The sequence below is a fragment of the Ovis canadensis genome, chromosome 21 (genome assembly GCF_042477335.2).
Source record: "Ovis canadensis isolate MfBH-ARS-UI-01 breed Bighorn chromosome 21, ARS-UI_OviCan_v2, whole genome shotgun sequence".
Classification (NCBI taxonomy): Eukaryota; Metazoa; Chordata; class Mammalia; order Artiodactyla; family Bovidae; genus Ovis; species Ovis canadensis.
In genome coordinates, this window is record NC_091265.1 from 60,220,493 (window position 1) to 60,753,386 (window position 532,894).

A 532,894-nucleotide genomic window follows, 5' to 3' on the forward strand; every position below is an offset into this window, starting at 1 on the left:
GATGCTTTTTAATATCCAAAGTTAAAGAGATTTCTTTTCCTACAGATTTCCTGAAAATGTGATTGTGGCTCAGCTGGTAAAGAATCGCCTGCAATTTGGGAGACCTAGGTTCAATTCCTGGGTTGGGAAGATCCCCTGGAGAAGGGAAAGGCTACCCCCTCCAGTATTCTCTGGCCTGGAGAATTCCATGGACTGTGTAGTCCATGGGGTCGCAGAGAGCTGAACACGACTGAGCGACTTTCACATCGAGTGTGAGTACAGTTTGACAAAGAAACGAAAGTATGAGCAGATAAAAATGCTGACTTATAAGATGTAGCTAAAGCAGTATCCAGAGAGCAGTTTATACCTCCAAATGTATATTTTAGACAAAAAGAAAGGTTGAAAAGTCAGTGATCTAATTTCAATATCAAGAAGCTAGAGAGGACATATCTAGTGGTCTGGTGGTTAAGAATCTGCCTGCCAGTGCAGAGGACACCAGTTCGATTGCTGACATGGGAAGATCCCACGTGTCACAGGGCTATTAAGCCCTTGTGCCACAGTGTGCAAAACCTCTATGGAGAAACTACAGAACATTACTGAGAAAAATTAAAGAAGACCTGCATCATTAGAAAGATAGCCATGTTCATGGATTAGAAGATTCAGTATTGTAAAAATGTCTATCCTTCCAAAATTGACCTATAGATTCAATGTAATCTCAATCAAATCTCAGAAAGATTTTTGGCTAGAAATTAACAAGCTGATTCTAAAATTTATGTGGAAACACAAAGGACCTACAGTAGCCAAAATGATTTTTCAAAAGAACAAAGTTAATTCTACATTATTTCCATATTGCCTATCAATTATAGTAATCGAGAGAGTATGATATCAAAAATATAGATGTGTATCAGTGGAACAGAATAGGGAATACAGAACTGATCACTTTTGAAGTCAGTTGATTTTCTGCCAGAGTGTACACCAAAACAAATCATAGTGCAAATCAGTTCAGTTCAGTTGCTCAGTTGTGTCCGACTCTTTGCGACCCCATGGACTGCAGCACACCAGGCTTCCCTGTCCATCACCAACTTGAGTCAGCTCTTCGCATCAGGTGGCCAAAGTATTGGAGTTTCAGCTTCAACATCAGTCCTTCCAATGAACATTCAGGACTGATTTCCTTTAGGATGGACTAGTTGGATCTCCTTGTAGTCCAAGGGACTCTCAAGAGTCTTCTCCAACACAATTCAAAAGCATCAATTCTTCAGTGCTTATCTTTCTTTATAGTCCAACTGTCACATCCATACGTGACTCCTGGAAAAACCATAGCTTTATCTAGATGGACTTTTGTTGGCAAAGTAATGTCTCTGCTTTTTAATACGCTGTCTAGGTTGGTCATAACTTTCCTTCCAAGGACCAAGCGTCTTTTAATTTCATGGCTGCAGTCACCATCTTCAGTGATTTTGGAGCCCCCCCAAAATAAAGTCTGTCACTGCTTCCATTGTTCCCCCATCTATTTGTCATGAAATGATGGGACAAGATACCATGATCTTAGTTTTCTGAATGTTGAGTTTTAAGCCAACTTTTTCACTCTTCTCTTTCACTATCATCAAGAGGCTCTTTAGTTCTTCACTTTCTACCATAAGTGTGGTGTCATCTGCATATCTGAGGTTATAGATATTTCTCCTGGTAGTCTTGATTTCAGCTTGTGCTTCATCCAGTCCAGCATTTCTCATGGTGTACTCTGCATATAAGTTAAATAAGTTAAATAAGTTAACTTATTATAAGTTAAATAAGTTAAATATACAGCCTTGACATACTCCTTTCCCGATTTGGAACCAGTCTGTTATTCCATGTCCAGTTATAACTGTTGCTTCTTGACCTGCATACAGATTTCTCAGGAGGCAGGTCTGGTATTCCCATCTCTTTAAGAATTTTCCACAGTTTGTTGTGATCCACACAGACAAAGGCTTTGGCATAGTCAATGAAGCAGAAATAGATGTTTTTCTGGAACTCTGTTGCTTTTTTGGTGATCCAACGGATGCTGGCAATTTGATCTCTGGTTCCTCTGCCTTTTCTAAATCCAGTTTGAACGTCTGGAAGTTCTTGGTTCACTACTGTTGAAGCCTGGCTTGGAGAATTTTGAATATTACTTTGCTAGCATGTGAGATGAGTGCAGTTGTGCAGTAGTTTGAGCATTCTTTGGCATTGCCTTTCTTTGGGATTGGAATGAAAACTGACCTTTTCCTGTCCTGTGGCCACTGCTGAGTTTTCCAAATTTGCTGGCATATTGAGTGCAGCACTTTCACAGCATCATCTTTCAGGATTTGAAAGAACTCAACTGGATTCCATCACCTCCACTAGCTTTGTTCGTAGTGATGCTTCTATGGCCCACTTGACTTCACATTCCAGGATGTCTGGCTCTAGGTGAGTGATCACACCATCATGGTAATCTGGGTCATGAAGCTCTTTTTTGTACAGTTCTTCCGTTTACTCTTGCCACCTCTTCTTAATATCTTCTGTGTCTGTTAGGTGCATATTGTTTCTGTCCTTTATCGAGCCCGTCTTTGCATGAAATGTTCCCTTGCTATCTCTAATTTTCTTGAAGAGATCTCTAGTCTTTCCCATTCTATTGGTTTCCTCTATTTCTTTGCATTGATCACTGAGGAAGGCTTTCTTATATCTCCTTACTATTCTTTGGAACTCTGCATTCAAATGGGTATATCTTTCCTTTTCTCCTTTGCCTTTAGCGTCTCTTCTTTTCACAGCTATTTGTAAGGCCTCCTCAGACAGACATATTGCCTTTTTGCATTTCTTTTTCTTGGAGATGGTCTTGATCACTGCCTCCTGTACAATGTCACGAACCTCTGTCCATAGTTCTTCAGGCACTCTGTCTATCAGTTCTAATCCCTTGACTCTATTTGTCACTTCCACTGTATAGTTGTAAGGGATTCGATTTAGGTCATACCTGAATGGTCCAGTGGTTTTCCCTACTTTCTTCAATTTAAGTCTGAATTTGGCAATAAGGAGTTGATGATCTGAGCCACAGTCAGCTCCTGGTCTTGTTTTTGTTGACTGTATAGAGCTTCTCCATCTTTGGCTGCAAAGAATATAATCAATCTGATTTCGGTATTGACCATCTGGTGAAGTCCATGTGTAGAGTCTTCTCTTGTGTTGTTGGAAGAGGGTGTTTGCTATGACCAGTGCATTCTCTTGGCAAAACTATTAGCCTTTGCCCTGCTTCATTCTGTACTCTAAGGCCAAATTTGCCTGTTACTCCAGGTATTTCTTGACTTCCTACTTTTGCGTTCCAGTCTCCTATAATGAAAAGGACATCTTTTTGGGGTGTTAGTTCTAGAAGGTCTTGTAGGTCTTCACAGAACCATTGAACTTCAGCCTCTTCAGCATTACTGGTCGGGGCATAGTCTTGGATTACTGTGATATTGAATGGTTTGCCTTGGAAATGAACAGATATCATTCTGTCGTTTTTGAGATTGCATCCAAGTACTGCGTTTTGAACTCTTTTGTTGACTATGATGGCTATTCCATTTCTTCTAAGGGATTCCTGCCCGCGGTAGTAGATAATGGTCATCGGAGTTAAATTCACCCATTCCAGTCCATTTTAGTTCGCTGATTCCTAGAATGTCGACATTCACTCTTGCTATCGCCTGTTTGACCACTTCCAATTTGCCTTGATTCATGGGCCTAACATTCCAGGTTCCTATGCAATATTGCTCTTTACAGCTTCAGACCTTGCTTCTATCACCAGTCACACCCACAACTGGGTGTTGTTTTTGCTTTGGCTCTGTCTCTTCATTCTTTCTGGAGTTATTTCTCCACTGATCTCCAGTAGCATATTGGGCACCTCCTGACCTGGGGAGTTCATCATTCATTGTCCTATTTTTTGCCTTTTCATACTGTTCATGGGGTTCTCAAGGCAAGAATACTGAAATGGTTTGCCATTCCCTTCTCCAGTGGACCACATTTTGTCAGAACTCTCCACCATGATCCGTCCATCTTGGGTGGCACTATACAGCATGGCTCCTGGTTTCACTGAGTTAGATAAGGCTGTGGTCCATGTGATCAGATTGGTTAGTTTTCTGTGATTGTGGTTTTCATTCTGTCTTCCCTCTGATAGATAAGTGTTAATACAATGTTTTTAAACAAATAGTGCTAAAACCACTAGCTATTACATGGCAGAAGTGAATCACAACCCACACTTTACGCTATATACAAAATGAGTTAAATGGATCATAGGCCTACATATAAATGTATGAAAATGGATCATAGACCTAAAACTGTTTCTGGAAGAAAAAAAATAGACTATCTTGATGACTTCGGGGTGGGAGTATTTCTTCAAGAGTACAAAAACATCTTTAACCACAAAAGAAAAGATTGGTATGTTGAGCTTGTAGAATTGTAAGCCATTAAGAGAGTGAAAAGACGTCCCATAGAGCTGTGGATATTGACAACACATATAACTGACAAAGGCCCCTGGAACTTCCATACAGTGCTGGTGGGAGTGTAAATTAGAACAGTCAGCTTGGGAAACTGTTTGGCAGTATCTATGAAAGCGTTTTCAACACATGCCTCCTCGCTGACCAAGCAGTTCTCATACCCAACAGAAATGAGTACTTAGGTCCCTCAAAAGATTTATGCAAGAATGTTCGTGGTAGCTTTATAATAACCCCAAACTGGAAATAATGCAAATGAGCACCAACAGTCGTAAACTAGATAAACTGTGATGTGGTCATATAGTGGGACACCACACAGCAATGGAAAAGAACCACCACGCTCATCGACATACGTGGGCATCGTTAAGAACGTGGTCACAAAAGTGCGTACTGTGTAACTACATCGATATATGAGGCTCAGGGCCAGATAGAATTAATCTATGAGTGGCCCCTCAGTGTCCTGAGCATATGCCAGAGCCCATGAGAGGAGACAGGGAGGCCTCTGAGGGTGAGAAGTGAGCTGTGCTTGGAGCGAGAGTGACTTCTGACCTTCTCCCTAGTGCCCTGGCCCAGTGGTATGGACAGAGCAGGTGTGCAGTAAACGCTTACCGAGATAGCTCAGTGCAAGAATGAACTAGTAGCTTGGTGCCTCAGGGGTGTTTTTACTTGGAGAGATACAAGTGCTTGACCTATAAGTCTGTGCCTCTTGACACGAAACGTAGTGAATGGAATGGTCTCAGGACCCCCTCAGAAAGGAGTGGGACCATCTTTACACCTGCTGAGAGGTGCCTGAGGTAACCAACTGGGATGGGGTAGGCAGGTAGCTGAGGAAGCACATGGGATGTGGAATTGAAAAACTGTTCCAATCTGGCCCTTCCACGTGGCAGCTGTTTGGTTCAGGCCACATTATTTCACCTTTCTGGGGGTCACAGCCTCTGGGCCTATAAAATGGGGCAAATTCTGCCTACTTCAGAGGATGGCTGGGTGGGAAAGTATCATTGTGAAGCCCTGAGCAGTGACTTACCAGGATCTTTGGTGTGTGTGTGTGGATGCAGCCAGTGACCCCAGGGCATGGTGGAAATAATACTTTGAGGTGGCTCTGCAGGAGGACTAGAAGCCTGCGGCCAGGATGGGGTGGCAGTGGTCAGTCACGTCAGGGCCCTCCCCTCCCCCACAGGCCTCCTCCATGTCAGTGGGCCTGCAGGGAGACAGGTCCTTGCAGGTGGAGATCTCTGATGCCGTCAGTGACTGCAGCGGGACAAGGTGAAGTTCACTGTTCAGACCAAGGTGATATTGCACCGGGAGCAGGGGTGTGGTTCTGGTGGCTGCCAAAGGAGGCTTCAGGAGTCTGAGCAGCCTGGCTCACCTGGTGGGCAGATGCCAAAAGAGCCTTTGGGCCCAGCTCTCCAACCTGGCTCTAGCCCTCTGGCCCTCTGAGAAAGAGAGCATCTCATCTAGTCTCTGACTGCCTTTTCCTAAGGCCCCACGTGCTACCGTCCCATGTCCACCCTCCTGAGGGTGATCAGGAACATGAGAGCCCCAACTTGGGTGTCACTTGGCATGTGGGACGGGGGTGGCCCAAGAGTGGGTGTGCAGGAAGCTTGGTGGGTGTCGGGCTTGCTGGGGGCAGGGGAGGAGAGACCCCTCAGACAGGCTTCTTAGCTTCTGGAGCTGCCTGCCTCACTTCTCCCAGACCGAGTTCTTCGTCATGTGACAACATGAGGAGTTCATCTGGCTGCACGATGCCTATGAGGGAGGGGTACGCCAGTCTCCCTGTGAGGGGGAGCCAGCCTGGGAGAACAGGGGGTACACCAGTCTCACTGTGAAGGGGAGCCTGCCTGGGCCCTCAGGGTGGCGGGGAGGCAGGGCCAGGCTTCAGGGTGTGGGTGATGGCCATCCTGATAATGAGAGGTCTCCCAGCTCTGTCCTCCTTTGAGCAGATCCCCTCAGCCCCTCCACGGCCAGACTCAGGCTGCATGTGGATTGAGGCTCTGGGTGGCTGTGGGAGGGAAGCCACTGGGGGTTCTGGCCTAGGGGGAGATCGTGCCACCCTTGGGAGCCCTTAGCTGCTCTGCTTCTGGTGGCTCAGTATAAGTGGGTCCTGTCTGGATCCCATAGGAAGTGGATGACTTCTTTGAGCATGAGAGGACCTTCTTGCTGGAGTACCACGCCTGCAGCTGGGACGCCTGTCTGTGGGCAGACCAAGTCATGCACTCATGAGTGTACGCAGAACTCCATGGGCCCCTGCCTTCTCTCCCCAGTGGCATACTCCCCCAGGGAGAGGAAATTTCCTGTGTCTGCCTGTGGCCACAGACACCAGGGTGGGGGTTGACAGGTGGACCAAGGGGCTCTGATGGAGGGCTCTATCCCAGCAAGCCTGGCAGATGATTACATGCCTATCTCAGCTGCACTGAGCAGTCTGGGATCACAGGAAGTCAACCAGCTAAAGAGTGAGAATTCCCTCTGGCCCCTCTCCCCTCTAAGCCTGTAATGCTGTCTCTCCTCTAAGCCTGTAATACTGTGTCTGTCCATGAGGGGTCACTGTGTGGAAGTCTACTATCAGCTCTAGGGGGAGGTGCAGAAGCTCCTGTTTGGCTTTGGTAGAGAAAGAGCCGATTTTCCCAAGAGGGACCTAAGGGCAGGAAGACTTTAAGCACCTGCTAAGACCCCTGCCCTAACTCCTCCCCACTGCCTCCTAGGAGCTTCTTCAAATTGGCAGAGCTCTTTGAACAGTTAAGGGTGAGTACTGCCTTCTGTGTTGAAAGGTGATCATGATCCTTTGCAGGGAAGAGAGTGTCCTGGGAGGGGGAAAAACTCCAGGATCGTTTTGGAATCTTTCAGTGATAACTTGGGCCCAGTGAAGCCCTGGGCTCATTCTCCACACTAGTTTAGTAAGAGTGGAGTGAAGTCAGGGATCCAGCCTCAAGTGTGTGTGCGTGTGGTGATGGAGGAGGAGGTGGGAAGTAGGTTTGGCAAGGCTCTTACCAGGATGTGCCACATGCCTTTGGCACTGTGCTGTGCTGCCAACATTCTGCCCCAGACACACTTCCTGAACTCTTCGCCAAGACAGCCACTGGAGTGTGCCAATCTTTCTAAAATGTCTGTTGCTCCTCATCTCTTCCCTGCTTAGGGCCCTTCAGTGACCTTGTCCCTTCCAGGAACTGCCCAAGACACAAAGCCCAGAGTTCCTAGCTTGCATTTTAAGCCTGGTGTGCTCTGGCCACTGCCACCCAACTGGCCTACTGAAGTTAAAGTTCCCTAAAATCATACTTGGCTTGCACACCTGCAAAGCCTTTGCCTGTTATCTAACCCCTACTCAACCCCCAAGATGCAGATCCAAGGCCACCTGCTTTGTGAAGCCTTCACTGGCCTGCTCCCCTGAACGTGAGTGCTTGACATAGAGTGGTTATTATGTGACTGTTGGGTATTTAGAGGGACAGCAGCACCGCTTTCCTTAGCAGCCCCTCTGCCAGCTCTGTTCCCAGCCTCCATCTTCTTGCTTCAGGAGCTGGAGGGCCAAGTGGCCTCTAACAAGGACCTGAAGCTGTTAGACATGCTGAGGTACTACATGCGAGACTCCCAGGCAGCCAAGGTGAGAGGTGGCCCCAGAGCAAACCTCAGGGCTGGAGGCCAGGGGGCTGAGCCACCAGGGAGAGCAGAGAGGCACGGGCCGTGGGTCAGGGATCCTGTGCCCTTGCCAGCCCCAGGACTACTGTCCTGGCAGCTGTTGGCACTGGCAGACTACAAGAATGCCAACAAGGTGCTGGACAAGGCCCGCACCAGCAACCAGGTGTGGGCTATGGAGAGCCACTAACAGCTGTGCTGCTAGTGCTTCGAACGCCTCTTGGACTCAGCCAGGCAAAGTAAGTCCTGTGGTCCACGAGCCCCCACCACTGCGCTGGCCACCCTGCCAGGGTCCCAATTCCTCTCTTCTCCAGAGCTCATGGACTTCAAATCCCATGTCTTCCTTCCGTGAGAACCTCAAACACAAGGTGAGCCTTCCAGCCTGGCCGAGCCCTCTTGCTTTCTTGGCCTCCCACCCTGGGCCTCTAGTTTCTCGGCGCTTGGGAGCAGCAGTGGACCTGGTGGGGTGCTGGGAGGTCGCTGGCATGAGCACCCCAGCTGTGCAGGGCGAGGGCTCCCCATCTGGACCAGGACCCTTCCCTTCAATCGGTAGCAAGGCCTCAGTGAATGGTAGGACAGGGCTGAGGACAGAGGAGTCATTCGAGGTAGGGGAACAGCAGGGAAGAGACATCAAGACCCTCTCCACAGGCCAGCAGCCTGCTTCTCCGGAGCACCCCTGTCATCCTCAAGGGGGAGCCTTAGAGCTACCAAAAGCCCCCAGATCTCCCACTCAACAAGCTGCCTTCCAGCCCTAGGAGCCACTTGCCATGCCTCTTCTCAGGGCAGGCCCCACCCCTGCCCCAAGGTATGAGGCCCTGCCAGAGGGAGAGAGCAGCATGGACACCACACTTGGCCAGAGGTAAGCAGAGCCCCAACCTGGAAGCCCAGGGAACAGTGACCTCCCCTCCGCAGAGGCTGAGGGACAGCCTCCACCCATGCTGGTCCGAGTTCATTTGTCTCTAGCCTGTTCACAAATTAAAAAACCTGGTTTTATAAGGAGGCGTGCTTGTCCTGACATTCCAGTTCCAGGGCCCACCAGGTATATCCTCTACTGGGGGACCATGGTAGAGGCCAGATCTTGGGGGACACCCCTGCAATCTGTTCAGTCACTCTGCAGAGTGCTAGGAGGCTCTCTGTACAAAGGGACAAGATCCAGAACTTGGAACCCAGGAGCAGTCAAGGCGTGCCACCACCCCCTTATAAACCCTGGTACAGGCCACACATAAAACTAATCATAAATCCTCTGCACCCATTTCCTAATTAGAAAATGGAATACACCTTCCTGCCTCCCTCTCAGAAATACTGTCAAGTTCCAAGGAACAGTCTTTAATTCCAGGCAGCTTTTTAGCTGATGGGGAAGCTGGGTGGGGGAAGTATAAATCCTGCATTACCACCACCCCTAGGGCAAGACTTCCACCTTTACCTATGGGGCAGGTGAAAACCCAAGTACAGTCTGGAAAAAGCCCACAGCAAAGTTGGCAAGAGGCTTGAGGCTCCAGCCAACACCCTCCTGGTTAAACACCAGGAAGGTGGTGCCCAAGACACCTGGGTCTGATGTCCTGGGCTCCACCTGGCCTCTGACTCACAGCAGCCAGTAGACCCAGCCCTCATAAATGAGTCAGCCACCCAGGGGAGAAGGCAGAGCAAAGACCAACTACTGAAGGTGGAGAATAAGCTCAAGAGGCAGCCAATGACTTGCAGTCTCACGGCCCACATCTGGGAAGGCTGCATGGGGAATAAGAGGACAGGCCTCACCGTCCTGTTGCCCACCTGGATCAAGGCACAGAAGCAGCCAGTTCAGGCATGAAGCCCCTCTGTTCAAGGGACCCCTGCAGGCAGTAGCAGACATACCCTGGCTACCTCCTAGTCAGCCAGCCTGGTGCCAGCTATAAAATGAAGAATGGGAACTGTCAGAAAAGGAGGCTCAGCCAGTCACAGGGGTCAAATGAGGGTGTGTGGGGGCTGGAGAGGTGGGTACAGAGGAGATGCTGCTCGTTCTCCCACCCTGCCTCCCGCACAAGGTCCCCAAGAGCCCCAACCTTGAAACAGACATCCCATTAGTGAGCCTTTTTATTGTGTTTTTGTTTTTTTTTTTTTAAATTGAAGGTCCCTTACTGGTCCTGCTTCCATGAGTAGCTGTGACCAGAGGAAAGGGGGGAGGGGAAGCAGGCGGCGCAGGGAGGGTCATCTCAACAACATTCCATTTATACACAGAACTAAACAGACAAGCACAGAGTCACTATTGCGGTTAGAAGTTGGCAGCATGGGAAAGGGGGGGAACAGGTGGGGGACTGGGGTGTCGTTAAAAAAAATACAGGCCCCCCCAAACAGGGGTTCCTGGTAGGGGGGGAACTTGGTCTGTTTCAACCCAAGAGGAATCAAGATCAAAAGCAGTTTGGGAAGGCCAGAACCGTCAGGGGTGGAGGGAGGAGGAAGGTCCAGGGGGTGGGGGTGGGGGGGCTGTTTGGCAATTGGGGTGAAGGGACTGCCCTCCCCCTGCTGGGATCCCCCCAGCCCCTCCGGTCTGGCAGGAAGGGGGCAGCCTGCAACCCCCGTGGGCAGGTCTGGGGCTGCCAGATGCTCCAGGCAGGGGGCTGGAGGGGGCTCACAAAGGCTTGCCCTCCAGGGAGATGACAGCGCTGCCCCCCAGCTTCTCTGCAAGGGTGCAACGGTCCTTGACCTCCTCGTAGCAGTTTGCTTGTAATTCATGCTTGATCCCTGTGGGGAAGAAGGGGGAGCATCTGTGAGCAGGAAGGGTGGGGGTGGGGGGTATTGCAGCTGGGTAGGAGCCAGTCTGAACAGATGGAGGGGACCAGGCTGCCTTCCAGCAGGCAGGGATCTCCTGGGCCATGCCATTCACCCCACCCAGCGGCCAAGGCCCAAGCACCAGGGCATATGGCGCCACCAGTGCTGGCCCTTACCTGTCAGCTTCTTCTTGATGGCGTCCTTGGAGCTGGCATAGATCATTTTGCTCTTAAGGGGTGCACACTCAGGGGCCCTGGAAGAGAACAGAATCAAGAGAATTTGGCTCCAAACCCAGCAAGTACCCTCAAGCAATAAATAACTTCCAGAAACCCCTGAGCTGGGCCCAAGCATTCACGCTTTCATCAAGTTCCTCATTGACAAGCCTTTTATTACAACACCCTCCTCTTGACACGCAGGTGTCTGGATTAAGCCAGAGCCACAGACCTTCCTGTCCTGGAAAGGGGGGTGGGGCAGAGCTAGAGCAGGTGAAAGGACAAAGTGCCTACAAGGAGCAGCTCACCAGAAGATGAACACCAGGTCCTCCTTCTTGCTCTCCTTGGTCTCGTAGGTTGCGTCATAGAGGGCGTAGCGGCAGTCTTTGTCTGGCAGCATCTTGACAAAGGTGGCATAGGGGTCGTCTACCGTCTGGCCCACATCACCCACCAGGATCTCCTTGCCCTCCTCCAGGATGATGTTCTTCTTGTCCTCACTCAAGCAGAAGAGCACCGCCTTCTTGCGCTTCTTCACTTCCTCTGGTGTTGAGGACTTACGCACTTTCATGTCGTTGAACACTTTGATGACCCCATCAGAGACAGCCACACCGGAGGCCTATAGGATGAGCCACATGCACCTCGTAAGGAGACATGCCCTGAAGTCCCTCTTTTGCTTTGTTAGGAGATCTATCTAGAGGCCAACAAAGTATAGTCCTCAGCCCCAAGAGGTTACTACTAATCCCCTTCCCAGGACTAGTGGCACTATTTTCCCACCCAGGTCACCGTCAAAAGGTAAGATGTGACACAATCCCAGAATAGCAGCCAAAGAAAAAGAGACCTTTGATCGCATAATTCAACAGCATTCCTCCCCATCCCGACATCCTGCAGGCTAGAGATCCAAGATCTGTGAGAAGCAGAGCCTCAGCCAAGATGTGAGTCCAAAATTAAAAGAACCGACAGACTACTGACCCCGTTTTCTACCCAGTCTCAGCTTTTGCATTAAGTGCTGACTCAGAACTTCACGTAGAGCAGAAAGGGATCCAGATCCTAGTCATCTCTATAGAACCAGAACCCACCAACGGGGCTCAACAATTCTAGCAAGCCCATCAGGACGGTTCAAAGCAGTTATTATACAAGGTATTCCTTCTCTGCTGGGGTCTCCCCAAACCAAAGCAACAACAAACCCCTAATTAAGGCCCTACATGGGAAAAATGCAGGCCCCCAAGTCGCTGATAGGAGTCAGCGGTCCAAATTCAAGTGCCCACAGTCTCTGAGAGCTCTTTAAACTTCTAGGTCGTGTTGGGGGACACCCTAGCCAGGAGAGGGAGTGACGGTCCACGGTGAAATCTGCCCCCGCTCCCGGAACTGCAGAGGAAGCCGGCCACGTGATTGAGCCGCTTCCGGAGTAGGCGGTGAAAGCAGATCGGTTAGCGTCAGCCCCCTCCCCGAAAAAAACTCGTACCCAGCGGCAGCTGCATCTCGGAAGGCCTCAACCCAATGGAATCGCCTGCGCCGACGAGCTTATCGGCCCCCTGCGCTGCAGGCCTGGGCAAGTTACACAACCTTCGGCTCTCGCAGTCCTCGGGCCGAACACAGGGGACGGGGTGGTTTCCGGGCGGTGCCCGCCTGGGTCACTTCCCTAAACGCGGCTCCACCCTCAGGCCCCATCCGGGAGAGCCGAAGGCCCCGTTAGTCCACGGCTTCTGGCCCAGCGGCCAGGCCTGACCGTGTGCGCACGCGCCGGCCGGGAGCGCCGTCCCAGTCTCCGCCGGGTGTACTCCGCGAACCCGGCTCGCCTTCAGGGGCTCGCTAGCCCGGGAGGGCCGCCGAGGACTCCTTCGCGGTCCGCTCTGTGGCGCGCGGTGCAAGCCCCTAATCGCTGGCGCCTGCGCCAGGACACCCCCGCATCCCCCGCCAGCCGCGCCGCCCCCGCCCCTCGCGGGCATCCCTGCCACCTGCTCTCGAGACGGACCCCGCTCGAGAGGGAGGGTGACGCGGAGACAGGAACAGCCCTTGGGTGGGGCGCGCGCGCCAAGACCGCTCGCGCGCTTTTCCTCCGTCGCCCCCGGGCCAGGTTTGGATGCCGTGTGTTCCAGTCGAGACGCGCGTCCCCGAGAAGCGACTCGGCGGCCCCGCGAGGGGACGGGCGCGCGCGCGCCCTGGACCCCTCCCCCACGGCCCTGGGCCGCGCGGGCGCAGCAGCCGGGTGGGGGAGGGGAAGGGAGCCCAGGGGGCGCGCGAGCGACGTCCGAGCCAGCCCTCCCCGGCGCCCGCGGGCGCGCACGCGCGTCCCGGCGCCGCCCGCCCCTCAGCACGAGACCCTCGTCCAGCCCCGGGAGCTCGGGAAGGGAGTGCCGACGTCGCGCCCCCGTTCCCTCTCGCGCGCCCAAATGATCGACTCGCGGCTGCCTCCCCCGCGGCGCCGTGGCCTGCCGCTCACCATGTTTCCGGAAGCGAAAAGGCGATAGCTAGGAGAGCCAAAAGACGAGAGCCGCTGCAGCTGCTGCCGGGATCCGACTGAACGCGGCCTCTCCCGGCCCCTTCCGTTTAGTATGAGCCGCACAATGAGGGGCGGGGCGGGCTTCCGGGGCTCCCCTTGCGGGCCGACGGGAAATGAAGTCCGAGGGCCCTGCGCCGTCTTCGGGCTTGCTGGGTAAGAGAGTCTTCTTCGTCTGACGGCCTCTGAGCGCCACGTTGCATTCTGGGAAAAGTAGTCCGAAACGGCAGAGAGAGGCGGGGCTGTGGTGCGCAGAGCGCACCCGTTGGTCGAGTTTCCCAGGAAATGCTCCGAGCTCAGAGAAGGCCTCAGCGTTTGGTAATAAGGCCTGAGAATAAACCCTGGCTTCGCGGCTCTTTACCCAGTAGCGAAACGATTTTCCTAAGCGTCATCTTGGCACTTTCTGGATACCTTGGTATGAAGATTTTCAACGAGTTAGTGTTTAATTTTTCTGAACTGAAGCACCTATTTATTCTTTTTCCTGGGATCCAGTCCTAGAGCAAGGAGAATCGCAAGTATAAGGCCCCTCCAATAAAATAAGTATTCATGAAGTCTACTCCATGTTGTCTACTGAGAAAAGGTATATGCAACGTCAATAAAATGGGGAAAAACAAAGGAAAGGCTACAAGGAAATGTTTGGAAATAAGAGATTTGTACCAAAAGGTGTTTGGCAAATTAATAAGGCAATAAAGGTAGAAGGGGTTTTGTGCATTCGATTCAAAGAGTATGTGCTTTTCTACTAGACAGTGAAAAGAGGAAATAGATATTAAACCAGACTTGAATCTCATTCTCGAGTTGGTAACCAGGCATATGGTTAATACCCTCGGAAATTGAGGCAAAAGTTCTGTGAGAGCATAACCTTCAAAAAAAAACCAAACTGGGCTGGGGGACTCCGGAAACACTTCGTTGGTCTCGAAGACCTCTTAGTCTGCAGGAAGAGAAGACAAGGTCTCAAACAAGAGGCCCGGGGCATTGATCCTACACACAAAATAAAGGATAGAACAATAAACAGCTGGAAGCCTGGTCTTTAGGACCCGGCTAGCGACACCCGAGTGGGGTACGTCGCAGAGCATGCTGGGGATTGTAGTCGGGGACATCCCGTCGCACCGCTCACCAACCTAGCTCCGAAGGAGCCTCAATGGGGGGGGCCGCAGCTCAACCGCCGCCTCCCGCTGGAGACCCGGCCGGAGATAAGGCTGGCTCCACCTTTGCAGAGTTTCGGAGTTTCCTAGAGCAACGAGGAGGGGGAGGGAGACTTCACAGTTACCCTGGAGACGCGCTCCCGCCCGCCCCTAGCTGCGGGATGCCCTAGATGTCCTTATTAGGACAAGAGACTGAAGGGGGCGGGGCCAACCCGAAGGCCGGCGGCAGGCTCCTTATAAGGCAGCGTCGGGCGGGAGGCGGGAGTGTGGAGCGTGATAGCGGGTGAAAGATCGGGGGTGGGCGGGGCTTGAAAGGGCGAGCCTGGAGCCTTGGCGCTCGCCTCTCCGCTCCGTTCCGCTCCGGTTCGGCCCCCGATCTGCATCTCTCCACTTCCGGAACAACCCCTGACGGCTGCTCTAACTCACTGAGTAGACTCGGGCTCAACTGGGACCCCTGTGGATAGTTTCCATCTTAACCTCCGAGGGTCCCCCACCTCCAACGAGTCACAAAAACGGTGAAGTGTTTTCCTTTGTCCGAGCTTCTTACTCCCAGGCTGCCACCCCGAATCCAACAACGTGCACATTTCAGCGCCTCTCACATCCCCCGATGTCTGGTGGTGGTTTAGTCGCTCAGTCGTGTCCCGACTCTTGAGACCCTATGGACTGTAGCCCACCAGGCTCCTCTGTCCATAGTATTCTCCAGGCAAGAATACTGGAGTGGGTTGCCATTTCCTTCTCCAGGGGATCTTCCTGACACCAGGGATCGAACCCAGGTCTCCTGCACTGCAGGCCGATTCTTTACCGACTGAGCTCCCGATATCTTGCACCTCCTATTTGTTCCCTTTCTACTTGTTCTCTGTCCCTATTCCCTGTCTTCCAAGCTTTGAAGGCCTTCCCTGCGTGTCCCCGGCTTCACGGCCCTCCCCCATAGCCCAGGGTGGAGGAGCCTCAGCTCAGGATAACCGTTTCCTCGAAGGCTTCTTCAGCTCCTCGAGTTACCTTTGTGTCCTCAATCCCCTGTGCTGCTGCTGCTTGCTGCTGCTGCTAAGTCGCGTCAGTCGTGTCCGACTCCGTGCGACCCCAGAGACGGCAGCCCACCAGTCTCTCCCATCCCTGGGATTTTCCAGGCTGGAGTGGGTTGCCATAAAGTCCCTCCTACAAAACTACCTGCACGCATTTGTTCCCCCACCTGTAAGGCGAGCGCGGAGAAAAAGAAAACGAGCCAGGTTGTCTACACGGTCCTCCGCTATAGCGAGACTGAAATCACCTCGGTACGCGCCGCCCCAGCCAGACCTCCCAGCCACAGGGGGCGCTGTCCACATTGTCCCCCTCCTTCCCTGCACAAAGAGGACAACCCCTCACTCTGGAATCTGTGGTGAGAGGAAGAGGCCGGTCAAGGCCTGGTAAAGGAGGAGGGGCGCGTCCAAAAGGCTGGTCCTGTCTGGGAACGGCGGGAGGTTGAAAGGTGGTAGATACAGCAATCGGTACCAACCACTTAAGAGTAGTACAGGGGCGGGGAGGGCGGCAGAAGGCTGTCTTCTGGTTAATGCCCCGCGTTGGGACCACGTGATTAGAGCGGTCCCGCCCTCCTCCCCCGGAACCAGGTGTTCGAATCCCGTCTCCAGAACTAGCAGCATCTCAGTCCTACCGGCGTGAGGCGCCAGAGGAACCGCCCTGCGGCTCATGGCAGCGCCCGTCCGGCTGGGCCGGAAACGCCCGCTGCCTGTTTGCCCCAACCCTCTCTTCGTACGCTGGCTAACCGAGTGGCGGGACGAGGCAGCCAGCAGAGGGCGCCGCACGCAATTTGTGTTTCAGAAGGTGGGTTCTGGCCGGGCCGGATGGGGAACAGGTGCAGGCCGGGACGAACAGCCAGGCCCACCCTGACCCAATCCTATACCCACTACCCGCGCCAGGCGCTGCGCTCCCTCCGGCGGTATCCACTGCCCCTGCGCAGCGGCAAGGAAGCTAAGATCCTCCAGCACTTCGGAGACGGGCTTTGCCGTATGTTGGACCGGCGACTGCAGCAGCACAAAGCATCAGCTGGTGAGCGCTGGGAGGATTCGGTAATCCCCTGAGCCTCCCCCAGGTGCAGCCTTTGTACCCACCCAGGATACCTTGGCTTCATCTGTTCAAGTTCAAGTTGCTCTTTGACCTGGGGCTAGTGGCTCTTTCAGAGCCCGACTGCTCCCACCAACCACTTGAGCTGGCAGCATCCTGCCTGCTGGATTCCAGGGTCCGGGGTTGACGCTCTTTTCTTCCCACAGGTGACCATGCCCCGTATTCACCGTCCGGAACCAAGAGCCCAGCCCGGGAAAGGCCACCTGCTGAAGTCCAGGACTCTTCCATACCAGTGAGGAAGGAGCAGGGGGAGTAGAGGGGAAAGCAGGAGCACCAGGAGTAAGATTTTTCTGGCTTGGGGGACTTAGCTGTGCTGGGTCCTAATCCCACCTGGCTCTGGGCAATTTACTTTTCTCATCTGTAGGTGTGGATAGTGAAGTCGCTCAGTCGTATCAGACTCTTTGCGACCCCATGGACTGTAGCCTACCAGGCTCCTCTGTCCATGGGATTTTCCAGGCCATAGTTCTGGAGTGGATAGCCATTTCCTTCTCCAGGGGATCTTCCCAATCCAGGGATCAAACCCGGGTTTCCCGCATTGTAGACAGATGCTTTACCGTCTGAGCCACCAGGGAAATCTGACTTATAATACAGTCAGTTGAGAGAGTTCCATGATCAAGCCATTCAGGGGGCTAAGCCCAGTAAGTTGTAGAATTTGCTGTTGAGTCTTCTTGCCTTACTTCCTCTGTCCTGTGCGAGAACTGAGGCTGGGCCAGGTAGATTACGCCCCAACCCCATCCCCTGAGACTGTCCACCGTCTCATCCCAGGTTTGCAGGAGATCATCCTGTCACGTGGCCTGTGTGACAAACTAGACAGTTACAAACTAGTTGCAAAAACTAGAGAGACAGCTGAGTGACTTGTGTTGTGCTTAGCCTTTCAGTTGTGTCAGACTCTTTGTGACCCCGTGGACTGCAGCCTGCCAGGCTCTGTCCACAGGATTCTCCAGGCAAGAATACTAGAGTGGGTTGCTGTGCTGTCCTCCAGGGGGTCTTCCCAACCGAGGGATTGGAGCCAGGTCTCCCACATTGCAGGTGGATTCTTTTACCATCTGGGCCACCCAGGAAGCCTCGCTGAGTGACTTGCCCAGGGTTATTTGACCTGCTGAGATAGGACCTGAACCTCAGCTCTGCCAGCGAATCTGTCTACAACAGCTGGTTGGTTTTGGGTTCAACCCCGCCCCCCTGTACCTTTCAGGTCCCAACCCAGCTTAAAGCAGGAGGGCCTGGCAGCTATTGGCCAACTCGGCACTCGGGAGCACGTGCAGTCCTGCTGCAGCTGTACAGGGAGCACCTGGTGAGCACCTGCCAGGCTGGGAGTCGGGGGACTGAGGCAGTGGGCCTGCTGCCTGGGCACTATGTTGGTTACGTTTCTGTCTTGGTTACAGAATCCTAGCGGCCAGGGCTTCCTCACCAAGGAGGAGCTGTTGCAGAGGTGTGCCCCAAAGGTTCCCAGGGTAAGCACAGGGGAGAGAATGGAGGCAAGTGGCTCTGCATCTGCCCCTGAGCCCTCCAGAGGCTCCCCTTGGGAGAAAGCAGCAGCATGGGGCACGAGGAGTGGGCCTGTGGTAGACCTGGGAGCTCTCTAAGGGTTTCCTCCCCTATGAACAGGTGGCCTCTGGAAATGCTCGCCCCTGGCCAGCCCTCCGTTCCCTCCTCCACAGGAACCTGGTCCTCAGGACACACCAGCCAGCTAGGTGGGGCGAACTCCTAGGGTGCGGGAGACAGGGCGGGAGAGCAGGCATGCCATGCTGAGGGTGGCTGTGCAGTCAGAGATGTGCTTGTTGTCAACCTGAGGAACGGCCCTGGGCAGGTCCAGGGGAAGCTGATCTGGGGGGCGAGAACTTGGCCGGAAGGAAGGAGGTTGGGGAGACCCGGGGCTTGTTTGTAAAAGGTCGCCAAGGCGGGTGAGGCCAGTGTAGCTGGGGGGGCCAGCAGGAGAGCCTGCCAGGCATGAGTGAAAAAGGGAGATCTGTGTTCTTCTCCACCCGCCAGGTACTCACTGACCCCGCAGGGTCTGGAGCTGGCCCAGAAGCTGGCTGACTCAGAGGGCCTGAGCTTGCTGAATATGGGCAGCGGGCCGGAGGAGCCCCCTGGGGAGGAGCCTGAAGTGCCAGAAACGGCTTCCACTGAGCTGTGAGGAGGAGGGAGTGAGGGGGAGAAGAGGGGAGCAGGAGGGGTCCCCGAAATGAGGCCGAGACCCCACCCTCCCTCCAGCGGCTCCAGCTGAGCTGTGGCGGCCCCGCCTTCCGTGGGTTAGGGGAACAGCAGTCCCGGCCTGGCTGCAGCCAACACCCGCCTCTTCTCCCTGGTAGTGGTGCCAGTGAAGGGAGCGCCCAACAGCCCCTGCTGGAGCTGGGGCCTGGAGAGTACAGGGTGTTGTTGTGTGTGGACGTCGGCGAGACCAAGGGGTGAGCAAGGTGGGCCTGGTGAGGGAGAGAGTCGGGGGATGATGGCCGATGCTGACTTGGGCCTCCCACGTGCAACTCCAGGGCGGGCCACAGGCCAGACCTGCTCCGAGAGCTGCAGCGGCTGCACGTGACACACATGGTGCGCAAGCTGCACGTCGGGGACTTCGTGTGGGTGGCCCAAGAGACCAGTCCCAGAGACCCAGGTAAGGGGTGCGGACAGGCAGGTGGAGGCCAGAGGCAGGGCATGGTGGGTGAGGGGCTATGAGCTAACGGGATCCTTCTTGGCCTCTGGGCAGCACGACCTGCAGAGCTAGTCCTGGACCACATCGTGGAGCGAAAGCGGCTGGATGACCTGTGCAGCAGCATCATCGACGGCCGCTTCCGGGAGCAGAAGGTCCGTCACGGGGCTCACTCCCCCACCCGCTCGGGGGCACTTCCGGGTGGTCTCCAGGCAGAGCTCCTGCAACTCCAGCCACATCCCCTCTTGAGCTGGTCCAGGGTGGCCTGAACTCAAACTCCCTTGGGCCCCTCTGGGCACACAGTAGGTGTGCAGGGTCCCTGGGCGGAGCTGAGGAGCACATTAAGGACCCCTAGGGGGTCCAGCTCCTGCAGTCCAGAGTTGACAAGGCTCTCCTCTCCAGGGTGGGGCTGCAGGGGCTCTGTCTCCGGGCTGGCTGCTGGGCTGACCCCACGGTGAGGCCACATGTAGGCCAAGGGAGGCTTGAGGAGGGATGGGCATCACTCAGATGGTGGTGGGGCTTTCCATGGGAGAGCAGCAGCGTAAGCCAGGGTGTGGAGGCCCCTGTGAGGCAGGTGGAGAAGCTCGGGAGGATGAAGTGGCTGGCGAACTGGTGGGACCAGGGTCTCATGACGCTTTTGAGGGTGGCGTGGTGGACACTTAGCGTATGAGCATCCAGGCCTGACCTGCCCGACCCCTGTCTGCCTGCCCAGTTCCGGCTGAAGCGCTGTGGCCTGGGGCGCCGAGTGTACCTGGTGGAGGAGCATGGTTCGGCGCGCAGCCTCAGCCTCCCTGAGAGCACACTGCTGCAGGCTGTCACCAACACCCAGGTGAGCCGGGAGGGCGGGCCGGGCTGGCAGGGGGCCTGCGGTCGGTGGCTCCGCTTAGGAGCTGCCTGCTCCTGTGGCTCCCCTTCCCCAGGTCATCGACGGCTTCTTTGTGAAGCGCACAGCGGACATTAAGGAGTCGGCTGCCTACCTGGCCCTGTTGACGCGGGGCCTGCAGAGGCTCTACCAGGTGAGCAGACTCCACCAGGCACCGTCTGTTCACCACCGGCCCCTCACCTGGGTGCTGTGCTCCCGCGAGGAAGGCGAGGAGACTGAGCTCCCTGGTCTCAGGCTGGCCCCGAGGCCTGGGATGGGGCAAGGCCTGGCTGGTGGTGGCCCCTAGAGCTCTGGCCGGGCCTCAGTCCGCTCTTCCCTCAGGGTCACACCCTCCGCAGCCGCCCCTGGGGCACCTCTGGGGACCCTGAATCAAAGGCCGGGCCCTCCCCAAACCCGCTCTGCTCGCTCCTCACCTTCAGCGACTTCAACGCGGGAGCCATGAAGAACAAGGTACCGCCTCCGCCCAGCCCCTCCTCCGCCCAGGCTCCGGCCCCCCACCACTCCTGATGCAGCACTGCCCCCACTGCAGGCCCAGTCTGTTCGGGATGTGTTTGCCAGGCAGCTCATGCAGGTGCGTGGGGTGAGCGGGGAGAAGGCAGCAGCCCTGGTGGCCCGGTACAGCAGCCCTGCCAGGTAGGTGCTCACGGAACCCCTGTCCTCTGCTGTCGCCCGCATCCCCCCTCTCAGCATGGGCATCAGCTCAACCAGTGCCTTGTGGGTGGTTGGGTGCTATGAGGGCTGGACTGACCCCGCTGACACCTGAAGGGTTCATGGAGGTCAGGTGGTGAGGAAGACAGAGCTACCCAAGACCAGACAGAATCTCGGGCACTGGGGAGGGGGAGAGACCTGGCATGTAGCAGAGAAGGGTTCCTGAAGGAGTGGGTAGACCATGAAGACTGGGCCAAGAGCAGCCGTTCTGGGAAAACACTTGCAGGAGCACGAAAGGAGGGTGAGCAGGATGGAGCAGGGCCTTGAAGGCCGGGTTCGGAAGGGCGGCCGTGGTCCTGACTCCTCCCACCCAGGCTGACCCCTTCTAGCCTGTCTCCCGTGATTCTGGCCTGAGCTACTCAGGGTGGGCTAGCAGTCAGCTGTTGTCAAGACTTAGAAAATCCAACTCCCCATCCCGCTCTCAGCTTACTGGCCGCCTATGATGCCTGTGCCACCCCAAAGGAACAGGAAATGCTGCTGAGCACCATCAAGTGTGGGCCGCTGCAGAGGTGAGGGCAGGAGGCAGAGCCTGCAGGGGGTAGGTGGGCTGCCCTCGGCCAGGGCCTGACTCCTACCTGCCTCTCTCTCTGCACAGGAATCTGGGGCCCGTTCTGAGCAGGACCTTGTCACAGCTCTACTGCAGCTATGGCCCTCTGACCTGAGCTATGTATGCCGCAAGACAGACCCCCATCTTCCCAGACCACCCAGTCTTTTAAGCAGAATCTTTGGACTACAGTAAATCTTAAGTGTGTGCATTTCTACGTGTTAGAAGGGGATACCAGGCCCCAGGGGTTTTGAAAAATATCCAGGAACTGGGGAGACTGTCATGTCCAGTTTTTAAAACTGAGCTCCTCAGGACCCTTGGGGTTCCCTTTCAGAGCACTGCTAGGGAGACGGAGTCAGGGAGGCATTGCAACGTTGAATCGAGTTCATGTCATCAGAGTTCTCTGATCAAATAAAATTTCCTTTGATGAGAAGTTCTGTAGCTTGGAAAAGAAAAGTTTATAAAGCGCTAATAATCCAGTGGCCTCATTTTATGGATTGGAACACTGAGACTCAGAGAGCTGCTAGGATTTCTCCAAACTGATAGTTTGAGGCCAAGCTGGGATTGAAACCCAGGGCCTCCTGGCACTATCTAGAGCAGGATTCTTCAGCCCGCTGCAGACCAGCCAAGTCCAAGTTTCTGGGCTGGGGCCTGGAGTCTGCAGCCTCATTACCTCCTCGCTGCTTGGGTGATTCTGGTGCCCATGGTATGTAGGCCAGTCCCAGCCTTGGGGGTGCAGCTCCCAGCTCCTGTCAATGGGGCCCTTCAGCCTGGGCAGAAACACGCCCTGCCTTTAGGTGGACGTGGCCCGCCTCCCATGAGCCTGGCCTTTCCCCGCTCCGGGGTTCACTGCAGTGTGACCCCCCCACCTCAGCCACCAGAACTCCTTCTTTCTCCCTTTATTGCCTTTCTCTCTCTACTACCCTTCACAAGAGCATCTTTCCTTTTAGCAGAACACAGTCATTCCTGAGCCCCAGGCTCCTCAGCTACAGAGAACCTCCCCTTCCCTGAGGGCCCCCCACCCCCCCTCAGAAGGTGTAGGCCCCCACGAAGACGGTGAGTCTCAGTACAGAGCTGGCCCGGTAGCTCATGAGGGAGTTCATGGTGACCATCTCCAGGTCCAGCACGTACTCCCGGGGGCCCGTCACAGGCCGCGCGAGGACCAGCATGGCGCTGACATTGTTGATTTGCTGCAGGGTACAGTGGGGGGGGGGGGGGACATGTGGATTGCATCAATGTACGCACCAGAACCTACTCCCGCATGACCTCGCTGCCCCGTGTCTGGCACCCACAACCAGTTGGCTGCACAGTGGAGTGCCCTGGCCAGCCTGCAACCCCAGGCCCTCACCCAGCTCCCTGACCCCCTTGACATCTGCACCCTGCCCCAAAGAAATACCCTCCTGGTGCTCTGCCCGCCCTTTTCAGCTAGTTGTTCTTTTGTCAACCACGGTCAGCTGATGATTCAAGGCCCAGGGTGAGATTCTTGGGAACAGTAGGGCCTTTGGTGATCTGGGGCAGGTAGACTCACCTTCAAAACACTCAATTCCAGAATGAGAAAGCCAGCACTGGTACCAGACAAAGCATTAATGCCCTCACTGTGAGTCACATCTGGACTGCTCCCTCCTCAGCTCCACTAGCCCAGAGCTGGAGTCTCAGGCCCCAGGCCCTGTACTAGCCCCTGCTGCCTCTCTCCCTCCAAGACCCAGCTCCACTTGCCTGCCTTCTCACACTCTGCTGCGTCTGTTACCTTCAGCCTCTCAAGCCAGCCCCTTATCCTAAGGGTGAAGCAATCCAAGCCGGATACGCAGACCAGTGCAGGGACTCAAACCCCAGCGTCTGAGTGCCTTGCTAGGATTGCGTTTAACTATCTGTAGTTTGTACCAATTTATAACACTCCTACCTTTCTACAGAAACTGACCCCTGGGGTTAGGGGTTACTTTCAGAGGAGAGGCAGGGTATGATGGCATAGTTGAGTCTTCCACTTAAGATTTCCTGGAACTCAAGTTGGGGATTATGCAAGTCACTTGAGGAGTGGGGTTAGGGAGAGCCTTACCCTAATGTAGAAGTCTCCTTGTGAGTTTCCAGCACGGATCTGAAAGGCATTGTAGGCACCAGGGTAGACGGAGGTTGCTTGGATTTGGAACACGTCCGCCGGTACGCTCCGCTCCGAGGTGATGCTCATATAGCGGTGCACGATGGATGAGGGCTGCTCCCGGCACAGGGGGTTGGAGGCCGGACAGAGACAGCGACTGGAGACCCCAAGATGGGGACACGAATGAGGTTCTAGCCCATCCCCCAAATTTGGCCCACCCCCCCCAAAATCAAGGATCTTCCTACTCCTGCTAGAACGGTGTGTGTGGTTTAGTCACGAAGGACTACAACTCCCATCAGCTTTCAGGACTTGCCAGTCCAAATAGGTGCCAGGCAGCCGCAGAGCTCTCTGGGAGTTGTAGTTTCTCCCGTGGCCTGGCGTGGCATTGACTCACTTGTCGGACACCTGGACGTAAGGCTCCACACAGCGGTTGGTGTCCACACAGCGGTAGCCCCCGTGGAAGTTGACACAAGTCTGGGCCTCAGAGCACTGGTGCGCACCCGACTCACACTCGTCAATGTCTGTGCCAGGGGAGAGGGGCTGGAACCCAGATACCAGGCCACCAGCTCCTCACACCCCCCTGCCCACTCTACCCAGGCAACCTATACCTTGGCACAGGCGCGTGGCCAGCAGCTGATAGCCCTGTGGACAGTGGCAGGAGAAGCGGCCTGGCTCGTTGACACAGCGGTACTGGCAGAGGTAACTGGAGTAGCTGCACTCATCGATATCTGGGGGAGGGTGGGGCTGAGGACAGGGCCGGGGCGGCCTCCTAGCTCCGCCCCACACGGGCTTATCCAGAGAGCCTGGCCCCAGGTTAGGCTCAGTACAAGAAGAGGCAGAAGAGAAAAACCCTGCAGCTCAGCAGGGGACAGAGGGTTCAAGAAAGGACTGCCCAGGGGACTTCCCTTGTGGTCTGGTTGTTAAGAATCAGCCTGCCAATGCAGGGGACACAAGTTCGATCCCTGGTCCAGGAACTAAGACCCCACATGCCCTAGGGCAGCTGAGCCCACGTGCCACAACACAGCTGTGCCCTTGCACCTAGAATCTGTGCTCTGAAACAAGAGAATCCATCGCAACAAGAAGCCCACGCACCAGAACTAGAGAAAGCCCTGGCACAGCAACGAAGACCCAGCGCAACCAAACATGAATAATGTATTTTTAAAAATGCGTTTTTCAATGCAGGGGACGTGGGTTCGATTCCTGACTGGGGAACTAAGAACCCACATGCCACGGAGCAAGTAAGCCTGTAGGGCTCAACTACTGAGCCCACACACCACAGACTCAGTGCTGCCAAAAGAAAAAAAAAAAAAAAAAAAAGACTGCCCCACTCATAGACCTGTCTCTGCCCCGAAACTAAGATGATACTAAATGAGAGGACTGGGAATCTAGAGGTTTGGCTTTAAATCCTACTGACCGAGTTTGAGGAACCTCTGTTTCCTTTCAGTAAGTAAGTGGATTAGGCCGGATAAGCCCTTGACGCACCGCAGACTGCTCTGGGTTTCAACACTTTGCCCGATTCCTGCAACCTACGATCTGCCCAAGCAGTCACCTCCTGCCAACTGTGAGCAGAGCGGGCAGGAGCCAGGTTTTCTCCTCTGTGTCCTTTATGCTGCCCGGCACCGAGCCAGGCACCAGTGGGGTCTTAACTTGGCAGCAAAGCACAAAGCTTAACAGAAACAGGGTACTTGGCTAGTTGACAGAGAGAGAGAGCCCTGGCCGCACCTCACCCCAGCTATGTGACCCTGGGCAAGTCACTCAACCTCTCTTCATTGAAGTACTTTATCTTATTCTTTGTAATTATCTCCCCAAAAAACTTGAGGGAGGTATTAATGTCAATTTGCAGAGAAGGAAAAACTCATATTTATTTCATAGGATGTGAGATAAATACTTCGGCCACCTGATGTGAAGAACTGACTCATTGGAAAAGACCCTGATGCTGGGAAAGACTGAAGGCAGGAGAGAAGGGGGTGACAGAGGATGAGATGGTTGGATGGCATCACCGGCTCAACAGACATGAGTTTGAGCAAGTTCCGGGAGACAGTGAAGGATAGGGAAGCCTGGCATGGAATTGCAAAGAGTCAGACACGACTTAATGACTGAACAACAAGAACAGTCTCACAGGATTGATGGCAGACTGCACAGGGCAGGTTCTCAATAAATGCTAATTCACTTTGTAAAACGTTGCTCCTTGGGACGGTATAAGGTCTTGACTGTTGTCGTTTTCTCATTTAATTCTCAAGACAACCCATTCTACAGAAGAAGAAATGGACTCAGAGAGAAAAGTGACTTTCCCTCGTCCAGGATTTGCACACATATCAGCCAGGGAGGGGGTGCACCTCCATCTTTGCTCAATCTCTCTACCGAGCTTCAGTGGGGACCTAACTGCTCCCCTCCATGCCTTCCCCAGCAGGCTGCAAGTTCTGCTGGGCAGCTCTGCAAGTGCCTTGCCCCCTGCTGGGATAGAGTACACAGGAGGGACATGGGTGCTGGGTGGATGGGACATTAGAGGCATCAAACGGAGGGCTGTGTGGCAAGAGGCTAGGCATGACACAGGCCCTGGGGAACCAGCAGAGACCAGTGGAGACCAGGGGGGAACCAGTGTTGGGGGTGGAGCGCTCACCACTGCAGGAGAAGCCATCCCGGTGCAGCTCATAGCCCTGGTGGCAGCGACATAGGAAGGTCCCATAGGAGTTGAAGCAGCGCTGCTCACACGGAGCCCCCATGTCACATTCGTTCACATCTGGGGGTGCCAGGAATACAGGGGAGGGATGAAAACCAAGGAGCAGCCCAGAGCCCCCACTGCACCTGGGCTGATCAGGAAAGGAGTTCCCCCGCCTCGCAGCCCTCTGTCCAGGACCCCGAGCCTGGCCCAGCCCAGCCTCACCCACACAGGAGCGGTTGTTGGGCCCCAGCTGGAAGCCCGGCTCACACTGGCAGCGAAAGGAGCCAGGCAAGTTCACGCAGCGGTGCTGGCAGTAGCGGTACCGACACTCGTCTATATCTGGGATGCAGGCAGGGGAAGGACAGGGGAGGGCAGAAGTCAGGTGCCATCCAAGCCAGCTGGGATCCTGCCTCATCATCCACCGTCTTGCCTGAGTCTGGGGGCCTGGGCCAGGACAGATCAGGCAGGACTCACACACTACACGCATACAGCTCTGTCTGGTGGCTCAGGCAGAGGTGGCAGGGAGCGGGAGTGAAACCTGGGGGTGGGTTGGAATGGGGGTCAGCGCTGGGGTGAAAGCCAGGCCACAGGCCCAGACTCACCCACACACTCAGGCCCGATCTTGCGATAGCCATCGGGACAGGTACACTGGTAGGAGCCAGGCAGGTTATGGCACTCCTGGCTGGGGCGGCAGTCGTGCAGGGCCTGGGCACACTCGTCCACGTCTGCAAGACACACTGCTCAGCCCCTGCCTGGGAGCCCGTGCACCACCCAACATGACAAGACTCCTCCACGTGGGAGGACACAGGTTGGGTACCACTCAACTGAGTGTGTGGGTGACTGACACCCCCAAAACAGGAACATGTGGACCCATCGCCCAACAGCACAAATAAGAGTTTACTAGCCTGGAGCTAAAGAGAAAGGCACCCGTAAGCTGGGAGACCCCAAGTCAGGGATACATAGGACAAAGCCCTGCCCATACTCCCAGGGGCACTGACTCCAGGCCTTTCTCCAAGGTTCATGCCTCCCAGGAGTGGGGTCCAGACCGGGCAGGGCCAGAGCAGAGGCCAAGGGGCAGAGCTCTTGCACGCCATCTGCAGCAGTCGAGGTGCGGGGGGCTGGGCAGAGGGTCGGGCACAGGAACTGGGACCACCAGTGGCAGGTAAGGACCTGGGCAAGGGTCTGGATGTTATTCCAGTGCCCTGAGGAGGCTTTTGAGCAAGGGAGGAACATGAGGTATGAGTTTTTAAAAGGCAATTCTAGACACCTGTTAGAAAGATTGGCAGCCTACTCACCCACGCAGCGCTCTTGCTCATCGGGCTCATAGCCCGGGAGGCAGGGGTGGGGATGTTCAGCAGGGGGCACAGGTGGTGGGGGTCCCTCTCCGTGCAGATCATTGATGACAGCAGCCGAGCGGGGCAGGCACAGGTAGCCCCCGTAATGGTTGATACATTTCATTTCCCCCTTGCAGGCCTCAGGAATGGTCAGGCACTCATTTACATCTGCGGAGAGGGGCCTGCTGGGCACAGCCAGTCTCCAAGGGTGGACCGTGGAGGGCAGGGGAGGCAGGAGTCCAACTTAGCCTGCTCTAAGCTGTGTGATCTGGCAGGGCCTTCCCTCTCTACTCCACAAACTAAGGCTGCCTGCCCCAGACCCCTTCCTGGGGCCTGCCAGGGCTGATGGTGGGGCAGCTGTTCCCCCGGTCACCCCCATTCTCTTGCCCACAAGAGGGTCTCTATCCCTCCCTGAAGCCTCGGCCCTGACTCAACCTAAGAGTAATGTGCAGGCCTCCTGACCGCGCGCCCCCCTCGCACTGCTCGCCCAGGGCCGTGATGGTGCAGAGCAAGATAGCAGAGTGATTAAATGAGGTGTCCAGGAACCAGTCCTGTGGTCAGCGCCCTGTTGGTCTCTGGACTCTAGGGGCTGGGTTGGGTGAGGGTGCCCTGGGCTTCTCTGAGGGGGAGGGACCTGGATGGCTTCTCCACCTCCAGCCAAGCTGGCCTCCTGAGAACCAGAGCAGGCGACATACGGCCAGGCAGAGCGGAGTAAGGGACAGCCACAGGGCTCCTGCAGCAGCTCTAGGAGCTGGGCTTTGTGATCCCCTTTCCGGTTCTCCGGGGCAGGTCGGCCCCCAAGCATACTCACCCCTGCAGTGCTGGCTGTCAGGGTCCCACTCATAGCCATCTGTGCATTCCTACAAGGGGAACCAGAGGTGGCCAGTGGTCACCCCTGGTCCCCTCTAACTGACCAGGCCGAGACCAAGGCCCAAGCCGGGCCACCCTCCTGGCCTGCTCCAGACAATGGCCCCAGCTGCTCCACCAACCAAGGGAGGGCACAATCTTCCCCAGCAGCAGCCACCCCAGGATCCTGGCCTCGGTGTCCCTGCCCAACCCAGCCCAGGCCAGTGGCCCCACTGTCCCCACCGTGTAGCTGTCGGGCTCCTCGGAATCCTGGGGAGACGCTGCCCCCAAGAGCAACAGCAGCAGCGCCCAGAGCAGTAGAGACCCGGGGAGGCAGGAGGCGAAGGGGAGCATCCTGGGGCTGGGAGGTGGTGGGCAGGGGTCAGGGCGCCTCTGCCACAGCAACCCCCAAACCCTGTGCCAGGATTCTGAGCCCCAGCCCCTGCCGCCTCCCGTCTGGGACCGCGCTTGGGGCCCCGGAGCCTCCCTGGGCCGAGGGCCCACTCCTCGCGCGGGCCGGGGTTCAGGGCCCACTCGCCTGGGGCCGCCCCGCCCCCGCCCGGTCCCCCTGTGGCTCCGGCCGGGGAGCGCGGGCCTCTCGGCTCCTTGCTGACGCCGACTCGGCCTAGACTTCTGGCTCGCGCCCTCCCCCCATGGACGGCCACTCACTTGGGCCCGCGACGGCCCCGCGGCCCGCGGCTCCGGCGGCTCGGCTGGCTTCGGCAGTGCCTGCGGCAGACGGACAAGCGGACGGCGCAGCTCCCTGGACGCGCGGCCCCAGGAAGCGCCCCCCACCCGCCCGCCCGCCGCGGCGCGGCCCACCCCGGCGCCTCCGCCCGCCCCTCAGCGGATTCCTGAGCCCGCGCCAGGGGGAGGGACCCCGACCCCCCGCTTCTCCGCCCCTGGCCGGCCGCAGGCCCCCACCCGGTCCCCCGCGGCGCCGCCCGGAGCCGCCTCCCGGCGTCTGGCCAGGGTCCCCCAGCGCTCGATGCTGGGGACATTGGTGTGATGCCAGGCCCCCGGCTCACTTAGGAGTCCGCAGGCTTTCAGTGTGCGCACCCCAAAATATCATCCTGCGCACCTAGACCCTACCTAATCTGTGCCCCAGGAGTTCTTGGGCACCCACACCTCAATGCCGGGGGCCCCAGACTCTGCGCCTCCCAGAATGTGACCCTGGGCACCTGGACCCCACCAAATAATCCTGGGACTTCCGGATTCTCACTCTGCACCCTCCGGAATGTGATTCTGGACACCTGGACAATCTGGAAATACCAAATCTTTGTCCAGGGTTCCCAGACCCTCGCCTTAAGAACAGATGCTCCCGGGTCCAGAACTGTCCATCTCGGTCCCTTCTCCCCTCCATCCCCAGGGCTGTCGTCAGCCAGGCGGTCCCTTCACTCCAGAACGGCCTCCTCCGAGACCTCAGTCCGCGAGACTACATCAGTTTGGGGCGGGGGCGGCAATTCACTTTTGGCCCAGAATGAATGGAAGCCCCTGAGAAGGCGGGCAGGGCTGAACTCGGGCGTGCTGGACGCCAGGGTCCGGGTCCGGTGCCCTCGCCTGCCTGGCCATCCTCCCGCCAGCGTCCCCCGCTACCCACACATCCCGCCCCCACTCCCCGGGTTTCTGCCTACTCCCGAAGCAGCGGGAGAGCCCTAAGGGGCGGGGCTTGGGCGGAGATGGCTCCCAGGAAGGGGCGGGGTCTTGCCCTGCCCACGTCTCAGGGCGGGGCCAGACGGGAAAGGGCTGCGTGTCCAGGGATTTCCCTCCTGGAAGCAGGCGGCGTGCGGGAAATGCCGAGTCCTCGGTTCCCTTTCCCACCCCTGTTTATCCTCACAGTCATCCTCATTAGCAGCCCTGTCCGGTGAGTAGGAGAGGACGTGGCGATAGGTCCTAGGATGAGCCTTCAGGATTCAGTGTGAACTGCAAAGCACCCTCCCACCTCCAAATACTTCCCAGCACCACCACCCGCCAGCGGTGGGGGAGAGGAGGCTAAAAATAATAAGTCTTTAAAACCCAAAAGACAGTAACAAGTGCTGGAGAGGATATGGAGAAACTGGAACCCTCACACTGTGAGTGGGAATGTAAGATGGGGCGGCTGCTGTGGAAAACAGTCTGGCAGTTCCTCAAAAATGTTAGCACATGACCCAGCAATTTCACTTCTAGGTGTATATACACAGGGGGATTGAAAATATATGTCCAAACACACACACAAATCTGTACACAGTGTTCATAGTAACACTATTCATAAGTGTTGAAAATATAGAACCAAAGGAATGTTCATCTATTGATGAAAGGAGAAACAAAAAATGACCATAGAATATTATTCTGCCATAAAAAGGAATGAAGTACTGATATGTGCTACAACATGGATGAATCTCGAACATGACACCAGCTGAAAGAAGCCAGACACAAAAGGCCACGTATTCCATTTTTATGACACAACCAGAATAGGCAAATCTGAAAAACAAAGTAGGTTAGTGATTGCCAGGGGAGAGGAGAATTTGAGAATTACTTCTGATGGGTCTGGGATTTCTTTTGGGGTGATGAGAATGCTCTGAAATTAGACAGTGGTGATGGTTACACAGTTATGCAAGTTCATGAAAAATCATGGAATTATCTAAGCACTTTAAAATGGTAAATTTTATGGTATGTGAATTATACCTCCATAAAACTTATTTATTTAGACTGTGCTGGGTCTTCACTGCTGCCAGAGGGCTTTCTCTAGTTGCAGTGAATGGGCTTCCCACTGCGGTGGCTTCTCCTGTTGCGGAGCACAGGCTCTAGGGTACGCGGGCTTCATTCAGTAGGTGCAACTCCCAGGCTCTAGAGCATAGGCTCAATAGTTGTGGCTGACGGGCTCAGTTGCCCTGCGGCTTGTGGGGTCTTCCCAGGCCAGGAATTGAACCTGCATCTCAACCACTGGGCAAGCAGGAAGGAACCTAGCGCTGTTATTTTAAACCTCCAGCTCTGGGGCTGACGGGGGGCCCTTAGTCATAAGTCATACATGGCTAAAACCAGCTTGGGACACATGACTGGGAACTAGAATCATGGAGCCAGGTACCCTTCTGTAGATAATCTGCCTACTGCAGTTTTTCAATTTATTTATTTATTTATGGCTGTGCTGGGTCTTTGGTGCTGCGTGCGGGCTTTCTCTGGTTGCAGTGAGCCGGGCTTCTCTTCTTTGTGGTGTACGGGCTTTTCATGGAAGTGGCTTCTCTTGTTGCAAAGCACAGGATTTGGGGGCACAGGCTTCAGTAGTTGCAGCACATGGGCTCAGTAGTTTTGGCTCCCAGGCTCTAGAGCACAGGCTCAGTAGTTGAGGTTTGCAGCGTTAGTTGTCCCTCTGCATGTGGCATCTTCCTGGATTCCAGGGATTGAACCCATGTTCCCTGCATGGGCAGACAGATTCTTATCCACTGAACCACCAGGGAAGTCCTCTACTGCGTTTTAATAAAGTCAGCATCATTCTCTTCTTTTTTTTCCCCAGGGGAGACCCTTGGCTTACTACATGGTATGTGTTTTGGGAGGATCAAAAAAGGGGATCACAATCCAGGATACAGGATGCTTGGGGCTGGTGCACAGGGATGATCCAGAGAGATAATATGGGGTGGGAGGTGGGAGGGGGGTTCAGGATTGGGGACTCATGTACACCTGTGGCGGATCCATGTCAATGTATGGTAAAACCAATACAGTATTGTAAAGCAAAATAAAGAAAATAAATAAATAAATTTTTTAAAAAAGGGGATCACAAAAGGGTCCCTTTTGTGCAGCAAAAAGGGACCTCACAGCTTTGGGAAGATTCCCAATGAACGAAGAAATGAAGTAATCAGCACATGAATGAATGGATCCCTTCCCCTGGCTCCCATCCCCATGGAAACCCCAGAAAACCAGTTCTTTTTCTCGCCTGTCTCTGGTCTTGGATGCTGGTTCTCAGACTGAAGGTCCATGTGAGAGCCCCTGAACCCAAGGACCCACTTCAAGGCACAAGTGACAGGTGTTAAACACCCCTGCCCAGGCCTCAGCCTCCAGCCTGGCTCTGTCTGAGGTGCCAATCCTGCTATCTTCCTGCTTCCTGAAGCCCATTCACATACCTCTTCCCCGTCCCCAGACTGTGACAAGAATGAAGAACAGAGGAGCTCGGAGCTGCCACTTGCTGTCCCCTGGACCCTGAACTTTCCTAGTTAAAAAAAAAAAAAAGGACTAATCACTAAGCCAGCAAATCCCCCCTTAGCCAGCTCTGCATGCGGCCCCTTCCTGGGTGCTGAGGATACAAGCAAGGCAGACACATCTGGTGTGGCTGGGATGCGGACGCCCAGTAGACACAGGCACACTGGGGGCTCAAGGGGCTGCAGGTTATACCACAGGATAGGCGAGCTTCATGGAGGTGATGACGCCTGAGCCGACTGAGCTTTGTAGTAGGGTGAGCAAGAATGCTTCCTGGGGGGTGCTGACCACCATTCACACCCCCCATCATTAAGGCCTGTGGCTCCCATAGCCCTGTTTCCCCCTCCAGGTACCAATGGCCCTATATTGTCACTGTCCACTTAGCATGTCTCCTCCCGTCTCCTTAAGGCCAGATCCATCTCCACATCCTTAGGACTGCCCAGGACAGGGTTGGCAGAGAGTCTCTGTTGAATAAAGACAACAGGTGGAGTGGGGTACCGGCAGGCAGGGGCTGTGCCAGGACAGAAGCCTGAAGCCCTCTTGTGCATGTGTGTGGGGGTCCTCCTCCCCCTCCTGACCTGGTTTCCCTTTTGTGGTTTCTCCAGCTCCACCCTCTCAGCCCCTCCACCTTGGTCTGCAGTTTCCTGCCCCAGACACTCTAGTCTGCCGCATCATGGCACCAACCGTCCATCTCTCCTGCCTCCTGGCCCTGCTGGTGGCAGGCCTGGCTCAAGGCATCAAGGGCTCCCTCAGGGGCCAGGTAAGTGTCCCCAACTTTCTTCCCATGCCTGGGGCTCACCCCAGCAGAAACAGGGCTTTGTTCCTATTTCTCAGAGGGAGTGACTGAGACTGAGGGGATGACCCACGTGCTCAGGCCCACAAAGGGAGAGAAGCGGGTGAACCAGCTGCTCCCTTAGTCTAGTCCCAGCTCGGGTGGGAGCTGAGGTGTGGTCCCGGCCATGACTCCTCACTTCACCCCCTCCCCACTGCTCTTTTTACACCCCCCGCCCCCGGCCCTGCACCGCCACCCAGGACCCAGGTCCCCAGCCACTGGAGCTGAAAGAGGTCTTCAGATTGTTTCAAATGCAGTACAACCGGAGTTATCCAAATCCAGCAGGTATCCTGGGGCACGTGCGTCTCCAGTCCAAACCCCTGCTCTCATTTAACAGGCAAGGAAATTCAGGCTCAGGGTGGGGAATGCATTTGGCCAAAGCCACTCAGGACAGTGACGCAGGGCTGGGAGTGTACTCCCTGGTTTCCCAAATGCACAAGCGGGGACAAGATCCTCCTTGGCTATGAACCTGGAGGGAGGTGGTAGCTGTTGGGGGTTTGACTGGTCTGAGAGGATGGTCATGTCCAGAGCCACTTTCCTGTGACTGCAGCAGCAGGAGACTGCTAGTCATCCAGCAAGCACCAGGGTTACCCATTTTGTGGACTCCCTCTCCCCATGTGTTGCCAGCCCTGGTCCTGCCCTCTGGATCTCATCTCCATGGGGGAGGTCTGTGGGCACTTTCAGCCCGACTTCCTGTGCCAGGGACTTGCCCAACCCTCCCCTGCGATGTTCCAGCCACAGACTTGCGGCCAGAGGTGTGAAGTAGAGACAGAGATGACCTGGCAGGAAGTTGGTCTCTGACCACCCACCTTTCCTTTGTCACTAGCCTTCCGACCTTTCACTTGGCTTCTTCCCCAGGTGGGCAGATACTCTCTACCTGCCTTCAACAAAGCCCCAACCCAGGGGGGCTGGGGAGCCACTTCCTTGGTCCAGGTGTCTGTAGCAGGGTCTGCAAGGACCATAGGAAAGGAGCCAGTGCTTACCTGGGAGAGTGTGGGGGGGGGAGCCAAACTGGTGGCCGCTTCCTGTCCCTGGGGGCTTGCGAGCCAGCCTAGGACAACCTCCTTTCGGTCTAGAGCATGCCCACCGCCTGGACATCTTCGCCCAAAACCTGGCCAAGGCTCAGCGGCTGCAGGAGGAGGACCTGGGCACGGCCGAGTTTGGGGTGACTCAATTCAGTGACCTCACAGGTACTGGACTCCTGGCAATGGGTGGTAGGCAGGGAAGAGGATCTTCCCCAGCAGATACCAGGCTGACTTGGCTTCTGTTCCCCAGAGGGACTCCCGAGGGCTAGAGGCCTGGGGGTTTGCCCTGAATCTGAGATCAGGGCAGGAACTCTGTGGAGGCCTGGGTGGTAGCCCAGCTCACAGAGACACTGGGTGCAGGACTGTGCACCCCAGCAAGGAACGTGGCCTCCCTCCAGGCCTCAGGGTCCTTATCTTTCTGCCTCCCAGGGCATTACAGGGACTCAAATGGCTCAGGATGTGGATGGCTGGGGTGGGAGGCAGAATGGGGGAGAGGGGTCAAAACAGTGAACTTCATGGCCCCATGTGTCCCCAGAGGAGGAGTTTGTCCAGCTTTATGGAAGCCGGGTGGCTGGAGAGGCCCTTGGTGTGAGCAGAAAGGTAGGGTCTGAAGAGTGGGGGGAGTCACAGCCTCCGACCTGTGACTGGAGGAACAAACCTAACACCATCTCACCTGTCAGGGACCAGGTATCTGCCTCCACCCTAAGCCCAGCAGCCTGGCCCAATCCAGCCCCAGGGCGGGGGTGGTGTGGAGAGGCAGGGAGGAGAGGGCCTGCAGTCTTTACCCACCCCCACCGCTGCCATCCTTTCACCATTAGGGAAACTGCAACTGTTGCTGGGCCATGGCAGCAGCAGGCAACATCGAGGCCCTCTGGGCCATCAGCTCCCAACCCCCTGTGAAGGTCTCCGTGCAGCGTATGGCTGGGGGCAGGGGTGGGCGTGGGGGGGGGGGGCAAAGGAGGCGGGGGTGCCTGAGGCCTGGGCACACACATTGTCCCTTCTGGCACCAGAGCTGCTCGACTGTGACCGCTGCGGGAACGGCTGCCACGGTGGCTTCGTCTGGGATGCGTTCCTCACTGTCCTCAACAACAGTGAGTGCCTGGCTGCTCTGGGCAGTCATGGCGGGGGAAGGATGGGGTGGGTACTGTTCCCGAGCTGAACTGAGCCTCCTCCTGGGTCTCGCTTATCTCTAGGCGGCCTGGCCAGTGAGAAGGACTATCCATTCGTTGGGAGGGGCAAAACCCACAGGTGCCTGGCTGAGAAGCACAAGAAGGTGGCCTGGATCCAGGATTTCATAATGCTGCAGGCCTGCGAGCAGAGTGCGGGCAGGATGGGGACACAGGCGGGCACAGGGGGGAGATGGACAGGGACAGACGGGGCTATAGACAGAGACAGAGGGATCTCTGGGGGCGGGGGCTAGAGGGTGGGAAAGAGGAAGGGATAGATAGAGATGCCCATGAGCCGAGAGCAGGGGATGAAGGAGCAGCAGGGCTAGATGGCACCTTCTACCCCCAGGCATCGCCAGGCACTTGGCCACCCAAGGCCCCATCACTGTGACCATCAATGTGAAGCTACTGCAGGTGAGATAAGGTAGGGAGTGGGGCGGGGGGAGATGGGTGTATATAGGGGAGGTAGCCCCAGACTCGGCCTCTCTGCCCCTGCAGCAATACCAGAAGGGTGTGATCAAGGCCACACCTACCACCTGTGACCCCAGACACGTGGATCATTCTGTCCTGCTGGTGGGTTTTGGTAAAACCAAGTCGGTGGAGGGGAGGCAGGGGAAGGCGGCCTCGTTCAGATCCTACACTCGCCCTCGCCGCTCCATGGCATACTGGACCCTGCAAAACTCCTGGGGGCCTCACTGGGGTGAGGAGGTGAGTGTGGTCTACTGGGGGCAGACAGGGCAGGACAGACCTCTCCCCGCTGTCTGGTGCTGATGGGCCCTAACCTCTTAGGGCTATTTCCGGCTGCATCGAGGGAGTAACACCTGCGGCATCACCAAGTACCCAGTCACTGCCATAGTGGACATACCTAAGAAGAAGCAACAAGTCTCTTGCCCTCCCTGAGGCTGCCTGGCTGCCCCTTGGCTCTCTCCTGCTGTGCCAGTTACCTTCCCCTGCCACCTGCCCCAAGGTTTTTGCCTAGTCTCCCAGTATCTTGCTGGGGATTGAATAAAGCAAGACAAGACCCCTGTCTTTGGAGTGGACACGGCTGGGGTGGGGAAATGGATGGGGAGCGAGTAGATACTGTTCTCTGACATGTCCTTGTCCCTGTGGGGTCAACGGACACATACATCCTCATACACCGTGACACTCAAAGAGACGTACGTGTGCAACGGGCACACACGTCCATGCGCGGGCCCATGCGTGTACCCACTCACAGCCTCCTCCAAAGTCATGGCAACTTTATTGTCAGTGTGGCCAGGGCGGGGGGGAGGGGCCTCAGTCATGATAGAGGCGCAGGAGGCAGCCACGGAGGGTGCCCATGTAGCGGTCCCAGAGCGCCTGGTGCCTGCAATGGTAACAGTTAGGGTGTTGGCTGATGTTGACTGGATCCGCATGACCCTGCTCCACGTGCTCTCAACACCATCACTCGTTTAATCCTCATAGGATTCCTATAAGCCTTACTGCTGTCACCCCCAGCTTATGTCTGAAGGAATGGAGGCACACAGAGAGAAAGGAACTTGTCAAGATCAGGTCAGTTTCTCAGTGATGGAGCTGAGACTCTGGTCAACAGAGTGACTTCCAACCCCAGGGCCAAAGAACAGGGAACTCAGAGTCTGCAGGAGGGCTGGGCCGCAGCAGGAGGCCAGCACGATAAGGAAGCCTGAGATCTCTCACCGGAAGCCATCCAGGGAGTGGACCGAAGCCGAATACTGATTCAGGAAGAGACGCACATCATTCAACGGCCAGTGGTCGGAGCGGCAGGGTTCCACAAACTGTGGGTCCAAGGTAACATCCAGCACTGGTACAGCCCAGGGACAGGCCAGGATGGGGTCAGAGGGCAGCCAGCAGGACAACTCACCTTCTCCACGAGGTCTACAAACAGGTCTCTGACATCCTTATTGTGGGTCAGCTTGGCGGCCACATTCACCAGCCCCCGGGACAGGTTCTGTGGGGGAGGGAGCCTGGGAGTTCTGCCTGCTGTCTGAGAGGCTGGGGGCTGAGACCACATCTATCCACCTCCCTCAATCAAGTAATTCCCCAGCATTTAAGAGCTGGCTCCCCCCAGGGGCAGGCAGAGGGAACAGCAGCACCGCTTAAGGCCAACAGCAGAGCCACTGTGGGGCAGGGCTCTGGATGCTGAAGATGCCCCAGGGACAGAGGCTGGACTGGGCCACAGACCTTGAAGTTGGCTTCCATCTCCGAAAAGACACCAAGCTTCCCCCGGAGGGCAGTGCACACCAGGCTGAAGGAAGATAGGGTCAAGGCCCGCGCTGCCTGGGCGCCCACCTCAGGCCCCGCCCCACAGACCCCTAGGGTCACCTCTTGTGCAGGTCTAGAAGGTCCTTGTCAGCCACAAGCACCTTGAGCTCCTTCAAGTCCTGGAGAAACTCCTTGTCTAAGTCCATGTCCATGTCATCCACCTGGGAGTCTAAGTGAGGCCCATGAAGGGAATTGAGGTGCGAGATTAAAAAATGCCTCCTGTGATAACCTGAGCCTTCCCCCCTACCACTTCATGGCATCCCACAAGACAAAAGAGCACGCTGGGTGTGAGAGAGCTGGAGGGACTGGCCCCAAGCCAGAGAGACGCTGTGGGTCCCTTGTCTGCAGAGAAGCTGTGTGTGGCGGCGCTGGGCCATGAGCAGAAGCGGCTGGGCAGGGGCCCTGAAGAAGAAAGGCTGCTGGGAACGGGGGCCTGCACCTGGGTCAGTGGGGGCCTCACCGACGGCTCCGAGGGTCCAGTTCTGGATCATGAGCTCAGCACAGAAGGCAAAGTCCCCAAAGCTCAGATACTGCAGTTTTTTCTTCCCTGTCTCAAAGCGATTGTTGGCAAAGAAGACGATGGCTGCATAGTCCCTGCGGGGTGGGGAGCAGGGGGTGGGGTGTCCATCAAGGCTTGAAATTCCTTCTTACCAAGCAGCTCTCAGCTACAACATCAGCGGGACCTCCGTGTTCTGGCCTCTCTCTACCCTAACTCACTGTGTGACGGGTTTCAAGTCACATCTCTCTGGGCCTCCTCCTCTGGGCAAAGAGAAGGTTTCAGCCTGGGTCTCCTAAGGGACACGGTGGGAGACCACAGGGTAACAGCGACCATTTACTGAGTACTCACTAAGCCCCAAGGGCTGTGCCATCATGAGCTTTACCCATGGCACCTCACAACAGTCCAGCTGGTGAATGGCCAGGCTAGGATTTGAACCCAGGCCAGTCTGAACCAAAGTACAGCCCAAGAGAGGGATAACCATTGCTCCCCCTACAGCATGGAGGTCATGTGGGTTGGGGCAGAAAATAAAGGTCAGCTTCAGGGCACAAGGAAGGAGTGTGCAGGAGGGGGAAGCAGTTGGCCCCTCACCTGGCCAGCCGATCGGACAGGAGGAAGTGCTGTTGGATGTTATCCACCAGGGAGCCCCGCATTTCCTCCACCACCTTGAAGACGCGCTTAAAGTTGTCAAACTGCAGCGCAGTTAGAGGAGGAGGAAGGACTGGTCAGGTTGCTCACCCAATAAACTGTTTGATGAGCATCCCTCTGTCACTGACCCACCTATCCAATCACCAGACACTGATGGAGTATTTGTTATTGCTTCAACAAACTATTACCTCCTGCACTGGCAGGTGGATTCTTTACCAATATGCCACCTGGAAAGCCCCATTAATTATTAATATCTCTTATCAATTCCCCAAATGTTCACCAGCTTCTACCATCTTGCCTTGGATAAATGTTTACTCACTCTTATCAATAAATTCACCCCTATTTTAGCATCATGCTCTCTAGTTCTTCACTAGTTTGTGCTGAAAATGGCCTTCCTGGCTAAGCCCTAGGAACTCGAAAAAGAGCAAATACTAAGCCATCTTGGGGAGCTCAAAGGAGTCACAGAGGAAAATGCTAAAGGCCCACTAGAAGGGTTACTTCTTCCTGGAACCACTGGCAAGGCTTTTGGAGAAGGTGGTATATGACCACCCCCCTCAACCCCTGACCCTGCCTTAGATTTCAAGGGGTATATATGTCCTAAAATAATACCTTGGAAAAATAATACAGGTAGGGGCAGATGAGCAAAAGAAAGCCACGGGCTGGGGAGTCTAGAGAAGGAGGCAGGGACAGGATGATAGGAGGGTCTGAAGGTCGAGACCAAGGAATGTGGCTGCTATAGGAAAGAATGGGAGCCATTCAAAGTTCGTGAGCAGAAGAAAGCTAAGGTAAAAATGTAGGCTTCTGAGAGTAGGGGATGGCTTGGAAGGGGCAAAAAGAGAGGAGAGTGGAAATGAAGGCACTGCCACAGAAGTGTTGGAGTGGGGTGGAGGTGAGGCAGGAACCAAAGGGACGGCACAGAGGGGCGGGCTGCAGATGGGTGCAGTGCCCACCTGTCTCCGGCAGCTCTTGAGGGTGATGCCTGTTTTGGTGCTGATATCATCCAGGTCTTTCTTGGTGCCCTTGGACAGCTTTTTGCCCAGCACCTCCCGCACGAAGGCCTCGTCAAAGGCATAATACCTGTGGGGAGTTGGGGACGACCCTACTGACTTTCCATAAAAAGAGGGGAGAGGAGAGCTGGCAGGACCTGGGTTTGGCCCCTTCTGCTCTCAACTTTCTCCCGGCTTGGGTAAGTCCCGCCCGTCCCCGGGCCTCCTCGTCAGCCTGCAAAATGGATACATGGTCAGACTGGTCGGCATCCCCACCACCCGCCAGGTGAGCACCTCTCAATGAGCAGCGCCTGTCGAGAGGGCGGGATCTGGAAAATAAGCTGGTGAAGCAGCTTGGGCGGCGCGTGGAGCAGGCGCTCGAGCATGTGGAAAGTCCGGTAGTGGTCCATGGTGTCGCTCTGCAGCACCGCTGCTGTGGCGCCGGTCTGCTCCAGAATTCCCGAGCGCACCCTCAGAGCCACCGCGTCGCTCACTGGGAAGCGAGCGCTGGCATCAGGCCCCGCCCCGCCGGCCCTAGAGGGATTTCAGCCCCGAGCCCCAGGCATTTCATACTCCCAGGCCTCTGCCCACTGCCCTATAGGATGCCTAGTCCTGGTTCGGCCCCCTCTCCCATCCAAAACAACCGCTCCGCCAGACTGGCTACCCCAGTCAGCCCCCCACAGACCCGAATAACCGTCCAGCCAAAGGCGATACACGTCCTCGTCGATGAGGGTCGTGTTCCCCACGAAGATGTCCAGCTCGCTGGTCATGGCGACGCCCGGACCCGGGCGCTACCGCAGCGCCCCAGCAGGAGCGAGCACTGCCCGGGCCCGGCGCGCCGCCGCCGGGCCACTTCCGGGAGCACTGACATTCGTCTCCCGGCACCCGGAGCCAGAAGAGGACCACTTCCGGGACAGAGCTAGTCTGGGCAGGAGCCGCGAGGAAAGAGGCTGAGGCGGAGACGGTTGGGTAGCCCCTCCTCCCAGCGGGAGGGGGAGTCTCGGGTTCCTCGGTTCCAAGCCCAGCTCAGCCCAGCCCAGCCCACCCCACCCTCACGCCGGCCGGGTTTGCAGGAGGGCATCCAGAGCCAAGGCCTCTGGCTAGTTGCCCCTATGCCGGCAACCTTCACCCTCAAATCCTCCTGGTTGTTCTGTGCCCTTTTGCGGGGAGCCCCACTACTTTGACCTGTATCCTGAATGTAGGAGCTCCACAGGGCTCTATGGGGTTCCTTGGTGGCTCAGCGATAAAGAATCCACCCGCCAATACAGGAGATGCTAGTTCGACCCTTGGATCGGGAAGATCCCCTGGAGAAGGAAATAGCTACCCACTCCAGTATTCTTGCCTGGGCAGTCCTTGGGGTCGTGAAAGAGTAGGACACGACTGAGGGACTAAACAACAGGGCTCTATCCTGAATCTTTTTTATGCAAAAAAAGTTGTCTGGCCCGTCTTCAAGGGCCCTTACTGAGGGCCCCTGAGTCCATCCTGCAGATGAGCCCCTCTCCTGAACATGGGGTACCTACTCCCATGGTTTTAAGCCAACTGCCCCACCGCCACCCCTCCAACTAGTGATCTCCCTGATACAGCTTAGAGCTCTGTCTGGAAGTCCACATCCAGACGGCCACCAATCTGTAACTCTTTCCACTCTGTTCCCCACAGCCAGACCTGTTGGTTTCCTGATCTGTTCCCACCACCCCACACACACACCTCGCACCCCACCCCCAACCGGGTTCCTATCTCAGGAACAGCCCCTACATCCACCCTGTTCTCATACCAGAAACCTGGGCTTTCTCCCAGACTCTTCTCTCTCCACATTCAAGTCTCCTGATTTGCCTCCTGAATATTTCTAGTATCTGTTTTGTCCTCTCCACCCCCACTGCCGTGTCCAAGCCCAGTCCTGCATAGCTCTCCTTGCCCACTGACACATTGTTCTCAGTAATCTTTCTGCCTACATCCCCTCCCTGTGGTCCATCCCCTCCCTGTGGTCCATCCCACACAGAGCAGCCCAATCAACCTTTTTTAAAAATGTATTTTCAAAAATGTTACTCCCCTGCTGAAATCCTTACTGGTCTGTGTAAATGCTCCATCTTAGTATTTAAAGCCCTTAAGAATTTGGCTTCTGACTGCCATTGTTGCCTTCCTCTCTTACCACTTTCTCTAAGAACTGCCTTTCCAAAACAAACACGAAAAACCAGTTTACTCTCGCTGTTCCTAAAGCATGGAGGCTCTTTCAGTCCCCAGACTTTCATCGTGCTATTCTCTCTTCCTCAAATAGCTCTCTCATGACTCGCCAAAGTCCTATACATCTTTCGGGGTCTCCCTCAGGTAGCACCTCTTTGGGGAAAGCTTCCCAGGTGGCCTTAGAACCCACCTGCCAATGCAGGAGACATGAGATGTGGGTTCCATCCCTAGGTCGGGAGGCTCCCCTGAAGGAGGGCATGGCACCCACTCCAGTATTCTTGCCTCGAGAATCCCCATGGACAGAGGAGCCTGCCAGGCTACAGTCCGTAGAGTCGCAGAATCTGACACGTCTGAGGCGACTTAGCACGCACTTTGTGGGTGGGGGCAGCCCCTCAAAATGTGGTCTTCCTCCATTTGCTTCTTCATCGCAGCTTGTCGCCTCTGCCAGATCAAGACCTCTTTAAGGACAGTATAAGGATATGACTCAAGTTTATTTCTGCATAGCCCTTACACACAATAAAAGTTTACTGAACAAACAGATCCGTGTATGCCCCTCCCACCGGACAGGAAACGGTCTGTGCTCAGAGTAGGCTGATGATGTGAGCCAGGACGTTTGGACTTCAGTTTCCAAGGACTGAAAGCGATGCTCAGTGAGTCGAGACTCTACAGTTCGAGCAAAGCTAGGAAGGATGGAAAGGCGATCCGTCTGGATTTTGTCAGAGGGTGGGTGGAAGAGTCGCGGGTCGACACTGGAATCTTGGTTCTCAGTGGGAGCCGAGAGGCCTGGGCTAGAGCTTGATGCGGTTTAGAACTGGAAGGTACGAAGAGCCTAGTTTAGGGCTCACTGGCACCGAGGACGGGGACACGGATACCCAGAGTCAGCGAGCATCAGAAACACCGCGGTCCGAAGTGGGCAGGGAAGGGCTTCATTCTGGGAGCCTGGACCCCGCCCCTTTCCGAGGGCGCTAGCCCGGATTGGCTGTTTGTCCTTGACGTCATGGGGCCCCTCCCCGGCGCGCGCCCCGCCGCGTGCCCGCCCCCTCGCGGGCGCTGCATCCTACGCTAGCTCCGCCACAGCTTGTCCACTGAGCGGGTGCCTGAGCCCCAGCGACGGGGAGGTCGTCGTGGGGCTCCTGGGCCGCGGCGGCGGGCAGGCGATGCTCCAGAGGCTTAGGCAGCCATGGAGGCCGAGACGGGTGGCCTGGAGGAGCTGACGGATGAAGAGATGGCGGCTCTGGGCAAGGAGGAGCTGGTTCGGCGCCTGCGGCGGGAGGAGGCGGCGCGCCTGGCGGCTCTGGTGCAGCGCGGCCGCCTCATGCAGGAGGTGAATCGGCAGCTACAGGGTCACCTGGGCGAGATCCGCGAGCTCAAGCAGCTCAACCGGCGCCTACAGGCCGAGAACCGCGAGCTGCGCGACCTCTGCTGCTTCCTGGACTCGGAGCGCCAGCGCGGGCGGCGTGCCGCGCGCCAGTGGCAGCTCTTCGGGACCCAAGCATCCCGAGCCGTGCGCGAGGATCTAGGCGGTTGTTGGCAGAAGCTGGCCGAGCTGGAAGGCCGCCAGGAGGAGCTGCTGCGGGAGAACCTGGCGCTCAAGGAGCTCTGTCTGGCGCTGGGCGAAGAGTGGGGTCCCCGAGGCGGCTCCGGCGTCTCGGGGGGCTCTGGCGCTGGGCCGACACCCGAGCTGGCCTTGCCCCCCTGCGGTCCTCGTGACCTGGGCGATGGAAGCTCCAGTACCGGCAGCGTGGGCAGCCCCGATCAGTTGCCCCTGGCCTGCTCCCCAGATGATTGAGGGCACAGCTTCCCGCCGACGCCCACCCGGATTGCTCCTTAAGCGACGAGACTGCGGTGGACCTGGGGACCCGGACGCCGCCCCGGCTGCGCACGAAGGGCCGATGGAATGGACTGAGAAACCCTAACACTGAGGAAGGCCCCTGGCTCTCGCTGGCGGGGCAGTAGGGGGACTGGAGGCTGGAGTGGTGGGACTTACTGGGGGCTGGGGTGGAGGCTAATAAACTGAGGCGGAAGCAGAGCCCATGGCCCGGGCGCGTCTGTTTGGAAATCGCCGGAGTTGAGACAAGGGCAGGGACCATTGTGGGGTACCATTCCCATCTGCAGGGACTGTAGAACTAAGGTGGCTGACTCCCCCATTACCTCGGTCCTGGGGCAGGATGTGGGACAGTGGTGAGCCATTGGCTCCCCCCATCAGGCCCCAGGACAGGCCGTGATCCGGCCCCAAAAGTGGCTCCAGCTCCCTTCCCGGTTCCTTCCTGTCCAAGACAATGGGGCAGGAAGCAGGTGCCGGGGGCCTAAAACCCACTCAGCCGCCTCTCGAGAGGCTGGAAGGGGCCTAACAGCGCCCTCCGGTGGCACACGCCGGAGCACTGTGGGTCCCCCACCGGAAGGAGGATAATCCTCTTGGCTTGGCACCTCACAGCACTTCTCTTCCTCTTCTCAGTCCTGGAGATGAGGCAGAACAGATGTAGCCTCATTTGTCAGATAGGAAAATCGAGGAGGTCCAGAAATATCATTTTGTCCAAGGTCAGGTAGTGAGTTGGTGGAGCTGAAATGGGAGCCTGAGGCTTCTGGTTCCAAATGGTCTCCCTTTAGCCTCTGGTTCCAATGAGAGCAGGCTAGAGCTTCAAGCCTTTTATTCCATTTTGGCAGGTTTGTATAAAAATACTCTTTTTAGGAAAATAAATAGCAGCTGCCCATGCTGTGGAGGCTTGGAGCTAAAGTCTTCTCAGAGCTGGGGGCTGCAGGTCAGCTCTGGCACTCTCCTGAGCCGTTCCTTTTAGGAGGCGCTGGCAGAGTGTCCTGGTTCAATAACCTGGTGCTGCTGGCAGTGGGGCTAGGTGAGTTAGTGTTCTAGGCTGGTAGAGTATCATCTTCTGTCAGGGGTAGGGTTGGGTGGATCACAGGAAGAGATGATGAAGACCATAGGGGTGATCTGCAGAGGATTAGGGCTCCAGAGGACCTCAGAATCTACAAAGTCCCTTGGGAGCTGCCTGGAATTTTCTCCAACAAATGGGAACTATTTTGTCTCGGATTTAGTGCAAATTGTGCTAGAGGCCAGCTCTGGAGAACCAGTGGGCAGCTTTGGCTCTACTAGGAAGCAAAATATGCTCAGTCTTGTCTGGAGGGATGGAGAAGAATCTGCTGGGGTTGAACATGGGATATGATCCAGGCCAGCTGGACCAATGAGCAGGGAAATACTGGTTAGGGTGGCACCCACAGGGAGGGGGAGCTGGGGTACCTCATAAGGCCAAGAGGGTTGGGGAGCCCAGGGGATCAGAAGAGGGGTCCCCACTGCTGCTGCTACTCTTGCGATGGGCTGAGGCACAGGGCTCTGGCGTGCTGGGGTAGGTGAAGACCAGACTGGGGGTGAAAGGAGTCAGGGAGGGTGTGGTCATGAGCGTGGGAGTGTGCAATGCTTCGGGCTCAAGTACAGGCCCTGGAGAAAGAGAGATACATGGCACAGGGCGGGAGGGGCCTGGCGGGCTGCTGGTGCCGCTGGCACCACCTGTGCAGCTGGTTTCGCTCTCCTTGGCCCCTTCTGGGATTTTGCAGATGGGGCGGTGGGCTTCGAGCACCAGCTCCAGGCGCTCCTTCTGCTTCTGCAGCTCCTCAATTTCTCGCTGCAGTCCAGATTTCTCATCCTCCAGTTTGTCGGTCTCCTGTGGACGATAAGGAAAGGAGTCAAGAAGAGGGCTGAATGTTGCAGAGCCTCCCGCGGTGGTAGTGATTGGCAGGTTGGGGCGCGGGGGAGGGGAGGCTGGGGGGAGTAGAGTCTCCATCAAGTCTGGACTACAATTCCCATGAGCCCATGGGAGAAAATGGGCACGATTCCCATCAAGCTCGGGGGCACCTTCGAAGGGTATTGTCCGGCCTGCTTCAGCTCTGCTGTGTTCAGAGCGAGACACGCTGCAACTAATTTTTAACCACTTTTTCCTCGTCGCAGTGCCACTCCAACGGGGAGCTTGGGGGAGGGGATGTATCTAAAGGCGCCCCCTGCGGCCCTTGGGAACTGGGGACCCTCTGAGGTTGGGTGGGCCAGGACCAGGGCACCCTCTGCACTCGCTGGTGCTCACCGCCTGCAGGAAGTCGGTCAGTTCTTTCCTCCGGTTCCTACACTTGGCCGCGGCTAGCTTGTTCCTCTCCCGCCTCACTCGACGGCGTTCCTCCTCCTCGGGGCTGATCTGGGGGAAGGAGGGTTGCAGAGCAGTGAGGTGGACTTTGTGCTGCCGGCCCAGTGGTAGGACCCTGGCGGGTCCTCAGATTGCACTCTGGGGACCTCCCCAACCTGACCGGTTCGGTATTTAGTAAACTTGGATTAGTCAAATTTCCTCCTCGCTCCCCGCTTTTGCTTCCTATGATTCCTCTAGGAATGTCTTCCCTGCTGCTGCTGCTGCTGCTGCTGCTGCTGCTGCTGCTGCTGCTGCTGCTGCTGCTAAGTCGTGTCGGTTGTGTCCGACTCTGTGCAATCCCATAGACGGCAGCCCACCAGGCTCCTCCGTCCCTGGGATTCTCCAGGCAAGAACACTGGAGTGGGTTGCCATTTCCTTCTCCAATGCATGAAAGTGAAAAGTGAAAGTGAAGTCGCTCAGTCGTGTCTGACTCTTAGCGACCCCATGGACAATGTCCTCCCTGTCCCTCTATAAATCCTAAGCCGCCTCTCCCAGGACTCAGCTGAGATCCCTCAGGCCACCACGACCCTTTCTGGAAGTCTTCTTTCATTCCACAGCTAAAAGTGGCTGTTGCAGCCACTCTTTTTCAAAGGAACCTCATTCTTTTCAGTCACTCGATAACCAAACCTCCTCTTCCCCAGAGGCTGTAAGCACTAAGAGGGGCTAATGAGAGCTTCTATGTAGTTATTTATTGGGAACCTACTGTGTGCCAGCTAAGTGCTTTACATGAATCCTTAACCCAGCTTCTCTTGTAAGGAGCCAAAGGCCAGGGACGATGAGTAACTTGTTTGTGGTTACAGAGCAGAAATTAAAATCCATGCACTCTGGGGTCCAGAGTGGTCCCCAGTGGTTCCCTGGTGGTCCAGTGGTTAAGAATCTGCTTTGCAATGCCAGGGACACTGGTTTAATCCCTGGTCTAGGAAGATCCCACATGCTGCAGAGCAACTAAGCCTGTGTACCACAACTACTGAGCCAGTGCTCTAGAGCCTGTGCTCCACAACGAGAGGCCAACACAATGAGAAACCTGCACACCACAAGGAAAAGTAGCCCCTGCTTGCTGCAGCTAGAGAAAGCTTGGCAGCAACGAAGATCCACCAAAGCCAAAAAATAAAATACATAAATCTTCTAAAAAATCGATGCACTCTATTTAACACTGAGAAAGGGGCCAGCTGATGGACACCACCTCTCCCGAAAAGGAGCCCATTCATAGCCCATCTAGGAGTACCCAGGATCAAAGAGACGTGGCTGAAGGAAGTCCAGGAGCCTGCCTCTGGGGCTTACACCATGGTCTCCTTCCATCTGGTCACAAAAGCCAGCCATTCTTTTTCTGGAAAAGTTGCCCCTGACTAATCACACATCTTTCTCAGGATTCTAACTGTCCATTCCATCCTCTACCCTGCTGTCAGAGCAAACTCATTAAGAGGCAGCCCTCACCCACTACAGTCTCAGATACTGAAATGCCCCAGGGACAGGAAAGAGGAACCAGTCCCTTAAAGACCCTCTTAATCATTTATTTGGGCAAGGACTTTATTACTAGCAGTGAGCAGCCAAAAACCCTGGTTTGGAAGGCAAGCGTTCCTAGCTCTTTCAACGTCAAGCCTTCTCTTACCTCCTGGTGAGACACTGTGGCTTGGTGGGTATGATCTGACTTTAGAATTGGAAAGTCCTGTCTCATTACTCACTCCTTGTGTGACTTTGGGCAAGTGACTATCTCTCTGTGCCTTCATCTCCTTAGCTGTAAAATGGGGAAAAGCCAGAGTTCATTCCCAAGAGGATTTTTGTGAGGATTAAATGAGTTAGAGAAATTGAGAGAGTAGCTGAAGGAAACCCTTTCTGTTCTCTTCTCAGCAACACAGACAGCATAAGCCCACCCTCTCCGTACCTGTCATCAGGTGGAGCCCCTCTACTGCCCACACAGCTTTCCACATATACACCTTACACTTTCTCACCTCTACCTCCATTTCTGCTCCTGCCATCCCCTTTACCTGGAATGTGTTTTCTATCATCTTTCTCCCTATGCAAATCCTACCCATCCTTCTAGGCTAATATGCCTCCACCTCCAGGAAGCCTTCCCTGATCCAGAAGTGACTGCATTGTCCTCTGGATCTCCCCAGGGGCTCTCATCACTTTCTGTCTTGGCCAATAATAATCAGTGGACCTATTCTCTCCACGCCCCTTCTCAGCTTGTGTTCTGCTTCTGGACAAGAGTTCATTTTCTGCACCTCAGCACCCCTGTGGACTCAAGAACCTTCATGAGCTCCTCTGCTTCTTACCTGTTCACAGGGCCGGCGACGTACCCCTGGAGTTGGGCCCAGGGCCCGGATGACTCCTGGCCGGGGCTGCGGGGAACTGTACGGGGGATAGGCCAGAGGCCTGGGGTAGCTGCTGGGTCCCAGGAAGTGAGGCTGAACCATCCACTGAAGCTCCTGGTTGCCACTCACAGTGTTGATGCTTGGCACGAGGTGGAACTTCTGAGGGATAAGACATGGAGGGCCAGGCATAAGGTCTGTGTGAATTGAGGGGCTTCCAGTAATAAAGTGGGAATTCCAGGTGCTGTCCCAGCCACTTTAAAAATACTGACTCCTTATAATTTGCACAGCATCATCTTCATTTTAAGGGCTTCCCCGGTGGCTCAGCGATAAAGAATCTGCCTGCATTTCTGATGCCAATGCAGGAGATGCAGGTTTGACCCCTGAGTCAGGAAGATATCACTTGGTGGAGAAAAAGGCAACCCACTCCAGTATTCTTGCCTGGAGAATCCCATGGACAGGGGAGCCTGGTGGGCTGCAGTCCATGGGGTTGCAAAGAGTCGGACACTTAGTGACTAAACGACAACAAATCTTCATTTTCAGACAGGAAAACAGCTGTCCCTAGACAGACAGTCAATAAGTGGGAAGTGAGGTTTGGGCCCAGGCTGTCAGGGTCTTACCAACTCCTGCACCCTGCTTGAGTCCCCATCTGCACAAAGAAGATAATGACAGCCCCAGGAAGACTCCCTGGGGAAGGAAATGGCAACCTGCTCCAGCATTCTTGCCTGGGAAATCCCATGAACAGAGCAGCCTGGCAGGCTACAGTCCATGGGATCGCAAAAAGTCAGACACAACTGAGCAACTAAGCACAACTTCAAGGGTGACTATGAGAATCAGGTAAGAGAATGTGTGGGCGACAGAGCCTGGCAAGTGGCAGGTACCCAACATACAGGGGCCATGGTAGGCAAGAGCCACTGCTCTGGGTTCAAGCTAGCCCAGTTCCGATCTTAGCTCAGCCATTTACTGGCTGTCAGGGTAAATTATTTATCCTCAATATGCCTCAATTTCCTTGTTTTTAATATTGTCATAGGTGAGGATCATTTCCCTGATGCCAAGAGGTACCCTTCAGTAGCTCTGAGGTCACAGTTTAATTGACAAATTAAAAAAAAAAATAGTGGCACAAAATAACAGGTTTTAAAATCAATGGGGTCTTAGATTCTGTGAGACAAGGTAAAAAATGAGGTGGAAAGTGCCCAGCACAATGCAAGACTGCACAATATGCGCTGCTACGATTCTTTCAGCCAGAAATGTGAGGAATGGGTTGAGATAGGGACTCAGTGTTCCGGAGGAGAACTGAGTTCAAGCCCTGGGGCTGGGCCCTGGGTGTGGGCCCCCAGCCGTCCGGGAAGGTCCCTCAAGCCCAGGCAAGTCTAGACAGCAGTGTCCCCGGCTCAGCGCTGCGGGCCCAGTGGCCCAATGACCCTAGTTCCCGGCCTACGTACCGCCGGCGGCATCTCCCGCTCCCGACGTTGTCAGGGCCCGGGCCGCTCCGGGCCAGGAAGGGAGGGGCGCCCGGTGTGAGTCACCCACCGTGACTCGGCCGCCGTGACTCGGCGGAACGGACGCCGCTCCTTCCCTCCCCTAGCGACACGTGCTCAAGCCCCTCGACAGGAAATGGGCACCTGCAGCCTCCCGGGTCCCCCCAACCGGCAGCGGGCGCCGTTCGGTGTCGAGAGTCAGGGGCGCGGGAGTTGCTGGTTGCATGACCCCGCGCACGTCCTGGCACCTCGCGGCCTCCACGCGCCCCAACCCGTAAAGGAGTCAAGAGCCAGTCTCCCGGAGCCCACCAGCTCCACTGCGGCTGGACGGGGATGAGGACTTGGCGATGAGGTGGCGAGGGACAAACAGGCAGGCACACGGACGACCACAGACAGACTGCCCAGGATTCCCAGTCTGTCCGGGCAAGCCGGCTGGGGGAGCCAGTTCGTGGGGACCTCTCGGCCGCGGCTCAGACTCCGGACCTCGGAAATGTCGTCCGAGATGGATCGGACCCTCTCTGATCCGGTCGGGTCTGGGACTAATGCCGGGCCAAAGAGGTCCCCTTCCGAAGCAGATGGGACAAAGAAATTAACGGTGAACAGGAGGAAGGAGAGGAGGTAACAGAGACGGAGGGACAGAGAGACAACGGACAGAGGGGAAGGGGGACGCGCGCTTGGGCCGATGCTCGCAGAGATGTGTTCTTCCCGCCGAGCGTGCTCTGCTGAGCTGTGGGGCATAAAGTGCCTTTGGACAGCGGAGAGTGGGCAGGATTCGCTGCCGCCGCGAGACCTGGTCCCTCCCCCGGTTCCCGGTCCCAGTCCCCGAGTGTGCCGGAGAGGCCCGCGCTCTCCTCGGCGCTGTCCACCTGTGGACTCCAGGTGTCGGGTTCCTCTCACCTGCTGGCCTGTGGCCGGGGGCTGCGTCGGGCCGCCGTACGCACCGCCGGCGCCGGAGCTCGGTCCGGGTTCCCCGTAGTCTCGGAACATGCCCTGGGTTGGCGGCTCTGTGGGGTCCGCGTCGGCGGCTTCGGTTCTGACTCACTCGCTCCTCGCGGAGTCTTTTCTTTTTATGAATGAAAAGTCCTCGGGCTGAACCATTTCTACTGGGGGGGTTGGCGGGGGAGGGCGGACTTTTCGCCGCGGCTCTGGTCACCTCCAGGCTCCACCTCTCCAGACGCGCCGCCTTTTATCAATCCGCCCTGAACTTTTCTGTCGCCTCCCACAGTCCAGTAGCCGACTGACTCTCGGTGGGGAAAAGGGGCGGATCTGGCGGCTCCCAGGGACAGCCGCGGGCCCGCCCCCTCTGACGTAGCTGCCCAAACATGGTGCGATTTCCTCGCCGCGCCCAGGTGGAGCGAAGGATTCCCCCGCGGACCTACGCACCTGCGAGCTGCCGGGCGCCCCGCCCCGCCCCGCCCCGCCTAGCCCCGCCCAGCCCTCAAGAGCCGACTTAGCCTTCGCCGCCCCCACCTCCCCCACCGCGGTCCCCCCCGCAGCCCCACTGCTTGGTCTAGCCTAGTGTTTGCATGCGTAAAATGGGACAAAATAATCACAGAGCGACCTTGCCACGCGTGGGAAGTTGGAATGAAGAATGTGAAAGAAGTCTGGAAACTGTACGTCGGATTATAAATGTGATTGATGTTACTAGTATTACCATCATCATCGCCTGCTGGGTGCTTATTCATGCCCGGAACCATGCTACTGCCATCCAAGTCGTGACATGAGTCCCCTTCACTGGCGCTGTTTTAAGGTTCAGGTATACGAAAAAGTGAACAAATGATAAACCAGAGTTACAAAAATGATGTGTATTTTAAATAATTACAAGGACATGTTAATACTTTGAACTACCCACAAATACAATGCAATACAATCGCCTTACTCTCAGGATAATTTCAGGAGCTGTAGCAAGTTTTAATTCAGAGCCCCCACCAGTAGTGAGAGCCTGTCAACTGAACCACTGGACACAGTTCTGTGTTCTGATAAACGCCATCTTCCTTAAATAGTGTAGCTGCTCTTCCAGGACTGTGTTGTCATCAGCCTTGTTTGGAGATTATGTCAAAGGTCTGTGTGAATGTGAGGCCAGGACCAAGTGTCAACAACCAAAAACCAACAACTCTGGGAGGCAGGTGCCTTTATCAGCCCCATTTTGCAGATGGGGAAACTGAGGCCTGAACAGAGTAAGGAGCTGCTGGAGTCATGCAACTACAGAGAGAGAGAGAGCTGGGCTGTCCTGCTTTCCACTGGTGCTTCCTTTTGATTGGCTCCAATTTTGTCCTCACAGAAGGGAGATTTCAGGAACATGGGGTCCTGGACTGCCTTCCCCAGGGACAGAGGCCGCGGTTGGTGGACGTATCCAGGACTGAGAACCAAGAGGCCAGCTTGGCCCTGGGCTTCCAATCCCAGAGCTACCATTTTTTGTCTCTGTTACCCTGGGCAAGTCACCTTCCTTCTGAGTCCTGCTCCCAGTGGGAATAATTGAGCCTCCTGCTGACCTCATGGGGCGGCTGTGGGATCAAATGAGATCACCAAATGTGAAAGTGCTTTGTAAGCTGTAAAGTGAGGCGCACTCAGAAGGTGGTTACCAATCTGCTGCCTCTCCCTTTTCCTTATCCTACTCAGTGTCATTGTCTAAAAAGAAAAGAAACCACCAGCAGTTTACCAGAATGAGAAATACATGGGTGTGTGTGTGTGTGTGTGTGAGTGTGCATGCATGCGTATGTGCACGCATGTGTGCATAAGTGGGGGGGAGAGGCAGTGTGATTCATGGAAAAGAACGTGTGTGCTGGAATCATACACCTGGGTTCTGAGTTCGAATTCTGCTTAGGCTACTCGCCAGCTGTATGATCTTGGTGAGGCGCACAATCTCTCAGAGCCTCTTATCTGTGAACTGAGAACATCTGATAACTACAAAATGATAAACATCTCAGGGTTGTTGGAGAATAGATATCAAATAATGTCCCATGCTGCGTACAGTATATAGTAAGAATTTGACAAATAGAAACAAAAAATGCATGTTGAAAAAAAGCCCCATGGGTGGAAGCTTTGGGGTTCTGATCACATGCTAAGGTACTTGTGCACACGCACACACACTGATATCTGAAATCCTTGGCTGAGCCCAAGCAGGACAGGTCAGAGTGACAGAGGCAGACAGTGGTGGCACATGGGAAGCCTAACAAAGGTCAGCCTTGACTGCATTTGTCTGCTGGCTCCAGAAACACAGCCTGGGACAGTGACTGAGCAGGGGCTCAGGTCTCAAGTATGTGTGTGTGTGTGTGTGTGTGTGTGTGTGTGTGTATGATTACATGGCTCTGAAAGTCCCTTCCTGCTCTAACCGTCGGTGGAGCCACAAGGAGGTCTTTTCAGAGGCTGCACATTCCAAGCTTCTCAGTCACTAACTCCTGCCTCGTGGCTGCAGTAACGTTCCTGGCCCTTGACCTCACTAGCCCCCACCCAGTGAGGCCTGGTGAGAATCCCAAGGGGCCACAGCTATTTCAGGAGTCTGGGGCTGGGAGGTCTGAGAGACCCAGGCCTTGTCCTTTGGCAGCTGTGTGAGCCTGGCTCAATCAATTTCCCTCTCTGAGCCCCAGACAGTCCCCACCTCCTGGGGCTGCAGTAAGGCAAAAGGAGGTAGTGGATGAGACTGTTCCGCACCCAGTAGGTTCTGTCAGTGTCCCCAGGGCACTGAGGTGATGTTTATGTTTTCCAGTTTCCATTCACTTCTTACACTGAAGTTTACTTTTTTAAATTGAGGTGAAATTCAGATAACATACAATTATCCATTTTAAAGCATACACTTGAGTGGGATTTTGTGCCTGCACGAGATTGTGCAACCACCACTCCTCTCTAGTTTCAAAACTTTTAAAATCGTTCCAGATTTAAAACACTCCATGTCCATTAAGGGCTAGCGCTCAGTCATGTCTGACTCTTTGCAACCCCATGGACTGTAGTCCATCACCCTCCTCTGTTCATGGGATTCCCCAGGCAAGAATATTGGAGTGGGTTGCCACTTCCTCCTCCAAGGGATCTTCCTGACCCAGGGATCAAACCCACATCTGCGTCTACCTGCATGTCTGCCTGCGTTGGGAGGTGGATTCTTCCCTGCTAAACCACGTAAGAAGCCCATTGAGTAATGGCTCCCAATTCCCTGGTAACCATGCTCCCATCCTCTGGTAAACACTAATCTGCTGTCTATCGCTACAGATTTGCCTGTTCTGGACACTTCATATAAAAGAAATTATACAGTTTGTGACCTTTTGTGTCTGGTTTCTTTTACTTAGCATAATGTTTTCCAGGCTCATCAATATTATAGGCTATATCAGCACTTCGTTCCTTTTTATGGCTGAATAATAACCTATTACATGGCTATACCACCATTTATTAATTCATCAGTTGATGGTATTGGGTTGTTTTTGCTTTCTGGCTATTATGAATAATGCTTCTATGGACATTTGTGTACAAACTTTCGTGTGGACATATGTTTCCATTTATCTTGGGAATATACCTAACAGTGGAATTTCTGGGTCATATGGTAACTGTATGGATCACAACAAACTGTGGAAAATTCTTAAAGAGATGGAAATACCAGACCACCTTACTTGTCTCCTGAGAAATCTGTGTGTGGGTCAAGAAGCTACAGTTAGAACCTTACATGGAACAACTGACTGGTTCAAAATTGGGAAAGGAGTATGACCAGGCTGCATATTGTCATCCGTTTATTTAACTTACATGCAGAGTACATCATGGAAAATGCCAGACTGGATAAAGCACAGGCTGGAATCAAGATTGCCGGGAGAAATATCAATAACCTCAGATATGCAGATGATACCATTCTAATGGCAGAAAGTGAAGAGGAATTGAAGAGCTTCTTGATGAGGGTGAAAGAGGAGAGTGGAAAAGCTGGCTTAAAACTCAACATTTAAAACACTAAGACCATGGCATCTGGTTCCATTATTTCCTGGTGAACTAAAGGGGAAAAACTAGAAGCTTGACAGATTTTATTTTCTTGGGCTCCAAAATCACTGCAGATGGTGACTGTAGCCATGAAATTAAAAGATATTTGCTCCTTGGAAGGAAAGCTATGACAAACCTAGACAACGTATTAAAAAGCAGACATCGCTTTGCCGACAAAGGTGCATATGGTCAAAGCTACGGTTTTTCCAGTAGTCATTATGGATATGAGAGTTGGACATAAAGAAGTCCGAGCACTGAAGAACTGGTGCTTTCTAATTGTAGTGTTGGAGAAGACTCTTGAGAGTCCCTTGGGAAGCAAGGGGGTCAGACCAGTCAATCCTAAAAGCAATCAATCCTGAATATTCATTGGAAGGACTGATGCTGAAGCTGAAGCTCCAGTACTTTGGCCACCTGATATGAAGAGCTGATTCATTGGAAAAGACCCTGATGCTGGGAAAGATCGAAGGCAGGAAGAGAAGGGGACGATAGAGGATGAGATGGTTAGATAGCATCACCAACTTAATGGATATGAATTTGAGCAAACTCCAGGAGATAGTAAAGGACAGGGAAGTCTGGTGTGCTGCAGTCCATGGGGTTTCAAAGAGTCAGACACAACTTACTGACTGAATAACAACAATGGTAATTTTCTGGGTAATCTTGTGAGGAACAGTCTCAGTGTTTTACAAAATGCTTGTACCATTTTACATTCTTACCAGCAGTGCCTGAGGGTTCTAATTTTTCTGCATTCTTGCCAACATATTATTTTCTGTATTTAAAATACATCCTAGAGTGTGTGAAGTGGTAGTATCTTATTGTGTCTTGATTTTCATTTTCTTAACAGCCACTCGTGTTCCTTAATGACCAGTGAACATCTTTTCATATGCTTCTTGGCCATTTGTATATATTTTTTTGGACAAATGTCTACTTAGATCCTTTGCTATTTTTAATTTTCTTTTTTCTTTTTGTTGTTGAATTATATGAGTCCTTTGTTTATTCTGGCTATCAAACACTTATCAGATACATGATTTGCAAATATTTTCACCCATTCTGTAGGTTGTCTTTTCACGTTCCTCATGATGTACTTTGATACACAAAAGGTTTTATAATTTTAAGTCCAATTTATCTGTTTTTCCTTTCATTGCTCATGCTTCCAGTGTCCAATCTATGAATCTGAGGGATTCATTTACATTGTTGGGTCAAGCAGTAGCTTGGTCTTTTCCATTACTGTGTAGTATTCTATTGCATAACTATCCCATAGTCCTTCTCTCCATTCTCCTTCTGCTGATATTGAGGGCTTTCTGAGTTTGGGCTTTTATGAATAAGACTTCTGTGAGCATTCTTTTTTATTTTGAAGTCATGCCCAAACTCATGCGAGATCTTAGTTCCCTGATCAGGGATCGAACCCACGTCCCCTGCAGTGGTAGTGTGGAGTCCTCACCACTGGATCACCAGGAAGTCTGTACATTCTCAATACATCCTTCCATGGCCAATTGCACTAACTTATCCTGGCTGTGAGCCCAGGGGTGGAACTGCGGGTCACAGGGTACTCGATAGGCCTTGATTCTCTCCAACAGTTCCCATCCCACCAGCAATAGGTTCCAGTCTCCCTACACCTAGAGGTGACACTTCAGTTCACATCCACAAAGATTTCTTCCCCTTGGGCCTGGCCCCATCCTGTCTAACCTGGATACTACCCACAGCCTCCAGCTTGCTCCCATCCCTCCACTTCCCACCCAGCAGCCCGAGGGATTTTCTATTTTATTTTTATCTACTTATTGTTGGGCTTCTGGCTTGTGAGATCTTAGTGTCCCAACCAGGGATCGAACCTGGGTCCCTGGCAGTGAAAGTGGCAAGTCCTAAACACCCTGAGAAAGTCCCCTGAGGAATTGTTAAAACCCTGACAATATTCACAGAAGAATTTTTCATAGTTCTGACCACTTCGCCCTCAGACTTGGACCTTTCCAAGCCAACCTTTCAAATTGCTTCTTAGGAGGGTCTGGGGTCTGGAAAGATGTAGGGTCCAGATGTTTGACATATTCTGTGTTGTTTTAGTTTGTGTGTTGATTGAGGGGCTCGAAGGGTCAAGAGAGTCACACACTAGTGTCTCACACCCATGTATGTCGTTGTTTAGTCTCTCAGTTGTGTCCGACTCTTTGCAACCGCATGGACTGTAGCCCACCAGGCTCCTCTCTCCATGGGATTTTCCAGGCAAGAATACTGGAATGGGTTGCCATTTACTTCTCCCGGTATCTCTTATAAACCAGCCACTATTCAAAGTAATTCATTAATGCTCACAACCATCCTGTGGAGAAAGATGAAAATGTACACTCATTTTACAGATTAGGGAATGGAGGCATAGAGAAATTAAGCAGATTGCTAAAAACTGCACAGCAAGGAAATGGTGGAGCCAGGCTGTGAATGTAAGCAGTCAGTCTTCAGAGCCTGAGCTCCTCACTGCCCTGTTAGTCTGTCCCTTGATAGTTATGCAATATGGGATAGTTATGCAATAGAATACTACACAGTAATGGAAAAGACCAAGCTACTGCTTGACCCAACAGTGTAAATGAATCCCTCAGATTCATAGATTGGACACTGAAAGAAGCCAGAATCCTGAACATGGCGACAGGCTGTTCCCTCTGCCCAGGATGCCCGCCCTCACCCCCTTGCCTGGCCAGTTCTCATCCTGAAGGTGTCAGTTTCCCCTCCACTTCCTCAGGAGGATTTCCTCGAGTCCTTAACCCAGATTAATCCCTCATGCAACAGAGCACTATGCAGGCTATTCAGTTCAGTTCAGTCGCTCAGTTGTGTCTGACTCTTTGTGACCCCATGGACTGCAGTACGCCAGGCTTCCCTGTCTGTCACCAACTCCCAGAACTTACTCAAACTCATGTCCGTAGAGTCAGTGATGCCATCCAACCATCTCATCCCCTGTAGTCCTTCTCCTTCCGCCTTCAAACTTTCCCACATCAGGGTCTTTTCCAATGAGTCAGTTCTTTGCATCAGGTGGCCAGAGTATTGGAGTTTCACCTTCAGCATCAGTCCTTCCAATGAATATTTAGGACTGATTTCCTTTAGGATGGACTGGTTGGATCTCCTTGCTGTCCAAGGGACTCTCAAGAGTCTTCTCCAACACCACCACCATAATGCAGGCTATTATGTGTTTTTAATCTCAGAATAATTTTTAAGAATTTTATGTTTGTGTGTGCGAATTACATGTGTGTGCAAGAGAAAAAATATTTTAAAACTCGATTTTTTGTTTTTTACTTTACCTTATGTTTTGAAACTTTCATCGCATTTGTTTTTCAACTAGGAAATACATTTACACACTTAAAGATCCAGAAATCACCCAAGCGTTTACAGGGAAAAGCATCCCTCCATGTTGTAAGCAGTCTCTTGTGTATCTTTTTACCCAAAAGTTAAACTGCTCTACACCCTGTTGGCTGTTGTTTTATGTTTTGTTTATTTGGCTCCAGTTATGTGGGATCTTAGCTCCCCCATCAGGGATAGCACCCGAGCCCCCTGCAGTAGAAGCGTGGAGTCCTTAACTGCTGGGCCACCAGGGAAGTCCTCTTGCTGTTGTGTTTTGTGTCACGTGGACCGTTTCCTCTGAATGCCGGACACCGGGGGCTCTGCTGTTGGAGCCCACAAGGCTCTACCCGCTCAGCTTGGCCCCTTAGGTTTCTTAGAGTAGCTCCAGTCCCTTGTAGTCCCAGGCCTGGGGCGGTTAGGGCCTGTCACAGAGTTCTTGGACTCTCCTACCCTTCTAGGCTGAGGCGTCCCCCCACCCCCGGGCTCTGGGTGCCAGCCTCGGCTACGGGCCAGCCCAGGGATGAAACTCTTATCCTGGGATGAAAGGCTGGCAGGCCTGGGCTGGGCCTAGTAAACGCTAAACCCTCCCTGAGAGGACCTCAGGGCACCAGTGTAAACTGAGTCATGGGGGGCGAGGGGGTGAGTCATCCTGCCCGTGAGTGGGTCCAGATGAAGCAGAGGCTGTCTGCATGGAGCCCTCTCTGGGCCACGCTTCCCAGAGCCACGTTCTCAGCTCCCCTCCAGCCCCCAGGGGGACTCTGGCCCAGGGCAGAGGGAGCAGGGCCCACTGGGGCCAGGGCCTGGAGGCCAGACTCTCTGCATGCAGAGTGTGCCTGTGTGTACAAGTGTGCCTGTGTGTACGTGCGTGAGTGTGTGTGTGGGGTCAGGGAGGGGGGAGGCAGACAGGAAAGGAGGCTCTGACTCGGGAGGAAAGGATTGGGGTTTGGAATTGAGTCAAAGCCTCCAGAGGCAGATTTTGGCGGGAATTCCTCGCTGCTCTCTCCCGACCTCTGCAGGTTCCGATGAGTTTTCTCTGCAGGAGCCAGCTCTCTCTCCCTTTGGCCTGGGAGGAACCAGGGCTCCATGCATGACCTGCCTGTTCTCAAGGGTTTCCAGGGGCCTGAGCTGGGACCTGAGGGTAGAAGGTCTCCAGAAATCCTTCCAGACTTCACCCCAGGGAGGCCTCTGCTCAGGGATCGGGGGAGAGCGCCCCGCCTCAGGGGGTGTGTGCAGGGCTCTTGGGAGTTGTGGAGAGCCTCCGGACCGTTTTCAGCCTTGACCGTGGCCAAGTGACTTAACCTCTTTCTGCTCAGTTTACACCTCAGGAAAACGAGGGCTGAAACGAGTGAATGTGTACACATTGCTTAGAGCAGTGCCTGGAGCAGAGCAGAGCTGCGTGTGTGTTTGCTCTGGGAGCCTCAGTTTTCTCATCTGAAAAATGGGTGAGGGGGGACACCTGAGGAGCCCTTCGTCCGCTTGTTGCTCTGGTTGCAGTCTCCGTTATTATTTCCTAGGAAGCTGCCCCGGGGCCCTGTTGCCCTGCCCAACTGTGTCCCTGGGTGGTTTTCAAGTCCTGCTGGGAGGCCAATAATCAAGGAAAGATGGGTTTGGTGGGTTTCTGGGCTAGATGCCCTTGGGTTACCCCTCAGCATCTGGGGGAGGCCAGTCAGAGAAAATGGGGAGTTTCCCTCTTCAGATGAATCAGCTGTGTGACCCAAGCCGGGTCCCTGCCAGGGCCCCTCCCAGTGGGCGGGAGTGGGGCACAGTTGCCCTTCTGGGAAAATCCCCAGAACCTCGCCAAAGCTCTGGCTGAAGCTTTCTCCCGACTCAGCTGTTTCCTGTCCTTCCAGGTTCAGCCCTTAGGCCCAGCCGGAATCAGGGGTCGACAGGGCCCCCTCACTCACAGCCTAGTCCCTCTGGAACCCTCTCTCCAGGGCTGGGGGTTCGCCGTGGTGGGACTGGGAGTAGGTGGAGTGGGGATGTCATCCTTTTCCTGGCTCAGTTGTCCTGTGGTTTCATAAAAGGGAGCAGAGCACAGGGCCTGTCCAAGTTTACCCAGCCTAACCTGCCCCGGCTCTGGGCTGCTTCCTGAGTCCCGTAGAGGAAGGGCCCAGCCAAACAGGGCAGAAGCCCCTGCCAGCCTGAGCAGGGGGTCCCACTCAGGGGAGCTGCTGTTGCTGCTCCTGGCAGAGGAACAGTCCCCACTGTAGGCAGGTAGATCCTTCCTGCTCAGTAGGCTTGGTCACTATACTCCCTGGGCCTCAGTTTCTCCATCAGTAAAATGGGAATCTTAGTCTTGGCCCAGCCTCTCTCAGGTGGTTCAGAGGACCAAACCTATGTGCTTTACACATCAGATTCTAAGTCCTTGCTGGGTCTTGTTTATCTTTGCAGTGCGTCCCTTCTCCCCAACAGCACTTTCGTATAGTAGGGGCTCAGCAATGCATTGGGCACTCTGGCGTTGGATGTGTGCTCTGTTGCTTCCTACTCTGTGGCCCCAAGATTGTAGCCCACCAGGCTCTTCTGCCCATGGAATTTTCCAGGCAAGAATATAGAGTGGGGTGCCATTTCCTACTCCAGGGGATCTTCCTGACCCAGGGATAGAACCTGTGTCTCTTGCGTCTCCTTCATTGTCAGGTAGATTCTTTACCACTAGCACCACCTGGGAAGCCTGGAGTTGGATAACTTGGATTCACATACTGAACTTTGTAGCCTTGAACCAATTAGTGAACCTCTCTGGACCTGTTTTTACAGAGCTGAGCAAGGCTTGGATGAGAAACATAGGGACATACTTAGCACAGTGCCTGGCTCTTGTTATGAACAGAATGAGGAATTTGAGGCCCACACACAGAGAGTGACTTTCAGTCAGTCACTCATTTATTCAGTTTTTTTGGGCACTTAGCTAGGACACCTGGGGACAGGTGGGGACACCCTGGGGATAAAGTGCAGCCACTGTCCTTGAGGGGCTTCAGATGCCCAGAGGAGCGCCACAGGTGAGTGAGCATTATGGGAAACTGGGGAGCAGGTGGATGAGGGAGGGGAGCCTCTGAGAGGATGAGATCTGCCTCTGAGATCTGGGGTCAGCCAGGGAGGCAGGCAAGGGTCAGGCCTACCAGGCAGAAGCAACAGCCTGAGAAAAGGGCACCAAAGCGGGGAAAGCCAGCGTGTGAGCAAGAGAACCACAGGCGCCGGCAACTCCCGATTCTGGAACAAGGAGTCGTCAAGCACGGAGTGGAGGAGGTGAGGCTGGAGGTACCGGTAGGGGATGGGTTTGAGTCGTTCGTTCATTCAATAATATATGAAAAGGTTGCTCTGGCCACACACTGCGCAAGGCTCTCTGGGGACAGGGCTCAGATTTAGGCATTGTTCCTGCCTTCACGGAGCACAGAGTCTGGGGGGCTAGCGAAAGACAGACAGTGATTACATAAGGAACCATTCGATCCTTGGTGCAAAGCAGGTTGTTCAAGCAGAAGGAAGAGCCTGAGGTCCAGCGCTGTGTGCCAGGGGGTGAAGAGACAGCCAGTTGGCTCCAGCATGGCGAGCATGGGCAGAAAGGGGAGACTGAGGGAAGCTGGGGGCGGGCAGCTAGGTTATAACGGGGTCAAGAGTGGACTCAAGTCATAGGCTGTAGGGGGGTCACAGATGGGCTTTGGGGAGCGGACAGTGGACAGAGGCTGCTCTGCAGGACAGCTGGCAATAGGGTAGAGGGGAGAATGGGGCAAGTGGCAATGGTTTGGGGGAAAGAGTGCGGAAAGGGCTAAAGCGGAGCCATGAGGGAGCACAGGGACTGTGTGAAATGCTTAATTGTGGAAGAAGAACCAGGTGATATTGGTATCACTTGTGCATCTTTGTGGGACCCACGAAGGCCTAGTCAGGAGCCCCCCAAGCCTTGGCTCAGTTTGGGCAAGTGCAAGACACTAATTGTCTGAGGGAGGCAGGGCATGGGGCTCCGACCTGGAGACCACTCAGCGCTGGGGACTTCCCAGGGTTGGGCCGAGGGGGACTCAGCTCAGGGCGGAGGAAGCTGGGAAGGGGGCCGAGCCAGCATGACTCACCTACTTCCACCCAGTCAGCCTGGTGGCATCTCCGCTCCCCTGCTCCAAATTCCAATTCGATGAGGCTGCTGGAGGCTGAGTCAGTTCCAGCACGAGAGCCGTATCCCTAGGGGCTCCCTGCCAGACACCCTGGCCTCCGACCAAGGCCAAGGCCAGGACCAGGGCTGTGGCCAGGGGTGCGGAGCCAAGCTTCCAGAAGCTGTTGCAGCCTCAGCAGAGGGCATGGCCCAGGAAGATCAATGTGAGTGAACATGCCAGCTGCGTTGTAAAGAGCTCACTGCAGGTGAGGCTGGAGACCCCCATCAGCCTGGTGAGGACTAGGTTGACTTTTTAAAAAATATTTACTTATTGTTAGTTGTGTTGGCTGGATCTTAGATGTACCACGTGGGTTCTCTAGTTGCGGTGCCCCATGGCACACTGGATCTTAAGTTTCCCAACTAAGGATTGAACCCATGTCTCCTGTATTGAAGGTGGAGTCTTAACCACTGGACCACCAGAAAAGTTCCTGGGGCACAAGTCTTTTAACTCTCTCTGCCCATGACTCAGGTAACTCTCTTCCCCTCAGTCTCTATTTTCTTGACTATAAATTGAGCCAAAATCTTCTGATGGGTTGTGAGAATTAAATAGTCTACATGGAAGTGCCTTGCAAACTGGTGGCCTCTGATGGTCTGGGTGGTAGGAGGTGAGTATAAATGGGAAGACTTAGAAGGCTTTTTAAGATTGAGTACTGCACAAGGATATTTCAGTCAAGCGGGTAGAAACCCAATTCAACCCCTACTCACCGTACCGTGTGTCCTGGTGGAAAAGCAGGGCAGGACCAAGGAGGTACCTTTTTCTAATGGGAAAGGTTCACTGCACAAGGATATTTCAGCCAAGTGGGTCGAAACCCAACCCACCCTCTACTCACTGGACCATGTGCCCTGGTGGAGAAGCAGGGCAGAACCAAGGAGGTACCTTTCTCTTAATGGGCACGAACACACCCTGTGGGCTAGCAGCAGTCCCTCAGACTTTACTGGGCCAAGTCCTTGAATTTATGGGAAATCACTGAACAACTGATTGTGATTCCTGGGATGGAGGTGAGACAGGACTGACTTTGAAGAGGCTCTCAGAGACATTCCCAGCTTGGCCGTTGAAGGCAATCAGGACACAGGGGGCAGTCTCTCCTGGCCCTGCCTCTCTCCGCCAACCAATGCAGGTAACCACCAACACAGTATTGTAAAAAACACTCAAGACACAGACCCAGGCTGGGTTTATTGAAATGCCAGAAGTACGCGTGTGACAAGGGAGCCAAAGAAAGGAAGAAGGTGGTGTCGGCTGTGAGGTGGCAGGGACAGGCCCTGTGTCCTTGGCCCTGGCATCCCCCTTCTGTGCTGGGGGCAGAGTGGGAGCAATTACCCACTCTCCGCCAACAAAATGGCATGCTCAGGCCCGCAGGACCTCTGCCCCCTGCACTGTGAAGGCCCCGAGGAGAGGGATTGGAAGCACTAGTTTTCTCTCTTGTGAAAGAGGAAGAGAAAAGGAGGGTGCAGGAGGAGGGGGAGGTGCAGCCAGGGATGAGGGTGGCCAAGGAAGGTTCTCCTGCCGGCGTCTGCACCCCGCCTGTGGTTCTGGATGACCGAGGGGAGGCAGCAGCGAAGAGAGGCTGAGGGTCCAGCCCTCACGGAGCCATTGCCTCCAGCCAGCAGGGACTGGAGTCAGCCCAAACACAGGACAGCAGTTCAAAGGGATCGAAGATGCAGGCAGTTCCCGAGTGACCCAGTCCTCAGAGCTGGAGGGGCTCGACCTCCATGGGACAAGGAGGGGGAAGACAGGCGGAGGCTCCAGCCCCAGTAGTGGGGGCAATGGCCATCTCCCTCATTTGGCCCTATTAGGTCAGTTCCACATTGTTGGCACGGTCCAGCACACGGGAGCCACGGGCACTGCCCCCCAGCTGGAAACGGCTCTCATAGAGAGTGGGGCAGAGGTGCCAGCGGTTGGCCCGGTAGATGCCCAGGTAGGTGTAGACGTCAGGCTTGTAGGTAAGCAGACACTTCACGCCTGCTGCACGGATGGCTGCATCTGCCTCCAGAACACCCAAGCGGTCCGTGAAGTCGTCCGTATAAACGCAGATGACCTGCCGCCCCCCCTCCTTGGCCCGTGGGCTCACCTTGGCCACCTGCAGCCGGCCCTCAACCACAGCCCGAGCAATGCCAGCCCAGGCGTGGTCCAGCTTGAAGCCAGGTGCCAGGTGTATCAGCCATTTGCCAGAGAGCACTTGGTGGGTGATGGCCAGCTGGCGCAGGGTACCAGGCGTTATGGGCCGCCCGCTGGTCTGCAGAGCTTCCCAGGCGGCCTGTAGGCCCTGCACATCACCCGAGTTGGGGATGTAGCCCTGCCCGTACACTGCAATCCAGCCCACGGGCTCAGAGTTGGGCGAGCCAGGGTCCCCATAGCGGGTAACTTGGGACGGCGGGTACTTGGCCAACCAGGCATCCAGCTCTGTGGCAGGTGTCATGCGGGCATCAAACACCAGCCAGGGGTCCATGTCGGCTGCCATGGCCTCTGCAGCCAGGTGCTCAGCAGTGAAGCCATCTTCACGACCACCTGGAGAGTCCTCTTCCTCCAGCTCCTCACCTGGTTCCATCCTGCGGGAGGGAACCGAATCAGGGCAGGGCCGGGACAGACTCAACTTGCTGAGTCCTAGGGGGTGCCAGGGAGAAGGCGATGGCACCCCACTCCAGTACTCTTGCCTGGAGAATCCCATGGATGGAGGAGCCTGGTAGGCTACAGTCCACGGGTCACTAAGAGTCGGACACGACTGAGCGACTTCACTTTCACTTTTCACTTTCATGCATTGGAGAAGGAAATGGCAACCCACTCCAGTGTTCTTGCCTGGAGAATCCCAGGGACGGGGGAGCCTGTTGGGCTGACGTCTATGGGGTCGCACAGAGTCGGACACGACTGAAGCGACTTAGCAGCAGCAGCAGCAGCAGCAGCAGCAGCAGCAGCAGCAGCAGGGGGTGCCAGGCACTGAACTGAACGGTGTGGGCCTGGGCCTCGGCTGCCGCGTCTCCACAATGGATAACAACTTGTTACTGCCTCAAGCAGTTGTGCAGAATTAACCGCCTGAGGTGGAACAAAAGCTATATAAATGTAGTTAGTGTTATTACTGCTCTCCTTGACCTACAAACGAGGAAACCGAAGCTCAGAGAGAAGGGGCTCACTGCAGGTCACACCTTCAGTGAGTGGCAGGGCCGAAACGGCAATTCAAATGTGGGAACCGCCGGCCCAGCTACGCCTCCTGGCCCTGCCAGAGCCTGGCCGCTCTCCCGGGCGCTGGGATTTAATGGAGGGAGGCAAAGCACACGTCCTCGCCGCACCGAGGCAGGGCCCATGGGGCCAGGCCTCCGGGCGAGCGTTATCCAACCTACTTAAAGACGAGGGCACTGAGGCGACAAACGGGCAGTGTCCGATCCGAGACCAACGGGGCGGTGCCTGGACTCGAACCCCGGCTGGATAGAGGCTGCAGGAGAGCCTGCCTCCCGCCCCGCCGCGCCCGCCGCCATTAGTGCCCACGGCCCGAGCTGCGCCCCCGTCCTGCCCCCTCCCGCCAACCCCAGCGTCACCTCCGGCCTTCGCTGCGCTCGGCGCCGGGCCAGCCCCGGGCCCGGCTCCGTTCCTGCCGGGGATCTGCGCCGCTGCCACCGCCGCGCCCCGCCCCCGCCACGGCTGCCGCCGCCGCCGCCATCTTAGTACCCCGGCGCCTCAACAAGAACTTTATAGACAAACGCAGCACAGGGCGGGGCCGGGAAGGGGCGGGGCCATAGGGGCGGGGCCATCAGGGAAGGCGAGGAGGGGCGGGCCTTGGGGGGCGGAGCTAACGTTCGCTCTTCAGGTCTTGGGGGCGGGCGGGAGTGGCGGTTCCGCCCCGGACGGACGCGCAAAGCCCGGGAGGCTCTAAGGGGGAGGGCGCTCGGGCCCTGCCGGCGGCGTCCTGACCGGCGGCGCTAGGACCCTGTAGGAAGCGTTGGGGGCGGAGCCGGCGGCACCAGGACCCGGGGGAACCGCGGCGGACGGGCTAAGAGCAGGCCCGGGTGCCGGGAGGCTGCGGGCGGCTGCGCTGGGTCCGGCGCGGCGGGAGAGGCCCCGAGATGCCGAGCAAGAAGAAGAAGTACAACGCGCGGTTCCCCCCGGTGAGCACGTGAGCGGGCCCCAGAGGAACGGGCCGGGCTCTCGGGAGGCTCCGGCCCAGGCCGGACTAGGGAGGCGGGCGCATCGCCGTGTTCGGGGCCCCGTACGCCCCGCCCCCTTCCGTGCCCTTCCAGCGTGGGTGCCCCCCGCCCCCTTTCTCCCGGGATGCTCCCTCTCTCTGCCCGGCTTAAGCACCCTTTCTGGGACGGAGGCGACGGGGTCCGAGCTGTCTGCCCCCTCCCCAGGCACGAATCAAGAAGATCATGCAGACGGATGAAGAGATTGGGAAGGTGGCGGCGGCCGTGCCTGTCATCATCTGTATCCTGTCGGGAGCTGTCGGGATGGGGGAGTGGGGGAGCCCGGCAGCCCCGGGGTCGCTTTTTGTGGACTGGGCCACCACCCTGCGTTCTCCTTGACCCTCCTCAGCTCGGGCGCTCGAGCTTTTCTTGGAGTCTCTGTTGAAGAAAGCATGCCAAGTTACCCAGTCCCGAAACGCCAAGACCATGACTACATCCCACCTGTGAGTGGCTCCGATCCTAGAGGGCCCAGTTGGGGGTCTTCCTCCAGTTCACACGCCTGGGGGAGGCTGTGCCCTGATAAGGAATTGGTAGGCTGCTGTGAGATCTGTGGATTTGAGGAGGAGGATTAGGATGTTCTGGCCAAGGGGGAGGGTTGGGGTGGAAATTTTCCAGGTTCCATTCCCCTGACATCCACAGAGTCCGTACTGTCCCTTGTTGAGGGCCCAGATGTCTGGGCCTCATCCGAGTGCCAACCCCTTCCCACTTCTTCCAGGAAACAGTGCATTGAGCTGGAGCAGCAGTTTGACTTCTTGAAGGACCTGGTGGCATCTGTGCCTGACATGCAGGGGGATGGAGAAGACAACCACATGGATGGGGACAAGGGTCCCCGCAGGTAGGGTGCCAGGGACCAGTGTCCAGGTGGGGAAGGCCAAGGCCCCTGGACTTGGGGATGGCTGGGGAGTGGTGAAGGAGTGGGGAGACCTGTGGGCAGATGTACTGTACCTTCCCGAAGGGGCCGGAAGCCAGGCAGCAGTGGCCGGAAGAACGGTGGGATGGGAAGCAAAGGCAAGGACAAGAAGCTGTCAGGGACGGACTCAGAGCAGGAGGTGAGTGAGGCCCTAGGCTTCTGGCCCATAGGGTGGACAGGGCAGCCCTATACCAGGCCAGGATGAGCTGGCTGGGGGCCTGGTCCCTCACCTGTGACCTTTGTATTGGTTTCTTTGTAAATTGGGGTTAGTGAGGTCAGCCTCCTGTCCCTGCTTTCCAGTGATGGGGCCCTGCCCTTCTAGTCTCTAAGTCCTGCCTTGTTCTCAGGATGAGTCTGAGGATACAGACAGTGACGGAGAAGAGGAGACACCACAGGTCCCACCCCAGGCCAGCCACCCCCCTGCCCACTTTCAGAGGTAAGTGGCACCAAGGGGCCCACTGACCCCAAGACTGACTCTGGCCTCCCTCCTGGCCTCCCTAGCCACTTGGTTTTGTTGGTCATGGCAGACTGGGGGGATGGTAGGAGAAGAACTAAGAAGGACTTCAAGGCTGGGGACTGTACTCTCAGAAGGTCCCCTTCTGCTAGGTGGGGCTGTGTGACCTGCCCTGGGTCCTTCCCTTCTCTGGGCTTGCTCCCTGTTGGTACAGAGGGTAGTGGGCTCCGGGGATGCCCAGGTGGGGCTGAGTGGGTGGGGATGGGCACCAGAGAGTGGCCTGATCTTTCTTTACTGCTTTCTCCCCTGCAGCCCCCCGACACCCTTCATGCCCTTCACCTCGACCCTGCCTCTGCCCCCAGCACCCCCGGGCCCCTCAGCACCTGACGCAGAGGAAGAAGAGGATTATGACTCCTAGCGCCCTCTGCCCCCCAGGCCATACCCCCTTTAGTTTGTTTTAGTTGCTCTGGGGGGAAGAGAGACCATAGAGCTGTTCTTAAATTTATTAATAAAATAATAACAAAAGGGAACACTCACGTCTGTCCCGGTTTTTGTCCAGGGTTTGTGGCCTCCTTCTCTCCTTCCACCTCCTTCCTGATGCTGAGCTGGGACCCAGAGCCCCGGGGGGCTGGGCAGCAGCTGACTGAAGAGGGGGGGCTGGAGGCCACAGTTCTGCCAGCGCAGGGCCAGGGGTGCCAATGGAAGGAAGGCCGGTCAGAGCGGCAGAGGGTCTGAGCCAGCTGGTGCCGGTCATGCTGGGGGACAGCCTGTCTCATGGTGCTGTGTGTCCGTGGGTAGGTTCCTCTTCTCTGAATGACTTCTTCTTGGCTCTCTGATGTAGACCATTCTGTTCACTCTGGGTTGCTGCAAAGGGACAGGTAACAGAAATGAGTCTGGGAAACTAGAGCTTGGGCCACTTGCCTTAAAGGACATGAGGAGGGGCAGTGGGGGCAGAGGTAGGTGGTGTGGTGGGGGCCCCATGAAGGCTGGCTGGTGAGCAGGCAGTGACTCTGAGCAGACCCTGGAGCTATGCGCACGAGGCAGACATGTGTCTTCCAGGAGAAGCAGCTTGGTGAGGCGGGTGGGAGGTGTGGAGTGCTGCGGGCAGCCTGGAGGCCTGGGTTAGCAGTAGACTCGAGTGCTGATGACTAGGAGGGAGGGGATCTTCAAGGACTTTTGGGTTTCTTTGGGTGGAGACATGGGAACATAGAAGAGGGATCTCAAGTAAGATCAATAGGGATCTTAGTAAGACCTCAAGTTTGGCTGTGATGAGTTTGGGGTGCCTGTGAGGCCACTGAGGAGAGGCGTGGGGTGGGCACTTGGAGGTAGTGGGCTAAAGACGGGTGTGTGAACCTTGAGAGTCAGGGAGAGGAGAGGGCTAGGGTGGCCCACCAAAGGGGACTGAAGAGCAGCCAGCCCGAGGGCCCCCGGGAGCTTCTGTGGTGCCCACCCAGGGGCGTCTAGGAGGAGAGGCCAGCTGTCAAACGCCTTGGTGAATTGGTGGTTGACGAGACAGGAGAGCTGGAGGTGAGAAACTCAGAGGTGAATGGAAGCAGCACTCAGAACCATGCAGTGGAGATGGGAGAGGACAGAGGCTCAGAATAAGGACAGAGGAACAGCTTTTGTTTTTTAAAGTTTTATTAATTTATTTATTTTGGGCTGTGCTGGGTCCTCACTGCTGCTTGGGCTGCAGCGCCCAGGTTTCTCATTGTGGAGGCTTCTATTGTTGCAGATCGTGGGCTCGAGGACACGCGGGCTTCCGTAGTTGTGGCTCCCGGGCCCTCGAGCTCCCGCTCAGCAGTTGTGGCACACGGGCTTAGCTGTGCCATGGCATGTCGGATCTTCCCAGACCAGGGATGGAACCCACGTCTCCTGGATTGGCAGGCAAATTCTTTACCACTGGAAGCCTTGGTTTGGTTTTGTTTTGTTTTGTTTTTTAAGATGGCAGAAGTGCAGGCTGAAGTGGTTGAAGGGATGGGAGAAGACGACTAATGGAGTGAGGTGGGGTTGCCTGAGGCCAACCCCAGCCCAAGAGGGGGAAAGGTGAGTAGGTTTTGGTGGGATGTTGAGATATTCAGTTTTTGTCTGGTGGTGTGTGACTTCTTTATGAATTCAGAGGCAGGGGGACAGCCTGGATGGGCCCAGAGCAGCTGGAGCCTGGGAACACGTGGTCCTGTCTGCTGCTCATCTGTTCCCGCTCCAGGTGTAAGAAAAGAAAGCCGATTTCTTTACGGGGGGCTTCCCTTGTGGCTCAGCTGGTAAAGAATCTGCCTGCAATGCGAGAGACCTGGGTTTGATCCCTGCGTTGGGAGGATCCCCTGGAGAAGGGAAAGGCTACCCACTCCAGTATTCTGGTCTGGAGAATTCCATGGACTGTGTAGTCTATGGGGTCGCAAAGAGTTGGACACGACTGAGCGACTTTCACTTTCTTTAGGGGAAGCATTTCTACTCAGCCTGTGGTATGTGCAGCTGACCTCATTTTGAGGGGTGGGATTGAGGCATGGGAACCGCCAGCCTGGTCAACCAAATAGGCCCGTAGGCAGGGTCGAGACTTGGGTGGGCAAAACACCTGAGCCCTGGGACTTCGAGTGGGACTCATGGGAAAGGGTTCTGACAAGATCACTGGCTTCCCCACGGCGCTGGGTGGCAGCCAGAAGCCCTCTCAGAAGTCACGGTGAGGATGGCAGTGGCCACACTGGGGGAACAGGGCTGGCGGAGTGGAGGCTGGTGGCGGACGGAGGCCACTTGCCACCCCAGGGGGTGATCCCGACTGAGCACAAAGCCAGCATGGCGGCACCAGGAGGCTCAGAGGTGGAGACTCCAGACGACCTCAGAGCACCTTGACCCTGACGCCTGTGCACCCTGGACTTCTTAGTCATGTGAGCCATTAAAAACAATTTTCCTCCTTGAAGCCAGTTAGGTTGCTGTCACTTGTCACTGAGAGAGCTCTGGCTGGCAAGGACCCTGAATGGGAGGTGGTTCCCATCAGCCTCAGAGAGGGAGCAAATGGTTTTCTCCAGCTGCAGGTTGGACCCAGTCCCAGAGAGGGTGGGCAGCTGGGATCCATGGAGTTGAAGGCCTGCCAAGCTGTTCAAGGAGTGGAGGCAGGAGAGGAATAAACCCCAGAAGCCCGTTGCTGGGATCTGTTCACAAGATGAGATTCTGTACCGAGGGGATTGATGATGGTTGGGGGATGGCAAGGAGGCCAGGGTGCAGGGGGCAGCCTCCGTTCCCAAGGGAGGTGCAGGTGGGAATGAGGCCCCCAGGAGCCGCTGGCCTGGGCTTCTGTGTTTTCAGGCTCAGACTTGGCAGAACCCTGTAAGTCCCAGATTCAGATCCTAGCTGCTTAACTTATTAACCTTGAACAAGTTCTCAACTTCTCTGTCTCAGTTCTCTCATTTGTATAACAGGGCCTAGTTATTACCTATGTTAGTTTTATATGCTGAACTATATATTCTAGAAGAGGAACTAAGGAGCCTCTTGATGAGGGTAAAGGAAGAGAGTGAAAAGCCAGCTTAACACTCAATATTAACAAACTAAGATCATGGCATCCGGTCCCATCATGTCATGGCAAATAGGAGAAAAGGTGGAAACTGTGACAGATTTCATCTTGAGCTCTAAAATCACTGTGGATGGTGACTGTAGCCATGAAATTAGAAGACGATTGCTTCTTGGCAGGAAAGCTATGACAAACCTAGACAATGAGTTAAAAAGCTGAGACATCACTTTACTGACAAAGGTCCATATAGTCAAGGCTATGATCTGTCTAGTAGTCATGTATGAATGTGAGAGCTGGACAATAAAGAAGGCAGAGCACCAAAGAATTGATGCTTTTGAACTGTGGTGCTGGAGAAGATTTTTGAGAGTCCATTGGAAAGCATGGAGATCAAGCCAGTCAATCTTAAAGGAAATCAACCCTGAATAATCTTTGGAAGGACTCATGCTGAAGCTGAAGCTCCCAATGCTTTGGGCACCTGATGGGAAGAGTCAACTCATTGGAAAAGACCCTGAAGCAGGGAAAGATTGAAGGCAGAAGGAGAAGAGGGCAACAGGAGGAGATAGTTGAATTGGCATCACAGATTCAATGGATGTGAACTTGGGCAAACTCTAGGAGATGGTGATGGACAGGGAGTCCTGGTGTGCTGCAGTCCGTGGGGTCACGAAGAGTCGGACATGACTTGGCAAATGAACAACAACAAAAATATGTACTAGTTGTACCTGTTAATTAGGGTGAAGGATTCTCCAGGCAAGAATACTAGAGTAGGTTGTCATTTCCTTCTCCAGGGGATCTTCCTGACCCAGGAATTGAACCTGAGTCTCTTGCATTGCAAGCAGACTCTTTACTGATTGAGCTACAAGGGAAGCCCCAGGGTGAAGGACTAATGTAAGAAACTCAAAATGTATAGGTTCAAATAAAATGGAAGTTTATTTCTTGGGCACATAAGGTTCATAATGAGATCTATCTGATCAGTGGGCTGTGCTTCTTTAAGAGGGATTTCTGGGCTCAAACTTCTTCCATGTTGTGGCCCCACCATCCTCAGTTCATGGCTTTCAAAATCGCTGTAGAGGGACTTCCCTAGCTGTTCAGTGGTTGACTCTGTGCTTCCATTGCAGGGGGCGTAGGTTTGATCGCTGGTTGGAGAGCTAAGGTCTGGCGTGTCGTATGGCATGGCCGAATGAATAAATAAGTAAACAAAAATACAAGGTCACTGTGGAAAGAGAAATCTCAGAGGCCAGAGAAGTCTTCCTTGGCCAGGAGAGGCAGTGGCCCCATTGCCTCCGTTTGTCTCTCCACTGGACCTGTCACAGTGTCCCACCTGAGGGATGCTGGGAAAGGTGGTTGAGTCAACCTGGGTGATGAGCCAGTTTCAGCCACAGGACCTCACACACCTTTGAGAAGGGTCTGACCCAGCTTTCAACAAGTGTTAGGAGTACACCCTTCTCAGTCAGAGGGCAGGGGCCCAGGGAGACAGTGCTCCTGGCTGGGCCTGGCCTCTGGGTATCTCCTGGGAGTGGGGAAAAGATGGCTCTGCCCTGCTCTGTGTATCAGTGGGCATGGGGCGGGGGCACCTGTCAGCACCCCATCTGCAGAGCTCTTTTTGGGAACCAGATGATTTTCATTCTTTATCCACTGGAGAGCCTTGAGCCTGAATGCCTTAGCCCGGCGTTGACTGTGCCCCAGGTATAAGCGTGATCAGAATGTGAACAGAGGAGCAGCTTCTGGGGCCAGCATGGCAGCCAGGACTGTGATCCTCAGGTGAGGAGTGTGGGTCCACCTCTTCCTGCCACTCCCTCGCTCCACAGCCCATTTGGGGATCCATTCAGCAAACATTTATTGAGCACCCAGCATCATCACCCAGCAAGGAAATGAGGTTCCACAGTCATCCATCAGAAGCCTGAAACTAAAAAGTCTTATATCAGGAATTCCCTGGTGGTCCAGTGGTTAGGGTTCCATAATCACTGCCGAGGCACATGTGTGCGCAGTCCTGTCTGACTTTGCAGCCCCATGAACTATAGGCCATCAGGCTCCTCTGTCCATGGGATTTTCCAGGCAAGAATACTGGACTGGGTTGCCGTTTCCTACTCCAGGGAGTCTTCTTGAACCAGGGATCAAACCCATGTCTCCTGCACTGGCAGGTGGATTCTTTACCACTGAGCCACCTGCTTAGTCGCTCAGTCATGTCCAACTCTTTGCAACCCCATGGACTGTAGTCCGCCAGGCCCCTCTGTCCATGGGGATTCTCCAGGCAAGAATACTGGAGTGGGTTGCTATGCCCTCCTCCAGGGGATCTTCCCAACCCAGGGATTGAAGTCAGGTCTCCTGCTTTGCAGGCAGATTCTTTTACCATCCGAGCCACCAGGGAAGCCAATCCCTTCTCCAGGGAATCTTCCCGACCCAGGAATTGAATTGAGCTCCCTGGGAAGCTGGTAAAGCTTCCTCACTGTTGAGGGCCCGGGTTCAATCCCGAGTTGAGGAACTAAGATCCCACAAGCTGTGTCACGTGGCCAAAAATAATAATAGTAAATGAATAGCTCCTTTATTAAATTAAAGTCTGATATCACCAATGCTAGGGTTGGAAGTGGTGACACCAGAACTCACACTACTGAGGGGAAAGGCAGTTGGTGAAACCACCTTAGAAAACGGTTTGGCAGATCCTCGTGGAGTCCATGAACATGCACTTCTGTGTGACACGGCAACGCTACCCCTGGGCACACGTCCACTAACAGACACACACGAGAATGTCTGTATCCCAACTGGAAACAACTTGAACAAGAGCACGAGTAAAGAAATGATAGAATATTGTTTAACAGAGCAGCAACACAAAAGAGCAAACCACCATGACATACAACATCAATCTTGTAGATGTTATGTTGGCAAAAGAAACCAAACAAATTACAACAGTTTATTTAAATAAAGTTCAGGGAGAGGTGAAACTAACCGGTGGTGATGGAAGTCAGTGTAAGTACCTTGGTGTGGAGACTGATGAGGGGCACACAGGAACCTTCTGGAAATTTTCTATAGCTTGAACTGGTGGTGGTTATTTATAACAATGGATCAAGCTGCCCACTTGAAATACACACACCTTTATGATACCTGGTGAAAAATTTTATGTATGTATCTATTGGGGGTTTCCCTGGTGGCTCAGACAGTAAAGAATCTGCCTGCATTGTGGGAGATCCGGGTTCGATCCCTGGGTCAGGAAGATCCCCAGGAGAAGGGAATGGCAACCCACTCTAGTATTTTTGCCTGGAGAATCCCACGGACAGAGGAGCCTGGTGGGCACAGTCCACGGGATCGCAAAGAGTCAGACATGACTGAATGGCTAACACACACACACATGTCTATCGAGAACCTGTTGCATGCCAGCTGCTATTCTACGTAGTGGTGATTATATGAACAAAGTGTTTGTTGGAGTTTATTTATGATGGGAGGAGACAGACAATAAAGAAGATAAACAGTATGTCAAATGGTGATACATGTGCTGGGGAAGGAAAGTGTAATGAAGAAGCGGGGAGTGCCGGGCAGGATGCTGGCCCAGTCATTCTACGCAGTGTTCAGGGGAGACTGATAAGGTGAGATTTCAGTAAAAAAAACCCTACTAAGCGAGGAGTGTACAGGCCACAAGCTACCTGCGGGGAGAGGGCGGAGGGAACCGTGAGAGCAAAGGCAGGGATTGAGACTTGATTCTATCAGGTTCCCTGTGGTCTCGCAGCCGCTGGCTCTCATTTCCTCCTCCACTACCCAAGGACCCAATGCAGGAGCCACCAGCCCCAAACTCGGCTCACTTCAGCTGAGGGGGTGTCTGGGCGCTGGTCAGGGTCCCAGAAGCTTCATGGAGGGAGAGAAGGCAGCGGTGTGGGCTCCTCCTGGACACCTGCCCTTGTCACTTCCAGATGTGCAGGCCCAGGGGCTGAGGAGGAAGGGAGGGGCCGGAGAGATTCGGGGTGGGAGTGACCTCACCTACCGCCCCGGCCTGGAGGAAGGGCCCGCCGAGCTGCGTGACACGGGTGTCTTCACCACTTCACCTCTCCAGCCTTCCACGTCCATCATGTGGGGCGATTTTTTTTAAGTTCTTCCTTCCTCTCTTGCTTTCTTCATGGCCGCCCTGGGTCTTCGTGGCTGCGCGGGCTTTCTCTACTTGGAGCGGTGAGGGCTAGTCTCTAGTTGCGGTGTATGGGGTTCTCCTTGTGGCGGCTTCTCTTGTTGGAGCTCGGGCTCCAGAGTACAGGCTCAGTATTTGCGGCACATGGGCTTTGCTGCCCAGTGGCATGTGGAATCTTCCTGGACCAGGGACTGAACCCGTGTCCCCTGCATCAGCAGGCAGATTCTTAACCACTGGACCACCAGGGAAGTCCCCTCCCAGAGCTATTGATACCGCCCCTCATGGTTGTCAGGAGACCAAATGCGTGGCAGTAGCTCATCATCCTGCTCTTGTTTATCTGAGTCCACGCTCTCAGAAAGGTGGCCCCGTCACCACCCATTTCGCAGAGGAGAAGACTGAGGCTCAGCAAGTGAGATGAGTGGCCTGAGTTTGTTCATTGGCACAGAGATTGTACACAGGCTTGTGCAGGGGTCCAGAGTGTGGAGAGGTGGGGGGTTCATGAGGTTCCCCCCCACTCCATTCTTTCTCTGGTGTGGTAAGTTTGTCTCCAGGATGTGGACGGGACCAGGTTCCCACTCTTCTGGGCTATGGGCACTGCGGCGGGGGCACAGCAGCTGGGACCCAGGCGCTCCACCAGGGGCCTGGTCCCTCCTCTCCTTGGGCAGAGTGTTTGGTGAGAGTGGCAGATGGCTCTGGACTCTCTCAGGGGGCTCCGTGTTGCTGGGGAGAGGGGCAGGACATGGGTGACACTCAACTCCCATGATTATAGTTGAGCTATCTTTGTTCTGAAATCATGTCCTTTCTATTTTGTGTGCTCATGTGTGTTCAAATGCTATTTTTAGGAGTGGAACAAGGGCTAACACTTCTGCACCCACTCCAGTAATCAGAAAGCAACAAGGGAAGACAAGATCTCACACAAGACCCATCAGATTGGCAAGAACAGAAAGTCAAAAGGAAATTCCCCGGCAGTCCACACTCCCAACACTGGGGCCAATCCCTGGTTGGAGAATGATGATACTGCAAGCCCTACCCCCTCCAAAAAGGCAAGTCAGGTAAAACAGATGGCTGGTGGGAGGTGGGTACATGGAAGTCTGGTGCTTCTGGTGAGAGTGAGGGGCATGTTTGAAAAGGCAGCTTGGCAGCTAAGTGACCTCCAGCTGTTTCACTTCTGGGTAAAACCTCTCACAGGAAGAAAGACGTGTCATAGGCGTGGTTAGAGGTGGCAAAGAGTCAGAGGCTCCAAGTTATCTGCTGCTGCTAAGTCGCTTCAGTCGTGTCCGACTCTGTGCGACCCCATAGACGGCAGACCACCAGGCTCCGCCGTCCCTGGGATTTTCCAGGCAAGAGTACTGGAGTGGGATGCCATTGCCTTCTCTGATGGCTGGTAGCAGTGTGACCAAATCTTCACCGCATCATAAAAACAGGAAAATGTAGAACAGATCTATAACACAGCAGTGTTTATGGAAAGTCAAAACGCAGACAGCACAACAATGCTATATATTTCTGTCATTTACTCTGTGACCTTGAGCCAGTGACTTAAGCTCTCTGTGCTTCAGTTTGCTCATCTCTAAAGTGGGGACAATCATAGCACCTCCTATGACACATAGAGTGCTTAGCACAGTATCTAGCACGTAGTGATAGGGACAGAGTCAGGGGACAAAGTAGGTGTTTAAATAGTTAATCGCACTAGGGTATTATAAGTAGAAAAACTATGGGAGACCCCTGTAAGTTAATGATTACTCAAGAAAGCAGTGTTTAACCACAAAACCAAGCAGGCTTAGAAGCACAAGACGTGCCCCCAAACAATGAAACAATGGTCGCATGAGATCCACATCCTGCCCGGTGAGCTCAGTAAGTTAATGATCCCTGGGACATGCTCTGTGCACACATAAAAACAATAATTTTGTGGACTTAGCTTGACCATGTAGGGACAGGAAAACTTCCCTGCTCAACCTGGAGGAGGAAATGATAATGGAAGCATGATGTCTACTCAAGAAAGACAAAGAAATTCTTCTCCTCCTCCCCACTCTTCCTTTGGTTATAAAACCATAGTCCAGTAAGTTCTCAGGGCATGATACCCCCTCGCCTCTCCACTTGTAAGCTTCACAAGCATCTATTGTAATAAATCACTTTTTAAAAATTTATTTATTTTTTAGTAAAAGACAATTGCTTTACAGAATTTTGTTTTCTGTCAAACCTCAACATGAATCAGCCATAGGTATACATATATCCCCTCTCTTTTGAACTTCCCTCCCCTCTCCCACCCCATCCTACCCCTCTAGGTTGATACAGAGCCCCCATTTGAGTTTCCTTAGCCATACAGCAAATTCCTGTTGGCTATCCATTTTACGTATGGTAATAAATTACTTTTTATCTATCACTTGCTCTCAATGAATTCTTCTCTGCCCTGAGACATAAAAGACTATGGTACCAGAGCTCTTCAGAGCCCCAAAATGACAGCAACCTGTTTGTCAGCTTAAAAAATAGTCACAACCTAAAAGCTGAGAGATATGTTTTACTTGGTGGGAATTTTTAGGACTTCAAACTGAGGAGATATCATCTCAAGTGACCCAAGAGAACTGCTCAGAGGAAGTGGGGATGGGGTGAGGTCAGGTTACATAGACGTTTGCAGCCAACAAAGGGCAGGTAGTCTGAACATCAAAAGTATTTCTGTGAATTAAAGAAAACCAGATGTATCAAGTTAAGGAATTTAGGGCTTTTCTATGTATGGGAAGATGCAGGAGTTTGGGCCCACTGAGCTCATTCCCTTCATTGTGCATCTCAGCCATCTGGGGCCAGCATCCTGTGTTTTTCCTCAGTGCTCACCTTAGGGAGCGGCTACAGCCTGGTTCCTTTGCCTTTTCTAAAACCAGCCTTGAACATCTGGAAGTTCACGGTTCCAGAGATCAAATTGCCAACATCTGCTGGATCATGGAAAAAGCAAGAGAGTTCCAGAAAAACATCTGTTTCTGCTTTATTGACTATGCCAAAGCCTTTGACCGTGTGGATCACAATAAACTGTGGAAAATTCTGAAAGAGATGGGAATACCAGACCACCTGACCTGCCTCTTGAGAAACGTATATGCAGGTCAGGAAGCAACAATTAGAACTGGACGTGGAACAACAGACTGGTTCCAAATAGGAAAAGGAGTACGTCAAGGCTGTATATTATCACCCTGCTTATTTAACTTATATGCAGAGTACATCATGAGAAACGCTGGACTGGAAGAAACACAAGCTGGAATCAAGACTGCTGGGAGAAATATCAATAACCTCAGATATGCAGATGACACCACCCTTATGGCAGAAAGTGAAGAGGAACTAAAAAGCCTCTTGATGAAAGTGAAAGAGGAGAGTGAAAAAGTTGGCTTAAAGCTCAACATTCAGAAAAGATCATGGCATCTGGTCCCATCACTTCATGGGAACTAGATGGGGAAACAGTGGAAAGAGTGTCAGACTTTATTATTTTGGGCTCCAAAATCACTGCAGATGGTGACTGCAGCCATGAAATTAAAAGACGCTTACTCCTTGGAAGGAAACTTATATTGGGGGAGCCTGACCATTTGAGTGAGGGGCAGCGGGGGAGGGGCGAGTGCCGCCCTTGTTTCCAATCACCAGTTCTCTCCCACCCTGCCCTGTGCTGGGGCTAGTTTCACTTTCCTATTCCCCTAAATTATCTGAGTTTTGTTTCTGTGGGTTCCCCGCCTCCACCCACTACCTTTGTCTGGAGCCACAGCTGAAGTCAAGCAGGGAAGCTGATCAGTTTTGGGGTGGGGGCTCCATGCCTCCTCTAAAGGCCCCATTTCATTCCTGACCTGGTCCCATCTCCACTTGGGATCCACCTTCCCATCATTCTCAAGGGACTGGAGTCCTCCCAGGAAGAGTCTTGGCTCTGGACTGATACTCCTTGTATGTATTAAATATTTTGGTTATAGCACCACTGCTTACCAGCCTTGTGGCTTTGAGCAGATAGCCCAGCCTCTCTGTGCCTCAGTTTCCTTATTAAATGAGCGTCATATTAGGGTTGTTTACAGAGATATTTGGTCTTCCCCGGCGGCTCAGTGGTAAAGAATCCACCTGCGATGCAGTAGACGCAGGAAATGCGGGTTTGATTCCTGAGTTGGGAGGAGAGCAAGGCAACCCACTCCAGAATCCCATGGAAGAAGGAGCCTGGCGGGCTACGGCCCATAGGGTCGCCAAGAGTTGGACATGACTGAAGCCACTGAGCACACACACATGCACGGAGATATTTATAGATATCTGCCAACCACCTACTTTGTGCTAGGCTGTTCTAGACTCTGGCCTTAGGCTGTGAACAAACTCAGCTCCTGGCCCCTGTGTACCTGACCTTTGATGAGGACAGGGGTCTCACCTTTGACCACATATTGGAATCACTGGGGATCTTGGAAGGTGACTGATGCCCAGGGTCCATCTCCAGAGATTCTGATCTAACTAGATGAGGGCCCAAGGCTGGTATGTCTTAAAGACTCCCACGTTGTTGTTGTTTAGTCTCTCAGTTGTGTCCAACTCTTTTGCGACCCCATTGACTATAACCCAGCAAGGCTCCTTGGTCCATGGGATTTTCCAGGCAAGAATACTGGCCTGGGTTGCCTTTTCCTTTACTAGGGCTCTTCCTGACCCAAGGACTGAGCCCGTGTCTCCCATACTGTGGCAGATTCTCTACCACTGAGCCACCTGGGAAGCCCATTGTATTTTAAATACTACTCTTTTATCAGATATATGATTTGTAAATATTTTCTCCCATTTTTGTGGACTGTCTTTTCACTTTTTTGATGGTGTCCTTTGAAGCACAAGTTATTTAAAATTTTATTTCATTGAAGAATAGTTGATTTACGATGTGCTAATTTCTGCTATATAGGAAAGTGATTTGGTTGTGCATATATATATAGAGAGATAGATATTCTTTTTTATATTCTTTCCATTATAGTATAAACCAATAGAATGGGAAAGACTAGAGATCTTATAAAAAAAAAAGTTAGAGATATCAAGGGACTATTTCTTGCAAGGATGGGCATGATAAAGGACAGAAATAGTAAGGACCTAACAGAAGCAGAAGAGATTAAGAATAGGTGGCAAGGATACACAGAAGAACTATACAAAAAAGGCCTTAATAGCTTGGATAACCACGATGGTGTGATCACTCACCTAGAACCAGACATCCTGGAGTGTGAAGTCAAGTGGGTCTTAGAAAGAATTACTATGAGCAAAGTTAGTAGAGGTGATGGAATTCCAGGTAAGCTACTTCAAATCCTAAAAGATGATGCTGTGAAAGTACTGAACTTGATATGCCAGCAAATATGGAAAACTCAGCAGTGGCCGCAGGACTGGAAAAAGTTAATTTTCACTCCAATCTCAAAGAAAGGCAATGCCAGGGAATGTTCAAACTACCGTATAATTGCACTCATTTCATATGCTAGTAGACTATGCTCAAAATCCTTCAAGCTAGGCTTCAGCAGTATGTGAACCAAGAACTTCCATATGTACAAGCTAGATTTAGAAAAAGCCAAAGAACAGAGATCAAATTGCCAACATCTGTTGGATCCTAGAAAAAGCAAGGGAATTCCCCAAAAAACATCTACTTCTGCTTCATTGACAATGCTAAAGCCTTTGGCATTGTGGGTCACAACAAAACTGTGGAAAATTCTTTAAGAGATGGGAATACCAGACCACCTTACCTGATTCCTGAGAAATCTGAATGCAGGACAAGAAGCAACAGTTAGAAGCAGACATAGAACAATGGACTGGTTCAAAATTGGGAAAAGAGTACGTTAAGGCTGTGTATTGTCACCCTGTTTATTTAACTTATATGCAGAGTACATCATGCAAAATGTCAGGCTGGATGACTCACAAGCTGAAATCAAGATTGCTGGGTTATATAGATCGGTTTGCACTAAGTTTTCTTTTCTTTTTTTTTTAGGCTGTGCCATGCAGCATGTGGGATCTTAGTGAAATGGAAGTGTGGAATCTTAACCACTGGACCACCAGGGAAGTCCCTGCCCAAGTTTTCAAATCAGGAAATGTAAGTCTTCTAACTTTGTTCTTTTTCGAGATTGTTTGGCTATTCTGGGCCCTTTGACTTTGCATGTAAATTTTAGGATCAGCTTGTCAGTTCCTGTAAAAGGCAGCGGAGATTTAAATAGAGATTGAGTTAAGTTGGTGTGGAGAGTATTGCCATCTTCTGGGTTGTTTTAATTGACAGATATTTTCTCCTGGTTATTAATCAGAGTATTCTTCTTTGTATATCTGTTAATTTTTTATTGGATGCCAAACATTGCATTGCGAATTTTACATTATTGATCTGGATTTCACTGAATTTCTTTTTTTTTTTTCACTGAATTTCTTTAAAGAGTGTTGGACTCTTCCTGGCAATTTGGTTGTTACTCTTGGGTTAGCCTGATCATTTTGAGATTTGGTGCAAGCTCCTGAATAGTGAGTCTAGAGTAGCCTTCATTAGGGGCTGATTTAGGCTCCCTTCTAAGACGTGGCTCTTCTGGGTTCTCTACTGAATTTTCTGTGTATTCAGTGAAATCTCCCTACTTTAACTGGAGAGAATCTTATAAGGATTTCTAGACCTGTGTGAGCTCTGGGAATTATTCCTGCTTCCCTTTTCTCAGGGATCACAGTCCTGTGCTCCCAGTTTTCTAACATCTGAAAGCAGGGTTGTTTCTTATACTCATTGGAAAAGACCCTGATGGTGAGAAAGACTGAGGGCAGAGGAGAAGGGGGCGACAAAGGATGAGATGGTTGGATGGTATCACTGACTCAACGGACATGAATTTGAGCAAACTCTAGGAGATGGTAAGGACAGGGAAGCCTGGCATTCTACAGTGGACGGGGTCATGAAGAGTGTGACATGACTGAGCGATTGAACAACAACAATCCAGTTTCTTAGTTGTTTGCAGCCAAAGGATCCACCGGACTTGTTTGTGGCCAGAATCAGAAGTCCTCTCTCCTTTGAACTCTGTGCGTCTTTTGCTCATCCCTCTTCCAAAATTCTGCCCATGCGGTGGTTTGGTTACAACTGCGTGTGTGTGTTTCACCTTCCTTCACTGCTCTGTGGCCATCTCAAGGCAGGCAGGCTTATCTTATTCATATCTGCGTCTGTAGGATATCTGCTATAGAGACATGATAAGCACGTTTTTGTACTAAGGTCTGCCCTGACCCTCCGCCTTCAAGTTACCTCACCTCACATCCCCAACCTTTTAAAAATTAATGCAATTAAAATTTTCTCTTTTTAAAATTTTTCACTTACAATATTATACTAGTTTCAGGTGTACAAGATAGTGGTTTGGTATTTTTATAGATACTTACCATCTTAAGTTATTTATAATATTGTTGACTATATTCCCTGTGCTATAGATTACATCCTTGTGACATTTATTTTATAGATTTTCTTTTTTGTTAACTGGCCATGCCTCAGTATGTGGGATCTTAGTTCCTCACCCAGGGAACAAATCTGTGCCCCCTGCATTGGAAATGTGGAGTCTTAACCATTGGACAGCCAGGGAAGTCCCAAGGTTTTTATTAACTTTATATATGTGTGTGTGTGTGTGTACATATACATATACATATATAACTGGTTGTTTGTACCTCTTGCAAGCATCTGTGCTCAGTTGCTTCAGTTGTGTCCAACTTTTTGTGACCCTATGGACTGTAGCCCGCCAGGCTCCTCTACCTATGGGATTCTCCAGGAAGAATACTGGAGTGGGTTGCTGTGCCCTCCTCCAGGGGGTCTTCCCGACCCAGGGATTGAACCTGCATCTCCTGAGTATCCTGCATTGGCAGGGGGATTCTTTACCACTGCACCGCCTGGGAAGCCCAGTTGACACTTCTTAATCCCCTTCTATCTGCCTATCCCCTCTCTCCACTCTCCTCTGGCAGCCACTAGTTCGCTCTCTTTATCTGTGAGTCTATTTCTGTTTTGTTGTATTAGTTTTGTTTTGTAGATTTCATGAAGTAAAACATACAATATCTGTCTTTCTTTGTCTGACTTATTTCACTAGCATAATACCTTTCTGTTCCATCCATCTGGTCACAGATGGCGAGGTTTCATTCTTTTTTATGGCTGAGTAATATTCTAATATCTGGCTAAGGAAATGGCAACCCACTCCAGTATTCTTGCCCGGAGAATCCCATGGACAGAGGAGCCCAGTGGGCTACAGTCTATAGGGTTGCAAAGAGTTGGACACAACTGAAGCGACTTAGCAAATATTCTAATATCTATCAATATCTATTTACGTATCATATCTGCTTTATCCATTCATCTATCGATGGGCACTTAGGTTGCTTCCATATCTTGGCAATTATAGATAGTGCTGTGTTGAACACTGGGCTGCATGTATCTTTTAGAATTAGTGTTTTAGTTTTCGTTGGATAAATATCCAAGAGTGAAATTGCAGGATTGTATGGTAGTTCTATTTTTAATTTTTTGAGGAAACTCCATACTGTTTTCTATCCTTAGAACACTGTTCCTCCCACTCCACCCAGAAAGTGCCGCAGTACAGCGGGTCACAGTCCTTGTCCCACTAGGTCCCTGTGATTGGTCCAGGGGTGGCCATGAGACTCAAGGCAGGAAATGTCAGAATCCACTTGGGAAGAGTCCTCTCGCTACTCTGGTGGCAAAGGGCCAAGGACAGAAATCTGGTGCTGCCTGCAGCCGACACTCCCATTGGAGAAAATGAAGCCAACACAGAGAGAGAAATGACGATGAAATGAGGGAGAGAGAAAGACACACACGTGCACGCATGTGCACACACACAGACACATACACACACGCACGCACAGACGCACGCGCACACACACACACACACACGCACGCACAGACGCACGCGCACACACATGCAAAGGGGCTCAAATCTTTCAATCCAGGCAAAACTGAGGTCAGGCCCTTTTTATTCATTAGTAAAATAAGCCAATTACTTATTTTATCCTTTTGGCTTAATTTAGCTCTGTCAGTTGCAAACCAAAGAAACTTAACTAGTATAAGGCATCTCCATATATTTGCTAAATGGTATAATTAATTTGCATACCTGCCTCATTCCCAGTGTAAGTGACGTAACTTCTGATAAGAACAAAGAAGATTAAAATCTCAAGACAAAAATGGAGACTCAGGAATGTGAGAAGATAGTTGAAAAGAAAATGTGAAGATCTGGAGCAAGAACATAAAGATATAAATATGCAGGTCTATTATTAAGTAAAGCCCATAAGACACTCTGGGCTTCCCAGGTGGTGCTAGTGGTAAAGAACTCACATGCCAGCGCAGAAGATGAAAGAGACGCTAATTCGATCCCTGGGTCGGGAAGATCCCCTGAAGGAGGGCATCACCACCCACTCCAGAATTCTTGCCTGGAGAATCCCCATGGACGGAGGAGCCTGGGGGGCTACGGTCCATAGGGTCACGAAGAGTTGGACTCGACTGAAGTGACTTAGCATGCACACATGAAGCATTCTATTATCTGCAGATCAAATTTGGTTTTGAGCTTCCAGGGAGCCAAATGAAAAAGGGAGATGTAGTAACTCAGCTTCCCTCTTCCAGAGATAACAAAGGGCACAAGTTCCTCAGGGGAAAGAATATTCTTCTGAGGCCAATTTCAGCCACATTAAATACCCAACATCTGTAATACATCTTATATCTCTGGGTTTTGGAGTCGGGCCTAGGGAACAAGTAAGGTTGCCAAATTCAGTTCACTCAGTCAGCCTTGCCTTGACCTCTCCGTGCCTCTTGTCCGAGCTGATCACCCACTCCTTTTTGAAACACATACTTCACTTGGCTGGGAGCCCTCCCTCTCTGGGCTGACCTCCTCCCTACCAGCCTCTCTTGTCCAATGTCCATGGCTGAGTTTCCCTGTCTTCTCCTGATCTCTAAATGGTGGCGGGCCCAGGCTCAATCTCCAGACCTCTCCTCTTCTTTCCTCTCTCTGCCTGCATGGCCCAAGTCCTCCTGTCTCTCTCCTGACCACAGTCCCTCTTTCCACCCTGGGCCACCAGTCTAGTCTCTACACAGCAGCCAAAGGGAGATTTTAAAAACCTCAATCAGGGTGACTTTCCTGGTAGTCCAACACAGGGGGCCTGGGTTCGATCCCTGGTCAGGGAATTAGATCGTGCAGCTAAAAGTCTGTATACCTCAACTAAAGGTCCCGCGTGCCACAGCCAGTCAAAGACCTCGTGTACCGAGACTAAGACCTGGAACAGCCAAATAAACTAAATGCATTAAAATAAACAAAAATGTTAAAAGAAAAACCCTGAGCCAGCTCCTCTCACTGCCTCTGCCACCTGCGTGCTCAGTCATGTCTGACTCTTTGCGACCCCATGAACTGCAGCCCGCCAGCCTCCTCTGGCCATGGAATATTCCAGGCAAGAATACTGGAGTGGGTTGCCATTTCTTTTCTAGTCCAGGGGATCTTCCTGACCCAGGGATCGAACCTGTGTCTTTTGCATCTCCTGCATTGGGAGGTGGATTCTTTACCGCTAGCGGTATCAGAGAAGCCCATTGCCTCTTCTCCCTGACCAAACGAGATGCATTTTTGTCTCCCAATGTCCCTGGGAAATCCATAAGGAAATCTGTCTCTGCCCCAGATGAAGTCTTGACTTCCTGTGCCATGTTTCCTGAGTGCTGGCCATTCTGACCATGGCTCTGAAGTCTTTCTGGAAGTCTCCTGTACACTTGACCCACGGGCCTGCCAGGATCTCAGGGAGCCCGTCTCAGATTCCCCAGATTTAGGATTTGAAAGCAGCCCCCAGCCCCAGCCCCAGTCTCATTATAAAATTCCCTTTTTAGAATCCACCTTCCAACCCTTCATAATCTTGAAGCAGACTGGGAGTTTTGTGTTGGCAAAATGGGTTCTTCTATAACAATATCCTTTCACCCTCTCCATCATGTTTAGGGCAAATCCCAAGACCTTCCCACAGCCACTGGGCCCTACATGATCCGACCTCTGAGCCCCCACTGAAGTTTAAAATGTCAAAATATCAAAGAATATTACAAATGATTGTATGTCAGTGAAAATAAAAACTTAACATAAAGGCCTTTTCAGAAAAAATAGATCAATAGCCAGTAAAGAAAATTATAATCTAAGACTCCAGTGCAAAAGTGTCCCAGTGGAAGGGGAACAGATGGTCCTTATCTTATACTAGTTGTTCCAGAAAACAGAATGAGAAGAGGCTGCCCACTTCCTCACACAACTCCCAAACCAGATAAGGACAGTATCAGAAAAGGAAAAGTATAGAGCATTTCAATCTGAACCTGGAAGCTAAATTATGATCTACTAGAATAAAATGTAGGAGAAGAAGGCCCCACCTCGGAGTAGGGTAAGGACTTAAGACATTCAAAAGGCAGACCCTCATGCAAAACCTTTATGGATCTGACTACATCAAAATTCAGGATTTCTCCGAATCAGGGATGCAGAGAATAGACTGCTGGTTGCCAAGGGGGAGGAGGGTGGGAGAGGGTTGGATTGGGAGTTTAGGATTAGCAGATGCAAACTGGTATGTATAGAATGGATAAGCAACAAGCTCCTACTATGTAGCACAGGGAACTATATTCAGTGTCCTGTGGTAAACCATAATGGAAAAGAATACGAAAGATGATAGAGTTACACATGTATAACTGAGTCACTTAGCTGTACAGCAGTAATTAACACATTGTAATTCAACTATACTTCAATTTAAAAAAATGAAAAAAATTAAGGATTTCTGCTCCACAAAGGCCCTCAGAGATAATATTGACAGACAGGTGGTTGCAATCTAGTGAATACAGAACTCCTGCACAAGTTAATAAAGAAAAGCCCAGAAGCATAATACGCAGCTGTGAACAGAAACAAGCAGCTCACAGGAAGGGCCCAGAGGCAAAAAAGTAATGCAGAGCGGGTTGAAGAGGTAATCAGCACAACTCAGTTAAACTTACAATGAGGGGACGTCCCTGTCTGCCCAGTGGTTAGGGCTCCGTCCTCCCAGTGCGGGGGGTACAGATTCGATCCTTGAAGAAAGTGAACGTGTTAGTCACTCGGTTGTGTCTGACTCTTTGCGGCTCCATAGACTGTAGCCCTCCAGGCTCCTCTGTCCATGGGATTTCCCAGGCAAGAATGCTGGAGTGAGTAGCCATTCCCTTCTCCAGATCTTTCCGACTCAGGGATTGAACCCAGGTCTCCTGCACTGCAGGCGGATTCTTTACCATCTGAGCCACCAGGGAAGTCAATTCTTGGTGGAGGAATTATGATCCCACATGTGGCATGGCCAAAAGATTTTTTTATTTTTAATTATAATGAGATATCTTTTTTTTTTTTTTAAACCAGGAGGCAGATAGAGGGAGAGGGACGCAGCAGGTATTATCTGCTGTCTTCACAGGGTGTGAAGACCCTTTGGGATGGATGGTCCAGAGATTCCTTTGAGAGATGGAGAAACACAGGCTGAGCAAGAGTAGGAGGATTATACCGAGTCCATAGGAAGTCCGGACTTGGCCTGGATCTCTGGACTCCCGGGCCTGGACTCTTCCTCAGCGTCCTGCCGAACTCTCCCCTCTGGAAGGAAGCTGGCCTTACATAGAGCCTTCCTGGTCTGCTTTTGCCAGAGCCCTTGAGACAGGCTGAGGACTGGTTGCCATAGAGATGGTGGGCCGGGCAGTTCCAAGGTTGGCAGATGGGGGTGGGGGATGGGGCAAGACACCAATATGCTAAAAGCCCACCAACAGTTGGTCAGGACTTCTTCCGGGAGACCTGGGCAAGACACACGGCAGCAGGCTCCAGGGGCCACCCCAGGTCTGCTCAAGCTTCTCTCAAGCACCCACTATGCTGAGCAGGTGAGAGGGGGCCCCGCGGGGGGACCGCCAACCGCCCAGAGGCAGGCTGGCTCTCTGGGGTGGGAGGTCAAGGTTGAGGGAGGCCACAAGATTGGAGCTGAGGCCCAGAAGAGAGTCAGGGAGGTCCGAGACGGGCAGGGACGTGGGGTGAAGTGGAGGATGGTGCCCAGTTATGACTCCCAGGCTTCTGATGGGGCAGTTTTGGCAAATTGGGAGGATTTGGGTTTCAGGAAAAATGATGAGTTTTTCCCTCCTTGGCTTTGCAAGGCCAGGGCCCTGTGGGGCACTGAGAAGACCTGTCCAGGGCCCAGAGGCAGCCCAGGGCAAAGGGGGCAAATCTGGGCTCTAGGACAGTCCACACATTAGGTCCTGGCTCTGCTTCCTGGCTGTGTGACTTTAGTCAAGGGACTTCACCTCGCTGAGCCTCAGTGTTCTCATCTGCATGATGTGGGTGAGAGTAAGCAAGGACCTCATAGGATCCTTGTGTGTGTGTGTGTGTGTGTGTGTGTATGTGAGTGTGTGAGTTCAATAGCTCAGTCAAGTCCGACTCTCTGAGGCCCCATGGAGTGTAGCCTGCCAGGTTCCTCTGTCCATGGAATTTTCCAGGCAATCATACTGGAGCAGGTTGCCATTTCCTTCTCCAGGGCATCCTCCCGACCCAGGGATTGAACTCACACCTTTTGCGTTTCCTGCATTGGCAGGTAGATTCTTGATGACTAGAGCCCCCTGGGAAGCCCCATAGAGTCCTTGGGAAGGAAGGTTAAGTGAGTTAGTGCAAGAAAGTCCTGGGCATGCAGCAGATGCTCGGTGAATAGCACCATTGCTTTTTAAGATTTATTTACTTATTTTTGGCTGCTCTGGGTCTTTGTTGCTGCAGGTGGACTTTCTCTAGTTACAGTGAGCGGGGGCTGCTCTTCCTTGTGGCGCTCGGGCTTCTTATTGCAGTGGCTTCTCTTGCTGCGCAGCACAGGCTCCAGGTGTTCAAGCGTCGTAGTTGCGCCGTGCAGGTTCAGTAGTTGTGGTTCACGGCTCTAGAGCGCAGGCTCCTTAGTTGTGGTCCACAGGTACAGTGGCTCTGCAGCATGTGGGATGTTCCCAGATCAGGGATCAGACCCGGGTTCCCTGCACTGGCAAGCGGGTTCTTAACCACTAGACTGCCACTGTTGCTATTTTAATAATAATTCAGGTCGTGATCTGTCAGTTCCAGGGGTAACAAGGGCCCAGAGGGCCAGGCGGGGTGCACAGTACTGTCCGCTGGGTGAGTGGCTCAGAGCTAGGCCTCCTCTCCTACCTTCGCCCAGAGGAGTCTTGGAAGCGGTGATGGTGTTATCCATGCCCAGAAGCAGAGGTCTCAGAGCGCGGGGCAGACACCAAAGAAGAACCGGAGGCTCAGAGGCCGGAACAAGAAAGGGCAAAGCTCTGCGGAAGCTGAGGAGTAAGTAGCTGTGGAGGGACGGGAGGGATGCAGGGGGCCAGGCCCCGCTGGGGGCCGGCGTCCAGGCCCTGACCCCTGCCCCCTGCCCTCTCCCTCCTCAGTCTCGTCCCCTCTCCTCCTCGGAAACCCTCCTTCCCCTTCCAGTGGGCCTGGGAGAGCTTCACCGCAGATGGCCGGGCCTTGCATCAGCCGAGCTCCATCTCGGCCCCTGGCCCCCAGGCCCTGCCTTTGCCCCCAGCGGTCCATCACCACAGGTCCCGGCGCAGGTCCACGCCCACCCTCCTGGAGGCCCACGGCTTCTGCTGGAAGGCAGAGGGGCCGAACCTGGAGAGGAGACAGCAGCTCAGGGCCTGCAGCTGCACCGCCATCCCTCCGGGCAGGGGGACGAGCCAGGAGCTGGAGCTACCCGGGGAGGGAGGCCTGCAGTCACCCAGGAAGTCCTTGGGGTCTGGGTCGGAGCCCGAGGAGTCTGAGTTGGAAGGTCTGGGAGACGAGGAGGCCGAGAGGGGTCTGATTCCGGGAGAACTGCCCCAGCTCCCCAGGAAGGGGTTGATCTTGGAGGAGAAGCAATTTTCAGAGGCCACAGAGGAGGCCGAGGACAGGGAACACCAGGCCTCCCGGAGAAGGAGGACCAGTTCTCGAAGAAAGGGGCGGAATTCTGGTGAGGAGGCCTGGGACGAGAGTGAAGTGCGGTGCCTGGAGAGCGTTTCCAGCTCCACCAGCCTCCGAGGACCACAGAGGAGGAAGCCAAGGGCCAAGGAGCTGGAGGGGCCGTGGGACCTGGAGAAGCTGCAGAGACAGCTGCAGCAGGAGTTGGACTGTGGTGAGTCCTGGGGTTCAAAGCCCAGGTTCCCCACAAAGTCACACAGTGTGGAGAGGGGCCAGAGCCAGTGACCTGGGCCAGGCATTCAGACACGGTGGCGCTGGGCTTCAGATGCGGGGAGGGATTGCCCAAGGGGACAGGAGGATCAATAGCCCCTGACTTGTCCCTCTGCAAACAGGCCCCGGGAAACAGCCCTGGAAGTCTTTGCGGGCTGCTGTTCAGGCCTCCAACTGGAGCAGGAAGGCCCACTCCTTGGGAGATGATGAGACTTTTCTGTTTGCAAACTTCCCTAACCGCACCTTCCACAAACGACAGGAGGCCACCAGGTGAGGTGGAGAAGAAGGAGGGTGGGAGCGAAACACAGGGACTAGAGAAGGAGCTAGATCTCCAAGAGACACTCATCCATTCATCGTCTCATTCATCCCTTCATTTATCCATTCACTAGTCTTTCTGATCATCCAGTCATCCGTCCATCCATCCATCCATTCATCCATCCATCCCCTTGGCCAACTGTTTATTGACACAAGCCACTTTTCGCTCACTTCTACCCATTCATTAGTCTATTAGCTAAGTGATTAATGCAGCATACACTGGGTACCTGCTCATGGGTACTCAGGATATAAAGTTAAGAAGACTTGGTTTCATCCCTAAGAAGCTCAAAGTCAGCTGGAAAAGGAGACAGATGGGGAAAACAGGGACAATGGCAGAAGAGTTAGATCATTACTATCCCTGGGGCTTGAACAAGAGACAGCGGGAGCAGGAGGGAAGAATGGGGTGGGGGCTGCTGGCAATATCTAGGAAAAGGCTTGAGCCAGGTGGTCATGTGAGTGAAGAGAGAAGGATTTATCTGAAAGGATACTTGGAGGCCGGCTTAGTGGGTCTTGGTGACCAGTTAGAAGTGTGGGGTGAGATCCATTCAGCATTCTGATAGCACCCTTTGAGTCTCCCCCTGTCATCTCTGCTCGAGATCCTCCTATGCTCCCCAGTGCCCCAAGGACAAAGCCCAGATCCCTTGGGAAGGTGCTGGGCTTTCTGTCTATCCCTTTGCACAATGTGAAGGCTCCTCCAGGGAAGTTGCCGGATCTTTTTGATAACAGCCTCCATCTGGTGCCCTAAAAGGGTCCGCACAGAGTTGGTGTTCAATAAACCTGTGCTGAGTGTATGCTTGCATTTACCCCTCTGTTTATCTACCTGTCCATCTTTCTATCTGACCATGATTCATGTCCTTACTGGAAGGACTGATGTTGAATCTGAAACTCCAATATTCTGGCCACTTGATGCAAAGAACCAATTCATTGGAAAGGACCCTCACGCTCGGAAAGATTGAAGGCAAAAGGAGAAGTGGGCAGCAGAAGATGAGATGGTTAGATGGTAGTGTCACTTCTCAATGGACAGGACTTTGCGAAAAATCCGAAGACAGTGAAGGACAGAAGAGCCTGGTGTGCTGCAGTCCAAGGGGTCACAAACAGTCAGATACAACTCAGGGAGAGAATGACAACAATTATGCATGAACTCACCCATATTGAGTTTCCGTCTGTATTAGGAACTGTTCTATGTGCTGGGGATACACTGGCGGTGAAGAGGACAGACAAGGAATCCTGCTCTCATGAGGCTTACATTCTATTGGAAAGAAGGATAATCGATAAAGAAATAAATAAAATGTAGAGTTAGAGATGGAAAATCTCTGGGAGGTAGATAGGGTGCTGAAGTCTCACTTTCTCTGAACTTTGACCAAAGACCTGATTGGCAAGAGGAACTGATCATCAGACCTGGGGGAAGGATGTTTCAGGTGGACTAGGTTCTGTCTATTCAACCATCCACACCATTCATCCATTACACCCACGGATCCTGTCACCATTTCTTTCTCTTTCCCATTCATTCATCTGTCTGTCCCTCAAACCAACAGGCATTACTCTAGCTCCTACTAGATATGAGGGTGAGAGAAAGAAAGATCTGGGCCCTTCTGTCAAGGAAAGCTGCTTTGCAAGGGGAAGGTGAGGTCACGGGTGTGTGTGCCGAGCTCCACAAGGCTGAAGATGGTCAGAGTTGGGGCACACCACTGGCTGGAGTAGGCAGAAGGCTTCCAGGAAGAGCTGAGAAAGCCTGAGCTGGGCCCAAGGGCTGAGCTCCCAGACAGCCTCTATCCAATTCGACTTCCATGACAAATCCCATTCCCTAGGCCCTTGGCTCTCTGGACTGTGAAAATCTCTCCTTCTAGGTCCCCGTAGGCCCCTACCTACCCCTGGGACTCCATGAGGCTTCTGTTCCCTGCAAACTTCTCCCACTCCTCCGCTTTTCCCCTCCTCTCTACCCAAGAAATCTGCTGCGGGCCTGGGAGCGGCAGCAGCGGGAGGAGCAGCAGCAGGCCGAGGTGCGGCAGGCCCGGGAGCAGCGAGTACAGCATCAGGTGGCGCGCTGCCTGGCAGCCTATGTGCCCAGAGGGAGCCGGGGGCCGGGGGCTGCCCAGCGCAAGCTGGAGGAGCTGAGGTAGGAAGCCCAGGGCTGTGGGGTCCTGGAGGGGAGAGCACAGGGAGGTGGTGCTAAGTGTCAGACAGAACGACCAAGGAGACCTCACCCTCACCCCACCTACGTGGGCTGAGCCCCCAGGACCATCCTCCCTGCCAGGTAGGCAGGTTGGGCCACTTTACAGATGAAGACACTGAGGCCCAGGAGGAAAAGGGGCTGGGACAAGGTCACCCTGTTATTTAGTTATTTTTTGGCTTCACCTTGTGGTATGTGGGATCTTAGTTCCCTGGCCAGGGAGTGAATGCAGGTCCCTGCAGTGGAAGTGTGGAGCCCTAACCACTGGACAGCCAGGGAATTCCCAAGGTCACCTGGTTAATAATAGCCATCCCAACAGCTGTCAAAGGCTCAAGTTTGAATTATTCTACATGCATCATCACACTTTCAAATCTTGTTTTCTGATTTCAGATGCCAGGTGTGCATACTATAAAAATTCTTGTATTACAGAGATAGTTTGTGGAGAATGTGAACAGTGCCTATGGTCTGATTCCTGGAGACAGCCGTTGTTTGTGGTTAGGGGCAGAGTCATCCGTTTCATTTTCTTCCTATGTTTTGATCATAAAAAAGCAAATTAAGATTTAAAAGCAAATCTTTTTTAGATTCATAAGAATATGTATTATCACCACTCCCATAATTTTACAGATGAAGGAAGCTCCAAGAGCTTAAATAATTTGTCAAAAGTCACAGGTGAGCAGCAGTGCTGGGATTCCAACCCAGGCAGCCATTCGGCCGCCATGAAGGGCTCAAATGCCCAGTCTCCAGATACAGCATACCAGGATCTTCCCTGCAAAGCCCAAGCTGGTGAACCAGATAACTCAAAGAAATATGATCACTGATGCCACTGACACTGAGCACCTCTAGGGTGCAGCTGGCACCAAGGCAGCCCTTCCATCTGGGGAGAAGCACTAGGTCAAGGGGAGTGGGGTACTGCTGAGAGACCAGGGGGTTCCTGCCCTGAGATGGGGCCACTGAGGATCCAGTGGGGCTCTGATCACCTACTCTTTGAGGTTCAGCCATATCACCCCCAACTTTGCCAATGAGGGATCCTTGATCAGTGAACCAAGAGATGCCTTCTCCCTGCTGGACTTCAAGTTCACTTTTTTTTTTTTCTCACAAGGTAGGAAGCGGAAGGCTCCGACTCCAGTGGCAGGTGTCAGTGAGAGGAGTCTTCCAAACACAATCCCTTCATTTTCTACTTGGGAGCAGATATTTCCCCTGGGGGGTGTCTCGGTGTCTTGGCCTTAGCTCTAGGCTGCATGCAAGATTCTGCTCTTCCTAGGAGGGAGGGCACAAAAGGCACTGCCCTGTGGTGGGGAGGCTCCGAAACTTCCTTTTATTCTGAGATAATAGACAGGGCGAAAACCCACTGACACGACTTCCTTTCTCACTTAGAGCTCCCAGACATGGGCTTCCTCTCAATTCTAACAGAAATAGCCCCAAGAACCGCACAGGAAAAACGCACGTGACATCATGGGCAAGACAGAGATATAGCTCAGCCTTCCCCCACCCCTGCTCCTTGAAACTGCTGTAAAATCCCCCCTTAAATGATGAAGACTCTTCTTCACAGTGACTTCTGTTCCCGGTCATGGTTTTCAAGTCCATCTTTTTCTTGAATGGAGGAAGTTTCTTTACCTGGCGCATAGCCAAGGGTCCTGGCCCAGCAAGCCGGTATGCTTTCCCATGGGGCCCTACACATTTACTGAAGGTTCCCACCAGAGGCTCAGAGTCTTGTGTGCCTCTCCCCTCCTGTCCTGTCTCTGAGTACTGCCGCCACAACCCTCAGCCTCTCTCGTGTGCTTGGCAGAAGGATGCCTGGTCCCACGTGTGATGTGGTCAGAGGACCCTTCTCACGGCCAGGACTTGCAGCTCGTAGAGCGACAGATTTCTGACAAGTGCACCAAGTGGGTTTTTGTAAGTGGGATCGTGCTTCTCCAGTGGGATCTGGATCTTTCTGGGATGTGTTCTTTCCCTTGCAGTTTGTTGTTGTTTTCAGTCACTAAGTTGTGTCCGACTCTTTGCACCTCATGGACTGCAGCACGCCAGGCTCCTTTGTCCTTCACTATCTTCCAGAGTTTGCTCAAACTCATATCCATTGAGAGGGTGATGCCATCCAATCATCTCATCCTCTGTTGTTCCCTCCCCCTCCTGCCCTCAATCTTCCCCAACATCAGAGTCTTTTCCAGTTCGCATCAGGTGGCCAAAGTATTGGAGCTTCAGCTTCAGCATCAGTCCTTCCAGTGAATATTCAGGGTTCACTTCCTTTCAGATTGACTGGTTTGATCTCTTTGCTGTCCAAGGGACTCTCAAGAGTCTTCCCTAGCACCACAGTTCAAAAGCATCAATTCTTCATTTGCAATACATTCCTTTAGTTCCACTGTCCCATTTTCTAAACTATTGGCTTACGAGAAGCACAGAGAATGCTGGCAAGCTTGTCCCATACTGGCTATAGTACAGAGAAGAAAACTGAACCCAGGGTCCAGAGCGTGATCTTGCCCAAAGCCACAGCCAACAGTCACAGCTTCTCACAGGCAGAGAGGGTGCAGGGGTGGACACTGGGAAGGCAGGGCTGTGCACGCAGACGTCCAGTCGCTCAGAAGCCAGTGCTGGGCCCTCTTCCTCGGGGATGGCTGGGAGGATAGGCGAGCCTGGCGTTGTCTGCAGACCCAGGCTCCGTGCCCAGTCCCTCACTTCCCGACTGTGCAACCTCAAGTCCCTCGACCCTCCTGAGCCTCAGGCATGTCATGGACAAAATGGCGGCAGATGATTCTCACTCCATTCACGTCAGGGGGAATCCCAGCTGAAGACAGAAATGAATGACTTTGTAAAGCTAAGGGCTGGAGGACAAACAGGAAGTCCTTAGTGAGGGCTCATGAGTGGGGATGGTGTGAGTCGATGGTCAGCTGCCCAGAGGCCCGTCTCCCCTCAGGCGCCAGGAGCGACAGCGCTTTGTTGAGTACCAGGCAGAGCTGCAAGGCATCCAGCACCGGGTGCAGGCCCGGCCCTACCTGTTCCAGCAGGCCATGCAGGTGAGGCTGGCACGTGGGCAAGCGTGTGGGCTCCCTGGAGAGCAGAGCTTCTCACCGGCCGAGAGGGTAGGGAGATGAGGCGGGAGGGGCCCCCTCAGTTTGGACCCTTGAAAAGCCCTGGGACCCCCTGGAATCAGAGTCTCACGGTGTCCTCGAGGCAGCCCAGGTGAGAGAGGGGATCCCTCTGCTTTCTCCTCAGGCCAACGCCCGGCTCAACGTGACCCGGCGCTTCTCCCAGGTGCTGTCGGCGCTGGGACTGGATGAGGAGCAGCTGCTGGCCGAGGCGGGCAAAGGGGACACGGAGGGCGCCCCCAGGAAGCACAGGTGAGGCCCAGCTGTGGGGAGATAGGGCACGGCCACCAGTACCCTGCCCCGCGGGGTCTCAGCTGCCGCCTGCCCCGGGGAAAGGCTAAGGGGCCTCCCCCGCAGCCACATGGGTCCACCCTGAATTTAGACTTCCATCCTGCCCTGTCCACTCCCTGGCCGGGAGGACTCAGTCTAGCTTTCGCAGTCAGCAGGGCCGTCCCCGGGCCCTGTCCTCCATGTCACCTGAGGAAGGCAGGGCCAAGGTTATTTCCCCACAGAACGCTTACACTTCAGAACAACCTGGTGCAGAGCAGAGGTTATCAGGCTTGGGGGGCGGGGGTAGTCTCCCACTCAGGGTCTCAGAGTGTAAGAGCCACATTTGAAACCACTGACATTGGTGATGAAGGCCTTGCCCCTCCTACAGCCCAGGTCTCCTTGGTTATGGGGGTGGGGAGTTGCAGAGCCCAGTGGTCTCTACTTGTGTCTTCATCTTTAAGGGGCCACAGGTCAGTGGGGGCGAGAATGGAGCCCTCTTCTCAGAGCCCCCCAAAGATGGAACACACTGGCAGCCAGGCTGACCAGCACTTCGCCCCAAATCCAGACCAAGAGTTGAGTCCCTGAGAGAAAAATTAAATGCTTTGTGGAAAACACGGTGTGGGATTTCTGGCGGTGGTGGGAAGTGGCTGTGGGTTGGGAGCAGGCCGCGGCAGGTGGGTATGCAGCACGCTTGGCTTGTGCTCACATCCCCCAGGAACCCTGGCTGTTGCGACGGCCCCCGCCCAGCACACACGGCTCTGTCTCTGCCCAGAGGAGTGGGGCATCTCCCAAGAGCAACAGCTGCAACTCCTACCAATGCTGGGTCCTGGAAATTCAAGAGTGAACAGGACAGAATGCCTTCCGCCTTTGGGAACGCCCAGTCCTGTGGGGGAGGGGGCGGGCCTTTAAAAGGGCGCATAATCACACCCTAACAGATGGGCTGGCAGATCGAGCAACTGGCAAGTGGGGGTGTCAGGAGGAATTGTGTGAACTGAGCTTTTAACTACAAGTTAACAGTCTCCTCAAAGGAAAAGAAAAAGAAAAGCTCACACACACACGGATGTGCCAAATTTTGCATTCGATTTCAGGGGGTTTACAGATACACAGAAGCTCAACTCGACCTCCGGGGCAGTCGCAGAGCTCAGGTTAAAAACCCAATCCAAGGAGCGTGGCAAGGCAGCGTTGGCAGACAATACTAGATGTAGGGGTTGGAAGGAAGCTGGACTGTGGAGCTGGGGGCCTCGGGAGAACATGCTACGTCGTTTAACACCCGATAGAGCCACGACCCCAGGCAGTACACTAGGAGGACGCCACTGGAGAGGTGGACCCTGCCCAGAGACAGTCCGTGAGCCAGTGAACATCCGTAATTGAGGGTGTGAAAGCGGAGGGAAGCCGGGAAGGGGCTTCCAGCTCTGGCGATCCTGGCTTGGATGGTCCCTAGGTCCCATTCTGGGATACTGTCTTCCCCAGACCCAGTGGCGAACCTTGAGGCGCGCATGCGCAGTCGGCCCCCGGCTCAAAGACCGCTACCCCGGCTAGGCTGGCTGCGACTGCGCAGTCGAGTTCAGATCCCGGCCTTCCCATGAGCCTTTGGGGCAGGCTCCGAGGCAAACGACGGAAGCAGCCGCTCTTGGTTTCCGGCAACAGGACACCGGCTGTCGGGCGACCCGGAAGTGTTCCCATTTTGCGTCGTCGGGGCTCGGCGGCGGCCGGGCTCGGGGTTAGACAGACCACCATGGGGTCGTCAAAGAAGCACCGCGGGGAAAAGGAGGCGGCAGGAACTACAGCAGCGGCCAGCACCGGGGGCGCTACCGAACAGCCGCCTAGGCACCGGGAGCACAAAAAACACAAGCATCGGAGCAGCGGCGGCGGCAGTAGCGGCGGCGAACGACGGAAGCGAAGCCGAGAGCGTGGGAGCGAGCGCGGGAGCGGGCGGCGCGGGGCCGAAAATGAGGCTCGCAGCAGCACGCACGGGCGGGAGCGCAGCCAGACAGAGCCCTCCGAGCGGCGCGTGAAACGGGAGAAGCGGGATGATGGCTACGAGGCCGGTGAGGGGCCTGTGCAGGGGGCGGGGCGACCGGAGGTGCCTCGGGTATGTGGGCTCTGGGTATGGAGGCCGAGCGCACCAGGCCGAGGCATCCTCTGGCTTTTTCGTCAGCACTTTCTAAAGGGTCTTCCTATGGCTATTTGGGACTGAAGGTTGTCTTTCTTTGTTAAACTCTCTGAGGGTAGAGATTTTCTTTGTTTTCCTCACGACCCCTCCCTGAATGTGTTGAATGAATGAAGCGATGGCAGCATGTGCAGAGGCAAGAACAAACATGTTGTCAAAGTTGTGTAGAGTTCATAGGAGAGACAGCAGTCTGTAAGAGAGACACGGATCTGAACACTAAGGGCCATATAGGCCCTGTTAAGAAATTGAAACTTGTTTTGAGAGGAAGCCATGAATTTGAACTGACGAGTGAGTTGATCACATTCATATTTTGCAAAGATCTGGGAGAAGGGCAGTAGAGACTGGAGGTGAGATGAAGGCTGATGGTGGCCTGCACCGAGGCATTAGCCATGGGATGGAGAGACGTGGACAGATTGGAGAGGTGTTTTGGAGGAGGAGGTGATGGAGCTTAGCATTTGGATGAGGGCTGGAAAGAGAAGAAGGAATTGAGGGTGTGCCTTGAATTTTGACTTGAGCAACTAGTTGAGTGGTAGTGATCTCTGCTGATGTTATCCTGGTGGTTCAGTGGTAAAGAATCTGCCTGCAGTGCAGAAGACAAAAGAGACAAGGGTTCTATCCCTGGGTTGGGACGATCCCCTGGAGGAGGGCATGGCATCCCACTCCAGTATTCTTGCCTGGAGAATCCCATAGACAGAGGAGCCTGGAGAGCTATAGTCCACAGGGTGGCAAAGATTTGGACACAACTGAAGTGACCGAAGCACACATGCACAGTGCTGTCGACTAATTTCAGGAGTTTGGAAGAGAAACAGATTTTTGGAGGGAGACAACCGAATTCCGTTTTGGAGAGTGTTGAATTTTATGTGCATGGAGAAACTCAGGGCTTGGGCTGGATAGAGCAGTTTGGGAATCATGAGTGTTTAGGTGGCATATGAAGTCCACTGAGAGACTAGGAGTAGGAAGCCTACTGGTAGGAGAACCTGATAAATGCTAGTGTCTTAGTATTACGCTGAGCAGGAGGCTATGAAAAAAGGAGGTAGGCTGTCCCCCAAAGCAGGAAAACCATAGAATCTCGTGTCAGGGGATCTGTGGGAGTGATCATCTGTGTCACACACTGCTGGAGACCAGATGAAAACCAGAGCTGAAAAGAATCCTTGGGGTTTTGAAATAAGGAGGCTGGTGATCTTGGAGAGAGCCTGGAGTGGTTGAGATTCAGAGTTCAAGTGGGATAAGGTACAGAGGTAGGTTGTGAGGCGAACATGCTGGAACGATGAGCTGTGGTGGCGCCTGGTAGGGGCAGCTCCGTCTGAGTCCGAATCTGACTTCTGCGTGTGGTGTTCAGTGAAGTCACTTGCTGTTTGTGAGGTGAGTAGAGGATGTCCTAAATGCTCCTGTATCTCAGTGATCTCAGCAACATTACAGAAGAGGCTCCAATAAGTATATTTCTTCACTGCATGAATTACACAGAGGGCATAGTTATGCTGCCAAGATGGTCCCTACCCTGTGAGGAGAAGCAGGTCCAGAAATGACTGTGGCCGTGTTGTGCAGAGGAGAGCAGGTCATGCTGATCAGTAATGGAGCAGGACTCCAGGGAGGAAGTGGGGTCTGATAGGATTTTGTTAACAGCCTGAGGCCAGAGAAGGCAGTGTAGGTTGAAAGCACAGGATACGCAAAAGTGGAGAGGTGGCGAAGTGAAGGATGTAGAAAGCTGGACCCTTTGGATCAGGAAAGGAAGGTGTGGGGAGAAGCAGCGTTCTCAGAGCCTGGGACTCGGATGGAAGGAGCTCCTGGTTGGGGGGAAGCAGGCCGAGGTGCTGACCTCGTCTTCGGCCCTGCACCTGGAGCCAGGGCTGCGGCTCCTGGGCCCAGTGCTCTGCCCCTGAGCCTTGCTGCTTCTTGTTCCAGCTGCCAGCTCCAAAACTAGCTCAGGCGATGCCTCGTCACTCAGCATTGAGGAGACCAAGTAAGTCCTGTCTCCTTTTCATTTCTGTGTTTTCTTGTGGGACAAGCAGCTTCTGGGGTAGCTGTCTGGGGAGGCTTTCGCGTAGTACATGTTCTGATTGAAGTTGGAAGTGTCATGTAAATCATCCTAGCCAACCAGCTGAGTTCCCGAAGTGGACTCTGAGGCCCAGGAGAGCATGGCCTTGCCCTGGCTAGGGGGCAGGCCAGGCCTTCCGGCTGATTGGGAGGCCGGTGCTCTTCCCACTGCTGGGTCAGGCCCTAGGTTTGAGACCCTTCGGACCACTCAGTCCCTTCCTGTTTTCTCCCCCTCTTTGTCCAGAAATGCATTTGGTGCCCCCATTTCTTGGACAGCTCATAACACTTGTATCTCTTGTCCTCAGTAAACTCCGGGCAAAGTTGGGGCTGAAACCCTTGGAGGTCAATGCCGTCAAGAAAGGTGAGTGTGGGGCCGAGGGTGATGGGAGGGAGCGCATTTGGGATCAAGAAGTGAGGCCGTCTGGAGGGATTTTTGAAGAAAGTGGGGTTGGAGTGCAGGTCAGCACCCCTCAGTGGTCCTGTGTGGGTGCTGGCTGTGGCCTTGGGGCTTCCTTGTTGCTGTGATGGGGTTTGGGATTCGGCTGCTTGTTTAAGCTTGAGCAGTTGACGTGGCAGCCTCAGTATGGCTGCGAGGTAGCATTAAAGGGACCAAGAGATGTGCACAGTGCTGCACACTCATCTGCGCTGTGCACGTGTTGGGTTTTTTTTGTTTCAGTTTGGTTTTTTAAAGTATGACCAGAGGGGCTTTGGAAGGCATGGAGGGTCCCCTCTTCTTGGGGGGGATGTGGGAATGTGGGGTTGCCGGGGATCAGGAGGCAGAGGATTCTTCCCTTGCTTCCGGCTTCTCTGGCCCCCTGAGTGGGACGGGGCAGCGTGAGTGGCTCCCTCCTTTCCCCACCAGCCTTGGGCAGGCATAGCCTCACGCCTGGGCCTCCCTTCCAGAGGCGGGCACCAAGGAGGAGCCCGTGACAGCCGATGTCATCAACCCCATGGCCTTGCGACAGCGAGAGGAGCTGCGAGAGAAGCTGGCAGCTGCCAAAGAAAAGCGCATCCTGAACCAAAAACTGGGGTGAGGGTCCCCGCCAGGTGGGCTCAGGCAGAGTCTGAGGAGGCACCCCGGAGATCTGGAGTCGGGGTGAGGGGAGCAGGAGCTGGTTCTCCAGAGGATCTTTCTGCTCTGTCTTCAGGAAGATTAAGACCCTGGGGGAGGATGACCCCTGGCTGGACGACACCGCGGCCTGGATCGAGAGGAGCCGGCAGCTTCAGAAGGAGAAGGACTTGGCAGAGAAGAGGGTGAGGTGCTGGGAGTCACCCAGTGCCTCTGGTGGCCTGATGGCTGGGGGGCCACAGACGGGCCATGGGGACTTGAGGTGGGGGCTCAGAGCAGTGGGAGGCCTGTGCTCAGTGGCGCCTGCGTTGGCTTCTCAGCAGCTTGCTTGTTTAGGTCTGTGCTTTTTGCATCCCCACTTAGTAAGGCCCCACGTCTTCCGGTGATCCAGAACAGCTTGAGGTCATAGGTCACCGCCCCATCCCTGTCCCGTAGGCCAAGCTGCTGGAGGAGATGGACCAGGAGTTTGGTGTCAGCACCCTGGTGGAGGAAGAGTTCGAGCAGAGGCGGCAGGTGAGGCTGCGGCAGCTGCAGGGAGGGGCCGGGGAGGCTGCTGTCCCAGGTGCTGGGATCCCTGGGCGGCGTCCAGACTGGGCTGCGCTTTCTGCCCCGTCTCTAGGACCTGTACAGCGCCCGGGACCTGCAGGGCCTCACTGTGGAGCATGCCATCGACTCCTTCCGTGAGGGGGAGACGGTGATCCTCACCCTCAAGGACAAAGGTGGGTTGCGCTGGGCAGTCTGGCTGGGGGCCCAGGCCCTGTGGGTGGAGGAGTGTGACCGGCTGCCACCTTCTCCACTCCGTCTGCAGGAGTGCTGCAGGAGGAGGAGGATGTGCTGGTGAACGTGAACCTGCTGGACAAGGAGCGGGCGGAGAAAAACGTGGAGCTGCGCAAGAAGAAGCCCGACTACCTGCCATACGTGGAGGACGAGAGCGTGGACGACTTGGCCCAGGCAGGCCGGCAGCGTGGGCACCGGGCAGCGGGTGTTGGCAGCAGGCGGGTGGTTTGGGAGGAGATGGTAGCTCTGTGGCTATTCAGGAGCCAGACTGCATTCCAATCTGTCCTTCTTGCCTTGCAGCACAAACCTCGCTCTATCCTGTCCAAGTACGACGAGGAACTCGAAGGCGAGCGGCCGCAGTCCTTCCGACTGGAGCAGGGCGGCGTGGCTGACGGCCTCCGGGAGCGGGAGCTAGAGGAGATCCGTGCCAAGCTGCGGCTGCAGGCCCAGTCCCTGAGCACGGTTGGACCACGACTTGCCTCTGAGTACCTCACACCAGAGGAGATGGTGAGTCCTGAGGTCTTCGTCCAGACCTGCCCCTCCCTCTCCTCAGGGGCCACAGGCTGCCAGAAGGTACTAGAAGGGGGATCGGGTAATCGCATGGTACTTGGTCCCTGTGGATGAGCAGTAACCGGCAGCCCCGAAGAGGCAGCCGGTGTAGACAGAACAAGGACTGTGAGCCAGGTGCCCCTGAGCTGGTGGGCAGGCCCTGCCACATCTCCAGCCTGTGCCTGGGGTGTCATTTAACTGTGAGCCTGAGGCTCCTCCTCTGAAATGGGGGTGGCAGGAGCCCCCTCACGGGGACCGTTCCAAGGGCTGGTGGTGGTCTGGTAAGCGGTTGTTTTGTAGGGTGTCACCTTTGGGCTGCTGTGTGGACACGCAGGTAGACCTCTGGCTCAGTAGGTTGCTTGCCTCTGTGGTTGAGAGCAAGACTCTGGAACCAGTCTCGGGGGATTTCACTGTCCTGGCTCTCCTGCTTAGGAGCTGGTGACTTTGCACAAGATACTTAATCTCTTGCTGCCTTAGTTGTCCTCATCTCACAGATGGGATGATGGTTACTCACGTCTCACTCACGTGTGTGAACTGCTGCATAGCAGCAAGCAGTGTCCACTCCTGTGGGCTTGTGCCGCCTGCCTCCGCCTGCCCTCAAGTCTCTCCTCTCTCCTCCTTTCAGGTGACCTTTAAAAAGACCAAGCGGAGGGTGAAGAAGATCCGTAAGAAGGAGAAGGAGGTGATCATGCGGGCCGATGACCTGCTGCCGCTTGGGGATCAGACTCAGGATGGGGACTTCGGTTCCAGGTGGGCTGGGAGACAGCTGGGTGTGGGGGCTGGGCTGGCCCTGGGGCCAGCCTCACAGAGAAGCCTCTGCCCGCAGACTGCGGGGCCGGGGGCGGCGCCGGGTGCCTGAGGCGGACGAGGAGCCCCAGGAGGAGGGGGAGAAGGAGCCCGTGCCTCAGCCGCCACCGTCAGATGACACCCGCGTGGAGAACATGGACATCAGTGATGAGGGTGAGGGCCCGGCCTGTGGGGTGGGGGACCCGAAGAGCCAGGCGGTGGTCTGAGCGGGTGTCTCCTGTGTCTCCCCCAGAGGAGGGCGCTGTGCCGCAGTCTGGGTCCCCAGAGGTGCTGGAGGAGGACGAGGCGGAGCTGGAGCTGCAGAAGCAGCTGGAGAAGGGGCGCCGCCTGCGGCAGCTGCAGCAGCTGCGGGACAGCGGCGAGAAGGTGAGGGGGCTCCGGGGATTGGGCGCGGGCGGGCGCTGGGGCCCACGTGACAGGTGCGTCTGTGGCCACTTGTCCTCGGGGGCACGCGGTCCCACGCCGTCACAGGCGGTCCCCGTGTTCTGGTCTGCACCCTCTCTGTGTTCCACGTCGTGTTACTGGTGGGTTTCTAGGTTCCTGCCGTGCTTTCACTGTGGGATGCTTTAGCGCTTCGTTGTTTGCATTTTCTTTTCTTCTGGGCTGTGTGTTGCCTTGCTATGAGTGAGGCGTCATCCTAGGGCTGGGAAGTCCCTGGGGGAAAGGACAGCCAAGGGCTCCTCTGATTTTCATGGGGCAGAAATGGCAGTGACTTGTGAACACGAGCAAGCTGAGTGGTCTCTGCTGGTGGCGGCTGTGCAGACAACACAGGAGCAGCCGGAGGTTGGTCTCTTAGGTCCAGGATTTGGGGAAGACCTTTTGGGGGAGCCTTCTGAGCTGAGACTGAAATGACACAGTGGAGTCTGCCTTGCCCAGATTCAGAGTGGACAGGCATTCAGGCCACGGGGACAGCAGATGTCCTTTGGCAAGATAACCTTAGAATGTGTGAGGACCACGTGGGCTGAAGCAGAGGAAGGGAACGAGGGTGTGAGCTGAGGTGGAGAGTTGAGTGGGGGCTTGAGACTGTGGTCATTGCTGGCCCTTCCGGAGCACTGATATGTGCCAGGCACTGCTTAAGTGCTTTGTGTGTGGGTTCACTTAATCCTCACAGCAGCACTAGGAGGAAGGCTCTGTTATCTCCTTTTTATAGATGAGAAAACTGAGGTACAGAGGTGGTAGGCAAGTTGCCCAAGATCACATGACTGGGAAGTGGCCGAGCACAGCCTGGCTCCAGAGCCCACACTTTAACCCTGCACCTCCCACCGAGAGAGACCGTTGGGCCTGAGACAGGCTGCAGCAGCAAACCCGGGGTTTCCACCGCGGGGGTAGAGCAGCAGGGAGCCACCGGACTGAGGCCTCCCTGAGCCAGGGAGGGGTTTCGGGGAGAGGGAGGGAGCACTTCAAACAGTGTTGAGGAGCAGATCAGATTTGGCCCTGGTGGAGACAATGCCACTGTGGAGACAGTAGCGTTGAGAGGGTTGAGTCGAGCTGGGGCTGGAGGAGGAGGGGCCTTGGGACGATTCCTTAGCCCAGGAGGGGGCGCGCTTTGTTCACGGGGCCAGGAAGCAAATGTCTGAGGCTCAGGGTTCTGCCTCTCCAGCTGGGGTAGCTGGGGGCGGGGCCGAGCGCCAGTGCGACTTGGTGTACAAGGGTGGGGTGGGGGGGATACAGCTTGCCCACCCCTCCTCTAAAGAGAATGAGGAAATGGGTCAATAGCTGAAGAGGGCACGAGGTGAAGGAAGTTTTTCCTTTTTTGTAGTTAATGAGGTATAGCGTTAATATTTAAAAGTTATGCTCCAGAGTCATAGAGTTCATGGCTGAAAGGATCATGCCGGTTATGTGACCCAGTGGGATTCATCAAGGTTGGATTTTCTACTTGCCGGGCCGTTTTCTGAAATGGGGTAGACTAGGATAGGAGAAGGCAATGGCACCCCACTCCAGTACTCTTGCCTGGGAAATCCCATGGATGGAGGAGGCTGGTGGGCTACAGTTCATGGGGTTGCGAAGAGTCAGACACGACTGAGGGACTTCACTTTCACTTTCCACTTTCGTGCATGGAGAGGGAAATAGCAACCCACTCCAGTGTTCTTGCCTGGAGAATCCCAGGGACGGTGGAGCCTGGTGGGCTGCCGTCTGTGGGGTCACACAGAGTCGGACACGACTGAAGCGACTTAGCAGCAGCAGCAGCAGCAGCAGGGTAGGAACGAGTGTGGGCAAGAAAGTGAGTGTTTGCTTTCGGTTTGAGTTAGGTTTGAGATGACTCCTCACTGGAGGTGATTGATGCTGAATAGGCAGTTGGATGTATGACCTTGAACTTCATATATATACTCGAGAGACACTGAGATGGAAGCATGGAAGTCAGTGTGTAGATGGGGTTTATACCAGAGGACTGGGTGGGATCACCAGGCATGAATGTAGATAAGGAGGAGAAGGTAAGGCTCCAGGCGAGGAGGGAGAGGAGGGGTTGCATTCCTGGAAACCATGTGAAGACTGGTCTGGAGGGAAGGTGTAAGCAGTGGTGACGCAGACTCGGGAGGGTTCTGATATCCGGAGGATGGGAGCTGGCCGTGGGGTCAGCCAGCACGGAGGTCACTGATGCTCCCGTCTAAGGTTGGCTCGGTGGGGTGGTGGGAAACGGGGGCCAGATCACGCAGGTGTTAGCAAGGTTGCTGGACACGAGATTGGTAGGTGAGAGTTCACTCTGTTTCTGTACGCCAGCAAGAGATGGAGAATGTAATTTTAAAAAGACACCATTCATGAAAGCAGTATGGATAATGAAGTAACACAGGTCAACAATAGAAGGCATTATGGATAATGAATAATCAGCTTAGCAACAAAGTTAAAAGGAATGAAAGAGATGCAAGATCTCTAAGAGGAAAATCTCAGTCTGTTTTTGAAAGGTATTAAACAGGACATGTTGTTTTAGTTACCCAGGGCTGCCATGACAAAACACCACAGACCGGGTGGCTGAAACAGCAGCAGTGTATTCCAATACTTCTGGAAGCTTCAAGTCCAAGGTCAGGGTGTTGGCAGGTTTGCTGTCTTTCGAGGCCTCTGTCCTTGGCCTGTAGGTGGCCATCTTTCCACGGTGTCCTCACATGGCCTTCCTTTGTGTGTAATTCCCTGGTGCCTCTGTCCTTACAAGGACACCAGCTTATTAGATTTGGGCCTACTCTTCAGACCTCATTTGACCTTTATTATCTCTAAAAAAGGCGTTGTCTCCAGGTACAGCCGCACTGGAGACAAGGGCTTCAATGTATGAGTGTTTTGGGGGAGTCACAGTTCAGTCTGTAATAACCATATTAATGGATAAAAGTAATGTTGTAAAGATGTCTGTATCCTCACAGTTCCAGTAGAAATCCCAGGGTTTTTGTGGAACCTGGCAAAATGATTCTAAAATTTACACAGAAGATCAAAGGGCCCCAAATAGCCAAGACCCTCAGACTAATCAGGTGGTAGGATTTGCTGTAATAGATACCTAGTCTTTTTGTTGTTCAGTCGCTAAGTCGAGTCCGACTCTTTGGCAACCATGTGGACCATAGCCCACCAGGCTCCTCTGCCCGTGGAATTTCCCAGGCAAGAATACGGAAGTGGGGTGCCATTTCCTTCTCCAGGGGTTCTTCCCAATCTAGAGATCGAACCCACACTTCCTACTTGAGAGGCAGATTTTTTACCACTGAGCCATTGGGAAGCCACTTCCAAGTCTTTAGACAGTTGTAATTGAGGCCCTGTGATATTGGGGGCATTAAATGTGGCCCCCACACCCCAGAAACAGACTCCTGCCATACAACACGACGTGGCCCAGTGTGAAAGGAGCTCAGCTAGGTAAGCAGTGTCAGGACAATCAGTTACCTATTTGGAAAAATGTGAAATGCGGTTTGTACCTCATACCTTGTGCAGAAATTCACTTAAAAGGTTAAGAACTTGAAATTAAAAACTTAATATTTGAGAAAAGCATGAAGAATTTTAAGACTATGGTAGTGGTTCTTTTTAATTGTGTTAAAATACCCATAGGATTTATCATCTTACCCGTTTTTAGGTGTATGGTTCTGTGGTGTCAAATATATTCACCTTGTGTGTAGCATTTAACTAGTTAGAAATTAAAAACTTGATTTTCATTTAAAAACTTAGTTTTATTTTAAAGACACCATGAAGGGAACTTTCCTGGTGGTCCAGTGGTTAGGACACCCCACTTTCCTTGCACAGGGTGCTGGTTTGATCCCTGGCCAGGGAACTAAGATCCCACCTGCCTTGTGGCACAGCAAAAATAGAAAAAGATGTCATGAAGAATGTGAAAAGATAGGCCAAACGAAGAAGGTATTTGTCCACGTGCAGAAGGGGAGTTCACAGAGGTGCAAGGATGCATGACCCCTGAAACACAAGGTGAGGCCCAACCTGGGTAGCGGTGGAGGAAAGGTGAGCTGAAACGACAGATCAGGTCCCACCCGCCTCACTTGGCAAAAGTGTCAGGCTTGATAACGTCAAGTGTCCATGAGGATGTGGGGCAGCCAGAGTTCTTGTCCACACTTTGCAGGGGCATGTAAAGGAGTCTCATCAGTGGGGAGACACTGACGAGCCTTGTAGAGTGAGATCGCATGTCTCAGCGGACCACACTCTGTGTGAATGCTCACGTCGGGTTGTGTTAGCTGTGCCGTTCGTGGTCTGGGAGAGGCTGTCTTGGGTGCACTGGAGAACTCCACCGCGGTACAGTCACAGCATGGGACGGGATCCTGTAGTGAAAAGCTGTTCAACTGGAGCCGCTTACGTCAAGACTGACCTTAAAACATATGCGTATACTTGAAAACATAGAGTCAGACAGTGTGCTTCAGATTACGTAATGTTTGAAAAATGCATAACAGAACAACAGACTGTTCATGGGTGGGTCTGTATGTGCTAAACTGTGAAGGAAAGGCCGTGAATCGTGACCGCAGGTATGTGGGGAGGAGGCCTCTGGGGCCTGAAAGGGTGTTCATAATGCTGTTCAGCCAGCTCATGGGGACATGCTGTTTGTTTGGTGGTGGTGATTTTTAAAAGCATACGCACGTGTTACAAGTAGCCTTTTTATGTGTAGGATGACATTTATTTAAAAACGTGATGTCATTCATGTAAGGAAAGGAGTGCAGAGGTGGACACGGAGACTGGAAACTTCTGTGATGAATTTGCTGTCAGGGGCAGAGCAGGAGGGCTGTGGTGTTGCAAGAGGATTCTTCAAAGAGCAGAGAGGGTCTTCCCTGATTGTCCAGTGGCTAACACTCCGTGCTTTCCCTCAGGGGGTGCTGGTTCGCTCCCTGGTCTGGGAACTAAGATCCCATATGCTCAGCAGCCAAAAATAACAGAGGGAAAAGGGGGGAAGATCCTAGACAATCCCTGTGTGCTGGTGGGAGTGACACAGGTCGGGGCATGGTGTCGGGAGCAGAGTTCTGGCGGCCCTCGGAGCCCTGCCCGGTGGGGTGGCCTGTGGTAGGCGCGGGGTCAGGCGTTGGCCATGAGGAGTGGGGCGGCAGGGTGGGTGGGTGGTGGTTCAGCGCTGGAAGCAGGGGCCAGGTCCACGCAGCATCCAGCCTGTGCAGGGCCAGGGTTCCAGGGGGAGGGATGTTTGCTTGAGTCCTGAGCTGAGTCTGTTTGGGGAGGAGTGGGTGGTGGAGGAGGGGTGGGAGAAGGAAGGCGCGGGGTGCGAGAGTGAGCAGAGGAGGAGGCGCGACAGAGGCTCGGTCATGAGGGGCCGTGCCGGATTCTGGATATTAATTCAGAGGGCAGTGGGGAGCCATCGCCGACTTCAGAGTGATGGAGCGAGATCAGTGCAGAGCAGACCAGGGGTCAGGGAAGAGGAGAGTGTGGTCTGGTCCGCTGTGGGTGGTGGGAATGGCATGCTGTTCTGCTGCCAGAAAGGGTGGTGGGTTCCTGGGTCTCCATGGCACCCCCCTAGAAACTTCTGGGTTTGCCCACAGCTGCTCCCTCCCCCAGGTGGTGGAGATTGTCAAGAGGCTGGAGTCTCGGCAGCGGGGCTGGGAGGAGGAGGACCCGGAGCGGAAGGGGGCCATTGTGTTCAACGCCACGTCCGAGTTCTGCCGAACTCTCGGGGAGATCCCCACCTACGGGCTGGCCGGCAACCGGGAGGACCAGGAAGAGCTCATGGTGGGTCCTCGGACAGCCCACCCCCAACACATTCCCCGGGCCTGCTCTGCTCTTGGGTGCCGGGGGTGGCGGCCCTGCCAGTCCTCAGGAATAAGCCTCAGTGCTCAAGGGGGACGGGCTCGCCGGAGCCTGGACTGAGCTTGGTCATCTCTCCTCCAGGACTTTGAACGGGACGAGGAGCGCTCGGCCAATGGCGGCTCCGAGTCTGACGGGGAGGAGAACATGGGCTGGAGCACTGTCAACCTGGACGAGGAGAAGCAGCAGCAAGATGTGAGGAGGGCGAGGAGCTGGGCTGGGGGCTGGGGGCCGCTGCAGGCTGCAGGAGCCTGGTGGGGTGGGCGCTGGGCTGGGGGCTTAGCTCTGCCCTCCCCACCGTGGGGCCGCCGTGTCTCAGAGCCCTGGGCTCCTCCTGCGTAAATGGGGTATACAGACCTGGTGGGGTGTTGTGGGTTAAATGAGGTGTCTTGTCGCGCAGGGCCTGGTACACAGCAAGGACCACAGTCCTGGGAGGGGTGACTGTCGGGCAGGAGGGTAGCCCACTTAGCACCCCCATCATTGTGTGCTCCGCCTCCCCAGTTCTCTGCCTCCTCCACCACCATCCTGGACGAGGAGCCCATCGTGAATAGAGGGCTGGCGGCCGCCCTGCTCCTGTGTCAGAACAAAGGTAAGAGGCTCAGGCTGCTCTGCGATGGCCTGGGTGCCGCCACGGAAGGCGGGCCAGGCAGCTGCTGCCCTCCGGCCCCCTGCTCCCTTCCTCCCCGCCGCCCCCGGGCCCGGCAGTTGCGGTAGCCGCTGGCCTTTGTGCGCTGCTTCCCCCATGCTCAGTGCCTGTGCCCACACGTGCCCCAGCAGGCACCACTGCCCCTGGAGGCTCGGCCTCTCCTCTGCAGGGAGCGGGAGGAGTGGCCGCAATCCAGGCGGTGGCAGAGACCTTGGCGTTAGGATCGTCTCTGCTGTGTACTGAGCCGGTGGCCCTGGACATGTGCCTGACTTCTCTTGGGTCTCCGTTTCCTTTGTCTGCACGAGGGGACTGATGTCTCTCCCTTCCCACAGCACAGCTTGGAGGGTCCCTCAGGGGCCACCATGCTGTTGGGAGTGCTGGGCAGTCTGGGCTCTCACAGATTCCACCCCCCAGGGCTGCTGGAGACGACGGTGCAGAAGGTGGCCCGGGTGAAGGCGCCCAACAAGTCCCTGCCGTCAGCCGTGTACTGCATCGAGGATAAGATGTGAGTGCGGGCGCGGGGGCCGCGCCCTGGGAGCCCGGTGCCGGGCAGTGCTGAGGCCCCGTGCGTCTCCCACAGGGCCATCGACGATAAGTACAGCCGGCGGGAGGAGTACCGCGGCTTCACCCAGGACTTCAAGGAGAAGGATGGCTATAAACCCGATGTGAAGATCGAGTACGTGGACGAGACGGGCCGGAAGCTCACACCCAAGGAGGTGAGCGGGGCCGCGCCCTGGAGTCTGGGCCAGGGGACTGTGGTGTCCATCGCTCGGGGGCACAGCGGTCCCCCCTTGCAGGCCTGGCAGGAGGGCGTCCTTGCCTGCCTGCCCTCTCCCCAGCGGCCCCCTGAGCTCTCGGCTGGTGGCAGCTGTCCGCCTTTCTCTCCTCACTTTCTTGGAGTCTGCTGCCCCCTTGCTCCAGCACATCCTTCCCTCTCTTCGGGGGCTCCCAGAGGGTGCCAGGGCCGGGGCCATCTCCCAGCCCCTTCCCAGGCTCACCGCCCCCACCTCGGCTCAGCCGGGGCTGGGGAGCCAGCGCCCTCCCTTGCCCCAGGGGCTCCGGCGGCTCTAACAGGGTTCTGCCCGGTCACAGGCTTTCCGGCAGCTGTCCCACCGCTTCCACGGGAAGGGCTCCGGCAAAATGAAGACGGAGCGGCGGATGAAGAAGCTGGACGAGGAGGCGGTGGGTGCCCACGGGGAGGTGGCAGTGGCCTCTGGGGGTGTGGGGTTGGCAGGGACTGAGGCGCTGGGGTGCTCCTGCCTTGCTGACTGGCCCGACCCACAGCTCCTGAAGAAGATGAGCTCCAGTGACACGCCCCTGGGCACCGTGGCTCTGCTGCAGGAGAAGCAGAAGGCCCAGAAGACCCCATACATCGTGCTCAGCGGCAGTGGCAAGAGCATGAACGCGTGAGTGGGGCGGTGTGCTGCCTGCGTGCATTGGGGAGCGGGGGCGGGGTCACAGCCGCTCTGCAGCCTCACGCTCCTCTTCTTTCCGCAGGAACACCATCACCAAGTGAAGCTGGCCTCCCTTCTGATCCCTCCCCCGACTTTAATATTAAATAAAGCTCCCTCCTTATTTTTTCCCCCTGGTCCTGGTGCAGGTTCCAGGGTCAGACCTGGGAAAAGGGCAGGCGGTGCCAGACAGAGCATGGGGGACATTGCCCTCTGGCTCCGTCGTCACCTGTGTGACCTCAGGCAGTCACTGAACCTTTCTAAACGGCCTTAGTTCTGCCGTTTGTTTGACCAAAACACCTTGCTTCATAGGGTGTCTTGCGATGATTAAGTGAGCTCATTTCATTCACTCACCTGGAACGTGGAGGTGAGCAAGGCCCCTCAGAGGTGGCTTAGGGTCTGGCTTCTGCCAGGTGAGACCGGTTGTAGGTGACACAAACGACAGAGATGCAGGGAGGGAACTGGCCCGGCTCTGCTAAGGCAGTTCTCAGCCCACGCTGGGCCCCAGCCAGCCAAAGAGAAGCCAGCTGGTTCGCTTTCTCACCCTCGCCTCCCCCAGCCGCTCCTGGCATGGTCGTACCAGTCCTGGCTGTGCCTGTTAAATGTCGCACCTTACCCTCTCCAAGGCTGGCTTCTGGGTAAGAGTTGGGAGGTGTTTTAGAGGCTCAGTCACCGCGGTCTCTCCCAGTCTCAGTGCCACAAGAATCACTGCTCACAGCCAGGACGGCCGCGGCAGGGTCTGGGGGCATCGCAGGCTCCTGTTGTCTACGTGGAGAGAGGCTCGGTTTCTCAGAGCACCCGCCTCTTGGGAGCCTTGTCTGCTTAGCAGGGCAGGTGAGATTCCTCGGTGTGAACTCCGTGAGGGACAGTAAGAGCCTGAATCGAGGGAAAGGTGACAACTGGCCCCGGTGGGAGTCAGACAAAACCAGCATCCCACCGCCCCCACCTCCACCCGAGTGCGTGGCAGATGGTTCACAGATTTTTTTTTTTAATGAAAAAAAAAAGTGGATTAAAGTAACCTTAGAAAATGTAAGAAAAGAACAGAAAAATGTAAACAAGGAACAAAATACAGTTGCCTTAACCCATTGCTTTTGATGACGGTTACTTCGTGGCAGCCCCACCCAGCACTGTCATGCCCTGCTTCAGCTTGTCTCCTTATCTTGGGGTCTGATTCTGATTTAGTTTCCGCTTGGGCTTCTTCCTCGGGTTCCTCAGGGAGGGTCCCTGTGGGAAGCCTAGGCTGGGTCTAGGGTCTGGGGAATCTTGGTCTGTTTCTCCCAGAAGCTTGCGTGGCATGTCCGGTGTTGTGGATTGTCCCTGGCGGCGGAGCACCAGCTCTGGCCGAGCTCTTGTCGAAGCTCACACCTTACCCGCTGCAGCCTGTTAGGAAGCTGTTGCCATCATCAGAGCCACAAACGTCCAAGGTCGTGTCTAGAGCAGTGGTGGACCTGGGTGGAACTGACCAGCCGTGTCCCAGGGTGTCTCCTGACACTCTGACCTGTGACTGAGGGGACAGTAAATGGTGAGCCACGGCCTAGGAGGGGCTCCGAGGCCCCCTCCAGGAGCCCTGCCTGGCTGGCAGTCTGTGGTGTCTCCCCTCCTGTGGCCTCTGGTCCCAGCCCTGTGCTTGTGCTTCTGTGCCCTGAGTCATGCTACCCAGGCTGTGCTTGCCCACCTGATGGGGGCGGGGAGGCAGCAGGGAGTCAGTTCAGCTCCAGGGCTGGAGGAGCCAGCACCAAATCTTGTGAGGCCTGAGCTGCCAGGGCCGGCAGAGCCCAGGGAGAAGGTGGGGACTGAGAAACGATGTCAGCCATGCGTGAGCCCAGCCCTCCAGGGCACCCAGGAAGAAGGATACTGATGCCTGCTCTCAAACAACCATCAGACTGCAGCTGCTCCCTCCAGTGAGCACGGGAGCGCTTAGGATGTGAAAAGCTGCAGGATGCTGGCCCCAGAGAGCTGAGGTGCGTACAAAAGGAATGATTTCAGTGAGCCCAGATTCCTGCGTCTTCTCATACATACAGAGAAGAGCACTAAATTCCTTGAGGTACACAGTTTTAATTCACAAAAATTCTTTTGATGTTCAGACTACCTGCCCTTTGTTGCAAACTTCTATAAAACCTGATTCCTCCACCCCGCTTCCGTGGAGCAATTCTCAGGGTTACTTGAGATGCTGTCTCCCAGGCTTGAAGTCCTAAAAATTCCCACTGAATAAAACATCTCAATTTTCAGATTGTGACTATTATGTAAGTTGCCAGGACCCACCAGTACTACTAAGCCCCTTGGGAACTGGGGGCAGTGATGCCTCCACTCAGGTTGGTGTGGGGGTCAGTGTGGTCTTAGCCAAGGCCTGGGGAGAGCCAGCTGGGCCACTGTCTTCGGGCAAATTACCGCTGACTGCGTTCTATGTCAGACTTAGGGCTGGTGTAGAGTTGAAAACATTCACCTTCTCTCATTACTCCAGCAAATATTTACTGAGCGTCAGGGGTGCTGGGGCTGAGGAGGAGCAGGGCCAGACCGGCTGCCTGGGTCCTGAGGGTCTGATGGGTGAGCATCTGTGGAACAAGGACACCGGTGGGTGAGAAGGGGACGGGAGGGAGTCTGTGCTCTCAATGTGGCTCGTGCCTTCAAAAGGGCCTGGGGAGCCCAGCTTTAATTTCCAGAGGCCTGGACGGCTGCCTCTCCACTCCCAGCCATGTGGCATCCTTGCTAAGGCACCAAGGCCTGCCCAGGACCCCTTCCCTTGCTGTGGCTTTGTTCCCTCGCAGCCCCCAAGGAAGCCCGCCCTTCTAGGCCTGGTGATGGGAACCTCAGCCCAAAAGCCAGTGTCGGCTGTGGCCTGCAGGTAAAGCCGGGGCAGGACGGCCCTCCACCCCCAGGTGTCTTTCTCCCTCTGGGCTGTCCCCACCCCCCGCCCAGGTCCGCTGAAGCCCATCAAGCTGCGGTGGCCCGTCCTGCCCTGTGGCTCCTGCCAGCTCGTCCAGTTCTGTTTCCCCACAGGACGGGGAAGCTGTCCCCCACTCCCCTCAGGGTCCCTGCCTTCCCCCCCCACCCACCCACTTCCAGCTGCCTGGTGAAGAAGCTGCCCCAGCTCATCTGGGGCCCAGGCCAGGCCCCCTCCTGAGATGTGTCCTCTGACCCCTGAGAGTCAGTTCCTCAAGAGAAATAACCTTTAGGGTATACACATATATCTGAGGAGGTTTATTGCAGGAATTGGCTCCTGTGACCATGCTGCTAAGTCGCTTCAGTTGTGTCTGACTCTGTGCGACCCCATAGACGGCAGCCCACCAGGCTCCCCTGTCCCTGGGATTCTCCAGGCAAGAACACTGGAGTGGGTTGCCATTTCCTTCTCCAATGCGTGAAAGTGAAAGTGAAGTCGCTCAGTCGTGTCTGACTCTTCATGACCCCATGGACTCTAGTCTACCAGGCTCCTCTGCCCATGGGATTTTCCAGGCAAGAGTACTGGAGTGGGGTGCCATTGCCTTCTCCGCCCATGACCATGAGACGTTCCCGTACCTGCCATCTTCGAGCTGGACACCCAGGAAGTCTGGTGCTGTGAGTTCGGTTTGAGTTCGAAGGCCTGAGGATTGTGGACACCTGATGGCCCAGGGCGGGCGTCCCATCTGAGGCTGAGGGAGCCTGCCCTCCCCCACCTCTCTCCTCTTGGCGCTCTTGGTGGAGCAGGTGAGCCCACCTGCACTGGTGAGGGGGACCTTCTGTATTCAATCTGCTGCTCCAAATGCTTTCTTCCAAACACGCCCTCCCAAACACACCAGAAATAACGTTTTACCAACTATCTAGGAACCCCTGAGCCCAGTTGATTAACTGGCTTAACTGATTAAGCCCACACAAGATTAACCATCACAGTGAATCACCTAAATTGGTCTAGAAAATTCTTCAGCTTAAACAGAGTAGTTCCTCTTCTATACAAGTAACACTTCCTTTTTAAATTTTTTATTTTTGGCAGCGCTGGGTCTTTGTGGCTGCCCTTGAGGGTCCTCCTTGTGGCATGCAGACTTAGATGCCTGTGGCACGTGGGATCTCAGTCCCCTGACCAGGATCGATCGAGCCAGAGTCCCCTGCATTGGAAGTGTGGAGTCTTAGCCACTAGACTGCCAGGGAAGTCACCAGTCATATGTTTTTATTCTCCAGGACATTATCTTGACTTTTTTTAAGAACTAGCCCCTAATCAGACATCTTCATCAAGAATGAACTCTTTGTTCCTCCTTGCCTCTCAGATCTCTCCTCTGGAGTCATTTTCATTATGTTTGAAGTTCATCTTCTAGAAGTTCTGTCTAGATGAGCTCTCATATTCTGCTGGTCTGAATGTCTTTATCTTGGTATGGGCTGGAGACGGCTGTGCTCGCTCACAGGGCTGCGGTCACTCCCCCAGGGCCTATTCCGGAGTCGGAGTCAGCTTCACTGGGGGTCTCCACTACTATGATCCCGGTGTTTCCCTCAATACCTGTTTTCCCGTCTGACTCCTAACACACCAGATCCTGTCAATTCAGGCGACTCATCAAAGCCCCCTAGCCTGGTGCTCCGGGCCCCGTACCTGCCACCCCTAACACGACCCTGTCTAGTGCAGACACACCACGATACCTGCCCTTCTGCAGACCCCTGCCCCTTCCCTCGTCTACACCTGCTCGGGAGACAGTAAGCGGAGCAAACTTGCTGTGTCCTGTGTGCTCCCCAGGAAGGCGAGGGAGGAGACAGGAGGAGACAGAACGCGTCTGACCTGTCAGCCTTGGACAGAAAGGGAAAGCAAAGAAGGGGAGGACCTCCCCACAGAGGCCCCCTCCCCAAAGCTCTGTGGCCATGGACGGTAAACAGCCTGGTCAGACAGCTCACCCACTACTCTCCAAGTGCTCTCAAGCACACACTCCAGTCTGTGCGCTGGAGGGTTGATGTACTAAAGCCTTGTAAGTGAAGTCCCCTCTGGGTGGTGGAGCTTACCAGCGGCCGACCAGTCACAGACGCTCTCGGACCCCTTGCACCCAGTTGGCCGCGGTCGTGTCACTGGATCGCATCATCCGAGTGACCTTTCAGGCTGTTGCACCCAGGACCAGGGCTGACCTGCTGGCTGGACATGCTTATTGTGCCCCTTGTTGGCAGTTTCCATGAATGTTGACTGAATGTGGAGCCAGGAACTGATGACACCTCTCACTGTGGCCCAGCTCATGCAGTTTGAACCCCAAGGAAAAGAAAAGTACTCTTCTCCTACAACAGTTAATGAAAATGGTGTGGTAGCACTCTCTCCATGCTGAACCGCCTGGACTGGAGGGTTTCTGGTGCTCGTCGCTGTGAATAAGCAAAGGTCACATAATGAAGTGGATATTTTAGCATCATCAGAGGCTACCCTAACAATAACCGAAGAAATTGTGGCCACTCAGGAGACAGCCTTGATCATTGCTAACGGTTTATTCCTGTGTCACCAGGCGAGGTATGCCGTGTGCCTTGACACATTTCATAAGGGTTCTGGATTCCCAGAGTACGTCATCCATGAATCGCATGTGAGCACGAGCCACTGCCGGCGTCCCACCCTCCCTTGTGTCAATGCTCTTCTCAGTGGTTCGTGCTGAGAAGCTGCCTCACGTGCTCCTCAGACGTGGGAAGCAGAGACGGGCCTTGATTGAAGACAAAATCCAGGGTCCCTCAACCCCAGCAATTTCCTAGGGGGACATGTGGGCAATTACTAAGGACAAATTGCTGGCCTTTTCCTCCAACTACAAAGAGGCCCTGTACCAATGTGGCTTCTTTGCACACTGAAGGCTCTCCCACATTGAGAGCCTTTGTACTGGGTTATTGGACAAGGGACCACTGTGCCGGGTGGGGCACGGTGGGGGACACCCTGACAGCCCCATCTCCCTCAGACCCCAAGGAATTGTCTCAGCCTTGGAAACTGGATTCCTCCAGCACTCAGTGGCCCCAGGCTTTTCATTCACAGATTTCCTCCTGCTGCTCAGCACACTGTAAAATCCCACACGTATCCCCTCAGCACAGAACAGGCCCCTGCGTGCTGGCCAGAGCTCAGTGGCCCCAGTCTGCTTACATGGGCAGGCCAGAAGCTAACACCCCAGGAGCAGCACTGCGACAAGAGCCTGGGGGTTGGTGGGAAAGGCTGCCTTGCTCCCAGGAGGCTGTTGCTCAAGCGCATTAGACAACGGATCCAGAGTTCTCTATAAAGGAAAATTCCAGCACCGTCCACTGTGGTTTAACCTGCTAGAGAACTCAACCTGAGCTGAAATGAACACAACAGAACACGCAATGGAAGGGATACAGCTTAGGAATCAGTAAACTATAAGACCAGACTCAGAAAATCGTCAAAGAAGAAAGACTGAAGACACAAAAAATGTAAAAACCTAAGAGATGTGGGAGACAGTGAAGGGATGACATCGGAATAAGAGCAGTTCTAGAGAGACACAAACGTGGCGGGAGAAAATAATTGAAGAAATAATGGACACAAATCTCCTGGAATAACACAAACATGAAGCACACTGGACCAGAAGAGCTGAGCGCCAAAGAGAAAAGGAACAACGCACACTTGTGTATATAGATCACATACACATCCCACAGGACTTCACGGATACCAGAGACAGGCTCACAGAGAGAGCCAGCGGGTCGCACGCAAAGGAGAGTCAGACTGACATCGGGTTTCTCAACGGCGACGCTGGATGCAAAGAGACAATGAAGCAGCATTTTCTAAGTGTAAGAAAAAGAATTTAGAATTTTATATCCACACAAACTGTCATTCAAATTAGACAGATGGGTCCCTATATACCAATTATTACAGAGTTAATAAACATTATCAGTTAAAAGAAAAATAGTGACTCTTATTTTTAAGAATCCAGATACAAACAAACTAAAAATTTAAAAGCAAAAATAAAGAAAAAAGAAACAAGAAAAGAATCCAGATGCACTCAGAGACATCTAAAACATGAGGACGTGCAAAGAGTGAAAGTAGGGGACCTCCCTGGCGGTCCAGTGGCTAAGACGCTGTACTCCCAATGCCAGAGGCCCAGGTTCAATCCCTGGTCAGAGGACTAGATCCCACATGCTGCAACTAAGACCCAGTGCAGCCCAATAAATAAATACATATTTTAAAATAGTAAAAGTAAAAGGACTAAGATAGAGGGTGAGAAGAGGGGAAACGGGAGAAAGTTGAAAGGCACAAACTTCGAGTTAGAGTTAACAGCTGTGGGACAGGCACACAGGAAAAGTGTTGGCAGAGGAAATTCTGAGTTCTCATCACTAGGAAGAAAGGTTTTTTCCCTTTCTTTTTTTGGTCATATCTATATAGGAATACAGATGTTAGCAGAACCCACTGTGGCAATCATTTCATAATATATGTAAATCAAACCACCATGCTGCCTGTCTTAAACCGAGTGATGTATGCCAATTATTTCTCAATAAAACTGGAAAAAAAAAGGAAGACAACTCACCAGGCAAAAATACTAACTAGAGGAAATCTCAGATAGCTATACTAACATGAGATGAAATAAACTAAGATAAAAGGGAATTGTAGGAATGGAAAGAGTCACTTCATAAAAAAGGGTCCTGTTCACAGACATAGCAATTTTAAACATGTTGCACTTAATGTAAACTTAAAAAACAGCTTATGAATAAACCAATAGACTATAGGAAGAGGCCGTTACATCCACCTTAAGGATCCACAGTTGGTGAGTGTCAAACGGTGCAAGCACTTTGGGAAGCATTTGGCGGCACTGACTAGAGTTGGGACACAGAAATTTCACACTCAGGAAGCTGTCTCAAGAGAAACATACACAAAGCACAAAGACACAGGCACAAGAATGTTGACAACAGCGAAGATGTGGAAAAACCCAAAAGCCATCAGGAAAAGTCAATGGATACATTTGATACAGTCCCACTGGAAACAGTATAAACAGTCAAAACAAATGAACCATAGCATTATATAGCAATAAGGAGAAACAGTAATGTAATGGTAAATGAAAGAGCCCCAAATATAATATTCAGCATGTTATCCTTCCCTTAAAGTTAAAAATAGCTTTACAAGAAAATCACATAGAAGGAAAACAAGAGCAAAGGTAATTCAAGAAGACAGTTCCTGGGGGTGGGAGAGCAGAAAGAGAGGGTGGGCAGTAGGAAGGGAGAGTGGAGGCACACAGTAGCCTGGGTTATTGTCAAGTCCTGGCTTTTGTTTTGTGGTGGTGAGTTGGAAGGTGCTGTTGTTAAAAATTACCAATGATGGGACTTCCCTGGGGGTCCAGGGGTTAAGAATCCACCTTCCGATCACTGCAAGGGACGTGGGTTCAATCCCTGGTTAGGGAACTAAGATGATCCCACGTGCCACAGGGCAACTGAGCCTGAGTATCACAACTGCAGAGCCCATGTGCTTGGGAGCCCACATGCCACCACCGGAGAAACCCTCCTGCTGCAATGAGGAACCAGCAGAGCTGAAAAATAGAGATATCGTGATGGAAACCAAGGAACACTAAAGACTGAGCACCTCACACCTATCAGGACGGCTACTATCCAAAACAAAGGAAAATAACGTGTTGGCAAGGAAGTGAAGAAACCTGAATGCTCTGTGCACAGATGGTGGGGAATGAAAGCTGGTACAGCCACCACAGAAAACAGCATGGTGGTGGCTCCTTAAAAAATTACAAACAGCCACGTGATCCAGCAATTCCACATCTCTGTATATATTCAAAAGAAAGCAAGGTTTCCGAGAGCTCTGTACACCCATATTCACAGGAGCATTATCACAACCGGTAAAAGGTTGTAAAAGAAAGAACCCAAGAGTTCAATTTAGATAAAAAAATGTGACAGGACAAACAATGGAATAATAGTCATTCTTAAAGAGGAAGGAAGTTATGGCATATGCCCTAATTTCTCATGGATAAACCTTGAGAACATTATACAAAGTAAGAAAAATAATCTAGTTACAAAAAAGACAACTATTGTATGAGCCCACTTATCTGAGATATCTAGTCAAACTCATCAAAACAGGAAGTAGGGAATTCCCTGGTTGTTCAGTGGTGAGGACTCCGTGCTCTCACTGCCGAGGGCTCAGGTACAATCCATGTTCAGGCAACTAAGATGTGCAAGCCATGAAGCGTGGTGGGTGCCTCCTACCTCAGAAAGAAAGAAAGTAGAATGGTAGTTGTCAGCAACTGGAGGAAGGGCAAATGGGGAGTTGATAATGGGCATGAAAACACTCTGGAAGTTGGCTGTACGACAATGTCACTGTTAACACTACTGAACCGCACACTTAAAAATGGTTAAGATGGTAAATTTTATGAGTATCTCAATTCAAAAATTCAACTCAAAAAACACCTAGATACAAATACTTTAGAGAGCTGCATTAAGAGAAACTTTAGCCCTAAAATGTAAGACGTTTCACATATCACCTAATTACAAAAGGAAAACAGAATCTTTATAGGGAAATGACCTAGAAGCCATCCCTTTAACCCGGTGATCACAATGAGCATCACCGATAGTTGGGCATCCTGTATCACCTGCCCTGTGATCTGTGATGGATGAACATCAGTTCTGCACCTGGTCAGAGCACATCAGCTCTAGATTATTTTTGCTAAAATTGTTTAACCCAAATCTGAGCATACAAAAACAATCACACAAATCCAAGCCCAGGATATTTTTATAAGAAAACTTGCTTGAACTGTTAAAACATCCATTTTATGAAAAACAGACCAAAAAGAGGTTAAGAAGTCTATTCTAAAGAGAGGCTAAAGAGATGCAACAACTAAATGCAAACCTCTGTGCTCTGTATGTAGAGAGTAGACTGGCACAGAATGCTGGACACTAGTGGCCCCGCTGAAGGTACCCACTTCATAATTCTTTCACTTTTTCTTCAGGTGTGAAAATTCCCTAACTAGTCTAGGGGAAGGGAGGAGGTAAATCTGAAAATTAATGAGTCAAGGACAAAACCAAATGGGTTAGAAAAAAGAACCACAGAATAAACTCAAAGGCAGTATAAGGAGAAATACAGTAAAAGCAGAAGTTAATGAATAGAAAAGAAACTAACAACGAGCGACAACAAAAAGTCAGTGCTCAGCAGAGAGTAATAAATGAACTTCTGCCAAAATCGACAGGCCTGAAAAAGAAAAAAGCACAAACAAATAATATTAGATATTAAAAAGGGGGATACGACTTTGGATACAGTTAAGATTACAAGCCTAAAAGTCAATTAAACTTTGTGCCACAGATGAAATAAGAAATAAATTATCACCAACTCAAGAACAGAAACCTGGCCAATCCTATTCTCAATAAAAATCTAAAGTTAAAAATCAACCCACTGCAAAAATGCCAGCCACCGTTGGCTTTAGAGTTAAGTTTTACCAAAAGTTTTACAAGTGTAAAACCCCAACCTTACACAAACATTTATATAATGAGAGAGAACGTATATAGAGAGCACATCCTCCAGTTCACTTTATGAGGTTGGCATAACCTTGAAAAAACAAAACCACCCAGACAAGGGCAATGCAGGAAAGGCAAAGCTTAAATCACCTCACTTATGACCATGGATGCCAAAATCCTCCCAAACATCAGAAGACCAGATCCAGCAATATTCTGAAAAATGCATCATGGCTATTTTACTCTAGGAAAGCAGGGATGTCTTAATGTGAGAAATGGCCCAAGTATCTCATGTTTTCAGATGAAAGGAGAAAAGCTAGGTGGCCAGTTCAGAGTGCCATGGGTGCTCCTTGGCACGTATGTACGGGTGGCTGGATGACAAGGGAGGAAAGTGAGCTGGGCTGCATGGGGAGGCTCCGGTGGGAATGACCTGGCTGTAACGGTCGGTCCTGAAGTGCTAAGACATGTGGAGTCTGACGGGCCCCACGTCTCACGCCTAACTGCAGCAGGGTCAGGACTGTTTGGCAGTCAGTCACCTGGACTGGCCATGGCATCGGGGAAAAAGGGCTCTGGAACACTCAGCCGACTCTGGGAGCTCTATTCCTACGTGGTTGGACTCCACAAGGAAGCTGAAAGAACAGAGGCGGAACTCAGCTGTGGAGAATGACAAAGTGGAATGGTATGCAGACCCTACCTTTATCAGAATTCCTAGCTATGACCCACAGAAGCTAAATGGCTAATAAGGGAGGAAGCAGCAGATGTTAAAAGGTTTCAGGAAGAAAAAAACGAGGTTATGAAGTAGGTCAAAGAATCACTGAGGGATGGAGAAAAATACAAGGCCAAGATTATAGTTACAACACTCCCTTCAATCACACAAATACACTGGGTAAAGTGGGAAACTGGGAATCCCCTGGTGGTTCACTGGTTAGGACTCTGGGCTCTGTCAAGCCCCCAGGTACAATTCCTGGTCAGGAATTGTAAGATCACGCAAGCTGCATGGTGTGGCAGAAAAACAAAAACTCAAAACAAAAAACAAACGCTGTTTTATCTGCTCTCACCCCTAGCCCCTTTTGGGTAAAGAACCTCTCTGCTCTCTGGGAACACGTTATACGGATCAGGGTGGCTCATCTTGCCTCCTCTTATTCCCCTTACTCAGCCTTGGCCACAGTGGTTGCTCAAGAGAGCTAAGGGACCTGGGGAAGGCCAGTCAGTCTTCCCTGAAATTCACGGAGCCTGAAGAAGTAACGCTGTCAGGACTGAGTGCAAACTGAAGCTTCCTGAAAAACACACCTGTAGAGAGAGAGGAGTTCGGCAATCAAGAGGAGCAGAGACAGTCCAAGAAGACGAACGAGAACCCTGACAAAACCACACTGGCCGAGGTCAGCTCTACTCTGGAGACCACAGATCAATGTGCTCTTGTTTGTTTGAATTAGCCTTTGCCACTTTTAAGTAAGACAGTCCCAAATGATACAAATACTATGTTTGGCCTTTTGACTCCCCAAAACTGAAATATACATAAAATATATGATTCTAAAAATACATAAATTACCAAAGTTGACTCAAGGATAGAAAACTTGAGTTCCACAGGGGACTTCCCTGGCAGTCCAGTGGTTAAGACTTTGCCTTCCAATGCAGGGTGTGTGGGACCAGGCCCTGATTGGGGAGGTAAGATTCCACATGCCTCATGGCCCAAACACCAAAGCATAAAATGAAACAACGCTGTAATAGAGTCAATAAAGACTATTAAAAAAAATAAAAAACAACTAAGCAGGGAATTCCTGGTGATTCAACGGTTAGGACTCTGTTCTTTCTCTGCCAAGGGCTTGAGTTTCAATTCCTGGTTAAGGAATTAAGATCCCGCAAGCCGTAAGGCATGGGCAAAACAAAACCCAGCACAAACTAAGCAGAATTACATCAGAATTCAAGGATGGTTCAACACCAATGTAAATCAGTGCAATCATTAAAAACAAAATCTTTTGACTATTTCATGGATACCAAAAATTTGTCAATGTGGAATAAAGGGAAAAAACATTATATTGGGTACAGAAGGAAACGTTTTCAGCCTAATGAAGTTTACCTACCAGAACCCTAAAGCAAGAATGATATTTCATGGTGAAACCTGAGAACCATTCTAAGAGGAACAAGTGTGTTATTTGATATTATACTGGAGGTCCTGCCCTCTGTAATTCATAAAGAAAAGAAATGAGTGTAAAGAATAGGGTAAAACTGACCCTAGCAGGATATTATTTGACATTCTACCCACAAAGCTAACAGAATCAACTGAAGAACTATTAGAAGTAATGAGAATTCAATTTGATCAAATAGGCAGGCACACAGAAGCCAACAGCTTTCTGACATGCCACTGATTGTAGGAAATGTAATTTCAAAAGAGCCCATTCATAACAACAAATAGCTAACTTAGAAGTCTTAAGGCTACATTGAACTAGAAATATCAAAGACCCACATGAGAACTACATCTTAGAAAATAGTACACATAATTCTTTTCTGGATAGGAAGATAAAAAACTGGTATGACCCCTCTCCAAATCAAACTATGAGATTTAAAACCATGCCAATGGTAGTAGTACAGGGAACTATATCCAATATTCTGGGATAAACCATAATGGAAAAAGAATATTTTAAAAGAATGAATATATATGTAAAGCTGAGTCACTTTACAGTGACTTTACACTTTACAGTCTCTGTACAGCAGAGATTGGCACAACATTGTAAATCAATTATACTTCAAGAAAAACAAAACCCATGCCAATGGAAATCTTAATAGAACTTTTAAATGAAAATCACTAAGTTCATTCTAAAGTTCTTACATAAAAGAAAATATGAAAATTTCAAGCAACAGTGAAGGAGAATGAAATAACAACCATGCCATAACTTATGGCATGTGCACAAAGATCAACAAGCCAGATTTCAAAGAGATTCATAAAAACGTGGGAATTTCATTTATTTTTAAAAGGTACTTTAAATCAGTGAGCAAAGAATGAGCCACTAGATCAGTGGTACAGGGACAAGTGGCTATCCCTTAAGGGAAAAAAAATTAGCCATCTCCCATAAAAAATAAATTTCAGATGAGTTAAAAATAGACCCACACATATACATCTTTAACTCACCTGGTAAATTTTTGCATATAAATGTATGTACATGCGTATATACATACACAGGTATGTGTATACACGTAAGACTATACTTAAGCAAATACAAAAGAGTGAGTGAGGAGCAAGTAAATGAAATGGTAGCTGGAGAGGGTGTGGGATCACTGACAGGTTTTTCTGATTGTTTTTCAGAAGGGAGAGTCTATCATACTTTTGATGCTAACACATCTAGTAGAGAGGATGGTAAAACCAAAACTCACACAAGGTCCTGTAGCAGAGAGAGGCTCCAAAGCGCAGGAGGAAAGGCTTAAGTCCCGCTGGGTTAATGGGCAGTAAAAGGACAGGAGTACCAGTGAGCACCACTGTAGGGCAGGTAACAGAGAGGTGAGAGTTCCCTCCAATGGCTGTTTCTTTATGAAAGCTGCTGTATGTAACTAGCAGAAGGGCAGTTGGTTAAAAAGTTTTCAAATACAGCATCCTAGGGTAGATCTGCTAGGCAGGGTTGAGTGGCCATCTGAGGTTTGTAATTATAAATTTCAGGTAAAACTAGTGAGCCAGGTTGGCTGTTTTCCCTAATAGTTACTTGCGCACAGGCACAGGTGCATGATTGGGTTGACCACGGTCAGATTTTACTAGATGAACACGTTGGAGGCAGAAAGGACAGAGTGTAGACCGCAGAACTGATGCTACGTGAAGAGGGAAACGAAGATAGGAGCATAATGGTCAGAATGCGGCATGGCTGGAGGATGAAGATAAAGAATTTCTTCTGGGGGGGAAAAAAAGCATTTCTGTGGGAGGAGAGGGGTAGTTGAGTGAGTAAACCTGGATGTGGTGATTGTACAGGTATCTGAATTCCAACGGTGCTGCAATTCCTAGTGATGTTAGGGGCAGTGACTGCGGATACAGGCAACAGGCTTGGAACAGAAGACAAGGGCCTCAGTGATGGGGGCATCAAGGACTGAAGGGGCCACAGCATTGAACGTGCCCATCCATGGATGCAGACACCGACGGATGCAGAGCACAATGACAGAAGCAGGGGAGGAAGACGCTGAGCCAGGAGGTCAGCTCAACGTCTGGGCCCTGACTACAAGCTCAATGCCAGCAATGAAGAGGGAGAATGCAGTCAGAGGTGAAAAGCTTCAAAGGAGAAGTGAAATGGTGTGGGTGGCCGGAAGGCTGAGGGGTGACAGCTAAGCGGGGGACGCGCACGCAGGGTCGCAGCGGGTACTCCTGTGGCCACAGATGATGAAAGAGGCAGGGCCAGTGGCTCATGAAGCCCCGCGAGGTTCACCCTGAGCGTCTCATAGAGGCAGGTGGGCACCAAGTCCGACTGTGATCCTAAACGCCTCAGTGAGCATCAACTGCAGGCAGGCAACGAAGTGGGAATGCCCCCACGTATTAACTACATGCAAGGAGGCACACAGGGCCTGACTTAAGTGCTGGACCAGAGAGGGAGAAACTAGGAAACAGTCCAGCCACTCCCCACTTCCTGCCCACGAGGCCACCACCGAGGAGCCATGTGTCATGTCATCCGCACACCCCTCCTTCCTCCAAAGAGCCACTCCAACACCAGCATGAGGCAGCACCCACCAGGGGTTTAATTCTCCCATGTCAGAAGGTCAGTTCAGACAGGGGCCCTGCCTTATCCCCATCCAGGGGGAAAGATCCGCAGAGCCCCCTGGGAATGTCCACGCTCAGAGGAGCCCAGGACCAGTCTCTGAGCAAGAGGAGAAGTGGGTCCCGCGGTCTCAGGCCGCCTCCTCCTCTTCACTCTCCTCCTCGCTCTCATGATACTGTCTGCGGTTGGTGTTAACAAAAAGGTCAGAATCGTCTTCAGAGCTGGACTCTTCTCCTGACGACTGTGGCTCAGCTGGGAGTTCTGGCTGAGTCTGTCTGCACGGGGGAAAAGCAGAGTTAGCCCAGTGCCTTCTGAGAAGACCACAGAGAGGACCATACGGCCAAGCGGCCAGGGCTCGGTGAGCCAGACAGGGAGAGAACTGCAAGAAAGCTGAGCCAAGGAAAACTGGCAAAACACCACCTCCCTAACCCATCTCAGAAATTCATTACAACTGCTGTTTTAATAGTGACGATTCTACTATGACCGACGAACACTCAATGAGCTCACACTGCTTACCAGGTACTAAGCAACTTCACAAGCATCAGTCTCTTTAATCCCTACAGAGCTCCCATTTTATAGGTGATAAAATCCGAGCCCAAGAGCTTAACCTGCTTAAAGTCACCTGGTTGTAACTTGCAAAACCCAGACTTTAACCCAGGAAATCTGACCTTCAAGCTATACTCATCACCACTCATTCAGGCGCTCTCACCAGGGACCTGATACACAAAGACAGGAAAGTTCAATTTTCCCTCAAGGTACCAAGGCCTGAACCCCCGTTTTCTGTCTCCCCAATCCCAAGACTTGTGTCTCACCTGTTCCTATTGTTGTTGTGTTTCTCAGCCACTTGGGAGAAGGCCTCAGGCCTATGCCAAGAGAAGAGCCAAGGTCAGAAAGGACAGAGAAACCCCTCAGCTGTTGCCAGCTGCTCTGGCCTGAAATGCCACGACCTTCCCTCCCCTAAGCCCACAGGTGCGAACGAAATCCCCAGGGAAGTGGGGCAGCCAGTGACCAAGAGGACCACCCTACCAGTGCCCATCCTTCTGCAGAGAGCGCACGTGATCTTTGCAGAGCACAAAGGAGATCTCAGCCTTCACCTTCTCTCCTTCTTCAATAGGGTCAACGATGACAAAGTCCCCTGTAGGGGGAGGAGAGAAAAGCACAGTCGGTCCTACTTGTGGTGGGATGCCGAGGCCACAGGAAACGCTTCGGTCTCCCAAAAGGCTGCCTCTCTCACCTCTCTTGATCCAGATGTTCTTGCGGTACTTGGAGGGCATGCTCACCAGGAAGCGCTGCCCCTGGGCTGTCTCCACCTCATGCAGATTGTTCCCTGGGGTCCTGAGGACCTGGTCCAGGAGAGACCAAGAACCAATCAGCTTCATCAGCCAGTTCCAACACCTGCTGAGCTGTACAGCACCCTGTCTCAACCCCCGGGGGCCTAAGAGGATGGAGGGGTGGTAGGGGCAGAGCAACTGGTCCCTGATGCCACTCACCCTCACAATCTGCTGCTGGTCAGAGGGCACCATGTGCTCCCCCAGCACCTCCTTCACCACATGTTTCCTCTTGGTGGCCTGAGACATGGTGGGTCCTGTCCCACAGGGGCGAGGGATGCGGAGACTCTCAACTCTTCCTCCTGAGTTTTTCAGATGGTAGGCTGAGAACCCAGGACTCTTTTGAAGATGAGGACAGGCCTTTTACCGAGGAGTGATACAATGTCCTGGTGAAAAATATGGGCTCTGAAATCCAATTAACTGGACTCAAATCCTACCTTGGTTATTTCCTGGCTGTTCAATTTCTCTAGACTTCAGAGAACTAACCCAGAGCATTAGCATTAGAACAAAATAATCATAAGCAAAGCAGGAAACAGAGCATAAGACACATAAAAGTAACTTGTGTTTATCCCTTAAGTACTGGTATAACCATAAAAACTAAATACATGTTTTAGAAAAATAAGCCATTCTGGAAACCACTTGGAGAAGAGGCAAGATAAGCCACTTCTTCCTTAACCTGCTTGTACATCTCAGGTGTGACACAACCACACAGATATTCAGTCTCTCAGTATCCTACAGACACAGACCAGCTACCACAAGCCAGGTCAGGAATGAGCTAATTTAAGGGCAAGGTAGACTAAATTGATGCTTTTGAACTGTGGTGTTGGAGAAGACTCTTGAGAGTCTTTTGGGCAGCAAGGAGATCCAACCAATCCATCCTAAAGGAAATCAGTTCTGAATATTCATTAGAAGGGCTGATGCTGAAGCTGAAACTCCAATACTTTGGCCATCTGATGCGAAGAACTGACTCACTGGAAAAGACCCTGATGCTGGGAAAGACCGAAGTCAGGAGGAGAGGGGGACGACAAAGGATGAGATGGTTGGATGGCATCACCGACTCAATGGACATGAGGTTGAGCAAGCTCCGGGAGTTGGTGATGGACAGGGAAGCCTGGCGTTCTGCAGTCCATGGGGTCACAAAGAGTCAGACACGACTGAGCGACTGAACTTAATTGAGACCGATTTGATCTTTGGCATCTGCTGTTTCTGACCCTGGTACTGCAAGACAACGACTGATGCGTACTCAGAAGACTGTTGTTCAGTCGCTAAGTCGTATCCGACTCTTGCGACCCCATGGACTGCAGCACGCCAGGCTTCCCGGTCCTTAACTATTTCCCCGAGTTTGTTCAAAGTCATGATGGTTTCCAAAGGAAACTCCGAAGTGTCATCTCTAGTTGCCGTCCCCTGCCCTCCTCCTTTCCTATCTCGATGGAAAGATGCTCAGAGGGAAAGATCCAAACTTACTCTCTGGCCCTCGGATCCCACGAGAGCTGCCAGAACGACCCGGTTCTCCAGGCAGAACGCTGAGATCGCCTCATCCACGACTCACTTCAGAGCTGAGGCAACGAAAGCAGAGAAAAAGGACTCGCCGGTGGTCACAACGGTGGAGTCGGTTTGGACTCAGGTCTGGGGCTCATCCGGTTCCCGTCCGACTCTAATAAGTCCGACAGGGAGGAGGACAACGCCTGTCGGCCTGAGTCGGACACCGTACTTCCGGCGCTCTCCCGGAAGTCTCCTGGTCACGCCTTTCCCCTTGTCCGTCTCTCTAATCTTTCCCACCACCAGGTCGGCCAAGGTTAAGTGGCTAAGTTCCGCATGCCGTGCAGCAGATAAATAAAGTTTTCTTCTCACAGGTTTCTGTTCCCTGAGGCCGGAAATGCTTCCCAAGAAGCAAGACTACAAAAGGCAGCCCGGCTTCCTCCGAAGCAACCGGAAATGAACTCCTACTAAGGGCGCTCTCGAGGTCTGGGTGGTGTCGCAACTCTATGACCCTAAGCGGCTAGAAGTGCCCAATGTAGGTTTTTTTTTTTTTTTTTAAAGGTTCCCCCCCCCAACTTGAGGCGACCCGGAAGCGGAAGTGGAAGAAAGTTCTAGTGGGCTGAGGTAGCGGCGGGAGCAGCCGGGTGGCGGGAGAAGCCGTTACAGGAACTGGAGCTGCGGGTGAGCGCGAGCCGCGGAACAGGGCTCGGGCTGGAGGCCAGAACGGGCGCGGGGAGGAGGGGGAGGCAGGGAGGAGAGGGCCCGCAAGGGCTGAGACGGGCCAGACGATGCGCCCTCCGAGAGGGCTCGGCGAGGCGCTGGGAGGGGCGGGGCGCGGCGCGTTGGGGGCGGGGTCCACGGCGTAGGGCGCGGCGGGCGTCCAGGTGTGGCGCTGACGCTGCTGTCAGCGCGGGTGTGCGCGCTCGGGCTGCGCCTTCGCTCAATGAGTAGCCTGTGCGGCGGCGGCGGGGTCAGGGCCCGCCGTTTGCTTTTCGGGCCAAGTGGCCATTCCAGACCCGAGTCAGTGCTGCTTTTGCCCAGCCAAGGTCACAGAGGATTGACACTTTCAGGGCGGGCCCTGGGTACTGTGGAAATCTTACCTTTGTCCTGCTTGCGCCGCCTGTTAGGGCAAGATAGTTTCTCCTCGGGGGCGGTACCAAAACCCAGCTCCCGCAGGGACTGGGCGAGACTAAGCTCTTAAACAGTGAGGAAAAGACTGTGCTTGGACCTCAGTTTTCTCATCTGTGAAGTGGGGGGAATCGAGAAAGCCCCCATAACAGCTGCTCTGGCATTCTCTTCCTGTGAGATTGCCAGTGGGTTTTCGGGCGTTCCCTGGTTTTCAGCCCTAATTTCCCTCTTCTTGGGATTCCCAGATTAAGCTTGATCGAGATGACAACCTCCCAAAAGCACCGAGACTTCGTGGCAGAGCCCATGGGGGAGAAGCCAGTGGGAAGCCTGGCCGGGATTGGCGAAGTCCTGGGCAAGAAACTGGAGGAAAGGGGCTTTGATAAGGTGTGGAGTGGCTGCCTGTAGTTGGGAGGGGGGCGAGGCGCGACAACAGCATTTCCCGGCAGCTGGGGAGTGAGGAGGGTGTGTGTATCTGTTGGGGAGTGGACGCTCCTGTGTGATCGGCAGAGTCAGCCGGGCAGAACCCACCCTGCCTCTTGGGCTCATGTGTGGGGAGCCACAGGAAAGTGGCCCTTTTTTCCCCCGTGATGTTTATTTGTTTCTGTTTGCCCTGGGGTCTTAGTTGCAGCTTGCAGGATCTTTCATTGTGACTCACAGGCTCCAGAACCCACGGGCTTAGTTGCCCCACAGCAAGTAGGATTGTAGATTCCGGGCCAGGGATTGAACTCATGTCCCCTGAATTGCAAGACAGATTATTCACCACTGGACCAGCAGGGAAGTCCCAGGAAGTGGTCGTCTTGTTCTTAGTCCTACACAGCACTCGGCAGCCCATCTTTTGCTTTGCCCGTTTTGCAGGCCTATGTGGTCCTCGGCCAGTTTCTGGTCCTAAAGAAAGATGAAGACCTCTTCCGGGAATGGCTGAAGGACACGTGTGGCGCCAATGCCAAGCAGTCCCGGGACTGCTTTGGCTGCCTTCGAGAGTGGTGTGATGCCTTCTTGTGATGCTCTCTGGGGAGCCCCCGATCCCAAGCCCCAGCATTGAGTCTCCAGAGTTTGCAGCCTAGTGAGGACTCCTCCTCCGTCCTCTACAAAAGAAGAGATTGCTGTTGTGCACACCTCCCATGTACTCCAGGGCCTTTGGGGAGTTCTCTCCCCTCACCGTTTCAACTTTTTTGGAATTCTCACCCTTGCATGCATTTTCCTTTTCCTTTCCCTGCCAGTTTCGTGACAATAATTACCAGCTTTTCTGAGTGGATTCCTGGCCCTGTCCCTCACCCCCACCCCCACCTGTGGTCTCTTTTATGCCATTTGGTAGTCTTTTTGGCAGAACAGTCACTGTCCTTGTAAAGTTTTATAAATCAATAAAGCCAGTGGCCTTCATGACTGGGCTTTGTATGTGGGAAGCAGGCAGGCTGGGAGTTGCCTGTTCCCCAGGGACTGACCAGGTTTGCCACACTGCTTATCAGTGCAGATCGAAACTGGCAGCTTCCCTCACACTCCCAAGGGCGGCCATCCTGGCAATACGGGCCTTGGGCAGGTGCCTTGAAGTGTCTCAATCCCTCACCAACGTGGGAGAGTGAGTGGGTTGGTTCCTTCCTGGGATCCAGACATCCGTGTGGTCAACAGCTGGGTTAGTCAGCACCTGGTGGAAAGTCCGAGGGAGTCAGAGCAGGAAAAGGGTGGATGGGATGTGGACTGAGGTCTACCTGCCATTGGTCATGTGTTCTCCTGGTCTCTGGGATGAGTGGGCGGGGCTCATGCAGTCCGCCCTGTTCTCAGGGAGGCAGAAAGTGTGTGGGCAACCCAACTGGGTGGGCAGGCTTGAGTGAGTTACACTTGTATTTGGTATATCTTCATCATCTGTTTATCGGACTTACTATGAACCAGGTTCAGAGCTAAGGTTTGTGTAAACATTTTTTTTTCATTCATAATAAGTGTTAGTTTTGTTTTCCACAGATGAAACTAGAGGGTCAGGCTGACTCCGTGGACTTACTACTGGGAAGTAGCCAGACTGGTCCTCAAAACATCACATGGAAACCCATGGACCTGAGAGCCATGGGTGGTGTTTGCTCACGGCGCTTGGTCTCTCTCAGACTCAATTTCCCCACCTGGAAAATGAAATTGTTGTAAGGATCAGATGCAGTGCTGGTCGTGTTCAGGAGCTACTTATTTATAGAATTTTCCTTGTCCTCAGGGCTTGAAGTCTGGTGAGGGGAGAAATGACATCATAAATAGAAACACTTCGATAGCGTGAGTAGATTTTCATGATTTCAGAATAGGGAAAGATTAAAAAGCTGATAGATTCAACTCCATCATAGAAATTTTGTTCAGGATAATCAGAGTGAGTGAGGAGCCTAACCCAGGGTGAGGAAGGATATTTGCAACCCACATAGATGACACAGGACTCCAGAGCTGCAGTCGAGAGAGAGCAGACAATACAATAGAAAAATGGGTGAAAGACCTGGAGGGCAGCCACAGAGGAATACCTGAGTGGTGAATAAGCATGTCAGAAGGTGTTCGGTCAGATTAAGTCCGGCAGAAACGCAAATAAGATGCCATTATACACTCACAGGATTGGCAAAAAAATTTAAGTCAGACAATACCAAGTTCTGATGAAGAAATGGAGCAACAGGAACAGATATCCAACTAGTGGGAGTGTAAATTGGTGTGAACAATTGGGGAAAGCAGTTGGGTGTTTGCCAGTAAAACTGAAGACCCACCCTGTGAGCCAGCAGTTCCTCGCCAGGGACGGGACAGGACGCAAAGCACACCTGCGTCAGCGCCTGAGCGGATGTTCACAGCGGCTTTGTTCCTTCACAGGGGCTCCCAGCTGGATCCGCATGGGGGCTCTTTGCAGAGGCAGTAAAACTAGAAGGGGAAAAAAATGCTTTTTGCCAAAGAAAATGAAATCACTGAGTTGTGTCCAATTCTTTGTGACCTCAATGGACTGTAGCCTGCCAGACTGCTCCTCCATGGGACTTTACAGGCAAGGATACTGGAGTGGGTTGCCATTTCATTTTCCAGGGGATCTTCCCGACCTAGGGATCGAACCTGGCTCCCGCACTGCAGGCAGACTCTTTACTGTCTGAGCCCCAGGGAAGATTATTGCAAAAGTCATTGGTAAAGAGAAGTGGGGAGTGATTGCCTTTGGGGGAAAGAGACAGGTGTGATGCATGGGAGCATAGGGGGCTGCGAGTGGCAGTTTCCACTTCTTGACCTGTATGGTGGTGATCCAAGACACTCTGTACTTTTCTGTCTGTTAGATACATCTCAGAACAGTAGAAGATAAAAGGGAGAACAAAAATAAAGACCCAAGGATAGAGCAGTTAGGTAATTAGCCAGAGATTATGATGGTTATTAGTAGGGATGAAGGTTCAGTGTAAGCCTGGGTCTTGGAAGTGTGAGAGGCCCCTGGAAGATCACCAGGTGGCCAGAGCTGGGCCCAGCTCGTGTTACAGGCTGCTTCCTTGGAGGGTGCCAGTCTGAAGCCCAGAAAGGTAGTCATGGGGACTGTCCCTGGAGTTTCAGGCCATACTATGTTTCTAATGTTACTCTGATTGGGTCCAGGGTCTTCGGCTGTCCTGACCTCTGAACAACTGTATTCACCTGCAAAATGATGGTACTTACTAACTCGGGTGTTTGTGAGAATAGACCAGCTGGTGAAAAGTCTTTGGAAATTGTTAGGTTGGTGTGCAAAAGATTTGTTGGTGTCAGCACAAAGGAATGGCAGGGTAGGGACAAGTGAGCTGGGGACACTGGCCCTTGGCTAGCTTCCCGGGGAGCTGGTGCAGATTTAAGTGCAGCTGCAGCTGAGTTCCCAGTGGCAGGAGCGCAGGCCTAGAGGAACCCAAGGAGGTGCCTGGCCGCTTGGGCTGCCTCCCCACCTCTCCCAGCGTGTGCTGCAGCCTGGGCCTCTTACTCCCCCACGGCCAGGCTCTCTTGGCCTGGCTCCTGCCTGGCCTTGGCCTCCTCATCAAGCCAAGCTCTCCCCAGCTCTTGCACAAATGGGTCTGTTGCAGAGAAGAACCAGTTTTCACTCCACATTGGAACTGTTTTTTAGACTCTTCCTGCTGTTCTTATGTGTTGTGTTAGTCACTGAGTCATGTCTGACTCTTTGCGACCCCCTGAACTTTAGCCCACCAGGCTCTTCTGCCCAGGGAATTCTCCAGGCAAGAATACTGGAATGGATAGCCATTCCCTTCTCTGGGGGATCTTCCTGATCCAGGAATTGAACGCCAGGCTTCTGCATTGTAGGTGAATTCTTTACTGTCAGAGCCACCTGGGAAGCCAGGACATAATGGTCTGCCTCAAAGGACCCTGGCCCTCTGCCTGACTGTGAAACTAAAGTGCCTTTGTTCAGCTCATAGAGAATCTGACTCTGTCCCTCTGTGAATGACTACAAAAAGGGGATTAACACGTCCCTTCCGAATGCTGGCCCTCCTGGAGATGTTTTGCAAGACTGAAAGCCCTTTTTACTTTACCTCCTCTCTCTGCTGGGCCTTTTGACTTTTTAGTTCCTCATTGCTTCTCCCTCAGGTTCTATAAACGAGCCTGGCATCCAGACCCCAACAGCATGGTCATTTTGAGACATTAGTCTGCCATCTTCTCCGTCAGCCAGCTCTCCAAATACAGTTGTATCCCTTGCCTCAGCACCTTGTCTCTGGGATTCACTGCCCTGTCATGTGGCGAGCAGAGGGAGCTTGGACTCCATAAGTGGTCTGTCCCTTTAAGGCAGACACCTGAGCCCACAACAAACTTGTGACTATTCCTTGGCATCCCAAGATTGTTTTTCACAGCTGTGCTGAGGGTGTGGGGCAGCATCTGGACTGGGCAGTGACTACATGCTGGTCCTGGTCTCCCTGGGAGAAATCCCTGCCTTTCCTGACCTCGGGATTCTGTGGGTCTGGGAATTGGGGTTGAGATCAGGGAATCTTGGATGCTTACTCATAATATTCATCACAATAATAGCTGCCACTTATTAAGCCCCAACACTTTGTTGCTTACTGAAAACCACCACCCCTCCCAAGCCCCAGGTAAGATCCTCAGCAGCCCTGAAGCACTAAAGATTGGTGTCCCCAGAGCAAAAAACACCCTCCCCACCACAACAAGTGATTAAAAGTACAAACTGCCTTGCACTTGGCTTCCCCAGTAGCTCAGCGGTAAAGAATCTGCCTACAATAAAGGAGACGCAGGAGATGCTGGTTTGATCCCTGGCTTGGGAAGATCCTCTGGAGAGGGGCATAGCAACCCATTCCAGAATTCTTGCCTGGAGAATCCCATGGACAGAGGAGCCTGGTGGGCTACAGTCCATAGGATCTCAAAAAGTCTGAAGCCACTAAGCACGCACCCTAAATTCTTAAAACATTAATTGTAGAAAATTCTAAAACATGTCAAACTTTTCCTGTGTTGACTACTTCAGTGCTGCTTTTTATATTGTGTCAGATTATTCCCCCCAGAAATCATAGCCCTGGGACTTTCCTACTGGTCTAGTGGTTTTTCTGGGTGCCTAATGTCCTCTGCTAGCATCTGTGGAATTTGCTCGATGCTCAAGTGTTCTTTCGATGAATTTGTGGGGGAGAAAGTGGTCTCCCTGTCCTATTCCTCCGCCATCTCGGTCCAGTGGTTAAGACGCCCTTCCAAAGGGAGATGTGCATTCTATCCCTGGTCTGGTAAATAAGATCCCACATGCAGGGTGTGGCCAAAAAGTTAAAAATCACAGCCTTGTTTTGCTGGTACTTCCAACATATGCCCAGTTTACCTATGAGTGACCCAGTTTCAGGCCCTTATAATTAGCAAGACCTTAGAAGACAAGAGTTGTCACCTTTCTTCAGGTGAGGACTGAGGCTCCCAGAGGTCAAAGGGCTTGCTGGAAGGCCCCCAGGCAGTAAATGGCAGAGCTGGGACCACCCACACTCCTGGCCAGCTATCTTTTGGGCTCCCTCTGGACTGAGAACACAGATTTGAGTTAGACTGTGTCTCGTGTGTGTGTGTGTGTGTGTGTGTGTGTGCGCGCGCGCGCGCGTGCGCTCAGTCGTGTCCAGCTCTATGTGACCCCACGGACTGTAGCCCGCCAGCCTCCTCTGTCCATGGGATTTTCCTGGCAAGAATACTGGAGCGGGTTGCCATTTCATATTCCAGGGGATCTTCCCGACCCAGGGATTGAACTTTCATCTCTTACGTCTCCTGCGTTGGCAGGCGGATCCTATACGACCAGCGCCTGCCTGGGCTCAAAAGCCAGTGTCACCATTTACTAGTTACCAGCCTGTGTTCTTGGGCAAAATCAGTTGTTTACTCTGTGTCCTGTTTACTCCTCTGTAAAATGGAACCCTTGCTCACTGATCCCTACCTCATGCTGGTCATGAGGGTTAAACAGTGCCCGGCTCAGGGCAGTAAGGACTCCTGCTTACCTGCTGTTTATATAGCACCTGGCCTCCCCTAAGCACTTATTGAACCCTCGAAGCAACCCATTTCACAGAGGAGGAAACTGAGGCAATGAGGGTTAAGTAACTTCTCCAAGACTACCATTGGAGATAGTTAAGAGCTTGCTAGTAGCTGTTGTGGGTTTCTCATATGGGATGGGTCTCTGTGAACTGCCCCTGTGGTGGCACTTGTGGCTAGGAGCTGTCGCAGTCCTTGCCCTCCCCAACCAGGTGTGCCTGGAGGGCAAGCAGCGTGGTGGTGATGCCCAGGTGTGCTCGGGCCTGCCCGCTGTCCTCCTCGGCACCCCGCAGGCGGCCTCACGTGTGGACCAACCAGGCTGGGTGGATCCCTCCCCGCCTGCGGGGGCGCGCGGCGAGCGGCGGGCGGGGCCAGGCGGGCCGAGGAGCCCATAAAAGCGGCGCCGGCCGCGGTCAGATACCGACACCGATGGCCATGGCGCGTCCTAGCCTCCTACTGCCGATGGCCCTGGCCTTGTTCGCACTCTGCCTCCTGGTGCTGCCCCGCGACGCCCGGGCCCGGCCGGGGGACCGCAAGGTCGGAGAACTGCAGGAGCTGTCGCCCAGCGACCCGCAGGTGCAGAAGGCGGCGCAGGCGGCCGTGGCCAACTACAACATGGGCAGCAACAGCGACTACTACTACCGTGACATCACCATCCTCCGGGCGCAAAGCCAGGTGCGGGCGGCTGGGCGGGGCCGGGGAAGGGGCGGCGCCAACAGCGCGGGGAGGCGACAGCGGCCCCAGCCGGGCCCCAGATGGAGGGGCGACTAAGAGTAATCAGGGTGGCATCTTAACACAACAGTTTTCAAAATCCAGTTAACGTCAAAAGTCCATGCGGAGCAGAATCTCTGAATTTCAAGTAAGGTTCAACCCTGAATCGGCCTTGTCCTGAAAGGCGGATTGGGGTGTGGTGGGGTGAGGGAGAAGGGGCAGCTGTGTGGACTTGAGTCTCAGGCTACTGTCTGGCCCAGGCTCTGCCCACCTCACCAGGGACCCCCACCAGAACTCCCTGCTGCCCTCTCCCTGCCTTTCGGTCCCAGGTCTGAATCCAAAGGCCGTGTGCTGGTTAGGCCCAGGGGAAGGTGATGGGTAATGAGAGGACACGGAGGGAGGTGAGAGGTCCAGGTCAAGGGTCGTCTCCAGGCACCCCTGACCTGTGCCCACCTCTGCCCCAGCTGGTTGCGGGCATCAAGTACTACCTGACCGTGGACATGGAGAGCACGGCCTGCCGGAAGAGTGCCGTGGCTGGAGACCACGTAGACCTCACCACCTGCCCCCTGGCCGCAGAAGCACAGCAGGAGGTAACAGCTGTGTCCCCAGTTAGGCATCAGCCCAGCAGCCAGGCCCTCAGGTTGCCCAGCCTGAACTGGTCTGGCTGGCTGGGCTGATGTCTGGCTGACTCAGCCCTGAGGCTAGGGTGAGGGTGCAGAGAGGAGCAGACTGGGGCTTCCCCTGGACTTGGCGGGGTGGGAGGCTGGGGTTGGCTGGGAAGGTCTGGGGTCTGGTGGTCCTGACCATCTAATTCGCTGTTCCTTCTTGCATCCCAGAGTGTCACAGGCACAGGGCTGTTGGGAGGTGGTGGCCTGGGGCCTGGGCTCACCCCACCTTTTTCATCCTTCTCTCTGCAGAAGCTGCGCTGTGACTTTGAGATCCTTGTGGTTCCCTGGAAGAACTCCTCCCAGCTTCTAAAGCATGACTGTGTGTCCCTGTAGAGACCCCTGTGGGCTTAGGGGAGAGAGGGAGCCAATGAGGCTGGGGAGGACTGGGCGCATGGGTGGAGGGCATGTCAGTTCCTTGGACCATATCTATGGCAATAAATTGCTAGCACTGCTTCTGGCATTGGTCTCTTCTGAGTCCCTCTCTCATGCCCCACTCCCACTCCCAGCAACCCCGCTCCAGCCAACAGGGTGCCCACACCACCCCACGCTCGGCCTCTGCCATCTCAGCCCAGAAGATGCTAAGGGTGCAAAGTTCAGCTCCCAAATTTGGAGTCCCCCAAATATCCCAGCATCACAGACAGAGGAACAAACCTCCAGAGACTCCCAGAGTTTGCCAAGTTATGGGTGGGGAGACAAAGTCGCAGGAGAGAGATGATGCCCCAGGACAGGAAGGAGACAGCAGCCAGGGGAGGCTGAGGGGCGCCTGAGCCCTGTTCCCTCTCAGCCGCCGGGACCGCTCAGAGCGGCGCTTGGGGGTTTAGCCCGCGCCGCCCCAGAGCACTGAGCTCTCATCCCCTGAGATTCTTAGACCAGCATGTGGCCCAGAGATGGCAGAGCCCCTGCTGGCCAAGACACACACACTGTGGGCCCCATGCCAGGAGGACTCCCCCACCCTCTGTCCTGAGCAAGACCCCTGGAAGGGGCTGGCAGGGAGCCCCCAGGGGAGTGAGGTCAAATCCGCTGTCCATAGAAGGGGTGAGGGGACAGATGCGGTTTAATGTCCTTTAAAGAAATAGAGTTGGAACATGTTTTGCACACCTGAGTCTGTGGCTGGAATTAACACTCACTACACAAGAGGCACACACGCATCCAGAACTTCTCAAGACTCCAGACACACAGACACACACACACACGCATCAGACCTAGCAACCCAGAAGCACAGACACACCCACCCACCACGGATCCTCAGATCGCTCCCAGACCCACAGACACACACACACACACACACACGCACACACACACACACACATGAGACCAAGCAACCCAGAAGCACAAACACAAACATGGGAACAACAGCCTCACACTGAGGACAACCTGGAATGTATACACAGCCCCCCAAACGCAGACCCACAGGCCCCGGCTGGAGCTGTCTCTCAGATGCCCGGATGCACACCTGTGCGTGTCTAGGACAGGATGGGCGGGAACCAGATCCTGAGGGAGCTCAGAGGGTGGGCCCCACCAGGCCCCAGGCGGGCGGGCAGGGTGGCCATGGGGAGCACCTGGCAGCCCCTGCCTGCAGCCCGGCCAGGCCTCACGCCCGCTCCTGCCTGGCTGGCTTCCTGCCCGATGCTGGGACTTAACAAGGAACAGCCCCAGCTCCCAGGTCGTGCTCCTCGAGCCCTCGGAGGCTGAATGGGGTGGCAGTGGGCCTGAGGAGCTGAGTCTGACGGGACCGAGGGTTGTAGGGCAAACTCAAGCCTGTTAGATATGGCAGCTGCGGTCATTCTGCTGCTGGCTGGCTCCCAGGTGCCAGCAAGCAGGAACCTCCTGCATGGCTGGCATGGACTCAGGGGCAGGAAATGCTGAATGAATGTGTGAGGTCGTGCGGTGAGGTGAGGCCAGTGGTCTCTCTACCCCTGGAATCTGTGCCCAAGTCCCTGGTGGGCGTTTCCTCCGCACAGTCCGTCTGTCCTCTCGGCTGGGCTGGGGCCTGGGAGGAGACGCGCTGCTTCTCTCTGGGGCCCAGAGACATGGCCACTGTCTGGTCCAGACTGGACGTAGACGGGGTGGAGAGGGAAATGGCCACCGCTCAGCCCCTGCTCTGGGCTTCTGTCCCTGATTCCCTCCAGCTTCACTCTGCTAGAGGTAAGGTGGGTGTGGTGGGTGGTGGGAGAACTCCCTCTGGCTGGACATGAGTGGGACTTAGCGCTTGGTGCCCACTGCCAACCTGAGCATCCTACAGGGGCGCTCATTCCTCGCTTTCCTCTACCAGAGGCTTGTCCCTGCCACACACACCCTGCCCCATCCCCACCCCAAGGCCGGGAGGACTTGAACAGCCTCCCTCCTCTCCCCTCCCCGAGGCTCTTTAGCCTGACCCCAGGCAGGGCAGGGTGTGGTGATGACCTCTGCCTTCTGGGCTCAGGCTATCCCCAGCGAGTTGGCACCCTGATACTGGATGCTGAGGGTGCCGGTAGGCCCGAGTTCCTGGGCTCTGAGCCCTCATTCCAGGAGCCTCCGGGTCCCTTGGGCTCTTGACAACCATGCGCTGTTCTAACCTGTTCTCCCATCTCCTGGGCCAGACCGGGCTCCCTCCCAGAAGCAGGGTGACTGCCCACTCTCCGTCCATCACTGAGCCTGGTCCACTTTCCACATCACCCCCCCAACCTGCCCCCGGCTGCTGTTAAGGCCCTGCCAGGCCCAGCCAGGATGCCAGGCCCAGCCAGGATGCCAGGCCCCAGTGGGGCAGGAAGGGATCCAAGGACAAGCCTGTCACCCAGAACACTCCCGTGTATACATGCTCCAGGCTACACGTGCATGCGTGCACACAGGTTCCCTTGTGCTTCGGCCGAGCCGGTGAGGACACAGAGCCACCTGGGATTTTAAAACTCTGTTGGCCGCCTCCCCCCACCCCCGCAGGCCCAGTGATCTTTCCAGCGGATATGGGGACTTGGCCGGAGTTGGTGGACAGCCAGCCAGAGGCTGAAGTCTGGACCCAGGCTGCCTCTCTGGGGGTCACTTCCTGAAGTCCTCTTCTCCAGCCTGTGGGGGAGGGGTGGGAAGTGATGGCGCCAGCCTCTGCTTCCGGGAGGCCTACACTTTTCTCACTCGGGCCACTTCCGGGCACAAGCACCCGAAGCCTAGCCTTCCAGTGCCCCATCCTCTCCACCTGGCTCCTCCCAGGTCCTGCCTGGTTCACCTCGAATGTGGTGTCCACAATCTCATCGATGACAGCGGCCTGGGAGCGGAATTTCAGCTGGTAATGCTCCACGCCAGCCACCAGCTGCAGGAAGTGGAACAGGGTCTCCAGCTGCCTGAGGGCGGTGGAGAGGGGGCAAAGCTGGGCCATCTAGCCCCCAGAGTGCCTCCGCACCCCTCAACCCCCGCACTCACAGCACCCTATGCCTCCATTTTCAGCCACAGCCCGCCCTTTTCTGTGTGGGCCCTCCATGGTGTATCTCCTTTTCCACATATACCCTGCAGCCCCATCATCTGCCTGGACCATGGAGAGTTCTGACGATTGTTTACCTCCCAACCACCTGCCCCTGCATCCGTCCAACCTACCCCACCCTGACTCATGCACCCACTCAGCCACCTACTGGCACACTCGCCTGGCTATCTATCCCTTGACTCACCCATGGGACCATCCCACCCTTTCCCTCTCTCACCTATCTCTCCATCCACCTGCTCTTCCCTGGCCCCACCCCCACCCACTACCCATTTATTAACTCCTTCACTGCCAGCGTGCCTCATCAGTCCAGCCATCAAACAACACTGAAATCGTGGAACATCGCATGGTGCTTGGAGGACACAGAAACAAAAGAGAAGCAGCTCCTGCCACAAGCAGCTCCGTCTGTGACAGCCAAGAAGGCACGCCAAGGGTGTTTACACTGGTGACAAGTGTAAACACAGGGCACTGCGGGACCCAGAGGAGGAAAACCTGACCCGGTATCAGGAAAGATATCTGGAGGAAGCAGCACTGGGCTGAGCTTGAAAGACACTTTGAGGGTTTGCTAAGCATAGACAGAGTTCCCAGCGCGCCCAGATCTGTGAACAGTAGGGAGTGTCCTGAGGACCAGGCAGGCTTCAAGGAAGGAGTTTTTAGAGGATGGATGAATTCAAGATGAAGACACTCAGGGAAGGTCAGAGTGAGGTGCCCTGACCTTAAGAGAAGGGAGGCAGGAGCCCTTATAAGGCTGCAAACTCAGAGAAGGCAGGAAAAGCCAAAACTTAAAAAAAAAACAACAACAAAGATCGCTAAGTAAATAAAAAGAAAGTAGAAGGAAGAAAGATTAAAACCAACAGGCAAAACAGCAACAAAAACAAAGACCACTCTCAGTGGAGGCGAGGGTGGGCCAGTGGGGAAGAGTTTGGAGGCTGAAAAACCCCCAAAGAAAATATCACAGAGGAGTCAAGTCCCAGCCCACGCTAGGGGCTGAGGAGCTGGGATGTGGAGGGCGGAGGGCAGCTGGGAGAGCAGCCAGGAGGTGAAATGAGCAGGACTGGATGTCAGTTCTTCCAGCTGTTGATCACCTATGCCTGCTGTTGGCAGCCAGAGAACATCCCAGCAGAGAGAACAGGGCGGGCAAAGGCCTGAAGGTGGACATGTGTGTGCTGTGCTGTGCATAAAGCCAGGATGGGCCAGGGCGGTGAGGGGTGCCGTGATCAGAGAGCTTGGGGCTCGAGCTCTGCTAGCAGCAGAGAAGAGCCTGGAAGGCTGGTTTGAAGCCAGTCTGGACGAGGTGGGGCAGGCCTGGCTTTCCGGGAGAAGGCTCTCCTGAGCGCCAGAAGTCTGCCAAGGACCCCTGCCATGAGCACAGCCACAAATCCCCAGCTGTCCGGGCCCAGTCGGCCCCCAGGCCTCTCCCCTCAGACCTGACACCTCCCCTCCCTTTGCATCTCCTTACTTCTCAGTCATGGCTCCAAACTTTTTCTCAATGAGCTGCTTCTGTATAGTGTGTTCACTTAGCACCTCTTTAGGCTCTGGATGTAGAGAAAGAAGGGGGAAGTCAAGCTGCTGCCTGGAGACTTCCCTGGGTCTAGTGGTTAAGAATCCACCTTCCAATGCAGGGGACACGGGTTCGATCCCTGGTCAGGGAATTGTCCCCTTCTTCTCCTGCCTTGTTTTCAGCTGAAGACAAGTTACTAAGTATCTGAGACAATTAATTCCTCTTTTTGTTTTAAGCTTTTTTTTTGCATTGAGTGCCCAAGATGGAGAGGGCAGGTGAGGGGCCAGGTGACACTTGAGGGTCTTTAATCCTTTGGTGTTGATGATCCTAGGAGTGGGATTCCGGAGTTCAGATTCTGAAGTTCTGAACATCTTTCAGCAGGAGGCAAAGCCATTGGCTCAAAATCTGTTCACCCAGAAAGTCAGATGTGTAAAAATGAACATGTACAGGAAACTTCATTTTTATAGACTCTCGATCCTCTTTGAGTGACTCTGGACAAGTGTGTATAACACCTTGACAAAAGCCTCAAGGACAGTTGAAGTCATCTCATATAAGTCCAACTGCTATAAACTTTGTACATTATTAACAGAAATGAATGTTCGGTGAATCGTTATGTGGCTAGATCTCAGAGATTTCCAGGAGAAATATCAATAACCTCAGATATCCAGATAACACCACCCTTATGGCAGAAAGCAAAGAAGAACTAAAGAGCCTCTTGATGAAAGTGAAAGAGGAGAGTGAAAAAGTTGGCTAAAAACTCAACATCCAAAAAACTAAGGTCATGGCATCTGGATCCATCACCTCATGGCAAATAGATGGGGAAACAATGGAAGCAGTTCAGTTCAGCTCAGTTCAGTCGCTCAGTCTGACTCTTTGTGACCCCAGGCCTCCCTGTCCATCACCAACTCCCAGACTCACGTCCATCGAGTCAGTGATGCCATCCAGCCATCTTATCCTCTGTTGTCCCCTTCTCCTCCTGCCCCCAGACTCACGTCCATTGAGTCAGTGATGCCATCCAGCCATCTTATCCTCTGTTGTCCCCTTCTCCTCCTGCCCCCAATCCCTCCCAGCATCAGAGTCTTTTCCAATGAGTCAACTCTTCGCATAAGGTGGCCAAAGTACTGGAGTTTCAGCTTCAGCATCATTCCCTCCAAAGAAATCCCAGGGCTGATCTCCTTCCATACATGGAAGCAGTGACAGTCTTTATTTGGGGGGGGGGGTGGCTCCAAAACCACTGCAGGTGGTGACTGAAGCCATGAAATTAAAAGATGCTTGCTCCTTGTAAGAAAAGTTATGACCAACTCAGACAGCATATTAAAAAGCAGAGACATTACTTTGCCAACAAAAGTCTGTCTAGTCAAAGCTACAGTTTTTCCAGTAATCATGTATGGATGTAAGAGCTGGACTATAAAGAAAGCTGAGCGCCAAAGAATTGATACTTTTGAATTGTGGTGTTGGAGAAGACTCTTGAGAGTCCCTTGGACTGCAAGGAGATCCAACCAGTCCATCCTAAAGGAGATCAGTCCTGAATATTCACTGGAAGGACTGATGCTGAAGCTGAAACTCCAATACTTTGGCCACCTGATGCAGAAAACTGACTCACTGAAAAAGACCCTGATGCTGGGGAAGATTGAGGGCAGGAGGAGAAGGGGACGACAGAGGATGAGACAGTTGGATGGCATCACCGACTCAATGAACATGAGTTTGAGTAAGCTTTGGGAGCTGGTGATGGACAGGGAGGCCTGGCGTGCTGCAGTCCGTGGGGCTGCAAAGAGTTGAACACGACTGAGAGACTGAACTGAACATGGCTAGTTAGTTGTTTTGCAAATGGGTCTTTCAAGAATTGACTATCAGTGTGGCAGATGGTCATGGAGTTCTTTGGACCAAAGTTCTAAGCTCTGAACATTCTCCTGAGTCTCAGATTCCAAGACTCTTAAAGCTAGGCCAAAAGAATTCCCTGGTGGTCCATTGGTTAGGACTTGGTGCTTTCACTCCTGGGACCTGGGTTTGATACCTGGTCAGGAAACTGAGATCTTGCAAACCACCCAGTGTGGCCAAAAATAAATAAATAAGTAAAGTTGGTCCTGGCACTCTCTGTCCGTCAGGGAAGAAGTGGGTTAGAAGTGGGTGCTGGTACCTGCTTCCATGAGCTTCGTCACCGAGTCATCCAACAGTTCTTCATGGAGCTCGGCTGCCTTCTGCAAAGAAGAGGCTTCCATTCTGCCAGAGCCCCATGTCTGCCTGTCCTGGAGTACCCTCCACCCTTCCCTGCAGCTTCTGTGCCCCCTCCCTGTGTCTTCCTAATGGATCCACTCGCTGCATCCCCTCACTACCTCCTGCTTCACTTTCTCCAGGCCTTTGAGCAGCGCCATCTGGAAGTTATCCACCAGGACAGCAATCACCAGGCTGGGGCAAGAGACAGGAGGGGGCTGGAGGCGAGACTGCACCCTCCTCTGGGTTTGTGGTGGCAAAACCATAGTGAGAGGGGAGCAGAAGGTGCCCCTGGGGTGAGGTTGCGGGTAGTAAAGCTGGGGCGTGCAGGGTGGCGGGTACTCACTTGAGGAAGATGAAGTACTGGATGATGATATAGATCATGAGAATGGGGATGATGTACCAGGCGCCTGGAAGAGACAGGGTGGGCTCCTTTGAGCTTTGAGTCCCTTGCCAGTCCTCACCACACCCTGGCCAGCATGGCTCAGAAGCCCCACTTGGCAGATGGGATAACTGAGCCCTCAGGGTCTGCCCACCCAGACAGCCCCTGCCCTCCACCCAACCTGAGGCCCGCCCTACCCTGGGCCCGGCTGTCCAGGTAGATGAGGGACCAGTCGTCCAGGGTGAGCATGGTGAAGAGCGTGAAGATGGTGGTGAAGATGTTCTGGAAGCGTTTGGGGTCAGAGTAGTGGAACAGTGCCCGGAGCACCACAGAGAACAGGACTGGCTGTTGAGGACCAAACCTGGCTCACGGGGTCCTCTCCCCACCTCTTCCTCTCCCCTCACCGCCCCCAACTTCTGATTCCACCTCGCCACTCTGTCCATGACAGCACCTCATGCTCCCACCCAGCCCCATGACACGGATACAGAGGCAGGTAAACATGAGGATGAGGATGGCGGTGATGGACGGCAAGGACCGGGCCAGGGTCCCGGTCACTTCCTGGAGGCTGGTCAGGAATCTGTGGGCATAGTTTGAGACAGGCTTGTGTCAGTGGGGTGTGGGTCTGTGCCCAGAAACCAAAGAAGATGACAGATTTCAGACTGCTGATGACTCAGGCGGTAGATCCCTGGTTTGCTAGTTACTTTGCAGAGGGTCCCAGCCCCTCTCTGGAAAATTAGAGACTGAGCCTAGTGAAAGGCAGGAGACTCATCAGAAAAGCATTCTGGAAATCTACAGCCTTGTCGTGGGCAGCTGTGGTCCTGCTAACCTGAGCCTCCGAAGGACTCGGATCGCCCGCAACGCTCGCAGGGTCTTAAAGACCCTGAAGATGCGGAAGATGCGTTGGTTGTGGATCGCGCGTGTGGAGGAAGAGTTGACCTGTATGAGCACGAAGTCCAGCACACCCACGACCATGATGAAGAAATCTGCAGACACAGGGGTGCCCGGGTGTCACAGACTGCTGCCCAGGCCCACAGCCCTCCCAGGACCAACACCCCCTGCTTTTGTCACCTCGGGGCAGTTCAAGGGCTCCTGCTACACACACACACACAGGCCCCATCTCTACCCACCCAGATTGTTCCAGGGGTCCAAAAAATATGCGAGGCCCAGAGCAATGATTTTGAGCACAGCTTCCACAATGTAGATGGAGAGGAAGATGTAGTCGAAGGCCATGAAGTACCACTCTGTGAGGACATGGGGTGGGGAGGGAGGAAGGAGCCCTCGCTTAGGCCCACCCCTGCCCCCAGCAGCCCAGCCCTTGCCTCCTCCTCCTCGCTGGAACCTCACTTGCAAGCAGCCATTTAGGGAGAAGCTGGCTCTGTCCAATGGCTGTGTGTCTCAACTGCTCTGTGCCTCACTTTCCTCATCTATGAAATGGTGATATAACAGTCTGCCTGATAGAATTTTCATGAGCATTAAATGCATTTCACATAGTAAAGGGCTTCCAAGGGAGCCTTAAACTGCTTGCAAGAAACATCAGCCCACTCTTCTTCTCTCCTTAGTTTATGGGTCCTGTGGCAGGTCCTTTCCTTCACTCTGCTCCCTGGAGTTTTAGGGACGGTCTTCCCAGCTTTCCCAGCCTCCTCCCTCCAGGGCCTCCTGGCCTCCAGGGCCTCCTGACCCGTCCAGCGGACATGGGTTCTGGGCATCCTTCTTGCGCAAATCAACGTACTTGGAGCTGATGCGCCATCTGGTGGCTATAGTCACAAACAGCACACGCTCAAGCTTAGAAGACCCTCCTGTCTCTGGCAGTCTGGTTGACTTCAGCAAAACTCGCTGAGCCTCACTCTAACTGCTGGACAATGTCGCCCACCTCCCAGGGTGAGGATCAGATGGGCTAAGTTGTTTAAATCACCCGGAACTTGGTCAGGCTCACAGGAGGCCCGGAACAACATCAACGGCTTTCTCTACATGAACAGGGCTCCCTGTCTCTTACCACCCCGGACCTCGACTTCAGCGAAGGTCTGAGCCACAAGCATGATGGTGTTGAGGCAGACGATGAAGATGATGAAGGTTTCAAAGGCCAGGGAGTCAACCAGTTTCCTGAGCATTCTCCGAAGACCCCAAATGAGCTGGCTTAATTTTTCCCACAACCAACACAACAAGTCCGAAGAGTGCACCTTCTTGTGGGCCCGCGGGGCTCGGACAACTGTAAGGGGGCCAGAAAGGCAAGTTCTTGGGGCAAGGAACCCAGGGATCTGGGCACCCTCCCAGGCCTGCCTGCCGTGAGCTCACTCAGGGCTGGCATGCTTGTCCTGCGCTGGTACAGAAACCAGGGCTTGACCCTGCCCTGCGGGTGCCCGTCTGCTTGGGATTTGAGCATATTTCAGGGGCCCAGGCTCTTACACTCCACACTTTTTACTCATATGGCAGCTTACACGTGGAAGACCCAGTCTTCCTCGCCACCCCATCCTCTTGGTAACCTCGGCCTCTCCCTACAAGATGCTTCCGACATAGCTTCCCCCTCTTGACCGCCTTCTCTTCCACAAACAGACACAAATCCCTTGCTTCTTGTTCAAGAAGCTAATGCCATGTCTACTGAACTACTAGGGAACAATTTGGCGGGGATTATATGCTAACAGGCAAGGTCCTCCGTGCCCTCCAACCAGGCCCTCATTCAGGCACTGGTTCTTCCCTCTGTCCTCAAGAAGGTCACAGTTTAGTGGGCGAAATGTGGACAAACAGAATCCACAGTAGTCAATGTTCTGATCCAGGTGATGGACCCCTTCACTGGGCAGTCTGGGTTTGGTTGGATAACTGACCTACACCAGCTTTCACATTCAATAACAGGAAACATTTGAGAGGTGAGCATGAGAATGAAGAAGACAGTGACTGAATGAACCAACAATTGATGCCTGAAGAGGTGCCTAATTCCAGGTCAGGCGCATGAAGAGCCAATGGACTACACCTGCAGGGGAGAGCAAGCCTTGTGAAGGACGTGCCAGGCCTGACTCAGGTCTGGAACCTGGGCCAGGCAGCTGGAGTTGGGGGTGAGGGGCGCGCTTGAGACGCACCTTTGTGCTTCTGAACGTGCTCGTCTTCTTCAGGGCAGCTTTCCGAGGTTTTGGAAGAGGAGTCCTGAGGATAGACTTTGTTGGAGGTCTCGGAAGGGTGTGAGTTCACTGTACTAAGGGAACCAGCCAAGGTGAAGGCTGAGCTCTTTCGGTCTGGCTTGCTGTGCTGGAAAACCGCTGGACGAGAATAGGCAGAGCTGAGGGAGCCTAAGGTCACGGTGTGGGGCGTGTATGAGCCAAGGAGCTGGGAGCTTCCATGACGGTACTCCCCATGGTGCTGATCTCGGTGCGGGTAATCATGAGGATGTGTGCCGTGCTGGTGCTCCCTGCGGTGGCGTTCGCCATGGTGGTAGGACATCGTGGAGGTAGGCCTTCTGCGGTGGTGCTCACCATGGTGATAGGCCTCACTGAGGTGGGAGCGGCTACTAGAGTGGGTGGAGTCTTTATGGTGGTGAGACTCACTTTGGCGATGGAGCCCACTGTAGTCAGGAACCTGAGCGTGGTGGTGAAACCCACCATGGTGGTTGGGTTCCCTGTGTTGGTGGGACCTCCCATGGTGTCTCCTGCTACCATAGTGGTGCTCACTGTCAAAACCATAGGATTGGCGGGAGATGAGAGTGTCACGGGAAGGATCCTGGGAAAGGGATGTGGAGCGGTGGTCTACACCATGATGCTGGGACTCACCACGATTGGCGGAGTGATAGGAGCGGTGGGCAGGGTGGGAGAAGACACTGTCATGGAAGTCTTGGAATTCTTCAGGGTGGTGAGGTCCACCACGATGATGGGATAAGCCATGATGGTGGGACTCCCCATGGTGATAGGATGCACCTTGGTGATGGTGGTGGACTCCACCATGGCCTGGCCTATGGTATGGGGTTGATGAGCCAATGTGAGACAACGCATCTGAGTCATCAGTGTCTGCTTCATTTTGAGCCTTTGCAGACATGGAAGATTGATCTGAGACTATGCTGGGAACCCTGGAATGAGGAAAGAGCCCTTCCTTCCTGGATAACGTGTCTCGCCTAATCACCTAAGCCGTCACACTGGGGCTTCTAGGAAAGCTTGACTTCTTTTTTTTTTTTTTTTTGAAAGCTTGACTTCTTATGGAATTCTCCCCTCTATGATGTCATAGGCAGACCTCTACTCAGGCCTAATTCCCAAATGCCTCCTTCTGAGCTATAGTTCAGGATCAAAGATCATTGTGTCCAACTCTTCATTGTAAAAGGAGGAAACTGAGGTCAAGAAGGGGAAGGGACTGGCCCAAGGTGACCCAGTAGGTCAATGGCAAAGCTGGGCAAAGAATTTCAGGGTGACATCAGAGGCCCAGCAGTTGCTTTAAATCTGTTACTGGAAAAAATAACTTTAAGAAGCCAGATGGTCCAGTTCCCAGGAAGGGCTATCCAGTTATCCAGGAAGGGCTCTTTTTGGTACTGGCTCTGAGGTTCAAACTGCCCACTTCCACTGTAAACAGGTATGTGACCTTGGTCTAGTTGCTTAATCTTCCTTTGTTTGTTCTTCTATAAAATGGGGATAATAACACCTACCTCATAGGGTCAAAAAAGTTAAGATATGTAAAGCTTATACTAATAGCACAACAAATGGTAATTAGCATTGTCATCCTTGTCTCGATGGCTGACAGTAGCGGAAGTGTCCCTCTTGGGTTATTACTAAAATTAAACTAACAGCCAATATTTATTGAAGACCAGCTTTATGCATTTTAAATATAATCCTCACAATAACTCCACAGGATGGATAATATTATGCCCATTTTGTTTTATCCCAATTTGGAAATGCGGCTCAAAGAGTATAAACAAACTGCTCAATAAATAAGAACTTACGAAGTCAGCACTCATTCCAAACTTTCCACCATGCTGTCCTGCCTTCCTGCTGAAATCCACCAGAATTCATTCATGACCAGCGCAGCTCTTCTGGAACTTTCAGGTTCCCACTTTGACTAGAGCTGTTTCCTCAGTGCTTGGTCACAGCTAAGTTCATAGTGCCATTGGGTACCAAGGGCCCAGCGATGAGATATGGTCCTCACGGGGCTCAGTGTCTGCTGCCAGCCGCAGACAAGGAAAGAGTTTTTAATAGGACAGTTATTTCACAGTTCCATTCTCCTCTTCCTCCCGGTACGTTCTCCCAAATAGAGACATTTCCCAGTGTGCCTTGCATCTAAGCGTGGCCAAAGAGTGAGAGCGGAAGCAGTGCAACAACTTCCGGGTCTTCAATTTAAGGCCCAGGATGTGGGCGCAGGTATTTCCACGCTTCTTTTGGGCTGGACTGTGCATCAACCAGCAGACAGGAGTGATAGTTCAAGGCAGAGATTTCTGAGTTCTGCAAAACCACAGAATTCACTTGAGATGTTTCTAGGTTAGGGATTCTGTTTTGTGAAGAGAAAAAGAAATGTGTTATTTTTGAACCTTGTGTGCTGTGCGATGCCAGCGGTTTCAGGGATGGACCCTAATGGAGCAGCCTTGGAACTCATTTGTGAGGGGTTGTTCAGCCCCGGCTGCAGTGCTCAGTGGGTGGGGCCTTGTTCAGTTTTCAGCATGAGATAACAAGTCTGTCCATCACATGTGAACATGCTGTTGCCTGGAGAGGAGGAGGTGAAGATGGATGACCACACCCTTGTCCTTCGGGGTACCTCCCCCTTACGCACGGCTGACTGACTTAGGGGCGCAAACACACTTTCTGATGTGGTAGAGAACGAGAGGAGGGACTTCCCTGGCGATCCAAAGGTTAGGACTCTTCGCTTCCACTGCACCTGGTGCTGCTTCGATCCCTGGCCAGGGAACCTAGATTCCGCAAGCCAGGCATTGCAGTTAAAAATATCAGAGGAAATTTTTTTCTAAAGAAATATTTTTTCCCATGACTTCGCGGTATTCCTTCCCATTCCAGTATTCTTGGGCTTCCCTGGTAGCGCAGACGTAAAAAATCCGCCTGCAATGCCGGAGAGCTGGTTCGATCCCTGGGTTGGGAAGGTCCCCTGGAGGAGTGCATGGCAACCCACGCCAGTATTCCTGCCTGGAGAATCCCCATGGACAAAGGAAACTGGTGGGCTACAGTCCATGGGGTTGCAAAGATTTGGACCCAACTGAGAGACTTAGCACACACAGCGGCTTCGCTGCCACTTTGCTGTTGATATGAAGAATGTAAAACATGAATTAGATAGGTTAGAAGTGAATTTCAGAATGATGTAATATTTTTTTGCGAGTTTCCTGTTTAGTTATTATGATGCCTTTTTATATCTTATTAGCGTTTGTGTTTTACAAAGGCGTCTAGTGATTCAAAGTGGTGATGTTTCATTATGAGATGTGAAGTGAAAGAGGAGGAGCTTAGAACTGTAGACAAATCTGGCAGGCTTAGTGATGAAAAATTACAATTTACAAATGTAGCCCTGGCTGTAGCAAAATTGGAAAGAATTTACAAATTACAGCCATTTGACAAATAAACGTGCTAGTTTTTATCTATGGTATCACAAAGCAAACAGATCGTCTTTTATAACCACATTTGTTATATTAAAAAGCCTCAAAGAGCAAATTATTTGTAACAGACCTATTGTTCAAAAAAAAAGAAACTAATAATGCTAGTGTGTAAAATTATATGAGTGGAATGTTAGGGCAAGATGCTCAACAAAAGAGTGGAAAGATTCTACTCTCAGAGGGAGCAACAACAAGACATACTGATGTCACATGATGGTGAATACATTTGTTTTTTTTTCTTGGTAATTAACTGGAAAAACAACAGATTCTTTATCCAGGCTGATGAGTCAACAGATTTCACTGACAAATGCCATTATACCACCTGTAAGATTTGTAAGTGATGCCGATAATCAAGAAAAAAAGTTTTTTCTGCTGCAGCTTTTAACAACCAGTCAAGATATGGTTAATGTTTTCCTCATATCTGGACTCAAAAGGTCTGTCTTAGAAGAACTGTCTTGGCATTAAAAAATTTTTTTTGGAGTCTAGCTGATTTACAATGTTGTGTTAGTTTCTGCTGCACAGCAAACTGAATCTGTTATATATTTATACAAGCATACATCCACTCTTTTTCAAATTCTTCCCATATGGGTGGTTACAGAGTTTTGAATAGAGCTCCATGTGCTATACAATAGGTCCTTACTAGTCCTCTGTATTTTATATAGGAGTGTGTGTAAGTCACTCCCAGTCCCCCAGTTTATCCTCTCCCCAGCCTCCTGGTCTTGGCATTTGAACCGATGGCATTTCCATCAGAAGTCGGTTCCAGGACTTCCTTGGTAGCCCAGTGGTTAAGGGTGTGCCTTGCAATACAGGAGACACTGGTTCAGTCTCAGGTCCAGGAAGACCCCACATGCCATGGGGCAACTAAGTCCGAGTGCCACAACTACCGAGCCTCCGTGCCCCACAGCCTGAGCTCTGAAACAGAGAAGCCACTGCAATGAGAACTCCTTGCACTGCAGCGAAGAGTAGCCTCCTCTTGCCACAACAAGAGAAAGCGTGTGTGCAGCAGTGAAGACCCAGGGCAACCAAAAATAAATACATTTTAAAAAAGTTGGCTCCGTGAGAGTTTTCACTGCTCATATGAAAAATCAAAACCAATCAAAACTCAGCAAACAAAAACTTGATGTTTCCACGCACAATACTTTCTGTCCAGGGAGGTGCTGGTGTGAAAAACTGTTGGAGATGAAAAAGAGAGTGCTGGTGCAAAATGTTAGCCTGGTGAAACCAAGATTAGTTTACTTGAGAGTGTTTAAATTATGCTGTGATTATGACGCAGCAGTTCACTTCTAGTTATGCACCAAAAACACGGAAGGCACAGACTCAAACAAGTATCTGTACACCTGTTTGTGGAGGCATTGTGGAAACAGCCTAAATGACCTTGGACAGATAAAGAGATAAACAAAATGGAATATTATTTAGCCTTAAAGGAAATTCTGACAACATACAACAACATAGATGAGCCCCAAAAACATTATGCTAAGTGAAATAAGCCAGACACAAAAGAACAAATATCATATGCTCCACTTTTATGAGTTACCCAGAATAGACCCAGTCTTAGAAGGTTAAATAGTGGTTACCAGAGGCTGTGGGCAGAGGATGATGAAAAGTGAATGTTTAATGATGCAGAATTTCAGTTGGCATGAAGAAAACTTCTGGAGATGGACCGTGGTGATCGGTTATTCAACGTTGTGTGTGTACTCACTGCACTTGAATGGTACACTTGAAGAATGCTTACAGTGGGACTTCCGTGGTGGTCCAGTGGTTGAGAGTCTGCCTGCCAATGCAGGGTACACAGATTGGATCCCTGCTCCAGGAACTAAGATCCCACGTGCCTTGGGGCAACTAAGCCCGAGCACCACAACTACTGAGCCCACATGCCGAAACTACCGGCTCCTGTGCCCTAGAGCCTGTGCTCTGCAACAAGAGAAGCTGCTGCAGTGAGAAGCCTGAGCGCTGCTACAAAGAGCAGGCTCCACTTGACTTGCCACAATTGGAGAAAGCCCTTGGCCAGCAACGAGGGCATAGCACAGCCATAAAGTAAATAAATAAATAAACTTAAAAAAATGGTTAAAATGGCAAATTTTATGTTAATAAGTATTTTACCACAATAAATTTTTTAAATTAAAAGAAACTGAAAACCTGGACAAAGAACACAGATGCCTCTTATAAAGACGTATAGAGACCTGGTGGCTTCGCACTTTGTGAAGGGTCCATTGAGAACCACCAGTTTGGTTGGGGCAAGAGGCTGACCGCATCTATAGGATGGATTGTCTCATCCGACTAGTGAGGACTCCGGCACTGTTTGCCTTGTGATGAGCATTTACACGGGACATGAATAACTTCCCATTCTGTGAGCATTTTAAGACGCCATGCATGTGTAAAGCAACTATACTCCAATAAAAATTAATTTAACAGAACACCAACAAAAAAGAAACCCCATGTGATAGTTTGTTGTCTTATGGAAGAAGAAAGAAAGAAGCCATCCACAGACCTCTTCCATAGACCATCATGTCATCGATTTCCCAGATGTGTTCTTTTCAAGTCTCTGCAAATGGCCAGCCCATCAGATATTGCTCAAGAGTCCATTTAAACTGGCACCTTAACCCCTCCTTTCTTCCACACAAATGGATAACACGTGTATTGCCCAAAGCTCTGCCCACAGGGACCGTTTTTCTTCATTACCATTTTTCAGGGCCAGCTCTGAATTGGGCTGTCCTGAGCATACGTCCACTTCTGGCTGTCGCTGGTTTACTTGTACAAAGCCTTCCAGAAATTAGGCCTGTCCTTTCTCCTCCTCCCCTTGGAGCCTTTGAGTATAAACAGGTGAAACTGTAGAAACTGATGCCATGGGAATCGGAGCCACCTGCTCATGTAATTTATTTGTGCCTTCTGGATCAGTGTGGGCCCAGTATCGTATATACCACTTCAATTTCTTTTATTTGACAGCCTCAGGTCTCAGTTGCAGCACATGGGATCTTCGTTGCATCACGAAGGATCTTTGGTTCCGACACGTGGACTCTCAAGCTGTGGTGCGTGGGTTCAGTAGTTGTGGCGTGCAGGCTTGGTTGCTCTGAGGCTTGTGGGACCTTCGTTCTCCAACCAGGGATTGAGGCCGCGTCCCCTGCACTGCAAGGCAGGTTCTTAACCACTGGACCACAAGGGAAGACCCTCTATCACTTCAGTTTCTAATGAGACGCAACTGTGAAAATCCAGTTTCATGGTTCTGTAGGTCAGATAACACCCAGTTTATGATGAACACTTGGGACTGATAATCACATGGTGTTCCATAAATCAGGCATTCAGTCTTTATTAAGGCCCAGTAGCAAGCCAGAAACTGCTTTTGCAGAGATAGAATAGTTGTCAGCAGAGATAGCATGACCAAGATTCCAGAGGTCTTAGCTGTGATCCTCCTGTTGGGGGTTGCCAGAGATGCCACATGGAGTCTTTGGCTGACACCTAAGTCAGACACGTGGGTCTACTAGGCATAGTGCCCAAGTGGTAGGCAGCTTGCACCACAGCCTGGGCACTTGAAGAGCTCTTTTGAGATCCAGATAGAACATTGTCAGATTTACAGGTTATCCAGAAATTGAGTCAAAACAGCTTGTGATCTGTGTTGACTCCAAAACCCAAAAGGCACACCATACACTGCTCCTCTTTCTTTGTGACATATTATATCAGTGACAGCAACTCATCTCTCACATTAGAAGAGATATGCCCCATTCCGCAGACCTCTGGACTTCTGGACACCTTCCCGATGTGGCAGGCCCTCGAATTTTCATCTCCAACTCTCTGGCACACACATGTCTAGGGCACCTAAGGGAATTGTTGTCTTCTGTTCATAGTGTCCAGTTAGCATAATGGCATCAATTGAGTGTGTTCTCTGTGCTGGCAAGACTATCAAAGTCCCTTTGGCCCTAGCAGTTTGCAGGAGAATGGCAATAATCTAAGGACAAGACAGTAAAGGGATACTGTTTATCTTTGCTAGGTAAAAGCAAGCAGTGTAATTTCCTATGCTAACGGGAATATAAGAGAAAGTTTGTTCAATAGCAGTTGCTGCTGGGGTTTATTGATTTTCTCCAATAAAGATCTCAAATCTAGAATTGCAGTGGTATGGGATTTCCCTTAACCAATTGACCAACTGGTTTAAGATTCTGAACTCCCAATGCAGGGAGCCTGGGTTCAATTCCCAGTCAGGGAACTAGATTCCACATACTGGAACTGAAAGATCACATGCTGTAATAGAGACTGAAGATCCTGTGTGCTGTGGCTAAGAGCCAGCACAACCCCCCCAAAATGCATAAATACATTTAAAAAATATTTTGTTGTTGTTGTTCAGTCACTAAGTGGTGTCCAAATCTTTGTGACCTGATGGACTGCAGCATGCCAGGATTCCCTATCCTTCACTATCTCCCCGAGTTTGCTCAAACTCATGTCCATTGTTCAATGATGCCATCCAACCATCATATCCCCTTCTTCTCCTGCCCTCAATCTTTCCCAGCATCAGGGTCTTTTCCAATGGGTCAGCTTTTCATATCAGGTGGCTAAAGTATTGGAGCTTCAGCATCAGTCCTTCCAATTAATATTTAGGGTTGATTCATTTTAGGGTTGACTGGTTGGATCTCCTTGCTGTCCAAGGGACTCTCATGAGTCTTCTTCGGCACCACAGTTTGAAAGCGTCAGTTCTTTGGTGCTCAGCCTTCTTTATGGTTTAAAATAGAATTGCAGCTGTTATTGGCACTGCCACACTGTTTGCTTTTTCCACCTGCAAACAGGTAGGAATATGACTGGCATCATATTCCTTGCATCTCTTGCATCTCTCAAACCCTTAATGGTGGCACTAATCTCTGCAGTTTCTTCAGGGTTGTGGTATTACCTGGTTTACAACTTGGTGGGGGAGGGGACAATTCCAGGGCTTTCCTTTTGGTCCTTTTTGCCATATTCGTCCACACGGCAGTGGCAGAGAACCAATGGGAGTCTGCCAGCTACTGAGCACTAATCTCACAATCAATTCTGGGACAGGGGAAACAACCACAGCATGAATCTGAGGGCCTCAGGAATGTGACCTTTCATCTCTCAAATCCTTTGGTGCTAATTGGTCTCCATGGGTAATAATTTTCAAATTAACATCTGAAACTGTGGTGAATTTGTACTGTGTCATTTTAACTAAGCTGGATCTATTTCCCAGAATTCTCTTCCCTGCATAGTTCTGTTAATGTGGCCCACAAGTGACATTTTGTGTAAGATTTGGAAAGTGGAAGTGAAACAGGAGTTGAATACTTTTTTCCTTGAGGCAGGTTGGTGCAGGGGCCCCCGAGAGGGGCACCTCTCTCACAGTGACCCTCACTTGCTGGCTCAGCATGTTGGCATCGGGCAATAGCTGGGTCCACAGCTCCTCCTGCTTCTGCTCTTCTTGTTCCCGGATAGAGTGCCAGCTTCTCCTGTGAACCGTCTGCTTCATTAAAGTTAGAGGCTTAGGTGCAGTGAGAGATTGATTGCGTTCTGGTCCATCCTGTGGGTGCTAGCTAGTCCTCACAGGTGCCAGTTTGTTCTTGCTTCCCTCACCTCACATCACATGCTTTCCAACAGTCTGCCTGCTGTCTCTGAGCTCCAGCACCAGAAACAAAAACAGCAGTCTTCTATGATCAGCCCTCACAATTATACAGGGTCTTATCCCTAGGATACATCTTGACTACATATAATTGTGACCAGTAATTTTGTTTCTCTCATTAAATCCTGGCTGATACAGTAACCTTATTTTTTTTAATGTTTATATTTGTTTGTTTTTGGCTGTGCTGGGTCTTCATTGCTGCAGGGGCCTTTCTCTAGTTGTGGTGAGCAGGGCCACTCTCTGGTTGCAGTGCAGTGCAGAGCCTCTCTTGTACTGAGCACAGGCTCTAGAGCACGCGGGCCTCGAGGAGTTGGGGCACGAGGGCTCAGTCGTGGCTCACGGGTTTCATAGCCCTTCAGGATGTGGAATCTTTCTGGATCAGGGATTGAACCCATGTCCCCTACATTGGCAGGCGGATTCTTTCTTTTGGGGCCGCACCATGTGGCTTGTAGGATCTTAGTGCCCCAACCAGGGATTGAACCCAAGTTAACGAACTTTTGATCTCTATGACTCTTGTAGGCAAACATAGGTTCAGTTCCATTCAGTTCAGTCGCTCAGTCGTGTCCAACTCTTTGCAACCCCATGGACTGCAGCACACCAGGCTTCCCTGTCCATCACTAACTCCCAGAGCTTACTTAAACTCATGTCTGAGTCGGTGATGCCATCCGACCATCTCATCCTCTGTTGTCCCCTTCTTCTCCTGCCTTCAATCTTTCCCAGCATCAGGGTCTTTTCCAGTGAGTCAGTTTTTCGCATCAGGTGGCCAAAGTATTGGAGTTTCAGCTCCAGCATCAGTCCTTTCAATGAATATTCAGGACTGATTTCCTTTAGGATGGACTGACTGGATCTCCTTGCAGTCCAAGGGACTCTCAAGAGTCTTCTCCAACACCACAGTTCAAAAGCATCAATTCTTCGGCACTCAGCTTTCTTTATAGTCCAACTCTCACATCCATACATGACTACTGGAAAAACCATAGCTTTGACTATATGGACCTTTGTTGGCAAAGCAATGTCTCTGCTTTTTAATGTGCTGTCTGAGTTGGTCATAACTTTTCTTACAAGGAGCAAGCACCTTTTAATTTCATGGCTGCAGTCACCATCTGCTGTGATTTTTGAGCCCCCAAAATAAAGTCTGTTACTGTACTGTTTCTCCATCTATTTGCCATGAAGTGATGGGACCAGATGCCATGATCTTAGTTTTCTGATGTTTGAGTTTTAAGCCAACTTTTCTGCTCTCCTCTTTCACTTTAATCAAGAGGCTCTTTAGTTCTTCTTTGTTTTGCCACAAGGGTGATGTCATCTGCATATTTGAGGTTATTGTTATTTCTCCTGGCAATCTTGATTCCAGCTTGTGCTTCATCCAGCTCAGCATTTCTCATGATGTACTCTGCATATAAGTTAAATAAGCAGGGTGACAATATACAGCCTTGATGTATTCCATTCCCTATTTGGAACGAGCCTGTTGTTCCATGTCCAGTTCTAACGGTTGCTTCTTGACCTGCATATGGATTTCTCAGGAGGCAGGTCAGGTGGTCTGGAAGAAATACCCTTGCTCCTTGGAAGGAATGCTATGACAAACCTAGATGGTGTATTAAAAAGCAGAGAAATCACTTGTTGACAAAGGTCCATATAGTCAAAGTTATGGTTTTTCTAGTAGTTATGTACAGATGTGAGATTTGGACCATAAAGAAGATTGAGTGCTGAAGAATTGATGCTTTCCAATTATGGTGTTGGAGAAGACTCCTGAGAATGTCTTGGACTGCAAGATCAAACCAGTCAGTCCTAAAGGAAATCAACTCTGAATATTCATTGGAAGGACTGTCACTGAAGCTCTAAGAGCTTGGCCACTTGATGCAAAGAGCTGATTCACTGGAAAAGACCCTGAAGCTGCGAAAGATTGTGCGCAAAAGGAGAAAGGGGTGGCAGAGAATGAGACGGTTAGATAGCATCACTGTCTTAATGCACTTGAATTTGAGCAAACTCCTGAGATAGCGGAGGACACAGGAGCCTGGTGTGCTGCAGTCCATGGGGTCGCAAAGAGCCAGACAGGACTTAGCGACTAAAGGACAACAATCTCTTGAGAGACTTCTCTGGTCTTTAATCTGGCCTCTGTGGTCTTCTCTGGAATGAAGAACGCTGATGCCTGCCATTTATTGGAGGTTTCAATTCTATAAAGAGCTCAAAAGATACTGTTATGTGTATCCCTTGAGGTGGAGCCAGGACCCTGCCCCCAGGCTGCTGCTCCTGTCTTGTCTCTGCATCTTCTACCTTGTTTGATGAGCAACTGTTCAAATCTGCCCTTTGGAACTCAGGGAAGGTCACGGAGGCTGGAGTCTGCTGCTTACAAACAAGAAACAAAAGACATGGAAAGGCTTTTATGTCCAGGAGCCCCACAAGATCCTGCTTGGTTTCACTGGGTCCCCATTCTCATGGTAACAGCCTAGACATCTATTCTTAGGCATCTGCCTCATCCTCAAAGGTGGGGGGGGGGGGGGCGGTAACTGGCTTTCAGAGATTGACATACAACGTGCACATTTTAAAATATTTTATTTAAAAAAGGAAAACCAACCAAACAAAAAGCCCACCCCAAGAACTTCTGGTTCTGGGGGTCTGGGAGCAGCTTAGGTCTGTTAGGACGGTGGAACCTGGAAGACAGACAGTGTGGGGGCCTGACCCCTGGCAGGAAGAAGAGCTGGGGAGCCTGACAGGCAGAGTAGCCTTTTCCAGAGCTCAGCCCCTCTCTGTGGCATGTACTCATCCACTCGGAAAAGACAGGTTGGTGGTGGTGGGGGGGGGGTCCTCAATCCCCTTAAGAAGGCAGGGTGGGCAGTTCTCAACGGGGCTCAAATCTCTTGGCAAAGCCACCAACCAGTTACGAAGGAGAGAGTGGCCTGGAGTTCAATCGGGCCTATACCTTCCTGGGAGGTGGGCTCAAACAGGGAGATGCGCCCCCACTTACTAGTGCAGCCCCTCTCGGGAGAAAGGGCCCTGATGCGGTGGAACCCAGAGGCAGCCCTAGGAAAGAGCCTGGTGGGCAGGTCAGGGGCCAGATTCCCACCTGGAGCTCAGTGGCCTGGGCGCAGCGCCCGGATGGGCCGAGGAGGAGGGTTGTCTAGGACCGGTTCGGGCCGGAGGCGCATGCGGCCTCGGCGCTTCTGCTTGCGCAGCAGGTAGCTTGAGTACTGCACCTCAGGCATGGCCAGCTTGAGGCAGGCTTCGGTGGCTGGACCGGCGCGGCCGCTGGGCAGGTCGTAGCCCATGATGTCCACCTTGCGGCTGGGCTGCCACGGCTGCAGCTGCTTGGTGCGGATCTGGGCCGCGGGCCGCAGCACCGGCTCGTCGCCAAAGCAACGCCGCAGCAGGCGCTCTCGGGCCTCGCGCAGCTCGCGCGCCTCGCGCTCGACGCAGGCGCGGCCGGCACTCGCCACGCGGCGCCAGAAGGTGGCGTTGAAGTGGTCGTAGAGGCCCGCGTCGAGCGCGTTCCAGGCGCGCGCAGCCCGCGCGAGCGCCGCGGGGATGGCGGCAAGGCGCGAGCTGGCGGCGCGCGCGTTGAGCCTGGCGTAGAGCACGTCGTCCAGGTCCCAGGCCAGCAGGCGCCGCAGCAGCACGAGCGACTCGTCGAAGTACTCGGCGATCATGACGAGCGAGAAGACCTCCTCCACCTGGCGGATGAGGCCCGCCAGGTAGGCGGCGTCGTCGCGGGGGCTGCGCTCGTTGTCGCCGCCCAGGTCGTAGGCCAGGGTGTTGTGCGCGAACATGGCGAAGTGCTCGCCCGCGCGGTAGTAGGCCTCGGGCGCGCGCAGAAAGGCCTCGAGCGACGCGTTGGGCACGCGCCGGAAGGCGGGGCAGTACTGGTTGTAGTAGCTGAAGAGCGACTCGAACATGGCGGCCGGCTCGCGCAGGATGGTGACGTAGACGGTGCCGGGCGGCATGAGGCGCTGCAGCTCCGCGCGGTCGAAGCGCAGGTGGCTGGCCAGCACGTGCGGCGGCCGCGTGGCCGGATGCACGAAGTGCGCCGAGAAGTTACGCGGGTAGCAGAACTGATGCTCGCAGCTCGGGTGCGGCAGGGCCACCGTCAGGTTGTGGCGCTCGGCGAAACGGAACAGGATGTTCTGCACCGTCGTGCCCGCAGTCTTGTGCGTCTTCAGAAAGGCCACGGTCATGTGCTTGGGGCGCGGCGGAGAGTCCTGCAGAGGCGGGCAGCTCAGAGGGAACAGCTTGGGGTACCTGCAGGGTCCGGGGTGTGCAGGGGAGGAGGGTGTGAGAAGGGTGCCGCCTGACCCGGCCTCTCCCCAAGGATGCTGGGGATGGGCCCAGGGCTTTACCCACCAAACAGTACACACACGCATGGTACCGGCATCAAAGATGACCACCCCCAGGGAGTCCCTGTGAGAGGGTAACAGGCAGGAAGGCCAAGGGCCTCCAAACGGAGGAAATAGGTTGCAAGTGTCAGACATTAAAAAAAAAAAAATCTCTCTAGTGTTTGCCTACAATGTGGGAGACCCGGGTTGGATCCCTGGGTCAGGAAGATCCCCTGGAGAAGAAAAGGCAACCCACTCCAGTATTCTTGCCTGGAGAACCCCATGGACCCTCTGTCACAAAGAGTTAGACAGGACTGAACCTCACTTTCACTTTAAGCAGCAGGAGGAGACAAAATAGTGTTAAAAATTTTCCCCTTCTGTATACAAAGTTAAAAAGAGGTTTCTCTTAAAATACTGTGTTGCCATGATGACATCTGGTTCCATCTGAACTTAACATTTCTCAAATCTTGAGCTAACCAATGCATTTTTTAATGGAAATGTTTGTCTTTAGCTATGTTAACATACTATGCAGTTACCCTTGATTCTATCTTCAAGTTGGTGCCACCTAAAAGCTCAGATTTAGGCTCAGAACTGACTTGACAAACCAGTTTGTTATACTCAGACATTGTTCTCCTAATCTATGTAAACAAAATTATTGTTTTTCCAGTAGTCAGGTATGGATGTGAGAGTTGGGCCATAAAGAAAGCTGAGCGCTGAAGAATTGATGCTTTTGAACTGTGGTGTTGGAGAAGACTCTTGAGAGTCCCTTGGACTGCAAGGAGGTCCAACCAGTCCATCGTAAAGGAGATCAGTCTTGGGTGTCATGGGAAGGACAGATGTGGAAGCTGAAACTCCAATACTTTGGCCACCTGATGCGAAGAACTGACTCCTTGGAAAAGACCCTGATGCTGGGGAAGATTGAGGGTAGGAGGAGAAGGGGTCAACAGAGGATGAGATGGTTTGATAGCATCACTGACTTGAGGGACATGAGTTTGTGTAAACTCTGGGAGTTGGTGATGGACAGGGAGGCCTGGTGTGTTGCGTTTCGTGGGGTTGCAAAGAGTCGGAACAACTGAACGACTGAACTGAACTGAATCTGCCTTTCTACAGGATTCAAATCAATCGTTTTATGGACTGGGATAACTCGCCTGGTGCAAAGATTATCTCAAAATACATCTTGTCGGTGGGGGGCCTGGTGCCATTCTCTGATTTTTGAGACATTCCTTTCTTTCATTAACAGACTGCTAGTAACTTCTCCCCTGGAGAAGGAAATGGCAACCCACTCCAGTATCCTTGCCTGGAGAATCCCATGGGTGGAGGAGCCTGGTAGGCTACAGTCCATGGGGTCGCAAAGAGTCGGACACGACTGAGTGACTTTTTACTTTTACTTTTTACTTAGTAACTATATAACATCCAGCTAAAGACTAGCAGGCAGGTATTCTTTCTGCCCACTTCTGATGTCTATGTCAGAAGCTTTCTCTATCTCCTTTATACTTTAATAAAACTTTATTACACAAAAACTCTGAGCAATCAAGCCTCATCCCTGACCCCAGATTGAATTCTCTTCTGGAGGCCAAAAATCCTGGAGTCTTTCGTGGTTCAGCCACAACCTTTTACCTGTTGGCCTCTTTTTGTTCACACACGTGTGTATGTCCCACCTCTTGAATATGAGTGGGACTTATTGATGCCTCTAAGGAGTTAGAATAGGGCAGAAATGGTGGGATGTGACTTGTGAGATTACATTATAAAAAGACTATGCCACTGTCTTAGTATCGTTCTCTCACTCTCTAGGGTAACTCTTGCAGGGGGTGAGGGTGAGGTACCAGGTGGGAACAGTCAGTCCTCAAGGAGCCAGGCCCTCAGTCCATCATCAACCTGCTTGAAGAGCTGAAGCCTCCCCCAGCAACCACATATAGGAGCTTGTAAGGGGAGCCCTTCCAATCAGGGCTTCATATTAAACCGCCTTCTCCAACCACCAGCTTGACTGAAACTCTGTGAAAGGCCTCAAACCAGAGGCATCCAGCTAGGGCAAGCCTGAATTCCTGACCCACAGGAATGAGATAATAAATGTTAGATGTTTTCAACCTCTTAAGTTTTGTGGTATTTGGTTACCCATAAAAAATAATACAAGGACAGCGATTCCCCTGGTGGTCCAGTGGTTAAGAATCTGCCTGCCAGTGCAGGGGACACAGGTTTGATCCCTGGTCTGGGAAGATCCCACATGCTGCTAAGCAACTAAGCCCCTGTGCCACAGCTGCCAGGGCTGCGCTCTAGAGCCCCCGAGCCACAACCACGGAAGCCTGCATACCTAGAGCCAGTGTTCTGCAATAAGAGAAGCCACTTCAACGGGAAGCCTGTGTGCGGCATGAAGGCCCAGCACAGCCAAACAAATAAACCCTTAGTGTTTTTAAAACGCAAAATAGAATAATACAAGGACAAAGGCCCTTGGGGACCCTTGAGGAATTCCACTTTACAGGTGTGCAAACTGGAGAACAGGAGGAGGAACATCATTTCTATAAGTCCAGCAACTCAGATAAAATCGCCAAACCCTCTTGCTGTCTGTTGTCTTTCTCATTTTCACTCTTTCCCCTGGCTCTTCATTTCATTGGAAAAGACCCTGATGCTGGGAAGGATTGAGGGCAGGAGAAGGCAACAGAGGATGAGATGGTTGGATGGCATCACCAACTCAACGGACATGAGTTTGAGCAAACTATGGGAGATAGTGAAGGATAGGGAAGCCTGGTGTGCTGCAGTCCATGGGGTCGCAAAGAGTTGGACACTACTTGGCAAGTGAACAACAACAGGCTCCTCACACTGTAGACGAATGGCAAGGACTCTGAAGCAGCTTGTTACATGATTCCATCAAGTCCTCTGGGACCTCATTCATTCATTCAGCTAGTAGTTGTTTTTGTTTGTTTAAGCATCTACTAATTTACTATATGCTAGGAGCTGTTCTAGGGTCCAGAAATATAATAGTATAAAAACCATAATAATCCCACCCTTCATAAAACTTTGATTTCTGTTTTCTTGTTCCTAAAACAAGGGTGTTCAAGGTGACCTTACTAGGTGACCTGTAAGTTCATGCCAGACTTTGAGTCACTTTCCTCTTTCTTTTCTACCATCCTAAGCATCAGGCAACAAGGGCAACTCTTAAGCAGCCTTGAGGATGCTAGTGAGATTACCTTTCTGGTTTGGGTTCAGGATGTCTACACGGATGGTCCATAAGACCAGAAAGGCATCTGGCAGGAGGGACTGAGCCCATTCACACTGTTCTCATGGATGACCATGTAGAGAATGGCAAACAGGCCCTGAGTGGGGCGCAGGGATTTATTTGGTTCCCGCAGTGAGCCAGGAGCAGGGTCAGGGCTCCTATTCATCATCACATTGTATCCTGTATCAGGGTGACTGGCAGGGTCACACATAGTGTCATTGTCATTTTCTAGATGAGCAAATGGGCTCAGAGAAGTGAGGAGACTTGCCCAGAAAAACAGTAGTGTGAAGTTGTTTGCAGTTCTCTGGGGAGTGTGTGGCTGAAGTACACTGACTCCATCACAGGCCTGCAGCCCTACACCCTTCCTTTTTTGTGTAACTGCGCTTTAGCCTACTCATAAGCAGTGCACTCAAGCCAGGCAAATTCCCTGTCAGACTTTATCCTTGCCTTCATCCCATGTGAAAACTGGAAGACTGTCTTTTGCTGATGCAGATAGTTAATGGCCACAAAACCCCCAACCCCCCACTCCAGGTGGAGGACACCACCACCTGTCCATCCATGGGGATGTACTCCTGAGTAGTCACATTCTGTTTTTAGCTTTTGCCCCTTTAAATCTCCCTGTACCCCTTTCGATGCCACTGTGAATGCCTCTGGATCCTCCACCTACTAGATCCTTCCTGCCTGTATGTAACTTACCATAGTAAAGTTATTAAGTGCAGTTTATATGGAGTTACTTCTGTTTTTGATCTTAAAGTTCTTTTTCACTTCGTAGGATATTCAACCTCTCTGCCTCCCATCCATCAGGTACTCAGAAGTGATGGCGAGGGAAAGACTCGGGCTGGAATAGACTCTCAGCTTACACACTCAGGGCTTTCCTGACCGCTCAGTTGGTAAAGAATCCTCCTGCAGTGCATGAGACTGGTTTGCTTCTTGGGTTGGGAAGATCTGCTGGAGAAGGGATAGTATTCTATTCCCACTCCAGTATTCTTGGGCTTCCCTTGTAGCTCAGCTGCTAAAGTATCCGCCTGCAATGCGGGAGGCCTGGGTTCGATCCCTGGGTGGGAAGATGCCCTGGAGAAGGGAAAGGCTACCCACTCGAGTATTCTGGCCTGGAGAAATCCACGGACTACAGTCTATGAGGTCGCAAAGTGTTGGACACGACTGAGTGACTTTCACGTCCACATCCATTACACACAACACTTTCTGTGAAGTCCTTCTCAGGAAGGTTGTGTAGATCTAAAAAGAATGTATGGAAAGTGCTCTGAGAACACAGGAAAGAGCAAAGCCAAGAAGAGGGTGGACTCTTCTGTCAGGCTTAAGGAACGAGAAGAGGAGAGCTCCCATCCGCTAACCAGGCAGCTGAGCTCTGGAGGAAAGCAATTCCCGGGCCACGCCCCCTCACCGAGACCCCGCCCCCTTACCAGCTGAGCTGCGCCCCCTGGTGGATGAGGAGACTTAAGGTGCTGCATCCTAGCACCAGCAGCAGGATTTTCCTGCGGCTCATCTTGGTGGCCTGCTGCAGGCGCTGGAGAATGGGCGGCATGATGGGGTACCCACCCCTGGATCAGCCAGGGCCTCACTATCCAGGACTCCCTTCGCCGGCACTCATGGGGGCTCCTGGGGCTCCGGTAGCAAGGCCAGTGTTCCTGTGAGGTCTGGCAGGAGAAGGAGGAAAACAGGTTTGTAGCGGGCAGAGGAGATGGGCGCCGAGCCCCAACAGGACTGCTGCAAATGAGAGCTCCGAAGGGTGGGGTGCGCAGAGAGGCCAAGGAAGATCAGATTCCTACCTCCTGTTACCATGACCCTATCTCCAGATAACTCAGTATTGGGTGGAATTACAGGCTCTGGGGTCTGGCCAGCCCTTCAGGCTGTAGCCACTCCCTCCCTTGAGCCAAGTCTCTGCTTCTCTGCTTGCCCCTAATTCATCTTTGTCTCATGGCCATTTATGTCTGTCTTAGCACCAGTGCCTGGCTTAGCCCAGAAGTCTCAATTCAGGGTTTCCTCTCCTACAGGATTCCTTGCCTGACTTCTTCTTCAGCCAGCAGTTAGTCTTGACTCCCTAGACACTAAGCTCCTCAGAAACGCTGACCAGATCTTGACCTTCTTGAGTCTCTCATATGAAAAAGAGGCTTACTATGTGTATTATACGACTGCACACTTAATTCCATCTAATCCTCACTGCAGCCCTAACATAGGTGTTCCCATTTTACAGACAAGGAAACTGAGGCTCTAAGGGCTGGTGTCACTTATCTGGATCGCACAGCTGGTATTAGCAGGATCTGGATTCTGATCTGCTTCCAGATACTTGCAGCTCCAGAGTCCATGCCCTCAGACAGCATGTGTGCCGCTTCCACAGAGAACTGATTTCCCTATCCCTGCCCTGGACTCTGCAATTCTGCATACCTCTGATCCATGAGGGAAAGAAAGGAAGGACTTGAGATCCTGGAACCCTATCTGAGTTCCATCCCAAGTCACCTGAAACCCTGGCTGCCCTGTCGGCTGATGGCAGTGAGAGATGCCTGGCCAAGGAAGAGGGTGGCCGCCTGGGATTTGGGAGGGGAGTACAGGGGATGCCCTACAGAGATTCTCCAGGGGAAGGTGGCCTCCATCCCAGCTGAGCAGCAGGAGCGAGAGGCTGGAGGAGGGCCTGGTGTCTGGCCAGTCACCTGCCCCCGCATGAATGTGTTAGCTCAAGGGCATCCTGACGCTTGGCAGCTTCAGTGGAAAGTTAGCTTCAGTGCCTGGGGAGGGTGGGGGTCTCTGTCTCAGGGGCCTCCGTCTCCAGGTTCGAGTTTGGCTTCGTCCTCACATGCACCCCTCTCCAAAGGGAAGGGGGAGCCTGGAACCTTCTGGGCATGTGCATGTGTGTGGAACTAGGACACCTCAGTCTCAGGAGGGTTGAAGTAATGTGAAAACTCTTTGACCATGACCTTCCCCTGGGCCTGGCTTCTCCTTTAGCCCCTCCTCCCCCTAATTGATCCTGGATTACACTGAAGCCTGTTGGGTGTGAAGATGTCCTGGTTATGCCTTTCCCTTCTCTCCAGGCCCCCTCACCTGGTTTCATCCACCAGCCTGCAGACAGAGTTAATCCTCCCGGAGCCAAGGGATGTGAAGCACCCAGCCACAGAGGGCAACCAAGGGCGCAGCAAAGAAAGGCTAAGAGCCCCGTCTTCAAGGATTGCGAGGGCGGAGGAGGGCTGGTGCTGCCCACGTGAGGCACGAGGGAGTCAGAGCCCTCTCAGGACACCTTCTCCCCTGTCACTTATCCTGCCGAGAGGACTTGGTGACCAGGTGGGAATTTCTCACTGGGGCCACATGGAGGACCACCAATTCCTATCTTTGCTCAACTCACTGAAACCAGCCTTTTTTTTTGGCAATAGAAATTACACAAATGGCTCATTTACTAAAACAGTAGAAAAAGGTGAAGAAACATACATCAAAGTACATACACTCAGGAGCTAAAATCCCAGATTACATACATTCTAAGTTGCTGAAACCAGTCTATTTTTCTGAGACTCCAGGTCAGCCCAGGAGGTCAAGCCTGGGGACAGCTACAGTGGGACTTTGCCTGGGAGATGCTTCAACGAGGCCATAGGGAGAAAGGTAATGGGGTGCTTGGTGGTGCCCTCCATCCCACTCCCTGCCATGGCCTAGCCCTGGGGAGCCAGCCAGTCTGAGAGGCCGGATACAGGGTATCATCCGCGTAAGAACTCCCTGGATGCCAGTCCACCAAGGTAGGCAGCAGCTTCTGCATGCTCCCCGTCCGTGACTGGAGGCTCACTGCCTGCAGATACTGCCTGGTTTGCTTCTGAGCAGCCTTGGCTGTTTCAAAAGTTCTTTCTGGGACAGCTAGACTCAGCCTACTGCTGGTTGCGCCCTCCTCGGCTTGTCCCCTTCCACATTCCACACTCGGGGTTGCTCATGCTGCCCTGCTAGGCCACAGGAACCCTGTAAGTTTTTTCTCCATGACAGACCTTCAGGTATTTGAAAGCAGTAACCCTGTCTCCTCTGGGTGGGCACTCGGCCAGGCTAAACATTCCAGGTCCCGAGAGAGGGTGCTGGAGGAGGGTGCCCCTTCGCTTAGCAAATTCACTCCACAATGCCTGTTGTGGACACGGGGTCAGGCCACCGGCACCGAGGAAGGGGGCCACCTGGGGCTCTCGGTTTCCTTCGGTAACCCCTAGGTCAGTGGGGGTGGGTGGCAGCCTGCTGGGATCAGAACTGAGACATGCTTCAGACTTCTCCCGGCCTCCCCTCTGTCTTCTCCGATGAGAGTTTCCCTCAGTCGTGTCCCAGACAAGTCAGGGTGCCCGGGTTCGTGAGAAAATCAGTGCTAATTTTAGTCAGAACAATCTACCGCAGGCTGCCGCCTGGTTTTGCAAATTGCTTTCCTTTCTCCAGGGAACCAAAGAAGAAACGGCTTAGCTGGCCGAAGCTTTGAAAACTGATCGGATGCCCACCCACTCCCACACAAGCCCTCTGCTTGCTCTCTGGGGGCTCTAGGGCTGATATGGATGCCCTTGGAGGAGGAGGGCACCCTGACCCCCACCACCTGGACCTGACCCTTGGGTGACCTGGAGACTGCCTCTTTACTGAGGATGGCACCGCAGGTGAAGAGGGCAATTGCCCCCTGCACTGAGGAGGAAGGGGCCAAGGGCAGAGAGGGCTGCACACTAGTGGCCCAGGAGATGAAATGTCTTTCCAGCTCCCTCTTTTCCTTCCTTTCTTCCCACCAGCCTTCGCCAGGTCACCCCCGCCCCCCAGTCCCCTCTGCCTGTCATCCACGGCCACCTCCTCCCTGCCTCTGATTTCCCTTCATCCTCCTCTGTCCATCAGTGGCCCCCACTCTCCCAGCCCCCATTCCCTCAATTGCATGCCAACCTCCCCCAGAGATCGGGTCACTGGGATCTGGTCCCCAGTAAGGGATAGGCCAGCGTCGTGCTCTCACCCATTCCTCTCCTGCTCTGCCGGGGGCCAAGAGCCCCCCTCCCTCCTCATGCTCTTCAGGCGCCGGCCCCCAAGACACTCTCCCGCCCCAGCCGGCATCCCTCATTCAGGTCCGGTCCACCTCCGCCCCTCCAGCTCCAGGCCGGCCGCTGCAGTACTCACGCTGACCAGACTCTGCCGGGACCCGCGTGGAGGGGGGTCGCCGCTATCTCCCCAGACCTTGCGGCGAAATCCGCTGAAGGTCCGAGGGCGCTGGGGGCCCACCACGCAGAGTGCTGGTCGCTCGCTGGCCTCTCCGCGCTTGGATGGGATCAGGTGGCAGCGTCGGCCCAGCTCCGCTGCTCTTGGCTCAGCCCGCTGCCCGCCCCCCATCGCACACCGGAGGCGGAGGCGGGGCGGGGGCGGGGGCCGGCGAGCACGGGAGGGGGAGGGGCAGAATGGGAAGAGGAGGGGGCTGCCCGCGGGACCCTCTCCCAGGGGTGTCTTCGAATACGGGCATTTTCCCTGGGCAGTCTGGCAGAGTCTGGACGCCAGGGTGGTCAGCTGCTTGCCCTCCCTCTACGGGAGGGGAAACTAAGGCCTGGAAGGTGTCTGGGCACTCCAGCCTTGCTGGGCATTCCTGGGCCCCCACTGGTCACCCTTGGCAGGTCGGTCCCAGGGGAATTAGAGACGCAGGTACATTCGCAAGTCCCCACATGTTTTCCGCCCACCCCCTTCTCCTCTTTCCCCCTCCAGCAGAGAAATACCTTCCAGCCTGGGGTCTGGTTCCATCTGTCCTCACACCCCTGGAGATCCCTTCCCTTCCAGTCTGCCGCTGACCCTCTCCTCCTTTGCACCAGAAGTCCGGATCCACATATTCCCGGCCAGAGCTTCCGTGGACCCAGGACCCCTGCCTGGGCACTTTGTGCTGGGAATCAGGGAACTCAAGTTCAACCTGGGGTGAACTTAAATTCTAGGGTTAAGAGGCAACTCCCTGGACCTGGTTGTTTCCAGATCTACTATAGGGAGCTGTTTGTGGAGCTGTTCTGAGGCTGCAGAGATGATCCATGTGAAGCCTCTGTGAGAACGGTCCTGACTTTTCTACTGCCTTCTTAGTCCTCCGCTCCAACCACCTGAAAGCTGAGTCCTCCCAGACACCCAGAGCCCCACATTGAGTTACGTGGTTCTCGTGAACCCCTGCTTTCTACTGCCGTCTGGGCCCGGTGTGGCCAGAATCCTGGAGCTGAGGCAGCCACCCAAAGCTGGGGCTGGAAGGGGCTGGATTCCATTCTAGACCCACACAGATACATAGGTGTTGTGTGAGGGTCCTTACTAAGCAGGAGAAGGGAATGGGGAATCTCAGAGTTAAGAGAACTGCTTGTGATCCATTTGGTCCCTTCGGGATGTCAGTTTCTCTCTGCCCCTGTCTTCCCTTCTGCACAATTGGAAGAGGGTCATATTCTGCCCAGGTCCCAAGGCTGTTATCATTAAATGAACCCCACTGCCTGGCCTGTCCCTTTCTAGCCCTGGTCACACTGCATCCTACCCATCAGCCCTTAGTTTATCCTGCTTCAGAGACCCCCAAGTTCTTCCCTAGCACATACATATGCCTTGGGGCCTCTGGCCTCAGATGACCTGCCAGTGGCTCTCCAGTTACAGTAAGCAGAAAGACATTTCCTTTGCATCAGGAATGGTTCTGCCTGAGTGGGCTGACAAGCTGGAGGGCTGGGGAGCACTGCTGTTCTTTCTTCTGTCCTTTCTGGGTTTGGCATCTCCTCTGGGAGTGTCAGGAGACTGGGATGATGGTAGTGATGAAAAGGGGGAGGGTTTAGGTTTGGGCAGGAGCAAAGAGAATTTCCTGCCAGGGTTAGGTTGCAAGCAACCTTCCTGGCCCAGTCCTTTGTCTATCCCTGGACCTGACCTCCCATTCTTTTTTCCCTCCTCCCAGGTACTGCTCTGTTGGGGGTGATTCGTGAAATAGAGCTTGCTAGAGAGAAGATCTGAGGGATGTGGGTGTGGAGGGAGGGGAGAGGGAATAGAGACCATTTTGAGTTGCCCCGCTCTCTCATCCAACACACATACATGCACACTGGCTGCGACCTGGCTGTCTGTGAGACAGCAGCACTGGAATGGGAACGGGATCTCAGAGCTGGAGGCAGAGGTGGGAAGATGAACTGAACTGACTGATCAGGACAGGGAGAAGCAGAAGGGGGCAAGCAAGGGCCACCTGCCCATCCCTCCCTCAGGGGCACAGGCCGCTGGTGGGGTAGGAGAGCACCAGACAGGGTCTGCTGCGCCAGTAAGCTGGTGGGGATGAGGGAAGAAAAGGTCCTGAGTTTATTTTCTTTCTTTTTCGGCCTCGCGGTGCGGCTTGTGGGATCTTAGTTACCTGACTGCGGATGGAACCCGGGTTTCCCCAGGGAAAGCACTGAGTTCGACCCACTGGACCACCAGGGAATTCCCCTGCGTTTATTTTCAAGACTAAAAAAGGATCCAAATCTTGTCGCTTAAGACTGCTTTTTTTTTTTTCCCCCCCTTTCAGTAATAATTCATTGAGCACTTCTAACGCCAGGTACTGTGAGACCGTAAAAACTCATGTCTTGGGAGTTGTAAGTGCAGAAAAGGGCAAGAAAGATTTCAAAACAAATGGTAGAGGTTTGGCCGCTCCAGAGCAGGAAAGGCGGGAGACAGTTTAACGTAGATGACATTTGAGCCGGCCAGGAAGGTGGAAAAAGGGGCTTTAGTGTGGCCCTTCCTCCAGGTCGGCAGCTGGATCTCAGCCCGGAGGGCCGGCTTCGTTCCCGTCTCCGATCTCCTTTCAGCCCATTCATCCATGCCTGGGCCGGGGATGGGCGGGCAGACAATCAGACACTGTTTTATCACAGGCATCGGCGGCAAACTCCCGCTTGGCGCCCACAGCGCGCGACCGCCGGGGGAACGAGTCCCTGGAGAACGTGAGCGTCCAGGCCTCTCAAGTCCAACCAGGGAGTAGCGCCGCAAGGCGGGAGGTCTGCGCTGAGGCCAGTGAGATGCAGAAAGCACGCCCTTCGGGCAGGACCTGCTTTCCCCACAGCCCCGCCCCGGCTCTGGCCTCCAGAGTTCCCCGCGTCGCGGCCGGCCGCGATCCTCCCGGATTTGAATCCGCAGAGATCGTGACCTGTGCACTACAACTCCCAGAAGGCTTCGCGACCAGGCGGCCTAAGGAGCATTGGAGAACGGTAGGGGATAGGCCCTGATGGGAACTGCCTGGCAACCTTCGAGCGGACGTGGCGTATCGCCCTACCGGAAGTTCCGGGAAGTGGGTCCGGAGGCTGGTCCGAGCTTCCGGGTTGGTCGCGCGCCTTCCTGCGGCTAAGATGGCGGCCGAGCATCCGGAGCCTCCTAAGGGAGAGTTGCAGCTGCCGCCGCCGCCGCCTCCTGGACACTATGGTGCCTGGGCTGCCCAGGAGCTTCAGGCCAAATTAGCAGAGATCGGAGCTCCCATCCAGGGTGAGGAGCATGGGAAGTCAAGGGCAGGAAAGTGCAGGCCTGCGGGGAAGCGGAGCTGGTTACCCCGGAGACCCGGGGGCGGGGGTTAGAGGCTGGCCGCGGTGGCCTGACTTGGGCAGGCTGGCCTGCTCGACCTGACCTACCCCGTTGATCCTGTGCTTTGCTTAGCAGGGAGTCGCGAGGAGCTTGTGGAGCGATTGCAGGCTTACACTCGCCAAGTAAGTGTTGGTGGCGGGACATGAGGATAGGCCGAGCGTTTGCAGGAGGCATTAATGACCCGTTACAACTCGGTCTTCGTTGTTTACGAATCTCGGTACAGCAAGTGGGGTCTTGGCTGCTTCGTATCTGCTGTGTTATAATTGCTTTTGTATATATCGTTTCTTCCCAGAGCCCATTCCGAGCTCTGGCAGATAGTCACTGGGTAAATTTTGTTGAATAGACGAGAGCTAACGCTGTTTCATGCACCAGCTCCTTTTAGACTGCCCTAGATTCTTTTCACTTTCACAGACTGGCATCGTCCTGAATCGTCCCGTTCTGAGAGGTGAAGATGGGGACAAAGCTGCTCCTCCTCCTATGTCAGCACAGGTAAGAAGACTGTCTCACTTGATAAGATTCTTTTCTACTCAGAGTAGCTCCTCCTCTGAGCGTACAGGGGGATACACCTAGCCCACTGGGCAGGGAGGTACACTGATGAAAGAACTGGGAACTCTTCAGTTCTTCCTTCGTCCAGATTCTTACTTCCTTTCTCAGTGTCAGTTCCTCCAAATTTCATGTGTCATTTAAGATTCAGCTTAAATATCTGGAAACCTGATATAATCCTTCCCCAGCTGGAAGTAATCACTCTCTTCTCTGCCCTCCCTGTGCAGAGTTCCCATGTTATTCAATGAGAAATTAGGGCTTACTCTCTGATTTAATTTCATACCATTTATATTTAATCAGTCATTGGGGCACACTGGGTCTTATTTATTTAAATACTCTCAATTTCCATGTCTTTTCTGATCCAGGATTTGATAGTTTTTCTGTAGAGCAGTGGCCCTGACTTGGGGTCCAGGGACTTCTATGTGTGGCATAAGAAGGTTTTTATTTTTTTGAGGGGTTGAGGAGTTTTCAGAAGGCCTTTAGAGGTGTCCGTGAGTCTCCTGAAATTGTATGTGAAGTCTGTGTTCATGATGTTCTTCTGGGACAGAGTTGACAGCTTTCATCAGTTGGTGGCACAAAGTTAAAATGCTCTTCTTTCGATACTGCCGTAGAGTATTCTTTCTTTTTTCCTTTATGTCTTTGGCTGCTCTGGGTCTTCATTGCTATGTGCAGGCCCTTTCCAGTTGAAGCGAGCACAGGACTACTGTCTAGTTGTGTTGTGCGGCCATCCCATCGCAGTGGCCTCTTGTTGCAGAGCACGGGCTCCAGGGTATACGGGTTTCAGCAGCTGCAGCACACGCGACACATGGGCTTAGTTGCCCCGCAGCACGTGGAATCTTCCTAGAGCAGGGCTCGAACCCATGTGCCTTGCGTTGAGCGGATTCTTAAACATTGGACCTTCAGGGAAGCCCTGCATTTTCTTGAATGCAAGAATTGTGCATCATTTGACTTTGAATCCCAGTGCCAGCCTTATATTAGTTCCCCAGCAAATGCCTGCCATTACATAAATGCTTCATAGTTAATGGCCTTTTTTTCCCCCCACAGCTCTCAGGGATTCCCATGCCGCCCCCACCCATGGGTCTCCCTCCTCTACAACCCCCTCCACCACCCCCACCACCCCCACCTGGCCTTGGCCTTGGCTTTCCTATGGCAGTTGGACCCCGCCCGCCAAACTTGGGGCCTCCTCCTCCTCTCCGGGTGGGTGAGCCCGTGGCGCTGTCTGAAGAAGAGCGGCTGAAGCTGGCGCAGCAGCAGGCGGCATTGCTGATGCAGCAGGAGGAGCGTGCCAAGCAGGTAGGGCAGGTGGCAGCCTGAGCCTGCGTCTCACCAGGGTCCTGAAAAGGGAGTAGGGCCTCCAGGGGAGCCGGATCCTGGGGCCAAGGCTTCTGGGAAGGTCTGGACCCAAGTCTTCAGGGCCTCGGCTGGAAGAGCAGACCAGGAAGCAGAGCTGTGGTAGACTGGCCGGTGGGGTGTGGGTACTGGAATGAGCTCGTTTTCTTTCTTAAGCAGGGAGATCATTCACTGAAGGAACATGAGCTTTTGGAGCAGCAGAAGCGGGTAATGCCTCCCTCTTCCTAACCTTTGACCTCCATGGTCTAATCCATCGTCTGTCACTTCTAGTGCTTACTGTCTAAAATTAGCCGTGCCATTCAGGTTTCCCATGGAGATTACCTCATCCTCATCTAAGTTCCATTATCTCCCAAATAATTCTTTCTTTCACGTAGCCAAGGAATTGGTAATCTGTGGACTATAGCCTGTTTTTGTATGGCCTGTGATGTAAGGATGGTTTTTATATATTTGAAGGGTTGTTTTGGGGAGATGGGGGAAAGGAATTTACAACAGTCTACAAACAACCCAGAAAGCCTAAAATATTTACTGACTGGCCCATTACAGAAGAAATTTCCTGACCCCTACTGGGCTTTCCCAATGGCTCAGTGGGTAAAGAGTCTGCCTGCAGGAGACAGGAGATGTGGGTTTAATCCCTGGGTTGGGAAGATCCCCTGGAGAAGGAAATGGCAACCCACTCCAGTATTCTTGCTTGAAAAATCCCATGGACCAGAGGAGCCTGGCAGGCTATAGCCCATGGAGACATGACTGAGCAACTAAGCACTCAGGCATGCACGATCCCTACTAGTCTTACGTGATATCATTTTAGGTACACTGGAGAGGATTCTGGGCTAATTTAGTCATTTGTATCAGATTTAGTTCAAATGTGGTGTGTTTAAGTTAGGGAATGATACATAAGATCCTCAGTTACTGAGATGCATTGTATAGTTGTCACCAACTAGCTTATTTAGGAGTATTAGGAGATAAACATTGACAGGAACAAACATGGAGATATCTATAGGGTGTTGTCTTTGCCTATATTGTGGTAGATCTTGAGGGGTCAGTATAAGAAAATAATTTATTGTTCTTAGAAATAACTTTATCTTTTGGGAAGAAAAATCTTGTTAAAAAAATAGGCAGTGTTTACTAAATATTTTAAAAAAAATTATTAGGAACCAGCGTTTTCTTTGGGTTTTTCTTCGTGTCATTTCCAAGAGTTTTCTTTTGTTTTGAGAGGGCTCCTTCATTTAGATCAAGAGTGTGGAAGCATGGGGGTGGCAAGGATATCAGAGTGCTGGTAGTACCTGATTAATCTGTGCTGGTACCTGATTAATCTGGTAACCTGGCTGAAAGGCTGCATTTGCTGGGGGCTGCCTGCCCTGTGGATTTCCAGAGCTGTGTCCCCAGCTCCTACTTCCTCTCGTAGGCAGCTGTGCTACTGGAGCAGGAACGACAGCAGGAGATTGCCAAGATGGGCACCCCTGTCCCTCGGCCCCCACAAGACATGGGCCAGATTGGTGTTCGCACTCCTCTGGGTCCTCGAGGTAAGATCCTAGAAAGAAGGGAAGGGCAAGGAAGGTGATGGAATTTTTTAACTTCAGTATGAATCACAAAAAAGTGCACGTATTGTAAGTGTACAGTTCAGTGAATTTTCACAAACTGAACACACCTATACTGCTAGCACTTGGTCCAAGAAACAAGATTATTAGCACCCCAGAAGTCCTCCTTGCTCCCTTCTAGCCCCTCCTCCCCTCCCAAGAGTAACCATTACCCTGGCTCTGAAGCAAGGAAGTAAGTTTTAAAATGTGTGACTTATCTCTTCTGACATTAGATGTTTTTTCCCTCCTCTCAGTGGCTGCTCCAGTGGGCCCTACTCCCACTGTTCTGCCTATGGGGGCCCCCGTTCCTCGGCCTCGTGGTCCCCCACCACCCCCTGGAGATGAGAACAGAGAGGTGAGATTGCAGGGTTCTTCCTGGGAACAGGAGAGTGTTTTAGAAGAGGACTTGAGAGAAGATGGGAGAACTTGTGGGGGTGGGGCTGGTTGGTGGAGGGGATCCATATTTACTTAAAACACACTTAGGTAGGGCAGGAAGTCGGTCAAGTCTGGCAGACATTTCTAGGGTGGGGTTTGGGGTTCACTCTGAGGGATGCTAAGGTGTAGTTGAATCCACTTGGTGTCCACTGTCGATGTTCCCAACGCCTGGCCAGCAGCCTTTCAAGTCCAAGAAGTAGAAGTCGAGAAAAAAGGACCCTGTGGTCACCCCCTCTTCCTGGCTTGTCTTTGGCAGATGGATGACCCCTCTGTGGGCCCTAAGATCCCCCAGGCTTTGGAAAAAATCCTGCAGCTGAAGGAGAGCCGCCAGGAAGAGATGAACTCTCAGCAGGGTGAGTCCTAAGGGCTATAAGGACGGAGCCTGCAGAGCTGGGCCTGAGTCTGCCTTCCGCCTTCCCTCCCCCGAGGAGGATTCAAGAGAGAAACTGGCCCTGGGGACAGAGGGGTTACCGTGAAGAGGCTGATGGCCATCTTCCTCCCTTACAGAGGAAGAGGAAATGGAAACAGACACTCGCTCGTCCCTGGGCCACTCAGCATCAGAGACTGAGGAGGACACGATGTCTGTATCCAAGAAGGAGGTATGGGGGGAGCTGGATCGGGAAGGGATGTTGGAGAGAGGGTTTGGCCAGTAAAAGAATCCTGTCTCAGATCTTCAATAGTTAGTAGCTGCTAGGACTTCCTCGTGATCCAGCGGTTAAGACTGCGCTTCCACTGCAGAGGGCACGGTTTGCTCCCTGGTTGGGAAACTAAGATTCCACATGCTGTACAGTGAGGCCAAAAAAAAAAGTTAGTAGCTGCTGTCTCCTGCCAGGTCCTTGTCCAGAGCACCTTACAGATATATATTTTTTTATTCAGTTGGCCTAAATCCTTTGAGTTCTGAGTGTGATGCATGCCTCCATTTTAGAACTGAAGTAACTGAGATTCAGAGAGGTACAGTACTTTACTCAGAGACACCCAGTTTGAGAGGGGCTGAACTTTGTCGTCTGACTTCAAGGCCTCTTTTTGCAGTTGCTTGGGGAAAATTGGGTGAGGTGATCAGGGGTTGGGAGGCAGGCATGGTGCTTTGAATCTCTGACCTAGTCTATTTACTGTGTTTTGGCAGAAAAATCGGAAGCGCCGGAACCGAAAGAAGAAGAAAAAGCCCCAGCGGGTGCGGGCGGCGTCCTCTGAGAGCTCTGGGGACCGAGACAAAGAGTCTGGCCGCTCTCGGGGCTCGGAATCCCCAGCGGCCGACGTGGAAATTGAGTACGTGACTGAAGAGCCTGAGATTTATGAGCCCAACTTCATCTTCTTCAAGAGGATTTTTGAGGCTTTCAAGGTACAAGGAGCAGCGCACTCGGAAGGGGCACTGCTGAGCCGGGGCGGGGTGAGGGGGTGTCTTTTCAGAACCAGCTTCAGCTGGAGTTCCAAGCTGTCTGTCTGCTTAGCTCACCGATGACGTGAAAAAGGAGAAGGAGAAGGAGCCAGAGAAACTTGACAAAATGGAGAACTCTGCGGTGCCCAAGAAGAAGGGCTTTGAGGAGGAGCACAAGGACAGTGACGATGACAGCAGTGATGACGAACAGGTGAGGCCACGCCCCTTGTCGGGGAAACAAGGGCTCTGGGGGCAAGTGGCTGCGATGCATCCTTCAAGGGACCGTGGCGACCTCTTGCAGGGGAGAAGTCCTTTGGTAGCTTAAGTTTCAGAGTAAGCTGGGATGTCTCATGTCACCTAAGAGTCCCGATCACAAGAGAGGATTGTTCTGCTCTAGGAAAAGAAGCCGGAAGCCCCCAAACTGTCCAAGAAGAAGCTGCGCCGAATGAACCGCTTCACCGTGGCTGAGCTCAAGCAGGTGAGGGCTGAGAGGCTGAGGTGCTCCCTCAGGCCCTGGAGCCCAGGAGCTCCGGGAACCTCCAGGGTATGGGGAGGAGGGCTTTGAAGGAGGCCCAGGATGGGCCCTCTAGAGGAAGAGAAGGCAGGGCAGCTTTAGGTCTGAGAAGCTCAGACTTTGCAGAGGGCTGCTGTTGTATCTCCAGCTTGTGGCTCGGCCCGATGTCGTCGAGATGCACGATGTGACTGCACAGGACCCCAAGCTCTTGGTTCACCTCAAGGCCACGCGGAATTCCGTGCCTGTGCCACGCCACTGGTGTTTCAAGCGCAAGTACCTACAGGGCAAACGAGGCATTGAGAAGCCCCCCTTTGAGCTGCCTGACTTCATCAAACGCACAGGCATCCAGGAGATGCGGGAGGCCCTGCAGGAGAAGGTGAGGGCCTGGCTGGCGCTCAGAGCTGCGGTGGGGGATCCACTCCTTAGCTGCTGCCTGCTTCAGAATTGTATCTGGCTCCCCAAACCCCCCTCCACGTTAACTGTCTGATTGTTGATCCTTTAGTTTGGATGTCAGCACTGCATAGGACACCTGGGGCTGGGAGGGCAGGAGGGGAAGGACAGCTCCTGAAGGCAGACCTCACCTCTCTGCTTAGCTGGCTCCCTGCCCCCGCTGAGACTGCTGGTTCCTTGCGGCTCTGTTTGCCCCTTTGTCTCCCCGTCCTCCTGCCTGCCTGCGCTTTGCAAGCTCTGTTTGAGCCGCACACCGTGACTCCTTCCTCTGCAGGTTGCTTTTGGCTGTTTGTAGCTCTCTGCCTGCTGTGTGAACTGATGCCCTTGAGGCTAGAAATGTATGCTGATTGTTTAACTTCCTAAATTCAAAAATTTTGATTAAATACTCTGGTTAGGTCATTAGAGTGTTTTTGTGTGTAGTGCGCAGATTCAGGAGGTACCAAAGTATGTGGTGCAAAGCGTGCCTCCGAGGTAGACTCTTGTCACCTACTTTTCTGCAGAGGCAACTGATGAGGTCAATCTCTTGATCAGATGGCTTTCAAAATATTTAACATACATAGCTGAGGGTGATTTCATATGTTACATGTTTTGTTCAGTGTGGATCACATTTTGAGGGACTTGAGCAGGAAGGATTTTGGTGGCTTCTGTGATGAGATAAATGAGGTTTCCCTCTGTCTCTTGGGAGTAGGGATTTGGGCCTGTCAAGAGTTGAACTTGGTGCATACCTTTTATGGTGTGTCTTCTGCCATTCTCCACAGGAAGAACAGAAAACCATGAAGTCAAAAATGCGAGAGAAGGTTCGGCCCAAGATGGGAAAGATCGACATTGACTACCAGAAACTGCACGACGCCTTCTTCAAGTGGCAGACCAAGCCAAAGCTGACCATCCATGGGGACCTGTACTATGAGGTTCGGGGGTGGGGCGGGGAGGCAACATTGGGCCTTCGGTCATGGCTGTGTCACTCTGGGTCAGAAGGGCTCTGGAAGCAGGTACGGTGGCCCCTCCCCTCAGCCTTCACATTGTCCATCAGCTCCCTTTGGATGGGATGGAATTTGGAATAAGGTGGTCCTCTGAAGGAGATAGGCAGATCATGTTTTTGAGGTGATCGTTGTTGATGGTGGGTGTTTTGGGAATAGAGAGGCCAAAGGTGGGTGCTTTTTAGATACACTTCGTATTAGGGTAGGAAAAAAATTTTTTTTTTCTTTCTGAGCCTTAGCATATTCATCGCCATGATATCTTGGAAATTTTGAGGTGGAAGGACCTTGGATCTTCTCAGGTGTCTTCATTTAGCAGATGAGAAAGCCAGTCCTTGAACTTAATGTTCTCATAGTGGGTTAATGACTGCGCTGGGAGTATTGCCTTTCCCCCTCCTTCCTGGCCTTTATTCCTTTCCCTACTGTAGCCAGAGAAAGAACTGATGAGAGTCAGTGGGAATGGCAGCCCCCACTGGGACTGTGTGTCTGATGTGGATTGGGACTTCTCCCCTTTGTTCCCATGTCCTCTTGCAATTGACCTCCCTGCATGTGTCTGGAGTCCACAGTACTGCATGCTTGGGTTTTTCCTCAGGGGAAGGAGTTTGAGACGAGGCTGAAGGAGAAGAAGCCAGGAGATCTGTCTGATGAGCTGAGGATTTCCTTGGGGATGCCAGTAGGACCAGTGAGTGCCAGTTACCCGACTGGGAAAGAAGAGAAGGGGCTGCTAATTGAGGCGGGAGGGAGACAAAAGGATACGGCTGGGCAGATGGTATCCTGTGCTCTTTCTCCTGCAGAATGCCCACAAGGTCCCTCCCCCGTGGCTGATTGCCATGCAGCGATATGGACCACCCCCATCGTACCCCAACCTGAAAATCCCGGGGCTGAACTCGCCTATCCCTGAGGTGAGTCCTCTCCTTGCTTTCATTCTTAGCTGGCTCTACATTTTCACTAGAGGATGACTTTTTTCTTCTCATTCTATAATGTGGTGGTGTTTTTATTTAAAGGAGTAATTTGTTTTTTAAAGCCTGAGATATTTGTCATAAAATGCATAAAATGTCTAACCAGAATTGATAAGTACAAAGAAGAAAACACCATCCACATTTCACCAATCAAATTTAATATGTGGTGAATGTGTTCCCAGATATCTCTGTGATATACACATGGATAGACAAAATTTTATCTGAAGAATAGTGTTAAACTTACCGTTATTTTACAATAATAAAACAGTAAATAAGGAAAAAAATGAACAAAGTCATTAAAGTGAAGACAAAAGAAGTAATTGTTCAACTTCAGATAAAATTTTCTGTTCCTTAACAGAAACAGATTCTAAAAGCTTGCCAAAGTTAGGAAAAATCAGTAAGAAGTTGGAGCCGTGTGTTTTAAAGTACCTTTTTTCAGTTTCAGAGTGTGACTACAAAGGCTGAAAGTATTAGCATTTTTTCTGCTTCCCACCTCCCATCCTGTTACCTTTGATTTTTGTTGTTTGCTAATTTTGCTTTGTAATGCTTTAAAATATTTGATTTTTCTCTGCAGTTATAATCTCCAGAGTTCCCAAATGTTAATTCTGTACTTTGGAGCATGACTTTTCTCTCAGGCATCAGTGTTTCTTGGAGCCCAGGCATGGAAGTGATTTGCATTTCCTGTCTTGCAGAGCTGTTCCTTTGGGTACCATGCTGGTGGCTGGGGCAAACCCCCAGTAGATGAGACCGGGAAACCCCTCTATGGGGATGTGTTTGGAACCAATGCTGCTGAATTCCAGGTATGGGCCGTGACTGGCAAGCTTGGTCTTACTTTAGGTCATGAAGTTCAGAGATAGTTGGTTTCTAGCTTCATTATTAGAGAGCTGTGTGTTCTGAAGTTCAAAGTCTGAGAAAGGGGCATACGTTTCCCTGAGATGTAACTCAAGCTCTCCACTAGACTAGGTGCTCTCTCTGGGTAGGGATTATTATCTGTCTGTTTACTCTTAAATCTCTCCCTTTTACAGCCACTTGACACAGGATACATGTATAGTAAACATTCATTGAATGAATGAGTGGTGTTTTTCAGACCAAGACTGAGGAAGAAGAGATTGATCGGACCCCTTGGGGGGAGCTAGAGCCATCTGATGAAGAGTCTTCAGAAGAAGAGGAAGAGGAGGAAAGTGATGAAGATAAGCCAGATGAGACTGGCTTCATTACCCCTGCAGACAGGTGGGGGAAGCAAGAGAGTCTGCCTCTTCGCAGTGGTCTGTTTGTGTGTGGGGACCTTGTCTCTACTCCAGAGCTTGTATCTCTCTCCACAGTGGCCTCATCACTCCTGGAGGGTTCTCATCAGTGCCAGCCGGAATGGAGACCCCCGAACTCATTGAATTGAGGAAGAAGAAGATTGAGGAGGCGATGGACGGGTGAGGGTACCAGGCAGGGCTGAGAGGGGAGGGTTTTCTAGGTAGACGGGCTGACTTTTGTTCCTCCCGCCTCCCATGTCCACACCCCACCACACACTAGCCTTGTACTTTTTTTTAACAATTAGTGAACACCAGCTCTGTACCAGGCACTGCTCTAGGCACGGGGGGATCAGCAGTTGAAAAAAGAAAAAGTCAGGTGAGATAAACAAGTTGTCAGAGAACAAGACAGTTTCAGATGTGGATCGGACATGTAGCGGAAGGAGGCTGAATAATGGGGTGTAGAGAGCTTTGGGTGGTGGGGAAACGTTTGGGAAGGCCCACGAGGAGGAGGTATTTGGGTTAAGAGCTGGAGCAGAAGGAATTGCAAGAGCAATTGGACGAACACTGGAGACATTCAAATGTTCAAATAATGTGCAATTCTTATGATTGAAATTTCTCTAAAAGATAATTGAGATAATTGACCATTTTAAACAAAAATAATAACCATGTAGTAGCCTGCCTTTTTGCAAGCTACAGGGTTCTAGGTTGGCAATATTTTCTTCTTTCTTTGCTTTAAAGATGTTGCCCCAGTGTCGTCTTTCCGGCATTGTTTCTGCCAGGAAATCTGTCATCATCCTTCCATTGTTCCTCTGTGCGTTTGTGTCCTTTTCCTCTGGCTGCTTTCAAGATTCTCTTTTTATCGCTGTTTGGAACAGTTTATGATGTGCATTAGTTTTCTTTGGGTTTGTTTCTTCCTTTTAATAGTTTGATAGTTTCTTTTCTTATTTTCTTTTCCATTTTCTTTTTGGCCTTGCCTCGAGGTTTGGGGAATTAGATCCCTAACCAGGCACTGAACCTGAGCCCTGGGCCCCAGAAAGCACAGAGTCCTCACCACTAGACCTCCAGGGAATTCCCGTCTTTGGATTTCTTTACTTGGGGCTTGTTACACATCTTGAATCTGTGCTGTTATAGTTTTTATTAATTTTAGAAAAATTCTGGCCATTATTTCTCTAATTATTTTTTCTGTTTCTTTCTTTCTCCTCTCCTTTGGGAACTCCAGTTGTACATCTGCTAGATTTCTTGAAGTTGTCCTGCTGCTCACTGATGACTCTGTTTATTTAAAATTTTTCTCGTTTCTTTTTGTATTTCATTTTAGAAATTTTTCTATTCTTGTGTCTTCAAGTTGGCTAGTATTTTTTTCTATTTCTAATCTGACATTAATCCCGTCCAGTGTAGTTTTCATCTCTAGCCGTGTGATTTGGGTCTTTTTATACCTCCTGTGTCTTGTCTTTGACTTTTGAACGTATGGAATCCAGTTATGCTAATATGTGAAAAATATTTATCTATTTAGGTGCGCCAGCTCTTAGTTGTGGCACATGAGATTTTCATTGGGGCGTGTGGATCTTTAGTTGTGGTATGCAAATTCTTCAATGCGGGTATGTGGGAGCTAGTTCCTTGACCAAGGGTGGAACTGGACCTCCTGCCTTGGGAGGGCAGAGTCTTAGCCACTGGACCACCAGGGAAGTGCCCTGTTACAATAACATGTTAAGGTGCTGGCTTGCTGTTGGTAACATCTGTGCCAGTTCTGGGTTGGTTTGAATGAACTGATTGTTTTCCTTGGTAAGAATTGTATTTTCATGCCTCTTTGTCGTTCTGATAATTTTTTACTGAGGTTGTGAAATGCGCCTTGTCAGGTTAAGGTTCCTATAAACCCTTACTTTCGTTCAGGGTTGTCACAGTCACGGTGCTTGGAAATAGTTTGATCCTTTCAGGTCCTGCTCTTCAGGTCCCTTAGGCAGGACTGAAGCAGTGCTCAGTTCTCCACTGCTGAGGCACGAGGCCCTGTACTCTGCCCTGGATCCTGTTGATCAGGCCCTGCTCCCAGACCTGAGGGAAGAGCAGGCATGTATGTAACTGCCAGTGCCTTCGGGTGGTTCTTTCTCTGGCCTTGGTACTTTCCTCCCACACAGTCCTCGCCTGAGAACTGAGGACTGGAGGGGGTTCTCTGTAGGTCTCTTGAGTTTTCGAGTCTCTGCTTTTTCTTTTTAGGTTCTCTGTCCTGTGATCTCTAGTCGCCTCTATTTCCCTGCGCTTCCAGCTTCACCCCTTCAACTCCTGGAGTCCTCGGGGCTCTACAAGGAGCTCCCCCTCCTTGTCCTGTAGCCTGGAGACTCTCAGTGCAGTAGGAATCACCTCACTTGTTTCCTGTCTCTCAGGAATCCCTCTCCTTTGTTGCTCATGTCCAGTGACTTGAAAACCACTGTTTCATGTACTTTGTCCCGTTTTTGATTGCTTCAGGTAGGAAGGTAAATCTGGTCGTGGTCCTATACTCCTTGTCCAGAAGCAGAAGTCTCAAGTTTTGTATATTCAAGGAAGAAAAAGAAAGGGTACTGGGGCTAGGACCTAATGAGAAGGATTAAATAACGGCCTGATTATGAAACTTTTAGGTCACGGGGACGAGTTTGGGTTTATTCAAATAATGATTAGGAGCCACAGAGGATTTGGGGCAGAGGAGTGACAGGATCTGAAATCTCTTTTTACGGCTGGCTGCTTAGTGAGGATGGATTTCCACCTCTTCCGGGGAAGTGGTGGGGAGGAAGTCATGGTCTGGGTTGATACTGGTATATTTGCTCTTGTTTTTTGAGTAGAATTCTTGAAATAGGTGACACTTTTTCATCTCATTTATCTCCATGATCTGTAGAGGCAGCTCGGACATTATTTTTCCCCTGGGTGTCTTGGAATCTCTCGGGGGAGCTCAGTGGAGCTCAGTGAGGGCGCTGCCCTTGTTCCTTTTGTTGTCCCTTCTCGAGACCCTTTCGTCCTTTCTTTTTGGGGTTGACCCCCTTGTTTGCCTCCTTGTCCTTCACAGAAGTGAGACGCCTCAGCTGTTCACTGTGTTGCCGGAGAAGAGAACGGCCACTGTAGGGGGCGCCATGATGGGCTCAACCCACATCTATGACATGTCCACGGTGAGCACTTGGAGGACAGTGCTTCAGGGGGCTGGGAACGTGGGCAGGAGCTCCAGCTTCCGAGCCTTGCTTTGGAGAAGACAGTGCTCTGACTTCTTTTCCAGGTTATGAGTCGGAAGGGCCCGGCCCCCGAGCTGCAGGGTGTGGAAGTGGCCCTGGCGCCTGAAGAGTTGGAGCTGGATCCCATGGCCATGACCCAGAAGTATGAGGAGCACGTGCGGGAGCAGCAGGCACAAGTGGAGAAAGAAGACTTCAGTGACATGGTGGCTGAGCATGCTGCCAAGCAGAAGGTGGGCGCCCACTCGGGGCTGGCTGTGTGAGAGCCAGGGACCAGGGCTGCCTTTCCCCGTGGGGTGGTGCCCTCTAGTGGTGAGAGGAAGGGAGGACACAGTGGCTGCTGCCCTGAGCTTCCTGGGTGCTGGGAACCTTCGGAATCCTCCGGTGGGCTGCCCTCTTTAAGGTCGATGAAGCTGAGACACACGGAGGGGAAGGAACTCGTCTGAGTCTGAGGATTCCAGTTTCTAGACTTTTCCCACAGACGTATGTGGCCACATCAGGCTGCCCACCCTTGTTTGGGGAATCAGCGGGTTGTTTAACCTGTTGTGACCTGTTTTTCTTTCTCTCCTACAGCAAAAGAAACGGAAAGCTCAGCCTCAGGACAGCCGTGGCGGCAGCAAGAAATATAAGGAGTTCAAATTTTAAGTCCCTGTCTTACACCTGGCCTTCTTTAAGGCCCTTTGCTTGGACATCTGGGCTGCTTGATACTTGGGCACGAAGAACCAGCTCTCCTGCTATTCCCAAGGCCTTGTCGTTTTCATGTTCTTATTTTAGACCTGTTTTGTAAATAAAGCTGTTTCCCAAGGAAAGAGATGAATATGTAACACTCCTGATCCTCCCTCTTTTAGTCCCCTCCCTCCCGCAAAAGGATGAAAACAGCCATTTTCTGTGGCCTAAAGTGGTCCAGTGTCTGGGGGCAGGCACCTAGAGAAGATGTTACAGTTGAGACTGGTGATGAAGCTAAAGCCACTCTGAGACTTTTTTTTTTAACCACTGCCCGCTTTTGTAGGAAGGCTCTGGAGGAAGGACCTCCAGGTCTGGTTTGACCTTACTAGTGTGTCCTTGGGGACTAAAAATAGCCAGCTTAGTGCCCAGCTGGGTTGAGGAAGTGCAGTGGGCTTGGGAAGTAGGCCAGGTCAGGCCTTCCTAACAGACCTTGTGGCCGAGTCTAGGTCCTCACCTGGAGAGAACGCAGCTCAAATCCTCTAGATTGTCCTGAGTCCATATGAGCCCCTGGGTGGTTTCATCAACCGTCTCTAGGTTTTGGAGGTGGGGGTGTGGTTGGGGGCTGCTTTCCTAGGCTCTAGTCCCCTGTGTCCCTGGAAGTCTTTCTGACAGGCTGGACTGGGTTGGTCCCATGGGTCCCACCGGCAGTTGCCAAGCACTGGGGAGAGAAGTCACACAGTGCTGCTGTACCACTCATGCTGGTGTTAAGCACCATCTGAGGAGCTGCCATGCGGGAGGCTTCCAGATGCTTCCTGGAGCGGGGAGTGTGGGTGACTCCGGGGAGGATAAGGCAGTTGAGTAAGACCTCAGAAGGAATAGGATTGTAGAAATACAGTAAGTGATGAGGCAGAAAAACATTCAAAGTATAAGAAATTGAGGGTAGAGATGGGGACTTGGGACTCTAATGGTTCTTTAGGAGGGGGACATCGTGGTCAGAAAATAAAGGCTTAGCTTTAGAATTAACCCGTGCCAAACGGCTTTTTGGATTCTAGGTCTGAGCCCCTGCCCACACTGGGGAGAAGCGGCGGAAACTGCCTGGCCCAGCGGCGTCCAGTAGACCACTGGGTCCCCATGGCGCCCTTTGCTGGTCGTGGCGAAGAAGCCCCCCCGGGGCCGCAGAGCGGGCGCCAAGTCGGCGGTCGGAAAGCGGGTTTGGGCGTGCGGCGGGTCGGGCCTCAGGTCTACAGACCGGAGGGGGCCAAGGCGCGCTCCCGCGGCAGCCCTCTCCGGGCCGGGACCGCGCCCCGGAAAAGCGGAGTTTCCGCTTGGCTCTGCTGCCACCGCGGAAAAGGAGAGGGGAGAGAAATGGGCGGCGAGGTTCAGCGGGCTGCCGCCGGGCCGCGAATTTGAGGAGAGGACCAGGCGGAGGGGGCCTAGTCGCCGACCCCCTCCCCCGAGGAGCGAGGGGCGCGCGCGCCCACAGGCCCGCCCGGGGCGCGCGCCCGAGCGCGGCCCCGCCCCCGGGCGCTGGGTGGGGCGGGCGCGGGCCGGGGCTCCCCGCCCCCTCCCCGGACACGCCCACCCAGTGTCTCGGCGGCGCGAGCCGCAACAGGCAGCGGCGGGCGAGCGCGAGGACCGCGCGCCGCGAGGCCCCGCGCGTGCGTGCAGCTCGCGCTCGCGCGCTCGAGCGGGCGGGCTGAGCAGACGAATCGAGCCCCCGCGGCCGCCGCGAGAGAAGCCTGGGCGGTCCTTTCGGCCTTCGCCTCGATCCCCGTAACCCCCGCGCCTCCCCGCCCCCGGCCGGGCCATGGCGGAACGTGGAGGGCCGGGCGGTGGTCCCGGAGGCGCCGGGGGCGGCAGCGGCCAGCGGGGCTCCGGGGTCGCCCAATCCCCGCCGCAGCCGCCGCCGCCGCAGCAGCAGCCGCCGCCGCAGCAGCCGACGCCCCCCAAGCTGGCCCAGGCCACCTCGTCGTCCTCGTCCACCTCGGCGGCGGCCGCCTCGTCCTCGTCCTCGTCCACCTCCACCTCCATGGCCGTCGCGGTGGCCTCGGGCTCCGCGACTCCCGGCGGCCCGGGGCCAGGCCGCACCCCCGCCCCCGTGCAGATGAACCTGTACGCCACCTGGGAGGTGGACCGGAGCTCGTCCAGCTGCGTGCCCAGGTGAGCGGCGGGCGGGGGGCGACCAGGCCCTCGGGGACCGCCCAGCCGGGGCTGTGACAGGCCCCCGCCTTCCTATTCCTCCCCGTCCCGTCGGCCAAGGGGGGCGCCCCGGCCCTGGATTCCCCCTCGGCTGCCCCGCTGCGTCCCTGCCCGGCCTCCCGGGGACTCCTCCCGAGGGGACCCCGCCCTCCTCTGGCATGCCCACCTTCGGCCTCGGGCCGGGACCACCCTCTTGCCCTCCCAGAGCGGGGCCCAGTGGATTCTCTGCCCTGGGCCTTCTGACAGAATCCGGCCTTCCTGTCCGTTTCCCCGTGAAAGTCACAGACTTTCTTCCCTGCCTCGCCAGCGCCCGTGGGCTGTACCTGTGTTACAAGGATGTGGTATAGATCTCTCTAGGTATTATTATTTCCCAATATACTTGGCATGTGCCAAACTTGGTTGTCATCTTCTGCCGGGTGAAGCCCATACTAACCCTTAGGGCTTCTAGTTTGTGTTCAAAACACACGTCCATTTGTACTCCAGATACACACATTCTGTCCAGGCTTTTATGGTCTTGGAAAAGTCCTATTTAGTGTGTTTTCAAGTGTATTTTTCATCCTTCCCCACCCCCAGTAACCGGTCACATATTCTCCTAGCTCTGCAGGGCACATAAAACTACTGCCTTGTTCCTAACTGCAATCCATTCCTGTCTGTTGGAACCATCTGGGGACTTTCCATTGGTAAAATATTCCTGAGTTGGGCTGTTTTCTGTTTCCGTATGGGCAAGGTAGTCTTCTCACACACTTTGGAGACAGTGTGCAGTGTCTCACAGCTTACCCCTTGACTAGATAGACACTGTGGAGTTGATTTCAGCCAGGAAGCCCAGAGAAGTGCCTGAAGATGGTCTTTTTTCCTGTCACCTCTAAACCGAGTTGATTCTGTTGTCTTGGAGTGTGACTTGCTCCTCACTCTGGAAGCCCCGTCTTGGGCAGATGGACATGTAAGTGGGGGTTAGGGAGCACGGCTTGGTTACATCTTCAACTCTCCTTTTTCTCCAGCCCCCTTCTGTTTTGAATTGTTTCATGCATACAAAATGATGTATGTCCTAGAGAGGACTTTAAAATTTAAAAAATGACAAGAAGCACATATCTGTCCTTGACTCAGCTTGAGAAACAGCATTAGAGTTGCGTTGGAGCCCTGGGTGCTTCTTCCCCACCACGTCCCCTGCTTCCCCCTACAAAGGTAAACATTATTCTGAATTGTGTGTCCCTCATTTCCCGGTCTTTTAAAATTAGTTTTACTACGTATGTGCATCTGTAGACAATGTTTTTTCGTTGTGAATGTTTTGGGAAGTTTATATAAATGCTATTATAATGTGTGTGTTCTGTAACCTATTTGTGTCTGTGTGTGTTGTGTGTGTGTGTGAACTCAACATTAAGTTTGTGAGAATCATCGATGCTGTATGGTAACTCGAAACATTTTCCCTAAGGGGTAAGAATTTCATGGTATGAATATATCATAAATCTTTTGATGAACAGTTGGGTTGTTTCCTGTTTGTTAACACGAACAGTAATGCTATAAATATTTTTGTCCAGGACTCTTGGCGCTTCCCGCAAAAGTTTCTTTAGGATGCCTTTGTGTGTAGGGGTGGAGTTGCGGTTGGAAGGATATACATCTGGAATGTTTTTAGATCATGCTGGATTGTTTTCCATCAGCCCCCCTCTGCTCTTGGTGTCCCTGTGTTTCAGCATTCGCTTCACTGATTTTACTTTCTTTCTTCTCTGTCCTTTCTTCAGGGCAATCTCGAGCCACACCAGTTTGCTTTGGTTTGGCCAACACCCTAACATACACGACTCAACTAGGAGTTTAGTATGTGGTGGCTTACCCCTCCTGGTCCTAAGCAGGCCTGCCTTTCTCTTTCTCTTCAGGCCTATCTATAGCTGTAATAGCCTCATCTACTTCTTTCAAACACACGAGCACTGAGTCCCTTCCTCCCTGGGTCCCGTGTGAGTAATTCAGGCTTGCCTGTCCTTCCTTCACATCTATCACTACGTTTGGTGACATTTGGACAGCTGCCTTCTCTAGCTTGTTAGATTGAAAAGGCGTAAGCTTGCTGACAAGAAGCTGCTGTGCCAGCGAGGAGGATAAATAAAGTCACCGATGGCTGTTGATTTCCAGTCTGTCCCTATTGGTCACTGAGAGGTCCACAGAATAAATTTTTCGCCCAAGAAACAGCTAGGCATCCTGATGAAATCAGGAATTATTATGCTGGCGTGCTGTGAGCGCCTCAGGCTGGCTTATTGCTGTCACCTGCAGGGAGCATACAGTCAGGTCATGTCTACTAACCAGTCCTTGGGACTGTCAGCTGTCCTGCTCTGACTTCGTTTCCACCTGTCACCCTCGTGCCTCCCAGCTCCTTGTGGAACACTTGTGCTCTTTGGAGCGTGTTGTTTTATCTGCAGGATGGAAAATAACACCCTGTGGAGAGAGAATGGCCTGCTCTTGGCCCTTCCTGTTACTGGAGCCATCCAGTGAGTTTGAGGGCTCCTTGGTATACTTGTTCATGCTGTTGAGGGTATATTGGCAGTCTGCACTCTGTATCCGACACACTGAATTTCACCTTGAATTAACATTTGTATCTCGTGAAGCTCAATGAGACATAAACGTGTGATTTATGTGCACTTGAGAAATGTCAGTGTGATTGTATGACCCAAGGTTAGGTATGTATGAAATGTTGTGGGATTCAGTCTTGTGAAAACGTCATCCTCTGCCTGGTGTGAAGAAGAGAGTTGAAAAGCTGAGCGCAGGGAATGTCACGCTCCTTTTCTTGATCCCTGTAGAAGTATAATGTACTTTTGGGGAAGGAAAAAAACAGCTTTCCCTTTATTAGGTGTTTAAATAAAATTGTTTCTCAAGTAGGTACTCTGCTCTGACTTAACAGCTACTAAATTCTTTCAGAATCCACAGTATTTTTTTTCATGAATGAAGAGCATATCTGTAGTTGGCTTTAAAAATAACTAAACTGTTCTATTCATTACCATTTTTTATCAGTATTTTTTTATAATAAAAAGATGTTTTTTCCAAAAAAAAAAAACCAGTAGATTTTTATTCTTCTCACCTGGAATTTCAAAATTTTCACTGAAATATAGTTGATGGGCAATGTTATGTTAGTTTCAGATGTACTGCATAGTGATTTGATATTTGCATATATTACGAAATGATCATGGTGCATCAGTAACCGTCTGTCCCCATACAAACTTATTGCAGTAGCACTGACCATATGTTGTATATGTTGTGTATGACTTCTCTGTGGCTTAAAATAAAAAGATTAATACATGTCCATGATTAGAAATTCAAGCAGTACAGAAAGATGAAAATTGTAAAGGAAAGCCCCTATGTCTGTTCTTACTCCCCAGAGGTAAGCATTGTGGAATATAATTGGCTGTTAAGATTCTGGACTTCCCTGATGGCTCAGCGGCAAAGAATCCTCCTGCCAGTGGAGGAGACTTGGGTTCGATCCTTGCAGGAGAAAGATCCCCTGGAGAAGGAAATGGCAACCCAGTACTCTTGCTGGGAAATCCCTCGGACAGAGGAGCCTGGCAGGCTACAGTCCATGGAGTCGTACAGAGTTGGACACGACTTAGTGACTAAAGAACAACAGCCAGTGGGGAGGTCTGTTATAACAGTTCCGGTATGAAATTCACAGCTTTTGAAGTCGGCACCACTTCACACTTAGGGGAGTGCTGCCTCGTCTGTGGTCCGGAGTGTGGAGAGTGGTGTGGCATCATCGTTGGCACCAGGTGGCAAGTTGCTTGATGTCACAGGAAGGGTTTTAGTGTCTCATCGATCCCTTCTCTATGCTGTTTGTACGGTGACGTTTCCCCGCATGTTCTTTCCTCTTTCTGAGTTGTGTAAGTAGAGCCAGAAAGATGATTAAGTGTCAGAAGTGTCCTGAATTCTTTCTGTAGTGTCAAACTGACTGTGAGGGGACACCATGTGCTCTGCCGCGTCACTCACAAACTGTATCACATTTGTCTTTGAGCCCAGAGCACATTTGCATATTCTTATCTGTATGTATGCTTAGGGAAGGAGCTCAGTGGTTATCAGCCACTTCTCGTTTAGGCCACATTTAGAAAAAAAAAGGATGTGACCATGGCCAAGTTGGCGTCACTGGCCAACTTGCAGTAGAAGTGTCGATTTCATGAAGGCCCTTGAGGCCAGGTGCCCCTCTAACCATGAAAGCACTAGGCAGGCCAGGATATACTGCTCTGTGTTCTTCCTGTGCTGGGGCAAATTCTTCAATGCCTTGGTGTTTTGGTCTATTGATTGGTAATACTTTTACTTACTATCCATTTTAATACGTGGGTGAAATAAATGTAGAATAGGAATAGGGTCTTCGCTGGTGATCTAGGGGTTACGACAGCACACCTCCCCTACGGGGGCATGAGTTTGATCCCTGGTGGGGGAACTCATGGTTCCCACATGGCTCCCACATGGTTCGTGGTATGGCTGAAAAATAGAAAAAAAAAGAAAAAGAAACAGTTGATAAAATAGGACCTATAGGTCTACAGGAGAAAGTACTTCTTAAATGATAGATACGAAGTAAATGTAATTGATCAAAGAGAGACCTGGGGAAATTTCTATTATTTCCCTAGCACTGGAAGTCTGAACAGTGTATCTGTACCTTAGAAGATTTGAATTTCACATTGTGAGTGTCGTAATACAATAGCCTCTCTATCGGGGTAATATTATCCACCGTCCCTGCGGAAGCTCAGATTCCTTAAGTCAGAGACAGAATGACTTTCACAGAGTCAGTTTTTACATGTATTGATTTACAGATCTTTTGGACACGTGAGTGGTTATGAGATTTCCTTTTAAACTAGATTTCCAGTTTCTTAGCTGAGCCAATAAGCTGCCACTGTTCTTACTTCTGGTAACATCTCCGTGTGAATTAGAAGGTGCCAGCCAGAAAGTGCTGGGGCTGTGTGTTTTTACTGCTTCATTCTGGGAGGCTTGTCCTGTTTTGGCCTGGACTGGAAGGCTCAGTAGGTCCTCTGAAATTTGCAGTCAACTTGGCTTGAATCTGTGGTGTCACGTTCTGGGAGCACTTTGAGAAAACAAGGAAGCCGTGGGAATGATGGCAAGGGTTGGGTCTTTTTTCCAGTGTGAGTTTGGAGTGGTATTAGGGGCTCTGGAGAAAAGACAGGAGCTTGAAGTTGGCCATGGGGCTGGCCTTGAGCAAGGTGCTTTGGTTCTAGACTGGCGAGCCCTGACAGAATCCTCCCTTCTTTAGGCCTGGTTAGAGGAATAACCGGCATAGCTTGGGAGGATTTTAGAGAATGAACGTGTGTGCCCGGGCGCCACCTCTGGATTCATCCACAGGGCCGCGATCTGATGAGAAAGCCTGCTGGACCCGCTTTCCCTTTTCTGTTATTACACACCGGAGAATAGCTGTAGTCACAGCTCGGGGAGCCACTTAGGCAGATTGGTGCCTGGCCTCTACCTTGGGTAGCGCCATGGAGGAGGCCAGTCAGTGATGATGTATTATTGCTTAGCTTTTATATCTTCCAGAAGTCAGTTACTTAAAACATTTCGTTTGACATTCAATTACGTCTTAAGATCATAGGCTATTTTCTCTTTAAAGCTGTGCTGTTCAATACAGCTAGCCAACTAGCCACGTGTGGCTACTTAAATATTAATTGAAATTGAGTAAAATTTAAAATCCCCTTCCTTCGTTGTTCTGGCCACATTTCATGTCACAGCAGTCACCTGCGGCTGCCGTATTTATGGTCTCTCCTTATTCGTTTAATTAGACTGAGTCCTCAGTCTGTCCTCTTCCAAGTTATTTTAAAATGTCCCTTTTCTTCTCTCTTCCAAGGGCCCATTAGTTTTCTTTTGTTAGTTTCCCCTCTTTAAACGTTTTTACCTTCTGCTCAGCTTGCTTCCTCCTGGAGAGAATTTGCTTCCTGACGCTTCCTTGTCCGTTTCTCACAAATTTAGGTCTTAGTCAATATCTATGGAGAAAACTGTCTGGAGGCGTTTACTCCAAAATGGTTTTCAGTTGGTAGGATTATGTGTGATACTAATTTCTGTCCTTGTATATTTTTTGGTGATTTCCAGACTTTCTGTAATAAACACATATTACAGAAAAGACCAGTAAATGTTGTTTTAAAAATAGATGTTTAGGGACTTCCCTGGTGCTCCAGTGGCTAAGACTTGGAGCTCCCAATGCAGGGAGCCTGGGTTTGATCCCTGGTCGGGGATCTAGATCCCACATGCTGCAACTAAAATCCAGTGCAGCCAAATGAATAAACACTTTAAATATTTTAAAAATAAATAAATATCTAAAGATACGTGTCAACTGTACTCGGTTGTACACGTATGTCAAAGGAGGGAAACTTACACAGTTTATATCACAATAAAGCTGTGAAAAAAGGTTGGATAGTTGAGGCATGGCGGTGGGGGCTGAGAGTTCACTCTACTCCTCACGCTCCTTTCTCGGTTCTAGAGTTGCTTGCTCATCTTTATTGATAGCAGAAATGGTGACTGGAGAGCCCTTTGCCCTCTGCCCTCTTTGTGGCGATGGGTGGCAAGGCACAGGTGAGGAGGGGGCATTGATATTGGAGTTTAGTAATAGCTTTGCCAATTTTTCTCACCCCGAATACTGTTCTTCCTCTCCCCCCGCTTAGAAGTAATGATGCTCCACAACTCCCAGATGAACCTGTGTCTCATTCATTCTTTCAGCACTTTCAGTTCTGTAAAGAGAGGCACGTGGTAGTATCCAGAGATGATGTTGGCAAAAGTTTTTTTAGAACTATAATGTACCTCTTAGAAATTCAGGTAATAGACTAAGTCCATTCTCTCCTAGCATGAGCATTCTAGTGGAGGGAGACAGGTAGTAAACATGTCAGGTGTGAGTGCTTTACCCTGGATGTTTTTTTTTTTAGTGACTGGGTGCGGATATAGGTACGTGCGAAAGGAGTGGCGTTTTAAAACTTGGTCCCTGTTACAGAGTCTGCTCCTCTCTTAGTCTGCCACCTCCTCTGGGTGGCAGTCTGCCTCTCAGAGCCTTGTTCTGAGCAAGATCCCCCCCAGCTAACAGTTTGGATGTGCTAAGTAGAATCTTAATTGTCCCTGAGGAAATTTAGCCTGGTTATTTTTCTTAGATGTAGAAAGGTGTTTTTTCTTTACAGTTTTTCTCCAAAACTGTGTGTGTCTGCTGTGTATGTGTCTGGCTTTGAGCTTCCTTTTGTTCCTCTTGTTATAAGTGAGACAGAGATTCTTTGTAGTGGTTTAAGCAGTTTAGAAAAACACGAAAGGCTTAGGACATCAGTTGTCATTTATTTGGTCCCTCCTCACGGACCTTTTCCTCTCTGTTGTTTGAAAACACCAAATGGCTTCAGGGGTTAGATTGTAGCCTTTTCTTCCCCTGTCTCTGATTTACAGTGCCCTGAAAGCACATCTAATGTCCTTGTTTGTAAATTTCCCCATCCTCTGCCACCCTGGTCTCCTCTCAGAAGGTAAAAGTTCAAAGCGATACTTTAAAATGAAAATCAGACCATGTCACTCTCTGTTCATACTCTCCCCAATTCATTCGTTTAACAGATGCTTGTAGACCAGTCAGTATGTGCCACAAGCAAAATCCTTCATCTGATAAAGTGTACAATCTGCTGGGCGAAGATAAGTTTATTGTTGTTTAGTTGCTAAGTCCTGTCTGACTCTGCGACCCCATGGACCGTAGCCTCTGTCCCAGGGATTTCCCAGGTAAGAACACTGGAGCAGGTTGCCATTTCCTTCTTCAGGAGATCTCAAACCAGGGATTGAACCCACTTCTCCTGCACTGGCAGGCAGGTTCTTTACCACTGAGTCACTGGTGAAGATAAGACACGCTATGGAGTGACTTGCCATCACACATAGAGTAAAAGCCTTCTTCTGACTTGGGAGATAATTCCTGGAGGGGTCCTTCCCATGGCTTCGACCTCATCTCCACCGTGCTGCCCATGAGCGCCTGGCTCCACAGGCTGGGCCCCGGCGTGGCCGCCCTGCCTCAGGGCTTTTGCACTTGCTGTTCCCTCTGCCGGGATGCCCTGTCCCCTGATCACCGTGTGACTGGCTCCCGGGTATTGTTCAGGTCTCAGCTGACCCGCTACTTGGAAAGCTGCCCTCACCTGCCCGGTCCATCCTGAGAGTTTAGAAATCTTCACACCAGTTAGCGCCATCTGAAATAAGCCTGTCTGTTTACATAGTTACTTTATAGGTGCTTGATAAATATATTTGTCAATGAACAGTGCCTGTTTATTTGTATAGTTCATTGAATGAAAGTCTCTCCTACATGGTTCTTTCATTCAACAAATATTTGTTGAGTGTTTCTATGTGCCAGGCACTGCTCCAGGGGCTGGGGAACCAGAAGCAAGCAGGTTGACGAAGTCCATTCTCTCTTAGAGTGAACGTCCCAGAGGAGGGAGACAGGTGATAAACTGGTAAGTAGATCCAGAGTGAACAGGCAGGTGGTGCCATGATGAGAAAGCGGCGTGGGGACTGGAGAGGGTTGGGCGGTGTGATTGAGGAGGCCTCTGGTGAGGGGGTGTTCAGGCTGATGCCCAGGTGAAGAGAAGCAGACTGCTGAGCCTTTGATGTGTACCCGGTAACCGTCAACTCCCCAGGAAGGGAAATCAAGGCCCAGGGAGGGGAAGGCATTTCTGTAGGGCTCCCCAGTTTAAAGGGAGGTGGAGCTGGGATTTGTCTCATGACTCGGGAACCGTTTCTCTGCTTAAACTTGGTGTCCCCTGAGCGCTCTCTGGCTCTCATGATTGATAATGCTTAATGCTTTGGACGCTGTAATGTTATCCTATTGACAGAGGGGCCTGGCGGGCTACAGTCCATTGGGTCGCAGAGAGTCAGGCACAACTTAAGTGACTTAGCACGCACGCTGTGATGTTGGGATTACAGAATGCTGCTCTGTTACCAAACGACAGACAGTGAGAGGCTTCGTAGCTTAGTGTCTGCAGGTGTCAGTGCTGGAGCCAGTTGTTTGGGCGCTCAGTCGTGTCCTGCTCTCTGCGACCCCATGGACTGCAGCACGCCAGGCCTCCCTGTCCATCACCAGCCCCCAGAGCTTTCTCAAATTCACGTCCATCGAGTCGGTGATGCCATCCAGCCGTCTCATCCTCTGTCGTCCCCTTCTCCTCCCGCCTTCAATCTTTCCCAGCATCAGGGTCTTTTCCAATGAGTCAGCTCTTCGCATCACATGGCCCAACTATTGGCGCCAGTTAGCCAGGATTTTAATCCTGACTCTTGGTTTACTGTTTAAGTGACTTGGGCAAATTACTTAACCTCTCTAATGCTTCATTTTTCTCATCTGTAAAATGAGCATAATAATTCCCCTACCATTCATGTATTATGAGGATTAAGGGAGATTAATACAAGTTAATTGCTTTTGTGGCACATAGAAAACACTTAATATTACTGTTACTCTTGCTGTCTTTATTGCCAGCCTGGCTTCTCTGTCTCTCCTCGATACCCCTCCAAAAACTGCTTTCTGTCTAGAATCAGGGCTACCTTGTTTATATTCCGATTTCCTCCCAGGGACCATTATAAGGTCTTAGGTTCACTGTAGACACAGATCCTGCCAAACCCCAAGCTTAATAGACTAGAAAGTCAAAGGAAAATATTTTGGTTCTCTGAAGCAGTGACTGCGTCGGGATCCTGTTTCTACATCCTGCCAGCTTATATGAACGGAAGAGATGGTTCAGGCCCCGCCTGCAAACCACAACTTTGTTTTGAGCCAGCTTGACTTGACAGCTTCCCTATTCTACCTGCTGACTTCTTTAGCTCTGCTTTGGCAGCCAGAAGAGCTACTAAACCGGTTTACAGCTAGCCGTTTATCACCAATAAAAGCTGAGCGACTCCTAGGAAAATGAGGATTTAAGCAGAGTTGATCTTTTTCACTTTTCCTTTTTGTGTCTCAGACTATAGAAAAACTGTATCCTACTTTTATAGGAAAACCTGGTAATGCAATTAAGGTCTATCCTGAAGCACTTGGATCTTTGTATACGTGTCAGTTTCTCCTGTAATAAGCACCAAGACTTTATTTCCCATTTTGGTTATAAACCTAAAAATATATTTACATGTTTCTGGTTCTTCCTTGAGAATGAATAAAACATGGGTTAACCTCTTCTCCCATGTGGATCGTCAGGATGAATGAGACCCTCATGGGCTTGAAGTGAAGAGTGTGGACTGGTGCATGGTGCATAACTATTTTTAAAGTCACATGTTTGCTTTTTTAGTTTGGTTTTTGCCTTCATTCCTCCGTATTGCTATTGATATGCCTTCTTTCTGCTTTTTTGGTTCTGATATTCTATGAACTGAAGAACCAGGTAGTCAGTATGTTAAGGAGGAATGGGCTCTGAGTATGAGGCTAAGAGTAACGGGGAGTATAATCTGAGAGCCTTAGACCCACAGTGGGGCTGTTTTGCTCACCTCCTGGTCCAGGTTGTGCTCGCCAGGCAGGCTTGCTGGTGAGTTGAGGGTAGGGATTTAATCTCAAGTCTTAGGGAGTCAGAGACCCTATTGAAGATGTAGTTGGAGATACAAGTCACATTTTCCTTTGGGGTTGGACTACCATGGATTAGTAAGTAAAGCCCCATATCTAGTGCTTAGTTAAATTTGTTTTGATTACCTCTTTTTTACCTGACTTTTTTTTAGTGGAGATACGTTTTTTTTGTCCTTGTTGACTTGTTATGCAGAGAAACAAAATAGTTATAAAATGTTTGAGCATCTCTGTTCATATAGTTGTAAAGTGTCTGAGCATCTCTGTTCATATAGTTGTAAAGTGTTTGAGCATCTCTATTCACAGAAATCGTTACCTTGACATCTTTGGGAAGCAGTACTGAAACCGTGAGTGTGATGGTTGAGCATCTGTAGGCCTGATTTATGTTAGTCACCATTTGCTTTGTCTCTCCAGGTAGGCTTTTGTCAGGTCAGCTCATATCCAATAGAATGTGGCAGCATCATCTACCTGAAGTCTGTTGTTTAATAGAGTTGTCGCCTTAAAATTGAAATACGTGGATAGTCCACATAGCCTTCGGTCATCCCTGCTATGCATCGTTTTGGCTGTGGATGAAAATGAATAAGCAGCGCTGGAAACCAGGGTCCTCTGGGAACATAAAAACTCTTGTGGCTATTAATGGATTTAATTGTATTTCCTTTCTGCCACCAAGATGTGCAATAACTTGTTTATACCCTTATCTTTAATGAGGAAAATGGTTCATTAACCATATGCAAGAGCATTATCGCTTTGTTTTTATTACTTGTAGATAATCCCCTCCATCTTTCCTTTAAAAAAAAAAAACTTATTAAAAGGAGCAGCCATAATATTATTAAACACTGCCCATTGATCTTTTTGGTTGACTTTTCTCTCCATGGAGGGAAAGGAAAGTACCATCTCATTGGGGAAACAAAAGTTTGGGTTGGAAATGGGACAGGATCTAAGCTAAGCTTTGGCATAGGATTAGTTTGGTGTGCTTTGGCCTTAGGCCAGTGGTGTGTTTACTTACATTCCTGGAGGGCCTCCTGAGGCAATTTCACTGATAAACTGTTTAAGAGAACTGTCTGATTGAGTCCATTTAAGAGAATGTTTTATAGAAAAATGACTGGGATGGTGGCCCTGTCTGGGTTTGGGTTTTGTTCGGTTTTGCTTTGTTTTGTTTGATGCTCATTCAGGTATTTCCTCCTATTCTTATATCTGGAGGAAAAAAGTCAGCAAGTTGCTCTAATCTCTTTAAAACCACGTGCCAGAAATGCTTTGGCTCTGGAGTCTGGTTTCTAATTTGGCTTTTCCTCACCATCTGGGTTTGGGTCTCTGTGGCTCCTCCTCTACCTATTAGTAACATCATTCAGTTGGTAGATAACACACAGACAGGAGATGCCTAGTCACCATTTTATTTATTTATTATTATTATTTTTTCTCTTTATTTGGCCATGCTGCATGGCATGTGGAATCTTAATTTCCTGACCAGGGATCGAACCTACACTCTCTGCATTGGAAGTGCAGAGTCTTAACCCCTGGAGCACCAGGAAAGTGACGCCTTGTCATCATTTTAGACACTGAGGAGAGAGCACTTAATGTATGTACATGTGTTTGCTCAGTTGTGTCCAACTCTTTGCAACCCCATGGAATTTTACCAGCAAGAATACTACAGTGGGTAGCCATTCCCCTCTCCAGGGGATCCTCCTGACCCAGGGATCAAACCCAGACCTCCTGCATTGGCAGGCAGATTCTTTACCATTGCGCCACCTGGGAAGAGCATTTAATAAAACAAATAAAATCCAGCTCTCCTGGGAGTTAGGCTTCCCTCATAGCTCAGTTGGTAAAGAATGCACCTGCAATGCAGGAGACTCTGCTTTGATTCCTGGGTTGGGAAGATTCCCTGGAGAAGGGAAAGGCTACCCACCCTGGTATTCTGGCTGGGAGAATTCCATGGACTGTATTGTATAGTCCATGGAGTTGCAAAGAGTCAGACACGGCTCAGCGACTTTCACTTTCACTTTCCTGGCAGTCAGCTTCTCAGGGCAAAGTGGGCAGCAGACAGTAAGTAAATGAGTGAGAAAATGATGGGGAATGTCAGATGGTGAAAATTAAAGCAGGAGAGGATTAGATAAGTGAGGCAGAGAGTGTGTTACGAAATAAGGTGGTTTAGAAGACCCAGAGAGGGGGAGCAATGGTGTGGAGCAAGCCAGTGGAGGAACAGTAAGTACTAGTAGGTTCCAGGAACATCCAGGAGGCCCGCGGGCTGGAGGCAAGTGAATGAGATGGAAATAACAGGAGAGAAAGAGAGTGAAGGGACCAGATCTTGCAGGCCTTTGTAGGACTCTGGCTTTGACCTTGAGTGAGATGAGGAAGCCACTGGGATTTCAAGCCAGAGAAGAGACATGATAATGACTTACGTATTAAAATAACCACTGACCCCTGTGTGTAGAAGAGGAAGAGCGAGGGCGAGAGCAGGGGGTCCTCTTAGGAGTATGGAAGTGATGTGCTAGGAGCTGATGATGGCTCCAGGCAGGGTGGTAGAGAAGATAAGTCATCAGATTCTGGGTACGGTCTTTTCAAGCCTACAGGATTTGCTTATTTGGGATAAGACAGAAAAAAAGGATTCAGGAATGACTTCAAGATTTCATTTAACTTCCTTGTGTCAGTTTTCTATTTTTCACTAAAAAAAAAAAATAATTATTGTCATCTCTTTATCGTTAAGTGACATGGTTTGAGAAGGAGATCTGTGTAAACAGAACTCTTCAGAGCTCTTGAGGAACTTTTTTTGTTCCTCCATTTGCCCCTTGTGATTAATTGGGAGTAAATTTCCTTGGGGATTTACTGGGTGATGGAATAATCCACAGGTTGGTGACAGATGATGTTAAAAATCTAGATAAATTCTTTTTATGCCATAGGCCCTGGTGAAGCTGTTGGAGCAGTGGCGTCTCACTGTCCCTAATCATTCCGCTGTCATGTTAGTTTGGTCTGGGAGCTCCGCTCTCATCCTCACCTGTTTGATGGTGTTTGATGAGAGAGAGAGAGCTACCATTAATAGCCACAGCACATACCCTTTGTCACTAATCCAGTGGAACTGAAAAGTAAAAAACATCTGGTTGTTCTTTCTTTCTTTCTTTTTTTAATGACTGGTTTTCTACAGCAGACAGCCCGTCTGTGCTTCCTAGGAGCTGCTCTATAAGGAGGAATCCTGCTGCAGAATGATCTAATTTGTGTAATCTTGAAGGTGGAGCTATTTTTGAAAGAGAACAGAAAAATAATGGAAGCTTTTGCTTGCGAATGCCAGACTGGATCTTGCTGACTTAAAAGGAAAAGGGCTCAGTTAGATCTTGTAGTTTGAACTCCTGTTTCCCTCTTGTTCTGCTCACCATGTCTAGATAATATTTATAATAGATATATTTAGGTAATTGCTGTTGAAAATGGTAGCTGAGTTTTTCTTTTCTTCTTTTTTTATTTTTTAAAACATTCTAGATAAGTATTTTACTTGTGATTTAGGTAATGTGAGTAGTATAAAAGAACAGTTATCAGACTCAAGAGTTAGGATTCTCTTTACAGTTATTTGATGGTTTGTAACTAGTTCTCAACAGTTCAGATTTTACGGCCCCTTTTCTATCCTGAAATGAAATTTCCCAGATAATAAGATTTATCAACATGTGTACAGTGTCTTAACTGCAATATAAAGGAAACATACAAGGAAAGCTGTCTGTAATACAGCAAGTATTTCTATATGTAGATTCTCCAGAGACATGAGTAAGTGTTCACAGCCTGTTGGAAACCGTGGCTGCCACGTGCTTGCACACGGGCTGTGGATATGGCACCTGTAGGTAGAGACTGACACAGGTGTACCCTGTGGGGACCTCATGATACGTGGTTATATCATTGCTGACATGGTTTTCTAAAGTGGTGAATAAATCTTCATCAAATTCTATACAAACAACATACAGTCTTTATTTACAGTAGTTACATTTCTGGAAAATTCAGTGTATATTGATTGGTGAAAAATTAGTGAAGTTTCTACATAAAATCTGTTTAAATCTTAGACTTAGAACATTATAAACTGCTTTTTATTTTCATATGTGTATGTCTGGAGACACCAAAGACAAATGTATTATGAAGCTAATGAAACTTAAGCTTCAAGGCCCTTTATGTGTACGGGCTACTTCCAAGGCCCTATACCTAACTAAAAAACCCTTTTTATTGAAAAAGTATAATGTATGGTAGTCCTTAGAAAAGAATATACATCATCAGTACAATTGATGAGTTTTTATAAACCGAGCATACCTGCAAAATTAGCACCCCTATCAGGAAACAACACATTACCAACAGCCCAAAACAGACTAGCATCCTAACTTGTAAACGCATAAGTTAGCTCTGCCTGCTCTGGTTCACTCTTTTTCTTTTTTCTGCATGTTCCAAATGCTGCCACTTTTTGAAAAATTGCTTTGCAACGTTATCTTGCTTTATGCTGTAAACAAAGCAGATCGGCTGCATGTGTGCACGTATCCCCTCCCTCCTGGACCTTCTCCCCCCGACCCTGTCCCACTCCTCTAGGTCATCACAGCACCGAGCTGAGCTCCTTGTATTATACACCAGGTCCCCACTAGCTATCTGTTTTATACATGGTCAGTCAGATCAGTCCGTTCAGTCGCTCAGTCGTGTCCGACTCTTTGCGACCCCATGAATCGCAGCGCGCCAGGCCTCCCTGTTCATCACCATCTCCCGGAGTTCACCCAAACCCATGTCCATCGAGTCGGTGATGCCATCCAGCCGTCTCATCCTCTGTTGTCCCCTTCTCCTCCTGCCCCCAATCCCTCCCAACATCAGAGTCTTTTCCAATGAGTCAGCTCTTCGCATGAGTACTGGAGTTTCAGCTTCAGCATCAGTCCTTCCAAAGAACACCCAGGGCTGATCTCCTTTAGAATGAACTGGTTGGATCTCCTTGCAGTCCAAGGGTCTCTCAAGAGTCTTCTCCAACACCACAGTTTAAAAGCATCAATTCTTCGGCACTCAGCTTTCTTCACAGTCCAACTCTCACATCCATACATGACCACTGGAAAAACCATAGCCTTGACTAGAAGGCCTTTGTTGGCAAAGTAATGTCTCTGCTTTTCAATATGCTGTCTAGGTTGGTCATAACTTTTCCTCCAAGGAGTAAGCGTCTTTTAATTTCATGGCTGCAGTCACCATCTGCAGTGATTTTGGAGCCCAAAAAAATAAAGTCTGACACTGTTTTCACTGTTTCCCCATCTATTTCTCATGAAGTGATGGGACCGGATGCCATGATCTTCATTTTCTGAATGTTGAGCTTTAAGCCAACTTTTTCACTCTCCTCTTTCACTTTCATCAAGAGGCTTTTCACTAGTTCCTCTTCACTTTCTGCCATAAGGGTGATGTCATCTGCATATCTGAGGTTATTGTTATTTCTCCTGGCAATCTTGATTCCAGCTTATGCTTCTTCCAGCCCAGCGTTTCTCATGATGTACTCTGCATATAAGTTAAATAAGCAGGGTGACAATATACAGCCTTGACGTACTCCTTTTCCTATTTGGAACCAGTCTGTTGTTCCATGTCCAGTTCTAACTGTTGCTTCCTGACCTGCATACAGATTTCTCAAGAGGCAGGTCAGGTGGTCTGGTATGCCCATCTCTTTCAGAATTTTCCACAGTTTATTGTGATCCACACAGTCAAAGGCTTTGGCATAGTCAATAAAGCAGAAATAGATGTTTTTCTGGAACTCTCTTGCTTTTTTGATGATCCAGTGCATGTTGGTAGTTTGATCTCTGGTTCCTCTGCCTTTTCTAAAACCAGCTTGAACATGGTAGTGTAGGTATTAATATATCAATCCTAATCTCCCAGACGGCCCCTCCCTGTTCCCTTTCTCCCCTTGTGCCCACATGTCTGCATCTCTATTCCTGCCCTGGAAATAGGTTCATCCGCACCATTTTTCTAGGTTCCACGTGTATGCATTAATACACAATATTTGTTTTTCTCTTTCTGACTTACTTCACTCTGTATGATAGTCTCTGGGTCTGTTGACGTCTCTACAAGTGACCTAGTTTCTCTCCTTCTTATGGCTGAGTAACAATATCCTGTTGTATATATGTACCACGTCTTCTTTATCCATTCGTCTGTCGATGGATGTTTAGATTGCTTCCACATCCTGGTTGTCATAAATAAAGCTGCAGGGAACATCGGGGCACATGTGTGGTTTTGGATTATGGTTTTCTCAGGGTATATGCCCAGCAGTGGGATTGCTGGATCATATGTACGGCTCTTCTATTTTTAGTTCTTCAACGAGCCTCCTTACTGTTCTCCATAGCAGCTGCACCACTTTGTGTATCTTGTCTTTTTTTGCTCATCATGATGTTTGTTTGCCTGTGGTTACAGCTCTTATATTCTTGTTGCTATATTGTATTCCATTGTTTGAATGTATCTCAAGTTATGTAATCACTGGGCTAGTCATGTGGGAGATTTCCCATGTCATGTATAGGGCTGCTGTGGCCATTCCTACCCATCTGTTGGAGGTGATAAGCACTCTCGTACAGTTTGTTTCATTTCCTTTCAGTAGAAAACCAGGAGTGGAATTAATGGGCTGTGTGAGTTCCACGTCTCCAGCATCAGTTGCTGTTGTCATTTTCATTTCAGTTCTGCTCTGGAGGTTGCCCCCATGGTGTTAATTTGCATGTCCCTGATGATGTTGCGAACCTTTTCCTAAGCTTCCCAACTGTCTGGTATCCTCTTTTATGAACTGTCTGTTGAGGTCATTCGCTCATTTTTCTATCTGGTTGTCTGTTTTTTATTGACTTGTAGGAGTTCTTTTTTCTTACAAATACCTTCTCATACTCTGTGGGTTTCCTTGTTACTCTTTCAGTGGTTGTTTGATGAACACAAGTTCTTAATCTTAAATCCGCCCAATTTATACATTTTCTCCTTTTTGTTTAGTATCTTTGCTGCCCTATTTAAGAAATCTTTTTTTTTTTTAATTTTTAAAATTTATCTATTCATTTATTTTTGACTGTGCTTGGCCTTTGTAGCTGCCCAGGCTTGTCTCTAGCTGTGGCAAGTGGGAGCTAGTAGTGATGTGCAGGCTTCTCATTGTGGTGGCTTCTTCTGTTGCAGAGCACGGACTCTAGGCATGCAGGCTTCGGGAATTGCAGTTCCTGGGCTCTAGAGCACAGGCCCAGTAGTTGTGACCCACAGGCTTAGTTGCTCCGAGGTAGGTGGGATCTTCCCGGACCAGAGATCGAACCCATGTCTCCTATATTGGCAGGTGAATTTATTATCACTGAGCCACCAGGGAAGTCCCCTATTTAAGAAATCATAGTCCATTCAAGATCATGAAGATATTCTGTAATATTTTCTTCTCAAGCTGTATTATTTTTCCTTTCATGTTTATATCTACGGTTCATCTGAAATTGAGATCTATGTGTGAAGTGAAGGGTTAAAATACATTCCTCCCACAGGGATCTTCCATTAACCTTGCACCGTTTATTTAAAAGATCATCTTTTCGATGGAAATGTTCTGTCTTGATTATGATGACGCTTACACATTTGTCAAAACTCATGAAACTGTACTCTCAAAATGGGTGAAGCTTATTATATTAAAATTGAAAATAAAACTAAACTGAAAAAGAGATCATCTTTTCCACTGCTCTGTGTGTCACCCTGATTGTAAATTACGTGACAGTTTGCGTGTGAGCCTATTAGACTTTCTGTCTGTACGGTTGGTCAGGGTGTGCCTGCTTGTACCACTGATTCCCCCGTCTCTGTTCCTCCATCCTTATAATAGGCCTGTTACCGAGTGATGCAAGTCTTTAGCTTTGTGTTTCTTCATGATTGCCTTGACTAATTTTTGCTCTTTCTTCCTTTAAAAGTTTTAGAATCAATTTTTCAATTTCCCTGAATTTTTTTTTTGGGAGAATTTTATTAGGATTGCATTGCTCTGTGGATTAATTTGGAGTGAACTGAAATCTTTAATGTATTGGATCTTCCAGTCCATGGGTGTGTCATGTCCTTCCATTCACATATTTAGACCTTCTTTCATTGATTTTGCACTTTTAACATGGAAGTTTTGCAACTCTTTCATCTATTCTTATGTATTTAATATTTTGAAATCTGAGATCTAATGTTATAACTGTAATTTTGTGTGCTTTCCTTTAGAGGACCCTCCAGCTTGTATAAACTTTGGCCCTACAAGACCTAGTTCTGCCCCTGATTAGAACATTTCCACTTATACGAATGTCGGAAATTGTGTAGAAAGGTAGTCATTTCTTAACTGTGCAGGACTCAAAGGAATTGTGGTTTGGAGGAGGCCTGGTATTCTTGTTTTTTTTCTACCACTGAATGTCAGTGGAGTCCTTAATCCCTGTGACAATCCAGAAGGCCCTCTGGAGACGTCTCCAACACCATTATATTCCAGTTATGATAGTCCATGAAGTAAGTGGGTTTGACTTTTTTGTTTTAGGAAGAGAGCTAAAATAAGCCAGTAATTTTAAATGGTGTCATCCCTAATCTAGACCTTAAAAATTAGCAAATGCTTAATCTTCACAGACTCCTATTTATATAGATAGACTGGTAGAGTGGATTGAACACTGGACTTGGAGCCAGAAGAGTTAAATCCTGCCGTGAACAACAGCTGTGATTTGTTACTATTTGAGTCTCCATCTCATCAGAATGGGCAGAATAAAAATGACTGTCGAGCTGACTACCTAGGGGTTTTGGGAAGAACAGATGAGCAATCTGTAGATACCTTCTAAGTCTTCAAGCACCGTGGAAAAGCCCTTGAGTTCGTCTGTGAGTTTGCTGTCTGGTTTTTGCTGGGGCTGTAGGTGTGATTACCAAGGTGAAGTCTCTTGAACAGTGTGAATCCGCCCAGTCTGAGGTTCTATGAGTGTGGCCACTTTAGAGATAACTTGTTTATGGAAAGTGGTGTTTGCTTTTTAAAAGGCGTGTGTTTATAGGAAGGCAGCAAAAATACTACTCTGCTGGGATTCCTATGTCTTAATTCTGGTTTTCAAAAAGAAAGTAAGCAAACCACTCACTTTGCATTTCCTTCGTCATCTTACTGCTTAGAAATGCTGGGAGGATTCTGGTAAAATTTAAGCAAATTTTATGTTCCTCATTGAAAGTTTCCATGTGAATTTAGGTGATACATTATTATAGTCAAATTCTCATGCATATTAATACACTATAATCCTGGGCTTCCAGCCAAAGGATTGAGAAATCCCTGGCCTGTTACTGGATGGAAAGGTGATAAGATTTTCGAATGTTAAGTTGTGAGAGAGGAAGGATACTGTCTATGCAGTTTTAATAAGGAATAGACTTAATACTCGTATGATAATTACAATGTAATCTCCTCACTTCCCCCATGACCTTAAGTCTCTGTAGTTAATATTACTCTGGAGTGCACCTTCTCATACACACAGATACTTGCTTGCTATTTATTTATTTACGTGTTCTGCCGCACCTTGCAGCACGTGGGATCTTGAGTTCCCTGACCAGCGATCGAACCCATGACCCCTGCAGTAGAAGCATGGGGTCTTAACCACTGGACCGCCAGAGGAGTCCTCAGATGCTCGTTTTAATTACATTTTGGTTTCACTTGAAGTTTCAGCATTTGATTATTTTCCAGTCTGTTTTTATTTTGTAACTAGTCCACTTCCCCTTACTAGTTTGTTTTCCCTAGTTGTCATATTTATTTCTAGTCAAAGTGATGCACATATTTCGGAGAGTCAAGTAGTTCTACAAGGCTTCTTTCAAATCAAAAGCCGTCTTTGGCTATTATCTGGTGAATTCCAGATGTGGAAGATGGTTTGGCCTATTCACCATCACCTCATTCTCCCAGTAAAATTGTAATTTTGGTTAGACGATTCTTCAGGGCTTCTGTTATTATGATTCTAGAAAGGCAAGTCACTGTGCTTCGTCACCAACTATGATTTGCCTTTCCGGCCAACGTTTAGATTTTCCAAGCATTCATAATCATCCTTTTTAGGTTTGTTTGATGGTAGCTAATGTTAACTGGATGCATAATATGTACTGGGTGCTGCGCAAATTGCTGTGCGTCTGTGTGTCAGTTCATTTAATTGTCAGACAGGTAGGGGTGTGCAGAGGGGTCAGGTAACTTGCTGAGGAAAGCAACATTGCCAGAGTTGAGACCCGGGCAGTCCGGCCTCAGAATCTGTAAGCTACTGTGCTGCACTTTTTCCACTTTCTATTAATATGCACGTAAACATTTGTAAAAATTGAGTTAACATTTGAATGCAGTGAATTGTACAGATCTTGGGGTTATAGCTGGATGAGCTTTGACAAAAATATGCATTCATGTAACCAACACCTTAATCAAGAACATGTGTATCACTTCCAGTCAGTCCCCACCTCTCATAGGCAATTACTGCTCTGGTTTACTGTAGTGTCATCGATTATGTTTGTCTGTTCTTGAGTCTCATATAAGTGAAATCATATACTACATATTCTTGTATTAACCTTCTTTTTCCAGATGCATCCACATTGTATGTTAGTGGTTCATTCTTTTTTATTACCGGGTAGTATTTCATTGAAGCGAATATTAGAATTTATTTGTCTGTTCTCCTGCTGATGGAAAAACAGGTTGTTTGCAATAGTTTTTTTTTTTAATTTAAAAAATTTATTTATTTTTACTTATTTATTGGCTGCACCATGCAGCATGTGGGATTTTCAATTCTCCAGCCAAGGATTGAACTCGTGCCCCCTGCACTGGAAGGCAGAGTCTTAACCACTGGACCTCCGAAGAAGTCCCTGCAGATTTTGGCTTTTATTTATAAAGCTGCTGTGAGTGTTTGTGTGTAGGTCTTTTGTGGAGTTACACTTTCCTTTCTTTGTGAGTAAATCCTTAGCAGTAGAATGGTTTATCCTTAACTTTAGAGAAACTTCTGGTTTATAAGAGGAAGTGGTTGTGTCACTTAACATTCTCGCTTACTGTGGCAGATTCTAAGGTGGCCCCGTGATCCCTGTCCCCTGGTATTTATGCTTTAGTGTAGCCTCTCCCTTTGAGAGTGGGTGGGATGTGTGACTTGCTCCTTCCTAATAGAAAATGACAGAGGTGATGGGATGGACGTGACTGTGTTGCCTCACGGGCAGCTTCAAGTCCACAGGCAGCAGGAAATGTGACCCCCGGTTCAGGAACCTATGAAGAACTGAATGTTCATTGCCAACAAGCAGGTGAGTTTGGATACAGATCCTGCCCTGCTCAAGTCTCATGTGAGACCACAGACCCAGTGGGCGTCTTGACTGGAACCTTGCAGAGGACTCAGCCCAGCCGTGCGTGGGCTTCCACCCCACGGAAGCTGTGAGATGTTAACGTGTGTCATTGTCAGCTGCTACGCTTGTGCTCATATTGTTGTGCAGCAGTAGGTAACTCACACAGACAGTGTTCAGAAGTTCCTGTTGCTCCACATTCCCACCAACATTTCATTTTGTCAGTCTGTTTTAATTTTAGCCATGTGGACAGATCTGAGATGTTCGCTCCTTGTGGTTTCAGTTTGCATGACTCACTGGATTTCCCAGGTGGCTCAGTGGTAAAGAAACTGCTTGCCAATGAAGGAGACTTGGGTTCAATCCCTGGGTCGAGAAGATCCCCTAGAGAAGGAAATGGTAACCCATTCTAGTATTCTTGCCTGGAGAATTCCATGGGTAGAGAAGCCTGACAGGCTCCAGTCCATGGGGATCACAAAGAGTTGGACACAGCTGAGCAACTAACAGTTACTTATATTTACATCTATATTTGTATTTTACCACAATTTATTCTGTGCTATTCTTATAAAAACAGAACAGTTTTCTCTAAATTAGTCTTTATGAACCATTTGAGACTAAGTTGTGTATATGATTCCCTCTTTCCCGAAACATTCCCCTGAATCATTCCCCCTAATCAAGTGCACTCCCAAATAACTACTGCAGTCCCTCTTAGACAGGTCGTTAGCATCGATAAAGCCCTCCTCTCCAGTGCACAGACCCTGCTCACATTTTGCCAGCTGCCCAGCAGCACCTCCTTTTGCTTTTGGTCCAGGATCCCATCGTGGAGCACGCACTGGGTTTAGGTGTCAGGCCTTTTCGTGTCCTCCACTCTGGGGTAACCCCTCAGTGCTTGCTTGTCATTCGTGTCCTCAGCAGCGGTGTGTTCAGGAGGATGATCTGCAAGCTGAATCTGTTACTGTGTCCTCGTGTCCAGCCTCAGGCCGTGATGCTTCGATGTTCTCAGTCCGTCCCATCATAGAGCACATGGTGTTAACTAGTCCCGTTACTGGTGATGTTAACCTCGATCATCTGGTCGTGTTGGTGTCTGCGTGGCATCTCTGATTTTTCTGCTTGTAAAGGCATTGTTTTTCTTTTTGTAACTGATGAGTGTTTTGTGTGGAGACAGTTTAAGATCAGGTCAATATCCTGTTTCTTATCATACTTCAAACTTACAAGCATTAGTGTCTTGCCTGAAACAGCAACAACTGTGTGTTTGCCAAATGGTGTTTTTTTGTTTCCATTATTCCTTCTACATTTATAAATCGTTCTGTTGTAAGGGTAAGCCTTGCTCGTCTCCTTCCTTCCTTCCTCCCTCCCTTGCTCTCTTTCTTCCTCTCAGTATAGACTAATGGATTTGTGATTTATTCGTTGTAATTTACTAGTATTATGATTTATTTTGATGCTCAGACTACCCCAGATTTGGTCAGTAAGAGCTGTTTCAAGCTGTTTCCCTTTTATACGTCCTTTGTATTCTTTGAACACTTCTAATTTTTCTAGAACAAGATGTTCCAGGCTTATCTTGTGTTTTCCATGTCCTGGCCCAGGAATCAGCCATTTCTCTAAGAAGTCCTGGTTCTGTTAGTGGAGGATGGCATTTAGAAACCAAGATCAGGAGTTTATTGTGCTCACTGTTACAGGATGTCATTGCTTCTAGACGTGTTCAGAAGATGGAGCCTGGAAATGTGTGTATCCACAGCACATAACACACACACACACACACACACACACACAGAGTTCAGCACATACCACACACACACATACACACACACACGAGTTTCTCTATTTCTGTAGAAAACCTGGATTTTTTTTTTAACTATAAAATACCCCGAGTTCAAACTAACATCTTCGGTTCCCACATAGTGCCTCAGGCTGCTCCGCAGCCCTGCCCCTTCCCATGTTTGCTAGTGCCTTTGCCAAGAGTGAGGAGTCTGGCTTTCATTATCCTCAGTATATTTACTTATTTGCTGATTGTAAGTGATCTCCCAGCTCCCCTGGCCTTCTCCCCGCTCTGCCACGTCTGCACCCTGCCCCAGCACATCCTGGGTCCTTGAGCACTAGCAGGCAGAAGCTGGGGAACAGGGAGCCTGGCAGTGGACTTCTTAACCTTGACACTTAAGACAGCAGCAGTGGAAAGGGAGAAGCAACTCAGTTCACTCCATAAGATCTTAAGTAGTATTTGTCCCAGTTATTTACTCTTGTGTGAAAAACAAAAAAGCCACTCTGAAAGTTAGCTGGTTAAAATTTGAACAGAATTCTTTGGCACACAGATCTGCAGTTTAGGCTGAGCTCAGCAAAGATGCTCCGCTCCACTCGAGGTCAGTTGGGCGGCTTGGAGGCTGGGGGCTGGAATCTGGTGCAGGCTCTCACTCACTGCCTGGGCTGCTGCTGGGACCCCTAGAGGTGGCCTTCCTGCGTGGCTGTTTGGCTTCCTCACATTGTGGTGTCTGGGTTCCCAGGGCTGGCATCACTAGAGAGAGAGAGAGCCAGGTGGAAGCCTTATTGCCTTTGCTCACATGACCTGGGACATTAGAAGCGAATCACTAAACCCAACCCATATTCAAGGGGATCTTTCCTTTTGGCCTTTTCATGAGAGGACTGTCAAAGAATTTTTAGACATGTTTTAAAACCAGCTTAGTATTGATATTTTAAAATCTTTTCTGAATGAATGAGAGATTCTTTCATTTGTACAGTTGAATTTTTTTTAGTACTTTTCATTCATTTTGTTTAAAAGTTAAAAAATATGTCTATATATGCTTTTGTGGGGGTGCAAAATCACTTCAGTCGTGTCCGACTCTCTGCGACCCTATGGACTGTAGCCCGCCAGGCTCCTCTGTCCATGGGATTCTCCAGGCAGGAATACTGGAGTGGGTCATCATGCCTTCCTCCAAGGGATCTTCCCAACCCAGGGATGGAATTTGTGTCTCTTAAGTCTCCTGGGTCAGCAGGCAGGTCCTTTACCACTAGTGCCGCCTGGGAAGCCCTGTATATGCTTTTACCTAGATTCATAAAAGAAATCGTATAGGATTCGTATCATGTACATCTGTGTGTGTATATATATATATATAAAGAGATATATATACACACATATATATATGTATTATTTAGTGAAGTCTGTTGTTTCTATTTTTGCTTCCTTTGTTTTCTCCTTGCTCTTCACTTTCTCATTTTTCATTACTCCCTACCAGCTAACTCATATTTACATCCTTCCATATTTTTCTCCATGGAACGTCTTAGGTGGCTCAGAATCCACCTGCCAATACAGGAGACACGGGTTCAATCCCTGGATCAGGAAGATCCGCTGGAGAAGGAAATGGTAACCCACTCCAGTATTCTTGCCTGGAGAATCCCGTGGACAGAGGAGCTTGGCCGGCTGCAGTCCATGGGGTCGCTGGGAGTCAGACACGACTGAGCGACTTCACTTTCCCTTTTCACTTTCATGCATTGGAGAAGGAAATGGCAACCCACTCCAGTGTTCTTGCCTGGAGAATCGCATGGACAGAGGAGCTTGGCCGGCTACAGTCCATGGGGTTGCCAAAGAATCAGACACAACTTAGCGACTAAACAACAACAACGTATTTTTTCTCCATGCTCAGGTATACACACACATACATAGAGTGAGGGGGATATCTTTTAAAAAATGGAGTCATATTGGAACTGTTTTTTGCATCCTTACTCATTGAGCACCTTGTAGAAATTCCTGTTCAGTCAAGAGATTTTATTCTGTTTTGTTCTTCTTAAGGGCTGCACATATTCTGTTTTCTGATTTGGTTATTTGACCATGAAAGTATAGGAGACTAAGCTCAAGAAATAGGAATGGAGAGGGACAGGCTTTAAGGAAAAGGTAGTCAGGAAGAGAGAGAGGAGTATTCGATCAGTATTCCCAGGGTCTCAGACCAAACGAGCCACAGAAGGGGACAGGAGGTTGGAAAAATGCTGTGGGGAGGCATCTTAATGGATTTTGTCTGAGAAATGAGTGTTTCTGAGTACATTAAAATTGCCTACCAGGCATCTGAAGGCACAGGACAGGCACTCTGGTCCAAGGAGAGGATTGGGGCTGATAGACAGAGCTGTGAAATGGGTGATCACTTGAGAGAGAGCTGTGGCTTGGCCAATATGTGCTGTTCGCGGGAGACTTCATGACACCAGGGTCCTGTGTGTTTACAGCTGATGCACTGCGTTCTGTCCGTTCTTCTGGAAGCAGAGCTTTTATTTTCATTTTATGTAGTGTGGACTGAGAGAACCTTCTGCTAAATAGAGCTGTGTGAGTTTGCTAGTCTTTTGGAGACATGTAAGACGTTGAAAATTTGAAACCAGAGATGCCTGATGGGAACTTCCTTAATCTCTTCTCTCAGATCAAACCAGCCCAGGCTGCATGAGGTAATTAACATCATTGAATGGCTGAAGAAAGGTTGTGTTTTTTTTTCCCCTCTTTCCTTTTATGTTAGAGAATGGATTTGTAATACAGCTAAGTAATGGATGCAAAATGAATAGAGCAGACAAGTGATTCTGCCGAGGCTCTAGAGCTGATTATCACACCAGTTCCTTTGGGATGATGATGGTGATGATGTTTAGAATACTGGTGGCCTTGAAGTCAGCAATGGAGAATTAAAATGCCATCTCCTTTTAGGGAACAAAAATCTTGTTCTCCATACCCCCCAGCTGGCTCCTGAAAAGTTGAGGGGTAACTGTTCTTATTTTCTGCTTTCAGATTGGGTTTCTGAAGCTCAAGTCTAGGCTAGCCCACAAGTTCCATGTCAGTGGTAAAGTTGAAACGATAAATGTCCTTCAGATTTAGTTTTGATGGGGGGGGTGTGGAGTGAGTGAGGGTGCTCTAGTTATTATTCTTTCTCTTTGGACTCCCCCCCACCCCCTCCCCCCAAGATAACTTCTATAGACAACACCAGATGTCAACTATTTGTGAAGTGTGCTCAGAAAACTACCAAAATGAGTATGATACAGGCCTGGCCATAAAGAGCTCATTGTCTTGGTGGAAACAGCTGACAGTTGTACAAAGCAGGTTGAAATCAGCCACACACAGAGGTACATGCTGTGGTGATACAGAAGAGGGCATTAATTCCTCTATAGAAACTGGCATTTGAACTGGAATTTTTGCTTTCAGCTTCTCGATGTGGGAAATTTCAGAAATATACCAAAGTAGAGAAAGCGTGATGCATCCCTGTGACCTCACCTCCCAGCTTCATTATCAGCTCAAGGTTGTTTCATCTGTATCCCCACTTCCTACCCGACTCGCACCTCCAGATTATTGAAGCACATCCCAGATGACATAGGATTTCTACTGTAACAATTTCAATATATCTCTAAGGAGTAGGGGCACATTTTAAAAGCATATAACTACGATGCCTTTATCCTTTGTAAAATAATTGACAGTAAGTCCCTAATATTAACTCCTTATAGTCAGTTGAACTGTACTTTATAGAGAGAAGAATTTTCTAGTGGGAAGAATTTTGTTGGTGGGAAAGAGGGAATTCACGTTGCGGGGAACAGTCTCTGCAGAAGCAGGGAAATATGCGTGACAGGTGGTACGAGTCTGGTTTAGGGCTGCACCAATGGACATGGAGATAAAATGGCAGAGATGAGTCACTGTGGAGGAAAAGTCAATGGAATTGCACTGTTGCAGATGGCAGGTGTATCTTCCCTCTCTTTCTGGGTAACGGTACTGAGTGGTTGTTTCAAGCCATACAAAACAGGGTGGGCAGACCATGTCCTACTCCCAGCCAGGGTTTTGTAAATGAAGTTTTGGGCACACAGCCATATCCATTCATGGGCACATGGTCCACAACTGCTCTCACCCCACAGAGGCAAAGTTGAGTGATTGCAACAGACACCCTGTGACCTGCAAAGCCTCAGTTACTTACTGTTTAGCCCTTTATAGAAAAAGTTTGCTCACCCCTGTTCTAGAAGAAACTGGGTCCTGGATTTAGTGCTGTCAGAAGGCTATGTTGAATGTTCTGGTGAGGAGCAGCTGTGGCTTTGTGAGGCTTAGGAATGAGAAGGGTGGGAATTTGTTTAGTTCTGACTTCATCATTCAGTTGATAGCCTGAGAAAGTCCATATCTCTAAGAATTTCTCTGTCTGTTTGATTTGATCTTGTTTATTGTCTTTCCTACCAGTCAGGGATTTTGGCTTATTTTGTTAGCTACTCCATCCCCAGGGTCTGGATTAATGCCAGAAGCTTAGCAAACACTCAGTAAATAATTGTTGAATAAATAGGTGAATGCATTAGTGTGTTTGCTCCGCTTCTGCCTTAGATACATTTGGAGCTTCTTGGGGGACAAGAAGGATGTATTCTTAGGTGACGATGCTATTATGTAAATGCATTATAATTTTCTGCCACCAAAGTTTAGGACAGTGTTTCATCAATACAATAGAGTCTTAAGCAGCAACTAAAACTAGTAATTATGAAGAGTGTAGAAATGTGGGAACATGTTTATAATTGGACAAAATCTTATGCACACTGCCTCTCTGAAATGTATATGAATATGGATGAAGACTGGAAAATAATGCAAAATGAAATGATTGTTTTAAGACAGTGGATTTTTTAGATAGTTTTTCTCTCTGGATTTTTCTTTAATGCTGTTGTTTTCTCATATTTTCAATAGTGATTTTAAAAATTCATGGTTTCTCTATGCCTTCCACGCCCGCCCTATGCACATACCTCTGCAGCATGTCCAGAAATGTAACCATTAGTTTGGGTCACAAATAATGCAGTAATCAGAAATTAGAGTTAGTATTGGGAAGGTGGGTGGGCATTATGGGTGCATGTTTCACTTTATCCCCTGGGTAAACTACTGCTGCATACCTCCCAGTAGGATATGCCTGTGAGCTTTCTTGGTTGGAGCCTGATTTGGGTGTAATATAAGCTTACATTTAGACAGAAGCCCCTTTATTTGAAAGGGAACATGAATGGGCATGGTAGGAAGGAGTGGTCTGGGTGATAATATCTTATATTTGCCTTTTGTGAGAGCTGGGCTCCCCCTTCCTGTTATGCTGAGATTCATGTTCTGACCGGTTGTTCTTTTTCCACATTTTCTTGGGGATATAGTCATTTGAGCAGTCATGTGGTTTTCTTCTCATTTCACTTTTAGGCTGCCTTTAAAAACATGAATAGGGGCTTCCCTGGTGGTCTAGTGGTTGAGAATTTGCCTTGCAATGCAGGGGGCACCAGTTCAATTCCTGGTCAAGAAACTAAGGTTCCACTTGCTGTGGAATGTGGCCACCCCCCCCAAATTTTTTTAAATTAAAAATGAAATCTATGCATAAATCTTTTCTTTGTTCTTCAGTTTCTCCATGTGCAAAATTGTTGTTCTCTATACATCTTCCAAGGATGTGGTGCATTTACAGCCCTTTTGTTTAAATAGGTGTTTGTGTTTGTCCTACATAATTAACGTTTCTAGGTTATATAGAGTTGATACTTCAGCCGTGGCCTCTAGACTTCGTCTGAGTGTCTTGTCAGGGGCTAGAATTCTGCATTGCAAAACAAAATACAGACAGATCTCACAATTTCAGAAGTCTACTCTTTAGGGGAATAATGGGGCTTCCCAGGTGGCTCACTGGTAAAGAATCTGCCAAGCAGGAGACCTGGGTTTGATCCCTGGGTTGGGAAGATCCAGGGAAGGAAATGGCAACCCACTCCAGTATTCTTGCCTGGGAAATCCCATGGACAGAGGAGCCTGGTGGGTTATGGGGTCACAAAGAGTCAGACATGACTTGGCTACTAAACTCCCACCAAAGAGAATAGTAACTGAAATATCGCCTCTCAGGTTTAGCAAATGGTAAGATGATGAAGTATCTTTTCTCAGTTCAGTCAAGGTAAAACGCAGTCTTTCTAGTGGTCTGCAAGAGCCTATGTGATAAGACTGCCTGCCCAGGGCGCCTCCCCCCCGAGCTTGGACCACCTGCCACTTCTTCATAGGTCACCTCATTGTCACGTGGGCCTCTTGCGCGTCCTTGAAAATATCAGGCGTGACCTGCCTCTCTGCACTGCCTCCACCAGGTGGATGCAGGGCTCATGCTCATTCTTTGTTTGCTCAAGTGTCACCTTCCCGGCGAAGTCTCCCCTGAGCCCCCCTTCCCCCAAACGGTTCCTGCTTCTTTTTGTCCATAGCAGCTGTCAGCCTCTAACACACTATATTGGAGAAGGAAATGGCAGCCCACTCCAGTATTCTTGCCTGGAGAATCCCAGGGACAGAGGAGCCTGGTGGGCTGCCATCTATGAGGTCACACCGAGTTGGACACGACTAAAGTGACTTAGCAGCAGCAGCAGCAGCAGCAGCAGCACACTATATAATTTCCTCATGTGTTATGTTTGTTGTTTACTGTCTCCTCCCGTCTCATTGGAATTGAGAACTTCCAGATGTACAAACTGGATTTAGAAAAGGCAGAGGAACCAGAGATCAAATTGCCAACATCGTTGGATCATAGAAAAGGCAAGGGAATTCCAGAAAAACATCTGCTTCATTGATGATGCTAAAGCCTTTGCCTGTGTGGATCACAACACACTGTGGAAGATTCTTAAAGAGATGGGAATACTAGACCACCTCTCCTGCCTCCTGAGAAACCTGTATACAGGTCAAGAACCAACAGTTAGAACCAGACATGGAGCAGTGAACTGATTCCAAATTGGGAAAAGAGTACGTCAAGGCTGTATATTGTTACCCTGCTTGTTTAACTTACATGCAGAGTATATCATGTGAAATGCCAGGCTGGATGAAGCACAAGCTGGAATCAAGATTGCTGGGAGAAATATCAATAACCCCAGATATGCAGATGACACCACCCTAATGGTAGAAAGTGAAGAAGAACTAGAGCCTCTTGATGAAGGTGAAAGAGGAGAGTGAAAAGCTGGCTTAAAAGTCAACATTCAAAAAACTAAGATCATGGCATCCAGTCCCATTACTTCATGACAAATAGATGGGGAAACAGTGGAAACAGTGAGACTTTATTTTCTTGGACTCCAAGATCACTTTGGACAGTGACTGCAGCCACGAAATTAAAAGACACTTGCTCCTTGGAAGAAGAGCTATCTATGACAGATCTAGACAGTGTGTTAAAATGCAGAGACATCACTTTGCTGACAAAGGTCTGTATAGTCCAAGCTATGGTTTTCCCAGTAGTCATGTATGGATGTGAGAGTTGAATTATAAAGACTAAGCACTGAAGAACTGGTACTTTCAAATTGTGCTGGAGAAGACTCTTGAGAGTCCCTTGGACAGCAAGGAGATCAAACCGGTCAATCCTACAGGAAATAAGCCCTGACTATCCATTGAAAGGACTGATGCTGAAGCTGAAGTTACAATACTTTGGCTAAGTGATGTGAAGAGCCAACTCATTGGAAAAGACTCTAATGCTGGGAAAGATTGAGGGCAAGAGGAGAATGGGGTGACAAAGGATGAGATGGTTGGATGGCATCATTAACTCAAAGGACGTGAGTTTGAGCAAACTCTGGGAGATAATGAAGGACAGGAAAGCATGCTACAGTCCATGGATTGCAGAGTTGGACGTGACTAGTGACTGTACAACTCCTTTCCCAGCTGGAATGGAAGCTCCATGCGGGTAAGGATTTTTGTTGGTTTGGTTCACTCTTGCACTCCTAGTGGTTAGAGCAGGGTCAGCTGCACAGTTAGTGCTTGGTAGAAGGAAATGGCAACCCACTCCAGTATTCTTGTCTGGAGAATCCCATGGACAGAGGAGCCTGGCAGGCTTCAGTCCATGGGGTCGCAGGAGTTGGACACAACTTAGCAACTAAAGAGAGAGAGAGAAATATTTGTCAAATGTTTGCAGTTTCTGGGACCCTGAGTTTCACTTTCCACTTGGAATTTTACTTACGTAATTGTTATTACTCTACCATTTTGACCTGATTTTGATGCTCTGTTCCCCCTTTAATGAAAAAGATGAAAACATCTTCTCTTGGTTCTGCTTTGGCATCACTGAGATTGGCAGGGAGTTCAAGGAAACGTTTTGAGTGCTAAGAACAATGGAGAAATGAGTACAGACGATGCAAGGATGTAAGAAGTCTAGCCTACAGTGATGACTCTGGAATCTGCCCTAGTTAACTGGCTCTGGTGCCTTACGCACCCTGTGCTAGTCTCCCTTCTTCTGAGAAGTCTACACTTGGCCTCAACGGGCCCGTGCTGACCTTGTCTAGATCTCCAGCACGTGGCTTCAGCTTAGCATCCACTGCTGAGGAACTCCCTGCTGGGGCATCTTCACAGCTGGCATCGAGACCAGCAGAACTCTCATGTTTTTTGGCCACCATGAGAAATAGCGCAGACTGAGTCACTTAAGCAACAGGCGTTTGTTCCTTGCCGTTCTGGGAATCCAAGAGCGAGGTGCCGTCAGGGTTGCATCCTGCTGGGGCCTCCCATCCTGGCTTGAAGATAGCCACCTCCTCGCCATGCCTCCAGTGGGCCTTTCCTCTCTGTACACTTAGAGAGGGAGAGAGATCTTCGGTATCATTATTCAGTCACTTGGTTGCATCCAACTCCTGGCGACTCCCTGGGCCATGGCCTGCCAGGCTCCTCTGTCCGTGGGATTCTCCAGGCAAGAATACTGGAGTGGGTTGCCATTTCCTCCTCCAGGGGATCTTCCCGACCCAGGGATGGAACCCACGTCTCCTGTGTCTCCTCCGTTGGCAAGTAGATTCTTTACCACTGAGCCACCTAGGAAGCCCCTGGTATCTCTTACTCTTCTTATAAGGACACCAGTCCTATTGGCTTAGGGCCCCACCTAATGACTTCATTTAACCCAGATTTCTTCCCTAAAGGCCCTGTCTCCAAACTCAGTTGCCTTGGAGGTCAGGGCTTCACGATGAGAATTAGGGGCGTGGGCAGGGGAGGAGACAGTTCAGTCCATGAGTGGCATTGCTCTGATTGGAGCAAATAACATGCTTCATTCAGGTGAGACAGCACACAGGTGGTATGGCCTTCTCTAGTATTTCAGCTGACATTTATTGAACTAAACTAACCGTGTCCCAGATCGCATGCTCTGTGCAGGACATACCCTTTCCTTGCCGTCCTGAAGCCCATGGCTCAGCAGAGACCGGGCAGGGTGACGCATACTATGAGGGTGCACGCAGGTGTCAGGGAAAGCATGCTTGAGAAGCTCTCTTACACTATTCTTGCAGACCTGTCAATGAATATATCCTTGGTTACAGCAGCATAGCATACCATGTAATAATACGGTAATGGTTCACACATACAGTAATAGGAGGGCAGCTCCTGCCAACTCCAGCCTCAGTCCTCTTCCTTGTCTTTCCCTGGCTTTAGTTCTCCAGCTTCTCCTCGACCTTTACCACCCCAACATCCCCTGTTATTTTAGTAATCAATGACTTTTCTCCTCATTCTCTGTTGAAAGTTACTGTGTGTTTTTTTTCCTTATTACTTTTCCTTAACAAGTTGAGTTGAACATTTAGCTTTCTGTTCTCATCTCATAGCTTTCTGCAGAGGCAGTTCCTGGTGCTCAGTGAGAGCTGTTCCCATCAGAGCCTCCTGTTTGCCACGAATAAAGGCCAAAGGAGATTGTCAGCCAGCATCAATGCCCTTTTATAAGATGGCAATTACCGACGCAGCATTTTGTGAAGTTCTTGCTATACAAATAGCACAAGTGATTTGACAAGTTATGACTCCAGAGAATTCCACACACTGGAAGCCAATATTTCGTTTTCCTTCTCCAGGGAATACACATGCCATTAAATTGTTTGTTTCACCTAGCCATGCATTTTAAGCTGAGCTGTCCTTCCTGCCTCTGCTTAGAATGTATGAATGGGAAGGCTTTGACTGAGTGAAATTTTTTGCGAAATTTTCAGCGAAAATTTTTTCGCTGAGTGTTTTTGAGAGAGTCACCAATTTCTCTAAGAGCATGGCTGTTGAGGGAGTAGCCTCATTCGGCCTCAGTCTCATTAATGCTTCATGGTCTTGAAATAATAAAAAAGCTCTTATCCCTTACTGCTTCCTGACCCTGTGATAAACCACCGAAACTCCTACCAAACACCTCCTGATTTTCGTGGCCTGCCTTTAGTGCATCGCACGCTCCGTAAGATACTCGGAGGCTGATGGATATCTGATAGATATTCTCTCACATACGGTTTTTTTGTCTCTGTAACCCATTTTCCTTTTCCATCCTCTCATGGAATATTTTCTGATACTCTGACAGCTGTTGCTTGTAATTAGTGAAGTTAATTTCTTCAGCAGATGATTCTCTTTTCTCTGTTATTAGCTTTCAGGTTTTACTGGCCTTGTTTTGTAAACAGGTCTATCACAAAGGCTATTATACAAACAGGGAAGTACATGTGATTTTCTCTTTGTTCTGTCTCATTATTTAACTGACTAATGGTACCTTCATCGATGGAGAAACTGTCAAATAGAAATTCAATGTGAGCTGCACATGTATTTACAAAGAACTTTATCGAGATGTGATTTACATACTGTACAATTCACTTTATTTAAAGTGTACTGGTTTTTAGTATATTCACAGAGACATGCACACTCTAAAATTTTACAATAGCCACATGAGAAAAGGAAAAAGAAACAGATGAAATTAACTTTAATAATGTATCTTATTTAACCCATTATATCTAAAGTAAATATGATCAATAAAAAAGAACTTCCGCTGCTTCAGTTATTAAATTTAAAATTCATCTAAGTTAAATAGAAAGTTTAAATATAATTTCTTAGTTGAACTAGCTACATTTTAAACGCTCAGCAACCACCTGTGGTCAGTGGTTATAACCACATTGGATCACGGAGCTCTTGGACAGTCTTGTAAGATGATCCTGCCTCAGGCAACTGTGATGTTTATCAAAAACGCACACTTTCTGACTTTGGCGATGAGCCTGTTTTGGAACACGAACCAAAGTTACTTGGCTGACACAGCTGAGCAACAGTACGTTTTATTTAATGTTGGACGGTGAGAGGATGGAAGATGCAGAAGAAAGCCTTTTCCAACATAACTTCAAGAGGATGCAAGAGTTGGCAAAAAATTTCGCTCAGTCAAAGCCTTCCCATTCATACATTCTCATTCTCATACATAGATGCACTTAGGTGACATTAAGCACCTCATTCTCATTTCTCAGAAATAACTGTAATTTTGGTTTTCGTATCTAGTTTGTCCCATGAAGCTTTTCAGTGTTTTCAAGGAGCAAATAAAGGTTTAGTGTTCTCTCTTTCCAGCCTTCTAATCTGCTATCTCCTATGTGTTTTACTTTTTCCTACAGATTCTTTTTTTTTTTTACAGATTCTTTATGAATCAGTCAATTTAGTTGCTTAGTCATGTCCGACTCTTTGCAGCCCCATGGACTGCAGCACGCCAGGCTCCCTGTCCATCACCAACTCCCAGAGCTTGCTCAAACTCATGTCCATCGAGTTGGTGATGCCATCCAACCATCTCATCCTCTGTCATCCCCTTCTGCTCCTTCCTTCAATCCTTTCCAGCATCAGGGTCTTTTCCAGTGAGTCAGTTCTTTGCATCAGGTGGCCAGAGTATTAGAGTTTCAATATCAGTCCTCCCAATGAATATTCAGAACTGATCTCCTTTAGGATGGACTGGTTGGATCTCCTTGCAGTCCAAGGGACTCTCAAGAGTCTTCTCCAGCACCACAGTTCAAAAGCATCAGTTCTTTGGCTCTCAGCTTTCTTTATAGTCCAACTCTCACATCCATACATGACTACTAGAAAAACCATAGCTTTGACTAGATAGGCCTTTGTTGGCAAAGTTAATGATTCTTTACTACCAACTTAAAAATCATGAAACAATTTGAAAATATGAGAAGTGACAGTAACTTCAGGGGCCCCAAGATGTTTGTCTCATAAAAGTTACTGTTATGTGAATACCTGGAGCTAGCTGTATTGACTCTAAAAGTCTGGCAGTTCCTCAAAAGATTAAACACAGTTTAACCATAGCACCCAGCAGTTCTACTCTTGGTTGGTATTGGTGCTCAGTCACTAAGTCATGTCCAACTCTTTGCGACCCCATGGACTATATAGCCTGCCAGGCTCCTCTGTCCATTTGATTTCCCAGGCAAGAATACTGGAGTGGGTCGCCATTTTCTTCCCCAAGCGTTTACTCCTAAATATATGCCTAAAAGAAATCAAAACACATGTTCTTACAAAAGCTTATACATGAAGATTCATAGCAGTGTTACTCATGATAGCTGAAAAGTAGAAATAACCTACCTGTCCATCCTACCTGCTGATGGGGAGATGAGTAAAATGTGGTGTAGAATATTATTCAGCAATAAAAGAGGATGAAGTACGGACCCATCCTGTTGCAGGGGTGAACTTTGAAGATCTTAAAAGAAGACTGTCACATGCTGTATGAGTCTATTCGTATAAAACGTCTGGAATAGGGAAGTCCATAGAAACAGAAAGAAGACCAGCGGTTGCCTAGAGCTTGAGAAGTTGAAAGAAACTGGGGAGTGACTGCTAATGATAATGAGTATAGTGTTTTTGAGGATGATGAGAATGTTCTAGAATGGATTGTGATTGTTGTACAGCTCTGTGAATGCACTGACAACAATTGAGTTGTACACCTAAGTGGATGAATTATATAGCATGTAAGTTATGTCTCAAAAGAGGTTTTTTTTAAAAAGTGCTGACAGGCAGGAATTCTCAGTCACTGGTGGTTCTTGTACTCTCTGCATTGATTTTACCTTCTTTCCTTTATTCCCCCTTAGGTTTAAAAAAAAAAAAGCTAAAAGTCTTCTTGTATCTTTAAAAATATATGTATATATTTTACTATTTATTTGTTTGGCTGTGCCAGGTTTTAGGTGTAGCACGTGAACTCGTTGGTTGTGGCACGCAGGATCTAGTTCTCTGACCAGGGATCGAACCCCGGCCCCCTGCTCTGGGAGCACAGAGTTTTACCCACTGGACCACCAAGGAAGTCCAAAAAAACCCCTTTTTAAATTGAGGTAATGTTGGTTTATAACTTATGTAAGTTACATCGTGTACAACATGTGTATTTCTACTTCTGTGCACACTCTAGCGTGCTCACTGCCGAAAACTTGGTTTCCGTTTGACACCATACAGCTGACCAGCTTTACCGAGTTCATCCTCCCCCTCCCCCGCCGCCTGCCCCTCTGGTAACCACTGCTTTGTTCTCTGTATCTGCATATCTGTTTTTGTTTGATTTGGTTTGTTCATTTATTTTGTACGTTTTTTATATTTTACAAAAATGTTTGTATTTTTATATTGCTTTTTTGTACTTTATCTTGTTGTTTATATTTATATGTGAGTAAAGTCATACGGTTTTTGTCTTTGTATCTGACTTATTTCAGTTAGCATAATTCCCTCCAGGTTCATCTCTGCTGTTGCAAATGGCAAGATTTCATTTTTCTTATGGCTAAATAATACTGCATTGTGTGTATGGAGCCGTGTGTGTGTGTGTGTGTGTGTGTGTGTGTGTGTGTGTTACACTCGCCACATCTGTATCTGTTCATCTGTTGACAGGCACCTAGGTTGTGTCCATACCTTGGCTCTAACAAATAGTCCTGCAGTGGACACGGGAGTACAGGTTTCTTTTCAAATTAGTGTTTTCATATTCTTTGGACAAATACGCAGAAAAAAGAATGGCTGGATCATACGGTAGCTCTAGTTGTAATGTTTTTAAGAATCTCCATCCTGTTTTCCATATTGGCTGCACCATTTTGCATTTCCACCAGCGGTGTGTGAAGTTCCTATATCAGTCTTCTTCAGCTCAATCTCCATGCTTTCCTGACCAATCCTACCAGCCACATTTAGAACTTTTCATATGTAACTTTTATTATTATGCTCCTATAAATTTATGTCTTGTAGAGCTTATTATACACCGAGACCCTGTAGAGAGGAAATATTGGGGTCAGTGTTTAACCAGGGGCTGAGCTTAAGTGCACATTGCAATATTCTGTCATTTAACCTTTACAGTGACCTTGTGTGTCCGCAGCTAATGAGCGGCAGAGATGGGATCTGAACCTAGGTCTGTTTGACTCTGAAGTCCACGTCCTTAGCAGCTGCGCTACTCTGTCTTCTTGTAAGCCCTGTAGCTGTAGGCCCAGAGGTCTAGTCCATGTGATACATTTTTGCTGATTAACTGTTGTATATTCTGATACTTCTCCAACCTTTTTCCTGAAATACTCCAAGAAATACATGCAGATGTATCACTGGGTGTCTTATAGTATAGTTCAGAAACTGCCTGCTGCAAACACAAGATGTCCTTGAAATCTTATGTTTAATCTTCTCAAACAAAGGTCCGTCTAGTCAAAGCTATGGTTTTTCCAGTGGTCATGTATGGGTGTGAGGGTTGGACTGTGAAGAAAGCTGAGCACTGAAGAATTGATGCTTTTGAACTGTGGTGTTGGAGAAAACTCTTGAGGGTCCCTTGGACTGCAAGGAGATCCAACCAGTCCATTGAAGGAGATCTGCCCTGGGATTTCTTTGGAAGAACTGATGCTAGAGCTGAAACTCCAGTACTTTGGCCACCTCATGTGAAGAGTTGACTCATTGGAAAAGACTCTGATGCTGGGAGGGATTGGGGGCAGGAGGAGAAGGGAACGACAGAGGATGAGATGGCTGGATGGCATCACTGACTCGATGGACGTGAGTCTGAGTGAACTCCGGGAGTTGGTGATGGACAGGGAGGCCTGGCGTGCTGCGATTCACGGGGTCACAAAGCGTCAGACACGACTGAGTGACTGAACTGAACTGAATCTTGCAAACCTGTGTAAGTCCAGCACTTTGGACTTTATATGTGTATGTTCAAATATAAAATTCATCCCTCCCTGCCCACTCAGCCCCAGACCCCAGTGAAATTGCTCTTAGGGTCCTGTTCACCAGGTGCGGTCCCGGGGCTCTGGAGCAGGTGTCTGCTGCTTCAGAAGCACAGTTGTATAATCCCATTCTCAGTTTCACAAATCCACTCTTCACTGAGAGTGTATCCAGCCCTGACTTCTAGTAACTTCAAACTCGTATATCCCAGTGCCTATTTGACATGTGCATTTGGACGTTTAATCAGTATCACAGCTTCACTCTGGTGGCAATGTTTGGACCACAGTGAAAGCAAAGAAAGCATCTTGCAGATCTATAGACTAGACCAGACTAGACTAGAACTCCTGATTCTCTCTGCAAGTCTAAACCTCTTCCTCCAGGTTTCCCCACCTCAGTGTATGGTCCTGTCATCCACCTACTTGCAACACCTAGCAATTATCCTAGATTCTTCTTTTTTCCTTCCTGCTACATCTAATCCATTAGCAAGAGCTACTTATCTACTTTTAAGATATCTTGACACCATCACCATCTCTCCTGTTTTCTCTGCTTTCCCCAAGCCATCCCCACCACTTGTTTTATGCAGTAGCCACCTAACTGATCTGCTTCTCCTCTTTCCCTTAACAGTTCTCCAGGCAGCCAGGGTGATGTTTTTAAAATGCAAACCTGATTATTTTTCCCCCCTGCTAATACCCTCCAGTGAAACCCAGGCTTCTTGGCCTATGAAGGTTATTTGGCTTGGCTGCTGTGAGCCTCTCCAGCTTCCCCTCTTACCCTTGTTCACTGCATTTCTATCACATTGGCCTTTCTGTGAGTCCTTGACAAGGAGAGGTTCAGTCTGTCTCTAGGGATTTTGCACTTGCAGTGCTCTCTACCTGGGATGCCTTGATCTCAGATAGTCACCTGGCCATCTCCTTGGTGTCATTCAGGTCTCAGCTCAGGTAGGTCTTCCTGGCTGCCAGATCTGAAGTAGACATATGGGCTTCCAACCACTTGCTGAATATGTTACTTTTAACTTTTTCTATTACATGTCCTATCTGAAGTTATCTTTTTTACACTTACCTGTCTCCTTCTGCAACCTCTCCCCTCAAAAAAGATTGTAAATTTTGCAGAGGAGGGATTATTCTGTCTTGTTCCTTACTGTGTCCCTGGTGCCTGAACAGTCCCTGGAAACAGTAGGTCTTTCATATATGTTTGTAGAATAAGCGATTGCTTTTCCCATTACACATAGGGCCAATCTAAGAATAGGACTGGTGGTGAGCTGAGAGTAGATGGCAGTGCTGAAGTAGAAAATGAAAGGAGTCAAAAGCTTCTGGTGCCTATGTGCTCATCAGATTTAGTCATACTGATTCAAAACTGGGAACAACCCAAATGTCCATCAACAAATGAATGGATAAACAATTTGTGGTCCATACGGTGCAGTATTACTTGGCCTTAAAAAGGAATAAAGGGACTTCCCTAGTGGCTCAGTGGTTTAGAGTCTGTACTTATAACGCAGAGGGTACAGGTTCAGACCCTGGTTGGAGAATTAAGGTTGCACATGCTGTGTGGCACCGTTCACAAAAGGAGAAAAAGGAACATTACCTCCTTCGGGAATCAGTTGATGGAATGACTCAGATACAGGAAAAGAAAGAGCCTGTATACCTCATAAAGAATGTGATATCAAAGATACCTGCAGAATATATTCAAGGTAGCATGGTTTCAATAAAGCATGATAAGCACCTTAAAAAAAAAAAAAAGGACTGAAGCACTGCTCCGGGTGCAACGTGGATGAACCTCAGCGTCTTAACCGCTGGACCACCAGGGAAGCCCTAGCAAAGCACTTTTTAAGTTGCAGTGCTGTCGCTTATTTTCAGGCATGCTCTTGGAACTTGCCGTCAGGGCTAGTCAGGCTTCAGTACCAGGGGACAAGTACGTGCCATGGAAGTATGGCTATTCCACAAAACAACCAGAAAATGCAGCTCGTCTGAGTTGACAGGAAGATGTGAGAAGTGTGCGTTTTAAACTCTCAGTTCTCTTAGAGACGATGACTTGTGTACTTTGATCATGGTGTAGGCTTACCACTTCAGAAATCTTGTTCTTAATGTTCATGATTCATCTTGTTTCTATCAGTACAGTAGCTGAAGTAAACACTGTTTTGAGGTGTGGCAGATAGAAGGCTCTCCAATGATCACACTCTTGCTCTGACATTAATAAATAGGTTTTCTTCTTTGTTTTTCTTCCCTTTGATTCATAGAGTCATCTAGCCCTTTTTCCATACTAAGATTTTTTTAAAAAATACACAACAGCATGTGAATGATGTGAAAAATTTCCCCAAACTCCCTCACTTCTCTTCCGGTCCCCTGACACACTGTCCTGAGTATTTAAATACAGCATTTGTACAGACTCATTTAAATGTTTTACGTAAGCAGAATCACCGTGAGTTGTTTAGCTTGTCCTTTTCCTGTGACAGAGGTGTCTTGGAGGTTCTTCTGTTTCTGTACTTGGAGGTCTTTCCCATTCTTTTTCATGGCTCTGTAGTATTCCATGAAATTGACAAAACACAGTTTGTTTAACTAATCCCACTAAATGAATAGTTAGTTTATTTCCAGTTTTCACTTTAACAATCAGTGAAATTAGATGAATGTAAACAATTTGTGTTTTTAGGGTTTTTCACTTCTTTTTTTGTTCAGTTATGTAATTACCTGTACAACGGATTCTAAAAAAAGCTTATTGGTACCTCACTGATGTTGTAAAGTTGGAATGACACTGAAGACCTTTGCTTTGAAAGAAAAGGTTGAAAATAAATTTTCCGTGCTTGTGGGCTTTATTCATCATTGTGTTTTCAGGGCTTTCTCTTGAAGTGTGACTATAAAGCAAGAGCACTATGAGTAGTTACAGAATTATATTACAGTTTTTATTGGGCCAGTTCAGAAGAAGAGTTTACCTCTAAGGATCAGAACCAGAACAGTACAAGAGGTCGGCAGTTGGTTAGAAAGGTTGCTCTCGGTTGGTATTTTCTCACTGAGCTGGAGTCAAGCCTATGTGAAAACTGTTTCTCTTGCTCTCTTTTTCAACTTGAAATCCTCTTAATACACATCATTACCATGGAACTTTCTGTCGTCGATGACCAGCTGTTGCTGGTTTCCTGGCACTTGAAATGTTATTAATAAAAACAACCCCCTCAAAAACACATACAGAAAACAAACCCACAAAAAAACCCTATGTCTTCCTGTTTCCTTCTATGTATGATGCACATACATGGATAATTCTGATGTTTAAGGAGATTTAGAAGGTAATATTTTAAGTACATGGGCTTGAGTGTCTCAGAACCCTGCTGATACAAGCGTATTTCCTCCACTCTGTTTTGGGCCAGCTGTGGGGGCGAGGAGCGGGCTGATGTTTGCCTGGCCACCCAAGAAGAGCCCAGACTGCCTTCCCGTGAGGTGCTGACAGCCCTGCCGTTGTGAAACGTTCAAGGACACGGTTTCTGTCCTATTAACTGACCTTGATGTCAACCTCCTCTTCCCACCCCACCTTTCTTTCTCGAGTTTCTGGTTGGCTCTTCTAATTCATTGGCACACTGCAGAGTGAAGGCGTTGCAGTTGGTGGAAGTTATTGCATTTCTCTGAAGCTTTGGGCTGTCTGGGCGCTGAGCTTCCTTTCGTTTAGGACTTTGTGAGACAAACAATGTAGGCAGCCTGTCACGGCTGAGGGTTTACATTCCTGTTAACCTTTTAATTTACAGTGAATAAGATGAGTTAGCAACAAAACATTTCCTCTCTTTAAGAGTTGCCTTGGCAAGAAGTTGGAAATCTAGAACCTTGTTGCAGAGGAGTGTGGCTGTTGTGAATGAGTTGTCTCTTACCGTCACTGTGCAGTTAGGTGTTAATACACTTCAGCTGGAAAGAGACTGAAGGCCAGGCAGCAGAAGCTTCGGAGGACGAGGGTAGAGTGTAGGGAGGGTGGGTCAGCAGGAGACCTGACCGGTGGATTTTGTTCGCTGACTAACCTGGGGGCCTTTGACTTCTCCACCGCACATCCTTTCTTTGCCCTCAGCTATTAAGTTTATTGTAGGTGCGTGAGGTTGCGTTTATAAAAGGTTTCCAGTGCTGCTAAGAAGGTACGAGTAGATATGAGGTGTGTATTCTAGGGCTTCCCTGGCTCAGCAGTAAAGAACCGGTATGCCAAGCAGGAGACTCAGGTTTGATCCTTGGGTTGGGAAGAACCCTGGAGAAGGAAACAGCAATCCACTTCACTATTCTTGCCTGGGAAATCCCATGGCCAGAGGAGCCTGGTGGGCTACAGTCCTTGGGGTCCAAAAGACAGATCCTAGAACTGCCTCCGACTCCTCTTAGAATATAGCTCCTGGGAGACAAGAGGTTTGTTTACACATTTGACATATTTTTCTTGGGCCTCTGTTATATACCAGCCATTTTGTAGGTTTTGGAGATAGAGTGGTTAACAAAGTAGATTAACTCCACTGCCCTCATGGAAGCAAGGTTGTAGTTGGGGAGACATCTACCAAATGAGAGAACACAAGTCAGGTATGTGCCGTGTGTTAGATAGTGACAAACGCCAGCAGAAAAAATGAAGCCAGGAAAGGAGACAGGAAGTGTCAGGGAGAGGTCGTGTGGGCTAATTACGATAACCCGCTTCCTTTTTAAACTACGCAGACGGTTTTATGTATTCAAAACCATTGTTCTGAGAAAGGAGCTGCTGGCTTCTCTGGGCTGCCAGAGGAACCCACGGCACAGAGAAAGTTAATGACCCAGCACAAGGCCATCCGTCCAACCACGTGTGATTGAAGCTGTTTATCTCTCTTTTATGCTTTTTGTGATAATGGTGCGGTAGACTTTCCTGTGTTGATGTTCATATTGCAGCTGTAATTGTGGCTTCTCAGGTTTTCTTTAAACCATCTGAAGCCATCATTCGTCCTGGGGGCTAATGTTCCAGGGACAGTAATTTTTTCATCTGTGTTCCACAGATCCCCCAGGGCACCCCAAGCCTTTCTGGAGACTCAGTGGTCATTTTAAATTGATGCTTGGACCTTCTTCATCCAGATTCATCTAAACAAGTTAGTCAGATGCCTGGCTTGAGGGGAGGCATGAGTATAAAGAATAGATGGAGGGGCTGGTATATATTTATGGGCCATAAACAACAGAGATTGTTAACAGATGCGAAAAGTAGGTAAGCCACTGACTTAACTCCTTAGGTGTGTGTCATGGAACCGCTGTCAAGACCTTGTGCTGGTGTCTGTGTTTATATGAAAATAAGAATTTCTGAGCTTATTCCTCTTTTATTTTCCTTCTCACCCTTCCCTCCAGGTTTTTGTTTTTTTTTTTTGAGCATCTATGTTGGCTGGTTTAGTCCCTAAGTTGTGCCCCCTTCTTGGGAACCCGTAGACTATATATAGCCTGCCAGGCTCCTCTGTCCATGGGGTTGGCTAGGAATATAGATGTAAAAAGAGACAGAAACATACGCAGATGATTGACTGGGTATATTATGGTAAGTGTTAGGGTAGTGATAGGCCCAAGTTTCAGTGAGAACTCAAAACTGGGACACTTCCCCCAAGTGGGAGTGGAGGAGGGTCTGCGAAGGCCTCCCGAATCAGTGGCTCCAGCACTGAGTCAAAAAAAAGGCTGCACGACTCCCCTGATGGTCCAGTGGTTGAGAATCCACCTGCCAGCGCAGGGGACATGGGTTCGATCCCTGGTCCTGGAGGATTCCACATGCTGCGGAGCAGCTGAGCGTGGGTGCCACGACTACTGAAGTTACCCACGCCTGGAGCCCATGCTCCACAACAAGAGGAGCCCCCGAAGTGAGACGCCCTCGCACTGCCATCAGAGTAGCCCCCACTTGCCGCACTAGAGAAAGCCTACTGCGTGCATCAATGAAGACCCCGCACAGCCAAAAATAACCAACTAAATAAATTAAAAAAAGAAGAAAGTGAAAGGCTGTAGCCTTGCTCTGTGGCTCACTACTTTTCCTTTGATCTCTTCTGACTTTCTCTTCGTTGGTTTAATGCAGGTTCACCTGATGCCCTCTGGTCCACTACCTGTTCTTCTACAGACCGAAAGCTGTAGTTTTTAAAGTAGCTGGAAAAAAATCAGAAGAACAATAATATTTCATGGCATGTGAAAATGATATGAAATTCAAATCTTTGAGTCTACATATAAAACTTTATTGGAGTTTTATGTGTAGCCAGGCTCATTTGTTTATTGTCTGTGTCTGCTTTTTTTTTTTTTTCCACTTACGTGCTTTAATTCCCTGCTAAAAGGCAGGAGGCGGCAGAGATGATGGTGGTGAAACGGAATGCATGAAAGCCTGTTATCTTCTGCTCGCTGATTGCAAGTAATGCACAGGAAGTGTTTGCGGCGCCTCTTGTCCTGTCTCCCACCAAAACATGATGCCCCCACAGCTCTGGCATAGTGACAGGCATTTACACGTGTCATTCTTGTTTTGTCTAGTTTGAATTTAGTTATGGGGACATTTTTTAGTAGTCTCAGAAAGAGAGTATCTGGTATGAGTCAAAATGATTATAGACTGTGCTCACCTCAGGGTAGGAGATCTGGGCCAGAGGACCTCAGGAAAGTCCTTTACTGTCCCTGCAGGTCTCTTTCAATGATAGGGCTGTTTGGTGAGTATACCAGATAACCTGCCTTTCAGCCCAGAAAAGACAATGCTGCTTGGTGGAAGGAGCATGAACGCCAGCACCAGACAGACCTGTGTGTGCATCCTGGCTTGGTTACTTCCTTCCCAGGTGACCCTGAGCAGTTGATCTAAACTCTCTGTGCCTTAGCTCATCAGAAATTGTGATCGTAAGAATGACATGAGGGACTTCCTTGGTGGCCCAGTGACTGAGGCTGTGCTCCCAACATCGGGGGCCCAGGTTCCATCCCTGGTCAGGGAACTAGATCCCACATGCCACAGCTAAGGATCCTGCATGCTGCAACTAAAGAGATCCCATATGCTGAAACTAAGACCCAGCACAGCCAAATAAATAAATAAATAAATGTTGAAACCAAAAAAAAAAAAGAAGGAAGTGATCGCTTGTTCTAAAAACTCCTGGCACTAATAAATGTTTAATCTGGTGTAACCATGATAATTATTTTCAGTCTGTGAACTCTTGCTATATATTATGAGACATTTTAAAACAGCAGTGATCTCCCAGCAGTTTGTGGTAATGATTTATTAATAGCCCATCAACTGTGACTTAGTATGTTTGCATTTTTGCTGATAACGGGCTTCCAAAACATGTGAGTTCTTTGAACCAAGACTTTCCCTAACTGGGAAAAATTTCTGCTCATGTTTCAACTGGAATTGGCACGTAGAGTGTTATGTCTTGCCTTGTGAACACATTCAGTGATTATTTCAATTTACTATGCAAATGATAGGAGGGAAAAGATATGTTGTATGTTGTATCAGCTTTCCTCTGCCTTAGCCACTGTCTTTCCTTTCCACCCATTCTCAATAACTGAATTGTTTGATTAATAATTTTAAGTTTCCCTAGGAAGGTTGGGTTTATTTTCATTTTTTGTTGTTTATTTATTTGGCTGCATGGGGTCTTAGTTGCGGGGCATGAGATCTTTAGGGACAGTATGTGGGATCTTATTCTCCCACCAGGGATGGAACCTGGGCCCTGCATTGCGAGCATGGAGTCCCAACCGCTCGACCACCAGGGAAGTCCCCAGGAAGGTTAGTTTTGATGAGGAGACTTAGACTGAGACAGTCTTGTGTTTTCTTTGCATAATTTTTGATGATTTTAGAGGTAACATAATTTTTGAGACAGAGTTGGATTGTCAGTTGTCAGGATACTGCATTTTCTGTCTTTGAATAATTCTCATTTGATCGTTATCTTAAAAAGTCTAGTGAATATTAGTTATTTAGTACTTAATACTTTATTAGTATTTCGGATCTTTTATTTTAAGCAATCTCAATGTATGAGATATTTGTGTTTATGATTTGCTTAATGACAAAGATACGGGATTTCTTAAACAGCCAGCTTTCCTAGTTGGATCATGATAATTATTTAAATTACCTGCAACTATGTAAGATCATATCAATGAATGGTAAGCTAGGCAAGGATTAGATTGTGGCTAAGAGCACGGGCTTTGGGGTCCTGTAACACAACTGCAAGTCAGAGCCTGGCTTTGCCATTTGCTAGCATGTGTGGTCTTCCCTCCTGGTGGGAGTAATGATCCTAAGGGCAGTTGGAAGATGAAATGGCTATAAATCTGAGGTGCTTGGCGTGGTGAGTGTGTCCTTATATCCATTGTTACTGGATTATTTTAGGGGCCTACACAACGGACTGCTGTCTCTGAATGTAAAACTGAATCTTCCTGTCTTTCAGGCTTCGTTTAATCACTGATCTCAGACTCTAGCCATAGTGAGCTTGTGGGGCAGTTCCCCTAAAATTCCATGGCCTTGTTCGTCTCTAAATGTGTACTTTATGCTCGAGCTGCCTAGAACACCCTTCTCCTGTATTCCTTTTCTCCTAATTTTCCTTATCTTTCAGGGCTCGGTTTCTGGGATTCTCTTCCATGAACCCTGCCCCCGCCCCAACTCTCGGGCTTCTGCCGGGCCCTGTGCACACATCTCTCTGCCTCTCACATTGAGTTGTAAAGAACTGCTCATCTGCAGTCTCTCTCTCAGACTATGAGCCTCTTAAGGGCAAGGCATTCTGCTCAGCTTTTAAAAAAAGATTTATTTATTTGGCTGAGCTGGGCCTTAGCTGCGGCATGCTGGATCTTCACTGTGCCATGCAGGGTCTAGTTCCCTGACTCAGGGATCGAGCCCAGGCCCCCAGCATTGGGAGCGCAGAGTCTTAACTACTGGATCACCAGGAAAGTCCCTCTGCTCAGCTTTGGCAATGCTGTGTGGCAGGGCACAGGACCGACCTGTCCTCAGGGCATGTACATCCTGTACATATGGGGAAGACAAATATTTAAATAATCATGAGGGTACACAGGGCTTCAGTAGAGCATTGCATGCAGTGGAGTGTAACGGGAGCTTTGAACCTTGTCCGGACACATCAAAGACGCCTTTTTGTAAGGAAGTGATGTTGCTTCAAGTTGGAACCTGAAAGATATTTAGGAGTTAGGGAGGGGAAAATGGGGGAGTTCCAGGTGGAGAAAACTGCATGTGCGGGGTCACTTTGGGCCAGTTACTTAGCTTCTCTGCGCTTTCGTTTTCTTATTTGTAAAATGGAAATAGTGTGACTACCTCAGAGGATTGTCATCCACATAAATACTGTGTTTAAAGTCATCTTCTAATGAGTATTTCTGAAATGAAGCACAATCAGTTCCTACAGGGCAGTTTCCTGGTCCAAGTTTGTTTATTGAATTGCTAAACATGTGGATTCACTTACTGTGTTTTTCCTGGTAACCTTGCTCTTGACCTGTCCCAAAGCCTGTCTCTTGTTTTAATGACAAGGACAGGGGTTATTTTGTTTTGCTTTCTTGTGTGTTTGTGTTGATTATAGAGATCCAGTTCTGCCTTTCATTGCTGCACACAGCTCATGCTGTGGCAAACCTTTTAGGTCAATAAGTGTTATCGGGTGGAATGCATTCACCTTCAAGGAAAACAAAAGCCAACTCAGTGACTTAAACACCCAGACACTATTTCAGATAACAAAGAGTCCAGAGGTAGGGTAATGCCAAAGCAAGTTAATTCAGCAGCTGAGGACCCATGTGCATTTTTCTTCCTGCCCTGCCATCCCCAGAACACTGGCTTGTCCTGGCTGCTTCCCCTGGTCTCAGGAGGAATGTCGCCACTCCAGGTGTCACAGATGTGTTATTGACCAAGGTTCCTGGCCTTCCTCAGTCAATAGAAATTGATCAGAGGCTAGACAAGAACTTCAGGCAAGGTTTTGCTTTGTTGGGCCCCTGCTGCAGCTCAAGGGCGTGAGAACAAGTGACAGATTCCAGTGCTGGTTACTCCCCGAGGGGGACGAGTTTGTTCCTTTTTGGGGGTGAGGGTAGGAGTGTGTCCAGGGGTCTGGCCAGAGGGGCGGCTTAAGTGTTTGTCCCGCCCCTTAGGTGGTGGTCTGTGCAGAGGGCATGCGCAGTACGCTGCTTTTGCTCCTGGCCCTTTAGAAACGACTGATGCTGAAGCTGAAGCTCCAATACTTCGGCCACCTGGTGCAAAGAGCCAACCCATTGGAAAAGACCCTGATGGTAAGAAAGATTGAAGGCAAAGAAGAAGGGGGCAGAAGAGGATGAGATGGTTAGATAGCATCACTAACTCAGTGGACATGAGTTTGAGCAAACTCTGGGAGATAGTGAAGGACAGGGGAGCCTGGTGTGCTGCAGTCCATGGGGTCGCAGAGTCAGACACGACTGAGCAACTGAACAACAAATTCAGAAGTGGCAGTTGAGTTCTTTGGTCTCTGTGTCTTGTCCAGAATTTGCCCCAGCTGGGCATGCACGTGGTGATTTTTAGTCCCATACAGTTTCTTTATATTCCGTTGCTGGCAGAGAGGTGTGTGCGGGTGACGGCGCTGCAGCGAAGGGGTCCCAGGTCCCACCCTGTCTCAGGTAGACCCCAGAAGGTCCAGCTGAGGAAGAGGCACTGTGTTTTTCCTGGTGTCCCTCTCTCTCTATCGTTGGACTTTCGGGTTATTTCCACCTTTTGGCTGTGGGGAGTGAAGCTGCTGAAAGGAAATCAAAACCTAGGCAGGTTGATTTGCCAGCTTCACCCAGCCAGCCCACTCAAGGCAAGTGGCCGTGGCCTGCCTGGGGAAGCACCAGACCAGAAGGGAGAGTTCCTTGTTTGGGCTTGGCTTTGCCCTTGACTGCTAGTAATCAGGGTGTTTCCTTCTCCTGAAGCACATCAGTTAGTCACTGACAAGGTTCCCAGCAGTACACTTTAGCTGGAAACACACTCGCAACCGACCGACAGGTAATCCCTGTGAAGTAAACCCCAGTGGAACCAGAAAACTGGGTCTCGCTTTCCTTAATTGGAGCCTGACTTCGAATCAGATATTGAACTGAAAAGAAAAGCATTCGCCATTAGAAAAAGAAATTTAAATTACTGGTCTGTCCATATTTAGAATTTCTTGCAATCGTTTCCACTGTATGTAACACTGAAATCCTTTGTGGTTGTCTGCCGCCAGAATGAATCTTTGACCCGGCAACTTTAAATGTGTGTGACACCGTTGGGAATTTTGAGAATTCTTAATTTAATCTGCTCTGGTCCAGGGGTGGGGGCCAGGATGAGGGAGCGCGTGACCCTTTTGTGTTGAAGGCTACGCTGTTCGTCAGCAGTGGCCTGTGCTTCTGCAGCTTGGGTTGGAGACAGTAGGTACTGGCACAAGAAGCATCATACTCGAACCTTTATTTCTGGAGGCAGTAAAGAGCCAGCCAAGCCCGGAGGTGAGTAGGAGGTGACGGGCAGCACAAGGCCCTGGAGCTACTGGTGTCGCGTCGTGCTGCTGCTGGCTGAGGGCTTTCTCAGAGTGGGGAGAGAGAGACCCTGGTCCTCCTGCCAGGGACCCCGACTTCCTCTGCAGGGCTCCCTAAAGGCAGGCCTCGCCACTGGACTGTGGGGAGGCTGGAGTATATAACTGCTTGCCTCTCCCCCAGCCCAGATTTCGCAGGTTCTTTATTATCTTTTAAATTAATTAGCTAATGAATTAGTTTTACTTATTTTTGGTTGCACCTAGTCTTCGTTGCTGCGAGGGCTTTCTCTCGCTGTGACGGACAGGCTTCTCACGCGGTGGCTTGTCTTGTTGCAGAGTGCAGGCTCTAGGCACACGCGCTTCAGTAGTTGGGGCTCCTGGGCTCTAGAGATTGGGCTCAGCAGTCGTGGCTCAGGGGCTTGGTTGCTCTGTGGCACGTGGGATCTTCCTGGACCAGGGATGGAACCCATGTCCCCTGCGTTGGCAGGCGGATCCTTATCCACTGGACCACCAGGGGAGTCTTCATGGGTAATGTTAATTGCCTAATTAATGAACTGATTCGTATTCTCTTTTGTGATAACTTCGTTCATGTCAGGTGGTGCTAGTGGTAAAGAATCTGCCTGCCAGTGCAGGAGATGCAAGAGATGTGGGTTCGATCCCTGGGTCAGGAGGATCTTCTGGAGAAGGAAATGGCAATCCACTTCATTATTCTCGCCTATAAAATCCCACGGACAGAGGAGCCTGACAGGCTACTGTCTATGGGGTCACAGAGAGTCGGACACAACACACACACACACACACAGTTCTTGTCAAGCAGGGACTTGTCCTGACGAAGAGAGCAGGAAGGTCACTGTACCGGGCCCTCTGGTTCCTTGTCTAGACAGCGTCCACGGCTGTCCTTCCCTCACAGACTCGGATTGTTCAGAGTCACGCATCTCCCTGAAGGGAAGGAGGAGGCATTAAAGCAGAAACACACACAGCTCAGCAGGTTTCCCTGAACGACCGCTGATCACTGAGTTCTTGCTGGACCCTCCCACTGATTCACGCTTTACATTTCTTCTCTGTGCCTCTGTTTTCGGTTGGTAAAATGTGGATGTTGCTGACTCTGGAGGAAAGTTGTGAAGAGCTAATGAAAGAGGCTGGACCTCACCAGGGGTAGAGAAGGGCCTTTGCTTGGAGAAGTGCACGGCAGTCACCCTCGCCTGGGGGCTGCCTGTGTGCAGAGCTGTCTGTGTTGGGATGGAGGAGAGGCCAGGACTGCCCCCCAGCCCCCCGCCTTGGGGAGCTGAGACATGCGCAGAAGGTGGACACGGCAGTGTGCGCCCGGTGTATGGCTTCAAGTAAGTGATTCATGGATACGCTGGGTGGGACCGTCTTCAGTGTTTGAGACGGTGACTCAAAGCCTACTTTTCCTTCCTTAGGGACACCACAGCCCAGAATCAGTCTGTTAAATGGGGGTTGATGTCCTATACTTTGTTACACTTTTCTAGATGAAATGAGTCTTATAAACAATCATAAATGCTTTTTATTTTTTCAGTTGGTGGAGGTAAAGATTATGTTTTTCAAAAAGTGAGACAAAGAGCACCTGGAACATGATATGTCTCCTTACAGAGGTCTGTGATACCACCTGTAACGTTGCCTCCCGACTCTTAACCAGAACTTGTTTAAACCTCGATCTAACTGCAGTTTTATAGAGACGACACGGGACAGAAACATGGGAAATTGTTTTTAGGGCTATAGTCAGCAAATTCCAAACTGCAGATGTTTTATAGGACAGACCCGTTTCTTCAACAAATAAACGGTAATGAGGGGAAGAAAGGATGGAGGGGACACCTGTAGATAAACAGAGACTTGAGAAGTGATTGAACCAGTGATGATTATGGTGCTGACTCTGCCAAGCGTAATGAAGGAAAACATGTGAGGCAATCTGGAAAATGCGGGTACAGGTTAGTTTATGGTGTTAAGAAGTTATTGTTAATTGTTTTCAGTGTGGAAGTGGTATTATGGATACATTTTAAATGAATATCCTTTAGAGATATGTACTGAAAGCAAAAGGAAAAGGGCTCAGCAGAGGACAGGATGGTTTGACAACCTCACCGAGTCAATGGACGTGAATTTGAGCAAACTCAGGGAGACAGTAGAGGGCAGAGGAGCTTGGCGTGTTGCAGTCCAGGGGGTCACAAAAATTCGGACATGACTTAGTGACTGAACAATCACAATTGAAGTATTTACATATGCAGAGAAATAAAGTCTGGGCTTTGCTTCAAAATAATCCACTAAGGGCTGTGGGCAGGAGTAGAGATGAGACAGGACTGGTCGTGCATTAAAAACTGTTGAAGCTGAGTATTGGGTAAATCACGTTCATGAGACTGTTCTACTCTGTGTGTGTTTAAAATTTTCTAGTAAGTAAACCTTTTTAATATTACCCCTCAAACTGTTCATTTTAAATGGAAGCATTTTGGGTATTCTTTGCCATCCAGTGGTTAGTGCTCAGAGCTTTCACTGCCTTCGCCTGGGTACGATCCGTGGTTGGGGAACTAAGATTCCCCCAAGCCACGTGGTGTAGCCAAAAAAAAAGAAATAAAATGGATTTATTTTATTGTATGTAAATATAAGAAGATATATGTATGTAAATTATACCATAATCAAGTTTATTTAAAAATTAATTTAAAATGAGTAAGAAGAGTGTTCACATTTTGTTCACAAAGTGTCAAACGGTCATTTCAGAGGTTGATACTACCTGACCCCCCGGGAGTGGGAATGACCTGACTTCTGCTGCCTCTCCCAACCCCCCACTTAAAATGAACTTTTATCATTTGCATTTCTGGTGTTGCTCTAGCTTCTCTTTGACTTGAATTCTGTGATAGGTTTGTTGATGTGTCTGCCGTCCAAATGGACATTCCTTTTGACGCTAGAATAAGTGATGCCGCGAAGGACGTGTAGCCATCGCCAACGATAATCCCTGAACATTCATTTAGCTACATTATCACAGTCAGGAAAGTTCCACTGAATTCTAATTATTTTTCATGCAGTCTACCAAGCAGCAAACTGGTCAGCTAGTCCGCGTTGAGTGTATTCTTCGCTCCAGGCACTGTGCTGAGTTCTGGGTTTACAAGGATGAATGTGATCTGACTCTCGGGGTGGGGAGATGGTCGTGGATGCGTGTGATTTCAGCAGTGTGCCGAGCGCCATGGTGATAAAGGGGGGTGCGGGACACTGCGGGGGCTCCATTTACATCGTGCCCTGGTGCCCTGCCCGCCTCCCTCCCTCTCAGCTCCCTTCCTCGCCTGTTAAGTCCGATGAGTCAGCCAGCAAAATGTCAGGCAGATTGGGAAAGGCAGCTGGAACAGAAGGAACATTCCTTTTGCCCTGTGAAACGTGTTACTTTTTTCTTTTAGATCGCAAATGCAGAGCTGAGTTTATCATACTGCACTGTGCTGACATTGTAGGATCTCTCTGGGGTTATTACTGTCGTGGTTGTCATTTACCATCATCTCTTCTCCTAGTCCGGTCCCCTACTCCTGTTCATTTCTTCTCTGATGCCTTTAATATTTGCCCTTGAATATGTTTGTATCCTTGTATGATGTTTTTTGTAAGTTTATCTTAAATAATACTATGTCACATTTCTCATTTCGACCCTCTTCTCACTTAAAACCATGTTTTTGAGTTTTCTCCATGTTGTTGCGTTTGTATTGCGTTCGGCTCCTTTACTGTACTTTATGACTAGCAGCTACCTTGTGTTGTTTCTCTGTTTCCCCCTAGAGATGGATGCTTAGCTTGTTCTCCAGCTTTCTACACTGTAAACAGTGCTCTGATGAAAGACTTCATGTGTATCTTCTTAGGAGCTTGAACAAGAGTTTTTCCAGCTAAATACCAACAAGCCTGTTAGTTCTCTGAGTTCACTCACATTTCACGAAGCATGAAGTTAAACTGCTAAGCATGACTGCTCCCTTTCTATTCCCGCCACAAAATGCAGCACTCAAGATCTGATTGTCAGACTTTTGTCAGTTGATGGATGTAGCATGTTATTTTGTTGTTTGGTTTGGTTTTTTTAAGTTATTTGTTTATTTGGCTGCACGGGGGTCTTGGTTGCAGTACGTAGGATCTAGTTCCCCGAACAGGTATTGAACCCAGGCCCTCTGCACTGGGAGCGCTAGTCTTAGCCATCAGACCACCAGGGGTGTCGCTATTATTTTAATTCCTGTTCCTCTGATTGCTAAGTGAGGACGAGGATCTCTGTGTATACTACAGGGATGTATAAAGGGATTTCCCTTTTATGAATGACCTGGTCATATCCTTTTCCCATGTTTCCAGTGAAGTTCCTCATAGGTTCCAGGTTTTAATCCTGTAAGTGAAAGTGTTAGTTGCTCAGTCGTGTCTGACTCTCTGTGACCCCAGGGACTGTAGCCTCCCGGCTCCTCTGTCCATGGAATTCTCCATGCAAGAATACTGGAGTGGGTTGCCATTCCCTCTTCCAGGAGATCTTCCCAACCCAGGGATCGAACCCAGGTCTCCCACATTGCAGGCAGATTCTTTACTGTCTGAGCCACGAGGGAAGCCCAAGAATACTCAAGTGGGTAGCCTATCCCTTCTCCAGGGGATCTTCCCGACCCAAGAATTGAACCAGGGTCTCCTGTGTTGCAGCGGACTTTTTACGATCAGAGCTACCAGGGAAGCCCCTCTGAATGACCTGATCATATCCTTTTCCCATTTTTCCAGTCAAGTTCCTCATAGGTTCTAGGTTTTAATCCTGAAAGTGCTTGGTCCTGTCTGACTCTTTGCGACCCCAGGGACTGTAACCTGCCAGGCTCCTCTGTCCATGGAATTCTCCATGCAAGAATACTGGAGTGGGTAGCTATTCCCTTCTCCAGGGAATCTTCTCGACCCAGGGATCGAATGGGTCTCCCACATTGCAGGCAAATTCTTTACTGTCTGAGCCATCCTGAGTTAGTTATTGACGACACAGCTGTCATCTCCTGGCCTGACCCATCTGTAAACTTTGTTCAAAGTGCCCTTTATTCAGCAGAAATCCTATATTTCTGATACCGTAAGAAACCCTTTACTATCCTCAGGTCACTAAGAAACTATCCTATATTTTCTTCTAATTAGAAGAAACACATTAGGTTTATATGTGTCTCTTAAATTTGCGTCTTTGGTTGTTTCATCTCTGACTTGTGTACCCACTGCCTCCCTCGTAGCTCCATCTGAATATCTTACAGATATCTCAAGCTTTTTGCTCTTTCATACTGTTCATGGGGTTCTCAAGGCAAAAATACTGAAGTGATTTGCCGTTCCTTTCTCTAGTGAGAGTTGGACCATAAAGAAGGCTGAGCACCAAAGAACTGATGCTTTCAAACTGTGGTGCTGGAGAAGACTCTTGAGAGTCCCTTGGACAGTAAGGAGTTCAAACCAGTCAATCCTAAAGGAAATCAACCCTGAATATTCATTGGAAGGAACGATGATGAAGTTCCTATACTTTGGCCACCTGATGCGAAGAGTGGACTCATTGGAAAAGACGCTGCTTCTGGGAAGGATTGAGGGCTGGAGAAGGGGGCAACAGAGAATGAGATAATTGGATGGCGTCACCGACTCAATGGACATTAGTTTGAACAAACTCAGGAAGATGGGGAAGGACAGGGAAGCCTGGCATGCTGCATGCAGTCCATGGGGCCGCAAAGAGTCGGGCACGACTGAGCAACTGAACAACAACATCTCAAAGTTAAAGTTGCTAAAACAGATCTCTTTATTTTATCCCTTTCCCATTAAAAAAAAAAAAAAAAAACAAACTCTTGCAGTCTTTACTCATCTAAGGAAAATGAATGGATGGTACCACCATCCACCCTGCTTCTTGAGCTGACAACCTCGGAGGCCTCTCTGCTGCTCTCCTTTCTCAGTTCCACCCTCCAATCCATCAGCAAGTCCTGTTCCATACAGTTCCAGAAGAGATCAGAAATCTGTCGCTGTCTCTTCAGCTCCACCCGCCCCTGCCCTAGACCGTGTCTGGACCATCATCTGTCTTCTGGGTGCCGGTCGTGGCCTCCCTGCTTTCAGGGTAGCCTCCCTCCAGTTCTTGAGCAGCCAGAGGAGCCTCTCCCAAACACTGGGCAGAGCTCGACACTTCCCTGTTTAAAAACCCTCTGATCCTTTCCAATCAGAATACAACCCAGACTCTGTTTACCTAGCCTCGGGACCAACACAACCCCTCTGTGTATCCATCTAATCTCATCCCTGGTTCTGCTCCAGCCAGACAGGTCTGGCCTTTATTGCACTCTGAGCCTGATTCTTCCTGGGGGCATTTGCATGTGATTCTCTTCTGGAATGTTCTGCCACTCGCTATTTGCATGGCTGGTTCTTGTCTGAGTTCTCAGCCTTTCCTAACCGCTCAGTCTGAATTAGGACCCTTGCCCCACTCTCCTGTCTCCGTCTTGTTTTGGGTTGTCATTGTTGCTCTCTGACAGCGTGTTATCTCTCGGGCATATTCATTACCCCACTCCCTTACACTGCTTTACAGCCAGCTTTCCGAGACTAGGGTGCCGGAGCCTGTGTCCTTCATGGTACTGGTGTTTGTAGCTGTCCTCTAGATTTGTGGCAGGAGATCTATTTCGAATGAATGAATGGGCTTTTGAGGCGCTGTCTCTTGCAGTCAAGAGTCCCACACGGTCGGTGTGCTGCTGGCTGGAGGAGCTGCTCTCGGCTTCTCAAGGAGAGGCAGGCAGCTATCATTTCAGAGCGCCTGCGATTAGGTTCTGGCTCTGCTGCTTACTGGTTTTGAGGCCTTGGGCAAGTCACTTATCTTCGCTAGATGTGTTCTGTCATTTATGGAGCAGAGATAACAATGCATATCTTGTTGATGTTCATGATCAGTCGCTTCAGTCATGTCGAACTCTGCGACCCTATGGGTCATAACCCACCAGGCTCCTCTGTCTATGGAATTCTCTAGGCAGAAATACTGGAGTGGGTTGCCATGCCCTCCGTCAGGGAATCATCCCAACGCAGGGATCGAACCTACGTCTCTTAGGTCTGTCTCCTGCGTTGGCAGGCAGGTTCTTTCCCACTAGCGCCACCTGGGAGTTCGGTGAGGAGTAAATGAAATAACGTGAAAACACCTACCAGGCACCCGGCAGTTTGTGCCCCCCACCCTCTGTCTCAAAGCAAAGCTGCTGTCCTGAATTCTGAAAGCCCATCACCTGCTCTGGGCCAGCTCCTAAACACTGGTGTCTGATGTGAAAACAGTATTCCTAGGGGATTTTTTGGCGGTCCAGTGGTCAGGACTCTGCGCTTTCACTGCCGAGGGCTCCAGTTTGATCCCTGGTGGGGGAACTAAGATCCCACAAGCCACACAGCACGGCCAGAAGACAAAACTGTATCTCTTCTATGTAGTCATGTCATATACATGTTAAGCCAAAATTGTTAAAATTGCATAGATGAATTATTATCCCTGTTTCACTGTAGGAAGAGGGGAGAGGAGTCAGTCCCCGGGACATCACGGGATGACATTGGGGACACCCTGTATAGTCTCAGCTACGAAACCAGCTTTTGCCCTTTCTGTCTATTTTATGTGTTCATTTTTCTACTCCCTTTCTTCTCTCTTCTCTGCACAAACCCTCAGCCTTCTTTTCTCTTGCTTTCCTCTTTGCCTTCTCCTGTGGCTGCCGGAGGCATCGCTGCTGACTGACACTTGGGATTGAGGATGCTGCCTACCCTCGTCCAGGTCTTCGGAACAGCCAGTGAGACTCCGTGAGGCTCCTGGTTTGTAATGTAATATCATACAGGTCAAGGGTCTTGGAAAGATTCTGCCTGCACGCAGGTTTGGGGGAGGAGGGCCACACAAAGTTGCTTCTGAAGGAACAGATTGGCTTGCGTGTGTTGTCCAGGCTCCGATATTTGGCAGATCTTTTTGTGAAATGTATCTTAAAGCAATACTTTCTGCCTGTTTTTTTTTTTTTAATTGTGAATCTGTAGAGTCTAATGGGAAAAAAAACAAAAACAAAAAAACAGACCAGTAAAACAGTTACACCAGTAATATTTGTCTGGGTTAAGTGTGATACTAGGTGAGACCTTTAGCTTCCTACTTTTTCAGCCGCCTGTGAAATACACCCTGTGTTTATTCTCATTTCTCAGAGATATGAAGAGTTAGCTTCAGCACATCTGTGAAACATACTTATCGTTGAGGTCACTGCTCCAGGCCTCTCAGCCCTGCCCTCACCCCAGATCCCTTTCCACTTCAAGCTCCTGCCCTGCAGCCTGGCTGCGAGGGGCCTCAGTGGGCTGGGTGCTGCTGGAGGATGGGCCGGGGGTCAGAGCAGCAGGGGCTCCTGGAAGACATTCCTCCTGCTTTCCCTCCTGGCGTTTCTTCCTTTTGGGCCTGAAGTGACGCTTTATCCCTGCCCTTTCTGATCTGGACAAGCAAATACAGAAGCAGATGGCAGATAACTGGTCTTGTTTGTTTTTGTTATTTTTCTCTTAGTTGCCTGGCTCTGAAAGCAGTTCCAGTGGTTTATAGCTTAGTGTAGTTTTCCCAGGTTGGGAGCATCCTCTAAGACAGTCCCACCTGGAGCAGCCAGGTTGTCCTGGCTGACGGCGCCCCCTGATGGCCCGTGGAGAACACGACCACGGTGCCACCTTCCTCTGCTCCCACCCTCGCGGGGTGGGGGGGAGGGTTTCTCTCCCTACCTCCGTTTGATGCGCTTTTGTTCCATCTTGCATTTTAGATAATTATGCTTCAGCTAACCCTTCTTACCTCCTCTTCGGGCTTCTTATTGATTTATCTGTTACCCCAAAAGCATCTTGGTTTTTGTCCCCACTCTTTTCATTGTATGTATTTGTTTTTTTGGTTTACTTTTAATTTCTGAACAAAATAAACAAAAAGCCATGATACACAACGTTCAAGCTCTGTGTCGCAGGTGGAAAGAAGCAGGGCTTGAGGCTGTTGTATCCTGCCTTAGACAGAAGGACAGAAATAAAACCACGAGACACTGGCAGAGGAAACCAGGTGGGCCAGGGCCACTGAGGCTGCTGCTGGGGGAGCCATGGGGATCTTTGCTTTATGCTTTTGAATTAAAAGCTTTCCCCCATCATGGCTAAAAAGCATTTAGTGACATGTCCTTATTAAGGCAAAAGGAAGCACCAGATTTTGAAGTGAAATTAGATGCCACAATAAAGGCTCACTGTGGCCAACTTCTAGAGCTCTTGGGGGTCCGTCAAGAGCTGCTTTCAGAGTCTTTCTTCCTTTTTTTAATATTTATTTATTTGTTTGGCGGCACCGGTCTTTGCTGTGGCACACAGGATCTTTCTGGTTGTGGCATGTGAACTCTTAGTTGGGGCTTGTGGGATCTAGTTCCCTGACCAGGGATGGAACCGCGGGCCCCCTGCTTTGGGAGCACGGAGTCTTAGCCACTGGACCACCAGGGAAGTCCCTCCCTTCAGAATCTTAATAGATTTTTGTTCCTGCTCTCAACCTCCTTCAACTAAATTTGCTTTGTCCACGGTATTAGAATTCAAAATAAATAAAACGCTTCTTCAATTTCACTTTACCTTATCAAGTACAAGTATTCCTGTGGGATTTCCTGCTACCCGGAAGAGGTGTTGATGCTCAATATCTCAGACACTTGGTGGATTCACCATGTCCAGCCTGAGAGGCTGGCTGAGGAGCCTGCTTCCTCCTGGCCTTCCTTCTCCAGCTCCCCACATTTTTAGTGCTGTTTCAAATTCTACCCAGCCGACTTGCAAAACTCACTTCTGGAATATAGCCCATTTGCAAGAATTTTTGTTTGTGTTTTTCAGCTCATAATCAGACTATAGAGAAAGCAACGTTGGCATCTACAGATCTCTCATGGGTTATGCATCATGAGTTTTATGCAACAAAGAACGACACTGCTGAGACCTCATACTTACCTCTCCAGCCCTAATTCACTCTCTTTCAAAACCCTTCTTTTGCTTTTAGTAATGAAGGGGAAGGAGTAATGAATGAAACAGAATTGGCCAACACCTCACCACAAAAAAAAACCCCTCAAAGTACTGCTGAGGACAGCAGTCATGAGTCCATAAATCATTTATCCTGTCCCCCTATTTCCCCTCCCCGAGAGAGCACTGTACTTAGAGTGGAAAGTGAGGAGCACCATGGTTCCCAGTCTTTCTGGCGTTGTGAGTGCCTCACGTTGTTTGATTTTGTGCGGTTAACTTTTCCAGAGGTGATGTCATCTTTGGGACAGGATTGTATAATTTCGGAGTTTGATGGAACCTCAAAGATCATGTTGCTTCGTTTCCCACCTTATGGGGTCCTCCCTTCCAAAAATTTCCTAAAAGTTGGCCAGTTAGCCTTGGCCTAATTCTTAGAAAGTTCTTCTGTATGTTCAGCTGACATTTAAACCCATGGGAATTTCCACCATCAATCCCGAGTCAGCCATTTATAGCAACCTATGACTCAGTTTTTTTCACTCTTCCCTAAGAACGCCTTTCAGCTACTGGAGGCCGGCCCTCAGCCTCCTGAGTCTTTCTTGGCTGAGCTGTCTCTTGGGCATTTTGGGCTTTTTTCTTGATGATTTGGGAAGTTTTTAGCCCTACATCTTTGAGTTATCAAATTTCCCCTCATGTTGTCATTTTTCTTCAGGCTTTGTTTATAGTGGTGTTTACCATGCAGATTTTTGGGGGGTTTGCTTTGGTGTTTTGTTTGTTTGGTTGGTTTTTTCTTTTCTGGCCATGCCACACAGCATGTAGGATCTTAGTAACTCCACCAGGGATCAAACCTGTACCCCCTGCACTGGAAGTGCTAAGTCTTAACCACTGGCCTGCCAGGGAAGTCCTGATCTTTTTTTTCTTACAGTAATAAAATGTATCAACATTTTAAAAACAGCCTCTGGATTTTATATCCTTTGGATTTTGTTCCCGCTTAGAAAGACCTCACTCACTTTGAGGTTATCTTAAAAGTATTTTCTGCATACTTTCTTCTTGTACTTTAATGGATTTGTTTTTAATGTTTAAATCTTTGATTCCTTCTGGAGTTTATTTTGATATAAAATGTGAGGTGGAGTTTCAAATTTATTTGTTTTTCAGTGAGGTACCCAGTTACTCTAACACCGTTTATTAAATGATTCATTTTCTCCCACTGATTTGAAATGCCTTGTGTTAAATTTGTGATATACCCTTGGACTTATTCCCAGGATTTTTCATATGTTTTGCTGCCAAGCAAGCCATCACCCTTCTTATACCCTTGTTATTAAAATTTTTAGCTGAAATGTAAAACTTTTAATATACTTATTATAGTTCATTGTTCAGCCTGTCATCTGGCCCATCAGGATGGCCTGGTTCTTGCTTCTTGCACCAGCAGCTTCTTGCTTTGTGCCATCTGCAGGTTAATAAGCACCTCTTTTCTGTCGTTATCCAGGTCATCGATTAAAAGAGTGACAGAAATACTGACCAGTGTAGGGCTGTCCTTTGAACATCGGTGGAAGGCCACTGTTAATTCTTTCCTGTAGCAGAGATGCAACATGATATGTTAGAAAGACCGTGGAATTTTAGTATTTTTGCAATACTTTATTTGGACATCCCTTATTTTCATTGTTTCTCAAACTTTAATGTGCATAGGAATGACCTGAGAATCTGGTTGATGTATAGATTCTGACTCACTAGCTCTGGAGTTGGACCAAGATTCTGTACTTCTAGTAAGGCTCCAGTCCATGCTGGTGCTGCTGGTCCATAGACTCACTCTGTACAGGATGGAGACCAGGGTAAGTCCAACGAGAAGCTCTGGCTGCAATATTTAAGGAGGCATTTGCTCTCAGGTTTGCTCAGGTGCCAGTCTTGCTCTTTACCCCATGGACCATAGCCCCCTGGGCTCAGCCCCCTTGTTGTTCAGTCTCACTACTGTTGAACTAGTCTCTTCCTTTTCAAGCAAGTTCCCCCGGTGATTCTCAGGCACACCAAAGTTTGAGAAGCGTGATTCTCAGGCACACCATGAAAAGAGATTAGAAGTTCTGACTTTTGGTATTAATTTCTTAAATAAATCCTATTGTGAGCTAGTGCTTACAACCTGAGAACATCATGGAACCAATTGGCTTTAGCTTGTCTGATGTGCTGAGTCCCAAATACTGACAGTGGTTGCTCAGATAGTGTCAGACCACAGGTAAAAGAAGCCTCCTTGAATTTGACAAAACCAATCTTCACCCCTGTATTGATGACTCTCATAACGTGGACTCAAAATCAAGCTCTTACATGTCATTGAAAGCTTCATTGAAAATGTGCTGCAGGCCATTGCTTCTCAAATGTTACTATGTGTACGGATCTCCTGGGCGTCAGGTTAAGATACAGCTTCTGATTTGGTGGGTCTGGAGTTCTGCATCTTTCACGGGCTCTGAAGTGATGCTGAAGCTTCTGAGCTACAGCTGCAGAACCCAGAAACAGGGAGAGTTCTGACTGACTTCTAGCTAAGAAATCTTCCTGAAGTATAAGAGGGTATTGGTTAGGAATGTTCAGGGAAGTTCCTCATGGATTTTATTTCAGAAAGCGAGGAAAGAAGCTTATATTGTTTCCCCTTTCTTGCTATGACAAACAGTGCTGCAGAGAATATGTTCATCACATCCATTGTTTTATGTGCATTCTGTATTTTGTTGTCTGTGGTGCAGCAGTGTTATTCCACTTTATAAAGTCTTGAAAGGTATTTATCTTGAACTTTTTATATACTTAATGCGATATTATTTTTATATCTTTAAGTTACATCTTGGTGGATATGGAAAGTATTTTCTCATCACTAATGTTATTAACACCGAATAGATTTAAAGTACATTGTTGTTTTTGTTCAGTTGCTAAGTCATGTCTTGACTCTTTGCATCCCCATGGACTGCAGCATGCCAGGCTTCCCTGTCATTCACTGTCACCTGGAGTTTGCTCAGATTCATGTCCCATCTCATCCTCTGTCACCCCCTTCTCCTGCCCTTGCTCTTTCCCATCCTCAGGGTCTTTTCCAATGAGTTGGCTGTTAGCATCAGGTGGCCAAAGTATTGGAGCTTCAGCATCAGTCCTTCCAATGAATATTCAGGACTGATTTCCTTTAGGATTGACTGGTTTGATCTCCTTGCTGTCCAAGGAACTCTCAAGAGTCTTCTCCAGCATCATAATTCAAAGGCATCAATTCTTTGGCTCAGCCTTTAAAATACATATATATGCATAAGATACATATATGAATGTGTGTGTGTGTGTGTGTGTGTGTGTGTAATGTTGCTTAGTTGCTAAGTTGTGTCCAACTCTTTTGTGACCCCCCCATAGGCTGTAGCATGCCAGGCTCCTCTGTGCATGAGGATTTGCAGGCAAGAATACTGGAGTGGGTTGCCATATCCTTCGCCAGGGCATCTGCCTGATCCAGGGATCAAACCCGTGTCTTCTGCATTGGGAGGCAGATTCTCTACCACTGAGCCATCAGGGAACCACCCCCCGCCCCCCACCACACACACACACACACACACACACACACACACACACACACACAGAGTTTTTCTAGAACCCAGGTAGAATGTGCTCTTCTCTTATGAATCAGCATCTTATGAAAAAAGAGGACGTAAACTGTTTATGTCATATGTTAAGCCTGGTGCTTAAACCAAACAGGACTGGAACTCCTGAAGGGGAAGAGCAGGGAAAGTTCAAGTCAGCTGCCATCTAACACTGCTTGCTGTATGATTGCGCTCATTTCACATGCTAGTAGGGTTATGCTTCAAGCTAGGCTTTAGTAGTACATGAACCAAGAGCTTCCAGAAATCAAATTGCCAACATTCATTGGATCACAGAGAAAGCAAGGAAATTCCAGAAAAACATCTACTTCTGCTTCATTGACTTTGCTAAAGCCTGTGACTGTGTGGATCACAACAAACTGGAAAATGCTTGAAGAGATGGGAATACCAGACCACCTTACCTATCTCCTGAGAAACCTGTATGCAGGTCAAGAAGCAATAGTAAGAACCTTACATGGAACACGGACTGGTTCAACATTGGGAAAAGATTATGTCAAGGCTGTATATTGTCACCCTGCTTATTTAATTTATATGCAGAGTACATCATGCCAAATGCCAGGCTGGATGAATCACAAGCTGGAATCAAGATTGCCAGGAGAAATATCAACAGCCTCAGATAGGCAGATGATGCCACTCTAATGGCAGAAAGTGACGAGAAACTAAAGAGCCTCATGCTGAGGCTGAAAGGAGAGTGAAAAAGCTGGCTTTAAACTCAGCATTCAAAAAACTGAGATCATGGCATCTGGTCCCATCACTTCATGGAAGTTAGAAGGGGAAAAAGTGGAAGCAGTGACAGATTTTATTTTCCTGGGCTCCAAAATCACTGCAGATGGTGACTGCAACCATGAAATTAAAAGACACTTGCTCCCTGGAAGGAAAGCTTTGACAAACCTAGACAGCATATTAGAAAGAAACAACATCACTTTGCCAACAAAGGTCTGTCTAGTCAAAGCTATGGTTTTTCCAGTAGTCATGTATGGATGTGAGAGTTGGCCCATAAGGAAGGCTAAGCGTCAAATAATTGATGCTTTTGAATTATGGTGCTGGAGAAGACTCTAGAGAGTCCCTTGGACTGCAAGGAGATCAAGCCAGTCAATCCTAAAGGAAATCGACCCTGAATATTCATTGGAAGGACTGATCCTGAAGCTGAAGCTCCAGTCCTTTGGCCACCTAATGCAAAGAGCTGACTCCTTGAAAAGACCCTGATGCTGGGAAAGATTGAAGGCAAAAGGAGAAGGGGGCAACAGAAGATGAGATGGCTGGATGGCATCACCGACTCAGTGGACATGAGTTTAAACAAACTCTGGGAGATGGTGAGAGACAGGGAGGCCGGGCGTGCTGCAGTGCACGGGGTTACAAAGAGTCAGACACGACTCAGTGACTGAACAACAGCAGCGTTCTGCGGGAACAGCCCTGAGACGCTGCATTGACCTGAATGGTGTCCAGTGTTTTTACCTTCTCTCCCTTTACACGTTAGCCACCTTCACTTGAAAAACCCCAAATTCCCCTAAATGGTGTTTGTATCTGGAATTCCATCACGGAGAAAACAGAGTGACTCACAATCCAAAGTTTAGTCTACACTGATTCGGCTGTTTGACTAGACTAGAAATGCTGTGATTTATAGGTGAGTCAGGTCATTCCATCCAGTAAAGGCCGTTCGAGAGGCTGTTCCTCCTGATGCAGCGTTTTCGACTGCAGTCAGGTGGCTCTGTTAATGAAAGAGCCAAACAAGAGGAGTGATTTCCCTCCCGAGCAGTATTAGATTATGGCGTTGTCAAGAGTCTTGCAATTGAATTACCTCTGTGTAATCCACCCCACCTTATCAGTTAAACTCCACTTGTAATGGACTGCTGGCTTCCGGGGACGCTGTGTGGATTACTTAAAACCTTTTGCTGTCTGGAAGTGACATGATCTGCGGCGTTTCCACCTTCGTCGGGTGGCGTATTCCTTCCTCCCACGCTGCCTGGGCCAGGCTTGTGCTGGGCAAACATCCTGGAGCAGCTGCCGAGCTGAGCAGCGGAGCGTGTGTGGTCATTTCATCACGCTGCCGTCACTGTGTCCTCAGCTGGACCGGATCTGGTCAGGCCAGCGACCGCTCTGCTCCCTTGCGTCAACAGGTCACATGGTACTACCCACCCAAGGGAAGCAATAAATGAGAAATTCCCTTTGCCATGATGTTTGCCCAAATCAGTGTGTAATACTCAGTCTGGGAAGTCTTTGGGCTGCTGAAGACTTTTGGGAAGAAATGCCTGTTAAGAAATTTCAAAAGTGATTTGCAGTTCATTGAGGATGGGGTGCGGGGAATAAATGCTTTTTCCGGAACTCACAGTGTCAACACAATAACAATGTTGAAGAATGCTTTTAGGAGGCAGAACTAAGAATCAGAAACCCTTGAGCTTTAACTCCCATTTGCCTCTGACTGATAACTGACTGTATTTAGCCTTTTCTCGAGTCGGACTCTAAGAAAATGAACAGAGATGAACAGATAGCAGCGATAATACCTGTTTGCTGGATTACCAAAGCAAGCCGTGAGGGTTGCAAAGTGTGAGGATTTGCAATATTAGCAGGGTAAGTTCCAGCAGTAGACTGCAGTTTCTATTCCACAAAGATACTGTATCACACTGAGAGAGGAAACAAGGTTTATGAGAGTGAAGGAAAATAAATCCCAGGCTTGTTACTGGTACAGATCAACATAGAAGCTCTCAGGGCTGTCTGCCTTCACTGGGGATTGGTTAACCAGCTCTCAGGAGCCCGGTGACTTGAGACGCCAGCCAACTAGAGCATGTGTGTCTTAAGGGAAGGAGACCAGGAAGTGGCTGAGCACCTTCTTCCATAGAAGAATGAAGGTGAAACTTGCTTCTGGTACCCAGATAAGACCTGAAGGAAACTCAGGCTTTTGGTTCACCTTCAGACCTGGTAGACTTTTGTTGTGTTAGTCACTCAGTCATGTCCAACTCTGTGACCCCGTGGACTGTAGCCTGCCAGGGTCCTCTGTCTGTGGAATTCCCCAGGCAAGAATACTGGAGGAGGTAGCCATTCCCTTCTCCAGGGGATCTCCCTGACCCTGGGGTTGAACCTGGGTCCCCTGCATCGGCAGGCAGGTTCTTTACTGTCTGAGCCACCAGGGAAGAATTGTAGAGCCATTATTTAAAAAGTTTTATTTTGGGTCTTGGCAGTCCAGTGGTTAAGACACCAGACTTCCACTGCAGGGGGCGCAGGTTTGATCCACGGTCAGGGAACTAAGATCCTGCATGTCGCATGGTGTAGCCAAAAAAAAAAAAAAAAGGAAAAAGAAAAAGTTATATATTGCTCTCTCAGGACCTAGAAGTACATGGTGTAATAGTGTAGGAAGACAGCTAGGCATGAGAAATGTTCACTTGCCTTTATGACCCTGGATTTGACTTATAAAGTGGTGTCATGTCATGTGGCCATGTCATACATTGGAGATCAAAGAAGATTCAAAAAATAGCTAAGGACAGAGACAGGACTCTGGTAAGGGGAGTGAGGAAGTGAACAAATCTCTCCTCGATAAAAAATGATACACTGGACCAAGTTGGCAAAAACAGCCAATTCAGGCCTGCAGAAGTAGAACTCATGCCAGCAGCAAATCGAGAAGCATTTATCCATAAGAAGCTGCTGAACTTTAGATAAGGACAGTGGGAGTTTCTGATATTCTTGGTCTGGGACTACTCCCTGCCACCCCCATGCCGTTAATGTACCAGTTCCGGCTGCCGGAGGAAACCCGTTTCATTTGGAGCAGAAGAGGTTCTGTTTCTCTGACAAAAAAAAAAAAAAAACAGTCCGCTCCCCTCATCAGTGAAAGTTATGGTCTCAGTGGCAAGTGGACAGGCAGCTCTGGTTGCCTAAATAGCTGTCCCACTCAGGTCAGACAACAAACCACGGTCGACTCAGAGCCTTAGCCGAGATCCTGGAAACGACACAGCCGCAGAAAGGCTTGAAAAGCTCTCCACGCATCCCTGACCAACTGGAAGCCGAGTACTGCCCATAGGTAAGACTTGAGGGGCCCCAAGCTCTCCGCACAGCCCCGGTCAGCTGGGCAGCTGAATGTACAGAAGAGATGCAGGAGGGTCCAGCAGAAAGTCACACTGGGGGTAGACCCAAGCTGTGTGTTCTTAACCCTACACAGATCGATGTGCAGAGCTTAGGAGCCTGGCTGGCCCCAGATGTGTGAGCACGACCTTTAACCAATCGTTTGCTGGTCACTAAACCCTGCAGGCTCAGGGGCACCCCCTAGGAATTCAGGTCTAAAAACAGAAATGAGAATTAAAAGAAAAACATGCCCTGAGTAGAAATACCATGGCCGCACACCATGAAGAAGACAGTCTGCTGATTTCCTCCGGAAAAATTACTCACAGGGAAGGGTGTCCATTTAATCAACATAAGCTATAAAATATGAACAGTAAGGTCCATTTGGTTAAAAAAGGAAAGCGAGAGAAGCACAGAAGTATCTGCTCAAAGGGTGGGGTACACAGAAACACATATTCACACACACGTACACGTTTTTCCTTGGATTTTTAACAGTGAGCTTCCTTAGAGGTTTATAGGGATGTTTCTTTCACTTTGCTATTTATTTTGAAAGTAAGTATTTTTTCTACAGTGTATCAGTAATACTTTGCGCACACACACACACACACACACAAAAGTAACCTACAGCATGACACTAACTGATTTAGAATTGTGGGATTTACTAAATCAAGTGCTTTGTTTATAAGCAGCAGTTTGCCTTCTACCTCCCACCTCCTATGTTTCTCCTCTCCTTTTTTTTTTTTTTACATGTCTATTTAGTACATCAGAAAAATATTGGGAACAAAACTGATGAATTTATTCACATTTCTTCCATCCCATTCCTATGTTCTATTTTATGTTTCCTCTTTATTAAAAATAGGAAGAACAGTCCCAAGACTTTTCTACCTTTGACTTTATTGCTTGAAACACGTGAACTGCTTGACTTAAATTTCTAGAAACAATCAGATCTTTCCCATTGAGATTGTTGTTCATTATTTTTAAACTTGTATTACTTATAAATGTTTTGTGTAGTGCTGTGTTTCTTAAAGGTAAGATGTTGTTTTAAAAAAAAATCTAAAAAGTATATTGAGTTGTAAATTATTCTCAGTTGGATTAGGAAATTGCCAGTAGAGGAGATAGACTAAAGTGGTTCCTCAAGCCCTCCCACAGATGATAATTAGCAAATCTGGACAAAATAAAAGAAACTACTAAAAGCACCCAAAAGCAGAAGCTAGAGGAGAAAAAAAGTTGTAATTGGAAGGAGTAGGACGTGCAGACTTGTGGGTTTTTTTGCCTGACGGTGTGCTTCAGTCCTCACGGTGGCTGCAAGGAAATGATAGGGGAAGACTGAAACCCTACAAGGCAGAGGTGACAGAGGAGGGGGCTCAGGAATGGAGAGCAGGGGAAATAGAAGGGGAAATCCTGGAAGCAAGAGAGCTGCAGAAAGGGTGAGGCCTAGCAGCTGAGTAAAAACTCTGCCCAGATCCCTGGTTGACTGTCGCATTAGTCAAGATTCTCCAGAGAAACAGAACCAATAGAAGAGCTGTAGGTAGGCAGGTAGGTAGGAGATAGATTACAGGAGTTGACTCACATGATTAGGGAAGTGGAGAAGACCCGCCATCTGCAGCCTGCAGTTGGAGACCCAGGGAAGCTGGTGGTGTAATTCAGTCTCAGTCCAGAGGGCTGAGAATTAGAAGGCTGATGGTACAAGTCCCAGATTGAGTCTAAGAACCCAAAACCCAGGGATGCCGATGTCCAGTAGCTGGAGAAGATGGATGTTTCAGCTTGAGCAAAGAGAAAGAACAAATTTGCCCTTCTCCCACCTTTTTGTTCTATTTAAGGCCCTCAGTGGATTGAATAATAACCACCCACACTGGGGAGGGCCACCTGCTTTACTCAGTTCACCAATTTAAATGCTCCTCTCTTCCAGAAACACCCTGAGACACACCCAGAAATAATGTTTCACCATCTATTTGGACACCCCCTAACCCAGCCAAGTTGACATGTGAAATTAACCATTAAAACTGTTAAACGCTAAATGTGCAGGAGCAACCCAAGGGACCCAGAAAAAACAACAAACAGGGAGCAGCCAGAGAGAAACTAGTCCTTGAACGATAAACCTGTACTAGTTGAGATCTGTAAGTTTGATGCCTTTTTTTTTTTTTTAAACTGAGTTAATTCCTAATCTGTACATAGTTGAGGCAGGAGAAAGCTGGAGCCTTACTGGCTTGGAGTGTCAGAAGACAGACCTTGAGACTGGCAGAACAGCTGGAAAATTAGAGGGAAACTATAAAAACAAAAATCCCAGAAAGTGAGAGCCCTTAATCTGAGTATAAGCATCCCAGATCTTTGGCTATCTGCCAAATTACACAGGTGCAGGGGAGCCCCCGGGAGCCAGTCTAAAAAAGTCATAGCTAGAAGCTGTAAGAACTGAACGAACGTATCAGCTGCTGCATACTCAGGAAAGACCAACTTGTAGTTTGAATCTAGGCAAGTTAACTGCCTACTACAGTTAGAAAAAAAAAAAGTCCTTAGAAGGACACAGCAGAGTTCAAAGTTGCCACAACACCTTATATACAATGTCTAGTTTTCAACCTGCAATTACTAGACATATAAACAGGAAAGTGTAACTCATACTAAGGAAAAAAAACCCTCAATAGAAACTGATTCTGAGTGTCTTAGAGGTTACACACGTTGGATTTTTTAGACCAAGACTTCAAAGCAGCTGTTATACAAATGACCAAAGTGTTACAGCAAAATATGATCAGAATTAAAGGAAAAATAAATGAACAGATAGAGAAGTTTCGGCAAAGAAATGGAGCTAGACCCAACAGGCTACAACTGAGGGTTCACATGCTGCAACTAAAGATCCCACATGCCACAACCTGGCTCAGCCTAACTTAAAAAATGATCTATAGATTTAATAAAATTTCAGTAAAGTTTTCTGCTTTATTTTTGTTGCTGAAATTGACAAGTCCATTCTAAAATGTGCGTAGAAATGCAAGAGAACTAGAATAGGCTGTTTTAAAAAACAGTTTTTAAAAGAACCACAAAATGAGAGAATTTGACTTGCTTGTAGTACCGTAAAGTTATGGTGATACAAAAAGAACAGATATATGAATAAATGAGACAGAATAGTCCAGAAACAAACCCACACACATGCAGATCCAAGCACATAGACAGCTGATTTTCAGCAGCAGTGTCAAGGCAATTCAATGGGAAAAGGAAAGTCTTTTCAAAAAATGGTGCAGGACCAACTGAATTTCTGTATGGAAGAAGATGAACACTAGCCCTTACTTTAATATCCTATGCAAAAAATAACTCAGAGTTTATCAGGGGCCTAAAAGTAAGAGTTAAAACTATAAAGCTTCTGAAAGAAAAATAAGAGAAAATATTTGTGACTTTGGGGTATGAAAAGATTTTCTAAATACAATGCAAAAAGCACAGACCATAAAATACATGAGTGCTAAAGTGGATTTTATCGAAATTTAAAATGTTGCTGTTTGAGAGTACAGTTAAGAAAAGGCAGGCCACGGTATGGGAGAAAATGGATGTAATCTGTGTCTCTGACAAGGATGATAAAGAGGTCTTATGATTCAATGGCAAGGTGTTAATTCCATTTTTTAAATGGGCAAAAAGATGTGAATGAGTACTCTACAAAATAAGATACACTAATGGCCAGGAGTTAATATCTTCCGTTATTAGTCATCAGGGAAAACCAGTTTACAGCCACAGTGAATTACCATGTACACCCACTAGCACAGTTAAAATTTAAAAGACCAATAATACCAAGTGCTGGCAGGTCTGTGGGGCCAGCTGAACTTTGGTGCTGTTCTGTTGAGAACATAAACTAGAGCAGCTAGTTTGGAAAATAGCTGCCAGTTTCTTTGAATGTTAAACATATACTTACCTTGGGGAGCTTCCCCAGGGGCTCAGCAGTAAAGAATCTGCCTGCAATGCAGGAGAACTGGGTTCGATCCCTGGGCTGAGAAGATCCCTTGGAGGAGGGCATGGCAACCCACTCCAGTATTCTTGCCAGGAAAATCCCATGGACAGAGGAGCCGGGGGTGGGGGTGTCGGGTGGGGGGACTCCATGGGATTGCAAAGAGTCGGACATGAGTGAAGCGACTGAACACACACACACACACACACACACTTACCATAGGACCAAGTAATTCGGGGGTGGGGGGGTCTGGTGGGGGGATTCCATGGGATTGCAAAGAGTCGGACATGAGTGAAGCGACTGAACACATACACACATACACACACACACACACACACACACACACACACGCACTTACCATAGGACCCAGTAATTCCATTCCTAGAGTTTTACCTTAGAGAAAGGAATACGAAAGTACACACGGAGACGTCTCTTTAAATATTTATAGCAGCTTAAGTCATCAAAGCCAGAGACTGGAAACAATCCGTGTGTCCATCAACAGGTGAAGGGATAAGCAAATTACGGTACAGCAGCACAATGAAATATTACTCAGCAATACAAAGGAACTGCTGATAACACACCACAAGAAGAAAACCAGTAGTGAAGAGGTGCATATTGTATGATTCTACTTATATAAAAATCTGGAAGATGAAACCAGTATATAGTAACAAGGAGGCAGATCAGTGGTTGCCTGGGGCCTGGAGGAGGGAGGGGTACTGATTGCAAAAAGGCACAAAGAAACTTTTAGGAGTGATGGAGATGTTCTTTATCTTGATTGCGGTGGTGGTTACACTGTGTTTATTGTATGTAAGCTTTATGTTTATTGTGTATAAATTATATCCCCCAATAAAAGTTGGCCTTGAAAAAACCTTCCCACTATTCAGAGAAGGCTAGTCACCGTTCCTCAACGTGATGCTGCTGCTGCAGGCTGTTTATTCTCTTTTTTGGAACCTCTGTTTTGTTCGGATATCAGGTTCCCCCTTGTGGTCATGTTCTTCTAGGAAGACTGATCATATCCCAAGTTCAGATAATTCAGCTTCATCTTGATGATTTTACTTCCCCAACTACTTAGGAGGGTGCACATGACTCGGTTCTGGCCAGTGGCAGATGAACAGAAGTATCATGGGAGTGACTTTTAGAGATGACAGTGAAATGGGATAGATCATATCTACTCTTCCCCTTACCCCACTGAAAGGACAATAAAGGATTTTTTTTTAAGGTGTAAACTATGAGGATGAAGAGAAAGGCAGAGTAGGTAACAGTGGGCCAGAATTTTACTTATAAAATTACGAAAACTGAAAAGTAACTGCATAGGTGATAAGGGACTTAGGTTTCAGTGTCTTTGCTCTGAGTATTTACAATGGAGGGAGGCTAATGAGAAGCAAGCCAGTTTTCAACCACAACTAGACAATGTTCTACAATAAGTTTTAGGAAACTCTGACTGTGGGATATACTTTGGGGTGAAAACAGAAATACTGGTTGAAAGTCTGAAACATAGCAGTTAGCACCCAGATCCCCATCCCACCCTTTCAGGTCGCTACTGCTTTCCCATTCCTGCCAGACATGGGAAGTTTAGGATCTGGAGAAATTGAAACAGAATATGTGTGTGAAAGTCCAGTCTGGGGGAAAGTAAAGTGAAAGTAGCTCAGTCATGTCCGACTCTGCGACCCCACAGTCCATGGAATTCTCTAGGCCAGAATACTGGAGTGGGTAGCCCTTCCCTTCTCCAGGGGATCTTCCCAACCCAAGGATCGAATCCAGGTCTCCCGCATTGCGGGTGGATTCTTTACCATTGCTAAGTCGTGTCCCACTCTGCGACCCCATGAACTGCAGCATGCCAGGCTCCTCTGTTCTCCACTGTGTCCCAGACTTTGCTCAGATTCATGTCCTTTGAGTCGGTGATGCTATCTAACCATCTCGTCCTCTGCCTCCCTCCTCTCCTTTTTGCCTTCAGTCTTTCCCAGCATCAGAATTTTTCCATTGAGTTGGCTTTTCACATCAGGTGGCCAAAGTATTGGAGCTTCAGCATCAGTCCTTTAAAATAATATTCAGGGTTGATTTCCTTTGGGATCGACTAGTTTGATCTCCTTGCAGTCCGAGGGATTCTCAAGAGTCTTTGCTAGCACCACAGTTCAAAAGCATCAATTCTTTGGCACTCAGCCTTCTTTATGGTCCAACTCTCACATCTGTACATGACTACTGGAAAAACCAGTAATTTAACCAGAACTCAAGTATCTCCAGATATTTAAAGAAAGCCTGCTCCTCAAAAATCAAATTCCTCAAAGAGGTATTTCATCGAGTAAATAAGAACAGGATGCTGTATCAGCAGACTGTTTAGGAATGCTCTCAAGGATTAAAGCTATCACTAAGTGAAATTGTAAGTTGAAGGTGAGGAAATCTGGAAAGTAACACAGTCAAAGAGGGAGACAATAAGACAGAAAAAAATTAGAAAATTAAAGAATATCTAGAAAGTCCAATAGCTGGCTAACAGGGCAGGACATTGTTACAGAAATAATGCAAGATTTTCTCAAAAGTCATGGTCTTTAGAATGAATAAAACCCTCAACAAACTACATTATTGTGAAATTTGGGGACGTTGACAGCAGATTTAAAATCTTCTGTAGAGAAAGGTCATATAAAAAGGGTCTAAAACAGGTAGCATCAAGCTGCCTAACAGCAGCACTAGAAAGCAAAGCACAATAAATCAGTGCCATCTAAAGCCTGATGGAAGTATTTCCAACCTGATTCTGTCCTCAGCCATACTGTCAGTCAAGAGTGAAAGTAAAATATTTTCAGAAATGCAAAGTCTCAAAAGACACACTTGCTGTCTGCCTTTTCTTAGAACACTTAGAGGATGTGATCTTTCAAAACTAGAGAGTAAAGTACGAAAGAGAAAGACCTGGAATTCAGGGGAAAAAGGAGTATGACGCAGGCTATGTGGGGAACCCTCAAGGTATTGGTGAGGAAAAGTCCCAGGATGACAGCTTTGCAACTGGCCCAGGTCAGACTGACCCTAGGTTCCAGGAGGTGTGTCTTCTAGGATAAGTGGGACTCAGAGACTACGTGTAGTATATCATGTGATTGATTATGCTGAGAGGAATCTTACAAGTTCTGTTTGAGAATTTTTAAAAAAAGAAAAAAGCAGTCTCCTCCAAATGTTGAAGTTATATAAGAAAAAATATATAGTCATAGCATACCACATGACTGAACAGGATAAAATATCAGAACAATAGTCATAATCATGTAAGTACTAAATATTGATTTATTCATATACCACCATGTAACTGTTGTGGGGGATGAAGGAAGGGTGATGTGTGTGTCTTTGTGTGGTGTCAGAGAGCTAAATTTTAATCTCGTGTAGGAGGGACTCAGCAGATAATGTCTGAAATTGGAAAACTTAGATAGATATAAGCTTTATATAGAATACTTGTATCTATCTTTAGAAATAGAAAGTTGAAAGTAAATACCAGGAGAATTGAAAAGGGAGTGTCTCTGGAAAGTGAAGAGGGATTAAAGGAGGAAATGGTTTTGTTAATTAAGCCTTGTAGCACCATTTGCTCTTTTAAATAATGTACACCTGTTAGTCGTAGTAGCGTTAGTCCGTCAGTCGTGTGTGACTCCTTGCGACCCCTCGGGCTGTAACCCACCAGGCTCCTCTGTCCATGGGATTCTCCAGGCAGGAATACTGGAGTGGGTTGCCATTCCCTTCTCCAGAGGATCCTCCGGACCAAGAGATTGAACCGGGGTCTCCTTTATTGCAGGTAAATTCTTTACCATCTGAGCTATTTTGATACAAATAAAAATTAAAAGAAAGAGACCTAAGAAAGGAAGTCTTCTTTTCTGCCTCTGGATGTTGGTGTGTGATGGCTACTGAGGATGTGATTACAGGAGTTGACAGCTGTTGTCTACCCACGAGGAAGCAAAATTAGCGATTGTGCTGTAAATGACAAAAGGCCTGACTCTTTCCCGCCACGTCCCTGTTTTCAGAATAAGTTAGTTCCCTAGCTGCCTTCAGAGCTGTCAGGTGTGTGTTGTGAACTCGGGGCTTTCTGTTTATTTAATGTTTTCCAGTCTGTTGTCACCGTCGTTCATTGGGGTGTCCAGATGTCACCTCTTTGGCTATTGTGGTCTCTTTCACGGTGGCTTCCAAGTCGTTGGCTGTGACCCCACGGTACCAAGGAAGATATGGTACCTTCTTTGCTTTTGGCATGACAAGATTTTCTTGGCTCATTTTGTGCTTTTTCTGTCCCATACTTAGAATCAGTTACTTTGCTTTGAATGAGAAATGATATTGAGAGACTGAAATCTGTATGACTGCTACTGAGATGATTCTTTCAATGGCCAGAACTAAGCAATACTTTTAGTTTCCTTTAAAAGCAATCATGATTTCATATTGGTAGTTTCAACTGTAGTTAAAATTTTCAGAGGTTTTAAATTTATTTGTCCTTCATTGCATTTATTTTATGCTGAAAAACTTAAGTAATAGTAACATAATTACTCATCCTACACTGCATTAACAATATGAATGTGAAAGTCGCTCAGTCGTGTCCGACTCTTTGCGACCCCATGGACTGTAGCCCACCAGGCTCCTTCTGTCCATGGAATTCTCCAGGCAAGAATACTGGAGTGGGTAGCCGTTGCCTTCTCCAGGGGATCTTCCCAACGTAGGGACTGAACCTGGGTCTCATGCACTGCAGGCGGATTCTTTACCATCTGAGCCACCAGGGAAGCCCAGTTAACAATATGGTTGTTATTCATTACAGGTTAAGATTTCTTTACAGTTCTTTTTGCCATTTAGTCTCTATTCCACTTGGAATAAGACTAGTTTCCTTGGCTTAGATGAACTAAGAATTGGTCCCTCAGCTGGGGAGGGCTCTTCCCGTGGGACCTGACTCCACATTTGTTTTTACCTCTTTTTGTTCAATTATAAAAGATCCATTGACTTTCCAGTGTGAAATATGAGAACCTAATGTATAGCACTTTATGTTCTTTCTTCTTCCTTCCTCCTGCATTTGGAAAGTATTGAATATATTTTCAGGGGTTTTTTTTTGTTGTTGCTAACATTTATAACTTTAAATGTTTCAATTATGCTTTTCACTAATGGCATTACCTTTAGTCAGTTTTTTTTCCCTCCCACTTTGAAGTTGAAAAACCATAAATAACATTTGTCATTTTGTAAACATTGTGACTATAGCCCCACAATTCTAAGTACTTGCAGTACTAAGATTACATTTTCTTTATTCAAGGGAGAATGCTTCTAGGATAAAGACCACAAGTCGTCTTCTTCAGTAATTTTATCAGTTACTTAAGATGATGTCGTACTTTGCCTCATGTTTGGATTATTTCTTTTTTTTTGAGTATTTCTTTATTATTATGGTTTGTACCCCAGAATTTCTCATTGCTTTCCTTTTTCTCTTATTAGCAGAGTAAAATGCCTTTGTGATATCGTCAAGTTTCTCTGACCTCTCACTTATACTGTTTATTGCATGGAGTTCCCCCTTTTATGCAGATATTTCTTGATTAGAGTCCTTTTTCTTCCTAATCGGGACCATTTGATGTTTGTGCCTACTAGACAGCTGTTATAAGATTTCTAAAATTCCTCTTCCTGTGCATTTCCCAGCTTTTATCCCTGCCCCATTCTGGAAACTACTGTTTGTTGATTCTCCCAGAGTTACTTTATCCATAAACTAGCAAATATACATGTATAATTCATTTCCCTCCTGCTTTCCATAAGTGTCAAAAAGGTATATACTGTTCTGTACCCGTTTTTACTTAACAGTTTATCTTGGAGATCTTATCATATCAGTACAAAGAGAAAGTCATCTTTTGTTTGTAAATATTTATTTATTTATTTGGCTGCCCTGGGTTTTGGTTGCAGCGTATGGAATCTAGTTCCCTGACCAAGGATCAAACCCGGGCCCCCTGCACTGAGGTGCAGAGTCTGACACTGGACCATCAGGGAAGTCCCTGTTGTCATTTGGTTTTATAGCTGCATAGTTGTCCATCCTAGAGATATATCACGATGTGTTTACCTAATCTCCTGTTGATGCTAATTTTATGTTTTCCAGTCTACTTCTATTAGAAACAACATATATCTGTAGAATAAATCCCTGAATAGAAATGCTGAGTGGAAGAGTATATAAAGTAAGGAAGTAAGTAAGTGTTAGTTGCTCAGTCGTGTCTGACTGTTTGTGACCTCATGGACTGTAAACTGCCAGGCACCTCTGTCTGTGGAATTCTCCAAGCAAGAATACTGGAGTGGGTAGCTGTTCCCTTCTCCAGGAGATCTTCTTGACCTGGAAATCAAACCCCCAGGTCTCCTGTGTTGCAGACAGATTCTTTACCCTCTGAGCCACCAGGGGAGCCTAAAGAGTATGTATGTACTTGCAAAGTGGGGTGCTGTTGTTCAGTCACTCAGTCATGCCTGACTCTTTGAAATACCATGGACTGCAGCATTCCAGGCTTCCCTGTCCTTCCCTGTCTCCCAGAGTTTGACCAAACTCATGTCCATTGAGTCAGTGATGCCATCCAACCATCTCATCCCTTCTTCTCCTGTCCTCAATCTTTCCCAGCATCGGGGTCAGCAAAGTGGGTGGAGATGACTAAAATGCTCTCCTTAGATAGGCGTGTATGGATTTGTGGGCACAAACAATTGCCCACTTCCCCCCCAGCCTTTCCCACATTGTTACAGGGATGTGTATGTGTGTCTTTCTGTCTGTCTCTCTTTTTAGGGGATTAGGTTATTTACTAATCTGATAGGTAAAAGATGGCAGTTGTTCAATGATGATTCTGTCCCTCTGAGGCTGACATAGAAAGATTACCCCACTTTCACACAAACAAAGAAAGTCCAATTCTCTTTACATTTAATAAGATGCAAGAAAATGCTAACAGATTAAGAAATTAACTACACGACCTCACTAGAAAAAGTTTTGGCAACATGCCCAGCTCACCCGGTGGCAAGGGAGAGAATATTCTCATTTGTGACAGTGTTTAGAAAGGGGTAATTTAAATGCCCTCTAATCTGGGCCAGTGTTGTCCAATTAAGGTGTCTATTAGAATGAAAACACATGGGTTTTTTAATACTTAGTATGGTGAAGCAGATTTTTTTTCTCCCATTAAAATCTTCTCTTTAAATATATTTACATTGAGTGATAAGTGGTTAAGATTACAATTAAACAAACATTTCCTGTTTTCTTGCAGACTGCTGTGCTAGGAATTGGAGAGATTCAAGTAAGAGTAGGACAGAATCCTTGTCCTTCAGATGCATTGGGTGTGGGTTGACTGTAATTCCGGAAAGAAGCTGATGATGTGTGCTTTAAGAAGTGGAAGCAGTGTGGACCTCCGCGAAGCACAAAAGCTCACCCAGTGGTGGGAAGTCAGGAGAGAGGTAGTATTTCGGATGAAAAAAATGAGCAGCAGTAGACACAGAAGCAAGGGAAGATTTTTAATTGTCTCTTTATCTGGTTTGGGTCACAGGATGTGAAGCATTTTCTCGAATTTTGTGCAGTCTAAAGCAGCGAGTCATACTGGAATTTAGCACCAAAGTTTTATATCTAATTTAGGCAGTGTAACCTAGTTTAGAATACAGACCATCCTGGCTGTTACCCACTGGCTGTGTGACCTTCGGCAGGCTGTTTAACTTTTCTGCACATCTGTTTTCTTCTGTATAAGAGGAAAATTATAACTGTTTTGGGGATAAAATTGGTGTGTGGAAGTCACATACTGCAGTGCCTGGCTCATCGTGTTCTTTGCTAGTTACTATGTTGTACCCTCGCAAACAGATAACTTTTTCCTACTTGAAAGAGTATTTTCCGGTTATAAAATTAGTATATGATCATTATAGGAACTGTAGGATATGTGGAAAAGCATCTTTAAATCCTCACCCGTAACCACCCCACCTGGACTAGCCAGGCATCTTGGCGTGTTGTCTCCCCGGCAGCCTTGCATGGCATCCAAGACCACGGACCCGGGAGCCCACTTGCCGGGCTCACATTCTGGTCCCACCATCTACTCATCTCTCCTCCCCTCTCTCAGTTTGCTCATCTGTAAAACCTGGATAATAGTACTGTTCATAGAACAAGGATTGAGTAAGTTAATATACGTAGAGCATTTAGAACAGGGCATGGCAGAATAAGTGCTGTGTCTGCTGTTATTCTTCCCTGTGTGTGTTTACGGCCAAGATTTAAAGAAATTCTGTCAGCCTCTGAATAGAAAATACAAGTGAATACGAGTCCTCGTAGTGCAGCAGGCAATCAGGAAGTACAGGGGAGTCAGTAAGCACACACATACACACCATATACACACAGACATATCGTATACATGCACACACCGTATATACACACTCATAAAACACTCACACACATTCACACTCATACCACACACACACACACACACACACACACACATGTGATTTGCATGACCTGGAGTAAAGGATGGCTGAGGAAAGGCAGGACAGTGGAGGAAGGGAGCTAAAGTAGTTGCCACTTGCCAAGAGGAGAGTATAGCTTAGTTAGATGGAATCTTAGTTCTCCCCGTTGGAAAATCACTTCTTCCTGGGTGAGTGGGGGGTAGGGACTAAATCCATGGTTTTAAACTCAGGGAGAAAAATAAGAATGTCTGTAGAGATCAGACTTGTGATTGCCATGGGGAGGAGGGGCGGGAGAGGGCTGGATTGAGAATTTGGGGTTGGTAGCTGCAGACTGTTACATTTAGAATTAGGAAGCAACATGATCCTACCCTCTAGTACAGGGAACTATATCCAGTCTCCTGGGATAAACCATAATGGAAAAGAATGTTTAAAAAAGAGTATATGTATGTGTTAGGAAAACACCAATGCATAATCAGTTGCAATATTAGTGCCAAATTGCATTAGTTGTGTCTACTTTCTTGCTCATCCATCAGCAAAGACCTTGAGAATGGCTTTTCTTAGCATTACAGGTCATCTTAGCCTTCCACATGTCACATCGGTTGCTGGTCACCAAACCATGTTGTTTCCCTTGGCTAATTTGGTCTTTAACTACATCACCCTCTTTGAAAGCTATGTGACTGAATTTTCAAAAATAAAAAGTTAGAAAAGAAAAACAGGAATATCTAAAGTGTGGGTCATAGTGATAATAGAAATGACCCTATTCCAATTCCACTAGAACAGTAAATGAACTCCCACTTGAAATCTCTACCAGATATGAAAGTGGAGATCCAATAGGCTACATTTTCTTCCCACAGAAAAACCCTTATTTGAATTGAAAATCGATAGCTTAGGAAGTGAGCATTCGCAGCATCAAGGGATTCTCTATTGACTTCCTGTCAGTAGTAGCTTTTCCCAAGTCAGGTTGGATTCTTGGAAGAACGTGACAAATGACGTGAAGGGCAAGCATACTTTATTTTAGGAGCCCAGCCAAATGGAGATTAACCTGTGTCACTGGGTGAATGGTGGCCCCTGAAACGATACGTCAGTGTACTACTCTGGGTACCCGTGAATGTGGCCTGATGTGGAGAGAGGATCTTCTGGTATCCTTAGAAAGTAGAGGGAAATTTGAAAGAGGAGAGATGGACACAAAGGAAAAGGTTATGTGAGGACAGGAGGCAGAGATTGGGGTGGTGTGTCTGCAAGCCAAGGCATGCCAGGGCCTGCCAGCAGCCCCCAGGAGCCGTGGGGCTAAGGACGGGTGCTCCCATGGACTTCAGAGGGGGTGCAGCTCCGCCAGCACCTGGAATCTAGACTTCTTGGCATCTGAACTTTGAGAGATCAGACTTCTGTTGTTTTGTTTTAAGTCACCAAGTTTGTGGTAATTTATGTCAGCCCTAGGAAAGTAACACAAACACAGATGAAAATAAGGCATATCTGAGGTTGTCACTGGTGAAATTATTTTATGCACACACACAAAAGTACATTTTCTGAGACTTGTGCATCTATTGTATAAAGCTGAGTAAGACTCTTAAAATTTTATAGGCAATAAATTTAGAGAGGAAGGAGTCAAAGATACCATTTTAGATATAAACAATCCTGAAGGCGTTATAAAATAATCCCTTTTTAGAAATTTTATTTAATCGAAGTATAATTGATTTACAGTGTTGCATTAGTTTATACTGTATAGTGAAATGATTGTTGCTGTGTATATACATTCTTTCTGATATTCTTTTTCTATTGTTTTCCACAGGGTGTTGAATATAATTCCCTGTGCTGTACAGTAAGACCTTGTTGCTTATCCATTCTCTATTGGAATTATTTGTATCTGCTGACCCCAGACTCCCAGTCTGCCTGCCCCTGCCAGCCCTTGGCAACCACAAGTCTGTTCTCTCTCACTGTTTTTATTGGGAGCCCATAGAAGAATTAGAGAGTGAGAGAGTACTAAAAAAGATACAACGAAGTTTTAAAAAATTGATTGCAGTTCTTCCTTTGAAACTAGTTGTTGGAAAGAGTCTGGCCCTGATTGTCTTCTTGTCACCCAACATTTGTAATTACTTTGTCATTTCTTGATATTTAGTCCTTAAGTTGTATCTGACTCTTTGCAGCCCATGGACTTCAGCACTCTGTCCTCCACTGTCTCCCAGAGTTTGCTCAAATTCCTGTCCATTGAGTTGGTGATGTTATCTAACCATCTCATCCTCTGCTGACCCCTTCCTCTTTTGCCTTCAATCTTTCCCAGCATCAGGGTCTTTTCTAATGAATTGGCTCTTTGAATCAGGTGGCCAAACTATTGGAGCTTTAGCTTCAGCATCAGTTCTTCCAGAGAATATTCAGGGTTAATTTCCTTTAGGATTGAATGGTTTGATCTTGCAGTCCAAGGGACTCTCAAGAATCTTCTCCAGCACCACAATTCAAAAGCATCAGTTCTTTGGCCCTCAGCCTTCTTTATGGTCCAACTTTCATATGCATACATGTCTACTGGAAAAACCAAAGCTTTAACTAGACGGACCTTTGTCAGCAAAGTAATAATCTCTGCTTTTCCATATGCTGCCTAGGTTTGTCACGCTTTTCTTCCAAGGAGCAAGTGTCTTAATTTCATGGCTGCAATCTCCATTCGCAGTGATTTTGAAGCCCAATAAAATAAAATCTGTCACTGCTTCTACTTTTGCCCCATCTATTTGCCATGAAGGGATGGGACCAGATGCCATGATCTTGTTCTTTAAATGTTGAGTTTTAAGCCAGCTTTTTCACTCTCCTCTTTCACCTTTATCAGGAAGCTCTTTAGTTCCTCTTCACTTTCTGCCATTAGAGTGGTATCTGCCTATCTGAGGTTGTTGATGTTTCCCCCGGCGGTCTTGATTCCAGCTTATGATTTATCCAGCCTAGCATTTCACATGGTGTGCTCTGCATATGTTAAATAAGCAGGGTGACAATATACAGCCTTGTCGTACTTTTTTCCCAAATTGGAACCAGTTCGTTATTTCAAGACTGGTTCTAACTGTTGGTTCTTGACCTGCATACAGGTTTCTCAGGAGGCAGGTAAGATGGATATTCAGGTAGGATAAGAATATTCCACAGTTTGTTGTGATCCACACAGTCAAAGGCTTTAGTTTGGTCAGTGAAGCGGTAGTAGATGTTTTTCTGGAATTCCCTTGCTTTCTCCATAATCCAGTGAATGTTGGCAATTTGATCTCGGGTTTCTCTGCCTTTTCTAAACCCAGCTTGTACATCTGGAAGTTCTTGGTTCACATACTGCTGAAGCCTAGCTTGCAGGTCTTTGAGCATAACCTTGCTAGCATGTGAAATGAGCACAGTTGTACAGTAGTTTGAACATTCTTTGGCATTGCACTTCTTTGGGATTGGAGTGAAAACCAACCTTTTCCAGTCCTGTGACCACTGCTGAGTTTCCCAAATTTTCCAAATTTCCATATTGAGTGCAGCACTGTAACAGCATCATCTTTTAGGAGGTGGCTCAGATGGTAAAGAATCTTCCTGCAGTGCAGGAGACCCGAATTCTATCCGTGGGTCCGAAAGATCCCCTGGAGAAGGGAGTGGCTACCCACTCCAGTACTCTTGCCCAGAGAACTCTATGGGTAGAGGAATCTGGCAGTTTATAGTCCATGGGGTCACGAAGAATTGGACATGAATGACTAACACACTTTCAGCTGGAATTCTTTGTTTGTAGTAATGCTTCCTAAGGCCCACTTGACTTCACACTCCAGTATGTTGGGCTCTATTACTATGAGACCAAGCTAATTTGATTTTATAACATTTCTGAGGTAAAGCTAAATTCTGATCTTAGGTTTAAAGTGTGTGCTTCAGGTATTGTGATCCCACAGGGGAGGCATGGAAACAGTGGAAAGATGCTCATTTGCATCCCAGCATTTTTCTTTTCAAGGTGGAAGTTCTGTGAAGAGAAAGCTCTAACATGGGGAGTATTCTTCTTTGAAGCCCTGTGATTTCAAACCTTTAGATAATGGTGATTCTCCTCTGTGAAGCCCTTCATCAAGAATGCCCAAGGATTATCCTCAGACCTCACCTATAAGAGCAGCTGTTTTTTCTGGAGCCAAAGGTGGACCCTGCCTTGGAGTGGGATAGACAGAGACAGTAAAGAAAAATGTTATTTTCTCTGGAAAAAAAGAAGCCAGCTGGGTCTACAGTATTTAGCATACATGTATTTGAAGGTGAAATGGTGAGCTGTTTCAGCCCTTAACATGATCTACTATTTAAAATGTTTTCGTGGTAGAGAAAGCCATCTTGAATCCAGATTACACAGTTTTTTGTTTGTTTAAACACTCTAAGAATCTGTCAGGCTGGATGTCGGGAGAGGGGAAGTACAGGAAAGAGAAGGCGAATGAGAAAGGAAAGGAGTTGGGAAAGCAGCTGGGTGTCCCCTTCCTGGCTCTTCAGATCATGAGAAGCTGCAGCATCCCAGTGGCTGCGATGCCTCCACAACTGGGGACGAGAACATCGATCTCTGGTTTCAGCCTCCTGCTGTTACTGTGCTTCTTTTGAACTGTCCAGAGTTCAAGGCTTCTTTCTCATGTGTTATTCCCTTTATCAGTCAAGTCTCATTGCAGAGGAGATTCAGATCAGCTCCTCATCTCTGTGATTTTAAAAATAGTCCAGTGACCCTGGGATAATGATATGGAAGGACAGAAATTGAAACTTTCTGGGTACTCGTGTGGTATGCCATTTTTCTCGTATATAATTCTAGAGCCTCACCAGAGCTACTTTAAAATACATCTTTTCTGTTCAGTTGGTTTATTCCTTTTCAAGTCTCCAGTCACCTCGCTTCCCCACACTCTCAGATGAAACTTACTTCCTCTGTCCCCAGGGGAACTCTGAGAGCCACAGGGAACCTCAGGTGAGGCCACTCGGCCCCAACACTTTTCACAAGCAGCTGCATGCTAGAACATGTGCATTGTTAAAGACTCACACACTGGTCAGGAAGGGGACCGGGTGCCAGGGTGCTTTCTCCAGCTCAAAACTTTCTCCTCTGTCCTCCCCTCCAGCTACAACTGCTTATATTTCTCATGAGAAAGGGTACGTCATGCTTTTGTTTTTACTACTCCACTGAAATGCCTATTGGGATCACCAGGATTCTTCGTTTTGCTAAACGCAGTGATCGGTTTTCTCTCCTCGGCTTACTCTGCTTCTCGGCAGCGTTGGACAGTTTCTTAAGCGCTTTCTTCCCTAGGCTCATGCAGGTGCATCCTTTTCCTCCCTCACTGGCAGCTTCGCCGACCCCTTTACTGGACCTTCCTTCTCTGCCAGACTTTCATGCATCAGAATACCCAGGATTCTATCCTTGGCCTTCTTTTTTCTTTTCTTTTAATCTCATATAGAGCTTGCATTCATTCTTTCATTTGTTTATTTGCTACGGGGCATGCGGGATCCTAGTTTCCTGGTAGAGATCGAGTTCAAGCCCGCTGCAGTGAGCGCTGAACCACTGAACCCGTGGCTCTTAGCCACTGGACTGCCAGGGAAGTCCCTTGGCCTTCTTTCTTATTTGAATCTTCCTCCTGAAGATCTCACCCGTTCCCATTGCTTTGTATGTCTTCTTTATGCCATGCCTCCTAAATCCATATCTCTAGTCTAAGCTTTCCATTGAGCTCAAGACTCATAGCCAGCTGTTTACTTACTGTTTCTACTTGGATATTCAAACTGCCTCAAACTCTAACAATGTCCTGGCTTTTCTATTCACCCCAAAACTTTCCCCTAACTCCCTCATTTCAGTAAACAGTACCACCACCCATCCACCCAAGCCCAGATAGCTTATAGGGAGCTTACTACGGGCCAGGCACTGTTCTTAGTGCTTTTATATATATGAATCCTGACAACTAGCCCAAGAGTTGGTATTACAATCCATGTTTTGCAGATGAAGAAACAGGGGCATAGGAAGATGAAGTGGCTCGCACAAGGTCACATAACCAGTGAGTGCTATGCACATGGTTGTGCGTGTCTCCGGGTACACAGGGCAGAAGGAAGGAAAGTGCTGGATCGTGGGTTTCGCTCATGTTTGGCTTCATAAGATGATGCCCGATAGCCTCCTGAGTGATGGAACTCCCACTGGCGGCGTATGAATTCCTGTTGCCCTGCATCGTCACCCACATTGAGTGTTGCTAGTTTTGTGGGTGTAAAATGATATTTTGATTTCAGTTTGCATTTCTCTGATTCATAATGAGGGTGAGCATATTTCTGTGTATTTATTAGCCATCACTGTTTCCTCTTCTGGAAACATGAAACATCTGTTCATGTCTTTTGCCCACGTTGCTGTTGATTTGTCAGGGTTTTTCATCGTGAACTACAGGAGTTCTTTATATTCTAGGTCCTTTGTCAGTATTATGAGTCTCAAATATTTTCTCCAAGTTCATGATTTGTGTTTTCACTCTGTGGTATCTCCTGATGAACAGAAATTCCTAATTTTACTATAATGGAATTTCTGGATGTTTTTCAGTGTCTTTTTTGAGAAATCCATCCTTCAGAGTTTGAAAGATACTCTCGCATATTTCTCTTACAATTTTGCACTTCACATTGAAGTATTTAATCCACGTGGAGATTATTTTTATACATGGTGTGAGGTGTGGATCTGGTTTTTTGTTTGTTTGTTTCATAGTGTTTTCTTTTCCCAGTTAATGAAATGCTGTCTTTTTCTTCTGTCAAATTTCTGTATAATTGTGATTGTTTCTGGGCACTCTGGTACATTACATTTGTCTATCTCTCTGTTCTGTCACAAATTCTGTACTACCTCAGCTAATACTGCTTTACAAATAATTTTTCTTTCTTGGGTATTAACGATATGTAAATTTTATGAAATAGATTGGAAAGTGTTCTCTGTTTTTGATCCTCTGGAAGAATGCGTGCAGATGAATATTATCTCTCCCTTGAATAGCTGATAGAATTTGCCTCTAAAAATTATCTGGACCTGGTGTTTTCTTTTTCAGAAGAGTTAAAATCACTGCTCAATGTCTTTAGTGTTTACATAGCCATTCAGCTTTTCTCTAGCTTCCTTAGTCATTTCTGGTATGTTATATTTTTTAGGGATCTGCCCTTTTCATCTAAGTTTTCAGCTTTATTTGCATGAAGTGGTTTGTGGCATACTCATAAATCTCTGCTTTGTCTGGAGTATGTCCTGTTAAAAAATAAATCTGGTTTATGAATTTTATTAGTCTATTAGGTCATATATGTTTATTTTCTATTTTATGAAATTTGCTTTATCATTTTCTTACTTTTAGATATATTTGGTTTGTTTCACTAGTGTTTTGTTCGGTTGGTTGATTTGGGTTGAGTTTTTTTGGGGGGGTTTGGTTTTTTTTTAACCTCTTACTGGCTGCTTACTTCATTAATTTTGGCATTTCTTATCTAATATAACCACTTTGTTTCCTCTGAAAAGCAACAAGAAGATAAAATTTCCTCTAAGAACCTCTTTAGTAGCAATAACAAAGTTGATATATAATGTTTCAGTTGATGTTTGGTTCTGAGTATTTCTGATTTCTATTATGATTTCTTTTTCCCTGTATTTCCTTTGTGAAACCCATTTCCTGTTTCCTTTTGAACTGGATAAATTGATTCTTTTTTTCTCACAATCCATTTAAACTAGCAATTTGAAAGATTTGTTGTTGTTCAGTCACTTAGTCATGTCTGCCTCTTTGTGACCCCATGGACCCTACAGCGCACCAGGCTTCCCCGTCCTTCACTGTCTCCTGGAATTTCCTCAAACTCATATCCATTGAATTGATGATGCCATCCAACCATCTCATCCTTTATCACCCCCTTCTCCTCCTGCCCTCAGTCTTTCCCAGCATCAGAGTCTTTTCCAGTGAGTCAGCATCAAGTGGCCAAAGTATTGGAGCTTCAGCTTCAGCATCAGTCCTTCCAATGCATATTTAGGGTTAATTTCCTTTAGGATTGACTGGTTTGATCTTGCTGTCCTAGAGACTCTCAGACTTTCAGTTTTCAGTTTCTTGGTGATTACTCTCAAAATATGAAAGTGTACACTTAGGAGTTTAACGTTAGTTAGTTTCCATTTTCCTCTGAAACAATTCAGGGACCTTAAAAACATGCTCTGACTTCAGGCAGTCCCTCTTACCATTCATGTTGTATTTACCATTGGTGAATTACACATAGTCATTCTCGTCTCATATTAGCAGTTTGTTTAAATTATCCACATTTTTTGCTGTTTTCTTTGTTCATCATTTCTATTTCTGTCCTTGACCTTGATCTTCTAGTACCATTTTCTTGTTTGTATAGTATGTCCTTAAGAAGGTATACTGAGGTTCAAGCCAGCCTCCAAGGTGCCCAGTGATTCACCCTGTCAGGGATTCACACTCTTAGTATCCCTCCCACACTGAACAGGGCCAACCTGTATAACCATTAGGATGTCACCAAAATGATGGAGCGTGACTTCTGAGGCTAAGTCATAAAATACATGGCACCATTGCCTTGCTTTTTCTTGGACCTGCTCGCTCTGTGAAGAAGCCAGCTTAGCTGCCATGTCCTGAGGTTATCAGTCAGCCCTGGGAGAGGAACCAAGGCCAGTTGTCACCATCAGCCAATACTTGTGAACGAGCCACCTGGAAAGAAAGCAGAGGCTGGTCAGGAAGATTGCACCTTGGCCAACATCCCAACTGCAGCCTCCTGAGAGACCCAGAGCTAGGACTACCCAGCTCAGCTGCTGCTGAGTTTCTAACACATAGAAACTGTGAGATAATAAACATGTGTCATTTAAAGCCATTTGTATTGTTACATAGCGGTAGATAAAAGTAATATACATATAGGAGGGTCTTTTGGTAGTAAACTCAGGTTTTGTTATCAGAAAATGTTTTAATTAATTCTCATTCTAAAATGTTTTTTATATGTGCATATAGTTCTGAATTCAAAGTTGTTTTCTCTTCAGCACATAGAAGATATTTTCAAGTCTCTTCTGAATTCTTTTATTGTGATTAAAAGTCCACTGTCAGAGAAAAGACTTATTCAGAATATATTAAAAACTTGTTGTTCAGTTGCCCAGTCGTGTCCGACTCTTCGCAGCCCCATGGACTACGGCATGCCAGGCCTCCCTGTCCCTCACCATCTGCTGAAGTTTGCCCAAGTTTATGGCCATTGCATCACTGATGCCATCCAGCCATCTCATCCTCTGACGCCCTCTTCTCCTTCAGCCCTCAATCTTTCCCAGTATCAGGGTCTTTTCCAACGAGTCAGCTGTTCGTGTCAGATGACCAAAGTATTGGAGCTTCAGCATCAGTCCTTCCAATTCAGGGTTGATTTCCTTTTAGGATTGACTAGTTTGATCTCCTTGCAGTCCAGAGGACTCTTAGAAGTCTTCTGCAGCACCACAGTTCGAAGGTATCAATCCTTTGATGCTCTGCCTTCTTTACAGTCCAGCTCTCACAACTGTGTGTGGCCACTGGAAAGACCATAGCCTTGACTATACTTACCTTTGTTGGCAAAGTAATGTGTCTGCTTTTCAACACACTGTCTGTGCTCAATTGCTCAGTTGTGTCTGACTCTTTGTGACCCCATGGACTGTAGCCCTTAGGCTCCTCTGTCCATGAGATTTTCCAGGCAAGAATACTGGAGTGGGTTTCCAGGCTTTCCTGCAGTGATTTTAGAGCTCAAGAAGAGGAAATCTGTCACTGCTTCCACCGTTTTTCCTTCTATTTGCCTTGAAATGATGGGGCCGGATGCCGTGATCTTAGTTTTTAATATTTAGTTTTAAGCCAGCTTTTTCACTCTCCTCCTTCACCTTCATCAAGAGGTTCTTTACTTCCTCTTTACTTTCTGCCATTTGAGTGGTATCATCTGCATATTTGTGGTTGTTGATGTTTCTCCTGCCTAACTTAAGACAGACAATCAATTTTTAAATGGGCAAAATATCTGAATAGACGTTTCACTAAAGATATGGTAAATAAGTACGTGAAAAGATACTCATCATTATAAGCACATTAGTCATTGGGGAAACATAAATTAGTCATTAAGGAAATGCAAATTAAAACCATAATGAGATACCACTTCATACTCTCGAAAATGGCCATAATCAAAAAGGTAGGCAGTAATGAATGTTTGTGAGGTTGTTGAGAAAACAGGAACCTCAGACACTGCTGGTGGGAATGCATAATGGCACAACCACTTGGGGAAATACTTTGGCAGTTTCTTAAGAAGCTGAACATAAATTTACCATATGACCCAGCAGTTCCAGTGGTCATATATACCTAAGAGAATTGGAAAGATGGTCCACACAAAGATACTTCTCTGTCTGATTCTGGCAGCTTTAATCTAGAACTGGGCTTCCCTGGTAGCTCAGCTAGTAAAGAATCTACCTGCAATGCAGGAGACCCCGGTTCAATTCCTGGGTTGGGAAAATCCCCTGGAGAAGGGATAGGTTATCCACTCCAGTATTCATGGGCTTCCCTGGAGGCTCAGATGGTAAAGAATACGCCTGCAGTATGGGAGACTGGGGTTCGATCCCTGGATTGGGAAGAACCCCTGGAGGGAGGGCATGGCAACCCACTCCAGTATTCTTATCTGGAGAATCCCCATGGACAGAGGGGCTGGCAGGCTACGATCCTTGGGGTTGCAGATTTGGACACACTGAGCTACTAAACACGGCAGTCTAGAGCTGGTTTAATCTAAAACCAGTTATTGTATTCTTTATTCTAAAGTCAGCCACTAAGAGACTTTACTTATACTTTTTTATTTTTTGCTTCCCTGAAATTGACACTCCTTGGTGAATTGGGTCTGTGAATGATCAAGTAGTCGGTACAGAAATTCCCACTCAGTTTTCAAGGGCAGAACTCTAGAAAGTATGTTCACTCATTCAACAGTATGTCCAGGGCTATGTGCTGGACACTCTGTTAGGTGCCTGGATTGCTAGGTGAGGTGAGGTGAGGTGAAGTCGCTCAGTCATGTCCGACTCTTTGCGACCCCGTGGACTGTAACCTACTAGGCTTCTCCGTCCATGGGCTTCTCCAGGCAAGAATACTGGAGTGGATTGCCATTTCTTTCTCCAGGGGATCTTCCCGAACCAGGGATTGAACCCGGGTCTCCCACATTGGAGGCAGGCGCTTGGATTGCTATGGTGAGCTCAAATAGCATTGGCAGTGTCCTCACTGAATCTGGTTATGCTCAGTTGCTTAGTCATGTCTGACTCTCTGCTCCCTCAAGGACTGTAATTCGCCAGGCTCCTTTGTCCATGGGATTTTCTAGGGAAGAATACTGGAGTAGGTAGCCATTCCCTTCTCCAGGGGATCTTTCCAACCCAGGGATCAAACCCAAGTCTCCTGCATCTCCTCCACTGGCAGGCGGGTTCTTAACCACTAGCACCACTGGCCTGGTTGGGAGACATATTAGTTGAAGCTGAGGGACACCAGATATAATCAAAAGATCTCTGTAACCACAAGGTAAAGAAGTTGAAGGGAAGCAAGAGTGTAGGTAGCTTGGTTAGGAGGCTGTTGCAGAAGTAGGTTGTGGTGTCTTAGACTTGGTTGGTGTTGGTGACAGTGGGAAGAAATGGATTTGAGAACCCTATGGAGGCATTGTCGACAGCACTTGGTAATGGTTGGGTTGTGAAAGCAGGGGAGGGAGAGCTAATGTAGGTCACTCCTGGATTTCTTATTTGCTTTATAGAATGGACTGTGAACAGTGGAAGGGAGGAAGTTTACTGAGGAGAGTTTGGTTTTTGAACATGTTGAGTTTGAGATGCTATTGATACTTCAAAGGGGAACTGCCAGCCAGTAAGCAGCTGAATATACAGTCCATGGAGTCGCAGAGTTGGACACGACTAAGGGACTTTCCCAAGCTATTGAATATACAAGTCTCATGATTGGAGGAGATACGTAACTCACAAGTCTCTGTATAGGAGCTTATGCATAGGTCTTCAGTCCTATGGTAAAATTCTCCATCTTTTCATCTCCCTTTTCCTACCTTTCTCCTGATTTTTTAAAACCAGATTAATTATTGTTATTTTTAGGTGTTTTTCAGCTGCCACTTAACATCTGGATCATCTCTGGGTCTCTGTCAGCCTGTTTTTACCCCGCTGTTAGTTTCCAGGGGTGTGTGGTCCTATCTTTCACCACATCTAGTAACGTCAGGCTTTGCATACGAAAGTAATTGTAGGAGCTCCAGGTGATGATACTCTTCTCCAGACAGGATCCCTTTTCCCTCTGCTGGGCTGATGACCTTAACCCAATCAGCAACTGTACTAGATGGAAGTTGAATTTGCAACTCTGCTGAGGCTCAGATTTACTAACTTCTGGTTCTCCCAAGCCCTCCAGGGTTTTCCAGAAACACTTATGTGTTCTCAGAACCCTTTTCCCTGTAGAGCTCACATTCTTTATGTAACAAAACTGCTTTTCAGGAGATTTCTGCTTAGCTCTTGACTGCCTCACTCACCCTCAGTATTCGGCAAACATCCTTAGAGAAAACCAGGCAGTTTTAAAGATTTGAAGCCTCCATTTTGCTGGTGTCTGACACAAAGCCCAGATTCTCTGCCTCCTGCCCATATTCAGAATCTGTAATTTACTGCAAAAGTCAACTCCCTTCTCAAGATTCTCTTCTTGTGGCCCCTCTGGATGCTCTCTACTACTTTAAAACAGACCATTCCTGTGTCCCAGCCAGCTCTTCCCATTGTTCTTGGCAGGAGTGCCGATCTGCTGCAGCTTCTCCATTCTCCTGTGAAGTGGAAGTCCAGCTTCTCTTCCTGTGAGCCGCGTAAGGGAGGGAATTCTGTGTATTTTGTTTCCCTTGAAAAATCCCTTAAGAATAGTAGTGCCTGGTGGATGCTTAAGAAACATGTAGTGAATGAATGCATCCAGACCTCTTGGCCCCATTTTTAGCATTTAGATCTGCTTCATCTTTTCCCAGGTCTTGAACCAGAGTGATCTCTAGTTATTCGTATTGAATATTGAGTATTCTACTGAATATAGATATATAAGAATATTTAGAAAAGATATACTGTATCGATCATTTTACAACAAACACCCAGATTTAAGAAAAAGAATTTAATCATTCGGAGTTCCTTGTGTGTTCTTCTCTGTCGCATCCTTTTCCGTCCCCGTCAGAGGTAACTGCTACCCTCAGTACAGAATTCTTTCTGTCATTTGCTTGAGTATTTGTCTCCCTGAACAGTGTATTGTTTAGAGTTGTGTGTTCTGAGCTTTATGTACGTGGAATCGTATTAACTGTATTCTCTTTTCTTACTGTTGTGTATATCTGTAATTCATTCATTTCCATTGATGTGTATGTAGTGTTCCATTGTATTACTGTGGGTGCATGTATGTTGATAGATATTTGTGGTAGTAACCACTTTTTTGTTTGATCGGATTTTTTTATGGGGGTACAAATATTCATGCTAAAGGCATGTCTTCTGGTGGGTTATAGCTATTAATATTTACAAATTAAAATAGAAATGTTTATTTATCAATTTATTAAAATAACAATAATTTTACAATAAAATAGTAAACTAAAAATTAAAATTTTTCTGAAAGGAAAACTACAGCTTCTGAAACAAAAAGGATTAATGAAAAATATGGCATCGTTTTACATTTTTATCACAACTCTTTACTGACTTTATGAAAACTGGTTTCTTGAATCTGCTTCTGCATTCAAATTTGTTACAGTATCACATACTAGTGAAGACACTTTCATAGTTAAGTGAGAATGAGAGTGAAATAGGAAACAACATCTTCGAACTATTTTGAAAATAGTTTTGACCTCACATACCTCCAAAAAGGATCCCCTGAGTCCCAGACTGTACTTAGAGAACTGCTGATCTAAGGTCTGTTTGTAGACTCTGCCACAGGGAACGTGCATTCTCCAGCTTTGCTTTGTAAAGCCAACTCTGCCGAAGTAGATGGACCAAGCTGCCCTCCCACCAGCGGTGTTTAATTGTTCTGATCACTCTGATCACAGCACTTGATATTGTCAGATTTATAATTTTTGCTACTCTGGTGACTGTGAAATAGTATCTCACTGTGGTTTGATTTACATTTCCTTGTTACTGATTGGTTTGGGCCTCTTTTTATTAGTTATCTGCTTTCCTTTCCTGTTAAGTGAAAAGTGTTAGTCACTCAGTCATATCCGACTCTCTACGACCCCACAGACTGTAGCCTACCAGGATGCTCTGTCCATGGAATTCTCCAGGCAAAAATAGTGGAGTGGGTTGCCACCCTGTTGAGTGCCTATCTGGTATTTTTCAGCTGTATATCATGTTTCATTCTACCTTGTAAAGTGAGATAAAATGTTTTTTGTTAAAACATTCATTACAGAGTCAAATTGACCATTTTCATAACATTTTTTAAAAGTTGAACAGTGATTTTAACATGTGAGGGAGATGTTTGACATTTCAATATTGTTTAAGCTTCTCCTTGATTTCTTTAAGGAGCTGTTAAGTAGCACTTTTGCGGAGGAGAACATGAGTCTGGTTTGGTTTGGTATAATATTCAGCTTTTGGCATCTATACTCATTCTAATTGAAGGGAATGTGTTTGGCTTAAAAGAGCTTTCTGTTTTTCATATCTCATCTCTTAGAGCCTGTGAAATGGACATAGTGCATTCAGCTCCACTATTCTGAGATTCTAACTTATTTTGTCTGATTTTTACCCTTTGTTTCAGTTATATGAGTGGGCTTAGGATTATTAATAGTTTGATGGACCTTTTTTTCCCTCATTTAAACCATACTTTTAAACTAAGTGCTCTTTAGTGACTATAGCCCTCTGATTTTTTAAATTGAAGTTTAGTTGATTTACAGGCGTACAGTATGGTGAGTCACAGTTTTTAAAGTTATAAAATATAGTTGTTGCACAGTATATGCTTGTAGCTGATTTTATATTTGCTTGTAGCTCTTAATCCCCTCCCCCTATACTGCCTACCCCCACTGGTAACCTCTCATTTGTTCTCTATATCTATGAGTCTGCTTCTGTTTTGTTATATTCATGAGTCAGTTGTATATTTTCAATTCCACATCTAAATGATACCACACAGTATTTGTCTTTGGCTTATTTCACTTAGCATAACACACTCCAAGCCCATCCATGTTGTATTTCTCTAACGATTAATGATGTTGAGCATCTTTTCATGCACCTATTGTATAGCCTTCTGATTTCTGCTCAGCCTGTTTCTTTTACAACAAATTGTTTATTTTTTAACTTAAGAATTTTCAAAACTAGAAAAAATAAAATGGTGATCTCCTAGCTTTAATAATTATCACTATTAAAAAAAAATCTCTGAAAATGGGAATATATTTTTTGGTAAGAAAAATAAATGTTTTTAATGTAAGCAATACAAAAAAAACTTAAAACAATAAGAATAAGGTGGAATTCCGCTTCCCAGCAATGACCGCTGTAAAAATTTGTTGAAATGATTTTCTGTTTGTATGAAAACTGAATGTGAGGAATGTTAACTAAAATGGACGTATACTATAATTATTGTATTTTCTCAATTTATATGTATAGATCTACATCATTCCTTCTAGAAACTATACATTGCTTCTTATATAAATAAGATATTTATTAATCAGTTCCCTATACGCACTACTCTGTCTTCTTACATAAATTTCTAAAAGTGGGATTATACTTTCAAAAGGTATCGGTTCAGTTCAGTCGCTCTGTTGTGTCTTCCTCCTTGTGACCCCATGGACGGCAGCATGCCAGGCTTCCCTGTCTATCACCAACTCCTGGAGCTTATTCAAACTCATGTCCAGCAAGTCGGTGATACCATCCAACCATCTCATTCTCTGCCTTCTCCTTCTTCTCCTGCCTTCAGTCTTTCCCAACATCAGGGTCTTTTCCTTTGAGTCAGTTCTTCACATCAAGTTACCAAAGTATTGGAGTTTCAGCTTCAACATCGGTCCTTCCAATGAATGTTCAGGACTGATTTCCTTTAGAATGGACTGGTTTGATCTCCTTGCAGTCCAAGGGACTCTCAATAGTCTTCTCCAACACCACAGTTCAAAAGCATCAATTCTTCGGCATTCAGCTTTCTTTTTAGTCCAACTCTGCAGTGATTTTGGAGCCCAAGAGAATAAATTGTGTCACTGTTTCCACTGTTTCCCCATCTATTTGCCATGAAGTGATGGGACCCGATGATCTTAGTTTTCTGAATGTTGAGTTTTAAGCCAACGTTTTCACTCTCCTCTTTTACCTTCATCAAGAGGCTCTTTAGTTCTTCTTTGCTTTATGCTATAAGGGTGGTGTCATCTACATATCTGAGGTTATTGATATTTCTCCCAGCAATCTTGATTCCGGCTTGTGCTTCATCCAGCCTAGCATTTCTCATGATGTACTCTGCATATAAGTTAAATAAGCAGGGTGACAATATATAGCCTTGACATACTCCTTTCCTGATTTGGAACCAGACTGTTACATGTCCAGTTTTAAGTGTTGCTTCCTGACCTACATACAGATTTCTCAGGAGGCAGGTCAGGTAGTCTGGTATTCTCATCTCTTTCAGAATTTTCCACAGTTTGTTGTGATCCATACAGTGAAAGGCTTTGGCGTAGTCAATAAAGCAGAAGTAGATGCTTTTCTGGAACTCTCTTGCCTTTTCAGTGATCCATTGGATGTTGGCAATTTGATCTCTGGTTCCTCTGCCTTTTCTAAATCCGGCTTGAACATCTGGAAGTTCGTGGTTCATGTACTGTTGAAGCCTGGATTAGAGAATTTTGAGCATTACTTTACAAGCATGTGAGATGAGTGCAATTGTGCGGTAGTTTGAGCATTCTTTGGCATTCCCTTTCTTTGGGATTGGAATGAAAACTGACCTTTTCCAGTCCTGTGGTCACTGCTGAGTTTTCCAAATTTGCTGGCATATTGAGTGCAACACTACAGTATCATCTTTTAGGATTTGAAAGAGCTCAACTGGAATTCCATCACCTCCACTGGCTTTGTAGTGATTCTTCCTACAGCCCACTTGACTTTGCATTCCAGGATGTCTGACGTTAGTGAGTGATCACACCATTGTGGTTATCTAGGTCATGAAGATCTTTTTTGTATAGTTCTTCTGAAAGGTATACATATTAAGAATGTAATACCTATTATGAAACTGCTCTCTAAAAATGAAAATCACTAGTAGTTTTCATTCAGTACATTTAGAGTGCCTTTTCCCTGTATTTCTCAACCCTAGGTCTCACCACTTTTTCTCATTCTTTCAGTATGGTTGGTGTTTTTATTTATCTGATTAGTAGTAAAATTAAATACCTGTTTATGTTTTTTCACCACTCCTTTTTCTGTGAATTGCCTATTAATGTCCTCTGCCAATTTTTATTTTGAAGTTTTTTTCTATTGATTTGTAATAACTCTTTGCATATTAAAGTTTTGACATTTTATCATATCATAAATACTTTTCATTTTAGTTGTTAAAATCTTTAAATCTGTTTGGATACTTCTAAATTTCTGTTTTATTATTTACTTTATGGAAGTTTTTGATTTTTATGTGTTTCAGTCAGTTCCTCTGTGGGTTCTGATTTGGTGTGATGCTTAGAAAGCCCTTCCCCACCAGAAGACTACTTTTTAAATTGTCCATATTTTCTTGTGATACTTTTATGGCTTTCTTTTTTCTATTTAAATCTTTAATCCGTCTGAAATTTACTTTGAGTAAGGAATGAGATGGAGATTCATCATTGTTTTTGTTCAAATAGCTAGCCAGTTTTCTGATGCTATGTGTTAATTAATTTATCTATTTCTTACATACAGTAAATTCTTATTTATACTTGGCCTAATTGTTTTTAATGTTTATTTACTTATTTATTTGGTCTTAGTTGGGGTATGCAGGCTCGGTAGTCGCAGAGCTCGGGCTCAGTTGCTCCACAGCCTGTGGAGTTAAGATCCCCAACCGGAAATTGAACCCATGTTGCCTGCATTGTAAGGTGGATTCATAGCCACTGGACCACAAGGGGCGGTTCCCTATACTCGGCCTAATTTTGGACTCTGTTCCCTTCCACTGATCTCTTTGTTTATTCTCTTCCCAACAACAAAGTATTTTCATTACTTCAGCTTTAGAATACATGTTAATATCCTGTTGGGTGTCGTCCTCTTCTTTATTCTTTTTTCCCTAGAAGAAAATCTTAAAACCTACAGAAATGTGGAAGAGTTTAGTGCAGCCCCATATATATTAATTTCCTGCATTCAGCAATTATTAAAATTCGGTCCCATTTTTTTTCTGAAGCACTTTGAAGTTAATTGGGAAGCCATTTCCTACTTGAATGCAGCAGGCATCTCTCCTTACTTTCCAATTATACTTAACTATTGGTTAGCGTTTGCATTAAGGAAACTTTTGATTTTCGTGTATTTAATATTTTCTTAATGACTCCACTAGCTTTTTGGTTCATTCTCTTGAGTTCTAGAACACAGTCACACACCTGCAAATGGGATAGCTTTGTCTCCTCCTTTCAGCTTTTCATATCATTTTTTTCTGATTACTTCACCCAGCTTTTCAGACCAGTTTTATATAAACAGCAGAGATAGGCCCATATATTGTTCCTGCCTCTGGTCTCTCAGCTTCAGTCCTCATGGTAACTATATGAAAAACATATATATTTAAAATCTATGTTAAGGAAGTATTTTTTTTAGGAAGTGTTTTTCTAGTGTTCTTTTTCCAAGGGTCTTTTAAAAATTAGGAATCCATGTTGAATTTTGCCAGATCCCTTTTTAGCATCTAATAAAGTAATTGTATTTTTTCTTTTGAGCTTACTAATGTGATAACGTGTATTAATAAGTGCCTAGTACTCAGCCATGCTTGCTTTGGGAGTCTTCCGTGGAAGGCGTATTTTTTCGTGTATTTTATTGGTTCTTGCCCCTGTTATTTTTAGCTGCACCGTGGAGGGTTTTGTTTGTTTTGTTCTTCCCACACATGCCCTCTGCCTCTCTCACTGAAACATGGATTGAGGGGCTGTCACAGTGAGGGGCTATAATTTAAGTGACTGGGGCTTGTCCGATGCTGATGGCATGCACCCTTTTTGAGCACTTCTGATGTGCCAGGCTCTGTGCTAAGTGCTTTCCGCATTTGTTAGTCCACACAGCAATTCTGTTTTATAGATGAGAAAGTGTACACTTAAGTCTCTTCTATATTACTAAGGAGCTGCAGACTTGAGGTGTTTTTTTTTGTTTGTTTGTTTTTGAGGGGAATCTGATCTTTTTCAAAAAATATTTATATATTTATTTGGCTGCGCCGAGTTTTAGTTGCAGAATATTGGATCTTAATTGTGGCGTGTGGGGTCTTTTAGTTGTGGCATGCATGATCTAGTTCCCTGACCAGGGATCGAACCCTGGGCACCCTGTATTGCGAGCACGGAGTCTTAGCCCCTGGACCACTGGGGAAGTCCTAGACTTGAGAATTCTCAAGTCTGACTTTAATAGAAAAGCCCCTCCTCCCCACCTCACCCTGCTTCCAAGGCCTGTTTTCCCATCCAGAAGAGTCCCATCAAGGACTTTGTAGAACGAGGGGAAAACATTGTAAATCTTGTTGGCTTGTGCAAGTGATTGGCATTTATACCCTAAAGATAACTATATGCTGAGTAGCTGAAAATTAGGGGTTTACCCATAACCCGGCGGTCCTCTGCTCCCCAGAGTCGCATCCAATAGCCTGGAGCACCTTCCTGGATTCTGTTTCTTGTTTGGGTCTAAGTTTTTCTCATCCTTTGGTGTTTCTCCATTTGAACAGTGCCTCGTGCCATCTGATTTCTTGTGAGACAGTCAGAGACAGGAAATCTTTTCTTCTGTTATCCGTTCATGGTAAAATCTCCTCTCCTCTATATCTCCTTCAGCCCATCTCTTCCACATTGTGCCTTTTAGGATGATGATTCAGTTGCTTTACTCTTTAAAAACCTGCTTTAGGGTTGCTCATTGTATCTTCTGTTCTTTTTTAAAGATTTGCTCACGTATGCCTTTATGTTGGCTGTGCTGGGTCTTCGTTGCTGTGCCCGGGCTTTTCTTTAGTTGCGGTGAGTGGGGGCTCCTCTCTGGTTGTGGTGTGTGAGCTTCTCACTGCCATGGCTTCTCGTGTTGCAGAGCGTGGGCTCTGGGGCACACGGGCTTCAGTCGTTGCAGCTCGTGGGTTCTAGAGCACAGACTCAGTAGCTGTGGTGCACAGGCTTAGTTGCCCCAAGGCGTGTGAGATCTTAGTTCCCGGAGCAAGGATTGAACCCCTGTCTCTGCATTGGCAGGCAGATTCTTAACCACTCAAGCACCTGGAAAGCCCTAAGGTTACTCATTTTAACATAATAACACCTTCACTGCTGTGTGCAGACTTTTCTCTAATTGCAGTGCCTTAGCTTCACAGTCAAAATTATGCCATTTCATGTAAAATAATGAGTTCAGTATCTATATAGTCAAGTAACCTCATAAGCCATAAAAAACACTGCTCAGAAATTTACCTTTTGTGTTCTGGTTATTGAAGCTCATGCAGAATTCCACAGGTGCCATGTTAAAATGGAGACAGTGTTAGAAATGGAGAGTTAATCCCACAGAGGAAAAGCTTTCCCATAATTTTATTCTACTGGTGTGCTCTTTATCCTGATAAACGCAGGTTGGAGCGGGTAAGGCAGAGCTTGCTCTCTCATTTTAGGATTAAAGATCTGCAGGGGGGGAGAAGCACGGCTTGCTCGTGTGACACAGCCATTTCTTGGAACAAAAGAGTAATCCAGGCCACTTGGCGTCTGGTCCAGCATTTATCTGCTCTGGTCCCACAAGGACCATCCATTTGATTCAGAGACAGGCTTTTCATTGTTTTGTTTCATCCAGATCTTTGCTTCTCCTTTCTTCTCCCTTTTTCTGTCCAAAATATGGCCACTGCACTGTTCGCTGATGGCCTGTCAGGAAGGAGATGGGGGCTGAGATGGAGTATGCGACTGTTTCTCTCCTGCTGAGCCCATCCAGTTCCAGTTTCTTGGGAATAAGTTTGAAACAGCTGTTAAATGCAGACGGGGGATCATTTGTAAGGCTGTTTCTGTTTTATCTTACAGCAGAGCACAAACTAGAATAATTTAGAAGGTTTTTAAAGATTCTTAATATATTTTTGTTCCCTTTGCTACCTAGTTGTCAAGCTTTCTTCTTTCTTCTTTCAGATTTAGTCCAATAGGATCTAAAAGAAAGCAATTTCTGGAGAGAATTTACTTGGGCTTAGATAACATATCCTTCCCGAAACCGTCGCTCCATTACACATGATCTCCTTTTGTGTAATTTAGCACTTGTATTATGTACGCACCGTTACATTTGTTGGCGAACTGTTGGATGTGCTTAATCCCCATCCTCTCAAGAACTGCTCAGAAGCAGAGATTATGCCATCAGTGTTCCTCTGACTTCATCTTCCTGTGCATATTTCCAAATGTTCCCATCCAAACCCCTGTGTGTTCAGCGATACATCCAGGATTCAAACCGCTTTGCTCTGCTCCCAGGCTCCAGACACCTGTCACCTTAGTTTGGCACTACTGCCGCTGCTTCCTCACTCTCCACGTCTTCCCCTTTTCTTCCCTTCATCCTGCCCTAGTAGAACAGCTAGAAGAAGCCTATTAAAATGTAAAACACGTCTCTCTCACCTAAAGCCTTTCTTAGAGAGTAAGAGCCAAATCTTTACCGCTGTAGAAGAACGGATGAAAGCAAGCATATGATCGAGGAAGGACTGGCTGCATAGGAAGTGTCCAACCGATAACACGTGGGCTAACAGAAAACCCTGCAGTCAGCCTCTGACTCAGTCTTGTGTTTGTTGAGACACCTTCAGTCAGAATGTCTTGCCAGGCTCAGTCATCCTCAGAACTCTATCTGAGGCTGTTTCAATCAGTATTGTGTGAGTGTGGATTTAAGGAGAAATGTGTCTCATTTAATCAGAGTTTTTCTGTTAAGTTATATGTTGAAAATATTTACTTGTAATTAAAATAATTTCTTCTGATTGTCAGATAAGTGCCTTGTACTGGTTTTAATTGACTTCTGGACTAAGATAAACTTAAGTTTGTGTCTTGGCTCAACCAGTTTCTTGTGTGACCTTGGGCAAGTTTCTTAATCCTTCTCAACATCCTTGTCTGAACGGTGGGTATAGTACCCACATCTTAGAATTATTGTAAGAGTTACATGAGAATAGGGGTTTTCCAGGTGGCTCACTGGTAAAGAATCTGCCTGCCAGTGCAGGAGATGGAGGAGACATGGGTTTAGTTCCCTAGGTGAGGAAGATCTGGAGGAGGAAATGGCAGCCCACGCCAGTACTCTTGCTGGGAGAAATCCTGTGGACAGAGGAGCCTGGCGGGCCACAGTCCGTGGGGTCACAAAAGAGGCGGACACGACTGACGGAGCAGGCACTCATGCAGATGCTTAATGAGTTACAGACGTTTTTCCAATGCTTTGAAGAACTGGAAGACATTTATGTCCCCACATCCCCTTGAGTAATACCATTAAAAGCAAACAACTGAAAGACCTATCGAACTCACTGCCAGTCGTATGGAAATCATATGTGGTGTGTCTGGTTTCTGAGCAAACACTAAACGCATCCAGTCTTGCTATTAATCATTGTTTTGTTACCTAAGGGACTGAATCATTCTTGGCTTTCTTGTTAACATCAGGTGCTGTGGCATACAGGTTTGTTTATTGATTCACCAAATATTTATTGGTCCGTAGTGTGTTTTTCCTTCCTGAAAAGGATTCCACCATAATACCTGCAATATTTTATATGTTGTGTGAAAGGAGAGATGGTCTGGAATCTTACGGGGCATAAAATTGCTGAGGACAAGGAGTGTCATTGTCTTCCCTACCGGGCTGTCTTCACAAGGCTCCCAGCTCCCACCACTGCAGGCCTGGTGTTCAGGAGATGGCTCACTCACGTGTGGAATGTGCTAGAGAGGCACAACAGAGGCAGAAACACACAGTTTACCCCTGTGACTCTTCTTCTTACAGTGAGTTTATTTAGCACCAGCGCATCCATTTGTAGGTGCTTTGAAAGTGAAAGTGTTAGTCACTCGGTCGTGTCTGACTCTTTGCAACACCACGGACTGTAGCCTGCTAGGCTCCTCCGTCCATGGAATTCTCCAAGCAAGAGTACTGGAGTGGGTTGCCATTCCCTTCACCAGGGCATCTCCCCGACCCACGGATGGAACTGGGTCTCCTGCATTGGCAAGTGGGTTCTTTACCATCTGAGCCACCAGGGAAGCCCCTGCTTTGAAACAAACAAAAACATAACTTACCAGAAGCATTCATAATTAGCAGCCTTAGACGAGGAACAAAATTGGGCATATCCAGTCTCTTCTGTTTTGTTCATCCTTTCTTTTTCCTTCCCTTTCCTTGTTGTGTTCTCTTTCCTTTCCAGCAAGGCTTGGAAATCAGCTAAACCGTGTAGTTAGTTACATTTCTTAATTGTCAACTATGTGAGGTATAGTAATCCCTTGGATGTTGGCAGACCCAGAGTTCCTTTGGGCCGGCACATTTCTAGTCAAGCAGAAGGAGAAACAAATGATGCTGTGGGTGGTCATTGATGGGGCCGGGGGTGGGGGGCAAGCATGAACCTGTGGTGATTCCTGCTTAACAAACCTGAATGTGTTTCAGGAGCACAAGGGCAGGAACTCCAGTCGGTGGCGGAGCAGGCAGCCGTGTCAGGGAGGCTTCGGGGACAAGTGTATTAGCGCCAACAGCTGCTGTAACACGGACGTAGTGGCTTAAAACAAAACCCGCATTTATTTTCACGATTCTGGAGATCAAAAGTCCAAAATGGGTTTCACTGGGCCAAATTCAAGATGGTGACATGGCTGCATTTCTTCCGGAGGCTCCAGGGAGCGTCGGTTTTCTTGCTTTCCCAGCATCTAGAGGCCACCTACATTCCATGGCCCCGACCCCGGGGGTTCTTCCATCTTCAGAGCCAGACACACATCACTCTGACTTCTGCTTCTGTGCTCACATCTCGTTCTTTGACTTCGGCCTTCCTGCCTCCCCCTTAGAAAGACTTATAAGACTAGTGACCCATCCAGACAGTCGAGGATCACCTCCCCACCTCGGCATCCTTAACACCATCTTCGGAGTCCTTTTTGCCGTGAAAAAGGTTTCCAGGTTCTGAGGATTAGGGGATATTGTTTGCTTACCACGAGGAGACTGGAGTTTAGAATACAGCTCCGTCACTTACTGGCTGTGGGCATTTAGCTGCGTCATGACTGTTTAGAATCTGTTTCCTCTTCTGTGAGTACAGCAATGAACCTTCCCTACCCACCCACCCCACCTCCTTCACACACACACACACACATACACACAACACACACTCACAAACGGAGTCATGTTTTTGAGGTCTGGATAAAATAATATATATGAAAAGACCTGATAGACTTTCTTTTAGTTGATTTTGATTGTAACTCAAAGCAAAAGGAAAGAAAAAAATTTATTTGCTCCCTTCAGAAGTTATCAGATCTTAGCCAAGTGTTTGGGGCAAGGGTGAATTGAGTTCTGTTGATCTGAATTTGTTCCCCTTTTTTTTTTTCATGAATCTCTTCAACACATATTCTTGTTTACCTGGTTTTCCCTAGAGGCCCTGTTAGGCAGTTGTTAAACTTCATTAACAAATATTTGCCAAGTGGCCGTCCTGTGCCCTGCCCTTTGGTAGAAGGCCCAGAGGTGAGCGACTGTGGGCACCAGAGGAGCAGAGGTGATTTCAGCTTAGAGCATGAGGAGGGAGCACAAAGATGAGACGGACTGCGAAGCAGGGGGAAAATGAGCGCAGGACCGCGTCGGGGGCCTGAGGACCTGACTCGGGTCAGCAGCATCCGTGCCTCTCGGTCCTGCAGAGACGAGAGCAGAAGGACACGAACCACCCAGCCCAGGAGCCGAGAGGCAGCGTCTGGTGTTTCCCTCCCGGCTCCCCCTAGAAGTCCAGGGTTGTCCTGCCTTGGAGGCCAAGGTCGAGTCAGACTAGAGATGCTGAGACTCCAGAGTGAGGGACAGCCTGTTGCTTTTAATTAAGGGGCATGTCCTCATCATGGCCCTGAAGAGTTTCTGTGTGTTTGATGCCAGTTTGGCGGAAATCGAACCTGTGGTCTTTGAAAGCATTTCCTGCCTTCTGGCTTCTGTTCTCTCTGTGTGGCTCATCTCCTTGTTGATACAGATTTGCATCTGTAAGTGTCTCGGGTGGTTAGACTGAAAGGTGGGGAAGGAGCTGGGCAAGCAAAGAAAACATCGATGCCCCCAATCCCGGTCTACTCCCCCCTCCCACCGAAACTGCTCCTGCATATTAGGAGTGAAAAGGCGTGGTGGTATTTGCTGGAGATAAAGGGACATCCACAGAAACTCATAGAATAATATACCTTTTGAGCAAGTACAAAAGTTAAATAAGAAGAGTGCTCTCTTACTGATGATGGACATGGTAAACCGCGTTCTAACTTTCTTCCTCTAGGTAAAGCAGCATTTCCGCAACAGATGGTGTATCTCTTTTCTCATAAGTTCCTTACTTTTGACTGGATCTTCTTTCTCTAAATTTTTCTAGGCTGTTCAGCTTGACCCTCAAGAAACTCGTCATGCTAAAAGAGATGGACAAAGATCTTAACTCGGTGGTCATCGCTGTGAAGCTGCAGGTGAGTTGAGCAGGATTGTTTGCTCAGGGCCCACGGAAGCTGGATAACCTTGTGCCCATGTCAGGGCTTCAGAGATGCTGGTAGGCGACCAGCATCCTTTGCTGAGTCCTTCACTCAGCAAAGAAGATGCAACTGTGGGAAGGCGGTCCAGCTCACGTGATACTGAATCCCACTTCTGCCCCTTAGTTAAAGCAGTCTCTTTAGGTCTCAGTTCTTTGTCTGAAGGATAAAAGTGGCTCTCCCTGCCCTGCCTATTAACAGGATTAGCATGAAGATCAAGAAATTCAGAAATTACTAGGGTGGCAAGTGTAGGTTTCGATCTTATTCCTGGGATTTCTGAGTATAAGCAGATATATGGGTTGGGGAGACAGCTTTGGCGGTTTTCCACAGGGTGAAAGAAATTTATAGGTTATTATTTCCGGCTTGACAGTTTAAAATTTACTGGGATATTTCATCTCTTACATTTAATTCCTTGAACTCACTCATTATCTCCAAGGGACCCAAAATATTTCACCAAGATTCATATTCTAAGCATTCTGGAATTTCAGTTTCAGGAGAAACCGAGCCCCAGAAAGGTCAAGGGGTCTGTTTGTTGCCAGGTGATTTCCAAGTGGCAGAAGTAGAAAGCAGAGTTAAACTGCAACACAGGACCTTCCTTGACCGATGCCTTTTTAATGACGGGTCCCTCTACCTTACTGAGAGTCTGAAGAGCCTCTGGATCCATGAAATGATGGAATTCTCCAGCTTAAGAACAGTGTATTTGTGATTCATGGAGTTCTGTTTCTTGGAGAAATAGTGAGCTGTATGTCTACTCCCTACGAACCAGGATGTTTGGTTACTGGCTCTCCTGTTATGCAGCAGTTTTTTTGCTTCATTAAAACCCACGTCTGTAGCATTTTTCTAGTACATGAACCATACACTGAAGTCCTCAGTTCTCTTTCTGAGATAAATACATTATATTAATTTAGTCCTCAAAAGCTGAACCATTTCAGGACTGCCCTGGTGGCCCAGTGCAGCACTAAGGCTGCACCCCCGTGCAGGAGGCCCAGGTCAGGGAGCTGGGTCCCGCCTGCCACAACTCAAGGCCCGCATGCCCCGACTGAAGAGCCCCAGGGGGCAACTGAGACCTGGTGCAGCTTCGGGAATACAGACACATTAAAAACCACTCGAAACATTTTAATTACTCCTTGTGATTTCTGCGTGTCGCTTACATTGAAACTCCCTGTTCATCTCAGTGCGTAGTGACTTTGGTCACTAGGTCGTGTCCAACTCTTGCAGCCTCATGAACTGTAGCCCGCCAGGCTCCTCTGGCCATGGAATTCTCCAGGCTAGAGTACTGGAGTGCGTTGCCATTTCCTTCTCCAGGGGATCTTCCCCATGAAGGAACTGAACCATCTATTGCATTGCACGGAGGAGCCTGGTAGGCTGCAGTCCGTGGGGTAGCTAAGAGACAGACATGATTGAGCGACTTCACTTTCACTTTTCATTTCTGTGCATTGGAGAAGGAAATGGCAACCCACTCCAGTGTTCTTGCCTGGAAAATCCCAGGGATGGGGGAGCCTTGTGGGCTGCTGTCTATGGGGTGGCACCAAGTCAGATATGACTGAAGTGATTTAGCAGCAGCGGCAGCAGCTATTGCGTTGCAGGCAGATTCTTTAATCTAATGTGGTGAGTCAGAGGTTAAAGCGTCTGCCTGCAATGCAGGAGACCTGGGTTCGATCCCTGGGTCAGGAAGATCCCCTGGAGAAGGAAATGGCAACCCACTCCAGTATTCTTGCCTGGAGAATCCCATGGACGGAGGAGCCTGGTGGGCTACAGTCCATGGGGTCGCCAAGAGTTGGACACAACTGAGCAACTCCGCTTTCCCTTTTCAGATTCTTTACCATCTGAGGTACCAGGGAAGCCCTTTAGTCACTAAGTTGTGTCCAACTCTTGCAACCCCATGAACTGTAGCCCGCCCGGCTCCTCTGTCCATGTGGTTTCCCAGGCAAGAATACTGCAGTGAGTTGCCATTTCCTTCTCCAGGTGATCTTCCCAGACCCAGGGATTTTTAACCCAGGTCTCCTGCATTGGCTGGCGGATTCCCTACCACCTAAGCCACCAGAGATAATTCCTCCCAATTCTGTGAGACGTTTCCAGACACCATGAGTTAAAGCAAGTGAGGGGCCGTGATGGGCAAGTGGAAACTTGTGGTGTCTTTTCCTCCTTTCCCAATTTCGCACTCGTTTCTAGGTCATGGGCAGTGTTCCAGTTTTCAGGAATTATTTCCTTTGCTAAAAGCCAGTGCTTTCCAGTGCAAACACTGTTGGTGTGGTTTGGAAAGTTCCCTGCTGTTTTTGCCTTCCCCGCAGTTAAACGCCTTTGCCAAAAGAAATAATTTCTTTTCTTTCCTAATCAAATATTTAACATTCTGTAAAATTTTAAATTATACCCAAAAACTACAAATAATCTGAAATTTTTTGCTCGACTTCCAAGCAGCTGAAAGTAATTACAGATGTTAACACATTCATTTATCCAGTCACTTATTTATTCATTTACACATTCATCTAATACATATTTATGGAGCACCTGTTATAGGCTAAGTGTTGTTCTAGGCACAGGGGATTCAGCAGCAAACAAAACAGACCCAAACTCCTGCCTTTAAGGACCTTTACCTGCTGATAGATCAGCTGTCCTCAAAATAGGGTCTGCAGAGCCTGGGCTCCGCAAGACCCCCTAACAGGATACAGGAGGTCAAAACTGTTCTCATGATAGTACTGTGACTTTACTTGGCCTTTCCACCTTGTCGACATTTGCCCTGAAATTACAAGAGCAGTGGTTGAAACTGTTGCAGGAAGTGGGACCTCCTCCAGGGACCGAGAGCAGGCTCTTGTCTAACACTCGGAAATGGATTGTCCGAGGAGGAGATACACGTGCTGAAAAAGCAGACTATTGGGAAGAGATGCCTGGGCGGAGAGCAACAGGGAAAGGGAACCCAGGAGGACCACTCTGCCACGTGGGTCACAGCCTCGGGTTTTATGGTGATAGGATTAGTTTCCAGGTTGTCTCTGGCCAATCATTCTGACTCAGGGTGCTTCCAGGAGCGGGGGGGGGGGGGGGGGGGGGGGGGGGGAGGGGGGCGGGGCAGGGGGGCGCCGCATGCATCACTCAGCCAAGATGGATGCCAGCGAGGGGGACCTGGGATATTGGTACAACATACAGTCTGGTGTCTCCTTTTGACCTTTCACAAATTCTTCCGGTGGGTGCTGGCTTGTTAGTTCCGTGTTCCTTACCAGGACCGCCTGTCGTAAAATAACTCCTGCGAGTGGCTGCTGTGGCCCCTAGCCAGGGTGGGCAGTTTGAGTCAGTGTGTCCTCTAACAAAACAGCTGGCCCTTCCTTCACACCAGGCGGCCTCCCCAGCGTGTCAGCAGTCATCGTGTGTCCACCATCGCAGACTGCAAGGAAGAGGAGAAAGGCCAGGTTTGCTTAAGAATGTCCTTGAAGAAGGACAGTAAGAATTGTTCATTTATTTTGTCTCAGCCCTGGAGCATACGCCTTCTGAATAGTCTGCATGATGAAATGGAAACGTGCACACAGCGCTCCTGCTTCACGGAGGAAGCTGCCTGACGACTGAGCTGTGTCTTGAAGTAGCTGCTATTTCACAGAACACCGTTCGTATCGAAAGAAGGGCTTACAGACAAACTCTTACTCAGACTCAGGAATTTGGAAGATTGTTTCTTGAAAATGAACAATGTGAGCCTGTCACTTCGAGGGGAGACAACTGAGAATATTTTTTGGCCAGTAAAATAAATGACATTTGAGTTTTCAAGTGAAGCTTAGAATTATATATATATGTGTGTATATATATATACATGTGTGTGTATATATATGTATGTGTATACGTGTGTATACACACACACCCATTGGACCATCAGGGAATGCCCAACAATCTACCAAGAATTTCTCTATTTAAAAAAGAAGCATTTAAAACACTAGTAACCTAATTTTTAATACATTAAGACTCATTAATGGGTATTTTTATGTGTCATAAATAATGGTACTATGAAAGTGAAAGTTTTAGTTGCTTAGTTGTGTCTGACTCTTCGTGACCCCATGGACTATGGACCACCAGGCTCCTCCGTCCCTAGAACTCTCCAGGAGTGGGTAGTCATTCCTTCCTCCAGGGATCTTCCCAACCCAGGGATCAAACCTGTGTCTCCTGCATTGCAGGCGGATTCTTCGCCATCTGAGCCACCAAGCCAATCCCAAATGTACTATAGTATCAGACACAAACTGTTTTGCTTCTCTACTGCAAATGAAGATATACGATTCTACAGATTTAAAAAGATACTGAAGATAATTTTGAATCTGGACCCAAGTTGGTAGTGCCTGGCACCTGGAAGAATCAAATTCTGGGACCCACGAGGGGCCGAATCTTTGCTGGAAGGCAGTAAAGACGAGACTAGTACCGTGCTGGGCTCTGAAAGTGCCAGAGCTGGCTGTGACCTTGTAAGCTGCTCTGCATTTGCATCCTCTTACCCCCGCACACGGGTTCACGTTCACAACTTTGCAGTTCAGATAATGCATTTGGGATGGAAGCATTTATGGGTATTCACAGCACACATTTAGATAGTGAGAGTTCAGATAATGAGGGCCGCTGCTGTTGGGAGGCGGTGATATGTTCCAGTGGGGGTGGGGGACAAATAAATAAAATATGCAGTCAAGAGGATGGAGCATGCCCAGGGGTGGAGGAAGTTACCAGTCATATGTGGTGGTCACAGGTGGCCTCACTGAGAAGATGGCTTTCACGCAGGGACTTTGAAGAAGGTGAGGGAGGAAGCTGTGCAGATACCTGGAGGAGCACTGTGGGCAGAGGGAGAAGCCAGGGCAAGGCCCTGAGCAGGGAGGTGCTGGCAGGATGGAGAGAAGGGGGGAGCTGGAGGGGAGTGAGAGGAAGAGGAGGGGAGGGCAGAGAGATCGGGGGATGGGGTATATGCCGCGCCAGCAAGGTCTCTGGCTTTTATTCTGTGTGAATTGGGTTTGGATTTTCTGTTTATCTTTTGGCTGCTCCGAAGCATTTGTTGTTCAGTCACTCAGTCATGTCTGACTCTGTGACACCATGGACTGCAGCATGCCAGGTTTCCTGTCTTCACCATCTCCTGGAGCTTGCTCAGACTCAGTGCTGTTGAGTCGGTGATGCCATCCAACTGTGTCATCCTCTGTCATCCCCTTCTCTTCCTGCCTTCAGTCTTTTTCTCAGCATCAGAGTGTTTTCCAGTGAGTCAGCACTTCACATCAAGTGGCTAGAGTATGGGGGCTTCAGCTTCAGCATCAGTCCCCTAAGTGAATATTTAGGATTGATTTTCTTTAGGACTGACTGGTTTGATCTCCTTGCAGTCCACGGGACTCTCAAGAATCTTCTCTAGCACCAGTTTGAAAGCATCAATTCTCTGATGCTCAGCCTTCTTTATGGTCCAACTCTTACATCCATACATGACTACTGTTTGAAAAACCATAGCTTTGACTAGATGGGCCTTTGTTGGCAAAGTGATGTCTCTGCTTTTTAATATGCTGTCTGGGTTTGTCATAGCTTTTCTTCCAAGGAGCAAGCATCTTCTAATTTCATGGCTGCAGTCACCATCTGCAGGGATTTTGGAGCCCAAGAAAATAAAGTCTGTCACTGTTTCTAGTGTTTCCCTATTCTTCAACCAAGGATCGAACCCATACTCCCTGCACCCCTGCGTTGGAAGTGCAGAGTCTTAACCACTGGACCACCAGGGAGTCTCGACTTGGAGGGTTTTGAACAGAGAAGTGATAGGATCGTTCTGGCTGTTGTGTGGAAAACAGGCTGTCAGTGAGAAAGAGGAATCAAGAAGATCAGCTGATAGGCTCTGACAGCAATTCTGGCAGGAGATGAGGGCGGCACCCGAGCTTTGGCCTCAGCAACTGGAAGGGTGGAGATGCCTTTAAGTGAGATGGGGAAGCCTGTGGGTGAAGCTGGTTTGGGGGAAAGATCCAGAATTCAGCCCATCACGTTGTGTCTGTGGTGGCTGTTAAACATCCTAGGAGAGATACTGAATAGACAGTTGACTGTGTGAGTTTAGAGTCTGGGAAAGAGCGGTCTGGGAGAGAGACAGTTTGGAGAGTCGTCAGCTTATCTGAGACCAGAAGATGGATGAACTCCTTGGAACTGGAGGGAGTGGATATAGAGAAGAGAGCTTGTCTAGAGATCGAGGCCGAGTGACTCCATCACTGGGACATCAGGAAGGAAAGGAAGGACCCGACCTGGGGACGAGAGGAAATCCAGGAAAGTTCGGTAGGAGGCCACGGGAAGGAAGAGGGGCCAGAGAGGGAGTGACGGGCCCTGTCAGAACTGAGATCAGTGGAGGAAGAGGAGGTTCTCAGAGACTCTGAGGATGGCAGCCATGGTGGGAATGGTGCAGGTAGGAGGGCTGACGGAGCGCAGCTAGGAGACGAGAGAAGTCTTCAAGAGCAAAAATAGACGGCTCTTGAGGAGTTTGCTATAACAGGAAGGTGAAGGGTGGGGCGGTACCCAGCAGGGCATGTGGGGACAAGAGAGGATTTTTTTTTTTAATGAGAGAAATATCAGTAGCCTGTTTGCTAATGGAAATGATCCAGAAGAGAGCAAAGTTGACTGTATGGGAGAGGGAAGAATGACTGGAAGAGCCTCGTGGAGTCAGTGAGCAGGAGGTGAGAGGTGGGGCGGGGGGTGGGGGTGGGAGCCCCCCAGTGTGACCGAGGGGAGGAAATGTGGCCACACAGACATGGCCAGGAGCTCGTGTGGCAGAGGCTCTTCTCCTGTCACTCCAGTTTTCTCGGCACAGTGGGTATCACGGCTGTTAGCTCAGCGTGAAGGCAGGGGTGGGGAGGTGTTTGGGGCATGAGGATGGAATGAAGGGGCGAGTGCCTAGCCTGGGGAAACTGAAATGTGATCACCGGTCAGCCCTGCAGGCCCACGTCACGTTTGGGATCATAAAGGCAAAGTCAGAACAGAGAGCAGATCACCTGATTCTCTCCAGGCATGTTCAGCTCGTGCCACCGGATTTATACAACATTGGAATCCACCTGGTGAGCACAGAGAACAGCAGCGGGCAGAGGCCCTTGGGGGTGGGCAGGGACCGCTTGTCCAGACAGTGGCATTTCAGCCGAGCAATGAGCAGAGGGGACAGCGGGCATGAGGAGGAGTGAAACACGGGAGGATCAGTGGGTCATAGGCCTGGTGGGTTTGAAGGATTATTGTTGACACACCAGAGAGGATGAGCTCGAAAGAACAGGAAGTGGGGGTCAGAGACTAGGCCATGTGACATAGAAGATTCAGTCATCAGTATCAGTAATGACAAGGTCCAAAGTGTGATCAAGTGGGTGCAGGACTTGGACAAGGATGAGGATGAGACCTCCGGTAGAGGGGTTTAGAGGCTGGGATGTCCAAAAGTGCACGTGTCAAAACCGTGAACTGTTAGGGTGGGAGGGGTGCTGGGGAGAGGAACAGCGCATGATGGACTGAAGTCAGGAAATGAGCACGGGGCTTCCTTGGCCCAGCAGCTACGAATCTGCCTTCCAGTACAGGGGGCGTGGGTTTGATCTAGGAACATTCCACATGCTGGGGTGCAGCTAAGCCCATGTGCCACAACTCCTGAAGCCTGGTGGTACCTTAGAGCCCATGCTCTGCAACAAGAGAAGCCACCGCAATAAGGCCTCGCGTCACAGCGAGAGAAAGCCCAAGCACAGAAATGAAGACCCAGCACGGCCAAAATTTAATTAATTTTTTAAAAAAGACTCAACACAGCCAAAAATAAATGCCCCTTGGAAGAAAAGCTATGACAAACCAAGACAGAGTATTAGAAAGCAGAGACATTACCTTGGCAACAAAGGTCCGTATAGTCAAAGCTATGGTTTTTCCAGTAGTCATGTATGGATGTGAGAGTTGGACCATAAGGAAGGCTGAGCACCAAAGAACCGATGCTTTTGAACTGTGATGTTGGAGAAGATTCTTGAGAGTCCCTTGGATCAAACCAGAGTCCACACAGATCAAACCAGTCAGTCTTAAAGGAAATCAATCCTGAATATTCATTGGAAGGACTGATGCTGAAGCTGAAGCTCCCATACTTTGGCCACCGATGTGAAGACCTGATTCACTGCAAAAGACCCTCATGCTGGGAAAGATTGAAGGCAGGAGGAGAAGGGGACAACAGAGGATGAGATAGTTGGATGGCATCACCGACTTGATGGATGAGTTTGAGCACTCTGGAAGATGGTGAAGAACAGGGAAGCCTGGCATGCTGCAGTCTGTGGGGTCGCAAAGAGTCGGACATGACTGAGTGACTGAAGAACAAGAACAAAAATTTGAAAAAAGAAAGAATAACAGCCAAGAAGAGAGGCAGTGGCAGCAGCTCAGAGTGGGACTGGGGGGAGGTGGAAGGGAGAGTGTTCTGGAGCTGATGCTGAGGAGCAGGGAGGACTCCCTCCCACCGCCAAGCCCCGCGGTCACACCTAGAAGCAGCAGAGGGGGCACGGTTTCTCAGCAATTTCGTGGGGCTGTCCTGTGCCCTGCAGGCTGGTCAGCAGCAGCCCAGGCCTCTCCCCTCTAGAAACATCACACATACACACACACTCCCACTGATAACAATAAAAAGTATCTGTAAACATTGCCAAATGTCTCCTACCCCTGGTTGAAACCACTGCTATATATAAACCACATTTTGGATTCTTAACATTTTTTCGGATTCATTGTCCAGAGACTTCTTCAATCCTAAGAGCCTAAATAAATTCAGGTGAAAACTTTGTCAAGACTCTTGGTCATAATAGAGGTTACGAAAAGTGTTATCTAACACATGAAGCAGAGTTTCCTTTATTATTATTATTTGTTGTTGTTTAGTTGCTACGTTGTGGATTGTAGCCCACCAGGCTTCTCTGTCCATGCTGATTTCCTAGGCAAGAATACTGCAGTGGTTTCCATTCCCTTCTCCAGGTTATTATTTTTAATTGGCATAATGGTATTCTAATTATAAAAGCATTGTGAAATATTACATTTAGGAAATGTTTCTTCCTGCATTATTCAAAACCTGAATTTTATAAAAGCAAAAATTAGAGATATGTAAGAAACCTAAAAGTTAAAAACTAAAAGATTTCATTTCTAAAGGCCCACAGCAGAATACCTACTCCAGTATAGCAGAATAACTTCACCACCTTGAATTAGAAAAAGATTTCTTAGCTAGGACCCAGAATGCACTAACCATAAAAGAAAAAAAAAGATCAAAATTAAATACTTCATCAAAAGATACTATTAAGAAAATGAATAGGCAAGAAAATATTTACAATTCATGTATCTGGCAAATTCTTGTATAAATTAAAAAAACAACAATCGAGTAACACGCTGAACAACATAGACAAAGAAGTCTGATCAGGCTCGTCATAAATGGAGATTTACAAACGTCCGATAAACGGCTGGGAGGGCGCTACTGGGGATGAGTCATCAGGGAGACGCAAAGTGCGGAGGAGTGGTCCTTTGCACATGCGCAGTAGAGTCCACGTGTCCTGGACCGACCACGCCCATTGCCCGCGAGATGCAGACTCTGCAGCTGCAGGTGGAAAATGGCACCAGCGCTTAGAAATAGGTCTAGTCGTTTCTCATAAAGCTACAAGTGCGTCTGCCCTGAGGCCCAGCCATCCCTCTCCTAGGGGTCCAAGAAAAAGAAAATACGTCCACACAGACTTGTACAGGAATGGCAGCTTTGGGACTTCCCTGCTAGTCCAGCGGTTGAGAATCCACCTGCCAATGCAACTGGACGCGGGTTCGAGCCCCAGCAGGGGAACTAAGGCCCTGAATGTTGCAGGGCAGCTGAGTCCTGTGCACTGCTACTGGAGCCAGAACGCCGCCGCTGGGGGGTCTGTGCACCACAGCGAAAGAGCCCACACACAGCGACCAAGACCCGCTGCAACCAAAAACAACACAGAAATAAACAAACATGAAAAGCAGAATGGCAGCCTTAGCCATAGTGATTGCTAACTAGAAACGCCCCAGGTGTGACTGTTCAGCAACAGGACAGTGGGAGGCGCGCGTGGTACCTTCGTGGGAGAGAATTCTGCTCGGCAGTCCAAGGGAACGTGATACAGGCAACAGCCTGTGTGAACCTCAGACACATAAATGCTGGGCAGAAGAAGCCCAGCCAGATAGTCCCCGCCGTGCGGCTCCATTTATGTGGAATTCTAGAGCAGGAAAGATAGGTCTCTGGTGAGAGGAGTCAGCAGCACTCACCTCTGAGAAGGGGTGCGGGATTGACTGGGGGGTGGGGTCCAAGGGATTTTCCCGGAGTGATAGAGATTTTGTACATCTTGATACAGAGGTGGGCTACACCGGTGTAGCGTTTACTGACTTGTCCATCGGTGTGCTGGAGGTCTGGTCACTTCACCGTTTTAAATTAAACTTAATTTTTTAAAATAATTTTTACAAATTTACTGTCATTCCTCAGCCCCTCCGACTGGTCTCTTTTTACTTTGAGGAACAGTTTAGCCCAACTTTATTCTTTAAGAACAAAAAAAACTGGATGTCTAACCCAGTACAAGGTTTAGTGGGGATATACTTAAAGCAAAAGTTCTGGGAAAAAATTGTATCAAAGCTGAGACTGGGAAGATGAGTTGGTGAGCTGTGTGCGGAAGCATGACAGAGGACCCAGGAAGAGAAAGCAGCGTGCCGAAAGGCCCAGGGAGAGGACAGCGTGGCCGGTCAGGTGGGAGGAGAGTGGCTGGGGAGCCTCGGGGAGAACTGCCACGCCTTGGGGTGAACTGCCATGCTTTGGGGTGCCACCATGCTGCCTCTCCCTCAGGGGCAGTGGGAAAGGAGAACTCGGGTGCAGTAACACGTCATTTTAATGTGAAAACCCTTTGTAAACAGCATAATACATGTAAAATCATGTCTATGGTAGTGGCTTGATTTTAATCAAGTACAACCAAGACTGATGGAATATCTGAACTGGTAAGATTCTTCAGAGTTTAGGTGTTGTTTGTAAGCATAGTCTTTGTTTTGGTCTGATTTTTGGTGATGCAGCTTTGACCTATTTTGTCTTGGTTTCAGGGTTCAAAAAGGATTCTTCGCTCCAACGAAATCATCCTTCCAGCCAGTGGACTGGCGGAGACAGAGCTCCAGTTAACCTTCTCCCTTCAGGTGAGAACCTGCTCCGTCTTAGGTCATTAATATGCCGTGTCCCCCCTGGTCTCGAACGACGCTCTGATCTGGAGATCATTTGATCTGAGAACAGCCCAATGGCTTAATGTCGCCCAGAGCTTCTGTGGCCTGCGTGGATGGCCAGAGCCATCTCTGAGGCCACTGCACCACGAGTGCTGAGACCTGGACGGACTGCTGCAAAGTACACCACGTCTCATTCTTTTTTAAATTGTAGTTGATTTAAAATGTGTTAATTTGTGCTGTGTAGCAAAGTGACTCCTTTTTGTACACACATACTTATATGTGCTCCTTTTTCTTGTTTGTTTCCTATATTATATTCTTCTTCATATTCTTTTCCATTTTGGTTTGTCACAGGATAGTGAATATAGTTCCCTGTGCTATACCGTGGGACCTTGTTGTTTTTCCATCCTGTAGACCAGTTTGCATCACATCCTCTTTCCTTGGACTGAGGCTGTTGGCCCCACCGTCCTACCACAGTCCTCCCCGTCTCCTCTCCTTAGTAATCTGTGCCCCCACTCCCCGAAGGAGAGGGTGCTCCTTCAGTCTCATTTTGCCCCCATATTGCAACCTCAGTCCCATCCCTTCTCCTCCTTATCCATCCTCATATGTCTGTCTCTCCTCGTAACCCCTGTGGCCCAGGTTGAACACTCGATCACCTGGCAAGGAAAGAGACCATGTTTCAGAACATTTGTGGACCACCAGCTGCAGAGTGGAAGCCTGGTGCTGGGCAGATGCTCCTCTCACCCCCGTCACCCCCTCATACAGAGGGGAGCCAGTGATCCCCATCACCCCCTTATACGGAGGGGAGCGAAGAAAGCAGAGGATGGTGGTGCGTCCTCCAGCAGGACTAGACCCCACCGAGGACCCCCTCTCGGACTAACTGCGCCCGGCTCTGTTTTGTGCCTGGCAGTACCCTCATTTCCTGAAGCGAGATGCCAACAAGCTGCAGATCATGTTGCAGAGGAGAAAGCGTTACAAGAACCGGACCATCCTGGGCTATAAGACCCTGGCCGTGGGGCTCATCAACATGGCGGAGGTGAGAGAGGGCGGCCTTACAGAGCCCGAGAGAGACCCCGGCCCAGCTGGGGCTCTTCTCAGCCTGCCACCCCCTGGCTGTTTTATTCCAGGTTACAAACTAGTTCTTTTATTGGAAATTCAGGACATGCCTCTTTTTATCCAGTACTTCCTTGCTCTCAAAAAGTTTTTTCTTTAGCTTTTTAAAAAATGTCAGAGAACACTTCTAATAATATGAAGGATTCCCATCCGCCCTTCACCCAGACACTCCAGTGTTAGCACGCCTGCCCTGCAGTTCTCGCCTGTGCACACACTGTGCGTGTTGCTCACTTCTCTGAGCCACCGAGAGTGGGCTGCAGACAGGATGCCCCATCGCACGTTAATATGTTGTTGCTGTTTAGTTGCTCAGCCGTGTCCAACTCTTTGCGACCCCGCGGGCTGTAGCCCACCAGGCTCCTCTGTCCATGGGATTCTCCAGACAGGAATACTGGAGTGGGTAACCATGGCCTCCTCCAGAGGGTCTTCCTGACCCCGAGATCAAACCCGCATCTCCTGCCTTGGCTGGCGGATTCTTCACCACTGAGCCACCCGAGAAGCCCACGCATTAGTATGCACCGTGTCAACTTCCTAGAAATAGGAATACTCTCATGTGTGTGCACCGCCCACCATGAAGGTGAGGACACTGACGTGGCTCAGGAACGTCCTTCGCAGGCCCAGGGTTGCGTTCACTTGTCCCTTTGGTCTCCCTCGACCTGCAGTCTCTCAGATTTTTCCCATGTCTTTCATGCCCTTGACAGTTTTTTAGGACAAGCTGGTTTCTTTATTGAATGTTCCTCCGTTCGGGTTTGTCTGATGTTTTCTGAAGATCACATTCAGCTTCCGAGTTTTTGGCAGAGTTACCACAACAGTAATGCAGGCAGCACCCGAGTTGACCTGTTCCGTTACCGGTGAGGCTGTCTTATCGCTCGGCTGATTGAAGATGATGTGTGCCGGGATTGCCAATATAAAGTTAATTAATAGCAGTGAAAAAAAACATTTTATAGACAGATGTTTGAGGACCCTGTAACAGTCTCTTTTTTCCTCATATCTTCAGCCGGTGGTTTTAGCTTCCATTAATGATTCTTGCCTGAATCAGTTATTAGTCCTTGGATGTGCGTTCACATTCCAGTCAGTCCCAGTCAGCACCTCTGGGTTCCTCCTGCCTTTCTCCTCTCCATGTTCCTCAGTCTGCTTATTTGTGAGGCTCTCCTGTATGCGCAGCCAATCTTCTCAGCCCGGATAAAGGGGAAGAAGAAAGCGACTGCAGATCAATTTTAAAACACATTTCTATATTTTCATACTTCAAACAGGAAAAAATTTTGCGGCCACGACAAAAGGTGAGGTAGTCCCAGCGCATCTTTCCGTCATCTTCCTGTTTTGTATCAGAACGAGGGCCTGGGGTCGCGAAGGCTGTGGACGCCGTGTCTAGCCCTTAGGTCCTTCTCTCTGCCGGGCACAGGTGGCCACGGCCTGCAGGAGTCACCCCACCCCTGAGCCTGAGGGCTGCTTGCTCTGTGAAAGACTTAATTATACTGCAGCCATTTTCTATCTCAGGCCTTGACTTTCATCTCTGAGCACACGACCAGAACCATGACTGGCACTTCTGGAGACAGTTTTACAATGAGACCACAGAGACGTCCCTGGTGGTCCAGTGGTTAAGAATCTGCCTTTCAATGCAGGGGTCACGCATTCAATCCCTGATCAGGGAACTAAGATCCCACATGTGGCAGCTAAGCCCTTGTACCGCAACTCCTGAGCCCAGGCTCCCTGATGAAAGGTCCCACGTGCCGCACCTAAGACCCAACACAGCCAAACAGATAAAGAAGTATTTTAAAAATAAATAAAGTGAGACAAGGTAATTCCCTGGCAGTCCAGTGGTTAGGACTCTGCGCTTGCACCGCTGAGGGCCAGTTCAGTTGTCGAGGGGTTCAATCCCTGGTCGGGGAACTAAGATCCCACAAGCTGAACTGCTCAGCCAAAAAAAGGTAAAGTGAGGCTGAAGGCAATAGAAGAATAGCGGGCGGGGGAGAGTGAGAAAGAAAATGTGTTAGAACGCTATTCCCGGTGGCTCGCGTGTCTGCTGGGATCTGAAAACGGGCCACACTGCGGGGCTCTGTGTGAGGCTCGTTCGTGGCCACCCGTGCTCGTAGGTGATGCAACACCCGAACGAAGGCGCCCTGGTGCTCGGCCTGCACAGCAACGTGAAGGATGTCTCCGTGCCTGTGGCAGAAATAAAGATCTACTCCCTGTCCAGCCAGCCCATTGACCACGAGGGGATCAAATCCAAGCTGTCTGGTAAGATGAGTGGTGTCGGGAAGCCCTGCCCAGCCCCCCTGTCTCCATCCTGGGAAATAAAGTGTTCCTGGGAAAGAGGAGTTTAGGGGTCCCTGAAAATAAAAGGGGGCCGGGGCCCTCTCCTCTACCCTGAGGATAGCGGGACGCCAGCCAGCCAGAGCCCCTCACCAGGCCAGATCTGCCCCTTGCGAGGTTCTCTTACTAAGGTGTCTATTTCCAGACCGTTCTCCTGATGTTGACAATTACTCTGAGGAAGAGGAGGAGAGTTTCTCATCGGAACAGGAGGGCAGTGATGACCCGCTACACGGCCAGGTAACTCCCCACAACCCCTCACACACACCGGCCGGGAAGCCCCTCCAGACCCGCCAGAACCTCCTGGGGTTGGGGTTTCCCAACCTCATTCCATCCCCTGCCCGCTTAGGACCTGTTCTACGAGGACGAGGATCTGCGGAAAGTAAAGAAGACCCGGAGGAAACTCACTTCCACATCCGCCATCACAAGGGTGAGCCGCCAAGGTCCGGGGAACGTTTCCACTGAGATTTCCAGTTGGGGGCGGGTAGGATGGGAGTGGTGTTTTCAGACTTCCTGGGGGCTTTTTTTTTTTTTGTAATCAATAACATCCACACAGGGCCGTCCCCTCAAGGCTCTGATACACCCCTTGGTACCACATTCTCCTCCACCAGCACCTCCACCTCCTCCACCACCAATCACCGTGGCAGAGAACCGGCATTCCTGATGGCAGTCTGTCACATTCTTCAGGCTCTCTTAGGGTAGAAGAAAAGCTGAGAAACCTTGTTGTAGGCTTTGGAACAGATGCTTCCTCGGGGAGCAGAGCCCCTCACACAGCCTGCCTCCCCTCTCCAGGTGATCACTGTGGATTTCGTACTGTCCACTGCATAGAGAAGTCCAGTCCTCTCTAGGGGACTCTCCACTTCAAATCATCTGTTGAACGTACCCAGAGATAATAGGCTGGTGCCTGGAACTGTGGGCTTGATATAATACTTGCCTTAATGGGTCCATGACCTTAGAGACCAGTGCCCATGGAATCTGTCTCCTGCATAAGATTTCCTAAGGAGCCACTGGTGTTGTTGAGATTAGAGTCCTGGACTGAGATGCTAGCATGCTCAGTCACTCAGTCGTGTCCGACTCTTTGTGACCCCATGGACTGTATGTAGCCCACCAGGCTCCTCTATCCACAGGATTCTCCAGGCAGCAATACTGGAGTGGGTTGCCATGCCCTCCTCCAGGGGATCTTCCTGACCCAAGGATCGAACCTGCATCTCTTGCACCTCCTGATGCTTAATACCTGAATTTCTAGGTTAACTCTGACCTATTCTGGGGTTCCAGTGCCAAAGTGTAGGAGAGTCACAAATGTCAGGAGCTTTTTGGAAGAGAAATTCCCGGTTTCATCGGTCCCCAGAGGCATCCCTGATCCTCTCTGGGCAGAGCCAGCCTGGGGACCCTGAGAGCAGAGATTCCCACCACCTTCAGGAGTGAAATAAGCAGAGGCCAGACCTTCCCAGCGTGTGTGTCTGAGCCTGGTTGAGCCCGGTCCACTGTGAGACATGCTGTCCCCTCTCCAGGCGTCCTGGGCTGTCCCTGAGCTCTAGAGACGTCTAGAGTGTGTTTGAACTGTTTCATTGTCCTCAGGCTTCTCACCCTTGATTGGGCTCCTAGGCCAAGTGAGGCCCGTCCTGGCCTCCAGCCCCACTTGTGCTCTGATGACGGATGGGTGAGGCAGGGTGGCTGTCTTTTGTGATTCCGGCTAAGTTTTTATTTCCTGCACAGAGAGGTCCCATTTTCTTCCCTTGGGTGCCCCCGGGGGCTTTATAGCTGCCTCTTCCTGTCAATCCAGCCTCCCTGGTTACCCAGCGCTCCGCACTCCTTTGATAGCCTCCCCCGAGGGTGTTTTTGTTCCTGTTAACTGCAGGGCTTTCCAGTCAAGAGTTTCAGAGGAACTGTTCTTTCATTGCTGTCTCCTGCACACACTCGTCCTCTCTCCACCGAGAGCGCTTGTTTTAGGCAAGCTGGCTGAACGGCCCCTGTGGCTCCCAGTCTCCTCCACTCGGGGTGCCCTGCCATGGAGGGGAGCCCCGCCCTTTCCCGAAGGCCCAGCTCAGTCGCCCACGAGTTAGTCTCCTCCATCCCCAGGTGGCGTGTCTGCCGTCCAGTCAGGAGGTGCTGGTGGCCACAGGCTAGTCCCCGGAGCTGGGGTCAGCCCCGGAGAGACAAGGAAGGCCTGGTCTGTGCCGTCAGGGAACTCACAGTGTCCACCGACACACATTTTCACGAGTGGCCGTGACGGTGTAGGGCAGGCACCGGGCGGGTACTGTATCAGGGCTGCGATGGCAGTAGGGGGAGTGAACGACTCTGAGCTGGACAGCTTCACGGGCCAGACGCCGAGAGATGCCGGGTTTGTCAGCAGGCCTTCACCGCGTGGATTTGGGGCCGAGGTTTAGTCAAGGCAGAAGTTACCGTATAAAAGGCCCAACAAGGGGGCACCACACACACAGCTTTGCAGAGTTGTAAGCAGTTAGTTCCCACCTAAGTGGGGTGTGAGGGGTTAAATGGTGGGCAAGGCCGGGGACAGGCAGCGCCAGCCCTCAGGGGACACACAGTGACGCTAAGAGGCCCTGGGATCTGCCTGTGGCGCAGCCGCCGTGGACTCGGGAGGGAAGGAGACGGGAGGTGGGCTGGAGGGGGCTGGCGGAGGGTGGTCAGTGGCCCCAGGAGGCTGGACAGAAGCAGTGTTGTTGCAGGTGGGTGAGAGTAGGGGTCAGCGGCCCTGGGCCGGGAGGTGAGGTGTGGGGAGAGATTCCAGGTTCAGACTTGGTGGCTGGGGGACCAAAATGCACGGAAAAGCGTCGAGTTTGAGGAGCCTGTGTGTATACTGGTGGCGTTCCCCCGTCCACACCGGGTTTCTGAAAGACTAGAGAAAGGGGTGAGCAGGAGGTGATGGTGGGGAGTTACTGGGGTGGGGGGTCCTGGGGTAGAGACTGTCCCCACCGCTGTCCTCCCCCAGCTCTTTACAAAAGCGGGCCCTCGGTCACCCTTCCGACGAGTGATCGCCTTCCACACGGGGCTGCTGGCTGAGAACCTCTGTGGCTTTGTCCCTACAGCAACCTAACATCAAGCAGAAGTTTGTGGCCCTCCTGAAGCGGTTTAAAGTTTCAGACGAGGTACGAACCCTTACTCCCAAGCCGGACGGTGAGTGGAATTCTGGAGTGTCGCCCTGGTTCCCGGGGTGCAGTCGGTGCTGGCGCTGGGAGTCGAGATTCCAGGCCCCCACGTGAGACGGTAGCTGCTTGGAAGGAGAAGAGATTGACAGGCGGTGCCCAAGGTTCCACCATCTTGAACACAGGGTGCCTGGTCCTCCCCTCCGTGGGATGACCCTGGGCCTGTGGTGCTCCCCTCCGTGGGGTGACCCCGGGCCTACGGTGCTCCCCTCCGTGGGGTGACCCCGGGCCTGTGGTGCTCCCCACCGTGGGGTGACTCCGGGCCTGCGGTGCTCCCCACCGTGGGGTGACTCCGGGCCTGCGGTGCTCCCTGCCGTGGAGTGACTCCGGGCCTGCGGTGCTCCCCTCCGTGGGGTAACCCCAGGCCTGCGGTGCTCCCCACCGTGGGGTGACTCCGGGCCTCGGTGTGGGGTGTCTGGCAGCGCTGTTGTTCAGTAGTCACTCCTGCCCCATGGGGAACATCGTGAGGAGCAACCTGAGGTGGGAGCATCCTCCGTGGCGTTAGGAACTGGCCACTAGAGATACAGTTCCCCCCCACCCTCAGCTCTCGCAGGCCGGAGCCGGTCCTCACAGGCTCTCTCCTTAGTGGATTGAGACTGCAGACTTGTTCTCTGCGGACTCGAGGGGAGGGCAGCAGGAGCCTGCCAGGGTCCCAGGCTTCCGAGTTTTCTCCAGCCATTCCTCGGGAAAAGCATGGTCTCGCTCCCGCTCCTCTTCCTGATGCTGGGTCCTGGTGGGGAGTGCCAGGGAGGCACTGAGGGGGGACCCTGGCCTCACCATGTCCTGCTCTCAGGGTCAGATCACAGAAGGGCCCCCAGGACCACCCTGAGGAGGGTGAAGCTATGGCAAGTCCCCTGAGGGCACTGCGCAGGGTGGCCGTGGGAACAAGTTGCCTGTCTCCATGTTGTGAACAGGGGTAGCCCCCAGCTCAGAGGTTTTGTCTTCCCCCACAGGTGGGCTTTGGGCTGGAACATGTGTCCCGGGAGCAGATTCGAGAAGTGGAAGAAGACTTGGACGAGCTGTACGACAGCCTGGAGATGTACAACCCCAGCGACAGCGGCCCCGAGATGGAGGAGACAGAGAGTGTCCTCAGCACGCCAAAGCCCAAGCTCAGGTGAGGCCCGCACCCTGGCTTCCCGAGGCCGCACCGTCTCCAGACCCTCCCCTACCCCCGTGATCAGGGGATCTTGGCTCCTCAGCCCTGACGAACCTCCAGCCCTCTGGATAAAGGTCATCGTTTAACTGACAGAAGCCCCCGTAGAACTCTCTCAAGTCCTTCAGTCCAGGCCCCTCCTTGTCCAGCCTCTGCTGTGTCTTCCTCCCGACATCCTTGAAGCCCGGGTTTTCAATCTTTCTAGAACACCAGCTCTCCCCGGCTGATCACAAGCTACTGTTCTGGGGCCTGGTGGCCCCTGACTGACCCTCGCTGTGCTTCTTTGCTGCCCACAGGCCCTTCTTTGAGGGGATGTCACAGTCCAGCTCCCAGACGGAGATCGGCAGCCTCAACAGCAAGGGCAGCCTTGGCAAAGACACCACCAGCCCTGTGAGCATGGCCAAGGGCGGTGGGGGCGTGGGACCAGGGAGTGGGCTTAACACGGGGTCTCCTGCACGACGAAGGGAGGGGGGCCGTGCAGAGTGGGGCTGGGGGAGTTGGGATAACACTGGGTCCTCTGCTCCCCGCTCATTTGGGACCTGCAAGTGGTCTCATCTTTTTTCAACCTCGGTCGTCATCTCAGTCCTGCCTGGCGCTTAGTGCTTTGAGGGCACTGCTGTGGCCGGGCAGATGTCCGTTTTGATCTCTTCCCGCCGTGACCTGGAGCCTTCCCTCCAAAGCACGCGGTGCCTTGACACCTCCCCTCAGCACCCCTCACGCAGTAGCTGGGAGTGTGGCATCCAGCCAAGAGTAGAGACTCTGCTTCCTGGTGGGCAAGGGATGGGGCAGGAAGCCCCCAGGGTCTGTTCAGGAGAAATTACGTGGGCTTTGCTGAGGAAGCGGGCAGCGCCCTCTCAGAATCGAGAATTCAGTGGGCAGGTTTCCATTTGGCCTGGTGAGCCAGAGGGAGCCGGCACCCCCCCAGAGCCCAGCCTCACCCCGGACCACACCCTGCCCCTCCCTGGGAAGGCCTCCCCAGCTGTGGAGCAGAAGAGCAGGAGCCCATCTTGATGCTGCACCTGCCTCAAGTCCTTGGAAGCTCTCCTTGCCCTCATTTACAGCCGACGGCCCGATTTTAGTAGGGTCTTTGGTTTGCAGCTGAAAGCCGAGTGTCTTCTCTGTAGATCAAAGAAACTGAATCCTTTAAGTCCTCCTGCTCTTGCTGCTTTAACAAAGAAAATACAAAACTCATCCGGCAAATAGGTATGAACCTGTGAGGAAACGTCCTGAAACCGGTGAGGCCCTCCATTTGCCCCCACCCCCGTCCATTCCCCGGCGTCTGTGAACCGTTGGCTCAGAGACGGCCTGACTGCCTGCTGCCACCAGGTGGCGCTGTCGTCCGCCTTATCCGTCCTCCCGCTGAAGGCGCAGCACGTGTGGTCCGGCCCTGGAACAGCGGCACCACGTGGCCTTAGCGAGCAAACGTGGGATGGACCCTGGTCCCTCCACGGAGAAACCTTAGGCCTAACCCTGGCACACCCCGTGCTCTCTGCCTTTCCAGCCCAGGTTCCTGTGATCTGGCGCGGAGGAGGCGTCACACTGCTGCTGCTTCTATTCAGGATGTCCTTGTAGCTGCTCTTTCTGGCGGGGCTACTGAGGGGCCCTGCTGAGTCCTCACTGTCCACGTGGACGGGTCACTGGCTTCGGGGGCCAGAGTCCACTGCAAGTGTAAATAAAAGGGGCGGACTCTTCCGGAGAGAAACCTGGGGCCTGGCCAGGGGGAGACTGACTCCAGGCATCCTAGGAATGCAGAACAAGGGCCCTCCTGTGACACAGTGCAAGCAAATTATGAACTGAGATAGCACCCCAGAGCACGAAGCCTGATGCCTAACATATGCAAACACTCAAGAAACGTTAGGGATCATTGTCAGTCAACCAGTAAGGGAAACTGTCTTAATGAAGTTGTCTCTGGGTTGATGCAATTTGTAGACTCTGCTTTTAGTCTCCGTTGCATGACTTACAGAATTTAAAGAGAAAAATCAATTGATGGTCTGGGCCTCAGGCGCTGTATTTGTAAAGTGAAGCTGCTGGGAAAGATTGAAGGCAGGAGGAGAAGGGAAAAACAGGACGAGATGGTTGGATGACATCACCGACTCAGTGGGTTTGAGCAAACTCCGGGAAATGGTGAAGGACAGGGAGGCTTGGCAAACTGCAGTCCATGGAGTCGCAAAGAGCCAGACACGACTGAGCAATTGAACAAAAGGTGTCAGCACAGGAGCCCAGTTAGCTCAGAAATCAGTGGAGTATCAGTCTTGACAGTGTGATGGCCTAAGGACCCCTCTTCAGGCAAAACATTGCTTTGGGGCAGGGTTGGGCTGAGAGCACAAACTCTGGAGTCAGTCTTCTGAGTCTGAATCTTGACTCTTATCACTCCACTGACTGTTCTGGGCAGTTACCAAGGCTTCGTGTCCTCGTCCACAAGTTGCATGTAAAAAGGACATGCCTTGCAAGGCAGAGTGAAGATCCAGTGGGAGGAGGCAGCTAAAACCTCCAGCGTGGTGCTTGATTGGTGCTTGGGTTGGTTTACAGCAGGGGCAGCAGCAGTACGGTAAGCAGCGTTGCCACTGTTACTCTGGGCCCAGAGAGCCATTCCAGTTCCAGACTCCTGAAATTGATAGACTCCAGTTGTCTTTTTAGTGAGTCCTTCAAATTCTGATTCTTTTGGCCAAATTTCAGACTTTGCTGGTTCTCTGTGATATTTCTATTTTGAAGAGCCCCATATGTCTTGACGTGGGTGTGGAACTTTGGAATCCTTTAGGATGAAAGGCACTTTGGGAACTACAGAGCGAGGCTGTGCTCTTCACACAGCGAGCTTCGAGACGTTCGAGGGGAAACACACGGGGCTGGTGCGCCGTAGGCAGGCGAGCACTCACCGACCAGCTTTCGTCCTGTCTCCCTGGTTTTGTAGCCTTGTCATTTGTTTCTTTTTCCTTAAGCTTCCCTTTTGTTCCCCAAATTTCAGAGAGTTCAGTTGATCACTAGAACCAGAAGGGATTTCTGCCAACACAAATTATTACAGTTGTGAGTTTTCCCAAGACTTGAGCAGATGATCTGGTCCTTGAAGCTGATAACAATGGGCCCTGATAGCACTTCAGCTGGGGCAGCCAAGAGATGGAGACGTTCTGCCAGGACCGCCTGCTGCTAAAAGTTGCAAATTGCATGGCACTGTAACGAACGGTGCTGGAGACCAGCAGTTGGTAAAAGTGAGAGCCTAAAGTACCACCCCACTCTGGCCCCCCACACGCACAGGAGTGCGGGCACCACACCTCAGGCTGCCGCAACTGTCTCGGCGCCACACAGCGAGACAACACAGCGGCTGTGCTGCTGGGGCGAGAAAAGCCTAAAGTATTTATAGGAGCAGGAAGAGGGACTTGGAGAGTCAGGAGCTTACTCCTGGCAGGATCGACCGGAACATCCAGAAGAGTCAGTGCATAGCCGGCAGGTGCCCCCAACTCTAGTCTGGGTTAGAGCACTCTGACACTGCTTTGTTGTCAGAGGGCTTGACCACAGGGCTGCTGCCCGAGAACCTTCGAGCAGGGCGGTGTTACCGCCCTCCTCCATCCTCTCTCGAACGTGTTTAAGTCGCTCTCATGCTGAGATCCCACACTGAGTGAAGTCATCTCCAGTCTCAAGTCCGACCCAGAGTTCTGTGACTGTAGACCGTTAACATCGGTTATCCCAATAGGCAGTGTGTAAATGAGCTAGCTGTGCAGACAGGAGGCAGCCTGCCGTTCGTGGCTCTGAACCAAACTGTCTCTCACTCCAGGGCCACGGGGTCTGGCTAAAGTGCCTTGGGTTGATTTTACAGATGGCTCAGAACAGTGGTCCTCAACCAAGGGTGGTTTTGCCTCCCAGGGAATATTAGGCAAGGACTGGAGACTTTTTTTTTTTTTTGGTTCTCACAGCAGGGGTGATTAGTGGGTGGAGGCGGGACTGCAGCTCAGATCCTGTGCAGGACGCCCCAGAGTAGCGAAGGGCCCTCCGCAGATGCCAGCGGTCCCAGGTGGAGAAAGCCTGGCTTAGCGTGTGACATGGGCTGACTTGTGTGATCATTGTTCTTTAGTTTGCGAAGTGACCCCCATGAGCTTTTTCAGGCTTTTTCTCTGTACTCTACTCAGAGAAAGGACTTTGGGTCATTGGGAGGAAGTGGGCTATCTTCGATCCTTTCTGATTTCCTGGTTCCCCAGAAGAACCAGAGACCCATTTTCATGTAAGATACACAATTCATAGGGCTCTTAGCTCTTTGGAAAAATGTCCCCATTACTCAGAGAAAGGTCATTGGGAGGAAGTGTGGGACATCTTCAATCCTTCCTGATTCCCTGGTTCCCCAGAAGAACCAGAGACCCACTGAGGCCAGTGCCTTTCCCACAGCTGAGACTCACACCCCACAGCTGCTCGGGATTCTGACACTGGTGTCTGCACAGCCAGAAGCAGCATTTGCAAGTGTGAAAAATCTGGTTCTTTATCTGCATTTGCAAAGTACATTTTTAATATTTATGAGACCTGTTAATAAGAGTTGAGGACAAAGGGAGAATTATTTCACACCTAAATGGCTTAGAATATTCTGTTTGAGGGTTTTCTAGATGTTTCCACCAAGCCAAACGCATTTGGCCCCCATGGATGTCTTTAGTCTTGAAATCAAAGACCTGGATGCTGAGCGTCCCCTTTCTTCTCAGCACCGCTGACAGCAGAAGTGGCCCCTTGTGCCCCTCCTGGGCAGGGGTGTTCACCAAATCCCAGAGTCAAGACTGGCAGATCCCACAGCCACGCTGTCTGAAGGCTGGGCCACTCTTCCCTGAGAGCATCTTTTGAGAATCAGAATTTCTGGGTTCAGCGTCTCACCATGTTACTGATTTAATGATCACAGAATAACTGACCTTCTGAAGCTCGGTTTTTCACAGAAAAATACGCTCCTTGTTAAGGTGAAAGTCCCAAAGATGTTATGAAAGATGTCATGAGGTCTTCAGATTAAGTGAAAGTATTTTAAGCTTCCAAGGGACTTAGGGAGCAAGTTAGAGTGGTGGTTATTTGGATTGGTGATGACTAATTATTATAATTTTTGCAGATGGAATTGGCTGCGCTAGAAAAAGTCAAATCTGCTCGGATTAAAAATCAAGATGACAGCTTGACTGAAGCAGACGCTCTGGTATGTACGGTTCTGTCTCCTGCTTCCAGCTGCTGAAAATACTTTTGGGTGCCTTTAGAAACAGAGGCAAAAAGACCCTCAGGACCATCGTGAAACTTTCGCCTAAATCTGTGGACTTGGGAAGGTCCTGCATTCTCTTTCTCCCAAAATCTTTACCTGTGGAGTATCAGGTTGGTGCCCAAACTAGCAAACCAGAAATGTCCCCATTCCTCTCTTTCATTAGGTCTGAGCAAATGCTGGTTTGAGTACTTTCTCACTCTCTGTCACTCTCGTGTACTTCTTTTTTTTTTTCAATGTTTATGTATTGATTTATTCACTTTTGGCTGTGCTGGGTCTTCATTTCTGCAGGGACTTTTCTCTGTTACAGCAAGCCAGGGCTACTCTAGTTACCCTGCACAGGCTCCTCCTTGCGGTGGCTTCTCTTTTGGGGGATCACGGCTCTAGGGCTTCAGTAGTTGTGGCACACAGGCTGAGTCACTCCTCCGCACATGCGACGTTCTCGAATCAGGGATCAAACCTGTGTCTCCTGCACTGACAGGCAATTCTTTACCACTGAGCCACCAGGGGACGCCCCCACCCCCTCACTTACTCCTGGGGGACGATGAGCAGTATCTTTCCCTGAAAAACCATCCCTTTCTCCAGTGTTGTTTTTACAATGGCCGGATAGTCCACAGCATCAGCTCTCCAAGTGGTTACCTACTGGTCATCTCCTCCCACTGAGAGATGTTGGGGCTGCTCAGGGGTGCATGGGGTGGATCGCCTGGGGCACCCAGTGTGGTTTCACGCAGATTGAAATCACACACACACACACACACACACACACAGTGCTGAGCACTGACAGTGCCAAAATGAGAACACCATGGCGCCCCGTCGGGAGGAAAGCCAGCCAGAGCACACGGTCGGCCTGGGCCCGAGCTCAGCCCACGTGGGGCTGGAGGCCAGCCCCAGCTGGGAGGAGGGAGCAGAGAACTTGACCGGATACCCTCCGGGGGTGTGCTGTACCTCAGCCTCCCGGTGGGAGCTGCCAGCTGAAAGGAGGAATTCTTTCCGGCTCACATCTCCCATAGTAAAGAATACTGCATTACAGATCTGTTGTCCAGCAGAACCTTAGGCTGGGTTCAAGAGGACTGTGATTCACCCAAAGTCCAAGTAGCCCAGCCTCCACTGTTCCCCTCTTTGGTCTGTACTCCGTAGCAGGCATTTCAAAAAATGAAATTCCCATCACATCACTTCTGAGTAAAAGGCTCTACTTCCCGCCTAGAGAAGCCAGATCATCAGCCCAGGTTTGCGGGCTGATGGTTCATAAATGTAGGGGTCAGGTTGGATAGCAGGCGACAGTGCCCAGCACGGCGGGCACCCTCAGCTGAATTAAACAGTTGTCAGGGGAGGGGGCGGGAGTTTTAGAGCCATGTGTTTTCTGGAAAAGAGCGCAGGGGGCTGATGGCCCGTGGTGCTGACGGCCCAGACAGGAGCCATCAGGCTCTCGTGATCACGGAGAGGGTCACCCTCGTGGCTTCCTTTGCTCTGTGGCAGGAAATCACTGACCAGGACATGTTTGGAGACATGAGCACGAGTCTGGTTGTGCCCGAGAAAGTCAAAACTCCCATGAAGTCCAGCAAAACGGACCTGCAGGGCTCCGCCTCCCCCAGGTACTCAGGGTGGGAAGAAGCTCCTGAGGCATCGGGTGGAAGGAGGGGAGCACGGCGAGAGTGGCTTCGGAAAGGGGGGCCATTTAACCGCCTCCTTCCACGTCCATGGCAGCAAAGTGGAAGGAGTGCACACCCCCCGGCAGAAGAGGAGCACCCCCCTGAGGGAGCGGCAGCTCTCCAAGCCGCTGAGTGAGAGGACCAACAGCTCCGACAGCGAGCGGTCCCCAGACCTGGGCCATAGCACGCAGGTACCCACCGCCAGGCACCCTGGATCCCCAGCTCTGGTCCGTCATCTCCTTGGGAGGTCGGGTGGAGAGGAAGGGGGTGTATTTGATCGTTCTGAATAAAGAGAGGCCTAAAGGGAGAAGTCCAGCATGTTTGTTATCTGCTCCTGCTGAGGAATTGCAGGACGGAATAGGGGACATCAGCTCTCCCGGAAGGTCTGCCCTGTACTCTGATGCCCTTAGCATTGCTGTGGGCTAGTTACAATGATCTGAAGCCGACATGGCAACATAAAACTTTTGAGTGCCAGACCTCAGAGTGGCTGGAGTAGGCACCCAGAAGGAACTGGCCCTTGGGGTCATATGCTCTCTGAAGGCCAATCTCCCAGGGAAGGAGTCTCCCTAACGGGCCTCACCCAGCTCCTGTGCTCCTGGAGTTAGCGGTAGGCCTGCTTGTTCTCCTGATAAATACCTTTGGGAGGGGGGTTTGTGTCCGTGTGGCTTCCAGAGCTAACGCTCTGCAGCTGAAAATGAGCCCAGGACAAGAATAGCCTGGTGCCTGGGGCGAGGTATTGTCCTTCTTGTTAATCACTGTTCCTGAAATACCTTTGTTCCCTGAGTCGGAGGGCTCCCCACATGGTGCACTCTCATTATCTCTCCCCGCTGCCCTCCTTTCCATCCTGTGAGCACCTGCTCTCCGCTCCTTCCTCCCCTCCCACTGCCCCTGCTTCATTCCCCTTTGGGGCCCTTCCTGCCTCGGCAGGACAGCCGCCATGTTCCTGGGGCAGCAGCCTGGGCCCTGAGGCCTGGCTTCGAGTGTTCTCATCCCGCTCCAGTCTGCTGTGCTCTGGCCGGGTCTGGCCAGGGACACCGGGTCTCCTACATAGGTTCCTGGGAGCTCTTCTCTATACCCTGGACCACAAGTCACCCCACCCCACCCCCAAGCTCCCTGGGGATCAACAGACACATCTATCCCTGCAGATTCCCAGAAAGGTGGTCTATGACCAGCTGAACCAGATCCTGGTGTCGGACGCGGCCCTCCCGGAAAACGTCATCCTCGTCAACACTGCTGACTGGCAGGGCCAGGTACATCACCCAGGATCAGGGGGCCAGGAAGGAGGGATGCTGGGGAACAAGAGACTCCCCGGGTGTGGATCCAAAAGCCAGGGCACGGGGAAATCTGAAATGACCCCCTTCTTTTCCGGCTCCTCCTACCCTGACCTAAGCCCACAGTCTGGCTCTGGTCCCGGTCCCATCATTTTCCAGCCTGAGGGGCCTAAAGTCACCAATTTTCTGTACCTTAGTTTCCTTATCTCTAAAAGAGCAGAGACGCCAGCGGTGCCCTGGTTTTCAGGAGGGGTGGAGCAACAGCAGCCCAGCCCTGCCCGGTCCCTCCATCCACCCAGCGTGTGGGCCGCAGAGGCCGTGTAGAATCTTGCATGTCCTGGGCCTTCCCACGTTTCCTCCTGATCCCGTCTCCCTGGGGGCTGGCCCCACCTTCTCCCGACTGGCAGTCCGAGCCTGACCTCGGCCGGCTGTGGTCTAAAGGACGGACAGTGGGCCCGGCCTGGGCCTTGCCGCCCTCATGGCCTGTGGAAGGCGGTGTCCCTGCTGCACGGCCTCACCTGTGTGGTCCCCCCGCCCCCACCCCCCGGCAGTACGTGGCAGAGCTGCTGCAGGACCAGCGGAAGCCCGTCGTGTGCACGTGCTCCACGGTGGAGGTCCAGGCCGTGCTGTCGGCCCTGCTCACCCGCATCCAGCGCTAGTAAGGCCGGCTCCTCTCCTGCCCTTTGGGGTCCCCTCCCGCCTCATCCTCCCACCCTCATTTCCAAGCTCTGAGAGGGCCCCCTGGCTCATCAGACCCGGAACTCACAGTTGGTTGGGCGGCGTCAGGCCCGGGTGCTCTGTTATCCCTGCTGGCCCCGGAGGGTCGGGATGAAAACATCACCCTCCTGCCTGCCGGCATCCCGCCTGGTCTCCTGCCACACCTTGACCTGTCTCATCCTCTTCCTAAACCCATGATGGAGAAGGCCGGGCGGTGACGGGGTTCTACAAGACTTTCTCCTCCTGCCCCCTGCCTACCCAGAGTTGGGGCCCTCCCTCTCAGGACCTGCCATGGGAAGAGCCTCAGACGTCTTGGGCTCATGCCCGCCTGTGACCAGAGGGCACTGCCGACTCGTCTTCCCATTAGCCTCAACCGGTTCTGCCTGCCTTCTAGACAGTCCCCTGTCCTCTCTGACCCTGAATCTCTCTCTTTTTGCAGAAGCACTGTGGTGTGTTGCCTCTCTCTGTGTGATTTTGTTCACTGGTTTGTTTTTCCTCTGGGGGCTGTTGAGGTCAAGTGAAGTCAGAGCTGGGGGGAGGCTTCCTCTGAGCAGGATATGACCCCCTGACGTGGCCCTGTCCCCCCCGACCCCTCGCTCCCAGCTGCAACTGTAACTCCTCCATGCCGAGGCCGGTGAAGGTGGCGGCGGTGGGCGGCCAGAGCTACCTGAGCTCCATCCTCCGCTTCTTCGTCAAGTCGCTGGCCAGCAAGACCTCCGACTGGCTGGGCTACATGCGCTTTCTCATCATTCCCCTCGGTGAGGGTGTGGCAGAGCCCACCCCTGAAGTGGCGGGCAGCATTGGGTCCTGGGAAGGGCCAGTCGGGGAGACTGAAGGCTGGGCTTCATTGACCTCCTCCTCACCAGCTCACCTTCTCTGGTCTCCGTCTCCCAGGTTCTCACCCGGTGGCCAAATACCTGGGCTCCGTCGACAGCAGGTATAGCAGCACCTTCCTTGATCCTGGCTGGAGAGATCTGTTCAGCCGCTCGGAGCCCCCGGTGTCAGGTACTGGCCCCTCGTGGGGGACGAGACACAGGGAGCTGGGCTCAGCTGCATGCAGGGGCGGGGGGTGTGCTGCTTCTCCTCCCCGCGGCCTTTTCATTTTTCCAGCATTTTATTAAAAGGAGGCCCTGTAAGTGCAGCCCTTCCACGCTGGATGTGTTTGGTCTCTGCAAATTTAGAAGTAAGGAGGCCGAGGGGGTGGTGTCAGGAAGTATCTGGTTGTGGAGATCAAATGTGGAAGCAGAGAGCAGCTGCCAAGCGTCTATTGATAAACAAATAACACGCCACCAACCATGTCTTTTCCTGAAATACAGAGCAGAGGCAGCAGGGACGGGAGCGAGCTTGGGCCCAGCGAGGCCGAGAGGTGGTCAGTGCTCCCACCGGCTGGGCAGGAAGTGATGGGGGCGGGGGCGGCAGGTGGTTCCAGGGCTGATCAGAGCAAAGATGGAGGCAGGAGCCTGGAAGGGAGCAGGCTAGGGGGAAGGGAGCATGGATGAGACGGGAGGACAGCTCTTGGCTGCACGATTCCTTAGATTCAGGGGACTTCCCTGGTGGTCCCGTGGTTAATATTTCACCCTCCAGTGCAGGGGGTGTGGGTTCAATCCCTGGTTGAGGAGCTAAGATCCTGCATGCGTCGAGGGGATCTAAAATGAAAACATAGACACAAGCAATATGGTAACAAATTCAGTAAAGACTTTATAGTTCACATCAAAGAAAATATCTTTAAAAAACTCCTGGGATTCCCCTGGTGGTCCAGAGGTTAAGAATCTGCCTTCCAATTCAGGAGACATGGGTTCGAACCCTGGTCAGGGAACTGAGGTCCCCTGTGCCACAGGTCAACTAAACCCGTATGCCACGGCTAAGCCCCAACACACCCAAATAAATAAATGAACGTTGTTTAAAAAATTCCTTAGGTTCAAACCAGTGGGTCTTTAGAGCCCTTTGTCTGCCTCAGCTCCTGGGGTCTTCTGGTGGGACTCAGCAGGGGGGCTCTCAAAGAGGGTTCTCGGGTTCGCCTGCTGAAATAAGTCAGCCCACGTCTCGGCTTCTCCGCAGAGCAACTGGACGTGGTGGGGCGAGTGATGCAGTATGTCAATGGGGCGGCCGTGACGCACCAGCTGCCCGTGGCAGAGGCCATGCTCACCTGCAGGCACAAGTTGTGAGTGGACCCGAGGTGGACTCTTGGAAACAGCTTGGGTGGGCTAGATAAATCTTCATTTCTTTTGCTTTTTCACACCCTCCTCCTCCCCACCACATTTCCCTCATAGGAACCCAAGAGAGTATGAGAGGCTGTGCCTTCCCTTCTCTGCCTGGGCCTCCCCCGACCCCGGCCTCCCCCCACCCCCGTGGGCGCCCCCTCAGTACAGACTTGGGGGCAGGGGGTAGAGCATGCACAATCGGGGCTTTCGCCTCCTTTTGGAGGCTCCTTGTGCCATCCTGAGGGCAGAGGGAAGATGGCAAGTGATGTCTGGGCTCCCTTAAAGCCTCAGTAAAACATGGAAAGCTTCGGTCCCCAGCTCTCCACTCAGTCTCTCCCGCCAGCTGTAAAGCTCTTCTTTCTCTTCTCACAGCCCTGATGAAGACTCGTATCAGAAGTTCATCCCCTTCATTGGCGTGAGTACGAACCCCCCTCTCCTCTGTACCCCACCCACCCACCTGGCCTCCACGTGCACACGCGTGCACGCGCGCGCACACACACACACAAGGGGCTTTCCTGATGGTTCAGATGGTAAAGAATCTGCCTGCAATGTAGGAGACCTGAGTTCAATCCCTGGGTCGGGAAGATCCTCTAGAGAAGAGAATGGCAGCCCACTCTAGTGTTCTTGCCTGGAGAATCCCATGGACAGAGGATCCTGGCAGGCTATAGTCCACCGCACACAGTCCAACATGACTGACTTTGACTTCATATGCAAGAGACTCATCTAGATAGCAGGTCTTATCCAGGGGCGATTTTGTTCCCAGGAGACATCTGGCAGTGTCTGGTCTGGGGACACATTTGGCTGTCAGAGCTGGGAGTGGGGCTGGGCACGGCTGGGAGTGGAGGTGGCACCGGCATCTGTGGGTGGGGCCAGGGACACGCTAACCACCCTGCAGGGCCCAGGACAGGCCCCCGACAGAGAGCCCCAAGGGTCAGCAATCCGGGGAGAGGAAGCCGTGGGCTGGGACAGGCCCCAAGCTGCTCCTTTTGGAGTCCTTTCCCCTTTAGGGGGCTGGCCCTGTGTCACCACAGGTACCACATGTTATTACTGTGGTTCTGGGATCCCGGGGGGTGATATCCAGGGCACTGGTTCTCCAGCCTCAAGGAAAAGAAAACAAAGCTGTTCCGAGGAGGGGAGTCTGAGACATGAGTAGCTCTGTCTTCAGAGTGGGGAACACAGAGAGGAAGGGGCTCTCTCCCCTTCTGTTTGGTCAGGGGACAATCTTTGCATGAGTGGATTCTGAAGACGAAGGAAAGACCTCTTGGGTGTCCTTGGCGTCGGGTGATCCCGGCCCAGGTTGCATTTGGCAGCTGCTGGGCCCCGGGGCTGAGACTGACCGAGAGAGGGAGCCTAGAGGGGACGGCTGACGCCCCTCCCCCACTGGGGCCGAAGCACGACACAGAAGTTCTCTCTCTGGCAGAGAACTCAGATCTCCCTTTCTGAGGCGGCCGAGTTTCTCTTCCGCATCAGCTGGTATCTTTTCCTGCAGCCTCACCGAGGGAGGGGGAAGGTTCCTCCCCACCTCTAGGGAGGAAGAGGCTTGTGCAGGTGAGGGGTCAGCGGCCCCCATCCCTGCTCTCCGCTCATCCCAGATCCTGTGAGCCTCGAGTGATCCTGGGAAATGCCTGAGCTTGGGTGGGTGGATCCTTGTCAAGGCTCCCATTTGCCTGGTCCAGTCAGTCCCCATCAGCCACTGGGGCTGGTCCCACGGCCACATCAGAGGGCCCAGGCTGTGATGTGCAGCCTGGGCTGGCAGTCTGACCCACATCTGTGTGGAGCTGTGGGGTCACTGCCATTCTGGCCTTGCAGCAAAACAGAAAGAAAAAATTAAAAATTGAAACAAGCAAACAAAGGAGCTGGCAGCCTCGTGCAGCAACCAGAGGAACAAGGAGAGAGGACTCGTGTCCAGGAAGTTTGGAGTACCAGTGTGCCACTTTCCAGGAATTAAAATCAGGATGTGCAGAGTCAGGAGCGGATTCCACGGAGTGGCAGCACTGTGCTCTTATCACCTTCAAGGGAACCACCATGTGTGTGTGACCCCCGCTCCCTGCCGTCCCTGGGGCCCCCAGCCCTGCTGACCTCAGGCCCCTGCCCTGACATCCAGGTCTGTCTCTAGCTGTACCCTTTGCTGGCCGCTGGAGGGCCCCCTCTGCCCTTGCCAGAATTTTCTCTGGGGAACTGACATCAGTATCGCTGTCTAGGGCTGGGCTTGGGGTCCGGGGTCCCTGGGATCACCCCTGCTAGTTGGCGTTCCTCCAGATTCCTGTTCCAGTGTGTTCGCGCCCCCACCGGTACCCCACTCCCATCTGCCGAGGTTTTCTCCCGGTGCTCCCTTCTCTCTGACCTGAGAAGACGGCCTCCTGCCCAAGTGATCTCAGAAGAAATGAGATCAGGTTACAAAAGGAGTTCCTGCCCCACCGGGTGGCCTTGCCCACGTCCCCAGAGAAGAGCTACAGGTCTCCTGTGCCTCGACTCACTGTTTGCAGTTGGGTTTGCTCACCTCTCCTGACGATCCCAGCTGCTAAGAATTGGCAGAGAGTTTCGAAGCTTGCGATCAAACAGTGCGGTTGTGGCCACCAGGTCCAGCTGACCTGAAGGTGTCTGGCTTGGGTGGGCAAACCTAACGCAGGGTGTCTTCTCCCTCACAGGTGGTGAAGGTGGGTCTGGTCGAAGACTCTCCTTCCACAACAGGTGAGCCTGGGGCCCCTTCGCCTCTACCAGGCAAGGATGGTGCATCCTGCCCGCCTGCTCCCTAGTCAGGAAGCCAAAGGGTGAAGACAAGGGGGTCCCAGGCCAAGGCAGGGCTCGAGCCCCAGGGCAGTGGCGGAGCAGGCTGCAGCCAACACCGGTCAGGGCGGCTTCCTCTGGCCGACTGTGTGTGTCCCCCTGCAGGCGATGGTGACGATGCACCCGTGGTCAACCTGACTGTGCCCTCCACGTCGCCGCCCTCCAGCTCAGGCCTGAGCCGAGATGCCACAGCCACCCCTCCTTCCTCCCCGTCCATGAGCAGCGCCCTGGCCGTCATGGGGTAAGGCTGTGGTCCGTTCTCATCTGTCCCTCCACGCGCCTCCATCGCATCAGGGTAGCGCCTGACTCATTCCCCGCTGCCCCAGCGTGTAGGACGGTGACCGAGGCCCAAGAAGGTCAGCGGGGGGAGTCAGGTCACTGGCCAAGCCCATCATCACACAGCTTGCTCCCGTCTGTCCTATCTGCCTCCCGGGTGTAAGGGTGGATGAAACCCGAGGCACTGAGGCCCTTCTAGCCTGTCAGCTGCTGCACGTACTGGGGGTAGGACTGCCTGGTCCAGGAGAGGGAGTGTGGGCTTGGGCGTCAGACAGTTGGACTTGCATGATGTCCACACAGTTGCGTCTACCGTGTGTGTGTTTGTGTTAAAGAACAAACCACTCAGTGACACTTGTCAAAGCGAGAGCAACTCTCTCGAAGGTGGAAACAGCTGCCTTGGGTGGGGGCACCCCCACGGCGGACTCTGCAGCAGGAGCCGGGACCCTGGGTGGGGGCACCCCCGCGGCGGACTCTGCAGCAGGAGCCGGGACTCTGGGTGGAGCTGGAGCAGGATGGGGGTAGAGGCAGTAAAAGTACTAAGAGGAACTTGGGGGTCTGGGGGATTCCAATTCCGGCTAAGCTGCCCTGCCAGAAGTCTCATGAAGACACTCCTGAGGGGGTGGAGGGTGAGGAGCCCCGATCAGAGCCACAGGGTGGTCAGAAGTGTGGGGTGGGGGGGTTCTTGTGAGGACTGGATTTTCTGAGGCCCAGAAAGAGGTTCAGGAGCCTGACTGACTAGTTTGAGCAAAGAATCGCAGTCACTTGGGCAAGCTACTCGGCTCCACCCCATGAAAGTAAAGGTGACGTAGCCACGGGGTTTTGCTATGAGGTGGAAATAAGAGCCTTACTGTCAGCGCCTGGCCCAAGGAGGCACGGCCTCCTTCCAGACACCCAGTGTGTCCGTCACCCAAGGGCCCCCGCGGCCAGTGACGCGGGCAGGTCAGACCCCGGGCTCCTGGGCCCCAGCAAGGCCAAAGCCACGGAGAGAGTGCTGTGACCGAGTAGGGAGCGGTGGCTAGGAAATGGGGAGGGAATCCCTTTAGGATCTGAAATGTCCAGAGTTTAGACGGGGTGGTCAAGGAGGCCTCTGGGGGAGCTGATTGGGGCAGGGGAGAGGGTGGGATGCGGGGTCAGGGCAGCCCCAGGCGGGGGAGGGGGCAGCAGAGAAGAGCCAGAGGCACTCCTGTCTCTTCCTCTGCTCCCTCCTGGCCTCCTGGTCTCCTCCTGGTCTCCTGGGGACGCTTTGTGAACAGCAGAGAGGGCAGGCACTGGCCGGTGGCTTTGCCAGAACCCCCGGCAACAGTGCAATGGTCCCCAAAGAGTCCTAAGCGTCTTGGGGTGGAGCCCGGACCCCAGCCCTCACCCTCACTCGCCCTGTCTCCCCTCTTCGCTCCCAGTCGGGGGTCTGCCACTGACTTGTGAAAGTGCAGGAAGAGGAGGGAATCCCACCAGCAGGTCACGCAGTGACCTCGCGGTCCAGGCTCCCTGGGGCCTGGGGACCCGCCTTATCCCGACCTTTCCCATCCAGTTTAAGCTTGTTTTTTAATGGAACCGCTGAATCCAGGCAGAAAGAAACATCAGATGATTTGTGTAGCCTGTACCTATTGTGTCTGACGCCTCCTTTCAAGAAAACATCAGCTCTTTTTCTCCTTGGAGCTAAAATTATTCCTGAGCTAGAAGTGCCATAAACGAGAGAGAAAGCCACAGGTCGGCTGCTCGCCCCTGGCTGCTCTGCAGCCGCCTGGTGCCCGCCTCTGCCCCACTTAGTCTCTCCCACCCTCGGCGGGGGGTTCTGCCTGCTGGGGGTAGTGTGTGTGCACATGTTTGCACACGTGCTCACGCACACATGTCCTTGTGTGTGTGTGCGTGTGTGTGTGTGTGCGCACGCACACATTTTTCTTCCCTCATAGAGCTTCCTTGTTCTCTGCTTCCCTCCTGCCTGGGCGAGTCTTCCTAGGCTCCCCTGTGGGCACTTGGGGCCTCGCCCTCTCCTGGCCATGTCCTCAGGTCAGCCTGACTCCCCACTCCCCCACCAGCCTGTTCTGTGAGGCTGGAGGGACCCGGGAGCCACTTGGCTGGCGCCTCCCCCAGGCCCTCCCGCCCCGTCCGCCCTTGGCGGACACTGAGCCCCCTCCCTGTTACCGCCCCTCTCCAGGAGCCCCAGCAGCCCATACGGGGACGTGATTGGCCTCCAGGTGGACTACTGGCTGGGCCACCCTGGGGAGCGGAGGAGGGAAGGCGACAAGAGGGACGCCAGCTCCAAGAACACCCTCAAGAGCGTCTTCCGCTCAGTGCAGGTCTCCCGCCTGCCCCACGGCGGGGAGGCCCAGCTCTCCGGCACCATGGCCATGACCGTGGTCACCAAAGAGAAGAACAAGAAAGGCAAGTGACCCGTGAGGCCAGGGGCGACCAGGGCCTCCAGGCCTGCCCGTCCTTCTCTTGGGGTCAGGACAGGGTCCGCTTCTGGGAGAAAGACTCCGGATGAGCATGGAGGCAGCAAGCACCTGTGTCATGGGGTCCCGCCCCCCCCAGGGGACAAAGCCATTCCTTCTGTCACAAAGGAAACCGGGTCCCCAGGGAGTCGCTGGTCCCTGCCTGCTGAGCCTCGGCACCTTTGGGGCAAGGCAGTTTGCGCTGCCCTGAACAAGGGAGGCTTCCTGGCCAGTGCCCTCAGGGGTGGGTGGTGTGGCCCGAGGTCGTCCCTGTGCCATGGCCCCCAACCCCCAGCCCTGGAGGCTACCTGAGCCTTCTTGAACAAAAGGTGTGGTTTTTAAGAATTCAGGGGACAAGAGCCCTTGGGTGGGGGGAGGGGGACATCTTCAGCACCAGCGGGGGCAGGGATCCTGCACTCTGAGGAGGTGAAGCGGGAGCCCCCACACCCGGGAGGGGGGCGGGCAGTGCTCGCCGACGTCAGTTTCCGTGGTGAACCCCCACAGCTGGCTCTGCACCCGCTGGAGCAGGTGGGTTGACTCTGGGGTGCTCGCTGCCTCCCAGATGTCAGGAAAGGGCTTCCTTCTCTGCTGGGCCCCGCCTTCCTCCTCTGGGTGCATCCAAAGCAGCTGGGCCTTTGTATTCATGCCTCTGCCCTCAGAGGTGCCCCGGGAGGGCGAGCAGGCCCTGTGCCAGGCCCGCAGCTAGAACCTCCCGTGGCACCCAGAGACCCGCCGAGGGTGGCCCAGGGCTGAGATTCTGTGTAGCCTCACCACCAGCCACACAGACACAGCCCCATGCAGGCACCTGAGTGGGTTGACAGAGGTGCCCGAGAGGGCAGCTGGCCCCCTACCCACAGGCTTTCAGAACGTTCGAGCCGGAAGGGACTCGGAGCGCATCTGGCCCCAGGTTCTGATTACTCAGTGAAGATACCAAGGCCCAGGGAGAAGGGCAGGAGCTTGGAGATCCTGAGACATAGCCCTGGAGACAGACAGGCGGGGCTGCGGGGAGTGGGGAGTCTGCTTTCTTCGAATCACGAATCACCCCCCTTCCCAGGCAAAGGGGGCAGTGGGTGGGGGAGAGTGCAGCCACCTTTCCAGGGGCGGTGACAACGTGGTTCCCGCTTGCTTTCCAGTTCCCACCATCTTCCTGAGCAAGAAGCCTCGAGAAAAGGAGGTGGATTCTAAAAGCCAGGTCATCGAGGGCATCAGCCGCCTCATCTGCTCTGCTAAGCAGCAGCAGACCATGCTGAGAGGTGTGGGCGTGGGGGTTGGAGGAGGGGGTGGCAGGAAGGCCGCGGCCCTCCCCGGCAGCCCTGGTCATCCCCACGCCTTCCCTGTCACCCCCAGTGTCCATCGACGGGGTCGAGTGGAGCGACATCAAGTTCTTCCAGCTGGCAGCCCAGTGGCCCACCCACGTCAAGCACTTTCCAGTGGGACTGTTCAGTGGCAGCAAGGCCACCTGAGGGCACCGTCTCCCAGCCACGCCCCCTCCTGGCACTGCCACCAGCCTCACCGCCTGCGGGCCAGGGGAGGCCAGCAGGCCCCGGGCCCAGTGTCCCCCTTCCTGGCCCCAGGGCCTGCATCTCCCTGGCCCGGTCTTGCAGGACACTGCCACCCACCGGGGCCACCGTTCCCCAGTCCTGGGCAGCCCCTCCTCTCTCCCTCCTTTCCCTCCCTCTTGGCTCCTGGCCCGAGGCATGTTGACTGTGCCTTTCGGCGCCCACCCCGGTCCTCTGGGCCTCCAGGCCTCCCCTCACCTCACCTGACTTCAGCCTCTTTCTCCACATGGCACCAGTTCTCTTCCTGGAATTAGGAAACCTGGGGTCCTGGCCCACGGCCGGCATTCCAGCCTCCTCCTGCCACCCCCAGGATATCATCTTCTAAAGCTCAGCTGCCAGACACCACATCGCCAGCCTCCCCCTGGGGACACCCAGCACCAAGGCCACTTCCCACTGCTGTGGGAGTGACAAGGCCACCCCAAGACAGAGTTGCTGCTGTGATGCGTGGGTCTCTGGGGTGCAGGAGCCTTCGTGGTCTCACCCATGCATGGGTCCCCCACGCCGGGTCCCCTGGAGGTGTCACATGTGTCCCTGAGCAGTTCTTTGGTTCTCTGCACCACCAGTCTCTCAGTGGTTTAGTGTGACTCGCCTGGGGGCTGGTCCCCGTCCTTGGCTCTCCCCCTGTTGAGGACTTTCCTCCCCAGCCCTGCCTCCGGACCCGGAGAGGTGGGAGGCAGACCCTGCCAACACGTCTGCGGCCCAGTCCCTTCCACTCCCTGCACCCTGTGTCCGCCGGTCTTCTTTCCCTGCGCTATCCTCCCCTTTTCACCTGGGCCCCTGGCCTGGGCAGGCCCCTTCCTCCCAGCCAGGCCTCCCCCTCTGTGGCCTCGGGCGCCTGTGCCCCTCCTCAGCCCCCACCATCGGCCTTGGCCTTCCTGGAGACCTGAGGCACATGGGCCAGAGCTCCGGCCACAGCCTGCCAGTGGCTCGCCTCCAGAGCTTCGTGGCCCTCTCACCCCTTCTAGAAGTTTTTGCACAGAACTTCATTTTGGAAAGTGTTTTTCTCATTCTCCATACCTCCCCCAGACTCCTCCAGCCCTTCCCCCAGCGCAGCCCTGCCGTCCAGAGCGTCTCCAGGGCTGTGCTGCTCACTGGCCGGAGAGAGGGGCAGGGTGGGAGGGACTGAGAGGATGTTGGGTTTTTCATTCAATAAACTGGTGATTTCTTACCAACGAGCAATCCTTGGGCCTCCGCGCCTCATTGTGACACGGAATCTGTCCAGCCTCGCTCGTCACCGCCGCACAGTGTGGCCACTAACTACACTCACAATCAGCTGGGAGGGGGACTTCCCTGGTGGTCCACTGGCTGAGACTGCGCACTCCCAATGCAGGGGGCCTGGGTTCGATCCTGACTAGGCTCCACAGGCCACAACTAAGACCTGGTACAGCCGAATAAATATTAAAAGTCGCCTGGGAGGGAATTGCCTGAGAGCCCACGGTTCCGAATTTGTGCTTCCAGTGCAGGGAACTAAGATCTCACATGGCACGTGCTGTGGCCAAAAGAAAAAACAACAAAATCGACTGGGAACTGGTTGGAAAGAAGCCTATTCCCATTTACTTGATTCTAGAAACAGTGTGAAGGTGTGTTGCCCCACGAGGCAAACTGAGGTCAGGAATAGAAGTCACGCCGTTCCCACACCGAAACCCCATTTTTCTCAGGGACCCCCATCCCCAAATCCCACCTCCCAAGGCAGTGACATGTCATCTGCACTCTTCCAACATGAGATGAGAACTCGGCTTCTCCCCCGCTGGGCTGTATTTTCTGGAAGTTGGTGAAGCCTCAGGCCTGGGGGGAGGGGGTGAGCTCAGGTCCACCATCAGTTCGCTTTCCTGCCTGCCCTTAACCCTGGAGGTGACAGATTCCCGCTCCTGGGACACCCGGCTCTTCACGTGCTCCCAGGACACAGGCCTGCACACCAAGCCTCCTTCACCAAATAAGTGCCCAGTAATGGGGGCTTGTGTGCCCCCTCACCATTGCAGGACACAGCTCTGGAAAAGTGGACGGCCAGGTGCTCAGGCCGTCCCCAGCTCCCCAAGCCTCGTGGCCAGTCACCTAATGGAGGTTCTGGGACCCAGTGACATGGCCACCCAGGCTCTCAGGGCCTGGAAGATGGAACGAATGCCCGCCTCCCGAGGGGCAGAGTCCAGTCGGGTACCAGATGGTGTTCCAGAAACGCAGTCTGCACTGCAGTTCTTTGATGAAGGGTACAAGCTAGCCAGTGAGACACAACGCCCGGAGAGGGAGGCTGAGGTGGGCTAGAGAAGCGGGCAGAGCCCCCCAGAGGCTCCTCAGGGCAAGGGCCTGGGGGCCTGGGAGCTGGTGGGAGGCCCGAGCAGGACGAGCATGCCCCAGCTCAGGCCGAGTCGGGGAAGCAGATGATGGAGACCGGAGTGGGAACTCCCTGCTGACTTGACTCCCAGTCTTACTCCGGCCCGGGGGACCCCTTGGCCCTGCCCCAGGTCCCTCCCACCTTCTCGGGCTTCCTCCCGCCCGCTGCCCCTGCATCATTGGTGCACCCCCACACCAGATCTGGCACGTCCCATGTACACAGGCAGTAATAGCTCCTTGGTTCTAAAACCTCTCCGCTCTCCCAACAGCGAAAGTCTTCAAAAGGTGGGGGCTTCTGGCCTCCTCCTCACTACCCCATCAGGCGTTCCCTTGCGAAGGTCACTGATGTCCTTGGCCACTTGGCCCTGAATGGCACTCGGTGTTCTCCCCACCCCACCCTACCCCTGCTTCTTTAATTCCTCATTCTGGGCCTCCTTTGTTTCCTCCTCGTCTTCCTGGCCTTGGGAAATTCTCCGGGTGTGCAGACATCCCCCTGACTCAGCAGCTGAGCGTTCATGCGTGCTAAGTCACTTCAGTCGTGTCCAACTCTTTGCTATCCCATGGATTGTAGCCCACCAGGTCGTGAAAGTGTTAGTTGCTCAGTCATGTCCAACTCTGCAACCCCATGGACCAGAGCCTGCCAGACTCCTCTCTGTCCATGGAATTCTCTAGGCAAGAATCCTGGACTGGGCTGCCATTTCCTCCTCCAGGGGATCTTCCTGACCCAGAGATCGAACCCAAGTCTCTTACGTCTCCTGCATTGGCAGGTGGGTTCTTTACCACTAGCGCTACCTGGGAGGCCCTAACTCCGCAGTTGCTAAATCTTTGGCATCATCCCTGAGTCCCCTCTCTCACACCCAGCACCCACCCCCATGGCAAATCCTATAGGCCTTCCCGTCAGACCAGAACCCTGCAGCTCCTGCCGCTTTCACTGCTCTCTCTGGATATTGTAATAGCTTCCTAATTACCTCCGCTTCCACCCACTCTTCCTGTAGCCTATTCTCTACACAATAGCCGGAGGAAGCCTTTTAAAATGTTAATTAGAACGCGTTAAATTACTTATCCAAACTGTCCAATGGCTTCCCATCTCACCCAGAATATAATCCAAACCCTTCCACACAACCTCCAGGGCCCTGCAGTGCTGACCTCTGGGGGGCTGCTCACCTCTGGTCACTCTCCCCCTTGCTCAGGGCCTCCTCTATACTCCTCAGACACACTGGGCACACCCTGCCACAGGGCCTTTGCATGAGCCATCCCCCCTGCCCTTCCTGCGCCTGCCCCTGGTCATGTGACTTGCTCCCTCTAGTCTTGGCTGCCTCGGAAGCCTAGAATAGCACCTCCCTGGACTTCTCTTGTGGCTCAGTTGGTAACGAATGCAATACAGGAGACCTGGGTTCAATCCCTGGGTTGGGAAGATCCCCTGGAGAAGGGAAAGGCTACCCACTCCAGTATTCTGGCCTGGAGAATTCCATGGACTCTATCGTTCATGGGGTTGCAAAGAATCGGACACAACTGAGTGATTTTCTCTTTCACTTTCCTTTTTACCGAGAAGGATGCCAAACAACAGAGAGCCGCACCTCCCAACATGCTCGACTCTCATTTTTGATCATTTACTTGACTCGAATATACCCAGACGTCTCAAACTTAATATGGCCAAAATCAAGAAACTTGATTTCCCTGGCTCCTCCCTAGACTGAGTAAATGACACTAGCATCCATCCTATTACTCAAGCCAGAAACCCACGAGTCATCCTGTGTCATCCTAGGGACTCTGGTCCATTCTGCCTCCCAGCTGCCCTACTCCCTGGCTAGAGTCCTTCAGCAGCTTCCTAATACCTTTGTATTCACCCAACCCGCAGTCCATCAGCCTGCCCCATCTCCCCACCCGTACTGCTCCAACTTCACTTTCAGTTGCTTCACGCCCCCCAGCACCACCCCAGAGCTCACCACACTCGGGCCACACCTGATCTTTCAGTGATCAGATGCCTCCTCCCTGCACAAGAGCCCAGACATGTCACTCTCTGCACCTTACACGCTCTCCCTGCCCCACAGAGAGAACATCCCCTTTCCTTTTATTTATTCGTAGCTGCTGCGTGCAAGCTCTTCTTTGTTGCGGCACTTGGGCGTCTCCTGCTGTAGCACACAGGCGCCCTAGCTCCAGCTTGTGGGATTTTAGTTCCCCAGCTAGGGTTTGAACCCGCATCCCCTGCATTGGAAGGCGGATTCTTAACTACTGGACCACCAGGGAAGTTCCCATTTTCCCCTTCAGCTGTAGCCTGCACACCACTTCCTCAGAGAGGTCTTCCCAACCACCCTGCTCCAAACCCCAGTTAGTCTCTCGCAAACACTCAAAGGCCAGATGAAGGAAAGCGGGATGGGTAAGTTGCTTGTCCAACACACTCAGAGTGGCTGAGAAGGAGCTGGATTTCTGACCCAGGTCATGGGACTCCATACCATCTCTCAAGGGCCTGCTCAGATCCCAACTTCCCAAGCCTCCATCCATCCCACATGGATTAAGTTCCTGCCATGGGCCAGTTCCTGTCCTAGGCACGATGACACATGGACAAATCTAGGGCCGGGTCTTTACCTACATGGAAACTCTGATCCTCATAGGGGAGACAGACAAATAGACAACAGCCACACAGCATGAAGGGTTGCCTGGGAGGACGAAGGAGGGGCAGCGGAGCCAGCCTGGGAAGGGATGTCCAAGAAGATGTCTCAAAGAAACTGACACCCAACACGACGGATGTCCTGGGACAGGAAATAGCAAGACTAGAGATAAGACACAGTCCTGCCTATTCGAGAAGCACACGTGGTTTAGTGGGGCTGAAAGCAGTGGGGAGCGATGGGGCGGAAGAGAAAGGAAGTGGCCACAGCGCTGAGGAGCCTCCTAGCTGTGACTGTTACTACTCTGAGCCAGAGCAAGGACGATGCATTTCATCCCGAGGTCAGCAGCAGTCTCACAAACAGTTTTAGGCAGAAAAGCAAGATGATCTAATTTAGGAAGATCACCTTGCTACATGTTGGAGGAAATAAGAATAAAGACCAGTGGAGTTCACAGAGAAAGGCAGCGATTTAGAAAAGATGATGATGACATAGACCAAGATCAGGAAGAAGAGGTGGCAGAGAAAGGAAACTTAAGTCCTGTATAGTTAAGAGGCAGAATCAGGGCTTCCCTGGTGGCTGAATGGTAAAGAATCCACCTGCTAATGCAGGAGACATGGGTTCAATCCCTGGTCCAGGAAGATCCCACATGCCGCAGAGCAACTGAGCCTGTGTGCCACAACTGTTGAGCCAGTGCCTGGGATCCAAAGCTAATGAGACCACGTGCCACAGCTGCTGACGCCTGGGTGCTCAAGAGCCTGTCTGTGCTCTGCATCTAGAGAAAAGCCCATGCAGAAACCAAGACCCAGCACAGCCAGAAATAAATAATTTAAAAAAAAAAAAAAAGAGGCAGAATCAAGAAATGTAGGTGGCTGGTTAGAGAACAGGGTTGAGGGACTTCCCTGGTGGTCCAGTGGCTAAGACTTCATGTTTCCAAGGCAGGGGGCCCAGGTTCTATCCCAAGATCCCACCTGCCCCAGCTGAGACCCGACACAGCCAAATATATATATATATTAAAAAAAAAAAAAAGAAAAGGATACAGGGTCAAAGGAGACAGTTGAGGATGGGGACTGGCCATCTGCGGGGTGAACAGGTGGATGGTAAAACATCTCTGGAGGAGATTTGGGTGGGAGATGGTCGGTTTAGGGCAAGGTGGGTGTGTGCTAGTCAGAGGTGGAATTGAGTATGTAGGTCTACAGGGTGCTTCTCTGGGCTGGATGGAAATTTGAGCATCCTTGGCATGTGGAAGAGCTGACTCTAGGGAGAGGGGGAGATTGCTCCCAACCAGGCTGAGCTCCCTCGGTCCTGACCATGCAGGGGACCAACTGCCAGCACCAGACATCATAGTGCTTGCTATCTTCAGGCTCTCCTTTCTATTGCTGCCTCATTTGCTGCTTGCTTTCATTCTGAATGTCTCCGCTCCAACAACGCTATAACCAGAGACTGCCCTATATTCCCTATTTTATTCTCCCCACTCTCCATTCACTAGCACAGGACCTGTCCAATAGTAAGCTTGGTGGCACTAATGATAATATTTATTTTTTTTTAATGATAAGATTTAATAGTAATACCACCCATTGCGTGTGTGCCAAGTTGCTTCAGTCGTGTTCGACTCTTTGAGACCTTGTGGACTGTAGCCCACCAGGCTCCTCTGTCCACGGGGATTCTCCAGGCAAGAATACTGGAGTGGGTTGCCATGCCCTCCTCCAGGGGATCTTCCTGACCCAGGAATCGAACCTGCATCTCTTACGCCTCCTGCATTGGCAGGTGAGTTCTTTATCATTAGTGCCACCTGTGAAGTCCCAATAGCGTCTACTGTGTACGAGCATAATGTTACAGTCTTTACTATTTTATTCCACTCTCTTGAGGACTCAGCAAGGTCAGTATCAGGAACCTCATTTTACAGACAAGGAAACAGATGAAGTTGCAGTACGTGCCTAGGGTTCCCCAGCCAGCAAATGGAAAATGGGGGGCTCTGAATGCAGCTAAGTCTGCCCCCAAAGCTTGTGTGCCCTCCCGCTGAGCAGGACCGGGACACTTCGGGTCTGTCTGGGAGGCCACAAGGAAGAGTGTGTGCCGATGTGCCCAGTGGCTGCCAGGACAGAAGTCAAGAGCCTCAAGGGGGCTCTGAGCAGAGCTGATTCACAGCTCAGTGGCAGAAAACCTGGCAACCAGAGGCATCCAAGGTGAAACCGGCCCCTCGGAAAGTGATGAGCTGCCTGTCATGGAGTGGGGGGCGTGCGTGAGACATGGCCTTTAAGAAAGCTCCAATCTTGAGCACTTACGATGTGAACCGGTGGCTGATTTTTTTTTCATTTATTTTTGGCTGTACTGAGCCTTTGTTGCTGCTTGGGCTTTGCTCTAGTTGCCGTGAGTAGAGGCTGCTCATTGTTGCGGTGGGAGGACTTCTTACTGCGGTCACTTCTGTTGTGGATCACGGGCTCCAGAGCTCGGGCTCAGTCGTGGTGCGTGGGCTTAGCTGTTTTTGTTAGTTTTTGTCCTGATGCATGGCTTGCGGGATCTAGTTCCCCGACCGTGGATCGAACCCGTGCCCCCTACACTGGGAGTGTGGAGTCCTAACCACTGAACTGTCTGGGAAGTCCCAATATGCTGATGTTCCAAGGGGGATGATATGCTTGGGAAAAATGTACCCCCTCCCGCCCCGACCACCACTTCAAAGAAAAGGCATGAAGCTAGCCAACGGAAGAAGATTAACTTAAGAAAGCAGATTTCAGTGGGATGAATGCTTCCAAGGATCCAAGGGGAAGGGGTGGGAGCAGTGGGAGTGATTTTCAGGGAGAAAACAATCTTAAAAGTAGCAAGAACAACTTCCCCAGATGAGCTCTGTGGAAATGGCATAAGGAGCTGAATCACCATCAGGCATGGACGCCTTCCTTTCTTTTCCATCAACAGAGCACCCATCAGCAGCCTGGCACCAGACCAGCAGCTGCAGGGGGGGGGAGTGGGGAAGTAACAGTCCCTTCCCTTGGGAGACGCACAGTATAATCCCCAGAGACCAGATCAAAGCCAAGTGACTAAAGAGATTGAACACATGCAAGGTTATGAACCAAAAGCAAGATAAGAGCCTGGGAACCCGGCGGGGAAGGCCCAGGCCTTCCTCTGTAGGGCGCACAGGGAGGAGCAGGGCCAGATGCCTAAAGAGAGCCTCAAAGAAACCCTGGGAGCCTGCAGAGAGGTAGCAGAAAGGCTGGAGCCAAGAACCCAGCACAAGCCATAAAGGGGGACTGAAAAATGCTCTCTCTGTTTAGGTGATAAAAGGAACGTGCTCTGTCATGAGCCGGAGAGAAAGCACAAGCAAAGAAAGCCCGGCGTGTGTGCCCCTGGCTACATTTGGTATGCAGGTCCCCGGGCCTGTAAACCCACACACGCGGAGGTGTACGTGTGGCACACAGGCCTTCAGTGCCTCTGGGTGAACCTGCCTGAGGCTATATTTTTTTCCTAACAATGATTTATTTGGCAGCATGTGCTGTGCTGTGCTAAGTCGCTTCAGTCACGTCTGACTCTCTGCGACCTCGTGGACTATAGGCCACTAGGCTCCTCTGTCCATGGGATTCTTCAGGCAAGAATACTGGAGCGGGCTGCCATGCCCTTCTCCAGGGGGTCTTCCCTATCCAGGGATCGAACCTGAGTCTCTTAGGTCTCCTGCATTAACAGGCCGGTTCTTTGCCACTAGCGCCGCCTGGGAAGCGTTTGGCAGCATACTTGATCCTTAGTGGCGGCGTGTGACCTCCTAGGGCTTCCCAGTAGCTCAGTCTGTGAAGAATCCGCCTGCAACGCAGGAAACCCCAGTTCAATTCCCGGGTCAGGAAGATCCGCTGGAGAAGGGATAGGCTACCCACTCCAGTATTGTTGGGCTTCCCTTGTGGCTCAGCTGGTAAAGAATCTGCCTGCAATGTAGAAGACCTGGGTTTGATCCCTGGGTTGGGAAGATCCTCTGGAGAAGAAAATGGCTACCCACTCCAGTATTCTGGCCTGGAGCATTCCATGGACTGTACAGTCCATGGGGTTGCAAAGAGGCGGACACAACTGAGCAACTTTCACTTTCACTTGTGACCTCTTAGTTGCTCCATGTGAGATCTAGTTCTCTGACCAGGGATCGAACCTGGGCCCCCTGTATTGCGAGGCCAGAGTCTTAGCCACTGGACCACCAGGGAAGTCCTGAGGCTGTGTGTTGAAGGTGTATGAGGCTGTGCTTCATGTGTCTATGAACAGGCAATGTGACCTTGGTTCTCTTGACCCCTACAGTGTTGGGTCAGTCTCCTTTACACACTGGGACAAAATGACCAGACTCTGGATTAGAAAAGGGCACAGTGGTCAGCTGGTGCAGCTGCTGTCCCCTCTCAGGGCCTCACTTTCCTTATCTGTAAAACAAAGATGTATAAGGAGTGCCTTTCAGCCCAGGGTGCATGTCATGGGCACTGCTGAAGTTTCATAATAATAAGAGATATTCATGACCAGCCCTGGCACCACTGAATCTCAGTCTCTAGAAGGAACTTCTGGAACAAAGTTCCCTCCCAAGAGTTACTGAAACCCAGCCTTGTTAAGACCCCTGAGAGTCTCGTGGACAGCAAGGAGATCAAACCAGTCAATCCTAAAGGAAATGAATCCGGAATATTCATTGGGAGGACTGATGCTGAAGCTGAAGTTCCAATACTTTGGCCACCTGATGTGAAAAGCTGACTCACTGGAAAAGACGCTGATGTTGGGAAAGACTGAGGGCAGGAGGAGAAGAGGGCAGCAGAGGATGAGATGGTTGGATGGTATCATTGACTCAGTGGACATGAGTTTGAGCAAACTCCAGGAGGTAGTGAAGGACAGGGAAGCCTGCCGTGCTGCAGTCCATGGGGTTGTAAAGAGATGGACACGAATGGGCGACTGAACATCAACAACAAAGCCTTGATAAGAACAGCAAAGTTGCCCTGGGCTCTGGATCCCATTTCCTCCCTGTGAATTTGCCAGCCAGCTGGGAGTACAGCCATGGTCTGATGGGAGTCTCTCTGCAGAGAGGCAGGCTTGTCACACCACAGCCAGTGCGACCCCGGGAGGTAGGGTCTAAGTGCTGGCTAAAGACTCTGAATGCAAAAGACACCAACCTGCAGGGCCCTGGAGGAAAACTGACCCTACGAAACCCACAAGGATAAACACAAGCTCTGCACTGAGGCAAACCACGCAATCAATGGACACAAGAAACATAACAGCGGGTGCTCCTGGGGAGGGGACCTGCAAGACTTGCGGGTGGTCAGTGAGAGAGAGTCACGTTTCATTGCATCTTGTACCTGCCTTTCGAATGTCACATCATCTGAATGTATCAATTCCCTTTAAAAATCTCTGGGGGGAAATCACTCACTGAAGCACAGGATGGGGGAGAAGAATCTGGCTGGCTAAAACCAGGATGCGTGCAATCTAGGGTTTTAATTGACGAGCTCACCCTGAACAGACACGGTCCAGCGGCTGTCGAAGCCAGCCTGACTTTCAGCTTCACGGTGGACAGGTGGTGCGCTCCTTGGGAGTGGACTGGCCCTCTGCTCTCTTCACATCTCCCTCCCGGTCTGGATGCCTACGCCCTGGACTGAGTCCCATATTCTGAGCAGTGTCTGGATGGACATGCTAAGCCACATCCAGAAAAAGAGAAATCCAGAGGGGAGAGGGGGGAGGAGAGGGTGAAGGGTCCTGGATTGTCTGGCCAGGCACCGGAACATCTTTTTGGCAAAAGGGAGCAGCTGTCCTTCCTTTGGGCAGAGCTTCAGTTTGGTGTGGGCAGCAGTGTCCACAGTGACTGTGGAAGGAAAACCTTGCTGACCTTTAGAGCTCACTGCAGACTGTACTGACCTTCCTGCCACCGAACATACTTAAGCTGGGAGGCATCAGGACATCTGCCAGAGATGATGCTCACAGGGTTTATCCATCAGGACACTGAACCTGGTAGAGTCTGAGCGCCCCCCACTCAAGAGGAACACCCTAGATGCCTGGGTACCAGTGCCAGGCGTTGCTGGGCAGGTACTGTCTCTCAGAGGGAACTCTTCTAGAGATGGCGACCTAAAAGCAGTGGAGGCAAGGCCAGGGTGGCCAGCAACGCAGGGCTGCAGAGTGCCAGGCCTAAACCTGGGCCAACAGGTGCGCCCTTCTTAAAAACTAACATTCACTGAGTGTTGCCATGTGGCGGCCAGGAGTTTCTCTGGGAATGAACAAGACATGCAGATCTTGCCTGATGGGTGCATGAGATGGGCTGGAGGGCTGCTCTACATAAGGGTGCGGGGAATCAGGGGAGGGCTCTCTGAGATGACATCGCACCTGAGCCCTGAATGACATCACCTTGTCCTGATCGTCCAGTCCACAGCATTCGTGGTGGTGCTCACCCACAGGGTCAAGAGTGTTTCTGCCAATGCCCGGCTGCCCCTTGTCACCTTTTTCTGTTTCATGGCCGGAAGCCTCTGTTCCTTCCTCCCAAGAAGCAGCCCTAAGATGCCGGGAACCACCTCATGGGACAAGGAAAGCTCCAAAGGAATTGGGTGGGGCATAACCACCGATTAGAGACAAATGAGTGTAGGGTTATTAACCTGTGACACTGGGATAATAGCAGTGCCCACTTTATTCGGTCTTTGTAAGCGTTAAATGCACTTAAGGCATCCAAGCGCGCGGCACTCAGTAAGCGCTCAGAAAGTGGCACTCCGCCTCATTCCATGCCAATAAATGTCAAATGTCCCGATCTGGACTCTGAGGAGGCCGAGACTTCTCCCTGGGCCTCCGGGCCTCAGTTTCTCCCGCCGTCCTCTCTGGCCGCCGAATAAGGTACGTTCAGGTACACATCCTCCCCAGCCAGTCCACACTCCCGCGGTCTCGGGGCTGGTTACAACGGAGGACTACGAGGCCGCAGGAGCTTGGGAGGTGGCGTCGGCGGCGGCGGCGGCAGCGGGGACACTAGCGGGTCTAGCCCACGCCCCACGCCTCGGTGACCACGCCCCGTCGCCAACAGCTACGCCCCCTGCCCCTCCCCCTGGCCTGGAGTGGGCCCCGCAGGCGTGCTCCTTTAAGGCAGCCTGCCGGCCTAAAGGAGTGTTTCGCCCCCTCCGACGCCGCCAAGGTGCCGGCTTCACCTTTAAGGCAGCGCAGGGACTGCTGGGAAGGCCGGCGGGATGGAGGCGGCGGGACCAGCTCACGGCGGCTGGTCCGGGTGAAGCGGCACCGGAGCCGGAGCCGGAGCCTGAGCCGGAGCGCGAGGCGGGCCTGAGCGGGAGACTGAGGTCCGCGCGGGCCGATCGGGCTGGGGGAAGGGAGCTCGGGGTCGGCCTTAGGGGAGGGGTTGTCTGGGGCGCGGCTCGTGAGAGGACCAGGCCGGCCCGCGGGGAGGGGGCGCGGTTCTGGATGACCGGGGTCGGGAGCTTTCAGGGGAGGAGGGGTCCGCAGGATGTCATGCTGGCCTACGGGGAGGGGTCGTCGTGGGCGCGGCCTGGGGGGGAGGGGACGAGGAACCCCGCGATCTCAGCTCCTTAGCGGGAGCGTCTTCCCAGGGTCGGCCTCCCCAGGAGGAGGGCTCTGTGGCTCGGCCTGCCTGTTGGGGAGGGGGCGCTGCCCGAGGGAGCTGGGACCGGATCTCTGAGAGGGGCTGGTGTCTCCGCACGGGAGTAAACCCCTCACTATCCCAGTAGGATCGTCCTCTGGCGCCTCCTGTTCTAAGGGAGCCTCCGGGGAAGCCCCGAGACCGGGTTGCCTAAGCCGGCCTTGAGCCAGTGGTCTGGGCCGAATCCGGGTCCAGCCTCGCGGGTCGCACCGCATTGCGTCTCCCGGGCCGAGACGAGCAGAGCGCGCCCCCTGTAGGCCGAGCGCGAGCACGGTGCGGGCTGCTATCTGGGGGACCGGGCTCCCGGGGGACCCAGGCGTCCGGGGGGCCCTAGGTGTTTACCTAATCCGGGGCGGACAGCGGCTTGGCCCCAGGCCCGGCACCCCCTGCCCGCCCTCTCGCCTTCACAGGAGGTACAGCCATGGCCACGATGGTGCTTCCTCGGGAGGAGAAGCTGAGCCAGGATGAGATCGTGTTGGGCACCAAGGCCGTCATCCAAGGGCTAGAGACCCTGCGCGGGGAGCATCGTGCCCTTCTCGCTCCCCTGGTCGCTCATGAAGCTAGTGAGGCAGAGCCGGGCTCACAGGAGCGCTGTGTCCTCCTGCGCCGTTCCCTCGAGGCCATCGAGCTGGGGCTGGGCGAGGCCCAGGTAGGCTGGTCCGGGGTGCTGAGGAGGGAGGTCACGGGAGGGATGGAGCCTTGCAGAGGAATCCTGGCAGTGTAGTAACAGAATCAGCATGGAAGGAAGAATCTGTGCCTTGGAGCCTTATGGTAGGATCTGGTAGATATCTATTGAAAAAATGGATGGGTTGAGCCCAGGAGGGCTGATTATCTGACTTCTCTGCTACCTAGCAGAGACTGCATGGCCTAGGGAAACAAAAAGGAAGTCCTTAAGGACCCCTCCCCTCATTTATTCTTTTATTCATTTGTTAACAGGTAAGTTATCAAGTGCCTACTGTGTGCCAGGAAATGTGTTAGGTGCCAGGGATACAGGTCCAACAAGACAGACAAGATCCCTGCCAAGTCTAGTAAGAGAAGAGTCAGAAACACATATATTTATTCAACGTTACGGTGAGTTCTCAAAAAAAAGGTATGGCAGGAGGTCTCATCTATTGGTCAAGCTACACTTCTGAAGGAATGACATTTAAATCAAGATCTGAGTGACAGAACAAAAAAGGAGAATGAGAGATTGTGTGTGCAAAGGTCCTGTGGTAGAAAAGATCTCGTGGTGGGAGAACTGAGAGAAGACTTGTCTGACTGAAGCTTCATGAGGAAAGAGAGGGGCAGAAGAGGTCTATGGAGAAGACAGGGGCCTTATTAGTCTGGGTTTTATTCTTAGGAAGTCAAGAAGCCTTTGGAGGGTTTAAGCAGTCACAGCACACGGCCTGGCTTAGGCTTTAAAAAACTCTCTGGCTGAGGCGTGGAGAGTGAATGAGGATGGGTCAGGGTAGAAGGAGGTAGCAGGTGTTAGGAAGCCACTACTGGAATTCAAATGAGAAATGGCAACTTGGAGTAAAGGGGTGGCCATGAAGCTAGTAAGAAGGGGGTGAGTTCTAGACTTTCTGGAGGTAGGTTGAGCAGGGCCTGGGGATGGACTAAAGGAGAGGGAGAAGGTCTGTGGTTTGAGCAAATTAAGAGGAGGAGGGGACTTCCCTGGTGTTCCAGCGGTTAAGAGTCTGCACTCTCAGTGCAGGGGGCGTGGGTTCAATCTTTGGTCGAGGAACTAAGATCCCACGCGCTGTGTGCAGCAGCCAAGAGATAAAAAATATAAAAATAAATAAGTTTTTTAAAAAAAGGAGAAGAGAGTGTGATGGATCAGGAGTTCTGTTTGGGTCCTCTTAAGGAGCTGGGGCTGCTAGGATGACATGCAGATGGAGATATCTGGGAGGCACTGGGGTGCACGAGGAGTTAGACTCTTGGGAAAAGAGTCTTGGCCCACTCAGATCCTGGCTGAGACACTGCCTGGCTCCGTAAGCCCTGGGCAGGTGGTATTATCTTGGTTTCCTTGTTTTTAAAAGAAGGATCACACCATATGCTGTATATATGTCCAGGCTGTTTAGGGAATTTGAAAACACGTGTCACTTGGGTGTTTGCTCATCAACTAGAAAGCACATGGTTCTAGACTGCCCAGCCCTCTGGAAGGGCAATGTGTTGGTCATTCACTCCTTGGCCAGTTGACTGCTAGGTACAGAGATGAACATACCGGGGCACCTTCCCAGGGCAGGTACAGGTGGGCAACAGAATGGTGTGTGGGGGGGTGGGTGAGGTACCCTGCTTTCCTGGGGCCGAGAGCATAAGAGGGAAGAGGCTTCACTGCAGAAATGACTCTGACCATGAGGAATGGAGAAAGGGTAGCACCTAGCAAGGCCTCAAGGCAGGAAGAGCCTGGAAGCTCAGGAAAGGAGTCAGGGAGTTGGGGAAGAGGGATGGGAGCTGAGGCCCCTGCATCCCCTTCCCTGCCTCTCTGGTTCCCCAGAAAACCAGGGGTTTAGGACACATACTCCTCTCCCTGGGAGCTGCAGGTGGCCCCTGGGCAGAAGTCAGGATGGGGTCTCTTGGTATCCTTTCAGCCATCTCTCAGGAATCTTTGGAAAAGTGCTAGCCCTGGGCCAGGGGCAGTGGTTTAGTGGCTCTGGCTACAGGGCTTGAGTACAACTCCTCAGAGAGACAGGAAGAGAGCGGCCAGCTTGGAGAACGGGCAGCACCCCAGTCAGCGCTCTTCATGATCAGAACAACTGGACGTCTATGCGGAGGGCTAGCTGGAGGCCCCAGGAAAGGGGATGATGGGTTCTTTCAGAGTCTAGCAGAGCCAGCCTGGGAGCCCAGGGGTCCCTACTGCAAAAGGAAGGAGCTGGGGATCCCCAAGCCTCCTGGGTTCAGGTCTCAGGCTGTGTGTGGTCTGTTTGGGGCCCTGGGGCAAAACTCTGTCAATGAGAGAACTTGGGACCCTCAGGCTGGCAGCTCCTCCAGGCCTGGCTCTTTTCTGGGCCCCAGGAGGCCCAGGCTGGGCATGGTGTGGGGGCGGGTGGATAGGGCTTTGACCTCCATTCTGGCTGTTTGCCACAGGTGATCTTGGCACTCTCAAGCCATCTGGGGGCTGTGGAGTCAGAGAAGCAGAAACTGCGGGCCCAGGTGCGGCGCTTGGTGCAGGAGAACCAGTGGCTGCGCGAGGAGCTGGCGGGGACGCAGCAGAAGCTGCAGCGCAGCGAGCAGGCCGTGGCCCAGCTCGAAGAGGAGAAGCAGCACTTGCTGTTCATGAGCCAGATCCGCAAGTTGGATGAGGACACCCCCCCCAACGTAAGCCCCGGTGTGGCCATTGCAAGGCCACTGCGGGGGGTGGGGGGCAGGTCCAGGACCAGGGGAGGTGCCAGGGAACAAGCGCAGTTCCCACCCAGCCTGCTGACCCCTGGGCTGCCCACATTCCCTGACGCTCATCCTGTCTCCCTCCCCAGGAGGACAAGGGGGATGTCCCCAAAGACTCTCTGGATGACCTGTTCCCCAGCGAGGAGGAGCAGAACCCAGGTGCAGAGGGGCGGCTGGCTTTGGGGGTGGGAAAAGAAGACTGGGTGAACCAGTCCCTGGGACCCAGAGGTCACAGGAAACGAGGTCTGACTGAGTGACCGCCAGGTGCTTCCCTGCCTCGTTTCTGATCATAACATCCCAGCATGAGCACTTAAAAGGCTGGCTTTACCTGTTGCTTCTCTCATCCCCTCAAGTTCCGTGAGGAGCAGGCATCACAATTCAGAGCCCTGGAGCCGCCCCGCCTGGGTGCGAGCCCTGACTTGCACTCTTTGGTCTGTGACCGCTGGTAGAGTTTCTTTTCTTCTCCGAGCCTCCCCCGAGGGTTAAAGGAGGACGCACGCGCAGCACTGAACCCCAGGCTGGAGCCCCGGGCCAGTGCTGGCCTTGCTCATGTTTCCTGTGCCAATCAGAGCCTCCCTTCTGCAGATGAGGTGGCGGCCGCTCCTCTCGGGAGCGAGGCGGCTTGCTCTGGGCCACATGGCTTGAAGTACCAGAGCTGGGCCTCCACCCTCTCTTTCTGTGGCTTGCCTGGACCCTCTCTATAGATGCGGAAAGTGAAAGAGGGTGACAGTGACTTGCCCAGGGCCACGGGTGTGATCAGTCAAAGCTGCCCCCCAGCTCAGGGGGTACATCTGGCCTCCCCTCCTTGGCTTTGCAGCCCCCAGCCCTGGAGGAGGCGATGTGGCCGCCCAGCACGGGGGCTATGAAATCCCGGCCCGGCTGCGCACCCTGCACAACCTGGTGATCCAGTACGCCTCCCAGGGCCGTTATGAGGTGGCCGTGCCCCTCTGCAAGCAGGCCCTGGAGGACCTGGAGAAGACATCGGGCCACGACCACCCGGACGTGGCCACCATGCTGAACATCCTGGCGCTGGTCTACCGGTGAGGCACCCCCCCGACCACGGTCACCTGTGGGAGCACTCTTCCTGGGGATGACAAAGCACTGGTGCCTGCAGTGGGCCAGGACTCGGGCTCCACTAGGCAGCAAGCTGGGTGACAGAAGGATCTTGTCCCCAGAGAGGGCTGAGCCCACAGCAGGGCCTGGGCTACACATCATGCCTCAGTCTAGTGCGGGAAATGGGCTTGGACAAGACTGGGGAGGGGGCAACATACAAGCGCGCTGGGCACAGCCTCTCCAACACCAAGGCTTGAGGCGGGCCTCTGGTGAAAGTGGAGTTTGCCCAAAACGTAAGGGGATTGGAAGTTTTGTTGGCAGAAAGAGCAGCAGGAGCAGAGGCCCTGGGGAATAGACCACAAGGAACACTGGGCACGAGGCAGTGAGGGCAGGGCATGGGGGGTGTCTGGCTCATACCCCAGCACTGCATGTGCTTCCTGCCCAGAGCCCCCCAAGCCGGAGGGCAGGGGCTGACCATGTTTCTCAGTGCCCTGGGTCATACCCCCATCGTGCTCACTCATCAGAACAGGCAGAAGGAGTGACCCCAGGGATCTGGGGAGGAGGGCCTTGGGCTGGAGGATACCATTCATCAGCTCGCACCTGCCCCTAGGGACCAGAACAAGTACAAGGAGGCTGCCCACCTGCTCAATGATGCCCTGGCCATCCGCGAGAAGACTCTGGGCAAGGACCACCCAGCTGTGAGTGAGGCTTCCTCCCCGCCCCTCTGTAGGTCCCAGGTCCCAGCAGGGCCCAGGTCACGGAGCCTCTGTTCTCCCCTCCTCTAGGTGGCTGCAACACTGAATAACCTGGCAGTCCTGTATGGCAAGCGGGGCAAGTACAAGGAGGCTGAGCCCCTGTGCAAGCGGGCGCTGGAGATCCGGGAGAAGGTGGGAGTAGGCAGCGCAGGGCCGGCCAGGTGGGCTGGGGGTGCCCCTAGGCTGGCCCCGAGCCCAGCCACTGGTTCCTCTGGTGCTAGGTCCTGGGCAAGTTTCATCCAGACGTGGCCAAGCAGCTGAGCAACCTGGCCCTACTGTGCCAGAACCAGGGCAAAGCCGAGGAGGTGGAATACTACTACCGGCGCGCGCTGGAGATCTATGCCACACGCCTTGGGCCTGACGACCCCAACGTGGCCAAGACCAAGAACAACCTGGTGTCCTGGGCCGGAGGGGGCCTGGAGGAGGGGGGAGGAGGGGAAAAGACTCAATTCCTTCCATCTTGCTCACCTCTGGGCCCTGCCCCTCCAGGCCTCCTGCTACCTGAAGCAGGGCAAGTACCAGGATGCAGAGGCCCTGTACAAGGAGATCCTCACCCGCGCTCACGAGAAGGAGTTCGGCTCTGTCAGCGGTGAGCAGGGCTGCCGGGGGCTCACCCAGCGCAGGCCAGCTCAGCCACCAGCATCCACGGCAGACACCTCGGCTGGGCAGGCCTCGCGCCAGGTGTCTGGCTGGTCCGCAGCCATGTATGTGCACATGTGAGCACACGCCCCCCCACTGGCACAGCCTCCAGGGGGCTGGATCCATGCAATGCCCTCCCTGTGCACACCTGTGTCCTCAGCTTTGAGCTTCTACCCCTTGCTCTACTGGGCAACACATGCTCAGTGGGAGGGCCCAGCCCAAATGTCTTCCCCTCTGGGAAGCCACCTTCCTGGCTCCTGACAGTCAATTACTTCCTGCTCTCGGACCCCTTCAACCCAGCCCATTGCTCAGGCCTAGCACCATCTCGGGCCAGGGTCCTGAAGTCTGCAAGGGTCTGCTCACCGAGACCCCCCAGGCATAAGCTCCTCAAGCACAGGCCTGGGCCAGATTCCTCTATTCCAGGAGAGGGTCAGTCATGTTTGGGGTCTGTTTCTTGTCCATTCGTTCATCCAACGAAGGCCAACCCTGGTTCTTCTTGAGTGCCCCTGACTGCCCCCACCCAAAACCCCAAAACCCCAGTCCTGTGTCCAGCCCACCCAGGAGAGGCCTACATGAGAGGCTGTCCTTCTCCCTCGGCAGGGGACAACAAGCCCATCTGGATGCACGCAGAGGAGCGGGAGGAGAGCAAGGTAGCCCCATGGGGCAGGGCCGGGGCAGGTATCTGTGGAGAGAGGGCAAGGCGGGCAGTATGCTGGGGGCCCTTCTCTCACCTCCCACGTATCTCTCCCCCAGGATAAGCGCCGGGACAGCACCCCCTATGGGGAATATGGCAGCTGGTACAAGGCCTGTAAAGTAGACAGGTGAGGAGCACAGAGAGGCAGGAGGGGGGCGGCATCATGGGTGCGTGCCAAGGCCAGGCTCCACACACCATACTGCTCAGCCTCGGAACACACACTTTGTCTCTGTCAGCTCATCTTTCCAGGCCCAGGTCACAGCCCACCTGTCCCAGAAAGGCTCTGTCCTCCAGGGAAAACCTGATGATCTCGCTCCCGGGGTTCCCAGCTTTCAGTCCTGGGGGGCAACATCCCACTTAGGGCCCTGAGGGGATCCCCCAAGATAGAGGTGAACCCAGACAGACCTCCACCAGGGCCCTGCCCGCCAGAGGGGTTCCGTTTTGGTTGGTTGGAGGCTCCTCAGGGCCAGTGGGGGCTGGGTGTCAGGGTGGGCCCTGATTCCTGGGTGCACGGAGTCAGAGACCGCCCTGCTCCCCCTCCGCAGCCCCACAGTCAACACCACCCTGCGCAGCTTGGGGGCCCTGTACCGGCGCCAGGGCAAGCTGGAAGCCGCGCACACGCTGGAGGACTGTGCCAGCCGCAGCCGCAAGCAGGTAGGGCGACAGACACAAGGGGTGTGGGCAAGGGCCCGTGTGGCCCGATGTGTGATCCAATTGGGGCCCCTTGCTCACCTGACATGCCCTGCCCCTGCTCAGGGCCTGGACCCCGCAAGCCAGACCAAGGTGGTGGAGCTCCTGAAGGATGGCGGCAGTGGGCGTGGAGACCGCCGTGGCAGCCGAGACACGCCCGGGGGTGCAGGGGCTCGGTCTGAGGCTGACCTCGAGGAGGCAGGGCCTGCCGCCGAGTGGAGTGGGGTGAGTCCAGCAGCTGGCTGGCCCAGGGGGCTGTGTAGCCAGTGAGGCAGAGACGAACCTGTCGGCCTCCCTGCAGGATGGCAGCGGCTCCTTGCGGCGCAGTGGCTCCTTCGGGAAGCTTCGGGATGCCCTGAGGCGCAGCAGTGAGATGCTGGTGAAGAAGCTGCAGGGGGGTAGCCCCCAGGAGCCGCCAAACCCCAGGTAAGCCCTCCACCCTGGTGAGTCTCTCAAGAACCCACCCAACAACCTACCAACCCCAGCTGAACTCTGGACCCAGGGTGAACTCTGTCTCACTCAAGCCCCATTCCGCCCCTGCATCAGCCTGCCTTTCACCGACCCTTCCCTGTCCTCCCTGAGTTCCTCTGTGGGCAAATCCTGACTGCCCTTTCCCCTCAGGATGAAGCGGGCCAGTTCCCTCAACTTCCTCAACAAGAGCGTGGAAGAGCCAGTCCAGGTACGGGTAGGTAGTGGTCAGCACCTGGCAGCTAAGGCCCCAGCCTCGGGCCTGCATGAGTGCCTGCCAAGCTGCTCAAGCCTGTCTGTTCATCCCGCAACACTTCCGGTCTTGTCTTCACCCCAGGCCTGGCTGGGCCCTGGGGAGGCGTGAGGGAAAGCTGGGCGCTGCCTGAGTGGCCAGCGGCAAGCACAGTGACTGTGGAGGTGGGTGGGGGTGTCAGGGCACCGGGGGCTCTGGCTGACCAGGCCCCTTGCGGCCAGGGAAGCACAGCCTGGCAGCAGCAAAGGCTGAGCCACCTGCCCCTCTGCCCACAGCCTGGAGGCACAGGCCTCTCTGACAGCCGCACCCTCAGCTCCAGCTCCATGGACCTCTCCCGAAGAAACTCCCTCGTGGGCTAGTCCTGAAGGGGCAGCCATTCGCCAGAGCCTCCACCGGCACTGTCCCCACCCCAGCCCTGCGCATGGGCCTGCTGCTTGCCCTCCTGTCTCTTCCAAGGACCCCTATCTTTTCTGTTCAATCTCAGGGTAACCTTCTCCCTTTATCATCTTAGACTGAGCCCTGGAGGCTGGGCCCGCCCGCTCCAGCTCTCCCCCTTATTTATTCCTTCCAGCAGGGCCTCTCTTCCCTAGGTTCAGGGCCAGCAGAGGGGTTGGGCAGGGTCTCCAAGGTAGAGAGACTCAGTGGCCCGCTCTCCGCAGACCCGCGATCCAAGAACACTAAGCACCTGCGGTCCCTTCAGCACCCAGCCTTCCCCCGGCCGTTGCTTCTGTATATAGAGAAATAAGTTATTGGCCACACCCCTCCCCTCCGTCCTTGGTACTATCCAGCCTCCCCTCACCCCACCCTTCTCTAGTGGTACCGCCCAGGCCTTAATCAACCCTATTCCGCGCGGTGGTATCTCCCTGGTTCCACATCTCAGGGGCGGCGCCTCCCCAAAGGGTTCCCTGGGCCTTCTCGCGTTCCTCCCGGCCTCTTAGGGGTGCGCCCGGACCCGCCATCGCCCCGTTTCCCAGGACGGAAAGCCTGCCCTATACCCGTCCTCTCCCCGCCGGGCCCTGCCCTGCAGCCGGGTCTTATGCACTGCCCTGCCCGACCCGCCCGCCCCGCCCAGGCTCGGCCTGACCCCGCCCCGGGCACCGCCCACAGAGCCATCCTACCACGCCTCCTCCCGCGTCTGCAGCTTCTTGAGACGGGCAGTGATGGCCCCCAGTGGCAGGAGGGGCTGCCCCAGTTGGGAAATGAGGCGGTCGCGCTCTATTTTCAAATGTTGCTGTAGAAATAAAGACGGTTTGACTCTGAGCCGGGCTTGTTTTGGGCGGAGGCCGAGAGCTCCTAGTGTCTCTACGTCTCTAGGTTGGGAGTGGGGTCGGGAGAGGCTGCGAGTATGAGAGAGAGAGAGTGTGTGTGTGTGTGGTTCACATCTGGTTCCGCGCAGCTGGAGCCCAGTAGGCTTCTATCCCGGAATTGTTTGGGGGCCCCACAGATTCAGGAGTTTTTTCTAACAACCTTCATCTCTGAGATTCTATAGATCATGGATTTTGAGTTTTATCCCTGACCAACCTATTTGACCTTGGGCGAGTTACTGAGACTCGAGTTTTTCACCTATAAAATGTGGGTGACACCTTCTTCCTGGGGTTGTGGCTGGGAGTTAGGAGTGCCAGCACACCAAAAACCCTTGATAAGTAAACTTTTACTAATATACCCGGAAGCGGGGAGTATAAGGATGAATGCCTCTGTCAGGTGTGAAACGCCAATCCCAGCACTAAATTGAGCCGGGACGCGGTGAGGCTGCAGAGCGCGGTCCTTAAGCCCAGGTGCGTCTGGGGGGCGAACTACAAGCTCCAGAAGGCAATGCGCGGCGATGGAGGCGTGGGCTAGGAGATTCGGGCTCTCCGGTCTACGCCTGCGCGGCGGGAGTGAGTTGGAAAACGTACGGGGACTACAAGTTCCGAGAAGCAATGCGTCGAGGCCCCAGTCGGGAACGTTTGCGCCTGCGCGTCGCGGGCGGGGTCTCTGGGGCGGAGCGGCCACCATCTTGGAACGGGAGGCGGAGCAGAGCCGACTGGGAGCGACCGAGCGGGCCGCCGCCGCCGCCATGAACCCCGAATAGTGAGTGCGCCCCGCCCGCGCCGTGCGGCGCAGCCTCGATCTCGAGAACGGGACTGTACGCTTACCGGGGTTGTCCGGCCCGGGTCAGGGCTGCGCGGCGCCCCCACATCCGGGTCTCCTTCTTCCGCTGACCTCCCCCCCCTCACATCCGGGTCCTGCCCCTCCCGCGGGGGCCCCAGGACCCTGACTCAACACCCCGAGTTCTCGCACACGGGCCTGGAGACTGCGACCCCGAGGGGCACCACTTGGAGCCCGAGGCACCGGCACCACCAGGCCTTGTCGGTCAGGTGACCCTGCAGCCCCGCTCTTTCCAGGCCTCAGTTTCCCCACCTGCTGCCTTAGAGTGGCGATCGGGGAGCTGACGACAGTCCTGATAGTGGAGCCAGTCACCAGCGTTTCTGATCTCGGTCCAGACTCGGGCCGTTTAGGTCGGGCGGTACTTTCTGCTCTCCGGTCCTCCCGGAATCCGGTTCCTGGAGGCTGGCCCTCTGGGTAACTCGCTCGCAGGCTCTCCCATCCAGGCTGCTGGATCAAAGTGCCGGGTCGCCCCCGGCGGCCGGTCCCCTCCCGCCCTCCCCTCACCTTTGCGCAAGCCCCGGCGCCACTGTCACACCCCTTCCCGTCGCCGTCACCCTGCGGATGAAGTTTACACGAATGTGGCATTTGCTTCCACCCTTCCAGTGGGATTCTTTTTGTTCCTCAAACTCTCCTCACTTCTTGGTCACTCCCCCTACGGGTAGGTGGCCCGCGTTTCTGCCTCGACTTCTCACTGACAGCTTTCACCAAGTGTCGATTATCTTCTTCCTCTTCTGCTACTTCCTTTTTGCTCTCCAGATCCAGACTTCACATTTTCCTTGGGGAAGGGTGAAGCTCTGAGCTGGATCATAAGGGGAAACAGAGAAGGGTACCAACAGGCTTTCAACGAGACTTTGGAGTCTGAACCTGGTTTCCAGTATTAAAGTTAACAGCTGTGTGAGTTAGGGCAAGTTGCTTCCGTTCTCTGGCTTGTGGTTTCCTCATTAGTTGGAAATAAAAGCACTCACTTCAGTGGACTGTTGTAAAGTGTAAATGAGATGATGAATTTGAAGTACTTAGCACAGGGCCAGGCACCAGTGTAAACTTGATACATTTTGTTGTTGTTCAGTTCCTGAGTCCTGTCCAGTTCTTTGTGACCCCATGGACTGCAGCACACCAGGCTTCCCTGTCCTTAACTGTCTCCAGGAGTCTGCTCAGATTCATGTCCACTTAGTCAATGATGCTGCCTAACCATCATTGGCACTTGTTGACCCTCTCTTCTTAGAAGCTTCGCACCAGGCTCTCTATGTAGAAATTCAGTTCATAGGTTCTAGGCTGGGCCCTGGCCTCCACTTCTGGGGCCTCTCCTGCCCAGTCAGGTACAGGCCCAGGGCAGTGCAGTAGGGTTTCCCTGCTGGACTAGAAACCATGGAGTCTATCAGGAACCAGTCTGGGATACCCAGCTCTGTCACCTGACTGATTGTGATCCTTGGCAAGTCACGTTCCTTTCTGTGCCTCTGTTTTCTTCTCTGTAAAGTGGAAATTCAGATGCTCCCCTTTGGGCCAGCGGTGTTATGGGGTGTGGTCAGCCCTCCCCAGCCCCGGACTTGCAGGAGGGTCTTATGAGTGCCTCATTACCCTAATCTGAGGCACACATCGTGTTGTGGGAGAATGCTGTAGTTGTGGCTTCAGGCGGGCTCCCTGCCCTCCTTCACATCTTCCCATCCTTTCTCTCCAGTGACTACCTGTTTAAGCTGCTTTTGATTGGTGACTCGGGCGTGGGCAAGTCATGCCTGCTCCTACGGTTTGCTGTGAGTAAGAAGCTTCCCATACCATCCATCTAGGGTCCTGGCTGGTGGCCTGAGGGAGGTGGGGCAACAGAGAACAGTGGTTGCAAGACCCAGGAGACCAGGGATGAAGTGGCAGGACCTGCCCACAATATATCTGACTGAGCAAGGGCATAGGGCTGGCAGGTTGGAGTGTGAGAACTGGGGCTCAGCAGTGAGGCACTCAGGTGGGGCAGGGAACCAGAGGGAGGTTTTCCAGATGGGCCTCAGACCTGTCTGCTCAGGCCATCTCCCTGGCCCCCGGTCTTCCAGGACGACACATACACAGAGAGCTACATCAGCACCATCGGGGTGGACTTCAAGATCCGAACCATTGAGCTGGACGGCAAAACCATCAAGCTTCAGATCGTGAGTGTGGCTGCTCCCAGAGCCCCGGTGCAGAGGCATCTGCCTTCACAGGGGAGGGGCTCTGGGCATGGAGCCCAGGGCTGACCTGCCCCTTCTCCGACTGTCTTGTAGTGGGACACAGCTGGTCAGGAACGGTTCCGGACCATCACTTCCAGCTACTACCGGGGGGCTCACGGCATCATCGTGGTATACGACGTCACAGACCAGGTAGTCCTGGGCTCACTGTCCCCCCTTTTCCTCCTCAGCCTCGGGTCTTCGGCTTTTGCTTCTTTTTATTGTTCCCATCCTCTCTTCCTCATGCTGCCCGGAAAGGAGACTGTTCCTGGATTTATTTCACAAGGAGGCAAATAACTGCAGAAATGGATCCTCCCCAGGCAGGCCCTGCTGTAGGGCCTTGACAGAACCAGGCCTCACCTCCCTGTCAAACCTTATTCTAGACCTTCCAGGCACCTCTGTTTGGTGGGTTAGTCAGCTGATTGGTTGCTGTGCTGGGCTCATGGCCTCCTGGGCAAAGACCCTGTGGCGAAGCAGTGGGAGGGGCTTACACAAGGAAGTAAAGGAGCTGTGCGCTCTGGGCCCCATGTGAGCAGAGTTCTGGGAGCCCTGAGTCTGCTGTGGCAACTTCAGTCGCATGTCAGTAGCAGCAGTGGTGATGTTAACAGTGAGAAACAGTCCTGCCCCGCCTTACAGTTCACAGATTCTGTCACAGCCCTCTGATGCTCATATCATTCCAAAGAGGTCTGGATTATATTCCCGTTTCACAGATGAAGAAATGGGTCTTAGGCCCTGCAGCTGCTCAAGTGGCAGAGCCTGAAAGCCCGTGCCTACTGATTCTACCAGCTTTGTTGTTTTTAAACTTTGTTGCTTAACGCGGGTCCGGCCCTGGGTACATGGGAGACGCTTACATCAACCCCAGGCCAGGAGGAGTCCCTGCTCCAAGGGGCAGCTGGATTCCAGCTCGCCAGGGACTCATGCTGCCTCCTGGCCAACAGGCTGTGGATGAACTGTGCTCCACTCAGGCGCAGGTCACGATGGACCTCGAACTGCCAAATCCTGTGACCTCATTTCAGTTTTTGCCACGATTGACCTCTCGTGGCTTTTAACTGTGTTCTCTTCCCTCTCCTTGAAAAAATGACTGTCTCCAGCTCTCCCACCTCTTGGCGCCCTAGATTCTCTTTTCAGTGACTTTACTGATCCGTCCGCTGCTGCTCCCCCCACCCCGGATTTTGTGCTTCCTGACGGCCCCCAGCCTCCTGACTCCCCCTGTGCAGCCCTGGCCGCCTTGGGGTGTGGCTTTTGCTCTGTGTTTTCTGCAGCTAAACGGCCATCACTCTGGACCTCCTCCTCTGCGGCCTGTGCTGTGCTGGCACTACGTCTCTGTTAATTCTCACCTTCACGGTTTTACCCCGTGAACTAAATGGTGGGGTCCCTGTATTCCAGATGAGGAAACGGGCTTGGAAATATGTTGAGTTACTTGCCCGTGGTTTCACAGACAGGGAAGGCAAAGCCAGTGTTCATGAACCCAGGGTTCTTTGCTTACCAGCACATCCTTTCCTGCCCCTAGCCTGCCTCTAGGCCCCCCACAGAGCTCTGGATGGTCTGCAAAACCTAGCGTATCCTGTGCTGGTCTCACTCTCTCTTCCTGAACCGGCTCCTGCGTCCTCATCTTTATAACAGTGTCCCTGTTGGCCTGACCAGAAAACTCTTCCTCCCCGATCCCAGCAGTCACCGGGCCCCTCTGTTCTCCCCCATCGTCTCTCAAATCTGTCCCCTCATAATAATAGCAGTGATGAGAATAATAGCAGCTCTTGCTAATTAAGCACTTGTTATGAGACAGGCCTGCATTCATTATCTCTTGCTCAAAACACCCCCACCGGGAGGTACTGTTTTATTGAAGTGAGGAAACTGAGGTTCAGAGAGGTCAGGTGACGGATCTAGGGTCATACAGTAAATGGCAGAGGTGGGGCTAAGCCTGCAATCGTCTCACTAAATCCTGTGCTCTCGCCTGCCTCCTTGCCTGGCTCATTACGGCCATCTCCCAGTGGGTCTCCGTCTTCTTGCTGGTCTGATGTGCCCTCTGCACTCCTTCCAGGACTGTCTTCCCAGAACCCAAGTGTGCTTCTGCTGCCCCCTTCCTAAGGAAACCTCTGCCGGCTCCTGGTCGTCCAAGATTCAGCCAGGCCAGGACCCTCCCCGCTCGGGCCTGCCTCCTCTTCCTCTGCTTCCCTGCCCAGGGCCTGAGTCCCAGCAATTTTCAGCTTTCCCCTCCCCCCAAAGATGCCACACCCCTCCCATGTTGCCTCCTCCCCCCGCACCTTCCCCCGTCCCCCAACCAGCACCCATATGGGGGTAGTTCACCCCTGCAGGCGCAGGTCAACTGTAATCTCCCCGAGATGAGATGGTCCTGGAGTTCCACCAGCTCCTGCCTTCTCTTACTACAGCACTGGTCACCCTGTCTTGCCCTTGCGTGTGTCCCCTGAGTGCTTTAGGGCTGGGCTCAGGCATGGTTCCATTATTTGAACCCAGTGCCCAGCCCAGGGCCCAGCCTGGGATGTGGCAGGAGGTGTACGTCTGAACCCAGTGTGGTATCATCAGACCTCTGGCTCCTAAGAAGGGAAAGCGGCTCTAGCTCAATCCTGTTCCTAAAAGTTCTGTCCTTTGTCGGCATGCCAGGAGTGGGGGTTGGGGCATGGCAGGCTGCCGGGAGAGCTGGGCTGAGTGAGGAGGCTGTTGGTGCCAGAAGTAGGACGCATGTTAGGCCCTGTTCCCAGGGTCCCTGTCTCCCTCCTTAGGCCAGGGCCGCCTCCGGGAGGGTCCTCCACCTGCCACTGGGCTCCCAGGTTTGCAACGTGAATGGGGTTTTAAGGCTGCTGTGGGATTCTTGCTAACCTGTTAGCCTTTGCTTCTGTCTTCCCTCTGGCCTGTCTCTCTTCTGATGCCATGCACTCCCCACGTGTGGTTAGGCCTTTTCTGTGTCTCAGGGAGACACAGCCTAAGCTGTTTAGGTGTTGGGGCCGTTGGGAGAAGCTGGGCCGCTCTGGCCCTGGCTTTTGGGGTCTCAGAGTTGGGCAGGCAGGAGACCTAAGCCCCATGGGGCTTCCTCTGGCTTCCTGAGCCCAGCACGCCTGCCTCTCAGGAGCCCAGGACATCCACTTTCCCCTCAAGGCCCCTGTTCTCCAGGCCTGGGGTAGGGGTAGCAGTTGGGATCAAAATACCTTTTGGTCTGGTTCCTCTAGGAATCCTATGCCAACGTGAAGCAGTGGCTCCAAGAGATTGACCGCTACGCCAGCGAGAATGTCAATAAGCTGCTGGTGGGCAACAAGAGCGACCTCACCACCAAGAAGGTGGTGGACAACACCACCGCCAAGGTGAGCGGGCCGGGCCAGGCCGCTGGGCACACCGTGGCAAGGGGGCCAGGGCCTGCCACTGCTTACCTCCTCTCCTCTCCTCTCCCCTCATCAGGAGTTTGCAGACTCTCTGGGCATCCCCTTCCTGGAGACGAGTGCCAAGAACGCTACCAACGTCGAGCAGGCATTCATGACCATGGCTGCTGAGATCAAAAAGCGGATGGGGCCCGGGGCAGCCTCGGGGGGTGAGCGGCCCAACCTCAAGATCGATAGCACCCCGGTGAAGCAGGCTGGTGGTGGCTGTTGCTAGGAGGGGTTCATGGGGTGGGACAGGAGGGGGCACCTTCTCCAGATGATGCCCCTGGAGGGGGCAGGAGGGGCTTCCCTCTCCGGGGCATTTGAATCTGTGGCTTTGGGGGTGTCCTGGGCTCCCAATCTCCCTCTGGCCCATCTGCCTGCCACCCTGAGCCCCAGGCCCCCCAGGGAGGACACCCAGGACCTGTGGCTGGGGTGGGGGTGCGGTCTTGCTCTGCTGCTGCCTCTAGGGGACTTTAACAGATACCCCACCACACACCTTTGGGATGAGGGCGCCTCTGTTTCCCTGCCCCCCATGTATGCTGCAGTGGGTCTCTCTCCTGACTCTTCTTCCTTCTCCCCCTGTACCTGCCCTGCTTCCCCAAGAGCTGAGGGCCTCCCTGGCCTCTACTGCCCTGGCTGCAGTCAGCACCTGGGGCCGGGAATGAGACCAGGGGATCCAAGGCCCTGGGATCCAGGGCCCTGGGCTAGACCTCAGGACAGGCGTGGGGCCACAGGGGCCCAGCCGCCTACTCTCCCCAGCCCCCTACCCTCCCCAGCCCCCCACCCCTCCCACACTCAGAGCTTCAGCCGTCCAGCTGCGGTGGGGTGTGAGCACATCTAGGGCAGGTGGGTGGGCAGCTGCGCTGGGCCTGTGTCTTGAGCCCAGAGGGAGCCTGCTCCTGCCGCCCCCTGCCCTGCCAGATCCAGGCCCGTGTGCTGCCTGCCCACCGTGCCCCTTTGTCCCCAAGGCAGGCGGAGGCGGAAGGCCCACCGTGCCAGAGGCTGGGCACCAGCCTTAACCCTCTCTCTGCCAGCACCGCCTCCTTCCCCTGAGGCAGCACGTCTGGCTTATTCGCCCCGCCCTGTCCGTCCCTTGGAGCCCGTGAGGGCGGATCCTCACCCCCTACTTCTCTGGGAATGTGGGTGCCACCGAGGGTTGAGGGGCCTCTCCACTTCTTCCCTCACCCAGGATCCTAGCCCTCTGCCCTGTGACACAGCTTCTTCCTGCACAAAGACAAACCTTTGGTCTCTACCTGAGAAGCCATGTCCCTTGTGCTGTCTCTCGCCTGTCCCACCTGTGCCCTGCCCTCCAGCTTGTATCTAAGACCCTGGGCTGCCCCTTGGGGTGCCCCCCCACTCCCAGGTTCCCCTCTGGTGTCATGTCAGGCATTTTGCAAGGAAAAGCCACTTGGGGAAAGACGAAAGGACAAAAAATAAATAAATTTCCATTGGCCCTCGGGTGAGCCGAGGGTTTTTGCAAGGAAGTTGTGGTCTGTGAGTGTGGTCTGTGGTGGGGGCGCCCTGGGGTGGAGGAAAGGAACTGGAGCCCTGGGCTTCACGGGGGTCCTGGCTCAGGCTGTGTCCTAGGGTTGCTCTTGGAAGTCCTTGACCCAGTTCCTGGAGCTAGGAGAGCTGCCTGCTTGTGCTGCTGTGGTCTGTCCCCACGGGCCCAGCACGGTTCCGGCAGGGAGGGAGGCAGCGGCCATCAGTGAGCACCTGGGGAGCCGCCGCCGACACCCACACAGGCGGCTCGGGATGGGGAGTTGGGCCGCAGCTGGAGCAGGCGGCGGGCCTGCGGACTCGGCCCCGGTGTTACCGGCCTGCGTCCCCTGAAGCCGCCTGGCTCAGCCCCCTCTCCTGGCTTGTTCTGGGTTCAAGCCAGGTGCGTCTGCCCCTCACACGGACGGTGGACGGACAGTGACAAGTGCTTTGCACTTCAGACCTCAGCCCAGCCTCCTGGCCGGTGTGTGAGAACAGTGTGTGTGCCCGTGTGAGCCCGTCCGAGTGTGGCTGCGGTGGGTTCGTTGTTTGGTTGTGGGGAGAGGGGGGTATGCCGGGCATGTGCGTCCATGCTTACGTGTCCCTGAGGTTGGGGCGGGGGTGGCGCCCAGGCCGGGCTGGCGGAGGGGCGCACGGAGACCCGGCCCCGCCCGCCCGAGGCTGCTCGCACGGCGGCCCCGCCCCCGGCTCCGCCCCGCCGGCTTCGCGGGCTGGTGAGCGAGGGAGCCGCGGGCGAGGGATCGCAGGATGAGCGATCGGGGCCCGGGCAGCCGGCAGCGGACGCGCCCCCCGAGCCCACCGGCCCGCGCCCCGCGTGCCCCACGGCCCCGCGGACCCAAACCAGGCCGCGCTGCCCGCGCCCCCCGAGCCCGCGCCCGAGCCCTGCGGGCCATGCCCGGCCGGCCCTAAGTGCGGGCCGGGGGGGCGTCCCCTTGCGCCCGGGCCCCGCGCTGGCGCCCCCCGGGCCGCCGCCCGGCGCGGGGGCCATGGCGTTCACCTTCGCCGCGTTCTGCTACATGCTCACCCTGGTGCTGTGCGCCTCCCTCATCTTCTTTGTCATCTGGCACGTAAGGCCGGGCTGGGGCTGGGGGCGGGGTGGGGGCAGGGGCACAGGGAATGGGAGGGGGACGGATGGATGGTCTCAGGGCCCGGAAAACTTGGAGCCTTCTCTCCGCTATCGCCCATCAGTCGGCTGCTGTTCACCCCATGAACACCCCCCTCATCATCAGCTTCCTTTCCGGGGGGCCCCCTTTCTCCGCCGCCCCCGCCTGTCTGTGGGTATGTCAGTGGGTCCCTGACCCCCCTCCCCTGCCCCATGCAGCCTTGGGGTGTGAGGCGAAATTCTGGGATTCTTGCTACTTTGCCTCCTCCTGTTTCCCGCCCCCCTCCCCAACCATTTAGTCGCCCCCGTTGTCCAACGGGCAGTTTGTCTGTCTGCTCTCCCCACCCCCTTTGTGGGTTTTTCCAGCCAGAGTGATGGAGCTGGTTGCTATGGCAACTGCATCTGTTTACAGGACCCACAGATCGCAGAGCCCATTAACCCTTTCCCGTCCCACCCCAAGCCCCCACCCCCACCCAGGACCCTGCATCGATTGGCTGTAAGCAGCCCCAGAGATCTAACCAGCTCACCTTGGGTTTCCCTGCCCCCTCCTGTCTGGACTTCCCCCCACTAGGTTTTCTCCGCACTTCCAGCTTTCCTCCTCTTCCTGCCCCCACTTTCCTCTTTGTCTCCTGTCTCTCTGGGTCTGTCTCTCGCTCCGGCCTTGCCTCACACCTGGTTCTTCGAAATGTCCGTTTCTCATCCCTTATGCTGATTGCCTTCCCTGAGAGAGGGTCCCTCTCCCCCACTCTCTGGGGCCTTCTCCTCCCCTGCCTGTCTCCCTTCCATCACTGCAGAACTGTCAGTCAGCCTCCAGCTTCTTTTTTGGGACCCCTGCCCCCCTCTTTACTGCCCTTTCTTCTCCTCTGTCCCCTGAGGTTTCGGCCACCACCCCATCCCCTCCGCCCAGCCTGTGCATCTTGGCCCTGGCCCACTCCGCTCCGCATCCTCTGCTTGTACGTCCAGCGCACACCTCCCCGGTCATCGGTTTGTGCCCTGCCAGCCCTCTCTAGTCCCCCTTCCATCCTCTTCCTTCCCATTGCCTTACCAGCTTCTCTCTGGGTCTCCCCACTTCATCACTCCCTTCTTTTCCTGGGACCTGCTGCCTGCCTGCTCCATGATCCTCTCTGGCTCTTGACCTGTCTCTCCCTCATCATCCCCTGCTGCCCCCCTGCCACCTCTCTCTTTTACACCAGGATTCCATGGACTCTGACTGCGCCCCTCCTGTGTGAGGAGTGAGCCCCCATAGGCACCTTCAGACACACCCCCCCTCTGCAGCCCTCTCTCCCCTTGACTTTGCCTCTTTCTGTGGGCCTTTCAGTTGCCTTTTCTTTCCTCTGCCTGCTTCTCTGTTTGTCTTCCTCTTCCTGCATCTCCCCTGGATCCTTCTTGATCTCCCTGAGCCTTCTGTCTCATGCCAGGGCCTTGGACTATCCTGTAGGGTGGTGGCTGGAGTCCTGAGGACTGGAAGGAATTGAGAGTCACAGGCTGGGCACACAGAGCTAACCAGCTCCTGGAAGAAAGTCTCCTGGAATTCAAGAAACCCCTTTCTGGGCCTTTCCCCACCCAGAGGCCTCCCACAGCCTCTGTGGGGGGCCCTGTCCTCCGGGGGTCCTCAGAGCAGTCCTCCATTCAGCGTGTCCATGCTCCTCAGAACCAGGCTCTGGGCGGCTCTGGGGAAGACTAGGATGAATAAGACTCAGGCTTTGCTCCTGTGGGGCTCCCAGGCTGGAAAAAAGGGCGCAGGCGTTCTCAGAAAATGTTTATTGAGTACGTACTACATCTCAGGCACTGTGTTCGCTCAGCTGTTTAGCTGGGCAGTCATAGCAAGTCTCTTGTCCTGCGTCCATTTCCTCACTGGTGAAGTAGGCTTGTTGTACATGAGGCCGAGTGTATGTAAGTCCAGGGCAAGGCTTGCCAAGGGGTGTGCGGTTGGGGAGAGGAGGTGTGGTTCTCAATCCAAATTGGTAAGAATTAGAACCTTCCAGGGCAGGACCCCAGATCCCACCACAGACCCTGAGCCCAGGCCCTGCTGGTCACTAGGCAACCCTGGTGATGAGTGACGCGTGTCTGCTGTCACCATGGGGGGGTTGTTTGTTCCAGGGGGCTGAGTCAGCGCCAGGAAGCCTGGGGGGTGGGAGGCACGACACCCGCTGCCTGCTGGTGGTGCCAGCTCTGGGGCAGACAGACGGCACCCTTCCGCTCCCTGCTGGACCCCATTGCTGTGCCTAACAGGCAGGCGGCTGCCCAGAGTTGGGGGAGAATTGGGGGAGCTGCTCCAGATGGCCCCAGCTCCCTCCAGGAAGCCCATGTTCTCTCGCTTCGAGCCTTATGGGGTCTGGGATGCTTGGGGGTGGTGGGCCCACTGCTTCATCCTGGGGCTGGTGCTGAGGGGAGGGGACCCCAGAAGGCTCCTCTGCCAGCCTTCCTCCCAGGCCAGCTCCCCTCACGTCCATCTCGTCATCCTCTGAAACACCTGCTCCCTCAAGAGTTCCCATCCCAATGAAGACAGTGCTCACCACCAGATGCCCCAACACCCAAAGTCTCCTTGGGCCCCTCTGCCTCTACTTCACTGCCATTCAAGCCCTCCGGAGTCTGGCTTCTAAATAGCTCTGGAACCCATCCACCCCTCTGCATCCCCGCTGCCCTCTCTTCACTCGGATCGCCATGCCTCGCCTACCTGCCCCCAGCACCCAGCCTGCACCCCAAACATCCAAAAGTCCCCTGACTGGTCTGGCTTGAGTGTAGTAAAGTGTTTACAATTTTAACTCTGGAATCCAAGTGGTTTAGAATCCTGGCTTGCCACCAACTAGCTATGTGGCCTTGGACAAGTCAATCTATCTCAGTTATGTGGCCGTGGACAAGTCATTTAATCTATCTCAGTTTCCTCATCTGCAAAATGAAAGTGATAATACAGCTCCTACATCATCAAGCTGTTGCAAGCATTAAACATAAAGCCTGTTGGCATAAAGGAAGCATCGTGTATGTCTTGGCGGGGACTGTTAGCCAGTATGTACTTCCTGCTCGTTGAGCCCTAGAACATCACCCTGACGGCCCTCACTCTGCTGCTTTCTACCCCTCAATGGCTCCCCTGTACGTTTGTGTTCAAGTCCAAATATCTGGTCCCGCCTTACAAGGCCTCCACGTCTGGCGCTGCTGACCACTCCAGCCCATCGTTCACCATTCCCACTCACCTTACACTTTCACTCTAGCCCCATAGAACCTACAGCTTCCTGAATGTTCCTTGTTCTTCCAACCTTCTGCCACTGTACCTGCTGTTCCCACTGCCCTTCCCCCCATTTGTTCACCAGACAAACACCTGCTCCGAGTCCAGCCTGAACTCCCCACCCCACCCCACGCTGGATCAGGCACCCACCCCAATTTCTGTGCAGCCCCGATCACCCTGGAATGCGGTTCACAGTTGTCCTTCTAAGCCTGAGGTTCCTCCCAGACAGGGGCTGTGTCCCAGGCTTCTGGGGCCCAGTGTTCAGCACAGGGCCTGCAGACAAGACACTATCTCTTGGGATGTTTTGGATGGAGGTGTAGTAGACATGTTCTGAAGTGCGCATCAGCACACTAGAATTCCATCCCAAACTGTTGTGTGGCCTTGGGCCAGGCCCCCTCTCTGGGCCTCAGTTTCTCTACCTTTGCAGCAAGCTTCATCTGGGTCGATCCCCATGTGTGAATCTCACACCAGAGACGAATGGGTGGGAGGGCCATAAGCTGTTGCCCCAACCCTGACGGGCATACGCCCCTCCCCCAGATCATAGCCTTTGACGAGCTGCGGACTGACTTCAAGAACCCTATCGACCAGGGCAACCCAGCGCGGGCAGTAAGTGATACATGTGCTGTGCCGAGGTGTGTCCGTCCGTCTGTCTTTCCATATGTCGCGGGTGGAGGGCGGCGGGAAGACGGGAAGATGGGGGTGTGTGTGGGGGGGCGGTGGCCGTGCCCCTTCCTCTTGTCTGTCCCCGCCCCCAGCAAACACCTGGCGCGGGCTTAGGGCTCGGGTTCCTCCTGGCGGGGCAGCCGTTGCCGGGCTCTGGGCCGTTGCCGTGGAGACGCGGGTGAAGATCCCTCCATGGTGACGGTCGCTATGGGGACCGCGCGGCTGCTTTGCTGCCGCGCCGCCGAAAACGCCGCAGAGCCTGCTCTGGCGCCCCCCGGTGGCCACGTGCAGGGAGTGGGGAGCGTGGGAGTGCGGCTGGGCGCATCCAGTGCCCGCTCCTTCACGTTCACCATTGCTGTCTTTTCCTCCCCGACAGCGCGAGCGTTTAAAAAATATCGAACGCATTTGCTGCCTACTGAGGAAGGTCAGTGTCAGCGTTAGGGGCGGAAGGCTCCTAGTCCAGCGCAGCCCCACTGTGACCCAGAGCCAGGCTTTCCTCATCTGCGGCCTGTTTGATCCGCTCTGCCACGTGGGAGGGAGTGGGAGGCTAGAAGCCCTTTTAATCACAGAGGTCATGGTGGGTGGGCACCTCCCAAGGACCCTTGAAGCTTGGATCTGTCCTAGCACCTGGCCGCTGACCTCTTACCCTCACTCCCCAGCTGGTGGTCCCAGAATACTCCATCCACGGCCTCTTCTGTCTGATGTTTCTGTGTGCAGCTGAGTGGGTGACCCTGGGCCTCAACATCCCCCTCCTCTTCTACCACCTCTGGAGGTGAGGGCAGCCGCCGCCTTTGGGAGGGGGAGATGGGGGAGCCGGCAGGATGTGGTTGGGAGCCTTGAGGGTGGGCACTCAGACCCCTCCCTCCCCCCAGGTACTTCCACCGCCCTGCAGATGGCTCTGAGGTCATGTATGACGCCGTCTCCATCATGAATGCCGACATCCTCAACTACTGCCAGAAGGAGTCCTGGTGCAAACTCGCCTTCTACCTGCTCTCCTTCTTCTATTACCTGTACAGGTGAGACCCTGCCCGCTACAGTCAGAGTCAGGGAAGGGATGTGCTAGGCACCATCCCTTCAATCCCAGGGATGGTTGGGCCCCAAGTTCCTGCCCTTTGCCCTTGATAACTGGGGTGCAACAGGGTGGGTGGACGGTAGTTGGGTGCGCTTGTGACTTGGCTCACTGCCGTGTCTTCCCACAGTATGGTTTATACGTTGGTGAGTTTCTAAGGGGGAAGCCGGCCAGGAGTGAGCCCAGAACGGACCGGACGCCTGTGCACCCCCAGCCCTGCCCCTGGGCCACAGAGGCCTCAGCCCTGGGGAGGGAGGGGGCACTGGTGCCCCCAGCCTCCTCTCCACCCCCCAAACTGCTGCTGCGGGGACTTCCCGCCTTCAGAGCCCCCTCCCCTTGGACTAGGGCTGGGCAGAGCTCTCAACAGGGGCAGGAGCTCCTCTGCCAGCCTGTGGGCATGGCAGTCAGTCCTGGAAGGGGTGGGACCTCTGGCCTTGTCCTCTTCAGGGGGAATTTAGGCCCTGCCAAGGGGCAGGGCTTGACCCTGGAAGTTCTGGGCCACCCCCTCCAACCCCCACCTTGAGGCTCCCCCTGCAGGTGGGGGGTACCCACACCGGGAATGAGCAGGCTCAGCAGGGGGGCAGCCCCACCCCTAGTCTGCCCTCTCCCCTCCCCCAGGCTCTCTCTCCAGACCCTTTCCTGTCCCTACTTGTCCCAACCCCAGCCTACCCAGTCTCTTGAACCTATTTTCTATGTTGCCTGGAGGAGTACGGCACCCCCTCCCCGGCCATTTGTGACAAAATATGAATAAACTACTGCAAACACATGGGCCCCAGTTCTGCTCCTAAAAGGCTTAAAGAGGAGATGGGGGGAAAGAGGGGGAAGCACCCCACTAGCCTACATACCCCTCTAGGACCTCCTCAGATGGATCAGAGGCCTTCCACTGCGCTTTCCCAGCTACATATAAACAACTATTTCTGTTGAAACACTTCCATCTGCCTTCCAAGGCAGTATCAAGGCCACCGACTCCAGGAAGACCTCCCTGGATCCCCCTCCTTGGAAAAAAGTGGCGGTCCCAGTCCCCTGGCCAATGCAAAGCCCGAGAAGTGTTAGCAAATCACCCCCACAAGCCCCAGAAACAGGGTCAAACAGAATCAAGGAAATCAAATCTTCAATGTATGGAAAAATCAGTTCCAGTGGGGATGGGGGTCACCGGACCAGGTGAAAAGTCAGCCAGTATATGATAAGGGGCTGAAAGGCTGCAGCTCCCAGTGTCAGGTAGAGCTGGAGACGTTGTCGGGGGGCCGGGCCCCCTATGCTGTCGGGTCCCAGGACTGCTGTTCGCAAAGAGCGCACCTGGAAGAAAGGAGAGAGCTAAAGCTGGGCCGGGAGGAGGAGGCCTGTCTGCAGCTCTGACCCCAGGCAAAGAGGGGCCAGCCTCAGACTCACAATGAAGTACATGAGCGCGGACGAAGTCCAGGCCAGCGCCACGTAGTAGCCATCGCTGCCGAAGAGCAGGCCCGTGAGGACACTGAGGATCATCCTACAGGGGTTGGGGGCAGGAGGGAGGAAGAAAAGACTGGAGACCCCGAGGGTCCAGGCCTGAGACTGCCCCAGAGCCCAGCCTAGACCCCAGCTACCATCACTGGGGTCCTTTACCCCCAATCTGCACCCCACCCCCTGCCAGGGACCTAGACTCAGAATGAATTGGGAAGGCCAGGACTCGGTCCTCGGACTTGGATCCAAGACCCCCTTCACCACCCCAGCTCACCCTTCTCCCCTGAGCTCCCGGGTGACTCTAGCACATTCCTGAGCAACACCACCGGCTCATGAGGAGGCTGCTGAAAACAGGCACTCCCTCTAATAGAGAAGAGCTGGGTGGGCAGAGGGGATCCAGAGTCACAGTTCGAGGCTACCAGTGGGCAGGCCAGGAACCCTGGGAAGCAGGCAGCCTCCTGCTTGGCCCACAGGTGCTCACCCCACATATTTGTAGCCGCTGTAGGCCAGCAGGTGGAAGGTACTCAGGTCGCTGCGCACGGTGGCCAGGTAGATGCCCAGGAGCAGGGCCAGCACTTCCATCACAACCCACACCAGCGCTGTGCTTGCACACAGGCCCAGCACCTCCGGGGAGAACCTGTGGCCATGTGGGGGTGGGGTGAAGGGAGTCCTGAACCAGCCGTCCTAAGGCAGGGGTGAGACTAGGGGCATGGATGGACTTGGGAGTTGGCACAGATCCCCCAGGGAGGTGGGGAGTGGAGTCAGGAGTGGGGAAATGATGGGAATTGGGATGGATTGGCACTGACCTTTTCTGAATGCCCAGTGCCATCCCAGCCAGCAGCACGTAGGTGATGAAGGCCATTGCTGCCAAGAGCCAGAGAGATGCCATCAGACTGGTTTCCTCAACCAGAGCCCCCACACCCCATCCCCAGGTATTCAGAGCCACTGACACCCCCATACTTCCTTCCCTGAATATCCCCACATGCTTCACCTCTACCCTCAGACCCCCAGTGCCCTGCTTGGGAGGCCTTTTCCTGCTGAGCCCTCCTGTTGTATAAATGTCCTTCTCTCAGGACCACCAAGCCCTCTCCTATGCTAGGAAACTCACCAAAGCTTCCTGCTGTGTCTCAGAAACTACCTCGCGTGCCAAAGTCACCTCTGCTATTTTCACAAAAGCTCAGATGGCAGCTGCCTTTTCACAGCAATTTAAACTCATCAGTCCTGTCTTCTGCCCTCTGATAGCCCTAAAACTGATGTACCCACAAGAGGGCATAGTGTCTGGAGTCAGGAAAGTAGCTCTACCACCTGTGAGCTGTGTGTCCTCAAAGATGCTCAAACCTCTCCAAGCCTTGGCTTCAGTGTGTAAAACGGGAATGGCAGTGACTCTGAGAGGGAAATGGAATGAAGGAGGGAAGAGGAACCGTGGATCTCCCAGGGCACCTGGGCTGTCTGGCTGCCCTTCTGGGAGCCAGCCTGGGCATACTCCCCTCCTCCAGCATGTCCACCCTGGCCGTGCCAGGGAGAGGAGTCAGACGCGGAGTCTGCTGAACACAGCGCAGTGTGGGCGGCCTGACCCATGCCATGCGGACAGGTGGTTGTGGGAACCCAGAGGGAGTGCCCACGTCCTCAGAGGAGGGGATGCTGGAGCAGGCCTTGGAGGACAAGTAGTCCAGTGATAGCAGCTTATATTTACTGTGTGCTTCCCGTGTGCCAAGTGCTGGCTGAGCACACACATCTCACTTGATGTCCACCACAGTTCTCTGTGGTAGGAACTGTTTTTATTCCAGCTTCTTCAGAAGCATGAAAGGAGCCCCGTGAGGTCCCAGAGCTGAAAGTTGCTGAGCCAGGTCTACACCTCGGGCTCCAGGCTGGGGAGGGACATGGTCCAGGTCAGGTGGCAAGGAGGTCGCAAAGGGGACTATCCTGGGAGCACACCCAGGAAGCGGCTGGTCACCCCATTCTGTCTACCTGGTGTCTAGGGACACCACAAAAGCCACACACAAGATCACCAAGAGCAGATGCTGAACCAGCACATGAGCTTGTCTCTCCTCATTGGTGCCTCAAGGCACAAGTCCCCCCACCACATCCCCCAGCCCAGGTCAAAGACTCACTGGGGATATAGAGATCGGGGGCGTTGAGGTCTTGCCGTGGGGGCAGAGGCACATCACGACTGTACTGCACTTCCCAGTTCTGGAGGTGGCAGCAGCGGCCAGGTGAGGAGGAGCACACAAGAGAGCAAAGGAGGGGGCTGAGATCTGGGGGCCAGGTTCTGGGGCAGGAGGCGGGAGGCAGAGGGGCCTACCAGCTCCTCTGCTAGGCAGCTCACCTGGTGTGTGTAGGGGAAGACCAGCAGCCCTAGCTTCTTAGCCACATAGGCTGTGTCCACAGCGAAAAAATACTTCAGTTTGTTCACAGACACAAAACGGTGCAGCTAGGAGGGGAGAGAGGAGGCTGTGGACGAGCTGCACCCAGAACCTCAGGGTGCTCCTCTGTCTGCTCCTTCCCTGAAGGCTGCTGTGCGGATCAGGTGGGATCCCATGATGCCCCAGCCCTGGCCAGAAATCCTGCCACCCTTGCCCTGGGGGTGGGCCACACCTCCTTGTTCATCATGTCCTTCCCATGGGATGCGATGGAGCTGCCATAGGCCATAGCCATGTTGGCCATTGGGTCCCCAAGCAAGTGGTTGACATTGAAGGCCACGTCGGCTCCTGGGGCTGGGTAGCCCCCCGGCTGGCTGGAGTAACCACCGCTTGTGTCATCGAAGAGGGGAGGGGGATCCGGAGCTGCCCGGGCCCTGTGCTTGGAGCCTGTGGGTTTGCAGGTGACAGGAATACCAAGCATAAGCCCAAACCACCGCCCCTTCCCCAGGCTGGACAGTCCTGTATGGGTCTTGGGAGCACCAAGCAATCAGTGAGGGACACTAGCTGGATGAGGAGTAACTAATCCAGAAAGAACTGTGAGGAGGGATTCTTTCCGGAGGTGCTAAATGTGGGTAAAGAAAGAACTGAGGTAGCCCCTGGAAGTGGTTGCCCGCCTGAAGGTTCCTGGGCGCCTGCTCAAGGGAACTGATCTCTGAACTGAATCTTGGAGGCTGAATTTGCTAGGTGAAGACAACTGGGAGGACATCCCCGCCTTGAACAAGGGTGGAAAAGGCGACGGCTGGGTAACGCGGAGGCCCTAGGAACTAGTGAGGAATCCTACCAGAGTCATGGCTGGGAAGCAAAGTTTGGGAGGCAGACCCCCCATTCATGCCCGAGTCGGGCACGGGAGGTCCCAACAGTGCTATCACCCACCGCCCGATCTGATCTCGGGTTTGGGCAGAGGGCGAAGTCCGGGACGCGTGGCCGAGCCTCACGGGGCAGGAATCCGAATGACATCCGCCGCCCTGGGCAGCAGTCACGGCTGCCCCTCTCCCTCAGGGTGAGCGGGCCGCGCCGCCGACCGTCCTCGGGCGGATCGGCCCGCGCCCCGCCCGCCCCGCGCCCCACGCACCGTGGGCTCCGTAGCCCGAGTGATAAGCCATGGCCCCGATGCTCGCTCTCTCCGAGGGCCCGCTGAGTCGCCTCGTGGTACGAATACTAGCGAGGCAGCTGCTCCGTTCCTTGGACACCGATCGAAGTTACCGAGAAGCCCGACACGTCCCCGAACTGTCCGACGACAGCAGCCATGTCGGCAGCGTCATCCTCTGCTGCCTGCCATTGGCTCCTCCGCAGCGCTGGCTCGCCCCTCCCCTCTCCCAATTGGCTGCTGGCGCTCTCTCGCAGAAGCGGATTCGGCAGTAATCAACTTCCGGGAGAGATAGGCGGAGCTATTGGAGCCTCTCTCGGATTGGATAGTGGGTTTATTAGTTCGCGGCAGAGCAGCCAATAGATGGGCTAAAGTTATAATTATTTCCGCGCCTGCGCAATGGGGCAGTTGACGCTCGGCCTGCCACGACTACAACAGGCGGAGGCTGGAGTCCGGGAAGGAAGCTTCACTCGCGAGACGTACTCCAAGAGGGACTGGGACGGTGGAACTGTGATCAAGCCCTGTCCCTCGGGCTTTTGCCTCTCCTTCTCACCGTTAGCTTTCCTTCCGCGTCCTCCATTCTACTCCCAGTACTGACTCCAGGAGAGGTGGAGGTGAGGGGTGCACGGGGAGGCGCTGTTGGTAGGAACTGGGGCTGAGCAGCGACCGTAGGGCCTAGCGAGCTCTGGGATTCTGACTCCTCCTCCCGCCTCCCACCCGTCCTTTCCGCGCGGGTGCTGTCCGTCGTCTAGTGCTGAAATTCCCTACCGCCACTGCTGCCATCCTGCAGACCCCAGGGGCCTGGTGCTCGGAGGGCCCGGGTGCTACACACACACAAGCACATATACACACACGGGGTAGACACACACACACACCACACAGACACACAAACCCATTACACCGGCCTGGGTTCTCGACACACACACACATACACACACACACCCATTGCACCTATTGAAAACCGAGGTCCGGGTCTGAAGTCCCAGAAATTGGGTGGTAATAGTTGGAATAGGATCCTACACTAGGCTCGTCCCATCGACTCGCCCGTGGTCCAGAAGATGTCAGTGGAGGTGTGCTGGTTCGTCTCCAGAAGCTGCAGTTGAAACTCCTGAGTCATTCTCACCCCTGCAGTCATCTCAAAGTGAGACCCCCAAGCTTCACTCATGACCTCAGGGACTCCTTTCTCCTGAAGACAGTCTTCAGGGGTCTCCCTTCTCACAGACTTCCAGCCACTACTTCTCCAAAGGAAGATCAGGGCCACTTTGACCTGCCTCTAGTTAGCTGCCCAGTGTCCAGTTACACCAGGTGGCCTTCCTGCTCTCCAAACTCAATCCATGTGGTCCAGTCACAGTGCCTTTGCCCAGAAGTCCCCTCCACCTGGTGTGTCCTTACCCTTCACATCCACCTGTCCCAAACCTAATTATCCTTTGAGAGTCAGTTCAACGTGTGCCTCTCAGAGAGACAAAGTGAAAAGTCCTGACCTGGCTTGGAATGGATGCTGGAGGCCAGGCTCCAGGCTCCCTCTGGCTGCAGTAGTTTGCCCTGGATGTAAATTTCATGAGAATAGGACCTGTGTCATTCTCCACTTCTACACTTGTCTTCACAATGTTTATGAATTCTTCACAGTACTTGCATATAGATGACACCAAAAAATATGTGCACCCAATAAATAAAAAAATAAATGGATGAAATTCTGATTCAGTCCTTTCCTCTCTATCACTTCAGTTACCAACTTCATCTTTAAATGTGTAGGGGTGTTGAACAGAATGATCTTTGAGTTACTGTTTGGAAAAAAAAAATCACAAAACAAAATCCACCCAGCATTGCAGCTCCCTATGTGCTACCCACTGATTGTCTACCTTGGGGCCTAGGCTCTGACTCAGGGTCAGATGTGAAGATCTGAGGCCTCTGAGGGTCAGGGAGTGGCACTGGAGCCACCAGTACCTGGGAGGGTGGGGTCCTCTTGTGCAGGACAAATCCCACGCCCCTGTTCCACATGATGAATGTGCCTTGAATCCAACACCTTCCTGTACCCATTTCACAGGTGGGAAAACTGAGGTTGGGGTGGAGGGTGCCAACTCAAGGTCACAAAGCCTAGGGTGTCCTGGCTTCCTGCTTGCCTACTTCAAGTAGAGCCCAGCGCCTCTGTCCAGCTAATAAGGCTCACAACAGCATTCAGGTCTGTAACTGCCCTTGTACCACCGCCACAAGCGAGGCTTCAGAGATGGGGTCTGAGTGGGCTTAGACCTGGGCCTACTCCTCAGAGATAGGACCCCGCCGGCACCCACCCACCTACCCACCCTCGAGATTCTATTTACAGCGTGGGTAACTCGGGCTCCAGAAAGCAAGGACTCATCCAAGGTCGCAAGCGCGAGCGCGGCAGGAGGGGAACCCAGGCGTCCGTCCGCCGAGCCTGGGCTTCTCGGGGGCGGGGGCAATGCCCGCGGTGCCAGGCGCTGCCGGCGGCGCCGCGGGTGCCGTGGGGGCGGGGTCAGCGGAGGGCGGGGCGCCTGGCACCTCGGCCGCCAACGCCGCCGCCACTGCCGCCGCCACCGCCGCCGCGCTCGAGCTCCGCGCACTCCCTCCGCGGCCGCCGAGCCGATCGGACGCCCTCCGGGGCCACGCCGCAGTCCTCCGCGCTCCCCCCTATCATGCCCCGGGCCCGGGCGGGGGCCGCCCAAGCAGCCAGGACACCATGCCCGAGGACGGCGGTGGCGACAGCGGGGACGTGCCCGAGATCACCCCGGACGGCGAGCCGCTGCGGGAGGAGGTACCGGCGCCGGGTGATAGGGGACCGGAGCTGGGGCTGCAGAGGGGAGAGGGCGAGAAGAGCCGGGGCGACCCCCAAAGCGGGGCCTGCGGAGGGAAGTCCGGAGCCCTTTTGGTCAATGACGTCATTGGGGTAATCTGCATTCTGCGAGGGGTCTCGGGGCCTAGGGGCCCGCGTGGGGGTCGGGGTGGGGCGGCTGGGAAGGGATATGGGGAACAACTCCCGCCCCCGACGCCCCCTCATCCAGCCTCGCCCTCCTGTGACGTCAGCACCGGGCCCCTGCGCGTCCCCATTCTGCAGCGCTGTCCCTCTTCCCCAGAGCCCCCGGGTCAGGCCCCCGGCCCGGCCCGGCCGGTCGTTCATGAGGTGCCCGGGGCGGAGCCTGCAATGCAGCAGCAGTAGCAGGGACTGGGGGGGGGGGCAGGGAGCAAAGGGAAGAGGGGAGAGGAAGGGAGGTGGCCTCTGGGTACCCCTTCTCCCTCTCCCAGAGGTGAGGACCCAGGGCCCATCCTGCTGGTTGGGACCCTCAGAACGGCCCCTCCTCAGTCCTAAGGAGGAAGAGGATCTGCAGGGGTGCGGGGCCCAGTGTGGGGTGTCCGGGTGATAGGTGATGAGTGGATCTATGTGTGTGTTTGGGTGAATGTAGGATGCTTGTGGGTGTGTGGATGTCAGTGGGTGCTCCCCACACCTTGAATGGGACATCTGTGCCCTATAGTCAGGTGAGGGACCGGGGCCCCCATGGCTTGGGTGAAGTGCTAATGAGTGAGTGTGTGTGAGCGCAGCCCTGTTGTGGGTGGGTCTGTAGGGTGTGGGTGTCAGGTTGCAGTAGGGGTAGAGATGGGGGATGTGCACTGTGACAGGTAAGGTGTGTCCCTGGGTTTCAGTGAGTGTATAACATGTATGTGCCTCTGTGTGTCCTGTGGTGGGTGGGCCCTGGGCCAGCGGGGCGGGACGCAGGTGCACACACACCTTGGCACCATGTCACCATGGGGAAGGAGGTTGTACCCTGGGCACTGGTGAGGGCTGGTGTTTGTCAGATAAACAGGCAGTGATCACATTCCTGGTGGGTGGATTCTTTGATGAACTTGGGGTGGGGTGGCGTGGAGTGAATCCTGGGGGTGGATGAGGGTATGTGTACCTGACTGCACCTGCAGGTCGGGGTGGGTGGTGGCACCTGTGGTGGGCTGGGGACAGTTCCTCTCCTCTTGGGTCTCTCGGGGCCTGGTGGGACTGTGGCGGACACAGTGGCCCCTTAAGCCCACCTATGCTGTATTCTCTTCCTTCTTCCCCTTTTCACCCCTTCTCTCCTCCCTCTTTTTTCTCCCTGGGCATCTGGGTATAAAGTGGGGGCCAGGCTGGAAGCTCTGCCAGGGAGGGTGTGCCTGAGTCCCTGGGCCAGGGAGTGGTCCCTGCTGCCCCGCACTGTGTCCCGCCCCCTCCCTCAGCGCAGATGGGGAGTGGAGGACGGCGCTCCGTCTGCTCCCCTCCCTCCAGACTCACACCTCTCTCTCTTCCTCTTTCTCATTTACTTAAAAGCCTCTCCCAAGTCTCCTGCCATCCCTAGTTAGACCAATGGACCAGAGGGATTGCAGAGTAATGGGAATAATATTTATTCTATTGGCCAGACTCTATGCTAAGATCTTCACACATAAGATCTCCTTGACTTGTCACAACCCCAATTGACTGTAAACAATCCCAGTTTACAGATGAGGAAACTGAGGTCCAAAGAGGATGAGGGGACTAGCCAAATCATACAGTCAGTGGTGGAGCCAGCACCCAATCCCGGCCACCTAAGGCTGCCCCTAGGCTCTCCACCCCTAGGACCCCCTGCCACCCTGGCTACCCATACCCCCAGGTCCAGGAGTCAGTGCCCAGAGATGGCAGGGATATGGCTGCAATCACACAGCAAATCGGGAGTGAAGTCAGGACCAGAAGGCAGTTTCCTCAACAGCCAGTCGTTGAGGGGCTGGCGTATCCTTCCCTCTGGTGGCAGAGATGACTCTGTTTTCTCCTACATGCGCCTGACTGAGAGGAGACAGGGCCCGGTGGAGGCCAGGCTCAGGGCACATAGTTGGAGCCCTGCGGCTCTGCTGTGAGTTGGCTAGAGGGGTGAGGCCAGGAGCAAGCCCCTCCATCCCTCAGAGCCTCAGTTTCCTCCTCTGGAAAGTGGGGAGCGAAGCCCCACCGCCTTCACGGGGCTGACCCAGGCCTCCCCTCTCATTGCCCCTTCTGCAGCAGCGGCCCCTGAAGCAGTCTCTGGGAAGCTCTCTGTGCCGCGAGTCGCACTGGAAGTGCCTGCTTCTCACCCTGCTCATCCACGCCTGCGGCGCCGTGGTGGCCTGGTGCCGCCTGGCCACGGTGCCCCGGCTGGTCCTGGGGCCAGAGGCCGCCCTGGCCCGCGGAGGTGGGGGGCCGCCGCCCACCTACCCGGCCAGCCCCTGCTCCGACGGCTACCTGTACATCCCCCTGGCCTTTGTCTCCCTCCTCTACCTCCTCTACCTGGCCGAGTGCTGGCACTGTCACGTGCGGTCCTGCCAGGCGCCGCGCACCGACGCCAGCACCGTGCTCGCCCTGATCCGCCGGCTGCAGCAGGCGCCGCCCTGCGTCTGGTGGAAGGCCACCAGCTACCACTACGTGCGGCGCACCCGCCAGATCACCCGCTACCGCAACGGCGACGCCTACACCACCACGCAGGTCTACCACGAGAGGGCCGACAGCCGCACGGCGCGGGGCGAGTTCGACTACTCGGCGCACGGCGTCCGCGACGTCTCCAAGGAGCTCGTGGGCCTGGCCGACCACGCGGCCACGCGGCTGCGCTTCACCAAGTGCTTCAGCTTCGGCAGCGCCGAGGCCGAGGCCTCGTACCTCACCCAGCGGGCCCGCTTCTTCAGCGCCAACGAGGGCCTGGACGACTACCTGGAGGCCCGCGAGGGCATGCACCTGAAGGACGTGGACTTCCGCGAGTCCCTCATGGTGTTCGCCGACCCGCGCAGCCCGCCCTGGTACGCGCGCGCCTGGGTCTTCTGGCTGGTGTCGGCGGCCACGCTGTCCTGGCCGCTGCGCGTGGTGGCGGCCTACGGCACGGCCCACGTCCACTACCAGGTGGAGAAGCTCTTCGGCGCCAGCTCGCCCCCGCCCGGCGCCGTGCCCAGCGGGCCCCCGCTCTCCCGAGTGGCCACGGTGGACTTCACCGAGCTCGAGTGGCACATCTGCTCCAACCGGCAGCTGGTGCCCAGCTACTCGGAGGCCGTGGTCATGGGCGCCGGCTCGGGCGCCTACCTCCGAGGCTGCCAGCGCTGCCGCCGCTCCGTCAGCAGCAACTCGCTGCCGCCCGCCCGGCCCAGTGGGCCCCGCCTGCCTTTCAGCCGCAGCCGCCTCTCGCTGGGAGCCGGGGGTCGGGCCACGCCAGGGGTCTTCCGAAGCCTGAGCGGGGGGCCGCTGGGGCGCCGGGGGGAGGACACAGAGCCCCTGGAAAGCCCACCGTGCTATGAGGACGCCCTTTACTTCCCGGTGCTCATCGTCCACGGTGACAGCGGCTGCCAGGGGGATGGCCAGGGTGCTCTCTGAGACCCATGTGGCCCCCAGACTGGCCCTCTCCCCACCATCCCACCCCAGGGGCTTCCGTGCCTGAGTGATTGCTGTCCAAAACAGGAGGGAAACCAGACCAGCACACGAGGGGTGGGGGTGGGGTGGAGCCCTTAGACTAAGCGTGCAGTGACCCCTGGTCATCTGGGGGTCCAAGGGACACCCCCGCAGTTGAGTCTAGGAACCGTCCCAGCATGGCTCCCCTCCACCGCCACCACCACCACCATGTCCCACCCCCTGCGATGGCAGGTGATCTAGCTTGGGGGACCTCCCAGGCTGGGCAGGAAAGGAAGTTTCCAGAAAACTTGGGCTGGGGGAGGAGTCCTGGGGACAGCAGTTGCCCGCTGCAGAGGGCTGGCTGCCTATGGACCCTTCCCGGCCCAGCAGAGGCCACGTTGGGGGCCCTCAAGCAACCCAGAAGCACAAATTGGTGGTTTGGGGCCACGCCCAGCTGGGCTGGCATCCACGAACCTGGAGAATTGACTATGGCAGCACCGCGGCCTCGGCCCCGCTCCCCTCCCAGGGTCCCCGTCCTCCTCCCCTGCCAGGCCTCTGCTCAGGGCCAGCCCCTGATCAGACCCTGCAGCCCGGCCCCTCTACCAGGAGCCTGGTTCTTGGAGCACAACCCTGTCCCACTCACCCCACCCCCTGCTTTCCCTGGTGCACCCTTCCCCCGCACCCAGTCGCCTCTATAACCCGGGGTTCCTTCTCAGGGCCCCACCTCGAGTCCGCTTTCCCTAGTTTCTGCTCCTGGCCCCTGACATCCGTGTCCACCTCTCAGCCATGCGCACACCTCTCATCGCCCCCTGACTTCTCTGCTCTTCGCCTTCCTGATGACGCACGGGGCTCAGGGCCGCAGGGCATCCGAGGGGTCTCAGCCCTGACCACAGCCTCTTGGACGATGCCCTTGCTCTGCCAGGGAGGCCCCTGCTTCCTCCATCGCTGGGGCCTGGCCCAGGGGACACCGTCCCTCCCCCAGGGAGGCGAGAGTAGTCCTTTCCCTTCCAACTGGGGCTTCCACCCCCTCTCAGGAGCCGGTGGGGGAGGGAGAAGGCAGAGAAGATGCAGGTAAAATAAAAGGTATGAAATGGAACGTCTTCTCTCGTGCATTTCTTGGTGGTGGGTTCGAGGCCACCACAACAAACACAGTGGGCCTGGCAGGGTCTGGGGGGTGGCAGTGGTGTGCCAGGGGTGGGGTAGCTGCAGCACCCCCAGGAGAGGGTGAGCTCCCCGCCCAGGCTGGGGCCTCTGAGATTCGGGTTTGAGTTGCTCTGAGTAGCTGACTCCAATCTACTGGCATCTGGGTCATTTCCAAGGGACTATCCAAGTGGCCCCTCTTTCAGCCCAGCAGGGGTTTCCATTCTGCTGCTGGGTGTGCTGAAGACTAAGGGAGGGGTGCTGTGCTTAGTCGCTAAGTCGTGTCCAACTGTTTGTGACCCCATGGACTGTAGCCCACCAGGCTCCTCTGTCCATGGGATTCTCCAGGCAAGCATACTGCAGGGTTGCCACACCCTCCTTCAGGGGATTTTCCCGACTCAGGGATTGGATCGGCATCTCTTATGTCTCCTGCATTGGCAGGCAGCTTCTTTACCACTAGCGCCACCTAGGAAGCCCAAGGGATGGGTGACTGGTCCCCGAAGTGGGAAGAGAGAGGTATGGCCTGTGGCACAAACTCAGTTCCCCGAATGGCTATTGGTGTCATGGGTCTGAGGGAATGGGCACTGAGCAGGTCAGAGGACGCAAAGCTGGAACTAGCCAGCCCCAGATCAGGGCGTGGGGTCCAGGACAGAGCGGGTAAAGGAAGGACCTCCCTCCCTCCCTAGGGAGGTCCTTAAAGTGACATCTCCCTGTACAGCTCTGTAGGATGTTTGCTGGGCAAGGGGCACATGTGCTTGGAATCCCACCTGTGCACCACTCCTCAAGCCCTGGAAGCTGCATCCACCTGGATAAAGGGTGTGCGTGCGCGCTCAGCCAGTCATATCTGACTCTTTTGCAACCCCTTGGATTGTAGCCCACCAGGCTCTTCTGTCCACAGGATTTCCCAGGCAAGAATACTGGAGTGGGTTGCCATTCCCTCCTCCAGGGGAATCTTCCCCACCCAGGGATCAAACCCATGTCTCCTGTATCTCCTGGACTGGCAGGTGGATTCCTTAACACTGAGCCACCTGGGAAGCCCGGATAAAGGACAGTCTTTTCTAGTCCATGCAAAGGCACCATGAGAGTGCTAAAGGTGGGTGGGATTCTCCCAGGCAGAGAGGGGTGGAAGGTGTTCTGGACAGTGGGAGCTACCCACACAGAGGCTTGGGTGCCAGGCATGAAGTAGGGGTCAAAGCAGAGCTGTGGAAGAGGTGGCTGAGGCCTTCAACATCAATGCCAAGAATTTGCCAGTAAACTGGGGCAACCATGCAAGGTGGTCAAGGAGGAAGTGGTAAGCTCAGTGCTGCATGTTAGATTTTTAGCAAAAGTCCAGCTGCCTGCTTTTCACCTGGGGAGGGTGAAGTTAGAGGCCAGAGCTTTCCTCATACGTCAGCCCACTGCCTCACAGGGAATGAAGTCCATCCTTTGTTCAGAAGCAACTTAGATGGAAAATTCCGCGGTCCCCAAACATTCAAGGAGGCTGCAGCAGGTTGGGGGCCAATGTGTAGCTCCAGCTCCCCAACATGGGAAGACCCCTCTTCCACTGTCCTGCTCTAACACATCAGCCACCAACCATCAGCCCACGAGTCACTATCCATTCTCCTCCTCTCCTCAACACCAGAACCCCAGTTTTACTTTAGATGGCAATGAGCTCAGCTAAAAGGCAACATTTCCAGCCTCCCTTGCACATATGGTGTGGCTGTGTGACTTAATTTTAGGGTATGAGATATAAGCAGAAGGTCTTGGAATGAATTTCTAAAAATGTTCCTCGAAATGGAAACAATATTGGTGAAGGCTAGTTCTGTCCTCTCTGCTTCATCCTGCCTTCAGCCTGGAAGGCAGATGTGATCGTTGGAACTCCAGTAGCTACTTTGGATCAGGAGGTGACCTTGAGACTTGTAGCCATGTGCTGAGGATAATAGAACAGCAAGAAAAAAGACCCTGGGAAGACAAAAATTCTCTGGTTGTCCAGTGGTTCCAAGCTTCCCTGGCTGGGGAACTAGGATCCTGCATGCTGCATGATGTGGCCAAAAAAACCAACCAAACAAAAAAAGACCCTGGGCTTCTGATGACATCATAGGTATGTCCATATCATCCCCGGGTTTCCTACTTCCAGACTCTCTCAGTGAAAAGGAGAGAGTTAGTTTGTTTAAGCCACTGTTTTTTCTTGTCTCTATTACCACAGCTTACATTATTGTCTAGCTACTGCTGCAACACAGATAACACTAAAACTTAGTGGCTTAAAACATCAGTAATCAGTCTTCCCTGGTGGCTCAGTGGTAAAGAATCCATCTGCCAGTGCAGGAGACATGGGTTCGATCCCTGGCCTGGGAAGATCTCCCATGTCATGGAGCAACCAAGCCCATGGGCCACAACTCTCGAGCCTGAGCTTGAGGGCCCAGGAGCGGCAACTCCTGAGCCCATGAGCCGCAGCTACTGAAGCCCACCCAAAAGCCTGCGCTGTGCAAGAGAAGCCACCACAATGAGAAGCCTGCACACCGAGAAAGGAGAGTAAGTCCCGGTCACTGCAGCTAGAGAAAAGCCAGCGCAGCAAGGAAAACCCAGCACAGCCAAACATAAATGAATAAATAAAATTATTTTTTAAAAATCAATACTCATTATTATCTCTCCTGATTTCTGTGGGCCACACATTCACACATGGCACAATGAGGATGGCTTATCTTTATTCCATGACTTCTAGGGCCTCTGCTGAAAGAATCAAAAGCCAGGAGTGGAATCATCTGAAAGAACGTTCACTCACGTGTTTGGCAGTTGATGCTGGCTGATGGCTGGGGGCCTAACTAGGGCTATTGGCTGGAACACCCAAAGAGGGCATCTCCAAATTTGGGCTTCCTTATAGCTTGGCGGCTAGGGTCCAAGGACAAATTCACGAAGAGAATTTGGTGAAGGCTGTATTGCTGTTTGCCATCTCGCCTTCGAAGTCAAATACATTACTTCTGCCCCTTTCTATCGGTTAAACCTATTTCAAAGGCCCACCCAGTTTCAAGGGGAGGGAACATAAGACCCTCACCTCTCCGTGGAGGCTCCTCACCATCACATTGTAAGATCAGCATGTGAGGTGGGAGATATATTAGCGGCCATCTTCCAGAATGCAATCAGGGGCTTTCCTGGTGCTCAAGTTGCTAAGATGCTTGCTTCCAATGCAGGGGGCGAAGGTACAATCCTTGGTCAGGGAGCTAGATCCCACATGCCGTGATAAAGACTGAAGATCCCATGTGCTCCAACTAAGACCAAATAAATAAATTTTTAAAAAATGGAATCAGCCAATGAGTCAAACACCATTCCTAACCAATCAATGTCTATAGACTGGTCTGCAAAATGAGCACCAACAGATTTTTTTTTTTTTTTACCACACCTCGAAGCTTGTGGGGTTGACCAGGGATTGAACCCAGGCCCCTCAACAGTGAAAGGGCAGAGTCCTAACCCCTGGACTGCCAGGGAATTCCTGAACTCCAACCGTTTTATAATGCTTGTTTCAGGGAGAAGGTGGTGGTATATGAGATGTGGGCCTACTGGGGGCAGAATGGCATGCTTCGGTCGTTTATTGGGACCCTCTGGCCTATAGTAGATTAAATATGGATGCAAACTCTGCAGTGCCTCCCATTGAGAGGTGGGATCTATTTCCTCGCTCTTTAAATCTGGGCTGGCCTATGACTTGCCTTGACCAATAAATTGTGGCAGAAGTCAGGCTGCGCCACTTTGGAGGCTGGGCTGCTAGAGGGCTTGCAGCTTCCACCTACACTCTCCTGGAGCCCAGAGACCACCAGGCAGTGAAGCTGCCCAGCCTGACCTCCTGAGAGGTGAGCGGTCACATGCCCTTCCAGATACAGGAGTGAGGCCATTTCAGACAGGTCAGCCCCAGTGGAGCCGCAGAGGACTGTAGCCCCAAGAATGCCCCCCAGGTGAGACTAGCAGATGAACCAATGAGCTGATCCCAGCTCACACTGTTGAACTACAGACTGGTGAGAAATAAGGAATCCTTGTTTCAAGCCACTACATTCTGGTGAGGTTTGTTACATGCAGTGGGTAACTGATACAGGCTCTGAACCCAGTTCTATCTCTTTCTTTCTTTCTAGCTTTTGGTCACACCATGAAAGACCTTAATTCTCCGGCCAGGGATCGAACCTGTGCCCCTCTGCAGTGAAAGCTCGGAGTCTTAACCCCTGGGCCACCAGGGAAATCCCCACGTCCACCTCTTAATGGAGAGTCACTGGACAGCTCCCCTCTACTGAGCTGGTGTGTTTTGTTCATGTGTTTGGACTTTATGAGAGCCAACAGTGAACCAGGATGCTCCATTCTAAACCATTCTCAAAAGGAGAATAATGGCTGAGGAAGGGGACCAGAACTTTTTCCCTAAATCCCAGAAGCCTCTGTCTCCGTTCTATGATGGAGAGAGAGAGAGAGCGGTGCCACACAGAGGGTGCCTGAGGGACTTCCCTGGTGGTCCAGTGGCTAAGACTCTGTGCTCCCAATGCAGGGGGCCTAGGTTCGACCCCTGGTTGGGCAACTAATTGCAACAAAGATCAAAGATCCTGTGTGCCACAACTAAGACCCAGCATAGCCAAATAAACTTTAAAATATATATATTAAAAAAAAAGAGGATGTCTGATCTTCACCCCCTCCAGCCCTGCTCCTCTCTATCTTTTCCATCTCAGGAAATAGAGTCAGCACTCTTGCTTAAACTTGACACTTGTATAGCAATCTTTTTCTTGTTTTTTCTTTTTTAACTTTGCATTAATTATGTAAAATTTCAAGCACCACAAAAGTAGAGAGATTGGTGCAACAGAGTCCTTTGTCTCCAGCGCCCAGCATCACAGCCATCACTCTTATTTCACCCACACACACCCCCACTTCAGAAAACTAAGATCATGTCATCCGGTTCTACCACTTCATGGGAAATAGATGGGGAAACAGTGGAAACAGTGGCTGACTTTCTTTTTCTGGGCTCCAAAATCACTGCAGATGGTGACTGCAGCCATGAAATTAAAAGATGCTTACTCCTTGGAAGGAAAGTTATGACCAACCTAGACAGCATATTAAAAAGTAGAGACATTACTTTGCCAACAAAGGTCCACCTAGTCAAGGCTATGGTTTTCCCAGTGGTCGTGTGTGGAAGTGAGAGTTGGACAATAAAGAAAGCTGAGTGCCGAAGAATTGATGCTTTTGAACTGTAGTGTTGGAGAAGACTCTTGAGAGTCCCTTGGACTGAAAGGAGATCCAACCAGTCCATTCTAAAGGAGATAAGTCCTGGGTGTTCATTGGAAGGACTGATGTTGAAGCTGAAACTCCAATACTTTGGCCACCTGATGCGAAGAGCTGACTCATTTGAAAAGACCCTGTTGCTGGGAAAGACTGAGGGCAAGAGGAGAAGGGGATGACAGAGGATGAGATGGTTGGATGGCATCACTGACTCGATGGACATGGGTTTGGGTGGACTCCGGGAGTTGGTGATGGACAGGGAGGCCTGGCGTGCTGCAGTTCATGGGGTCATAAAGAGCTGGACATGAATGAGCGACTGAACTGAACTGAACTGAACTGAACCGCCTCCCCACTTCTCCCCCCTCCATTTTGAAGATCCGGAAGTTGTATTAATAGCATTTGATCCATGAACACCTCCCTCACCCCTGACATGAAATCTACATCCAGGATCCTGCCTACAACACATCTCTCTAAACAGCCCTCAGGCTTCTCCCAGCCACCACCCTGCTCCAGGTCCCCCCAGGGCATCCTCCTCCAGCGTCAGTCTTGGACTCCGACAGGCCTCCCCTTCCTCGAATGTCCTCCAGCCCATGCAGAATCACCTTAATATGTAAACCCAATCACATCTCCACCATACTCAACATACCAGGGCTAGGAATTCCCTGGAGGTCCTGGTAGTGAAGACTCTGCATTTTCAATGTGAGGGGCACGGGTTTAATCCTTGGACAGGGAACTAAGATCCCAAGTGTCGTGCAAAAATAAATACATAAATAAATAAATTTTATTTACTTAAATAAAAAATAAATTTTAAATAAATAAAAGATCATTTTAGATTTTCATATCATATATATACACACACACACCAGTGCCTCAAGGAAAACACAGACTCCTGCTCTGGCCCTCAGACCCCTATTCCCCCAGCCACCGAGGCCTGCGCCTGACCCTACCACAAGCCAGGCTCTTTCCCACCTCCAGTCTTGGCACCCGTGGTTCTAGCTCCTGGAGTCCTCCTCCTCCCCAGCTCTCCCCCTGACCCTCAACCGCTCTGTCTGAACACATTCACTCTCCTACCTCGGCTCCCTCTGCAGGTTCTTTCTGCTGCTCAGCAGAGGTGGCAATTATTTTTATTTATGCATGCGTGAGGTTATGATTTCTTTCTTCTATTAGAACTAAAATTATGGAAGGCAAATGGTCACAGGTGTAGACCTCTCAATCTGATGGAGCTCTAATTTCGCCAGTGGGCCCAGTGGCCCTCAGCAAGTTACTTATCCTGTCTCAGCTGCAAAACAGTAGATAATAATAGAATCTGCTGACTTCCAAGGCTTATCACCAGAATTAAATAAGATAATATGACACCAGCACCTAGTGGTTCAGCGGTAAAGAATCTGCCTTCTAGTGCAGGAGATATGGGTTCAATCCCTGGGTAGGGAAGAGCCCCTGGAGAAAGAAATGATAACCCACTCGAGTATTGTTGCCTGGGAAATCCAGTGGACAGAGGAACCTGTCAGGCTACAGTCCACGGGGTGGCGAAAGAGTTGGACACAACTTAGTGACTAAAACAGCAACAACACAAACACCAACACAACATTATAAATCAACCATACTTCAATAAATACGTAAATAAAATCACTACAATACTAAAAAAAAACACAATATGCCGCCATGCTTAGAAAAAGGGTTTACGACATAAAAAACGCTCAATAAATTTAGCTGTCATCATCATTCATACTGTTTTTATTAATTATAAATAGGCACTCCATATTACACACACACACACACACACACAATCACACACACCAGCAGCCAGCACAGTGCCTAGCACACAATTGATGTCCAGTGAATATGTATTAAGTGAATGATCCTTCAGCTGTTACCTACACTTCCAGGGTGACTGAGGTCCCAAGGTCCCAAGAATGGGCTGGTGGCCCATTTCACGTCATCCTGTGGCCCAAAGCTGCCAAAGGAGATTTGCCTCGCCCAGCCTCCCCAGAAGTGGAGCTTTATCTTCCTTGGCTAACAGCCCCGAGAAGGGCACCCAGGGAAGTGTAGGCTGCCTTCCTGATCCAGAACAAACCCATGAGGGTTTGTGTCTCCTCTGTGGGTCCAGACTCAGGACGACTGGAGCCCCAGAACCTCCCCAGGTGGCAGGCTGCTGTAGTTTCTGTGACCGTCATCTTCCCTCTTAGGTCACACCCTCTGGGCTCTGGCCCTCCAGAGTTCCTAAGTGCGAAGTCATCGCTGAGGTGGCTGGAAAGAACAAGGACCCGACCCTTAGTCGAGGCAGGAAAGGCAAGTTGCTGCCTTGCTGGGTGAAGGTATAAAGCTCCTGGAAGTCAGATCTGACAGGAACAAAGGAAAGCAGTGGCCACATTGATAACCGTGCACCAAATGTCAGAGGATGCGAAACTGCTCCAAGGGGGAGATCCTGCCCAGAATGTCAGCTGAGATCAAAGCTGGCTAGTTTTCTGTATCTCGTGGTTGCCGGGAATAGACAGGTGTATTTTTCTTCTTTTTGGCTGCTGTTTCTGAAACGTATTAAATAAAACTGACTAAAATACTGATTTTTTTTCAGTAGAAGAGTTTCAATTTATGTGTTATAAAACACGTGTTATAACTAATATTTTAATATTAGGCTAATATTTAAACAAAGATCAAGCTCACAACTCTAAAAAACACTTATAAAACATAGTATCATTGAAAAATTCAGACTCTGGATATTTAGGAAGTTAGGAGTTGGAGTGTTACTGAATCCAGGTCTGGTGGCTCCACCACTTGCAAACCAATTCTCAAAAGAGTTGATAGGAAAGGAAAGGTTACTTTATTTTGGAAGAAGTTAACAGGGGTGAAGGTCAACTCCTATCTGAGAACCAGTTCCCCTCCACTGACAATCAGTGGCAAAAGCTTGTATAGGCTGAGGGATGGGGCTACGTGTCAAAACAGTACAGTCAGTTCTGACTGTCATCTTGAAATTGGTCATCAGTGGTCTGACCAGCATCACCTTGACTAAGTACAGTTAATTTCACATGCTAGCAAGATTATGCTCAAAATCCTTGAAGGTAGGCTTCAGTAGTACATGAACTAAGAAATTCCAGATGTACAAGTTGGATTTAGAAAAGGCAGAGAAACCAGAGATCTAATTGCCAACGTCCATCAGATCATAGGAAAAGCAGGGGAATTAAAAAAAAAAATCTGCTTCTTCTTCGTTGACTATGCTAAAGCCTTTGCCTGTGTGGATCACAACAAACTGTGGAAAATGCTTAAGGAGATGGGAATACCAGACCACCTTACTTGTCTCCTGAGAAGCTTGTATACAGGACAAGAAGCAACAGTTAGAATCAGACATGAACCGAATGACAGGTTCAAAATTGGGAAAGGAGTATGGTAAGGCTGTATATTGTCACCCTGCTTATTTAACCTCTCTGTAGAGTACATCATGAGAAATGCCAGGCTGGATGACTCACAAACTGGGCTCAAGATTGCCAGGAGAAATATCAACAACTTCAGATATGCAGATACCACTTTAATGGCAGAAAGCCAAGAGGAACTAAAGAACTTCTTGATGAGGGTGAAAGAGAAGAGTGAAAAAACCTGGCTTAAAATTCAGCATTCAAAAAGCTAAGATCATGGCATCCGGTCCCATCCCTTCATGGCAAATAGTTGGGGAAAAAGTAGAAATGGTGATACATTTTAGTTTCTTGGGTTCCAAAATCACTGACTGCAGCCACAAAATTAAAAGACGCTTGCTTCTTGGAAAAAAAGCTATGACAAACCTAGACAGCATATTAAAAAGCAGAGACATTGCTTTGCTGACAAAGGCCTATATAATCAAAGCTATGGTTTTTCTGGTAGTTGTGTACGGGTGTGAGAGTTGGACCATAAAGAAGGCTGAGCACTGAAGAACTGGTGCTTTCAAAATGTGGTGCTGGAGAAGACTCTCAAGAGTTCACTGGACAGCGAGGAGATTAAACCAGTTAATCCTAAAGGAAATCAGTCCTGAATATCATTGGAAGGACTGATGCTGAAGCTGAAACTCCGATACTTTGGCCACCTGATGTGAAGAACCAACTCACTGGAAAAGATCCTGATGCTGGGAAAGATTGAAAGCAGGAGGAAAATGGGGTGACAGAGGATGAGACGGTTGGATGGCATCACTGACTCAATGGATGTGAGTTTGAGCAAATTCTGGGAGACAGCAAAGGGTGGGGAAGCCTAGTGTGCTGTAGGGTACGTGGGGTTGCAAAGAGTCAGACAGGACTTAGTGACTGAACAAGTCTTCGGTTCCAGGGTTGGTTTGTTTCCATTTCTTGAGGGCAGCTCTCTGTGGCAGCTCATGTTATGGCTACAGTCTGGGCATCATATAGTTAACTTCTCCGCCTGGTGGAGGTTTCAGTATCTACAAGACAGCTCACAGGATATGGCTCATAATATTATCTATAGCCCTTGAGAAGAAACTAAAGGGCCTTTTTATGCTTAATGACCAAACTATTGTGATTTGATCTCCTCTGACTGTTTCCCTTTGTTTCTGCCTGTTCTCACTTCTCTCATTAAACTTAATCTTTGGCTAAAAATTTTCCACAGACAAACTCAGGCAGAAGAAATGGGGTCTAGGACCATAGGATCCTTGGTCCTGTTTCAGGAGGGGAATTCCCCAGTGATCCAGTGGTTGGGACTCGGTACTCTCACTGTCAGGGGCCCAGGTGTGATCCCTGGTCAAGGAACTAAGCTCCCACAAGCTGAGTGATGTGGCCAAGAAAACAAAAAGAATCAGAGTTCCCCATGTGCGAGAAGGTGAGTGGCAGCTTTCGTTGTTTCAGGGACCCCCCAACCATGGGGTAAAATGGAAACTCCAATTTCCATTTTCAACCTGACCCTCTGCCTTGAGCTCTGATTCAGGCATCCAAGTGTCTTTCTGTCTGATTCAGACCCACTTGGGTGACCTCCAAATACTGCAAATGCGACAGCGCCCACATTGAATATCATCCATCTTTCCCAAACAGCTGCTTCTCGCGGGTCTCCTCCTCCCTGAATGGCACCACCAGGGGGAGCCAAAACTTGGCGGCCACCATCCTCCCGGCTTCATCTTCAGCCCGTCACTGGATCTGGTCCAAATCCACTCTCCAGCCACCTCTCAACTTTACTGTCCCCTCCCATCCGAACTCTGCTTCTGCCTTGGTTCAGATCACCACCCTCTCCTGCCTGGGCAGGGCCCTGAGTGGTGTCACCTTTTCTATTTCTTTTTCCCCCATTTTTGTTGAGATATAGTTGGCATACAGGTCTTTCTAGGAGTCATGTATAGATGTGAGAGCTGGACAGAAAAGAAAGCAGAGCGTTGAAGAACTGATGCTTTCAAACTGTGGTGTTGGAGAAGACTCTTGAGGGTCCCTTGGACTGCAAGGAGATCAAACCAGTCAATCCTAGAGAAAATCAACCCTGAATACCCTTTAGAAGAACTGGCCCTGAAGCTGAAACTCCAACAATTTGGCCACCTGATGTGAAGAGCTGACTCACCAGAAAAGACCTTGATGCTGGGAAAGATTGAAGGCAGAAGGAGAAGAGGGCGACAGAGGATGAGATGGTTGGATGGCATCACCGACTCGATGGACATAAACTTGGGCAAACTCCGGGAGATGGTGAGGCACGGGGAAGCCTGTCGTGCTGCAGTCCATGGGGTCGTGAAAAGTTGGACATGACTGGGTGACTGAACAACAACAACTGTATGTGTTTTAGGTGTATAGCATACTGATCTGACTTACAATGTTAAAAAATAGGAAAATATTTCCCTTGTGATAATATTCTAAAAACTCTTAGAATTTATTCCCTTAACTTTCATGTATAGCGTCCAGCAGTGTTAATTATCTTGTCATGCTGTACATCACATCCCTAGTACTTATTAATTTTATAACTGGAACATTGTACCTTTTGACTATATTCATCCAATTCGTTTTCCTCCCACCCCCCACTTCTGGTAAGTACAAATCTGATCTCTTTCATGAGTTTGTTTGGTTTTGAAGTATGATTGATCTACAGTACTCTGTTAATTCATGGCATACGACATAGTGATTCAATATTTGTATACATTTCAAAATAATCACCATGATAAGTCTAGCTGTCACCTGTCAATCCAAGGCTATCATGTAATTATTCACTGTATTCCCCACACTGTATGTTTCAGCCCCATGACTCATTCATGTTGTAACTGAAGGTCTGGACCTCTTTATCCCCCTCACCTATTTCTCTCCCTGCCCCCACCCCCTCCTTATCTTACATATTCTTACTGTTCTCCTTCTGGTTACTTCTGTGGACCTGAGCCCTTGTGGAGCATCTGAGGCATAGTAGTATCTTGATAAACACTGGACAAATGTATTTGTTTTTTAGTGTCCAGCGGGTTCCCTGGCCTCCATCTGAACCCTTCCCCCTGTAATAATCCTTGTTCACATGGGGATACATGGCCCAGCATGTGTTTAAATGTTCTAAGTTACACATTCAGGAACCAGGAAAATAACCCAAGATGGGTCTTTTGTGAGCAAGTTCTGTGGTACAGCATCCACTAGGAAGAAAATAAAAATCTACTCTTTTATTATTTCCTTATTAGTGAGAGAAACTGCCACTTAGCAGTTGCCTGCTGCTTTCAACAAAGCTGCTGGGTCTGTAATCCGGAGCTTCCCCTGCTCTTCAACTAACAAAATTACAGGCAAGTGGTGCAAGAAAGGGCAAATGGATGCTTGGAATATAAATTCTAGGCAAAGTCTCAAAGACTCTGAGACAGGCTGGAGACAGGCATCCAGCAGTGGCCTGATCACACTGCTCCTGAATCCCTGCTCCGTCCTCCACGCTACCCCAGCTTCTGCTTGTTTCCAGGCCTGAATTTCATCCCACATTAACCCCACAGCTTCCAGTGCCTTACAAAGATTCCCTTCTGTTTTGCTTGCCATCAAAGGATGTTGACTCGCTGGGGGCCAAGGTACCCCTGGAAGGTGAGCATTTGAGACCTCCCCTCCTTTGGGGATTCAAACTGATTAAATAGCCCCAGATGGCTGGAGATGGACTTGAATTATGATCAGATGGCAGGAAAGAACCTCAAGGGACCCCAAGAGGGAGGAGTAGCTAGACACAAATTCGTACAGGGTCTGATGCTTCCTAGATGAAAAAGTCAACATCATCTCGTGAAACACAGAAATATCTCCCGACCCAGGCCTTCACTCCCGAGGCTGTGACAGCTTGTCCACACACTGTCCCCTCCGGTCCCAGAGCCATGTGACCAGGAATGACTGTTTCATGTAAATCAGGAGCAATAGCACCTCTCCCCGCTGCTTGGACGGCAGCAGGAGGTGGTAGCAAGTTCTCACTAACAAAACAAGCTGACAATAAAATGCAGGCTTTATCATCTCTCCTACCGGGCGCTCCACCACAGGACCAGCTTGCTGTGGCTAGAGGGATCTCGCACCAACCTGGAACCCTTTTTCTGGTCCCCAAGTATGGTCAGCAGAATGATGGCCCCAAATATGCCCAAGTCCTAATCCCTGGAACCTGTGCATATGTTATCTTATACAGAAAAGGGGATTCTGCGGATGTGATTAAGGTTAGAACCTTGAAAGGGGAGATTATTATCCTGAAATATACAGGTGGAACACCCATTTTAATCAGCCCTTTGAAGTTTTGTTTTTTTTTTTTTAATTTTTGATTGCTTCAGGTGGCACCCAGGATCTTAGTTCTCCAGCCAGGGATCAAACCCATGTCCCTGCATTGTGAGTGCAGAGTCTTAACCACTGTACCACTCTTTTGCGTGTGAGCATGCATGCTTAGTCATTCAGTTGTGTCCGACTCTTTGCGACCCCTTGGACTGCAGCCCACCAGGCTCCTCTGTCCATGGGAATTCTCCAGGTAAGAATACTGGAGTGGGTTGCCAAGCCCTCCTTTAGGGAATCTTCCCAACCCAAGGATTGAACTCAGGTCTCCCACACTGCAGGTGGATTCTGTACCATCTGCACCACCAGGGAAGCCCTCTTTTTCTGGGGACTTTTTTAATCAGCCTGATTTCAGTGGCCACTGAGAGTGGAGAATCTCTGGGACCTGATAACACATCAGTCTGTGGGGTAGGCAGCTCCCAAGTGGGACAGATTGATACTACGATTCTGTTCTCCGAAGCCTTGGAATTCTTTCCTCTATATTGTTCCAAGGAAGCCTGACTCTTCCCAACATGGGGCCAGTGCTTAGTGGGGGCTGCTGTGAGTCCTCTGACAAAGCTTCTGTCGGATGCCTGCATTAGAGCAAGAAAACCCAGCTTCCCATAACGCCCTCTGAGACCATGCATGAGTCAAGACCTAGACCTTTACTTTTTGGCTGCCTGGTTTTAAGAGTTCATCCCCCAAAGCTAGGTCTGCCTCCGCGCCATAGGCTTCTGTCATTCCCCTTGGGTGTGATGTATCTTCCTAATTTGATTCTGCCCACCACCCACACCCATTTTGTTTTTATTTTCCATCTTCTCCTTAGCTACCATGGGACCAACCTGGCAACAGAGTAGAGCGAGGGGGAGGGGGGGTGGTTATAGGCACCCCCAACCTCACACACCTTCTTCCCTGTCCTTGTTCGCGTCCTCAGTCAGAATCCTGGCATCTAACAAGATCCTTTCTTTGATGTAGGGCCCAGGCACTGCAGCAAACTCATGGGGTGCCATGAAAGATAGAACTTTGAGGGAAAGACAGAGACATTGGACATCTGTCAGACAACTGGCAAGCTGCTAGCTTGAGGCCGTTCACGGTTTCAACATCGGATTGCACTACATTCCTTTCGATGACATAATCTCTTTGCACAGCTGGATTTTTGGCAGTACTTGATAAAAAGCAAGTACTGCAGTGAAAATCAATGCCGAACAGGAAATGAAGGTGATGATGTCCAGTCGGATTCCAAGTTTTGAGAGGTGGTGCACACACCCCACCGGCAAGCGACTGTGGTCATTTAAGAAGAAAATAGTTTTGTATCTTCCAATACCTCTATATTATTTTCTCAAATGATTACTGAAGTATTAAAACACAAGCATTTCTTACATTATTTATATCTAACTAGTTACTAACTATGGAACTGTTGGGTGACCAAGGGACTCCATGAAAAAATCAAGTGAGACACTCAGGACATGGTAAACTGACAATGTTTGGGAACCTTTACTGTAGGGACTTGGTGGGTGTGAGATGTCAGTTTCTGGGGATTCAGCTCTCCCACAATCAGTTTCTGGATTCTGCCAGCTAAAACAGATAGCACTTCCTGTAGAAGGTTCATGCAGCCACCTTGAAGGTCCTCACCAGGTTCCAGAAAGAGACCTGTCTCTCCTCGTAGAGTTCTTTCTTTTCTCCAGCAGATTATTGTGGCTATCATGGGTATTATAGTATGCCCATTTTTCAAATGAGGAACGGTTAGGGAATCTGCCTAAAGTCTGCAACCCTCAAGCAGTAGAGCTGGAATAGAAGCAAGCCTGTCTGGTGCAGGGTGCCTGGTCTTAACCACTGCTAATTTGTCTCCTGGAGAGGAATTCCCAAACTCAACCGAAACCACAGTAAAATAATGGCTAGTCTCAGAGACCCTAAAGTTGCACCTGTTCTGGGCCCCTTGTCTGGATCCTACCAGGTCACAGGCAATGCCTCAGTTAGCATTATCATTCATCAAAACCACAACTGACTGTGAGGAAGTCTTCACCCGCCCCCCGCCCCCGCCCCCCAATCATAGTATGATCAGCCTGGGAGCCCACATCTTGCAGCCTTACCCCCAAAAGCAAGTTCCTTGGGAGGCGGGCATTTCCGGACCAGAGACATGGCTGTCACTATTCACTGGCTCTGCTCTAGGGGTGAAATCACAGAATCAGATTCAAACCTCCACCTACTAACTCGGTCAAATTGGGCAGGGCTTAACACAGGTACTCAGGCAAGTGCTTTCAGCTTCTTCATCCATAAACTGTGGCAAAACTAGCACTTCTTTGGGACTGTTACGGTTCTTAAATATTTTTTTAATGTTATGGTCCTTATAAGATTCTTAAATGCAAATCCCTTAAAATTGGGCTAGGCATAAAATAAGTGCTGCAGGCATCTACTATCATTTTATTATTTGGCACCAAGCCCCATGTGCATTGGTAGAGGCCAGGACACCAGGACTGGAATCTCCCCTGGGAGCCATCGCACACCCCGAGTTTGTCCGGGGTGGCTCTGAAGCAAGGGTGCTGGCATCTAGTTGTGCTCAGTAGGTGTTACTTTCATTCCCCTCAACTTTAGCTCCCTGGTCTGTCCCAATATTTTTTGAATATTTTACTGAGTTCGTAGCACTCACTGAACTCCAATCTCCTGGCTTCCTGGAGTCCCCAACTAGCGTGGGAGTCAGCAGACTAATATTTTCAAATGTAGAGATGAGCACTGATAAAGAGGACGTCCTTGAGTTCAGTCCTACTCCAAAAACTGTGACTCTCAGATCCCAAACCCACTCCCTCCCGCCATACGCACCTCCCCCCAAGAAAGGTGTGGACACTTGCAACCTAGTGAGAAAGGACCTACCTCTAACAATTCTTGGCCCCCAGGTGAGAGGTTGTGCTTTTGTCCCTGGGAAACGGGATTCAAGAGGAAGGACCCCAAGCTGCTATAAAGACACAAAGACCACTCAGCTTGAGGGCCAGGGTCTTCCAAATACGATGAGAGCAGATCTGCTGTTCTGCTGGGGGGAGTCGGCAGATGTTAGAGTTACACAAATACTTAACGAGTGAAGCAATTGTTCATTGAGCAGTGCTGTGCTTTCCTGGTGGCTGCAAGCACCGAAGACAGGTGGCGCCAAAGGCCCACTTCTGGACGCCGTCCGCGGGACTCCTGACAACTGACTCCGAGCGCACTCCAGAGAACCCGCGATCTTGACGACTGGAAACCGGGGGGCAGGGAAGGAGAGAGCACCAGGGCCGGCTCCAACGGCATCCTGGCCTTGATCACACCCACCGGCAGTGAGCGACCTCGGAGAGTCCCGGGTCCGGCGCGGCGGAGACTTCGGTCCCGAGAAGGCGGGGCCTGACGGTGGGGGGGGGCTATAATTAACGAGAGGCGGAACTCGAGCGGGGAGGTTGGGTTCCGTTCTCTGCGTGGCTGATGCTCGTGTTCAAAGCCCGAGAGAGAAGCCCTCTCTGGGTGGGCGGGACTCCCGGGCATTTTTAGCCGGAGGGACCTGGGGCTCTTTAGAGTTGGGCCATTATCTCAGTGTGAAGGGAAGGCGTGTTAGCTCGATGTGGGCGGAGCTCTTCCCTGGGGAGGCCGGCTTGGGGCCCCGCCTCTGCGATTTGGCCGCGGGTGGGGGGGGGCGGGTACTCGGGGAGCCTTCCCTGGTGGCTCAGGCAGTAAAGTGTCTGCCTGCAATGCGGAAGACACGGGTTCGATCCCTGGGTTGGGAAGATCACCTGGAGAAGGAAATGTCAACCCACTCCAGTACTCTTGCCTGGAAAATTCCATGGACTGAGGCGCCTGGTAGGCCACAGTCCATGGGGTCAGAAAGAGTCGAACACGACTGAGTGACTTCACTCTCTATCTGCCATCCATCTCAGACTCGGGGAGGGGGCGTGGCTTGTAACTGGGTTGGGGCGTAGCCTGAAGAGGAAGGAAGGAGTAAACTAGTGGAGGGCGGAGTTTTCATCTCTCTCCCGGACAGAGTTAGTGTCTCTGCGGGACTCCCTGCACTCGTGGACCTAGTCCCCAGCTCAGCAAAGGGCGGAGCTGAGTGAAGAAAATGTGTTAACTCTGGACGGAGTTCAGAGCACCTTGAAGCGAGAACTAATAATTGCCAGTCTCAAAAATTAAAAAAAAAAAAAATAATAATTGCCAGTCTCCCAGTGCAAGCCTCACTTAGGGGGCGGGGCTTACGGCCCAGGTGGGCGGGACCTAGTACCGCCTCGGCCTGGGCGGAGCTGAAGAGCGAAGGGGCGGGTCAACCATTCGGAAGAATCTCTGAGCTGGCAGGGGCGAGGCTTGCGGCTTTGGTGGGCGTGACCTCCGAAGAGTTCCCAAGGGGACGCTAGTCTGCCGTGGGTGGGCGTGGCTCGAAGCTCCGAGAGACCCGGCTGGTAGCTCAGTCCCCGGGCGCGCCTGGAGGAGGCGGGGCCGGAGCCAGTGGGAGGAGCCTGAGCGCAGCTCCGGTTCTAGGCGGAGCCCCAATGCAGCGCTAGTGGGGGCTCTGCCCTGGGAGGCCGTCTGTTTAGGCCCGCACGCAGCTCCGCATCTGGTGCTCATTACAGGATGACAAAAAGCCGGCTCTGGGCCCCCTGCCCCACTCCCATCCCCGCCCTCTGACAGCAGTGCTTTTAACTCCTTCCTGTCCTCGAGGCGCTCTGGATCGCCTGCCCAGGGTCACAGGAGGGAATTCCAGTCCTTCACGTCCTGGCGGGCTTTGCCACCCCCACAGGCCATGCCTCCTACCTTCTCCTCCGATCTAACTCTTTGGAACACCCCTCGACCCCCCACTCCCATCCAGTGAACCTCTCTGGCTGCACCTCCGACCTTAAAAGCTTGGGCGGGATCTGGTGGGGGCGTCTGGTTTGAGTTAAGAGGAACGTGAGACCGGGGTGGGGGGGCGGGGGGGCGGTGCGCAGCGTTCCCTCCGCCCCCCTCCGCGCCGCCCCCCACCCCGCGCCCCCATTCGTCCCAACTCCCATCTCTCCTCTCCGGGTCCTGTGGGGCCCAGCTGAACCTTCCAGCCCAGGCTCAGCCCCTGTGTATCAGAGGGTAGCAAAGGGCACTGCGTAGGGAAGGGAACTCTGGACCACCCCTCCTCTCCTGCCCGGGTGGTCGTGGTGGTTCTCTTCCGTCCTAATTAGAGGTCCCTTAGAAGCTGCAACTGAAAAATTACAGAGGTGGTGGGAACCGGCGCCTCCCCTTCCCAGGTCCCGCCTCTAGCAGTCCCCAAGGCAATGAGCCCAGGATGAGGGGGGTTGCTGGGTCCCCACAGGCTGTGATGATTTTTTTTTTTTTTTTTTTTACCATCCCCTCCTCCCGTTCACGGGACAGCTCAGCTTGGAGCAGCCCGAACCTTTCTCAGTCTGGGGTCTCCCTGACCCAGCACCATGCACACAGAAGGGCTCCGTGCAGCTCAAGCGACCGAGGCCTTGCTTAGGAGGCTGCCCAGGGAGCTGGGTATGGGATCTTTCTCCCGGGTTCCTTGCTCTCTTCAGCCCTGCCCTCTAGGCTCTCCCAGAGGAGTGCCTCCTGAGCACCTACAATCCAGAGGGGTGACAACACCCTTGACTCAAACCATCTGAGCCCCAGCCACCAACTTCTGCAGCCTTCAGGGAGAGGAAGAAAAGTTCCAGCAGAAGTCAGGAGAAGCTCACCCTCTGGGCCCCCTGCACTCCCCAGAATCACCAGGCCTAGAGCTTAGCTTTGACAGACTCCTAAGCACCAGTTTGGCTCCAGGTCAGCAGAAACCCTCATTTCAGACTCAGTCCCACCTTCTAAGAGTTTTGGTTAAAAGAGGAACAAACATGAAATTCTCTTCATGCCAAACTTCCCACTCCTAGGCTCACTGTGTGACCTTGGGCAAGGTTCTTGCCCTCCCTGGGTTCCTGTTTCCTTGAGAATCTCTAAAACATACCCTCCCTTAAGGAGTCTTACCTTATTTCCTTGTGGGCCCAAACAAGCTGAAGGAAGATGCCCTCCTTTTTTTCTGAGTCCTCCCAGACCCTCCCCTCAGGCACCAATGGGGATCAGAAGCTTTGGGTGAGGTTGGCACCCCGTTTATTGGAGAAGTCCCCAGCACCCACCCCCTGAGGTCCTGAGGGCCTCGGCATCTCCTCCACTGTGAGTGCTGGGCCAAGAAAACAGAGTTCCCAAGAGTCAAGTCTAGTGGCTGATTGAGAGAGGAGCCTGGCTGGGCCCGGGGGAGCAGGAAGCCTTCTGTCCAGCTGGGCAGCCCCCATGGGTCCCTGGTGCAGCCTGGGCCATAAGTCCAATGCATGCCCCTTCCCCTTCACCCCACGGGGGGGGGGGCTGCACCCCATCACACGCTGGTTCTGCAGGTCTGCACCCCTGTGAGGCTGCCCCGGTGGGGCGCGGGTTCCGTTGGGCCCTTGCTCCCGGCATGGGTGACCCAGCGATAGCAGTCGGTCACGCGCTTGTTGGGCGCGTGGGGGCCACAGCGGGTACAGTACACAATGCCCAGTGCAAGTAGGACCACCAAGAAGACGCATGTTGGCACCAGGAGTGCCACCAGGAGCCACCGGTCATCCCTCCGGCTTCGGCCAGCTGGACTGGCCTCCCCCAGGGCTGGAGGAGCTGATGTGGGGACTGCCGAGGACAGCCACGGAGCCAGGCTGGGGTCAAGAGTACCTTCCCTTGGGACTTGTGGGGCTTTGGAGTGGGGGTGTGGAGCGCTGGTGAGAGAGGTCTGGCTAGTGGCGCTCCGAGGGGGCAGAGGAGTGTGGAAGGCTGGAGGTTGGGAGGCAGCAGGCACAGGGACTTGATGGGCAGGGGGCACAAGGGACCTGAAAGCAGTGGTCCGAGAAGGCTGGACCGTAGAAGTAACGGGATGGTGGCCGGCCTGGGCTTTGAGGATTGGGACATCTGGGGTCACAGGGGGTTGAGGGGGACTGGAGGTGGTGACCAGAGGGGTGTGGTTAGCTGGGATTCGAGGCAAAGGCGTGGTGTTCTGGGTATCAGTGGCCTGGGTATGTGGGAACATGGGGGACTGGTGAGCGGGGAAGAGCTTGGGATATTTGGCTGAGGCCACTGGGCGCTGGTGGGCAGGGGTCGGTCCTGGCTGTGCGGCAGAGATAACAAGGGGTCGGTGGGCAGAAGGCAGGTCTGGATAGTTGGCTGAGATAGTGGGGAACTGGTGGTCAGAGGGCAAAGCTGGGTGTATGGCAGGGATTACGGGGGGCTGGGGGGCCGGGGCCAGGGGTGGGCGTGTGGCAGAGATAATAGCAGGTTGGTGGGCAGAAGGCAGTGGGGGGCGCGTGGCTGAGACCACCACAGGCCGAGTGACAGAGAGCACTGAGGAGTGGTGAGGGACCCCAGGGGCACTAAGTGGGGGTGGCCAGGTGGGGTACAGGTAGGGCATCCCTGGCTCCCCGTCCTCTGGGAAGCTAGGTCTATAGGCCAGGTCAAAGTCTGATGACTGCGTGGCCTCCATCCATGGGATCCCAGGCATCTCTGTCCAGCCACCATCAAAGGCCTCCCAGGCTTCTTCTTCGTCCTCTTCCTCGTCCCTTTCGTCCAGCAACCCGTCCTCGAGGTCCTGGGATGCCCGGGCGCCCATGGCCCCAGCGGGGCTGCAGCTGATGCCATCAGCCTCCAGCTCGTGGCCCTCGCTGCAGTAGCACTCGAAGCCACCGACGTAGTTGACACACATCTGCTGGCACACGCCGGCAATCTGGCACTCGTCCGTGTCCACACAGCGGTGCGGCTCATCCTCAGCAGGCCGGAAACCCAGGCGACAGTGGCAGCTGTAGCCCTGCGGCCCTCCAGGCTCACACTGCTGCTCGCACGGGGCATGGGCACATGGGTCCTCGCAGCTGTGCCCATCCGCTGCCAGCCGGAAGCCCTCACTGCAGCGACAGGACACCCGACCATCCGCAGCCTCGATGCACTCGTGTTCACATCCCCCATTGTCGGGGCCACAGCCGGTACCGGGGCACAAGGGGCCTGTCCGCGACCAGCCCACGCCACCCTCAGGCTGCTTCACGCAGAGCAGAGAGGCTTTTCTGCCAGCCTGGCATGGCACGGCAGCCACAGAGCCAAAGGGCAGCCACTCAAGCTCCGCGGAGACCAGGTGGAAGGGCGTGGTGTAGACGGCTGGGCCAGCCTGGCCCACCTCCTCAGGCAGTGCGGGGCAGGAGCCCTCGAAGCCGAACTGGCACAGGTAGCCATCGACGGCCAGCGTGCAAGAGCCCTCGAGCCAGCGATGCTCGCCGCTTGCCTCCAGGGCGGCGCAGCGCTGGGCTGGGCAGGGCCCGCCCGTGGCAGGCTGGGCCCAGTTGGTGAAGGCGGTGTCCTGGTCCCCCGTGGTCCACGTGAAGCCGCGCAGAGGGCGCTGGGGTTGGCATTGCCGGGCCTGCCTCTGCAGCCCGATCCACAGCAGCCGGCTGGCCGGCCCGGAGCCCACCAGGCTGTCCACACGCCGGGCCTCCTCGAGGGTCCGCGGGGTGGCCAGGTCGCCCCCCAGCTCGCGGCAAGCCCGCCAGGCCTCCAAGAAGGTGCGGCGCCGCGGGAAGAGTGCGTAACAGCTGCCCGGGAAGCAGGCAGCGCGGGGCTCAGTGGCCCAGGGGACCTGGCCCAGGGTGGGCACCGCGGCCGCCCAGGCCAGCAGCAGGCGCAGCAGCATCGCGACGCCCCCCGACTGGCCCTGGCCCGGCCGGCGGCGGCTCTTGACAGGGGGAGGGGCTGGGGCCTCTAGTGGGCGGGCCGGAGGCGGGCCCGGGCCGGGCCCGGGCCGGGCTCGGGCCTTGTAAGGAGTGGGGCTGGGGCCCTGCCAGCTCCCTGCTCCCGCTCCCCCGGGGCCGCCAGAGCAGGAAGCCGTCGGGCGGGGCGGAGGGGGTGGGTGGGTTGGGGGGGGTGCAGGGGGTGGGGGCGAGGGAGGGGAGGAGGCTCAGCTAACGGGTTGGGGAGTCCGGGTAGGAGGCAGGAGGACCCACCAGAAACGTCCTGCGCCGTCTGGGGCTCTTGGCGGTGGGGTGAGGTCGTTCCCAGAGACTGACGGAGATCTGACTGGGGACACAGCGACCTCATCACACCCGTGAACAACCTCCCGTCCTGTGGGTGGAAACACGCTCTGACTCAGGCCCTCTCATCACACACACGTGTGTGCGCTCTCTCTCAGACCCTGTCCCTCCGCCCCAGATCAGCCTCCTCTCTGACACGCTGACCGCTTTAGGTGTCCCTGCGAAAGGGAGGTGGCATCTACGGGCCCTAAAACGCAAAGTCCCTCAGGGTCGCGTGCAGCCCCGGGGTGTGGGAACCACCTGGATCACCCAGGCACTGGCATCCTCCGGCCTCATTTCTCTACAGGGCTCCTGCCGCTACCTCTGCCCTCAAGCCTCCTGGCTCCAGCTGGACTGGGGGTGGGAGCTGGGGGGAAGGAGGAGGGGCAGGGGGCTGCCCTCCCTTCACCTCTGCTCAGCCTGGGGCCCTGGGAACCTGGGCTTAGAGGGGGCGGAGGCGGCCCCTAAACAGGAAATGCTTCGCTTGGGCTCCTGCTGCAGGAGGGCTGGGTGCATGGGGGAGGGGGCCGGGCAGGGTGAGCAGGGCTGGCTGGGACCGACTGGGAGAGGCCGTGTATGGGCACGGGGCACACAATGATGCACACGTGTGTGTGACACAGGCATCACATGTGTGGCGCCCTCCCTCCCCCCAGGGCCTGCTCTGTAGGCCTGGCTGGGGTCCTCTTCCCGCCTCTCCTGGAAGCCTCTAGAGGCGTGTGCACTGAGCACCATCATTCAGGATGGTCCCCCGGGAGCTGTTTGCCAGATTAACCCCTGCACACCCACTGCGCTCCTAGCAGGAATTTGAGCCAGGGCTGGAGACACCGAGAAGTTCTGCCCCTCCGTGTGCTGACCCCGGACTGGCTCGGCTTCCCACTCTGCCCCTGACCTGCTGTGTGACAGCAGGAAGTGGCTGACCTTCTCTGGGTCCTCATTTTCATTACCTACAAAATGAGGGGAACGTGCCAGGGCCCTTCAGCTCAGCAGGGCTATTGTATCACTGCACTCAGTGTGCGCAAATGTGCTTTGTCAGCTGCAAAGCACGAGACAAATGTTCCTTAGTCTTCTGAGCAAATCTGGGTTGGGGGGAGGTGGAACCAGGGCAGCCTTGCTAACCTTTTTGCAGTGGCAGGACTGGCCCTGCAGACGCAGCCAGTCGCCTGGAGAGCCAAGGCTTCAGAAGGGCTTGCCCGATTCCAGGAAGGTGGTTCTTTCAAGGTTTCCATCTGTGAAGTATAGAGATTTATCCCCTTTCTCAGGGGAGGAAAGTCAATATGGGGCCGTTCATCCTTCCATTGGCTCAGGCCCAAAGCCTTGAGATCATCCTTGACTCCTCTTTCTCCCACACCCCACGTCCAATCTCTCAGCAATCCTGTTGGCTTCACCTTCAAAATAGATCCAGAATCTGATTGCTTCTCACCACTTTCTCTGCCACCTATGTCTGGCCCAAGCCACTACACTTGTCCATCTAGATTCTTGTACAGCCTCTCCTCTGGTTCCTCTCTTGCCTTCTTCCTCCTGTCAGTGAGATCTTTTTAAAACCCAAGTCAGATCCAATCACTCTCCTGCTCAGAACTGTCGTGGCCCCCATCTCACTCAGAAGGAAGGCCAAAGTCCTCACCACATACGGCCCCCAGGCCCTGTGATCTCCCTGCAAACTCCCACTCTCACCCGTCTTCCTTCCCCTCACTCCTGCTGCGCCAGCCACTCTGGCCTGTGGCTGTTCCTTAAGCTCACCAGGCCACGTGTCTACCTCAGGGCCTTTGCATTGGCTGTTTTTCTGCCTAGAACACTCTTCCTGCAAGAGATGAAGTCTCTGCTTCTTTACTTTCTTCAGGTCTCAGCTCAAGTATCAGCATCCCACATTCCCCTGGCCCCACCATACCTTGGTCTTATTCCATTTTTCTCCGTTGCACTTACCATTATTTGACATAGTATAGGTTTGCTTTTTGGCCTGGTGGCTCAGATGGTAAAGAATCTGCCTGCAATGCAGGCAACCTGGCTTCGATCCCTGGGTCAGAAAGATCCTCTGGAGAAGGGAATGGCTACCCACTCCAATATTCTTGCCTGGGAAACCCCACCGACAGAGGAAACTGGCGGGCTACAGTCCATAAGGTCACAAAGAGTTGGACACAGCTGAGCAACTAATAGTTTCACTTTTTTCACTTCCTGAATTCTCCAGTAGCCTGTTTTCGGCCTCGGCATGACTGAGACTCAGGGCTGGGTAGTGATACCTTGTGGAGACTGTTCTGTGCATTGTAAGGTGTTTAGCAGCATCCTTGGCTTCTCTCTGGATGCCAGTAGCATTCCTCCAGGTGGAACAATCAAAGGACTCCAGTCATCACCAAATGTCATGTCCCCTGGGGGCAGCATTGCCCCAGCTAGAGAATCCCTGCTCAGGAGACTGAAAGCTCCATTCCTGTAGGGTCATTGTCTTGTTTTCCTGTATTTCCCAAGCCAGGAAAGCTCCTGGCCCACAGATGCTGCTCAGTGGGGTTTGCTGAATGAACGAATGAATGAAAGAGGAATTCCCTGGTAGTCCAGTGGTTAGGACTCCATGCTTTCAGTGTTGTGGGCCTGGGTTTGATCCCTGGTCAGGGAACTAAGATCTCACATGCTTCATGCAGCCAAATAAACCGAAGACATTTAAAAAAAAGAAGGAAGGAAGGAAGGAATGTGGGGATGAGACTCAGTCAAGTGAAGAACCTGGCTCAGGGCAACACAGTGGGGATGGTGGAATTCTACCTGTAGCCAAAGCCCACCTGCTTCCCACATTCACCAGCCTCCCCCAGGAGTCATCCATCCTAGACCTGAGAGATTCCAGGAAAGCAACAAGGGGTTTTTTTTTTTTTGCATAGGAGGCCCAGGGAGTCCTAGAGTGAGTCGGTGGCAGGGCTGGGACTAGAACCAAGGCCTTAGACCCTTCTTCTAGTTCCCTTTTTGCTGCAGCATCCTGAAGAGTCACTGGAGTGGTCTGAGAGATGGGTGTGACGTCAAGAAGTAAGGAAGGAAGGCAGGCAGGATGGGAAGAAGGCAGAGCCGAAACAAAGTTACTGAGCTGGGAGAGCGCCTGATGAGTTTGGAGAATAGGAAGGACGCTGCTGGGTCTGGAGAGCGGTTAGGATGAGAGGGACAACGGAGAGTGGAGAGAGAAAGAGGGTAGAGGCCTGGCCTGGGAAGTGGTGGAGCTGCTCCTGGAAGGCTGGTCTCCATCATAGGGGCACAGGGCAGAGGCGGAATGATGAGAAATCCCTGTGGCTGGTGTGCAGTGGATGGAGGGGGGGCTGGAGGCCAGGGACCAGTTAGGAGGTTGTTGCAATAGTCTGGGAGGGGGGAGGGAGCTGGCTGGAGAGCCGGGCAGCAGGCGGGGCAGGCTGGGGGAGGCAGCCTCTGGAGGCTCCTCAGGGGCGGGCCGGAGCCTGGTCCAAGGGTGTGGCGGGCCCAGTCATGATTCGGGCAATGGCCAGTGCTGGGGCGTCTGAGGGGAGGCTGCAGGCCGTCTGGCGAGTGCGTGGGTCAGATCCGAGGTCACGACTATAGCCTCAGTGGGGGTGAGGCACTGGGGAGCAGGCAAGAGACCCAGGAGGAGGAGGGTCAAGGACCAAATTCCAGATGGCCCAGCTGGGCAAGTGGAGGGAAGCCTGAGCCAGGGTGGCTGGCGGTGGTGGGGGCAGGGGGCCACCCTTGACTGCCCGAAGACCAAGGGTTTGATAGGTAGAGAATGAGCCTTGGAGAGGCACCAGGGCGCCCAGTTTGGGTGGGCATCTTACACTCACCTGTGCCCTCGGCCAGGTGAGGAGAGGTAAGGTGGAAGCCACCCAAGAATTTCCCACCCTAATCTGGATGGGGAGTGTGGTGGGCAAGCATAGTGGATCTAGGTGAGGGGTAGAGAGGGGCTTGTTGTGGTCTTCTGGCCAGTCCTGTTCAGCCTGACTCATCTTAGTTCACCAAGAGCCCAGAGAAGATGCTGGTGCAATGAATGCTTCAGAGGATGGGTAGGTGGGGATATGGACGGATAGATGGAAGCGTGGTTTAGACAGGAGAACGGATCGATGGATGGATGGGTGGACAGATGGATAGAGAGAAGGACTGAAGAATGAGCAAGTGGATGGATAGATAGATGGCTGAGTAGGAGGGTGTGTGGATGAGAAAACGTTTAGATGCCTGGCTGGGTATAGGTAGTGTCAGAATCGCTCACTTACGATTAGCTGCCGCCATGATGGGTGGCACCGTCAGAATGTGACTCTGGGGGTTGTGAGGAGTGTAGCCCAGGAGGATGAGATGCCTGGGGCCACCCCCGGCAGGGAGCATGGCTGTTACCTCCCTGTTACCACCCAGCCGGTTTTCTCTGTTGGGACCTGAGGCCAGTGTGTCTCCCTGGCTGGCGTGTGGGGACAGCTCAGGACACCAGGCGTGGCTCAGGCTGGGAGTCAGGAGGCTGGGCTTCCCTGCTCTCACCTTGGCCTTTATGGGGAGAGCTCACCTCAGGAGGGATGCGGGGACAGAAGCCCACTTCCCCAGGAGGAGCACTGGCTTCCAGCTCCTGGGACAAGCCAGGCGGTGGTTTTGGAGGCGGGGCCCGTGGGGGTGGGGGCAAAGGCAGCTTGCAGAGGGGGCTGGCCCAAAGAGGGCCCAGTGGAACAGCCAGGATGGGGGGGCTGAGTGTGATTGGGGGGCGCCCCCTGGGCAGGCGTCCTGGAGAGCCTTGGCACGATGGGCCGCTGAGCCAGCACATTGCTTTGTGCACGAATCACCTCCTTTCCTCCTTCCTCTTTTGTCCCCCTCTCCTACCCCCTCCATGTCTAAATTCTTCCCAAACCACCCTAGCCTTCAGGCTTCTGGAGGAAGGGCCAACGGGTGGGCGGGAGGCGCCTGGTCCTGGGTGGGAGAGGTCCCAGGGCAGGACTGGGGAGGGAGCGGGGTTGACGGCGGGCCCCTCCCCTGCCCCACGTGCTGGTGCCACACCCTGTGTGCTTCTGGATAGGAGAGCCCCACAGGAAGGGGGGTGTTGCCGGACCGGACAGGGTGGGAGAGAGAGAGGCTTGGAGAAGGTGGGGCCCGGGAAGAAGGGGTGTCTTCTAGGCCTGGCCCCTGGGGGTAAAGAATTCTGACAGCTGGAGGGGGCTGAGGCCGGGTGGAGGCTTTGCCATAGAGACCATGAGTGTGTTTGTGGGTGTCACTTTGGTGTTTATGCACGACTGTGCGTGTGCGTGTGTGCATGCGTGCACTCTCACGAGCCTGGCACTGCTGTGGGTGTGCACAGCTGGGTGACATGTGTCCCCAGGGGCCTGCACCTGTGCCCACAGCTGAGGACAGAGCATGTGGCGGCCCTGGGATGGCCCAACCTGGGCCCAGCTGGAGCCCCATTCCTTCTCCTGGCCGAGGCTGGACCTGAACATCTGGCCACATCTGGCTGGGGGGCCGCGAGTCCTGGAGCCCCCATGAGAGATAGAGGAGCCCAGTCGTGCTCCCCCTGCCCCAGAGAGAGACCAAGCTCGTAGCACGTCACACAGGTGGAGGCCTGTGCCTGAGGCAGGGAAGTTGGGGGGCGGTCCTGGGACCACCAGAGGACTGCTCTGTGCCTCTCTGGAGCCCTTTGGCTGGGGGGCTCCACCGAGCGGCCCTGGCCTGGTCCTGCTGTGTGCTCAAGGGACATCCTGGCTGGCTTTTCTCGGGCCACAGCTGCCTCGTCTGTGGCGGGGTGCCTGCGGTGGTGAGCTCTCTGGTCCCTGTGGTGTCTGGGAAAGGCCGGCCGCCAGGTGGCCCGCTCTGCCCAGTTTTGTGAGGTCTCAGTGTGGCAAGTCCCCTGTCCCTGGAGCCTCCTCCTTGCCCCCGCATACAAGGATGGTTGGTCCTTCCGTCTCCAGGGACGTTTCTGCATCCACCGTCTTCCTGCCCGATCAAATCCCCAGGGACCTCCATGTCCCACTTCCCTCCCTCTGACTGTAGGGTGTCTTCCTCTCTTCTCCTCTCTCTCGCCTCTCTGTTGGGGTCTCTAGCTCCCCTGCCTGTCTCTGGGGTCCCTCTGTCTCCTCTCCTGTCCCCAGGATGGTCCCTTTGTTGTCCTCTGGAGTCTGTCTCTCTGTTCTCGGGATCTGTCTCTCTGTTCTCGGCCCTCCTCGGTGTCTCCCCTCTAGAATCTCCCCCGTCTTGTCCCAGGGTCTCTGGCTCACCACCTTCCCTGGGTGGTCTAGGCCTTCCCCCTCTCCCCTGGCTCAAAGCCCCAGGGCTGGCTGGGGTGGGAGCCAGGTCTGGGGGCTGTGACCAGGCCTGGAAGGGGAACCCAAGCAGACATGATATTTATGTTAGGACTTCAAAGTGGAGCAGAGCCCAAGGCGGGGGTTGGTGAGGGCTGTCAAGGGGCGGGAGGGGTGGGAGAGAGGCAGGCAGGAGCCAGGCTGAGGTCAGCTCAGGCCCCGCCCTGGTGAGGGTCTCCTTGGCGACACACACCTCCCCCATGGGACACTGAGACCCAGAGTGGGCTATTTTGGTGCTGAGTTCCAAGAAAGGCACTTCCTGCACCCGCGGCCTGTCCCCAACCCCATCCTCTCTTCCTGTCACCCTGCAGGGGGAGCTGGGTCCTCGCCTGGGAGGCCTGGGGCTTCGAGGGGGAGCAGGAGCTGAGGACTCCGGCAGGAAAACATCCCTAGTGCTGGGACAGGCGCGCCTCAGCTCTCTCTGGCAGAGGGCTTGCCTGGCAGGGCAGCGAGGGTCTGTAACCCCGTGGGCCCTGACTGCGCCAGGCTGGTCCAGCCACTCAAGGCCTCTAGAGGCCACGGGGGGCTGCCTGCCTAAGGGCCTGAGGGGCCGACATGGCCGTGAAGGTCACCCCACCCCTGCCCTGCCACCCTTGGCCTAACCCCTGCTAAAGACACCCAGCTGTTGGGGCCGGGAAGGCATGGGGTCAGGGGCTCAGGCCCCGGGCGGGATGGGTGGGAGGGACTGTTTGTCTCATTCTGCGACTCAGTTCCATGTCCTAAGCCCCGTCCAGGAGCCAGACTCAACAGACACCCCTTCAGGCCGGGGCCACCTCCCTGCCCAAAAGCCTCCCCCGTCTCAGACTAGAGGCTTGCTCTGGTCCCAAGACCCTCTGGTCCCAGGCCCACTTGGGCCTCCCAAGCCCCAGGCCCCTGGACCGTTCCCCCGGCCCCCCTTCCCCAGGCACTTCCCATGAATCACTCAGGCTGGAATCTGATGAGCTCAGGCCTCCCCGCCCAGTGCTGCCGGCCTCTGCCTCCTGCCTGGCCAGTGGGGTCGCCACACCCCCCACGAGGGTCTTCTCAGCAACTCACAGCCCCCACCGGGGTCCACCATGGGGTGGGGCGGCTGGGTGGCGGCTGGGATAGGCCCCAGCCGTGCGGGTCCGCGTCTGTGTCTGCACTTGTGCGTGTGAGCATCTACACTTCTCCGCCTGTGCTGTGTAGGAAGGAGGAAGCCCGTCCGGGGCCCTGGGTGTGTTCGTGGCAGCCCGGCAGGGGTGGTGTGTATCAAGGCGTCCTGTGGAGCAGATCACCACGTGTCTCCGTGTCTGTGTGTGTGTGTCAGGGAGTCACATTCTGAACCCGAAAGGGAGGGTGTTGAGGGAATATCTCTGAGTTCACAGACCCAGGGATGTCGGTGTCAGGGTGTGGCTCAGAGGAGGGGCTGTGTGTGTCCCGCAGGGCGCGACTGGCTCACAGTGTCAGGGTGTTCCTAACGCTTTGGGTGTTCCTCTTAAGGGTGGCGGCGCTCAGCCATTCTGGTAAGTGACCGTGGCAGGTGAGGTGTGACCCAGCCCATGTGCAAATGAGTCAGGGTGTTTGTGTGTTAGGTTGTGCCCATGAACGTGGTCCCCAGGCCATACAGGGTGTTCATCGCTTTGTCTTCAAGTTGAGTCAGGGCGTTGTGGCTCCCAGTGACGCCTTCCTCCCCACCCCTGGCAGGGTCCTCTCTCAGGCCACCCCACGGGCCTGGCTCCTGGGCCTGCCCGGAAAGAGAGCCCCGGAGGGGATGTGGCCGCTCCCGCATTCCCTTCCCCACGTCCGCTAGCAGGATCCTGTTCGCAGGGCGGTCCCAGGGCCCCTCTGCAGAGCTGCTTCCCTCCTGGCACCGGGCCCTGCGCCATCCTCGAAGGGAGTGCCCCAGGTCCCTGGGTGGCCTCAGGAGAGAAGGGACCTTGGCAATGACGGGGAACAGGGCACGCTCGCCCCCTAGTGGCAGTAATGGAGGCTGCACCGCTGCCCCGAGTCCCAAGAACCAGGATGAACGGTGTAGGCTGAGTCTTCCTGGATCAATTATTCCGCACATACTTAGTAAGTGCCAGTTCCTGGCCAGGCATTGTTCGAGGTCCCCAAGATTCAGCAGGGAACAAGGCTGACTTGTCTCTGGCCTTCGGGTGAGGAAGACAGACGGTAAACAAATTCAGAGAACTACTGTGAGGTGGAAGTGCAACAGCTCCAAGTGAGGAAATGACGGCTGCTCCTCCAGAGACCAAGCGTCAGGGTCAGGCCTGCCCTGCAGCAGTGAACGCTGGGCTCAGCGTGGCCCCTCTCAGAGCCCTGACTTCCTCTTCCCTCAGAGGGTCATAGGTGGTTGGCAGGGGTGGGAGCCGGGGGCAGTACAGACCCAGGTGCACACTAGGCTGCCCACATCACACCTGACTCCCTCCAGCTGGGGCTGTGGGTGCTTAGTCGGTTCGGACAAAATGGGTTACTGCTGAGTGGATGAGAACACGAGTCCTTCTCTCTGGGAGGACTGTAGAATCTGAAGATCCACAAAACCTGGTGTCTGAGTCCTTTACCCTGTAACGAGTCACTTTCCCTGAGCAAGCCTCAGTTTCCTCATCTTCAAAATGGGGATAGTGAGATCATTCCTAGACTGACCTATTGTTACCTTCCCTGGAGCCCCAAGCCCTGTCCAATGACCCTTGCTCCTGCGGATTTACCTTGTCGGGACTCCTGAACCATCAGAATCTCTTCAGAAGATAAACCGGGAGATTCAGGCAGCAGGCAGGGCCTGGCAATGCTCCAGTGAGCCACTGCTGAGGCCATGCTGAATTCCCAGAGCCAGGAATTAGCACTGAGCCCTGGAAGGGAGTGGGAGGGGCTTGCAGAGGCCCCCTTGCGGGGGGGGGGGGGGGGGGGGGGCTCAGAAGCCTCCGCCAGTCATAGTTCCCATGAGACCGGCTCTACATCCGGCCCTGGGGCTCTCTGAACACCTCCTACAACATGCCAGGACCTTCTTCTGGGACTGAACTTGAGACATCCTGTGTTTGGTTCCCAGAACCCAGCCCTCCCTTAGCCTTCCACCTCACCGCCCTTCGCTCTAAGTTATCAAACTCCAATCAGTGGACAACATTTATTGAGCGCCTGTGGAGCGCCCAGCACTGTACAAGGTACTGGGGTGGGTGCGGGACTGGTGGGGAATACATACAGAAGAGTGAGGGAGACCCCTCGCCAGTGAGAAGCTTGTGTGTGTGCGTGGGAGAGGGTGGAAGTTGGCAGAGAGCCGATGGCCTAGAGGAATTTGGGAGTCCTGCATCCGGGCTGTACCTGGAGGGTCTGAAATCCCAAAGGCTGTGATTTCTGTCTCACAGCCGCCATGTCTAATATGTGGGCCACTGTCCCTTGTGCTCAGGGCCCGAGCGAGCCCCTCAGAGACTGGCTAGGGTCCTCCTTCCACTGGGACCTAATTCCTTCCCAGGGAGTGGTCCCCGGAGGCCAGCCTCATCCAGACCTCAGACTCCCAAGAGAGCTGAGGGCCAGAAGACTTGGCTCTTATGTCCCCCTAGTTGCTTGGCGGCTGCAAGATTGCAAACCCCGGGACCACCTGCACCGCTGCCGCCCTGGAGGTGCAGTCTTATCAGGGCGCCCTCTCAGCCGCTTCCTGAGCCACGTGTGCCCTCTTGTGGTGGTCTCTGGTATTTTCTTTGCTCATTTGCTGTCCGCTTGGACCTCCCGCCCAGTCGCTCACGTCTGACTCTGCGGCCCCATGGACTGTAGCCTACCAGGCTCCTCCGTCCATGGGATTTCCCAGGCAAAAATATTGGAGTGGGTTGCCTGCCATTTCCTCCTCCAGGGGACCTTCCGGATCCAGGGATCGAACCCCCAGCTCCTACATCTCCTGCACTGCAGGCAGATTCTTTATCGCTGAGCATTAGTTTTTTGCTGGCTTAGAATACAAGGCATAGTTGGAACCTGACTCCTGGTTTGGTCTAATGGTCCGCTGTGTGACGTCTTAGGAGTCACTTTCCCCAGCATCGGTGGGTAATAAATCAGACCCTGTCTCCTGAAAACCTCTTGTGAGGTCCAAGAGACGTCAGTGCGGAAGAGACAGTTTCCGAGTCCTCATTCCATTTCAGAAGGCTGTCTCACCTGTCCACTTCCCCGGGGACAGCAGCGTGCCTGGGAGGACTTCTTCTCTTGGGGAAAGACTGGAACAGGAGTGCTCCCTTGGCTGAGCCTGACCCCCTGGATGTCCCCCAGGGCCGCCTGGAGAACCTCTCCCTTAGGTGAGGGTGGAGAATGGACCCTCGGAGAGGCGTGTGTATATGCAAGCTGGGGGTTTTGCTAATATTCAACCTCTTTCCCCTTCCCCTAGTTGTGCTCTGCTCTGCAACAAAACCATCTATTCTGAGCCATGGAAGGCTTCTGGAAGACGGCAGGGCAGCGGTAGCACCCCCACTTTATAGGCGAGGACACTGAGGTTCGGAGGTGCTTGTTCTGCAGGCGGTGTGGGCAGGACTGAGGCCTGAGGCCTTGCTGCTTCTCTGAATTCTCCTGACACCTGGAAATTGGTGGGGCCTTTCCAGGTCTTGAACCACCCACCCCTCCCCACTGCCGCCAGAGCTGGGGCCCCTGGTGGATTTCTCCCCTGCTGGACACACTCCTCACTGTGGGCTGCCTGGCCTCCAGCTGGGGGAGCAGGAGGAGAGGCCAAGGACCTTCATCTGGGCCCCCCAGACCCCTTAGGCTTCACCCAAGTGCCCTGGACATGGCCAACAGGTGTGATCGGTGTGCTAGAGGGTCAGAGGTGGCAGCAGACAGGGAGCAGAGTCAGGGAGGCTCCGGGGGCTGTGGCCTGGGCCGGTGAGGCTGATACTCTGCAAGGCCGTCCCAGCAGGCTCCGAGCTTCCTGCCCCACGCGGCCCTTCTGCCCACTCCCAGCTATTCCTCTGTGGCCTGGCTCTCTTCAGTCTCCAGCCCCCTTGGCTGAGCAGGGCCCCTGGCCTGGCCCTCAGCCCCCTCGGCCACTGTCTCAGATTCTCCCCTGCCATCCCTGGGGCTGGTTTTGGCCTTGGTGTCCCCAGTTCCCCGGCCCCCTTTCTCCTCCTCCCTGTCCCCTGCCTCTGGCCCCCCACTGCTCTCCCCTGTGGCAGCCCCTGGTGAGGCCCCTGGGATCTCGGGCTGCTCTGCCCGGCGGTAGACGAGGTAGCCGGCGGTGGGGAGCCTGTGAGCCAGGGCTCCAGGGGGCAGACACTGGTAGTCCTGCCCCTTGTACAGGAAGAGGCTAAAAGTATCAGGCTGGGTCACCCGGAACTTGGTGGCACAGAGCTTGTTCAGTGTGGCAATCGAGGCTCCTGGGGGCACGGCCAGCGTCTTGGAGGTGCAGCCACTACTGGGGTCCTGATGGGCTACGCGGAGGAGGTGCTGTGTAGGGAGAAGCCAAGAACAAGAACTCAGTCCTGCCTGCAAGGCTCAAGGTTGCAGTCCAGGCTCTGCACTGAAGGGGTGGATGGGACAGAGCCAGTGGTAGAACCAGCAGCCAGAGCTTTTTGAATAAGCTGAGCTCTGAGGGGGGCTCTGTGGATGAGAGGGCTGTCCCTGGGCTCACGGGTCAGAGCCGCGGGCTGGAAGGACGGCCCAGCAGGCCTCTATAGCCTATCGATCCCACTCAGGTCGAGCTTACTCTGCGCCCTCAGTGCTTGTTCTGAATTAACCCATTTTATCCAATATCAACCTCAGGATGTAGGTCCTATTACCCCATTTTACAGACGAGAAAACTGAGGCACAAAGAGGACACCTAACTGGGCAAAACTCCCATAGCCAGAAAGCAGAAATGCCAGCATTTGGACCTAGGATCTGGCTATAAAATCTGGACTCTTAGCCAAGGCTAAGGAAGGAAGGGTCCCTTGATTGGAAGGAAGGAGGTGAATGGCAGAGTTACTCTCTGGCTCTCAGAGCACCTCGCCTGAGCTGAGGGTATGGGGGGCGGGGACCGAGGGTGAAGGGGGCCTGGGCTGCAAGCCCGAGCCCAGGTGGCAGCCAGAAGCCAGGATCTGGGGTTTGAGCCTGCCTGTGCCCCTTTCCCTTCCCAGGCCATGTCTGTTTCCTCATCTGTAAAATGGGCACCATAATGACCCCACTTCAGTTTCTGTGAAGACTCTGGGCCGCCAGAGCACTGAGCCGTGTCAGCTGGTGAGATGCACCATCCAGAAGGACTGGCTCAGACGGGTGTTCCATGTGGGACGCTGTCGCCCGGTGATGCAGGCCTGCCCTTCCCCTTTCCCTGCCTTTTCTGAGTCTCACTGGGTGAAGGAGGGGCCGCGCCAGATGACACCAGGTGCCCCCCGGGGCTGGCGTTACCTGGAAGCAGTGGGTGGCAGGCAGGCGGCGCTGCTCCCAGAGGCTAAGCGAGCGCTGCAGCTCCTGCGAGGGGCTCAGGGGCAGGGTGTGGGCCTCGGTCAGGCCACTCAGCAGGGCCAGGCTGGCCGAGAGGCTGGTCAGGTAGTAGCCGCCTGGGACACAAGGGGAGGGCTGTGGCTCAGGCTCGGTGTGAGCCACTGCTCCTCCCTGCCTCCCCTGCTCAGTCAGGGTACCAGCCCCACCCAGACAGAAGCGGGGCCCTGTGGGGTCTCTCACCCTCTCCGGTGAGCAGGGCAGGCTCCAGGAGCTCTGACATGTACTCGGCCTCCAGCAGCAGCTCAGGAAGGTCACAGTGGGCCAGCACGAGGCTCAGCAATGGCAGGAACTCGTCGGCCCCCGCGCCCTCCCCTGTAGGTGGTGGATGAGGCCACAGGGTCAGGATCCTCAGCTACTTATCTTAGACAACGACCCTCCCTCTGCCTGCCAGGCAACCAGGGGCAATGGATGGGGAGTGGATGCTCTGCTTTCTGGGCCACAGTATTACCATCTATGAAATGGGGAGGTGGATCCACATACATATATGTATTTTTTTTCCTTTGTTTTCCCTGCTGTGCCATTCCTAGGGCCTCAGCCCGGTGGCCTCTGACTTGGCAGTGGCCGGTGGGAGGGGGCATACCCGCCTGGGTCCTCAGGGCTGTGTAGAGCAGCTTGCAGGCCTGCAGGAGCCGCTTGACCTGGGCGCTGGGTGAGTAGGCGCGAAGCAGCTGTAGCAGCTTCTGACGTACCTGCTCCATCTCTACTGGGGAGGGCAGGCTTAAGTGGGACCCGAAGGCGCTGGCGCCCCGGGCCCGGGCCAGGCGGAGGCCTTCAGCCAGGCGGCCCAGGGAGCTGTTGGCTGAAAGCCGGCGCCGCAGGCGGGCCACCAGGATGGGCCGCAGCGGCTTGAGCACTGAGCGGTGCAGCGACTTCTCCAGGACGTGTTCTGTGGGGGAGAGGCAGGCAACGGTCAGAGGAACTGGGGTGGGGTGGGAGTCCCGGGGAGGAAGGGCATGATCAGGAGGGGAGAGGGATGAAAACAAGGAGGAATCATTGTGACTGGGAGAGAGGCGGTGGGTAGAAGTTGCTTGAATGATGCAGAGACAAGGTGGGTGTACATGGAAGAACAGGCTGAGAAAGGCCAGCCCTGAGAGGCAGAGAGAGAGGAAGGCAGAAAAGCTGAATTCTGGAGACAGTGGACCCCATGCTGGAGTCTCACCCAGCCTGTCTGGTGGCAGCAGCTTCTCCGGGCTCAGCTCCGCGCTCAGCATGGCTCGGGCCCGGCTCAGGGCCTCGCGGACGGCCTGCAGCTCCCGGGGTTCGGGGCCGGCACGCACCTGGGTCAGCAGGTCCTGCACCAGCTGTCCCACGGCCGTGTGTCTGTCCTGTGTCAGCGCCGCAGCTGCCCGGCCCACCTGCCGCTCAGGCGCTAGCAGGGAGCAGAAGGCAGCGCTCATGGACCGAAGCAGGGGTCGCCGCCGCCGCTGGTGGCCCAGGTGGGGTGAGGTCGCTGGGCTCCCCTGGGACCCCGGCACCCCCTCCTCCTCTGAGCTGCTGGGGGAGGCGCAGTCCACCTCCTGGAGGGAGGGCAGCGGCGGGAGGCTGGGGCTGGTGCCCCCTGGCACACGGTACCCTACCGAGCTCTCCCTCCGTAGCAGCTGGCGAGGGGGCAACCTTTCTGTCTGGTTGGGGGCTGTCCCTGGCAACACCGGAACTGGGGGAGGCGGCACAGCTGGGGGAGACAGGGGGCTGGAGGTCTCCGTGGACACACGCACTTTGAAGCTCCTCTTGAATATCTCCCTCTTGGTGGGGCCCAGATCCCCTGGGAACAGGGGGTTGAAGAAACACAGGGCAGCTCCGGTGCCCTGGTCCAGCTCTTGTGGGGGCCGGGGCTTCAGCCGGGGCAGTGGGGGGCCTTCCGATGGGCCTAGCTGAGCCTTGGTGTTGAGGGAGGAGCTCCAGAACTCTAGGGAAGAGAAACAGGTTGGGCCTCAGGGTGGGGGTGGGGAGGCTCAGGGAGGGGACCCAACTGGGAGAAAGGCCCAGGCTTCAGGCTGTGTGCCTTCACCTTCCCTCTCCCTCTTGGCCTCAGCTTGTCCATCTGTGCAGTGGGTAGCCCGGGAGCCCTTACCCATGCCCAGATGGGAGATGGCTTCCAGCTCCTTGTGGGTGGCTGCCTGGCGGATGGCTCTGGGGAGCTGAAGCGGGAGGAGAAGAATGTCCCTGAGGCCAGAGGGGAGCAAAAAGTGGGCAGTGAGGAAAGCTCTGGGTGGCGGGCACCGGGAGTGCCCGTGGGCAAGGAGGACAAGGTGTCCCGGGAAGGGAACCAGGGCCCTGTGGAGAGCAGGCGCCCTGCAGGCAGGCTCACCGGGTGTGGCAGTAGGCACAGATCAGCTGAACCAGGTCTAGGAACACAAGGTCTGAGCCCTCCAGGGAGACGCCTGAGGGATGGGAAGTGAGGTTGTTCTCTGGGAGCACCCCCCTGCGCCCCGACCTGATGCTTCCAGCCCCTCCCGCCCGGCCGGGCCAGTCCCTCTCACCCCGAGCGGTCTCCTGGATACAGTGGCTGGAGACGAAGGAGGGGCCACTGGCCTCGGGCAGCCGCACGCACAGGGCTTGGCACTGGCGACTGTTAGACTTCCGTACCAGAAATGTCTGCGAGTGGACAGGGATCAGAGGCTTGGGTCCTCTGTGTCCAGCCCCTCGCCCCCCTACCCTCAGCCTCCAGCCCCAGGGGTGGGGAGAGACTCACCCCGGGGGGCTCGGTCCTCAGCACGTGCAGCGCGGCAGCCTCGTTGGCCCGCAGCTGCAGCCACACGGGCCGGGTGAGCAGCAGGCGCTCCCGCAGGCTCACGGTGCGCCCTGGCCGCTTCGATCCACCTGCCTGCACCCCGCCGGCACCAGGCACATCGTACTGCGGGTCCTGGGCTGGCCTGGCCGGGGTGCGGGGTGGGGGCACCAGACCTGAGCAGGGATTTGCCCAACCGTCTCCCCCTCCTTGGCCCTGGGACAGACCCAGCTCGGGTTCCCCACCTTCCACCCCACCCCACCGGGGCTGCCCTTCCAACTTCACTAACTTTTCTCTCTCCAGGTGCCCAGAAGCGAAGCTGGCTGGGTAGGGGGCTCCGAGGGGGCCTGTTCTTGGCTCCCCAGGGGTTTCCATGGCTGGGAGCTCCTCCAGTCTCTCCCGGGACTCAGAGAAGCCAGCCCCCAAGGCGGGAGCACTCACATTCCCAATGGTGAGTAACACTTCCTGAGGGCGGTTCGCCCTGTCACACCCGCCAGTTAACTCTTGTGTGTCCACTCAGCCCGGGCAGTGCCTGCTTCCTCTGCTCTGGGCCCAGCCTCTGGGGGCAGGGATCCACTCCATGCAGGTGGCCTGCCCAGGGGTCCAGCTGTGGGGCTGCCACCTCCACATGGCGCTTCCTGCAGCCTTGCCAGACTCCTCGAACCGCACAGATGGGCAAGAAGGGGTTAAGCAGGGCCCGCCAAGGTCTCCACGGGCCTTGCCCTTGGGGCACCTTCAAGTCTGTGGTCAACTGCTCATCTGTCCCTGGCCCTAAGGTCAGCCTTTTGGGGGAGTGCCCCCTACTGGCCACAGATGACTCATGCCTGAGCTTAACTTGGTTTTGGGGATTTCAGGTTGCCATGGAGAAAGGATGCTGTGTCTCCATGGAAACTAACCCCTTTGCTTAGTGGAGGTTCTGGGGGTGGTTCTGACACTCAGCGCTGAACAGGGGGGTAGTCTGGCTGTGAGGTCGTCAGCACATGGTGCTGCTGCTGGCTGCCTCCCACGCACACAGGATCTGCCAGCCTGCCTTGCCGATCTGCCGAGACTGGGGCAGGTGCAGACATGATCCAGTCTCTAGGCACGGAGCACCCAGGCCACGTGCTCGGTTTGTGCCACAAGTTGCCTCAGACTTTGCTCACCAGCACCAGGCAGTCCAGGGCCCAGCCCCCCACACCTGGAGCAGATGTGTGGGGGAATGCCCCCTTCCCCAGCCTATACCCCAAGTCAGAGGGGGTAGGCTCCGCTCACTGGAGGAGATACCACGGCCCCCAGCAGAGACTGCCTGTCTCAAGCACTCTCCACAAGAGCCCTGATTCCCTTGCAAGGTAAATTAGACACATGCATGTTGTGCCAGAGTCCCAGGAAAGGTTTTAATTCCAGTCCCTGAAATGTGGGAGGCAGACACCAGGAACCTCCTTGAAAAGGAAGACCCGAGGAGCCTGCCTTGTCACTCCAGCAACAGCCAGGACACACAGGCCCCCCAAATATAATTTCTGGCTCAGAGTTTCTGCGAAGTGGGACCCAACTCAGTGATTGGGGTCCAAGGTCCAAAGAAAGGATGTTGCTTTGGCTTAAGACAGGCATGTCTTCATCAGGGAGGGCTCCAAGGAGGGCGACCTTTTGGCGGGGGGGCATGGTGGGCTGGCTGGGGAGGGAGGAGATCGTCTGGCCGGCCTCGGGCAGCTCCAGGCCTTGGCTGTTCAGGCCCCGGGGAAGGCAGAGGAGGAGCCCAGACCAGTGATGGCTGGAGCGGAGGACCCCGGAGCAGCACTGGAGAGATGGCTGGGCAGACCCTGAGGGGCCTGCCAGTCTGCCTTTCTGCAGCAGGAAAGTTCAAGTCCTGGGTTTGGTGCCAGCTGCTCCAAGGGCCCCCCTGGCTGTGAAGAGCAGGGTCAAGGTCCTAGGGGTACACAGGAAGGGAAAAATCACTGCAGGTGAGAGGAAAGCAAACCAAGAGGAAGGGAGGCACTTCACATGGTGGACTGAGAGGAGCGGTCTCAGTCCGGCCTGGGGCAGGCGAGGCCGGGAGGACGGGGCAGCCCCACAGCCCTTACTCATGGGCTCCCTGGTCCTCCAGGCCCCCAGGCCAGCTGCGGAGGCTTAGCATTCCATCCTCCCTAACCAGACCTGGCCCTAACCCCACCCCAATTCCCACCGTGACCTCGAACCCAGAGCTACCCTCAAACCCAGAGTGTCCTAACTGATCTAATATGCCCCTGCCTCCCTCCAGGCGCCTTTCCTGGAGGCTGGCCTGGGGGAGGGGGTGGTGGAAGGCGGGACACCCTTGGTGGTTCTTACCATCTGATTTTCTCTTCTGAGGGGACACAGCTGCCCTCGCCTGGGTGGGTAAGAAGAAATGCCCGCTGAGAGGCTGCCTGCAGCTTGGCAAGTCCCCCTCCACAGCAGCCTTTCTGGGATGGGGGGCTGCTCAAGAGGGGCTGAGGGGAGCTTAAGGCCCCTTCTAGGCAAAGGATCAATGTGTTCCCTTGTCAGAGACCCAGGCAGCCCGGCTGCCTTCCTTCCTCCCAGCCCATCAAAACCTGCCTGGGAACAAGAAAGGGGCTGACGCAAACAGGAGGTCTGGGAGGCCAAGCAAAGCCAGGGTGCCTGGGTTGAAGCAGAGGGTGCTGGGGGCTGACAAGAGAGCTCCCCAGGGGAAGGCCCACAGAGACCAAAGCCGGTCTGATTGGGGAGGGGGCGCTGCACCGCCAGCCCCCACCCTGTGGCAGGCAGCGCTAGACCCACCTTTTTGATGGCTGTCCAGTCCTCCAGGATGTCGATCTCCTGCAGCATGTACACGATGTAAGGGCCTGAGATGGGGGTCAAGGAAACAGGAGATCTGGGGAGAGGGCAGGGGATGGGACCGGGCCCCCAGCCCAGGGGGTGGGAGGTGCCAGCACTCAGAGGCGGCGGTGCCGTGGATGGCGGGTTGGGGAGCCGAGCACCTGGGGCAGCACTCAGGCTCCACCTCCGACCTCGTGGCTCCTGGGTTCTTAGCAGGGTGGAGTGCGTGGCTGCGGCCTATTTCAGTTTCACCCAGTCCACAGAGGGCGTTCAGCCCCAATCTTACCACCCCTTGGCTCCCTCCTCACCTCCTCTCAGGCCTCAAGGTCAGAAGGCCCAGGCCCAGGCCACCCACTCAGGGATCTCGCCCCCTGTTCCCTCAACTGGCCCCACCTACACGCAGACTGTCATCTCTCTCTTCTGTCCTGAAAACCACCCTCCATCGGTCTCACCCGCCCGTCTGGGGACTGGCCACTCTGCCCCCTGACGTCTCCACACCCTCACCTCCCACCCCCGCTCAAGCCTCTGCAGTCCAGATCCTTCCCTCCCTGCTTGAACATGATCCCCATCACCAGGAGGTCAACTTCCTGATAATCTGACTGCGGCAGAAATATGGAGGGGTGTGTATACCTGAGAATTCAATTCAACTCCGTGCTGGGCTATGCGAGGGGGGGAGGCCGGCACAGCAGGCCCTGAACAAGAGGGGCTCACACCTGGGGGGCGGCAGAGGTGACTATGTCCAGAAGGGAGGCAGGTGCCCCAGTTCAGGTAAAGGGGTGCAGAGGAGAGGGAAGCCACAGCCATTGTCGGGGAAACCAGGAGAGGCTTCACAGAGGAGGTGACAATTGATGGGCACCGAGCAGGCAGACAGGTAAAGGCATCCAAGAGGGGAGTGTAAAGTCAGCAAAGGCATGGGGGTGGGAGAGCCTGGGACATGCCCAGGACACTGAGAAAGCCAGAAGGGCCTCAGAGGAGACCTCACTCAGAAAACTATGGGGAAATCTCTGGATGAATGCTTCTATTTTTCCATGGTCCACACAGGCCAGGAGGACCCTGCAGAAAATTCAACAGTTGATCTGCCTGGACACGGCCACAGGAGGCCAGATGACCTTAAGTGAGTCTGGTCTGCCTCTGTCCCCCATGTGCCTCCACCCTGACCTCCTGCCCAGTTCAGGCCACTGTATGGGGAAGGATACCGGAAACGAGAGGCGCCTTCTTCCTCTTGTTGGGTGGCAGAGAGTCCCATGTCTTCGAGCTGCCTCTGGCATGCAGTTTGTCATCCCACCACTCTGCGCCCCAGACCAGAGTCAGCATCAGGGTGCCGTCCTCCCAGGACGCCCCACCCCTGCAGCCTGTGTCCCTCACGTGGGCCAGGCCAGCCCATCCCCATCAACCTCCCCAGGGCAGTGCAGAGAAGCCTGGGCTTGGAAGCCGAGTTCAATCCTGGGAAAGAGGTCACTGTGCTTCTGCTAACCTCAGTCTCCTCATCTGTTTCATGGATGGGGGTGTGAGATCATTAGTCCCTCCCTCCCCAGTGCCCTGTGTGAATGGGCACACTGTGGCCATGGCAGGGGCACGTGTGTCAGAATGATGCCTCCATTCTGGGACCAGCACGGAGGCAGGGCACCCCCAAGCTGCCATTGTGCACCAGGCACCGGGCTGGGCCCTTCCCCGCCTGCTTTCCGTCAGTCCCCACGGTGAGCACGGAGCAGGCCCTCCTACACCCACCCCCATGCAGGCGGGGAAGGCAAGGCCCAGATGGGGAACGGGCGCTGGAAGCACAGGGGTGCCGGCTGGCCGCTGGCCTCACCAGAGTTGATGTCCAGGCTCTGGCGGTCCTCCTCCAGCCTCTGGATCCGCTCCTGCAGCTCGCCCTGCAGCGTGTCGTACAGCAGCAGCTTCTCACTCTGCAAGAGGTGCAGCGGCTCAGCTGGGCAGGGCGGGGCGGCCACCTCCTCCCCACCCGGCGCACCCACATTCACCTCCAGGTGCTGCTTGGCTCCCTGCAGCTCACACTCATACTTGTTCCTGATCACGTCCAGACAGAAGCCCTTGTAAATCCCTGCGGAGGGAGGGCGATGGGCGGCCGGGCCTGGCCAGGGCCCTGGCTGCCCACAAAGGTGGGCGAGGCAGGGCACGGGTGAGAGGGAAAGGGGACAGAGAGCCGTGGGTTCTCATAAGGGGATGGGGCACAGGACGGGCCACAGACCTGCCACCTGAATGCGAATCTTGAGGCTCCGCTGCAGCCCCCCCAGGGGCTCCGTGTATTCGGGTGCCCTTTCAGCTCCCACTTCCTCCAGCCGCACCCGCAGCTGACTCAGTCGTTCCCTGAACAACCTGGGAGGCGAAAGGCAGCTGTGCGCCCGTGTGCCCATCTGCTAAACACGTGCCCAGCGCCCCGGGTCAGGCCCTTGCTCACACCAGCCCTGGCTGGCGCCAGGCCCTCCGCTGCCTCCTGGAAGCCGGGCCCCGAGCCCCGGGCCCCTCGCTCACTTCTCCTTCAGCTCCGAGAACTGCTTCTCCAGGTCCATCATCTCACTGACGCACTCGCTGCGGCGCCGCTCGTAGTCCTCCTCGTCCATCTCTGGGACAAGAGGCCAGTCAGGGCCGGCTGCGGGGGCAGGCAGGGCGCTCGAGGGCGTGTGGGGCTCACCTGAGCTCTCCTCCTCGGACTCGGTCTGGCTGCCGCTCCGTTCCTCCTCGCTCTCCTCCTCCTCCCCATTCATCTCGGCAGCTGAGTCGCCCTCTGCTTCCATCTCCTCTGTGTCCTTGCTTGGAGGCTGGACAGGCATCTGGGCGCTGGGAGGAGCAGTGGAGCCATCACTCGCCCCTGTCCCCAGCTCCGAGTGGCAAAGTGGTCACTTGGGGAGTCAAATCAAGCCTCGCTGTGGATGGGGACAACCAGGGGAGGGAATGGACTGGACTCGCTGGGCCCTAGGGACATGCAGGGTGGGGCAGGTACAAATGGAACCATCTACACATCTCCCAGAAATCTAGGAGCCACAGAAATGCCCATCCCCTTGGACATTGTTGGTGATCACAATCCCCGTAATATTGGCCAAGGTGATGATCTGTAAGATGGGAAAGGCCAAGATGGGCTCTCCACTGCCTACGGGACTGGGCCCAAATTCTGACCCAGGCTTTCGAGGCCCTGCACACTGGACTTGAACCGCTGTCCAGCTCCTTCACCCCACATCTAATGGCCAGTTCTCAAATACACCACGCACTTCCTCCCCAGCCCCTGCTGCCCACTGTGCTGTTCTTCTGCCTATAAAGCCCTCCACTTCTCTTCCCACCCTACAATGCTCGGGTCCTCTCGCTATGCTCAAATCCTACCTCCTTCTGCCTCCTCTAAGACCCCAAGTCATCAGTACTCCACTCTCTCTTCTGCATGCTCAATTTTCCCTCTTGGCAGCTCTTAGGAAACTTTAGACATGTTTAGGTATTTCCCAACATGCAGAAAAAGCAGAAACACAAAACTTCATCCCACTCCACTCAATCACGGCCCCCATTTCCCATCTTTGCAAGGTCTTGTAAACACATGCTCTTCCTACTCTTTCACCTTCCACTTGTTCCAATCTGTTTCCATATCATTGCTCTCAGCTGAAACTGATCCTGTAGAGTTAATAGATGACCTCCTTGTACCCGATGCCAATATTTTTTGGTCTCTATCTTGACTTCTCAGCAACAAAGAACACTGTTAAACATCTTTTTACTCACTGATTTAATCTTTATTGAAAAATCTAACATATGCTAGGTACCATCAGACACTATGGTAGGAGCTTGGCTCAAGTGAGGCAGACAGAGTTTTCTGATCTCAAGGAGTTGACAAGTTCCTGGGAGAGAGAGGCCAGGAAGCAGAAGAGTTAAGACCAAGAGCATATGGGAGAGGCAGCTAAATGAAACCTGGAGCTTGCTGCAGCAGTGAGGGCTTGCAGAGGATGAAGGGCCAAACCCATGAGCTGAGCTGGCTGAGGAAGAGAAAGCATTCTAAGGAGAGTGAGTGGCATGAACAAAGACCCTGAAAGGAGAGAAGGGGCAGGGGTGGGGACACATGGGTCTAAGCCTCAGAGAGAAATCTGGGCTGCAGAGATCTGGTCATCACATTGAGTGAGTTCTTCAGACCTTGGGAGAGTGTGCCACCAGCAAGGCAGAATGTGTGGAGTGAGAAGGGGCTCATGATGGAACTCCAGGGTTACCGAAGGGGCAGACGATGAGACCCCTCCAAAAAGGAAGAAAATTAGCAAGAGATGGAGGAGGAAAAACTCAAAGCTGGGGAGAGAGAATTTCAGAATGAAGAAGTGACAGTGCCAAGTGCGGCCAAAAGATCACCCAAGAGGAAGAATAAACAGTCTTCTCAGCAGATCATCTCTTTGCCTATTGGGGGCTTCTGTTTCACTGTGATACCTTCTCTGGGCTTCTTTGTAGTCCTTTAGCTCTGTGCAGTCACCCTTCCTGACTTATTTGCATGTCTATTTGCCCATTCTCACATCTGTCTCTCCAACCAGCCTGTAAGCCTCACCAGGGCAGGGCTGCACATGTGCTTTATTCACCCATTTGTACCGACTCATTTGATGACTGGAGGATTTGCAAATACAAAGTTAAACAAAAACTTTTGTAGGGCAGGGATTGGCTTTTACTTCTCAGTAGCCCCTGGCTTCTGCAAAGGTAGCAAACATCAATTTGAATAAAGTAATTGGCTTAAGTTTCAAAGTGGACTTCCCTGGTGACTCAGATGATAAAGAATGTACCTGCAAGGCAGGAGACGGGCTTGATTCCTGGGTGGGGAAGATCCGTTGGAGAAAGGGAACGGCTACCCACTCCAGTATTCTTGCCTGGAGAATTCCATGGACAGAGAAGCCTGGTGGGCTACAGTCCATGGGGTCACAAAGAGTCGGACACAACTGAGTGACTAACACTTTCAAAGTTTCAAAACATCCCTCAATGATTTCACAAATGATCTCAACCTGACCTGAAAGCCTCGGTTCACCAACCAGCCTCTTTCCCAATCTCAAGCCTCAGTTCCCGCATTTTCCAAACTTTGCAATTCCTCTTCACTGGTAAGGCCTATCTTTCTGGACCAGAAAGGATGAGGGGTTGGGAAAAAGTCTCTCCAGCAGTCTCTGAGTCTACGCCTTACCCTGGGTATAAAAAAGAGAATAACCATTGCCACTCTCAGAGTTGTAAAGGCTGCAAGCGGTAAAGAATGGCAAAGCAAATCATAAGGCACTGTGCATGTTGCAATTTATCTTTCAGAAAGTGAGCAAGTCGAGGGCAGGCCTCCTAGGAAGGAAGATTCTGCCCCAGTCTCGAAGAAGCCAACCCAGGCCCTCCACGGCGCACCGAGAGCTTCCCGCCCAGTTCCATCTCCGTACGTGCAGGCGCGAGCGGGAGAATCACTGGCTCGTCCGCTGCCAGCTCTGGTCCCGCGGTCCCCGCACGCGTCCGGCCGGTTAAGTCTCCGCTTCGGCCCTGGAGATTGGGCCGGCTCCGACCGACTGACCGGAGAGGGCAAACCAGGCGCCAGGGTTGACGTTACGCACCCGCGGGGAGTGGGGCCTCTGACCTCACGTCCAAAACTCCCTGAGAGGTACGGGAGGATGCGGACACTGGGCGCCGCCGCAGGGCTCCCGGAAGCGCTGGGCCCGTCTCTTTCCTCCTGGGGCGGGGGCCTGGCCGCGCTTCCGCATGTGTCATCAGGAGGCGCCTATCGGAGCGCTCACAATTGGGCAGCTGGGGGTGAGGCATGCTGGGATACCGCGGGCCGGTTTCCATAGCAACCGATCGAAATTTGCACAGGCTTTCAACACGCAGGAAAGGCCCTTGTGCGTTCTTTGCCATGAAGCCCGCGCAGCTCGGTCCGCAGCCAACTCCCCGGGCTTGAAAAGCGGAGAACCTGCGACCTGTTCTCCCATCCCCGCCCGGTTCAGGAGAGTAATGAAGCCAACTATAGGTGTCAACACTTATTTATTTACACATTGTAATCGGTAGGCAAATTACCCAGCCCAGCCTATTCAAGGGTACAGATCTCAGACTATTAACACACAGAACCTATCAGACCTTTCCCTTCTCCAGAGCCCCCGGGACGGAGGCCTAGACGACCAGGAAGCTGCCGAAAACCTAAGAACTAAATTCAACGCCTTCATCTGATTTCTTTCCAAAACGCCCCTTTTGTTAAGTACTGACTTCTCAGCTCTGCCCCATTCATACTTTTTTGCTCTCCTACTGTCCACCCACCCAAGATTGTTAATAATAATAACAATAATAACAACAATAATAATACTGTAATAATATTAATAATACTTCACATTTGTACGAAGCTTACAGAGTGTTTTCACATATAGCATCTCCTCTGAGCCTCCCAACAGTTCTGTGAGGTAGGTATTTCTCACCTCCCTTTTACAGACGGGGTAACTGAAGCTCAGGGAGAGAACGGGATTTGCTCAAGGCCACACAACTAGTTAGTGGTTAAGCTAGGACTTGACCCCAGCACCCCATATTCAAGTCCAGTGTTCAAACACCACAGCCACCACTGTAAAGTGGAGTGACATTTCTTACCCCAGTCAGGCCTGAGGGGCGGCCTAAGGAGGGAGGGGTCTGAGACTTCTCAGACAAGGTGAGGGAAGGGCTCAGCAGTGACGCGGGGAGTCAGGGTACTTGGCCTTCAACTCCTGTTTGAACTGACGGTAAAGGATCTTATTGTGCTGATTTTCAGCCTCCTTTTGGGGATGGAATTTCAAAACTTCTTTGAAGCCTTTATGAACCAGGAAACCTTCATTCAGCACCTCGAAATCGAATCCTGCCACGTGCAGCTCACAGGCCTGTGGAGGGAGAGACGGATCAGCAAAGTGTGATGACATTCCTAGAGCAGAGACTGACATCCCGGCTTGCTCCAGCATTCCTAGTCCTCTGGAGGCACCCTGGATCTTCCAACCATTCAACTACTTCCTGAACTATGATCCTCCCTGCCTCACTGACTCTTTTCCATCCAGACCTCCCTGACTCCCCCATCCCTCCTGCCCCATTTCCCCTTCCCTCTCCCTTAAGAGCACCTGGCTGATACGATTGAAGCCATACTGCCGAAAGCGCTCGTCGAAGGTGGGCACCTTGCCTCCAGCTACGTAGAATGGCTCCCAGGGATCTTGCCAGGGCACCACGTAGGCAGGCCTCAGCAAGGTCTCTTCTGGCAGGTTGACCCAGCGGGAGTAGTTGGTGGGCGCCTGGCAGGGGGTGCAGAGCCCATAATAGAAGGGCCGCACCTCGCCCACCTGGTAGAGCTGCAGCAGCTCGTTTTTGTTCATGGGCATGCGGCGAGCTCGACGGATCTCAAAGGCAGGCACCACCAGTGCTGTGCCCGCCCACTGCTTGCTCTGATCCAGCATTTCCCGCAGGCTTCTCCACAGCCCCTCGCTGGGCACCATGTCCACGTCGATTACCAAGGCATAGTTGGCCCCCTCACGAGCCAGATTCCTCAGCAGGTTATTGGGGTAGGAGACGTTGGTGCCCAGCGCGTAATTGACCCCGGGCTGGGCCACCCTGGCCAGCTTGTCAAAGACCTCCTGGCAGGAACGCAACAGGGCAAACTCCCCTGGCTCCCGGGGGTCGGGAACGGCGGCCTCGTAGCGTGAGGGGCACACAAGGTGCATGGCGACCCTGGCGCGCATATCGGGGCAGTGGCTGCTCAGCGCATAGGTCAGCACCGTGGCCAGCTGCGCCTCTTCCTTGGTGGCGGCGAACACCGACACCGACAGAGGGCCCTCCCAGCGCTCCAACAGGCCCGACAGGTGCAGCAGGTTGTCCACACTGGCGTGAGTGGCCAGGATCACATCGTTGGGGTCCATGGTGGTCTTTAGTAGGCCCCTGTAGACGCGGTAGTCGCCGCTGGCATCCAGGACGCCTCCGGAGGCCAGCGCGGTGCGGAGCTGCGCCTTGACTTGGTCCACCGACCGCGGGGACGGGGGAAAGAACTCGAAATATTGGTCTTGCTCCTCTTGCCCATGCAGCCCGGACAGCAGCGACAGGTAGAGCAGCTGCAGCATAGCCACCAGCATGAGCGCGGCCAGCAGCAGCTGGTAGAAGGCACATCGGATGGCGTAGGACATCTGCATGGCTCTCGGGGTTCGGGGCGCGCAGCAGGGACCACCGGGCCGCAGCCTCTGCCAGCCTCTGCAAGCCCGGATTTACCGCAGCCTGCCGAGCGCGGCCGAAGCGAGCCGAGGCGAACCGAGCCCCGCGCGCAGCCCCGCCCACCCGGCCGCCTGCGCTGGCCTCCGGCGAGCCAGCTCGCCCCCTGCTCCCCGGGAGGAGTTACTGCAGCCTCGGTCCTCGCCGCGCGCTTTGCAAACGCTGGAAACTGCCGGCCACCGCGCCTGCTGTGTTCCGGGGGACCTACACCCCCTTTTCTGGGTTAGTGCGCGACCTCCTGGACTAAGTGCGTCCTGAGACCTTGGTTCTCTCGCCCCAGAATCAGGGAGCGGAAACTGTGACCGAACTTGACTGCAGAATGGTGAAGGATGGCGCGGTTCCTGGCGGCGGCAGGCGGAAAGGAACACAAAAGCCCCTTTCTGTCCGTCGCCTCTTTCTCTAAGTTTTATCAGGTCTGTATTGAGGAATGGCTGCAGGGGGCCCCGGAACACTCCGGGATGAGAGATAAGGGCATGTGGAAGAACTTGCTCTACGTAGGACGAGGTGGCCGAGTGGTTAAGGCGATGGACTGCTAATCCATTGTGCTTTGCACGCGTGGGTTCGAATCCCATCCTCGTCGTTCGTGTTTTACGCTGGAGATGGTTCTTAATTTTCACATCCTGGTGTCTGGGGCAGTGGGTTGAAGAGAACTGAACTGCGAATGGGGCACAATTCAGTTTACGCCGGGTCTCCTTTCTGTGTTCAACGTGCAGCTCCGGCAGGTTCATACTCCAAGTATGTGGAGCTAGTGGGAGGAAGTCGGAGCTGTGCTTTTCCTTCGCCATAGAAAGAGGGCCAAGGGTTTGGTGGCAGCAAAAAACCAGAGCCAGAATTCTGATCAATGCAAATTGGGGTCCAAGAACTAGAGACGACCCCCTGGAGGAGCTGCTGGTGTAGAACTGGTGGCAGTGGAGGCGATGTTGCTGCTAAGTCGCTTCAGTCGTGTCCGACTCTGTGCGACCCCATAGACGGCAGCCCACCAGGCACCCCCGTCCCTGGGATTCTCTAGGCAAGAACACTGGAGTGGGTTGCCATTTCCTTCTCCAATGCATGAAAGTGAAAAGTGAAAGTGAAGTCGCTCAGTCGTGCCCGACTCTTAGCGACCCCATGGACTGCAGCCTGCCGGTCTCCTCCATCCATGGGATTTTCCAGGCAAGAGTACTGGAGTGGGTTGCCATTTAAATTATTCAGCGCACTGATTCCCCTTCCTCCAGCACTTCTCTCTGGGCAGAGACTTTGCATGTGTCCACACACCTGCTGCCCTCCCTCACACACACAACCACACACGCTTAACACCAGTCAGTGTACACAGAAGGCGCTTAATAAGTGTTTCTGGAATGATTGACCCATGGACTCTATAAGAGGAGAGGCTGTGCAGAAGCCAATTACCTCCATCGGTAATGTATTCCAGCGCCGTGAATCTTCGGAAGAAGCTTTCAGTCGTCCCAGGGAGGGCCTGGAATGTCGGTTTAAGGTGTTTGCCTGCTGCTCCACAGGCAGTAGGGAACCAAGGTTGTTGAGTTAGGAAGTGAGCAGGAGCAGGAGACCTTTATTTTGCGGCCCCAGCTTGTGGAATCTGAAGCTGTCTCCTGGAAGGTAGTGTCAGAATTGAGTTGCATCTGTAGGACGCTGAGCTGGTGTCAGAGAATTGCTTGATGGGGCGGGGCGGGGTGGGAGGGGGGAAGGATAGAATAATTTATGTCCAAATGGTATGTATACCCGGGAGAATGAAATGGAAACCCACTCCAGTATTCTCGTCTGGAAAATCGGAGCCTGGTGGGCTATAGTCCAAAGGGTCGAAAGAGTCAGAGGTGAGCAACTGACCACATAAACACACACAGTGAAGACCCAGACATAGAGAACAGACTTGATGCAGTGTGGGAAGGAAAGGGTGGGACAAATTGAGAAAGTAGCACGGAAAGGTATAAATTACCATATGTAAAATAGATAGCTAGTGGAAATTTGCTGTATGACGCAGGGAGCTCAAATCAGGTCCTCTGTGACAACCTAGAGGGATGGGGTGGGGTGGGGTGGGGTGGGGTGGGAGGTGGAAGGGGAGCTCAGAGGGAGGGAACATGTGTATACCTATGGCTGATTCATGTTGATGTATGGCAGAAACCAACACAATATTGTAAATGAATTATCTGCCAATTAAAAATTTTTTTAAGTAAGGAAAATTTAAAAAGTGTATGTATAGAAGTAAACTGAATTTTGTGTATTGTCCTTGAGCCCTGCAACTTTGCTGTTTGTTTATTTAATAGTGTGTGTGTGTGTGTGTGTGTGTGTATTCTTTAGGATTTTCTGTATGTGTGTATATCATTTATGATTGCGGATAGTTTTACTTCTTCCTTCTCAATTTGGGTGCCTTTTATTTCTCTTTCTTGCCCAATTGCTCTGGCTAGAACTTCCAGTACAAAGTTGAACAGATGAAATAGTGAAAAGTAGGCATCCTTGTCTTTTTCCTGATCTCAGGGAGACTTCACTCTTTCACAGTTAAGCATGACATTAGTTGTAGACTTGTCATAAACGCTTTTTCAGATTGAGAAAGTTCTTGTTTATGCCTTGTTTGTTGAGTATTTCTATCTTTCATTAGTGCTTTTTAATATACTGTCTAGGTCGGTCATAACTTTTCTTCTAAAGAGCAAGCCTCTTAATTTCATGGCTGCAGTCATCATCTGCTGTAAGTTTGGAGCCCAAGAAAATAAAGTCTCTCACTCCTTCCATTGTTTCCCCATCTATTTGCCATGAAGTCGTGGGACCAGATGCCATAATCTTCGTTTTTTGAATGTTGAGTTTTAAGGGAGCTCTTTCATTTTCCTCTTTCACTTTCATCAAGAGGCTCTTCAGTTCCTCTTCTCTTTCTTCCATAAGGGTGGTGTCATCTGCGTATCTGAGGTTATTGATATTTCTCCCAGCACTCTTGATTCCAGCTTGTGCTTCCTCCAGTTTGGCATTCCCCATGATGTACTCTGCATATAAGTTAAATAAGCAGGGTGACAATATACAGCCTTGACGTACTCTTTTCCCGATTTGGAACCAGTATGTTGTTCCATGTCCAGTTCTAACTGTGGCTTCTTGACCTGCATACAGATTTCTCTGGAGGCAGGTAAGGAGGTCTGGTATTCCCATCTCTTTCAGAATTTTCCACAGTTTATTGTGATCCACACAGTCAGAGGCTTTGGCATAGTCAATAATGCAGAAGTAGATGGAACTCTTTTACTTTTTCGATGATCCAATACATATTGGCAATTTGATCTCTGGTTCCTCTGCCTTTTCTAAATCCAGCTTGAACATCTGGAAGTTCTTGGTTCATGTACTATTGAAGCCTAGCTTGGAGAATTTTGAGCATCACTTCGGTAGCGTGTGAGATGAGTATAATTGTGTGGTAGTTTGAACATTCTTTGGTATTGGTTTTCTTTGGGATTGGAATGAAAACTGATCTTTTCCAGTCCTGTGGCCACTGCTGAGTTTTCCAAATTTGCTGACATATTGAGTATGCCAGCACTTTAATAGCATCATCTTTTAGGATTTGAAATAGCTCAGCTTAAATTCCATCACCTCTGCTAGCTTTGTTCATAGTGATGCTTCCCAAGGCCACTTGACTTCGCATTCCAGGATGTCTGGCTCTAGGCCAGTGATCACACCATCGTGTTTATCTGGGTCATTAATGTTATGCACCGAGCCCATATCTCCGAACCGACTGAGAGAGCAAGTCCACCACAGTAATGCAAAGGCAGGAAGGGAGTTTATTTCTAGCGCGCTAGGGCCCAAGTCTCATCCAGCACAGTGGAATCCGACAAGAGCCCCAAACAAAGGAGTATGGCGGCTTATATACAGGCAGTTCTTTGTCTCAGTTACAGGAGTAGCTGGTGTTACATGATTGGCCAGGCAGGATGAGCACATGTCCTGTCTCTTTCTGGTAAACGTGACTCAGGTCCTAGAGCCCGTCGTTTGGTCCCTAACATTCCCCTCTGTCCTTAGATCATATAGAGGAATCTTTCTCTTGGTCCTGGGACACAGTTTGATATTGTTGCCGAAGCACAAACAGCTGTACTGTATTTATGCGTTTTTTTACAAAGGCTACAAGTCTATTGATAATACATGGGCCAAAGGTAAGCATCAGTAGAAGTACTAGCAGGGGTCCCAGCAAGGTGGAGATTAGGGTGGTCAACCAAGGGGATTGTTGAAACCAAGACTCAAACCATCTTTGTTGAGCCTCATGTTTTCGTTTACGTTGGGCTAGTCCCTCTCTTACTTTGGCCATAGATTTTCTAACTATTTTTGTGTGATCAGCATAAAAACAACGCTCTTTTCCTAGGGCAGCACAGAGTCCCCCCTGTTGCAGAAAGAGCAGATCTAATCCTCTTCTGTTTTGCAGAACTACTTTAGATAGGAAAGTTAAAGACGATTCTAAATGACTAATAGATTGCTCTATACGGGTGATGTCCTCATCTATGGCCGCTCTCAGGGAGTTAAATCCTTGGCTTTGCAGGGACAAAGCTGTTATTCCTGTTCCGGCCCAGGCTATTTCAAGACCAAACATAGTTGCTATGGTTATGGCAGTAAGAGGTTCCCTCTTGACTTTGTAAGTTCTTTCTTGAGGATTTAGGGTCAATTTTGGGGCCCAGTAATCATATATTGTTTCCTCTGGTCGGTACAGAATCTTTGGCACGACTGCTACCATAACACAGAATTCTTCTTTGGGATCAAAGATTGAGCTGTGTAAGCATGGAGTCAGCCCCGTGTGTGAACAGACCCACCATCCTCCCATCCATGGTATTAGCCACCTGGCTATGGGCAAGTCTGTAGGCTCAACGACATGCGCACACAGTGGAGACCTCTCTGATAATACCTTGCCCATACATAACCCTTTTTTCCATACCTCTCTCATTGTAAGGCCTACTTTTCGGTCTCCCCATTGACACTGAGGAGGATCGGTGCCGTTGGCCAGGTCTTAAGAGGCGTTGAGGCCTACTGCCTCGTAATAAGGGGGAATTAAGTTGTAACATAACCAACAGGATTTAGTTGCCTCAGGATGGGTTTGATTTAAGGTAGCATAAGCTGCCTTTACTAATTTTCATAGTGGATCTGTTTGTCCGAGTTTAGTAAGGGGGCCCGCCTCTGGGTCTTTTGTTGGTCCCTGGGATGTAGGTAGGGAGTTTGTCGGGTAGATAGTTGCATGGACCTGTTCAACGGGGTTTGGACCGATGCTATACATTTGTACCAGTTCTAAAACTTGACTCACAACAATGATCTCATTATAATACTCCCGGTATGGGAACCCGTCAGTTCTGGTCTGAAGCCCCCATGATATCCCGTTGACCCAGGCCTTTTTTTTTTTTGCTTTGTCAATGTTAAACCTTATTTTTACCTGGGCAAAGTTATGATCCTTTTCTCAATCGGAGTATGGAGGTACGGGTCCTACAAATGAGAAGTTAAGCAAGTCCCGATTTCCTACATCCCACCGTCTATACCCTGGAGTCTCCGACCCATCATTGGAAGTTACGCAGTCCCAAGATTTACCATAAGAGTCCTGTATCCCCCCCACAGCTCTTCCAGTTATGCCTGGGCGCACCTGGACATGCCCAGAATGCATGATTCTGGAGCTTGCCCCTCTTCCAGGGTACATTTACCACCGGCTTAAGGTCAAAGTATAAGTCTGGCCACCAGGTATTTGGTGGATGTATTGTGGTGGTGGAGTTAAGCATCTCACGTGTTAGTCCATTTTTCAGTTTCCAGGTGATTCTGACAGGTTGGTGCGGGTTCACGCTGGCAGCTTCAGAGCAGAGTAACATGGTCATCCATAAGATGGTCCACACGAGTTGTCTTGGTCCTGTCGACGACGCTGGAGCTTCAGCCTCAGGGGGTTGGACGGGTGCAGAGATGTTTTCCATTCTTTTTTAGCGTCTTCCTGCTCTGCTGAAGTAGCTGGGCGTACGTGGTTGCAATGCACCCAAGGCCCGATACCGTCGACCTTTAGGGCAGTTGGGGTGGTTAAGAAGAGCAACATAAGGACTCTTTCATTTGGGTTCTAGTGCCTTGGTTTGGTGCCTTTTGACCCATACCCAATCTCCTGGGCCTATGTCATGTGAGGGAATAGTTCCCTTATTTTGACCCACATGTATTTTCCGGAGCAGTTTCCAGACACGAGAGTGCACCTTGCTTAAGGCCATCAAGGCCTCTTGGAATTGTCCCAATGTGGGAAGCGGTAGTTTTTTTCTTCAAATATTGGACATACAGCGGGAGGTCTCCCATACAGAATTTTAACTGGGGTCAGATTAAGTTGATAAGGAGTATTACCTGCACGGAAGAGGGCGAAAGGAAGGAGGGTCACCCAGTTCCCGCCAATCTCTATAGCCAATTTAAAGTTTTTTTTTAGGGTCTGAATTATTCTTTTTACTTGCCCTGAGCTCTGTGGACTGTACTTACAATGTAACTTCCATTTAGTCCCCAGGGCTAGGGCAAGGCTCTGAACTATTTGACTCACAAAAGCAGGTCCATTATCAGAGCCGATGGTCACCGGCAGGCCAAACCTGGGAACTATTTTTTTTAAATCTTTTTCGCCACTATCATCGTGGTTTCTCCCTTTGTAGGAAAAGCCTCCACCCACCCTGAGAAGGTATCCACCAACACTAACAAGTACCGGTAACCATACTTGCCTGGGTTACCTCGGTGAAATCTATTTCCCAGCGTTGCCCTGGTCCTTCTCCCCAATACCTCAGTCCTGCATGTTGTCCTTTTCCTGGCCTCATCTGTTGACATGCCTTACAAGCATGCACTATGTTCTTTACAGTTGTCTGGTGCCGGGGAGATCGCAGGCGCGCAGTTTGAAAGAGCATCAGAGTTTTCTTTTTTCCCAGATGAGTAGACAAGTGTAAATGTTCACATAGTTGCCGTCCCAACTGAGCAGGGAGTATCAAGTAGCCGTCTGAGTCTCGGTACCATCCATCTTCACCTTTTTGAAGGTTGGTGTAAGCAAGGTCTGTGGATGAATACTCAAGGGTTGGGGGCAGAGTTCCCATACCTGGAGGTGGAAGTCCGATCGCCAACACAGGGGTGATGAAATCTTCATCAGCTACTTTTTGAGCTGCCAGGTCTGCGGCACGATTCCCTCGTGCCGTGGGGCTGTCACCCTTCTGATGTCCAGGTACGTGTACTATTGACACAGCCCGAGGCATCTGTACAGCCTCTAAAAGTCTATGGATTTCAGGCAAATTTTTAATTTTTTTTTTCAGCTGTCAAAAACCCCCGTTCCCGATATATTGGGCCCTGGATGTGTACCGTGCCAAAAGCATAGCGACTGTCAGTGGAAATAGTTATTTTTTTTCTTTTGGCTCTCTCTAATGCTTGAATCAGGGCAATTAACTCTGCCTTTTGTGCTGAGGTATCCGGGGGAAGGGCCTCTGCCCATATCGTCTGTCCAGAGTCATCTACTACTGCGGCTCCCACCCGTCTCTGTCCATCTTTTACATAACTGCTGCCATCTGTGAACCGTTTTAGCTCACTGTTATCCAGTGGAGTATCGGATAAGTCCTTTTGTATTGTTGTTACCCCGGCCAGTATCTCTTCACAATCATGGAGGGGGCTATTTTTCTCCAGATTGGGCAAAAGAGTGGCCAGATTTAGAGTGCAGGGCGTTTGGAAATGAATCCATGGGGTGTCAAGTAGCAAGGCCTGGTAGTGCATCAAGCGGGCATTAGAAATGCATTTACCTGGGGGTTGCTTTAAAACTCTCTCTATGGCATGAAGAGTGTAGACCAAGAGTCTCTGTCCATAAGTCAGTTTATCAGCATCGTGGACTAAGAGCGCGGTGGCCGTGATGATACAGAGGCAAAGTGGCCATCCAGCTGCCACTGGGTCCAGTCTCTTGGAAAGGTAAGCTACAGGTCGCTTCCGTGGTCCCATCTCTGTGTTAGTACCCCTTTTTCTATCTCCCGCTTTTCATCTACAAATAATTGGATCAGGGAGGGCAAGGGCAGGAGCTTCTAGCAAGGCTCGCCTGAGCTCTTGGAAGGCCTCTTTCATTGGCTCAGTCCATTTCCAGTCCTTATTTTTTTTGGTCCCTTCATATAGGGGCCTGACCTTTTCTGCAAACCCCAAGATCCATAACTGGCAATATCCCACAGTTCCCAGAAATTCTCTCACTTGTCTAGGGTTAGCCGGCTCAGGGATCTGGAGGATGGTTTCTTTCATAGCCTGTGTTAGCCACCTCTGGCCCTGTTTTATCTTATAACCGAGGTATGTAACCTCTTGCTTGGCAATCTGGGCCTTTTTGGCACTGGCCCTGTAACCTAAAGTCCCCAAGGTTTGGAGAAGGTCACCTGTTGCCTCTTGGCACTCTTTCTCTGTAGCCGCTGCCAGCATAAGGTCATCAACATATTGTAATAAAACAATGGTAGGGTGTTCAACCCGATACTCGTGGAGGTCTTCGTCCAGGGCCTCATTAAATAACGTGGGCGAATTTTTGAAACCCTGTGGTAAGCGAGTCCATGTCAGCTGCACAGGGGTCTGACCACCGTCTTCCTGCCATTCGAAGGCAAAGATCTCTTGGCTTGCAGGGGCAAGAGGCAAACTGAAAAAGGCATCTTTTAAATCTAAAATAGTATACCAAATGTAGTTTGGAGGCAAGTTGCTTAGCAATGTATATAAGGGTTAGGAACTGTAGGATGAATATCACTCACCCGTTTGTTGACTTCTCGTAGATCTTGAACCGGTCTAAAATCAGTTCCCCCAGGCTTTTTTACAGGCAACAGGGGAGTGTTCCATGGGGACCGGCACCTTTTCAGGACCCCAGCGTCTATGCGGCATTGTATATGAGGAGTAATTCCTTGTTGAGCCTCTTGACTCATGGGATACTGCCGTACCCTCACCGGGGAAGCACTGGCTTTCAGTTCCACAATGATAGGGGGCCTCTGTTTGGCCAGTCCCATTCTTGCTGTTTTAGCCCAGGCCTGAGGGTATCTTTGAACCCATGGCTGTACTTCACGACTTATTGTCGCTGGGGCCTCTGGCAAGTAGAGTCTATATTCATCTTTCAATGCCAGAGATAGGACCTGAAGAGGATGCCCAGTCCCATCTAGAACCGACACTTGTCCATGGTCGAAATGAATTTGGGCATTCACTTTAGACAGTAAATCCCTTCTCAACAAGGGCACTGGACACTCAGGTATCACCAGAAAAGAATGGGTCACCTGGTGGGCCCCCAAGTTCACATGCCATTTTGTAGTCTATCCATATTGTTTAGTCCCGGTTGCTCCCTGCACCCAGCTACTTTTTTTAGACATGGGTCCATCTTTTTGGTTTAAGACTGAATATGGGCTCCCGTGTCCACCATGAAGCCAACCGGTTTCCCCTCCACATTTATAGCTACCCAGGACTCGGGGAGGGGCTTCGAGCCCTGACCCCCCTAGTCGCTATCCTCACCTGCGTAGAGGATATGACTGTCTGGAGAGGGAGTCTCGTTCTTGGGATTCTTGGGCCCCTCTTTTAGATTTTTTTGGGGGCATTTATCTTTCCAGTGTCCAAACTTTTTACAAAACGCACATTGGTTTTTCTCAGGCTTACGCCTTGTCGTTGTTTTTTTTTTTTTTCTTCAGTTTTTGAGTCCAATTTTTTCCCTTTTTGGAAACTGTTTTTGTTTTCAACCCCAGCAAATAATATCTGGGCCGGTTCTTTTTGATTTTTATGGTTTTCTTCAGCTCTAAATTCTCTTTTTTCTCTTTTAATGCGGTCCTCTCTCTCTTCTGGGGTCTCTCTATGATTAAAAACTCTCTCGGCTGCCCTCACTAGATCTTGCAAGGATTGTTCACTTAACCTCTCTATCTTTTGTAACTTTTTTTTAATATCGGGGGCTGCTTGATTTACAAATGCTAACATAACTGCTGCTCGTGACTCATCTGCCTGTGGGTCCATAGGGGTATACTGTCTAAAAGCTTTCATTATCCTTTCAAGGAAGGCTGCTGGGCTCTCATTTGGCTCCTGCCTCACTGAATTTATTTTGGCCAAATTAGTTGGCTTCCTGGCGGCCGCTCTAAGGCCGGCCATAAGAGTCTGGAGGTACACTCGGAGACGCTCCATACCTTTAGCGGGCTCGAAGTCCCAACAGGGCCGCGTCAGGGGAAATCCCTCATCAATCAGGTTAGGCTGTGCAGTGGGTCTGAGTTTTCCAGTTGTAAAGATCACTGGTGGAAAAGGGCCAGTACTGGTGTGTCCGTTCTCCGTCTGCTCGGGCAGGCCCCGCCCGAACTGGAAATGCCTGGACTGTGGAGGAGGGGGCCTCTGGGTTGTTTTCTTCCGCCATATTGGTGATGCCCCTGGTTTTTTCCCGAGTCCCTTGGGTGGGGCCTCCTTCCCCGGCTGGGGCGGAAGGCTCGGTGTCCCTTTGTATCCCTCCAGAAGAGACCTGAGGAACCTGCGGGGGCAGAAGTGGATCCGCATAGGGGGGCGGGGAGAGTTCGGTCTCCAGGTCAAGTAAATTGGGGTATAGTGAGGATTCCTAGAATACCGGTTTCACCCGGTTGCTGCGCTTTTTTTTGGTCTTCTTTCTCTTTGGATGCTTCAACGACTAGTACCTGAAGAGGGAAGGGAAGTGAGGGGCTGAAAAACAAAAGGTTTTAGCCAGGCTGGGGGGTTTTCCACCAGGTCCTGCCAGACCAAAATGTATGGAGTTTGGTCTGGGTGCCCTGAAGGGTAGGGGGCGAGCGAGCACCTTTTCTCTGACCGCTCAAATAGTAGGCAGGCTGAAGGTGCCTTCCTGTGGCCAGCCAACATCAAAAGCAGGTCACTCAGCAGAACAAAAAGTTACTAACTTGCTTTTCTTCACCAGCAATGATAGATTCTGTGCTCTAGACTTAAAATCAGAGAAGTGGTTAATCATAAGAGGTAAAGGAGTAGAAGCTGTTTGTCCCATGATCACAGAAAAGTACACTGGGAGCCAACAGAGCACACAGAGAGCAACGCAGACACCACAAATAGACAAACAGACAACAAACGCAAGGTGGCCACCGACAGTGCACTCAATCTTACCTGCAGGATGTTCACAGAGCCATCCGCCTCCCCGGCACGATACCGGGCCTCGGCCTTACGCCGGACTTGCCTCTGCACTTTACATCTAGATGCCTCCCCAGTACGATACTGGGCCCCGGACTTAATCTGGGCTTCTGCAACGTTAGCACCTGTGCTCAGAGCTCTTATCTCCTAACGAGGTTACTCCCTTCTACCAGGAGAGTTGTCCTCCCTGGCGGGACAGAGATCCCGGACGAGCCCCCAAATGTTATGCACCGAGCCCGTATCTCCGAACCGACCAAGAGAGCAAGTCCACCACAGTAATGCAAAGGCAAGAAGGGAGTTTATTTCTAGCACGCTAGGGCCCAAGTCTCTTCCAGCACAGTGGAATCCGACAAGAATCCCAAACAAAGGAGTATGGCGGCTTATATACAGGCAGTTCTTTGTCTCAGTTACAGGAGTAGCTGGCGTTACATGATTGGCCAGGCAGGATGAGCACATGTCCTGTCTCTTTCTGGTAAACATGACTCAGGTCCTAGAGCCCGTTGTTTGGTCCCTAACAATTAAGATCTTTTTTGTGTAGTTCTGGGTATTCTTGCCACCTCTTCTTAATATCTTCTGTTTCTGTTAGATTCATGCTTTTTCTGTTCTTTATTGTGCCCACCTTTGCATGAAAGGTTCCCTTGGTATCTCTAATATTCTTGAGGAGATCGCTAGCCTTTCCCATTGTATTGTTTTCCTCTGTTTCTTTGCATTGATCGCTGAGGGAAGGCTTTCTTTTTTCTTTTTTTTTTTAAATTAATTTATTTTAATTGGAGGCTAATTACTTTACAATATGTGGTGGTTTTTGCCATACATCAACTTGAATGGAACATTTTACGAATTTGCGTGTCATCCTTGCTCAGGGGTCATGCTAATCTTCTCTGTATCATTCCAATTTTAGTATATGTGTTGCTGAAGCAAGCACTGAGGAAGGCTTTCTTATTTCTCCTTGCTGTTCTTTGGAACTCTGCATTCAGATGGGTTTATCTTTCCTTTTCTTCTTTGCCTTTAGCTTCTCTTCTTTTCTCAGCTATTTGTAAGGCCTCCTCAGACAACTGTTTTGCCTTTTTCCATTTCTTTTTCTTGGGGATGGTCTTAATCACTGCCTCCTGTACAATGTCACGAACCTCCGTCCATAGTTCTTCAGGCACTCTATCAGATCTAATCCCTTGAATCTATTTGTTACTTCCACTGTATAATCATAAAGGATTTGATTTAGGTCATGCCTGAATGGTCTAGTCGTTTTCCCTACTTTTTTCAATTTAAGTTTGAATTTTGCAGTAAGGAGTTCATGATCTGAGCCACAGTCAGCTCCTGGTCTTGGTTTTTGCTGACTGTATAGAGCTTCTCCATCTTTTGCTGCAAAGAATACAATCAATCTGATTTTGGTACTAACCATCTGATGATGTCCATGTGTAGAGTCTTCTCTTGTGTTGTTGGGTGTTTGCTATGAGGGTGTTTGCTATGACCAGTGCATTTTCTTGGCAGAACTCTATTAACCTTTCCCCTGCTTCGTTCTGTATGCCAAGGCCAAATTTGCCTGTTACTCCAGGTATCTCTTGACTTCCTACTTTTTCATTCCAGTCCCCTATAATGAAAAGGACATCTTTTGGGGGTGTTAGTTCTAAAAGGTCTTGTAGGTCTTCATAGAACCATTCAAGTTCAGCTTCTTCAGCATTACTGGTTGGGGCATGGACTTGGATTACTGTGATATTGAATGGTTTGCCATGGAAACGAACAGAGATCATTCTGTCATTTCTGAGATTGCACCCAAGTACTGCGTTTTGGACTCTTGTTGACTATGAGGGTACTCCATTTCTTCTAAGGGATTCTTGCCCACAATAGTAGATATAATGGTCATCAGAGTTAAATTCACCCATTCCAGTCCATTTTAGTTCACTGATTCCTAAAATGTTGATGTTTACTCTTGCCATCTCCTGGTTGACTACTTCCAATTTACCTTGATGCATGGACCTAAAAATCCAGGTCCAAAGTTAGGTTCATTCCAATGAACCACCTTCATTCTAGAAAAACTCCCACTTGGTCATGGTGTATAATTCTTTACTGTGTTGCTGGGTTCAGTCTACTAGTGTTTTGTGAGGAATTTTACACCTATATTTATAACGGATTTTGGTTTGTAGTTTTCTTTTCTTGTGATATCTTTATTTAGCTTTGGCATCAGGGTAATGCTGGTCACATACAAAGAGTTAGGAAGTATTCTCCTCTTATATTTTTTGGAAGAGTTTGAGGGTTGGTATTAATTCTTTAAATGATTGGTAGAATTTGTGTGTGAAGTCCGCTGGTCCTGAAATTTCCTGAGAGGTTTTTGATTACTGATTCAATCTCATGCCTTGATATAGATACATCCAGATTTTCTATTTCTTCTTGAGTTACTTTTGGTAGTTTGTATGTTTCTAGGAATTTCATCTAGTTTGTATGTTTCTAAGAATTTCATCTAGTCCATTTCATCTAGGTTTCTCATTTGTTGGCCTACAAGTATTCATAGTATTCTCTTATAATGCTTTTTATTTTTGTACAACCAATAGTAATGACCCCTTTCATTTCTGATTTTAGTAATTTTAAAATCTCTTTTTTTTCTTAAACAACTCAAAAGTGTGTCAATTTTATTGATTGTTTTGAAGAACCAACATTTGGTTTCATTGATTTTTCTCTGTTGTTTTTCTGTCCTCCTTTTTGTTCATCTCCTCTCTAATCTTTAGCATCTCCTTCCTTCTGTTAGCTCTGGGTTTAATTTGCCTGAGCTCCTTCCTCCTTTTAATGTAGGCATTGACACCTCTAAGTTTCCTCTCAGCCTGGCTCTTGCTGCATCCCGTAAAATTTAGTGTGTTGTTTTCATTTCCATTTGTCTCAAAGCATTTTCTAACTTATCTTTTGATTTCTTTTTTAACCGATTAGTTGTTTAGGGGAATGTCATTTAATTTCCATGTATTTGTGAATTTTCCAGTTTTCCTATTATTGGTTTCTAGTTTCGTTCCACTGTGAGTGGAAAAGATGCTTTGTGTGATTTTACTCTTTTAAAAGTTATTGCAGCTTTGTTTTGTGGCCTAATATATGATCTCTCCTGGGGAACGTTCCATGTGCACTTGGGAAGAAGGTATATTCTGCTGTTTTTAGGTCAAGTGTTGTGTGTATAGGTCTCTTTGGCCTATTTGGTTCATGTGTGTTCAAGTCCTCTGTTTCCTTGTTGATCTTCTCTCTAGTTGTTCTATCCTTTATTGAAAGTGGAATCTTGAAGTCTCTATTATTGTATAAATGTCTATTTCTCCTTCAATTTTGTCAATTTTTGCTCCATATTTTTTAGGACTTTGTTTTTAGGTATGTATATAATTATTATATCTTCTTGGTGGACTTACTCTTTCATAAATATATAACATCCTTCTTTGTCTCTTGAATGATTTTTGAATTAGTCTTTTTGTTTTTCTGATATTAGCATATCCACCTGAACTGTCGTTTGTTTACGTTTGCACACAATACCTTTTTTCCATCCTTTCACTTTCAATCTGTTTGTGTTTTTGACTCTAAGGTGGTAGAAAGCATGTAGTTGAATCATTAAAAAATCCGTTCCGACAATCTCTGACTCCTTTTTAATAAAATTGATTTATTTCTGGCTGTGTGGGCTTTTCTCTAGTTTACTCAGGCTTCTCATTGTAGTGGCTTCTCCTGTTGCAGAGCACAGCCTCTGGGTGCTCGGGCTTCAGTAGTTGTGGCCCACGGGCTTAGTTGCCCCATGGCAAGTGGAATCTTCCTAGGCCAGGGATCTAACCTGTGTCCCCTTCATTGGCAGGCTGATTCTCAACCACTGGCCAATGCTTTTCACATTAAAAGTCCAATCTCTGACTTTTAATTGGAGAGCCAAATCCATTTACCAAACCAGGAAGTGTCCATCTCATGAAAAGGCGAGCAGCTTGAGGATAAAGACTGGCCTTCCAATGTTTGCGTCCTTCCATGAGCCTGTCTCAGTGCCCGCCACTTAGAGCCCTCTCCAACTGTTTGTTTGTGGACACTGGCTGCTTCTAAGGGAAACCGGGCCTGTTGGCAGAGCTGTGTCAGGCTGGGGAGGTGGCAGTGGCTGGGTAGGGGGTAGTGCTGGGCATCAGCAGAGGGACCAGCAAGGGTAGCCCCTCAGCCCAAGTATTTGTTTCTTTTTTAAAAAGTAGGTTTTATTATTTATTTGACTGCCCTGGGTCCTAGTTGTGGCACACAGGCATTTAGTTGCAGCATGTGGGATCTAGTTTCCTGACCAGGGATCAAACCCAGGTCCCCTGCATTGGGGGCACAGAGTCTTAGCCACTGGGCCACCAGAGAAGTCCTCTTTTATTTTATTTTTTTAAAATTTTCAAGTATTTGTCTCTAACATTAAACCCAGCTGCATCCTGATCTGACGAGAAAGTTGGGCTGAGTATACCGGGGAGGAGGACCGGAAGAAGGAATTCCAGGTTGTAACATCATAAGGGCACCTGAGGGGTGGGTGTTCTCTTTCTGGACCGATCCTCCACTGCTCAGCCCCACCTGGGCTTGCACCAGGTGGCCATGGACCAGCACCATTGGGTTCCCTGGGATGGCTGGGTTTGGCAGGTCTAGGGAGCTTTTGAGTACAACAGACAATAGTCCCTGAAGGTGAAGAAGAGAAGGGGGCCTAGGAATTATTGGGGTCCTGCTCCCACCAGTCCCAACCAAAGGGTACAGTTAGGCTTAGTGGTCTGTACAAAATATTCCCAGGACTACAGCTACCATTTAGAAAATGTCAACCTGTACTCCAGCGCTTTCTCCAGGACTCCAGTCTTCAGGAATCCCTATTCCCCATGCTGGGAAAGAGCCTGACTTCAAACCCAGGACTCTGGGTCAGGGCACATGCACTTAAATCACCAAGTCAAATGGCTTCTGTAGAGGGAGCTGCCTCTTCTCCTTTATGTCTCGTCCTCTCTCTAATTCCCTGGTTAGGCCTCACCCCTAAGGCCCTTCAGCATTTGTCTGCAGCCCACTGCCCCAGCCTTATCCTCTCCCCTCCCCATCTCTCACACCCTAGGACTCCCCACACCCCCTGCCCTGCTGCCAGAAGTCCCCACTGTTCCCTGAATATTCCATATCCATCCATGCCTTGCATTTTCTGGCACATCTGTCTGGGTTGCTCCCCCACCCCCAACTCAGCCCAGCGAACTCATATTCATCCCTCAATGCGCAGTTCAGGGGACACCTCCTCAGGGATGCCTGCCTGAACTTTCCAGTAAGATCAATGGCCCTCTCCTCTAGCATCTCATATTACACATTCTGCAGAGTCCTCACAAGCCCTATCACATGTTACATTCTATTTCCCATGGCCTTGGGAGCAGGGCCATAGCTCCTTTGTTTCAGGGCTGTCAGACCACCCAGAACCTGGCACAGTGAATAATGGTCGAAGGAATGAATCCTCACTTGGAGTTGGCCTGTGTCTTTATTTCAGTTCCCAAGATCGTATCTTTTGTGTGTATGTGTGGTGTGTGTGTGTGGCTGCTCTGGATCTTCATTGTGGCATGCCAGATCTTTCACTGTGACACTCAGGCTCTCTAGCTGTAGCATGAGCTTAGTTGCCTTTGGGCATGTGGGATCTTAGCTCCCCAACCAGGATTTAAACCAGCATCCCCTGTATTGCAAGGTGGACTCTTAACCACTGGACCACTGGGGAGGTCCCCAAGGTCCTATCTTGCCTCACTTTCCTCTTTGGTTGCAAAACAGCCTCTGGCTTCTGAGCAGGGCCTGGCACTGACTCATCACCTGGTATATAACAGCTGTTTATTGAGTGGCCATGGGAGGCAGGAGGGCAGATGGGCAGAAAGGTCCGTGCTGGTAATCTCAAACACTCTGCTCTTCCCTGCCCTGGGCAGGGTGGCACAGATGTGTGGCAAAGCAGGCTTTTCCTCTATCCCTCTGCAGAACTGGCTGACTGTATCTCTGAGGCTCCATTTCTGAGAAGGCGGGAGCCTGGGGAGGCAGAGGATGCTGGTGCGGGGACAGACTCATAGTTACCCATGCAGCCAGGCAGTCTGTCTGGGAGCACAGGGCTCCTTGCCAGCCAGTACCCCTTGGCCATCATGTGGCCAGGAAGGCCCAGCCCAGGGATGCCCACAAATCCCTTCCCTTCTCAGGGCCTCGGTCATCCCATCTGTCCAATGGGTACAATCATCCCCACCTCACCCAGCTCATCAAAGTCAACAGAACTGAAAGCGCTTTGGAAATAAAGATTCAGTGAGATCATCGTACAAATGAAGACGGTTGTTATTAGACACAGGAGCAGGGTCTGAGGGAAACACAAGCAAAAAACGGTGTAGTCTTCAGGGCTTTTGCCTTGAACCCCTTGAGGAAAAGGGAAGCAGGCAGAGGGCAGGAAGAAAAGCACCTACAGGCAGGTGGGGACTGGGTTCTGGCTCTGCCAAGAACTGGTCATTCCCCCGGGACTGGGTTTCCTCACCTGTACAGAGAGGGGCACAGTCCCTGCCAGCCTCCCTCCAAGGGCCTCAATGTGGCTTCAGCGAAAAGGCAAGGTCGGAACAGTTTTGCAAACTGTAAAATGCAGCCCAACTGGGCTCCGGGGAGTGGACACAGTGAGCGCTGGCGACTTAGACACTGTTTGAGGCCTGGAGGGTCCTTTGAAATCCCTCAGATCCCTAACTCATTCTCCCCCGTCCCCTCAACCTCCCTGGATTCCTCTGTTCTGAAGTCCGAGAGACCCAACCGAGGGGTCGCTGAGGCCTGGAGAGAAGAGGAGGTCCTGCCCTGGACTGGCCCCCACCCCCACACGGACTCAGGCCGCGTCCACACCAGCCACACGGTTGGCAAGACTCCACCTGTGGCCTCTGAGTCCCGGCGACTCGCCAGTGGGTTTGTAGAGATTAATGAACGCAGTCCTGACGGTGAGGATGGGCTGTGGTCCTCGGCCCTCATTCCCCTGATGATCACCCTTTCAGTGAGGTTTTATGTGCATCCAGACAGTGCGTCAGCTCCACTCCTGGGTGAGGGCTGGAATGGCAGGCGGTGAATTCTTTCTAGCAGCACTCCCAGTGGCCGCCAGCCCTGGAAGGAGAGCTGTGCCCACCTCTTGCTGGAGCCCTCAGGCCACAGGGCCCCCGCCCACCCGGCCCGGTGGAGGCTTGAGCCTGGCCCGTCATTCCCCCAGCACTGGGCCTCAGCTCTGAAGAGACACGCTGGGAGAGCCCTTGATGGAGCGCTTCAGAGCAGCGCCTTGAAGAGGAAGGAAAGGGAGGCGCCACAAGAGAGCCCCAGTGCCAGGAAGAAGGTCATGAGGGTGCCGGTCACCTCCCTCTCCTGTGGCAGCACCTGCCTGGAACACACAGGAGAGGGGCTCTGAGAAAAATGTGGGGCCCACCTTGGACCCAGCCCCATGCCCTCCGCCCCTCTAACAACAGGACGGATGATTTCTAGTCTGGGCTGGCCCAACTTCCGGGCCACTATAATGAGGCCCTTCCCTCTGGACTCCAGTTTCCTGATCTGTAAAATGGGGCCACTGGACACGGATGTCTCTCATACCCCTGGGGTCCAGATGCCCCTGCCTTCCTTCTTGGCAAAATGTCCCCTACCTGGTCTTCCTATCCTCTCTACTCTCCCTTGTCCCCAGGGTAAGCAGCCCAGGAACTCTGCTTGTGACCTCAACCTTGGGTCCCCTGCAACTGAGAATGTGGGAGAGTAGCTGGGCCCTAAGGAATGACAGTGCAACCTGCTTGCTCACAGAGGGGGAAACTGAGGACCAGAGCCAAGGCCTCAGAATCAGCCTGGGCTGCCTTACTATGTAGGAACCTCCCAGCCGAGTCCCCTGCTCCTCAGCTCCTGGCCTGGGGCCAGTCCATCAGTGAGGGCCTGGCCTGATGACGGGGCACCAGTGAGGCCTGGAGAAACAGCTCGGGCCGGGCTGGACAGAAGCCAAACTCTTGGCGGCTGTCCCTCTTCAAGAGTGAGCCCACCTGCCCGCTCCCAAGCCCTCCCCTCGCCTTCCCATCCCCGGACCTGGGCGCCAGGCACATGGTGAGGGACACCAGGTAACCATTTGAGACAGCGAACAGCAGCATGAAGGTGATGAAGTAGGCGTCCTGGGGGAAGAGGATGGGCAGTCGGGACCTCTCGGGCACGTGGCACAGCATGAAGAGCGGCACGAACAGGACGCGCAGGCAGACCAGCAGGGGCAGCAGCCGGCTGTCCTCGTCAGGCTGCAGCGGAAGGCGGGGGTGAGGGCGGTCCCCGGGAGCAGCGCCTCTGCTCTGGGCCACCCCTGAGAGATTCCACTATCACTTCCCCCAACCTACCCCGCGTGAGCCAGGGAGGACCCAGCACAGGGACCTCTGGAGAGCAAGGGGCAAGGCCAAGGCCACCCCGCCCATAAGCGCCCAGCCTCTGCCTCTCCTGAGAGCCAGTCTGTGCTCTTTCAGTGGCAGAACTAGAAGAACGTCTCTGGTTTTCAAAGTTGGTTGCGCTGAGCACCCGTGGGGGTTCCAAAGAACCCTTTGGGGCAGATGGGATTGGAAACTGGGGACCCAGACCCAATCAGAGCAGCTCCTCTTTGATCTACAATATTTGTTGTGTGTCCTTGGAAGATTTCATTGAAAGAAGCAGCATCGTAGCGAAAAACAATCCAAATACTAGGAATCCTGCCTGACCTCTCACATGGTGCAGGAACCTCTGTGTAAACACTCTCCACGTACCAGGGGCTGGGCCCTCAGCTGGATGCTGGAGACAGAGGTCAACTGGACATGGCTTCTGCTTTAGGAGAATTTAGTCCAAGCCCTGGCTTGCATGCCTCCAGGGGCTGGTGCTCTGTGCTAACTGTCTGTTCCATTACCAAACCCAGACCCGGGCCAGTCAGTGTTGGGAAGTCACCCTTCTGCGCTCTTCCACACTCTCTGATCCTTGACTGCTTCTCCAAATGTCCAATCACCCCAGTAGACATGCTCACCCACAGGAAGTAAGAGGTTAGGCTCCGTCCCAGACAGTCCATGACATTGAAGAGGAGGAAGCAGCAGATGGGGTTGAAGAACTGACCTGGGTGGGGGACAGAGGGGGCTCATCCTGGTCCAGGCTGCCCACTCCCCTCTCTCCCCTCCACCCCCATTGCCCTGTCCTCTGCCGCTTCCCACTACTCACTCCACTTCCCAGGACCGGTGGAGCTGGTCACCATGGCTGTGATGGCCGGGAAGACGGACAGGGTGACTGTGAAGACCAACACGAGGCACAGCGCCGTCAGCCAGATCTGGGAGCCAGAGGAAGGGGTGTGAGGGGGCAGCCAGACTCGGAGCCCAACATGCGGCCACAACCCCTCCACCCAAGCCTTGGCCCTGGGAGCGGGACACTGGAGCCTGGCCCAGTGTGTCCCTGACCCACCATGACCCTGTCACCTCGGGGTGGACAAGCTGAGTACTAAGGTCTTAGTCCATTCTAAGAGTCTCTGGGGTAGGCTGGAGAGAGCAGCTCTCTCTTCCCCAGGGATGAGGGTTGGGGGTTGTATCCAAGCCAAACCTTCCGGAGGACAATGAAAACTGAAGGTTTTTCTGGCTTCTGGGGTTCCTCTGGTTCCACCTCTGTCTCCTTCTCAAGGTCAAGATCCAGAGTCAGGGCTGCCCTCTGGGGGCTGTTGGGAATCCCATTCTTCTCATCTGGGGCAAGAGGAGAGGGCAGGGTCATGCCTGTGACAACCAGGCCGGAGGAGGGGAGAGTCCAAGCAGTTAAAACAAGTGACCCTCCACCAGCCCAGGTGCAGGCCAAGAGAATTAATGGAAATACGCCAACCTACTATTTATTAGGCTTCCCTGCTGGCTCAGTTGGTAAAGAACTGCCTGCAATGCAGGAGACCCAGGTTCAATCTCTGGGTCTGGAAGATCCCCTGGGTCTTCCCTAATGGCAACCCTCTCTAGTATTCTTGCCTGGAGAATCCATGGACAGAGGAGCCTGGTGGGCTACAGTCCATGGTGTTGCAAAGAGTCAGACACAACTGAGCAACTAACACTTTCACCTTCACTGTTTTTTAAGTACATACATGCTTCCCTGGTGGCTCAGAGGTTAAAGTGTCTGCCTGCAATGCGGAAGACCTGGGTTCGATCCCTGGGTCGGGAAGATCCCCTGGAGAAGGAAATGGCAACCCACTCCAGTATTCTTGCCTGGAGAATCCCATGGACAGAGGAGCCTGGTGGGCCACAGTCCACGGGGTTGTAAAGAGTCGGACACGACTGAGCGACTTCACTTTCTACATGTACCAGGTACAGTTAAGCACCTTAGAGGGATTATTCCACTACCACTGCTTTATAAAAAACAAAAACAAAAAAACCCCTGAGGCTCAGAGGGGTTATGTGACTTGACTGAGGTCACATAGCTTGGATGTCTTGAAGCTAGGATTTAAACTCAGACACACCTGGATCTAGGACCTGCAGGCCTGAAGCTCTGCTGCCTCCCCATTTTATGGAGGAGGAAACTGAGGCCCAAAGGGCAATTGAAGGGATGACTTCAATCTCTGACTTCCCTTCAAGATCGTCTGCCTCTGCTCACTCGAGGCTCCTAGAGATGAGGGGTCTAGTTGGGGACAGAGGTGAAACGCTTCCCGGTGGAGATGGCTCCAGCCTCCCCTGGCTCTTCCATTTCCCCGGCAGGGTCCCGGGCTCACCAGACTGGAGAAGCTCAGCTTTGGTCTCCAGCTCCTGACCTTGCGCCTTCGATGGTTTCTTGGCCAGATAGTAGCGGGCAAACTTCTGCAGAAGGAAAGCGTTGTCCCTGCCTGGCTTGGGCTGAGGTGCCTGGATCCCTCCCCACCCTGCTGACTTAAGAGGCTGGGGTCCCCCAGTGGCTGACTCCTTTGGGGATCGGGACTGGGCCCCTCTGCCTCCTTTGGCTTCTCTCAGGGCCTCAGACTCAGGGCAGTATCTGTGATGCTCCGAAGTGGGCCTTGAGCTCACCAGGTGGGGCAGGCTCAGGTAGCACACGATGGACATGATGGTGCCCACACAGGGCGTGATGAAGTACCCCAGGGCAGACGTCTGGGCATCCACGCCACCTGTGCAGAGACTTCAGCTGCAGAAGGGAGATGACTGTCCACCAGCTCCCGCAGGGAGCTTGTCCTACTTCGCAGTACACACATCTCAGATTCACCTCCCGGCCTCTTCCATTCCTCCCACTGACACTCAGGACCCTTGTGCAGGGGGCCCTGGCCTGGCCCTTCACATCTCTCACTCTGTCATTTTTGTTGAGCACTTACTATGTGCTCATTATAAATGCACGCTTCTTACAATCTGAGTATGGAGCTGTAAGAATCATTCAAATTGGGAAGCAAACACAGGTAAGTGCCTTATCCAATGCCCCTGGCTAGAGAACAGTGGAACCGGAGTTCAGACCCAAGCCTATCTGAATCCCACACCTGTCTCCCCTTCCCTCAACCTCAACCTACTGCCACAGGCGAGTGCTGGCCTCAGGAATCCTGCCCTGGGCCCCAAGTTAACCCAGTCCTCACCCATCATTCTCTCATGGTAGGACTCAAGAGCCCCACACCCAATCCCCAGCTCCCCCATCACCCCATCACCTCTGTCTCGACCACAGCCCAAAACATCTCATCCTCAGCACGCGCTCTGCTCCCCAGAATCCCAGACTGCCACCCAAATCTACTCACTGGCCATGGATATGAGCATGGCCAGGGCAGCGAAGATCCCGGCCAGGCCCTGGCCACTGAGGAAGAGGGTGCTGTACTTGGAAGGCATGGTGCCCAGCTGTCCGAAGAGGCTGCCTTGCAGAACTGCACCGAAGGCTGTGGAAGGACAGGATTGGGGGCAGCTGCTCAACTAGGTAGGCCCCAAAAGCTCCCTGGAGAGGGTGTCGGCTGGGTGCACAGGGGACTCTGGACTAGGTTGGACACTCTGGTGTAACACCCCACATGCATTCCTCTTCCGAGGTGCAGCCCTGGGTGTGAGGGGCTGGGGGCCAGAAGACCAGCTCTCAGGTCACTGCGGGGCCTGGGACGAGTGACTTCTCCTCTCCTCTGGGCCTCGGTTTCTCCTCGGGGATATGGGTGATGTTTCTTCTGTCTTCCCTTCGATACCTTGGGCCCTTTCAGCTACAAGAGGCTCGGCTGAAGTCCTGGTGGGGCAGGGTGGGGAGGTGCGGGGGGGCCGAGGTGCTCACAGTTGATGAACCAGACGGAGGCCATGGTGATGGAGAAGAAGAGCCCGGGGCTCATGTCCACCTTGACCAACACCGCCGTCAGGGTAAAGAGGAGCAGGATGACCAGCAGGCTGCCCAGAATCCGCACCATCTCAGGGATGCTGTTTGGAAGCGTGAGGGGCAGAGTGGGCATCGCTGGGCTCGGGCCAGGCGAGGGAAGGAGGGCGAAGAGTTTCATCCCAGCGCTGGACAGTGGGGGCCCGGGGAAAGACCCAGAGGGAGGGGAGGGAGGATGGGAGGGCTTCCCCCTCGCCGCCCCGCCCCGCGCCCCCCACCGCCCGGGGCCCAGATGGAGCTGCCTCAGCAAAGGGGGCGGGACCCAGGGGGCGGGCCTAGAACTGAGCCCCGGGGCGGGGCTCTCACCACTGGTACAGGAAGGAGTTGAGGAGTGTGAAGAGCAGCAGCGGCAGCTGCGACAGCAGCGTCACCCAGTTGTTGAAGTTGAAGGTATCTGCGGGGCTCGTGTGGTTGGTGCCCAGGGTCTCGGCGGTGCTGTTGGCCCCCGCCAGCCGCCCCTGGAAGTACTGCCAGGAGGCCAGGGGGTAGGGTACAGGGTTACCCCACAACCTACCTACCCTCGGGAACCCCCCAGCCTTCTTCCTCTGCCTCCTCCCACGCCCGGGATCGCTCCGTTAACTTCTGCGGGACTGTTTCTCTGTCCTTGCGCTGTCCCCAGAACCTGGCACCTAGTCGGAGCTCGATGAACGTGCACGGAATTGAACTGAAGTCTGAGACCGAGCCCAAGCCCAGGAGCCCCCAACTTGGGCCGTGCTCCATCTCTGGATCACCCCTCCTCTCCGGTGCCGGTCGCGGCCCCCACCCCCACTCCTGCAGCAATTTCTAGATTCCTGGGTATTTATGGAGCTCCGACCGCAAGCCAGGCTCTGGATCAGATGCTGACAAACTGCTTTCTCTCTGGAACACACATCCTGCCACTGCTGCTGCTGCTGCTGCTAAGTCACTTCAGTCGTGTCCCACTCTGTGTGACCCCATAGACGGCAGCGCACCAGGGCTGGGATTCTCCAGACAAGAACACTGGAGTGGGTTGCCATTTCATTCTCCAATGCATGAAAGTGAAAAGTGAAAGTGAAGTCGCTCAGTCGTACCTGACTCTTAGCGACCCCATGGACTGCAGCCCATCAGGCTCCTCCATCCATGGGATTTTCCAGGCAAGAGTACTGGAGTGGGGACATCCTGCCACAACTCTGCTTAACTGCCCCTCTCCCCACCCATGGCTCCTTGTGGCCTGCAGGGCAAAGCCCTAAGGTTATGGAACAGCATTTGGGGCCTTTCAGAACTAGTTTCTGTTTTGTGGCCCATTTCTTGTTCCATCCTGCTAAGCTCCAGGCACCCCAAGCTCTGGCCCTTTCTCTGTACAGGTTGGCACTCTCTGCCTCTCGTTGCCTTCACCAGGCTGCTGGCTCTGTTTGAAATGCCCTCCCCTCTCTGACCACTCACCTTCCCAACACAAATACTTTATCTACCCTTCTCCCAAGTTACAGATCACCTTATTATTAATCAGAAGGAATTGCTCTCTCCCCTGGGGACCCACTGGACTCTGCTCCAAGCTTGGGATGGCACATATCATGTTACATTACCAACATTTCCTTGGCACCTATCTTGCTCTCAAGACCAGGGGCTGGTTCATCTTTGGGTCTCCAGGGCCCAGCACAGAGCTAGGCACTGAAGAGGCATCTGGAAAGTTGTTGCTTTTAATATACAAGAATAACCCCGTACCAAAGAGAACACCAGCCCTGGATTCCTGCCTTCCGTTGAAATAATGTAAGCTCGGTGAGGATGCAATCTTCCTCAGCTATAGTTCCTCCTATAACCCCAGTGCCAGGAACTCTAGGTGTACATTGGATGAATGAATGTAATTCATGCTATTTCAAAGAAAATCAAAGGCTTGGATAACCACTTTTGGAGTGACCAGCCCAGGAATAATGACAAAGGGGAGGTGGGTGGGTAGCTCCTCGCTGGCTCCACAGGATCTCCTCACCTGGTGGCCTTGTGCTAGGATCTGGGCATTCCTGAAAGCTTGTGGATCCTAGCCATGAGAGAGGGTCCTCTCCTCTCTGCGGCCCTCTGTTTCAGCCAACAAAGGGGACACAATGAGGATTCCCTAGGAAATCCCATGGACAGAGGAGCCCAGTGCGGCTCCAGTCCATTGCCGTCGCAAAGAGTTGGACCGACCGAGAGACTGACTCTCACAGGCAGCGTGGTTGGGAAAGGCCGCTGGAGGGACGGCTGGTGGTTGTGGCCTTGGATCTATCACTCCAGCCACGAGTCTCACCGGGATGGCTGTGATGAAGAAGTTCCAGGGGAGGAGAGTGCCCAGCCCGAGGATAAAGAAGCTGATCCCGACCAGGTGGTAGCTGTGAGGATCAGACAGAAGGTCACTCGGAGGACTTCCCTCTCTGGCGGCCCCTCCGCCTCCCAGACCAGCACCCTCCCCCCACGCCGCTCGAAGAGGGGACTACAACCCCCATCACCCAGGCTCAGGCACCCGAGGCAGGGGGCTGACGGGAATTGTAGTTCCAACTGGTCTTCTTTGCGCTTTAGAGAGCCCAAAGGGAGCGGCTCTGCGCTGCCCACGACCACCGGATCCCCATACGCCGCACCGTACATGGTCCCCAACTTGCCTGTCCCGCGGGGCGTCTCCTCGCGCCATGGCCGCCTGGCAGGATGAGCCCAGTGGGAGAAAGAGGCGGGCGCCGCACCTGAACCTGCCCCGGGGCCCGTGGGCCAAGCCGGGGACCCGGGAGGCTGGGTCTGGCCGGTGGTGGACACGGGAAGCGGGGTCGGGTCTTCCACGGTCCGAGGCCGGGCACTGGAAGGCGGAAGCTGGGCAGGAAGCCCCACGCCAGTTTCTTCTGGTCTCAAGTACCGCAGGCTCGGACCTCGGCTCCGCCCCCGGGGCGGGGACAGTGGGGAGCCCCACCCCTCCCGGCCCCCGAGGACCAGGGATTCCAGACTCCAGCCCACCCGCGGCCTGACCTCCTGGTCCCCGGACTCCACCGCTCCCCGTGCCTCCCGAGAGGCTGTGATCCGGGAAGATTCCCTCGAATCTGCGGGCGCCGGGCCCGGACCCGTGCGGGCGGGTGGGGGGAGGTAGTAGGGGTGTCCGCCCCGACCTGGCCCCCTGCCCAACCGAGTGCTGTGGAGCTGACCTGGCGCGAAGTTCTCCAGGCTCCGGCAAGACGGAGGTGGTGCCGTGGCGGTGCTAGCGCTCGCTAACGTGCAAGACCACTGGGTGGTAACCCGAGCGCGGCCAGCCCCGGGGGAAGCCGGAGAGACCGTCTGTCGCCGGCGGTCCTGGCGGGCAGCACTGAGCTGGGTCCCCCCCGGGAGGCAGAGGGGAGGGCCAGGTGTCGGAGCTGGCAGAGCCCGCGGGCAGATCTGGAACACAGACAGATGAGCTCTTCTGCAGCGGGTGCCTGGGGAATCGCCGGGACTTTGGGGCGCACAGCGGAGGGTCTAGTCCCTCGGGGGCGTCCAGAGGGGCTTCCTGGTGGCGGTGTGGCTAAGCTTCGGAGGAGTGGCTCCGGAGGAAAGGGAGACCCAGAGGAGCGTCCAGGCCCGCTCCCTAGTCTTACTTAAAAAAAGAAAAATTACTTTTAGGGACTTTGCTGGTGGTCCAGTGGTTAAGACTCCGCAGCCTCTGCAGGGGAAGCGAGTTCCATCGCTCGTCGGGGAAATAAGATCCCGTGTGCCGGCTTCCAAGGTGGCGCTAATGATAAAAGATCTGCCCGTCAATGCAGGAGACATAAGCGACACAGGTTCGATCCCTCGGTCAGGAAGATCCCTTGGAGAAGGAAATGCCAACCCACTGCAGTATTCTTTCCTGGAGTATTCTTTCGCAAAGAGTTGTACAGGACTGAGCGACTAACACACACACACACAGGCAGCTGGGTACAGCTAATAAATAAATATGACTTTCAACGATCCCACCTCACATCTTATCAAACATTAAGATGCATTCAGCTCCCAGTCTTTTTCCGTGAAAAACTTCGTAAAGATGATAAACCATTGCACTTTAGAAATTAATTTTCTCTAACTCATATAATTTACAAGAGGGTTTGTTTTCTCTGCAGTTGGCGTGCGTAATGGAGATGCTGGAGAAATTTTGTCACAAATTATTTTCATAAGTAATGACATTTTATGGCCATTTCCTGGTTACCTGTGTGTGTTTTCTCCAGTCTGTGAGGCAAAGACTGTGCTTATTTAGTATGGCGTTTATTGCAAATGTCTAGATCAGCTGCCTGGTACATAGCACATGCTTGAAAAATGTTTGGTTAACAAATGGATTGCAGTGATACGCAAGTGATTTTCAAGAGAACAGAGTCAGCTTTAAATTACAGTGACTGAGAAAGTTACTGTGTCTTCAATTTGCTTTCAACCTTTTAGAATATGACAAAGAGGAAAGTCTCAATTGTGGTGCTAACGTTTTAACACTTGTTAATCTCTATTTAGGTAATCTCTCTCTCTCACACACGCACACAGAACTGACCTCAGAGCTTTTGCTGACAATTTTACCTAAATAGAGATTAACAATTTTTATTAAAACTTTCATTCTGTGTTTTTATAGTTACTTTATTTTTAGGGCTACTTATGCTGGTTTCCTATTTATTATGATAGATACTTTTCCTTGAAGATGAATTTATTTATACATTTAATAGAAATTAACAAAATTACTTATGAAAAATGAGTCATTTATAGACAATTTATAGAAAATGAAGCCCCATTTGGGGCTGTAGGTGGGGGCAGAGCTGAGACACAGGTTTCCATGGAAAGACATGAGGAACCCAGGTTTGAGAAACACTGCATTTGTGAGGCAGTAAGCTAAGACGATGAGGGCATTTCTCCAAGAGAACAGCCCGTACCAAGGTCATGGACATGAGAATGCCAACACGTTCAGGGACATACAAACAGATCCCTTTGGCAGGCACGGCAGGAGGAGGGGACAGAGCCTCTGCAACAGCAGGTCCAGTCATGACCGAGTGCTGAGTAAGGAGTGTGGATTTCATTTTAAAGGAGGAGTTCTCTGTGCAGTCAGACTCAGTCATTCTTTTTTTTTTTTTAATTTTATTTACATATTTATTTTTGGCTACACTGGGTCTTTGTTGCTATGCATGAGTTTTCTCCAGTTGTCGTGCTCGGTCTTCTCATTACGGTGGCTGCTCTTGTTGTGGAGCACAAGCTGTAGGCTTCGGTAGTTGTGGCGTAGACTCCGTAGCTGTGGCCCGTCCATGGGCTTAGTTGCCCAGAGGCATGTGGGATCTTCCTGGACCGGGGATCAAACCCATGTCCCCTGCATGGGCAGGCAGATTCTTATCCACTATACCACCAGGAAAGTCCAGTCATCCTCCTAATATGTATTCTGTTACTATCCTGCAATGAAATTCACCTATCATAAAGCCTATCTATACACACAAAAATTAATGCCAATAAAATACTTGATTGTACTACCCAGGATAAAGAAGAATGCATGTTTGAATATGGTAATGCTCAGGCACAGTGAAGCAATCTGATGCCGGCGCCTCTTTATATAGCTACTGTTTTTGTAATGCACATACAGTGTAGGCAAACCAGCCACTTGAGACTGCTAGTTTGCTCTGGGCGATGTGATTTACTGAAATGGTGACCAAGTCTTGGCAAAGTTCCAGACAAAGCCACGTGCAGCTGTTCCTCTACGTAAAGAGTAGCTGTGTTACCAAAAGCGCTGTGTATATTTGAACCTTACCAATAATACATTGCATCCATATGTGAAATGTGGTTAGTCTAGGCAGAGAAAATTATAAACATGATTTTTAAAACTAAGTAATAGGTTTTATTTTTAGTACGGTTTTAGATTCACGGAAGAGTTGAGCAACAGAGAGTTCCACATACTCACCTTCGCATTTCATTCCCCAGTTTCTGCTATTACTAACATCTTGTATTAGTGTGGTGCCTTTGTTACAACTGATGAACTAATATTAATATAGCTAGTCTGTAGTTGACATTAATATTCACTCTGTGTTGTTCAGTCCGTGAGTTTTGGCAAGGGCATAGTGCCATGTGCCCACCATTACAGTTTCATGTAGAATAGTTTCGCTGACCTAAAAGACCCCTGTGCTTTATATTTACCCCTCCCCTCCATCCCCCATAACCCCTGGCAACCACTGATCTCTTTACTGTGAGTATAGTTTTGCCTTTTCGGAAATGCTATATAGTTAAAATCACATAGGATATAGTTTTTTCAGACTATCTTCTTCCATGTAGCAATATGCGTTTGAGATTTCTCCTGTCTTTTTGTGCCTTAATAGCTCATTTCTTTTTGTCATTGAATACTATTCCATCTTCTGGATTTTCCCAGTTTGTTTCTCCATTCACCTATTGGTTGCTTCCAGTGTTTGGTGATCACATATAAAGCTTCTGTAAGCGTTCACGTTCAGGTTCTGTGTGGCCATGAGTTTTCAGTTCAGCTGGGTAAATACCCAGGAGCACAATTCATGTGGTATAGCTATGTTTAGTATTGTAAGAAACTGCTCAACTGTCCTGCAAGTGCCTGTACTATCTTGTATTCCTGGCAGCAATGAATGCGCGTTCCTGTTGCTCCACAGCCTTGCCAGCATTTAATACTGTCTTTGTTTTAGGTTGTAGCCATTCCAGTAGGTAGGTAGTAGTTTCTCATTGTTTTAACTTGCACTTCCTTAATGATGTGTTATGATAACTGTCTTTTCACATGTTCATTTGCCAGCTGTAGACCTTCTTTGGTGAGGTCTTTGTTCAGGTCTTTGGCCCAGTTTTGAGTTGCTTTGTTTGTTTTCTTATTGTTGAGTTTTGAGAGCTCTTGGTGTATTGTGGATATAAGTCCTTTATCAGATACATGTCTTGCAAATATTCTCTCTCATTCTGTGGCTTGTCTCTTCATTCTGTCAGCAATTTCTTTCACATAGCAGAGGTTTTCATTATAATGCAGTCCATCTTATTGATTTTTTTCTTTCATGGATCATTCTTTTGGTGTTGTAGGCAAACACTTTGGGCTAGATGTTTTATCTCTTTGTGTTTTACATTTTGATCTAAGATTTATTTTGAGCTAATTTCTATAAAAAGTGTTTTTTCACCCACATGAATGCCTAGGATGTTAGTTACAAGTTGTGCAGGATACAGGCAAGTTTTCCTCGTGTGGGACTGTCTTGTGCATTTGGAGATAACTATTCAATATTATCCCTGTCCTCACCCACTGATTACCATCCTGTGACTACCAAAAAAAAAAAAAAAAAAGCCCTCAAATGCCCCAGGAGTCAATACTGTCCTTCTAAGGATCATTTCCTCCTGACATAGGACACAGAGGAGGAAGGTGTTCAAATAAGCTATTGAAAGGTCACTGCAGTTGCTTTGCATTTTAACGCAGTCTTTTGGAGGCATCCATCCAAAACTAATTTTTGTTCAGCTTTGTTTTGAACTTCATATAAACACAATTTGCTTTTTAAAAAATCAACACATATTTGAGATCCATTCATGATGATACATTTGGCTGTTGGTTCTCTCGCTATTCGCTGACGTGTAGTGTTCTGCAGCATGGTGTTTATCTTGGTGGATAAATGTCACGCATATTTGACTTGTTTCCAGTTTTATGCTAGTTTAAGCAACAGCTCTGAGTGGTATTGTACCCACTGCATACATCTCCTGGGCACTTGTGCACGAGTTTCTATAGGTCAGGGTTTCTCAGCCTCAGTGCTATAGATATTTGGCTGGGTAGTTGTTGTGGGAGCTGTCCTGTTCATTGGAGGATGTTTAGCATTATCGGAGACCACACTTACTAGATGCCGGTGGCACCTTCTCCCAGGTGTGATAATCAATGTCTTCCACATCGCCAACTGCGCCCTGGGGCAAAACTGCCCCTAGTGGAGAGCTGATTTTCTGAGGCCCTTGTTCTCAGTTCTGTAGGACCAAAGGCCCTCTTTTTAAAATTATAGATGATTTTCAATGTTGTGTTAGTTTCAGAAGTACAGCTATATATATATATATTTTTCAAAATCTTTTCCATTATAGCTTATCAAAAAACATTAAATATAGTTCCCTCCCCTATACAGGAGGTCCTTGTGGTTTATTTTTTTATGTATGGGAATATATATCTGTTAATCTCAAACTCCTAATTTATCCCTCCCCTGCTCTGTCATTTGGCAGCCTTAAGTTTGTTTTCTATTTACAAAGCAGTCTATTTGTTTTGTAGATAAGTTCATTTGTATCATTGGTTTAGATACTGCATATAAGTGATATCATGATATCTGTCTGACTTGCTTCACTTAGTATGATAGTCTCTAGGTCCATCCATGTTGTTGCAAAGGGCATTATTTCATTTATTTTTTATAAGTAATATATATATTTCTTGGTGTTCAGTCACCCAGTCATGTCCGACTCTTTGTGATCCCATGGACTGTGGCCCGCCAGGATCCTCTATCTTTTCGAAAATTTTCTCACTCATGTCCATTGAGTCAGTGATGCCATCCAACCATCTCATCCTCTGTTGCTCCCTTCTCCTCCTGCCCTCAATCCTTCCCAGTGTCAGGGTCTTTTCCAAGTAGACGGCTCTTCACATCAGATGGCCAAAGTACTGAAGCTTCAGCTTCAGCATCAGTCCTTCCAGAAAGCATTCAGGGTTGATTTCCTTTAACACTGACTGGTTTGATCAAGTGTCTTTCCAAGAGACTCTCAAGAGTCTTCTCCAGCATAACAGTTCAAAAGCATCAATTCTTCAACACTCTGCCTTCTTTATTGTCCAGTTCTCACATTCATACATGACTACTGGAAAGACCATAGCCTTGACTATGCAGACCTTTGTCAGCAAAGTGACATCTTTGCTTTTTAACACACTGTCTAGGTTAGTCATAGCTCTCCTGCCAAGAAGCAATTGTCTTCTAATTTCATGGCTATAATCACCATCCACACTGATTTCAAAGCCCAAGAATATGAAATCTGTCACTGCTTCTACCTTTTCCTCTCCTATTTGTCATGAAGAGATGGAACCAGATGCCATGATTTTAGTTTTTTAATATTGAATTTTGAGCTGGCTTTTCACTCTCCTCCTTCACCCTCACCAAGAGGCTCTTTAGTTCCTCTTCAATTTCTGCCATTAGAGTGCTATCATCCACACATCTGAGGTTGTTAATATTTCTCTGGCAATCTTGATTCTAACTTATAACTCATCCGGCTTGGCTTTTCGCATGATGTGCTTGGCATATAAGTTAAATAAACAGGGTGACAATAAACAGTCTTGTCATACTTCTGATGGTTCAGGATTGAGAAAGGAGTATGACAAGGCTGTTTATTGTAACCCTGTTTATTTAACTTATACATAGAGCTCTCATGCTAAAAGGTGGGCCAGATGAGCTACAAGCTAGAATCAAAATTGCCAGGAGAAATATCAACAACCTCAGATTCGTGGATGATACCACTCTAATGGCAGAAAGTGAAGAGGAACTAAAGAGCCTCCTGATGAGGGTGAAGGAGGAGAGTGAAAAAGCCGGCTTAAAATTCAATATTAAAAAAACTAAGGTCAAGGCATCTAGTTCCATCAGGTGGCTCAGACAGTAAAGAATCTGCCTGCAGTGTTAGAAATCTAGATTTGATCCCTGGGTCGGGAAGATCCCTTGGAGAAGGGAATGGCAACCCACTCCAGTATTGTTGCCTGGACAGAGACACCTGGCGGGCTGTAGTCGATGGGGTCACAAAGAGTCGGACATGATTTATTACACTTTACTTATTTATTACACTTTATTACATATTTATATTATTTTACTGCATTAATGTTTTAATGTGGCAAAAATACCAACAACTGTACCTACACTGTGGGTATCTGGATATTCTTTGTGCTATCCTGTGTATCTTTCTGTAGGTTTGAAACTTTTTATAACCAAAAAGTTTAAAAATAAGCTTTTTTTCTGACTTTTCCTATTGCTTAACCATTCATCAAAAAGATGTTTCTAGAGCTTTCCTGGTAGCTCAGTGGTAAAGAATCCTCCTGTCAATGCAGGAGACTCAGGTTCCATCTCTAATCCAGGAAGACCCCAAGTGCTACAGTGCGACCAACCCCACGAGCCACAACTATTGACCCTGTGCTCTGGAGCCCAGGAGCGGCAACTACTGAGCCCACGTGCCGTAATTACTGACGCCTGGGCGCCCTAGAGCCTATACAGGAGAAGCTACTGCAATGAGAAGCCCAGCACCACAGCTAGAGAAGGCCCCGCTCAACGCAACGAGAGAAAAGCCCGCTGAGAAACAAAGACCTGGCATGGCCAAAAATAAACACATTTTAAAAGATGCTTTTATATTCCCCCAAGCATTTTATTTGTGCAATGTCAGGAGCAGTTTTCTTGGAATCATATTGTCTGACTCCTTAGCCTTGAAAAAAAAACAAAACACAAAAACTGCAGAGTTGTTCATTGGACGCCAAATACCCGTTTTTAAGTAGTCTTCTCCTGTGTACATTCAGATGTGATTGTTTCCAATCTTCTGCTGTTTAAATAATGTGTCACTGAACAACCTTTGAAAGCATATTTGTAGACTGAATTCCTGGAAGTAGAATTACTTTTGAGGATACATACACTTATAATTTTAATAGATGCTGCAAAATTACCCTTCAGAGCAATCTTTCCAGTCTACACTTTTCTGCCAACTGTATGTTGGTGCCTGTTACATCCACTCTGGTTGGCAAGATGTTATCAGTTTTAAAGAAACTGTAGGTGAAAAATGGTATCTTAATATGATTTTAATTGGCATTGATCTTCTTCTTGTGGTTTAGTATCTTTTATGGATTTAATCACATAAACTTGCCATTTTTATAGCTCAAAAGCAGGCAGGATTGTCAATTCCATATGCTTTGAGCTAATATATTTAAAGGTCTTTTTCCCCCCTGAGAGCTGTTTCTTTATGTTTTTTGCCCTTTTTTTCTATTGGGTTGGTATTGTTGTTAATGATGACTAGCAGGAAATTAACCTGTTGTCTGTTACAAGGTTGTGAATATTGTCCCAGTTTGTTATTTGTCATTTGATCGATGGTTTGTTTTTGTTTGCTTTTGCCCCCTAGAGCAGCTTGTGAGATCTTAGTTCCCTGACCAGGGACTGAACCTGTGCCCTTAGCAGTTACAGCTCAGTCTTAACTGCTGGACTGCCAGGAAATTCCCAAGATGGTGGGTTTTCCAAATAGATATTTTTACTTGTTATGTAGTTGAATTTATCAATCTTTTCTTTTATTCCTTCTAAGTTTTGTAACATACTTAGAAAAACTGTCCCCACTCTAAGAATGAAGATGGATAGGGAAGCCTGGCATGCCTCAGTCCATGGGGTCACAAAGAGTTGGACACAACTGAGCAACTGAACTGAACTGAACTCTAAGAATAGTTTTCAATATTCTCCCATATTTTCTCATTACATTTACAGTTTGATGTTTTAGATTGATATTTTTGATCATCCAGAACTCATCCTGGTACAAAGCATAAAGTATGGTTCTGTATGAATTAAGGGTCCATTAGAGAAACAGAGCTGATTAATAAATTGATTGCAAAGAATTGGCTTATACAATTGTGGGGCCTGGCTAGATAAATAATAAGTCCGTTAGAGCAGGCCATCAGGGAGGGCAGGATTGAAGTCTCCAGAAGGAGCTAACACTGCAGTCCATAGGAGGAACGTCTTCTTCCTCAGGGAAACTTCAGTGCTGTGTTTGTTTATTTTTTGGCTGTGCTGGGTCTTAGTAGTGGCATGCGGACTTTTAGTCATGGCAGGTGGGATCTAGTTCCCTGACAAGGAATCAAACCTGGGCCCCCTGCATTGGGGTTGCAGAGTCTTAGCCCTGGACCACCAGAAAAGTCCCTTAGTTCTGTTCTTAAAGACTTTCCACTAACTGGATCAGTTCAGTTCAGTTGCTCTGTCATGTTTGACTCTTTGTGACCCCATGGACTCTTTGTAGTCCACCAGGGTCCTTTGTCCACTGAATATTTTCCACTACTGGAGTGGGTTGCTATGTCCTCCTCCAGGGGATCTTCCCGACCCAGGGATGGAACTGGCGTCTCCTGCTTCTCCTGCATTGCAGGCGGATTCTTTACCACTGAGCCCTAATCTCCTTTCCTTAAAGTCAATTTGTTGTGGATGCTAATCACATCTACAAAATATCTTCCCAGCCAACACCTGGGTTAGTGTTTGCTTGAATAACAGGAATATAGCCGAGCCAAGTTGATTCATGAAACTGACCATCACAGGATCCAATCTAAATGCTTTTCCAGTTGGGTTCCAGCACTGTTTGGTGAGTCACCCAATTTTACCCTACTAATATTAAATGCCCTTTATATTACATACTAAATTCTCACACGTAGCTGAGTGTGCTTTTAAGCTTTCTGATATGTCCATTGACCTGTCTATTAATGTGCCAACACCGCTATATTTTCGTTATTGTGGCTGTGCCATATGTGGTTTTTTGAGATACAGTTGATTTACATCATTATGTTACTTTCAAGTGTACAACATAATGATTCAAAATGTTTATAGGTTATACTCCATTTATCGATCATTGGCAGGAACACTACCTCCTGACTTCTCTTCTTTAGCAGAAATATTCCTGGGACTTCCTGGTGGTCCAGTGGTTAAGAATCTGCCTTGTCAATGGAGGGGACCTGGGTTTGATCCTTGGCTGAGGAACTAAGATCCTGCATGCGACAAGGCACCTTGCCAAAGCTAGACAAAGCCTGGGCACTACAATGAAGACCCAGCACAGCCAAAATAAATAAGAAGAAAGAAAAAGAAATATTCTTGATATTTTTGTTTATTTATTTTTCCGACTGAATTCCAAAATTAGCTTGTTTAGTTTTTTTAATATCCTGTTTGTATTTTTACTGGGATTACATTCAAAGTATAGAGTATTTTTGGAGAATTGACATTTTTATGATGTTGTCTCTTCCTAGCTAAGAAGGATTGGCCTCTTTTATTTGCTCAAGTCTGTTTTTAATGTCTTTTAGTAGAGTTTTCCACTCCAGTACTCTCGCCTGGAAAATCCCATGGACGGAGGAGCCTGGTGGGCTGCAGTCCATGGGGTCGCTAAGAGTTGGACATGACTAAGCGTCTTCACTTTGATTTTTCACTTTCATGCATTGGAGAAGGAAATGGCAACCCACTCCAGTGCTCTTGCCTGGAGAATCCCAGGGATGAGGCAGCCTTGTGGGCTTGCCGTCTATGGGGTCACACAGAGTCGGATATGACTGAAGCGACTTAGCAGCAGCAGTAGAGTTTTGAAATTTTCTTCATAAATATAATGTACACCTCTTGTTAATTTTATCCTCAGATGTCTTATATTTTGTTGCCAAGGTGACCTTAAAAAAACACAAAATTTTAATTGAAGTATAGCTGATTACAATATTGTGTTACTGCTGTAAAGCAAAGTGATTTTTATACATATATAGAGTTTTTTTTCATATTCTTTTCTGTTATGCTTTATCACAGGATATTGAATATAGTTCCCTGTGCTATACAGTAAGACCTTGTTGTTTATCAAAACTTTAATAAAAGTAATATTTTAATTTATTTGGCTGAGCTGGGCCTTTGTTGCTGCACTCAGATTTTCCCTAGTTGCGGCGAGCAGGGGCTATTCTTTGTTGTGGTCCAAGGGCTTCTCATCGTGGTGGCTTCTTTTCTTTCAGAGCTTGAGTTTTAGGTACACAGGCTCAGTAGTTGTGGCACACGGGCTTAGTTGCTCCGAGGCACGTGGAATCTTCCCAGACCAGGGATCGAACCCCTGTCTCCCTCATTGGCAGGTGGATTTTTATTCACTGCACCACCAGAGAAGTTCTATCAAAACTTTTATTTTAAGCCAGTGCAGAATCCTATATACCGTCAACCTAAAACGTTACCTTACATCACCACAGTGCATTTGTCAAAACTGAGAACAGACATTGGTACAGTGCTATAAACTAAATTCCCTGGCCTCTGCTGGCCTGTGGCCCTTCCTCAATTTTTCCTTATTTCATGACCTTGACACTTCTGAGGAGTACTATCAGAAGTTTTGTAGAATGTCCCCCAAATTGGGGTTTTCTGTTTGATTGTAGCTAGACTGATGTTATGGGGGAAAATACGCTAGCAGTGAAGTGCCATCTCACCACATATCAAGGAGTACTGGAAATCAACAAGACATCGCTGGCGATGTTAACTTGGATCACTCGGTTAGGGTCACATTGTCAGGTTTAAGCTCTGTAAAACTACTGTTTCCACAGTGCATGCATACTCGATTCTTTGGAAGCCAGTCACCAAGCTCAGCCCACAGACGGGTGGGGATAAGCTCTACCTTTTGGAAGGGGGAAGAGCCACATACGTTATTTGGAATTCTTCTGTAAGGTAGATTTGTCTCTTGTCCCATGATTTATTTATATCACTATAGACTCATGCACAGGTATGAGTCAATATCTTTTTACTCTGATTTATAATCCAGTACTGTGTTATTTACTTTGTTGCTCAGCTACTGGGATTTCTTTCAAGTTGGTTCCTATGTCCCTTTGGGGGTTTTGTTTTTCTGTGTTTTTTATACTTTTTTGGCTACACCACGTGGCATGTGGGCTCTTAGTTCCCTGACCAGGGAGCAAACCCACACCCCTAGCAGTGGAAGCTCAGAGTCTTAGCCACTGGGCCACCAGGGAAGTCCCCTCCTGTGTCCCCTTGAGATCCTTTTGTCCCTCTGAGCACTGCCCTGCTTTCTGATACTAGTCAATACCCCAGATTCAGCTTGTGTTTTCCCTGCCCTAGCCCTGAATCAGGGCCTCCCTGGTGGCTCAATGGTAAAGAATCCTGCAGTGCAGGAGATGTGGGAGATACAGGTTCAATCCCTAGGTCAGGAAGATCCCCTGGAGGAGGAAACAGCAACCCGCACCAGTAGTCTTGCCTGGGAAACCCCATGGACAGAAGAGCCTGGAGCGCTACAATCTATAGGGTTGCTAAGAGTCGGACACAACAGAGGATGCATATGTTTGTGTTCCTGAATTAGTCATTCCCCCAAGGAGCCCTGTTGCTTTTACTGGAGAATGGTATTTAGAAACCAAGATCTAGGCACTGAGAGTTAAAGTGACCTTTTCAAAATGAAAATTGGATTATGTCAATTTCCGGCTTCTGCTTCTGGATGGCTTCCTGCTGTGCTCGGAGACAGCTGAATCTGTGCCCAGTCTGAGAGCTCCTGCCTGAGTGGGCTCCTGACAACTTAAAAATAACATTCATTGAGCATTTACTATGTGCCAGTCACTACTGTAAGCTCTTTGCATGTTTCTATTACACTCATTTAATCAGCACAACTTTATGAGAGAAAGAAATGCTGTCAATGCCCCCATTTTCCTGATGAGGAAAGTGAAGCATAGAGAAATGAGGTCACTTGTCTGTGATCGCACAGGTCGAAAGTGCCAGGACTTTCACTCAGGCTGTCTTGTTTCTGAGACTGCGCTCCCATTACTACAATTTTCCAGTGTGATAAGGAGAAAGATGAGTAAAAATTTAGCTTAGGACCCAGCTTTACCTTGGGAAGGATGGTCCTGCCACGGTATCCGTCAGTGCCCATGCATCCATGGCCCACAGAATCTAAGGAGGCTACAGTTCCTGCTGTTTTCCAAGCTGTCCACAGCCCTGCCAGACAAGCATCTTTAAGGTCTTGGGGGTCTGGGTAGTCAAGTTCTTTTTTCCTCTGTGCTCTTTCTTTCTGAAGAACCAGGCACCATGATATACACTAGCATCAGGCTCTGCCTAAGGAGACAGCCTGTGTTCACCTCTGTTCCATGGGGCCTGACAAGCCCTTCTGTTAACCAGCCAGGTGGCATTTGGCATTTGGCATTTGGGGGTGTGGCTGTCTGAGCGGCTCTTAGGAATCTGGTCAGGTCTCAGCTGTGACATAAGCAGGAAGGGCGAGGGGCCAGGAATGTCGTATGCTTTCATACCCTAGGGGGTCCTCCAGGGCTGAGTCACTCAGCACGAAAGCATTTTCCCTTAAACACAGGAAGAAACTCTTTCAGGTAATTGTGTGGACATCAACGTCAAGCATTCTGACTTGTTACATTGGCCAGCTACCTAAAAAGGTGACCTCCACCTTGCCTAAAGTTTCCATAGGGTGTACTTGCTTGCAGGTTCCCCAAGGAGGAAGACTCGGTTTTTTACCTACACTCTGGAAAAATAAAGTAAAATTGAAAGTGTTAGTCGCTCATTTGTGTCTTGACTCTTTCAAGACCCATGGACTGTAGCTCACTAGGCTCCTCTGTCTATGGAATTCTCCAGGCAAGGACACTGGAGTAGGTTGCCATTCCCTTCTCCAAGGGATCTTCTCAACCCAGGGATCAAACCCGGGTCTTTTGCATTGCTGGCAGATTCTTTACCCCTGAACCATCTGGGAAATCGTAATGAAACCTCAGGTTTTGAGAGGGGATGCATTGGAAATGGGACCCCTGTACAAAGCCAGAACACTTGAAGACTGCAACTGCTTTGTAAAGAGGGAAAACAAACTTCCCACTGGCCCAGGGAGGCAGCCAGGAAGCTTGTCTCAGCTGTGACTCTGCCTGGAAAAACATGCTCTTTCCTCTTCAGGAAGGCATGGGGCCTGAATCAGCCCATGGGGTGGGACACTCAAATTACCATAAAAGTTAATCCCAAGCTGTTCCTATGTCTTGGTGGCCCAACAGAAGCAGCTGTGAGATTTCAGTAGAACGCAGCTCTTCTTACGTGCTCACAGTCGAATGAAGACAAATTTCCCATGAGAAGAGATAAGAAGACACAACAGCTAAGAGCATTACTTACCTCTCGAGCTAATTCATGTTTCCAGACAGGAAGACTCATTATCATAAAGATGCCCATTGTCAACAACTTAACATGCTATTTCAAAACTGTCCTAACCAAACTCTTAAGGGTTGTTTCATAGCTTTTGAAAACTGATTTTGAAATTCATCCTGGAAAAAAAAATTAGGGAGAATAACTAAGGAGAGTTTTGTTACTGACCAGGGTTCTCTGCCTTCCCCAATCAATAGAAACTGATAAAAAGAGTCCAGAAAAAAAATTCAGGCAAGACTTTATCAGGGTCCCTACTGCAGCGAGAAGGAAGAAAAACAAGTAACAATTTTGCTTGCTTCCGGGAGGGCAGGGGGCAAGCTGGTTCCTTGTATAGAGTGAGGGTGGAGGCGTGCCCAGGGGTCGGGTCCGAGGGATGGCTTAAGTGGTCTATCTATCCCTTTGATGGTATTATGTGCAAGAGGCATGCACAGTATCTTGCTTTTGCTCCTGGCCTTTCAGAAGGGACAGTTGCGTTTATTTGGTCTTTTTGTATCTTGTCCACAATTTGTCCCAACAAGGCATTCATGCAGTTATTTTTAGTCCCTTAGTTTCTTTGTATTTTTGTTGCTTGAAGAGACATTTGTCCAGGTGCAAGCATTGAAGCAAAGAGTCTGAGGTCCCAGGTCACAGCCTGTCTCAGTTTGAAAAAGAAACACATCTTACAGAATATCAGAGGTTACTGTGACATTGTTTTATCAGCCGGGGTCCAATCAGAAGGCAGGGTCCACACAGTGATTTGAACAGGGCAAGTTTATTATAAACAATTATTTCTAGGGGTTGGAATGATAGAGGACTTACTATATTGTTGCTGTTTAGTGGCCAAGTCGTATCTGACTCTTTGCAACCCCATGGACTGTAGCCCTCCAGGCTTCCCTGTCCACAGGATTCTCCAGGCAAGAATATTGGAGTCGGTTGCTGTGCCCTCCTCCAGGGGATCTTCCCCACCTGGGGACTGAACCCATGTCTCCTGCAGTGGAAGGTGGATTCTTTACTGCGGAGCCACCAGGGAAGCCCAGAGAACTTACTGGTAAGAGTTAAAGAAAACTCTAAAGAACAAAGAGTCAGCAGGGATAGGGAGCAGCTTCCACCCCAATGCTGAGATAGAGCGTCCAAAGAAGCATGGCCCCTGCCCCCTGGCTTCCAGACAGGGGCCAGAATTCAGCCGAGAGGGCAGTGAGAAGTTGTTAGAGTGCTTTGCTGGCAACACTGCAAAGCTGCCAGAGGATATGCCAGGGGCAGCTGCTGGCTGCTGGGCACTGCTGGCCACCACGTGCTCAGAAACTGGGATCTGGGGAAGCTGACTTCAGCAGGAGCTGGTCACGGGAAAAACCATTCTGCATGAGCCAGATGCCAGAGAAAGCTGTACCCCAGAGGCGCTTCTTTTGGGAAAACTGCCTGCAAAAGCAGAGCACTCGCTCTTCAGCGCCCTCTATTGATAAGGACGGGATTTGTAGCAAGATGGCATCCGGTCTTATCACTTCATGGCAAATAGATGGGGAAACAGTGGAAACAGTGGCAGACTATTTTTTTGGGCTCCCAAATCACTGCAGATGGTGACTGCAGACATAAAATTAAAAGACGCTTACTCCTTGGAAGGAAAGTTATAACCAATCTAGATAGCATATTAAAAAGCAGAGACATTAGTTTGCCAACAAAGGTCCGTCTAGTCAAGGCTATGGTTTTTCCAGTAGTCATGTATAGATGTGAGAGTTGGACCATAAAGAAAGCTGAGCGCTGAAGAATTGATGCTTTTGAACTGTGGTGTTGGAGAAGATTCTTGAGAGTCCCTCGGACTGCAAGGAGATCCAACCAGTCCATCCTAAAGGAAATCAATCCTGAATATTCATTGGAAGGCCTGATGTTGAAGCTGAAACTCGATACTTTGGCCATCTGATGCGAAGAACTGACTCATTTGAAAAGACCCTGATGCTGGGAAAGATTGAAGATGAGAGGAGAAGGGGACAACAGAGGATGAGAAATGAACACGAGTTTGAGTAAACTCTGGGAGTTGGTGATGGACAGGGAAGCCTGGCGTACTGCAGTCCATGGGGTCGCAAAGAGTTGACATGACTGAGCGACTGAACTTAACTGAATAAGTCCACTGACTGTCCAGTTCCCAAGTCAAGTTCTGAAGCCAAGAGAGAAAACCCACTCCGGGGACTTGAGCCCCCTTTCAAATAAACTATTCCTTGATTTTATGACTTCAAAGATGGTAGAAGAAATAACCTTACATTTTTAAGTGTAAGCACTGCTCTTTTGGTGCAAAATGGTTCAGTATTTGATGACTTAAAATCTGTTGAAATGACACTGATCTAGTTTGCCTATGAAGATAAAAAGTACAGGAATCTATGGAGGACACTAAAGTTACAGAAAGAAAATAGTGGACGATCGGCTGGACCTGCTTATAGGTGGAGGTCACGCCAAGGTAGTTTTCTGGCTGAAGTAAATGAAAAGCATCCCAAATGTCCTCTTGATGAAGTCAAGGTTGGTGATTCACTGGGAGGTGTTATTCACTGGGAGCTCTTTTCTGGATTTTATGTCAATTATATGGGCCTTTCTTGCCATTTCCACGTTTAGTTAGCTGGGGGAAGTGACGAAGAAGCTGGACCATGACAGTTGCCATTTGAAGTTAGATTTAAACAAACAAACAAAAAATCACAACTAAACTCACAACAACTTAGGAAGTACAGACACAATGAGGAAACCCCTGGTTTGTCTTGCAACCTGATTTGTCTTTCTGACCCATCTGAACAAGATTGCTACCACCGGAGAAGCCTTCCCATCTAAGTCTTGGGGAACAAGACATGGTTCACAACTCAGAGGAATTCCTTTTGTGTCCAGAATCTGAACCTTCTGAGTTATTTTTTAAATTTAAATTTGCATGTACCAAGTCTTTGTCATGACACAAAGACTTTCATTTATTATTTACTGTCTTTGGAATAAGGGAACACAAGTAAGGGAAGATGGTCAAATTATCATTCTGCTATTACAACAGCATAGTGTATACAATATTTTTGTACACAGACTAATGAATCTTGAATTGTGAAAAGAGTATGTGAACGGTGAGCTAACCCAGATTTCTTGAATGAATGAACAACAGTGTTTGCTAGAGTGACTTTCTACTCGATTGCTCTTTTGTATTTTTGCTCTTTTTGAACAGTTTATTCTCTTGTGTCATCTGTGTAACCAGAAATAAATAAGTTGGAATTTCCCTGGTGGTCCAGTGGTTGAGAACCCGGCTTCCCATGCAGGGGACATGAGTCCAATCCCTGGTTGGGGAACTAGGATCCCATTTGCCTTGGGGCAACTGTGCCCATGCACTGCAGCTACTGAGCCCAAGGGCTCTAGAGTCTATGTGCTTGCCATAGAGAAGCCTGCCAGTCATGACTAGAGAAAGCCCATGTGCTGCAACAAAGACCCAGTGCAGCAAAAAAAAGGAAACAAAAATCCATAAATAAATAAAAATCAAATCAAGAACATTTTCTACTTGGTACATGGGCTTGGAGGTGCAATTGGAAAATAACCCGTACCATTTCGGGGGAAAGTTCCCTCTCCTCTGAGAAAGAGATCCAGAAATAGAAAGACCTGCTCTCTTTCTCCTCTAAATATTGTGATGCGTGCATGCATGCTTAGTCGTTCAGTTGTGTCCAACTCTTTGCAACCTAATGGACTATAGCCTGCTAGGCTCCTCTGTCTACGGAATTTTCCAGGCAAAAATGCTGGAGTGGGTTGCCATGCCCTCCTCCAGGGGATCTTCCCGACCCAGGGATTGAACACACTTCTCTCGTGTCTCCTGCGTTGGCAGGCGGGTTCTTTACAACTAGGGCCACCTGGGAAGACCTGAATATTGTTAACCTGGGTGCAGTGTTTGGAACCACAGAAGTCAGCTTCTCCCATTTAAATGATGAACTGCATGCTAAGCCTGGCAGAACAGAGAGATGAGGAGATTCTGAGTCCTTGATGATAGCCTCAGAAGTCTCAGTCAATCACCCTTCCTCTGGATCTCCCTGTCTGTAAAATATTCAGTTCAGTTCAGTTCAGTCGCTGAGTCATGTCTGACTCTTTGCAACCCCATGGACTGTAGCACGCCAGGCTTCCCTGCCCACCACCAACTCCCGGAGCTCACTTAAACTCATGTTCATCGAGTTGGTGATAATGCCATCCAACCATCTCATCCTCCATCATCCCCTTCTCCTCCTGCCTTCAATCTTGCCCAGCATACTTGAACCCTGAACTTCCAGATGTTCAAGCAGGATTTAGAAAAGGCAGAGGGTGTGAAATATTACATTTGATTTTTTTTTAAGTCACATTGAGCAGATTTTCTTTTACTTACAGATGAACACATAGTTCATGGGAAATGGTGAGGTGCCTAGAGTTTCTAGATACTAATAAATAAAATTCTATGGATTCAAACTTTTCTGTGTAAGACTGGTACCTGTGAAACCTAATAATACAAAAAAATTTTTTTGGCTTCACTCTGTGGCTTGCAGGATCTTAGATTCCTGACCAGGGCTCTAACCTGGGCCCCAGCAGTGAAAGGGCAGAGTCCTAACAACTAGACCATCAGGGAATTCCCCTAATAATACAAATTCAGCACCTGGTAAATATTAATTCTGAGAATGCAGTATAGCATAGTGGACTATTATAAGTCAAGTTTTCAGCAGGCCATAATTTATTGTCACCATGATTGACTGTCGTAGGGAAAATCATGGGACCTGTGTCGAGTTAACTACATTTGTGGCCCCTATTTTGGCCTCTCTGGATTCACACTATTTGCCCTGAAACTCTGTAGTCTCCTCTCACTCCAATGCTGGGTTGAAACTTGTGACTGGCTTAACTACCAACGCCACCAAATCTCCCACAACAAACAGCAACACACGTGTGCTCAGTCATGTCCAACTCTCTGTGATCCTATGGGCTGCAGCCCACCAGGCTCTTCTGTCCATGGAATTTCCCAGGCAAGCATACTGGAGTGGGTTGCCATTTCCTTCTCCAGGTGATCTTCCTGATCCAAGGACTGAACCCGCATCTCTTGCATCTTCTGCTTGGCAGGTGGATTCTTTACCACTGGTGCTACCTGGGAGGCCCGTGACTGGTTTGGCCATATAGAATGTGGACAAGGTAACACAACGCCATGCTTCAGCCTCGAAAGGCTTTATGTGCCATTTCTCTCTAGGAACCCTGCCATCAGTCCATGTGGTTGCAAAGAGTCAGGCACAATTAAGCGACTGAACTGAACTCAACCCTGACATCTCTGTTTGGACAAGCCCAGCTCGGGTGCTGGAGGATGAGAAATCACGTGGAGGAGAATCCATCCACGTGGATGGACCAGCCATCAAGACTATACTGGACCAGCCTACAGTCAGCTTATCCCCAGACACGTGGGAGATCCAAGCCAACAGCAGCAGAGTTGCCTTTCCAACCCACTGCTGACCACTGAATACATCCCAGGCCAGAAGAACTGCCCAGCTAATCCAGAGACTTGTGTGCAATAATAAATGTGCAGTGTTTTAAGCTACCACTTTTGGGGGTTGTTTGTTATAAAGCAATAACTAACTGATACAGAACCTCAAGGATTAACAAATCTCAGCAGATACAATGTACAAAGGTTGGCCTCACTGACTGTAGGAATAAGGTGGAAATTTTTATCTTCAACCAGTGGCCTCCCTAGACCACGTGGAAACGGTTGGCCTATAAGAATTTACTGATACAGCTCCAACTGAAAATGCTCATGAACTTCCTTAGAGGTATAACGGATAGGAATCCACCTGCCAGTGCTAGGGATGTGGGTTCGATCCCTGGTCTGGGGAGATCCCACATGCTTTGGAGCAACTAAGCCCAACTACTGAAGCCCATGCACCCAGAGCCTGTGCTCTCCAACAGGAGAAGCCTCCACAATGAGAAGCCCATGTGTTACAATTAGAGAGCAGCCCTCGCTCCCCGCAACTAGAGAAAGCCCATGTACAGCAACGAAGACCCAGCGCAGCCAAAAATAAAAGATAAATAAACAAATGTTTCAGAAGTTAAAAAAGCGATACTGCTCCTGAAACAGTTCTCAGCTCCTCCTGGTGGAAATCAGAATCGAACAGCCGTGGAAAACCACAGCTGAGAGGCACACCCTGGCGGCCATCCCTGGGAACCACTCAGGGACAGGTATGGGATTGCATGACTATAACCCCATGGTGGAACGGTGAGTGGATAAGGAACTTCCCAATTAGTCCTCCCACTATAGACTTTCTGGGGCGAAGCTCTGCTCCAGAGGACATTCATGTCAAGAGGCAGAAAGGGCATATATGGGTAACTGTAAACATCCTTTGTAAGAGAAAATTTGGGGTTGGAGAGAACACCCTAATATCAGTCAGCAGTTGGAAGAAACAGAAGGAAAGTATTTAGGAGAGGCTGCTTGGTGACACCTCAGGAAAAATCTAGGTAAAAGTCACTTCCGGGTGGATTCTTCCAGCCCTTTCAGAACTGCCACCATGGCAGCCAATCCTGTTAACGAGCTTACAGGAAAACAGCAGAGGCATCCAGGATGGAAGGAAGGGGCTGGCTGAGTTGCGTCCCCTGAGTGGGATAGGACAGCCATCAACAGGCCTTGGAAGGCCAGTCTGGTAGGTGGAGTTACTGTCACCCACGTGGGCACGTGCCTGGTAGCCTACGGTTCAGTGTAAATCCGGAAACACCTAAACCATGCTGGTAGCAGCGCTTTTAGCTTCAGACACGGTGACCACCAGCCCCTTGGAGCCCCTTTAACAGTTAGCACTCTAACTTCCGGTATCCTCGAAGAACAATGGGCAAGACAGCAGCTGTGGCTGCAGTACAAGGTTCGAATCTCCATGAAATTTCCACTTGAAAACAGAGCAGCTAGTTAATAAAACCCAATCATGTGGGAAATTTTTACAACAAAACTAGACAATACAATGATCCTTTCACTCAGAAATACACGTCCATGGGAACGAACTACCAACAGCTCCCAGGGATTTTCATGGACACAGCATCTCTGCAGATAAAACAAGAAAGCATAGACTTGAGAACAGTTGTTCTCTGTAAAGTTCGAGGTCAATTTTAAAGCATCAAGCTGACATTAGAATTTTTTTCACCCCAAGCAAGGGACCCAGAATAAGCAGGAAGACTACGTCATAAGATAAGGATACAGGACTTCCCTGGTGGTCCCTCAGTTAAGACTCCTCACTTCCACTGTAGCGGGTGTGGGTTCAATCCTGGGTTGGGAAGCTAAGATCCTGCATGCCCTGTGGTATGTCAAAAAGAGAAAGAAAGAAAAGAAGATAATAATACAGTTTGAATGTATCAATGAGAAAAACTGGAACATTTAGGTTCTATGTACTCTCAGAACCTTGGGATGTAGGGGAGGGTCCCTGGCCCTCTCCTGACCTCCAGCTGCTCCACTGTCCATGGAGGATGAGGCCTGGATGAGCTGTTTCCTCAGTCCCTCTTGCAAAGGGGTAAAGTCTCAGAGGGATGTGCTGAACTCCTTGTGATCCAGCCACCTCATCCTAAAATGCCTGAAACAGGGACGTAGAGGCCTGGGGTCTCTCCATGGCTGCTCAAAGTTTGGGCAAAACGTTCCACTTCTCTGGGTCTCAGTCTTGCTATCTGTAAAATGGGAATCATTTTAATGAGTGCTGCTCGCTTATGCCAAGAAGCTATGAGCTGAGGACGTCCCTGGTGGTCTCATGGCTAAGACTTGACACTCCCAACACAGAGGGGCCTGGGCTCTACCTCTCATCAGGTAACTAGATCCTGCATGCTGCAACTAGATGGCCCAGGATACTGCAACTTAAGAAAAAGGGCGGGGGTGGGGGGCAGGTCCATAAGTGAAAGATGAAACATCCCGCAAACTAAGAGTTCGCATGCCGAAACTAAAGATTGAAGACCCCGTGTTCCACAACTAAGCCTGGCACAACCAAATAAATAAAAATAACTTTAAAAGAGAGACTAAAAAATAAATAACTAAAAGGAGGCTGTGATCTGGATTAAAAGAGACCACAAGTTTGTAAGTGAATGGGTCACCAGCGCTTTTCACATAGTCATGAGTTTAGGCGGTGGTTCTGCCCCTTACAGCTGTGGGATCTTAGACAAGTCCAACTTCTCTCAGCCTGTTTTTCTTACCTGGAAGATGTCATATCCTTCATCATCAGAGCATCAACTTCACCAAATGCCTTCCAAGGTTTGTTGAGAATGAAATGAAGTGATATGCAGAAAGCCCTTAGCAGCAATTGACACACTGAGAGCATTCACTAAATGTTAACTACTGATATTATGATGCTTTTGTTCAGTTCAGTTCAATTCAGTTGTATCTGACTCTTTGCAACTCCATGGACTGCAGCACACCAGACTTCCCAGTCCATTACCAGCTCCCTGACCTTGCTCAAATTCATGTCCATCAAGTTGGTGACACCATCCAACGATCTCATCCTCTGTTGTCCCTTTCTCCTCCTGCCTTCAATCTTTCCCAGCACCAGGGTCTTTTCCGATGAGTCAGTTCTTTGCATCAGGTGACCAAAGTATTGGAGCTTCAGCGTCACTATCAGTCTTTCCCATAAATATTCAGGGTTGATTTCCTTTAAGATTGACTGGTTTGATCTGCTTGCAGTCCAAGGGACTCTTAAGAGTCTTTTCCAACACCACAGTTCAAAAGTATCAATTCTTCAGCACTCAGCTTTCTTTATGGTCCAACTCTCACATCCATACATGACTACTGGAAAAACCACAGCTTTGACTAGACGGACCTTTGTCAGCAAAGTAATCTCTCTGCTTTTTAATATGTTGTCTAGGTTGGTCATAGCTCTTCTTCCAAGGAGCAAGCCTCTTTTAATTTCATGTCTGCAGTCACCATATGCAGTGATTTTGGAGCCCCCCCAAAGTAAAGTCGGTCACTGTTTCCATTGTTTCCCCATCTATTTGCCATGAAGTGATGGGACCAGATGCTATGATCTTCGTTTTCTGAATGTTGAGTTTTAAGCCAGCTTTTTCACTCTCCTCTTTCACTTTCATCAAGAGGCTCTTTAGTTCTTCGCTTTCTGCCATAATGGTGGTGTCATCTGCATATCTGAGATTATTGATATTTCCCCCAGCAATCTTGATTCCAGCTTGTGCTTCATCCAGCCCAGCATTTCTCATGATGTACTCTGCATATAAGTTAAATAAGCAAGGTGACAATATACAGCCTTGACATACTCCTTTCCCAACTTGGAACCAGTCTGTTGTTCCATGTCCAGTTCTAACTGTTGCTTCTTGACCTGCATACAGATTTCTCAGGAGGCAGGTCAGGTGGTCTGGTATTCCCATGACTTGAATTTTCCACAGTTTGTTGTGATTCACACAGTCAAAGGATTTGGTGTAGTCAATAAAGCAGAAGTAGATGTTTTTTTTTCTGGAACTCTCTTGCTTTTTCAATGATCTAATGGATATTGGCAATTTGATCTCTGGTTCCTCTGCCTTTTCTAAATCCAGCTTGAACATCTGGAAGTTCACAGTCCACATACTGCTGAAGCCTGGCTTGGAGAATTCTGAGCATTACTTTGCTAGCATGTGAGATGAGTGCAATTGTGCAGTAGTTTGAACATTTTTTGGCATTGCCTTTCTTTGCGATTGAAATGAAAACTGATCTTTTCCAGTCCTGTGGCTACTGTTGAGTTTTCCAAATTTGCTGGCATATTGAGTGCAGCACTTTCACAGCATCATTCTTTAGGATTTGAAATAGCTCAACTGGAATTCCATCACCTGCACTAGCTTTGTTTGTAGTGATGCTTCCTAAGGCCCACTTGACTTCGCATTTTAGGATGGCTGGCTTTAGGTGGGGGATCACACCATCATGGTTATCTGGGTCATGAAGATCTTTTTATGTATAGTGCTTCTGTGTATTCTTGCCACCTTGTCTTAATGTCTTCTGCTTCTGTTAGGTCCATACCATTTCTGTACTTTATTGTGCCCATCTTTACATGAAAGTTTCCGTTGCTATCTCTGATTTTCTTGAAGAGCTCTCTAGTCTTTCCCATTCTATTGCTTTCCTCTATTTCTTTGCACTGATCATTGAAGAAGGCTTTCTTATCTCTCCTTTCTATTCTTTGGAACCCTGCATTCAAATACCCATTTGAATGGGTTTATCTTTCCTTTTCTCCTTTGCCTTTCGCATCTCTTTTTTTCTTGGCTATTGGTAAGGCCTTCTCAGACAACCGTTTTGCCTTTTTGTATTTCTTTTTCTTGGGGATGGTCTTGATCACTGCCTCCTGTACAATGTCACAAATCTCTGTCCATAGTTCTTCAGGCACTCTATCAGATCTAATCCCTTGAATTTATTTGTCACTTCCACTGTATAATCATAAGGGATTTGATTTAGGTAACACCTGAATGGTCTAGTGGTTTTCCCTACTTTAATTTAGGTTTGAATTTTACAATTAGGAGTTCATGATCTGAGCCACAGTCAGCTCCTGGTCTTGTTTTTGCTGACTGTATAGAGCTTCTCCATCTTTGGCTGCAAAGAATACAATCAATCTGATTTCAGTATTGACCATCTGGTGTTGTTCATGTGTAGAGTCTTCTCTTGTGTTGTTGGAAGAGGGTGTTTGCTATGACCACTGCATTCTCTTGGCAAAACTCCGTTAGCTTTTTCCCTGCTTCATTTTGTACTCCCAGGCCAAACTTGCCTGTTACTCCAGGTATCTCTTGACTTCCTACTTTTTCATTCCAGTCCCCTATGATGAAAAGGACATCTTTTTTGGGTGTTAGTTCTAAAAGGTCTTGTAGGTCTTCATAGAACCGTTCAAGTTCAGCTTCTTCAGCATTACTGGTCAGGGCATAGACTTGGATTACTGTTATATTGAATGGTTTGCCTTGGAAACAAACAGAGATCATTCTGTCATTTTTGAGACTGCATCCAAGTACTGCATTTCAGACTCTTTTGTTGACTATTAGGGCTACTCCATTTCTTCTAAGGGATTCTTACCCACAGTAGTAGATATAATGGTCATGTGAGTTAAATTCACCCATTCCAGTCCATTTTAGTTTGTTGATTCATAAAATGTCGATGTTCACTCTTGCCATCTCCTGTTTGAGCATTTCCAATTTGCCTTGATTCAGGGACCTAACATTCCAGGTTCCTATGCAATATGGCTCTTTACAGCATCGGACTTTACTTCCATCACCAGTCACATCCACAACTGGACGTTGTTTTCGCTTTGGCTCTGTCTCTTCATGGTTTCTGGAGTTATTTTTCCACTCTTCTCCAGTGGCATATGGGGCACCTACCGACCTGGGGAGCTCATCTTTCAGTGTCATATCTTTTTGCCTTTTCATACTGTTCATGGGGTTCTCAAGGCAAGAATACTGAAGTGATTGGCCATTCCCTTCTCCAGTGGATCATATTTTGTCAGAACCCTCCACCATGGCCTTTCCATCTTGGGTGGCCCTACATGGCATGGTTCATAGTTTCACTGAGTTAGACAAGGCTGTGGTCCATGTGATCAGATTGGTTAGTTTTCTGTGATAGTGGTTTCCAGTCTGTCTGCCCTCTGATGGATAAGGATAAGAGGCTTAAGGAAGCTTCCTGATGGGAGACATTGACTGTGGGGGAAACGGTCTTGTTCTGTTGGGCGAGGCCATGCTCAGTAACTCTTTAATCCAATTTTCTGTTGGTGGGCAAAGCTGTGTTCGCTTCCTGTTGTTTGAACTAAGACCAAACTATGGTGGAGGTAATGAAGATAATGGTGTCCTCCATTGTTCACTGGGATCTAATTTTGGGGGTGTTGAATCTGAGCTTTTATTTCCTTCTGGCTCATCACTCTACCATGCTTTCTTCCATGGTTAATTATTTTTTAATTTATTTGTAACTGGAGGATAATTGCTTTACAATGTTGTGTTGGTTTCTGCTATCAACATGAATCAGCCATGCTGCTGCTAAGTCGCTTCAGTCTTGTCTGACTCTTTGCGACCCCATAGACGGCAGGCAGCCCACCAGGCTCCTCTGTCCCTGGGATTCTCCAGGCAAGAATACTGGAGTGGGTTTCCATTTCCTTCTCCAGTAGCCATAGGTATACACATATCCCCGCCCTCTTGAACCTCCCTCTCACCTCCCACTTCTCCAGGTTGTCACAAAGCACGGGTTGAGCTCTCTGTGTCATACAGCGAATTCCCACTGGTTATCCATTTTTGGGCTTCCCTTATGGGCTTCCTGGTAGCTCAGTAAGTAAAGAATCTGCCTGTAGGAGACCCGAGTTCAATCCCTGGGTCGGTAAGATCCCCTGGAGAAGGAAATGGCTACCCAGTCCAGTATCCTCGCCTGGAAAATCCCATGGACAGAGGAGCTTGGTGGGCTGCAATCCATGGGGTCACAAAGAGTCAGGCACAACTGAGCGACTAACACTTTCACTTTCTTGTGGCTCAGCTGGTAAAGAATCCACCTGCAATGCGGGAGACCTGGCTTCAATCCCTGGGCTGGGAAGATCCCCTGGAGAAGGGAAAGGCTACCCACTCCAGTATTCTGGCCTGGAGAATTCCATGGGCTATATAATCCATAGCATCACAAAGAGTTGGACACGACTGCGTGACTTCCACTTCACTTCATTTGTTTTACATATAGTATGTTTCGCTAGTACTCTGTCCATTTGTCCCACTCTCTCCTTCCCCGGCTGTGTGCATAAATCTGTTCTCTATATCTGAGTCTCTATTCCTGCCCTGCAAATAGGTTCATCAGTACCATTTTTCTAGATTCCACATATACGATATCTGTTAATATACGATATCTGTTTTTCTCTTCTGACCTACTTCACTCTGTATAACAGGCTCTAGCTTCATCCACCTCGCTAGAACTGATTCGAATTCACTGCTTTTATGACTGAGCAATATTCCCTCGCGTATGTGTACTACAACTTCTTTATCCATTCATCTGCTGATGGACATCTAGATTGCTTCCCCGTCCTGGCTATTGTAAATAATGCTGCAATGAACATTGCGGTGCACGTGTCTTTCAGAATTGCGATTCTCAGGGTATAGCCCAGTAGTGAGATTTCTGGGTCAGATGGTCATTTTATTCCTAGTTTTAAAAGAAGTCTCCATACTATTCTCCATAGTTACTCCACGCTGTTCTCTGTAGTGACTTCACTGAGGTCTTGAAGACTGAGATCTTTTATGCTCTTCCCTCTCACAAACGGCAGAGGGCGACATAGACGGCGAGACCTCAGCCACAGCACGCCAGACGCAGCGACATTACCCGGCACGCGGTGGCGCTAAGCCACACGATGTCCGATTTTCCGCAGAGTTTGGGGCGCAGAAGAGAGGTGAAGGAGTGAGAGGTTAGATGAGGGTAAAGGGGAACCCTGGGAGCCTAGGACGTCTGAACCAAAGGATCAGAGGTCCCTGAATGGACTGAGTAGCGCCCGCGTTCCCAAGACATAGTAGAATCAGTAGGGAATGAATGGGTCTTGGAGTCGTTTGAATACGAGGGCGCCCCCTTCCTCCCCGCGCCGGATCTGCAACCCCATTCCTGGCGCAGTTTCTCCGCCTGGACGCCTGAGAGACCGAGTGCGCGCGCTCCTCCCTACTTCGCTGTAGCTCATTCATCTGCGGCCGCGGCACGCCGTTGCCATGGAGACCTGATGCAGGCGGTGGGGAGGGAGGCCCCGGGTGACGTCTGCGATGCTCGCAGCTCATCTCTCGCGGCCTCCCAGTTCTTGCCTATTTTGGAAGAGAGCCGCAGCCCTCCTGCTGATGCGCGCGCGCTGGCGCCTTTTAAAGGCAACCGGCGGAGTGGCGGCTCAGCCAGAGCCCGAGAACTGCCCCCGCCCCCGAGCCGTGAGCCCCGGGGCCTGGGCCCGGGAAGCCTCAGGGGCCGTGCCCCACCCCCTCCCCAATCTTAGCGCCCTCAACCCACTTTGGGGACATTCCAACCTTGGAGAAAGGAGGGCCTGCCCTTGCCTCTCCCCTCCCGCCCCGCCCCTCCACTCTCCATCTCCCTCCAACAGGCAGACTCTCCTTCCATAGGAGCCTTGGAAGGAAAGAAAACGCCAGGCCTAGAGCGTATGAGGATCCCCTCTGGACAAGGCCACTGAGAGAAAATGCCAGGTGAGGACTTCGCTGCTGGCTGGGCCACCCTGGGTCTCTGAAGACCCACGCTCCCTCCAGCTGCCTGCCTTAGTCTTTTTCTCCTTGGGGACAGCCTGGGGTCAGGTCAGGATCCTAGCTGGAAGGACCCTCAGCAGTTTCTCCAACCCTCTCATTAAACTGAAAGAGAAATAGGCCCAGAGAAGCTTAGGGACTTGCCCAAGGTCACATGGCATGTTCCTGGATGACATGGGCCAGAGCCCAGGGATGCTGACTTCCTAGCCACAGTCGTCTTCCCTGGGGCTTAGTGTTGAAAACAGCTGGCATGGTGTGCCAGTCTCCAGTTCCTGCCCTGTACCCAACCGAGGGAACAGACGAATCTCACGGCAGTAGCATCAGCTGCTTCGTTTCCCAGCAGAGTCCAGACCTAGGTAGACTTTCTGGATGGATGATTACTTTGGACAAGCTTCTGGATCCCGTGGACTCCATGACCAAATAACCAGGTGGCTGCTTACAAACATCTACTGCCATCAGAAGCTTCTGGAAACCCACCAGCTCTTTGGAACTTTCTGGAGCCAGGCCTTCTCCATACTGCTTACAGCTGGCTTCTGGGTGGAGGCGTGGCCTGCAGGCTCTGGCTGGGGTCTGTGGACCCAGCTCTTTGAACTGCTCCCACCCAATCCTGATGATGCCTACATTCTCTACAACCCCTGCAGGGGTGTTTGACCAAGACTCACTGAAGACAGCTGTGAAGTACTTGACCATGCCCAAGTATGCATGAAACTGCGTAGGTTCCAGACATCTCTGGGCCCCTACTTTGGACCAGGGCTGGAGACCCAAAGGTGGGTATGATCCAGCCCTATAGCGGGCACCAAGTATGGCAAAGGAAAGAGGTTCATGTTCTGGAGAAGTTAGCCCTGGACTTAAATGGTTATTCCAAGGGGCATCCGTTGTCAGGGCCACACCTTCAATGCACAGAAGGGGAAACTGAGGCAGCCCTCCAAGAGATGTTATTTGCCAAGGTCACACAGCAAGTCAGTGTGCTGTTGAGACTAAGACCCAGAACCCTGCCTCCTGGCCCAGGCTCTCTCTCTCTCTGCCTTGATCTCAGAGACCAGCCTTTGAGAGGTGCTCGGAAGGTCATTGTGCTGTGACTCAGGTTCCTGGTTCAGGCTCCCAAGGATGGGCCATGTCACTCAGGCTACTCCATTCTCTGCATGAGGCCTGAGTTGCTCCAGGGGGATGATCTCTGAGGGGCCCTCTGAGCCTGGGCCTGGGATCCTCTGAGCAGGGTCCCTTGCCAGGCTGTGGACACTCTCCATGATGGTCTGCGGGACACTTCTAGGGGGACTTTCTTCCTCCCACCAGACTGAAGCTAAACAATACCGGAAGTAGTAGTTGCTTCAACCACAGGCTGTGCTGACCACCTGAGGATGACCTGGGGTCTGTTTTACACCCCTTGGAACCTATCGGATCCCCCAACGGTGAGTCCCCTGGTGCTCTTAGCACAGGCCTGTGAGAATGGCCCCTGGTGGATTGGGTTTGAAGAAGGAAAACCATACCAGTACTTGGCTCCACCTCCCTTGCCCCGCTATATCCACAGGGGCCAGGTCTGCAGGGCCCAGCATGGCCCTGATTATCCAGGGCTGAGGACTCAGTCCTCTGGGAGACATCAGGTCCACTCAGACCCTGGCCCTGGGCACATGGGCTCATCCCCACCTGAAGCTGTGTCTCAGGGCAGCAGCATTGGACTTATAAAGCCAGAGAGGCACCAGCCAGCTGGGCCCTTGGCCCAGAGATGCTCAGAGTGCCAGAGATGGGAAGGCCCTTCCAAGCCAAGGGCTTCAACCCACTCACCTGTCATTTTGCAAATAGGGGAACTAATGGGGCTTATATAACACCCCAGTAGGCTGGTGGTGGAGCCAGGACCAGAACCCATGTCTCTAGACCCTCCTGTCCAGGACTCAAACATGTGCATCAAACATGATCCACTGAGATCTACACTGAGCCCACCTCCAATTCATCCCAGACCTTCGAATCCTTGGAGAAGGCTCCTCCAGCCCACCCTTGTCTGCACTGGGTGAGTCAGGAGCCTTCTCCTCAACAAGGTGGTCCTTTCTCCTAAAGCTTCCTGGTGTCCCCTCCCCATTCATCTAGGGCTCATCTTTTCCTGGTTCCAGAAGCTTCTCTGTCAATAGACCATAACTGCTGCTACCCACTTCTTGCCATGGTTTGATCAACTCCCTGCAGTTCCAGGTTCCCAGGGGGTGGGGGTCATCATTCTTTCCACTCTGGGGTGGTCTCCTGATTGCTCCTAGGGCTTCTCTGCTGCCACTGGCCTGGGCCCAGACCTACTGCTCTTCCGTGGTCACCCCAGCCTTGAATCCCGTCAGTCTCTCCTGAGACTTCATGGGACACTCCCTGCTGGCTTGCTTTCTGCTGAGCCCAGGTTCCAGAGGAAATAACAATAGCCTGGGTGTCACTGGGCCCCTGTGAGGTGTGTCAATGAGCTAACACATGATTAGGTATGTAAGGCATAGGTAAGGGTGAGCACTGAAGAACTGATGCTTTTGAAGTGTGGTGTTGGAGAAGACTCTTGAAAGTCCCTTGAACTGCAAGGAGATACAACCAGTCCATTCTGAAGGAGATCAACCCTGGGATTTCTTTGGAAGGAATGATGCTGAAGCTGAAACTCCAGTACTTTGGCCACCTCATGCGAAGAGTTGACTCATTGGAAAAGACTCTGATGCTGGGAGGGATTGAGGGCAGGAGGAGAAGGGGACGACTAAGGATGAGATGGCTGGATGGCATCACTGACTCGATGGATATGAGTCTGAGTGAACTCTGGGAGTTGGTGATGGACAGGGAGGCCTGGCTGCAGGGAGGAGTGCTGCGATTCATGGGGTTGCAAAGAGTCGGACACGACTGAGCGACTGAACTGAACTGAACTGAAGTGTCAAATCCATAAACTCCCATGTTACAAGATGCATGAGATGATAACAAGGAAACCCTTGAACCTGGAGCCTACAGTGGCCTAGGCATCTGTGGGGAGAAGCGGTGTGAGGCCCAGGAGGACCTTTAGTAACAGGGAGAGATGGCAGCCATGAGGACCTTAAGCTGGGGAAGAACACGGTCAAGTTGACTCCAGGAAAATGGCAGGGAGAACTTGGTCACTGAGCGCAGCCAGGGCCTCTGTCCTTGAACCTGCTGAGCTGTGCAGGAGCCAGCCCAGGGAAGGAGCGTGCTGAGACCAACCGGAGCCCCAGGAGGACTTTGTGTGCCTCCCTAGACCTCTCCAGGCCTCTAACTGTCATCTCCTCTGCTTCTCCTTGAAGCTGTTGCAGCCCCCAGCCTGCCCCACCCCAGCCGGTGCTCAGACCCAGCTGAACCAAGGCTGTGAAAATCCGGGGGGTGCCCAGGCCCTGTCCCCACACCCACACTGCCAGGGCACGTGCCACCTCCAGAACCGGCCCTGCTCTCTCTCCAGAACCTTGTTGAAAATCTTATTTTCATGAAGCTAACAGTGACTGAGATTCCATCCTTCAACACTGATTGTGCCCCTTCTGTATGCCAGGCATGATTCCAAGTGCTTTAATGATTTAACTCATTTAATTTTCCCATCATCCTTTGAGGCAGATGCTACTGTTCTCCTCACATCCCCATTTGACAGATAGGTAAACTGAGGCACAAGAGGTTGATTCACTTGCCCGATGTGGAGGAGCCAGGACTCTGAGTGGGTGTCTCACTCCAGAGCCTGCCTCCTGGCCTCCACCCTCTCCTGCCTGAGCCTCAGGCTCCCTCCCACTCACCTGCGTTTCCCCAGAGAATTTATTGGCCTTTTGCCCACAGATCTCTCTGCTCAAGACTGAGCCATTTCATCTCAGTCCTGCCCTGGGAGTCAAACTTCCTGGTCAAAGTGGGGATCAGCTGCCCTAAACAGCAGCTGCCCTCCCGCACCTTCACGCTGTGCATACGTACACATGGCCCCAGGCTTGGGTGGCTTTTTTTTGGCTTCCTTTGTGGCTCAAGTGGCTGAACACCACTTGTCCCACTAAGCGTCCTGTGACCCTTCAGTCTGCCCACCTCACCCCACCCACTCAGCACAGTGGAACCTGGTCAGCCCATCACCTGAGACCTGGCAACTCAGCCTAATCACACCTCCTCCGGGAAGCCACCCCAGGCTCAGTCATCCCTCATTTTGCTCTTCCCAAACACCCTGCATGCCTCCTTCACAGCAGTCTTTCCACCTAAATGGCTAGATCGAGTTCTCACTTTCTCCCCATCCTGGATGCTCCATGAGTGAAGACCAAGATTGTGTTTCTAAACCATTGCCTCACCAGTGCCTAGAACAGAGCTTAGGCACAAACTCAGCCCTCAGACGTGTGTGCATGAATGACCCTGAGGCACTGCTATGGGCTGGACCCTATGCTGGATGCTGAGATTACGGAGACCAGGCCCAGAGGCTGCTGGGGAAGAGGGTCGTGAGTGGCATCAAGGAGGGGTCCTGGACCCAACCGAAGGACAAGAGGACAAGGAGGAGTTCGCCAGCTGGAGAGCAGTGATGGAGCGGGTCCTGAAACTGGGCTGAGCCAATGCATGAATGTGTGGAGGGTCTGTCTCCTTCTCCACAGCTCCAGCTCCGTGAGGGCAAGGCAGACATCTGCACTCTTGTCTCCCTCTTGGTGCTTGGGGGAATGTTGGGTCCCTTCTCTGCAGCCAAAGAGTAGTTTTAGTTGATGGATCTTCCTTCTCAGCATGGAACATGGCTGGTCTCCCGTGCTCCTCACTGCATGGCTTGTGCCCTCTGTTCTCGGCTCTACTTTCAGGCCCTTGCCTGGGAAAGCTGCATCTTTTCCCACCTGAGCTACACCCTCTGCCTCCCACCCACTCCATGGTTCCCTGCCCCTCACCTTCTCTGCTCAGCCCACTCACCTGGCTCTGACCATCTCAGTGGGTGGGTGCCAGCGTGTACCCGCTTCCCATGAGATTTGTTGATTTCATAACCATAAATAGATGAAATGTTCTGAATGCTTCCCTAGGCAAGGAGAATTGGGGGAGTGATAACATAATGAAAGGACCTTAAGAGAAAGAAAACAGCCTGCTAAGAGGCAGCCTTTGCACAAACCAGCTCTATACGAGGATTATGTTTTTACTGCAGGCGGGTAGACTCTAGACCCAGGATGGGGGAGGTACTTGGGAAGCTGTTCATCTTCACATGGTTTCAAACTCATGGATTCAAAAGAACAACCTAGTTGACAGTGGAAAGAAGAAGAAATCAGGAAATTTGGGTTCAAATTCTGGGTTTATCTCATTCTATTTCATAGCTGTCTGACTGCACAAGTTACTAAATCTCTCTGAGAAAGTGTATAGAGATTCTTCCCCTGGGTTAGACTGGAGGCTTTACAAGGCCTGAGACTCCACAGGCCTATCATTTTCCTCCCACCAGCACATTCTGTCTTCCCATTAATACCTTAATCGCCACCCAAAGTGTGGTCCTGAGGCTGTGGTTGGGTTAGGATGAAATGGATGTCCTGACTCTTCATTGCTAACTCCAACTCATATTGTCAGGGGAATAGGATGTGGAACATCACTCCTGCATGGGAAGGCTCCATCTACACGGCTACAGAGGGACTAGAAGTTAGTAAGGACCTAGCCCATAGGGCTTCCCAATCTCTTCACTCTTAAGGAGCACAGGGACACCACTGCTCCATAGCATTTAGAAGAGTGAAAGGAGATGAAATGACATTTTAGTATGCCCTGGGCCCAGAGAGCTTCTAGGTGAGAGAGAGGCAGGCAAGCAAAAATATTCCTAGTGTGAATTCATCCTCTACTCCAAAAGAAAGTCTTTTTTCTGTTAAGGGTCAGTTAGTAAATATTTTAGGTTTTCAGGCCATATGGTCTCTGTTGCAACTGTTCAACTCTGCCATCGTAGGGTGAAAACAGCCAACGACAATATGTAAACAAGTGATTGTATGTTAATAAAACTTTATTTGCAAAAGCACTCGGTGAGTTAGATCTGGCATGCAGGTCAGATAGACCTCAACTCTACCCCAAGGTGTGAGAGAAAGAGCCTGGACTTGGGGACAAGAACTGGAGTTAAGACCCAGCTTCCCCAATAACTTGCTGTGTGGCTTGAGTAAATCATTGTCTCTGAGGCTCAGTTTCACTGTCTATGAAGTGAGTATAGTAATACCAACTGGATTTGTCCTGAGAACGCGTCTAACAGGTCAGAGCAAATCTGAGCAAATCTTTTTATTTCTTTGTTCCACCACGTCAAGTAGAGCTAACCCCCTCCTCAGGCCATGCCCTTGCCTGTTGAGGATGGCGGCAGCTGGCTGGAAGGGAGGAGGTGTTTCTCTCTAGAGTCAGATTCTTGGTCTGGCTTTCCAGCCTCCAGCCCCAAGTGACCCCATTTATGCAGCAAGCCAAGCACAGGAGGAAATGAGGAATCCCTTCTTTCCACCATCTAGTCATTTGGCAGGAGGCTACAGTTCACTCAAGAAAGTGATGTGGCTGCAGTGGCTGGTGGCCAGGCTTTAGAGGATGCATTTGAGACTCAGGCTGGGACTAGATTTTGGAAAAATGAGCTTCAGTTCTCCCCTATATTGTTCAGCTATGTCCCAAATTTCCCTGGGGTCCAAGTCAAGTAGGCACACCTGTGGTCTGGTGGTGAGTTGCAGCACCACCATTTGCCATAATGGGTCTCTCATGAGCCATCTTGTCTACCTGTCTGGCCTGACCACTATTGATAGCTCGCATCCTTTGGTATTTTGTCATCTGTTCTGAAGACCCATCCAGTGACTCATTCATGCATTCATATATTCTCTCTCTCCCGCCATCTCTCCTTGTCCTTCTCTTAGAAACATTTGTCCACAGCCAGACAGGATACATGTTGACAGTCCTCTGTCAAGATCCTTGCCCCAAGTCTCCAGAAAAGCAGCTTTAACCTGGAGCCTCCATGCTGTTTTAAAGAAACAGACTCCACTCACCCTCCAACTTCCTCCCAGGAGGTCATTCTCCTTGGTATCTTTGGAAAAGCTATACCTTCTCCTCTCTGATAGAGGCTGAGGGGTGATGTCTCCCCCACCCAGGTCCCAAATAAAGCCATATAAGACATGGGCAAGGGATCTCACGGCCTGTTCTTGCTATAAAAAGCCCTTTTTCGGAAAAAATAATAAAGAAAAAAATCAACCAATCCCTCCTCGATGCCATCACCTCTTCTTGGTGATTTTTCGGGGAAGGAGTGGGCGGGGTTGCCATGGCAACAGATGCGAGCTTGTCTCAGTAAAGAAGGGACCTTGATATTTTTTTTCTCTCTCTCATTCTCTCTTTCAGTTGTGTATGTGTGTGCACGCTGCGCATGCCTGTGCCCACACCAGAAATTTTTTTTTTTAGAACTAAAGAAAGCCCTTCTCTTCCCTCAGTTCCCCAAATATGGAGTGATGGAAAACCACTTACTCCTGCAGGCCAGGGACGATTCAGGATGGTTCAAGAGAAAAGGGAGAGGTCATATGGGGCTCCTTTCTTCCACCTTTTAGCTAGAGATTGTATGCAACAGAGACCTTCACAAATGGTTGGGGTCCCAAGGGCTGGAAAGAAGGGAAGGTGCTAGGTGGAGAGAGGTGATTAAGGCATAAATGGTTCAAGAGCCCAACGAGTGGCATCTGAGCAACAGAAGGTGCACTGAAGCTAGGGATGCATGTAAATCCACACACATCGTCAGATGCTGAGAGAGAAAAGCATAGAGCCAACTCAGAGGTGGACACAAGCGTGGACAAAGAGGCACACAGAAGGCTGCAAACATGTAAATACACACAGGCACAAACACAGAACTGCATAGAACCCAGGAAGTCATAGACATGTTTAATAAAGACAGACATAGATGCGGGCATGAGCTAATGCACAGATGAAAAGGTCTACAGAAACACAGCTACAAAGACACATGCAAACAGGCACACGGAAACCTACAAATACAGTCACAATCAAAAGGACAGACAGACACACATGCACATTCTCACAGCCTGGCTCCCTCCCTTCAATTGCCCAAGCATCACTAAGCAGCAGTGCATAGCTGGAAATGATGCAGGCTCACACAGAGGGTTCAGGTGGGTGGCTCCTGCTCCTTATATGTCTTCTACAAACTCACCCCAAAACCCCTCTCTCAATTTACTCCTTTGCCCACTTTCCTATAGTCAATGGGCTCTGATACCTCCCCCATCTCAGACTTCCAATTCTTAGCCTGTTCTGTTGCTGCTGCCTGCTGCTTGGGGAGGGAGTGGGGTGACTCAGCCAGGCCAGGATGACTCACACTGCCAGTATTTTTAGCAGCAGCCAGGAGCTCTCTAGCGTGCCAGCCGCCCCCCTCCTCCTGCTTGCTATTTTGGAACCATCACTGGTGATATAAATAGCTCCTCTCCCACGGCCTGAAGCTGCTGCCAAGCTATTTTTGGTTCTTCACAGTTAAAAATAATTTTACGGAGGTGGGAGGCAAAGGGAGTGGGAGTTGGCCTGGGGAGAGAAGACATTGGGGCATACAGAGCTTCTTAACTTGACTCAGAGTGGGCGAACTAGGATGAGCCCTTCTATGCCCCCTCCCTTGCCCCTTTCTAGGCCCTTCTTCTCTTTCAGAGTTCCTCCCCTGACCCCACCTCCAGTCCATTCTGGAAAAATCCAAGAGCTCTTTTTGAGTTCAGTTCCCTCCCCATTTACTTCATTCCTACAATTCAGAAATCTTCCTCACCCCACCCCCCGCCCCACACACAATCCACTCCTTTATTCATTCTCAGAGGAGACGGAGACAGCCAGTTGGGGCCTCATTGTGAAGTCTGTATGGACTAAAGTTCTAACGTCCCAGGCAGACCCATCTATGGTCCATATGACATAGCTGGTGATGATTCAGCACCACGGACAGCGGTGAGTGCGCCATTCTTTCACCGCGGGTCTGCTCTGCTTGTGGAGACCAGCAGGACCCAAACAATAGATACCTCTCGTCATGGAGAGGAACAATAAGAATGTCTCTCAGTCAGGGACAGAGGACCAGTGAGTGGAGAAAACAGGAACCCTGTCCGGGATTCTCATACAAGAATGGGGTCCAAAAATGAATGGTGGTGTGTGTACTCAGTCGGGTCCCACTCTTTGTGACCCCACGGACTGTAGCCCATCAGGCTCCTCTGTCCATGGGATTTTCCAGGCAAAAATACTGAGTGGGTTGCCATTTCCTACTTCAGGAGGTCTTTAAGGGCTTGTCCAAATAGAAGCTTGATCGAGGGGTGTGTGGGTACATCTGGGGTCAGACAGAGATGAAAGTGGAAGAGACATACTTTCTGAAGGAACCTTTTTTCTGTCACCCAGATAAATAGGGTTAGAGATAGTAGCAGGTAGACAGTCATACCCCTTCTGTCCATCTCATTTGTATCACTGAATACAGGATGGTTGATGTGGATGGACCCCACCTCTGCCAAAATGCACAAGAGGTCAGGATGGGGGCCCCAGAGACCTGCTTCTATGACAGCCTTCTCCTCACCTGGGTCTCCTCCTTCCACTCTACCTCTCATGCCACCACCCTTTTCCATGAAGAGTGAAGACCCCTTGGTGTCAAAGTTTATCTCCATGCTTCCTCTGGGACTTTCTACAATCAGGCCAATCCCTTCCCCCCAAATTTTAAGTGGCTTCATCCCCAGCCCCTCAAATGATTTCACATACACTCCTATCCCACATAACTCAATTTCAGATAAAACGTCCCCTAGCTCATTTCCTTCTCCTTTGATTGGGGGAAACAAAGGCACCCTTCAAACTCCATGCGTGTTGAAAAGAGGGAGATAGGCCAAAAGCAACATGATGCGGGAGACAAAGGTGACAAAGAGAGACTGGAGAGAGCAGAAGGGGAACATTTGAGGAGTGGAGAGCACACAAAGCCAAGACAGACCACCAAGCAGGCAGTGAGATAAACTATCTGGAGCGGAGCGAGGGGGTGGGATGTGGAAGCTGAAGAAGGAGAGACAGCGAGGAATCCTACCGCCGATGACTGAGCAGGGGCTGGAGGGGAATGTGGACAGCCTGCCCGAGTTAAGGGGTCTCTGGTATGTGCATGGATCGCGCAGAGGGTCTGGCACGGTCCCCTTGCGTCTCTGCTGCTTCCCCATCCTCCCCGCTGAAGGCAGGGGGGAGCCCTTGGGAGCTGTGCGGAGGCAGTCAGGCCCCGCCCGCCGCCGCCGCCGCGGCTGCCGCCGGAGGATTCCTGTCCTAATATGGAGCTGGGATTCCCCCGGTCCCGCCCCCGCCCCCGGCCCGCGGGGAGACTGAGGATTGCAATCAGGGCGGGGAGAGGGGAGCCGCTGGTTCTGGGGGCTGGCAATGGGGGAAGGGATAAACCCAGGTCCTCACCGGGCCCTGGGACCCTGCCTCAGTTTCTCCCATCAGTGGCTGAGGTTAATTAGTTGACAGAGAAACGGAGAGTCCCTGCAGACAGCTGCGTTGCTGTAGGTGATCCTATTTTTGACTGTGGGAAAATAGAACCAAAGCCAAATTCAGCTGGTTCCTACCCCTCAGGACCTCAGGACCCCATCCCTTCTAGAGAGTTAGACCCCCATGAGACCAGCCTCCCCCGCCTTCCCCACCCCGCCCCCCCGTGCAAAATCACCAAGCCTCGGGTTTGGAAAGGAGGGGGAGGAGATTCACTCTTTGAAAGTGACTAAGGGAATCCCAGACTGAGTCATCCCTAGAGAGAAACCCTGGCTGTGGCCTATCCTACAGAGGCCAAGAAAGATCCTTCCCCGCCCCCACCCCTGCCCCAGACGTACTCGACCTTTGGCAAATAGGAGGGGGAATTTGCGTACCGCTCAGCTCTTCTCCATTCCCTTACCTCCTTAGAAAAATCGTTGTCAGACCAGCACACTCCCTCCCAGCCCCCCCCACCCCGTCCTCTTCACACTCTCCTGCCGGGGGCTTCAGACAGCCTCAACCCTAGCCCTGACCCTTCAGGAGAATACACTCGGACACCTGGGTCCCTGCACCCCCTTTCAGGCCTTCCCAAAGCAGCGCCTGCCTCTGGGCTGAGCTGCTGCCAGCAGCGGCCCCCCTCCGCAGCCTCCGTTTCCCCCCTCCCCCCCCCCGGCACCCCTCCCGCTCTCGCTCTACGTCACGGGATGACGTCGGAAGCCTGGGAGGGAGGAGGAGCGCGCTCCCCCCTACCTCAGCCAGCCGCTCCCGCTGCAGCTTGCTTAGCCCAGCCTCCCGCCCCCCCTTTCTCTAAAGCGAGCCCCCCACGCCTGACGGGAGCTATATAAGGCGGAACCAGGCAGGCGAAAGGGGCAGCGCAACCGAGCGGAGCCCAGGAGAGGAGAGACAGTGAGAGAAGGAGCCTGAGCGTGAGACGGGAAAGCAAGGAGGAGGAAGCCACCGGTGCGTCGGGACAGAAACGCAGGTGTTCGGAGAGCCCGAGCTGGAGCTCCGCAGCCGCTAGTCATGTACCGCTCCACCAAGGGCGCCTCCAAGGCGCGCCGCGACCAGATCAACGCTGAGATCCGGAACCTCAAGGAGCTGCTGCCGCTGGCCGAAGCGGACAAGGTCCGGCTGTCCTACCTGCACATTATGAGTCTTGCCTGCATCTACACTCGCAAGGGAGTCTTCTTCGCTGGAGGTGAGCAAACCGGGGCTGAGACTCGAGCTGGGAAGCCTCAGAGAGAAGGAAGCTGAGGGAACCCGCTGGGACTGCCGCGGGTCTAGGGAAGCGTGTCTGCGATCTGAGGGTGAGAAAGAACTTGGAGAACTCAGGACTTCCTACTTTGCCTCCTGAGTTCTGTCCAAACCTCACCTTAGTACTGAATAAATGTTAGAGAGCCTGGATAGTGTCCCTAGAGCCAGACTTACGGGAGCAGGAGAGCCAGGACAGAACGGTCCCAGTTCTCACCGGCGCGGAAGCGCTCCGGGAGCCAGGGGAGGGGAGCTTGGGAAGTTGCAGGGACGGAGGCAAAGCCTGGGGAAGCACACCCTCTGCTCGCTACCGTGGATGGGCTCATCTGCAGCCGGTGAAGCGCTGTCCACGGTGCTGACAGCATCACCGGGTTGCAACGCTCTGCCCGCGGTGCTGAACGTTCGGTTGGCATTAGAGCGCTGTCCGTGGTCCTGAAACACAGACCCGCCAAACCCTCAGCCCCGACTTAAAAGTCGAAGGGCTCGCTAGCTGGAGAGATCCAGCAACAGGTTCCCGGGGCAAGAGCTGTGGGCAGTAGGTCAACAGGTGTGTGCAGAAGCAGGTCCATGAGAAACTCAATCCAAAAGTCTCTCACTTCTGTTTTGCTTCCTAGTCTTACTCCTGATTCACTCTGTCTTCTCACTCTTCAGGCACTCCTCTGGCGGGCTCCACAGGGCTTCTCTCAGCTCAAGAGCTTGAAGACATAGTGGCGGCACTACCTGGATTTCTGCTTGTGTTCACAGCAGAGGGGAAGCTGCTATATCTGTCTGAGAGTGTGAGCGAGCATCTGGGCCACTCCATGGTGAGTGCTGAGGATCCTTTCAGCTTGGACTGCAGTGCAGATGGGGACACGATGAGTTTTCCCGTCCTGAGAGTCTGAGGATTACTGGGGAGGGGGAGTTTTACCCTACAAGATGCTCTATGCCAAAGATTGGCTTTTGTTGCCTTCACTAATGGTCATCTCTCCTTTAACTTTCTCCAGGTGGACCTGGTTGCCCAGGGTGACAGTATCTATGACATCATTGATCCAGCTGACCACCTAACTGTGCGCCAGCAACTTGCCCTGCCCTCTGCCCTGGATACTGGTGAGAACACCCTTCTTTCTCAATTCAATATCCGTCCTACTGCCCTGCTCCTTCCCATTTTTGTCCTCAGCCATTCACCTCCTCACTAGTTTTTCTTTCACTCACCCAGATCGCCTCTTCCGCTGTCGCTTCAACACCTCCAAGTCCCTCAGGCGCCAGAGTGCAGGCAACAAACTGGTGCTTATTCGAGGTCGATTCCACGCTCACCCACCTGGGGCCTACTGGGCAGGAAATCCTGTGTTCACAGCTTTCTGTGCTCCACTGGAGACAAGACCCCGCCCTGGCCCTGGCCCTGGCCCTGGTCCTGGCCCAGCCTCACTCTTCCTCGCCATGTTCCAGAGTCGTCATGCTAAGGACCTGGCCCTTCTGGATATCTCAGAGAGGTAAGCCCAGAGTATTCAGGCCCCAGAAGAAAAGCAGGTCAGAATGAGGGGACCCTAGCTTCTGGAGTCAGGGGCAGGGAGAATGAAATCTAAGGGTGTAGAAGACCTGGGAATGGGGGAGGGAGATGCCTGGGTATCATGCAGAGAAAACAGAAAGCTGATCTCATCCTTTTCACCTTCCCAGTGTCCTAATCTACCTGGGCTTTGAGCGCAGTGAGCTGCTCTGTAAATCATGGTATGGATTGCTACACCCTGAGGACCTGGGCCACGCTTCTGCTCAACACTACCGCTTGTGTGAGTGTCCAGAGAGGCTGAGAAAAAGGCAGGGAGTGGGGAAGGCCATGGGAAATCTGAACAAGAAGGGCTGTGACCAAGATTGAAGTTGGGGAGATACCAGAGGCGCACAATTTTGAATGCCATAGGGTGAGCATTACGATAAGGAGTCAAGGTGAGAATAGAATCAGAACTAGGGGACTCTGAGTGGTGAGGTCAAAATGGGGAGTTGAATGGTGCAGGTGATGGCAGTCAGAAAAGAAGGTGTTATGGATACCCTACTTCAGTGGAGAAGTCAGTTAGCAAGTGGGGAGCTTGGGTGGTGCTGTCTGATGGTTGTTCTAACTCTGCATCTCTTCTTTCCCCTCAGTGGCTGAAAGTGGAGATATTCAGGCAGAGATGGTGGTGAGACTGCTGGCTAAGCCTGGAGGCTGGGCATGGATTTACTGCCTTTTATATTCAGAAGGTCCAGAGGGCCCCATTACTGCCAATAACTACCCAATCAGGTGAGCTGCAAGGCAGGGGCCTGGGAGGCAGCCAAGGTGGAGGAAGAGATACAAATCAGAGAACTCTAGGAACGGACACCAGACCCTTACCAGCTGCCTCTTCTTTCCTCTCCAGTGACATGGAAGCCTGGAGCCTCCGCCAGCAGTTGAACTCTGAAGAAACCCAGGCAGCCTATGTCCTGGGCACCCCGACCATGTTGCCCTCATTCCCGGAGAACATCCTCTCCCAGGAGCAGTGCTCCAGCCCTAATCCACTCTTCACCATGGGGCCTCCCAGAAGCACCAGCTTCCCCAGTGCTCCTGAGCTAGGTGCTGTCTCAACATCAGAAGAGCTTCCCCGAGCACCCAAAGACCTTGGCTTCAGTTACCTGACATTCCCATCAGGCCCTCAGCCTTCTCTTCAAGCAGACCTGAGCAAGGACCTCGTGTGCACGCCACCCTACACACCCCACCAGCCAGGAGGCTGTGCCTTCCTCTTCAGCCTCCATGAGCCCTTCCAGACCCACATGCCCGCTCCATCCAGCTCTCTACAAGAACAGCTGACTCCAAGCACCGTGACCTTCTCTGATCAGTTGACGCCCAACAGTGCAACTTTCCCAGATCCACTGACTAGCCCACTACAAGGACAACTGACTGAAACCTCAGCGAGAAGCTATGAAGATCCTTGCACCTCCACCTTCCCAGACCAGCTGCTTCCCAGCACTGCCACCTTCCCAGAGCCTCTGAGCAGCCCTGCCCAGGAGCAGCTAACATCTCCCAGCACATCATTCCAAGCACACCTGAACAGCCCCAGGCAAACTTTCCCAGAACAACTGAGCCCCAATTCCAGCAAGACTTACTTCGCCCAGGAGGGATGCAGTTTTCTCTATGAGAAGTTGCCCCCAAGTCCTAGCAGCCCTGGTAATGGGGATTGCACACTCTTGGCCCTAGCCCAGCTCCGGGGTCCCCTCTCTGTGGATGTGCCCCTGGTGCCCGAAGGCCTGCTTACACCTGAGGCCTCACCAGTCAAGCAGAGTTTTTTCCACTATTCTGAGAAGGAGCAGAGTGAGATAGACCGTCTCATTCAGCAGATCAGCCAGTTGGCTCAGGGCATGGACCGACCCTTCTCGGCTGAGGCTGGCACGGGTGGGCTGGAACCACTTGGGGGGCTGGAGCCCCTGGACTCTAACCTTTCCCTGTCGGGGGCTGGTCCCCCTGTGCTCAGCCTGGAACTGAAACCCTGGAAATGCCAGGATCTGGATTTCCTGACTGACCCTGATCTGTTCCTGGAAGAGACGCCCGTGGAAGACATCTTCATGGATCTCTCTACCCCAGACCCCAATGGGGAATGGGAGTCTGAGGATCCCGAGGCAGCGGTCCCTGGAGGGGCCTCATCGCCTTGCAACAACCTGTCCCCAGAAGACCGCAGCTTCCTGGAGGACCTGGCCACATATGAAACCGCCTTTGAGACAGGTGTCTCAGCATTCCCCTACGATGGGTTTACTGATGAGTTGCATCAACTCCAGAGCCAAGTTCAAGACAGCTTCCATAAAGGTGAGTCCAGCCAAAATGTTCAAGAACTCAAGTTCCTGTCTTGCCAACAAGGCGCTGGGTGGAGCTAGACAAGTAAATTCCCCTCTCTGCACCTCAGTTTTATTAGATATTTATTATTCTAGTTGTTAGGATAACTTCACTTGCTGTGTAGAGCAAGTACTAATGGAAAATAATATGGAAGTTCTGGATAAGTAGGTCTTGAGGGCAAAGGTTAGGGTGTGGGATAAAATAGAAAAGAATCTTGAATAATAGTTGGTGCTTCCTAACTCTATGAGGGACCTAGGTCTGCTATTCCAACCCATTTTACAAATGAAGATAATCAAGGTCCCAGAGTTAAAGAAACTTGCTTAGGGTTACACAACAAATTGATGGAAGAAGAATTAGAACTCTTCTTAGCATTCTTTGTCCCCTAAAGGGAATACAGAGTGAGACTTAAGAGGAGTTTGAGAAAGACAATGGGACTCAGCCCTTGGCCCCATGAGAGAGTCCTTGCTATGGCTCCATCCTTTCCAAACAATAGCCATAGTTTCACTCCATTCATCCAAACTGCTCCTTTATCTGCTGAGCCCCTGGGGATCAGTCATGGGACCAAAATATTTGAAGCGCATCCCATGTGCCAATAGTACATCACACCCTCAGCCTATCTTTCCTAATAAGCCTAACTGATTGTACGTCTCTCTCTCTCTGCAGATGGAAGTGGAGGGGAACCAACGTTTTGAATAAGTCTGTGACTTAACGTCGTCAAGTATGGCATATTGTCATCAAGACGTGGAGCCGTTCTCCACCCCCCCGGGATTGTTGGGGGGATTCTGGGGGCCAGGGGGGATAGATCTGATTCCCCAGGCCCTGCAGGATTTGGGGGGGGGAGGTGGGAGGACAAGGGAGGGGAGCTTCTTTTTAAAATTTAGAGACATCAAACGATCCCAGTTTCCATTTCAATCTGTATTCACTCGTAGTGAGTTTCCTTGAATGGGATTTCAAGCGGAGAATGGGGGAGTCTCACTTCCCCCGCCCCGCGCTGCCCCATGGGCCTGGGCCAGTTCTCCACTCCTGGGGGCCAAGTCACCCCTGGGTCTTGGTGGGGGAAAGGCAGTGCCCATCCGGGCCAGCCTGTGCCCTGAGGGGCTCTTGACACCCACGTAGAATTCTCTACACACCAGTAACGGGATTTCAATTCCGATGGACTCTGCCGCCCTGGCGGCCCTTCTTGTGACTTTTGCGCCCCGCGCCTGGGGTGGGGGGCGCGAAGAGACGCTACGTTCCTTTCCGATGGAGGAAGGCAGACCTGCCGCCGTCACACGTGTGCTTGCACGAGTGCGTGTACCTGGTGCGGGACTCACCCGGCTGCCCGACTGCCTGGGCCTGCCCAGGTGGCCACCTCGTGGTGCTGCGGTGACTTTGTAGCCAACTTTATAATAAAGTCCAGTTTGCCTTTTTGGTACCCCTGGTGTCGAGCTCTTCTGTGAAAGGGGTAGGGTGGGGATTCAAGAAGGTTGAGAGGCCCCGACAGGAGCCTAGGGGTCAGGAGGGAAACTTTAGATGCGCCGACAGCCCTGGTATTTCTTTGTTCACTCATGTACTCATTCACTCATGCAACACCTAAGTGTTCTACGTGTGGTCCACCCTGTGCTAAGAGCTGGGAGCCAAAACAGATGCTACATCTCAGCTTCAAGATGCTTTGGCGTCCAGTGCTAGAGGGTATTGGAGTCTTGTCTCTGGTCCAGACTTCCAGTCCTCCCAGTGGGGGAGGGGCAGAAAGGTCTGGGGTGGGTAGGGGATCCAGCTAGGCATTTTTCCTGGATGTGAGTGTGAAGTTTCAGGACGTGAGTTTCTTTCTTCAGCCTGGCCCTACAGGCAAGCAAGTTCCCTGGATTTAAAGCCCCAGATCTTCTCATTGGAGATGGTAACCTCTCCACCTCTCCACAAGCCCTGCATGCAGCTTTCAGCTGACACTTTTATATCACTTATTCACTACAATAAAGCCTCTGGACAGGTGTATTACATTGATAGAGAAATTGAGGATCAGAGGTAAAAGGGGATTTGCCCCCACAGGTAGTGAGAGGCACAGGTGGGCGACATCTCCACGTCATCTGTGTCCAAGCCCTGGCCTGTCCCCTCTGCCCCCAGAGCCCATGAATCATCATCTCAAATCATCCATCCCAGATTCCCTGAGAAGGGCAGGCTTAGGTGGGAGCAGGGGCCTCTTCCCCTCCAGCTCTGGGAGCTAGAGCAGACCCTGAACTCCTGAGCAGAATATAACTTAGTCAAGAGAAAAGGTTTCCAAAAACACTGTCTTCATCCAAGCTTGAGGGTCAACAACCACAGAGTATGGTGGGGGCAGGAATGAAAATTAAGAGAGAAAGACCTGGATTCAAATCCCACCTCCACCAACTATTTGCCAAGTGTGATCTGAGCCTCAGCTTCTTTGAAGGTGAAATGGAGTTAAAGAAAACATCCCTGACCTCCCAAAGATGCTCCCAAAGATGGGGCCTCCTATAAGGTGAGGAGCATGGAAAGGTCTAAGTTACTAAAGTGAATTAGAAGCCAATGTGACTGAAAAGGCCCACAAGTTACTTTCTCAAGGTGGGGAAGGCCCCCACCCCAAACCAGTGAAATACACAGGCTAGATTCCAGGAACTGAGAGCTCAACACTGAGAATTCTGCAAACCTCCTCTTACTCCAAACCCTCCAGCTCTGAGGCCATGCACTTCAGAGGTCCTATGGGAAGAAAGACATTCCAGGGATGGTTTTTCCAGTAATCAAGTATGGATGTGAGAGTTGGACTATAAAGACAGCTGAGCGCTAAAGAATTGATGCTTTTGAACTGTAGTGTTGGAGAAGACTCTTGAGAGTTCCTTGGACAGCAAAGAGATCCAACCAGTCCATCCTAAAGGAAATCAGTCCTGAATATTCATTGGAAGGACTGATGCTGAAGCTGAAACTCCGATACTTTAGACACCTGATTCAAAGAACTGACTCATTACAAAAGACCCCGATGCTGGGAAAGATTGAAGGCAGGAGGAGAAGGGGATGTAGAGGATGAGACGGTTGAATGGCATCACCGACTCAATGGACGTGAGTTTGAGTAAACTCTGGGAGTTAGCGATGGACAGGAAGGCCTGGCGTGCTGCAGTCCATGGGGTCACAAAGAGTCAGACACAACTGAGCGACTGAACTGAACTGATGACTTTTTTCCACCTTGAACACATCCTTGGGTGAAACAGGAAGGTGCAGTCTTGTCCTTAACTTTCCTGTGCATCTGTTCTCCAAGTTAAAAGAATTGGCCTACAGGTACTTCCCTGGTGGTCCAGTGGTTAAGACTCTGTGCTTCCACTGCAAGGGACACAGGTTCAATCTCTGGTTGGGGAACTAAGACCCCACATGCTGGGCATCATGGCCCAAAGGGGAAAAAGCTTACTCCTGTGAGCCCTAAGAGGACTCTGTGCCTGCTCCACCCCCAACCAAGTACAGGGTCAGACACATAGCAGACACACTAGAAATATTTTATTGAGAGGACCACTTCTGAAGATCAGCCCAAGGATTTGGGTGGAAAGTCAGCAATTCCTACCACTAAGTTCCGCAGAGGCCCAAGAGTTGTATCTTTCACACTGGGATCTTAAGTGATCATAAACTCAAGACATATACTAGAGTTCCATCTAGAAACCTCTCTGGTTTGTTAGCTAAACTTATTGTGGCAATCATTTTGCAATCAGTTCAGTTCAGTTCAGTTGCTCAGTCGACTGAACCCTGTAAACCTCCCTGATTGTCCTCAAAATCAAGGGTGAGCAAAATCAGTTCAAGTTTGAGAAGTTGCAACAGTCAACAGGAGCCTAAGGAAACATGATGACAAAATATAATATATTCTAGATAGGATCTTGGAACAGCAAAAAGGACATAGGTTAAACACTAAGAGGCTTCCCTGGCAGTCTAGTGGTTAAGACCCTGTGCTTCCCATGTAGGGGACGTGGGTTCAATCCCTGATCGGGAAACCAAGGTCTCATAAGCCAAATGGCATGGCCAAAAAAAAAACACAAAAACCCACAGAAACTAAGGAAACCTGAATAAAGTGTGGACTTTAGTTAATAATAATGTATTGATGTCTGATCATTAATTGTAACAAATGTACCACATAAGTGCACAGTGTTAATAATACAGGAAATAATAAGTATGGAGTATATGGAAATTACTATTTTCACGGATCTGTACATCTGAATCTATTCTGAAATTTAAAGTTTCTTTAAAAGGCAAACTAAATAAAAGAACATTATAAAAAATAAAAATATGTGAGAATAGAGAACCACCTCTCTGGTGTTTGGCGGTGGTGGCAGTAGGTGATAGTAGAGTGTGTGTTTTGATCTGAAGCCATCTCAGCATTCATTGAATAGGAGCCCAGCCACCAAGTCCAGGAGAGTCAATGGCTCCACCTGCTGGACAGAGGAGGATCTGCTTCTGTTTCTCTCCCTGGCAAGGTCCCTGTGACTCAGACCATCAGAGCTTAGAACACATGGATAAACTGAGGCTGGAGAGGAAAGAATGTGCCCAGATGGCACTCCCAGAATTGCTGAAGAAGCCAGATCAAAACCTAAGCCAGTTTCCTTCCCATCAATACCAAACTCTGTCCTGGGAGCAGAATGTAAGGGAATAGGTTCAAGTTTGGGGGCATAGAGACTGACCTCAAGGGCTGGCTCTGCACCCTTATTTTTTAATGTGGTAAATATCTACAAAATCTACATGTGCCACGGACTCTTATGGGTGCTTAGGGAAGCAGCAGTGAACAGAAAAAGCGGGGATTCTCTGCTGCTCCAGTGGTTAAGACTCTGCCTTGCAATGCAGGGGACATGGGTTCCATCCCTGGCCCGGGAACTAAGATCCCACACGCCATGGAGCACGTGAGCCCACACACCACAACAAGAGAGTCTGTGAACTGCCACAAAAGATCCCACATGAAGCAATGAAGATCCTGCATGCTGCAACTGACCGAAGACAGCCAAATTAAAAAATTTTTTAAAAAGAAAAAGATAAAGATCCCTGGGCCCACAGAGCTTACATTCTAGCTGTGGGTTGTTACTGTTGTTCAGTAGCTAAGTTGGGTCCTACTCTTTGCAACCCCATGGACTGCAGCACACCAGGCTTCCCTGTCCTTCACTATCTCCTGGAGTTTGCTCAAACTCATGTCCATTGTGCCAATGATGCCATCCAACCATCTCATCCTCTGTCGCTCCCTCCTCCTCCTGCCCTCATTATTTCCTAGCATTAGGGTCTTTTCCAATAAGCTGGCTCTTCACATCAGGTGGCCAAAGTAGTGGAGCTTCAGCTTCAGCCTTAGGCCTTCTAATGAATATTCAGGGTTGATTTCCTTTAGGATTGACTGGTTTGATCTCCCTGCTGTCCAAGGGACTCTCAAGAGTCTTCTCCAACACCACAGTTTGAAAGCATCAATTCTTTAGTGCTGTCTTCTTTATGGTCCAACTCACACATCTGTGCATGACTACTGGAAAAACCACAGACTTTTGTCAGCAAAGTGATGTCTCTGCTTTTTAATATGCTGTCTAGGTTGGTCATAGCTTTCCTTCCAAAGAGCAAGTGTCTTTTAATTTCATGGCGGCAGTCACCATCCACAGTGATTTTAGAGCTCAAGAAAATACAATCTGTCACTGCTTTCACTTTCCCCCATCTATTTGCCATGAGTGATTGTAATGGAAATTCCTAATAATGTACTTTCACAACCTTGAGAAATTTCACAGAAATAGCACCTGGAAAAACAGCATATATTAAGAAATTATGTTAATGATTATCTTTCACATTCTCCTTAAGAATAATCTCCTTGTTACAAACCCCAAGGCCAGACCCAGAAGGGAGTATGACTGGGATCGTGAAAGCATGGACCTTGGAAAGCCGAGTCGGCGCCAGGCCTGAACGCTGTCTGTGTACTTGTTAACTGCTCCTGAGACTAGCCCAGAAGGGAACGACCTAGGGTAAACACAGCAGATCTGGACTATGTCAGTGTAGTCCATGACACCTAGGAGTAGGTGATGAACACGGCCTGGGTCTTGAGAGAGATAAGATCCGAGAAAGTCTTGTAGTCTGCAGTTAGGAATAAAAGTCAGACTGAGTGGACTCTGCACCTCAGTCCAATAGAGGCTGCAGGTCCCCTGACCCATTGCACCAGATTTCGTGTTCTGTCTTCATTCTCATCACTCACTCCCAGTGAGTTATTAGGGCAACAAGTGATGGGACCAGGTGCCATGATCTTAGTTTTTTGAATGTTAAGTTTTAAGTCAGCTTTTTCATTCTCCTCTTGCACATTTGTCAAGAAGCTCTTTAAATTCTCTTCGCTTTCTGACCTAAGGGTGGTATCATCTGCATATCTGAGGTTGTTGATATTTTTCCCAGCAATCTTGATTCCAGTTTGTGCTTCATCCAGCCTGGCATTTCGTGTGATGTGCTCGCCATATAAATTAAATATGCAGGGTGACAATATACAGCCTTGACATACTCCTTTCCCAATTTTGAACCAGTCCTTTTGTTTCATGTCCAGTTCTAACTGTTGCTTCTTGGCCTGCATACAGGTTTCTCAAGAGGCAGGTCAGGTGGAATGATGTTCCCATCGCTTGAAGAATTTCCCAGTTTGTTGTGATCCACACAGTCAGAAGATTTAGTGTAGGCAATGAAGCAGAAGTAGATGTTTTTCTGGAATTCCCCTGCTTTTTCTATGATCTAATGGATGTTAGCAATTTGATCTCTTGTTCCTCTGCCTTTTCTAAATCCAGCTTGTACATCTGGAGGTTCTTGGTTCACATACTGTTGAAGCCTAGCTTGGAGGATTTTGAACATTGCTAGCATGTGAAATGAGCACAGTCATATGGTAGTTTGAGTATTCTTTGGCATTGCCCTTCTTTGGAAATGGGATGAAAACTGACCTTTTCCAGTCCTGTGGCCACTGCTGAGTTTTCAAAATTTGCTGACATATTGACTGCAGCACTTTAGCAGCAGCATTTTTGAAGATTTGAAATAGCTCAGCTGGAATTCCATCACCTCCACTAGCTTTGCTTGTAGTGATGCTTCCTAAGGCCCACTTGACTTCACACATCAAGATGTCTGGCTCTAGATGAACAACCACATCATCGTGATTATCCAGGTCATTAAGATCTTTTTTTGTGTGTAGTTCTGTGAATTCTTGCCACCTCTTAATATCTTCTGCTTCTGTTAGGTCCATGCTGTTTCTGTCCTTTTTTGTGCCCATCTTTGCATGAAATGTTCTCTTGGTATCTTCAATTTTCTTGAAGAGATCTTTTTCTTTCTATTCTTTTGAGAATAGAAAAGAGATCTTCTGTCTGTCTATTCTATTGTTTTCTTCTATTTCTTTGCACTGTTCAGTTAAGAAGGCTTTCTTATCTCTCCTTGCTATTCTTTGGAACTCTACATTCAGATGGGTATATCTTTCTCTTTCTCCTTGGCCTTTCATTTGTATTCTTCTCTCTGCTATTTGTAAGGCCTCCTTTTGCCTTTCTTGCATTTCTTTTTTGGGGGATGGGTTTGGTCACCACCTCCTGTACAGTGTTACGAACCTTCAGCCATATTCTTCAGGCACTGTATCAGGTCTAATCCCCTGAATCTATTTATCACTTCCACTGTATAATCATAAGGGATTTGATTTAGGTCATACCTGAATGGTCTAGCAGTTTTCCTTATTTTCTTCAATTTAAGTTTGAATTTTGCAATAAGGAGTTCATGATCTGAGCCACAGTCAGCTCCTGGCCTTGTTTTTGCTGACTGTATAGAGCTTCTCCATCTTCAGTTGCAAAGAATGTAATCAATACGATTTTGGTACTGACCATCTGGTGATGTCCATATGGAGAGTCACCTCTTGAATTGTTGGAAGATGGTCTTTGTTATGATCAGTGTGTTCTCTTCACAAAACTCTTAGCTTTTGTCCTGCTTCATTTTGTACTCCAAGACCAAACTTGCCTGTTACTCCAGATATCTCTTGACTTCCTACTTTTACATTCCAATCTCCTATGACGAAAAGGACATCTTTCTTGATGTTAGTTTAGAAGGTCTTATAGGTCTTCATAGAACCATTCAACATCAGCTTCTTCAGCTGAAGAGGCTGAAGCAGCTGTGGGTAGATGCAACAAAAAGTGAATAAAATCTCAAAGGTGCATACAGTACGTGCAGTCAAGGACAGAGCTGCTGCTTTGGTAGAGAACAGCAGCTGCAGTTAGAGAGTCCTGACTTAGAATGTGGTGACGGGAAGCCTTTTCTTAGGAGGTAACATTGAGTTAAGACCTCAGAGACGAGAAACAGGAGTAAGAATGTTCCAGGCCAAAGGAAAGCAAGCGGAGATGGGAAAGGCTTTCAACTGCTTAAGGACTAGCAAGGAAATCAGTGTGGCTGGATCCAGGCCAGCCAGAGGAAGAGACATTGGAGAGGAGGGGAAAGATTACTCAGGGCCTAAAACCAAGACAGGAAACTTAGATTTTATCTCCGCATGCAGCAGGAATCCACTGAGGAGATTTAAGCAGGAGAGTGACATGATTTGATTCACATATTAAAGCCAACCCTCTGACAATGTGTGGAGAAAAGATTGGAGGAGGCAAGAGTGGAAGCCGAGAGACCAGGTGGGCTCCTGCAGTGGTGCAGGCAGGAGGAAACGAGAGCTTTCACCAGGTATGAACGGAAGTGAAGGACTGGATCTGGGCTACTTCGGAGACATGTGTGTGTTAGTCATTCATTCAGTCGTATCTGACTCTTTGCAACCCCATGGATTGCAGCCCGCTCCTCTGTCCATGGAATTCTCCAGGCAAGAATATCGGAGTGGGTTGCCATTCCCTTCTCCATGGGACCTTCCTGACCCAGGGGTTAACTCGGGTCTCCTGCATTACGTGCAGATTCTCTGCCATCTTGGCCACCAGGGAAGCCCATTTTGGACACAGAACTAACATGATTTGCTAAGGTATTTAAAGTGGGGATGAGGAAACGAGAGGCACCTTGTATCTCTGACTTTAGCAACTGGATGAAGAGTTGATGTTTATTTAGACTGGGATGAGATGAGCATCAGGACTTTTGTAGTGTCTGATGCTGGCAGGACTAATCCCCAACCTCTCTGGATGGGGGCATATCCATCTTGAGCCTCAAGGAGCTCCCAGAAATAATGTGTCACAGGCATTGAGCAGGACACAGTCAAAGATAACCAGATGCGCAAGGAAGCAAGACAATATCAACAAGAATTTGCAGAGCAAACATACACAGTAACATATATTGGAGTAGTCAGTCACTAATTTAAAACAACTATATTTTTTCATGTTTAAAGAAGTAAATTACAAAGTCAAGACCGTCTATGGGGAACATGAAATGGTAACAGTGATAAAGCAGACTCGAGGGCTTCCTTGGAGACTCAGTGGTAAAGAATCCACCTGCCACTGCAGGAGACTTGGGTTCAATCTCTGATCCAGGAAGGTCCCACAGGCCTTGGAGCAACTAAACTTGAGCACCACTATTGAGCCTGCGCTCTAGAGCCTGGGAGCTGCAACTACTAAGCCCGCGTGCCGTAACTACTGAAGCCTGCCCATCCTAAAGCCTGTGCTCCACAATGAGAGAAGTCACTGCAATGAGATGCCCATGCAGCGCAACTGGAGGGTAGCCCCCTGTTCACTGAAACTAGAGAGGCGCCACCACAGCAACAGAGACCTAGCACAGCCACAGAAAAGGAAAAGTAGTGGAAAAGTGGAAGAGCCAGAAAGTCCTAGCGTCATATGGAGATGTTTGTTTGTTTTGGCAAAAAATTATAAAACAATGTGCTGGGTGGCCCATTTGTACATTTTCTGAAAATGAATTGCCTATAATCTGGGCCTCTTAATGTATCACAGGCTACTATAATTCAGGGCAATTAAAAATGATTATTTTAAGAAAAAAGTAGTGGCATATACTGGGGTTCCCAGGTGGCACTGGTGGTAAAGAATCCATCTGCCGAGGCAGGAGACCCACGTTCGGTCCCTGGGTTGGGAAGATCCCCTGGAGAAGGAAATGGCAGCCCACTCTAGTATTCTTGCCTGGAAAATCCCATGGACAGAGAAGCTTGGCAGGCTGCAGTCCTTGGGGTCACAAAGAGTGGGACACACTCAGCACAAACACACACTCAAACGCACACGCACACACTCACATGCATTGCCATATACTGCATACGGAGTATAATTATGGCATATACAGTGCCAGTTACTTAAGTGTGATAGTTTATTACCCAATGTTCCATTCTGATAACTCGAAAAGCATTAATAGATTATAAAACTCATATTTTACTAGACCAAGGGCCTCAGTTTCTTGCTGGTTGTCAGTCAGAGGCCACCCTCAGTTCCATTCTCCCTAATAAAACTCATGTTGCCAAAGACATCATACAGTTGTAGAAAAAACTAGATGAACTAAAATTCCAGAGAAGAAAGAGCCCTTCATGTGTGAGCTGATGATCACCAGATGTCTTTCTCCCTGGAGATACCTTCCCATTTTAGGTGCAGGCTGATTGGGTTTAGTCCAGGCAGAGGGAACCCACTGGGAGAAAGCTTTGGGTGGTCTCTCATAAAGATAGAAAAAGGTGGAGAGAATGTTAAAAAAAAAAGATCAGGCTGACTCTTAAGCCAAATAGAGATTGTTGTAGGTGTATTTAATAATAGACACAAGACTAAGACAAAGAACATGTTAAGCAAAGAGTGAACGGGAGAGGAAAAGTATAGACAGTCTGTTTAGATGATTCTTTTAAGTGTTACGGTAAAAAAAAAACAGAAATGCAGCAGTGGCTAAAGCAGATGTGCAGGGAGAGAACTGCTTGTTCTTGAATGAGACTGGAGTTTATGTGTCTGCTCAATTTTCTTTTTTTTGCTATTGAGTCATGAGTTCTTCATATACTTTGGATATTATCCCATCAGATATGTGATTTAAACATTTTTTCCTCCTATTCTGCAGGTTGCATTTTCACTTTGTTGATGACTTCCTTCGCTGTGCAGAAGCTTTTTAGTTTGATGTGCCATTTGTCTATCTTTGCTTCTGTCACCTTTGCTTTTGAGATCAAATCAAAAAGCTCATCGCCAGAACCAACGTTTTCTTCTAGATTTATGGTTTCAGGTCTTATGCTGAAGTCTTTGCTCTACTTTGAATCTTTACTTTTTAAAATATTTGTTTGACTATGTCAGGTCTTAGTTGCAGCTTGTGAGATCTTTGTTGCAGCCTGCAGGACCTTCGTTGCAGCATGCGGGATCTTGTTTCCTGACCAGGAATCGAACCTCCGCTCCCTACATTGGAAGTGCAGTCTTAATCACTGGACCACCAGGGAAGTTCCTGAATTAACTTCATTCTGTGGCATGTGGTTGTCCACTTTCCCCAGGACTGTTTATTGAAGGCCCTTCCCCACTGAATATCCTTGGTTCCTTTGTCAGAAATTAATTGACCGTATATGGAGTTATTCCTGCAACCTTTTGAGATAGGCACCATCTTCCCTATCTTACAGATGAGGATCTAAGTCACAGCGTAGATAAGTAACTTGCCTAAGACTGCACAGCTTGGGAGAATGGAACTGAGGGTGGCCCCTGACTAAACAACCAGCAAGAAACCGTGGCCCTCAGTCCAGCAGCTCAGAAAGAACTAAATGCTGCCAAAAACCCCATGAGTGTAAAAGTGGATCCTTCCCCAGTCAAGCCTCAGATGAGACCACAGCCTCAGCTGACACGACTGACTGCAGGTTTAGGAGACCCTGGAGCAGAGGACCAAATGATGTTCATCGCAGGGCTGTGGGTTTGTTTGTTGGTTTTTTAATGCAAATAACAAACTACCCAACAGTTGAGGCCTTGGTAACTAAACAATAGTCTACTCATAAGATAAAACACTAAGCAGCTATCAAAAACTGTTTGAAGGAAATAATGAAAAAATATTCTAAATAACTGCCAAGCTATAAGTAGAATATAACAGTATATAGAGTATGACCCAAATCTGTTTTTCTTAAAGCATTCCATATAAAGAAAAAACAAAGTAGAGAAGATAAATGGCAAAATATTGGCAGGAGTCTCATCTGGGTGGGAGGGGATTACTCGAGGCTTTTCCTTTCCTGTGGGTTTTTTCCCAAGCTTTCCGAATCTTCTTGGTGTAAAACTACATGCCTGGCACATAACAGGCACTTGGTAAACGTGAACCCCATTTCTCCCCGGACTCCTCCTCTCTTCTCTGGGAGAACAAGAAAGAGTCCATTGTATTATGACTAATGGGAAAACAAGAAGCCACGTTCCAAGAACCTCTCCCACTGTGGGCAGGAACCTACTGATGCTTTGCTTCTTCTGCAGGTCTGTAGCCATAAACCCCACAATATTTCACATTTTGGTATCACCTGACTCTGAGTCAGGGAGTTTAACAGACAGGTCTGAGGCAGCCCTTGGGATCCAGGGCACTCTGTGTAGCAACTCTGCTTGGGGCTGTGATCTGAAGTCTTCAAAAGGGCCTGTTTCTGTGGAGGCTGCGAGTCCGCCAGAGATAGGAGGCCTTTCTGACGGAAGCAAGCCCAACATCCACAGCCCCTGCCCGCCCTGTCCATTTTCTCACCCCTGTTGCTGCTGCTGCTGTGGCTAAGTCACTTCAGTCGTGTCCAACTCTTAGCAACCCCATGGACTACAGCCCACCAGGCTCCTCCGTCCATGGGATTTTCTTCTCTCACCCCTAGGAAGGCAGAAAAGACAAGATTTTCTCCTTCCTCTGTCTGGTCAGACCTTGGGCAAGTTGTTCTACCTGGCTGAACCTCAGACTACACATCTGAGAAATTGCTACTTCCCAGCAGCTACCGTCAGCACCGTTCCTTTCCCTGGGGTCCCAAAGCAGAAACTGCAAGTGAGTGACCAAACATGTTTACTCAGGCTTGATCCTCTGACACAACCACACAGGATTTAAAGTCAGAAAAATATAATCAGCTTGGTGTGACCTCCCTTCCTCCCCTTGGGCACAGCCTTCTCAACTGGCCCCCTTCAAAGTCCTAGAGGCTGGGGGACAGGGGTCACTTCTTGGCAGCTTCTGCCTGGGCTGCCAAATCCGCCTCTTTCTGAGCAGCCAGGAACAGGGCTCGCTCCTTCTGGAAAGCTGCCAGCTCTTCTGAACTGAGGCTGCAAGTACAGAAAAACAAACAGTGAGTGAGGGGCCGGTCACGGGTGGGAGCTGACAGCACCCAAATCACTATCTCAGAGCCCCTCCCCACTCCTGGACGTCCCAGCCCCCATATGTGTGTGTTAGTTGCTTAGTCATGTCTGACTCTTTGTGACCCATGGACTGTAGCCCACCAGGCTTCTCTGTCCATGGGATTCTCCAGGCAAGAATATTGGAGTGGGTTGCCATTGCCTTCTCTAGGGTATCTCCCAAACCCAGGTCTCCTGCATTGCAGGCAGATTCTTTACCATCTGAGCTACAGGGAAGACCCTCCCAGCCCTCACACCTTCGCTCATCTCTCTTCTCTGCCAGGAGTGTCACTCTGCCATCACCTCTGCCTTTTACTATTTTCTTAAATCCCTCCTTATCCTTGGAGGATTAGAACAGCTAAATCCCAATCCAGATTAACCTGCCCGCTCTCTGAGCCCAAAAACATTTTGTACAAAGAAGTCATCAGGTGGTACATGTACATCTCTCAGAGCAGGGACCAGATTTGCTCACTGCTATATTCCCAGAACAAGTAAAGATCTGAGCAAAGTAAATCCCACCCCCACTCCATGCTTACCTCCGCTCCTCTTGGGAAATAACCAGCAGCCTTTGCATGCGGTGTGACAGCAGCAGCAAGAGGCCAGGGAAGGGCTGAGTGCTTCCCCTGCTGTCGTCTGGGCCACACACTCTCCCACACAACATCTCACCTTCCTGAGGTCTCCAAAGCCCCATGAGGAGCCCTCTGTTGGCCTCAGGATCAGGTCTAGATTTGAGAACCAACTAGACCCTGTTTGCCTCACCTCCTACTATGTCCCACTCTGTCTCTAGCGTAATACACCCAGATCACACCTTCTCTGCTCCACTCTTCACCTGACATTCTTCACAGGGATTTTTCCACTTCTTGGAATGCTTGTCCCTAGTCCCTGACCTCCTTTCCCAGGGCTCTGCTTGGATGTCAACTGCTCGCCAAAGCCTTCATCGACACACAAGCAAAATCAGGAACCCTACTCCCTGTTCTCAAGACACTTGTGGTTTCTTTTATCAGGGCTGACCATCCAGCGATATAATGCTCCATTATGGATCTGCCTCCATCTCTGGACTGGGAGCTCCTTAAAAGCAAGGCCAAGCATGGCTACCTCCCTTCCGGACTGTATCCAGTGTCCAGAACAGTCTAATACACATTGGGTGCATAACAATTATATTCCAAATGAATGAATGAGAATCTAAGATCCTTTAACACAGACGCTGACTCTCCCACTCAGTGGGACCTCAGCTTTGTCCCAGAGTCAAGAACTTTCTAGGCCCTTCTCTCACACTGAGCTTCCCCCAGATACTCACTCCTTCACCACACGAATACCCAGGGAACGGGCAGAGCCAATGATGGAGCGGACAACAGAGGACAGGGGCACATCTTGGAGGGCAAAGGCGTCATCCCGAGCTTTGACGCGGGCGATCTCATACACGTGCTTCAGTGTCACCAGGCCGGCCACCTCTTTCCCTGGAAGCAAAGCACAAGCAGCCCTTCAGGAGTCGCTGCTTCCTTCCAGGCCCCCAGAAGCCCAGATGCCCCGCCTGCCCCTTACCTGTGTTCCGGGCCCCCTTCTCAATCCCAGCAGCGGCCTTCAGGAAGTAGGAAACAGTGGGCTGGCCAATTTTTATTTCAAATGTTCTGTCGGGCTTAAGGGAAAAAAAGAGTTATGAGACTCTTCCTGCCTGCCCCAAGCCCTGCTGCCCCCGCCCAAGGAGCTACTGACTTCCTGCCCGCCCCACCTCAGCTCATCTTCCTATGTTGCCCCTTCAACTGACCATAAAACCACAGGAAAAACAAACTTCTAACAAATGTCCCTGTCACCTCTATTCCAGGTCCAACTCTTCTCTGGAAGCCCTGGCAAGTTGGAGGGACAAAAAAAAAAAAAAGATCTACAACACGGTAGGGCGCACTCAGGAAAGATATGGTCTAGTCTCCACTGTGTAAAAGGGGAAAGGGGGCCCGGCATCAAGAAGAGATTCTGGACTTCCTTGGTGGTGTCCAGTGCTTAAGAATCTGCCTGTCAATGCAGGGGACACGGGTTCGATCCCTGGTCAGGGAAGATCCCAGATACCAACCTAAGCTTGTGGACCACAACTACTGAGCCTGTGCTCAACAACAGAAACCCGAGCACCGCAACTACAGACAGCCTGCAGGCAGCAACCAAGACCCAGCACAGCCAACAACGGCCTCAACTAAGACCCGGTGCAGCCAAGTAAACAAAAATATATATTTTTAAAAAACAGATTTGCCCCAAGTGGGGAGCCAAGTAGCAACTCCAGGTGACCAGCTCCAGGCCTTGAGGAGAATAAGAAAATTGGGGATCAGAGTCCCGACTCCGCACCTTCACAAAAATCTTGGTAGGCAGAGGAATGCCTGCTTTGATGTCCTTGGTCTTCTCGTTGAACTCCTTACAAAACTGGTTGATGGAGACGCCTCGCTGTGAGGGAGGCATGGTGGTAAGCGTGGGGAGGAAGGGCCGGGTTCCTTCCACCCAGGAGGCTCCATCCCTTCTCTCCTCCGTCTTCACGTCTCTAAGTATACCCATCCTTTTCTCTCTACCCACATTCAACTACCATTTTATGTGCCAGATGATTCGTATGCTCCATACCTCTCTGTCCTTTCAACAGCCCGCTGACGAAGGACGGAGGAAGCTGAGCCTCGAAGAGGTTGTATAACTAACCCAAGGCCATAAAGTATGTGGGCAGCAGAGCCGAGGTTTGAAACGAGGCCGCCCTGGCCCAGTCCGCACCCCTCACCCGCGTACTAGATCCAACCCTCCCGCGCCTCCCACGCCTGGCTTCTGCCGCGGCTGCACCTGACCCAGGATGGGGCCTAGAGGAGGCCCGGGCATGGCCTGGCCTGCCCGCAAGATGGCCCGGATCACGCCTTCGGCCTGGGGCTTCCTGAGAGCCCGAGTGGCCCGGCTTAGCTTCGACATGATGAGGAGTTCCCGGGCTGAGTTAACCTCAGATTTACACCAAGAGCGGAGCTCTGGGCGCCGCCATATTGGGTTAAAGGTTAAGGGTCCTCACGTAAGGGTGAGACAAATAAAGCTGACAAATAGCAGCGTTGACTTAATCCTTCCGCCCTCCAACTGGTAAGACAAGGATGAGATGAAGTGGAAAAAAACTTTTAACGTGCTATTTTAAGATTGAGGAAGGACTCGAATGGCTCAGATACACATATTCCTCCTGGAGAGCACACAGGCAAGACCTCAGACGGCCAAGCTGGGAAGGGGACCTTAATGCCCGCACTGCATTGTGGGTATGGTAGTTTTGTCCTACGGTGCCGATCCCACAGATTGCGGTGTTTTGGAGCGCCCTCTGCTGGATTTGGTGATAATCCCTGGGTTTCAAAACAGCCTGGAGGCCTCAGGAAATCTCTTCACTTTCTAAGCCTGTTTTCCTCACTTGTTGCTGAAAGGGAATATGGTTAACAGCACGGACCTTGGAAACAAATCGCCTGCTTGCTTCTCTTGCTGGCTATGAACTTGATCAAGTTATTTAACGTACGCTCAGTATCCCCCTCTGTACGATGGGGATTATAATATATAGCACCTACACCTGGGATTGTTGTGAGCATTGAATGAGCAAAGTGCTTTAGTACACCTAGTCAGCAGGTGCACTTCACTGCACAATAAAGACAAAACCTTCAGAGAGCTGTTATGAGGCTTAAGAGGCCCAGAACATATTTGATACATCACCTGTGTCCAGTAAAATAAGCCATCACATCATCTTATTCTTTCTCTCTCTCTCTCTCTCTCTCTTTTTTTTTTTAGCATTTGCTATGTGCCAGGCATGGTGCTAATTGCTTTAGGTCACTACTTACTACGTCCTCAGTTGTGTCTGCTTCTTTGCAACCCCATGGACTATAGCCCTTGGGGTTCCTCTGTCCAGGGGATTTTCCAGCCAAGAATACTGGAATGAGTTGCTATTTCCTCCTCCAGGGGATCTTCCCCACCCAGGGCTCAAACCTGCATCTTCTGTAGCTCCTACATTGGCAGGCAGATTTTTTACCCCTGAGCTACCTGGAAAGCTTGTTAATTGCTTTAAGGGTATTATTATCTTATTTAATCCTCACAATGGCATGAGACAAATTGTTTTATTATACTCTACAAATGGGCACTTCCCTGGTGTCTCAGACGGTTAAAATCTTTACAAATGAGAAATTGAGGCACTAAAAGAGGCCCCAGAACATATAACTGGTATGTGACAAGACTGGGAAACAAGTGTCAGGATTATCTGATTCTAGAGCTTGTGCTGTTTACCACAGCTCTGCACTGCCTCCTCTCCTAAAATGAGATAATCCATGGTAAACTGTGAGACACATCTATTTTAAATTCTGAATTCATGTTGGACTCCCTCTAATTAAGTGTGATTGTTCCTGCCTCTGATGTCTGTCAAGTTCTTTATAACACTCAGCCTCATTAGCCGTATCAAGACTCTGGACCCAAGAAGGCTCTTCTGATTTACTTGCCATAAAACGTGGAGCACAGTAATTAACTTCCCTGTGCTTCCTGTCTTTAGGAGTCACGTGGGGCTAAATATAGTACCTACCTCCCAGGAAATTAGTTAACTCGGGTAAAGCACATGGAAGAGGGCCTGGTCTGCACTTCGTGCTGTGGGCCTAGAATACCCTGATGAGAAAAAAGAAGAGGAAAGCTGGCTCTATCTACAAAACAGCCTCTCATCTCTGCTGCTCCTTAATTTCACTTGTCTCACACTGGCTCGTATTTATCACAGCTTCTGTTGACTAGCTTTCTAAGTATTTGGGGAGTTTATCTTGCCATCCTCTCCCTCCTGGCTTTCTGCACCCACTTATTCCACTGCAGTTCCTTTTGAGTTCTGTGACTTTAAGAGAAATGGGGGCGGGGCCTCGGATTTTGTTTGCTTGTTATTTTCTCCTTAACAATCATTGTTGTTTAGTCTCTCAGTCCTGTCCGACTATTTGTGATCCCCTGGACTGTAGCCTCCAGGCTCTTCTGTCCAGGAGATTCTCCAGACCTGAATACTAGAGTGGGTTGCCATTTCCTTCTCCAGGGGATCTTCCCTACCCAGGGATCAAACCCGCTGAGAAAGTCAATTCCTAGGCAGGCTGATAAAAAGCCTGGGGTCCCAAAGGAGGAGAAAGGGGTCTGGGGCTCTCAAGGAGGAGTTAGGGGTCTGGAATTCTAAAGGAGAAGGAAAGGGCAAAGGTTTTTTTTCTACATTACTTAGTAAGGATTATATAACAATAATGTATCCTGCTTCAGGACATGTTTCTCCTTCCTGAAAACATTCTGACTAATTCTGTTATTTTAAAATGTATATTATGGAGAGCTGCCCGGGTGGCCGAGGGCGCGCAGAGGCCCGGTCGCGGCTGCCAGACCATGCTGAGCGGAGTGTGCGCCCGGCTCGCTTCAGCGCTGCGAGGGACACGCGCGCCGCCGTCCGCGGTCGCCCTGAGGTGTCTGCACGCGTCCAGCTCGCGGCCGTCCGCAGACAAGAGCGAGAGGACGGAGAAACCGCCCCGCGCCTTCGACCAGGCCTTGCTGGAGTTCCTGGTGTGTCCGCTCTCCAAGAAGCCGCTCAGATATGAAGCATCGACAAATGAATTGATTAATGAAGAGTTAGGAATAGCCTATCCAATTATTGATGGGATTCCTGATATGATACCACAGGCAGCTAGGATGACACATCAAAATAAGAAGCAAGAAGAAGTGGAGCAGCATTAGATCATACTTAAAAACAACATACACAACAATCTAAATACCACCTACCTTTTAAAAAGTCAGAGTGGCGGGTGATAAGTGGAGGAGAAGGATGTTTCTGTCTCTTCCGACGCTGACTGTCCTGATTCCACTGGTGTCTTTGGCAGGACTGTTTTACTCAGCCTCTGTGGAAGAAGACTTCCCTCAGGGCTGCACTAGCACCACCTGTCTGTGCTTTTACAGTCTGCTCTTGCCGATTACCGTACCTGTTTATGTGTTCTTCCACCTTTGGACTTGGATGGGTATTAAACTCTTCAGGCATAATTAACGCAGCCAGAGCCAAGATGGTATATGCTAAAGATATGCTTGATGCCTGTCTCTGAAGGCTCCGCCACATGGGAATACTGGGAAACCCGCTTAATTTGCAGGAAAGATGCTTTGCCTAGCTTTCTGTCAGGGGTCTAAGGTCTATGAGAGGCTTAAGCTGCAGAGGCATGTTTATTGTATTTTGGTTCTGCCCTTGTTTTTTGAAGGTTCTCATTTCTACCTGGGGTATCAGAAGGAACATTTCAACAAAGTGTCTTGTTGGAAATTAACAGCCCCAACCATCACTTGATGGCTTATCCCATTCATAATTAAAAGTTACTATTTTGAAATTTTACGTTTATTTTAGATTCAAAGGCTTTGGTAATGTCACATGTTAACGATGACTAATTCCGAAGGAGCTATGTTGGAGTAGTTGTAGAGAAATGCATTTGAACTAATGTGATGTAAAACTATAATAAAATGGAAATTTCATGGAAAAAAATGTATATTATGGGAGTGGGTCTAATAAGATCTTTACAGCCTTGAGACATTCTTTTGATTTATTGTAATAACCAATTAAAAAGTATATAATTCCCCTGCCAAGACTAGGGATGGGGGCACTCTCCGTCCCCCTTCTGATGTCTGTGTCAGAAGATTTCTCTGTCCTTTTCATACTTTAATAAAACTCTGCTACACAAAAGCTCTTTGAGTGCTCAAGCCTGGTCCCTGGTCCCGAAGCTAAATCAGATTACAGATCCGACACTGTTCACCATAAGCTATCACTGCATTGCAGGTGGATTCTTTACCACTGAGCCACCAGGGAAGCCCATAGAATTTGATATATTCAATTTTGGAAGAAATAAAAGATAAATAAACTGGGGCGGGGGGAGGGAAACAGCCTTTCCCAGAGCAAGCCAAGCTAAGTAGACTTTATCTCTGGATGCTTCACATCAGCCAGCTGATAGTCACAAATTCATTTACAAATAAGTAAACCTTCCTGAATGAAGGAATGGGCATGGTAGGTCCTCAGGAAGCCAAGAATGTGGCCTGGCACAAACTGGGTACCAGTGGGTAAATTTTCCACTTCTTGTCAATGAAAGGACAATTGTGATCATTCCATCTCTTACAGATTATAAGAAAACAACTTTCTAGTCTACCTTTGCATATATGGTTGCCCAGAGTGTCCAGTGGCCAAGGTGAGCCTGCACAGGTGAGTGGGGACCAGATCTCCTGGACCTTGTCAGCCTCCTAAGGAGGGCAGCCTTGCAGTAGGAAGCCACTGAAGCTGCTGCTGCTATTGTGTAGTCGCTAAGTTTGCGATGCCACAGTAGCCTGCCAGGCTCCTCAGTCTGTGGGATGTCCCAGGCAAGATTTTCCATAAGATCTTATGGGAAAACCCAAACGAACTTTTTGGTCAACCCAATATTTGCATCATATTCACATTTTGAAAAGGTGACCCTGGTTTGGGTGTGCAGATGGATTGGAGGATGGCAGGGATTGGATGGAGCAAGACCCATTAGGTCAGGACAGTATGATGGTGGAGAGATAATGGTGGATCATTTTAAGAGATATGTAGAAGATAGAGTTTATCTTATCAACAAATACTTGTGTAGTATGAACTGAGTCTGTCTTTATAAAGAGTATCTCATTTAAATCTCACTGCAGTCCTATGAGGTATGTATGCATGCGTGCTAAGTCGCTTTAGTTGTGTCCTACTCTTTGTGACCCCATGGGCTGTAGCCCATCAGGCTCCTCTGTCCTTGGGATTGTCCAGGCAAGAACACTGGAGTGGGTTGCTATGCCCTCCTCCAGGGAGTCTTCCTGACGCAGGGATCGAACCCGTGCCGCTGTGTCTCCTGCATTGGCAGGCAGGTTCTTTGCCACTAGCGCCGCCTGGGTAGCCCCCTGTGAGGTATAGGTGCTGTTATTATGCCCACTTCATACATGAGGAAACTGAAGCACGGAGAGGTTGAGTCACTAGGCTGAGCCATTGGCATGCAGGATGTTAGTGCCCCGACCAGGGATTGAACACGTGCCCTCTGCACTGGGAGCATGTAGTCGTAACCGCTGGCCTACCAGGGGAGTCCCAAAACTTTCTGGAATTAAGAAAAGAATGAATGAATGAATGAACGGCTGTGCTGGGTCTTCAGTGCTGTGTGGACTTTTCTCGAGTTACGGCAAGTGGGGGCTACTTCCGGTTTCGGTGTTCAGACTCCCCATGGCAGCGGCTTCTCTCATTTCAAAGCATGGGCTCTAGGGCATGCGGGATTCAGTACTTGCGGTGCTTGGGCTCAGTAGTTGCGGTGCACGGCTTTAGTTGCTCTGTGGCAACTAAGGGGATCTTAGTTGTGGATCTTCCCAGATCAGCGATTGAATCTGCGTCTCCTGCATTGGCAGGCAGATTCTTTACAACTGAGCCACCAGGGAAGCTTCTGGAATTAAAAATATATATATTTTCAACTCCAGATTGGTTGATTCTGTGGGTATGGAATCTAGGTTGGTCTTTTGTCCCTGTCTCTGGCACAGAGCTCCTAAAACCCTTGGAATTTCCTAAGTGACAAGAGCCGAAAAGGTTAATGGAGACTTTTCTGTTATTCGTAACAAGCCCCTTTCAGCAACTGGAGACTTTATGTTAATGAAGCGTTGTTCCTAAAAGCCTGTGGGTTCTGGTTGCCAGGGAAACGAACCACATAACTAGGGGACTGGAACTTTTAGACCCATCCCCCTGACCTCTGACCTCTGGGGAGGAGAAACAGGATAAACTGTTGACTGAGTCACTGATGGTCAGTGACTTCATCGATCATGCCTATTTACTGCTCATTTCCGTGCTCATTTTCCCAGTCGTGCCCAACTCTTTGTTCTGCCATGAACTGTAGCCCACCAGGCTCCTCTGTCCATGGGATTTTTCAGGCAAGAATACTGGAGTGGGTTGCCATTTCCTCCTCCAGGGAATCTTCCTGACCCAGGGCTCTAACCTGTGTCTCCTGCATTTCCTGAATCAGCAGGAGAATCGAATTCTTTACTACTTAGCCACCTGGGAAGCCCCACCTATTTAATGAAGCCTCCATAAAAACCCAAAAGGCCAGGGTTCTGAGAATTTCCTGGTTGGTGAACATGTGAAGCTGCTGGGAGGGTCTCGTGCCTAGCCCTGTACAACCTCTTCCTCTGGCTGTTCATTTGTACCCTTTGAAGTAGTCTTTGTAATAAACTGGCAATCATATAAGTAAACTGTTTTCCTGAGTTCTGTGCGCCATTTTTGCAAATGATGAAACACAAGGAGTGGGTCATGGGAACTTCCAACTTATCACTGGTTGCTTGTTGGTCAGAAGCACAGGTGAAACCCTGGCCTTGCAATTGGCATCGAAACTGGGGGCAGGGGCTTCCCTGGTGGCTCAGTGGGAAAGAATTCATCTGCCAGTGCAGGAGTTTGATCCCTAATCCGGGAAGATCACATATGCCTTGGAGCAACAAAGCCTGTGTGCCACAAGTGCTAAGCTTATGCTCTGGAGCCTGGAAGCCACAGCTACTGAGCCCTCTTGAAGCCTGTGTGCCCTAGAGTCTGTGCCAGAGAATCCTACTCCACAACCTGAGAGTAGTCCCTGTTTGCTGCAACTAGAGAAAAGCTCTCACAGCAACAAAGACCCAGCACAATCAAAAATAAATTAAATTATTTAATAAAATAAAATAACATCATTTTTAAAATAAATAAATATTATTAAAAAATAAGCAAAAGTATTTAAATAAATAAATAATTTTAAAAATAAATAAAATTATTTTTAAAAATAAACAAATAAAATCATTTTAAAAATAAATAGATAAAATTATTTTTAAAATAAACAAATAAAATTATTTTAAATAAATAAAGAAATTTTTAAATAAATAAATAAAATTATAAAAAATAATAGAATTATTTTTAAAAATAAATAAATAAAATTATTTTAAAAAATAAATAAATAAATTGGGGGCAATCTTGGGACTCCCCTGGTGGTCCAGTGGTTAAAAATCCACCTTCCAATGCAGGGGGCAATCCTTGGTCTGGGAACTAAGATTCCCACATGCCACGCAGCAACTAAGCCCGATGCTGCAGCTGGAGAGCGGCATGCCACAACAAAGACCCAGTCCTGTGGGAACAGGAATCTAAACTTGTGGGGTCTCACTATCTTCAGGTAGATAAAATGGAGTTAAATTGTAGGATACCCAATTTAACTAAATTTAACACCCAATTAAATTGAAGTTTCTGCCAGGGGGTTAGAATGGACTGAGTGTGAGTAAAGAAGAAACGCCCCTTCATGGGTAGATCACAGCCTCATCGTGATGAAGGGGCTTGCGTAACTCAGTGAAGCTCTGAGCCATACCGTGCATGGCCACCCGGGATGGATGCATTACAGTGCAGAGTTCTGACAAGATGTGGTTCACTGGGGGAAGGAATGGCAAACCACTCCAGTATTCTGGCCATGAGAACCCCATAAAAAGTGTGAATGGACAAAAAGACATGACACCAGAACATGAGCTTCCCAGGTCGGAAGGTGTACAGTATGCCACTGGGGAAGAGCAGAGAAATCCTCCAGAAAGAATGAAGTGGCTGGACCAAAGAGGAAAAAGTGCTCAGTTGTGGATGTGTCTGATGGTGAGAGAAAAGTCTGATGCTGTAAAGAACAATATTGCATAGGAACCTGGAATGTTAGGTCCATGAATCAAGGTAAATTGGAAGTGGTCAAACAGGAGATGGCAAGAGTGAACATCAACGCTCTAGGAATCAGCGAACTAAAACGGATAGGCATGGGCTAATTTAAGTCAGATGACCATTATATCTACTACTGTGGGCAAGAATCCCTTAGAAAAAATGGAGTAGTCCTCATAGTCAACAAGAGTCCAAAATGCAGTACTTGGGTGCAGTCTCAAAAACAACAGAATGATCTTGGTTCATTTCCAAAGCAAACCATTCAACATCACAGTAATGCAAGTCTATGCCCAAATCACTGATGATGAAGAGGCTGAAGTTGACCAGCTCTATGAAGACCTATGAGACATTCGAGAGCTAACACCAAAAACAAGATGGTTTAAAAAAAAATAAAGAAAGAAAATCTTTTTCCTCAGGGGACTGGAAAGCAAAAGTAGGAACTCAAAGGATACCTGGAGTAACTAAAAAATTTGGCCTTGGAGTACAAAGTAAAGTAGGGCAAAGGCTAAGAGTTTTGTCAAGAGAACACACTGGTCAGAGCAAACACCCTCTTCCAACAACACAAGAGACCACTTTACATGTGGACATCACAATATTGTCACTACTGAAATCAGATTGATTATATTCTTTGTAGCTGAAGATAGAGACACTTTATACAGTCAGCAAAAACAAGACCTGGAGCTGACTATGGCTCAGATCTTGAACTCCTTGTTGCAAAATTCAGGCTTAAATTAAAGTAGGGAAAACCACTAGGCCATTCAGGTACGACCTAAATCAAATCCCTTATGATTTGATTGGAAAAGTGGAGTTGATGAATAGATTCCAGGGATTAGATCTGGTAGACAGACTGCCTATAGAACTGTGGGCAGAGATTTGTAACATTGTACAGGATTCAGTGACCAAACCCATCCCAAAGAAAAAGAAATGCAAGAAGTCCAAGTGTTTGTCTGAGGAGGCTTTACAAATAGCCGAGAAAAGAAGAGAAGCAAAATGGAAGGGAGAAAGGGAAAGATACACCCAACCGAATGCAGAGTTCCAAAGAATAGCAAGGAGATATAAGAAAGCCTTCTTATGAGAACAGTGCAAATAGAGAAAAGCAATAGAATGGGAAAGACTAGTGATCACTTCAAGAAAATTGGAGATATCAAAGGAATATTTCATGCAAAGTGCAAGTCACTCAGTTGTGTCCGACTCTTTGCAACCCCGTGGACTGTATAGTCCATGGAATTCTCCAGGCCAGAATACTGGAGTGGGTAGCCTTTCCCTTTTCCAGGGGATCTTCCCAACCCAGGGATCAAACCCAGGTCTCCCACATTGCAGGCGAATTCTTTACCAGCTGAGCCACAAGGGAAAGAGCAGAAATGGTAAGGACCTAACAGAAGCAGAAGAGATTAAGAAGAATCTGCAAGAATACACAGAACTATATCAGAAAAGTCCTAATGACCTGGATAACCATGAAGGTGTAATCACTCACCTACTGCCAGACATGAGAGTGTGAAGTCACATAGGGCTTAGGAAGCATTACTGCAAACAAAGCTACTGGAGGTGATGGAATTCCAGCTGAGCTATTTAAAATGCTGAAAGATGATGCTATTAAAGTGCACTCAATATGTTAGCAAATTTTGAAAACTCAGCATTGGCCACAGGACTGGAAAAGGTCAGTTTTCATTCCAATCCTAAAGAAGGGCAGTGCCAAAGAATGTTCAAGCTACTGAACAACTGCACTCTTAGTAAGGTTAAGCTCAAAATCCTCCAAGCTAGACGTTAGTAGTACATGAACCAAGAACTTTCAGATGTAGAAGCTGGATTTAGTAAAGGAGGAGGAACTAGAGATCCATTGGATCATAGAAAAAGCAAGAGAATTTCAGAGAAACATCTACTTCTGCTTCACTCACTATACTAAAGCCTTTGACTGTATGGATCACAACAAACTGGAAAATTCCTAAAAAGAAAGGAATACCAGACCACTACACCTCCTCCTGTGAAACTTGTATGCAATCAAGAAGCAACAGTTAGAACCAGACATGGAACTATGGACTGGTTCAAAAATGGGAAAGGAGTATGTCAAGGCTGTATACTGTCGCCCTGGTTATTTAACTTCTGTGCAGAATGTGTGTGCTAAGTCACTTCAGTCATGTCTAACTCTTTCCGACCCTATGGACTGTAGCCTGCTGGGCTCCTTTGTCCATGGGATTCTCCAGGCAAGAGTACTGGAGTGGGTTGCTCTGCCCTCCTCCAGGGGATCTCCTGACCCAGGGATCGAATCCACATCTCTTAACATCTCTTGTATTGGTAGGCGGGTTCTTTACCACTGGTGACACCTGAGAAGCCCTCTATGCAGTGTACATCATGTGAAATGCCAGGCTGGATGCATCACAAACTGGAATCAAGATTGCAGGGAGAAATATCAACAACCTCAGATATGCAGAGAATACCACTCTAATGGCAGAAAGTGAAGAGGAACTAAAGAGCCTCTTGACGAGGGTGAAAAGGAGTGAAAAGCTGGCTTAAAATTCAACATTGAAAAAACTAGATCATGTCATCCAGTCCCATCACTTCATGGCAAATAGAAGGGGGGAAAGTAGGAGCAGTGACAGATTTTATTTTCTTTGGCTCCAAAATCACTGCGGACAGTGACTACAGCCATGAAATTAAAAGACACTTGCTCCTTGGAAGGAAAGCTATGACAAACCTAGACAGTGTATTAAAAAACAAAGGCAATACTTTGCTGACCAAGATCTGTATAGTCAACGCTATGGTTTTTCTAGCAGTCATGTACGGATGTGCAAGTTGGACCATAAAGAAGGCTGTGTGCTGTGTGCTTAGTCATGTTTGACTGTTGGTGACCCCATGGACTGTAGTCCACCAGCCTTCTTTGTCCATGGGGATTCTCCAGGCCAGAATACTGGAGGGGGTTGCCATGCCCTCCTCCAGAGAATTTTCCCAACCTAGGATTCTCCAGGCAAGAATAGGGGAGTGGGTTGCCATGCCCCCCTCCAGGGGATCTTTCCAGCCTATAGGTCTCCCTATAGGTTGAACCCAGGTCTCCCACATTGCAGGCAGATTCTTTACCATCTGAATCACCAGGGAAGCCCAAAGAAGGCTGAACACCGAAGAACTGATGCTTTCAAACTGTGGAGCTGGAGAAGACTCTTGAGAGTCCCTTGGACTGCAAGGAGATCAAACCAGTCAGTCCTAAAGGAAATCAGCCTTGAATATTCATTGGAAGTACTGATGCTAAAGCTGAAGCTCCAATACTTTGGCCACCTGATGTGAAGAGCTGACTCACTGGAAAAGACCTTGATGAAGGAAAAGATTGAGGGCATGAGGAGAAGAGGGTGACAGAGGATGAGATGGATAGATAGTGTCATTGACTCAATGGACACGAGTTTGAGAAAATTCTGGGAGATAGTGAAGGACAGGGAAGCCTGGCGTGCTGCAGTCCATGGAGTCACAAAGAGTCAGACACGACCAATCGACTAAACAATAACAGCAAAGAAGAAACGCAGGAAGAAATTTACTTTATACTCATCCTCAAACTCACCAAGCCTACTCCTGACTCAGGGCTTCACACACACTGTTACTTCTCCTTGGAAGGCTTTTCCCTAGACTGGCTTTTTTTTAATCCTTCTGACCGCAAGTCCAGTGCTACCTCCTCAAAGAGGCCATCCCTAACTCTCCTAGCCATTAAAATACTATTGAGGAGGAATATTTAAGTACATGGAAATACACATGATATAATGTTAATTACTCAAAGCAAATGCCATATTGTATATATAGGGTGTAATTACAATTGTGCTTGTGTGTTTATGCGTGTGTGTGTACACTTAGAAAAAAGAGTGGAAGGGAAATACACCCAAACAGAAACAGTGGTTGTGGGTAGTACATTTGAGGATGATTTTTTTCTTATTTCAATTTTTCTGTATGTAAAAATGTCCTGCCTCAGATGTGTAACACTTCCATCATCAGAAGCCTCTCAGTAGTTCCCCATCACCCAGAAGGTAAAATTCTAATTTTTCAGTTTTGCTTCCTAAGGGTTGATAGACCTTAAGTTGAAACCACCCTCCTAGCCCTTTGCCCCTTCCCCTCCCATTTCATCACACCTAACTGCTGTTTGTAGTGCACACATTTAGGTCCAGTCCATTCTCTGAAAATGCACCCCTGCCCCAATGCATGTGAAAGCATTCACCTCAAGACTGGGACTTGAATGCACATGCTAAGACTCAAACCCAGCCAAAACCCAGTTTGGGACTAACACACGTGGCCAGGACTTGAACCCAGCTAAAACCCACTGTCTTCCAACTAAGGTCACACATCTGGTTTCAGGACCTGCTGAAACTCGGATTCTTGTAGTCTCATCTCAGAAAGAACTTAGAAAGAGACAAAGTGATAGTTAAGAAGTAGATTTATTTAGAGAGAAACACTCCACAGATAGAGTGTGGGCCATCACAGAGGCTGAGCGCAGCCTTGAAACGCGGCGTGGTTAGTTTTTATAAGCTGGGGACAGGGAAGCCAGGTGTGCTGCAGTCCATGGGGTCACAAAGAGTCGGACACGATTTAGCGAATGAACAGCAACAATTTCATAGGCTAGTGAGTGGGAGGATTATTCCAACTATTTTGGGGAAGGGGCAGAAGTTTCCAGGAGTTGGGCTACTGCTCACTTTTTGGTTTTGATGGTTGGCCTTGGAACTGTCGTGGCACCTGTGGGTGTCTCATTTAGCTTGCTGGTGTGCTGTTATTGCTGCTATTGTGTTACAGTGAGCATATTCTGAGGATCAAGGTCTAGTCAGAGTTGACTTGTCTGCCATCTTGGACCCGTTTGATTCTGATCAGTTTATGTTATGCCCTCTTGAATGAATGGTTATGTCATTCTTTCAAATATCGTGCCCTGCCCCTCCCGCTTCCGTTTCACATGGGCTTGGAGCCAGCTATCGCAGGAAAAAGGTGGGACGTGAGAGGATGGTAACATCCCAGGTTTCAGACAAGTCCCTGAGATGGGCCACCAAATGTAGGCTCTTGGCTTTGCATGGGAAAGAACTCAAGAATGAGTCTTAGCAAAGTGACTGCAGGTTTATTTAGAGACATATACATTCCATACACAGAACGTGGCCCATCTCAGAAAGTGAGAGCAGTCCTGGGAGAAATACAGAGTATGGGGCCATCTCAGAAGGCCAGAGACCCTGAAATATGGGAGTGGTTAGACCTTGGTTTGATCCCTGGGTCAGGGAGATCCCTTGGAGAAGGGAATGGCATTCCTTCTCCAAGTATTCTTGCCTAGAGAATTCCATGGACAGACCATGGGGTCACAAAGAGTTGGACACAACTAAGCGACTAACACACTTTAGATTTGATGGGCTGGGTGATTTCATAGGCTAATGAAGGGGAGGATTATTCCAACTTTTCTGGAGAAGGGGCAGAGAGTTCTAGGAATTGGGTCACCACCCACTTTTTGTCCTTTTCTGGTCAGCCTTGGGACTGTCACTGCACCTGCGGGCGTGTCATGTAGTATTCTGATGTGTTACAGTGAGACTCTACTGATGCTCAAGGTCTAGTGGAAGTCAACTCATCTACCATCTTGGACCTAGTTGGCTCTAACCAGTTTATGCTGTGTCCTCAGTGGTTGTCATTCTTTCAACTGTTGTGCTCTGCCCGCTTCCTATCCCACAGCAACCATTTTTATATGACATGATTCTGCCTATTTGTACTTGACTGGCTAGGTGCAAGCATCTCCTCCAAGCTGGGTCAAAGTTTCTCCCCCTGTAATCTTTTATTAAAAGTTAGAAATCCTGGGGAATTCCCTGGAAGTCCAGTAGTTAGAACTCCATGCTTTTACTGCCAGGGACAGGGGTTCAATCCCTGATCAGGGAACTAAGATCCTGCATGTTGTAGCAAAAAAAAAAAAAAAAAGAAAGAAAGAAATTCCATTCTCAGTCTGTATTGGCTTCTTGACAGGAGAGGATATCAAAACTTGGGAGATGCAGTGTAGCTACTTCCTACCTCAGGCCACATATGTTGGTCTGCGGGGAGGAGTGATGTCAACATACAGAGAGGCAGAGAGACAAGAAACGGGGAGAGATAATTCCCTCTGGGCTACTCAGGAAGGACTGCATTCAGGTTTCTAGTGATGTAGGTCAAAGTTCTTTTTTTTCTTATTTACGTATTTTTTAAAAACTTATTTACTGTTTTAAATTAAAGGATAATTGCTTTACAATATTGTGTTAGTTTCTGCTATATAGCAATGTGAATCAGCTATATACATAATATATCCCTTCCCTCTGGAGCCTCCCTCCCACACACACCCCCACCACACACACCCAGGGTTCTTAATTTCAAGCACAGAAGCCAATTCTGGACACTAAGCAGAAAGAAAACTTACGAAAGACACTGAGTAACTCACAGAGTCTCCAGGCAGTGCAGGGAACTAGGCACTGCAGTCAGGCAAGTAGGAACACACCGAAAATCATGCCACAGGACTGTCCTGAAAAGGCTGAACTGCCCCCATCGTGCGCAGCATCTCACCACTGGCGCCACGGACAGAGGGCTGCAGACTCTGCAGTTGGAGCTACTTTGAAACTGGACCTAGCTGCTGTCTCCACCACATCCACTTCTTTAGGAAATAGCATCTGATTCAGTCAGAAGCAGGCCTTTCTGACCAGAAGAATCTAAAACATGCGTCTGCACCCATGGAGTCACAGAGTTGGACACGACTGAGTGACCGAGCACACACACGTGTAAGTAAAATATTCACAACCTAAGGGGGCTTCCCCGGTGGCTCAGAGGGTAAAGCGTCTGCCTGCAGTGCAGAAGACCTGGGTTTGATCCCTGGATCAGGAAGATCCCCTGGAGAAGGAAATGGCAACCCACTCCAGTACTTTTGCCTGGAAAATCCCATGGACAGAGAAGTCTGGTAGACTACAGTCCATGGGATCGCAGAGTCAGACACAACTGAGCAACTTCACTTTCACTAGGATGGAAGAGGCAGTTCTTATATCCAGTGGCAAAGCAGTTACCAATTATCCCGCAGTGTTTCTTGAGACTTGGGTAACTGCCCACTGAGGGTGAAGCTTTGGCATAGCAAAACCAGTTTTCCATGATTCTTCAACTCTACAACAGAGAAAGGCTGTCTCTGAATCTCTGTTCCAAGTTCCCAACAGACAAGATGTGATTGGCCCAGCCTGGGCCAGGTTGGCATCCTTACTCCCTTTAGCTACGGCCAGGGAATGATGTCACAGAGATAAAAATGATTGCTGGTGATGCACCACTGGGGATTAGGGAGAAGCAGCTTCACTGGTGTGACCGAAAGCAAGTACTTAATAACACTGTTGATCAGTGGGTAAATGATTAAATCAAGCTATCAAGACTTGAAGTCCTAGGGGCCCTTCGTAGCCTCTCTCCTGGTTTTTGCTTCTGTCTGTGCACTCGCTCTCACTGGCTTTCTCAGCTCCCTGGGTTCCTCTTCACTTATTCTGGCCACAGTCTCACCAGTCTTCTTCACATCCTGACCTTTCAGCTAGAACTACTCCTTACCCATTCACATTGCAGAGTGTGGAGGTTTGATCGAACCAGCTCATCTTATTTGAAATGCTTTTATTGTAAAATATGCTAAACACACCAAAAGTTCACACAATATAAACATACAGCTTAAGAAGCATTATAAAGCAAGCCCTTGGGTGAGTGCTACTCTGTCAAGAAACCAAACAGCACCCTGGACAGCGCCCCACAGCACCCGCTGCAGGTTAAAACCTCTGCCTAATTTTCATGCCCTTAACTTCCTCACCTTTCTTTAGTTTTGCCACCAAAATAAGCATCCTGAACTGATACGGCTTGGTTTGAACTATTTTTAAGATTTACATCAATACAATTATAGAGTATGAATTCTGATACTTAGTTTCTTTTGCTCAATGTCATATTTGTTTTGTTCTAGCTGGTTCTTTTTAAGGAAAAGCTGTATTGAGATATGAGGCATCCCCAGTGGCTCAGTGGTAAAGAATCTGCCTGCCAATACCTGAGATGCAGGAGATGCAGGTTGAATTCCTGGGTCAGGAAGATCCCCTGGAGGAGGAAATGGCAACCTGCTCCAGTATTCTTGCCTGAAAAATTCCATGGATGGAGGAGTCTGGCAGGCTACAGTCCAGGGGTCACAAAGAGTCAGATATGGCTGAACACAAAGCATATATTGAGATATAGTAATTCACATATCATAAATTCACCCATTAAAATGTGCAGTTTAGTGGTTTTGGTATATTCACAGATACATGTAACCATCACCATAGCAATTTTGGAACATTTTCATCACCTCAAAGAGAAACTCATGCACTTTAGCTATCACTATTCTGCCATCCCTCCCTAGCTGCTGTTGCTGCTAAGTCACTTCAGTTGTGTCCGACTCTGTGCGACCCCATAGACAGCAGCCCTCTAGGCTCCCCTGTCCCTGGGATTCTCCAGGCAAGAACACTGGCCCTCCCTAGCTAAGTATTCACAAATCCACTTTCTGCCTCTATATATTCTTCTATTCTGACATTTCTTATAAATGAAATCATACAAGATGTGGTCATTTGTGACTGACTTCTTTCACTTAGCATATTATTTTCAAGGTTGTAGCACATATCTGTACTTTGTTCTTTTTTATGGCTAAATAATACTCCACTGTGTAGATATACATTTTGTTTATCCATTCAACAACTGAACATTTGAGTTGTCCACATTTTGACTATTATAAATAATGCTGCCATAGACATTTGTGTACAAGTTTTTGTGTAGACGTATGTTTTCATTTCTCTTGGGTCTTCCCCTAGGAGTGGAACTGCAGGGTCACATGGCAACATCATTTAACTGTGGGAGGCAGCGCTGCACTGTTTTCCTAAGCGGCTACACCATTTTACCCTCCTCCTATCAATGTGCGAGGGTGTCAGTTTCCCCACATCCCGACAATATCTGCCTGGTTTCTTTTCCCTTGTCTGTGTCATCCATTCCTGTTTCTTTGCATGATTTACAATTTCTTGATGGAAACTGAAGATTTTAAATACTATATTGTGGCAACTTGGCACTTGCCCCACCCCAACAGCTTGCTATTGTTATTTGCTTGCTTGATGACTGAGTGGATTATTTTTCTAAAATACTTATTTATTTGGCTATACTAGGTCTTAGTTGTGGCTTAGATGTGGGATCTAGTTCCCTGACCAGGGATCAGACCTGGCACCTTGCATTAGGAGTGTGGAGTCCTGGCCACTGGACTGCCAGGGAAGGCCCTGTGTGGATTATTTTGGTGACTCCACCCCACCCTACCCCCTTCCCTCTGCCTGAGTTTAAAGCCTCTGTCCTTAATCGTCAGGGAGGAGCCTTGTACACCTCTACCTGCAGTCACCTGGGAAGACAGTGATTTGGCTTGGGCTCTCCTGGACTGACACTTTCCCTGACCACAGCCACCTATTAAACTCCACTCATTGACAGCTAATTCTCTACTGTTTTCAACAATGTCCTAGAACATAATTTGTTCCACAAATTGATCCAATCAAATTTGGACAGTGAAGGAATAGGGTTTGGATGCCTAAGTCTATTTGAGGGGTCTATCTTTTTCTAGTACCACCCTCTTACCTACAATGAGACCTCAGAGGCAGAGCCCAGCATCTTAGCTCTTCCTTATCCTCTTCTCTCCAAATCTTTCCAGCCAGAAAGAGTTTGTTGTTGGTTGGCTTGTTTATTTGTTTTCAACATGCTTTCTTCACTAGATGCACAAATATTCTTCAAAACTATGCCTGTCTCTGGGTACTTGAACCCAAGAGCTGAAGAACTGCAGAGGACTTCCCTGATGGTTTGGTGGCTAAGACTCTGTGTTCTCAATGTAGGGGTCCTAGGTTCAATCCTTGGTTAGGGAACTAGATCCCTTAAGCCATTTTAGTTGCCTGCTAAAACTAAGACCTGGCGGAGCCAAACAAAACTTTTTTTTTTTTTTAAGAAAAAATACAAGCTGTATTTTTCTCTTTTCTTTGTCCCCTTATAAAAAGCAGTAGGGTCAAGATCTAGATTGAAGAGAGAAGGGAGGGGCTGGAAAGATTTTCAAAACAATACTGTCAATTTTTAGTACCTACCTGAAGTGGTTTATTTCCATTTTATAAATACAGGAAGTGAGGTACAGAGAGATTAAGAAGCTGGAGTTCTTAGCACAGAGCCTGGGACTTAGAGCCAGAAGCCAAGGCTGGGACTTGAGAATCTATGTCTGTTGGTGGTGTTCCAACTCACCCTTCCTCTGCCCATCCTGGAAAATGCAATATTGCATTCAGGCCCATCCCATGATTCCAGAGGTCCCTCCTGG

The 532,894-nt window shown here is 50.9% G+C and overlaps 33 protein-coding genes, 5 long non-coding RNA genes and 2 other non-coding genes across 89 annotated transcripts; 20 read left to right on the top strand and 20 right to left on the bottom strand.

The window, feature by feature from the left end:
- Positions 1-5,610: 5,610 nt before the first annotated feature.
- Positions 5,611-8,400, top strand: SNX32 (sorting nexin 32). Its single transcript, XM_069565374.1, is given in 9 exon segments — positions 5,611-5,670; positions 5,673-5,710; positions 6,093-6,183; positions 6,543-6,642; positions 6,800-6,876; positions 7,125-7,163; positions 7,930-8,023; positions 8,132-8,287; positions 8,363-8,400. Coding segments are annotated over 9 exon segments (693 nt in total).
- A 1,700-nt stretch (positions 8,401-10,100) lies between these two features.
- On the bottom strand, positions 10,101-15,993 carry CFL1 (cofilin 1). Of its 8 annotated transcripts, none has more exons than XM_069566288.1 (7): positions 15,834-15,935; positions 14,621-14,730; positions 14,362-14,430; positions 13,446-13,996; positions 11,314-11,621; positions 10,970-11,046; positions 10,101-10,766 (listed from the first exon to the last, which is right to left on the bottom strand). In XM_069566288.1, exons 4-7 carry the CDS (start codon positions 13,446-13,448, stop codon positions 10,654-10,656), a joined length of 501 nt encoding a protein of 166 aa, XP_069422389.1. In that variant the 5' UTR covers positions 13,449-13,996; positions 14,362-14,430; positions 14,621-14,730; positions 15,834-15,935; the 3' UTR covers positions 10,101-10,653. The 8 variants fall into 8 exon arrangements, with proteins under 8 accessions (XP_069422389.1, XP_069422393.1, XP_069422388.1 ...); XM_069566292.1 differs by having other exon boundaries at positions 15,644-15,903; XM_069566287.1 differs by lacking the exon at positions 14,362-14,430 and having other exon boundaries at positions 15,834-15,946.
- Positions 14,907-21,974, top strand: MUS81 (MUS81 structure-specific endonuclease subunit). 5 transcript variants are annotated; one of them, XM_069566271.1, is made up of 17 exons: positions 14,907-15,159; positions 16,249-16,462; positions 16,558-16,687; positions 16,909-16,994; positions 17,955-18,053; positions 18,145-18,213; positions 18,368-18,453; positions 18,752-18,892; positions 19,072-19,167; positions 19,249-19,370; positions 19,464-19,561; positions 20,119-20,235; positions 20,327-20,422; positions 20,611-20,739; positions 20,819-20,922; positions 21,423-21,506; positions 21,593-21,974. In XM_069566271.1, exons 2-17 carry the CDS (start codon positions 16,328-16,330, stop codon positions 21,657-21,659), a joined length of 1,659 nt encoding a protein of 552 aa, XP_069422372.1. In that variant the 5' UTR covers positions 14,907-15,159; positions 16,249-16,327; the 3' UTR covers positions 21,660-21,974. The 5 variants fall into 5 exon arrangements, with proteins under 5 accessions (XP_069422372.1, XP_069422375.1, XP_069422371.1 ...); XM_069566274.1 differs by having other exon boundaries at positions 14,958-16,019; XM_069566270.1 differs by lacking the exon at positions 14,907-15,159 and adding an exon at positions 16,002-16,109.
- A 1-nt stretch (position 21,975) lies between these two features.
- Positions 21,976-30,126, bottom strand: EFEMP2 (EGF containing fibulin extracellular matrix protein 2). 11 transcript variants are annotated; one of them, XM_069566284.1, is made up of 12 exons: positions 30,110-30,126; positions 29,145-29,204; positions 28,719-28,836; positions 28,441-28,489; positions 27,591-27,797; positions 26,898-27,020; positions 26,518-26,634; positions 26,254-26,373; positions 24,242-24,361; positions 24,028-24,154; positions 23,595-23,790; positions 21,976-22,731 (listed from the first exon to the last, which is right to left on the bottom strand). In XM_069566284.1, exons 3-12 carry the CDS (start codon positions 28,827-28,829, stop codon positions 22,570-22,572), a joined length of 1,332 nt encoding a protein of 443 aa, XP_069422385.1. In that variant the 5' UTR covers positions 28,830-28,836; positions 29,145-29,204; positions 30,110-30,126; the 3' UTR covers positions 21,976-22,569. The 11 variants fall into 11 exon arrangements, with proteins under 11 accessions (XP_069422385.1, XP_069422377.1, XP_069422383.1 ...); XM_069566276.1 differs by lacking the exon at positions 30,110-30,126 and adding an exon at positions 29,780-30,107; XM_069566282.1 differs by lacking the exon at positions 30,110-30,126 and adding an exon at positions 29,748-30,107.
- A 66-nt stretch (positions 30,127-30,192) lies between these two features.
- On the top strand, positions 30,193-36,686 carry CTSW (cathepsin W). Of its 2 annotated transcripts, XM_069566295.1 has the most exons (12): positions 30,193-30,339; positions 31,966-31,989; positions 33,248-33,402; positions 33,675-33,759; positions 34,551-34,664; positions 35,035-35,186; positions 35,318-35,414; positions 35,510-35,590; positions 35,693-35,818; positions 36,015-36,079; positions 36,164-36,373; positions 36,455-36,686. In XM_069566295.1, exons 3-12 carry the CDS (start codon positions 33,316-33,318, stop codon positions 36,563-36,565), a joined length of 1,128 nt encoding a protein of 375 aa, XP_069422396.1. In that variant the 5' UTR covers positions 30,193-30,339; positions 31,966-31,989; positions 33,248-33,315; the 3' UTR covers positions 36,566-36,686. The 2 variants fall into 2 exon arrangements, with proteins under 2 accessions (XP_069422396.1, XP_069422395.1); XM_069566294.1 differs by lacking the exon at positions 31,966-31,989 and having other exon boundaries at positions 30,197-30,339.
- Positions 36,687-36,888: 202 nt separating this feature from the next.
- On the bottom strand, positions 36,889-41,041 carry FIBP (FGF1 intracellular binding protein). 4 transcript variants are annotated; one of them, XM_069566297.1, is made up of 10 exons: positions 40,740-41,041; positions 40,349-40,547; positions 40,019-40,145; positions 39,012-39,112; positions 38,364-38,518; positions 37,985-38,093; positions 37,844-37,907; positions 37,524-37,610; positions 37,340-37,437; positions 36,889-37,010 (listed from the first exon to the last, which is right to left on the bottom strand). In XM_069566297.1, exons 1-10 carry the CDS (start codon positions 40,822-40,824, stop codon positions 36,941-36,943), a joined length of 1,095 nt encoding a protein of 364 aa, XP_069422398.1. In that variant the 5' UTR covers positions 40,825-41,041; the 3' UTR covers positions 36,889-36,940. The 4 variants fall into 4 exon arrangements, with proteins under 4 accessions (XP_069422398.1, XP_069422399.1, XP_069422401.1 ...); XM_069566298.1 differs by having other exon boundaries at positions 38,385-38,518; positions 40,740-41,037; XM_069566300.1 differs by having other exon boundaries at positions 36,889-37,148; positions 38,385-38,518; positions 40,740-40,980.
- A 1,027-nt stretch (positions 41,042-42,068) lies between these two features.
- Positions 42,069-44,261, top strand: CCDC85B (coiled-coil domain containing 85B). The gene has a single exon (XM_069566302.1). It carries the CDS (start codon positions 43,413-43,415, stop codon positions 44,019-44,021), a length of 609 nt encoding a protein of 202 aa, XP_069422403.1. The 5' UTR covers positions 42,069-43,412; the 3' UTR covers positions 44,022-44,261.
- Positions 44,262-44,863: 602 nt separating this feature from the next.
- FOSL1 (FOS like 1, AP-1 transcription factor subunit) lies at positions 44,864-51,456 on the bottom strand. The gene is made up of 4 exons (XM_069566301.1): positions 51,101-51,456; positions 48,690-48,887; positions 46,321-46,428; positions 44,864-45,906 (listed from the first exon to the last, which is right to left on the bottom strand). The coding sequence occupies exons 1-4, from the start codon at positions 51,188-51,190 to the stop codon at positions 45,487-45,489; spliced, it is 816 nt and encodes a 271-aa protein (XP_069422402.1). The 5' UTR covers positions 51,191-51,456; the 3' UTR covers positions 44,864-45,486.
- Positions 51,457-63,746: 12,290 nt separating this feature from the next.
- On the bottom strand, positions 63,747-66,304 carry C21H11orf68 (chromosome 21 C11orf68 homolog). Of its 2 annotated transcripts, none has more exons than XM_069566439.1 (2): positions 66,120-66,304; positions 63,747-65,138 (listed from the first exon to the last, which is right to left on the bottom strand). In XM_069566439.1, exons 1-2 carry the CDS (start codon positions 66,239-66,241, stop codon positions 64,382-64,384), a joined length of 879 nt encoding a protein of 292 aa, XP_069422540.1. In that variant the 5' UTR covers positions 66,242-66,304; the 3' UTR covers positions 63,747-64,381. The 2 variants fall into 2 exon arrangements, with proteins under 2 accessions (XP_069422540.1, XP_069422541.1); XM_069566440.1 differs by lacking the exon at positions 66,120-66,304 and adding an exon at positions 65,386-65,619.
- DRAP1 (DR1 associated protein 1) lies at positions 66,120-68,655 on the top strand. The gene is made up of 7 exons (XM_069566441.1): positions 66,120-66,686; positions 66,930-67,002; positions 67,111-67,204; positions 67,477-67,596; positions 67,717-67,810; positions 68,019-68,107; positions 68,438-68,655. The coding sequence occupies exons 1-7, from the start codon at positions 66,645-66,647 to the stop codon at positions 68,541-68,543; spliced, it is 618 nt and encodes a 205-aa protein (XP_069422542.1). The 5' UTR covers positions 66,120-66,644; the 3' UTR covers positions 68,544-68,655.
- Positions 68,656-88,396: 19,741 nt separating this feature from the next.
- On the top strand, positions 88,397-97,304 carry TSGA10IP (testis specific 10 interacting protein). 3 transcript variants are annotated; one of them, XM_069566305.1, is made up of 8 exons: positions 88,397-88,543; positions 89,845-89,978; positions 90,080-90,801; positions 90,980-91,127; positions 93,118-93,288; positions 96,251-96,350; positions 96,550-96,674; positions 97,154-97,304. In XM_069566305.1, the coding sequence occupies exons 1-8, from the start codon at positions 88,397-88,399 to the stop codon at positions 97,275-97,277; spliced, it is 1,671 nt and encodes a 556-aa protein (XP_069422406.1). In that variant the 3' UTR covers positions 97,278-97,304. The 3 variants fall into 3 exon arrangements, with proteins under 3 accessions (XP_069422406.1, XP_069422405.1, XP_069422407.1); XM_069566304.1 differs by lacking the exons at positions 89,845-89,978; positions 90,080-90,801 and having other exon boundaries at positions 91,024-91,127; positions 96,466-96,674; XM_069566306.1 differs by lacking the exons at positions 88,397-88,543; positions 90,080-90,801 and having other exon boundaries at positions 89,858-89,978.
- A 979-nt stretch (positions 97,305-98,283) lies between these two features.
- On the top strand, positions 98,284-113,490 carry SART1 (spliceosome associated factor 1, recruiter of U4/U6.U5 tri-snRNP). Its single transcript, XM_069566303.1, has 20 exons — positions 98,284-98,740; positions 100,765-100,822; positions 101,202-101,257; positions 101,800-101,926; positions 102,045-102,150; positions 102,401-102,478; positions 102,585-102,684; positions 102,774-102,916; positions 103,043-103,249; positions 103,917-104,041; positions 104,118-104,251; positions 104,331-104,464; positions 110,063-110,233; positions 110,393-110,503; positions 110,810-110,897; positions 111,369-111,459; positions 111,535-111,670; positions 112,047-112,136; positions 112,239-112,360; positions 112,452-113,490. Exons 1-20 carry the CDS (start codon positions 98,428-98,430, stop codon positions 112,468-112,470), a joined length of 2,409 nt encoding a protein of 802 aa, XP_069422404.1. The 5' UTR covers positions 98,284-98,427; the 3' UTR covers positions 112,471-113,490.
- On the bottom strand, positions 113,372-116,306 carry LOC138427071 (uncharacterized). The gene is made up of 3 exons (XR_011251883.1): positions 115,919-116,306; positions 114,849-114,957; positions 113,372-113,909 (listed from the first exon to the last, which is right to left on the bottom strand). It is a non-coding gene; the product is annotated as an uncharacterized lncRNA (long non-coding RNA).
- An 11,136-nt stretch (positions 116,307-127,442) lies between these two features.
- EIF1AD (eukaryotic translation initiation factor 1A domain containing) lies at positions 127,443-131,331 on the bottom strand. Its single transcript, XM_069566307.1, has 6 exons — positions 130,278-131,331; positions 128,976-129,199; positions 128,720-128,828; positions 128,512-128,620; positions 128,298-128,348; positions 127,443-127,760 (listed from the first exon to the last, which is right to left on the bottom strand). Exons 2-6 carry the CDS (start codon positions 129,060-129,062, stop codon positions 127,616-127,618), a joined length of 501 nt encoding a protein of 166 aa, XP_069422408.1. The 5' UTR covers positions 129,063-129,199; positions 130,278-131,331; the 3' UTR covers positions 127,443-127,615.
- On the top strand, positions 130,529-132,800 carry BANF1 (barrier to autointegration nuclear assembly factor 1). Its single transcript, XM_069566310.1, has 3 exons — positions 130,529-130,973; positions 131,666-131,804; positions 132,276-132,800. Exons 2-3 carry the CDS (start codon positions 131,682-131,684, stop codon positions 132,420-132,422), a joined length of 270 nt encoding a protein of 89 aa, XP_069422411.1. The 5' UTR covers positions 130,529-130,973; positions 131,666-131,681; the 3' UTR covers positions 132,423-132,800.
- A 3,282-nt stretch (positions 132,801-136,082) lies between these two features.
- On the top strand, positions 136,083-139,697 carry CST6 (cystatin E/M). The gene is made up of 3 exons (XM_069566308.1): positions 136,083-138,533; positions 139,034-139,159; positions 139,487-139,697. The coding sequence occupies exons 1-3, from the start codon at positions 138,102-138,104 to the stop codon at positions 139,568-139,570; spliced, it is 642 nt and encodes a 213-aa protein (XP_069422409.1). The 5' UTR covers positions 136,083-138,101; the 3' UTR covers positions 139,571-139,697.
- A 2,552-nt stretch (positions 139,698-142,249) lies between these two features.
- CATSPER1 (cation channel sperm associated 1) lies at positions 142,250-150,366 on the bottom strand. Its single transcript, XM_069565375.1, has 13 exons — positions 150,114-150,366; positions 149,848-150,024; positions 148,770-148,982; positions 147,904-148,017; positions 147,603-147,759; positions 147,262-147,353; positions 146,974-147,117; positions 146,741-146,804; positions 146,517-146,589; positions 146,321-146,378; positions 144,142-144,217; positions 142,434-142,548; positions 142,250-142,276 (listed from the first exon to the last, which is right to left on the bottom strand). Exons 1-13 carry the CDS (start codon positions 150,364-150,366, stop codon positions 142,250-142,252), a joined length of 1,563 nt encoding a protein of 520 aa, XP_069421476.1.
- An 11,098-nt stretch (positions 150,367-161,464) lies between these two features.
- GAL3ST3 (galactose-3-O-sulfotransferase 3) lies at positions 161,465-171,908 on the bottom strand. 2 transcript variants are annotated; one of them, XM_069564997.1, is made up of 3 exons: positions 171,556-171,908; positions 167,868-168,101; positions 161,465-163,161 (listed from the first exon to the last, which is right to left on the bottom strand). In XM_069564997.1, the coding sequence occupies exons 2-3, from the start codon at positions 167,987-167,989 to the stop codon at positions 162,000-162,002; spliced, it is 1,284 nt and encodes a 427-aa protein (XP_069421098.1). In that variant the 5' UTR covers positions 167,990-168,101; positions 171,556-171,908; the 3' UTR covers positions 161,465-161,999. The 2 variants fall into 2 exon arrangements, with proteins under 2 accessions (XP_069421098.1, XP_069421099.1); XM_069564998.1 differs by having other exon boundaries at positions 171,395-171,773.
- Positions 171,909-174,563: 2,655 nt separating this feature from the next.
- SF3B2 (splicing factor 3b subunit 2) lies at positions 174,564-188,369 on the top strand. 6 transcript variants are annotated; one of them, XM_069566312.1, is made up of 22 exons: positions 174,564-174,861; positions 175,033-175,079; positions 175,369-175,446; positions 176,545-176,793; positions 177,007-177,057; positions 178,253-178,370; positions 178,679-178,779; positions 179,116-179,212; positions 179,367-179,458; positions 179,983-180,198; positions 180,308-180,445; positions 180,632-180,712; positions 180,897-181,124; positions 181,957-182,106; positions 182,765-182,854; positions 182,967-183,074; positions 183,824-183,931; positions 184,219-184,361; positions 184,454-184,555; positions 187,404-187,503; positions 187,608-187,793; positions 188,134-188,369. In XM_069566312.1, the coding sequence occupies exons 1-22, from the start codon at positions 174,729-174,731 to the stop codon at positions 188,203-188,205; spliced, it is 2,688 nt and encodes an 895-aa protein (XP_069422413.1). In that variant the 5' UTR covers positions 174,564-174,728; the 3' UTR covers positions 188,206-188,369. The 6 variants fall into 6 exon arrangements, with proteins under 6 accessions (XP_069422413.1, XP_069422415.1, XP_069422417.1 ...); XM_069566314.1 differs by having other exon boundaries at positions 174,576-174,861; positions 177,010-177,057; XM_069566311.1 differs by having other exon boundaries at positions 174,659-174,861; positions 175,030-175,079.
- Positions 188,370-189,800: 1,431 nt separating this feature from the next.
- Positions 189,801-333,902, top strand: PACS1 (phosphofurin acidic cluster sorting protein 1). The gene is made up of 24 exons (XM_069566317.1): positions 189,801-190,386; positions 295,620-295,707; positions 306,781-306,870; positions 307,802-307,927; positions 310,095-310,239; positions 310,460-310,551; positions 310,661-310,741; positions 313,359-313,418; positions 314,429-314,589; positions 314,925-315,018; positions 319,694-319,774; positions 321,308-321,423; positions 321,536-321,671; positions 322,626-322,730; positions 323,303-323,409; positions 324,072-324,226; positions 324,363-324,473; positions 325,527-325,629; positions 326,042-326,084; positions 328,318-328,360; positions 328,562-328,697; positions 330,888-331,114; positions 332,298-332,417; positions 332,512-333,902. The coding sequence occupies exons 1-24, from the start codon at positions 190,034-190,036 to the stop codon at positions 332,625-332,627; spliced, it is 2,889 nt and encodes a 962-aa protein (XP_069422418.1). The 5' UTR covers positions 189,801-190,033; the 3' UTR covers positions 332,628-333,902.
- Positions 246,029-259,667, bottom strand: LOC138427075 (uncharacterized). Its single transcript, XR_011251884.1, has 4 exons — positions 259,426-259,667; positions 251,563-251,777; positions 248,011-248,274; positions 246,029-247,373 (listed from the first exon to the last, which is right to left on the bottom strand). It is a non-coding gene; the product is annotated as an uncharacterized lncRNA (long non-coding RNA).
- Positions 333,903-344,246: 10,344 nt separating the features above from the next.
- Positions 344,247-352,782, bottom strand: LOC138426781 (uncharacterized). Its single transcript, XR_011251744.1, has 2 exons — positions 352,470-352,782; positions 344,247-346,022 (listed from the first exon to the last, which is right to left on the bottom strand). It is a non-coding gene; the product is annotated as an uncharacterized lncRNA (long non-coding RNA).
- KLC2 (kinesin light chain 2) lies at positions 344,670-354,408 on the top strand. 6 transcript variants are annotated; one of them, XR_011251742.1, is made up of 16 exons: positions 344,670-344,916; positions 345,594-345,882; positions 348,300-348,530; positions 348,686-348,755; positions 349,414-349,636; positions 350,260-350,347; positions 350,435-350,536; positions 350,626-350,799; positions 350,894-351,120; positions 351,644-351,693; positions 351,797-351,864; positions 352,283-352,391; positions 352,494-352,652; positions 352,729-352,853; positions 353,049-353,106; positions 353,424-354,408. XR_011251742.1 is itself a non-coding variant. In XM_069565626.1 (16 exons), the coding sequence occupies exons 2-16, from the start codon at positions 345,655-345,657 to the stop codon at positions 353,505-353,507; spliced, it is 1,875 nt and encodes a 624-aa protein (XP_069421727.1). In that variant the 5' UTR covers positions 344,676-344,916; positions 345,594-345,654; the 3' UTR covers positions 353,508-354,408. The 6 variants fall into 6 exon arrangements, 4 of the variants coding, with proteins under 4 accessions (XP_069421727.1, XP_069421728.1, XP_069421729.1 ...); XR_011251743.1 differs by having other exon boundaries at positions 350,894-351,108; XM_069565626.1 differs by having other exon boundaries at positions 344,676-344,916; positions 350,894-350,993; positions 353,049-353,112.
- A 605-nt stretch (positions 354,409-355,013) lies between these two features.
- Positions 355,014-362,337, top strand: RAB1B (RAB1B, member RAS oncogene family). Its single transcript, XM_069565631.2, has 6 exons — positions 355,014-355,218; positions 356,972-357,044; positions 357,333-357,428; positions 357,540-357,635; positions 360,665-360,796; positions 360,891-362,337. The coding sequence occupies exons 1-6, from the start codon at positions 355,205-355,207 to the stop codon at positions 361,083-361,085; spliced, it is 606 nt and encodes a 201-aa protein (XP_069421732.2). The 5' UTR covers positions 355,014-355,204; the 3' UTR covers positions 361,086-362,337.
- A 713-nt stretch (positions 362,338-363,050) lies between these two features.
- CNIH2 (cornichon family AMPA receptor auxiliary protein 2) lies at positions 363,051-369,176 on the top strand. The gene is made up of 6 exons (XM_069565632.1): positions 363,051-363,420; positions 367,216-367,284; positions 367,718-367,765; positions 368,001-368,113; positions 368,214-368,357; positions 368,541-369,176. The coding sequence occupies exons 1-6, from the start codon at positions 363,340-363,342 to the stop codon at positions 368,566-368,568; spliced, it is 483 nt and encodes a 160-aa protein (XP_069421733.1). The 5' UTR covers positions 363,051-363,339; the 3' UTR covers positions 368,569-369,176.
- A 328-nt stretch (positions 369,177-369,504) lies between these two features.
- YIF1A (Yip1 interacting factor homolog A, membrane trafficking protein) lies at positions 369,505-373,999 on the bottom strand. 2 transcript variants are annotated; one of them, XM_069565894.1, is made up of 8 exons: positions 373,340-373,999; positions 372,443-372,654; positions 372,174-372,278; positions 371,959-372,037; positions 370,654-370,711; positions 370,329-370,484; positions 369,800-369,893; positions 369,505-369,706 (listed from the first exon to the last, which is right to left on the bottom strand). In XM_069565894.1, exons 1-8 carry the CDS (start codon positions 373,368-373,370, stop codon positions 369,560-369,562), a joined length of 882 nt encoding a protein of 293 aa, XP_069421995.1. In that variant the 5' UTR covers positions 373,371-373,999; the 3' UTR covers positions 369,505-369,559. The 2 variants fall into 2 exon arrangements, with proteins under 2 accessions (XP_069421995.1, XP_069421996.1); XM_069565895.1 differs by lacking the exon at positions 370,329-370,484 and having other exon boundaries at positions 373,340-373,569.
- A 1,858-nt stretch (positions 374,000-375,857) lies between these two features.
- On the top strand, positions 375,858-380,802 carry TMEM151A (transmembrane protein 151A). Its single transcript, XM_069566640.1, has 2 exons — positions 375,858-376,124; positions 378,360-380,802. Exons 1-2 carry the CDS (start codon positions 376,050-376,052, stop codon positions 379,689-379,691), a joined length of 1,407 nt encoding a protein of 468 aa, XP_069422741.1. The 5' UTR covers positions 375,858-376,049; the 3' UTR covers positions 379,692-380,802.
- Positions 380,803-387,777: 6,975 nt separating this feature from the next.
- LOC138426525 (uncharacterized) lies at positions 387,778-397,089 on the bottom strand. Its single transcript, XR_011251665.1, has 3 exons — positions 396,599-397,089; positions 395,821-395,895; positions 387,778-388,591 (listed from the first exon to the last, which is right to left on the bottom strand). It is a non-coding gene; the product is annotated as an uncharacterized lncRNA (long non-coding RNA).
- A 2,693-nt stretch (positions 397,090-399,782) lies between these two features.
- Positions 399,783-403,991, bottom strand: CD248 (CD248 molecule). Its single transcript, XM_069564775.1, has 2 exons — positions 403,882-403,991; positions 399,783-402,817 (listed from the first exon to the last, which is right to left on the bottom strand). The coding sequence occupies exon 2, from the start codon at positions 402,387-402,389 to the stop codon at positions 400,068-400,070; it is 2,322 nt and encodes a 773-aa protein (XP_069420876.1). The 5' UTR covers positions 402,390-402,817; positions 403,882-403,991; the 3' UTR covers positions 399,783-400,067.
- A 7,915-nt stretch (positions 403,992-411,906) lies between these two features.
- LOC138427080 (uncharacterized) lies at positions 411,907-427,216 on the top strand. The gene is made up of 3 exons (XR_011251886.1): positions 411,907-412,138; positions 418,456-418,603; positions 426,196-427,216. It is a non-coding gene; the product is annotated as an uncharacterized lncRNA (long non-coding RNA).
- On the bottom strand, positions 412,088-418,636 carry RIN1 (Ras and Rab interactor 1). 2 transcript variants are annotated; one of them, XM_069566318.1, is made up of 10 exons: positions 418,442-418,606; positions 418,117-418,297; positions 417,905-418,019; positions 417,733-417,805; positions 417,496-417,587; positions 416,584-417,330; positions 416,005-416,310; positions 415,605-415,736; positions 415,329-415,480; positions 412,088-414,392 (listed from the first exon to the last, which is right to left on the bottom strand). In XM_069566318.1, the coding sequence occupies exons 1-10, from the start codon at positions 418,525-418,527 to the stop codon at positions 413,910-413,912; spliced, it is 2,367 nt and encodes a 788-aa protein (XP_069422419.1). In that variant the 5' UTR covers positions 418,528-418,606; the 3' UTR covers positions 412,088-413,909. The 2 variants fall into 2 exon arrangements, with proteins under 2 accessions (XP_069422419.1, XP_069422420.1); XM_069566319.1 differs by having other exon boundaries at positions 418,117-418,636.
- On the bottom strand, positions 419,501-426,656 carry BRMS1 (BRMS1 transcriptional repressor and anoikis regulator). Of its 7 annotated transcripts, none has more exons than XM_069566325.1 (11): positions 426,315-426,600; positions 425,912-426,080; positions 423,593-423,738; positions 423,433-423,523; positions 423,149-423,276; positions 422,922-423,001; positions 422,750-422,846; positions 422,136-422,228; positions 420,901-420,965; positions 420,454-420,493; positions 419,501-420,055 (listed from the first exon to the last, which is right to left on the bottom strand). In XM_069566325.1, exons 3-11 carry the CDS (start codon positions 423,729-423,731, stop codon positions 420,048-420,050), a joined length of 741 nt encoding a protein of 246 aa, XP_069422426.1. In that variant the 5' UTR covers positions 423,732-423,738; positions 425,912-426,080; positions 426,315-426,600; the 3' UTR covers positions 419,501-420,047. The 7 variants fall into 7 exon arrangements, with proteins under 7 accessions (XP_069422426.1, XP_069422425.1, XP_069422428.1 ...); XM_069566324.1 differs by having other exon boundaries at positions 425,691-426,080; positions 426,283-426,586; XM_069566327.1 differs by having other exon boundaries at positions 425,691-426,080; positions 426,315-426,562.
- Positions 426,890-429,524, bottom strand: B4GAT1 (beta-1,4-glucuronyltransferase 1). The gene is made up of 2 exons (XM_069566320.1): positions 427,992-429,524; positions 426,890-427,760 (listed from the first exon to the last, which is right to left on the bottom strand). The coding sequence occupies exons 1-2, from the start codon at positions 429,045-429,047 to the stop codon at positions 427,569-427,571; spliced, it is 1,248 nt and encodes a 415-aa protein (XP_069422421.1). The 5' UTR covers positions 429,048-429,524; the 3' UTR covers positions 426,890-427,568.
- Positions 429,525-429,621: 97 nt separating this feature from the next.
- TRNAS-GCU (transfer RNA serine (anticodon GCU)) lies at positions 429,622-429,703 on the top strand. Its single transcript has one exon. It is a non-coding gene; the product is annotated as a tRNA-Ser (tRNA).
- An 11,284-nt stretch (positions 429,704-440,987) lies between these two features.
- On the bottom strand, positions 440,988-441,094 carry LOC138427351 (U6 spliceosomal RNA). The gene has a single exon (XR_011251958.1). It is a non-coding gene; the product is annotated as a U6 spliceosomal RNA (small nuclear RNA).
- Positions 441,095-446,424: 5,330 nt separating this feature from the next.
- On the bottom strand, positions 446,425-455,700 carry SLC29A2 (solute carrier family 29 member 2). 2 transcript variants are annotated; one of them, XM_069566693.1, is made up of 12 exons: positions 455,013-455,700; positions 454,664-454,745; positions 452,734-452,894; positions 452,332-452,471; positions 451,823-451,957; positions 451,116-451,213; positions 450,827-450,911; positions 449,689-449,825; positions 449,317-449,422; positions 449,129-449,214; positions 448,186-448,385; positions 446,425-447,505 (listed from the first exon to the last, which is right to left on the bottom strand). In XM_069566693.1, exons 1-12 carry the CDS (start codon positions 455,039-455,041, stop codon positions 447,394-447,396), a joined length of 1,371 nt encoding a protein of 456 aa, XP_069422794.1. In that variant the 5' UTR covers positions 455,042-455,700; the 3' UTR covers positions 446,425-447,393. The 2 variants fall into 2 exon arrangements, with proteins under 2 accessions (XP_069422794.1, XP_069422793.1); XM_069566692.1 differs by having other exon boundaries at positions 450,827-451,213; positions 455,013-455,272.
- A 39,008-nt stretch (positions 455,701-494,708) lies between these two features.
- Positions 494,709-500,113, top strand: NPAS4 (neuronal PAS domain protein 4). Its single transcript, XM_069565893.1, has 8 exons — positions 494,709-494,883; positions 495,588-495,739; positions 495,920-496,022; positions 496,132-496,405; positions 496,590-496,699; positions 497,049-497,184; positions 497,300-498,717; positions 499,408-500,113. Exons 1-8 carry the CDS (start codon positions 494,709-494,711, stop codon positions 499,434-499,436), a joined length of 2,397 nt encoding a protein of 798 aa, XP_069421994.1. The 3' UTR covers positions 499,437-500,113.
- An 11,466-nt stretch (positions 500,114-511,579) lies between these two features.
- Positions 511,580-515,158, bottom strand: MRPL11 (mitochondrial ribosomal protein L11). 2 transcript variants are annotated; one of them, XM_069566578.1, is made up of 5 exons: positions 514,722-515,158; positions 514,248-514,343; positions 513,459-513,552; positions 513,214-513,373; positions 511,580-511,847 (listed from the first exon to the last, which is right to left on the bottom strand). In XM_069566578.1, exons 1-5 carry the CDS (start codon positions 514,842-514,844, stop codon positions 511,742-511,744), a joined length of 579 nt encoding a protein of 192 aa, XP_069422679.1. In that variant the 5' UTR covers positions 514,845-515,158; the 3' UTR covers positions 511,580-511,741. The 2 variants fall into 2 exon arrangements, with proteins under 2 accessions (XP_069422679.1, XP_069422680.1); XM_069566579.1 differs by lacking the exon at positions 514,248-514,343 and having other exon boundaries at positions 514,722-514,930.
- A 2,116-nt stretch (positions 515,159-517,274) lies between these two features.
- On the top strand, positions 517,275-517,619 carry LOC138427208 (protein preY, mitochondrial-like). Its single transcript, XM_069566580.1, has one exon. It carries the CDS (start codon positions 517,275-517,277, stop codon positions 517,617-517,619), a length of 345 nt encoding a protein of 114 aa, XP_069422681.1.
- Positions 517,620-517,707: 88 nt separating this feature from the next.
- LOC138427209 (phosphatidylinositol N-acetylglucosaminyltransferase subunit Y-like) lies at positions 517,708-518,403 on the top strand. Its single transcript, XM_069566581.1, has one exon. The coding sequence runs from the start codon at positions 517,708-517,710 to the stop codon at positions 517,921-517,923; it is 216 nt and encodes a 71-aa protein (XP_069422682.1). The 3' UTR covers positions 517,924-518,403.
- The last annotated feature ends 14,491 nt before the right edge of the window (positions 518,404-532,894 follow it).

Bases quoted from the DNA above. Each gene is read 5' to 3' on its own strand.
- CFL1 (XM_069566286.1), bottom strand. The intron at 11,047-11,313 runs GTGAGCTGCTCC...GTTCTCTTCCAG, and splicing joins GACCTGGTGTTCATCTTCTG to GGCCCCTGAGTGTGCACCCC. The intron at 10,767-10,969 runs GTAAGGGCCAGC...TCTTCCCCACAG, and splicing joins CATCAAGAAGAAGCTGACAG to GGATCAAGCATGAATTACAA.
- MUS81 (XM_069566271.1), top strand. From the start codon at position 16,328: ATGGCAGCGCCCGTCCGGCTGGGCCGGAAACGCCCGCTGCCTGTTTGC. The intron at 18,893-19,071 runs GTGAGGAGGAGG...TCTCCCTGGTAG, and splicing joins GAAACGGCTTCCACTGAGCT to TGGTGCCAGTGAAGGGAGCG. The intron at 20,923-21,422 runs GTAGGTGCTCAC...TCCCGCTCTCAG, and splicing joins CGGTACAGCAGCCCTGCCAG to CTTACTGGCCGCCTATGATG.
- EFEMP2 (XM_069566275.1), bottom strand. From the start codon at position 30,047: ATGGCCAGGCAGGCGAGGGCACCGGACCCGGACCCTGGCGTCCAGCAC. The intron at 27,021-27,590 runs GTGAGTAGGCTG...TGTGTCTTGCAG, and splicing joins TGAGCAAGAGCGCTGCGTGG to ACGTGGACGAGTGTGCCCAG. The intron at 22,732-23,594 runs GTAAGGCTCTCC...TGTACCCTGCAG, and splicing joins AAGGAGACTTCTACATTAGG to CAAATCAACAATGTCAGCGC.
- CTSW (XM_069566295.1), top strand. From the start codon at position 33,316: ATGGCACCAACCGTCCATCTCTCCTGCCTCCTGGCCCTGCTGGTGGCA. The intron at 33,760-34,550 runs GTATCCTGGGGC...CTTTCGGTCTAG, and splicing joins GAGTTATCCAAATCCAGCAG to AGCATGCCCACCGCCTGGAC. The intron at 35,187-35,317 runs GTATCTGCCTCC...TTTCACCATTAG, and splicing joins TCTCACCTGTCAGGGACCAG to GGAAACTGCAACTGTTGCTG.
- FIBP (XM_069566297.1), bottom strand. From the start codon at position 40,824: ATGACCAGCGAGCTGGACATCTTCGTGGGGAACACGACCCTCATCGAC. The intron at 40,146-40,348 runs GTGCTCACCTGG...AACTCCCCACAG, and splicing joins CAGGCGCTGCTCATTGAGAG to GTATTATGCCTTTGACGAGG. The intron at 37,011-37,339 runs GTGAGAGATCTC...TTACCATTGCAG, and splicing joins CACTCCCTGGATGGCTTCCG to GCACCAGGCGCTCTGGGACC.
- CCDC85B (XM_069566302.1), top strand. From the start codon at position 43,413: ATGGAGGCCGAGACGGGTGGCCTGGAGGAGCTGACGGATGAAGAGATG.
- FOSL1 (XM_069566301.1), bottom strand. From the start codon at position 51,190: ATGTTCCGAGACTACGGGGAACCCGGACCGAGCTCCGGCGCCGGCGGT. The intron at 46,429-48,689 runs GTAAGAAGCAGA...TCCTTCCCCCAG, and splicing joins GTCGCCGGCCCTGTGAACAG to ATCAGCCCCGAGGAGGAGGA. The intron at 45,907-46,320 runs GTGAGCACCAGC...TATCGTCCACAG, and splicing joins TGACCGACTTCCTGCAGGCG to GAGACCGACAAACTGGAGGA.
- C21H11orf68 (XM_069566439.1), bottom strand. From the start codon at position 66,241: ATGGCGGCGGCGGCGGCAGCCGTGGCGGGGGCGGGGCGCGGCGGTGGC. The intron at 65,139-66,119 runs GTGACGCTGGGG...TCCCTCCCGCAG, and splicing joins GAGCGCAGCGAAGGCCGGAG to GATGGAACCAGGTGAGGAGC.
- DRAP1 (XM_069566441.1), top strand. From the start codon at position 66,645: ATGCCGAGCAAGAAGAAGAAGTACAACGCGCGGTTCCCCCCG. The intron at 66,687-66,929 runs GTGAGCACGTGA...CCCCCTCCCCAG, and splicing joins ACAACGCGCGGTTCCCCCCG to GCACGAATCAAGAAGATCAT. The intron at 67,003-67,110 runs GTATCCTGTCGG...GACCCTCCTCAG, and splicing joins GGCCGTGCCTGTCATCATCT to CTCGGGCGCTCGAGCTTTTC.
- TSGA10IP (XM_069566305.1), top strand. From the start codon at position 88,397: ATGGGGCAAGACACCAATATGCTAAAAGCCCACCAACAGTTGGTCAGG. The intron at 90,802-90,979 runs GTGAGTCCTGGG...CTCTGCAAACAG, and splicing joins GCAGCAGGAGTTGGACTGTG to GCCCCGGGAAACAGCCCTGG. The intron at 96,351-96,549 runs GTGAGGCTGGCA...CTTTCTCCTCAG, and splicing joins TGTTCCAGCAGGCCATGCAG to GCCAACGCCCGGCTCAACGT.
- SART1 (XM_069566303.1), top strand. From the start codon at position 98,428: ATGGGGTCGTCAAAGAAGCACCGCGGGGAAAAGGAGGCGGCAGGAACT. The intron at 102,151-102,400 runs GTGAGGTGCTGG...CCTGTCCCGTAG, and splicing joins AGGACTTGGCAGAGAAGAGG to GCCAAGCTGCTGGAGGAGAT. The intron at 112,137-112,238 runs GTGGGTGCCCAC...CCCGACCCACAG, and splicing joins AGAAGCTGGACGAGGAGGCG to CTCCTGAAGAAGATGAGCTC.
- EIF1AD (XM_069566307.1), bottom strand. From the start codon at position 129,062: ATGTCTCAGGCCACCAAGAGGAAACATGTGGTGAAGGAGGTGCTGGGG. The intron at 128,829-128,975 runs GTGAGTGGCATC...CTCCTGGACCAG, and splicing joins ACCAGCAGCAGATTGTGAGG to GTCCTCAGGACCCCAGGGAA. The intron at 128,621-128,719 runs GTGAGAGAGGCA...CTCCCCCTACAG, and splicing joins GAACATCTGGATCAAGAGAG to GGGACTTTGTCATCGTTGAC.
- BANF1 (XM_069566310.1), top strand. From the start codon at position 131,682: ATGACAACCTCCCAAAAGCACCGAGACTTCGTGGCAGAGCCCATGGGG. The intron at 131,805-132,275 runs GTGTGGAGTGGC...CCCGTTTTGCAG, and splicing joins AGGAAAGGGGCTTTGATAAG to GCCTATGTGGTCCTCGGCCA.
- CST6 (XM_069566308.1), top strand. From the start codon at position 138,102: ATGCCCAGGTGTGCTCGGGCCTGCCCGCTGTCCTCCTCGGCACCCCGC. The intron at 138,534-139,033 runs GTGCGGGCGGCT...CCTCTGCCCCAG, and splicing joins TCCTCCGGGCGCAAAGCCAG to CTGGTTGCGGGCATCAAGTA. The intron at 139,160-139,486 runs GTAACAGCTGTG...TTCTCTCTGCAG, and splicing joins CCGCAGAAGCACAGCAGGAG to AAGCTGCGCTGTGACTTTGA.
- CATSPER1 (XM_069565375.1), bottom strand. From the start codon at position 150,366: ATGGTGGGTTTCACCACCACGCTCAGGTTCCTGACTACAGTGGGCTCC. The intron at 148,983-149,847 runs GTGCGTCTCAAG...GCCCCCTTACAG, and splicing joins GCACGTTCAGAAGCACAAAG to TTGTCCGAGCCCCGCGGGCC. The intron at 147,760-147,903 runs GTGGGTAGAGAT...CTGTGTCTGCAG, and splicing joins GGACCCCTGGAACAATCTGG to ATTTCTTCATCATGGTCGTG.
- GAL3ST3 (XM_069564997.1), bottom strand. From the start codon at position 167,989: ATGCCGCCCATTCTCCAGCGCCTGCAGCAGGCCACCAAGATGAGCCGC. The intron at 163,162-167,867 runs GTAAGGGGGCGG...CGGACCCTGCAG, and splicing joins CAGGGGGCGCAGCTCAGCTG to GTACCCCAAGCTGTTCCCTC.
- SF3B2 (XM_069566311.1), top strand. From the start codon at position 174,729: ATGGCGGCCGAGCATCCGGAGCCTCCTAAGGGAGAGTTGCAGCTGCCG. The intron at 177,058-178,252 runs GTAATGCCTCCC...TTCCTCTCGTAG, and splicing joins TTTTGGAGCAGCAGAAGCGG to GCAGCTGTGCTACTGGAGCA. The intron at 184,556-187,403 runs GTGAGGGTACCA...TGTCCTTCACAG, and splicing joins ATTGAGGAGGCGATGGACGG to AAGTGAGACGCCTCAGCTGT.
- PACS1 (XM_069566317.1), top strand. From the start codon at position 190,034: ATGGCGGAACGTGGAGGGCCGGGCGGTGGTCCCGGAGGCGCCGGGGGC. The intron at 313,419-314,428 runs GTACGAACCCTT...CTTCCCCCACAG, and splicing joins GGTTTAAAGTTTCAGACGAG to GTGGGCTTTGGGCTGGAACA. The intron at 326,085-328,317 runs GTGAGTACGAAC...TCTCCCTCACAG, and splicing joins AGTTCATCCCCTTCATTGGC to GTGGTGAAGGTGGGTCTGGT.
- KLC2 (XM_069565626.1), top strand. From the start codon at position 345,655: ATGGCCACGATGGTGCTTCCTCGGGAGGAGAAGCTGAGCCAGGATGAG. The intron at 348,756-349,413 runs GTGCAGAGGGGC...TTGGCTTTGCAG, and splicing joins CGAGGAGGAGCAGAACCCAG to CCCCCAGCCCTGGAGGAGGC. The intron at 350,348-350,434 runs GTGAGTGAGGCT...CCCCTCCTCTAG, and splicing joins TGGGCAAGGACCACCCAGCT to GTGGCTGCAACACTGAATAA.
- RAB1B (XM_069565631.2), top strand. The intron at 357,429-357,539 runs GTGAGTGTGGCT...ACTGTCTTGTAG, and splicing joins AAACCATCAAGCTTCAGATC to TGGGACACAGCTGGTCAGGA. The intron at 357,636-360,664 runs GTAGTCCTGGGC...TGGTTCCTCTAG, and splicing joins TATACGACGTCACAGACCAG to GAATCCTATGCCAACGTGAA.
- CNIH2 (XM_069565632.1), top strand. From the start codon at position 363,340: ATGGCGTTCACCTTCGCCGCGTTCTGCTACATGCTCACCCTGGTGCTG. The intron at 363,421-367,215 runs GTAAGGCCGGGC...CCCCTCCCCCAG, and splicing joins TCTTCTTTGTCATCTGGCAC to ATCATAGCCTTTGACGAGCT. The intron at 367,766-368,000 runs GTCAGTGTCAGC...CTCACTCCCCAG, and splicing joins TTTGCTGCCTACTGAGGAAG to CTGGTGGTCCCAGAATACTC.
- YIF1A (XM_069565894.1), bottom strand. From the start codon at position 373,370: ATGGCTTATCACTCGGGCTACGGAGCCCACG. The intron at 372,279-372,442 runs GTGTGGCCCACC...CTCCCCTCCTAG, and splicing joins AGGACATGATGAACAAGGAG to CTGCACCGTTTTGTGTCTGT. The intron at 370,485-370,653 runs GTCAGTGCCAAT...ACATGGCCACAG, and splicing joins GCACTGGGCATTCAGAAAAG to GTTCTCCCCGGAGGTGCTGG.
- TMEM151A (XM_069566640.1), top strand. From the start codon at position 376,050: ATGCCCGAGGACGGCGGTGGCGACAGCGGGGACGTGCCCGAGATCACC. The intron at 376,125-378,359 runs GTACCGGCGCCG...CCCCTTCTGCAG, and splicing joins GCGAGCCGCTGCGGGAGGAG to CAGCGGCCCCTGAAGCAGTC.
- CD248 (XM_069564775.1), bottom strand. From the start codon at position 402,389: ATGCTGCTGCGCCTGCTGCTGGCCTGGGCGGCCGCGGTGCCCACCCTG.
- RIN1 (XM_069566319.1), bottom strand. From the start codon at position 418,527: ATGGAAACCCCTGGGGAGCCAAGAACAGGCCCCCTCGGAGCCCCCTAC. The intron at 417,806-417,904 runs GTGAGAGGGACT...CCCATCCCTCAG, and splicing joins TATCCAGGAGACCGCTCGGG to GCGTCTCCCTGGAGGGCTCA. The intron at 417,588-417,732 runs GTGAGCCTGCCT...CTCTGGCCTCAG, and splicing joins TGTGCCTACTGCCACACCCG to GGACATTCTTCTCCTCCCGC.
- BRMS1 (XM_069566322.1), bottom strand. From the start codon at position 423,731: ATGCCTGTCCAGCCTCCAAGCAAGGACACAGAGGAGATGGAAGCAGAG. The intron at 423,524-423,592 runs GTGAGCCCCACA...CTCTTGTCCCAG, and splicing joins GTCCGAGGAGGAGAGCTCAG to AGATGGACGAGGAGGACTAC. The intron at 422,847-422,921 runs GTGAATGTGGGT...CACCTCTTGCAG, and splicing joins GAGCCAAGCAGCACCTGGAG to AGTGAGAAGCTGCTGCTGTA.
- B4GAT1 (XM_069566320.1), bottom strand. From the start codon at position 429,047: ATGCAGATGTCCTACGCCATCCGATGTGCCTTCTACCAGCTGCTGCTG. The intron at 427,761-427,991 runs GTGCTCTTAAGG...CTCCCTCCACAG, and splicing joins GCTTCAATCGTATCAGCCAG to GCCTGTGAGCTGCACGTGGC.
- SLC29A2 (XM_069566692.1), bottom strand. From the start codon at position 455,041: ATGGCGCGAGGAGACGCCCCGCGGGACAG. The intron at 452,895-454,663 runs GTGAGACTCGTG...GCCTCCTGGCAG, and splicing joins TCTTCATCACAGCCATCCCG to TACTTCCAGGGGCGGCTGGC. The intron at 451,958-452,331 runs GTGAGCACCTCG...GTCCTTCCACAG, and splicing joins CTCCGTCTGGTTCATCAACT to CCTTCGGTGCAGTTCTGCAA.
- NPAS4 (XM_069565893.1), top strand. From the start codon at position 494,709: ATGTACCGCTCCACCAAGGGCGCCTCCAAGGCGCGCCGCGACCAGATC. The intron at 494,884-495,587 runs GTGAGCAAACCG...CTCACTCTTCAG, and splicing joins GGGAGTCTTCTTCGCTGGAG to GCACTCCTCTGGCGGGCTCC. The intron at 496,406-496,589 runs GTAAGCCCAGAG...TCACCTTCCCAG, and splicing joins CTTCTGGATATCTCAGAGAG to TGTCCTAATCTACCTGGGCT.
- MRPL11 (XM_069566578.1), bottom strand. From the start codon at position 514,844: ATGTCGAAGCTAAGCCGGGCCACTCGGGCTCTCAGGAAGCCCCAGGCC. The intron at 513,553-514,247 runs GTGCGGAGTCGG...TTTTCCCTTAAG, and splicing joins CTACCAAGATTTTTGTGAAG to CCCGACAGAACATTTGAAAT. The intron at 513,374-513,458 runs GTAAGGGGCAGG...CTTTGCTTCCAG, and splicing joins GAAGGGGGCCCGGAACACAG to GGAAAGAGGTGGCCGGCCTG.
- LOC138427208 (XM_069566580.1), top strand. From the start codon at position 517,275: ATGCTGAGCGGAGTGTGCGCCCGGCTCGCTTCAGCGCTGCGAGGGACA.
- LOC138427209 (XM_069566581.1), top strand. From the start codon at position 517,708: ATGTTTCTGTCTCTTCCGACGCTGACTGTCCTGATTCCACTGGTGTCT.